The sequence below is a fragment of the Tursiops truncatus genome, chromosome 1 (genome assembly GCF_011762595.2).
Source record: "Tursiops truncatus isolate mTurTru1 chromosome 1, mTurTru1.mat.Y, whole genome shotgun sequence".
NCBI classification, from domain to species: Eukaryota; Metazoa; Chordata; class Mammalia; order Artiodactyla; family Delphinidae; genus Tursiops; species Tursiops truncatus.
The window spans coordinates 160,987,495-161,554,796 of NC_047034.1; the positions used below are offsets into that span (position 1 = coordinate 160,987,495).

The window sequence follows — 567,302 nt, forward strand, 5'->3', positions numbered from 1 at the left end:
ATCCACAAGGAGCACTTGGCAACTCGCCCTGTGCCATCTAAGTGCCGAATGGAGCTTCTTTTTTTTTTGATACCATATATATGTGTTAGCACACGGTATTTGTTTTTCCCTTTCTGACTTACTTCACTCTGTATGACAGACTCTAGGTCCATCCACCTCACTACAAATAACTCAGTTTCGTTTCTCTTTATGGCTGAGTAGTATTCCATTGTATGTATGTGCCACATCTTCTTTATCCATTCATCTGTCGATGGGCACTTAGGTTGTTCATTGCAGCACTATTTACAATAGCCAGGACATGGAGCTTTGCTTTTTCACATCACCACGTCCAAGGTTCTCGTCCTTCACCAGCAGGACGTCGCTCGGCCTGAACCTGTTGAAACCATAGGTTCCTCCAATTCCATCAACACCACCCAGCCTCCCACTGCCCTGGGAGCACCACAGCCTCTGGTTCTTTCTTCTCCCATTTCTTGGATGAGGCCCCCGAGGCTCACTGAAGGTCAGGACCCGTCTCAGTGCCCCTGAGAGTAGGAGGCCCGCGGACCAAGAGCCTTGGATGCCATCGTCCCTGCTCATGTCACCACATCACAAGGTAGGTTCTGCCCACATGAAGACACCGTTATTTCTGCACTGGCCTCAGCCCTGGGGGTGTCTATTAAGCCCCTGTCCAGCAGAGGCCGCTGGGAGAGGCCAGCGGGAGCCCAGTGACAGGGAGCAGCCAGGCCCCGCTCTCAATTAGGGCTTTGCAAATGGCCTTAGCGTCTGTCAAAGTCACGGCTCCATCTCCTGGGTGCCCGGGATATATAACATGTCCCAATCAGGGCCAATAGGCAGCCGGGCCCTCCGTATTTGTGGAAATCCTATTTACTGGAGTGGGGCGGGCGGGGGCTTCTACCCCACATCTGCTCTGCCCGTGGCCCTGGGCAGAGTCAGGCTGGACCATTCATCTTCTTGTGCTCCAGGCAGCCTTGTCTGAGAGGCCACTGCCTCTGACACATTTCACAGCACTTGAAAATCAGCACCCAGGCCACAGATCACCCATTTGGTGTTGTATCAAGGGATCGTCTGGCTTTCAACGCCACCCGACAGGCACAGAGCAGAGCAGTTAAAGGCCCGGGCTTTGGAGTCAGCCCAGCGTGCGTTCAAGTTCAAGTCCGGGCTCTGCCGTGCAATGGCTGTGACTTTAGGTGAGGAAATGCCTCCCTCAGCCTCCGTCTCCTCACCTCTAAAATGAAGGGGTAGTGGCCCCTACTTTGAAAAGCTGTTGTGTGGATTAAGTAAGAGACAAAGCCTGCAGGTGCTCAGCGACAGGCAATGGTGATCACATTTACTATCCAGAGACTTCAGTATTATGGTAAGAGATGGCATTTACTAAGGGCCAGTAATGTCACCAGGGACTCTGCTAGTTTTTTAAACAATTTTATCTCCAGACTTCACAACCAATCCTGCAAGTAGGTAACGCTATGTCCATTCTCCAGATTAAGAAACTGAACCTGGGGTGGTTCGGGAACTTGAGCAAGGTCACCAGCTGGGGGGATGTGGGAGCTTAGCTTGTTGATTCTGGAGCTGGTTCTTCTCCTAATACACAACCCACCCTCCCAGCTCCTCTGAAAGGTCAAGTAAGGCCAGACAAACAGGCAGAACCACACCACCCTCCCTCCCTCCCTCACACCAACATTTCCTGAGCATCAGCTCCAAGTCCAGTACTTTGTTGAGAAGTGGATACACTCAGATGGACACAGAAACACTTCCTGCCCTTAAGGAACTCAGCACCTGATGAAGGGAGAAGCAGGGCCGCTGACCCACTGCACAGAACACATATGTATCAGTTAGCTTTTGCTGCATAACAAACAATCCACAAACTTACTGGCTTAAAAGAAAGAACAATTATCTCTTCCAGTTCTGGGAGTTGGTTGGGCAGTTTCTGCTACATTTAATCATATAAGTACACTCACCTGACAGGTCAGCCAGGCTGGAGGGCCCAAGATGGCCTCATTCACCACATGCTGGTTCTTCTCCACATGCCCTCAAATCTCCCAGTAGGCAAGACAGGTTTCATTACATGGCAGAGTGCCAAGAGGGCAAAATCAAAAGCTGCAATGCCCCTTGAGGTCTAGAAGCCAGAGCTCACTTGATGTCAATTCTGCCACATTCTGTTGGTCAAAGCAAGTTATACTCTATTGCTTGGCCAGTATCTATGACATACATTTGCGGCCCATCAGGTAAGGCTTAGTGGTCAGTTCAGAATGAGTGTGAGCGTGTTAGTTTGTGCCTTAGCTAACTGGGATCATAACTGTCTAAAAATTGTTTAATTCAGATTAAAGGATGTTGAATTACAAGGTCATTAGAATGGGTCATATCCTTTAACCAATGCAGAAACTGAGGCAGAGTCAGCCAGTGTGTGAACAGAATCAGTACATCACAGAGCCAGTCTTCATATGAAGAAACTGAGACCCAGAAACAGGAATTGTCTTCACCACGTCCTACAGCAAGTCTGTGACAGAGCCAGGAGTGACTCAGGGCCCTGCCAGCCAGGGCACTCCTCCTCCCACTGCACCCCCTGAGGAAGCCAGAGACTGGGAATGGGCTGGACTCAGGCAGCTGGACAATCATCCCCACGAGATATGTGTCTGCTCTGTCCTATCTCTGTTGTGTTTTAAATGGAGTTCTTTCTGCACACCTGGCACCACACAGGCACTTAACCACTACCTCATCTCATCATGATAGAATTGTCCCCATTTTACAGATGAGAAACCAAGGCCAGGAAAGGCAGCTGATTTGCCCAGGGTCTCACAGATGGTGGGGACCATCTGCCTGACACTGAAGCCTGAGCTTCCCATGCTGGATGCGAAGGAGCTCAACCTAGATCCAGGCCCCCAGGGGCTCTGTGGCCCTCGGAGGTCTCAGGATAAAGCCCCCTGTCTGAGTAAGTGCTCCAGAGGCTTGAGTGGAGACAGCAACAGCCAAGGTCCCTTGGAACCAGCTCTGCAAGTGGAAGGCCCCTGAACGATGCTCTGGTCCATGCCCCTCCCCCTATTTTATGGATGGACAATTCGAGGCCAGACCAGGGCCCTCCCGCCGCACTGGGAGGCTGGGGGCAGGTGAGCAGGCCCCAGTCAGGCTGGCCAGACACACATAAGGCTGCTCTGTGGCATTCAGAGAGCACGTTTATTTACAAAGCGCTTTACAAACATCAGCTTATGCCTCCCCACAGCCCCCTGCGAGGTAGGTCAGTAGTCATATCTACAGTTTACAGATGGGGAAATTGAGGCACGGAATGGGGGTGTGGCTTGCCCCATATTAAAGAGAACTTCCCACCCCCCCATCAAAAAATAAAATAAACAACAAAAGCATAGATCCTCCACCCCAAAATATACCTTCTTTCTCCAAACTCTAGAGGTGCTGAGCACCCCTGATTTAATAGCATCCCAGTGGCCAGCCTGACCAGAAGCCACAGGGACCTCAACCCCAGGGGCTGTCATTCAGCCTTGCAGATTGTCACTGACCCACGACCCGGCCAGTGAGGCCTGAAAGTTATAGGCAGTGGGGGCTGAGGTGACTTCATTCTGCAGACATTGGGTCAAGCAGGCAAGGGACCCCACACGGGACAGGGTAGGGATGGGCAGATCCCGGTTCGGGGAAGCTCAGAGCACATTCAGGGAAGCAGAAATGGAGGGTGGGTAGGGGTCATGAGCAAAATATCCCCGGGGCTGCAGGGAGGCAGCGGGTGGAGGAGGGAGCTGACGTTCCCCCTGGGAGGACAAGTCTGAAGTGCCCACTGGCAAATCAGGGCAGAGTCCAGTCTCCCCAGGACCCTCAGGGGCTGGGCCAGATGGGATGCTAGAGGCCAAGCCCCAGTGCACTCTCTACGCATGTCCAGCCAAGCTGGGTGGAAACCCTGGCCCAGCACTTGCTCTACAGGGCTTCACTCATCTCTGCCTAGGGCTGGGATGCAATCCAGGGGCCTGAGCCTGGGTCTCCCAGAGCCGGCAGTTCTGAGCCCGTCACTCTGCCGGGCAGCGCCAGGCCTCTCAGAAGGCCTGCAGGACCCCGCGGAGGTGGGCTGGGCTGCAGTCTTGCTAAGCTCCTCCTTGGCCCGCAGCGTACCCACGGAGGTGCTGAAAGACCCTGCCCACAGTGGAAGGGGGCACCAGGATGGCCCAGCGCCCACTCCAGTAATTTCCCTGTGAGGGCTACAGCTGAGCAGAGTTGGGGGTGCAGGTCTTCCATGTCAGTCCGGGATGGTGGGCCTGGCCCTGAGTGCGCAGTGGGTGCCCCAGGCCAGGGGACCCTGCTATCTTGACTCCAGTCCCTCCAGGTACTCCAGGGCCACATCATAGCAGAAGTGGTACTGATCCTGGGAGAGGGAGAGAAGGAATCACCAGCCTGGTCCCTCCCTAGTACCCTAGTACAGGGGCAAAGGGGCAAGCATGAGCCCTGCCCCATCGATGGGGAGAAGGGGAGAAATGGGGGTAACATTTTGGCACCAGAGGACTAGAACCCAAGGCCCAACTGTGGGGGCCAGATAAGGGAGAGGGGCGCTGCGGGGCCTGGCCGGGAGTGGACCGGGAAGTTGGAAGTGGCTGGACAAGGGGTACATGGCGCCTCACCAGGGTCTCCACCATATTGGGTTTGTAGTTTCTAAGCATTTTGGCAGCAAAGAAAACGTCTACCAGGTTGTGGCAGCGGATCATCTCCAGGACCGTGGCGCAGGCGCAGAAGGTGCCGCTGCGGCCGCCCCCATTTCTAAAGGAGAGACACGAAAGATTTGGGGCTGGGCTTGGTGGGTAGGGCAAACTCAAGGGTGAAGGGCAGGGCAGGGCCAGGGAATCCACAAGGGAGGGGCGGGGCAGGGAACCCAGATGGGAGGAGTCAGGGAGCCCAGAGGCAGCAGCAGGAAGAGAAGGTTAAGGGGATAACAGACTAGCATCCCAAGTGGAAGGTATCTAGGAAGGCAGAGCTTCCAAGAGAAACAGAGCAGATTCGAGAGAAAGGAGGCCAGACACACTCCAAGAGAAAGACACTGAGACAAAGCCAGCGACAGAAGAGGACTGCAAGGCAGCAAGCAAAAAACCAGAGAGCTGGAGAGAAAACAAACACTGGGCACACCAACCACCCCTAGTAACACAGATACACTCCCAGTCAGACCCATGGCCTCTCACACGGAGACCCTCCCATTCCCCCAGTCCCCAGCCCTCTCCCTCCACTGTTCCCTGTGACCTGGGGTGTGGGGTTCCTCTTGGGAGATGGGGGACGGACTAGGCCCTCTGTCCCTTTCTCAAGGGGTCTCTCCCACTAGAACCAAAAGCCCTCGAGGGTCACGCCCTGCCTGACTCAGCTCCCTGCCCCTGCCGCCCATGTGCCCAGCCTGACACAGGGAAGGGTAAGTGCTGAAAGCATGAAAACGTGGGAGGCAAAGAAGTGACTGCACCCAGATGTGAGTGAATAAACGAATCTGTGAATGAGGCATGTGAATGAATGAATGAAAAAAGCTACAGACAGACAGACATGAACAAAGACCAGAATTCCGTTGATTTGGAAAGTATGTTACCGTATCATGGGCTAAACTAACTATTCTGACAAGACTCTCTCTAATTAAATTGGCAAAGTCAAACGTCACACAGAGGGTACTGGGCGGGCGTTCAGGATTGAGTCCACACCCTGGAAAGTGACTGGGCTCCTCCATGGAAGGCAGGGCCAGCCTTGCCTGGCTGGGCAGAGTCCAGGCCGCGCTGTCTGGGAGCTCAGGGTTTGGGTGCCACAGCCCCGAGGCCCTCTCTCACACTGGCCTCTGCCCCGGTCCCGTGGGGCCCTGACCCCTCCTCCCAGCCGAGGGAGGGCCGGCACTCACAGGCAGTGTACGATGGTGCGCCCGTCCCCGCTCTCTGCCTGCCACTTGTCCAGCTCGGCCAACAGGCGCAGGAAGGCCTTCTTGGAGTCCGGCGTGTCCCGGTACGCAGACCAGCGCAGGAACTGGAAGTGTCGCACCAGCAGGTGCCCCTCCTGCAGCTGGGGGTGCGGGCAATCAGCCAGGGGACATGAGTGCCAAGGGTTGCACGGCCCCCTGGCGACCTCAAGAGGGTCATTCAAAGCCACTCAGCCCCCACCCAGGTTCTCATCCTGGAGCTCCCAGATCACTCACCCGAGAGATGTTCTGCACCCGGAAAACGCGGGTCACCAAGTCCTCGTCCGCTGCGCCTGACACGAACTCCACCTCCATGAGGCCATACTGCTGCCGGCCAGGCTCAGGCCAGTACTGCAGGCATGGCTGGGAGCGTGGGCAGAGGGGGCGGAGCAGAGCTGAGCTGAGCCGGCTGGGCAGCTGCCGCCCACGCCCACCCCCAGACTTGCACGCTTGCCCGGGGCCCACCATTCACTCCAGACTCACCTTCAGTTCCCCCCACATCCCACCGCTCACCCGTCAGACCGCAGTGCATGCCCGCCCCAGTGCGTTTGTACTGACACACTCAGGTTAGCCGAGGCAAACCCTTTATAGTGGTACACGGACACTCACTGCCGCGCCACGAGACAGCTACACCCAACACACTCGCCAGCACACACATCTACACGAAGTTGCCTTCTTCCAGGGACAGGCCTCAGATCACCCCCACCCACACCAGCAGCCCTGCCCCACGGCCCTCCAGCATCAGCTCACAGCCGTGAGGTGTCCCTGTGCTGCAACACAGCTCAGCACCCCGACTCCTGCCCCAAGATCGCTCTGTGCAGTCAGGGTCCTAAATGTACCCCCTCCAGGCCACAGACTCAAGACAGTGGAGGGACACAGGAGAAGCAGCCCACACACACGTACATACACGGGTCCTCTGGGCAGCTGGTCCAAGGCCCCAGCTTCTAGCAGCCTTCTAGCAAGGCTCTTCCTTTCTCTGGGCCCCAGTTTCTCCATCTGTGAAATGGTCCCTAGGCTCCTCCCAGACAACACCATGTTCCATCTGCCTCCCTCTCTGACCACGAAGAGAGGACACTACCTTCCTCCTTTGCCTGGGGCCTGGCAACTCCTTGCATTCAGGCCTTTACACGTGCTGCTCCCTCTCCATGGATCACTCATCTCCCACCTCTTCACCTAGTTAACTCTACCCTTCCTACACATCTCAGCTCAGATATTATCTCCTCCAGGAAGCCCTCCCTGATCAATCATCCCCCCAGGCTCTTGTGTGTCCCTGTGCCAGGTCCATGATAGCCCTCTCCTTCTGCTGTCATGATCAGTTTTTGTACCTGCTTACCCCTGGACCGTGAGATCTGGGAGGGGCCGTGTGTTCTTCTGTCTCCCCACCGGGCTGACAGGGAGTGGCCCGTGAGGAAAGGTGGTTGAATGAATGAGCAAATGGGTGACCAGTGAATGACATCTGTGTGAGACTCCCTATGGGCCCCTCGCCTCCATCTGAGCAAGGGCAGGTCCTTGCCACATGGGATTCCCTGTCCAGGTGCTGGAGCCCATTACCCTGCAGTTCTAGGTCATTTATACCAAGCGCCTGACTTGCAAAGAACCCAGTTAACCATCTTCCCCAGGCAGCCATTAAGAGGCTGTCATGCTCATTTTACAGCAAATCTTCCTGGGCCTCCTGGGATGGGGACCTGGGGAGAGCGGGGGCCCAGAGATCTAGAGAAGATGGTCATGCAGGGTGGAAGGCTGGGCGTCTGTACCTCCCAGGAGTTCCAGCTTTGGGAGCCCTGAAAGGAAATGAGGGTAGCTGCCCCTAGGCTGAATTCACTGACCAGTGTCTGGACCAACCTCAGAAGCGACTGTCACCCTCATCATCTCCATCCCTGCCATGTACCGAGCACCTGCTATGTGCCGGGCATGACACAGTGCTAAGCATACATCTCACATGGTCCTGACAATAACCCCTGAGAGAACAGGTGCTGTGATAGCCCCCATTTCACAGAGAAGGAAGCTGAGGCTCAGAGAGGTAGATCAACTTACCCTAGATCAAACAGTCGGAAGGTAAGGAGGCTGGAATTTTACTCTGCCTCAAAGGCCCCCATCATGAGCAGTTTCGCTGAGTGACTGAAAAAGCAGAGGCTCTGGGAGGAGGCAGCCCAGGGTAGGGGGCACAGCTCTGCCACTGCCCAGCTATGTGACCTTGGAGAAGTCACTTCACCTCTCTGGGTCTTAATTTTCTCACCTGAAGCCCATAAGCAGAGTCCCTGGCATACATCAGATGCTCCGTAAAGAACAGCTATTTTTCTCTAGTCTGAGCCTCGTTTTACAGACAAGGAAACTGAGGCTCTGGGAGGAAGTAGGACACATCTAAGGTCCCTACTCAGCAAGTAGGTGGCAGAGCTGGGTTCCAACCACTGACTTTTGAGATGTGCCCTTGAATACACTGAGGTCCTAGGCTGCAGGTAGCCAGCCTGCCCGGCCAGCAGGGCCCTCACCCAGGCGGAGTTGGACTGGTGCAGCTGGTTGAGCATGACGATGGAGGTGCACCCGTAGTCGTAGACCAGCCGCCAGAAGTCAGGCGTGGTGCTCTGCAGCGGGTGCAGGGTCACGATGAAGGCTGCGCTCCGCGTGTAGCTCTGCAGGGAAACCAGAACTCAGTGCCCCGACATTGCCAAGCCTCTGCAACAGACTGTCCTCCTGCCCTGCCCACCACAGCTCTGCCCCCAAAGGACCAGGCTGCCTCCAAGGGCCCAATTTGGAGGCTGGCCAGCAACTGAGGCCTCAGTTGATGGGGTGAGCCCCCAGACCTCTAATGCCCAAGCCCATGGCCCCCAGGAGCTAAAGGGCAAAAGGTTCCCAATGGGTGGCAATGAGAGCTTGGGCATGGTAGGCAGAGGCTGGCCAAGCTTGCTCCCTGCCTCAGTGCCTTTGCACCTGCTATTCCTGTTGCCAGGAACAAATTTCCCAAGCGTATACATGGCTCTCTCCCTCACTTCTTTCTGGTCTTTGCTTAACTTCACCTCTTCAAAGTGGCCCTCCTTACGAACTCATTAAAAATTGCCACACACATACCCCAAGACCCACATTAAATACTTCTTCTGCCTGGTTGTTTTTTGTAGAAATTACCAGCGACTGACATTCCATTGCATATTTGTTTGTTGACTGTCTCAACCCATTCCCCAAATACAAGGTTCAGGAGGGCAGAGATTCCAGGGTGTGGTCTGTGCCCAGAACTTTGTAAGGGTTCAATAAATATTTTTGAATAAATAAATAGCTAGGTCCCTTCCAACTCCACGGATCAAAGGTCTGACACCCCAACCCAGGACCCCAGACCAGTGACCGGTACTGACTCTGTTCCCTGCTCCCAACCTGGCCCCTCCAGGTGGGCTGGCACCAGCCTTCCCCCCTTTCAGTGCCCCAGCCCCAAGTCTCCTCCTGGTGCCCTGCCTTGACCCACCTGTGCCATGTCCCCCTTCCTCTCCTGATGCTCTTCTCTTCCGACCCCCTCCCCAGGGCTCACTGAAGGCTCCCTGACTGCCAGCTCCTGAAGGCCAGGCCCAGCCAGGCTCCAAACCTCAGGCCTGGGCACCCAGTGGAGCTCCCTGCAGAGTTAACCACCCGCAACAGACCCCAGCTGGCCCCAAGATTAGCTCACTCAACCCAAGCATCAGGGCCTCCTGGCTCCTGGGACTCATGGTTCACGAGGCAAAAGGCTTTGCGTGGCTGGGATCAAGTGCGTGAGATATCATGGCCCCAGGGAAGCTTCGTCACCTTACTCGCCCATTCCCATCCAAGGCCAGGGAGCCAGTGTGACCCTCTCCAGCTCAGAGACTCTCAGGACCTCAGAGAGCCTCCTTTCCATCCCCCCATGTGCAGATGGGCACGCTGAGGCCAAAGAGCAAGCTGAGAGGGAGGCCACAGATTCCTACGTCCCCATCCAAAGCTCGCCAGCACCCTCTGCCTCCTCTCCAGGGCCCCGGCCCCCTCTCCCTTCACTCCCTGCAGTGGCTGGGGCCACTCCCCCACTTGCCTTCAGCTCGCTCCAGGAAGCCCCTGGGAAGCAAGTGTGGGAGCTTTCCCTCCTTAGAGAAACCCCACTGTCCCCTGCACCTGCGTGCCAAGGGGCCCTGGCCAGGAACTGGGCCAAGAAAGGCCCATCTCCCTCGTCCCTGCTGTAGGGGACCTCCCTCCCCTCAGCTCTCATTTCCACGTGGAGGTACGTCCAGTGGTGACACACCTGGCCTCGGCCCACCTTCATGCACTCCTCCCATGGGCAAGTTTGGGATGAGGACGGAGCGCGCTGAGCTTGGCCCCTTCCCTGCTTTTTCCAGGCCAGCCCGTCCTGTCCTCAGAAGGTGTGCATTCAACTGCTGCTGCACCCTCCCACAGGAAAGGCCTATCCCTGATGTAGGGGGCATGAGTGGGGCTGTGGCTGGACAGCTGTGGCCAGGAGGACCGGTCTGCCTGCCTGAGGGGTGAAGGAGCAGCCAGTCCACTTAGCCATATCGCTGAAGTCACATTCTCCAGTGTCACTGGCTTTCTTAAAACGGTAACATTTTACCTCCACCTGTCTGGCCCCTACACCTCTCTCTCAACTGGGTCCAGTTGGGGAAGGAGTGAGGGGATACTCCCAGACTCATCCCCCTCAGGTAGCAGCACCTGGGAGTTATTCACTGGACCCTAAAGCCCCTGGTCTGCTTGCAATGCCCAGTAAAGGCGGTGGAGCCCCCTGAGCTGGGAGCAAGGGAAGGGGCTCCTAAACAGCTCCTGAGCCCTCAGACCAATACCAGGCTGGGCCAGGGAACAAGTCACTACTCCAGGCCAGGTCCTGGGCAGGCTCTAGCTCGACCACCCCAAGACAAGCTCCCCTGGCTCCAGATATCAAATCTCAAGTCCCAACCCCAAACCCTCCCAGCCTCCCCAGTCAAAGCCCTCGAATCACTCATCCTACCCCAGGCTCTGCTGGGCCTGACCCTGGAGACAGCCCTGTCTGAACTCCACCACCCAGACTTCTATTCAGGCCAGGGGTAATACCTGAAGGGGGCACTGGCTTAAGTGCCCTGAATGGAAGATCCTTGGGGGAAGGAGGACCACACAATGGGCCTGGTCCCAAGAAAGGCAGAGGGTCCCCCTAATCAGAGCCCTCAGCTCTGTCCCCCTGGCTCCTGGACCTTCCCAGATGCTGCTGGGTGGGAGAGTCCCAGAGCCCACCCCACCCCCGTGGGCACCCCCGTGCCCTCACATCTGTCAGGGCTGCATTGATGTAGTTGTTGGGGTCACCATCGGTGGAGATGAGGAAGGGCAGGCAGCGGTCAGGCGGCAGGACGTCCATGCTGCGGTTCTTGTCCCGGTTCCGGGGCAGCAGGGCGATGCTGCACTCCTCCACATCCAGCGGCGGCGTGACCGAGTTCAGCGTCTACAAGGAGTGGGGAGAGGAAAGGGAGGTGACTCCTGTGTTTGTGGGGCCTCCTCCCAGCCCCATGAAGGAGATGGGGCTGGCTTATTAGGCCCATTTAATGGATGGAGAAACTGAGGTCCAGAGGGAAGGGAGAGAGGGAAGGACACAGGCTCCCTGTGTCCAGGATGCCAGGGCCTGGACAGAGCTCTGGGGACTGGAGTCTGCCTGCTCAGCACCTGTGTAACTTTAGACAAGCTACTGTATCTCTCAGCCTCATTTTCCCTCAACTGTAAAATGGGATAATAATATGCCAACCTCACGGGGCTGCTGGGAGGATAAGTGAGATAATATCAAGCCTGGCACAGGCACAGCTTTCAATACACAGATGGCGCCATGAGGGTCATTACCAGGTGCTTGCAAGGAGCTAAGCCCGGAAACCCCATATCTTCCACAAAGCAGACTCCAGGGACTGACACAGGTGGTCACCTTCCTCCATCATGGCCCTGTCAAGGGACACCTGGCACAATAGCAAGCCAGGGACTCTGGGTCACCTCCCCTACCCTCCCGCCTTCATGCCTCATGCATCCTGATTCGCCGGGTCTCCATTTCTTCTCTTATTCTTGGGGCTCCCTACCAGGGAACCCAGTCTCTCATGGTCCTCAGGGCTCAACATCCTTCTCCAGGAATCACAGAGAACATTTCCTGTGACATCACTCTATGCCCGTCCTAGAGCGCCAGGCCCCCGGCATGTACCACCAAACCCTCACGGGAACCTTGGAGTAGAAAGGACATCTGGGGTCTCTCTGTACCCAGTGACCATGCTCAAACTTCTCTGGCGAACCAGCCTTCTCCCACCTCAGTCATGTGACATGGTGAGACTGGCCCTGCCCCGAGAACCAGGCCTAGGCCGATCTGTGTGCTCCATCTCTCTGGTCCCAGTGATCAGCTCAGAAATGGGCACATGAGAGTCTGGTTGGGACTTTTATTGGGGCCGTTGGGAGCATGAACTGCCCTCTTCCAGAGTCTTCTGACGGCAAAGATAACATAAGCCTGACACCGTGAGGGGCCAGAGTGTGGGTCTGAGAATGAAGCCAAAAACAGAAGAAAGCAGAACCAAAAATGGACACAGACTAAATCCTGGCATCATCACTTGAACCCCTGGATCCAGCCATAACTAAAGCTGCACCACCCTCAGACTTTTCAGTTACAAGAGCCACTGAGCTGGACTTTTATCACCTGCAACCAGAAGAATCCTAATGACTACAAGGACTGCAAGGACAATATTAACTATCTTTCTTTTCTGGGTAAGAGAACTGTGGTTTAGAGAGGTCAAGTGATTCGTTCAAGGTTATTCACAGCTCTTAACTAGGTAAGGCAGGATTTGAACCCAGGTTTATCTGACTCCAAAGCCTGGGCTCTTAATTTCTTAGATGCACCACCTCCTCCACTGTCTCTAAGTCCTTCCTAGTAACCCAGCTCTGTGCATCCTGCTTGGCCCTCGGTGACTCCTACAGCACTGAGGACCTCCCAATACTACACACACACACACTCACATACTCATAAACCACACCTATACACATACACTCGTGCCCCACCTGGAACTCCTCCCGCAGCTGGGAGGAATTACTCTGAGGGTCAATGCGGATCATCTCCTTATAGGTGGCCTTGAATTCGCTGACAGGGATGGTGGTCTCCCCACACAGGCAGGCCTCCAGGATTGCATCATGGATAAAGATGTACTGCTCCTGGAGCAGGAGACAAGAATATGAGGAACCAGGAGAGGAGCAGAAGGTAGAGATTTTAAGGTTGAGGGGGGAGGCAAGCTCATGTTTGAGGCTGGGTTGCTCTGAGGTGGAGTCCAACCACCTGTTACTACAGGTTGGACCCACTGTACCTGAAACAACCTTCAGGGATGTTTGCTCACTTATCTCATATTTCATCCCCATAATAACCCGATGAGAAGCTCTGAAGGTGAGGGGACAGCCCAGGGTCACACGTCTAGTGAGGAGACAAACCCAGTAAGCATTATGCCTTGACTGTAGAACCTATGACCTTGGCGCAGTGCCGTCTGACCTCACCCAACTGAACACAGTGGAGCTGAGTTTGGGAAGACCCTAAGAGGCTGGCCGACCAAGTTCAGGGATGGGAAAGAACAAGGGGACATCCTAGGACACCCTTCTGACACACTCCACCGGCTTCAAGCTCCTGAACGAGGGACACTCCTGCTGGAGGGGAAGCGGGGAGAGGGCTGCAACCCCACCTCAGTCTGGATCATGTTGACGCGCCGGGAGCAGAGGGTCTTCACGCAGTTGTAAATGTCCACGACCCCCTCACACTCCGCCATGTCCAGCATCACATCCAGAACGATGTAGCAACCTGTGCGGCCAGTGCCCGCGCTGGGGAGAGAGCGGCCCAGGCCAGGTCAGGACCTTGGGGAGGAAGCCCGGGACCAAGCAGAAGAAGAGAAGAGGGTGCCTGGGGCCCCTGGCCATATCTACACCACACAGGGGGTGGGGGATACAGGAGGAGCCAGACACAAGGCTGCTTGGAAGAGTTCCGGTGAAATGTGATAGAGGACAGAGTGGGGGCTGGGCCTTGGGGAAGGAGAGGAAAGAAAGGGTAGGGAGAATGCAGATGTGAAACCAGCCCAACTTAGCAGCTGTGACTGGGGGAGAGGAACAAAGGCGCTGCTCAGAGAACATTAATCCAAGAATGTTCTGGTCTCCTGGATGCCCCAAAATCTCCTGCACATCCTTCAAAGCCCTACGCACTCAAACCCTCTCACATACTCAGTGGATCCTCCAGCAGATGTCATGCTTTTGAGCTCCCAGAGCAATCTGGGTGGACTTTTATCAAAACCTTCCTTCCTGCTCCGTGGTCACTGTTTAGGTGGCTGTCTCCCTCACCAACTGGGAGCTCCTTGAGAGCTGGGCTGGGTCGGGCCCAATTCTGGGGTCCTCACATTCAGCACCAGGTTGAGCAGAGTTGAGAGGAGGGGGGAGGACAAAGATGACACCAAGATCTCACGCTTGAAAATGGCAGCAGCAACGTGTCAGCCACAGAGACACACGGCCACCGGGTCTCCCGTACGCCGCTGCGGGGGGCTTGAATTAGTGCAACGACTCTGGAAAACTGTCTGTAGTACCTAGTAAGGCTGAACATTCGCACAGAGCAATTCCACTCCTACGAACATACCTCCCTGGAAGGTGTGTGTGTGTCGGCCAAAAGGCATGTAACAGAATGTCCTTAGTAGCACTATTCATGACAGCTCAAAGCCGGAAATGCCTGTCCATGGCATTTCCATGGCAGAGTGGATAAACACATTGTGGTTTATTCACCCAGTGGAACAGGATACAACATGGATGAACCTTATAAACATACGGTTAAGGGAAAGTCAGATTCCGAAGTGCACCTGATGCATGGTTCCATTTACACAAAGTTCAAGAGCATGCAAAATGAATCTGTGGTTTAGAAGTCAGGACAGTGATTGCCCTGGAAGGGAGGATGGGGATACAGAGCAGAAGGGGGCTCCAGGGGCACACTTGCTCAAAGGAAGCAAATGGATCTCAGTCCTGCCTGGCGCCTCGCCAGCCCCTCACCCCCTCCATGTCTCCAGCGCCCCCTCGGCATCTGAGAGAAGGGCCTCCCCAGGTCTTGGGGAGCACACGAGGGTGCCAACCCCAGAGCCAAAGCTCAAAGGGCAAAGGGCCCCTGGGGGTCATTCTCCCCTGTCCTCTGTCTCTGAGCAGGAAGGACCCAAGTCCAGTCTCGTTTAGGGACCTCCAACAGCCCCATTCCCCGCCCCTCTTCTCCCTGGGCTTCCCGGCACCCCACCTGCAGTGGATGACAATGGGCCCAGCATCAGGGGGCGTGGAGGCCTTCACGCGCCGGATGAAAGCCAGCAGCCCCGTGGCGTGGTAGGGGACGCCGTGCTCCGGCCACGCCGTGAAGTGGAACTGGCGGACCTCGTGGCGAGCAGAGTAGCCTCTCTGGGGAGACAAGAGTAGTAACAGTCAGAGTCCCTGCTGGCGTCTATCAGACACTTGCTGTGTGCCGGGCACTGGGGTGAGCATCTCACCGCAAGAACTCAGTTCACCCCAATGACACTCAAGAGGTGGGTATTAATGATTCATTGTACAGGTGAGAAAACTAAGGCTCTGAAGAGGAGAAACCACTTGCCCGAAGTTAGACGAGACAGATATTATGCAGGAGTTGGGCTGGGATCTTCCTGATGCCACACCTGCGTTAGTAGTCACCCACCTCTACCGCCTGGATTACACAACAGCCCTAGGAGATCATTTTGACTCTCCGGGTCTTAGTTCAAAGGGAGAAAACTATCTTTCTTCTGAGGATTTTACAGACGATCAAGTGGGACCATGATTAGGACAATCTGGTCATGCCTGACCCTGTGGCTTTTCATGAGTGATGTAACCACTCTGAGCCTCACTTTCCTTGACTATAAAATGGGTCTAAGGGCAAAGGCCTAATCCCACAGAGTTTTCCAGAGCTGAAACCATATGTGCAACGGGCTTAGCACAGAGCCTAGCACAGAACAGGACCGGCACCTGGGCTGCGACCCGCATCATCCTCATCGCCTCGACTTCCTCTCGGAGTCGCCAGCAAAGACGGCCACCTTTCCACCCGTCCGTGGTGCTCTCAGCAGTTACCGAGTAGCTGCCTTGCTGGGCAGGCAGCGGGGCCCTTCCCACCCTCCACTCCTGGGCTGGGGGAAGTGGGCTCTGCCCCACCTCGCAGGCAGCCTGGGAAGGGCCCCGTGACGGACAGGAGACTCACCCGCTCCAGGGCAAAGCTGCGCACAACATACTCCGCTAGGATCTCCGTCTTCACCAGCGTGATCTTGATGTCCCCGTACATATCCGAGTCCTCTGGCCAGTACCGCGAGCACTTCACCTGGAGTCCCCACGGGGCAGGTTCAGCGGGCTCTTCACTGCCCCCTGGCCCACCACACCCGTCCCCCACGGCCCCACTTACCCTGCCCACCTCCACCAGCTTGGTGATCATGACGATGCTGGAACAGTGCTCCTGCCACACCATGCGCCAGAAGTCGTAGACCATCTCGGGCTTCGGCCCTGGGGGCACAGAGGATGCTTGTCCCTGAGGCCAGGTCTCCACCCAGGCCCAGCACACGGCCGCCCCGCACCACCACCCCAGGCCAGGAGACTCCTGAGCCCCAAATGGGGGCTTCGTGCTCACCCCACACACACCCCACCAACTGCCAACTCATGCCTGTTGGGCCCTGGCGGTGGGCATTATCAGGGAGGGCCTGCCTGGAGACACCCCTCATCCCGAGCGCAACCCAAGAAGCAGAGCTAGAGGGCCACGGCACAAGTCTCCAGGCGGGATGGACAGATGGATAGCTGGGCGGGAAGACGCGGCCAGAGGGACCCAGGCGGCCTCCAGACCGAGAGGCACAACCCACACCTGTGAGGACCGAGTCTGGCTGGCCCTTTTGCATGCAGACAGACAGCTGGACCAGGAGGTACAAACGGATGGTGCCCATCAGGGAAACAAAAACACAAAGAGGGGGCGGAGACAGATGGCCAGATTCCAGACACCCAGTCAGAGAGTGGGGCTCAGACAGAGAGACAGATGGGAGGCAGGCAGATAAGCAGGGAAGGCAGGAAGGCAGGCACACTGAGGGGCACATGGTGGGGGGGGGTGGTCCCAGGTACCTTGAGTGGCTATGAAGTGGTTTGACCTGTGGTAACCCTGGAACAGGAGAAGAGGGTGTGGTAAGACCCCAGGGAGCAGCCCCTCACTTGCTCAGGCCCCCTCTGCCCTCCTCTCCCAGAAGCTGCACACACCCCACAGGGAACTGCCCCACCCTCCTGACCAGGGTGACCCTGTCCTCCCAGTCCCCAAGTAAGGAAGGAAGTACAGCTCAGACACCAGTGTCTTAGGTTTAAACCCATCTTTGCTATGTGACCCTAGGGAGGACACAACTCCTTTATGGGCCTAGAGGGTCTCCCCATTCATAAATTGGGGATAATTATCCGCAGTCTGCTTACAACCCGGCTGCTGTTTGAAGACAAATAAATTGCGGGGTGACCCTGCCCTGTTCCTAAAGCCCCAGAGACCCTAAGCAACCCCAGATCCTAGGCTGGGTCTCGTCAGCTATCCCAGGCCCCCTCAGGGCAACCAGAATGGGCAATGCCCCTCCCGACTACCCCAGTCACCCAGAGCTTGGGCGGCCAGATGAAGGCTTCAGGTTAGGAGCAAATGAGCACAGGAGCTGCTCATGGACTTCAGATAAAATGTGTTTTAAAATCTTTGAAATCAATAATAAAAACAATAACAAATAATTAAAATAATTCTTTATTAAAATAATAATACATTTCTGAGGTCCTATTATGGTCACATACTGTGCTAAGCACTTTACCTACATTATCTCCCACAAAAGGGAGGCCAAGAGCTACTTCGTCCTCCATCCCCAGAGCCCTCAGGCAGAGAAGTGGAACCAGCCAGACTCCATCCCCACCCTGGGGCCTTAGCCACCCATGAGGTCCTGCCCACAGGAGACACCCAGGGAATCAATGTAGGCAACACGGGATAGGTAAGAAGTACTGCAAGGCCGGTGCAAGAGAAACCACCAAGCTCGGCCACTTGCCTCAAGTCCACACCCTCAATACAGCTCCCAGCAAATCCTCTGGCCCTGTGGGCTTCCCAGGCCCAAGGGGCCCTGGAGTCAGACTGCCAGAGTTCAAATCCCTGCTCTGCATAGCTCTTGCTAAGTATGTGCCCTTGGGCAAATCCCTTTACTTCTCTATGCCTGTATTTTCACATCTATAAAATGGGAATATTGGGCTTCCCTGGTGGCGCAGCGGTTGGGAGTCCGCCTGCCGATGCAGGGGACACGGATTCGTGCCCTGGTCTGGGAAGATCCCACATGCCGCGGAGCGGCTAGGCCCGTGAGCCATGGCCGCTGAGCCTGCGCGTCCGGAGCCTGTGCTCCGCAACGGGAGAGGCCACAACAGTGAGAGGCCCGCATACCGCAAAAAATAAATAAATAAAATGGGAATATTTATAGCATTTACTTCCTTGGACTCTTGTGAGGAGTAAATAAAGTTACATATGCCAAGGGCTTGGCACCACGGCAAGCACTAAGCCAGTACTTAATCAATAACAGCCATTACTATTACTACTGCTTTAAAGGCCAACGAGTACCCCTGAAGATCTAAATGGTGTGAATGTCAAGAATTCCTGGAGATCTAAATGGTGTCAAGAATTCTTGGGCAGACAGTGGTTTACAACAGGGGTTAAGAATCTGAGTCTTGGGTCAGGTTGACCTGGGTCTCTGTTGCAACTCTACCAAGGAGCAGCTGTGTGATTCCAGGCACTAAGTGGGCTCTTCTCAGCCTTTACTGTGCACATGAATCTCCTGGAGATCTTGTTAAAAGGCAGATTCAGATTCAGAAGGTCTGGGGCAGGGCCCAGGATTGTGCATTTCCAAGCAGATCCCAGGTGGTGCCAAGGCTGGGCTTCAAAGCACACTGTGAGTAGCCAGGCTCTCTAAGCCTCTGTTCTCCTCCGGAATATGAGGATAATAGTAAGACATGCACGTGTTGTATACCTACACGTTCCCATGAAAATGACCAAAACATAGTCAACGTTACCAAATAACGAAAAGCCTCCCAGAGTCATTCAGCCCTCACTACTGGAACCTCTCTGGGTCTAGCCTAATTCCCTCCTGCCATCTCCCCAGCCACTGCCTGTGCTTCAAGTCCTCAGGGGAGCTGCTGGGCATCTGGGGTCAGAGGGGTGCTGCCTCTGTGCTGCCCTCCACCCCCAGCCTTAGTCAAGCTGGGAACAAGCTACTCCACCTAAAACCGGTCTGCCTGAGAATCTCACGTGAGAGAGCCAGGGTCTCTTCTGATTCATCCATCTCTGGCCCTCCAGTGCCCAGCACACTGCCAGCGCCCAATTGCTGGTCAGTATACAGCAAACAACTGAACAAGGTTTTAGACAGATGGCCTTCAATACCTGCATATTAACTTTTGAATTGCATACATGTATTACACAATTATAACACACAGAGGACAGTGAAATGGAAAGTTTTAAATGATCAGATGTTAAAGGAAGTTAAGGAGACACCTTGAGCACACCCACTTTAGAGACCAGGATTCGCGAGCAGAGGTCTTCACACTCCGGGCCATCAGCATGTCCTAGGGGCCTGCTCCCACCCCTCCCTGGCGCCTCTGAGTGGCAGACACCCACCCTTCCCTGGCGTCTCTGAGTGGGTGGAGCTGGGAGACTGACGACTTGCACGGTGGGCAAGACCCCAGGGCACCCCGATGCCCCCGAAGGGAGAGATCCAGGGTCTCGTGTGAGGGTGGAGGGCTCAGGATGGGTTTGAGCTGATCGAGAGCCGTGGGGCCATGAGTCAGCCACTCAACAATTCTAAGCCTCCATTTTCTCGTCTGCCAAATACAGGTCCCAACCTTGCAGAGTGTGGTAAGGATGGCATGATGTGCCTGGCACAGAGCAGGTGCTCAGCCAATGACACTCTTGTTAATGGACATTTGAAGATTAATTAAGCCAAGTCTCCTCGGCGCATTTCATAACAGTCTGACAATAACTAAATGAGTAGTGTGTTTTGTGGAGATCGAGACGTAAAGTATTGATACAACGACCTATATTCATCACCTCCTAAGGGGGGCGCTAGGGCTGAGTACGTCCACTGCCTTCTGTGGGCCTAATATTCCACTTAAGTTTAGGAACTTTACAAATGAACTGTTTAAACAAACTCAAAACAAGGCAGAGGGTGTCTAGAAGCACATCTGGGACAACTGTCATCTCCAGCAGGTGCGACAGCCGGGACCTTACACTTTATATATTAGGTATCTCCGTGCTGTCTGAAAGTCTAATGATGAATTGTATTTTTGCAATCATAAAAAAAGCAAGAAATATATTTGTAAAAGAAAAAAGGAGATAAAACAGACGAAGTACCCAAAAAAGAAAACAATCCCGTCGGGCATCAACTATTACGAAAATAATATGTATTAAAAGACAAATCAGAGGATTGCTAGATTAATTGGGGTCTTTTTAATTCTTAAAAGGCCCAAACACAGCACAATTTTTGAAAATAAAATACCCATACTGCTCCCCCAAGATAAAACATTCAAATTAGGGCTACATTGAGGGCAAAGTAGCGAGGGTTGAGTTTCAAGCAAACTGATCACAAAGGGATTTGAACACCAGGGAAACTAGTATTAAGGGGACTGCCCAGGGCCATCCTTGCTTCCTGGAAGGCCCTGACCCCCAAGCATCGGAAACGCGGTACCCAGGGCAGCTCCTCCCATCGCACCCCTCCCAGGCCTGCAAAAGGTGCGGCTAGTGAGGATTCATCAGCCATGGGGAGCCCGGGACAAGGGTGACAGAGGTGAGAGCCGGTGAAGAACAGAGCCTGGGGAGGCACCCGGAGGCACCCCAACACTGCTGGCCCATCTCAGGGCAGAGGAGATGAAGGGAATGGTTTAAACAGGGATCGTGTCGAATCTTCAGCCCTGGGCGGTCCCTGAAGTGGACGGTTGGTGTTGGGTGCACGGGTGGAGGGGAAGGAGGACAGAGACAGAGAGAGAGACAGCCAGAGACTGTGAGAGAGTCTGAGACATAGCCAGTCGGACAGACAGGAGGAGGAGGAGATGGGGAGAGAGATACTTACTTCACGGTTTATCCGAATCTTAATGATTCCAGTGAGGGAACAGTACAAAGCAAAAGAGACAGATATTAGGCCAGAGGCAGATGGAGGTGGACGGAGCACAGGAGTGGCCAGAATGGGTGATGCCAGCAGGGGCGGCAGAGCAGAGATGCGAGGGCTGGGCAAGAGAGGGGGAGGGGCAGGTCCCTGCCGGGGCCCAAGGTGAAGCCGAGGAGGACCTTGAGGAGACCGAGGCAAGGCCCCTGTCACCAAAACTGCCCAAGTCTGAGAGGCGAGGCCAGGCCCGGCCCCATAGCCCAGCCAGGGGAGAGGATGGGAGGTGGGGGAGAAGGCAAGGACTTCTAGGAAATACGGGGTAGCGCATCTGGCCACCAGGAGGGAATGAAGACAAAGGAAAGGAAAGGTCACCTCCAGAGTCCCTGACTCCCCCGCTCCCAGATACCTGCCTCCTCCACCTCCAGCCGGTCATGCCGCTCCTACCCGGGCCACCCTTCCCTTCCCTCTCCAGCCACCCAGGGCCAGCACAAGCCCTCTGCTTCCATGCAGCCGGCCACAGCTAACCCTGGCACTACCACCACCTTGCTGTGTGACGCTGAGGAAGTCATTCCTCTTTTCTGGCCTGTGCTTTTCCATCCAGTCTGAATTTATTTTACTTGCACGCTTATGTGCCTCCCCAACTCGAATCTATATGTTCACGGAAAGCAGAGACTGTGTCTGCTTGCTCACTGCTGTATCCCTGGTGCCCAGCACAATGCCTGGCACACAGTAGGTGCTCAAAACATAGCTAACAAATGAATAAATGACTCTCTGCCAAACCTGGCTCGCTGCAGGTCAGGGAGTCCGATCAGGGTCCGACTCCTGGGCCTGTCCTGTCTCACCCTCATCCACACTTGGGGAGCAGACTCATCACCTCTCCTTCACACTCAAGCTCAGGCCCCCTGGCTGCCTGCCCTGTCTCTGGCCCTTCCCTCTGGTCCAGCCCGAGCAGTTGCTGCTATGGCTGGCAGGACAGTCTCATGGTTAGCAGCAAAGGCTTTGGAGACCCTGACAGGCTGAGATATGAATCCCTTCTTTACCACTCCCTAGCTGTGTGACCTGGGAAAAGTAGCTTCACCTCTCTGAGCCCCAGTTTCCTCACCTGTTAAGTGAGGCCACACAATGCTAACTACTGCATAGGGTGGTTGTAGGGATTATATAAAGTTAATTATTTGGTATAAAGTGCTTAGCACAGTGCTTGGCACACAGTACATGGTCAATAAACCTGAGTTATTATTCTTACAGTACGGCTCTGATCATGGGTAAACACTTCTAATGACTCCCTGGTGCCCCTAGGGAAAAGGCCAAATTCCTCACCTTGCCATTCGTGGCCTTCAGCGCAGCCCCTGTCCGCCTTCAGCCTCGCTGTGTATCACCAGAATCCCACCCCCAGGCTCTTGGCCCCTCACCAAGAGGGGATCCTTCCTCATATCTAGGCCTAGCTGTCTGCCCTCTTCCCTCCATGCTGCCTCACTGACACTCCCCTCCACCATCCCCATCCCCCGTCTCTCAGGCCCACTCTGGCCTGCAGGAAGCCCTCCCGACAGCTGCCGCCCACCCTCTCCTCCCCTCGGCTGAGCTCCGTGGCACTGACTGCAGGAGGTGGGGGCACTCAGAACCCAGCCACACGAACCCCCATTTGTTCCCCGACAGGTCCTGCCCTGCCTGGACCGTGAGCCTGGGGTGGGCAGGGCCGGTCAGCAGAGGTGACGGGGCGAGGCACTCACGTCTATGTAGTTGGCATTAATGTAGTCGGCATCAGGGTCTCCCAGCATCGGGTGCAGTTTCACTCGGTGCCGATCATCTGGAAACACAGAGCAGGTGGCCATGGGGTGGGCAGGGGCTGAAGTGGGGAGCCCAGAGCTGAGGCAGTGGGGGAAGCTTCCTGGAGGCCAGAGGTGGGGCACAGGCAGGTCAGCCAGGGAACCTAGAGGCTCAGGACCAACGAGCAGGCCCTTGGTACTGCTGGAGGCAGGGCAGGCCAGTGGTTAGTGTCTGCACTGCAGCATCAAGAAGGCCTGAGGTCCTGTGCTGCTCACACAAGTATATGAGCTGTGTGGCCTTGGGCAGCGGGCTTAACCTCCCAAGCCTCGGTTTCCTTATCTGTAAAGTGGGGGTTCTACCACATCCACTTCACAGGGTTACTGAAAGGACAAAGTGAGGTAACAAGTGTGACGCTCAGCACACAGCTTGGCATGAGACAGGCCCTCACTAAACGGCTCACGCTTCTGTTCTGCTGCTTCCTGTTCCATCCCACCCACGGCCCCAGACCCCACGCCCTCCCCCAGGACTCACAGGCAGGCATGGGCTCCTGCCGGCCACCCTTGACCTTGTCTTTCTTCTTTGTAGCATCCCAGCCTTCAAAAAAGCTCTGCCAGAAGGGAAAGTGGTAGTTAGTGAGGGAGGGAAGCCCCTCTCTCATAAGAGCCCTATCCCCTCAAGAGGATGGGAGTGGGACCACGACAAGGGCCAGGTTCAGGGTTAAACTTGGGGCCTGAAATAAAGTCACTGTAAATTCCTTTGTAAGTGAGGGACTAAGTTCAATACCAAGCTGTGTAGGGGGAAGAGAGAAAAGAGGGGAAAAGAGGGTTAGAGTTCAGAGACATTTTAGAATGAGGGTCAGGTGTAGGGCAAATCCAAGTTTGAGCTGGGAAGAAGGTAAAGGTGAGGGTCAAATGAAGTCCAGATGGAGGTAGGATGGGATTCAAGTCAGAGTCCAAATGGAGCTTAGGATGAGAGTCAGGGTCAAAGTCAGACTGGGATTTAGGTTGGAGGTCAGGGTCAGTGTTGGTGGTCAGGTTCATATCAGGAATACAATAAGGATCCCGGCAGGGTCCAGATGGAGACTGAGATAAGATTCAAGATCAGTTTTCAAGTCAGGGTTAGGATGAGAGTTAGAAACCAGGTCAGTCTGAGGTTAGGATCAAGGTCAAGGTCAAAACATTAGGTTGAATTTGGGGACTGTCAGAGCATGGGTCCATCCAGGGCTGGGCTGAGGGCTGCCAGGGTCCACAGGGAGGAGCAACCAGGCAAGGCCCTGGCAAGGGGTCCTGGCTGGACTGGGGCCGTGCACCTCATACTCCTGCTTGAAGCCATAGCCCTCGGCCGTCTTCATCTGGTTGATGTGCTGCAAGAGGTCGGCCACACGCACCGCGGGATGCAGCTGCCCCGTGTGGTACGGGGAGCCCTTCCGGCCACACGGACGCCGCGGTGAGCCCCCCAGGAGGCTGCTGGCCTCAGTGACCCCACCACTGCGCTGGTCTCCTGTAGTCAGAGAAAGGGAAAGGGGTTTCTGATACACACGGGCCCCAGCCTGGGGAACCCCAGATGGACTCAGGGGGCCGAGGGAGGGAAGGGAGCACGGCCAGCGTGGAGGACGCCTGGGCTGTTTGCTGGAGCCAAGCAGCTGGCTGGGCCCACCCTGTGTGACCCTGGGTGGCCCCTTCCCTGCTGCATCTCAGTTTTGCCATCTGTAAACTGAGGGGATTGGTTCATATGAACTCGCAGGGCCCTTCTGGTTCGGCCCTGCCTGCTGTGATCCCGTGGTCCCCTCACCCTCCTGGGCTCCCCTGCAGGGCCCACCCCTCTGTGACTTCACGTGCTGCCTGCAGGGGGAAGTGCTCAGCAGAGCCCATGACATCCCTCCTTCCTTCCCCTCTTCCAGGGAACAATCTGGAACATTGACAACTCCCAGCAATTACCCCCATTCAAAGACAAGAAAGTCCCGAAACTAGCTGCTGCTGCCACCCCTTCTGCAGATTAACGGGAAGCACCTGAATAGAGGCGTTTCTCCTGCGTAAGCATTTCCATTGTCAGCCTGTGCGTAGGCTCAGCCCGTGGGGAAGAGGCGGAGAGGTTCACAGTGCTCCACGTGCCCCAGGAAACTATCCTCTCCCTCCAGACCACCCACTTCCTGGCTCTCCTGGTCAGCATCCCCAAGGACATCCCACCCTGGTCCTTAGATCAGGTCCTGGGATTGAGAAAACAGTCCTGCCCAGCCACACCCACCTTCCAACACTCACTCCCACACACTCATTCCCTTCTCCTGGCCTGGGAGAGGTGCAGGGGCTCATTCTCCGCGTGTCTCACCGCTGATCTCTGCCCAGCGGGGCCTAGATGCCAGCCCTGTCCCTGCCCTGTGCCTTCACACACGCTTTTCCTCTGCTTCAAACACTCCCCCCTTTACGCCTGGTGAACTCATACTCATCATTCAGGTCTCAGCTAAAATGACCCTCCTTGGGGAGCCTTCTCTGGCTGGTGCCTGGCCTCTAATTCCTAGTCATGACTAACAGACAGAATGAATGCAGCACCAGGACGGACACCACCACCACCCTCCTCTGTGCAGCTCCACTTCCCCGAAGTCCAATCTCTGCCTCTTCAAATCAGGGAGACTGCAGGCCCAGCTTGGGTTCCCCTTCCCGTGCTGAGGTTTGAAAACTACCTCCAAGTAGAAAGATGATGCCAGGCAAGGCTCACCTCGTGTGTTTCTCTTCTCTCGGGAATCACAGTCATGAGGTGCCTGGTACCCGATGTCTGAAAACAACTGTTTCACGTATTTTATCCAGATTTCTAGCTGCTTACAGCTGGAGGGCAAGTCATGTGCCAGTTACACATTTGTGGTCCAATGCGCCAAACCCTTAGTTTTTCAGATAGGGAAACTGAGACCCAAAGAGGAGAGATTTGCCTAATGTAGTGGTTGTCCAGGTGTGTTCCAGAAAATACTGGTTGTGCCAGATGGCTCAACGGTATTCCATTAAAAAGAAGAGAAGGAGGATGAGGAGGGGTTCTACGTTTTAAAGGAGTCTGTGAAATTGTTTTAAACAAAAATAAGTAGGTGTTTTTTTCCCTGTTAAACCTCTCAGGGCTTCCAACAAGTTAGTGTGTATTTTAAATCTCCAAGAGATGGAGGAAAACAGCAATGTTTCACCTCCCTCTTTCACCACGGAAAGCTTGTTTCATGAAACATCCTCAGGGGAACACAGTGTAATATGGTGATTAAGAGACACACTCTGAAGTCAGACAGGCCTCAGATCAAATCCCAACTCTGCATGTGACCTTGGGGATATTAATTACTCTCCAGAAATTTCCCTTTTCATATGACAAATGAAGATTAAAACTGTTACTCTCCAAGATGATGATGTAAATATTCAATAAGATAATGTGTATGAAACACCCAGCCCAGTGCCTGGCACATGGGCACCTGCAGATGGTGCTGTTGACATGATCAGGAGCTTCCAGGAAAGGCAGGAACCTCTGGAGTCCCAGAAAGCCAGGGCAGCTGTTTGACAAGAGGTGGTCTTTCTGTCTTGGTCCTTCTCCACCCTAGGATCTTGGTCCAGGACCTGACAATCCTAAAGACCATCTACCACAAACACACAAGACAAGCACAAAGGTTTCAAGAAAAGAAGATTTCTGCTGGCTCAAAGAACTCAGAGACGAAGGGGTCCTAAGTGTTCTTCGTGGAAACCATGCCAACGGCTCCATAGAGAGCTCTCTGGCTGCAGAATCCAACAGCTCATCCCAGAGATCTTGAAGGCTTGGAAGCCCTGATACAGCCTCACAAGTAGGCATGGAACCATCTTGCAATGGGTGAAGACAAGCAAAAAATCCCACTTGCTTGGGGTCCAGACAGGAAGCCAGAAGCAAAGCTGGGCAGCTTCCAGCTGAGCCCGAGAGCAACACAAGATGTTCTACAAATAAGAGCACCCGAAGACAAAGGACGATGAACAATGATGCTGCCAAGAAGACCCTCCATTTCCTGGGGCCCAGAGAAGACAGGTCCTTGCTCTTCTCACCCATGAATTACCATGGGATTTCACTCACACTCACACACACACACACACACACAAACACACACACACACCGCTCCCCCCACCCCACCTCTCCCATACACACACATACCCTGAGAACCAGCTTGCCCACAGCTGGAAGCTCCTGAAAGGGAGGAAGAGAGGAAGGAAGGTAAGAGCCAGTTATCAGCTTCAAGGTCACCACTCAGGGGCTCTCCCAGGCTCTCTCCAGCTCCATTATGATTGTCGGACAATTTGGGGGAGTAACCACTGGACAGTTGATGTTTTGTGGCGAGGGCTGAGGCCCAGAGGAAAGAACACTGGGTGTGCAGTCGGAGAAACCTGAATTTGAATTCTGACTCAAGCCGCTTGACCTCTCTGGACCTCAGTTTCCTCATTTGAAAATGGAGATCCTCAGACTTTGCTCAAAGATGGGCACTTTCCCCGATTCCCACCCACCCTCAGATGAAGACAGGCCACCGGTTAGACAATCTAGCAGCATATTATATTTTTCCTTCACTATCTGCAATTAGCAAATAACTTTAAAGAAACACAGTCTGTGGGCTTCCCTGGTGGCGCAGTGGTTGAGAGTCTGCCTGCCGATGCAGGGGACACGGGTTCGTTCCCTGGTTGGGAGGATCCCACATGCCGCGGGGCGGCTGGGCCCGTGAGCCATGGCCGCTGACCCTGCGCGTCCGGAGCCTGTGCTCCTCAACGGGAGAAGTCTCAGCAGTGAGAGACCCATGTACCACAAAAGAAACACAGTCTGTAATAATAGCTAACAATATCTAACATACCGAGTGCTTTCATATGCCTAGCATGATTCTTAAGTCATTCAATCCTTAGAATATCCCTATGAAGTAGGTGCTATTGTTATCCCCCCTATTAAACAAGGAAACTGAGGCCCAGAAGGGTTAAGTTACCTGCTCCTTAAGTGGAAGCATCAGGATTCAAACCCAGGCCCAACTGACTCTGGGATCCTGTTGTCTTTCTCTGTTTTCCTCTCCCTGATAAAGGGGCATTTGTGGTGTCAAATAAGGGGCACTTATTTGACGAACCATTTGGCCGGAACCCACTGGTTCCCACACAGGTCAAGAGCTCCGGATGGACAGGGCCCAGAGGGTTTGAGGGTTTTCATAGGCAAGATCAGAGTCGAAGGGGGCATGTTCCAACATCTTGGGAACATCCCAGCTCAACATTTACTCAGCATGGGAAGTCCCTATTTAAAACTTCCATATTGAGGATACATCAAAATCAATATGGCTTTCTGTTCTAAACCACAAAACTCTGGCCTCCACTGTTTGGAAAGAAAAGAAGGAAGTGGCGGCTAGACCAGCATGGGGCATAAAGAAAGAGAGAGAAGCCTTGAGACTGAGCTCCAGTCTCCTGAATACACCTTGAGCTTCCCAGCCGTCACACCTTCCCCGTGTCCTGCATCCTGCCTTCAGCGGCCCCGCCCTCCTCACCATCAGTCAAATCTCACCCATCTCAGCCGAAACCCTGACCTCCCCTGCCCAAAGGTGTACCTTCTCAAGACTATGGCAGGACTCACTGTCCCCACTACCCCCTGGCAATTAGCCTAGTGTGGACTTCCCTGGGTCAATCTCATCTCCCCAACTAGTCAGTGAGTTCCTTGGGAGCAGAACCCGTGTTTCCTGGCTCACTGCATCTCTCCGTAAGACTCAGCAGCAAGGCATGTGCCCACACCACCTTCACCTCCCACTCCCCCCAGCACCCACTTGAGTTTTCAGCCCAAGCACACCTCTCCATGTCGTCCTCTGTGCCCGCCTCCATGCATTCACACATGCTGTTCTTCATGCACAGTTGCCTTTTCCTTCCCATCTCTGCCGGTCCAAATCCCACCTGGTCCTCTAGTCCCAGCATGATACAGCAGAAACAGCAATTTGCAATTCAGAAAGACCTGAATTTAAATCCTGACTCTGCCACCTTCTGCTTGATCTGGACAAGTGATTCTCCTCTCTGGGTCTCTGTTTCCTCATTTGTAAGATGAAGGGTTGATAACAGCTACTACTGTGTGTGTAAATTTAATGAGGGAGGTCACAAAGAGAACGTGATGCATAAATGCATGTCAATGAATTTGAAAACATAAATGAAATGGACACATTCCTAGACAACTATAACTTACTAAAAGTGTCTTGAAAAAAACAGAAAGCTTGAATAGTCCTTTACCCCTTTAAATAGATTGAATTAAAAGTTTAAAATGTTTCCATAAAGAAAACAACAAAAAAAAAGATTATTTCACAGGTGAATTCCACCAAACTTTCAAGGAGTCAATTACTCCAATCTCCCATGATAAGGAAAAAAGAGAAGAGCCCTCAATGCTTTTTTTTTTTTCTTTCCGGTACGCGGGCCTCCCACCGCTGTGGCCTCTCCCGCTGTGGAGCACAGTCTCCGGATGCGCAGGCCCCAGACGCGCAGGCCCAGCAGCCACGACCCACGGGCCCAGCCACCCCGCGGCATGTGGGATCCTCCCAGACCGGGGCACGAACCCACGTCCCCTGCATCGGCAGGCAGACTCCCAACCACTGCACCACCAGGGAAGCCCTCAATGCATTTTATAAGACAAACAGAATCTTAATACCAGAAACCAGACAAAGACAGTATAAAAAAAGAAAAATTATAGGCCAATCCCATTCAGGAATACAACTTTAGAATCTTGAACAGTATTATAATTATACTGAATCCAATAATTCATTTAAAAAAATTATGCATGATGACCAAGTTGAATTTACCCCAGGAATTGAAGGTTATTTTAACATTAGAAAATCTAAAAATGTCACTCACCTCACTAACAAACTAAAGGAAAAAAATATGGCATCATAGTAAATCCAGAAAAAAAAGCATTTGCTAAGTTTAATGCCCATTTAAAATAAAATCTCTTAGCGAACTAAAAACTGAAAGGAATTTTGTTAATCTGATAAGGCATTTCCTCCAAAAACCTATGGCAAACTTCATTCTCGCTGTTTTAATGTTAGAAGCATTTCTTTTAAAACCAGGAAAACAAGACAATGATTTCTGCTATAACCACTTCCGTTTAAGGTTCCAGCCAGTGCCATGCAGAAAGATAAGGAAAAAAAGGATAAGAAATGAGAAATAAGAAACAGAACTGTCAACATTCACAGATCCTTTGTACTCAGGAAATCTGAATGATTCTACAAATTAGAATTAATCAGAAAGTTTAGACCCTGAATGGCCAAAGCAATTTGAGAAAGAAGAACAAAGCTGGAGGTATCAAGCACCCTGACTTCAAACTATACTACAAAGCTACAGTAATCAAAACAGTATGGTACTGGCACAAAAGCAGACATATAGCTCAATGGAACAGAATAGAGAGTCCGGAAATAAACCTACATACATATGGTTTATTAATCTATGACAAAGAGGCAAGAATATACAATGGGGAAAAGACAGTCTCTTCAACAAGTGGTACTGGGAAAACTGGACAACTACAAGTAAAATAATGAAACTAGACCATTTTCTCATACCATATTTAAAAATAAACTCAAAATGCCTTAAAGACTTAGGCATTTTTCCAAAGAAGACATGCAGATGGCCAACAGGCACATGAAAAGATGTTCAACATTACTAATCATCAGGGAAATGCAAATCAAAACCACAGTGAGATATCATCTCACACCCGTCAGGATGGCCATCCTCAAAAAGGCAAGAAATAACAAATGTTGGTGAGGATGTGGAGAAAAGGGAAGCCTCCTGCACTGTTGGTAGGAATGTAAATTGGTGTAGTCACTATAGAAAACAGTGCAGAGGTTCTGCAAAAACTTTAAAATAGAACTACCGTATGACCCAACAATTCCACTTCTGAATATTTACCCAAAGAAAATGAAAACACTAGTTCAAAAAGAGATATGCACCTCAATGTTCTTTGCAGCACTATTTATAATAGTCAAGATATGGAAGCAACTTAAGTGTCCAATGACAGATGAATAGGTAAAGAAGATATTGTGTGTGTATATATATATATACACACACACACACACACACACACAATGGAATATTACTCAGCCATAAAAAAGAATGAAATCTTGCCATTTGTGACAACATGGATGGACCTGGAGGGTATTATGCTTAGTGAAATAAATCAGACAGAGAAAGACAAATATTGTATGTTTTCACTTATGTGTAGAATCTAAAAAGCCAAACAAATAGACAAATGTAACAAAACAGAAACAGACTCACAGATATGGAGAACAAATTAGTGGCTGCCCGAGGGGAGACGGGTGGGAGGATGGGCAAAACAGATGAAGAGGATTAAGAGGTACAAGCTACCAGTGATAAAATAAAGTAGTCACAGGGATATAATATACAGCACAGGGAATATAGTCAATAATATTGTAATAACTTTGTATGATGTATAATCTATAAAAATATCAAATCACTATATTATATACCTGGAACTAAACCAACTATACTTCAATAAAAAAAAGAGTTTATCAAGGTGTATGGTTATAAGATCAACATCTATACATATAAAAATCAACTGCATTTCTCTATATGACCAATACTTAGAAATATGATATTCTAAAAATGTATCAATACCATTTATGCTGGGAAAACTGGACATCCATATGCAAAAGAATGAAGTTGGACCCTTATCTAACACCATACACAAAACTTAACTCAAAAAAGACTAAAGACCTAAATGTAAGACCCAAAACTATAAAACTCTTAGAAGAAAACGTAGGGCAAACGTTTCATGACATCAGATTTGGCAAGGATTTCTGGGCTATGACACCAAAGGCATAAGCAACAAAAGAGGAAAAAAGACAAAATGGACTACAAAAAAACGTAAACATTTGTTCATCAAAAGACACTATCTGCAGAGTAAAAAGGCAACCCACACTATGAGATAAAGTATTTGTAAATTGTTCATCTGATAAGGATTAATATCCAGAATATATACAGAACTCCTAAAACTCAACAACAAAAGGACAAACAACCCAATTCAAAAATTCTCCAGATAAAATACACAAATGGCCAATAAACACATGAAAAGATGCGCAACATCACATCATTCAGCATTAGGGAAATGCAAATCAGAACTATGAGATACCATCTCACATCCATTACGATGGCTGCTATAAAAAAAACTGTCTTGAACAGAAAACAAGTGCTGGCAAGGATGTGGGGAAACCTGGAACCCTTGTACACTATTGGTGGGAATGTAAAATGGTGCATCCACTGTGGAAAGCAGTATGGCAGTTCCTCGAAAAATTAAAAATAGAACCACTATATGATCCAGCAATTCCATTTCTGGGTATATACCCAAAAGTATTGAAAGCAGGGCCCCAAAGAGATATTTGTATACACCCATGTTCATAGTAGCATTATTCACAAGAGCTAAAACATGGAAGCAACCCAAGTGTCCATCGACAGACAAACGGATAAGAAAAGTATGTGTATACATACAATGAAATATTATTCAGCCTTAAAAAGAAAGGCAACTCTGGGAATTCCCCGGCGGTCCAGTGGTTAGGACTCTGTGCTTCCACTGCAGGGGGTACGGATTCGATCCCTGGTTGGGGGACTAAAGATCCCACATGCTGTGCGGCGTGGCCCCAAAATTTTTTTTAATAAATAAATAAAATATTTTGTAAAAAGCAATTTTAAAAAACACTTAAGAAAACAAAGTCAATTCTGAAAGATGCTACAACATGGATGAACCTTGAGTACATTATGCTAATGGAAATAAGCCAGTCCCTAAAGACAAGTACCGTATGATTCCACTTAATATGAGATAGAGTAATCAAAGTCATAGAGACAGAAAGTAGAATGGCGGTTGCCAGGGGCTGAGAAGGTAGGGAAAGGGGCGTTTAATGGATACAGAGTTTCAGTTTTACAAAATGAAAACTGATCCAAAGAGTCAAAGCAAATTCATCCAACAAGGTTTTCCAAGGAACTTGCAAAGATGATTCTAAAATCTGTAAGAAAGAGAATGAGCGCAAATAGAGCCAAGACACCCTTGATGAAGAACTAAGTTGGAAGGGCTTGACGTGTCAAAAATCAAGACCTAGATAGCTAGTTTGCTATTGGTACAGGAATCACCAAACGGGCCGATGAAAGAGAATAGGGAGCCAAAACACAACCTACATATGTATGGGAATGTGATATATGATAAGGGTGGCACTGCAAATCAGTGGTGAAAATATGAACCATAATACCTCATTCTGGGACAGTTGGTTTTCCCTATAGAAAAAATAAAATCCTTAATTCATATCACATACAAAAATCAACTACAGATGGATAAAGATTTAAATGTGAAATGCAAAATATTAAAAGTTTTAGAAAAAAGTAAAAAATATCTTACGACCTTACATAAGGAAGAATTCTTTAAGCAAGCACAAAAAATAGAAATCAAAAAGGAAAAGATTGATGAACTTGACTGAATTGAAATAAAAATCTGTTCATCCAAAGATACTATAAATAACCTGCAAAGATGAGCCACAAATTGGGAGAAGATATTTGCAATTCATAAGGGACAAATGAGTCTCATCCCAAATATATAAAGAACTCCTAAAAACCACTAAGATAGCAACAGAAAACCGAACAGAAAATTAGGTAAAAGACATGAACAGGCATTTTATGGAAGAAGAAACCTGAATGGCCAATGATGATTTGCAAATATATTCAACCTCGCTAGTAATCAGAGAAATGTAAATTAAGACTATAGAGAATTACCATCTTATACAAACTAGTTTGACAAAAGTGAAGAAGCCTGGCAAATTTTGATCTTGATGTGGAGCAATGGAAACTTACACCCTGCTGCTAGGAGTGAACACAGGCAAAGACACTTTGGAAAACAATTTGACGCTGTTTTATAAAGCAGCACAAGCACATACTTTATAATCCAGCAGTTCTACTTCCAGAATCTGCTGTGCAGGTGCATCTGGAGATCCATTGAAGAATGTTCACAGCAGCCTCGTTTGTAATAACAAGAAAACTAGGAACAAATCAAATGCCTATGGATGCCAGAATGAAGAAATAAATTGTGATATATTCATACAGTGGAAAGCTATACATCAGAGAAAATAAATGAACTACAGCAAAACTTCCACCTGGGTAAATACTGGAAACATGGTGTTGTGTTGAAAAATAGAGAGCAATTTCATTTCTATCAAGCTCGAAAACGAGCAAAATTATATAATGCACTGTTTGGGGACACATGCACATATGGTAAAATTACTCCCAAAAAGGCAAGAAAGTTATAAACATAAATTTCAGGGGAATATTTACACGTAAGAGGGAGGTAGGGGATATGGAAGGGGCACCCAGATGACGTTCAAATTCACCAGCGGGGTTCACCGGTGTTTGGTGTATTATTATGACTTTATGATTTTCATAAATGTTATTTTTTGTTCAAATCAGCACTAAGTAGAATAAAAAGACATGTGATGAAGCAATTTATGACGAGTTCCTAGCATATACAGCTGACTCACTATACTCTCCCTGCAGGCCAGGTACAGCACTAAATGATGTGCACACATTCTCTTATTTAGTCTTCCAGCAGCCCTACCAGCAGAGATTATCTTTACCCTCATTTTATACATGAGGAAGCAGACATCCAGAGAGATTAAGCCACTTGCCCCAGGTCATGCACCTAAGGAGATCTGAGATGCAAAGTGAGGTCTGACTCCCAAGCACTTCCTCTCACACAGCAGGAAAGAGACTGTTCTGATCCCACAGCAGCGCTCCCTCCTCTGAGTCCCCAGAACTCTTCCCACAATTAACTTATGAACTCGCACTCCTCTTGGATGAATCTGTGTCTAAGTCCTCAATTTTCTTAAAGCTCCTCCAGTACAAAGATAATACCTGTGCCTTCTCTGTGTTCCCAGGGCTGGTGCTGGTACCCAGCAGGATGCTTAGTACTGTTGGTTCGGGGTGTTACAGAATCATCTGATGTGGGGCTCTGGGCTGTTGGCTCAGAAGTCTGGGGGAGGAGTGCCTGGGGGCCACGAGGAAGGGCCGGGCACTCACCCCGGGGGCTGTAGCCATGGCCGTCCATGAAGGAGAGGCCCAGCCGCTCATCCTCCTGCAAGGTGCTCTGGTCCGTGAAGCTCCGGTCCACGGCACTCATCATGTGGGTCTTCTCCTGGCGGTAGTTGACCGTGGCCTTGGTCATGTTCACTGGCTTCCTGCAGAGGAAGGTTGATGGGAGACATGGGTGCTCAGCTGGGCAGGACAGCAGCCAGAGGTGGATGGGGAAGTCTGGCAGTCAGGGGGCCTTGAGGCCAGGAGCCAGTCTAGAAGCATCTCTGGATGCTGAGGGGGCTCTGCCTCCATCCTTTGCCCACCAGACCCAGTGAGCTGCTGCCTCCCCCAAGAGGGACTGGGCAGGGTCCCTGTCCTGGGGACCTCTGCTGACAGCAAGGGATGGAACACCAGCGGCCTCAGGCTGGGATCTGCCTCCTAACTCTCACTGGCCCCGAGGGCTCGGGAAAGGGGAGGAAAGTCACTCCGGTGACTATTCTGGTGGCACGGCAGACAGTCACTGCACCCCAAACAAGGGAGACGCCTGCCCCAGCTCCAGCCCCAGCAAGGCCCGTAGGTAACCTTCCTTCCTCCGTCCTCACCACACAGCTGCCCTGGGAACTCTTCCTCCTGCAGTGGGGTTGGACTACACTCCTTCATGGCAGTGTCTGGCTAGTACTCGGTCAGTCTCATAAGTTTTCACTGGGCGCAGAATGACTCCAACCATGACTTCTTCTTAACCCCCAGAACCCCCAGGATGGTTGCACCACAGGCCACACCAGACTTGTAAAGAAATCCACGCAGGGTCCCTATTCCCGTCACTGCCCACCAGTCCATCCAGCCACCAGCAGCAGCAGAGAGAGAAGGCGAGAGGCCCCGGCCCCTCCCGAGAGGGCAGAGCTTCTGGAGAGCCCCTGGGCAGGGGCCACACACAGCCCAGGCCTGCAGCCCAGCTTTACAGATGAGGATGGCCGTTTGTGACCCCAGGGAACTCGGAGGAAAGTGGGAGGGAGGACGGGGTGGGGAGGCAAGGGCCACAGCTCCAAGACCGAGGGGCTGCGCAGCAGGCAAAGGGAAAGGACTTGGGACCTGCGCTGAGACTGGAGAAGAGCCAGGGCCCAATCACAGGGAAGGCTCGGGACGAGAGAGCCGTTCACCTCTAGGCCCTACAGCGTGCAGGGTGTGGGGCAGACCTGAGAGAGGACTTCCGGGTCACACGGGCTCAGGGACACTGGTCATCCATGGAGATGAAGAGGCCAGTTCAGGGATTCCCCAGACAAACAGGCAAACTCCACTCAGCCCCTCCTGGCTCAAGAGCCGCCTGGGGCCCAAGGGGGACAGGATGACCTCTGGGTGGCCCTCCTGCCAGGACCTCGACGTCCTTCCTGTGCTAAGATGGCTCTGTGTCCACGCTGGGGACCAGTGCTGCCGTGCACTGCGGTGGGTGCGGCCTTCCCAGTCTGGACAAGAGATGGCTCAGCAGGCCCAGGCCTCCAGCTCCCAGCCCCACCCGCGGGCTCTGGGCATCACCCTCACTGTGGCCCAGGGCAGAGCCAAAGACCCCTTTGGGGGCAGGTGAGAAGAAGCCTCTGTGGCTGTGACCTTGACCATCAACATAAGAGAGAAGGTGGAGGAGGAAGGGAGGTGAGGAGGGAGAAGAGGCAAGAGGACTGACAGAGGAGGAGGAGAGTAAAGGGACAATGACAAGGGGAGAGAGAGAGGGAAGGAGACGGAGGGAGGGACAGGTCAGACACCAGCAACCACAGGGAAGACAGAGGACAGCCCGTCAAGCTGGCTGAACAATGGTGCCCAAGGAGGGCCTGTCACCATGGATACCAGCCTAGAAGGTCTGCAGGGGTGTACCCCAGGGCTCTGGTCCCACCCAGGCCTCCTGGTCCACTTGGAAGAAGAACCTGAAACACCAACCAACCAGCTCCACAGACACAGCCAGGAGGGACACCTCGCACTGAGGCCTCCAGCCCATCTCAGGGTGAGATCAAGCAGATGCCACGTAACATGGACACTTGGAAAAGTTCTGCATTAGGTTCAAAATTAGCTGCAAAGTAGAGAGGGAGGGCGAGCTGCCTTGTCAGCAGCTCCTGGAAAAGCCGAGCTGGAGGCTCCACGTGAGTTGATGGGGGTGTGGTTGCTGGAAAAGCCAGTGTGATGGTGGGTGACTTCGATGCAAGAAGAGGGTCCAGGGAGGAGGTGAGAGACCACCATCCTCTGGGCTGGCCCTGGGCCACCTGAGCCTGCTGTGCAAGGCAGGGACAAGCACAGGTAAGGGGAATGTTCTGGAAGGCTTGCAGGGTCAGCGATCACAGAGGCAGGAAACAGAGCAGCATGGACAGACCGTGGAGTCCGACGGGGCCTGGGTTGTAACCCCAGCTCTGCCTGTCCTGTGGCCTCTGAGGAGTCCCTTAACCTCCCTGAGCCTCAGTTTCCTCATCAGTAAAATGGGGTGATCACAGTGCCTCTTCTCAGGGTTGTTGTGCGAATTCTGTGTGAAGAACTGAGCCCAGGGGAGGTGCCCAGGAAATGGTGGGTCTGAGGAGCTGGGGTCACCAGCTGGAGAAGGGCTGGTGGCACCCTGGGAGCGGCGTGCACCGTGTGGAGAGCTGCCATCTGTCTGCCCCACACACATGCACAGAGCTGTGGATCCAGAGTGGGACCCAGGTGAGGACCTTCCTGGACGCGGACTGCGGTCTGACGTCAGGAGGTCCCACCCAGCAGGAGTGGCTCAAGACACAAGGGGCTGCCTCGGGGGCGAGAGGACACAGAGGCTCAGGGAGGTCGAGTGACTTGCCTGGGGTGGCTCAGCAGAGCCAGGTCTGAACCTGAGACCCTGACCACAAAGCCAGCTCTCCTGACCTCCACGCAGGAGGACAACAGGGAGAGGAGAGACAGAGCAGAGGAGGGAAGCTCAGAGACAGGGTGGCCGTGGAGGAGGGGCTGATGCCAGGCCAGGCCGGGGTGGGGGCAGGGGCTCCCCAGGAGGGGCGGGGCTCTGAGGCAGGTGCGCTACTTACGGGTAGTAGGAGTAGGCATAGTGGTCTCTCCTGGCAGCATGCAAAGAGAACAGCACAGGTGGGCCACGGTCCTTCCCCAGGCCGGGCCCAGGGCAGCACCCCCAGCAGGGAGGGGCCTGGTGCTTTCCGTGCCGGGGACGGGGTTGGCCGGGAACCGACAGGTCAGAAGGGCCTTCCTTGACCCAAGGGCTGGCCGGGCTCAGTCTCTGAGGACCAGGACCCAAGGTCCCTTCTAGAACCTTCCCCAAGCCCACTGCTGGAGTGAGAAGGAGGTGGGGAAAGGGCCTGGAGGGAAGCAGAGCTTTCACACACAGTCATACACACATGCGTTCACAAAGAGAAACGCACTGCACGCTCACATATGCAGACACACTCATCTGGACACACACGCTCATACACAGAAACACAATGACACACTCATGCACTTACGAACACAGATATCTACACACATGCAGACACTCGTACACATGTATTCAAACACACACACTGACACACACAGGTACATACACAAATACATGCTCACACACAGACGCCTGCGCTCACACACACGGACACCCCCACTCACACACTCAAGGTAACTGCCGCACTCTCCCCTGCAGACAGTCCCCACTGCGGTCCCCGTGCCGCCCACCCCTGCAGGTCCCTCTGCCCCTGACGGGACAGCCCTCTGCACGCACCTGTGCCTGGGAGGGAACAAGTGGCCAGGGCAGGGGACACTGCGGCCTCGTCACCCACCCAGACTGCCCCTGGGTGTGGGGTCCATGAAAGGAGCCGGGTCACCCCCTCACGGGCACCCAGAGCACAGGGGGCTCAAGAGCCCTGACCTGACCGCCAGGTACCAGCAGCGAGGAGTGGGGGCAGGTCTGATTCCCAGCTCCCAGGTGGGGAAGCCGGTCCCGGAGAGTCACGGTCTGCCTGGGGCTCTTGGGGGTCAGCGAGAGTCCAGAGCAGGCCCAGGACCCTGCCCCCAGAGCCAGCTCCCCCTGCGGCCCTGTCCAGGCCCCCTCCAGGGTCCTCCACTCACCCGCCCCACGTCACCCATCATGGGGGAGGGAAGGGAAGGAGAGCGGAGGGGAAGACTGAGGCCCAGCCAGGGCAGGAGATTGGCTCGAGGTCACACAGCATGTCACCCACCCCAGGGACAGAGGAGGGGTCCAGGGCCCTGAGCTGGTCACAGAGGCCCTGAGGGGAGGGGGGAGGGGCTGAAGGAGTGGTGTTCTTCTGGTATCAGCTGAAATATCATGACTTTAAAAGAGCCTTCCCTAAGGAGTCCCCCACAGTCACCAACTACATTACGTCCCCCTTTACCCTCTCTCTGCCCCCCACCCCGACACCCTGGTCTTTTCACAATTTGTAATTACGCATTTGTGCTTTTTCTAGTTTAATGCCAGGCCCCCCCGCTTATAACCACAAAGCACAGGAGGACAGCATCTTGGTCGCGTTTGCCACCACTGGATCCCCAGGGCCCAGGACAGTGCCCAGCACATTATATTCCCGAGATATTTTATTGAATTGAGTAATCAGTAAATGAGGAAAAATAAATAAAAGAACTCCATCTTTATGAGCTTCCATTTCCTCCTCTAAACAAGTGAGGTTAATAATAATCTCCCCACAGCAGCACGCGCTCAGCCCTTCCCTGCCCCCTCCTCCTGCTGGGTTGGCGGGGGGCGGTTCAGGAGGACCCAAGTCCCCTGGGCCAGACCCTGGGGACACACAGCAACAAGACAGAACTTCCTCCACCCCCATGCAAGCTCTCAGTCCAGCAGGGAAGAGAAATACTGAGCAAAGCGCTGCAAGCCGTGAATGAAGTGCCGGGGGTTGGGGGGGGCGGGGCGGGGAGGGCTGCAAAGGGATGTGGGGAGGGTCTCTGGAAGCGGAACCAAGGGATCCAACCGGCCAGGGGCACCCCCGAGTTCCCCAGGGCAGGTGCATCCAGCCTTACTGTCCGCAGGGCGGACCAGGGTACACGGGGGCTAATTGGGAGCTGCCCTCCCTCCACAACCTCCTAATCTGTCCATTACATCTGAACACCCCCATCCCTGCCAGAGCTGCTCTGTCCCATGGCGCCCCACAATGCAGACTAGGGGAGCCCTCAGGAGCACAGTGGACCCTGAAGGTCGGGCAGGAGTCGGGGGATGCAGCGAGGTGCTACAGAATGGGACCGAATGGCTTTTAGAGGACCTAAGGAGGGGCAGGGGGCGGGGGGTGGGGTGGATCCTAGAGGCTTCCAGTAGCAGCTGCATAAAGTGGAGGGTTTCCTAGTGAGGCTCTGGCAGCATCTCTGACCCATCCTCTCCTGAGCCTGGCGCTCTCTCTGCAGGGGTGGGTAACATCCCCTACATTGCCAATCTTCCCTTGAGGGTAAATTTCTAGAGCCTCAAATACCACCTGCAACCCCCAAGATCTGACCCCTCCCTTACAGCCCTCTCTATCTGCACCACTACCCAGCCCCCAGGGCCTTGCCACTTACAGGAACCTACTGTGTGCCAGTTGTGGTGAGGCCCTTCACGTGCCCAGCCGTGAGGAGGATGGGCTTTGCAGTCAGGCCTGGGTTCAGTCAGGACCTGCCACTTAGCCAAGTGACATGGCCAAGTCGCTGAATGATAGTTTCCTGACCTGTCTAAGGGACTTAGACCTGCTTCGTGGGCCAGGATCCAACAAGGAAAAATTCTCTGATGTATTCTGAGTCCCAGAGGTGCTCGATAACTCCTGTTCTAATGGCTGATGTGTATAGAACTCCTGGCACAGAGTAATATTCATTAAATGATAGTTTAAAATATTTTGTCTCAGGAATCTGTACAGGGACTACGGGAAGGGAAAAATCAGAGCCCAGCATTCTGGACTGGACATCCCCACGCCACCCCATCGGTGGCATGCCCCAACCCCAGACTCTCTAGGAGAGTTTTTCTCCTATCATTGCCTGGCCTCAGGCAAGGGGGCCCTAGCCAGTTCTCCCTCATCTCCCTGGATCCCGCTTATCTGCTCCTGGCATCCCAGAGACCCAGAGCCAACACACCCATGTGTGCCCAGCCTGGCAGCAGCAAGGGCTACAGAAGGCAGAGCCCAGGCGGGGAGAAGGTGGAGCAGGCTCTGCCTCTGGCTCCCTGGGTGACCTTGGGCAGGTCCATGTCCCGTCTGGGCCTCAGCATCTCCATCCCTCAATTAGGGGCTTGAACCACAGTGTCCTGGGGCTGCCTGGCGGGGAATGCGGTGGGGTGGGGAGGGAGGGCAAAGGGGTCTCAGAAGCTCCCACCTGCTCCAACCCGAGGCTCAGCCTTCAGCTGCTCCATATACTGAGCTCCCAGGAGAGGTTTATTTGGTGTTTTGAAGATGGGTTCTGCTGCTTTTGAAAGACTGGAAAACCACTAGACTAGACATCCTTGAGCTACATGGCAGCCCTCAGTTTCTGGGCTCTGAGCCTCTGTAATTCTAAATTCTGAGATTCTCAGAATCTCAAATCCTGGATTTCTAAAACTCCAAAATTGTAAATTCTGGATTCTAAGATATGATGGGATTCACTCTGCCCACTGCAAAATGCACTGGGAAAATGCATCCCTCACAAACACAAGGACTGGACCTTTGAGGCCCAGGAGATGGCACAGGCAGGAAGGAGGTCTCCTCTGAGTCATGGGCCCAGGAGGACTCCTCAAGGATCAACAGTAACAGAGTCCAGGGCAAGCAGAGCCCAAGAGAAGGTGGGGCCTGGGAAGCGCAGAGGGTCCTTGCTTTGAAGTGGAGTGAGCCCTGCCCCCACCTCAGGATCGACACCACAACCCCGTGCTTAGGGCAGACAAGAGAGCCGAAGACCTTCGAGGGGCTGAGGATTCCAAGTCAGGTTACCTCCACACCATCCCCATCAGAACAGCCCAGCAGGCACAGGAGGGCAGTGCCCACGCCCAGCACGGCTCCTTGGCAGCCGGCAGTGAGTGCCCTTGCCTGGACAGTGGCACCCGGCACCAGCTAGAACTGGGCTCCAGCCAAGCCACTCTAGGGCAGCTCCATTTGCAGAGTCTCGGACTTCCCCCAACCCGGCTTGGGTCCATCCACAGGCCTGATGCCCAGGCTGGCAGCCCTCCACACACCCGCCAGGCGACTGCCTGACCAGCCCCCAGCCTCCTCTCTGCTCACCAGGCCTCTGACGGAGAGAAGCCTAGGGTGGGCCAGGGCACCGGCCTCACTCACCCCTTTCGGATGATAATAATAATGGCCCCCAGGAGGAGGATGAGGACGGCAAGTCCCCCTGCACAGATGCCCAGGATGAGCCCCATCTCCTCCGACCTCTGGGACACCTCCAGGGGCTGTTTGCTTTCCTTGCAGGCAGCTGGGAAGAACAAAGCAGAACAAAGGATCAGAGGGGAGATCAGGACCACCTTAAGCCCCAAGGAATAAACCCGGACCACCTTAAGCCCCAAGGAATAAACATCTGCCCCTCATCCTCAGCACATGTCCCACCTTTCAATCAAACCCATCTCCTCATCATCCCTCACACCTTCCGCATTCCCGTGGCAGAGGCTTTACGTGCCCTGTGCCCCTATCAGGGATATTAGCTCCCTTCACCTCTCTGCCTCCTCAAATCCTCCCCGTCCTTCAGTGGACGGGAGATGGAGGATGTGTGGGGCCTTCAGACCCCACCTTTTTGCCCTCCTGGGAGGCAATGGGGGGAGAGAACTATGTACCCAGGGCATGGTTAGGGCATCTCAGGATGGGGAACCAACCACATTCCCCATCTGGGAGCAGGGACAATCCCTACACCACAGGGTCCACGCTGTCCCCACTTCTCCCCACCATAGGAAAGGGGGAAGATACAGACCTCAGTGTCCAGTACCCACCACCCCCGTGGCCCGACCATAATGGCTCACCCTCCTCCAGGCCCCTGCCAAGGCCCCTTCTGTGACCATGGCAGGATGAGGGTTTGTCCCTACTGCCCAGTCTGGAAGAAGGAGACCTTGAGGTGGGGCACATAGGGAGCAAGAAAGGGAGATGTTTCCTGACCCCCAAGCCTGCCGGACCACCCTCCTCTGCTCCCACAGGCCTGGGAACCCAGGGTCCACCTCCCCAGAGCCCAGCAAGTAAGAAACCCGCTACTGAAGGACTGAACCCAGGGGGACTTACCTTTCCTGGCAATGCGGATGCAATTCAGCCGGGTCTCCTGGAGGCACAGATGGGGGTCTCAGCACCGCTGAAGTCAAGACCTGACCCTCCCCAGAGGGAATCTTAGACAGCGTGTCTTGGGCCTGGTCAGGGCTTTTCTGGCGTGGACCGTTACTAAAGACACCCGACCTGGCAAGAGGGTCTGGGGGGAATCAGGGAGGGAGGGGCCAAGAGGGAAGGAGCCTGCAATAGGGTAATGCCTTAGGAAAGGGGGATGAGACGGGTGGAAACAGAAAGAAACAGCATGGGAAGAGGGCTGGTTGGGGGAGGCGCTCAGAAATGAGGGTGGGGCCTAGATCCAGGGGTCTCCTTAGGAGGGGGGCGGCCTGGGAAAGAGCGACCCGAGGAGGGAGGAGCCTGGAGAAGGGCGGGGCTTCAGGGAGGAGGCGGGTCCCAGGCCTCCTCAAGCTCTGGTGAAAGTGGGAACCTGAGATGGACCCCCTCTGGAGAGAGAGGAGCCTGAGATAGAAGACCAGGAGCAGGAACCAGGCTGGGAGCTTGGATAGAAAAGAGTCTGGGGAAAAACGGTTCAAGAAGGGGGTACTGCTGGAGAGAAGCTGGCTGGGGTTAGGAGGGAGGGGCTCAGGTGAGTGGGCGGGGCTGGGAGTGGGAGGAGCTATCGGAGGGCAAGGCTCACCAGCGGGGGCGGGATCAGGACGGGGGTAGGGCCTGGTGGGGGTGGGTCTCTGGCCTCTGTAGCAGCCTGCTCCGAGGTGTCACCAATCCTGCCCCCCAGCCGGCCCCGCCACCACCCCGGCCGGCCCCTCACCCCCTTCAGGTGGCTTGTTGCCTGGAAGTAGATGAGGTAGGCCTTCCTGGGTTCAAGCGGTGGGTTCCAGAAGCCACGATAGGTATGGTTGTCACCCACGGTGAAGGGCATGGCCTCAGGCAGACTGCTGGCCGCCAGTTCGGCCCCGAAGTAGTGCACCAGGCCTCGGGCCAGCGCCGCATCGAAGGTCAGCGGCACTGGGAAGCAGTCCTGGCCGCCTGGCTCCCGCCGGAGTCTCCGCGGCCGCTCCTCCTCCACAATAACCTGGTACACACTGGCCATGGTGGGGGGGGGGGAAGCGCAGTGGTCACGGTTGCCAGAGAACAGGGAGAGCCATCTGGTGGCTAAGGGCGTGGGCTTTGGGGTCAGGCCCAGGAGAGGGCTCATCTCAGCTCTGCCTCTTACTAGCTGGGCAAGTCACTTAAGCTCCCTGGGCCTCAGTTTCCTCCTCTGTAAAATGGGAGTGATTACAGGTCTGTTACATAAGGTAGAGGTGAGGAAGGAGGCAAGTTTAGCAAGCAGCCAGTGCCTGTCAGCTGTTATTACTGTAACTAAGGCTGAAAGAATGTGAGCCCTGCTTAAGGGAACCACGCCCTAAAGCCCCACCCTGACTCCTCAATGAGTCCTCCAGGTCCTGGGAACCCCAAGCCTCAGGCTCCAACCAGGTTCCCGACAGGTCCCTCTAGGCCACAATAAATTCGAGTAAGACATGATGCATTCACTCATCCAGAAAGTGTTTACTAAGCTCAGACATGGGGCCCTGTGCCGGGCACTTGGGGGATGTAGGCTTCCTGGAACTGCCCTCCAGTGGGGGAGCTGGTCACTTAGCAGGCAAACGAGGTCACACTAACCCTACATCTCGAGTACCCTCCCAACCCGGAGGCAGCCTTGAGACTGCAACTCTGAGCCTGCCATCTCCCGGTCCTGATGGCTGATTTGTGTTCCCTGGTCTGTATTCCCTCTGATTTGTGTCTCCTGATCCCGACTTGTGTGTTTCTATTTATTTTCATCACTTTACTGAATGGCCTTGCTGTGAACTCCTCCAAATCCTCTGTGGAACAGAGCCAAGAGTAAATAAATGAATGCTGACAAATTTAAATATTTCCAGTCCCGGCCTCGGTCACGTCTTGGCACGGGATACCCCATACTGACAGCCTGCACTCTGGCAAAGCAGAAATGCCTTTTCCTTGCTCTCCAGCTATTTCTTTTGAGCTTCCAAGTTGGGAGGGAATCACCCCAGCACCCTGGGATTTGGGCCAGACAGGTTCATTCCATCACTAACCAGCCCAGGCCCTTCTCAACCCTCCATTTCCCAGGCCGATGTGAGGCCTCTCCTGGCCCGAAGTCCCACCAGGAGATGATAATCATTAGCCATGAACGAAGCACATCTTGATCCGGGATGACCCCCAAGATGCACCTAGGGGAGGCTCAGAGGGGTGAAGGGACGTGCCCGAGGTTGCACAGCCATCAGGCCTCTCCCCCTCACATGGTCCACCCCTCGCCCAGACCCAGCCCTGCCATCATCATCCCTGAGAGACGCCGACCAGGCCTGCTCACAGGATCCCCCAAGGGAAAAGGAAAGGAGAAGGTGATGCTGGTTTCCCAACTCCTCCCAGATTCAGAGGCAACAGGGCCCTGAGCCTCCTGCAAAATGCCAAATGCCCCTAAGATGCCCAGACTTTTTCCTGGGGTCTGGGAATCAGCCCAGGGCAGGCTTTGCAGTGGCAAATACAGGGGAGCCAAAGCAGGAGAAAAGAGTGGAAGGGGGGAGGAGTGAGGAAATGAGGGGGTGTCAAGGGCACCTGGGAAACCCACTGCCTTCTTGGGGGGCTTAAGAGGACACTCCCATGCCCAAATGCAGGCTGTCACCCTCTCCCAGTGCATGAAACTTTATGGTAGGAGGAGGTGGACCAGAGGGGCAGGGAGGCTCTGTGACTTCAAGGAAAGGTACAGGCTTTGCAGACAAACCTGGCTTCCAAATCCCAGCGCTATCGTTTACCAGCTCTGTGGCCATGGGGGCTCATTATTCAGGCTCTCTGAGCCTGTTTCCTGATATGTAAAATAAGGGTACTAATACCCACTCCACAGGCTGCCACGAGGATAACATGACTCATGCAGGTAAAGTCCCTAACACGATGTCTGGCTGACAGGAAGTATGTGCACACATTCCACAAACACGCTCACTCTCTTTCACATACACACTCACACATCACACACACGTCACGTGTCTTCACTACACGTGCACACACGCGCACACACACACACACACACACACACACACACACACATCTTGTCTCCAGCACCTTCTCCCCAACAGAAACAGCCACTATGGCATCAGCTTTCTCTGCAAAGAAGTGAGGAGGCCAAGCTCTTGGCCACTCCAGAGAGATGGCCCCATCTGGCTGGCTGCACTAGCCTTCCAGAAAGCCCATCTCTGTGTCTCCCTGGATGGGATCCTCCAGGGAAAATGCTGGGAAAAATAAGGCCCCCAGAGTTCACTTCTCCAAGGTGTCAGAAGGAGGCCCTCTGGAGAGGCCTGAGCAGTCCCCTCTCCAGGCTGGATGTTGTCCACAGATCTCATGACAGTCACCACCAGGCACCCTGCGGCCTCAGAGGGGAGTGGCTGCAGGCGTCCTGCCTGCGCGGGATCACAGAATGTCCTCCTCCTGACACTCTGAACCCTTAGTGTGAGACTGAGGAAGGACAAGGGTTAGCTGGCCTGGGTGGGGACTCTGGGTCAGAGGAGGGGCCTCTTCCCTATGGCCCTGACCCCCCGCCCCTCCGTGCAGGCGTCCCCACCTGATGGGCGCCCCGCGGCCCTGCGCCGGCCTCAGCAGCACGGTGATGGTGTTCTCAGACTCCCCGAGCGGCGACGGCATGTCGGCATAATCAAAGCTGGGAGCTGGGGAAGGGGACAGGACATAAGCACAGAGCCCGGCCACTGGACCAGGAAGGTCAGGCCTCCAGCCTCCTTGACCCTTGTCCTCAGATCTCTTCCCCTTCAGCCTTTGCCTCCTTATTCCCTCTGACCTGAGCTTCCCTGACCCCTGACCTCAGCCCTTGGATTCCACCGATCATAGTCTCTAGACTCCTCTGATTTAATCCTCCCTGACCCCTGACCTCAACCTCTAAATGGTACATTTATCTCAGCAGGAGCCCTCCATCACCACCCACAGGAAGCCTCACCCCCTACCCATGGAACCCTGAGACTCTGCCTCCTCCAAAGGGGCCAGGGCGGGTCAGGCGGGGCTCACCTGAGATATTGGTGGTGATCTCGGTGAGCGCCGCCTGGCCGAAGCCTTTGCCCGTGCGGGCCCGCACGGAGAACAGGTAGGTGGTGCCCGGGTGCAGGTTGGAGAAGACGTGGTAGGTCTCATTGCGGAGCTTGGAGATGGTACGCCGTGGGCCTGGCACATTCACCGCCGGGTCTGACGACTCGATGCTCTGGTAGCTGATCTGGGGGCAGGATGGGCAGGTAGGCGGGCACAGGGATGGGGAAGGGTATCCCTAGTCCCATAGCCTCCCACCCATCATGGTTCAGGTGAGCTAGGGATAAGGTTGGACAAAGGGGAGAAGCTTGGTGGGGGGACCGTGGATGCCCCTTAGTCCAGGCCTCTGGGCACCTTCGCCTCTCTCTTCTGCCTTCAGGGCCTCTGTCCCCATAACACATGGGGCACAGACCGCAGCCACAGTGGAAGGAATCCCGATCATCACCTGTGTTCCTCCGCCCCATACACTTCCCTCTCCAACCTGTGGGCCCACCTTCCACCAGGGGCCCCAGCTGTAATAGGGTCCAAACCCACCTCATACTGAGTGATGAGGCCATTGGGCTCCTGGGGCTCCTCCCACTTGAGGAAGATCATGTCCTCCAGCGGAGTGAAGGTCAGGGACTCAGCCGCAATCCCGCCAGGCACTGCAAGGGAAAGGCGACATGGGACAGGGAAAAGCAAGCTTTGGAACCAGATCCCTGAGTTCAGATTCCAGCTTTGCTATTTCCTAGCTGGAATGCTTGGACCACTCAGCCTCTCTAAGCCTCAACTTCCTCATCTGTGAAATGGGGATGATAATAACACCTCCCTCACCAGAATTAAATGATGTGATGTACATAAGCCCCAAGGCAAATAAATATCAGCATCTCATATGGTTCCGCCTACGCCCGAGCACTCGAAAAGGGCAGCTGGCACTTTGGCCACTGTGCAGGATGCATCTGGCAGAGAAGAATGAATGCTCCTACTTTGTTCCAGTTGAGTGGTTTTCAGAAAATATAGACATTTGCCAGAAAAATGAAAACAGCCGCATTAGAGTGGCAGGATTATGGGTGGAGCTGTTTTCTTGTCTAAAAATTACTAACTACACAAACAATATGTTCAATGTAGAAAATCAAAATAGGCATAAAGAAAATTAATGACACCTACAGTTCCATCACCCAGAGATAAATACTGTCAACATTTCAGCAGAAGCCCTTTCAGGTATGGTTTTGTTTTTGTTTTGTTTTGTTTTAAGGTATCATCTTAACAGCAGGCTCAAGGAATTTCTTCTAGGAAGAGAACGGCCTTTGTTTGGGAAAACACCTTGATAAAATGTTGTGGGGAAGCTGAACTCCTAAGATAGCGGAAAGCAGAAACCCAGATAACAATCAGGGACAGCTCAAGTGCCTTGTGTTAAAATGAACAGTTAACAAGGCGACACCACTATCCACCCATCAAAACGATAAACGGAAAAAGACAATTCCAAGTGTTGGTGAGGATGCAGAGCAACCGAAATGTTCACACACTGCTAGTGGGAGTATAAATGGATACAACCACCTGGGAAAACTGGATCTATCTACTTATTATGAACACATATCCTATAACCTAGCCATTCTAGTCCTAGGCATAAACCCATCAGAAATGTGTATATCTACCAAAAAAGAAAAAATCTACAAGAATTTTATTTGCAGCACAATTTAAAATAGTTGAAAACAACCCAAATGCCCAACAATAGTAAATAAGAAAAATAAATGTGGCATAGTCACATAATGGACCGTTCAGCATTGAGAACGAATTCTCTAGAACTGTACACACAACGTGGCTGAATCGCTCAAGCATAAAGCTGAGAGGAAGAAGCCAGTCATAAAGAGTACACACTGTATGATCCCGCTGATGTAATGTTCAAACCCAAGCAGAAATTAATCCGTGGCATTACAGGTCAGGATAATGCTTACCTTTGGAAGGTTGTGAGGGGGAGGGTGCATAAAGGGGGGCTTCTGGGCTGCTGGTAATGATTTTTCTTGGTCTGGGTGTGGTTATCCTGATGTGTACCATCTTTGAGAATGCTTTGAGCTGACCACTTAAGATAAGCACGCTTCCCGTAAGTATGATACTAATACTTCAGTGAAAAGTAAAAAATATTAAATAATGAGCAGTTATCAGAGGGAGGGGGGAGAAGAGGGACAGAGAAAGAAGACAGAAAACTAAGTAAACCAAGTGAGGCCTGGCCAGGGTTGGGGGAGGGGGTGTGAAGCAGCCACAACAACGTACCTAGCAGGGGGGAGGGGAAAGGTCAACAGATTTTAAGAATGGAGCAGTCTGATATTGGGTTTGAGGTTACTTAAGAAGCGTATCAGTATATGCTACCCAAAATATGCCACTTGGTATAAGGATGATTTTGAGCTGAATTGAGAAGGCAATGTAGGAGCATACATGAGAAAAAAATTCTCTGCCCTCCCCCTATTTGCCTAAAAGTAGGACATAAATTTGTAAAGGTGCCCCCTTCCCCTCTCTACCAGAAAGGACAGAAGTTAATCACTGAGAAAACTAGACCCGTATCAGCCTGGAGGAATCTACCTAAAAAACTTTAAAGACTACCATTAGTTTCCCCATATATTTGACTTCCCCTAATTTGCTGCCCCTAGAAGCTCAAAGCCCTTTTCCTTTGTCTTGTCACTTCTCTAAAAACTCATTGTTCTTTTGTTAGGACACTATATAAGTCCCAGTTCTCACCACCCCTTTGAGTTACTCATCACTGAGTACTCCCCTGTTATGGGTGATGCATGTGTTCATAAACTACTATTTCCTAGAATGGAAAATAATCCGAAAAAATATGTATATGTATATATATATCTTATATCTGAATCACTTTGCTGTACACCTGAAACTAACACAATACTGTAAATCAATTATACCTCAATTTAAAACTTTTTAATAAGATAAATAAATAAAAATAAACTCCTGTTTGTTTTTCTCTTGTTAATCTGTCTTTTCTCCATCCAATTTACAAGGCCCCAACCAATGAACCTAACATGAGTAGAAGAAAAAAGTTGTTCTTCCTTTCCTACATTTGCAGTGATTCAGGGTAAACTCCTCTAGTCCTCACTCCCATCCCCAGCAAATCCTCAGCACATCAGTGCAGGGCATAGAGGATACACGTTGCCTTAAGTGAGTGGGGTTTTCTGGAAATCAAGGAAGGAGTTGAGTTTTATATCTGGGATGCTGCTGTGAAGAACAGAAAACTGCATATGTGAGGAAGCAAAAAACAAAACAAAACAAAAAACTATTAACCAAGGAGCTTGGGGTTACCTGGGATTTTACAGCAATCTGGAGAACGCTTTTGCTGGCATTAGAGTGTAGCTGTTAAGAAAAACAACTCTCAAACAGATGGCCAGGTTTGAAACCCAGCTCTGCTACCCATCTACTAGCTATGTGCCCTCATCTGTAAAATAGGAATAGTAATAGAAAATAACCAAATAGGGTTGTCATGAGGATCATATGCATTAATACGTGAAAAGCATTCAGAATAGTGCTTGACATATAGTAAATGCTTAACAAATATTAGCTTGACATAAGTAGAACATTGCACCCAACAAGGACAGAACACCTACTTTTTTCAAGTAGATATGGAACACTTATCAAAATTTAACCATATGTCAGGCCATAAAGCAAGGATCAAATTTCAAAAGACCAAAACTAGAGTATATACTCTGACCATAGTGGAAGTAAGCTAAAAATCAATAACAAAAAGATAATTAGAAAAATCCCAATTGCTTAGAAATCAAGCAATGTATTCTAAATAACTCTTGGGTCAAAGAAGAAATCATAACAGAAATTAGAAAATATTTTAAACTGAATGATACTGAAGGTAGGATATATCAGAACCTGTGGGATGCAGCTAAAGCAGGGCCTAGAGGGAATTTTATAGCTTTACATGTATATATTAGAAATAAAGAAATGCTCAAAATCAATGATCTAATAAGTTTCTATCTCAAAAAGCTAAAAGAGGGCTTCCCTGGTGGCACAGTGGTTGAGAGTCTGCCTGCCGATGCAGGGGACACGGGTTTGTGCCCCGGTCTGGGAAGATCCCACATGCTGCGGAGCGGCTAGGCCCGTGAGCCATGGCCGCTGAGCCTGCGCGTCCGGAGCCTGTGCTCCGCAATGGGAGAGGCCACAACAGTGAGAGGCCCGCGTAACCAAAAAAAAAAAAAAAAAAAAAGGGTAAAAGAAAAGCCGATCAAATCCAAAGAAAGTATTTTTTTAAAAAAAAAAGAAATAAAAAAAAAAAGAAATAAAGAATAGAAAATATTCAATAAAGAAAATAAACTAGGGGCTTCTCTGGTGGCGCAGTGGTTAAGAATCCGCCTGCCAATGCAGGGGTCACGGGTTTGAGCCCTGGTCCGGGAATATCCCACATGCCGTGGAAGCAACTGAGCCCGTGTGCCACAACTGCTGAGCCTGCGCTCTAGAGACGGCGAGCCTAGAGCCTGTGCTCCACAAGAGAGGCCACCGCAATGAGAGGCCCATGAACCACAACGAAGAGTAGCCCCTGCTCGCTCCAACTAGAGAAAGCCCGCGCACAGCAATGAAGACCCAACGCAGTCAAAAACACATAAATAAAATAAACAAATTTAAAAAAAAAAGAAAGAAAGAAAAGAAACTAGGCCAAAAGTTGGCTCTTCGGGAAGATTAATAAAATTTATACACCCTTACCATGAGAAACATGAGAATAAGAGAGAAGACACAAATTACCAATATCAGGAATGAAAAAGGGAATAGCACTATAGATCCTACCGATGTTCAATAAATATAATAAGATAGTATTATAGGGCTTCCCTGGTGGCGCAGTGGTTGAGAGTCCGCCTGCCAATGCAGGGGACGCGGGTTCGTGCCCGGGTCCGGGAGGATCCCACATGCCGCAGAGCGGCTGGGCCCGTGAGCCATGGCCGCTGAGCCTGCGCGTCCAGAGCCTGTGCTCCGCAACGGGAGAGGCCACAACAGTGAGAGGCCCGCGTACCGCAAAAAAAAAAAAAAAAAAATAGTATTATAACCAACTTTGTGGCAAGAAATTTGACAGTTTAGGTGAAATGATCAAACTCCTTAAAAACGCAGTATACCAAAACTGATACAAGAGTAGAAAACCTGAATATTCCAATATCTGTTTTGAAAATTAAAACTACTATTAAAAAACCCTGCCACAAAGAAAACTCCAGGCCCAAATGACTTCACTGCTAAATGTTCCCAAACAATTAAGGAAGAAATATACCATCTTAACCCAAAGTCTTCAGGGGAACAGATATCAGTATCATTACTTTACTGTTATACAGTCGGTTTAATCCTAAGCAAATAATTTCCTATAGCAATTTCAGTCTCAGACATGCAGCGTCTGTGGGAGGCACTGAGGACACTGGGAATAAGGAGGCCTCTTACCATCTTCATCCGTCTGGAACGTGACCTCCTTGCCCTCCTTGCGCCCCTCGGGGTTAGTGAGGATGAGCCGCACGTGGACATTCCGGTAGGGCAGTAGGTTCTTGATGGTGTAGTGGCTGACACCCCGCTCTATCTTCACACATTCCCGGATGGTCTGGTTGTGGCTGCTGCCCAGGGTGTAGTGATAGCACAGGGACACAGTGTAGGTGTGGCAACGTGTCACGTTGTAGCCCAGTGGTTCCCACTGCAGGGTCAGCTGGCGGGCCTGGATCTCAGCAGAAGCCAGGCCTTTGGGGGCCCTCATGGGCTCTGGGCAACCCAGGAAGCAGAGAGAAAAGGTAGGAGAAATGGGAAAGGAAGAGTAGATGAGAGAGAAAACATCATTCAGCTGACTGATATCAACCTTCCTTTGCCCCCAAGAGTCCAAGAGACCCCCTAGAAGAGCAAACAGTGAGTAAAAGTGTGTTTGGAGTCAGGCGGGGCCACATCTGAATCCTGGCTCTGCCACTTGCAGCTGGCAGCCACTGGCTAAGCTGCTTCACCTCTCTGAGCTTTGCTTTTCTCAACTGCAACATGGAATAATAGGCCCTACCTCATAGGATGGCTGTGAGGTTTAAGGTAATACATGCAAAGCATGTGCAATAATGGCTAAGACACAACAGGCCCTCGAAAATTTTAGCTATAATTTTTTTTAATAGTACAGTTCACCTCCTATTTCAAGATCGTGCTGGAGGACGTCAAGACAGTCTGAATCAACCAACTGCTGTATTTTCCTTAATTTATTAATTCCAAACTTGTTCTAAAACAGCTTATAGTAATATATACGATACAATAGTATAGAGAAGTCAGGATGATGGGGGAAATGAGAGGCAAATAGTTAAAGAATGCCAGAGAATGTTAGGAAAATAGAAATGCATGTCATTAGGTTCTATGTGGAGCTAAAGATAAGATTCAAATTAGGTAGTGAGTTTCCTGGCTGCCAAAGCAAAAAGGGAAATACAATCTGTTAGATGATGATAATGATGATGATGATGATAATGGCTGTTAACATGTATTAGAGGCTTTGTATGTGCTAGGCATTGTTCAGAGGCTTTAAAATGCTTTATCTCATTCAATCCTCTCTGTAATCCAATAGACAGGTGCAATTATTAGCCCTGTTACACACATGTAGAAATGGAGGCACACAGGAGAGATAAGTAACTTGCCCACAGTCGCACAGACAGTAAGTGGTAAAGCTGGGATCCAAACCTGGACAGGCTGGCTTCAGAATCCACACTCTTAACCACCACTACCCTGCCTCCCCATGAGGAATTCACTGTCCAAAAAATAAAAATAAATCACACAATGCCTCTGGAGAGGCAGCTACCCCAACACAAGAGAGGTGTATATTACTCTGCTTTACAGCCTCTTGATGATTCCATAAAACCAGAAAGTTATCCTCATTTTATAAGTAAAGAAATCAAGGCTTCTGAAGCAAAGCCAGGATGGAGCCCCGGGGGCTCAGACCCATCCTGCATCTGCATTGACCAGCTGCGTGATCCTAAGCAAATCTCTGGGCCTCAGTTTCCTCATCTATAAAATGATGGAAGAAGCCAAGATTACTAATGATCCTCTTCTCTCTTGCCCCCTGACTGTGCAGGTTCTGTGACACCTGCAAAGTTTCCCCAGTTAGAGGACCTCAGGACACACCTTAATGAACAGGAAAGAAAGCACTACTGCTTGCCCTCTTAAGATCATTAAGTATGACCCTGTTATCATTTTTACATGATTAATTTGCTCAGGATGCTCTTTACAAAGATGATGCAAAGAGAAACATCAGGCTGCTCTTTACCTGGGAACGCCTGGGCAGGTGGCACAGCTTTAGACACTGGTCCCAAGGACAGCACAATGCAAGTTTGTTTCCGCCCAGGAGCTTTCCTTTCTTCCCTGGACCACAGGCAAGTGGCAGTCTCCAGTCATACATCAGACCACCAAAGAGAGATTTCAGCACATGCTAAGAGCAAGGCCCACCTCTTGACTTCTTACAGAGAGCCTGGCTCTCTTCTCCCCACAAACGAGGCAGACCCGATCCCCACCCGACAAAAACGTTAAAGGGCTGGCTCCCTGCTCACTGCAACCTGAGGGTTGCTGGCTGCAAGCCCACTTACCACACTTGTGTTTTCTCTCCCGTTCCTGGCGCACAGAGATTTTCCTAATGGTTTTCTATATAGTTTTGTTTTAACCCATCGTTCTTATGTGTTTGGACAGGAGTGGGAGGATTTGGTGCGTGCTCACTCTGCCATCTTGTTCAGAGATCCTTGCTTTATTCCTTGACTTTCTGGCTCTGGTCCTGGCTGCCCGATGTGTCCTGTCCCAAAGTGTGTATGTCTATGTCAGTGTCTATGTCTATGTCTATGTCAGTGTCTATGTCTATGTCTGTGTCTATGTCTATGTCTATGTCAGTGTCTATGTCTATGTCTATGTCTATGTCAGTGTCTATGTCTATGTCTATGTCAGTGTCTATGTCTATGTCAGTGTCTATGTCTATGTCTATGTCTATGTCTATGTCTATGTCTATGTCAGTGTCTATGTCTATGTCTATGTCTATGTCTATGTCTATGTCTATGTCAGTGTCTATGTCTATGTCAGTGTCTACTAAAGCCAAGGACCATGGCTTTCTTTGCACTAGTGAGAGTGGATCTCGTTTCCCTGCAGCTCTGCTCACACCATCCCCACCCCCGGGAACACCTGCTCCACATTCTTTGCCATCCTTCCAGGTTTGGCCAAAGTGTACTGCTTCCTTCACCATCTGGCAGCATTTAGAGAAGGACATGAAACGTTAAATATAAACCGGTAACACAGGCTGGGTTGGGACCAGGACCAACAAGACTGTAAGTGTCCCATCCAAAAGGGGCAGCTGCCACTCAGTTCCAGGAGATATCGCCATGCAGGACTACAGGCTCAGGGTTGCCAGATCCTCCCATTTCTTAAGAGAAGCCAGAAATTCCGATTTGTGTGTGTGAAATCTCCGGATTTTTAAATACTGGCAACCTACTCAGGTTTCTTAAAACCACTTGGCAGGGCACAAAATGGTAACCTCTAACTTGGAGGATGAAACTTTCACCCTCGTGCTTGGGTATCTCATTCTCCAACAGCTGTGTTAGCCCCCATCCGCCTCGCTAGAAGAAGGGGTCTTTGAAAAGAAAGCTCACATTTCTTTCTCTCCCCACCCTGAACAAATCTGGGCAGATCCAGGGGCTCAAATAGTTTGTTGACTAAAGGCTGATATGTTGATTGAGGGGTGTGAATTCATGAGTCTCTCTGTGTTTCCAAAAACCATCTGGCACCCAGACACGCTCTCTTCAGCTGCCAGCACACACTGGCAAAACAGAACTTGGGGACCTCAAAGCCCCGTCTCTCTAAATTCCATATGGCTGTAGGCTACTCAGAGATCAAAGGTCAAAATGCACGTTAAAACAAGAAGGCTAACAGTTAACATCTGTTAAATTAGGCCAAAATGTGTTGATTTTAATGATGTTAAGGAGGATTCAATAACCCTGCAACAGTCTGTTTCTTGAGGAAGGGGCTTTGGAGTGGGGTCGGGTGCTCCAGAGTTCAAATCCTATCATCTCCACCTCTCATTAGTTCTGTGACTTCAGGCCAAGTGATTTAACCCCCTTTTGAACGTCAAGTTCCTTGACTAAAAAATGGAGATACAGTAACACCTACTTTGAAAGGCAAGTGTGAGAGTTACATGAGATGGTCTAACTTATAGTAGTTGATTAATTAATATGTGCACTCTAAGGGTGAAATACACCCTTATATACAGCAGCACCCTTTATAGTAACAGTATAAATTAGTGCGACCATTTTTAAAGCAATATATGTCAAAGTCCTTTCTTAAACCACCCCTGACTACTTATCTCAAAGAAATAACTCAAGGAGGAAAGAAAGCACGATAAGCACTAAATTTTTCAATATGGTATTATTCACAATAACAGGAATCTAGAGACAAATAGCCCAGCCATATGGAGACACTCAGTGGGCTCCTACAGCCAATAAACATAATTATAAACAACATAACACATGTAACACCACCAAGAAAAGGAAGCAGAATACAGAATGCTTTCTACATCCCAATGACAAGGGTGTGAATTGTGTACTGTAGGCATGTGGGCAGAGATTTGAAGAAGGCAGGAAAACTAAAACAGCTGTTGGGCTAGGATGGTGAGACTTAGAGTGATTTCTTTTGAATGCCTTCTACTGACGCTATATTATTGTTTTTACATTAAATAATATTGTGGGAGCAGAGTTTCATGGGGACCAGGGAGATGACAACACAGCTGGCCAACAGCAAAACAACTATGGGCCAAGGCATCTAAGCAAGGAGGGGTGGTGATGCCAACGAAGAGAAGGCAGGGTGAGCTGTCCGGATCCTGTCTGCTTGGTCCCTGCCCCAGGTCCCGTCCCGGCCAGCCTGTGTTGGCCAGCCCCATGTCCCGTCCCGGCCAGCCTAAAGTGTTTAGCAGTGCTGGCACAAAGTGGGCACTCAGCCCACAATGGCATCTGCTGTTGCTGTTCCTGATGGTGTGGTCGTGACAGTGGTGGTAGTTTCAAACACTAGACTGGAAGGCAGGACATTCCAACTTTGGTTCTGACTCTGCTACAGACTCACTGCGTAGATTTGGGCAAGTGACTACATCTCAGTTTTCTCATCTGTGAAATGGGAACGAACAACAGCTGTCACCATGAAACATGGGTTCTTAACCCACTGTATGATCACAGGCAAGTGCCTTCCTCTCTCTGGGTTTCATCTGTACATTAAGGAGCGTAGAAGAGAGATTCTCTGTGGATCCCCAGCTCTGATTTCTTTTATTCTAAGTACCTGACCAGAACTGGCTTTGAAGAGTTAAAAACACCATAGCAACAATAGTTGTCATTTACTGAGTGCTTACTGTGTGTTAGGCACTATACTTCACAGGCATTTAATGCATTTGCATGCCATCACCTGCATTTAACCCAAAACACTGGAGGGTCCCACGGTTCAGGCTTCACTGCTTTTCTCTTTTCCACCTACACTTATTCCCTAAAATCTAAGGACTAAATCAGGGGTTCTCAACCTCAGCATTATTGACGTTTCGGACTAGATAATTCTTTGTTGAAGAGGCTGTTTATACACTGTAGGATGTTTATCAGCTTCTCTGGCTTCCTCTACCCCTTAGACGCCATTAGCACCCCACCCCCCGTTGTTACAACCAGTATGTCTCCAGACCCTGCAGATGTCTCCTGGGAGACAAAATCATCCCCCAATTGAGAACCACCATGATAAGAGATCTCATCCTGTGTCATGGATGTAAATACCATCTATACCATATCTATACTGATGACTTTCAAATTTATATCTGCAGCCCGAACCTCTTCCCTGAACTCCATACTCGTAAATCCATCCATCTGATAGATATCTCCACCTGAACGTCTAATAGGCATCTCAAAGTCAACATTTCCAGCACAGAACTCCTTATCTATGGCACCCCGTCTACTACACCTGCTCCTCCCGCAGTCTGCTCCCTCGCAGTAAATGATAACTCCATCCTTCTTGCTGCTCAAGCAAAACACCTTGGAGCCATCCTCGACTTCTATTTCCTTCTCTCACTGCACATCCAATCCATGAACAAATGCAGTTAGCTCTACCTTCAAAACAAACCCAGAAAATAAACCACTTTTCACCACCACCACCACTACTTCCTCCCAGCTCCCAGCCTCCACCATGTCCCAGCTGAATTGTGGCAGTAGCCTCCTCACTGGTCTCTCCTCTGGTCCCCTTGCCCTCCTGGAATCTATTCTCCACAAAAGGACCAAAGTGATCCTTTTAAACATAGTAAGTGATGTCATTCCTGCTCTCCAAACCCGCAATGGCTCCCCAGCCCACCCAGCGTAAAATGGCTCTGAGTCCCACATCCCCAGCATGACTCTGACCTTCTCTCCTGCCAGCTCCCCCTCAGTCACTAGACCACAGTTCTACTGGTCTCCTTGCTGCTCCTCACACATGCCAAGCACGCTATACAGACTTCCTTGCTATTACGTCTGCCTGGAATGCCCCTTCCCCCAGCAATTCCTCCAGTTTCCTGCGTGGCACTGTCCCTCACCTGCTTCAGGTCTCTGCTCAAATGTCACCTTCTCAGCAAAACGATCCCTGAGCCTTTTTGAAATGACAATTCTCCTGCCCCCACACCCCATCCCCCTTCCTGCTTTAACCTTCACAGCCCTGGTCATCATCTGACCATCCGTATATTTCACTTGTTTACTGTCTCCTCCGCCAGAATGTGAGTTCCATGCAGAGCTCTGGCACGAGGAACTCACTCATTAGTGGCTTTTGTCTGTCTTGGTCGCAGTCTTATATCCCTAGCAACTAAACAGTATGTGACACATAATAGGCACTCAATAAACATGTGTTGAATGAATCTTCACACTAACCCTGTACGGTAAGGATTATCATCATTCCCATGTTATAAAACAAGGGGACTAAAGCTTGGGGAGGTTAAGTAACCTGACTCAGATCCCTCAGCTAGAAAGTAACTTCCACTGGAATACTCTTACCCAACACCCAAGGGTCTCTCTAAATATGGCATTAAACTATTTCAGATGGTTCCCGGATCAGCTTTTTAAAACACTTAAGAATACTGACTGGCAAAAAATAAATAAACCTCGACCTAAGCATGTAGTTTATCCAAAAATTAACTCAAAATGGATCACGGACTTGCATGTAAAACTATAACACTTTTCTTTTCTTTTTTTTTTTTTAAAGGAGAAAATTTGGGGGATCTAGGGCTAGGCAAGGAGTTCTTAAATTTGACATCAAAAGCACAATTCATAAAAGAAAATTTTGATAAATTGGCCCTCATCAAAATTAAAAATGGTTGCTCTGTGAAAGCTCAGGTGAAGAGGATAAAAAGACAAGCTAAAAGCCAGGGGAAAACATTTACAAACTACATACCCAAAAAAGGACTAGTATCTAGAATGTGTAAAGAGCTCTCAAAGCTCAACAATATAAAGTGAATAATCCAATTAGAAAATGGGCAAGGACAGGGACTTCCCTGGTGGCACAGTGGTTAAGAATCTGCCTGCCGTATATACAAGGGAATGTTACTTAGCCATAAAAAGAAACGAAATTGAGTTATTTGTAGTGAGGTGGAGGGACCTAGAGTCTGTCATACAGAGTGAACTAAGTCAGAAAGAGAAAACAAATACCATATGCTAACACATATATATGGAATCTAAAAATTAAAAAATGGTACTGATGAACCTAGTTGCAGGGCAGGAATAAAGATGTAGACATAGACAATGGACTTGAGGACACGGGGTGGGAGGGGGAAGCTGGGATGAAGTGAGAGTAGCATCGACATATATACACTACTGAATGTAAAATAGTTAGCTAGTGGGAAGCAGCTGCGTAGCACAGGAAGCTCAGCTTGGTGCTTTACGATGACCTACAGGGGTGGGATAGGGAGGATGGGAGGGAGGCTCAAGAGGGAGGGGATATAGGGATATATGTATACATATGGCTGATTCACTCTGGTGTACAACAGAAACTAACACAGTATTGTGAAGCAATTATACTCCAATAAGGATCAATTAAAAAAAGAGAAAAAAAGAAATCCGCTTGCCAAGGCAGGGGACATGGGTTGAAGCCCTGATCCGGGAAGATCCCACATGCCACGGAGTAACTAAGCCTGTGCGTCACAACTACTGAGTCTGTGCTCTAGAGCCCACGAGCCACAACTACTGAGCCCGAGTGCCACAACTACTGAAGCCCGCACGCCCAGAGCCCGTGCCCCACAACAAGAGAAGCCACTGCAATGAGAAGCCTGTGCACCGCAACAAAGAGTAGCCCCTGCTCGCCACAACTAGAGAAAAGCCCACGTGCAGCAACGAAGACCCAATGCCAAAAATTAATTAATTATTTATTTATTTTTAAATGGGCAAGGACATGAATAATTCACCAAAGAGGATATACAGATGGCAAACAGCACATGAAAAGATGTTTAACATCACAAGGCATTAAAGAAATGCAGATTAAGACCAGGATAGGATATTACTACACACCTCTCAGAATGGCTAAAATTTTTTTTAAAAATAATAATAATGACAGCACCAAATGCTGGCAAGGATGTAGAAAACTGAATCACTCATATATTGCTGGTGAGAATGTAAAACAATACAGCCTCTCTGACAGTTCCCAATAAAACCAAATATTCAATTACCATATGATCCATTAATTGTACCCTCAGGCATCTATCCCAGAAAAATATGAAAAATTATGTTCATGAAAAACTTGCAAATGAATGTTCATAGCGGCTCTACTTGTAATAACCAAAAACTGGGACCAGTTCAAGTGTCCTTCAACAGATAAATGGTTAAACAAACTCTGGTATATCCACACCATGAAATACTACTCAGCATTAAAAAGGAATGAACTATTGATTTACACAACTGGATGAATCTCCAGGAAATTACAATAAGCAAAAAAGCAAACCTCAGTGCCAAGACAATTCAATGGGAAAAGAATAGTCTTTTCAATAAATGGTGCTGGAACAAGTGGACATCTGCAAGCAAAAGAATGAGATTGGACTCCTACCTCACACCATATACAAAAATTCACTCAAAATGGATCAAGGACCTAAATGTAAGAGCCAAAACTATAAAACTCTTACAAAAAAATAAGGGTAAATCTTCGTGACTTTGGATTAGGCAATGTTTTTTTAGATATGACATTGAAAGCGCAAACAAAAGAAAAAACAGATAAATTGTACTTCATCAAAATGAAAAACCTTTGTGCTTCAAAGGACACCATCAAGAAAACTAAAAGACAACCCACAGAATGGAAGAAAACACTTGCAAATATATCTGATAAGGGTTTAGTATCCAGAACATATAAAGAACTTTTACAACTCAATAATAAAAAACTGAACTTAAAAATGAGTAAAGGATCTGAATAGACATTTCTACAGAGAAGACATATAAATGGCCAATAAGCACATGAAAAAAGTTCAATATCATTAACCATCAGGGAAATGCAACACCACAATGAGACACCACTTCATACCCACTAGGATGGTTATAATCAGAAGACAGATAATAACAAGTGTTAGTGAGAATGTAGAGAAACTGGAACCCCCATACACTGCTGATGAGAATGTAAAGTGGAGTGGTTGCTTTGGAAAACAGTCCAGCAGTTCCCTAAATGGTTAAACACAGTTACCATACTATATATATATATATATACACCCAGGAGAAATGAAAACATATGTCCATACCAAACCCTGTACTTTAATATTCATAAGAATACTGTTCATAATAACCAACAAGTATAAAAAACGCAAATGCCTACCAACCGATGAATGGATAAGTAAATTATGGTATGTCTACAAAACAAAATATTATTCAACAATAAAAAGTACTGGGACTTCCCTGGTGCCGGGATTTCCCTGGAGGCACAGTGGTTAAGAATACGCCTGCCAATGCAGGGGACGCAGGTTCGAGCCCTGGTCCAGGAAGATCCCACATGCCGCGGAGCAACTAAGCCTGTGCGTCACAACTATTGAGCCTGCGCTCTAGAGCCCACGAGCCACAACTACTGAAGCCCGCGTGGCCTAGAGCCCATGCTCCGCAACAAAAGAAGCCACCACAATGAGAAGCCTGTGCACCACAAGAAGAGTAGCCCTCGTTTGCCGCAACTAGAGAAAGCCCGTGTGCAGCAACAAAGACCCAACGCTGCCAAAAATAAAATAAATAAATTTATTTTTAAAAAATACTAATGCATGCCACAACATGGATAAACCTTGAAAAATTTTGCTAAGTGAAAGAAGCCAATCACTAAAGACTACATATTGTATGATTCCATTTATATGAAATGTCCACAAAGAGGCAAATCTATAGAGACAAAAAGTAAATTAGTGGCTGCCTTGAGCCGAAGGAATTAGGGGGAAATGAGGGGAGGGGTGGACTGCAAAATACAAGGTTTCCTTTGGGGGAGATGAAAAACGTTCTAAAATTGATCGTGGTGATGGTTGCACAACTTTGTGAATATACTAAAAACCACTGAATTGTACACTCTAATGAATGAAATGTATGCGGTGTGAATTATATCTCATAAAACTGCTACCAAATTAAAAAGCCAATTCAAAAGGTTATACACTGTATGATTTCTTTATCTACATAACATTTCTAAAGTGACAAAATTTTAGAAATGAAGGACAAATTAGTGGTAACCAGGGGTTGGGGGTGGAGGAAGGGACAGAAATGATATAAAAGAGCAACGAAGGATCCTTAAGCTGATTGAACTGTTCACTATCTTGACTGTGGTGGTAAATACACAAAGCAACCAACACATGTGATAAACTGTATAGAACTAAATATACGCAGATACACACAAATCAGGACAAATGAAACTGGGGAAGTCTGAATAAGATCTGTGGATTTTAACAATGTCAGTATCTTGAGTGTGATTTATACTACAGTTTTGCAAAATGCAGGAAACAGGGTAAAGTGTATAAGGAAATTTCTCTTATATTTTTTCTTACAACCGCATATGAATCTTTTATATCTCAATAAAAATTCAACAACAACAAAAACGCTGCAATCACAGAGTAAGAAAATTGTTCTGTTGTCAATTTCTCTTCTGATTAAACAATAAAGTCTCCCCTGGTGCAGGTGTGCCACTGCTCGTAACAGCTGCATTACCCTTTGAAACAAGCAAAAGCAGACTTCAGGCTCAATTGCCCAGACAAGAGAATCCAGCTAGAATTTAGTAACACTTTTATTTTATGGTGTTTAGTTGTTTATTTTATCTAGATGATATAATGTAGAATTAAGAACACAGATTCTGAAGACAGCCGGTCAAGGGTTCCAATCCCTTACTGCTCTGCTGCTTACTAGCTGTGTGACTTTGAGCCAGTCACTTAACATCTCTGTTAATAATAATCTGTACAGAGGTTACAGATTTTACACCTCATCTGCACAATGGGTAAGACAAGAGTACCTAGATCATGGTGTTGTTCTGAGTTTTAAATCAATAAATGATACACACACAATATATGTATAAATGTCCATCACAAAGTGAAATGTTAGCTATCATTATTTTCTTTACCATAACTAGGATTGAGGGAAGGTCACGATGTTTTAGAAGGTTTTAGAAGCACAGATCGAGGCCATACTACCGCTCGGAATGTACCCTTCGCCCCTCGGTTGCCCTGAGTCCATACCCAGGTATCTGGAGGAGGGAGTGGAGCCAGGAGGCACCCACCTGCGCACTTGGTGCGGCTGACGAGGGGCGGCCCGGGGCGGCCTGTACCGCCGTCACCGGGGCGCGTGAGCAGGACGCTGATCTCGTACTCCGTGTCGGGGTCGAGGTGCCACAGCTTGTAGGTCTGCAGGCTGACCGCGTGAACCTCCGCCCACGGGCCGCGCGCCATGCGGTACTCAATCTCCTTACGCACGATCGGCCCGTCGCCAATGATGGAGTTGGTGTTGAGCTGGATGATGAGGTAGGTGGGACCAGCGCGCAGTAGCTGCGGGGGCGCAATGGGGGTAGGGGGCTCTGCAAGGAGATGGGAGAGAGACGGAGCCCGCGGATGCCGCTATGAATCCCCGGCCCTCAGCTCCTCACCCCACCACACCCAAAAACCCAAGAACCCACCTGTCCCCCCAGGCTCCTCACGCAGCCCCCAAGCCCTAGACTAGACTGCCTCCCCCCACTAAATCCCCAGGGCCTAGGAAGCTCCCCACTCCAAAAGCTGACCCCGTCCTCACCCCTCAGCCTACACGCTCTCCCTCACTCCCTTCTGAATCCCCAAGTCCTCGCGTCCAAGGACTGATCGCTTGCCCGCTCCGGTCAACCCTAGGGCCCAATAGCCAGATCCCGCCTCGCCGGGCTCACACCTTGACCCAGCCCCCACGCGGGCCCACCTCTCAGTCACATCCCCTCACCTCCAGTCCGACCTGATCGCAGGTGAGATTGTGCCCCTCCGCAAGCCCCGCCCCGCGGTCAGACCACGCCCCTGGCCAAACCCTTCCTTCCCTACCCGTCCATGGGCCACGCCCCCTGACAAGACTCCGCCCCCTGGTAGAATCTGCGCCCCCACCCTCCGCTCGCCCCGCCCCTCGGAGGCCCGCCCTCCGCAAGCGTCCCCGAGCTCACCTTTGACGATTAGCTCTGCGAAGTTGGAGACGCCCACGCCACGCTGGGCCTGGGACACGCAGCGGTACAGGTCCTGCTCCGCGCGGCGCACGGCGGCCAGCGGGAAGGTGGCCAGGAAGCGCCGGTGGCTGATGTGCCTCACGCCGGCCGCGGGCACCAGTGCCCCGCTCTGTCGCTGAGCGGGGAGAGGGGCCAATGGGTCATGGGCGCCGGGGAAGAAAGGTCCAGATCTCGCTGTGACCCGGGCAAGGGAGTAAATGTCCCGGCCCCATTTAGCCATCCCTACTACACAGGGGCATTTGGGGTTCCTGGAACCAGCTCTGCCACAGGAAGGTGTGGGTCTGATTAAGGGAATGTGGTCGCTCTGCCTTTGATGGAAGGTGTGGTTGGAGGATCCTGGAGCCGCTCTCTGTCCTCGGGGGATGGGGCACCCAAGAGGGCAGAGCAGAGCCTAGGGAGAGCCAGGACGCATGTGTATGGGTGCTGGAGAATAACGGAAGGACTCAGCATTCCGCAGAGGAGCCAGAACTTTTCAGAAGAAGTTGGCCAAGGTCCCCCCACACTCCCACCCCACCCGCCTCACCTGCAGAAGGAAGCGCTCGGCCTCCGCTGCTCTGCCAGCAGCCATGCACTGGAACGAGGCGTTCTGGCCCGCATTGACCTCCACGTCGCCCAGGCGGGAGAAGTGTGGGGCCTTTGCTGCCGGAACAGAGCCTTGGTGTGAGCTGGGCTCGTGCCCCCTGTCAGCAGGAGCCGCAGCCACCCGTACCCCTCACCCTGCACCCCAGTGGGCTGGGACTCACCGCAGGGGTAGCTGAGAAGCAGGATGTCATCTAGGCCCATGTAGCCCCTGCGGTCTGAGGAGATGAGGGCCTCAAACAGCACCTGGGGGAGGTGGGAGGGTCCCTGTCATGCTGACATCCCTCCAGCCCTGCCTGGGGAGATGCCCACAAGAGCCCCCTTTCAGCTGTGCTCCAGCCCCATCCTCCTCAACAAGCAGCCCAGCTCACAGTTACCCTCCATACCAAGCCAGCTTGTTGTGGAAAGGGGTGTCAGCACCCAGAGCTAACAAGGTCAAGGCCAGAGGTTCCATCCCAATCCTGGACTGTTACCTTCAAGCCACAAAACTTCCCAGCCAGACAGGGTTTCCAAGTCAGCACTATTCCAACTCACCTCGACCCCAGCCATAAACTACTCCTAATAACAATCTCTGACACTGAACCAGACTGAACCATCACTGAAGAACCCAATGCTGACCACAGACTGACTCCTGATGCTGACACAAACTAATTCCAACCTAGGCCACTTGCTTACTCTGATCTCATGCTGACACCCCTCTACCCACACCCCCAAGCACAGACTGACCGCAGACTGAACCCAGCCCACCTGATATTCATTGGGCCAGAAGGTGCTGACAGCCAGCTCAGCCTGGTGCCACTGGCGGCCGTGGGATCCAGTCATATTCCAGACGGCACTGCCCAGGGGACCCCCATTGACACGCACATAGATGCCCAAAGTGCCCGGGCTGTGCCCATCCCGACTGTACAGGAAGTAGCTGAACTGCACACAGTGGGTGTCATTCTCACTCAGACTCTGGAAGATGACATGGGCCCTCTGGCCTGGAGCATGCTGGGAAGCATTGACCATCAAGTAGGAGCCTGGAAAGAGAGGAGGAAGAGGCAGGAGCTGAGAACTCAGGGGAGGACCAGGGTCAGGTGGGCACAGAGGAGGAGGCAGAAACAAAGGACTCCAGGCATTTGGACCCATCAGGAGTCAGCGGCCTGAGTTCTGGTCCCAGCTCTGACTCACTGGGTAAGTCCCTTCATTTCCCTGCATCTGTTTCCCAAAGTAAAGACTTGGAGCAGCAAAAAAACACACAAATCTGGCTGTGCCAAAACCCCTTTCTGGCTCCTCACCTCGCCCTTTATGACCCCAGTCCAAGCTTGTGCTAATCCACAGCTTTCCCCACATTCCGAGCTGTCCTGGGAGGCAAGGACTAGGACACTCATCTCAGGAGTCAAGAGTCCAGCACATGACAGGCCCTCAAAGCCCACCTCTTCTGAAGCCCTCCCTCTCCATCCCTCTATGGGTGTCTCTCCTGGCCCCTGGATCATTAATAAAGTATGTATCGCTCTCCCCACCAGCCTGTGATGCCTCAGGGCTCCACTGCGTCCCCAGCACAGGTCTGCAAGCTGAATGAACTTACAGAACAGAGATGGAATGAAAGGGCTCTAACTTCCCTTCCAGCCCTCAGCCCCTCAATCTAAACTCCTGGGATACAACTCTCTTGATTTCAAACCTGGAGAAAGGCAGCCCTGCCCCTGCCCCAGAGATCCAAGCTGTATGCTGGGAGTGGGGGAGAGGGGTGGCAGGGGAAAGGGGGCTGGACTCCTCAGGACCTGGCTGGGGGATTATGGCTTCCCTTCTGTGGGGAGAAGGTCCCAGCAGCTGCTAATGGGGTGCCTGCAGCCACCCAGGGCCACCTCCTCCCAGGCCTCGCTGCCAGCCCACACAAGCCCATTCAGATCCCAAACCACAAGGTTCCCTGCTCCAGGCGGGCTCTCCAGGGGCTCCACTGGAGGGAACGGCATTCATCTCTGGGAGCCAGAAGCCTGTGAAGAAGGCGGCTCCTGCATCAGTCCTGGTGGGGTAGTAAACAAAACTCCAGGTCCCCATTCCCACCCAGGAAGGGGGGCATCCCAGCCCCCGCACAGTCTCTCTCGGCCCACTCCTCCATCCTCTCTCCTCTCCCTGTGAGCAGCTGTGGGCGTGTCTCTCTCTCCCTTTTAAACTGACACTTTGTTCTTGCCTCTTCCTCTTCCCTAGTCTTTTCTCACTCTGCATCCCTCCTCTTCTCTTCCATTTACTCCCTTCATCCCTGTCACCCCTCCTTCTCCTCTCTCCTGCTCTCTGAGTGTGAATCTCCCTCCTTCCTCCTCTCTCCACCTCCAAGTCTCTTCCCCAGAATGTGAGCACCAACACAGCAGAGAGACTGTCCATCTGGCTCACCACTGCATCCCCAGGATCCAGCCCAAGGCCCGCACTACATACAACATTTCTCTCCCCCTTTTGTCACTGGGTATGTCTCTGCTTGTGTGGAGGAGAGAGAGAAGCAGAGCCCACACAGGGTGGTCAGGACTGTAAGAGGTGAATTCAAATCAGCAAGCTGTACCCGAATGCTAACCTGTACCAGGCCAAGGCTGGGCCCTGGGGATATGGCATCCCTGCCACGGTGGGCACCTTGACAGATCACTGTCACACAGGTCAGACTTTGATACCTGCCAGGACAGTGGTCAAACAAGGAGCTGAGAGCCCTGTGAAGGCAGAGAGGAATGCCCCAGGGAGGGCACAGTGTGAGCAAATGCACAGAAGAGGGGAGGCAGGGAGGCCTCCGGGAGTCGAGGCGAGGGGCAGGAGCCCAGGCTGCGGAGGCTGCCTGTGCCAGGTCGTGGAGGGCCTCTCTCCTGCTGGCTTCAAGTCCTGCTCCCACACTGAGAACCTTTGCTGCCCCTCCCACGAACTCTTGACAGCAGATGCGATCTTGGCCATGCTGTGAGCTGAGCAGCAAAGGCCCTGGCCCACTACTATGACAGGGCAAAGGGGAGGGGCCACAGGCTGTCCCATTCTGGGTTCCCTCAGCAAGCCCTTTTGGTCCTCGCACTACGCTGTGTCCTCCGACTCAGCCCTCATCAGTAATAAAGGTGATAACTTGGCCTCCACCTGTCTTATCCTTTTCTTAATCCCCAGTTGTTTCTGTACCCAGTGAAGAGGGGTGCTAGTAGTTGGACCCCCTCAAATATCTCCAACAATAGCATCTAAGCATTCATTGAACCCTTACATGCCACCCCCATGTTGCGTACTTTATAGGCATTATCTAATAATCCTATGAAATGGATTATTGTGCTCCCATTTTATAGTTAAGGAAGTGGAAGCTCAGAGAAGTTAGGTGACTTGCCCAAAGTCACACAGATGGTAAAGTGATGAAGCAAAGATCTGAAGCCCAGCCTTCATGACTCTGGAACCAGTGCACTAAAGGCCATCATCAGGGTAGAAGGCCAGGACTAGAATCTACATAATTAGTCTCCTCTCAGCCCAGTGTTCACGCCGCCAAATATTCCCCATCCTGAAACAGGGGCAGGGCAGGGCAGAAGTCGGGAAAGATCCAGGAAGAAAGGGGCAGAGGCAGAAAGGTTTTACACACATGCAGCCCCCAAGGTTACTGCTCTGTCAGCATCTTCAAGCCTGGGAGACCAGGACTCAGAGGCTCACAGGGAGAAGAGAGCCTCCCTGAAGGTGGAGGATTTAGGAAGACCTGGCAGGAGTAAGGTGGATCCTGAACTAAGCTGCCATAGGAGTAATGGGAGGTGGGCTTTATCTTACAGTTTGTAAGGGTCTTTGATTACTTGAACCTGCACCCATTTTACAGGTAAAACTACCTGAGGTACACAATTGGTCAGGGTCCAGAGAGCTCCATATTCACAGTGTCATCTGTGTCATTACAGATGCCAAAGCAGATGGAGGCCCAGAAAGATTAGGCAGTGCACCCAAGGTAACACAGCAGGTGGGTAGCATGCCCCTGGAAGGAGATGAAGGGGGAATGGTGACTGAGAGTAGGCTCACCATGAGGCAGGTCCGCAGGAGCCCGGGTGCCAGGGTGGATCCTCACTTGCTCCCACTGGAAGTCGTCATACTGGGCCTGGCTGTACTCACAGGGCACTGCTGGGTCACTCGCCTCCTCGAAGGTGCAGCCGGCTGTGAGGGAAGGGCCTGCTTAGCCCAGGCTAGAGCCGGGCTGCTGGCCAGAAGGGCTCCTGGGGCTACCCTCTAGGTGCCCCGCACTGTCCCTTCCCACCCAGGCCCACCCTCATCCCCTCCGTCTCCTCAAGCCCTCCCCCCACTGCTCCCTCCCTCTAACCAAACACTCCCTCCCCCACCCTCTCCTTCTTTTCATTGTCTCCTCCCAATGCCAAGACCTCCCCACATTGCCCACCCCCCCAGTACTCCCCAGGACCTCCCACTGCTCAACCACCAATCAAAGACCCTCCTCAACAAAAGCCAGTTATCATTACTACCCATTAAAGCCTCTCAACAACTCATGAAATCAAAGCTAGAATTATCCCCACTTTACAGATGAGGAAACTGAGGCCCAAAGAGGCTGTGACCTCCTTAAGGTCACACAGCAGGTTAATGACAGAGGTGGGGTTTGGGCCAAGATCTGCTGACTGCTGGTCAGTGTTCCATCACCTGCCCCTCCATCTTTGCAGAGAGGACAGACAGTGGGCCCCAGGACTGGCAGGGTCATGAATTTCCTAAGTCAGCCCTGATGGTATCTCCTTAAAAATAAGAACAATGTCCACTGATGACATCAGGCTTCCGACAAGCCCTGCACAGTGCTAAATGCTTTAAGCGTGGATTCCCATTTAGGCCTCGCCTTCTAAGGAGGTACCACTACTGTATTTATTCCTACTTGACAGATAGGCTTAAGCGATGCACATTACCCAAAGTCACCTAACTGAGGTCTCTGCCTGCAGGAATGTGGCAGGCAAAACAGTCATGTGTGGACTGAGGACACATATGCCTAGAGGAAGCAAATTCCCATGATTTGGGACCAATATACATAGTTTAAATATGGCAGGGATTGAAATGGATGTGAGCCCTTTGGTTGGTAATGAGGTTCATATATCTTAGCCGGCTCATCAACGCCCTGAGTTGGACATAATACACCTGAGAACACCACTGGTTCAGAAAGTAACTGCAAACAGGTCCCTGCACTCACTCCTGAACCTTAGTGTTTGGAGCCCCATCAGGGGTAAATGAAGGCATCTGAGACCCGGGAAAATGCATGGACAAGTGGCGAGGAAGCAGGCACAAATCGTGCCAGGCCCTGTCCTGGGTGCCTATCAGCCACTGGTACTTCTCCCCACTTGACAGATGAGGTGACTGAGGCTCTGAGGGGTGAAGGAGTTCACCCACAGTATGCGGTGGTAGATAAGCAAGTGGGCTTTGGCATCAGACAGACTCGGGATTGAACCTTGACTCTGCAATTTGCCAGCCCTGTGGTGGTGATCCTTTCTCATCTTCAGCTTCCCCACCCACAAGTGGAGTTGTTGAGGTTTCAGTGTGGGGGTCCACTTAGCACAATGCCTAGCACATGCAAGCACTCAGGAGAGAGCAGCTCTGCACCTGTTCCACCTGAGCCACCTGAGTAACAGAAGCAGGATTTGAATCCATGGCGGTCAGAGGCCAAAGTCCACATTTCTCACCAGAAAAGCCTTCACTATGAGAAGGAGCAAGTTTTAGCTGCTTCCCAGCCTCAAGAAGAGGAGGGGCAAGAAACAGAGAGTAACTGGGGAGTGAGTGCCACGTGCCAGGCACAACGGTGGGCATCTGCACGCACTGCTGGTGGCCTCACTTTCAGGAGGCTCTGCTGTTTCATCTGCAGCAGGGACTTCTCCAGGTTTTCGCAGATCATGTGAAGCAGCATCTCGAAATGCACAGCCAGGCACAAGGGGCTTGCCACTGTTGGGAGCAGGGGAGTCTCCCTTTCCTCTTTATGGACCCCATCAGAGTGTAAAACAGTAAAAGGTGGGCAAAAGGCTGGCACCAGGTGGATGGGATGAAATAACAGCAGCTCTCTCCAGAGCTGGGGCAGGACGTTGGCTGAGCTTTTTGCCTCATTGTGTGAAGACCCCTGGTCAGCATGTGCCCTATGACCTGTGGAGGTGGGTTTTAACCCCATCTGTGCTGGGGAGGCCTCGGCTCTCCCCTTAGAAAATGATCCATAGCACAGCACGAAGAGAGAACATAGCTAGTAGGGATGATCAGGGAGGGCTTCCTGGAGGAGGGGACAGCTGACTTCATTCAGCCTGAGCTGAGTCTATGCCTGAGGGTCTTAGCCAAGGCCTCCCTGAGCCTCCAAATTACCAGAAAGGGAACCCCAGGATCTAGAGTCTCGCTGGGGCTCAGGTCCTTCCTGTTCCTTCTCAAGTAACAAGGCAGCTGCCCCAGATGTCTCACCCATGGCCCTGCAGCGAGCCTGGGAATGCCAGCTCCTTGGCTTCCTCCCGTCCATTCTGAGCCAGGCCAAGTGAGCTTCCAGGACTCCCAGCCTGACTGACCTGGTCAGAGGGACCCCCAGACCGTCTGACCTTGGCCAGAGTAACCCTGAGACTGCCTGATGCAGGTCAGTTGACCCCCAGACAGATAGACCTGAGCCAGAGTGGCCCCATCATCATTCAGATGACCACCAGACCATCTGACTTTGACCAGAATGACCACCAGACTGACTGACTGAGCCCAGACCAGCTGACCATGTCCAGAGTGACCCCTGACTTCCGTCAAAACGGAAGTCCTGCACCTGTCCCTAGCCAGGGTCATCTCCCCGGCTGACCATTCCCATCCAGAGTACCCCCTTCTGGAGGTAGAATGATTCCCTCTCCCTGATCCATGCCCATCCCCAGCCCTGTGTTTCTGGGCCAGGCCCATTCCAGCCACAGCCTTCAGGGGGTAACATCTCTGGGGCCAGGTTCTCCAAGGTGAGCCCCACCCTCACCTGCTCCCCAGCTCACCCTGGGATGGGAACAATCAGCCCTCCTGGATCCTGGGAAAAGCCCCATCACCTCCAGGCTGGATGGCTCAGGAGCTAGGAGTCCCACCGCCAAGTCCCCACTTCTACTAGAGACTCAACTCCTGCTAGGGGCCGCCAGCCCAGGGGAGAAAAAAATAGACCAGACTTTGTGTTGAGAGCAAGAACGGTCAGAGAATACCTCTCGACTCCATCAACACAGACGTGGGCACAGACATGCACACACACATCAACGCCATCACAAGAGGGCTGCCACTTACCACCATGACCCCCTGTGCCACTGATTCCTCATAATAACTCACAAGCTCAGTACTATTATTATTCCCATTTTACAGATGGACACCGAGGCACAGAGAGATGAGGTGGCTTGCTCAAGGCCACATCTTAAGTCCCAGAAGCTGGGATTTATACCACCTATCTTTTTTTTTTTCATCTTTATTGGAGTATAATTGCTGTACAATGGTGTGTTAGTTTCTGCTTTATAACAAAGTGAATCAGTTATACATATACATATGTTCCCATATCTCTTCCCTTGCGTCTCCCTCCCTCCCACCCTCCCTATCCCACCCCTCTAGGTGGTCACAAAGCACCGAGCTGATCTACCTGTGCTATGCGGCTGCTTCCCACTAGCTATCTATTTTACGTTTAGTAGTGTATATATGTCCATGCCACTCTCTCACTTTGTCACAGTTTACCCTTCCCCCTCCCCATATCCTCAAGTCTATTCTCTAGTAGGTCTGTGTCTTTATTCCCGTCTTACCCCTAGGTTCTTCATGACATTTTTTTTTCTTAGATTCCATATATATGTGTTCGCATACGGTATTTGTCTTTCTCTTTCTGACTTACTTCACTCTGTATGACAGACTCTAGGTCCATTCACCTCACTACAAATAACTCAGTTTCGTTTCTTTTTATGGCTGAGTAATATTGAATTGTATATATGTGCCACATCTTCTTTATCCATTCATCCGATGATGGGCACTTAGGTTGCTTCCATCTCCTGGCTATTGTAAATAGAGCTGCGATGAATATTTTGGTACATGTCTCTTTTTGAATTATGGTTTTCTCAGGGTATATGCCCAGTAGTGGGATTGCTGGGTCATATGGTAGTTCTATTTGTAGTTTTTTAACGAACCTCCATACTGTTCTCCATAGTGGCTGTACCAATTCACATTCCCACCAGTAGTGCAATAGTGTTCCCTTTTCTCCACACCCTCTCCAGCATTTATTGTTTCTAGATTTTTTGATGATGGCCATTCTGACTGGTGTGAGATGATATCTCATTGTAGTTTTGATTTGCATTTCTCTAATGATTAATGATGTTGAGCATTCTTTAATGTGTTTGTTGGCAATCTGTATATCTTCTTTGGAGAACTGTCTATTTAGGTCTTCTGCCCATTTTTCGAGTGGGTTGTTTGTTTTTTTGTTATTGAGCTGCATGAGCTGCTTGTAAATTTTGGAGATTAATCCTTTGTCAGTTGCTTCATTTGCAAATATTTTCTCCCATTCTGAGGGTTGTCTTTTCGTCTTGTTTATGGTTTCCTTCTCTGTGCAAAAGCTTTTAAGTTTCATTAGTTCCCATTTGTTTATTTTTGTTTTTATTTCCATTTCTCTAGGAGGTGGGTCAAAAAGGATCTTGCTGTCATTTATGTCATAGAGTGTTCTGCCTATGTTTTCCTTTAACAGTTTGATAGTTTCTGGCCTTACATTTAGGTCTTTAATCCATTTTGAGCTTATTTCTGTGTATGGTGTTAGGGAGTGTTCTAATCACGTACTTTTACATGTACCTGTCCAGTTTTCCCAGCACCACTTATTGAATAGGCTGTCCTTTCTCCACTGTACATTCCTGCCTCCTTTATCAAAGATAAGGTGACCATATGTGCGTGGGTTCATCTCTGGGCTTTCTATCCTGTTCCATTGATCTACATTTCTGCTTTTGTGCCAGTACCATACTGTCTTGATTACTGTAGCTTTGTAGTATAGTCTGAAGTCAGGGAGCCTGATTCCTCCAGCTCCGTTTTTTGTTCTCAAGATTGCTTTGGCTATTCGGGGTCTTTTGTGTTTCCATACAAATTGTGAAATTTTTTGTTCTAGTTCTGTGAAAAATGCCAGTGGTAGTTTGATAGGGATTGCATTGAATCTGTAGATTGCTTTGGGTAGTAGAGTCATTTTCACAATGTTGATTCTTCCAATCCAAGAACATGGTATATCTCTCCACCTATTTGTATCATCTTTAATTTCTTTCATCAGTGTCTTATAATTTTCTGTATACAGGTCTTTTGTCTCCTTGGGTAGGTTTATTCCTAGATATTTTATTCTTTTTGTTGCAATGGTAAATGGGAGTGTTTTCTTAATTTCACTTTCAGATTTTTCATCATTAGTGTATAGGCATGCCAGAGATTTCTGTGCATTAATTTTGTATCCTGCTACTTTACCAAATTCATTGATTAGCTCTAGTAGTTTTCTGGTAGCGTCTTTAGGATTCTCTATGTATAGTATCATGTCATCTGCAAACAGTGACAGCTTTACTTCTTCTTTTCCGATTTGGATTCCTTGTATTTCCTTTTCTTCTCTGATTGTTGTGGCTAAAACTTCCAAAACTATGTTGAATAAGAGTGGTAAGAGTGGGCAACCTTGTCTTGTTCCTGATCTTAGTGGAAATTACACCACCTATCTTTATTCAAGGAGACTAGGCACAAACAAAGCAAGGCCCTGGTATTCTGTTGGCCACATGTACAAATTCGGTTCCACTCATTGGACATTCATTCACTGACAGTACAAAGCAGGCCCCAGGTTGGCACTAGTAGAGGCACAAGAATGGTTAAGACTCTGCTCTGCCCTCAAGGACCTCCTAGTCTGAGTGGAGGTAAGGGAATGAGACAAAGCAGAGAAGGGTCAAGGCCACAAGGGGAGTCCGGGGAGGAGGGTGGGTACAGGGGGAAGGCTTCCTGGAGGTGGGTGCATCTGAGCAGAGGGATGGAAGGATAGGTACCATTCTGGCCAGTAAAGATGGAGAGAGGGGCATCTGAGGTAAAGGGCCCAGCAGGAGTGAAGGAAGGTAGTGAGTAACACAGTTGGTCCAGGGCCCAGAGAGGAGCCCAGACTGGCCAAACAATGGTAGATAAGATGGGAGGGAAGGAGGCTGAGGCCAGATAACGGACAGCCAAGTGCCAGGGTGAGAAGTCCAGCCTCATTTTAAGGGGGGAAACCATCCTAGGTATTTGAGCAGAGAAGCACCTGGATTCAGATGAGACAAGTGACACATCCTATAAGCCATGAGGAGGGCAGGTGGCTTCTCCAGACAGCACTGTAGGATCAGAAGTGGGACAAGTCATCAAGGGGTCTGGAGTCAGATGTCAGGAACTGGTGAGGAAGGGGCCTCAAGTCCCCATCCTGGATGCAAATGGCACGTGCTCCAATCACACCGACAGAGATGCACAACACACACAGACACACACAGAGTGTTCACATACACACACTCTCTCCCCCCAGCCTCGTCTAAGCCTTGGGGACACAGTCAGCTAGGCTGGGGACAGGGAGAAAACCAGACCCCTCCGTGGGTACACCATCTCTCCCAGGGCCTCCCTGAGAGGGTGGGCTGAATCAACCCAGGACCCCCAGCAGCTCCCCCAGACTCGGCTCAAACTGGCCCAGCTACATTCCTCAGCTAATCTTCACAATCTGGCAGGCGGTTGCCTGAGCAACCGTCAGCCACAATTTGGGAAGGCAGGATGATGGTTTATCCACATCCGGCTGGGCTCCGGATGGGGTGATGTAAGGGGCAAAGCAACCTCTGCAGGAGGAGCCAGAGTGCGGGAGGGGGTCTCCCTGGAGTGAGGGTCTCCACCCCTCCATATGCTTGTACTTCCATATGCAGACCTGTGTGCGCGTGTGTGTGTGTGTGTGTGTGTGCGCGTGCACGCGCGCGCGCGTGTGTACACATGTACATGGCTGTGAGACTGATAGCCTGGTACTGACTTATGAGTACTCCACTGGGAGGCAGAAGGCCTGGATCTAATTCCTGCTGAGCCTCTAACTTCCTGTGTGACCCTGGGCAGGTGGCTTGTCCTCTCCGAAGCCCTGCTTCCTCACCTATGAAATGAGAATGGGGACCTTGGTGACCTCTAAGGCTGTTCCACCTCTAGAATTCTGATTCCATTCGTGTGAGCATGTATGTGGGCAAGAATAACTTGAAGGCAGAGAGAGATACTATAGGGGAGAGGTGAGGGTGAGTGTGGCTCTCACAGTGTAGGTCCCTCAGGCACTGTGCTGTGAAGTTGTGGGTGTGTGGCTGTACGTTTATCTGCAGAGATATATGGGCACATTCAGCAGGAAGCATGTGCCTAAGGGGGAGGTGAGTGTACACGGCAGGTAGAGGGGAGTCGTGCGTGAGTGTGTGCGTGAGCGTGCACGCGTGTGCACGTGGGCACCACAAGCATGGAAGCACCAGACTTCCTCGCCACCAGACAGGGAATGGTGCTCTGTGCCAAGTGTGGCTGCCAGCCACCATCAGTGTTTTCCGAAGACCCTAGGTAAACAGAGGCTGTTTGCAATGAGATTTTTGTTCCCTTTGGTTTGTCAACAGAACATTCAGTTCCCAAGGGACGGCCCCAGGAGAAACAAAACTCCTCCCACAGATTACAAATTTAGGGGCTGGCATCATACCCAACCCCTGGCATAGCCCCAACCCTTGCCTGGGGAACCCAAATACAACCCCAAGGATAACACTGGTCTATTTCATCATCTGAAGCCACACTCCCTTTCTAGGTAGCCCAACCCAACCCTAGAACCAACACAGGCTCACCCTTGGACATTCCTGCCCAACCCAGCCCCATCCCATGTCCTCCACCACAATAACAGCTCCATCTCAGGCCTGTCTAACCCCTACCTCCTCCCTTCTTGAGATCAGAGACTGTCTCTTAACGCCTTTGAGCCCCATCCCCAAGCCCTGTGTATAGTAGAACGCCAACAGTGGCTGGACTGATCAACCCCATGATCCCAGCTAGTCTGATCCAGGCTCAAGGACCATGACTCCAGCCCAGAGACCTGGCCCAGCCCACTTCACTGCTCTCCTGGCCCAGATCAACACAACCAGACCTTGGCTAGGGCTCCCCCGAGCTGCCCTCCAGAGCCCTGAATAATTGATGCGCAATTAACAAGGGCAGGGCTGGCAGCAGTATGCCCACCTTTTAATCACTCCGCATTCAGCAGAGCTGCAACCACGAACACCCAGGGCCAGGCCACAGGGAGAGAAAGCTGAGCTGATATCCCCTACAGGAGCCAATACAGAACCCAGCGATGCCAACATCCCTCCATCTCTACTGAGAACAGAAGGAAGCCGACTACAGCAGGGGAAACTTCGGCCAGGCTCACTCCCCGTCTCCCGGATCAATATGCCCAGCAAATCCCAAAGTTAGCAGCTGGGCTGCCATGTTGTTAGTGTAAGGGGAAGGCACAGGGCGGGGCCGGACTCCATACACAGGCAAAAGGCTGAACGGAGGGTTGTTCTTTGCAGAGGTACAGCGGGCAAAGGGTACACAGACCTCTGTAGTGCAGACACCGTGTGTCATATAAAAACGCAGTGCAGCGTAGAGAGGCAGAGGGCTGTGAACGAACACATACAGTGCAAAGATCTGGACTTCCTAACGGTCCCGTGGCAAGAGAGGGCTACGTGGCTGCGGTGTGGTGTGTTGCAGGTGCAATGCAGCAGCTCCACTGTACAGAGGCGGAACACAGTTATACAATGCAGGGGAGCAGAGAAGTGTACACAGACCCCCACACAACACCGGCACAGCATGGCAGGACTGGTCGGTGCCATGATGCACTGGAGAGGTGCCCCATCCATCGTGGCCACGACCCAGAGCTGCACAGAGGCACAGTGCAGCAGTGAGCACTTAGTGGTACATTGGGCTGGCGCTCAGCACCAAGGGATAGGTGTAGGCAGGAACACCGAGGGGGTATGTCCAAGCCTCACTAGGCTTGGCACATGGTTGGCGCTCCATGAACTCTCACTGAAAGGATGTCTAGTGGAGGCATGCAGAACATGCAGAGATATAGGGAAGAGAAAGGCGTGGTGCAGTGCAGAAGGAATTGCTGGGTGCTCGATACAGTCCCAAGGAGTACAGTAAGCGTAGACTGGAGAGCAGGGGTAGAAAGTGGCACCAAAATGAAATGTAGTAAAGACACCATGTGGAACAGGGAATTCAGTGCAAGAGCTCTGCATCTTGAAATCCAGTAGAACGCACACAACCCAACAGTGAACAGGTATAGTGCAGGGTAGAGGCCCAGGACAGTGACCGTGTGCAGTGCACAGACGCAACGCCGGCTACTTGCAAAGGTAATGCCTGCAAAAACCCATGCCAGTCCCGAGCCCAACAGAATGGCCTCAAGCTGCAGTGTAGCTACCGACTCCTCGGGCAGTGAGCAGTGGGGGCCAGAGGAACACTGCAGTGAGGCCACTTGAAGCAAAGATGCTGCTCAACTGGGGCTGCCAACAGAAACCTGGGGAAGGACACCAGCTGACACCTCAGTGGCCGTACAGGGTGAGATAACCTAGAGGGCGGCGTTACAGCGGCAGTGGTACAGTATGACGGGCTGGGCCAGGAGATGCGCATCTCCAGTGCAGTGCAGTGAAGCAGTGGGACAGAAGTGCTGTGCCGGGCAAAGGGGCACTGTGTTTGTACAGCGCGACGGTGGACTGCAGACAGGCTGTGCCCGGCCATGCCCGATGCAGTGCAGATGGCCACTACAACAATGCAGTGCAGTACAGAGAGGCCGTGTGACGCAGATGCAGTGTCGTGGTAGCACGGCATCTGTTGGCGCAGTGCAGTGGTGCGTTGCCAGGGACTATGCACAGTCCCAGGAGGGTCCACAAGCCCAACACAACCTCATCATCCAGTAGAGCCACACAGCACAGAAGAGCCGCAAACACACAAATGGCAGCACAACTGCAGAACAGAGGCACAGCACAACGGGACAATGCGGGTGGAGCACACAGACACGCCGGAGAGTCCACACAGCCAACGTAATGCGGAATCTCACACAGCGCAGCCACGCAGCATAGGGCTGAGATGCAGTGCAGTGGCCCAGTCCTGAGGTGATGGGTCCAGGACTCCCCAGAGAGCTCACACCCAGAGCAGGCCGGGGCTTTGATGCAGAGCAGTTCTTAGTGTGAGGTGAAGACGTGGCACACTTCTCCCTATGATGCACTGGAGAGCAGGGGAGCCGGGACCCCCAGAAACCCTTGTGCCTACAGCTCTGCCTGGCTGGGCTGGCTACCCCATGCGTTGGGGGTGAGGCCTCATCTGCCCTGGGGGCTTCCCCCCACCTGACCTCCCACTCCCAGCATCTTCCACCCCAGGGACTCTCCAAGGGCACAGGATGAAGCCACTGCCACCCGTGGGGCAGACAGCCAGAACTGAGCACATTGTCCAGGTATTTCTATCTGAGCAGGGCCCCAGCACGCAGGCAGGGGAACAAAGAATTCAGATTCTGCTGAAAAGCTTTTGGACAATTAAAGCACATCCCCTGGCCCCCAGCCCAGGGACAGGCAGTGTGGGGCAGGACGAGAGAGAGACGCAGAGGGAGACCTATTGGATTAGGCCCTGGCACAGGGTGGGCGGGAAGTGGACTGAACGGAGGGGAGGGGGTGAGAGGCGAGCCAAACCCAATGACCTGGACGGTCACTCCAGCACTCCCAGCCACCGTCACCCCTCCCAGGCCTCGGGTTCATCAGAGCCAAGAGCAAACTTTTCTGAGCACACAGGGTGCTGCACACACACACACCCTCAATAATGGTTTAGCACATACAGTGCTTACTACAGGCCAGAACCTGCACTAAACGATACACGTATGTATATAAAATATATCCTCATAGCAACCCCGTGCAGTGGGTTCGTTCCATGATTATCCCCATCTCACAGATGCGAACACTAAAGGCCCAGAGAGGTCAAGTCACTTGCCCAAGGGTTACATGGCTAGCAGTGGTAGAGTGAGGATTCGAACCCAGATGGTGTGGCTCCCAAGCCCATGCTCTTCACCACCACACTCTAGGTACGAACACACAGGCACACACGCACAACCACACGGGTGTACACGTGCACACATGCAGACACACACATAGACACATCCTGAGCAATGTATTTCCCAATCTCTCAGCTGAGACCCACCTGTCCTGTCCAGATAGGTTTCTGATACCTCCCAGTTGTCACCTCTTATCCCCTGTCAGCTGTCCCATATCCCCCTTCTATCCATCCCTCACCTGTCCCCCAACCCTCAGTTGTTCCCCCAACACCACCTGTCCCCTCATTCCCAGCTGTTCCCACCCCCCAGATATATCTTTATTGCAAGTAATCTCCCATCCCCCCCGTTGTCCCCCACCCCCAAGTTGTCACTCCACCTCAGCTGTGATCCTGCTCATCAAATATCTCCAACACCCCTTCTCAACTTCCTTATCCCAATCCTTCATCCTCTCCACCTATACTCAGCTCCCAAACCTCAGGGACCCCTCTAAGCCCCCCTTTTATTCATCCCTTCAGATTCACCACCAGGTCCTGGGGTCTGCACCCTGGGAATCCGCTCAAGACCTCCTGAGTCATCCAGTAACAGCTGCCTTCTGGGTTGTCAACCCCAGGGGTCCTCCCCAGCCATTCTTCAGGCAAGGGCAGCCCCACCCAGGGCCAGCCAAGGGGGGACACCGGCCCCCAACCATGACTGCCCTCTGGAGCCCCAGCTCCACTCCCACTCCGAGCCTTCCCTGTGTACCCAGGGGTCCACATCAATGCAAACACTGAGTAGGCACATGCCATGTACAAGGCCCTGGGGACGGGAGATGACAATGACCCAGCCCAGCCCTTCCTCCCAGCCTAGTGGGGAAGGAGACGGAAAACACTGCAGCCCACTGACACACGTGCGTGGTGGGAGAAACCTGGCCAGCCGTGTCGGCTGGCGTCTGGGAAGGCTTTCCTGGGGAAGTGACATCAGAGCTGGACTTCTGAAGGCTGAGCGAGTAGCCAGGCCTCCAGGAAGCAAGACGGGTGGGAGTGGCGTTCTCGGCAGAAGGCACAGCACGTGCAAAGGCAGAGAGGCGTGAAAGGGCCCGGCAGGTTCTGGGACCAACATTGGCCTGGTGAGCCTGGATCATAAGGTGGACGTGGGGAGTGGGGTCGGGGAGGAGAGGCATAAACATGAAGCTGTCATGGAAAGCAGAGGCTGGGTCATACGGGGCCTCATCTGCCATGTTAGGCTTTGGTCCCAGCGTGCTGGAGAGTCTGCAGCTTAGCACAAGGGAGTGGCAGGATCCTATGCCTGCCTGTGAGGTCATTCAGATCCCAGGGTGGGAGAAGCACTAATGGCAGAATGGAGACCAAGGAGGGGGCTGCTGCAATCGTCCAGGCAAGAAATGATGCGGCTGGAGAGAAGGGGACATGGATTCAGCAAAACCTTCTTCAGTGGCCACTGAGCGACAGGCCATCCACTCCTTGAGGTGTCCGGGCCTCACTAAAGATGCTGTGGGCCTTGCACCTCCAGACCAGCACTGTCTATAGAATTTTTTGCTGTGATGGAAATGCTCTCTACCTTCACAGACTGACCAATTCCACAGCTACTAGCAACAGGCGACTCTCGAGGACTTGAAATCTGGCTGGTGAGACTGAGGGACCGAATGTTTATTTTAATGAACTGTAGCTAAGTGGCCACATGTAAGTGGCCACCATACTGAAGAGAGCAGGTAGAGAACATTTCCATCATTTTAGAAAGTTCTATTGGATAACACAGCTCCAGAATGACGAACCACAGAGAAGCAGAACCACTGGGGTCTCCTCCAGTGGCAGCACCCTCTGGCAGCTGCAGGGAGGTGAGAAGGCAAGCCCCAGCGAAGACAGTGTCACAGGCTGAGCTGGTACAGCCCCAGTCCCTGGTCCATAGCTGCGCACGGTCACCGGGACACTCCCCACCCAAACATGCATATCCCTTTCCAGGAGACGCAGACACCTAAATATACAAATAGACACACAGACCACAGGGCACCCCACAGCCAAACTCACAAACACCTGGGTACTCCAATGCATGCGCACCCCACTGCTGGATACATAGATACCCCACACCCGGACACTTGGGTACCCACACCCAGACACCCAGGCAGCCTGGGCAGCCCCACAGCTGGACACAACACGGCTACACTCCCACATACCCATTAACCTGAGGACTCCCAGACACCTGGATACACCCACCTCCAGATCCAGAGACACTGGGCTATCCTTATGTTGACACGCCCAGTTCCTCCCACATCCTGGCACTGGGACACCCACACCCAGAACCTGAGACACCACCCACCCAAATAGCTCCACCCCCAAACTCCTGGAATCTGACACTTGGATACCCAGACACCCCAGCATCAGGCTCCCCAGGCTCAGACCAGCTTGTCGCCTCCTTACTCCAAGTTCAGATCCTGCCACACAGGGTAACCAGATGGCTAGACTCCCTGAGAAGCCACACATGTGTCCTGTGCCCCAGGCTGCAATCATACCATCAGAACCACACACACACACACACACACACACACACACACACACACACTCTGACTGCCCAGATGTCACAATCACACCTGCACACACCTCAGCCTCCTCCCTGAACCCCACCTGCAGGGGTCAACACAGGGGGCAGCTCTCCTCCCTTCCCAGGCTCACAGGCAGCCAGGACAGAGGCTGAGACAGAGGACAGAGTCTGCCCTCCTGCTGCAGGGCCCTCCCCTCCTCCCCAGACGCTCAGACTGACAGTTGGGACTCGATGCCTCTCACCAACTGCCGAACCTCCAGCACAAAGAGCTGAGACCAGGGGCCGGACAGGTCCTGCCAGCTGCTGGGGGGCAAGGGCAGTGGGGGTGGGGCTCGGAGGACGGTGGCTAGGGGGAGGGGCTGGCAGGCAGAGAGTTGACCTCTCCAACTCACAGCTCCCAGACAACACTCTTTGCATGGCCTTTTCACACACACCATCCCCCAGCAGAATTTTCCAGATTCCTGGAGGGAAACCTATTATCTGTAATCTCTACTTTCAGTGGAGTCAGTGCGCCCCCATCTGGCATCTCCGGCTCAGAACCTGACCCACGGGACATCACTCATTCTTTCATGCTGGGTGTATTTACTCAGCAGGAGTGGGCCAGGCCTTGTACCTGGCACTAAAGATTCAGAAGGAAACTAAATACCCAGTCCCTGTCCCCACAGAGCTCATGTAAGGGAGAAAGGACAAATAAACTGTAATTACAATAATTACGGTGTTATGGAAAACCCTAATCAACCCCCACCCTCCCTTTTTAGGCTAGAAGGGGGAGTAACCAAGGAAGGCTTCCGAGAGGAGGTGATGTCTAACCTAAAATCCTAAGGAGGAGCAGGAGATCACCCAGTGAAGAGGTGGAGTTAGAGAGTTCTGGGGAGAAAATATAGCTTGTGCAAAGGCCCAGAGAGGAGGTGGCAGGAGTGGACATTTAGTGGGTATTAGTAAGTGGGTTAGACTGGCCACAGCATAGGATGCAAGGCAAGTAGTGCAAAGCTGATGGGACTGGACAGGCAGGCAAGGGTTAGAGCAGGCAAGAGGACATAGCGGGAGGGACTTAACCCAGGAGGTAATGGGGAGCCTTCAAAGGGTTTCAAACCAAGGTTTCAAACATGTGTTTTAGGAAGATCCCTTATACTATGGAGGGAGGGGTGGAGGAAGAGGCTGGAGCCTTCCTGCCTGTGAAAGATGGATGAGGATGGAGAGAAGGGGACAGATGAGAGAGATCCTGAGATGGCATAAAGATAGGATGCATCAGGATGTAGGGAGAGCAGCTTGGAGGAGGGAGGGGGTTAAAAGACGAAGGAGGGCACAAGGTACCCCAGCAACTCTAACTAACCCAGCCCTGCATGAAAAGCCACCACCCACCCCATTCTAGCTTAGCTGATGAAGGCATGGAAGGATGGCAGCATGCCTGGAGCAAGCAGGGTGTCCCCCTGGATCTTCCCTGACACCAGAGCTAGGACGGAGGCCATCCAGGAGCTCAGCACCCACCCCCCACTCTGGCCACTCACACATCTTCCTGCTGTGTCCCTCCCCCACCCCCAGGGAGAAGGGCCAGCTGCCCAGACAAGCCTTTATTGCCCAACCTGAAACCACTGGGCAGCCTCTCCCTCATTCCTGCTGTCCACAACTCCAGCAACCAAAAGGACAAAATGAGCTAGAACGCAGCAGAATAAATTACTGCCAGATTTGCATGGCTCAGAGACATCACCACCCACCCTTTGGGGGGAGGGAGACTCAGGAGGCCTTCAGGGAGCTGGGCTGACTCTAATCAACGTGGGGACAAGGGGAGATCACACCCCTTCTACTAAGGGCTTCTGAATTAAGCTCAACAGTAATAGCTACAGGTGCCAGGAACTGTAGAAGTGAAGTGACTTGCCCAAGGTCACAGGGACAGCATGTGGCAGAGACAGACTTGCACCCAGGTCCCTCTGGCTTCAAATCACAGTCTCTGGCTCTGTAGCAGTCCTCAAAACCATCTTTTGTTCCCTGGCACTCACAAACAGAGCTTTAGTTTACAATCTACCAAGTACCATACACCTTCATTATGAAGCCCATGGGGCAGATGAGGAAACGGTGGCCCCAAGAATGGAAGTAACCCACTCAAGATCTCACTCCCAAACCTCAGTCCTTGACAGTCTCCCCTACTGGCAGGAGCTAGGGCACCTGAGGGTTCTTGGAATCAAGATGATGGTGGCAGGGATGGGGGAGCATGTACCCTTGGTTTGATCTCAGGGTGGGGGAGGGGGACAAAGTTGCTGCAGGACAGGGGGAGGGATTGGGGGAGGATAAGGAGGGAGGCCGCCTTAGGCGTCCTCTCGGGCACCAAGCGGTCAAAGCTAAAGCTGTGCGCGATGGCCTGGGACCGCTGGGCCCGGCAGAGCTCAGAGCCAGTGGCCGGGGCGGCTGCAGGTGCCCCGGGAGCTCCGCCCGAGGGGCCGGAGGGAGCAGCGGGGCAGCGAACGCGATCGGGAGGGGCCAGTTCTCGGAGACCGGCGGCCTGAAGGAGTCTCTGGGGCCGACGTGCTTCTGCCCGTGTCTTGGCTCGGGTACCCGTCTGGGGCGTCTCCCCGTTACTCAGCGCCCCAGGTGCCAGGCTGAAGCCGCCCAACTGGAGGGGCTAGGGGTGCCGAGGCCACCACCGGTAAGGGACCGGCCACCCCCGCCCCAGGGGAGGCATCGGGCGCAACTCAGCAGAAGAGGGCCGCAGTCTGGGATCCCAGGCCTCAGGGTAGGATGGGGGGTTGGGAAGGGGGTGGACAGACACACCAACACACACACAGACTACACACGGTCCACAGCACACACGGGTACACAGACACAGCTTTAGATACACACATTCAGAAACGCTATCACACGTACAATTACACACACACACACACACAACACAGCCCAAAAGACTCCAGACTCCAAAACACACCCAGAGACAGCGCGGTCATACAGCACACAGAAGCCCGGAGACACACGCTCACACACGTACACTCACTCACGGCCGTCCCGGCCGGCGGGGAGGCCGCACAAAGTTGCGGAGTCGACTGAGGGGGTGTCCCGGGAGACCCCTGCGTTCGCGGCGCCCCCAGCGCGCTACGGGAGGGGGCGCCGTCCGGCCGCCCAGAGCCAGGCCCGGCCTGCCCGGACTCACCCCCGCCCAGCTGCCCTGGAGCAGCCACGGCCCGGCCCCCGCAGGAGCGCCCGGGCGCCCGGCCTTACCCTCCCGCCGGCCTCGGCGCGCCCCGCGGCCCCCCGCGTCCGCCACCCCCCCCCCCGCGCCGGGCCCTCCCCAGTCCCGGGCCGGGCGCCCCGCAGCCCCGGCGCCGCCTCGGATCTGCCGCCAGCCAGCGCCGCGCCGAACTTGCGAAACAACAAACAGCCCGAAATGTCGGAGTCGGCGGCCGCCGGGCCCCCATCCCTCCCTGGCGAGCCTCAGGCCCGGCCCGACCCGGGAGGGGAGGGGAGGAGAAGGGAGGGGGCGCCGCCACGACAACTTGTTCCGGGCCCGCGCGCCCCACACGCACACCCGAGGGACACACACACACACACACACACACCCCCTGTCACCGCCCCCTCGGGCGGCCCCGGGCCCCGTGCACACACTCAGCCACGGCCCAGGCGCGCACCACACTCGCAACATTCCCGGACACGCAGCCAGCACGCACGAACACACTCACATCCGTTCCAGACACGCTCCTACACACGCATTCCCGGCACATTTGGCATTCACTCGGACCCGCGCAGCCCCCCGGCGGCGCACACCACCAACCCCAGACACTCCCACACGTACACATTGCGCACACGGCGCACGGACACACACGTTCCGGACCCGTTCCCACGCCTTCACACACGTACACGGATCTCACAAGCACACACACCGCACACGCGTTCCCTGCTCCACACGCGGGCAGAATCCACAGAGCACTCTTCGCCACACGCAGAACACAAACACACGAGCCATTCTCGGACACACAGCAAGCAACACTCCGGGCTAGGGCACACAAAATGCCCACAAATGCAGCACATTAACAGACACAACTCCTGCCACACAACCAAACTCAAATGTACAAACAACAGGCACACAGTCCTACTTGGCCCCACACACACTACACAGTGGCAGAGACACAAGACACTCAGCGCACACCCCATGCCTCCTCGATGCACACAACATTCACCTCAACATACTCGTGGACACACAACACACACAGCACCTCTTCTTGCACATAACTCAGGACACACACCATTCGCAGGCACACAACACCCTGAGCACACGATCGCACATCCCACACTCAGACACACAGGGAGCAGGCTCGCAACGTCCGGTCACCCAACACTCCCACTTTCTTTCGAGCTACGCCACGGGCGCCGGGGGCTCCGCGGGGCAAGCTGGGTCCGACCGACTCGCGCTTACCTGCCGGAGTCTCGGTCTCGGGCGCGCAAAGCTGGAAGGTGAGCGCCAGGACGAGAGCCTGGGCGCGGGCCATGGTGCGCCGCAGCCTGCTCCGGGGGCCCGGCGCGGGGGGCGCAGCCGCCGGAGCCCGAGCCGGGCCCGAGGAGAGCCAGAGCCGGAGCGAAGCGGCGCGGCGCGGAGCGGGACTGGCGCCGAGTCCAGAGCGGGAGCCCAAGCAAGCGGGGCGCTGACGTCAGGCTCGGCCGCGCGTTCCTCGGTCTCGAGGCGTCCCCTGCTGGCAGCCGCGCGCGCCGCTGCCCGGTTCGGTGGCCCGCGGCCCTGGTGCGCCCCTCCCCCACTCCCGGACCCCCTGGAGATCCCGGGCTGGGCCCGGACGCCCACCAGCCTCTGCACCCACCGGGCACCGACATTCTTAGGTGAGCAGGTCCACGCCTCTGCTCACTGCCCGCGCCTAGCTCCCACACAGCTCTCCAGGACAGAGACCAGGGACACCCGGCCTCTCAGTCCCATCCAACGCTTGAATCCCCTCTACCTAGATCCCGTCAAATGCGCATCCATACATACCTCCAAGGACAGGGAGCTCATCACCTACCAAAAGCGGTGGTGGGGTCTTTGGGAAAGCTAGCTTTTAACGTCGTTCATAGTATTGCTTTACCATCCTTTTAAAGTTCATGAGATCCGTAGTGATGTCCCCCTTTCATTTCTGATATTAGTAATTTGTGTCCTCTCTCTTTTCTTCGTCTGGCTAGAGGCTTATCGATGTATTGATCTTTTCAAAGAACCAGCTTCTGGTTTGGCTGATTTTTCTCTATTGATTTTCCATTTCACTGATTTCAGCTCTAATTTTTGTTGTTTTCCTGCTTCCTTGGCATTCAATTTGCTCTTCCTTTTCTAGTTTCCTAAGGCAGAAGCTAGTTTAGACGATCAATTGCAGATCTTTCTTCTTTTCTCATATATGCATTCAGTGCTATAAATTTCCCTCTGTGCACTGCTTTCCCCACATCCCACAAATTTTGATAAGTCGTGTTTTCATTTTCATTCAGTTTTCATTTAGTTTGAAATTTTAAAATTCCTCTTGAGATTTCTCCTTTGACCCATGTGTTATTTAGAAGTGTGTTAATCTCCAAGTATTTGGGGATTTTTCAACTTTCTTTCTGTTATTGAATTCTAGTTAATTCCACTATGGTCTGAGGGCAATCACTGTATGATTCTTTTCTTTTAAATTTGTTGGCCCAGTAGGTGGTCTATCTTGGTGAAAACTCCATGTGATCTTGGGAACAATGTGTATTCTGCTGTTGTTGGATGAAGTAGTCTTTAGATGACCTCTATATTTAGTTGATTGATGGTGTTGTGGAGTTCAACTATGTCCTTTCTGATTTTCTGCCTGCTGGATATGTTCATTTCTTTTTATTTAGTTATTTACTTATTTATTTCTGGCTGCGTTGGGCTTCGTTGCTGTTCATGGGCTTCTCTAGTTGTGGCGAGTGGGGGCTACTCTTCGTTGCGGTGCACGGGCTTCGCCTTGCGGTGGCTTCTCTTGTTGCGGAGCATGGGATCTAGGCATGCAGGCTTCAGTAGCTGTGGCATGTGGGCTTCAGTAGTTGTGGCATGAGAGCTTCAGTAGTTGTGGCTCATGGGCTGTAGAGCGCAGGCTCAGTAGTTGTGGCGCATGGGCTTAGTTGCTCCACAGCACGTGGGATCCTCCCAGACCAGGGCTCAAACCCATGTCCCCTGCATCAGCAGGTGGATTCTCAACCACTGCGCCACCAGGGAAATCCTATGTTCATTTCTGACAGAGAGATGTTGAAGTCTCCATCTGTAATAGTGGATTCAGCTATTTCTCCTTGCAATGCTGGCTTTTAAAAAGTTCTTCCTCTTTATGCCGTGAAATCTGCCCCCCTCACTGACTCTCATTGATTCTAGTCTATCCCCTGGATACACAGCTTAAGTCCATTTGGGCATCTGCCCAGTATAAGCTCTTGTACAATGACCACAAACTAGTTGTCCATTAGTACATAAGACCAGGCACCTTCTATGTGCTTCACCCACATAGACTCATTTAATCCCCACCACTATTATTCTCATTACACAGTTGAGAAAATTCAGGTACAGAGAAAGAAAGTGACTTTTCCAAGGTTATGCATAGTATGCAGCAGCACCAAGATTTGAATCAAGGCCATCTGGCTTGAATTGAATAGAAGCTGAGACCTGTCTTCCATATGGAACAAATCAACGAACACTGGATACTGATTCATCTGTTCAACACTTACTCTACGCCCAAGTGGAGACATAAAACAGACAAAAATCCCTACCCTCACGGAGCTTATATTCCAATGGAAAGACAAGAACAATAAACAACCAAAAAAAGCAAATTCTCTGGTATGTGAGACAGTAATATACTAGAGAAATGGGGGAGAGAAACAGTAAGGGGGAAGGGAATTCTTGTAGTTTTAAACAGAGCACCTACTGTATGACATATTCATTATGTGTCTGCACCTCTACAACATGAGCCCCCTAAGGGCAAGGACTCTCTCTTATATCCCACTGCTTGGTATCTGGCATGTAGTCAGCACTCAATAAATATTGAATGGATGATTAGATAAATGAATGAATGTAGACATGGTTCTTGCCTTCATGAAGCCTACATTTTAGGGGGAGAGACCAATAGCAAACATGCAGAGAAGAGACAGAAAGGATCATCCAGAAAAGGAAACTCAAGGAGAAACATCTGATGAAAAAAAGAAACAACCAAGGATGCTGCTGTTTCCAGAGGATTCTTGCAGGAGCCTCATGGCAGGAGTTTACCATTGGTCCTATTTGGGGGGATGTGGAAACTGAGGCTCAGAAAGCATAAGGCACTTCCCCAAGGTCACACAGCTAGTAAATGGTGGGCTCAGAGCTCAGACCTAGATCAGACTGATTCCACAGCCCTCTGCTCTTTGTGCAGGGGAAGACTATGGGCAGAGACTGTGATGGAGGGAGAAAAGGAACACAAGTAACAGATGGACAGATGAAAAGAGAACATTCTGCTCCACTTGAAAAAGACCACAAGCTTCTGTAATCCTTGAGAGAAGAAGGAAGGGAAACAGAAAGTCTTGGCCTGGAGCCACTGGCCCAAATCTAGGGAAGAGGAGATGGCACCATAGACAGGGCCAGGCCATGAGGAAATTCAATCACTTTCAACTCATGGAATATTCATGACGCCTACCCTGTGCCAGGCCCCATATTGGGTGCTGGTGTCATGGAGATGTGCTAAACATGGCCCCACTCTTGCCTGGAGGGGGAAATGGCACATAAATAACTAAGAGACTATGTCCTAAAGGTCATAACACCAGTCCAAAGAAAACACAAAGGCAGCAGGGGTTAACTCAGGCTGAGGGAGTGGAAAACAACATCAAAGAAGGGATATCTGAACCTGGAGTTCCCTAGACAGGCAAGGCAGGGAAGAGCATTTCAGGCAGAAGGAGCAGACTGAATAAAGGCACAAGACATGGAAGTACTGGGAAAGGTGGGTGTCAGGTATGGTTGCATCATAGTCTCTACATGGCCCAATAGCAGGAGATAAAGACAGTATGGAAGTTGGGGTACAAAGGGTCTTAAATGCAAGGCCAGGACAATTGGGCCTGGACCTTTCACTCAGTGGTTCTCAAACTGTGCCCCTGCAGAAACCCTGGTGTTCCTCAAGCCCAGCTGAGGCATCCTACTGTTGAATTAAAACCACAGCCATATTTTTCTAATTTGCAAGAAGGTAGATTAATTACAACGAGTAGAAAAGTTTTTGTTGTCATTTTAAGGTGTTTTTCCTCCATATATTTTTCTGAAGAATTTAGAGTGTGTTAGTAGTGTGAGAGAATGTTAGAATTAGCATAGAATCATAGTTTTATTTACAAGTTTAATATATCAACAGTTCACAGTGTTCTACAAAGAACTGTAGTTTATGGTTCTCCCTGAGTATTGAGGAATCATGGAAGGACTTTAAGCAAGGGAAAGACAAAATCTGGTCTTTCTGTTAGAAAAAAAAAAAAGTCATTCTGGAAGCCTGAGAAAGAAGGAAGTGGGGAGGGAAAAATAAGGGAGAGAATCTCAGGAAGAAGGTTGTTGACACAGTTCGACCTGAGAGCTCATGTCCTGGGCCTATCAGGATGGACAGGGGACTAAGTCCAGCCCCCAAAGAGGAAGACCTGCTGGGTAATTCTCCACGCTTCCTGGCTAAGATGCCCAGGAAATTCAGAGGAAACGATTTAGTATAGAAGATAATGTTAACAGCTCAATGTCACCTAGGGAGTCTTCCAACAGAAGTAGAACTGTGGGTCACTGTGAAAACAGAAGATAGGCAAGACTGGGTATTTGTGTGTGTGTGTGTGTGTGTGTGTGTGTGTGTGTGTGTGTGTGTATTGTGGGACCAAGTCTTTCTCCCACCATGGAACACCAACTTTCTCTAATAATAAAAATAAGTACAAACACTTTTTAAGCATGTACTATGAGCCAGTCTAGATGTTTTACATATGATGTTTCTCATTTAATCTTTACAATAACCCCCAGGAACATTTATCAAATGCTTTCATGTGCCAAACATTGAGCTAAATGCTTCAAGTGAATAATATCTCACAACAGCCTTGAATCAGATACTATTATTTCCTTCCTTTTACAGGTAAGGAAGTGGAAACACAGAGAGGCCAGGTGACTTGTCCAAGATCAAATGGACTTGTCCAAGTCCAGTGGCAGAGCCAGGACTCAAAGCCAAGTTGGCTAGAATGCAGCACGTGCACTCTTCATCATGACATTTTCTTTTCTTCCTCAGAGGAAAGGCTCTAAGTTGGCAAGTTTGGGGTCAATAAAATCCAATGAAAGGAATTCTTCCTTGTCCTTTGAAGTCCTGATTCAGTGTTCCTCAAGTTTGTTCCCCAGGCCACCTCCATCAGAATATTCTCGAGAGCTTCTAAGAAATGTAGATTCCTGGACCCTTCCCCAAGATTCTAACTCAGTAGATCTGAGATGAGGCCTCAGGTGAGTTTCATGCCTATTGAAGATTTTGAGTCACGGGACCGGCTCCAACAGCACTCCCTCCAAGGGTGCCCACCCCCACCCCAATCCCAAAACACCTCTCTCCTTCAGACTCCAGCAGTGCCCTCTGTCATGTCCTAATATTCAACTGGGGTGCTAGTTACACTCATGTCTTCCTTCCACTAATAATATGATGTAGCATCTTTCTCGGGCTACACTTTTACCCATTGTCCCATTCAATCCTACTGCACCCTGAGCATTCTGAGAGGGGGCTCTCCTTCTTATGATTCCTCCCTTGTAATCTGAGCACACTTGGCATTCTACAATGTGCTATCCGGTCCACGACAACATTATTCTGTTGTTCTATCCAATCCTTACAACAATCTTGAAAGAAGTGTATTAGCCCCAATGAGAAAACTGACTCAGTTTCAGTCACTTGCTCGAGATGGCCAAGGTAAGAAGTGGAGGGTCTAGGATGTGAACCTAAGTCTTCTAACTCCAAATCCAGTACTCTTGCCTCTATATCAGCTTACATCCATCTCCTCTACTTGGTGTAGGGAAGTAAGCTTTGCCACCCTATGCTAGCAGAAGACAGCGGGGATTAAATGAGATAATGCCTTAAAGGGCCTGGCAGAGTGAACGCTCAGATGGTGGGGAGGAGGAGAAACTGAGACCAGAGAAGGTGGAATGTCTTCCCCCCCCAAGTCAAACACCAATCGCAGACCACAGACACAGCCTTAGGCCAGTATCAGACGCTCCTTGTTAGGAGTTCAACTCTGGCAGGCTCAGAATCTCCGAGACTCCCTTAAGTCCCTTCACCGACCAGGCCTCGCTCCCCAGTCAGTCTCACCAAGCGCCACCGCGCGGACCGCAGAGGAAGGAGACGGCCTTCTAAAAGGAGCAAAGGGCGTGGTCACGCGACGGGGCGGGGCGCAGGCGCGAGGTCGCTGGAAGATGACGTATCTCACAGCGTCCGGCTCTGAGTTAACCGGAGGGAGCATGTGGGTCTGCGGGGCGCGAACCCCGGCTCAGCTGCGGCGGCGGCTGTTCCCCGCGTTCCGCCGCCGGCGACCTGCTGCCGCCGCCTTCTCCGCATCTGCCGAGCCCTCCCGGGTCCGGGCGCTGGTCTATGGGCACCACGGGGACCCAGCCAAGGTCGTCGAGTAAGACACCGCGCCGAAATGGGGCAAGGGAGCTCGGGTTCCTGGAGGGTTTTAAGATGGGCTGTGGAAAATGGGGACTGGAAAGGGAGGGACAAGTCCCGAGGAGGAAGGCAGCGAATAGGACCGAAACTGTAGCCCAGGGCGTGTGTGGTAGCTCAGAAAGTCGTTGCTTGGAAGTTGAAAACCCGAGAGGCACAGTTATAATTGTAGTAATGGCTGACGTTCACTGATCCTGTACTGTGTGTCGGGCAATCCCTGTGTAAATGGATGCTCTCATTTAATCGTCACAACAACCTTTTGGAGGAGGTACTTGATTTAGCCCCGTTTTGCAGATGAGAAAATGGAAGCATGGGAAGTAAAATCACTTGTCCAAGGTCACACAAGCCAGTAAGTGGCAGAGTCGGAATTTTGAACCCAGGTCTGTTTGACTGGCCTACGTGAGTTCCTACGCTCTATTATATTATGGAAGGAATTTTCAGAATACTTTTTCGTCCATTTGGATCTTCACATCTCAGAAAGTAGGTCAGAGATCATTGTTTCCATTTTACAGAAGGCAGGGGACTTGTCCAAAGTGATATAGCTAATAAAGATTGGAACAGAGACAGGGATCCATGGCTTCTGAGTCCTGTCTCGTGTGATTTCCTCTCCGCTGCGCATGTGCCTTTAGTTGAAAAGGGATCCTGTTTTGGAGCCATACAGACCTAAGGTCAAATACAGGCTCAGCCTCTTAGTAGCTGTTTGATCTTGGACAAGTCACTCAGCCCTTGTTACTTTTATGATTATGTCCTAAAATTCTGTTGGATCTTAACCCATGATTTTCACATGTGACTCATAAAAACAGTATGTGAATTTTCAACGATTATAAATCTGCACATAAGCGATTATAGTCATTCAAAAGAGCTAGTAGGGGGCTTCCCTGGTGGCGCAGTGGTTGAGAGTCCGCCTGCCGATGCAGGGGGCACGGGTTCGTGCCCCAGTCCGGGAAGATCCCACATGCCGCGGAGCGGCTGGGCCCGTGAGCCATGGCCGCTGAGCCTGCGCGTCCGGAGCCTGTGCTCCGCAACGGGAGAGGCCACAACAGTGAGAGGCCTGCGTTCCGCAAAAAAAAAAAAACCCAAAAAACAAAAGAGCTAGTAGGGTCACTAGTGGCGCTAGGGCAAAAGCATGGGTCTGGAGTCAGAAGACCTGGGGTCAAATCCTTGCCTCCCTGTCCTGGCTGTGTGTGTTTGGCAAGTTACTGAGATTCTCTAAGCCTCGGTTTCATCACATTTAAAAATGGAGACAATGTAGTCATAGCTCATAGTGCTAATCAGCTGCAATAAAAGGAATGCTCTTCACCAGAAAACACCTGCATACTCTCTTGCAGTCCCTTATTTCCAACTCTTCGATTCCCAGCAAATGGTTTGATTGTTTTCCAAAGGTCAGGCCAACAAGGAGTTATTTTCATGATTAAAATACAGGCTAGAGGGCTTCCCTGGTGGCGCAGTGGTTAAGAATCCGCCTGCCAATGCAGGGGACACGGGTCTGAGCCCTGGTCCGGGAAGATCCCATGTGCCAAGGAGCAACCAAGCCCATGCGCCACAACTACTGAGCCTGCGCTCTAGAGCCTGTGCACCACAACTACTGAGCCCACGTGCCACAACTACTGAAGTCCGTGCTTTACAACAAGAGAAGCCACCACAATGAGGAGCCCGCACACAGCAAAGAAGACCCAACACAGCCATAAATAAATAAATTTATTTAAAAAAAAAATACAGGCTAGAGTGCTGGCTTCAGCAGCACATATACTAAAATTGGAACGATACAGAGATTAGCATGGTCCCTGTGCAAGGATGACATGCAAATTTGTGAAGTGTTTCATATTTTTACTTAAAAAAAAAAAGATACAAGCTAGGTGTTTTGACAGCCAAAGGGGTTAAGCCTCAGATAATTTCACAGTCATGCACTCAGCCTAGCCACATCCACCATTAGAGCAATTGAAAAGAATGTTGAGAAGACACGTCAGTCAATAAACCCCAATTTGTATGTTGATCATAGGTAATAAATCACCATGTTGGGAAGACACCTCCCTGAGGATTGCTGTAATGAGTTGGTAAAGTTCTGATGAACACTTTTTCCAAGAGTGCACCCCAAACAGGAACGATGTAGTGCCTCTCTCACAGGCTTGTCATTTATGCGTCTGGTGCAGGACCTGCCACAAAATAGGAGCTGCAAAAACGTTTGTTGAATCTGAATCTAATTTCCGTAATAAGTGCACCTTTTATTGAGTTCTGTGGTGATGAGGAAGGCGTCTCCAATGTGCAGGGACCCTGAGAAAAGGCCTGGGAAGGTTAGGCAGCTGAGTGCAGCTGCCTCCTGATGGATTCCCTCCCCTTGGAGAGTCAGGGAAGCTAGAACAGACCGGTCTGGTTGCAGATGCCACTTAGGGAAGAAAGACAGCTTGTCTCCTTGTGTGGGACCCTGATAATTTCCGGGAAGTTCAAGACATGATACTTCCACGAAGCATTGTATTCAAGCTTGGCCTCACATCTCAGTCACCTGTGGCACTTATGGAAACTATGTATTCCCAGGTGCCACTCCCGAGGTACGTAGCAGGTCTAGAACAGCCCTAAACATCTGAGTTTTTAAAGCTCTCCAAGTGACTCTGATGCCTAGGCCAGGGTTGAAAACCATTGCCCTGTGGATACGGATTGTCAGGCGCGCAGTAATTCTCTCCGCCCCTGAAGGGCAGCTTTCCCTCCTGACCCAGATTCAGGTGACCTGACTTGATCGTGTGTGGACTGAGGCCAGAGGCTGGGATTCTCTTCTTTGTAGTCATGTCTTAGGTGGTTTAGGGTAACCACGCTGTCACAGAAAGAATCAGGTGTCCTTTAAACATCCTGGTGACTGGATGTGTCAGGTTACACCAGGTGGGGTCATGGTGTCTGAGCGAGTCCGAGCAGAGTATTCCCCGACCTGCTGTGGTTTGCGATACTTGCACTGTGGGCGGAGCTCTGGGAACAGCAGGGAGGGAAGGAGAAAGAGTCTGCTCAGATCTGAGAGGTTGCAGAACTCCTCAGAATGCGGCCTCCAGGGACCTCCTGTTCTTGTGTCAACATTCTGAATGTCCCTCTCTTCATTCCTCTTGGCCCCAAACATTCCAGCTGTTCTCTACTAAGGCCTTTTCCCTTGGTCTCTTAGAGTTTCTTTCTTTTATGCCCAAAATGAATCCCTTAAATAAGCACTTGGGCCTTTTTCATGTAAAGAATTGAACTGCTGACCTAAATGAAGCAAGACTGCAGGAGAAAATTACAAAGATGGGAGAATTACAAACATTCCAGAACTTTCAGAGGTCCCCATGACCATCAGCCCTCATGCAGAGTTCTGGATTCTCTATGATGTAATTCCAAGAAACTCCAATGTCCTCTTTCCTTTTGTTCCTGGAAGTCCCATTTTAGAACTTGATTGTCTCTGGATCTTATAGTAAAAACAGCTCTCATTTATTGTGTACATACCATGAGGCAGGCATTGGGCTAAGTTCTCCATGTATATTATGGATTTTAAGAATCACAGTAGGGGCTTCCTGGTAGCGCAGTGGTTAAGAATCTGCCTGCCAATGCAGAGGACATGGGTTCAAGCCCTGATCCGGGAAGATCCCACATGTCACAGAGCAACTAAGCCCGTGTGCCACAACTACTGAGCCTGTGAGCCACAACTACTGAAGCCCATGCACCTAGAGCCTGTGCTCCGCAACAAGAGAAGCCCGCGCACCACAACGAAGAGTAGCCCCCACTCACCGCAACTAGAGAAAGCCCACTCGCAGCAACGAAGACCCAACGCAGCCAAAAATAAATAAATAGAATAAATAAATTTATTTTTTAAAATTAAATGTTAAAAATAAATAAATAAAAATCACAGTAACCCAGTTTGCTCATTGCTATCACCATTTTACAGATAAGAGAACCGAGGCTCAAGACACTTGAAAGTCACTCGCCCAGGATCATACAACTAGGATGTCCCTTCTTTACTAAAGGTCCATGATATAGACATAGGCCAGAAGAAACAATGACAGTCATTGCGAATGTTTTTTGAGCATGAGATGGAGTATAATACTGGGAAGAAGATAGGTCAGAAGAGAAGGCGAAATTCTAGGTCATTCAGGTGACCCCAAGTCTCTGCTCTTTATAGGACGCACAGCCCCCTCCCCACCCCCAGGGAAGATGGTAGGAATGCTATCCTCTGTCTCGTCCCCTTTTCAGGATCCTGACACTTTCATAAAACAGCATCCTAGTCATCATGGCTTTCTCACCTGCCTGCTGCTAGCACAGAATGAAATGAAGCTGTGAAACCTCTGGACAAATACCCTTTCTGTCTTAGCCAGATGGAATTTGGGGGAGCATGTGGTGGGGACCCAGGTTGTATAGGTGGTGAGTTCTCACTGTAGGGCACTGTTTACTCTCAGGGGATTTCTTCTTTTTTACAGTTGATGTCAGTGTTTAAAACCAAAACTCTGTGCAAATGACTTGGTTTTTAAACCAGAATTACAGTACTTTGAAAAAAAATTTAGCATTCTGGTTTGGCACCCTAAGAACTGGGATTTGTTTGCTTGTTTGTCTCCTGGAGCTATTTTCTGTGGTCATGAATGGAGAAGAGGACAGAACTCATTGTGCACCTACCATGTGAACCAGCATTTATTCTTCGAGGGCCTACTGAGCGCTAGGTGCTGAAGGCGCAGAGATTGATAATCTGTGGGCTTTTCCCTCAAGGAGCTCACATTCTAGTCCAGGAGATGATCCAGGGGGTAAGTGCTAGGATATCTATGTTCAGAGTCTGTGGACACCCAGAAGATGAGCACCCGACCCTACCCCCTCGGGGTGGTCAGAATGCTTTCTCTGAAGACATGAAATCTAAGTTGAGTCCCCCCCAGAAGATCAGGTGAGCCATATACAAGGAGGGAAAGTAGAAGAACCTGCATGGGCAGAAGCCCAGAGGGAAGAGAAAATGTGGTGTGTCTGACTAAGGAATATTTGTTGGGCGCCCTCATATGTGATCTTTGAGGGAGGAATCTGTGGAAACAGGCTCAGAAGGGACGAGCCTGAAGTCGCAGGAGTCAGACTCAAGCTGGATTTCACATCCTGTGACACCGTTACATTACCTTCCCTCTTGACTTAACATGACGCGGCCGGGTTTGGGGCCCAGCCCTTCTACCCTCTTTTCCTCATTCTTTCCTCTGAGGGTGAAACTTGGCAGCACACCTCTGAGGGATTGCACCGTAGACCAGGGCTTTCCAACGTGCAGAGTGTCTGGGAGGAAGTTCTTATCATCCGGCCCTCTCCTAGCAGCTCCTGCAAGCACGCTGGTGTGATTCCAGGTCTTTCCCACCCTGGATGGTGTGGGAAGGGTCTTCATTTTAGAGAAGGAAAAGCAAAGATAACATGAGGCTAATCTGTGGCTCAAGGGGTGTCATTGGGGACCACCTGCAAGAGCACTGGCCTGGCTTGTAGTCCCACTCATTGTTAGATTGAGGACATCACTCCAGTCTCCATTCTTTTCAGTTTTTTGTTGTTGTTGTTGTTGTTTTGTTTTGTTTGGGGGGGTTATTGAAGTATAGTTGATTTACAATGTTGTGTTAGTTTCTGGTATACAGCAAAGTGATTCGGTTATATATATATATTCTTTTTCATATTCTTTTTCATTATAGATTATTACAGGATACTGAATATCGTTCCCTGTGCTATTCCATTCTTTTCATTTGTTTTTTGATAAAAGAAAGGGGTTGACCAAGGTCAGCAGCGGGAAACATGGGAATGCGTGCCATCCCCCCGCCCTGTCTTCTGTGCCAGTGACAAATCTTCACAGCTCCCTTTTCTATGTACCTCAGAACCTACACACCTCTTTGCCTCATTCTCCCCAAACAACACTCTTTCCTGCCAAGACAAGATGAGGCCTCAGCACCCTTCTCAACGTTATCCTGCAGCCGTGGAAATGGTTCTGAGGCTTGAGTCCTCTGATCCAACAATCGTCCAGCTCCGGCAAGTCTGTGAAGCTGAAGCAGGTGTTGGACTGCCTGCTCGCCAGTGTTTGCTCCAGGGAGCAACGATGTGACTTGAAATAAGTGGTCCTGGGCACAAGATTTCACCAAGGGCCCCCTTTGCCATTGGTTAGTTACACAATCAGAGGCCCAGCAGGCAGGGGCTGCATGGTCATCGTCCTACCCATCAAAGAGAAAAGCAGCTGCAGGCGGGGCCTCTGCCCCCTGCTGTGGCCCAGTCATGCTCTCTGAGGCAGCAAGGAGAGTTAGGCCTCAGCAGACTAAGCAGCAGACTCTCTGCAGCTCCCTTCACGCAAGTTTCCTGATGTTAGCAGTTGTAGAATATCATGGTGCTCGCAACCTTCCTGGTAATCTTAGCTGAGGGAAGTAGGAGATTGAGAGGGTAGGGAGAGGGTTTCTTTGCCAACCCTGGGTAGAAACTTGCAGAAGTTGCCATCTGTCTCTGATTCCCTTGCATTCAAAGCGATTGTGCTACAGAACAAAAAGTCCTGAATGGTGGGAAGGCAAGATGACTTGGAGACAGAGAACCCGGAAGAGGCGCAGGGAGGAAATCGGGAGTGTCCGCACACCACGAAGAAACACAGAACCCGTGAGCTTTGCCCGGGAGAGGCAGAGAGCCCAGGACTCCATGAGAAGCCCCCCAGCTGTGGCCACCAGCATCCCCTGCTTCCTCCACAGTTGCCCGGTTGTGCCCTACTTATTAACGATTAATCAAATGCCCAGCACTTCACTAAATCACAGAAGGAGGCTTGTTTGTGACCACGGGGACTGCAGACAGACCCGGGAGAGCCACGTAGGACATCAGCTACCTTCCCCCAGTGCTCTGTGATGGAACGCACATTCTTGGCTCTCTGTAATGAGCAGAGGAGAAAGTCTCCGTGGCCCATGACAACTCTTCCTGCGCAAAATGACGAGGGACCACTTTGAGGTGATTGAGTGGAAGATGCAAGATAAGTACAAATGGTTGCTAATTAAATGCGGAAGGCAGGAAAGATATCTTAGCAGAGCTGGCTGATGCCCGCCTTACACGGCCAGCATAACTGAGCCAGGCCCCAGAGTACTGGCCTCTTTTTCCCCCCTCTCAAAAGGCTCTTTCTTCTGCCTGCTTTTGTCTCCCTTGTAGTTCATATGGCATCACAGGTGTACAGCCTTTGCCTCAAAGGAGCCATTGTGACCTTATCCAGTGTGGGATCTGTCGAATGAAGGCAGAGGCATCCCTCCGAGTCGCGTGGCGCCACTACTCACAGGGGAAGGGACTGAACAGTCTTGGGAAAGTGTCTTGAGATCCAGCCAGGCTGTGTTTGGGTGCCTCCTTTGCACTCCATAACACAGCCACCAGTTCCTTTGGTGAGTTTAAAGCAAAAAAAAACAAGGAAGAAATTGCTATCATTACACCCGAGGTCCAACTCTGGAATTCAGACTCGGCCCGGTTTTCCTTCCTGTCTCGGCAGAATGGTATCCTTGACGACGCTGTTAGAACTGTCTGCAGGAACAGCAGTGTCTAGTATTGATGGCATTCCGTGGGGCAGGCTGGGGCTGGTCTTCCTGGTGAGACGCAGCTGGACCAACACACCTCCCCCTGCGCAAGCAGCCTGTGTCAGGCCTGTCCCCGCCCTCACCCACCTCTGTCTGCAGCTTCAACTTTCCGTCTCCTGCCCCACTCCCCTTGCCTCCCACTTCTGTGAATTTCAACTGGTGCAGAGCAGCTAGGCTCCCAGAAGACCAAGAAGAGAACTGGGAGCAGGCTGCAGCCCAGTGCAGCACTTTTCAAACTGCTGTCTGGGGTACTCAGTGTGCTGTGAGGGTAGTGTTCTCAGCTGAGTTAACTCTGGAAACTCTGGGTTACACAAAGCCACGTGGGTTTCTTTACTGGAGGACTTCTCAGAGCCTTTATGACTCTAATGTGCAGTTTGAATCTTATAAAGGGAGTTTAGTAGGCAGCGTTTCCCAAAAGTATTGGACCCCAGGGAATACCTATTAATATCTCCCAGGACAGAGATTCCACACACACAGTGTAGGGGATGCCGGCTTAGTGTTCGACAGTCTGAGCTTTGGAGTCAAGCTTAAGATCAAGTCTTGCCACTTACTAACAGCTTAACCTTGGGCAAGTTACTTAACTTCTCTGAGCTTCAGTTCCCATCTGAAAATTGGGGTGACAACACCCTCCAGACAACTTGAGGACTCAACAGCATCTTGTATATGAACACTAAGCACAGTGTCTGGAGCTTTAATTGTCCAGCCAGATCACCCAGAATAAGTTTATCTACTATCCTAGACTGTACCTACACGCAGCTGACTCACCTCTGTGTGTCCAGTGCAGAGCACCCTCTGCTCCATTCCGTACTGCCGGCCACCTGCTTCAGGCTCCAGATGTAACACCTTCCTCCCCACTCCAAGCCACTCTTCTTTCCTCCTATCTCAACATCCAGTTGCCCAAGCCTGGGAGCCATCAAAGACTCCCCAGCCACCCCCATGGAGTCAGTCGCCAAGTGAAATCAATGCCACTTTTTATTTAAGAGATTCCAGGTTATCAGATCCTTCTCTCCATTCCCACAACTCCAACCTAGACTGCACCTGTGCCTGGCCTACCATCAGGTCAGATTCTTTACCATTCCCTCTGGCAGGAAATCCTTCGTTTCTCTCAGTCCACCCCATAAGCTCCTGTTTATCCTTCAAGCTTCAGCTAAGATATCACACCTTCCGAAGTCCCTTTGGTAACCCTTTGCTATCCCTCCGGCTGGTCACACACTCAGTTGGCTTTAGCACTACAAGCGCCCTCCCAGCGTTTCCACATGTGAGTCCCCACGCCATCAATCTCCTGGGCAGGAGATACTATTTTTTTCAATCTTTAAAGCCCTTGGCACAGTCCCTGGCGCTTAGTAGGACTGTTGATAAATATTTGTTTAATTAAATTTACTTGAATTTTCCAAAAAGTTGCCGTCTTCCTTTGAGTGATTCATTGATTTTTTTCAGAGGTATAGCCAGCTGTTTCAAAGGTTTCCTTGGATAGTCCCACCTCTGACAACAGCTAACATTTCTTCAGCATCTACTGTGTATCAGGTACTCTAGCAAGTGCTTTATGTCCATTAACTCACCTAATCCATGAGCTGACTTCTAGTGTTCTCCCATTCCACAGATGAGTACTGTGAGGTTCAGCTAGCTGGTCAATGACTGAGGTAGGATTCACACCCAGGACTACCTGTTTCACTCCAAATCCATGTTCTACCCTTCTTCTATGAACTGAGAGCTACCTGTATTCTTATCCTGACCACAGTCATCTAGATTTTTAAGAATTACAAACGTACTGCAAATTTGATCTGCACTCTCCTGTGAGGAAAAGAGGCATGGGTTTTTGCTTAGATTGAACTCCCTTAAGGATAATCTCCGTTTTTATTTGTACCCATCTTTCAGCGGTATTTTCCTAAACAGCCCAGGACCAGGGAGAGCAAGTACCAGCCTCAGTAGCTAAGTCCTTGGGGTGTAAGCCCCTCCCGTGACTCCCTGACTGTCGCTTTTGCACCACATTTTCTCACTAAAGAGGAAAACGGGACAATTTCTTTAAGAAGCATTCTCCAGCACTGTTGTGGTCCCAGATGCTGTGCTGAACACTGAGTTAAGACTAAAAGTTCTCTGCCCTCCGTGAGCTTACAGCCTAGTAGGGAGACAACACACATTCTGACTTTAAAACTCAGTGATAAGTAAAAAGTGCCCTGAACTGAGTCTGAAAGACCTGGATTCAAATCTGAAGTCATATCTGCACTCCAAAATCCAGAAAGCTCTGAAAACTAGCAGTTTTGTTTTTTCATAACTCATTTGGAGGCAAAACCTAATCTGGAGTGAAGTTTTTATATGGTCACTGTTCAACCCACTTAGTGTGAATATTCCTACTTTTTGCTTCAGGAACAATGTGTCTGATGGGAGTGCTGCCTATCCCCCAGGGAGAGGTGCAGCTAACACACGGGCCTGAACTCTGGAGGACATCCGGCCCCAGGAGTTGGAAAAGGAATGTGAATTTATGCTTTGTGATCAGTTGAAGAAAATGTATGAAAAGACTTCATAAACTAGATGGTCTTAAATGGCATAGTCACCCCCATCTGTGTAATGGGAGCACTGAGGGTGGAGCAAGTGATTTTTCTCAGGGCCAAGAAGAGGGTCAAAAGATGCTTTAGGGGACAAAAAAACAAACAACCCAATCCAAAAATGGGCAGAAGACCTAAACAGACATTTCTCCAAAGAAGATATACAGACTGCCAACAAACACATGAAAGAATGCTCAACATCATTAATCATTAGAGAAATGCAAATCAAAACTACAATGAGATATCATCTCACACCAGTCAGAATGGCCATCATCAAAAAATCTAGAAACAATAAATGCTGGAGAGGGTGTGGAGAAAAGGGAACACTCTTGCACTGCTGGTGGGAATGTGAATTGGTTCAGCCACTATGGAGAACAGTATGGAGGTTCCTTAAAAAACTACAAATAGAACTACCATATGACCCAGCAATCCCACTACTGGGCATATACCCTGAGAAAACCAAAATTCAAAAAGAGTCATGTACCAAAATGTTCATTGCAGCTCTATTTACAATAGCCCAGAGATGGAAACAACCTAAGTGCCCATCATCGGATGAATGGATAAAGAAGATGTGGCACATATATACAATGGAATATTACTCGGCCATAAAAAGAAACGAAATTGAGCTATTTGTAATGAGGTGGATAGACCTAGAGTCTGTCATGCAGAGTGAAGTAAGTCAGAAAGAAAAAGACAAATACCGTATGCTAACACATATATGGAATTTAAGAAGAAAAAAAAATGTCATGAAGAACCTAGGGGTAAGACAGGAATAAAGACGCAGACCTACTGGAGAACGGACTTGAGGATATGGGGAGGGGGAAGGGTGAGCTGTGACAGGGCGAGAGAGAGTCATGGACATGTACACACTAACAAACGTAAGGTAGATAGCTAGTGGGAAGCAGCCGCATGGCACAGGGATATCGGCTCGGTGCTTTGTGACCGCCTGGAGGGATGGGATAGGGAGGGTGGGAGGGAGGGAGACGCAAGAGGGAAGAGATATGGGAACATATGTATATGTATAACTGATCCACTTTGTTATAAAGCAGAAACTAACACACCATTGTAAAGCAATTATACCCCAATGAAGATGTTAAAAAAAATAAAAAAATAATATGACAAAAAAAAAAAAAGATGCTTTAGGGGAAGTAAAATTTCAGCCAGGTCCTAAAGGGTGAGTTCAATTTCTCACTTTGCAGAGAAGCTGTGGAAAAGGAATTCTGGGCTGAGGGAAGAGCGTGTAGAAAATGTGCAGGAAAAAAATGTCTTTAAGTAGCTTGAGCACGTGGAGTCTGTCAGCTTACAGAAAAACTCTGTCAAACTGCAAGAGAGAAGCAGTACAGATGATATAAAGGGGCAGCTAGTCCACAATCCATTTGCTCTGGGCAGGATTTTTCTCTGGAGGGCAGACTTACATATGTGTTCACAGAGAAACAGTGGCGTCTGGGCTGACGCCTCCCTCCTTATCCTGGTGGAGAGGCTGCGGAGCCCTCCCCCTGGCCCCCAGCTCCCCAAGCAGGCCCAGCAATGGTCAAGGCTGCCCACTACTCCAGGCTTCTCTTGCAGCCCTCTGCGTGGTGTGGGGTCAGCCCTTCACCAGCCGGCTTCTCTAGCGTCAGACTGCCAGGTTCAAACCATAACAGCCACTCACGACTTTTGGTGGCCTGAAACAAGTTCTTTATTGCGCCTTTGTTCCTCCGCTGTAAAATCAGAATAATATGAAAGCTCACACGGAAAGCACTCAGCTGCGTGCCTGTCTGGTACATACTCAAACAGTAGTTATTATTATTACGAGGGCTCTCCCTCCTCCAGCTGTGTATAAATACATACATTCCGGGCTTCCCTGGTGGCGCAGTGGTTGAGAGTCCACCTGCCGGTGCAGGGGACACGGGTTCGTGCTCCCGCCCAGGAGGATCCCACATGCCGCGGAGCGGCTGGTCCCGTGGGCCATGGCCGCTGAGCCTGCGCGTCCGGAGCCTGTGCTCCGCAACGGAAGAGACCACAACAGTGAGAGGCCCGCGTACCGCAAAAAACAAAAACAAAAACATACATTCCTTAATACTTAACCTAAAAGGGAAAAAAAAGCCCTTTCTGTATTCTCTCTGCCCTGGTCATCAACTCCTTCCTAGTTAACTATTTTCTGTAGAGAGGGTTTTTATTTTGATTTTTTGCAGCTGTTTCTCAATCATGGTAAAGCATGGCCTCCCTTATTTTGGTCATAATCCAGTACAGGGATTCCCAGGTTGGGTCCCCAGGGGTCCTCGTAGGCAGTCAGAGGGATTCCAATGCTCATTTCAGGTACTGGTTTAGAGCAAGGTAAGTAAGAGAGCCAACTCTTAAAGTGGATAAGCCCCACCCTGACCAATTCTCTTACACTGCGTAAGTTCATCATCTCCAGGAGCCTTCATTTCCTGCTTGATAGAATGGGAATAGTCATACTTTCGTCACAGGGGTCTTACATCTTAGATTATGTGTTTAAAGCCCTTAGCACAGGTGTGTTATACCTGGTGTATAATAAACACCTCACAAATGCCTGCCACAATTACTACTACTTAGTACAAGCGATTTCTTAGAAATCACACTTTTACCCCAAGTGGAGCCTCAGGTATAATTAAAAGATCAGATTTCAGCAGGAAGTGGGTGGAATTACATCAGCTTAGTGCAGTGACACTGTTGCCTAATGCTAAGAACCTCTGGTTGGCTTTTATATCTGCCTTTGGTGAGTAAAAATAAGGAGAATTATTAACAAGTCCATTTGGGCAGAGAAAAGCACTGCAAACATGAAGTCTCAGAGGTATGGAGAGAGACAGAAAAGGAATCTGATAATTAAAAGTCATGAGGATCCATTGGTCTAATACACTGATCAGTCCTTTCTGGTTGGAAGGTCTCCTTTTATTAAAAAAAAAAAAAGCAGCACATGGGCATTGCCACTGGGCAGGTTTTACCCATTAACCAACATTCCAGTGGATAAAGACGTTAGTCCCCTGATGTCTACAGCACACCCACTGTGAGTACTCTGAGTTACCACACAGGCTTGAAATGGGAAGAGCTCTTGGAAGTGATCAAATGCAAGTGGGGGTGAGGGTGGCATCACCCCCATTTTACAAATGGAGAAACGAAGGCCTAGAGCAGGGAAGAAACCTGCCTGCGGTGACGCAGCCATCCTGTGATGCAGTTCACACCTGAGGCCCGCAGCTCTCCACCCAGCATCCTTTCTGACAGACCAGATCCTCATCCAGAAGGGACATCCTTCCAGGGGATGAACCACAGTCACCCAGGGAGTTCTTTCCCAACTCCATGGGCCATCTCTATTTCCCTCACCACTTGGGGTGCCCCTTATCTAGAGATTCTGATTCAGTAGGTCAGCCCTGGGGCCTGAGAAGCCATAATATTAGTATACCAGGTGATTCTTAGCATCGCTAACCACTACTAAACAATGCCCAAAGGAGTTTTAGCTATTTTCTGCGCTAGAGTGGGCGGTGGAGTGGAAAGGTTACTAGGGACTTTCCATTTGCAGTTAATGAGCATTACTCTGTGTCCTGTACTAATTCCTTATAGCTCCTCTCTTTCTTAACAACCCTAATTCCTGGGCACACAATGGCAGCTCAAAAATGTTGCTGCCTGACCTACTTTGGGGAGATGATTTGAGCAAAAGACTCCCTGGCTAGCCTGGCTGACATGAACATCTCTCTCTGGCTTTGTGCTTAGACTGAAGAACCTGGAGCTGGCTGCTGTGGGCGGATCAGACGTCCATGTGAAGATGCTGGCAGCCCCTGTCAATCCATCTGACATTAATATGATCCAAGGTAACCTTGGTTTCTGTGGCTTATGTTAATTGGCTTTTTTGCTTAGCCGCCACCTGGGTTTCATTCCTCCCCAGGTGTGGGTGTGAAATTCCTGTGATTAGCAGCAGCTGTTCTCCAGATGAGCCGTCTACAGGCCGTGTGAGCCCTCTCTGGCCTCCCCTCCCTGGAATGTGAGGCTTTTTGAGTTAGGAAGATTGCAGCGGGGAGCAAACCAACCCTTGTGAAGTGTGCGATATGCTGGGCTCATTTCCTATATTATCTTATCTAATCTTCATAATAGCCATGAAGCTGAGGAGTATTATTCCCCTTTACAGATGAAGAAGCTCGGGCTCAGAGAGGTTGGTTAGTTACACAGCTGGTCAGAGGCAGAGGCCAGAACAGGCTGAGGTCTGTCTGACTCTGAAGTCCATGCTCTTTCACTGCCCAAGCTTCACTGGATGATGCTGTGCTCTTCTCCCTTAGGAAATTATGGCCTCCTTCCCAGGCTGCCTGCTGTTGGAGGGAATGAAGGTGTTGGACAGGTCGTAGCAGTGGGCAGCAGTGTGACCAGGGTGAAGCCAGGAGACTGGGTGATTCCAGCGAATGCTGGTTTGGGTGAGTTTCTCCAGGTGTCTGCAGCTTTTTGTTGTTTCAGATCCTATTTCATCCGCAAGATACACGTCCGTTCGTTGTCTCTGTAAGTAAGCAGCACAGGGTTTATTATTAAGTCCATATACCCACCTCCAGTGGGGATGGAAGCTGGACCAGGAGAGCGGCAGTTCTGTTTCTTTTGCTCAGGAGGTGATACACCTCCTCTCATCACTGTGGGCGCATGTTGATCGGAGCTATGAGTCTCTGAATCCCTACATCCCTAGGGAATGTAGGGCTCAATGGGGAATCAAATAAGACAGCCCCTTCCCTCCAGGAGGTTAAAACCTAATTGAAGACATCTCCAAACCAGCAACCTCCGTAAAGGGAGTGCTGCAAGTTCACAGGAAGCCGAGGACACTTCTGGCGACTCTGTGTGAGAGAGACACGGTCTTAAGGAAGGATCAGGGCTTCGTGGAGGAGGCTTCATTGGAAGGGACCTTTGATGGATGAATTTTGGTAGGTAGAGATGCGCTCCAAATTGTGGCATTTAGAGGAAACGAAATGAGCAAAGACACAAGGGTGAGTTTGGGAAATGGAGGAGAACCCAGTGTAGCCACAGCAGAGGATGAGCATGTGAGAGAGGACTGCAAAAGTGAAGGGGAGGTTACAGAGCAGGTGGGGCCGCCTGGGGAAGGCCCTGCGAAAGCCATGCTGAGAGTTAGAGTTTTCTGTGACATGTGGTCAAGAGTCTTTGGTGAGATTTGTGTTTTCGTACTTGGTCGTTTTTGAGGCACAAACATTATACAGATGGATCCTTACAGGAGCCACAAGAGGGAAGCAGAGCTGACATCCACCCCATTGGACATACGAGGACCTGAAACCTAAGAAGAAGCCCTTGTCCAAATGCAAACAGCTAACTAAAAGGAGAGCCCCTTGGACTCTTGTCTCCTCCGTTTTTCCCGCTACACTCCAATGGGAGGACCCTTTGGGTTATAACTTGCAGAGAGTCAACTCAAACTTGTTTTATCAGAAAAGAAGTTAATTGGTTTGTGGAACTGGGAAGTGCAAGAGATGGAAGGCTTCAGGCACAGCTGGATCCAGAAACACCAATGCTATGAGACCTCTTTCTCTTATTCTCATTAGCTCTCCAATGGGATCTCCCCACACAGTGATATAGGAATAGCAACAAATATTGACCACTCCCTTTGTACCAGGCACTGTTGTAAGCACTTTACCTGTATTTACTCAGTCATTCCCACAACATGATGTGGATACTGTTATCATTCCCATTATGCAGATGAGACTACAGTAAATGTAAAGGATTAAGCAATTTGTCCAAGGTCACCCAGCCAATAAGGGTGGAGGTAAGATTCAGACCCACTCTGATATATACCTTTCATAGATGGCCACCAGCAGCCTGAGGTTTACATCATCCTGAGAGCAAACGAAGAAGCATGTCCTCTACAATGTGTCCAATACAACCATATCCATCCCCCAGAAGGGCTCTGACCAGCCCTGTCTGGATCCTTGCCCATCCATGAACCTATCACTAGCGGGTGGGCTTAGGCCACTCCAATTGCCCTGGTTGAGTCTCTTGCCAACCTCTGTGGTACAGAGAGTGAGGCCTTGTGGTCGACAGCCCCAGAGGTTAGGAAGGAGCAGTTCTAGAAAGAAAAATGTACCAGGCGAGAGAAGACAGCACCAGGAGTCTACTAGAAGTTCTTTCCTTCTCTGAGATGAGGGAAGTGCCAAGAACGGCCCCACCCTCTCCGAAAGTCCCCTGGCAGTGAACGAGCACAGCCAGGTGAGCAAATTGAGATGTGTAAGGATTCACTGGATACTGACTGGTGCTTCGGGCCAGCCCCCGTGCAGAGTGACGGGCACACAACGTGGGTCAGACACAGTCTCTGCCCTCAAAGTGCTCTTGGCTGGGAGTGGGAAAAGAGCACTTAATACAGTGCAGTGTAATGAGTGGTGTAATCACAGGATGAACACAAAGGCAAGAGTTCCCTATCTTGGGAAGCATTAGGAAAGGCTTCTCAGAGAAGTGATGCTTGAACTGGGTCTGGAAGACCGTAGAAGTACAGCAAGGGGAGGAAGGGCTTCCCAGGCAGGGAATGCGGCATGGGCAAAGGTGTGGTGACGGAGAAGGCAGGGCATCATCACACTGCAGGTAGCTCAGTATGGCTGGGTCATGGGTGGATAGGGAGAAGAGGCCGGAGGGGTCGGCTGGGACCTGGTCGTGCAGGGCTCGCATCCACAGTCACTGGGGGCCTGATGAAGAGTGAACGTGAGGAATGATTTGATCAGATCTGTGCAGTGCAGAGAATGCTCTGGAAGGGCAGAGGGTGGAGGCAGGAAGCCAGTGAGAAGGTGGCTGAGCAATCCACGCTTCAGACGATGAGGGCCTGAGCAAGTGGTGCTGTAGGACTGGAGAGACGGGGTGGGCCTAGAAGCTTGGCGAGGTTGGAGAGAATAAAGGACATGTGCCAGGCGTGTGCGTAATTGCACGTGTGTGGGGGGGTGATAGCCAGAGCAGGGATTTCTCCCCGGAGGAAAGGTGATTCTTTTAAAGCAGTCGGAGAGGATGGGGGCGAGGATTTTATCATTGTCAGGATGCTAATTAACTCAGTTTATTCAGTAAACATGTTGTGAGCACCTGAGGGCGCCAGGCTCTCACACACAGCAGTGAGCAGGCATGGTCTTTCTTCCAGTGAAGACTGCCGTGTAGTAGAGCAGCAGTCATTAAAGAGATACGTCCTCAGCTGGCCAGATCTTGGGCATTTTTCATGCACTGAGCTACTCAGCTGTTGCTGCGCCTGTAGCCAGCTTTTTCCCACATGCAACCAATCCCAAGGGAGACAGAGCCAGCTAATGTGTGAACTGGCTTTCTCATTGGAAACACTCAAAGCCCCCTGAGGCAGCTTGGGGCATAGCAAGCACTGGCCTGGGAATGAGATACAGGCCCTCCTTCCACCACCACCACCCCACCACCCCATGACCTTGTTTAAATCACAACTACTTTGAGCCTCAGTTTCCTCATCTCTAAAATGGAGCTAATAGGCGTTGCCTTGTCTGTGTCAACTGAGGGAATACATACAATGATCTTTGCAGACACTAAATTTGCGGCAAACTTTTTTCTTAAAGGGCGAATTAGTAAATATGTTAGGCTTTGCAGGCCGTTCCACTTCTACTCAACCTTGCCAATGTAAATAGCCATGAATGATACATAAAAAGCGGGCTGTGCTCCAATGAAGCTTTATTTACTAAAGCAGGTGGTGAGCCAAGTTTGGCCCATGGGCCATAGGTTAGGGACCCCTGCGTTAGATGACAGAGATGCTTAAGGGTCAGGTGCACGTGAGTGTGGAATGGGAGTCCTCAGAACTCGGGCCTGGGAATTCAGATCAGAAAAGGAGACCAAGGCATGTTCCACACCTACTGTGTACCCGGCACAATGACAGGCTGTACAATGTCATCACTTAATCTTCACACTACAGTGGGAGTGTTATTCTCTGTATTTCATAGATTAGAAAAACTGCAACTCAAAAAGGGTGAAGTGATCATTCAAAGTCAACACGACTAGTGAGTGGCAGAGCCAGGGCTTTTAAGCAGGTCTCTCCAACTCCAAAGTCTAAGCATTTCTACTTTAAAGCCCTGGAGGCTGACGTGGGTGCTGCCCCCATCCCATCCCACCCAGGTCCTCTTAAGAAGAGGATTAGGGACTGCCAAGCCCCAGAAATCCGTGTCAAGGGTTGGATTTCCATTGTCCTGCCACTAAGGGGAAGTAGAAAACACCTTTGATTTCACGCACAGAAAGCCATTCACTAAGCGTCTGGCACAGAGCAGAGTACAGTAAACGTTGACTAAGATGAATGAGGGTGATAGTTATGAAGATGACGCTGAAGATCTGGAAACCAGGCTGCACCAAGCCCAGAGACAGACAAGGCGCCTCCTGGACTCCAAAGCAGTCCTTCAGTTTTTCAACCTCTTATTTTCTCAGCCAGAAATCTACTCTGGGATTGACACAGCCTTTAATGAAGAGTGTTCCTGCCTCCTATCGCCAGTTCCCGGCCCCTAAAGCCCACCTCGGCTCTCCCCTCCTGCAGCACAGCTAGCGGTCTAGGCTGGCCCCTGCTCCCCACACTGGACCACGTAGAGCCAGGGCACCGTCAGAACCCCAGCCGCTGGGTCATGAGTCACAGTCGAGCGCTTTGGAAGGGTAGGCGAGGGCCCCTGAGACGTCGCAGCCACCAGACGCCAAGCTAGCAGGGCTCCGAGTCGTCTCCCTGAGGTGCTTCGCAAGTGCGCGGCAAGCCAGGGCTTGAACCCGCATCTGCCTGACTCTCTGCTTTGTACAGGACCCCGCCTGCACGGGTGAGGACCTGTCACCCAGTGCTCATCAAATCCTGTTGGTGCTATCTTCAAAACATAACTCGAGTCCATCTGCTTTTCCTCATCCCCACTGCCAAAGTCGAGGCAACCATCACCTCACATCTGGGCCCCTCCAGAAGCCCCCTGATCGGCCTCCCTGTTCCTACTCTGCCCACCCCTCCGCTCCCCCGCCACCGTCTTTTTCACGCAGCAACAAAGTGATCTTAAAGCATAAATCCAATCACCTCAGACTTCTCTAAAATTAGAAGCTTCCTGGAAGCTTCCTGGGACTTCCCTGCCAGTCCAGTGGTTAAGACTCTGCGTTTCCACCGCAGGGAGCACAGGTTCGATCCCTGGTCAGGGAATTAAGATCCCGCATGCCGTGCAGTGTGGCCAAAAAATATATAAATAAATAAATAAGAAAATTAAAGCTTCCTATCACTAAAATAAAATCCGTTCTTTATGCCATGACCCTGAGCCCTTATGTTTTTCAGACTGCAGGCTGTGACCCATTAGCGAAATCAATCCAGTGGGTTGCAAACAGAATTTTTCTTTTGTTAAAGTTGGTCAGAATAGAACAGAAAATAACAGTACATCACACAGAGTAGGGTAAGTATTGTTCCGTGAAACTTTGGCTTCTGTTATGAATCTGTGTATGTGTACGTGTATTTACGCATGTACGTGTACAGAGTTAGACTGTAACACACGGTTACTGTGAGTCAAGACCATGAAAGCCTGTGATCAAGATCATGACGTCCATCCAGCCTGTGCCACGGCCGCCATGTCTCCAGCCACTCTTCCCACCATTCTCTCCCCTCCGGTGTGCATTCTTCCTGCTCCATTCCTATGTCTGTCCTGCCTCAGGGTCTCTGCACACGCTTCTTCCTCCACTGGAATGTTCTTTGTGGATTCTGAGAGGCTGCATCTCTATCCTTCAACTCTTAGCCTGTCGCCTTCTCAGAGAAGCTGTCCCTGACTCCCATCTAAAGTAATTCTCTCCTCTCTCTCCCTCCCTCCCTCCCTCCCTCCCTCTCTCCCTCTCTCCCTCTCTCCCTCTCTCCCTCTCTCTCTCTCTCTCTCTGTATAACTTAGAATTCTTGTATTTGCTTGTTCGTGTCTCACCTATTCTGCTCCACTGGAGTGAGCACACTGCGAACGTAAGGACTGTGTCGTTGTTGGAGGGGCCTGGCTCACAGCCGGTGCCCGATGAGTATCTGCAGACGGAAGGGGGCAGCCCGGGGAGCTGGGCGACAGGGCAAATCACGGCCTCAGTTCCTGCCCTGTTGAGTGAGGACTTTTTTTTTTTTTTTTTTTGCGGTACGCGGGCCTCTCACTGTTGTGGCGCCTCCCGGAGCACAGGCTCCGGACTCTCAGGCTCAGTGGCCATGGCTCACGGGCCCAGCCGCTCCGCGGCATGTGGGATCTTCCCGGACCGGGGCGCGAACCCGTGTCCCCTGCATCGGCAGGCAGACTCTCAACCACTGCGGCACCAGGGAAGCCCGAGTGAGGACTTTAAATTGGACATTTTATTATTCTTTTGTCTAGAACTGGAATGTGGTCTGGGGGTTAATGAGCATTTTTTTCCAGTTTACAGGATTGTTTCACTTCCCATATCTCATTTGATCTGTGCAACAGTTCTTGGGGGAGGCCAGTCAAGGCTCTTCTTGCCAGTGTCATCTACATATTAGAATAACCAAATCTCAGTGACTTAGTGCTGTGCTCAGACTAGCAGAGCAGCAAAGCCAGGTCCCACACCCCGGCCTTTGCCTTTGGCGTTCATGCTTTTTCCCATAATACCACCCGAGTCACCCTGCCTTAGGTGAGAATGAGGGCCGAGTGGGAAATGGGGCTTTCTCAACTTCTCTTGCCCTGGTAATGATGTTGCTGTCTCACCCTCCGAGTCCAGTAGTTTGAGCTCCTCAGCCACCTGCTGTGTGACACTAGCTAACTCTGCTGGTAACTGGCGTGGGAATAACACAGTGTCCCTAACGTAATTATCACGAGGACTCAGACGTTCAAAAAGGCTTCGGGATTTTCCTTTTTCTCCAAGTATTACTGAAGTCCGCTGTCCTCGATGCCCGTCCACTGAGGAGGGGGAGTGGGGTTGGGCATGGAGGGGGTCCTTCCTTACTCCCCTGGCCTCCCCCCACGTAGGAACCTGGCGAACCGAGGCTGTGTTCAGCGAGGAAGCGCTCATCTCGGTTCCGAGTGACATCCCTCTTCAGAGCGCCGCCACCCTGGGCGTCAATCCCTGTACGGCCTACCGGATGCTGATGGACTTCGAGCAGCTGCGGCCAGGTAGGAACCGCAGTGGGTGGGCAGGCCGGGCACTCCTGACTGGGGTGTGACCCGTGTCCCGACCCCGAGGCCTGGGAACTTACCTGCGAGGAAAATGGCCCCAACCTGGGTGGTGGTGTTGCTTTACATGGAAAGGTGTTAGCTTGGATCCTGGAAAACATGCTGAAACCTCATGAGGAGTACACCCTAGAAAACCGCTGAAGGGTCACATTCCCTAGAGCTTGGGATGGAATTCTGTCATTCAGCAAAATCGTATGGAGCTGTGCTGAGCTCTGGGGCTACAAAGCCAGACAACATAGACACAGTCCCTGTGTTTTCAATAAAATGCTGAACTTAGTGTTAATCTTTCCACTCAGCACTGCCAGAGCACTTTGCAGTCCACATACGTGCCTTTCCATGCATTGCCCCGTCAAACGCACTGGACGTCAGAGCGGTGCAATGAGGTCCACAGCACGGGTCTGAACCCCAGCTTCGCCTCACTAACTGGGAACTGACCTCTCAAATCATCAGACTTTTCATCCATAAAATGGAGAGTAAGGGGTTCTGAGGGCTCACTGAAACATGCCGTGTGACACTTAGCACAGGGCCTGGCATACAGCCCAGTAAAGGTGCACTGCTGTTATCATTCTCCCTTTTTATAAATGAGGAAACTGAGGTCCAGAGAGGTAAGTTATTTGTATGAGATCACTCAGCAAGGAAATGACAAAGCCAGGTGTTTTATTCCAGGTTCCCCTGAAAGCAGAGCCTAAGAAAAGAACTGGGGGCCGACCGTTCGCTGGGGAGGTGACCCCAGGAAGCAAGAGTGAGGGCCTGGGGACAGGGACAGGGAAGGAGGAAGAGCCAGCGAAAGCTGATTCCTGCCGTGGGCAGCCGGGGCCCAGTCCTGCTGGGGACCCTCCACAGACCCTCACAGAACCCTCCTCAGAACTAACCTCCAAGTGACAGGAGGCTGGGCCACTTACCCACCAGCTCCCGTCCCCCGTGGTTGGAGGGTTACCCCACATACCACGCATATCCGGGAGCTGGCAGGGGCCCTAGAGATCACCCAGTCCAGCTCTGTCATGCCGACGAGGAAACTGAGATGGAGAGATACCGGAGTGTGATCACCTTCGGTGGCAGCTCTGCGTAAGTCTGGCTGAAAACCAGTCCCAGCTTCCTGCAGAGACAAATGCCGGTTCTCCCAGCTGTGGCAGAGCAGCCCTAGGTCTCTTGAAGTGCAGAAAGCCAGCAGGTGTGATCAGGGACCTTTGCTGAAGTCCCAGTGCAGCAGATGTTTTGGTCGCCTGCATCCTCTCCCCTCAGACCCCCTCTGATGTGGGCTGCAGCTGTGGTCGTCACATCAGGCTATTGTGACACCACCCACCTTTTGTGGCCTATTGTGCCCATGGTGTATCTCTCCACCTTCCTGCCCCAGGGCTGGTGTGAAACGTGTGATTTTGACCCAGAGTAAGAATTAACTTTAAATTGTCATCCAGTGTATAGACATATGTGAATACATATGTACTGAAAACCAAAGTTTCGTGGAATAATATTTACCCTCACTATGTGTGATGCACTCCACTATTTTTTTATTCTATTTTCCTTGATTTTAACTTTAAAAAAAAAAAGCTTGCAACCCACTAGGTTGGTTTCATAACCCACTGATGGTGACAATCTGTAGGCTGACCCTAAGGAGGATGGGCCTTCTTCCAGAAACTCCTCTGTCTCTAGCACAAGATCCCTGCTGCCTCTCAAAACCCAGATAGCATTTCAGGGGAACAGAGCCCCTTCCCGGACACAACAGCACTGGGCTCTAATGAGGAGCACCCCGGTGGGTGCTTCTAGGACTCCTGTTTCATGGGGGAGAAACTGAAGTTCAAAGAGGTCAGGACTCATCCCGCCCCGTTCACTTTCCGTTACAGTCAGTGGAGAAGCTGGGACTCACACCCCAGTATGTCTCGTTCCAGAGCCCATGCTTTTCCCAGCATGGCCCGTGGCCTCCCCCGTTGGCTAAGTCCAAAGTTAGGCCTCGGCTTTGACCACAGACTATCTGGAGGTCCCTGTTTCAGGGGCTGCCAGTTTCTCCAGTGCAGCTCTAATCCCATTTTGAGGCAGTGCATCTACCCCTCAAGAAGCCGCAGGCTGTTGATAGAAATGGACTGAGATAACAACCAAGTATAAGTCAGGGCTGACCGTGACCATTAACAGAGACGGCCGCAGAGTGCTGTGGGAGTGCACGGGGGAAGAATCTGGGAAGGCTTCATGTAGGAAGCCACACTCGATCAGTCCTTCGAAGGATATATAGGATTTGAAAATGAAGGGAGATGGAAAGAGGAAAACATTGCAAGCCAAAGAAATAACCTAAGCAGAGACTTGTGGACATAAAAATTGGGAGGATGATGAAGGATGCAAAATCATTTACACAGCAGGGTCTAAGTTGCATCCAGTGTGAACTCTTGAGTTGCTGAACCCTGGCAGGCTTCATGGGTGTTGTAGAGGTTTGGGGGGCACGGGAGAAGAGTGAGCAACAGTCCAAGGACTGAGAAGGCTCAGCAGCAGGTCCTGGGTACTTTCAGAGTCTGAGGACTCCACCTCCGGCCCTATAATAGGATTCTAGGCTGGAAGCCCTTGACCTGTTACAGGTCTCAACTTGAGTCTCTTCCTGGCTCCACAGGGGATTCTGTCATCCAGAATGCATCCAACAGTGGAGTGGGGCAAGCAGTCATCCAGATCGCCGCGGCCCTGGGCCTGAGGACCATCAACGTGGTCCGAGACAGGTGCGTGGGAAGGCCTGATCCCAGCACACCACTTGGGCCTTTCCACCTGGCACCCGCGGGTGCCCACGTTTCCACCAGGTGGCGCCCTTGCGTAAGCGGTCTTCCTTTCCAGCGGGCAGGAGCTGGCTTATAGCTGAGTCAGCCACCAGCACTGAAGTCCAGTGGCTTTTGGCTATAGGATGAATGAATCTGAAATGTAAAGGGAGGGCAGGAAGGAGAAGGCCCTTAGTGAACAGCTAAGAGTTTCTGAGACTCTTGACTTGTGATAAACCTCATGTTTTTAAAACCACAGTTCACATTTGGGAATGTTTTAAGCTGTGTTATTCTTTCTGTGAACCAACTAACCCAGAGCCCTTGTTTCCCTTGCATTTGTGTGATACTTTGAAGTGCACTAAATACAGATGTAAAGGAGATGGGGCAGGTTTGTCATCAGAAAGAGGAAGCCACTTGCTCAGGAAGACACAGCAAACCAATGACAAACTTAGTTTCCCAATTTGTTCTCTCTCCATCATATCCTCCAACTTCCTTAAGCCTCACCATCCACGCACGTGGTTGTGTCTCTTCAGGGAAGCCCAGCCTTGGCAGGAGAACTGATACTCGCTTCAGTTCCCCATCCCCTCCATTGTGCTGACAAAAAACTTGTTCTGTTTGCCTTGGTAAAGAGGCTCAGAGCCACTCCTGGACCGGAGTGTGTTTGCACAACACTCTGAAAAGCCCCTTGAAAAGAGGGGGAAAGGAAGCAGAGTTTGTCGTTTCAGTAGAAGAAATCAGGAAGTGAAATGACTCCTCCCCGAGCCCAGATGGTTTCTAGCGTCCTTGAGCTGACAGGAGCAGTAGAAACCACCCAGTGCTCTCTCACGCCAGTGAGGAAACTGAGGCCAAGAGATGCTGGCATGTGATGAGACTGGTGGCCAGGCCCGGCTTAGCTTCCCACAAAGAGAAACTCAGGTTCTCACAGCTGTGGCAGAGGGGTCCTGGGAGCCTTCCGTGGAGAAAGTGAGCAGATATGACGAGGACCTTGGATTGTGTTTGGTTTCCAGACCTGACATCCAGAAGCTGACCGACAGACTGAAGAATCTGGGGGCCCATCATGTTGTCACAGAAGAGGAACTGAGAAAGCATGAGATGAAAAACTTCTTTAAGGTACCCGTGATGAGGGACATTGCACCTCCATTCCAGGCCCAACTCCCTGAAGAAAGAAATTCACTTGAATTAGAAAAGCTGGCACTGGCCCCATGTCTCCAAAATCCTCCCTTTGTCTCTTTTCGTGGAAGGATAAAGCCCATTCCCTCAGCCAGGGGAAAGCATGCATTAAGTGCCCGGGGCTGTGAGGGGGCAGGAGAGACAGACAAGGTTTAGGAAACCCTGTGTGATTGGTAGTTTTGAATGTTAGTGGTGAACTACGTCAGCCCACACAGCTGAAGTAAATCTCGGAGCTGGGAGAGAGCTGAGGAAACTGAGGTACAGGAGGGAAGAGAAAGAAAAGGAGTCACATTTCCAGAGCATCTGCCTTATATTTTATCTGATAATCCCCACAAAAGCTCTACAAAGTAGGTGCTATGTATTTTATAGGTGAGAAAACGAAGACTTGGAAAAAAAGAAAGGACTTTACTGAGACCACACAATCATAAGTGGTGGAGTCGGGCTGGTTCCAGGCCTCTCTGAAATCAAAGCCCCTTAACCCTGCCCAGCACACCTAGTAAGTGACCGAACCACATCTCAGCCTCTTATCACTGAACCCTGGAGGGACCGGACACACATTTACTTGAGAACACACGCCTCTTGAGAACATTTCTGAAGCAGTAGGTCAGCACATCTAATATAAACTGAGTTGTAAGTGCTGAGAAGAGGGGGAAATGAAGTCCGTCAAAACAGAACATAGGTGCCCTTTGTCTGTTCTTTCCCAGAGGAGGTGAGTTTTGAACAAAATCCTAAAACAGATAACAGGATTAAGCTGGTAAAGAAAAGGCCCTTCCCAGACGGAGTTGGAAGGCATGACTGTCCCACTTTCTTCGCTCCTTCCTGACACAGCCCTTGGGCCAGGGAAGTGCTGTTTGTTTAGCAAGCTTCAAACCCCACCACAGAGGGGTAGCTCGCTCACTGCAGGTCCCTTCTTTTCCAGGACGTGCCCCAGCCTCAGCTTGCTCTCAACTGTGTCGGCGGGAAAAGCTCCACGGAGCTGCTGCGGCACTTGGCGTAAGTCCCTCGGCCCCGTGGGTCCAGTGCACGAAGTCTCCCTCCCGGGATTTAGCCAGGAGGACCACCGAGTGACCAAGTCCCAGTGGCCAGTGCAGGCCAAGGCCAGGTCAGCACGACCCTGAGTAGGAAGATGGGACCCACGTCACGTCCTAGTTACTCGGGCCCTCCCTCTCTCAGCCTCCTCCTTTACAGATGACCATCCAGCTCTGTTCTCCTAGGGACCCCAGAAGTAGACTCCTGGGCGCTCTGTGATAGGGGAACGGGTAAGGATTCATAACCTAGGGGCATCTGAAAAAGTCGCTTAGTCCTAGCTTATTAGCTTTTAAGTTTTTTATTAGCTTTTAAAAATAGATTCTGATTTTAAAGGTAACATCATGCTGTTACAAAACATCTTGAAAGCATGTAAAAGTACAAAGGAAAAGTTAAGCACAGAGCTCACCTATCATCCCACCACAGGGGGATGACGTTGACAGTGTTGACAGCGCATGTCCTTTCCTTCTTTCTTTCCATTAATATAATCTTGTCGAATTGAAGGGCACCTGAAAGGACACTTCCCAACTAGAGCACCAGCATTTGTTAACACATATTTGCTAGCACTCAGTAGCTACAGGGTACCTAGATGGCTGAGACACTGAGGGAACCCTCTAGAACTCAGGCTGGATGGGAATTTGGGTCATGTGACCAGAGAGCTGTAGTCACAATCACAGAGTGTTTACCACACACCAGGCTGTGCAGAGTGCGTGATGTACCCCCTCCGCAATCGCCTAGGTGAGGGGCACTGCTCCCATCCCCGCCCAGACGAGGCCCAGAGAGGGTAGGCAGCTTGCCCGAGTCGCCGTGGCTCCAAGCATACCTCTTCAGCCCTCCTCTGGGCAGCCTCTGAGGCCCGCTGCCATCCCCCCGTGGCTCACGCTTACTAGCTGTGGACCTATGAAAAGTTAGGCAATATGTGAAAAACGATCCAGGTCTCAGTCTCTTCATCAGTGAAATGGGGGGACATAAACCCTTTCTACCTCAGAAGGTGAGTCCAAGGGGCTCTGAGGTCTGTACACAGCGCTCTACAAATGAGAGGTGGGCCCCAGTTTTCTCGTCTGTGAAATAGGAGTCATAAAAGTCCTGCCTTGGGGTTACCGTGAGGATTCACTGGCCAGCACATGTGAAGGGCTCAGACCTGTGCCTGGCACATAGTAAACACCCAGTATACGGTAGCCATTCTGATTAGATCAAGTGTAATACGGGTCCACGGAGGGAGGGCTCGCCCCCCCACCATGCAGGAGCTGCTTTCCAGAGGAGGTGGCAGTTGGAGGGAACTTAAGACCCGACTGGCCCCCGGCCTCAGGCACAGAGAGTTACCTGCCTCTCTCAGCAGCTTCTTCCACCCTGGAGTTCACAGAGCCTCCCTCGTGTTGTCCCAGAATGTATCTCGGGTCTTCCTTGATCAACCAGCTCCTAAAAGAGCCAGGGGAGTGGCGAGGGGAGCACAGGTTAAGTCAGGCATGTGAAGTCCTAGCTTACGTTTTAAAAATTATATGAGCCCCTCTCCTGTTTGACCGCTGGGGCGGGTGTGGGTGTCAGACAGCAGGTCCTGACAATTGCCATTGTCTTCTGCACTGTCCGCACCATTCCTTAGCTGCGTTGTGTCACTGGAGCGTGTACAGGAGAGGCAGTGTGGCCCGCTGTGGACATGTTGCCCAGCGTCATACACCGACAGTGGAGTAGAGCCCGGCCCGATCTGCTTCCGGCTCCACTCCCGACTCGGGTGGTGAGCTTTGCTCAGGGGAGTATTCTTCTCTGCAGCTCTTCCTCAAAGCCTGACTGGGAGCTTAACTCTGGGCTCCCAACCCTGGCTAGACATCGAGGTCATCTGCAAGGGGTGTTTGCTTGCTTGTTTGTTTTCTGTCGTTTTTAATGTAGAGCTTTGCTTCCCAATTCATTAGGTCTGGGTCGGGCCTAGGGACCTGTATTTTTGAACCCTTCCCAGGGATTCTGAGAACGAGGTTTAGGAATCAGGGTTGGAATAGATGCATTGTAACTGGTTCAAGAAGGGCTCTGTCTCTCCCTGCGACCACTCTCTTCTCTCTGGACCCTTCAGGCCTGGAGGAACCATGGTGACCTATGGGGGGATGGCCAAGCAGCCTGTCATCGCCTCTGTGGTAAGCTGGTGGGGTGGGGCGGGGGAGTGCCTGGAGACAGGGGCCTGGACACCACCGTTGTCTAAACTCAGGCAGTGCCCCCCGCCCCTGGGGGAAGCCATACCTTAGGCAGTGCCTGAAGTTCTTGCCCTCAGCCCCAGCATGTCCCTCCTGTGTCCACAGAGCCTGCTCATTTTTAAGGATCTCAAACTTCGGGGCTTTTGGTTATCCCAGTGGAAGAAGGACCACAGTCCAGGTAAGTGGATGATGGCCCCATTACCAAGGGTCACATGAGGGCAGTGCCTGCTGCAGAAGTGACCAGCCACTCTGAGCCCTGGAGAGGTGATTGGACCCCCAGGCCCACAACGGGATAAAGGAAAACAGTCTCTAAATACAGCTACAGTCAGCAAATAGTTATTGGACTAAAGTGGGCTAATCCTTGGGGCACCATATTGAACAAGGCACCCCCTGCCGCCCTCCTGAGGAGCTGACAGTGGGGAAGACTGCCATGGAAGACAGCCAAGGAAAGAGAACCGACTCTGGAACCGGCCTGCCCAGGCCCAAATCCTGCCTCCACCATTACTGGCTGTGGGTTCTGCTGAGCGAGCTGTGGGACATTGGGCAAGTTACTTAACCTCTGCCTCAGTTTAAATGTCATAATTGTTTAAACTACTGTCAGCTCTGTTTGACACAGGAGGAAACAGAGGCTCAGAGTAGTGAAGTAGCTTGCCCCAAGTCATCCCCACCTAAGGGGTGTGCAGCCAGGATGTGAACAGCCAGTCTCTCTGACTCCAGAACCTGAGCCAGCACACTATTCTTCCTCTCCTGGAGGACTGGCTCCCCAGACTGGGACCACCACCGGCCCCAGGCTGAGCTGAGGAATGGCGTGCAGTTATCCCAGTGATGGGGAGGGAAGTGGTCGTCTGAGGGGCTGTTCCAAGCAGAGGAAATAGCATGTGTTAAAGCCCAGTAGAGAGTGGGAAGCCGGACAGATGGGTTGTGGCCAGATTATGAAAGGCCTTATAATCCTCTTCAAGGAGCTCAGGCTCGATCTTAAAGGGAAATGGGAAGCACTGAAGTGTTTTAAGCAGGGGATACGATTCAATTTGAATGTTGAATGAATTGATGTCTGTGAAAAAGTACTTCTCAGCCAAGGCCTTCCCTTCTCATCTTCCTCTACCTTATGGGGTCCTTAGTGGGAGGCAAGCCCGGGAGGGGACGTTGGTGGCTTCTGCTGGTGCGGTTCTGAGGGAGCCTGGGCTCTCAGGGAAGGCTCTTTTCCCTGAGCAGAGCTCCTCTGTTCCACATCTGTTGGTGTGCCAGGCACCACCCACCCCCTCCCCATGCCTCTTCTGGCTTCTGCCCCTCTGAGTGATTCCGCCCTCCCACCATTCAGGACTCCCCGCTACACCCAGTCAGGTCCTGTGGGTCTGAGCCATCACAGCACCACTCTGCCTGCCCGTCAGCTCGTCAGCTCCTGGGGCTGCTCCCCGTGCTTCTGTCCCCACCCTGGCCCTCACTGTCCTGGGCACAGGCGGGCCCCAGGCCGCCTCCACAGCGGCCGCCGTGTCCCTGGCTGAGCCCCGGGCTCTCGAGGCTTCCCTGGAGCCCAGCACCAGCTCCTACCAGCAGGGGAAGCCCGCGTGTCCCCTCACCGAGCCCTGCGGTTGCTCCCCCGTCTGACACCCTCCAACCTCCCACAGACCAGTTCAAGGAGCTGATCCTCACGCTGTGTGATCTCATCCACCGAGGCCAGCTCACGGCCCCTGCCTGCTCCGAGGTCCCACTGCAGGACTACCAGCGTGCCTTAGAAGCGTCCATGCAGCCTTTTGTGTCTTCCAAGCAGATCCTCACCATGTGATGTGATAATCCCAGAGGAGCCGGAGCCAAGTGGGAGGGGAGACGGACCAGCAGGACTGGTTTCGGGCCCCCCACTTGGGGCCCCTCCGCCTTACGCAGGCTGCTCCTCTCCCCACTGTCACTTCTGAGGCGGAGAATTGGGAGGCCAGCCAAGGCTTTCCCTGGGGCCAGCCTCCGGGTATCTAATAAAGTCCGAACTTCTTAAAAAAACAAAGAAAAAACAATAGAAGTCACCCCTAATAAGAAGGACCATCCCTTGCCAGCTCCCAGCACTAGAAGCCCCTCTTGCCCACCCTCCACCTGTCCTCCAGCCATCACTTCCTGACCGCCCTGAAAGCAAAGCCTTGACGGGGCTGGCAGGTACAAAAGCCAGTAAAACAGATCTCTGCCCTCAAGCCCTCCAAGCCCACAGAGGAGAATCTTCTAAAAAGGAAGGTTTGACTCATTCTCAGGTGGCCTTCGGCTCAAGCTGGGACGGGGAGGATCAGCTCCACAGAGGAGTGAATGCCAGGCTGAGAAACCAAGGAAGCGGGGTCTCAGGTGCCTGGACCATCCTCACGGAACTTCCATTCTAACTGGGGAGACAGATGTTACACCAGTGGTTCTCAGCCTGAGCTCATTTTGCTCCCAGGGGACGCTGCGGTTATCATAATCGAGGGGGTGCTACTAGCGCCTAGTGAGCAGAGGTCAGTGACGCTGCTACAGCATCTCACCGTGCACAGCAAGGGCTTATCCAGCCCACATGTCCACAGTGCCGCTGTTGAGAAACCCCACATCAAACCACTGGTCCCACGACAGTTACCGTAGTGATGAGTGTGCAAAAGAAGACATGCGTGAAGTGCTGTGAGCGCCTAACCAAGGTCCTGTCCTAGGCCTCCCTGAGGTGAAGCTTGAAAGTGGGCTCTGAAAAATGAGTAGGTTTATTCAGACAAAGAGAAGAGTTTGACACTATGTGAGTTTTTGGTGTTTGCTTCATGATCCACTCACTCAAAGCAAAGAACCAGAGGCTTTGGGGTGTCTCCCTCATCACCTGGCCCTCTGTCCCTGAGCTCTAGAGCCTCACTGCGGGGGGACATACTGAGAGCCTAGCATGTGCCTGAGGCCAGGGCTGCCCGTGAGTGACGTGGGGCTGGCCCGCAAGTAGCTAAGCCTAGTTAGTGCACAGCATACTCACGAGGCCGCTGATACGGAGGTGTTCGGAGGGCCGTGGGGACACAGCAGCTCTGCCTGAGGGTTTAAGGAAGGCCTCCCAGAGGAAGTATGGTCACAGCCAATCTTAAGGCCCAGCAGGAGAAGGTGTACCAAGCAAAGCCAACAGCACTCGTGAGAGTCTGGCAGACCTGGAGAGCCTAGCAGTCGGGGAACTGCCCACAGGCAAGCAGAGCTGCTGCCTAGGACGTGGGGGGAGTATGAAAGACTGAGATGGGAGCAGTGGGCAGCAGTCAGAGCAGGAAGGCTCAGGACTTGCCCCCAAGACATGGGGGAGGCACTGAGGGATTTTAGGCAGTGGAGTGATGTGGAAAACTGGCTCTGAAGGCTAGTTACATGCCAGCACATACCTGGGCCCCGGCGTCATCCTCTTGTCTTCGGCAGCATCTTGTGTGTCCTCTGGAGAAAAGGACTCAGCTTCATCCTGGGGCTGGGGAAGGTCTACAGGTACCCTCTGGGTAAGAATTGCCACCTTGTACACCTGGGCTCAGAATCAGCCGCAGCTCACCCAAGTCCCTCCCGTTCTGTATCCTCAAGGTTAGTGGGATGGATGATTTGTGCAGTTGGTCAATGGGGGAAAGTGCACAAAGTCTGAGAGGGAGTGGGAGGCTGCCCAAAGCCTACAGGAGTGCAAGTTAGGATTAGGTTCTGCAGGGGGACTCCACAAGGTTGGGCTTAGGGGATGTGATGAGCCTGCAGCCATGGAGAAGGATCGGGCCCCTGGTAGAGACTCAGAGTGGGCAGACAGGTGGGAGGAAGGTTCATAGCACCACATCACGGTTAGAGACCTCGGGGGTGTGCAGAGTGTCCCGGGAATAGTACCTCTGGGGGTCTGGAGCTGATTTTTTTTTTTCTTTTGTCTGCTCCGTTTGGCATGAGGGATCTTAGTTCCCTGACCAGGGATCGAAATCATGGCGCCTGCATTGGGAGCACGGAGTCTTAACCGCTGGACCGCCAGGGAAGTCCCTGGAGCTGGAGCTGGAGCTGACGTTGGGCTTTAAAGGATGATAATATTTTCTCAGGCAGGGGAGGGAGACAAGCATTACAGACTAAGGGACCAGGCTAAGTTATAGAGGCAGAACATTTATGTCAGAAGCTTCTCGTTTTCCCCAAATACCATTCTATTGCTAAGAATTAAAACTGATGGGGCTTCCCTGGTGGCACAGTGGTTGAGAGTCCATCTGCCGATGCAGGGGACACGGGTTCGTGCCCCGGTCCGGGAAGATCCCACATGCCGCGGAGCGGCTGGGCCCGTGAGCCATGGCCGCTGAGCCTGCGCGTCCGGAGCCTGTGCTCTGCAACGGGAGAGGCCACAACAGTGAGAGGCCCGCGTACGGCAAAAAAAAAAAAGAAAACTGATGACTCTTAGGCGGGCACATGGTGGGCTGGAATAAAGTGTTTCCCTGCCTCCCTTGCAGCTGACAAGATCTGGCCCATGTGATGTAAGCAGAGGTGCTAGGTGTCCATTTCTTAGGAACCTCTTTAAAATATAGTTGGCATCCATCCTGTACCATTTCCTTCCCCTTTCACCTTCCTCCTGGCTGGGATACAAACATGGAATTTGCACAGCCATCTTTGACCATGTTGAGAATGGGACAGCAACAAGATCAAAGGAGCCTGGGTCCCTGAGACCCAGAAACGGTGACTGCCCACCTGAGGACTTGAGAAATAAGCTTCTGTGTTATTTAAGCCCCTAGTGTTTGGCCTTTCTCTGAACCTAATCATAAACGATACATATTCTATGATTTAATTTATATTGAAATCCTATCAATCCATCTGAAGCTGAAAATTTCACAAAATCACAGTCTGAATTGTGGCAGTGTGTGATTCCCAGCTAAGGAATTTGGACTTCACCCTACTGGCGGTAGGGAACAAAAGATTTCTGAGCCAGAAGATCAGAACTGTGGTTCAGAAAAATCCCTCTGGCAGCAATCTGGGGGGACAATTTGGAGAAGGGAGGCGCTAAAGAAAGAGAGAATCAGAAATTCCCAGATAAGTAAAGTCTCCCTAAATTTTGAAGACCACATAGGGATTATCAACATTTAATGAGGCCAGCAGAGGAAAGGAGCCTGAGGCAAAACAATGTCAAAAGGGAATCTGACTTAAGATGGATCATCGCTTCCCTACTTAACAAGTACAGGAGATTGTTTTCAATTTTCAGGCTGAATAATCTCTCTGTGGAGTTGGGACAGCTCTTCGGGCCCACTAAGTAAACAATATACTTTTTAAGTGGCTGAAGGAGGAACCCTGGCTCCAGGAGACCAAAGGAGGACAAACAGGCATGACCTCCTAAACCAAAGCTTGGGTGCACCTGAAGCCCTGAGGCTTCATGACTGGCTCTCCCTGGTGTCTTCTGGAATCATCCACCCTTCAACTGCCTACAGCCACTGTCATAATATTGATGACTGTCTGGTGTCTTGGGACACCAATTAACCCTGCTTTCCTCAGGGAAAAAACCGATGCCCAGAAGAAAGAGGTTCTTACATTAACCTGTGTGTGCCAGGCACCTCTGCCCTGGTACCTGGAAGCTGTCAGCAGCTCCCGCCAGCCCCATGCTTATTGGCAGGTACCATGCCCTGGGTAGGATGCTGGGCCCAGCTTGGGCAGCTGGAGGAAATGGTTGAAGAAGAGAAACTCAGTCCTGGCACAGCATCTGCCTGCATCTGAAGGCAGGAAGATCCTGGGATGACAGAGGGCCCACCCGCAGGTGAGTTAGCACCCTATGAGAGGGAAGAAAGCTTGCCCTATGTCCCTGACCCTTTACAGTGTACGGGCACTTCCACACCTACCTGCATTTGATTTTTACAACTTCCCTGTGTCATTGAGGTTTTAATATGACCACTTTTCAGAAGAGGAAGATGCTGAGAGAGGAAGTGAGCTGCTCAAGGTCACATACCAGGAAGCAAGCTGGCACCAGAAGCCAGGTCCCCTGACCCTGTCTGGTCAGCATGCCAGTCAACCCCAGTTCCTCTGGCCCCACAGCTGGCCTTTGAGCTCCCTCTTTTCTCAGGACTCCTTGATTTTGTTCAGTAATAATTGACATGTCACTCAGAATTTCCCTGAGTCTGTGTCTCACGGGGAAGCATGAAAAAAAGAAGCAGGAGGCCACTGAAGTAATCCAGGTGAGAACTCATTCACTTATTAATTTGGTAAATAGTTTGAACACCCCATATGTGAAAAGCCTGTCAGAAGTGCCAGGGATACAGCAGAAGCCAAAAATCGTGGCCCATGATACCAGGAAGCTTACATTCTAGTGGAGGAGAAAGACAGTGAACAAGTGAATAAATGAAGTAATTACAGAGTGTAGCAAGTGCTGTGAAAGAAAAAATAAAGTGATATCATAGTGATGGGGGTACTTGAGAGAAGGTGGGCAAGGAAGGTCTGAGTCCTGAATAAGAAGTCAGCCATGTTCCAGGCAGGGGGAGCAGCATGTTAAAGCCCTGTTGTGTGAACAATATGACAAGGCCTGAACTGGCTTAGTTAAGTGGGAGTGAAGTGAATGGATTCGTGAATCTTTAAGAGGAAGAATCAACAAGACAGAGTGAATGAGGTGTGTGAAGGTGGAACTTTGGCACCTTCGTGGAGGGAGGTGCCACTCCCTGAGTTAGCAAGCTCCGGAAGAGGAGCAGGTTTTGGAGACGGGTATTTCGATGGGTAGGGTTCTTTCCCATCTGTACAATGGGTTGAGCAGGTTATTTAACAGCCAAGTTTAGCACTGGTTCTTCATAATACAGGGACTATGATCCTCACACTTTAAAAAATACCAAACGGATCAGCACTGCAGCATAAAAATCAGTTCTTAAAGCAACAGAATAAACCATGGGAGGTTTTGTTTGTTTGGCTACGCCCGGTTTTATTTGCAGCACGAGGGATCATTTTTTAGTTGCAGCATGCGGGATCTTCCTTGCATCGTGGATTTATTTATCTATCTATCTGCACCACATCTTAGCTGCGGCATGCGGAATCTTTAGTTGTGGCATGCAAACTCTTAGTTGTGGCACACATGTGGGATCTAGTTCCCTGACCAGGGATCGAACCTGGGCCCCCTGCATTGGGAGCGCAGAGTCTTAGCCACTGGACCACCGGGAAGTGTCCAGGGGAGGGTTTTTAAAAACAAAAAATTTTTTTAACCTCAGAGTGAGGAAGGCCTTTCAAACTACAACACATAATCCAGAATCAAAGAAAAATAAAGGATAAATTTGATCCCATAAACATACAATGTTTTTGCATGACACACTGGGAAAAAATATTTGCAACTCATTTGACAAAGAGCTAATTTTCCTAATACATAGATAGCTCCTATGAATAAGAAAAATGGGCAAAAAATATAAACAAAGGAAAATATGTGTCTTAAACATACGAGGCTCACTCCACTCAACATAACTGCAAGTTAAATTATCCCAAGATACCATTTTTCAGCTATCAGATTGACAACGATCATAAAGTTTCATAACGTGTTGATGAGGAGATGGAGAAACAGGTGCTTGTGGAAAATTGAGCAATATCTATCAGAACTATGTTTGCCCACACCCTTTGACCCAGCTATTCTACTTCTAGGAATAGATCCTACATATATGTATATATACAAAGTTACTCAGTGAAGCTGTTAAAACAAAAGGTTTCAATCTATCTCAACGTCCTTTCCTAGGGCAATGATTAAAGAAATTACTGTGTATAAAATGGCATATTATGAGCCATAAAATAGTCCTGAGGAAGCTCCTTTTGTACTCTAATGGAATGATTTTCAAATTATACTTAGTGCAGAACTGTATGTATAGTACACCACCACCATTTGCTTTTCATGTGTAAAACCTCTGAAAGGACATTTAAGAAACATTATATTGTGCCTCTAGGCCACCAGAGGACAGAGATGGGAAGACGTTTCACTGTATATCATTTAAACCAGTTAATAAATTATCCGTTCAACATATAATTTTCGAAGTAAAAACAGCAAAGAAACAAAACTCCTTTGTGGTTCCAGGTAAACTGGGTTAGTGAGAAGGGAACCAATATTTATTGAGCTCCTACCATGTTCCAGATACTGTTTCAAACCCTTCCACATATACTTTTAGTTACCCTGTAGTCCATTGAGATGGGATAAATTATTCTAATTTTACAAGTTAGAAAAGAGATTTAAAAGAAAATAGGTTAAGTTGGTCCAGTTAATTTAGCCAGTGCCAAGCCTAATCTAGCTCCAAAGTTCCAGCCTTCTCCACTTTCCACACCGCTTCCACTGAAGCAAGTCATCCTATTTTTAAAGTAATATTGGCGTTACTTTATTGGGCACTTAAGATGTGCTGAGGACAGTACGCCTATAATTCTCAAAACAACGCTGGAAGGCTGGAATTACTATCCCCCTTTTACAGAGAAGATAAACGAGGCTCAAAAGGGAGGCGCATAACGACACCAAGGTCAGATACTTAGACGGTTAGAAGCCAGGTTCAATTCCAAATCTACTCTAAAGCCGAAACCGCTCCCGGATCAAAGGACAAAAGCAGAAATATTCGAAGAGCTATGGGAGAGCTGCGGACACTTCCGGGGGGAAGGAGGAAAGCCAACGGGCTACGGAAGGCGGCGCAGGCGCTGCGCGCCAAGCTCGCGAGAGAACGTGCCCGGAGACTGAAGGCCCCCGCACCGCCCGCGCCGCCTGTCGATCACCTGGCCCCGCCCCGCGCCGGCGCGCTCCCCGGCAAGCCCCGGCCGGGCGGGAAGCGAACGCGCGCTCCCTTCCGTTACCCTCCTCTTGCGGGAAGGGCGGGGGAGGCTGGAGGCGCGTGCTCGCGAGCTGCGTGCTCGCGTACGTCGCCGGGTTCGGCTGCGTCCGTCCCGCCGCCCGCCCGTTGCCGCCGCCGCCGTCGCCGCGCTTTCGCTTCGCCGGCCGCCGCCTAGGGGGGCTGGGGCCAGGCCAAGCCGCCGCCGCCGAAGCTGTTGCCGGGATGCCACGGGTGTACATCGGCCGCCTGAGCTACCAGGCCCGGGAGCGCGATGTGGAGCGCTTCTTTAAGGGCTACGGGAAGATCCTGGAGGTGGATCTGAAGAACGGGTGAGGAGGACGGAAGAGGGGCCTGCCGGGTGGGGACGGGGCCCCGGCGGTGGCGGGGAGGCCGCGGGGACGGGAGTGGGACGCCTACCCCGCGCGGAGCTGCCGGCCTGCTCCGGCTCCGCCATAGTCGCGGCGCCTCGGGGGCGCGGGTAGGCCCCAGTTCCCACTGCGCCTGCGCGGGTGGGGGTGTTGGAGGGATAATGGGAGCGATGGTGAGGCTCTGAGTGGGACGGGAAGAAGGAAAACCTGAGTGGGATTGGGGCGCTGGGAGGGAGGGCACAGCTCCAGGGCTCCGGGGAGGCCTGGGTTTTTCCTTCCCAGGCGCTGGAGCCGGAGCCTGGTTCATCTTCAGTAGAGACCGACCTTTCCCGCTCTGAGGGCTGCTGGAAACAAACAGATTTCCTTCTCCCTTTTCACGAACTCTTCCCCAGTCTAATGGATCAGATGGTCACAACGCATCTCTCCCGGGGACTGGAGCTCTGAAGGGACGCCCTTTTTAGACTTGCCATGTGCTACACTTTTTTGGGCGGGAGACTCTAGTTTGAGTAGTCTAGGGACGGTTTCGAAAGTATCGGCTTGCGGTGCTGAAAGCCTTCACCGTTCCCTCTACAAGGGTAAATTAAAGTCTTAGCCTGCTATCTTCAAGACTGCGTACAGAGTTTCCATGCTGGGGTTTCCGTTCTCCAACTTGCCAAAAAATTGTTTTGTCGTTGTAGAATTTGTTAGAGAATAGTGGCCCCCGTGACTAGTCAACTAGTTGATGTAGACGGAGACCTACAGTTTAGGAAATTGCTAACTTACTACCCACCCGGGTATGGTCTGTTACTTGTATTCCTAATCTACTTTGGTAGAGCAGGGCCCGCAGGGGCTACAAGTTTCAGGGGAAGCATGAGGAGTCAGCCCTGGAGAAGATATTCTACGGGGAAAACTGTGAGAACCGGGAAATGTTAGGTAGGACTTCAAAGACATGGATATAAAAAAATAAAAGGAGTGGGGGGAAGCATTTTAGGGTACTAAACCTTGGCTGTTAGAAGAACTCTTGGCTTTCTTTTTTTTTTTTTAAGATCTACTTTGCAACAGGTCTGATACAGCTAGAGTTTACTCCCCAATGTAATACTAGCAACTAACACTTGAGAAGTTATAAAAGATACCTGAGTTGAGCATTTGAGAAAAATTGGAAGCTACAATGTACTCAAACTCTTGGCTGAGTTTAAAATTTTAACAAGTCATTTCAAATTGATTGTTAGGAAGATCACCTTCTTACTAAGGAAAATGTCCTCCATCAAGTGTTTATTATGAATGCTGATTTCTTTTAGAGTAGAAGGTTTAGGAAGTTACTCATTTTGTTCAATAGAGCTTTCAGTTCTTAAACATACTAGATAAAGTGGGCAGGGGGTTGTTCTTGTGATACATATCATATGTCTGAACAGTCAAGTTCAAACTCCCAGTTTTCTTCAGAGCCCAATTAAGTTGACAGTAAATTTTGTGGGGAAAGCATGGGTTTTGAAAGCAAACAGGCCTGGGTCAAATCGTAGCTTCACCACTTACTACCTATGGGCAAGTTACTTCTCTGATTCTGAGTTTCCTCATCCACCAGGAAAAGGAAGATTAGAGATAATAGTTGTAAAGCATTTGGCTCATAGCTGTAAATGGTAGCTATAATCAAAGGGATTTGACCTTGATCATAAGGAGACATCTTAGCTTAAGTGTTTAGTAACACGAAGCGTATTTGGTGAGGTCTGTTCTCTAAGGTTACTCAAGTGATAGTGAGCAGAAAATGATGTTGATGTTAATAGGAAAGCTAATTAATGGAACAAATATGTTGATAACCGACAAGATGCCTCTACTGTGCTAAATGAAGGGAGGAGGCAGAAAACCAGTTCTGCCCTTGAGTGAATTAAGTGCTTGTGGTTATAACATACACTTTGAGTTAAGCAGTGCTTGCTCTCAATTTAAACTCACGAAGTGAAACTTGGAATGGTTTGTCTGAAATAGGCTTTGAAGTGTGGATTGACTGGGGCTTGAAGTGTCTGGGAATAGTGTATGTCATAACTGGTGATGGTAGAATAAGGAAGAATTTTGAGATATAATAAACAGTCTAGCTTGGATTGAGTCTCATGAATGATCTAGAAGTTTAACAACATAAATCAGAAACAACTGTAAGATTTTACACTAGACATTCAAAATCGTGGATAGTAGTTCAAATGCTCTGGAGGGAATAATTGAGCAGCCTGAGAAATGGTGATCTAAGAGGAAGACTCGATCGATCCTTCCAGGACCCTAAATACGTGGGTCTCTTGGGGAACTATTCATTTTTACAGTTGTGCTGCTAAACCATGGTATGCATGAAATCTGTGATTGAAAGTCAAGGGAATGAAGAATGGGGAGTCATTTTAGGGATTTGAAGGCAGGTGTGACAGTCACCAAACAGGTGCACCTCCTGGTAGCATTCAGGAATCATTGCAGAGGAAAATGACTTCTGAACAAAGGGCCAATGGTATATAGATGTATTTCAAGCAATTGACTGGATTAGATGGCATTAGCACAGAGGAGTTTGAAAGGAGGGCATAATTTAGCAACATGTGTAAGCTTATAGTCCTGGAAACATAGGAAGGATAGTAGAGCCCCTTGAGAAGCCTTTTTAACATATCTGGATTGTGATTATTAGTAACTGAAACTCAAAAGATTTTGGATGGTTAGGGCTTTGAAGAATTGCTGAAGAGTTCAAATTTGTAGAAGTGAGATTTATCAGTAGACAGTAGCTATATTGAGCTGAAGGGTTGTAGGTAAGTTCTGAATTAATTAAGTAGGCATAAAGCAGTGGTATAATAGAAAGTTGACCAAATGAGGCAGCAGATGAGCTCTCCAAAGGAGATTTAGTATCCAGGAGAACATTTTATGGACCCTCTTGGGATTAGGAGAAGGGAGATGTATGCAGTAGTGTATTGCCTGCTTTTATTGTACCAGGTAACCCTAATCTAGATTGCTTTAGTTTTAGAGAACTCCTGGAAGGATGGTTTAGTTTGGGACCACGAACATGACATAAATCTCCCACCACAACATAGGCCACTCCAGATCCCCTCTGGTCTCCTCCATTTGTATGTGCCACACTAACGCCAGCAAGAGCCACGGTGGGCCAGGGGTCAAGGAAGCAACGTTATTAGCAGCTGTTTACAGCCTTCCAACTCTGGTAACTTTTGCTGTCTTTGATTATTTGTGAATTCTGTGAGCTTTCTTTTTTATTAGTAAATCACTTTTTTCATGTAAAATGTAGATTTTTTTTTAAGTACAGTAATTTTGCCACAAAATATTGTGGTTTTGGTCTCAGATCTTTATATTTTAATTTTGCCATATTTTAGTCAATGAATGAAACATATCACATCCTAAGATTATTTTTGCCTAGTAGCTGGACAGGTAAACCCCCAAACCATTGAGGGTTTGGGGGGGTTTTGGTTTTTTGTTTTAGTTGGTTAAATGTGTGAATTAAAGCTCTCCAGGGAAACTTGGCTATAAATTTCAGAACCTTTGTTTCATATTACAGACAGTGAAATTGTGAACAGCCAGAATTTTCATGGATGTCCTGGTTTGTGTAGTTGGATTTTCATGATATCTAAGTATTACCAAGAAGTTTTTTGTTTTCACCCTCTGTTTTAAATTCCTTCAAGTAGAAGCTACCCCTTAGTTAATATTTTAAATATGTTATGGCTTTCAGTGAGTCAAGTCGTTGTTCTTTTTGTCCCTGAGCACTGTAGGGCACTGTTAGGCCTGAGATACTGGGATGAATCTCTGCCAACCCCAGAACTTATAAAGAGATTTTCTCTTTTGACTGAATCCTTGATGAGAGCTTGTTTTTCTTGTCTTTTAAAGAGGCAATAAGGAAAATATAATTGATGTTCCAGGTTATTGGTTTCTGGTTAATTGAACTGGTAGTTTAGTATTAAAAACCCATTCTTGGGAACTCCCTGACAGTCCAGTGATTAGGACTCTGTGCTTTCACCGCTGAGGACCTGGGTTCAATCCCGGGTCAGGGAACTAAGATCCTGCAAGCTGCATGGTGTGGCCAAAAAAAAAAGGAAAAAAGCCCATACTTAATCTGTGTAACATTTCAAAATAGTATGTATTTATTTCTGATTATAAACATTTTACATATTTATTGTACATTTTTTTAAATATAGAGGACAAAAAATGAAAGATGACAGTATCGGCACTTTGAGACTTTGTCTTTTTCCGCACACAGGTGTATGCACTTCTTAAGCCTCCCCGCCTCCCTTTTTCACATTGGATTCGTACTGTACGTTCTGTTTTGTAACCAGCTAACAGCCTGATCCTTTTGTCGTTAAGTGTTCTCCCACAACCTAATTCTTAAGGGCTACATAGTATTCCCACATATAAATACTATTTAATGTACATAAGCAAAACCATGTTGCAAGACATTGCGGTTGTCTTTGGTTTTCCACTATTTTACACGTATATAACGCTGTGGCAAATATCCTTTATGTAAATCTTAGGGCAGATTCCCGAAAATGGACTTTGGAGTCAGAGTGTATATAGCTGTCCCTCAGTATAATCACAGGATTGGTTCCAGGACCCACTGCAGATACCCAAGTCTACGGATGCCCAACTCCCATAGTCGTCCCTCCACACCCACGGGTTCAGCCAACCCAGGATATGGAGAGCTGAGTGTACACATTTTTAACTTTTGCTACCTTTTGGTTTCCATGGTATTTGTTTATATTTTCACCTGCCGTATTTCAGAGTTCCTATTTTTCTGAATTCTCAACTACTCTTGATCATAATTTTTTAATATTACGACTTTTTAATTAGAATGTCTAAAAATATATATTAGGAAGTTGTCTTGCAGCCTTTAAGCCTTATCTGTTTAGCCTACCAAGCATAACAGGTTCAAGAACTTTTTTTAGAAAATAAGTTTTTGACTGATTAGAAAATAAATACAGGTGCATTGTAGATAATTTAGACAATACCAACAGCAGAAAGTAGAAAAGAGGTATCATTAAGAATCCTTTTAACATAGACAAGGTCTTATGTGCAATTTGATGTCCCACTTTTTCTGCTTAATTTTTCTCATATATTTTTTCTGTTACATTAAAATCTTTCTCATAAACATCATTTAGGGCTGCATAAAATCCATTGTATGGCTGTATCATGATTTACCCAACCATTCCTCCTAGGCTGTCTCTCAATTCTTGCTGTTCTGTATAACCTTGTGATGGATATCACGTGCAAAAAACTTTGCATTTTAGTCATTCCTTAGGACGGATTCTATGAAGTAAAATTCATGTGTCACAGTAGGAGTGAACACTTTGAAAGCTCTTGATGCGTACAGCCAAATGTCCTGCCAAGCTGTGCCAGTTACACTTATACCAGCAGTGCGTGAGCTCGCCCGTCATGGCAGCCTCGCCACCACTGCGCCGGCCGTACTGTTTAGAGTCTTCGCTAATTTAACAGGTGAAATGGTTTCAGGTGTTTTAACCAAGAGCTTTTTCTTAAACAAACAAGAAATCATGAGAAACAGGGCTGTGGATTAAGTAGCATTCTGTCATTGTTTTATTCATAGTATCGAATGTAACTTACAAATGTGACCAAGTTGTTTTTGTACTGAAGTCTCTTGCTGAGGTCAACATACCTCGCCCCCAAAATATATTAGGTATGTTACTTTTTTTCTTAAGCCATGGGTAATTTTTAAATTTCTGTCATTTTGAAAAGTCATTGCCAAGAAACCATACTGTGCTGCGGTTTGACCAAATGTTACCACCTTAAACTGCCCTGGCTTGAGACTTCCACTCCTTGTTCCTGGTTTCCCAGTCAGTTTGTGATAAGAATAAACATCGTCTGTAATTACTTGGCCATGTCATTTAAAATCCCTATTCCTCAGTTTAATAGCTTGCTCCTCCCTTCCTTATTGATGTATCATGAATAAAAAGGCCATGTGAAGTATTTTTCCCTTCTTAAAAGGTAGGCACAGGATGTAGACTAGATAAAATGTGGTTTGGGTTTACGGTATTTTTGGATACATCGAAGTAACCTAAACAGCAAATTGGTTTTTTGTTGTTGTTTTTTTTGTTGTTGTTGTTTTTGCGGTACACAGGCCTCTCACTGCTGTGGCCTCTCCCGTTGCGGAGCACAGGCTCCGGACGCGCAGGCTCAGCAGCCATGGCTCACGGACCCAGCCGCTCCGTGGCATGTGGGATCTTCCCGGACCGGGGCGCGAACCCGTGTCCCCTGCATTGGCAGGTGGACTCTCAACCACTGCGCCACCAGAGAAGCCCGCAAATTGTATTTTGAGATCCTCGGAAGAAAGGTGCTCCAAGCATCTGAGAGAATACTATTGGGGGTGGTATTTATAAGTTTGTAAGCTAACACTGAAATTTTAAAATAAGTGTTGTCTCTAGTTTGTACTGACGGGGAAACTGAGGCACGGGGGATTAAATGACAGGGCCAAGGTTACAAAATGAGTTATTGACAACTCCGGAAACTGAAGATCTTTCTTATTCACATACCAGATAGAGCATGGGTGGTGTCAGCCAAAGTTGCTCTCGTGCTGTTTCCTTCCAGACGATCCATTCCTGTCCTTTGGGGCTTGCCTCCAAGGGTGAGTAGGTAGTTCAGGTTCCACAGCCTGAAGTCCTTAGTCTCTCTGCAGAGGCTTCCAACAAGCTGCCAAGTTACTGCCAAAAGTGAGGCAGGTGCTATTTTTTTTATGACGTTGGCCCCAGACAGAGACTGCTACTGATTCTCCTCAGGCTACTCTTTGCAGAGCTGAAGGGTGGTATCAGCTTTGTGATAGCTGACCAGGGTAAGATCTGTGCAAGTAAATGCAGTGAACAGTCTCTGTCCTGTTGTCATAGCTAGGGCTGTCTGGTCTTGGAGTATCCTGAAGGTGAGGGATCGATTGTGCCCTGGATTTGCACACCTGTATTTTGAGGAAATGCCCTACATGACCTTTCCTGTGTGTTGAGATGAAAGTCTAGAGGTCCTGGAACTGCACATGATGCCTGAAGAGCCACTTAAAGGGCCCTCCGCCAGGGCCCCAACCATGTCTTGTTCCTGGGTGCCAGATGGGGGCCTCCATGAACACAGACCTCCAAGGCCTAGAGAGGGGGAAACTGGAGGAGGGAGGTTTGAATTCAGCCGTCAGGAGTGAAAGAGGTGAGCGGGAGGCTTGGGTGAGGGGTCAGGAACCACAGACCAGATGAACTGACTTTGAGAAAAGTTATTTCATGTGGATGAAATGAAACTATTGATCCATTAATGTTTAAGGAATTTGAAACATCCATTAAAATATAAAGTGAATTAAATGACTGATTTTCAAGGGAAGGGCATCCCCAAGAAATAGCATGGGGAGTGGCATCTTTAACCAAAAAGAAAAAGAAACAGGGACTGTGGGGTGGTTATGAGGGACATGGAAACAGCCAAGATGGTCCCAAGAGGCATAATTTCTAAGAGGCTTTAACATCTGTTACCCTGCCTATAGTGTGGTTTTAGAGGTAAGTACAAACTGGTTTTGTTTGTAGCTTTGGTGTGGAATCAGGTAGTGTTGTCTGCTGAGTGTACACCTTTACTTCATTAACTACAAGTAACAGTGATTCTATCTTACGTTCTAGGAGTTTTATTCTAAATTAGCAATATGACTTTCATCTCTTGAGTTTTTAAATTGTTTTTAATTTGTGATTGAGTCTTCCTGAGCTTTAGTGTGTCATCAGGGAATAGTTGATCTCTTTTCTTGTGAGACCTGTTAATTTCATTTACCCTTAGTGTGGATAAGTGTCAGAAAATTGAAATGTACACGGGTATGATTATGTTTGCTCCCCTTTAAGGAAAGCAGCTCTGTTGACTTTAAAAGGTCACAGTGAAACACTTCATTATGACAGAGGGGTTATGGTTGTGATAGTTTGATCCACAAACTATTTGCAAGTATGTTGCTTCCTGCAGGTAGTCCCATTTTATAGGGTAGAAATATGGTAGCAGCCTAGTAAAAGTGAATTTGCTTAGTTCATTTTTGAAAGGCTTTTGGATAGTTGAGACAAAATGGCAAATATGCCCATAGACCAGTTACAAAGTAAGACTAGATTTGAAATTGGGTACAGATTCCTCTCTTCCTCCTGCTTTCTGAAGGAATTTTGTATTATCACTTAGTTTTTAGAATAATGATTGTTTCTGTTCTCTTTTCCTCACTCCAGTATGTGAATATTCCTTCAGAGATGGGCTGGTATTTTCTTAATGATTTGTTATCTTTCTCTATTTTCCTAGACTGGTGTTAAAATTTTGATAACTGACATACAGGTTTGGTTCCACTATTAGCTTACAGGATGTTCACAACTTATTAATTAGTACACATCAGATGCAGAAATGGTATTTCTTGCCATTTAATATTTCTCATAAGATGCTAATATTCATGTGGGCATTTGTCTTCCACAGCATATAATTTGATGTAACTGATTTTCTGTGCTAAAGCTTGTGTTTCTTAAACTGTTTGCTCTATGGACCACTTCTTTCCACTGGTGTGGAGATAGTAGAACATGGTGATGGAGTGTTGATTTTAGGTTAGGACCGAGGGTTGAAGAATCCCAGGTGTTGGGTAGCCTTTACTTAACTGCTGTAAGCGTTCATTTCTTCATCTATGAGATTATGAGTAAATCTCAGAGTTGTGAACATTATTATAAAGGATTTTGAAAAGGGAAAGAGTCCTGGTGGGCTAGAGTAGTCATGTTAATAGTGGTTTGGAGTTAAATCAGATCATAGGTGGCTGTCATCTGCAAAGTACTTTTCTGGTTGCTGCCGTAATCTTTGTATAATTGGAAGTCTGTAAACTTTATAGCATTCTTTGATTTCTCATCCATTTTTTTCCCACACCATTCATGCTTATATTTTTTGGTCCCGGTCACCATTCCTTACAAAACTAATTAAATGCATTCTTAAATACATAATACTGTCAATATCCATTCACATCTACCACCTCTAGGCCAAACCTTCCATCATCTCTATGCTGGTCTAATTTTTGCTGAGCCTTAAAACCAAAGACAGATTCCAGGGGTTAATATGGGGCCTCCAGAATGGGGATTGCACAGAATAATCTTATTTTTCCTCTATTCTTCTAGTCTGTTATGTTCTGAACCCACACATGTTTTCGGAAGGACCAGATGGCTGACACTGGCTAATGGGAACCAAAAGACGAGTGAAAGTAACCTGGTTGTCACATACTCCAAGCTTAGGGGTTCTTCACCTGCCCCAAGATCAATTTCTTTTTTCCTCTGGAGAATTGACCCAGCTGTATCAAAAAACGTTAATACAGCCTGGCTTATCTAAGGTTAGATTATCAAGTCAAGCAGCAGCATTTGTTGAATTTCAAAGGATTGTGCTCAGGACTGTGGGAGAAAAGAAACAGCTGCCTTTACAAAGGCACTGTGACCTTGTGGTTAAGAGCTTGGGTTTTGGAGTCAGATGGACCTGGGTTCTAATCCAGCTATACCGCTTAGGAGCGCCTTGACTACAAGCCAGTTGCTTAGCCTCTCCCAGTCTCATTTTTCTCATTGTAAAATGGGAGTAATAGTAGTAGTAGTAGTGCATTCTTCGCATATGATATGAGGAATGAATGAAATATTATAGATGAATTATTTACTGTGTGCCAGGCACTGTTCTAAATATTAGCCTTTGTTAATATTAAAGAGCTCATAATCAAATGAGAGGATAAGCACAAACGAAAAAGAACAAGGCTTGAAAGGTCACCAGAACATTATCATGTAAAACATAAAATTGAATAGAAGTGCTAATGCTAAAGACAGTGCTAAAATGCTTAGAGTCTGGCAAGTTTCTGAGACTTCATGAAACAGAATTCTCAAGTCTATGGAAGATGGTTGCTGTGATTCACCTTGCGTAATCAAGGCATTCCAGGTTTAGAGAATGGCATCAACAAAGATCTTTAGGAGTCAGTATAGACCTCTGAGCAAAAGAATGATAAAGCAGCTGACTTTCCCCACTACATTTAAAGAGACAAGTTGACTAAGTAAAAATAGCCATATTCTTGAACGAAGGAAGGTGATCACACAGGAAGAGACCGCCCTGGGGGCCCAGCAGAAAGAGCACACTGTAAAACTAGGCAGTGCACTAAGTGGGCAACCAGAGAAGAACAGCCAAAGGCAATGACAGTGTTTGTAGGAGTGAATCAGGTGGTCAGGGGACCGAGAAGAGAGGAATCATGAGGTAGGTTTTCTTCTTTGAAGGTGGGGAAAGATCAAGTGCAGACTGAGCTGTGGCCAACGTTTGCAGACCAGGAGTCCACACTAGCTCTAAGCAGAGAGCCCTTGGTGTGCGGGAACTGCCAGTTTGCCGACGCGAAAAGAGCCCCAGACTGGGTACTGGTGAGCCCTGAAGCCGCACCCCAGCTCTGCCACTCAGTGAGCACGGGTAAGTCATCCACCTTCCACGGGTGGCCGTGATGGCCCTCCCTCCTGAGGCTAAAGAGAGGGAGGCCGGAATGCCCAGAGCAGCCTCCTTCCTGTCTCAGGATAAAAAGGATCTCAGGAACCCACTTCGTGTGGTAGGAGCTCCTAGTGGTGGGTTATAAACAACCCTCGGTTACTGGGATAGTCAAATTGCAACCATAATCCGTGACTCAGAGCAGTGAATGTGACATTGGTTAATTCTACTTTGAGGGCCTGACCACTGCTTCCCTGGAATTTTGCAGACCTTTGGAATTGGGGGCACTTACATGGTTGTCACTCACAAGCTTTCTCTGAGTTGGCCTCACCTGAGCACTAGAGAGTTGGTTGCAGAAGTGTCTTTCTGCAGTTTACCAAGCACTTTATGCAGAGAGCGAGAACTTCCGTTTTTTATTACTATCCTGTTAGTGTGCCCTAACTTTTTTCACCTCATAACACAAGCTGGCTGAAGCCTAGGATCAACACTGAGTGCTTTGAAAGAGAGCTGTTTGATTCCTGTTCACTGAATGCCGTTTCTTTCAGGGTAGATTTAAGGGCTCTGCCCTTAAAGTACATTGCTGTTGACCCTAGTTTCAGGGTTCAAGCCACCCCATGGGTTAACTTCAACAGATGAAAATTTTTCCTTGGCTACAGCAACATCCCTAATCCTGACCAGCCATGGAGAGGTTCGGTTCTTGCAAGGAAAATGAGTGAATGTGGGAATGGCTCACCACATTGGGAAAACAAAACTCACATCCTGCTGATGGTTGGCTGAGGACTGTCATGTCCACATACAAAGAAAAGCATGTGGCACAGTTTTAGGACAAAGGTGAGCAGAGATCCACCGTGGAAAGGGGCAAATTTTTCTTATAGAGAGAACATCCAAGGCGTGCCCCGGCGGTAAGCAGTACTGGCGGGTGACAGCAGGCACACGCATGGAGGCTTGCTTTCCCTCGCTCCTCGTCCCCACGCCCCGTCAGTCAGCTGGTGGTGCGCACCCCCTTAGTCATGCCCTGTTCAGTGAAGATGTTTGGAAGACGGAGATGGCCCTAAGCCATTTCTGGAAGGGTGAGATAGACTCCCCAGCCTCTTTAGTAGGACATACAGCGTGGTATTTGGGACCATTGGTGTAGGTTATTAGATCAGGGGAAGACTGTTCAGCAACAACACAACCTCAGGTGGTAATTTTTCTTGGGTGAAAAAGTGTGATTAACATTTTGAAAATTGAAGTCTTGGAGTACTTTAGTTTTAAAAACATGTCATTCCAGTTCTAGAATTTCAGAGTTCTGACTGATAGTCTGAGCAGTAGTACATCAGCTGTTGAATGAGGAAGACCAGCACATTGGCAGTGGTTTAAGAATGGACTGAAGTTTAGAACAGCCCACGTAATTCAACGTGGCTTTTGTTTGTGGTATCCAGAATACCTATCTGTAGTTGGTAAGAATCATGGTGCCCACTTTTCTTAGCAAATGGCAGTAATTCCTCGGCCATCATTTTTTGACTAAATTTTTGTTGGGATTAAATGTGATCTAGAGGAAAAGAGTGGGAAAAGGCAATAGCAGAGAAACATTGAAGAAAGGAGTTTTTCTTTTAATTGAAAACATTTACATTTAATAGTTAGGCCATGCTTTTTGTTCTTTCACGTAGGTGCAGAGAGAAAGGTCGAAAGATACAACATCTGGGAGTCAAGCCAGAGGAGGCACATTGGTGGGGTTTTGGTTTGGTTTGGTTTTTATCAGCCCCTACCTTAGAGGGATTTATTAATTTGTCGTAGATTCATTCTCCTGAATTCCTTCATCTTCTTCATTCTCATACTAGAATTACTGAAAGATGGTTGTTTTTAATAGAGAAGAGGAGGGGTGTCTGCAGCTAGAATTGAGAGATTTATCTGCTGGGTTATGTTTGTAAGGCTTATCTACAGGTCACACCAGAGATATGTCTACGTAAATACACACATGCCGACACATAGTGTGTGCACACATGAATGCGTGTATTTTATATCCCTCCTTTGACAAATGATTCAAAAGGAGAGTACTTTTTGGGAGAGGAGATTAAAGCACAAAGGGATGTTAAGATCGATTTAGAAAGATTCTCCCATGTTACCAGGAAGAGCTTTGCTTTCTTAAAGGCACTAGAATTTAATTCAGAGACAGTTAAACTATTTAAATAAAACTAAAATTTCATCCCATTGTTAAGCCAGAGGAAGACTAATTTTCATTTTAACTGTCAGACTTTTGATGTTAGGAGAAACCTCAGAGATACATAGTGTAGCTCCCTCATTTCACGGATAAACTAGGATCCAGAGAAATAAAATGATTTAAATGTGCTTTTCAGAGTTGGTTTATTGCAGAACCAGGACTAGAACCCAGGCCAGTTCCTGCTGCTCCAGTCTTAGGTAGAGTTCTGGAGTCATGCCACAGGCTTTGAATGTCAGCTTTGCTGTTTTATTATGCACATTGTTTAATGCGATGTGCCTCAGTTTCCTCATCTGTAAAACAGATAACAGTACCTGGCTCTTGGGTATTGTGATTATTAAATAAGATAACATTGTTTAGTACATAGAGATTACTTAATAAATATTAAGTACCATTTTATTGTTGCTATCTAGTCTTCCTGCCTTAATTGGGGAGCCCATTCACTCCACTTACTTACCAATTACTCCAGTTACTTACCGAGTGAAGTGATTCTTGCAGTAAAACTGATCTAAATAAACAGTGATGTGGTAGAAACAACCACACACTGATCTGGTCTTTACTTTGCTCTCAGAACAGGAATCCTATCAGGTATGGTTTATGGTGCAGGAGTATATTTGGTTTAGTCTTCCAGGCCCACCCAGCATGTCAGTGACAGAGAGAAGTGACAGTCAGGTTCCTGATTTAATCCTTGGACTGGACTTTGACACTAAAATGTTCCAAATAGATTTTGTGGCTTTTCACAGAGTAGTAGCCAAGATTTTTCTGTGAAATAAATTTGATCTTAAGTCAGCTGTTTTAATAAGTTACTAGGATATCCCCAAAATGTGGCTAAGTAACTTGCTTGTTGAAGAAAACGGGGTGTTCTGTGACTTCTTTATTTAATCCTCGGGAGTCAGCGTTGTCCTTATGACATCACATCAGATGAGTTAGGGGCATTGAATGGTGCCAAGCCAGTGTGAACTCTTAGAGGGGCATGGAGGCCATTTTATCGTGCCCGTGTTGGATGTTTTCTCTCATCCCTCTATACTTGGCATCTGGGCAGGTGGACAAAGCAGACCTGTAACCAATCTTGACAACTAAATTAAGGAAGGTACTCTTGGGGACAGGAGGTATTTTATGATCTATTTAGGAATAAACCAAAGCAGAAAGTAGTTAGATTTGATTTTTTTATTAGCTCTTTTTTATTTATTTTGTCTCTAAAAATGATAGTATAGGCTTCCTGATGACTCACTCTATTTAGGAAAGAAAAAAGTAGCTGCAATATATTTTAATCTATTGAAGATTTTTAATGATCATAAAGCACTTTTTAACATAGGAAGGTATTGATTTGGAGAGGCTTTACTTTGCCAAATATGACAATCATGGTCAGAATCATTCTTATTACGCTGCTCGGCAATTCCAGCTTATGGAAGTGTGAAACCATGTTTTAAAGATTTCATAACCCATAAGTTGAGCCAGGTGTCTTCTGAATTGTGTTATTGCAGAACATTTCCCATTAAACACTGGGTGTTTCTGTGTTACTTTTCTTTAATGGAGTTGAGATTCAGTGCCTCTTAAAGTTTGAATGCCACTCATAGACATTTCAGCATAAAGAACCCTCCAAAGTTTTTAGCTGTACATTGTCACCTTGAGAGACTCTTGTTTGATAGAAACTCTTTAATCTTTAGTAAAGGAGGAATTCCTCAATTCTGAGTTCTCTCACTTAACATGTTGCTGAGTACAGCATTACATGCTAAAGAAACTGGAATAATTTTGGTCAGCCTGGATAAACTTCTGGCAAGTCTTGTAACCTGTTTTTAGTTCCAGTAGGTGTAAACCCAGAGGGAAATGGTAGTCAGTATCTGCCTATATACATAGCTCTGTTAGAGTTTAAAGATGTTGCTTGTAACTTGTATGATTAAGATGGTTTTAGTTTTTAGGTATAGGCAGTGCTCACAAAGCTAGACTTTTCACAGCCACATCAGAGCAAACTAAAAGTTTCTTGATAACAGTTGGTAGGGCATTTGTTTAACCTTGCTTATAAATATCTTGCAAATTTTGCCTTTTAGTTTTATAAGTTGTACTCTTCAGCAGGCATCAATAGGATTGGGGTAGGGGGTTGTTTTCTTTTGGATATATGTTAAACCACCAAACCTGTTTGCTGGGAAATTCCTAGCACTACTGTGTAAAAGAAGTTTGCACAGTTGTTTATAGATTTTAGAGAATTCCAGCCTACTTAAAGCCTCATGGAAATGAATTTGGAATATCATGAGGAAAAGAATAGCTCCAGATTTTTTTCACTGGTAGTTTCTAGAATAGTTAATGCACTTGTGACTTATTTGTTTAGGTAGAGAAATGGGAACTTTAAAAAAAATTTTTTCTTTCACTGAGGAGAGTCAAGGTACTGTGATTTATTTTTTTTTTTTAAACCTGGTTTGTTATTCCAAACATGATTTAACAGTTAAGACACAGTGCCTAAATGTAGGTCTAATTGTTCTCTAAGATACCACTTTGGGGCTAAAGCTAAAAAAAAAAAAATGAGTTTTTATGTAACTTGAAAGAGCAAATATTCAATCTTGTAGAATTATGTATTTTAATACCTTATACCAAGTATCCCTGTGGAGGTCTTTGCAGTTGCCACCAGCTACCTGGGGAACAGAAGAAGTGGTCTCTGTATATTTAGCCAGCCTCCTATTAGAAAGACAGGAGTCAGCCTTCAAAAGTCTCCCTGCCCTCTTGCAGTGCCTGTGGGCACAAAGCTGAGTGGTTTCTGCTTAAGGGAAGAGAAAGCTGGTCCGTAGTTTGCAAAACCCACCTAACCTTTGCTAAGCATGAACCTCATTGCTTTCTCTTTAATGTTAGTGAAGCTGGGTGTCAGAAGGGTGCCAACCAGGATTTTGTTTGCTTTCTTCTAGATATGGGTTTGTGGAGTTTGATGATCTGCGAGATGCAGATGATGCTGTTTATGAACTGAATGGCAAAGACCTTTGTGGTGAGCGAGTAATTGTTGAGCATGCCCGCGGCCCGCGACGAGATGGCAGTTACGGTTCTGGACGCAGTAAGCATTTAAAGGGCATTTGTATCAGTGACATGCCTCCGTTATTAAATGTTAATTTTTAAAGTAATTAATTAATTAATGTTACATTGAAATGTATTGATATTTAAGCCATTTGTTTTATAAATTTATGTATCTTTTTAAATGTAAAATTGCAAATAAACATCTTTAATAATGTTTAATTGTAATTAAATTAATGACATAAATTTCTTGTTTTAATACTTTATAATTATGTTTAATGATGTGTGTTTGTGTTGTTGTTTTTTTTCTCTGTAATGCAATTGTTTAACATAGATTTAACAAAGACCTCAATGTTTTAATTAAAAGAATCCTTTGAGGCTAAGATGACTGCCTGTTCCATTTGCTGACCTTGGGTTACCTTTCCATGCGTGGCTCTTTGAACCATTGTGGCCCTTGGCTGACCAAAAACAGGAAGCCATGTGACGACCGCAACCTTTCCCCATTAGACCTGGGTGGTGAGGATCCCAAGGGTTAGACACAGATGAGATTAAACTGAAATAGGTGCCTGAAAATCTTTTTTTCGTATAAAATGTTCACAAAAACTTTAATCACTGTGAGTAACACCAGTAACTGATTTAGTAATTTGGTTAGTTATTTCTAAATTGTTAAATTGTTGATAGTTTTTAATTTATGCATGTTAATTTTAAATATAAATATTAATGAATATACATACTTACAACTTTGTAAATTAAATTAAATTTTCATGTTAGCTGATTGCTCCTTTTTAAATCTAGATTAGAATTAAGGGTGGGGGTAGAGTTAAAATATATACTCTTTGGGGTGGGGGTAGATGGTATATTTAAGGGGAATATGTGCTGTATCATTTTTTCTTTTTCCTCCACTGAAGTAATCTCATCTATTTGAACCTTCCAAAGGTGGATATGGTTATAGAAGAAGTGGCCGAGATAAATATGGCCCTCCTACCCGCACAGAATACAGACTTATTGTGGAGAATTTGTCAAGTCGGTGCAGCTGGCAAGACCTAAAGGTTTGGGCCCTGTTAACCTTCTGGGTTACAGTTGGGCAGGAGTTAAAGTTGAGTTAAGGAAAGAGGTTATTTTATGCAGGCCCAGGCACACAGAGAAAACTTTCCCAAAGCATTTGGAGATTTTCCAATTAAAGTTTCCATAGGAACACAAAAGACACTGGAATCTCACTGCTACTGTATGTTATGGGGCCAGCATGCTAAGGAAAACCTATGTTATGTGAAATTTTCCTCTGTAGAGAATGTTACAGAGAGGTAACAATGTAGTTTCTCCCTAATAAAAGAAAAAACTGCAGCCAGCAGTTTGCTGCAGTATTAGTGCAAGTTTGTGTCAGCTTCCATTGTAGAGCCGCATTGGTGAAAATGACTATCTGACCCATGTTCTTTTCTAAGATTTGTTTTTCACTGAATATTTGTCCTGAAAGAGTTTTAATGTCAAAAAGTACAGTCCAGTGGTGTACTGGCCATGCAGTGTACTGATCACAGCTCGTTTTTTGAAAATGGTGTTGGTTTTTAATCTCAAAAGAGAAAAAACCTTATTGAGCGTGCCTTAACCTGGATGGTCTTAGGAGGGCAAATGTAAAGGTTGCTCAGAGTTTCCTATCTCACTTCTCATTTTTAGTCCATCATTAAACAAGTCATCTCTAGCAAAATGAGTGAGTATGTTTAGGTTCAGCAAAAAGTAGTAACTTATCAAAGCACTTTTACATCTTTTTTTTCTTTTTTTTTACATCTTTATTGGAGTACAATTGCTTTACAATGGTGTGTTAGTTTCTGCTTTATAACAAAGTAAATCTTTTTTCTTTTTTTCATGTGCTGTCAACAGTCTTTAGCGAACAAAGATAAGATCCAGAAAACGTTAATTCGCACAGTTGGTCTTAGCAGAAGAGCTGAGACTAAAACATATGCTGGTATTTTTTCTAGTACACTGTGTTGGTTGTCAGTATTACAGCAGGCCCTTACTGAGTGTCTGCCAACAGGACTGTCCTCTCTGAAGGAATGACTCCAGTATTCTGAGAGTTAGGATTGAACATTATGGGTAGAAACTAGAAAGGCTTTCAAACTTGGGGTTAAAATGGAGCCCAGCCAACGCCCTCAGTTGGTTTTATACTTCTGTGTGTTTGGCAGTTTCCCTCTCAGCAAAGGAGAGGAGTCGAGCCAATTTCCCAGGAAGTCAAGGGAGCCTTCAGAGCAGGACTTTGGAGCTCACCTGCCTGGATGGAATCCCAGCTCTGCCACTTATCAGTTATTTTACTCCAGCAACTTACTTTCCTCTTGCACTTCATATTCCTCAACTATAAAATGGGAGAAATATTCATTTCTACTCAGAGTTATTGTGAGAAATGAATGCATTTTTATATAAAAAGCCTAGAATGGTTCCAGGCACAAATGCTAGCTATTAATCACGGAAATGCAAAAATAAAACTAATGTAAGGTGGTATATTGTTAGTTTTTAAAAATGTATAAATTCATAATACCCAGTGGTGGCGTTGAGTTGAAATTTATAGAGTAGTGGCATTGAGAATTGGTCGTTTTACCCACGGTGCGGGTGGTGCTAAGAATTTAGGTCCTGAAGTCTGGCTGCTTATGTTCAGACCCCAGCTCCTTCACTTACTACCTGAACGACCTTGAGCAGTTTGCTTAAATCTCTTGTATTTCACTTCCCTGTAAAATAGGGATAATGATTGTATCTACCTCATGTGGCTGTAAATAGGACTAAGTTAATTAAATCCTACCTGTCATCCAGTGAACACTCAATATGTTAGCAGCTATTATTATTAATTTGGAAGTATGGCAACATCTCAACTTGCCCAGGACAGTCCCAGGTGTGGCATAACTTAATAGCATCTTCCTTTACTCTTAGATGTATCCCAGTTTGGATGATAAATTATATGGGCTCCCTGCCTTTTTCCCAGAGCGCCCATTCCTGCAAATAATTCAGCTGAAGTAAAGAAATTTTTGCATGAAGACGGTCATTGCTAGATTATGAATAATGGCCAAGGACTATATATAAAACCCAGAAGTCCCAGCAATTGGGAAACCCTCAGAAAAAGTATTGGACACACTAATTATGAAGAATGTAATGTATGTTAAGACATGTAAACATTTTATGATGCAGTGAGTAGAGGAATAGTATCCAATGGCATATAGTCAGTGTTTGTAACTTTGCAAAGAGGGAGAGGAAAGCAATAACAAAAATGAACTGCTATTGAATATTCATGTATTCATTCCACAACTGTTTATTATTGAGTATATATTATATATAAACAACATGGGGAAATTGGCCACAAGACCCCAGATTTCATTTTCTTTTTAAACACTAATCACATCTTCTCTTATTTATATATCACTTCAGTATTTATCTGTCATGTTAGTTGTATTCTCTCATTGGGTTATATTAAGTCCTCAAAGAGAATGAGGAAAGAGGCTTACAGTAGTGAAGGGACATGGGTGGTCATTCCACTTCAAAGCCAGAGCTGGAAAATATTGTTCTGTTGTCTTTTTGTCTTTCGTAATCCATTTTTGAATTTGTTTACCTTTTACCTTAGATATTTATCCACAGCTATACATGTTTTCAATAAGGATTTATGATGAAATGCAAAAGACCAGAGTTAAATGTAGTAACTTGAGCTTCTAAAGCTTCTGTAAACAAAGAACTTGCCACTATAAAATTTGGGAAATGATAGTTAACTAAAAAATTTTATATTCAAACAAAACTATTTAAAGAAACAGTTAAATTATTTATTTATTATCTCTACTACCCACCTAATGCCTAACACTTCAGAGAACCTCAGTAAATGGTCGGTGTGTAGTTGGAAATACTTAAGAGTCAACTTCATTCTGAGGAAAGCTAGCGTTTCTTCTAAAGGAAAGGGAAAACTTTCATTATGATGATGTTAGATATTTTCACAAAATGTGTCTTAACCTATTGGGGGATTTTGTTTTTCTTCAGGATTATATGCGTCAGGCGGGAGAAGTGACCTATGCAGATGCTCACAAGGGACGCAAAAATGAAGGGGTGATTGAATTTGTGTCTTACTCTGATATGAAAAGAGCTTTGGAAAAGTTAGATGGAACTGAAGTCAATGGCAGAAAAATCAGATTAGTTGAAGACAAGCCTGGTTCTAGACGACGCCGGTCCTACTCCAGGAGCCGGAGTCACTCAAGGTACTACTGATGTGTTGGCGCTTGCTGTAAATTCATTAATGAGCACATAGATAATCCATTTTCATTCTTCTGTTGAAGTCTCAGTACCGTGGTTCCGTCTGGTCCAGTTACTCAGAACTTTGAACTGAACATTTATTTGTAAAACTCTTGAACTCTTTTGTCATGAGTACAAATAGAAGTAAAGTCCTTTCTCTGACGCAGGTATCAGTGACCTTCTCTCACGTTTCTTCTTGGGTCCCCTAAATCATACCATTACTGGGGGTGAACATGACAACTCACCCCTTGTTACTCTCCCAGATACTCCAGCTACTCAGGAGTGGAGACTTTGTCTTATTTGGTGGCTGTTCTGCAGATGGGCGAGGCATTTGTGAACAAGACACACATGCTCTGTGCCCTCATGAAACTCAATCTAGTGGAGAAGATGGGCATTGAGCAAATAATTACCATTGTGATAAGTATGTCCAAGGGAAAGTACGCGGCCCAACTCGTCCAGAGAGCTGGCAGAGGCTTCCCTAAGGACATGTCGTAGAAGCTGAGACCTAAAGGATGAGTTGGACATGGTGGGCAGAGAGGGGGGATAGTGCCTTTTTAGCAGAGAGAGCAGCGTATTTTGAAGGCCCTGTCGTGGGGAAGGAGGAAGCAGAGGAGCGTGGCTTGAGATGAGGCAGAGAAGAGCGAGATCCTGCTGAGCCACAGGCCAGGTTAAGGGTTTAAGAGTAGCGGGAAGTCATTAGTCTAAGCTTTTCAGGTTTTGTTGTTTAACTCTTTATTATGGAAAACAATACATAAAGCATTAGAGAAAATATGAACCTTGAGTCCCCTTACACTTATCACCCATCCAGCTTCAGTATCTTTTACTTTGCCAGTCTTATTTCATCACCCCCTCCTGCTTCATTGTTTGAAGGCAAATCTAGACATCCTGTCATTCTGCCTATAAAGTGGATATCTCTAACCTTTTATTTTATAAATTTATTTATTTATTTATTTTATAAATTGATTGATTGATTTTTGGCTGCATTGGGTCTTCGTTGCTGTGCCTGGGCTTTCTTTAGTTGTATCATACAGGGGTTACTCTTCATTGCGGTGCACGGGCTTCTCATTTCGGTGGCTTCTCCTGTTGTGGAGCACGGGCTCTAGGCGCTTGGCCTTCAGTAGTTGAAGCATGCGGGCTCAGTAGTTGTGGCTCATGGGCTCTAGAGCACGGGCTCAGCAGTTGTGGTACACAGGCTTAGTTGCTCCGCGGCATGTGGGATCTTCCCAGACCAGGGCTCGAACCCGTGTTCCCTGCATTGGCAGGTGGATTCTTAACCACTGCGCCACCAGGGAAGCCCTAACCTTTTAAATAAAATTATGAGGCCATACCACAGCAACACATCTGTATTCAACTTTCCCCAATTGCCTCAAATATGTATGTATTTTTGTAGTTTGTTCATATTAGAATCCCAACTAGGTGTACACATTGCAATCAGATGACATGTGTCTTAATTCTCCTTTTAATCATGGCTGCATCCTCCTTCACCCTCTTTTTATTTTCCATCCATTTAGTTGTGGAAGAAACGGTTTTCTGTTTTGAAGATCTTTCCATAGTTGAGATTTTGCAGATTGTGCTCTTCTCGTGATGTTTAACACATCCCTTTATCCTGTCCCTCGTATTTTCCTATAAAGTCATAGTTAGGTCTTGCGGGCATTTAGAGTAAGGCCAGTATTTTAGCAGGTGCTTTGTACTTCCTGTTGCAGCACTTGTGTGGTGTCTGGATGCCCCACTTTGAATGGTGATAACATGCATCCCTGTGAGCCGTCCATTATCCAGTTCTGCACCAGTTTCCACCTAATAGTGGAATTATTAACATCTGCTGATAATCGTTACCTCGAGCCATTCAGCTGTGGTTGTAACATTCTGACTGTCTAGTTTTCTGTTCTTTGTGCATTTAAAGGCTGTAGTTCTATGAAGGATGATTTCCCTCTTCCACCCTTTTGCTACCACCCTAAAATAAATTTTTATAAGAAATGGAAAATAAAAATTGATACCTTTATTTACCAATTTCCAGTATATTGAATGTGCCCAGCAACACCCAAAGGTGGTGGTGAGGTTGCTTGTTTAGTATTATTTTGAATGAGTTCTTGGATCTTTGCATATTTAATGTTTGGTCCATTGCAGTCAGTTTGTTTTTGCTCAAATTGTTCTGTCTTTGGTCATTGGGAGCCCTTCAGGTTGGCTTCTCTGTCTTTTGGTTTTGTTTGATTTTTCTGTGACTGTGCTGTACTAAATATTTCCCCAAATTTTTTATTGCAGCATTTTCAAACATAAAATGTTGAAAGAATAGTTCATAAACACTCATATGCTCTCCTTATAGCTTCAACAGTTACTAAAATTCTGCCTTTCTCTCTGTATATTTATAGACACGCCCTATACATAAATAAATGTAGCATTTGAAGGGAGATTGTGGAGAGTGACACTTCACCCCCAAATACTTCAGCATGTATCTCCAAGAATGCAGATAAGCACAATTCTGTCTTCCAACCTAAGAACATTAACAGTGATCCCGTGAAGTCATCTAGCGTCCAGGCCGTATTCAGATTTCCCCAGTTGTTCATGGCTGTCCTTAGAGCTGTGTTTTCTCCTGGCCAGGATCCATCCAGTCATGTATTGCAAGGGGTTATTGGGTCTCTTCAGTCTGAAGCAGTCCCCCGCCTCATCCCCCCACCCCACCCCATGACAATTACTTTTCTTAGCTTTTTTTTTTTTTAAATACTGTCCCACATTCTGAATTTATGTTTCCTCTTTGTATTGTTGTACTTTATCCCCTGAGCTTCTATAAACTGGAAGTTAGGTCTAGAGAGGTGTGGTTGAGACACAGATTAAACATTCTGAGCAAGAGTTCTTTCATAGATGATAGTGCCCAGGAATCTTTGAAAGTCTCTTTCCATCATGATGAGAGGTTCCGTCTTTGCCTTTCCTGCCCTGCACCTGGAATTGGTCGTTTTCCCCAAGGGTTGCTTTTGGAAGGAAACGACAGAGTCCACAGTCTCGGCTTATTAGAGACTCTTTAATCTTGGAGGGTACAGCGGACCCTTGAACAAGCGGGGTTGGGGCGCCAGCCCTTCACATCCGCAGTGCCCACACCTGTGGATTCAGCCAGCCACAGATCGTGAGGTACTGTAGTGCGTATCTGTTGAAAAAACCCTGTGTGTAAGTGGCCCCAGGCAGTTCAGACCCATGTTGTTCAAGAGTCAGCTGTATTTTTAAAACAGCTCTCTGGTCTCAGTTGAATAAATAAGTGAAGGGCAAAAGTGTATGCAGGAAGACTGGCTAGGGGGCTGCTGCGGAACCAGGGAGAGTGGTGGTGGCTTGCTGGGGGGCAGCCGAGGTGGATGAACTGGAGAAGGTTGAGAGGAGATTCAGTAGTGCAGAAGAGGGTGAGGCAGAGAGGGGAGTCGAGGGTGGCTGTGGCTCCTCGTGTGAGGAACTGGTGAATAACAGTGGCAGCAGTGGGAATAAGGAAGGAACCCAGCAAACAGAACAGGTCTGGGGGGCAGTGGGTTCAGGAATGGAGGCACTATGAGTTTCAGGCAGGCCATCCAGGCGGAGTGTTTGCGGGTGACTGGATCTCTGGGCCCAGAGCACAGGAGAGAGTTCTCTTTCAGCTTTGTGCCTGGACACAGCCAGGGCCATGCATATTTTTTGATAGAAAGGATGTCTGAATTGACTCTTTTCAGCCAGCGTTTTGTCAGCAGGTATTAAAAACAAAAAAAACTTTCTCCCCTAGATCTCGCTCTCGAAGCAGACATTCTCGTAAGAGCAGAAGCCGAAGCGGCAGCAGCAAAAGCAGTCATTCTAAGAGTAGATCCCGATCCAGGTAGGTCTTCCTGGTATTCACGCAGGGCCCACGTGTACCGTTTCCCACTTTGGTGTTAATGGTGTTCCCAGTCTTCCCTCACCCCAGGATGCCCAGCTCTGGACTGGAGTCTCGGGGGTTCAGAAAGCAGTCCTTGGCCAGCACAAGCCGGGCTTTGTATTGTGGGGCACAGCTCCACACATAGCTTTAGTCTGTTCTTCTCATGAGCAGCCTGAAAGTACGAACTCACATGCGGCTTCGCCGTCCCCGTGTCTCCCCAGATCAGGCTCCCGTTCCCGGAGCAAGAGCCGCAGCCGCAGCCAGAGCCGCAGCCGCAGCAAGAAGGACAAGAGCCGGAGCCCCAGCAAGGACCAGAGCCGGAGCCGCAGCCGCAGCGCCGACAAGCGCCGCAGCAAGAGCAAGGACCAGGCCGAGGAGAAGGTCCAGAACAGCGACAGCACCGGCAAGTCCAAGAGCCGCAGCCCCAGCAGGCAGAAGAGCAAGAGCAAAAGCAGAAGCCGCAGTCAGGAGAGGGGCGCGCAGGAGAAGCGGGGCAGCGTGAGCAGGAGCCGGAGCCAGGAGAAGAGCCTGCGCAAGAGCCGCAGCCGCAGCCGCAGCAAAGGAGGCAGCCGCAGCCGCAGCCGCAGCAAAAGCAAGGACAAGAGGAAGGGGAGGAAGAGAAGCAGGGAGGAGAGCCGCAGCCGCAGCCGCAGCCACAGCCGCAGCAAGAGCGAGAGGAGCAGGAAGCGAGGCGGCAAGCGAGACAGCAAGTCGGGCAGCAGCAAGAAGAAGAAGAAGGAGGACGCCGACCGCTCCCAGTCCAGATCGCGATCCCGCTCGGGCTCGAAGGAGCGGGAACACACCAAGTCTGAGTCTGGCCAGAGGGAAGGCCGAGGGGAGAGTGAGGATGCTGGCGCCAATCAGGAGACCCGGTCCAGGTCGAGGTCCAATTCCAAATCAAAACCAAACCTCCCGTCAGAATCACGCTCCAGATCAAAGTCCGCGTCAAAAACCCGATCCCGGTCCAAGTCTAGATCCAGGTCTGCGTCCAGATCGCGCTCCCGGTCTAGATCCAGGTCGCACTCACGGTCCTAACTGGCTACGACCACAGCTGGAACTACCCGAGAAGTCTTTTGTACATGTTCGGTAGCCGTAGCGCAAGTGATTGAAGTAGAACATATGCCACTGCTGTACATTTTTAACTCCCTAATGGTGTGTCTACAATTGTTAAGTCTAAGCGCTTCCTCTCCGTAAAGCCTCCTGGCGTCAGGCCTTCCTGCTTGACTGAAAGCAGTCTTCTCTTTGAAAACCCCCTTTACTCATGGCCCACAGTAGAATATCCAAAATGCCTTGGCTTTGAGGCCTGGCCTTTCCTACAGGGAGCTCAGTACCTGGATGTCTTTAAGGCTGGAATGATGACATAGGTAGGTATGGTGAGTTCAACCATTTTGCCCTTGAATTGATGCCCTTTGATGTATGCCATTTAGTGAAAGTGCTAAGTCTTAAGTTTCCTACCACTTTGGTTTCATATTTTTGGACTTAACAAAGTTGTGAATAGCACAGTCGAGGAAAATTGATACCTGCAGTAACCCATAGGAAATGAACTGTAGAGTTCCATATTCTGGTATTGTGATTATATTGTTTTATATTAAAAAAGAAAAGAAAAGAATTTTTTTTAATTTTATTTTTCCCCGTCTTGCAAAGTATAGTGACCCCTGTTTCCATTAAATTTGAATAAAGACTATTTTTGCTTGACAAAATTTCATGGTGCTTGAATTGATGTTGCATTTCCTGATCTATCTTGCTATCTTTTTCTTAGCATAAAAAGTTCATGGTATAATGGCTGTTTTGTTCCTTGAGCTCACCCATGGGTAGGTAGCCAACACTTTTCCTGGAGGATTTTTCTCACCCAACAGAAAAAAGTCGAGTTTCTTAGGGGTTTATAAATCCTTCCTATCAAGACTCCTATGGCCAAGCTGATAAGTGAATCAATTTGGCAACTCAGAGCCTCACCAGATGAGCTCTTCACGAACAGAGTTCTTTCTTCTGTGCTGATTGTTGAATGTCTTGCCATGATGAATCTGAAGTGTAGGATACCTCATCACCTTAGAATTTGGATTAATCAAAACCAGGAAGAAAAACCATTCAGGATTACCCTTGTCCCACTCACTCTCCGCGTTACTTGTCTGACCTGTCTCTATAGGAGGTTCCAGAGATGATAGAGTGGTTCTGATCTGGTCTCCACCGTTGAGGGACTGTAGAGAGGCATTGATCAGAGCAGGAGGGAAGCTGGAGGGCCTGTGTGGCAGGCTGTGACAAGCTTGGGAGGAGAGAGAGCCCCTTTCCAGACTGCTGCCTGTGGACATACTGGGGGCTGTTCCTAGATTTAAAATGCTGTCCTGTTGCCTTCTATGGACCATACCCTGTACAACATGCTGGGAAGACACAGTCAGTGTTTCTTGCCCTCCTGGAGTTTGTGATCTGGTTGCAAATGATAAACACCACTGGGGTAAAGCGGGCATTCAGAGAAGGGAGTTGGAACTTCATCTGGATTTAGAGACATCTCGGGGGAGACAACACTTAGGCTGACCCTTTGGAGATGTTGGGGTGGGAGGCCTTCCTGTTGAAAGAAACATCTGCGGAGCAAAGCCACGGAGCTGGGAAAGCACCGGGCATGGGCACTCAAGGAACGTGGACTTTGATAATGGGGAATGAGAAGCAAGTTTGGCCAAGTGGATCACGTTAGAGAACTTTAAATACGAGGAGGAGGAATTTGGCCCTTGAGTTACGGAGAAGATACTTGAATAGAGGATCGGGTTGTAGAGCTGTGGAAGGTGGACTGACGGTAAGTGATGTGAGAGATCGGATGCAGGGAGACCAGCAGTAAGTGCAGGTGCTCTGGGGCCTGAACAGAGGCAGTAACAGGAGGGAACAAGAAAGATCAGCAGGTGACCTGGGGAAAGGAACTGTCAGAGGTGATCAAGATGGTGACACCTTTCTGAGGAATGGGGAAGATGAGGGAGAGGGGGTTCAGTTGGGGAAACTTGGCATTTAAGGAACAGACAGAAGCCAGACCAAGAAACCTCACTTCACCTCCCTGGAGCTTTCCCTGCGTTCTTGTGTCATGGTGACACGGTGATAACTCCAACCAGTAGAATTCCCATGGCCTCAGATCTTAGGTTGGTCTCCAGTAGGTGACAAGAATTCAACGTTCCCTAATTTTATCCCTGTAAGGATGGGAACGTTTCTTGGTTTTGTTTTTGTTTTTTACAAGTTTAAAATTTTTTCAGCCTTTTTTTTTTTAAGCCTTTTTTTTTTTTTTTTTTAATCTTGGCTGTGCCACATGACTTGCAGGGATCTCAGTTCCCCAACCAGGGATTGAATCTGGGCCACGTAAGTGAAAGTGCCGAATCCTAACCACTAGGCCACCGGGAACTCCCTTAAGCCTAGTTTTTAAAAATTCACCTTAATTTCACACAACTTTATTTTCCCAAATTCTCTTCCAAGCATTGTTCCTATTCATTCGTATTTTAGACAATTGTGTTTACATAATTTAATAAACTTTGTCACTATCACAAGCATTGGAAAGTTCTCATTAAATGTTTAAGGCACATTAATTCTAACTGATGAACTTCTTATTAGCACACGTCATCCCTAAGTATAATGGTATAGAAGTTCCATGTGTACATAGAATGCATTTGCAGTCATTTTTTTCCCAGCAATTTTAAAATTCATTTATATTTACTTAAATTCTGAGTGAAAAGAGATAAAAACAAGAGAGATGAAAACTCATCTGTTGAGTTCCAAACATGCACCAGGGATTAGAACTTTCAGAATCATTTTGCATCTTGTTCTCGGCACCATCCTGGGATCAGTATTGTTAGGCTCAGTCACAGATGAAGAGACTCTGGTGTGATGTCCACCCACCCCCAACAGCGCTAGGTTAACATCAGTGCCTTCTGTGGGCCAAGCAATGTTCTAAGGCACTGAGAATAGAATATGAACAAGACAGGGAAGGCCCCCCCTTCTCAAGAAACATACATTGCTTTTTTTTTTTTTTTTGCGGTACGCGGGCCTCTCTCACTGTTGAGACCTCTCCCGCTGCGGAGCACAGACTCCGGACGCGCAGGCTCAGCGGCCATGGCTCACGGGCCTAGCCGCTCCGCAGCATGTGGGATCTTCCCGGACCGGGGCGCAAACCCGTGTCCCCTGCATCGGCAGGCCGACTCTCAACCACTGCGCCACCAGGGAAGCCCCATACATTGCTTTTAAGACTGGGATCATAGGGCTTGGCCCATGATGGTCTCAGTACTGAGTGTCTTCTGTGGGCCAGTGTTCACTCTCTGGCAAATCACTGCAAACAGACTCTCCTGCCACCTCTTAGAAAAAGTTTTCTAAATGCAGCGTGTTCTTGACTGCATTGTTTCCCCACGACAACAAACTGAGCCGAGGGTAGCAGTAACGTTTGAGACTAAAGTTGGGCAATGCCTGTCTCTCCCCCCCACCCACCCGTGGTCCAGTGGAAGAAAGATCTTGGGAAGCTGAAAGAGGAAGACCCTAAGTTTGATTAATTCACCTACCAGCATCTATGAGCTAGGTGTTTTAAAGTGAACTATGTAATAATGCACATAAAAGCTGAAGACAAGTTCAGGGAGGAGAAGGGGTTCGCCCAAAGTGGCACATTAGTGCGAAAATGCATCTCTAGATTTCTCTTTCTCTTTGTAAATTTTTATCATTTGTGATACAGTTACAAGAAGACATTTGCTTGAAGTCGCAACAGCCAGGATTTGAGCTCAGGTTCAAGTCGAGCAGGGTTTCTACAAGAATCTGCTTTCCTTAAAAATTTCTAAGTTGCTGCAGGACAATGCCACTAGCCCACTGCTGTGATTAAATTTTAATTGCTTTGTCATTTCATCAATACTCAAAGGCCTGCCAGGGAGTGCCCACTTGGCCAAGCCCAGGTCATCATCCCAGATTCTAGATGCCAAAGAGCGATGAGAAGGAGGATGGCTCATTTTAGCTTCTACAGTGGGAAGCAGTGCATTAATGCCCGCAAAAATGCACTCAATAAGGAATTTCCCCCAAAATAGGAAGCAGCCAAAGAAATACAAATGCCCACTATAATTCAACAGGATGCTCAAAATTCACAAGTACCCTTCTTTCCATACGTAACCTTCCTCACCTCCCCCCCAAAAAGAGTGAAAGACAAAATAGGAACAGAGAACAAGGTAACAGAAAACAGTAACAAATGTAGATAAACTACATCAGTAATCACTTCAAATGTCAATGTTCTAAATAAAAGACTGGCTGTTGGTGGATTTAAAAACAAGACCCAACTATATGTTGTCTTTATATTTAAAATGGGTTTCTTGGGAATTCCCTGGCAGTCCAGTGGTTAGGACTTGGCACTTTCACTGCAAGGGCCCGGGTTCAATCCCTGATTGGGGAACTAAGATCCCACAAGCTGCGCAGTGTGGCCAAAAAAAAAAAGGCGGTGGGGGTGGGGGGAGGGTTCTTGCAGACATAGTAAAAGTAAAGGTATAGAGGAAGATATCATGGTAACACTAATCAAAAGAAAGCTGGAGTAGCTACATATCAGACAAACAGACCTAAGAGCAAGGAAAATTATCAAGGATAAAGAAAGGCACTACATAACGATAAAGAGGTCAGTTCTCCAAGAAGATATGACTAACGTGTATGCACCTAACAACAAAGTATCGAATATATGAGGCAAAAACAGAACTGTGAGGAGAAAGAGACAAATCCCCTTTACAGTTGAAGACTTCAATATTTCTATCAGCAACCAACAGGTCCAGCAGGCAGAAAAATCAGGAAGGACATCGTTGAACTGAACAGTGCCATCAAGACTGGATCTCATTGACCGTGCTAACATCATGCTAAGTATGCTCTCAGACGACAATGGAGTTAATCTAGAAATATCAGCAGAAAGCTGGAAAATCCCAAAGTACTTGGAGATTAAACAACACACTTCTAAATGACACACGGATCAAAGAAGTCTCAAGAGAAATATTTTTGAGCTAAATGAGACTATGACTTATCAAAATTTGTGGGATGCAGCAAAAGCAGTCCTTAGAGGGAAATTTATAGCATTAAATGCATCTATTAGAAAAGAAGAGCTGAAATCAATAATCGAAACTTCTCCTTCAGGGAACTAGAAAAAGCAAAATTAAGTCTAAAGTAAGCAGAGGAAAGAAAAATTAGAGCAGAAATCAATGAAATTTAAAGCAGGAAATCAACAGGAAACAAAAAGGTAAAGCAGGAAACAAAATCAACAAAACCGGGCTTCCCTGGTGGCACAGTGGTCAGGGGTCCACCTGCCGATGCAGGGGACGCGGGTTCGTGCCCCGGTCTGGGAGGATCCCGCGTGCCGCGGAGCGGCTGGGCCCGTGAGCCATGGCCACTGGGGCTGCGCGTCCGGAGCCTGTGCTCTGCAGCGGGAGAGGCCACAACAGTGAGAGGCCCATGTGCCGCAACAACAACAACAAAAATCAACAAAACCAAAAGCTGAGTCTTTGAGAAAGCTGATAAAACTTCTACCTAGGCTAGCCAATAAAAAAAGAAGACACAATTACGAATATCAGAAACACGGATTTGATCAGCTTGAGATGGGGGACTAGGAGGACATGGAGCTCACCTCTCCCCGCGAACACATCAAATAAATATCTACATGTGGAACAATTCTCACTGAAAACTGACCAGAGAACTCCTATACAAGCGAAGTTGCAAGAAAGATTTCCACGTAACCAGGTAGGACAGACAGAAGGCATAGGTTCAGGACCTCCAGCCCTCGGAGGGATCTGAAAGGAAGAGAAGTCCACAAGGGTGGACCCTCATCCTGGGGAGAAAGCAGGCTGAGTTACAGACTGGATAGCCCAGTCTGGAGTCCTACAGGGAGGAGACAAGCCCCCTTGGCTACTGGGAGGACTGCAAGGACAGAAGGGCTAGAGAAGCCTAGACTCTACTCATGAAGAGTGCATGGGTGCTGGCTTGCCAACAGTCAGAACAGACAGACTCTGCACTGGCAGCTGCCACCTTGCCACATTCCCCAATCCAAGCAGGGCAAACACCCCAGCCCTGCTCACTCCACACCACAGTTTGGTGCACGATCTGAGCCAGCTGGACCCTGGGAAAGGATGCAGAGACAGCTTGGGGGCCTGGGGTGTGGTCTGGGTGGGGTGACATAGGCCACAGTCAGTGCTTATTCCTGTGACAGCACCACAGGAGACACTGCAACCAGCATGCCACATTCAGTCTCCCAACCTAGTGAACCCTGCTCACTCCACACCACAGCTTGGTGCTGGATCTAGGGCAGACAGGTCCTGGGAAAGGACCGCCACAGAGGCAACCGAGCTCTCTGGCAGCAGCACGAACACCTTGATTCCTACAACCACAATGCCCTGACTGCCAGCCTAGCTAACACTCCAGCCCTGCCCACTCCACGCCACAGCCTTGCACTAGATCTGGAACAACGACAGGGGAAGAAAAGGGCAGCAACAGCCATGGAGCAGAGAGGAAGTCCTGCCTCTCACCCTGCGCAGGCTTTAGATCCTCCAACACCAAACACACCCCCTATCAGCCAGCAAACCTGAGGAAAGACGTGGCTGGCATCCATATCAAAACCAGCCCTCGGGGCTTCCCTGGTGGCGCAGTGGTTGAGAGTCCGCCTGCCAATGCAGCGGACATGGGTTTGTGCCCCGGTCTGGGAGGATCCCACATGCCACAGAGCGGCTGGGCCCGTGAGCCATGGCTGCTGAGCCTGCGCGTCCGGAGCCTGTGCTCCGCAACGGGAGAGGTCACAACAGTGAGAGCCCCATGTACCGAAAAAAAAAAAAAAAAAAAAAAAAAAACCAGCCCTTGCACCAAAGATATTGGACACACACAGTCCACACAGGGACATTCCCACACAAAAACACTCCTTCAAGACCACACTAGATATCTTGTTTCTCCTAAATTCACAGAGACAGAGAAAGTTAAGTAAAAGAAAAGGCAGAAGAACTATTCCCAATTAAAAGAACAAAAGAAATACCCTGAAAGAACAAAGAGTGGAATAAAGCTCACCAGTCTACTAGACCCTGAGTTCAAAAAGGTGGTAATAAAAGTGTTAACTGAATGAAGAAAGATTATTGATATCAATGCAGAGCACTGTATCAAGGAACTAGAACTACAAAGATGAACCAATCAAAACATAATCCAATTTCTGAGATAAAAAGCAATCTAGAAGTAATGAATAGCCAACTAAATGACAAAGAAAAATAAATATGTGACCTGGAAGACAGAATAATAGAAATCACCCAATCAAAACAGCAGACAGAAAGAAAAATGGCAAAAACTAAATGAAAGCAACATACAAGATCTATGGAATAATAGAAAACATGCCAACCTATGCATAATAGGGGTTCTAGAAGAAGAGAGAGAAAAGAGGGTCATAAAGGTATTTGAAGAAATTATGGCTGAAAACTTCCCAAACCCAAAGAAGGAAACAGATATCCAGGTACAGGAAGCAGGGAGGGTCCCAAACAAGATGAACCCAAACAGTCCCACACCAAGACATATAATTAAAATGGCAAAAGTTAAAGAGAATTCTAAAGGCAGCAAAAGAAAAAGAGTCATTTACAAAGGAACCCTCATAAGGCTTATCATCTGATTTCTCTGCAGAAATTTTGAAGGCAAGAAGGGAGGGGCATGATATATTTAAGTCCTAAAAGGGAAAAACCTGCAATCTAGGATACTCAGCAAGATTATCATTTAGAATAGAAGGAGAGAAAGAGTTTCTCAGACAAGCAAAATCTAAAAGAACTCAGCAATACTAAACCTACCCTAAAAGAAATATTGAAGGGTCTTCTCTAGATGGAAAAGAAGAATCTGTAGGAAAAATCCCAATAGGGAAGGCAAATATATAGTAAGGATTGAAGGTCACTTAATAAGCCAGTATGTAGATTAAAAAAAAATTATAAAACTTCAATAAACAGTAAAAATATAAGCATGAAGATGTAAAAATAGGACATCAAAGATCACAAAATGTGGAGGAGGGGAATTAAAAATGTATATCTTTTAGAATATGTTTGATCTTGAATGACTATCAGTTTAAAGCAAGTAGACATAGTTATGCATCAACATACATGAACCCCATGGTAATCACAAATCAAAAACAAATAATAGATTCACAAAAACCAAAAAGAAAGGAAGTCAAGCATACTACAAAAGAAAATCATCAACCCACAAAAGGAAAAAAAAAAGGAAGAAATGAACAAAGAAGAACTACAAAAACAACTGAAAAACAAGGAAATAAAATGGCAATAAGTACATACATATCAATAATACTTCAAAGGTCAATGGACTAAATGCTCCTATCAAAAGACATAGAGTGGCTGATTGGATTTAAAAGAAAGAGAAAAAAAAACAACTCAAGAACCTGCAATATGTTGCCTGTGAGACACTCACTTCAGGGCAAAAGACACACAGGACTGAAAGTGAGGAGATGGAAAAAGACATTTTATGCAAATGGAAATGACAAGAAAGTGGAGGTAGCAACACTCATATCAGACAAAATATACTTTTTTTTTGGTGGGGGAGGTACACAGGTCTTTCACTGTTGTGGCCTCTCCCATTGCGGAGCACAGGCTCCAGACGCGCAGGCTCAGCAGCCATGGCTTATGGGCCTAGCCGCTCCACGGCATGTGGGATCTTCCCGGACCGGGGCATGAACCTGTGTCCCCTGCATCAGCAGGCAGACTCTCAACCACTGCGCCACCAGGGAAGCCCCAAAATATACTTTTTAAAAAGGCCATAATGAAAGACAAAGAAGGGCACTATATTATGATAAAGGGATCAATACAAGAAAAGTATATTACACTCATTAACATAAACACTCCAGATATAGCAGCACCTAAATATATAAAGCAAATACTAACAGACATATAGGGAGAAATTGACAATAATACAATAATAGTAGGAGATTTTAATACCCCACTGACATCAATGGACCAGTCATCCAGACAAAAAATCAATAAGGCAACAGATATCTTAAATGACACAACAGACTAGTTGGACTTAACTGACATCTACAGGACACTACATCCAAAAAAGCAGAATACACATTCTTTTCAAGCACGCATGGAACATTCTCTAGAATAGACCACATACTAGGTCACAAAGCAATCCTCAACAAACTTAAGAAGATAGAAATTATATCAAGCATCTTTTCCAACCACAATGGTATGTAATTAGAAATCAACTACAGAAAGAAAAAACTGGGAAAAGAACAATGTGCTACTTTTAAAAACCAGTGGGTCAATGATAAAAATCAAAGAAGAAATCATAAAATGCCTCAAAACAAATGAAAATGAAAACACAACTTTACAAAATCTATGGGATGCAACAAAAGCAGTTCCAAGGGGAGGGGGAAGGGTGAGCTGTGACAGGGCGAGAGAGAGTCATGGGCATATACACACTAACAAACGTAGTAAGGTAGATAGCTAGTGGGAAGCAGCCGCATGGCACAGGGATATTGGCTCGGTGCTTTGTGACAGCCTGGAGGGGTGGGATAGGGAGGGTGGGAGGGAGGGAGACGCAAGAGGGAAGACATATGGGAACATATGTTTATGTATGACTGATTCACTTTGTTATAAAGCAGAAACTAACACACCATTGTAAAGCAATTATACCCCAATAAAGATGTTAAAAAAAAAAAAAAAAAAAGCAGTTCCAAGAGGGAAGCTCATACCAATACAGGCCTTCCTCAAGAAACAAGAAAAATCTCAAATAAACAACCTAACCTACCACCTAAAAGAATCAGAAAAAGAAGAACAAGCAAAGCCCAAAGTCAGCAGAAGAAAGGGAATAATAAAAATCAGAGAGAGGACTTCCCTGGTGTCACAGTGGTTAAGAATCCACCTGCCAATGCAGGGGACACAGGTTCAATCCCTGGTCCAGGAAGATCCCACATGCCATGGACCAACTAAGCCCATGCACCACAACTACTGAGCCTGCACTCTAGAGCCCACAAGCCAAACTACTGAGCTCTCATGCCACAACTACTGAAGCCTGTGCACCTAGAGCCTGTGCTCCGCAACAAGAGAAGGAGCCGCAATGAGAAGCCCGCTCACCACAACGAAGACTAGCCCCCACTCGCTGCAACTAGAGAAAGCCCGCATGCAGCAATGAAGACCCAACACAGCCAAAAATAGATAAATATTTTTAAAAATTAAAAATCAGAGAGAAAATAAGTAAAAGAGAGATTAAAGAATAGAAAATATCAATAAAACCAAGAGCTGGTTTTTTGAAAAACTAAACAAAAAAATAAACAAATCTCTAGCCAGATTCACCAATAAGAAAAGAGAAAGGAGAAATAACAACTGATACCACAGAAATACAAAAAAATCATAAGTGAATACTAGGAACAGTTATATACCAACAAATTTGACAACCTAGAAGAAATGGACAAATTTCTAGAAACATACAGTCTGCCGAGACTGAGTCAAGAAGAAACAGACAATTTGAACTGACCAGTCACTAGAAGTGAAATAGAATCTCAATAAAAATACTCCCTGCAAACAAAAGTCCAGGACTGGACAGCTTCACTGGGGAGTTCTACCAAACATATAATGAAGAAAGTATACCTATCCTTCTCAACTTATTACCAAAAACTGAAGAGAAAGGAACATTTATTCTGCAAGGCCACTATTACCCTGATACCAATACCCAGACAAAGACACTACCAAAAAGAGAAAATTATAAGCCAATATCTTTGGTGAATATAGGTACAAAAATCCTCAATAAACTATTAGCAAACCAAATCCAACATTACAGAAAATGGATCATGCACCATGATCACACTGAATTCATTCCAGGGTCACAGGGATGATTCAACATATGCAAATCAGCATGATACACCATATTAACAAAAAGAAAGGCAAAAACCACACGTTCATCTAAATAGACACAGAAAAAGCACTTCACAAAATTCAACATCCATTCATGATATAAAAGTCTCATCAAAGTGGGTATAGATGGAATATATCTCAACATAATAAAGGACATTTGCGACAAACCCACATTGAGCCAACATAGTACTCAACAGTGAAAAGCTGAAACCCTTCCAGCTAAATTAAGGAACAGGAAAAGGATGCCCACTCTCACCACTTCTATTTAACATAGTATTGGAAGTCTTGTCTGATAGCCATAGCAATCAGACAAGAAAAAATAAAAGTTATCGAAAATGTAAAGGAAGAGGTAAAACTGTCACTTTTTGCAGATGACATGATACTCTAGAGAACCCTAAAATCTCCACATAAAAACTATTAAAACTAATAAATGATTTCAGCAAGGTAGCAGGATACAAGATTAATATACAGAAATATGTTGCATTTCTATACAATAATAATGAAATATCAGAAAGAAAGATTAGATTAGATTTTAATTTTTTTTAATCCCATTTAAAATTGCATCAAAAAATACCTAGGAATAAATTTAACTAAGGAGGGGGAAAGCTATATACTAAAAACTGTAAAACATTGATAAAGGAAACTGAAGATGATTCAAAGAAATGGAAAGCTATCCCATGCTCTTGGATTAGAAGAAATAGTATTGTTAAAGTGGCCACATACTACCCAAAGCAATCTACAGATTTAAGGCAATCCCTATCAAAATACCCATGACATTTTTCACAGCACTAGAAAAAATAATCCTAAAATTTAAATGGAACCATGGAAGACCCAGAATTGCCAAAGCAATCCTGAGAAAAAAGAATAACTCTGGAGATATAACCCTTCCAGACTTTAGTCTATACTACAAAACTACAAAAATCAAAACAGCATGGTATTGACACAGAAACAGACATATAAATCAATGGAACAGAATAGAAAGCCCAGAAATAAACCCACGCACCTATGGGCAATTAACCTACAACAAAGGAGGCAAGAATGTACAATGGAGAAAAGACAGTCTTTTAAACAAGTGGTGCTGGGAAAGCTGGACAGCTACATTTAAAACAATGGAATTAGAACATTCCTTCACACCATATACACAAACTCAAAATGGTTTAAAGACCTAAATGTAAGACATAATACCATAAAACTCCTAGAAGAGAACAAAGGCAAAATATTCACTGACATAAATTGTAGCAATATTTTCTTAGATCAGTCTCCCGAGGCAAAAGAAATAAAAGCAAAAATAAACAAATGGCAAATGGGACCTAATCAAACTTAAGAGCATTTTCACAGCAAAGGAAACCACTGACAAAATGAAAAGACAACCTATGGACTGGGAGAAAATATTTGCAAACAATGAGACTAACAAGGGGTTAAAATCCAAAATATACAAACAGCTCATACAACTCAACATCAAAAAAAGAAACAACACAATCGAAAAATGGACAGAAGACCTAAAAAGACATTTTTCCAAAGAAGACATACAGATGACTAACAAGCACATGAAAAGATGCTCAATTTGCTTGGCCAATTTGAGATGCAAATCAAAACCACAGGAGGTATCACCTCACACCTGTCAGAAAGGTTATCATCAAAAAGTCTACAAATAATAAATGGTGGAGAGGATTCTCACTGTTGGTGGGAATGTAAATTGGTGCAGCCATTATGTAAAACATTATGAAGCTTCCTTAAAAAATAAAAATAGAACTTCCACATGATCCAGCAATTCCACTCCTGGGTACCTATCTGGAAAACTCTAATTCTAAAAGATACATGCACCCCAATGTTCATAGCAGCACTATTTACAATAGCCAAGACATTGAAGACAAGACATTGAACCCAAGTGCCCATCAACAGATGACTGACTTAAGAAGATGTGAAAAAAAAAATATGTATATATAAAATGTGAAAAAAAATATGTATATATAAGATGTGAAAAAATATATATGTATATATAAGATGTGAAAAAATATATATATGTGTATGTATATATATATATGTATATATATATAATGGAATATTACTCAGCCATAAAAAAGAATGAAATATTGCCATCTGCAGCAATGAGAATAGAACTAGAGAATATTATGCTTAGTGAAATAAGTCAGAGAGAGACAAATACTGTATGATATCACTTATATGTGGAATCTAAAAACTAATACAAATGAATCTACATACAAAACAGAAACAGAGACAGAAAACAAACTTAATGGCTACCAAAGGGAAGAAGGAGGTAGGAGAGGGACAAATTAGCAGTATGGGATTAACTGACATAAACTACTATACATAAAATAGATAAACAACAAAGATGTACTATATAGCACAGAAAATTATATCCAATATCTTATAATAACCTATAATGGGATATAATTTGAAAAAAAAAGAATCACTATGCTGTACATCTGAAACTAACACAGTATTGTAAATCAACTATACTTCAATTTTTTTTAACTATACTTCAATTTAAAAAAAAAAGAAAGAAATGAAAGGGGCCATTACTGCTGATCCCATGAGCATTAGAAGGATAATAAAGGAATATTATAAATAAATCTGTCCCCACAAATGTGATAATCTACATGAAATGGAACAATTTCTTGAAAAACACAATCTACCAAAACTAACAGAAATAGATAATCAAACAGGCCTATATCTATTAAAGAAACTGAATGTGGGAATTCCCTTGTGGTCCAGCGGTCAGGACTCGGCACTCTCACTGCTGGTGCCCGGGTTGGATCCCTGGTCGGGGAACTAAGATCCCGCAAGCCTCGTGGTGTGGCCAAAAAATAAAATAAAAATAAAACACTTGCTTAAACAAAACAAAAAATGTAGTGATAGAAAAAAAATTATTAAGAAATTGAATCAATAATAACTTTTCAAAAAAGGGAGCTTCAGGACCAGATGGTTCACTGGTGAATTACACCAAACATTTAAGAAGAAATTATACCACTTCTCAAAAATAGAAGCAGAGGGAATACTTCCTAACTTATTTTATGAAATCAGCACTGCCCCAATACCAAAACCAGACAAAGATATTACAAGGAAGGAAAACTACAGACCAGTATTCATGAACACGGATACAAATATCCTCAAGAAAATATTAGCAAATAGAATCCAATAATGTATTGAGTTGACCAAAAAGTCCACTCAGGTTTTTCCATAACAACTTACGAAAAACCTGAACGAACTTTTTGGCCAACCCAATATAAAAAGAATTATAGGGCTTCCCTGGTGGCGCAGTGGTTGAGAGTCCGCCTGCCGATGCGGCGGACACGGGTTCGTGCCCTGGTCTGGGAAGATCCCACATGCCGCGGAGCGGCTGGGCCCGTGAGCCACGGCCACTGAGCCTGCATGTCCGGAGCCTGTGCTCCACAACGGGAGAGGCCACAACAGTGAGAGGCCCGCGTACCGCAAAAAAAAAAAAAAAAAAAAAAAAAAAGAATTATACACCACGACCAGGTGGAATTTATTCTAGCTATGCAAGACTATTTCAACATTCAAAAAATCAATTAATGTAATTCATCACATGAACAGGCTAAAGAAAAAATGACATGAACACATCAATAGATGCAGAAAAAGCATTTAACAAAATCCAATACTCAAGATAAAAAAACTCTCAGCAAACTAGGAATAGAGAGGAACTTCCTCAACTTGATAAAGAAACCTACAAAAGGCCTACAGCTAACATCATCCTTAACCGTGAGAAACTAAATGCTTTCCCCCTAAGATCAGCAACAAGGCAAGGATATCCCCCCTCAGCATTCCTATTCAACATCATACTAGAAGTCCCAGCTAATGCACTAAGAGAAGAATAAAAGGTACACAGATAGGGAAGGACAAAAATTTTAATGGTCTTTATTTGCAAAAAACATGATCAACTTTGTAGAAAATCTCAAGAATGACATAAAAACTCCTGAAACTAATAAGCAATTATAGCAAGTTTTCAGGATACAAGATCAATATACAAAAGTCAATTGCTTTCCTGCGTACAGCAATGAAAAATTTGAATTTGAAATTAAAAACAATACCATTTACATTAGCACGCCCCCAAAATGAAATACTTAGGTATGAAACTAACAAAATGTGTACTTTCTCAGGTGAAAGAAATCAAAGAACAAAATAAATGGAGAGATATTCCATGCTCCTGGGTAGGAAGGCTCACTACTGTTAAAATGTCTGTTCTTTCCCACTTGAGCCATAGATTCAGCACAATCCCAGAAAGTTATTTTGTGGCTATTGTTACCAAACCAGGTTCGTTTTGCCGAACACACAGCAAGCCGAAACGCTGACAGGCCGAGGTTTACCTGCAAGGCAGCCACGCGAGGCGCTCAGAGGACAAATCTCCAATCCGCCTCCCCGAAGGTACTTATGGGATAAAGAAATAGAAGCAGGGCACGGGGGGCGTGGGGAAAAGTGATTGGGAAAAGGTGCAGTAATTCTCATTCTGCACAGGTGTAACTAGGCTATGGGCCTCAGCAAGTTTGGAGGGTGGAGTTTTCGGCCCTATGATGGCAGAAGGAGCCGCTCGCGCATGCCCAGTTAAAGGGCTGGGGAGTCCTATCCAGTCTTAACCAACTCAGTTGGAACTAGAAGCAGCTGACTCCAAGTTCCTAGACAATAACTCAGGCAAACATCTTACTGTGTAGGCTGTGTGCCACTTGGAGGACAGGCACGTCTTAAAACAACCTTGATTAGTGAAGGGAGGTGAAATGGATTAAACCCAGGAACGGCTTCAGTATCAACAAACTGATTTTAAAGTTTACATAGGAAAGCAGAAAACCCCGAGTAGCCAACGCAGTATTGTAGAAGAACAAAGTCAGAGGACTGATACTACCCACCTTCAAGACTTACCAGATTCAAGACAGAGTTGTAGTGGCGACAGAATAGACAGAATAGATCAATGGAACATAATGGAGAGCCCAGAAATAGACCCACTGATCCCTGGCAAGGGGGCAAAGGCAATTGCACACAGAAAGGCTAGTCTGTTCAAAAAACGGTGCTGGAATACTGGACATCTACATGGAGAAAAAGGAACCTAGACGCAGATCTTACACTTCTCACCAAAAAAATCAACTCAAAATGGATCTAGACCAAAATGTAAAACACAAAACTGCTACGAGATAACAGAGGAGAAAATCTAGGTGACTTTGGGTTTGGCACTGACTTTTTGGATAAAATGCTGATAGCACAATCCACAAAAGAAAAATTGATCAGCTGTACTTTATTAAAATTAAAAGCTTCTCTGTGAAGGGCACTGTTAAGAGTGAAAGGCAAAGGCTTCCCTTTGGGAGAGGGGAGGGGGAGGGGGAGAGGGGAGGGAGAGGAAGGGGAGGAGGGAGAGGAGGAGGAGGGGAGGGGGAGGGGGAAGAGGGGGAGAGGGGAGGAGGAGGGGAGGGGGAGGGGAGGAGGGGGAGGGGAGGGGGAGGGGAGGAGGGGGAGGGGAGGGGAGGAGGGGAAGGGGAGGAGGGGGAGGGGAGGAGGGGGAGGGGAGGGGGGTGGAGGGGGTGGAGGGGGGTGGGGGTGTGGAGGGGGGTGTTGGGTCGGGTGGAGGGGTGTATGGGAACTCTGTAATTTCCACTCAACTTTTCTGTAAACCTATATAGTCTATTAATTTTTCTTTTAAGTAAAAGGGAGTCAACCTAATGTCTCCCGAGTATACAAAATCCCTCAGGTATTTCCCACTCTTCTAGGTCTTTTAGTAATCCCTTCTTGATATTCTGCAATCTATATTCTAAATTAGGGGTCAGCAAATACAGCCTGTGGGTCAAATCTGGCCTACCGCCTATCTATATGGCCCTTGGGCTAAGAATAATTTTTACATTTTTAAATGGCTGAAAAAAATCAAAAGATGTACTTCCTCGGCTGTCCAGTAGTTAAGACTCCATGCTTCCACTGCAGGGTGCATGGGTTCGATCCCTGGTCTGGGATCTAAGATCCCACATGCTGCGAAGCATGGCAAAAAAAATCAAAGGAATATTTCATGAAAGTTACACAAATTCAAATTTCAGGGCCCACTCTTGGCACCCAGACATGATTGCTCATTCGTTTATGAACTGTCTGTGGCAGCAGAGTTGAGTCACTGCAACAAAAATTGAGTCGTTCTCAAATCCTAAAATACTCGCTATGTGGCTCTTTGTTTTGGGGGGGGGGGCGTTGAAGAGTTTTAGTTTTGTGTGGCTCTTTACAGAAAAAGTTTGCCGACTCCTGTACTAAATGACAAATTTAACCACAGCCGATATAAAATAATGAGGGGAAAGGAAAGGAAAGAAAATTATATAAAATATAGAAATGGATGCACGACATATCCCAAAAGTAAACACAGGTAGAGGCTGCGGTCCTATTTTATTATAACCAGTCAAAAGGCCTCGGTTGACTTTATTCTTCCCTCCTATGTATGGCATCTATTTTAATGCCATGCATAAGTAATACCTCAGTGAAGCTCATTTTTATTGTTGTTTTTGTTTTTTTGTTTGTTTGTTTTTGTTTTTTGCGGTAGGCGGGCCTCTTACTGTTGTGGCCTCTCCCATTGCGGAGCACAGGCTCCGGACGCACAGGCTCAGTGGCCATGGCTCACGGGCCCAGCCGCATGTGGGATCTTCCCGGACTGGGGCACGAACCCGTGTCCCCCGCATTGGCAGGCAGACTCTCAACCACTGCGCCACCAGGGAAGCCCGAAGCTGATTTTTAAAAGGAAGTTTCTGCAGGCCACCTGTTATCAAGCTACAAAACAATCATTATGTTCCTAGTGCATGAGGACGCCAGCAGGAGCTGGGGGACCTGCTTGGACGATGGGCGAGCATCCAGGCAATTCAGGACAGCCGGCAGCAGATTCCAACCTGCTGGTGGAGGGGGAATCTAGTTCCCTCAGGTTCGGTGAAAGGAGCATGGCACTGCCTCCCCAAGATGCTCTAAGATGGGGGACTCCCCCAAAGTAGAAGTGGGAGGCTGGGAGGAGGGCAGTCAAACAACCACAAATTTCTGCTACACATGTTCAAAATGCGGTGTCATGACCTGAGGAGGATTCAAAGATGAACCAGAGGTGAACCAGACACGGGACTTGTCTTCAAGAAGCCTCACAACCTAAGTGTCCATAAACAGATGAATGGATAAAGAAGATGTGGCATATATACACACACACACACACACACAATATATATACACACACACACACACAATATATATATATACATATATGTACAATGGAATACTACTCAGCCATAAAAAAGAATGAAATTTTGCCATTTGCAAGAACATGGGTAGACTTGGAGGGCATTATGCTAAGTGAAATAAGTCAGACAGAGAAAGACAAATACTGTATGATATCACTTATATGTGGAATCTAAAAAATACAATAAACTAGTGAATATAACAAAAAAGAAGCAGATTCACAGATAGAGAATAAACTAGTGGCTACCAGTGGGGACAGGGAAGGGGGAGGGGCAAAACGGGAGTAGAGGATTAAGAGGTACAAACTATTATGTATAAAATAAGCTACAAGAATGTATTGAAGAGCACAGAGAATATAGCCAATATTTTATAGTAACTATAAATGAAGTATAACCTTTAAAAATTGTGAATCATTATATTGTACACCTGTAACTTATACATCAACTACAGTTCAATAAAAAAAATTTTTTTAAAAGGCTGCTTCAAGAGTTACAGAAAGCCTCATTTTTAATGCTAAAATCCAAATTTAAATTAATCCAGCTTTGTTGCAGGAGTACCAGCTGTATGAGGCAAAAATCCCAGGACTTGAAATGTAGGACGTTTCATTTCACCACTAACATGCCAGGCAAATCAAAGCAAAGCAAAGCCACACAACAAAAAAAAAGAAAAGAAAAAAGAAGCAAAGCAACTGCACCTCTTGGTGTGGACCTGCCGGGAGTGTGCATGTACAGGACTGCCCTTAGCAGCTTTTAATTGTAAGGGCCAAAAACTATAAACAGCCCAAAAGTCTTTTCAATAGGAAAATCAACAAGCCATGGCGTGTTTCTGTAACAGAGAACCGCGTGAATGAAAATGAACAAACTACAAACGCAGATGAATTTCAAAAACTAGAAAAGCCAGACACACGAGCACGACTTTAACTCCATGTATACAAACCTCTACAACAGGCCCAACTACACTGTAGCTCTTTTAAAAAAAACTAAACTATAGCATTAGGGGTCAGAAGAGTGTGTACTTTGGGGCGGAGGGAAGAGGGGGTGATTGTAAAGGGCCTTCTGGGGGCATCCCTTGTGGGGATCAGATGGGAGTTTGCTTTAGGAACGTTTACAGAGCTGGACCTTCAGGTTTTATGCACATCCCTAGAGATGTGTTATATTCACAATGAAAGAGTTTTACCAAAAGGCAAGTGGAGACAATCGGGTCCTATGGGAATCAAAATTCCTAAGACAGAATACTGATCCTTAATTCACACTTTCCAGGAAACCAGAACCTGGGGATATTCCTAAGAAATGCAAATTAGAACAACCAGCAGGTACTGCATCCCACCTGGTATCTATTATGAAACCCAGGGCGGCTGGGCTGTGATTCTGAGTGGGCGCAGCCAGGATGTGGGGAATCACCGGGAACTGGGAGTGAACCTGGGATCCCCACTCCAGGGCATTCATCCTGAGGTGACAACTCAAAGAAAAGAGCTCCAAGTGCAAAGGTGTTTATACTGGTGTCATTTATAACAGGAAGACCGGTGGGAAGCATTCAAGCCCAACCACAGGGGACTCACCACACCCAGGGTCCTAAGTCCCCTCTGGGGCCATTCTGCAGCCCCCCAATCGATGAGCAATTCCCTCCCCCAGTCCTGAGTTTACTTCTATGAAAAATCTTACACAGGCTTGGATATCAAATATCATTCAGTGAATCACCTTTATTGGTAAGGCTCGAATTACTTGAAAAGAAATGAACAATTCATGACCACACACATCGGTGGCTGCAATGTGATGCTACCTTTGTCATTTAGCCGCCATTAAAGTTGACTGTGGGGTCTTTCAATGACCTTTTAGTCATCTTAATGTTTTTCCTCAAGCATCTTTTGGCAAGAAATCTGAAAAGTCTCTCAGAGGATCATCAGTGGTTCTTCCAAACCAGAAACTTGTGCCAGAGCCAACAATGTCACCGTCGCCTGGCGAGGGCTCCAGGCAGGGGCATCTTAGCCTGATGGCTGGAGGTGCTGGTGCCCCAGTGAAGAAACTCTGCCGGGACCTGTGACTATCTGAGGACATTTTCTTCTCCTCCTCTTGGCTATCTCTTCTTTACTAGAATATGATTTGGGACATAAGGCTCCTGGGAGATATCAGTAGGAGACCAAATGAATGATTTAATGCTGCCTCTGTGCCAGCCACAGGCCAGGCTCAGTGAAGGGGGTTACACATGTCAGGTCACAAGCCCTGTAAGGTCAGTATATTGTCTGAATTTTACAGATAAGAACATGAGAGATTCTAGGAAGGGTGTGACTCTCACTACCTTCTTGCTGTGTGACCTTGGACAAGTGATTTAACCTCTCTGGGCCATAGTGTCCTCATCTGTAAAATGGAGGTAATAATTCATACCCCTATCTCCCAGCTCAGTGTGGAGGACTCTGAAGTCAGACAGATGTGGCCTGGCATTGTGCCATATGTTGTGACTGGGGGGCGGGGGGGGTCATTTCACCCCAGAACCTGGAAACAGGAAATAGTGCAGTACCTGCTACACCTGTAAGGGATGAGGTCAGTGGCCTCACACCGGCCTGGTTTAGTGCTCAGTGACTGAGTGGTTCCCTCCACCTCAAGTGCCTTTCCTTCCCCTTCGAAGCTCACCTTACACCAGCTCCTCCATTGGGGCTGCCTCCTCCGGTCCCCACCTCCCTGCTTGGAGCCTTGAGGCTGGGGAGGGAGGTGCGGGCATTGGGGAAGGGCACTCCAGCTACGTCCTCCTCTCCTCATCTGTAAAATGCGCGGTGAAGCTGCGCTGATGCGGATGCCCCTGGGGCGAGCTGCTCTCTGCACCCCCTGTGCAAGTGAGGTGAAGAGAGGCGGACAGGGCACTTGTAAGGGAGGAAGCGCCCTGGGCCTTCTGTCTCCTCTGCAGTGGGGAAATAGTCACCATAAACGTCAAAGGATGTGCGACCTCTCTGATGAAAAAGCCAACTTCTGCAGGCCTGGGCTGCATGCCCGAGCTAGGGACCCGGCTAGGCAAGCGAGGGGCTGGGCAGGAGCACAGCCGAGCCCCGGGCAAGTAGTCCAGGGCCAGAGTTTGGGCTGAGACCAGGCAGTCCTGGGGTCCTGCCCAGCTCTGTCGGTACCATTTCGTGTCTCCGAGCCGATTGTAGGGCGGGGACGGGCTAGTGATGCCCTCATTGGGCCGTTAGGACATCGCAGAGGCTCCCACGCCGGGTGAGTCTGACTCCACCCTCCGCCCCACGCCCTCACCCGGCTTCGTCCCCAACGGTCCAGCCACGCCCTTTCGTGTCCTCCCCCTCCCCTGACCTCCCCGGGCGGAATCCTTTATGTCGTAGGCAGCCTGCGGTTTGCAGGGAGCTCATCCGTGAGGACCGAAGCCCGGCGACCCCAGGTTCCCGATGAGGGCCCGAGGTGGACACCTGCGCGCCCAGGATCACCGCGTGGGGAGTCAGCGGAGAGGCGGGATTGGGCCCCCACTTCTCTGCTCCACGTGTGGCAGCGCCGGGACCCGCAGGGGTAGCCGGTGGCCTGGGTGCAGTGCCGGGACCTCGCCGCCAGGAGACGCCCACACAGGCCCGCCGCATCCAGGCTTCCCGGAGCAGCCGGTCCAGCGGCTCCCCGGCTCCACTGCGGCGTCTCCTACATGTTTCTCATTTCCCCCCTGCCTCGGGCCTAGGTACCAAGCCTTCCGCATGGCTCGGAGGCAGAGGATCGCCCCCTAGAACTGGAGTCCTGCCTCACTGAGATGGTGGAGGGTGAACTGGGGTGCCTAGACTCATCATTAGGCTGTGTAACCTTGGACATGTCACTCACCCTCTCTGAGCCTGTTACTTTATTTTGACAATTTACAAAGCATTGCATTCAAGATCTCTGGATTCTGGCACTTGACCCCATGTTGCAGACAGAACTGGCACCAGTCCAGGGTTGCAGTGCAGGGGTGGGAGAAACTGGACCATATGATCTGAGAGCCTGAAGAGCCGCTGTCTGCAGGACTGGGGTGACTGATACGTAGATGGACAGACAGAGTCCCCACTGGTCCCTGGCTCTTCTTGGCACAAAGGGTGGGAGGATGGCTGGCTGGGCACGCTGCCATCCCCAAGGCTCCCCTGACCAAGGGGCCTGCCCTGCAGGAGTCTCGCCTTGAATCCCAGGCTCCAGAGGGGCCAGCCTCTGCTCCCTACCCCCACTACCGGTGGTGTGGAGCCACTGCCTCATCTGTAGTGTGATCTGTCACCAAACGGAGGTGCCACGTCCCTGCTGCTCCTGTGGCAAGAACTCCTAGCTGTCTCCCAATATCCACTTCCCAGCCTCCCTTAGAGCTGAGTGTGGCCATGTGCCCTGGGTCTGGGCTCTGCTCTAAATCACTTCCTTCTCTATCTTCCTTCACTCCTGTCTCTGAAAGAGGTGAGAAGGGCCCCAGGGGACTACGCAGGGATAAAGCAAGGGAACTGGGAGGGGTCAGGGTGGCAGGCGGCCAAAGCAGCTGGCTTCGGAGACAGAGACATAGGACCTGGGAGGTAGGGAACTGCTGTTTAGAGATCCTTTTTCCCATGGCTGCCACGGGCCTCATCTCCCTCTGTAGGTGGTAAGTTTCCCAACCCTACACCTGCTCTTGGGTCAGCCTCGAGCTCCACATCATGCCACTGCTCTTCTGTGCTCTCGGAGAAACAATTCTAGGTCCCATACTGACAGTTTGTAAAGTCCTTCCCAGGTATACACAGGTCAAGCCACTCCTCTGCTTTAAAAGCTCCCATGGCTCGCAGTGCCAGGGGGTTGAGCCCTACATCCTGAGTCTTGTGTTTGAGATGCTCTGCAGTCTGGCCCTGACCCCCTTTCATCCCATCCCCCACTCCCCCTCTAGCGCCTGACCCCCTGTCCACTCCTCCAGGTTGTCTGCATGCTGCCTGGAATATCTTCCCGCTCTGCAGCCTGGAAAACCACCCTGACCCTGAGACCCAGCGGGAATACTCCCTTGTCCAATACTCCCTGCTGCCTGCCCCCCACCCCACATGGAATCAGCTGCTGCTTCCTCAGCTTTTGGTGGATGGTCTGTTTACCCCAACCCCTGAAAGCATCTGGATGAGGCCAGGACTGAGTCCTCTCTGGTCCCCAACAGCCAGCCCAGAGGAGGTGCTAAAGAGATACAATCGCTAGCCTCAGCTTCACATTTTATAGGTGCAAGAACCAGCTAAAGGCCAGAAAAACCCTAGCATGGGGCTCCATCCTCATTACAGCCCTTTGGAGCTGTTGCTACCATTGTCCCCATTTTGTAGAGGAGGAAACAAGAGCCATAAAGAGGTGAACTGACTTGGCTGCAGTCACAGGGCTAGTGGGAGGTTGTGTAGCATTGTGGTTAAAACCCGCTTCCATCCCCGGCTCTGCCGTTGACCAGCTGTGTGACCAGAGGCAAGCCTGGACCCCACTGAACCTGTCTCTGTACGTGTGACATGGGGTGATAGTGGCGCCTCACTCTCGCGGCTGCCTTGCACACTTATGAAGGTAACGGGTATAAAGGGCCTGGTAGCCAGGGGGAGCTCGGCGTGATGGTGACATTCCTGCTGTTATCCCTCTGCCTAGGGGCTCAGGTGGGAGGCTGGCTTCGCTCTGTCCCCAGGAGGGTCTCAGCTCCCTGCCCTCCAAGTGTCACCCAGACTCTTCTCTGGGCTGCAGAGGGCAGTGGAGACGGGGAGCTCATTCTCCCTTAGTGGCCCAGAGACACACAGTGAGAAGCCCAGTTGCCCAGCTGAGAGCTTCCATGGGTTGGAGGAGATGGACTTGGGGTTTGTATCCCAGAATCCTCTGAGGGCCTGAGCCCCAGTGGGACCTGTGACTGTGGGGCTCGAAGCCCAGCTCTGCCATTTACCAGCTGGGTCACCCTGGTCGAGGTACCGCCCCTCTCGGGCCATTGGTTTCCATCCGTGTAAAATGGGGCATCAGCACCGGGCTTCTGGATTCTACCTGCCCTTCGGTTCTCACTGAACTGGCACACCAACCCTTCCTGAGAAGGACATGTTACAGTGGCAGGGGCTGTGCAGGAGTGCTGTGATGTGGCCAAGGGCACCCAGCAAAGGACTGAGCAGCATAGTCAAACCTGGGGCCCAGAGCCAGGCTCTCGCCTCTGAGCCCCGGTTCTGAATTCTTACTGAGGTCCTGCTGCAGGGGAGCCACGCTGGCACAGGGCTATGATGGTTTTAGAAACCCCTGGGGCTTGGGCAGGAAATCCAGGGCAGCCCAGCCCCAGCCAGCTTGGCTGTTCCTAAAGTGAAGATGAGAGAAGACGGATTCCCAGGTCCTGCTGATCTATGGCCCCAGGGTGGGGCTGTGACATGCAGAAGGTGACAGCTGCTCCCTCCCTGTAGTGGCTTCTGGAAAGGACATGGAGCCTCAGTTAGGCAGGGACCTCAGGGACCTCACTGTGTCTGGTTCCCTGCCTTCACAGAGAAGCTTCCGGGCAGCATGCTGACCACCCTGGTCCCTAGGGGACAGCTCGTCCAGGCCCCTCCTGGTTCAGAAGTGAAGGGGTCCAGGTCACACAGAGGCCAGAGCACATTCAGGAAGGGATCAGTGTCCCAATATTGAGACACTGGCTGTCTACACACCTGCACATCCACAGGGCCAAACCACCAGAGGACGTCCCTCCGTGGAGGATCAGGGGGCACTAATCAGTCTGGCTGTGTGTCGGTGTTCAGGTCTCTTTACCTCTCTGAGCCTCATCTGTAAACTGGGCATAACATTGACCTCCCAGAGCCCTCAAGAGAATTAAAAGGGGTTATGACTAGGAAGGGGGACCCTTCTCTCCCCGATCACCCCAAATGACCAGGGAAGGTTTCTACAGCCCCCAAGCACTGCCCTGTGGGGCTGATACCCATGGTCAGAGGAGGGAGTGGCTGTTCAGTGGACATCCACTTTGTGCCGGATGCTGACCATGGGTACGCTAAGCTTGAAAACAACACTGGGAGTATCACTCCCTGCTCTTCCACAGATGGGAAAAGTCCTCTTTACCTCCTGCTGCCAGAGCCGGGGCTCCAGGGGTGGGAATTAGGAGGGGCTCCAGGGGTGGGGGAGTCGAGGGCCGGTTGTGGGCCAGTTGTGGGCAGGCACTGAGCTGGGCAAAGGGCTCCAGGGGTGAGCAAGACACGCCGAGTCCTGCCCTTCAGAGTTCATGGCCATAGGGAACACAGGCAGGAAACAGACTCAGATCCCAAACACCGAGTTCAGTTCACCTGTGCGCAGTGCTGCTGCGGGGGGGCTCATGTGCAGGAAGGCTCGTGTGTGGGGGGGGTGTGATGGAAAGCTAGAGGAGGGGCTGGTCTGGGGGCCTAGAGAAAGCCCAGGGCAGGTCTGAAGGGTGAGTAGGAGCCAAGGGGATGAGCAGGGGAGTAGGTGCTCGTTACAGGAGGCAAGGCAGGTGCCAAGGGCAGAGGCCAGAACACAGAGGGTTGGGGGATGGAAAGAAGCTCAGCTACCCAGGAGGCAGGAGTGTGAGAGGGCCAGGGCCAGGGCCAGTTAGTGGAGGTAAGAAGGGATTTAAACTCCACTTGGACAACACTGGGGAGCCACTGAGGGATTGAAGCAGGGAGTGAGTGATGGGTTCAGATTCCGTGTAGAAGGATGCTTGGTGCCTCCCTGTGGAACGGCGAGGAGGGCCTGCAGAGGGACAGGGGCCCTGGGGCGGGAGAAAGCGGCTAATGCGAGATCCCAAGAGCAGGGTCCACCGGACTCGATGGATTAGACAGAACGAGGAGAGAAAGGAGCCTAAGGTGACCCCCGGTGTAGTTGGCCTTAGGGTGGGGGTGGGGCCGTTCACAAAGTGGGGGGAACGGAAGGTGCAGCAATGGGGCTGATCACGGGGCCCAGGGATATGGCTGGCTGCTGGAAGCGCGCCGCTCCTCGTGGCCCAGGATGGAAGAAACCCCAGCACTGGGGAGGGCAGAGCGCTGAGGACGGGGAAAGCCGGGAGGGGCAGGCGGGAGCAGCAAGTGGTAAATGCCAGGGCAGGTGGAGTAGGGGGACAAGGACCGGGAGACCGTCGGGCTTTGGCCTCTAGCGTTGGTGTTTCCCAGGAAGAGCAGTGAGCGGGGAGGGGCAGCGGTGTCGGGTGGGGTGCTGGGGAAATGCTGAGAGGGCGGAGGTGGGGTCAGTGTGTGAGGAGTAGACCAAGTGCAGAGCGAGGAAGTAAGGGGTCTCCAGAAAAGGAAACAGCGGAGGCAAGAAGTGGGAGGAGGCAGAAAGGAAGCCGCTGCCTCAGTGGAGCCCAGGCAACAGCCCGGACGCGAGCTCAGGCCGCAGGAGCCCTGCGTGCCGCGCGGGCGGCAGGAAGGCGACCGCGGCCTCGCTCTCGGACCCACAGGGATGAGGCCCCGGGCGCCGAGGCTCGACCCCACCCACTGTGGCCTCCTCGGGGACCCTGGCATCCTCGCGGTCGGCCCACCGGAGGCCCCGCCCCCAGCGTTGGCCTCGGTCGCTCCGGAGGATGTCCGGTCGCCGGGAGCTGGCAGAGAGGCTCCCGGCGTCGCTGATGCCACCCCTGGTCTCCTCCGCCGAGCCACAGGGCCGGAGCCTGGGTTCGAGGCCCAACTGTGCAGTGTGGCTCCGGGACCTGACTCTGCCACGCGCAGTGGGGCTGGGTGGCCCAGGCCGGCGACTTCCTCGAGTTCCCCCTCCCCGCCCCGGGCGCACAGCAGGGTCTCATTACCGCCCATCCCCCTCCGCTAGCGCCCCGCGTGCCGGGGGGTCTCCGCGGCCGGGGGGAGGGGCGGGTTATAATGAATCCCAGGCCGGAAATTCCTCCCGAGGGGCCCGGCTGGGCTGCGGGAGTGGGGGGGGGCCGGCGCTGAGGCTGGCAATCTGCCCGCACCACCCCTCCTCCTCCTCCTCCGCCCCCCGCATCATGGAAACTGGGCCGCCGGCCGACCCCCCTGGCTCCGCTCCACATTCCTGCCTCTGGGGGCGGGCGGGGCACGAAAGCTGCGCTACCCCCTTCGGGCCGGTCCGCAGGGGGAGCCGCGGACCTCCGAACCTTCCTTATGATTTGGGACGAGCACCGCCTCCCCATTCCAGCTTGGGCAGATCTTCGGGGAGGTTAGGGAGACCGGCAGGACCCGCGACACTCCATTCGATTCAATCAACTCTGAGAACCTGGTTCATCTCTAGTTACCCTCCCCCCCCCACGTGATTACTCTTCATTAAGCGCTCGTGGGCTTACCCCGGGCTGCGCCCGTATTGTGCGCCCAGCCCTCAACGCCGGATTTTCACCTCTCAGCATCTGGCGAGGCAGACACCATTATGCCCATTTTACAGGTGAAGGCAGTGAGGTTCAGACAGAGGAAGGTTCAGATGGTAGGGTCGGGCGGAGCAGGAACTCCGGCCACCTCCTCCCGGAAGCTCCCCGGACGGCGCTGGGCATCTGTAGGCTCTCAGATGCCCCCAGATTCCTCTCCGGGGCGACTGGAAGGAGGGACTCTGCGAGACGGGGGAGGGCGTGCGGGCTTCGAATCCTGTCTGCTCGCTCAGGCTGTGGGGCTGGGTCTCAGTTTCCGCACGTGGGAAGAGGGCGCCCTCCCAGGCCTTCTGAACGACGTTAGCGGGGGACTCGAGCCCCCGGATCCTCCGAGTCACCGGGCGCGCACACAGCGCTTACCTGCGAGCCTCAGACTTGAGTCGCTGCCTCCTTCCAGCCGTGGGGCCTGGCCGGGCTCCGACCAGACTGTCCCTGGGGCTCCAGGAGGGCGGGGCCAGGGCAGCGCTAGGCGGGGCCGGGCCAGGGGGCGGGGCCGGGGGCCGGGATTCCTAGGAGACCGCGGCAGTGCCGCGAGCCGCGGCGCGCGGACTCGGACCCGGACCCAGCCGGGTGCGGAGGCGGCAGGTGAGCAAAACTAGGAGCCTGGGGTTCGTCCCCCACTTTCCCCAACTTTTTGTTTAGCCTCTCCCTGCAGATGGGCGCTGAGTGGGGGGTCGGGAGCCCGGTTCCCCCTTTCCCCGGAGTGTGGACGCGCGGGGAGGCGGGACCCCGGAGTGTCCGGGATCCAGCCCCGAGCAACTTCCCGAGACATGGGACCTTCGGACTGTGTCTCCAAGTTTCTACCTCTCAGGGGTCCCCAGCGTCGACCCACGCCCTCCAGAGTCTCAGGGTCTCCGAGCATGTCCCCATCTCTCTGCAAGCCTCCGCTTCCCTTCCCGCCAGGACCCGCGGTGGCTCAGGGGTGACCTTTCCGGAGCTGGGGCCGGAGCGCCAGCTCTGGCCTGGGGCGGGGTGGTCATATCTCCAGTTTGGGGCTGGGGAAAGGGCTCCACACTCAGAGACCGGGGTGGGGAATGGGGCTCGCCTCCTCCCAGGACGCTCCCGGGTCTGAGCAGAGAAGTGACCAGCGTTGGGTCCTAGTAGAGCCCCCGTCCTGTGTGGCCTATGACCCTGGCAGGCCCCTCCGCCTCTCCGGGCCGCAGTTTCCCTCTGTGAACACCAGGCTTTGGACGCGGAAGACGCCGGGGCTCTATGCTAGGCCCTGGGCCTTCAGCGCTCCTGTCGGAGGCAGGGATGGGGTGTCCTGCTTTGAGCTTCGGGGGTGCGAATGGGGAGTGAGTAGGGTAACAAGGCCTCCTTCCTGGGGCCTCGACTATGGGTTCCAACGTTGCAGCTGTGGAGAAACCAGACTGGGGCAGTGAGGATGCACCACTGGACAGCGAGGTGCTAACCCTCCTCTCCTAAGGCCGGAGCGCCCCGGCCGGGGCACGATTTCCTCCCACATCCTCCCTTCCGTGGGGGCCACACCACACGCAGCCCCGCGACTCCTGCCCGGCCCGGATTCACTCCTCAGGTCGCAGGCCAGGCCGCACCAGCAGCCGGGAGGGGCTTAAGCAGGGCGGCCCAGACCCTGCGGCAGCCAGAGGTGCAAGGGCGGTGCTGCTCCGGCCGGGACGCGGGCCACTGAGGCCTCGGGCGGTGGAGGCCGGAAAGGAGGCCAGGCGGCTGGAAAGGGGGATGTTTCATCCCGAGGAGCCCGAATTGGAAACGCTGCAACCTGGGGGAACAGCGTTGCCCGGGCTGACAGGAGAGACAGGAGGGGAGCTCACTTGGCAAGGCCCGGCGCCCGGCACCCGCAGCCCCCTGCTTCCTGCCCTGGCGTTAGCCCGGCCGCTGGAGGAGGGGGCGGCCTCTTCTTCGCGGAGTTTAAAGAAATCCTGGGCCAAATCTGCCACTTGTTTTGGTCAGAGCGGTCTTCTCGGAGTCTAGCTCAAGTCTCTCTTGCTGCATGCAGCTTCAGTGCTGACTGAGGAGGTCTGGAAGGAGGAGGCGGGCAGGAAGAGGCTGGAGGCCGCGACACCCACTCCTTCCTTCCCTGCGGTACTTGAAGCGCAGCAGAGGGGAGGTGGGGCCCGCGAGCGACCCCAGCGGACCCGGGCGGCTGAGTGCCCCCTCCCTCCTTTACTACGGTGCAGCCACCTGCGGGGGTGAGCTCGAGCTCGGGCGGCACTTACCCTGGAGACTCCGCTGCCGGGGGCCCCACACCTCCCGAGGCCCGGGACCCGCAAGCTGGCCAAGAGGGCGCAGGCGGCCGGAGCCCCGCAGCCAAGGATGCGCCAAGGAGCAGCCCGCGACCCCCTCCCTGGTCTCCGCCCGCGGGCCCGGCCAACTCTGGCTTCTGCCGCGCGTCCCTGGCTCGGAGCTCCGCTGCGGAAAACCCGAGCGGGGGCGGCTCCCCGCCTCGCAGCCCGGGAAAATCCGGGGGTGGCCGCCAGGGATCTCCAAGCGTCCTGGGCCAGGCAGCCCCATCTTCCCTCCCGGATGTGGGCCCCCGACCTGGCGCTCCGACCGTAGGCCCGTCGGTTCAGTCCCTGCCTCCCACCTTCTCTCCGCAGAGCGCCAAGACGACTGAGAGATGACGGCTGGGAGCCCCGGAGACTGCGGGGAGGTGCGGAGGAGCCCCGAGGGCCGCGTCTCCCGCCTGGGCCGCCGCCTGGGCCGCCGCCGGCGCCCGCGCTCCCCGCCCGAGCCCCTGCGGGTGCGGGCGCGGCTGCGGCTGCGATCGCCGTCGGGGGCGTTCGCGGCGCTGGGGGCGCTCGTGGTCCTGGTGGGCATGGGCATCGCAGTGGCCGGCTACTGGCCGCACCGCGCCGGGGTCCCGGGACCCCGGGCTGCAAACGCCAGCGCGCCCCCGCTGAGCGAGCTGCGGCGCGAGGGTCGGGGCGCCGGCCGGGCCCACGGCCCGCACGAGCGGCTGCGACTCCTTGGGCCCGTGGTCATGGGCGTAGGCCTGTTCGTGTTCATCTGCGCCAACACGCTGCTCTACGAGAACCGAGACTTGGAGACTCGACGGCTTCGTCAGGGGGTGCTGCGGGCTCAGGCGCTCCGACCCCCGGACGGCCCGGGCTGGGACTGCGCTCTCCTCCCCAGCCCCGGCCCCAGGACTCCCCGAGCCATAGGCTGCGTGGAGCCAGAAAGCTGGGACCTGTCCCCGTGTCGGGGTACCTCACCAGTCCCATCAGTGCGGAGTCTGCGTTCAGAGCCTGCTAATCCTCGCTTGGGGTTACCTGCCCTGCTCAACAGTTACCCGCTGAAGGGCCCAGGGCTGCACCCACCCTGGGGTCCACGGACCCAGACTGGCCATGTGATTATCACCGTGCAGCCCTCTGGTTCCTGCATTGAACATTCCAAGTCTCTGGATCTGGGCCTTGGGGAGCTCCTGCTTAGGGCCCCAGCAGCTCGGGACTGTGCTCACCGAAGCTGGCCACGGCTGGACCGCCTTAGTCTGGGGGGTTACGCCAAGTTGGGAGGAGGAGGGGACTTGGGGGCCCGGGTCTGAGGAGCAGGGGACAGCCTGCTATGAGGCTGCAGCATGGACCATGGTACCGGACTAGGATGGGAGTCCCAATGTCTAGTAGATGCTTCAGTCACATCCCAGACTGGGGACGGATGCTCTGGCCCCAGCAGCTGCTAAGGCATCCTGACTTGCATGTCAGCAGAGAAATGCCAACTGCACAAGGGTTCAAAAAGCCGGAGAGAATGTGTTTTAACGTGGAATCTGGAGACCAGCATGACTCAGCCTTAGGAATTCCTTCAGCCTCCAAAAGTGGCCTTAGCCCTGGACAGGTACCTGAGGGGGCTGGAGGTCCAGGCCAGGGTGATTGGGAGATGTATCTGGTGTCTTGGCAAACCCAAAGTGGTGGGCAAGGACCCTAAGACTTGGAAGGTAGGTTGTGATGTTACAGGCTGGGACAGGCTCCCTCCAAGGTGGCACTAGTGATAGGGTTTGCCCTCTGGGAAGACGGGCAATGGGGTGGAGCTGAGATGTTCCACCTCCATCTGGGATGGAGACTGAGCCTTTAATTCCTACCACGTCAAGCCCTGCCCCCCTCAGCCATGCAGGGTATATCCCACGAGGGCTACACTGCTGCCAATGCCTTCATACTGAGGGTCTGGCCCCTCCCTTAAAGAGGTCTGAGAAGCCCCCTTTCTCTCCTTTGTCGTGGCCTGTGCCCCAAAATTTCCCTCCAGTTGGCAAAAAGCATATGCCGGTTCCCAGAAATCCTTTTATATGTTGAAACTGCATTTTGGTCAATGTGGACACCTTTAGAAAATGGCTTGGATTTGGGTCTTCCTGTCGCACGTTTAATTTTTCCCGAGTTGCCGGTAAGAGAAGAGAACTTTAAAAGTTGATCAATCTTCACAGAGTCCTTTTTTTTTTTTAAAGTTTATTGAAAAATGCAATACAAGAAGAAGCAAGACCAAACAGTATCTAAACACTACCACCACTTCTCTAACTACAAAAGGCCAAAACGGCAGACCTAATTATTGCCTATTTAATCTAAGGATTTTGCCAATTTGATTCGGCTGGCATAGTTCCTATTTTGTCAAGAAATGTAAACAACTACTTGATATGATTCATAATTTTTCTTTTTTAATTTACAAAGCTCCTTCATTTTTGTCACCAAAATAAAACATTTGAGAGAGATCTGTAAAACCAACCAGCCTGGGGCTAAGATCCTGGACAGGTATTTCCCACGAGCCTTCCTTGGTGTTGGTCAGGCCATAGCCCTGGCTCCATTTCCCGAGGTGGACTGTTGCTCCCTCACCCTCAGCTGCCCCGCAACACACGGTGGGGGGCTGGGGGCGGGCAGAGGCCCTGACAGGTCCCTGCAGCCAGGCTCTGTGGGCCCTCAGCGGATAAATTCAGGTCCTGCTTTGTGGGTGGGTTGGGTAGGTGGGTGGCAGAGACCTCACGTGGCTTGGAAGAAATCTTTGTTGCTGAAGTGAGATAAAAATAAAATTGCAGTGAGAGTTGTTCCTGTGCTGTGTCTGAGTCACTTTAGGAAAACTGCCAAGTTGTTGACACTGGAAATGAACTCTTCTCCCCTCTTCACCATTTCCACTTGGACAGTCTGTTTTTCTTCACACACACGCACACACACAGTGGCAGAAAGAAAAAAAAAGATCCAAACAATTGCCAAACCCCAAGTTCTGTAACCAGAGAGGGAGGAAAAGGAAAGAGGCTTGGAAGGACACCCCTCGTGTTGGCTTGTCCGAATCATGGCTTCTCAGCGCCAGAAGGGCACTGGAGATCTTCTGGTCTGACTTATAGACAAGGAAGCAGGGTGAAATGAGTTGGTGACAGATTGAGGGGAAGTTCAGGCCCCTGATTTGTGGTCCTAGGCAGTGAAAGTGGCCACACTGACCTGGATGGCACAGAATACTCAGTGTGCCAGGTTCCTGACGTGCATGCTGTGCCCTCTTCCTTTCCCCATCTTCATTCCACAGGTTGCAGCTCTGCAAGCTCCGGCAGCTCTTCCAGCAGGACAGCTGGCCATTGGCAAGTGAGCTCACATCGCATGCCTATATGATGTGAGCTGGATTTCCAACCTCACCACCGCTCTGGGCAACAAAGCTCGGGCTTGGGCACGGCCTGGAAAAGCCCCATCGCTCCAGACCGTATGCCCCAGGCTGTCTGTCCCTGAGACAGGGCACTCTCCTTCCCCCCGAAGCCTGTCACATATCCCACCTGAGCTCTTCCTGTCCCTGCCCAGAGAGAGCTACCTGTTGGTTAGTAACAGTCTCAAGTAAGTACTAAGAGAAAAACGCACACTCGTGAAAACAGTTCAAACCAACTGAATTTGTCTAAACAAAGGTCAGCCAGCAGAGACTCCGGAGACGTGCTGCGGGCTGGGAGCAGAGGCTGTAGACTTCTCTCCTGCTCGCCGCCCTGGAGCCCCCAGCCACTGCTGACTGGGACCCACTGTCCACCTCAGGAAGCTCACTTTCTGTCCTAGAATCAGGATTCTAAGAACTTGTAGGTAGATCTGTTTGTGGGAAGCAAGCTGGAAGATCAGAGAGGCCCTACTGAATAAAAATGTCCCCTAATCTTTACCAGGAATAGTGGGATTGGGGACATCAGTCCTCATTTTCAAAATCAAAAACAAAAAATTAAACACAAACCCACCACAAACATCAAGCCACAAAACCTGACAGACCTCAGATGGCAAGTGGGGATGAGTGGAGCTGGTGTTTGTACCCCTTGTCAAGTGGGGTTTTGTGGGGAGCGTGGCCCCTAAAAGCCAATTCCCATGCTCCAGAAGGGTCTCTGCAGGCAGGGGCCGGTCTGGACCACGATCGCCTCCTCTCTCAGTCACATCCTCTCTCACCCCAGGATTAAAGAGAGAGGCTCAGGGATGTTCTCCTGGAAATACTTCTTAGCAGGATCCAACTGAGGTAAACTCCACCACTCCCCTGTGTGAAGTGCACATTCCCAGAACTAGAAAACCTTTAAAAAAATCTCGTCAACTTTCTTTGTCCAAATCACCACTAAAAATGTGCGGTCAGTGCTTTTGGCCCAAAGTGCCTATTTTTCTGTGAGTTTTGGTCTCTCCTGAGATGGGAGGTGGGGGGAGCACTTAGCAGAGCCACTGCTTCTGATGAGGTAAAAGGGGGGGGAGGGCAGGAAGGTGAAGGCCACGGATATGTTCAAACATTCACAGTATCAGATATATCTGAAGCAACTTCTTATGTCTTTGATCTAAAGAAGCTCCAAAAAGAAAGAACAGGAGAGAGGAAGGAAAACAATACTACATTCTTAGCAGATGCCTCTGCCTCCCCATACCACCCTCAGCAAAGGGACAGGGACATCTTCCTGGGGTCTCTGGATCAGGGCAGCCGCCCTGCCTGACATTCTGATAAAGTTACATCACTGGCTCTGAGAAAGGGCTGGTTTATGAAGTTTCTGCTGCCATCTAAAGGGTATAAACTAGGGGAGGAGCAGGGAAGCCCCATTAAGCTGGCTTTGTCCCCCAGCACAGCTGACAGAGTCATTGGAGGATTTCCCGAAGAATGCTGGGGACCCTGCCAGTGTAAATGGGGAGAGGCTGGGCTGAAGGGGTTACAAACCACCCCATAAAAAAACAAAAGGCTCTTTAAAAACAGTCCAAAGAGTGAAAAGTTGAACAATTTCTGGTATCACAATATAGAAAAATGTATTCAAAAGGATCAGTGATATCTAGAAGACTTTCTTGGTATAAACTCCAAATAGAAAATGAAATTGCTTTTCTGGTGGTTTAGAATCAATCATTTTAAAAGTCTGAAGTCTGACTATTGCAGGTTAGCTTCTTTATCATTCTGCTCCTTTTCTCTGGGACGGGAGATGGGCAGGGAGTCGGGGGAGGGGGGAGGGTAGGACAGTTCCTAGAGGAAAGAAAAAAGCAAAGTTTTAAAATCCCGCAAAGGAGACTGCTACCCAGTCCCGGTGCCAAGTTCTTGTGGCCACAAGTGACAGTCAGGGCCCGAGCGGTTTTACAGGGCCCCGTCCTACCTGGTGACTGATGGCTTCTTCAAGTTATTTGTAAACTACTTGTAGGCATGACTTTATCTGGAACCCTGGCTCCCAAAAAGCAGCTATCTTGCTTCCAACTCTCTAGTCTGGCCCCAGAGCTTCAGCCCTTTCTTTCCTATCCCCCAAACCCTCATTTCCAGACAGCTAGCGCTGCTTTTCTTGGTTTTGTTCTTCTCCTCTGGCCCTCCCAGGTCTAGGCTCAGAGAGACTTGTGACAGCAGAGAGTAGAGCAGCAGGGAGAAGTGGGGGGAGATGAGGTGGAGAAGCTGGAGGATGCGTGAAGATTCAAAAGGTGGGTGGGATTTACATCCACGCTTGGTGTATCTCTTCCACCCCGTCACTGCTGGCACCGCTGAGGGCAGGAGGAGACCTAGCTGCTTTAGTTGGAGCCAGACACTTAATGACCTCCCACATCCTCCTCCTCAGCCTTCCTCTGCCTTCGGTTTATCAAGTCCCAGCGTGGACTCCTCTGGGGGGACGACTCCACTCCACACGCACGGCCCATACCTGAGCTCACTCCTCAGAGATCTCGGTTTCCTGATGGACGACCACCTTGGTCACTGACATGTCTGGGTGCTGCTCCTTTGCCTCCTTGATGGCCTGTACGAGGACCTGAGAAAGACAGAAACAACGTCCATCAGGCAGAAAGCAGCCTGGCTGGTGAAAAAGGCAGGGGTCATAGGACACCATTTCTCTGGCAAGTTCAATCTTTCTGTCTACAGAACCAGAGCAGCATGTAGGCTAAGCCAAGCTGACGATGGCCGTACCCACCCTATCCTGCTTAGGGAGGCTCCTGGACTGAAAACACAGACACAGGGAGAGCTTAGAGCTGTCTCCAAGGAATCAGGGAGGGCCTTGAGGGCTGACAGCCTGGTGGCTCTGGGAAGATTCACTCAAGAAAGGGAGTCTGAAGAACAAAGTGAAATCTGTGTTCAGCGTAGGGTAACCGGGAAGCTCAGGACAGGAGAGGAAACTAGCGAAGCAGCTACAAGAAGGAAGAGATGTCTCTGGCTGAAGTAGAGACAAGAAAGGAAGAAAGAGTGGGAGGCCCATGACACGCCACATACTGGCCTAAGTACATTACTTATTATGATTTACTTGATCTTTACAACAACTCAATGAATTAAGGCAGGATCCTTAATTTCATATTTTAGACGTGGAAACCGAGGTTCAGTGGTTAAAGTGCTTAACGTTTCACAGCTAGTAAGTAACACAATGGGGATTTTCACTTGAGTCTATCAGACTTTCCTCTTTGCCACACTGTTTTTTAGTTTCAGAGGGAGGTGGAGGGGATGACGACCCTATTTTAGTATCTGGAGGAGTTTTGATCATTTTAGAAAAGCTGAAGGGAGCAGAGGGAAAGTCAAAGAAGAACAATGACACGACTACTCCCCTTGGGCTGCAAGTCGCTGAGCCTCAAGCTCAGAGCACCCCAAGGTGGAGGAGCCCAACACAGACTTTGGGGGATGGTGGCATGGGATTCTCAGTGCCAGGCCTCCATCGAAAAGGACTCTAGCTAGATTTGACCAGCTGACTGTTAACCCTGGCTGTTAAGACTACTTCTAGGAGGGACGGGAAGAAGGGAGATCCCTCTTTTGGTCTCTTGACTCCATGAAAGCCGTTCTTGGCACCGCTACCTCTACAGGCCCCTGCTCATCCTCTCAGCTTGTTTGCTCAACCAGTCTGCTCATGCTTCAAGGCCCAGCCCAAGCCCCCTCTCTGGTTACTCTGGCCTACACCCCTCTCTCTCTGACAGCCTGAACCTTCTTAAAGTGCCCACTCCCGATCCAGAGTGCACCACATCTTAGCCCTTCCACATGTCCCTCATGTCTCAGAGACTGAGGGACACTGGAGCACCTCTCTGAGCTATCAAGTGTGCTTGTCCTTTTGTCCCAATAACCCTGAAAGAAACCTATGATAATCTTTATTTTACAGAGGGCAAAACCACAGCTCAGAGAAGTAAAATAACTTGCTCAAGGATACACAACCAGTAAGTTGCAGAGTCAGGATTCAACCCAGGTCTGTCTCACTCCAAAGCCAAAACACCTTCCTATGCCATCTAGCACAGATGAAGCACGTGGCAGGGGCTCAGATCACATCAGGCCGCGTAGGTGAGTGCAGGCTGGTAACACAGCAGCATCCCTTGCGCTGGGGCAAACAGACTGCAAGGCCTCCCACTTGGGCTTTTTGCAGCCTTGTTGCTGGGACCCTCAGCCCGGTGTTCTCAGCTGTAAGTCTCAACCCTGCTACCAAGGGAACTGTCAGCACTGCCGCTCAGTCTATTTCTTCTTTTTAAGGCACTCAGCATATCAGCATAAAGGCCACAGAACTATTGCTCCAGCACTCCTGTCAATGATTCCAGAAGCATTTACATGCAGTCTCTTCCACCCCCGCTTCTCTGTAGCTTTACTGTTCTAACCTCACCCAGCAGAGAATTGGGAACATTAATCCTGACCTTATTATTTGCTAATTGCTCAAAGCACACAATTAGCACCTAATTAACATAAAAGCATAGAATTTTAGCACTCAGAGGGCCCAGAAATTAGCTAGATCAACCTACTCTCTTTTAGGAGAGAACAAAAAAAAAATATATGGGAGGTAAAGTGATTTGCCCAGGGTCATACAACAAGTTAGTGATAGATCTAGGACAGAAATTAAGTTCCAGGTCTCCTGAGTTCCAGCCCCATGACACTGTGTCCCTTCTAGCTCACCCCTCTGAGGGTAGAGACTACATGTTGGTTTGATATCATCTACTGTCTCCAGCACAGGTTTGGGTACATGATATCCCCTGAACAGCAACAGCTCTATTTACTTGGAGCCCCCCACATGCCCCACAATGTACATCTGTATCTCACTTGATTCTCACAACTTTGAAGGAAGATGCTATCTTATAGATGAGGAAACAGAGGCCTAGGGAGTTAGGGCTAGAATATGGTAAGAACTAGGATTTGAGTGTAAAGCCCATGTTCTTTGCATTACACTTCCCTGCTTCTCCAATCTACGGCCCCCATCCCACAGGCCTCAGTGATCCGACGCCCTTTGTCCTTCTTCTCGATTAAGAGCTAGCTAAGGAGCCCCCTTGGAGATAAAGCTGTTATCTTTTTTTTTTTTTTTTTTTTTTTTTGGGGGTACGCGGGCCTCTCACTGTTGTGGCCTCTCCCGTTGCGGAGCACAGGCTTCGGACGCGCAGGCTCAGCGGCCATGGCTCACGGGCCCAGCCGCTCCGCGGCATGTGGGATCTTCCCGGACCGGGGCATGAACCCGTGTCCCCTGCATCAGCAGGCGGACACTCAACAACTGCGCCACCAGGGAAGCCCCGTAAGCTGTTATCTTTTGCAAGCCAATTTCGGTGTCCATCAGTGATCCTTCCCCAGAACCTCTCCCATGCCCAGGATCTCAGCATTCCCACCTGATCATGGTCAATATCGGCATCTCCTGTAATCACAATTCGCTTTTCAATCCGGGTCTCTGAAATCCCACCTTTTACAGTCTGAAACAAAAGGGAGGTGACCGTGTGAGAAAGAAAGAAAAACCCAAACAGCAAAACAAAACAACAGCAAGAAGTTAGTCTGAAACCTATACTCCAAATTTTAATCTGCTGCTGGGTACTGAATAGGGTAGCTTTCTCACACACTTGTTCAAAATCTTGGCTGGACCTGCTAAAATGAGCACACGCCTATTCCCTAGTATTGCTAAAACCTTTAATAAGCTAAACAGAAAGTCATAATTCTCTATTATTTTTACCTTTTTCTTCCTCCCAAACACCAAAGAATTTCTGTGAGTAAACAAAACAGGTGTTCCTGTTTGCTCTTTTCCTATATATTTTGATTGTTTTCAAGAGGCAAACAAATCAGAAGACTATGAACAAAAAATGTCATGAAGCTTGAAATTAGGCTCTTTATTTTAAGACATTTTCATATTACTGATGTCAAAAGACCCTCAAATAATCCCCCCAGGGTAGGTAGGTTTCCCTACTTCACAGATGAGGAAACCATGGTCTAGACATATTAAGTAACTGGCTTCCAGCCATCTGTGTGTTGATGATGGAGCTTGGTCAGCAATCTAGATTTCTTATGTACAAGAAAATGCTTTTTCATCTAGTGCTACCGCCAACATGGATTGTCTCTGATTTTCTGGGAGTAGTCCCAATTTTAGATACTTTGTCCCTCTTGCATCCATAAACAATATTCTAATAATTTTAATATTTCAGTATCCAAACTACAGTTCCCATGGCCTTGATCCTGGACATGACATAAAAATGCTTCGTGAGACCCTGAGTTCTGATATTTGGCTTGGAAAATATGGTTGCTTAATAACACCAACAACACCTGCCCTTAAACGGACTTTTTTCTTAATAGATCTTTATTGGAGTATAATTGCTTCACAATACTGTGTTAGTTTCTGTTGTACAACAAAGTGAATTAGCCATATGCATACATATATGCCCATATCCCTCCCCCACTCCCTATCCCACCCCTCTAGGTCATCGCAAAGCACCGAGCTGATCTCCCTGTGCTATGCTGCTGCTTTCCACTAGCTAACTAGTTTACATTCGGTAGTGTATACATGTTGATGTTACTCTCACTTCACCCCAGCTTCCCCTCCCCCACCGCGTCCTCAAGTCCATTCTCTATGTCTATGTCTTTATTCCTGCCCTGCCACTAGGTTCATCAGTACCATTTTTCTTTTTTAGATTCCATATATATGTGTTAGCATACAGTATTTGTTTTTCGCTTTCTGACTTACTTCACTCTGTATGACAGACTCTAGGTCCATCCACCTCACTACAAATAACTCAGTTTCATTTCTTTTTATGGCTAACATTCCATTGTATATATGTGCCATATCTTCTTTATCCATTCATCTGTCGACGGACATTTAGGTTGGTTCCATGCTCTGGCTATTGTAAATAGTGCTTCAGTGAACACTGTGGCACATGTCTGTTTTTGGTTTTTTTGTTTATTTATTTATTTATTTATGGCTGCATTGGGTCTTCGTTGCTGCGCGCAGGCTTTCTCTAGTTGCAGCGAGTGGGGCTACTCTTTGTTGAGGTGCGTGGGCTTCTCATTGTGGTGGCTTCTTTTGTGCTGTGGAGCACGGGCTCTAGGCAAATGGGCTTCAGTAGTTGTGGCACATGGGTTCAGTAATTGTGGCTCAGGGACTCTAGAGCGCAGGCTTGGGCTTAGTTGCTCCGTGACATGTGGGATCTTCCCGGACCAGGGCTCGAACCCATGTCCTCTGCATTGGCAGGCGGATTCTTAACCACTGCGCCACCAGGGAAGTCCCCGTGTCTCTTTTTGAATTATGGTTTTCTCAGGGTATATGCCCAGTAGTGGGATTGCTGGATCATAGGGTAGTTCTTTTTTTTAGTTTATTAAGGAACCTCCATACTGTTCTCCATAGTGGTTGTATCAATTTACATTCTGACTAACAGTGGAGGAGAGTTCCCTTTTCACCACACCCGTTCCAGCATTTATTGTTTCTAGATTTTTTGATAATGGCCATTCTGACCAGTGTGAGGTAATACCTCATTGTAGTTTTGATTTGCATTTCTCTAATAGTAAGTGATGTTGAGCATCTTTTCATGTGCCTCTTGGCCATTTGTATGTCTTCTCTGGTGAAATGTCTATTTAGGTCTTCCACCTATTTTTTTAATTGAATTGTTTGGTTTTTTTTGTATTGAGCTCCATGAGCTGGTTGTATATTTTGGAGATTAATCCTTTGTCCATTGTTTCATTTGCAAATATTTTCTCCTATTCTGAGGGTTGTCTTTTCGCCTTGTTTATGGTTTCCTTTGCTGTGCAAAAGCTTTTAAGTTTACTTAGGTCCCATTTGTTTATTTTTGTTTTTATTTCCATTTCTCTAGGAGGTGGGTCAAAAAAGATCTTGCTGTGGTTTATGTCAAAGAGTGTTTTTCCTATGTTTTCCTCTGAGTTTTATAGTGTCTGGTCTTACATTTAGGTCTTTAATCCATTTGGAGTTTGTTTGTTTGTTTTTTGAGTTTATTTTTGTGTATTGTATTAGGGAGTGTTCTAATTTCACTCTTTTACATGTAGCTATCCAGTTTTCCCAGCACCACTAATTGAAGAGACTGTCTTTTCTCTGTTGTATGTTCTTACCTCCTTTGTCAAAGATCAGGTGACCATATGTGCGTGGGTTTATCTCTGGGCTTTCTATCCTGTACCATTGATCTATATTTCTGTTTTTGTGCCAGTACCATACTGTCTTGATTACTGTAGCTTTGTAGTTTAGTTTGAAGTTGGGGAGCCTGATTCCTCCAGCTCTGTTTTTCTTTCTCAAGATTGCTTTGGCTATTTGGGGTCTTTGTGTCTCCATACGAACTGTAAAGTTTTTTGTTCTAATTTTGTGAAGAATGCCATTGGTAGTTTGATGGGGATTGCATTGAATCTGTAGATTGCTTTGGTAGTATAGTCATTTTCACAATATTGATTCTTCCAATCCAAGAACATGGTATATTTCTCCATCTGTTTATGTCACCTTTGATTTCTTTTATCAGTGTTTTATAGTTTTCTGAGTACAAGTCTTTCGCCTCCTTAGGTAGGTTTATTCCTAGGCATTTTATTCATTTTGTTGCGATGGTAAATGGGATTGTTCCTTATTTTCTCTTTCTGATTTTTCCTTGTTAGTGTATAGGAATGCGAGACATTTCTGATTTTTTTTTACATCTTTATTGGAGTATAATTACTTACAATGGTGTGTTAGTTTCTGCTTTATAACAAAGTGAATCAGTTATACATATACATATGTTCCCATATCTCTTCTCTCTTGCGTCTCCCTCCCTCCCACCCTCCCTATCCCCTGATTTTTTTTTTTTATGTTCCTGATCTTAGTAGAAATGCTTTCAGTTTTTCACCATTGAGTATGATGTTTGCTGTGGGTTTGTCATATATGGCCTTTATTATGTTGAGGTAGTTTCCCCCTATGCCCATTTTCTGGAGAGTTTTTATCATAAATGGATGTTGAATTTTGTCAAAAGCTTTTTCTGCATCTATTGAGATGATCATATGGTTTTTATTCCTTAATTTGTTAATATGGTGTACCACATTGATTGATTTGCGTATACTGAAGAATTCCTGCATCCCTGGGATAAATCCCACTTGATGATGGTGTCTGATCCTTTCGATATGTTGTTGGATTCTGTTTGCTAGTATTTTGTTCAGGATTTTTGCATCTATGTTCATCAGTGATACTGGTCTGTAATTTTTTTTGTGATATCTTTTTCTGGTTTTGGTTTCAGGGTGGTGGTGGCTTCGTAGAATGAATTTGGGAGTGTTCCTCCATCTGCAATATTTTTGGAGAGTTTGAGAAGGATCGGTGTTAGCTCTTCTCTAAATGTTTGATAGAATTTGGCTGTGAAGCCATCTGGTCCTGACTTTCGTTTGTTGGAGGATTTTTAATTACAGTTTCAATTTCATTACTTGCGATATGTCTGTTTATATTTTCTAATTCTTCCTGGTTCAGTCTTGGAAAATTGTACCTTTCTAAGAATTTGTCCATTTCTTTGTGGTTGTCAATTTTATTGGCATATAGTTGTTTGTAGTAGTCTCTTATAATCCTTTGTATTTCTGTGGTGTCAGCTGTGATTTCTCCTTTTTTCATTTCTTATTTTATTGATTTGCATCCTCTCCCTTTTTTTCTTGGTGAGTCTGGCTAAGGGTTTATCTATTTTGTTTGTCTTCTCAAAGAAACAGCTTTCAGTTTTATTGATCCTTGCTACTGTTTTCTTCATTTCTATTTCATTTACTTCTGCTCTGATCTTTATGATTTCTTTCCTTCTACTGACTTTGGGTTTTCTTTGTTCTTCTTTCTCTCGTTGATTTAGGTGTAGGGTTAGGTTGTTTATTTGAGATTTTTCTATTTCTTGAGGTGAGACTGAATTGCTATAAACTTTCCTCTTAGAACTGCTTTTGCTGCATCTCATAGGTTTTGGGTCACTGTGTTTTCATTGTCATTTGTTTCTATGTATTTTTTTATTTCTTCTTTGATTTCTTCAGTGATGTCTTGGTTATTTAGTAACACATTTTTTAGCCTCCAAGTATTTGTGGTTTTTACAGTTTTTTTCCTGCAGCTTATTTCCAATTTCATAGCATTGTGGTCAGAAAAGATACTTGATATGATTTCAATTTTCTTAAATCTTCCAAGGCTTGATTTGTGACCCAATGTGATCTATCCTGGAGAATGTTCCATGTGCACTTGAGAAGAAAGTGTACTCTTCCACTTCTGGGTGGAATGCTCTATAAATATCAATTAAATCTACCTGGTCTATTGTATCATTTAAAGCTTGTGTTTCCTTAGTTATTTTCTGTTTGGATGATATGTCCATTGGTGTAAGTGGGGTGTTAAAGTCCCATACTATTATTGTGTTACTGTCTATTTCCACTTTCCTGGTTGTTAGCATTTGCCTTATGTATTGAGGTGCTCCTATGTTGGGTGCATAAACATTTATAATTGTTATATCATCTTCTTGGATTGAACCCTTGATCATTATGCAGTGTCCTTCCTTATCTCTTGCAACAGTCTTTATTTTAAAGTCTATTTTATCTGATACGAATATTGATACTCCGGCTTTCTTTTGATTTCCATTTGCATGGAATATCTTTTTCCATCCCCTCATTTTCAGTCTGTACGTGTCCCTAGGTCTGAAGTGGGTCTCTTGTAGACAGCATATATATGGGTCTTGTTTCTGTATCCATTCAGCCAGTCTGTGTCTTTTGGATGGGGCATTTAATCCATTTACATTTAAGGTTATTATCGATATGTATGTTCCTATTACCATTTTCTCTTTTTTAAAATTTATTTATTTTATATATTTATTTTTGGCTGTGTTGGGTCTTCATTGCTGCGCACAGGCTTTCTCTAATTGTGTCAACAGGCTTCTCATTGTGGTCGCTTCTCTTGTTGCACAGCAATGGGCCCTAGGTGTGCAGCCTTCAGTAGTTGTGGTGTGTGGGCTCAGTAGCTGTGGCTCGAAGGCCCTAGAACGCAGGCTCAGTAGTTGTGGCGCATGGGCTTAGTTGCTCTGCGGCATGTGGGATCTTCCCGGACCAGGGCTTGAACCCGCGTTCCCTGCATTGGCAGGTGGATTCTTAACCACTGCACCACCAGGGAAGCCCCCTATTAACATTTTTTAAATTGTTTGGGGTTTGTTTTTGTGGGTCTTTTTCTTCTCTTGTGTTTCCCGCCTAGAGAAGTTTCTTTAGCATTTGTTGTAAAGCTGGTTTGGTGGTGCTGAATTCTCTTAGCTTTTGCTTGTCTGAAAAGCTTTTGATTTCTCCCTCGAATCTGAATGAGATACTTGTTGGGTAGAGTAATCTTGGTTGTAGGTTTTTCTCTTTCATCACTTTAAGTATATCCTGTCACTCCCTTCTGGCCTGCAGAGTTTCTGCTGAAAAATCAGCTGATAACCTAATGGGGATTCCTTTGTGGGTTATTTTTGGTTTTTCCCTTGCTGCTTTTAATATTTTTTCTTTGAATTTAATTTTTGTTAGTTTGATTAATATGTGTCTTGGTGTGTTTCTCCTAGGGTTTATCCTGTATGGGACTCTCTGTGCTTCCTGGATTTGGGTGACAATTTCCTTTCCTATGTTAGGGAAGTTTTCCACTATAATCTCTTGAAATATTTTTTCAGACCCTTTCTATTTCTCTTCTTCTTCTGGGACTCCTATAATTCGAATGTTGGTGCATTTGGTGTTATCCCAGAGGTCTCTGAGACTGTCTTCAATTCTTTTCATTCTTTTTTCTTTATTCTGCTCCTCGGCAGTTATTTCCACCATTCTGTCTTCCAGCTCACTTATTGATTCTTCTGCCTCAGTTATTCTGTTATTGATACCCTCTAGTGTATTGTTCATTGCAGTTATTGTGTTGTTCATCTCTGTTTGTTTTTTCTTTAGTTCTTCTAGATCTTTGCTTAACATTTCTTGTATTTTCTCAATCCGTGCCTCCATTCTATTTCCGACATTCTGGATCATCTTTACTATCATTACTCTGATTTCTTTTTCAGGTAGATTGCCTCTTTTCTCTTCATTTATTTGGTCTTGTAGGTTTTTACCTTGCTCCTTCATCTGTGACATATTTTTTTGCTGTCCCTTTTTTTAGTGGTGTGCGGGCCTCTCACTGTTGTGGCCTCTCCCGTTGCGGAGCACAAGCTCCAGACGCGCAGGCTCAGTGGCCACGGCCCACGGGCCCAGCCACTCCACAGCATGTGGGATCCTCCCGGACTGGGGCATGAACCCACGTCTCCTGCATTGGCAGGTGGACTCTCAACCACTGCGCCACCAGGGAAGCCCTGCTGTCTTATTTTTTATTTTCTTTTTTTTATGAGTGGGATTGTGTTCCTGTCTTACTGGTTGTTTGGACTGAGGCTTCCAACACTGGAGTTTGTAGGCTGTTGGGTAGAGCTGGGTCTTGGTGCTGAGATGAGGACCTCAGGGAGACCTCATTCTGATGAATGTTCCCTGGGGTCTGAGGCTCTGTTAGTCCAGTAGTTTGGACTCAGAGCTCCCACCGCAGGCACTTCAGCCCGACCCCTGGCTCATGAACCAAGATCCCGCAAGCCCATGCCAGGCGGCAAAAAAAAAAAAAAAGGAGAACAATAACAAAGTAAAAAATAAAATTAGACGAGGTAACTAACAGATATGTTAGAAAAAATATAAAAATAAAATATAGATGAAACAACAACTGGAAGGTAAAACAGAACCACAATAGTAAAAAAGAGGAGAAAAAAAAGTGGAAAAAGGCCTTGGCTGTGGAGGGCGGGCCTAAGCAGGGGCGAGGTTTGGGTGGTGGGCGGGACCTATGCTTAGGACCCACAGGGCTGGAAAAGGCCCTGGGAAGGAAGGAGGCGTGGTGGGGCCTAGGCTCAACAGAACAGAAGGGGCCCAGTGCCCCCTGCCTCCTGCCTCTGGTCTCAGAGGGCAGTGAACCCCCTTGGCTTCTTGGGCTCGAGTGGGCGGGGCAAACACCCTTTGCTCCTTTCCTGCTCCTCCGGTCCTGGAGGGTCCCTCCCACCTGCCTCTCCTATTCTCTCCTGGCCTCCCTCCTACGACCCCAGGACCAACCCAGCCCAGAGGGGACCTCTGAGGGCGTAGGACCCGCCCAATAGCCAGGCAGACTTCCCCGGCCCATTGGGCAGGGGAAACGCTGGGCATGCTCCCCCCTGACCCGAGACCCCGAGGGTCCCTCCAGGCATCGGAACCCCTCCCCCTTCTCAGCCACCCCTCAGGGGCGCTGGTCCTGTCCAGCCTCCACTTCTCCTCCCCCCTCAGTCTCCCCACATCCTACCGGTTCGCTTGGGGGTTCTTCCCATCTCCTTGGGCATCAGGGTCCCACACCAGCATTCGGCAGGCACCCTAGTTGTGGGGAGACGCGAACTCTGCGTCTGACTTTTTAAACTGAATTTTTAGGCTGACCTCCACAGCCAGACAGGGGACTCACTGACCAGGGAGACAGACGAATGTGTAAAGAGAACAACCACATGTGACTTTAATGAGACCATGAAGTAGACAGGGATGCTCAGGGTCTCCCTGGGTTTATTGCTGGGGAAAGCAACAGGGCCTTTTCACCAGGGACACTGGGAAAAATTTGGCTCAGTAGGAAAGAAGCTGAAAACCCTTGCTTATGGACCAGGGTTCTTGCAGAGAGGCAGCAAGCTTGGCATGCCACTGGATTTCAGAAGGAATTTCTAGCTGTCTGTTACCTTGGTAATTTGAGTTGTGGTGGTGCTGCTGGTGGTCTCAGATGTGATGGTCTGAGCTGTCAGCAAGACTCCTGGGTCCAAGTCCCCGTTGCTGTCGTCAGTCTGCAGAAGGAGACACAACTCGTCACCATGCCTCTTAGGAAACCTCATGGGCAAATGTTGTAGATGCAGCTTTGCTCTGCAGCTGCACGTTCTAAAGCAAAAACCCAATTCCCTTACAGTGATCTCTTAATTAATAAAATTAATCCCCTGGGAACAAAGCTCCTTCTAAAATAGTTGGACAAGTCCAGTTTCCCCAGCATTGGGTCAGTGACAGGAGTGGATGAGAAAAAGGAGGCAGGAGTGTAACCACAGGTTCAACAAGAGTGACAGTAACTATGCACATGTATACAGCATTTTACAGCTCATAAATGGCTTTCAAAACTTTCTTTTTTGATGCTTACACAAGCCCTGTGAATATAAATAGAAAAGGCAGAAACTTATTAGCACTCCCAGGTAAGACTCAGGCTCAGAGAAAGCGAGTGATTTGCCCAAGGACTCAAAACTACTGGTATTGTACACTGACTCAGAGGGGCATTTAGAGAATTGCGATTATTTTCATAAAGAATTCTGCAGCAAGCAATGTGCTAGGTTACCATCTTCTCCACCTCTTTATATAAGTCATTTGCATTATAAGCAGAGGCCTCCAACTTTTTTATGAGCAGGGCCACATTTCATTGAGGCAAAACTTTGAGATACTGTGGGGAGGGCAGAAGGAGGAGAAGAGAATTAGAAAAGAGAAGAGTCCCTGGCTGGATTCACTTCCAGGTAGGAATATGGACAAAACAAAGAGAGGGAACATGATTGTGTCACCTCAGTCTTTCATACACGTCACCCTCATACCAGGCATATTATTGGCTAGTTTACTAACACTTTCTTCAGCCCAGACATATTTATCTACCTTAGATTCAGACTCAGCTAACATTTATTGCACTTGTACTATATGCCAAGCACATAATGCAACTATTACCTCAATCACACCTCTCAGTATCTGAAGTAGGTACTCACTGTATATTATTATACTCACTGTATAGTTCAGAAAAGTGAGGTCCAGAGAGGTTAAATAATTTTCCAAAGGGATTTCCCTGGTGGCCCAGTGGTAAAGAATCCACCTTCTAATTCAGGGGATGCGGGTTCGATCCCTGGTCAGGGAACTAAGATCCCACATGCCACAGGGCAACTAAGCCCGTGCGCCACAACTACTGAGCTCATGCACCTCAACCAGAGAGCCCACGTGCAACAAACTACAGAGCCCATGTGCCCTGGAGCCTGCACACCACAACTAGAGAGAAGCCCATGTGCTGCAACAAAAGATCCAGTGTGCCACAACTAAGACCCAATGCAGCCAAAAACACAAAAGCACATAAATTAATTAAATAAAAAGAAACCTTAAAAAAATAATAATTTGCCAAGGTTCTATGCTAATAAGTGCTTGAACTAGGACTGAGGGCAAAGACTTCCTGTCTGAAGATTGGGGTTCAGGTCCCAGCTCAGACAGTGGCTGGCTGTGGAACCTTGGGCAAGTCATTCTGACTTTTCTGAGCTTTAGTTTTCTCATTTTTATAACAGGCTACCCTGTAAGATGTGTTCTGCCTCCACTGTAGCACTGCTGTGAAGATCAAAAGAGATGTTAGAAATAAAAGTATATTATAAGTTGTTATTAAGAATCTGTGTACCAATATATACACAAGGGACTATTACTCAACCATTAAAAAGAATGAAATAATGCCATTTGTAGCAACATGGATGGACGTAGAGATTATCAAGTGAAGCAAGTCAGACAAAGACAAATATGATATCACTTATGGTTACCAAAGGGGAAAGGGTTGGGGGGAGGGATAAATTAGGAGTTTGGGATTAAAATATACACACTATTATATATAAAATAACCAACAAGGACTTACTGTATAGCATAGGGAACTATACTCAATACCTTGTAATAACCTATCTAAAGAACAGATATATACATGTATGTATAACTGAATCACTTTGCTGTACACCGAAACACAACATTGTAAATCGACTATACGTCAATAACAATTTTTTTAATCCAAAAAAAAAAGAATTTGCGTGCCAAGAGGGCTAAACCTTTTTGAAAAGCTCCTCCTCTACTAACCCTAAGAATCTATTTTTTTCTACCTCCCTCCCACCCCCTTCCTCCTCCTTTTCTGTCTCTGAAGAAGGTGGAAGAGGGAGGAGACATTGTTATGATTTCCAACTTAACACTCTTTCCACATGGGGCCTCTTTTCTTACCAGTGTTTTCTCAAAATGGTACTGTAGCTTTCAGTTGCTTATAAAGTTAACCATCCCTTTATCCCATGACACAGCAGTTCCACTCTTAGGTGTTTACCCAAGATAAGTGAAAACATATGTCCACAGAAAAACTCACACATGAATGTTTAAAGCAGCTTTATCCATATTTGCCCCCAACTGGAATCAACTCAACCGTCCATCAACAAGTGAAAGGATAAACAAATTGCGGTATATTCATACAATGGAATACTACTCAACAATAAAAAACAGTGAACTATGGATTCATATAACATGGATGAATCTGAAAAACATGTTCAGACACAAAAGGGTATGACTGTATACTTCCATTTATTATGAAGTCCAAGAACAGGTAAAACTAAGCTATGATAAGAGAAATCAGAGCAGTGGCTGCCTAGAGGGATAGGGATGGACTGGCAAAGGCTATGAAGAAAGTTTCAGGAGTGATGAAAATGTTCTGAACCCAAATGTGTCTTGGTTACACAGGTAGATACATTCGTCAAAACCAATAAAGAATTGAACTCTTGGGCTTCCCTGGTGGCGCAGTGGTTGAGAGTCCGCCTGCCGATGCAGGGGACATGGGTTCGTGCCCCGGTCCGGGAGGATCCCACATGCCGCGGAGCAGCTGGGCCTGTGAGCCATGGCCGCTGAGCCTGCGCGTCCGGAGCCTGTGCTCCACAACGGGAGAGGCCACAACAGTGAGAGGCCCGCGTACCACAAAAAAACAAACAAACAAAAAACTGAACTCTTAACGTCTGTGCATATCACTGTATGTAAATGTTACCTCAGGTACACATACATGCACATATATGCAAACAGTAAAACCCTATTCTGGCTCCCCACCTCCTCTCGCCATGTCCCAAAATGTAGGAATTATGGATGGATTAAAAAAAGGTTCTCAGTCCGCCTGCCGATGCAGGGGACACGGGTTCATTCCCCGGTCCGGGAAGATCCCACATGCCGCGGAGTGGCTGGGCCTGTGAGCCATGGCCGCTGAGCCTGCGCTCCGCTACGGGAGAGGCCATAACAGTGAGAGGCCTGCGTACCGCAAAAAAAAAAAAAAAAAAAAAGGTTCTCAGGTTTACTTGTCTGGAAAGATAATAAAAACACAAGCAGAAATAATTATAGTAAATAAACAATAACAATAGCAAATAATTATCTGGTGCTTATTATGTGCCAGGCACTTTTTCTACAAATTATTTACAGCATACTGCACTGAGCTTTTTCATTTACCAGTTTATCACGTAGCTATTCCCAGCAGAAGCTTTTAAAAATAACTGTAAAGCATTACCTTAATGGGATGTACTATAATTTATTTAACCTGCTCCCTATTGAAGGACATTTAGATTGTTTCCATGGTAGTGACAACTTAATTTGAAATGCACATTGTGAAACTCACATTTTATGTACATTAACTCATTTATTCCTCTCAACAACCCTATGAGGTACAACTATTATTAGCCTCATTTTACAAATGAGGAAACTGAGGCACACAGTGATTCAGTAACTTGACTGCACACTAGTAAGTGATGGAGCAGGTTCAAACCCAGAAAATCTAATTCCAAAGTCAATACTTTTCCTCACTATACTCCACTGTCTAGTCAATAAGAAGTAATTTGTATCTTGGCTGACTGTCTTAGATGTATAACAATATAATATCTACCATTTTGGAATAGCCACTATGTGCCAGGCAAATATTATCTTTATCTCAGTGACCTTAAAAAGGTATTTTTCAGAAGAGAAGGCTAAGGCTCAGAGGTTAAGTGACTTGCTGAAGGTCATGAAACTAGCAAGTGTTGGAATGAAGATCCAGGTCTCTCTAACTCCAAAGCCCACATGCTTTATCTTGTACTTCATAATGCCTCTGTATTTCTCTTACATGCTAGGATATTTTAAAATGACTGCTTCCTTTCCCTTTTTTGTAGGGGCTATACTCAAACCAAACATGGGCTTCTGTGGTCAGGATGGCCCTAACAACTTTTTTAATAATTTACTTTGAACGATTAAAAACATTTTTTTTTGATATGCACATGCTACAAAATTTTAAATCTTTAAAATGGAGATCAATGAATTGTTGGTCTCCCTCCCACTCCTAACCACAGCCTGCATCCCAGGCCTCTTCATCCCAGGCCACCACTGGTGGTTTTTTGTTTTTGTTTTTCTAAGTACCCATTCAGAGTTAGTATATTCACATATAAGCCTATTCATACATAGCTGTACATACAACCCTTTTCCCTCCCATAAACAGTAGCATATTATTTATACCATATTGCACTGCATTTTTTCATTTACCGATTTATCACGTAGATTATTCCCATCAGAAGCTTTTTTTAATGGCTGCACAGAATTGCCTTAATTGGATGTACCATAATTTACAAACATGTTCCCTACTGATAGACAGTTAGGTTGTTTCCATGGTAGTGACAACTTAAAGGGTTCCCTCCCATCTGCAAGTACTTCTTTTCTAAACATCCTTGGCTCATTGTGTGCACAATCTTAAAGGAATGTCCCCAGACTTCCTTTGTAGTCCGCTTCACAGCCAAGTCCTTTTCATCCATCAGTGTCTCTCCTGACGCAGCTCTTTCTTCTTGTTTCCTCAGGCTACACCTCAGTTCTTCACAAGTAACCCCCCAGACTTCCCGTAGCCGTATTCCTGTCTCTAGGCAGCCTCTCCTTTAATAGGTGCAGCATACAGCTTTAGGAACCATCTTCCAAAACCACTGCTTTAATTAGGCCACTTTATCACCACTGCCAGAAAACTTGAAGCAATTTCTCATTATTTACCAAACTCAAATTCTACACTCTGGACCACAAGAGAGAGACACGGGAAGTATACTAATGTTAACTGAACGTCTATGAATGCACCAAGCGCTTTACTGACATCATTTCACTCCATCCTCCCTCAAATCTTGCAGTGGTATGTCGTATTATCCCCATTTTACACACAGGAAACAGAGGCTTACAGAGATGAGCGATTTGTTTAAAGTTATCCAGCTAGTACATGGTCGAGCTAGGATACAAATTCTACTTGTCTAATTGCAAAGCAAGTGCTTTTAATTGGCAAGTTACACGGCTTCCTAAAGGTGGATATCATCATCCAGTTTATGGTGATGTGAGGATTAACTGAAAGGATTCATGTGAAAACACCCAGCCAGAGCTCCATGTAGCTGTCTCCTTCCCATTATGCAGGCTTCAGCTAAAATGTCACTTTCTCAGAGGGGATTTTCATGACTATTCTAGCCCCAAAATAGCAACTTTTCATTTTATTCCACATTGTCTAACTCTTGATCCTATTTAATTTCTTTATAGCACTTATCACTGTCTGAAATTCATACATTTATGTGTTTTATTGCCTGTCTCTCCTGACTAGAATGTCAGTTCCAGAGCATAGGGCCTGTGTCCACCCTGTACACTGCTTTGGCCTAACATATAAATGCTCAACAAATACTGGTTGCAGTAATGAATTAACAGCTCAGTTTATAGAAGGAAAATTTTCTCTCAATTTTGGCATCTGTGAATAAGAAAGACAAGAAAAACAACTCAGAGGGCAGGCAGCAGAAGCAAGAAGAACAACAATCCTGCAGCCTGTGGGACAAAAGCCACATTCACAGAAAGACAGACAAGATGAAAAGGCAGAGGACTTTGTACCAGATGAAGGAACAAGATAAAACCCCAGAGAAACAACTAAATGAAGTGGAGATAGGCAATCTTGCAGAAAAAGAATTCAGAATAATGATAGTGAAGATGATCCAGGACCTTGGAAAAAGAATGGAGGCAAAGATCGAGAAGATGCAAGAAATGTTTAACAAAGATCTAGAAGAACTAAAGAACAAACAAACAGAGATGAACAATACAATAATTGAAATGAACACTACACTAGAAGGAATCAATAGCAGAATAACTAAGGCAGAAGAATGGATAAGTGACCTGGAAGACAGAATGGTGGAATTCACTGCTGCGGAACAGAATAAAGAAAAAAGAATGAAAAGAAATGAAGACAGCCTAAGAGACCTCTGGGACAACATTAAATGCAACAATATTCGCATTATAGGGGTCCCAGAAGGAGAAGAGAGAGAGAAAGGACCCGAGAAAATGTTTCAAGAGATTATAGTTGAAAACTTCCCTAACATGGGAAAGGAAATAGCTACCCAAGTCCAGGAAGTGCAGAGAGTCCCACACAGGATAAACCCAAGGAGAAACACGCCGAGACACACAGTAATCAAATTGGCAAAAATTAAAGACAAAGAAAAATTATTGAAAGCAGCAAGGGAAAAACGATAAATAACATACAAGTGAACTCCCATAATGTTAACAGCTGATTTCTCAGCAGAAACTCTACAAGCCAGAAGGGAGTGGCATGATATACTTAAAGTGATGAAAGGGAAGAACCTACAACCAAGATTACTTAGCAAGGATCTCATTCAGATTCTATGGAGAAATCAAAACCTTTACACACAAGCAAAAGCTAAGAGAATTCAGCACCACCAAACCAGCTCTACAACAAATGCTAAAGGAACTTCTCTAAGTGGGAAACAAAAGAGAAGAAAAGGATCTACAGAAAAAGCCTCCAAACAATTAAGAAAATGGTAATAGTAACATACATATCGATAATTACCTTAAACATGAATGGATTAAATGCTCCAACCAAAAGACATAGGCTTGCTGAATGGATACAAAAACAAGACCCATATATATACTGTCTACAAGAGACACACTTCAGACCTAGGGACACATACAGACTGTAAGGGGATGGAAAAAGATATTCCATGCAAACGGAAATCAAAAGAAAGCTGGAGTAGCAATACTCATATCAGATAAAATAGACTTTAAAATAAAGAATGTTACAAGAGACAAGGAAGGACACTACATAATGATCAAGGGATCAATCCAAGAAGAAGATATAACAATTATAAATATATATGCACCCAACATAGGAGCACCTCAATACATAAGGCAACCACACACAGCTATAAAAGAGGAAATCGACAGTAACACAATAATACTGGGGGACTTACCTCACTTACACCAATGGACAGATCATCCAAAATGAAAATTAATAAGGAAACACAAGCTTTATATGAAACAATAGACAAGATAGATTTACTTGATATTTATAGGACATTCCATCCAAAAACAGCAGATTACACTTTCTTCTCAAGTGCACACAGAACATTCTCCAGGACAGATCATATCCTGGGTCACAAACCAAGCCTCAGTAAATTTAAGAAAACTGAAATCATATCAAGCATCTTTTCCAACCACAATGCTATGAGATTAGAAATCAATTACAGGGAAAAAAACATAAAATCACAAACACATGGAGGCTAAAAAATACGTTACTACATAACCAAGAGATCACTGAAGAAATCCAAGAGGAAATCCAAAAATATCTAGAGACAAATGACAATGAAAACACGATGATCCAAAACCTATGGCATGCAGCAAATGCAGTTCTAAGAAGGAAGTTTATAGCTATACAAGCCTACCTCAAGAAACAAGAAAAATCTCAAATAAACAATCTAATGTTACACCTAAAGGAACTAGAGAAAGAAGAACAAACAAAACCCAAAGTTAGCAGAAGGAAAGAAATCATAAAGAACAGAGCAGAAATAAATGAAATAGAAACAACAGCAAAGATCAATAAAACTAAAAGCTGCTTCTTTGAGAAGATAAACAAAATTGATAAACCATTAGCCATATTCATCAAGAAAAAGAGGGAGAAGACTCAAAACAATAAAATTAGAAATGAAAAAGGAGAAGTTACAACAGACACCGCAGAAATACAAAGCGTCCTAAGAGACTACTACAAGCAACTCTATGCCAATAGAATGGACAACCTGGAAGAAATGGACAAATTCTTAGAAAGGTATAACTTTCCAAGACTGAACCAGGAAGAAACAGAAAATACGAACAGACCAATCACAAGTAATGAAATTGAAACTGTGATTAAAAATCTTCCAACAAACAAAAGTCCAGGACCAGATGGCTTCACAGGTGAATTCTATCAAACATTTAGAGAAGAGCTAACACCCATCCTTCTCAAACTCTTCCAAAACATTGCAGAGGAAGGAAAACTCACAAAAACTCATTCTATGAGGCCACCATCACCCTGATACCAAAACCAGACAAAGATACTACAAAAAAAGAAAATTACAGACCAATATCACTCATGAATATAGATGCAAAAATCCTCAACAAAATACTAGCAAACAGAATCCAACAACACATTAAAAGGATCATACACGATGATCAAGTGGGATTTATTCCAGGGATGCAAGGATTCTTCAATATACACAAATCAATCAATGTAATACACCATAGTAACAAACTGAAGAATAAAAACCATAAGATCATATCAATAGATGCAGTAAAACCTTTTGACAAAATTCAACACCCATTTAAACTCTCCAGAAAGTGGACATAGGGGGAACCTACTTCAACATAATAAAGGTCATATATGACAAACCCACAGCAAACAGCATTCTCAATGGTGAAAAACTGAAAGCATTTCCTTTAAGATCAGGAACAAGACAAGGATGTCCACTCTCACCACTATTATTCAACATAGTTTTGGAAGTCCTAGCCACGGCAATCAGAGAAGAAAAAGAAATAAAAGGAATACAAATTGGAAAAGAAGAAGTAAAACTGTCATTGTTTGCAGATAAAGAATCCTAAAGATGCCATCAGAAAACTACTAGAGCTAATCAACGAATTTGGTAACGTTGCAGGATACAAAATTAATGCACAGAAATCTAATTAATGCACAGAAATCTCTTGCACTCCTATACAGTAATGATGAAAAATCTGAAAGAGAAATTAAGGAAACACTCCCATTTACCACTGCAACAAAATGAATAAAATACCTAGGAATAAACCTACCTAGGGAGACAAAAGACCTGTATGCAGAAAACTATAAGACACTGATGAAAGTAATTAAAGATGATATCAACAGATGGAGAGATATACCATGTTCTTGGATTGGAAGAATTAATATTATAAAAATGACTATACTACCCAAAGCAACCTACAGAGTCAATGCAATCCCTATCAAATTACCAATGGCATTTTTTACAGAACTAGAACAAAAAATCTTAAAATTTGTATGGAGACACAAAAGACCCTGAATAATAGCCCAAGCAGTCTTGAGGGAAAAAAATGGAGCTAGAGGAATCAGACTCCCTGACTTCAGACTATACTACAAAGCTACAGTAATCAAGACAGTACGGTACTGGCACAAAAACAGAAATATAGATCAATGGAACAGGATAGAAAGCCCAGAGATAAACCCACGCATCTATGGACAACTAATCTATGACAAAGGAGGCAAGGATATACAGTGGAGAAAAGACAGGCTTTTCAATAAGTGGTGCTGGGAAAACTGGACAGCTACGTGTAAAAGAATGAAATTAGAATGCTCCCTAACACCATACACAAAAGTAAACTCAAAATGGATTCGAGACCTAAATGTAAGACCGGGCACTATAAAACTCTTAGAGGAAAACATAGTAAGAACACTCTTTGACATAAATCACAGCAAGATCTTTTTTGATTCACCTCCTAAAGTAATGGAAATAAAAACAAAAATAAATGGGAACTAATGAAACTTAAAAACTTTTGCACAGCAAAGGAAACCATAAACAAGATGAAAAGACAACCCTCAGAATGGGAGAAAATATTTGCAAATGAATCATTGGACAAAGGATTAATCTGTTAATATATAAACAGCTCATACAGCTCAAAATTAAAAAAAAAAACAACCCATCCAAAAATGGGCAGAAGACCTCAACAGACATTTCTCCAAAGACATACAGATATCCAAGAAGCACATGAAAAGCTGCTCAACATCACTAATTATTAGAGAAATGCAAATCAAAACTACAATGAGGTATCACCTCACACCAGTTAGAATGGGCATCATCAGAAAATCTACAAACAACAAATGCTGGAGAGGGTGTGGAGAGAAGGGAACCCTCTTGCACTGTTGGTGGGAATGTAAATTAATACAGCCACTATGGAGAACGGTATGGAGGTTCCTTAAAGAACTAAAAATAGAATTACCATATGACCCAGCAATCCCACTACTGGGCATATACCCAGAGAAGACCATAATTCAAAAAGGCACATGCACCCCAATGTTCATTGCAGCACTATTTACAATAGGCAGGTCATGGAAGCAACCTAAATGCCCACTGACAGACGAATGGATAAAGAAGATGTGGTACATATATACAATGGAATATTACTCAGCAATAAAAAGGAATGAAATTGGGTCATTTGTTGAGACGTGGATGCATCTAGAGACTGTCATACAGAGTGAAATAAGTCAGAAAGAGAAAAACAAATATCGTATATTAATGCATATATGTGGAACCTAGAAAATGGTACAGATGAACTGGTTTGCAGAGCAGAAACTGAGACACAGAAGTAGAGAAAAAAACGTATGGACACCAAGGGGGGAAAGCGGCACGGGGTGGGAGTGGTGGTGTGATGAACTGGGAGATTGGGATTGACATGTATAGACCGATGTGTATAAAATGGATGACTAACAAGAAAAAAAAAATATATATATATATATATATTAAAAAAAAAAGAAAACTCAACACAAGCAACCCGAGCTCATTCAAATTACTAACAATGAAGGAGAAATATTACTAAAAGTAGGAAGTAAACAAAAATTTTAAGTACTAAATTCTTACGTGATTTTAAATTTAATTGTAATAAATTGATTATAATTATTATAGCTGTTTCTTATTTACACTTTCAGGCGTGGTGCTCAAGTTGATTCCATACAGTACTGTATTTTATATAAGCTTTACAACAGAATCATTAAGTAGATACTAACATCATGTGGGTGGAGGTGGGGTGGGGGGGGCATCGGGGCTCACAGACATTCAACCACTTGTTTAAGTTAGCAAATGAAGAAGCTGGGACCTGGGGCTTCCCTGGTGGCACAGTGGTTAAGAATCCACCTGCCAATGCAGGGGACACGGGTTCGAGCCCTGCTCCGGGAAGATCCCACATGCCGCCCTGGTCCGGGAATATCCCACGTGTCGAGGAGCAACTAAGCCTGTGCGGCCACAACTACTGAGCCTGCACTCTAGAGCCCGCGAGTCACAACTACTGAGCCCACGTGCTACAACTACTGAAGCCCACACGCCTAGAGCCCGTGCTCCGCAATGAGAGAGGCCACCGCAATGAGAGGCCCGCGCACCACGGCAAGGAGGGGCCCCTGTTCACCACAACTATAGAGGGCCCGCGCACAGCAATGAAGACCCAACACAGCCAAAAATAAATTAATTAATTAAATACATTTTTAAAAAAGCTGGGACCTGAACTCAGGTTTGTTTGACCCAAAGCCCATGTTATCAACCATTACACTAGTCTGCCTTCCCTAACTGAATTGGGTGGATATAAGCAATCAGATCCAAGATAATGTTGCTTTTGAAAAAGTATTTTGGGACATCTTGAGATCAGTAATCTCTTCTGAAAAGAACTGCCCCAGAAAAGCCTAGCATTATTTGCAGGAAGTGATTAGCAACCCTGTGAAGAAAGGTTATTTATCATGTTTACTGTAGTCTTTGGTTCTGAAACATCAAAGTGTGTCCTACCTGGGCAGCCTCGTAAGTGATGGTCTTGGTCTCAGTGTGGACTATAGGGACGTCTTTGGTTGGAATTTCACTTTTCACAGCATTGGCAGTGTCTGAGATGGTGACGGTCTGAGTCTTCACCAGGGGAGGCTGTGAAGCAGTAAAGAAACAGAGTTACCGGAGTCTTCCGAAGGCTGTGGAGAACTAACCTTCTGACATTGAGCTGATCAAAGTGATTGCTCTAATCAAGCAAAGGGCTAGCTCAATCTCTGCCCAAGACTTGGACACTAATCCAAAGTAGCCCTGACAAGGTGTCAAATCATGAAAGATATTAAAGAACAGCATTACGATAATCACTTTCATATGCTTAATGGAAAGCTATGATATCAGACAGTTACGATTGGTGATACAAAACACTTCAGACTGACCTTCAGAATTTGAATATAAAACTACTTGCCAAATAGCACTCACTTTTGTTTGTCCTTGTGACTGTACCATCAAAATTAAGAAAATCAGCCACATTTCCTCCTCTATGTACAAATGGTACAGGAAATAGCAGTGGCTCGGAACACATTACCCTGGAATTCATTAACTTCTTTCAAATCAATGTCAGACATTCACTTTGGAGTTATTGAAAAGAAACAGTATTTGGAAAACTGGAGAGAAAATAATCAGTTCTACCACCACCTGGTGATTAATCTCAGAATTTCAGAAGAATGAACATGAGCGAAATACCAAAGGTTTCTTGTCCATCAGCTCACCTTCCCCAAGACTATAAATCACCCTAAAACTACCATTTGATTGTGGTAAAGTTAATTACGGCCATCCACCTTAGCATAGGAGATTAGTACCTACAATCATGGAAGCTCCCGTGAGCGGGGTCAGTGGGAGTGGTGGGCTGCGCTATGTGGCTGCAATATACAAAAAATTATTTGGGGCCTGACTCCTTATTTAAAAAGTCAGTTACCCCTTGTAATTAAGAGTATTTGAATTTTTTGGGCTGGGTCTCAGAACACTGAGGGCTCCTCATCACAGAAGTCTCAGAAATTCACCTCTTTACACAGCCCATACTTGAGCAAGGAAAAGAGGAACATACTTACACCAGCTTCATAAAGATAAACAGCTGGAGTTTACCCCCAAGAGTTTTGTTAAGTCAACAGGGGAAAGAGCATTTCTAGCCTTGGTGTTAGTGACTCTGAATAAATTTCTTTGTAGTAATCAAGGACTTCAATTATATTCTGTGATTTTGAAAAAAAGCCAAGAGGCTACTACCCTCACCACTGCCACCACCACCACCTCCTCCACAGAATAGATTCTGGCCCTCTCCCAAAGTGAGTCATTAGATCTGCACGACTGAATCAGTTACTACCTGGAAACTTCGAATGAGGGTGGGGAACTGGTTACCCACACGAGAGTCAAGAAATGATCCATTTTGCTCTCCAACAGGCTCTCCTGGTATAACATGTTCTTCACTACTCTCTGCTTTTTTTTCAGCAAGTTGCAGCTGAGAGGAAGCTGGTGATATTGAGGACTTTAAGGCACTGGCCTGTTCCTCCACTCCTACACATTCCCCACTTGGACCTCTCGACATTTCCTTAATATCAAGATAGCCAGTTGCCCCCTGCTCCTTCTCTTCCGTCTCCTTGCTGCTTATGGAGAGGGAGCCAAAGTCAAAGTTTTGTGGAGACTCCAACGGGGTAGTCATTTGGCTCTTACTAGGAATTATTGAATGCTTGGGGCCCTCCCATTCAGAGTCAGGGTTGGTAGATGGCCCCTTGGTCATGGCAGCCACCTCCTCTGTGCGAATGCCATTTATATTCTACAAATGAATGAACACATACAAAAGCAAGATTAGGAATTCGTGGGGAATACAGTGAACTCTGAGAATCAACAATGATTTCTAAGAGGCCTCAAAAATATTAATACTGGGCTTCCCTGGCGGTACAGTGGTTGAGAGTCCGCCTGCCGATGCAGGGGACGCGGTTTAATGCCCCGGTCCGGGAAGATCCCGCATGCCGCCGAGCGGCTGGGCCCGTGAGCCATGGCCGCTGAGCCTGCGCATCCGGAGCCTGTGCTCTGCAACGGGAGAGGCCACAACAGTGAGAGGCCCGCGTACGGCAAAAAAAAAAAAAAAAAAAAATTAATACTAATATAAACCAAGAATCTTAACTCCTGAGGTGGTCAAAAGGAAGAATTACTGTTCACTAAACATGTCAGCAGCTTAAGTGATTCCAACCTCATTTTGGTCATATTTCTACAACATGGTTAATCTGAGAAACGATTTCGATGTGCCTCACAAGCACTTCATATTACAAGCACTTCGTATTACTATGGTGTTCTCTGTATAACACATATTCCTAAATACCTAACTCATTACTATGCACAGGACACAATGCAATTTATGAGTCAATAAAACATATTCTTGAGGAGTCTGATCAGATTGAAAAATATTCCACATATTTCCAAGCCATATGTATCATCATGCTGGCCCATAATGGAGAAGCTAAAATCTAGACTTTGGTTGGCAGAGATATGGAAATTGAGTACATCCAGCACAGACTTAATCCAATCATCGTCAAAGAATTAACTATAATATCAAAAATAGTGAAACATTTCTTTGTAAACAGAATAAATGCAACTGAGCAGCTGAGAAGTATTTCTCCACAGATGAATGACATATCTCCAACCCCTAAGAGAAATAAATTCTGGAAACACAGAGTTCCCTCCTGGGCTAAATGCCTCACATCACAGGGAAAATAGATCTAAAATAAGAACTTTCAAGAGAATGTGGAGAGAAGATAACATCACAGTAGACCTACTCCTAAAGTTTAAAGAAAGGTGCTGTGGGTGGAAGAAAAGTAGGAATTCACACTATTAGGAAAAGAATAGGAACCATTTGAGAAATGAACAATCTAATAGAAGCCAAATGTCAGGAAAATCTGCATGTGCTCACCAGAGGGCTGTACATAAGCCACTTAGGTCTGAAATTTTGGTAAGATCAATTTACCATATTACATGCTTGCCATAAAGGAACTTAGCAGAAAAGGACTCTTTTCAAAAGGTGTTCCTGGAGCAGATGACGTACGCTTGGAGCAGCCTGCACATTTCAGTGCTCACATCACACTACACATATTATACTTCTTAAAAAATCGCTGCTGCTCCTTAAGTTGTAAAACAGCCTACATTTTGATGAATATAAACCAGTGGCCAAGAAAGGTAAGAAAAGATGCACTGCACTCAAGAACTCCAGGCCAACCTTACTTCTAGAAACAGTCAACTCAAGAGCATCTCAAAGTGGTACAAGTTGAACTCACATTAGGCAGGTCTTTCACTGACTGATCATGAATATTACTTAGCACATGAAAAGGTGGAATTGAGAGATGACAAGAGAAACTGTCTCTGTCTGCAGATGTATCAGAGATACATAAACTACTCTTGCTAAGGGTATATGAATTTCCTTGTGTTTAAAATGAGAGTGATACTTGGTTTGGCTCACAGGGTTCTGAAGATCAAATACAATAATATATATGAAAGCATGTAAATTCTGTAACTGTCAATTACCATTAGATTCACTTAATTCAATCAACATTACCTGAGCACCTATAATAGGCTAGGGCCTGGAGGGCACTAGAATGAGTTTGTTGTTATGTTATTAACACACTGTACTACTTTCTAGGGCACTTATCTCACCATTTCTTTTGAGTCAGACAAGCTGCTATGGAGCTGCCCAAAAATAGACCAGCTGGTAATAAACAAACAGGCTTTCTCAAATTGCTATATGCTAGCTCTAGCGCTGTGAATAGCATATCCCCACCCACTCACATGGAGAGGCACTTCATGGCTTCTCCAAATAATTCTGTCACAAATGAGAAGGCTGATTAATAACCAGGGGAATACCTAAGATAACCAAGTAAGAGCCAATTTTATACCAGTCTGCTCAAGTGATAAGTAGTGGTCTGTCATCAAGAAGCCATTTGTGAATTAAACGTTGCTTAGGCCAGCACCACCAGGCCCAAAGTTGCCTACTGCTGAGTAAAATTAGATAGATCAATCATGTTTTTCAAAGCAGGAACAGACAAGACCAAGGGTAAAAGCTGTAGCCACAGTAATATCAATTCAGCAAATATTTACTGATCACCTAATATGTATTAGTCACTGGAAATGAAAGGAAAACTGATAACAGTTGGGTTGGATTACCACTTAGAACACTCCCACATATGGTCAAATCAGCCGCTCCAGTTGGCTCTGTTGTCCAGGTCTCTTGGACAACACAGCCAACTACTTACTGGACACTCTCCCAGGCATATGGAACACAATATGCCCCAAACTAAACTCATCTATTCCACTTTAATATCTCCCTTATCTGTCTACTCTTCTCTATTCCCACACTTACTATCTTCATTCAGGCTCTAACAGTGCCTCACCCCACTTACTACTAATGCCCTAAACAATTTTTCTTCTTTTCTTTCTTCCTTCCTTCTTTCTCACCTCAAACCTTCCCTGAACACATCTTATATTCTGTCGTGAAAATATTTATTTCTAAAATGAAACATTGAAAATTCCATTTTTCAGGTTAAAATCCTTCAGTGGTTCTTCATTGCCTTCTGGATAAAGTTCAGGTCCTTTATTAAGACATAGAAAATACTTTAAAATATGACTCCTACCTCTCTCTCCAGCTTCACCTTGCTATAACTTCACATACATCCTTCTCTCCATTAATTCAAGACAATTTGCAGTTCCTAGAACAGAGCATGCTTTCTTTTGTCCCCGTGCCTTTCTCAATATCGTATTGCTCCTTCTGCCTGCAAGTCCATACTCAGCTCAGGTCAGTTCTTCTAGAAGTTTCCCCCAACTGCCTAAAGTATATTTAGATACCATGCCTCTTTTGTTCCCGTTGTACCCTGTCATTATTGGTTTACTCATCTGTCTTTTCCATTAGACTGATAAGAACTTGCTATGTTTCTTAGCTCTGTTAATCTCTCTTGCACAGTTTTTGGCACGTAATAGATGTTCAGTAAAAACTTGTTGAAATTATACCAAATAAATCCAGGAACCCTAAGAACTGCTTTGACTTGTGCTATTCAAAAATTAAAAAGGCTTGGGACTTCCCTGGTGGTGCAGTGGTTAAGAATCCGCCTGCCAATATAGGGGACAGGGGGGTTTGAGCCCTGGTACGGGAAGATCCCACATGCTGCAGAGCAACTAAGCCCGTGCACCACAACAACTGAGCCTGCGCTCTAGAGTCTGTGAGCCACAACTACTGAGCCCGTGTGCCACAACTACTGAAGCCTGCATGCCTAGAGCCCATGCTCCGCAACAAGAGAAGACATCGCAATGAGAAGCTCACACACTGCAATGAAGAGTTAGCTCCCGCTCGCTGCAACTAGAGAAAGCCCACATGCGTCAACGAAGACCCAAGGCAGCCAAAAATAAAAAATTAATTAAGTAATTTAATTAATTAAAAAAAAAAACCCAGAGATGCTCTTTCAAAAAAAAAAAATTGAAAAGGCTTGTTTACAAAGAACATAAGAAGCGGCCCACTTGACCAGACCAGCATTCTATCTCCTACATCAGTAAAATAAGAGGAAAACTAACATTATTGCATGTTCACTGTGTGACAGTCACTCTAACATGTTTTCTTATTTAATTTTTCACAACCTCACTATGAGGTAGTCACTATCTCTATTTTATAGATGAAGAAACGGAGAGGGTAAGCAAGTCAGACCTAGGAAGTGATGAAACTAGGGTTTAAACTAAGGTCAGTGTTTGATTCAAAAGCCCATTTCTTCCCATGGCAAAAGAAAGTATCTCAAGTAGGCCCAAAGGACATGTCCTATTATGTTCAAAAGAATATACACTAAACCTGACTATTCTTTTGGGAAGCACAAAGTTGTCCAAAGTCCTTAGCAGAGTCTGGTTTTAGTGGCCGACACCATACTTTGAAATATAAGGAGAAGGCTGTAAAGCCAGAAGAAAAGATTGGGTCAAAAAGAAGATCTAAAATCCCCATGACGTAAGACACCCACAATTTGGCATCTAACGTGAGTGAGGAATTTTAACTGACAGTGCTGTGCCTTTGGCTATGACCATCAGCATGGACCACTGGATTATATAAGATTCTGCACAGCTGCATATATCAAACTGGCCTGGAAAATTTAAAGGGATCTTCTCAAGGATATGAATAAATATATGACTGCGTCTGCACCACCCACAGTGACAGATAAAATTGAGATCTGATGTGCTGCTTGTCTGGCCTGATGCAGGATCTATAAGAAGGATGCTACAATACAAAGACCAGTTGCCTGTATAAAGTACCACAAGGCTGTCTAGTTGGTTTCAAGAATATGAGAAGGGGGACTTCCCTGGCGGCGTAGTGGTTAAGAATCTGCCTGCCAATTCAGCGGACACGGGTTCGATCCTTGGTCTGGGAAGATCCCACATACCGTGGAGCAACTAAGCCAGTGCATCACAACTACTGAGCCTGTGCTCTAGAGCCCATGAGCTACAACTACTGAGCCCGTGCGCCACATTCTCATTGTAATGAGAAGCCCGTGCACCGCAACAAAAGAGTAGCCCCCGCTCGCCAAAACTAGAGAAAGCCTGTGCTCAGCAACGAAGACCCAAGGCAGCCAAAAATTAATTAATTAGTTAATTATTTAATAAAAGAATATGAGAAGGAAGAATGTTAGACCAATATTTAAGTGAGCAGGAACATTATTTGATTGAAAATTCTCAATTTTACTTAAAACGTCAATGGTTCCTGCTAAGTATGATAATTCAGAAATCAAGAGATTTTTTTTTTCCCCTAAAGGCTTTCTCTTGAAAATGACTTATTCAAATGGATTATGTCACAGGATCACCAAATCCTGAGTATGTATGTGACTTTGTGAGTTATAAATAACCTCTCCCTTGACTTAGGGATTACAGATATTAAGAGCAGGATATGGGTGTTTTATAGGTATTTTGCTGCTACTCCATTAAATGCAATCCAGAGTCTTTCGTTTTAGGTTATTTTTGAAGGAAGGGATTTATATATTTGAAGAGACTATTGAGAGAAGTACAGTTATGCTGACAAGACTCTCTTATCCTATAAGCAACACAATGAAAATAAATCCTGAAAATCTTTCTAAAATTTTGCCACATAAGCAAGAGCCATATAAGTTTTTTTCTGGAGGGCCTATGTGGTAATTTTCCCCACACACATTTTGTCCTTGTTCCTTGCTTAATGAAGTCCAATTTTACCTTTAGATGGCAATAGGAAAACAATTCCTTTCTCTGTTAAAAAAAAAAAAGAAAAGGAACCTGCTATTGTCTCATTTTAGCTTCCTATACATTAAAATCCTGGGGAGGCAGTTAAGGACCAAATGAAGAACAGCAGCTTTTTCCCTGCCAACCTTGTCATATGATTTCAGGGTCATACTTTCATTTCAGGACCATGATTAGATTGTTGGAATAAGGGAAGAAGGCAAAAATGCTAACTTCAAAGACTAAATCCCCCTCTTAATAATATATGCTATGTTTTATTTCTTACCAATTTAAAAATTATATTTTCCAATGTGTGTAATTATATACATGAAAAAGATGTCAAGGTATACTAAAATATCAGTAGGGGTAGGACTGCAAATAATTTGATTTCTTTCTTCGTGTTTTTCTGTATTTCCCAACCTTTTTAAAATGAATATGCATTACCTTTGTAATAAAAATGCTATTAAATAATTTTTCTTATGCAGGCTTTTACACGGGTTTCCTAATGAAGTGGTCTGTAAAACCCAAAGAGTCTGGTAAACAATTTATGAAGGAAGTGCTGATAAATCCTTAATATACTCCAAGCCTTTGAAAACAGTTAAAAATAAACCTTAATGGTTTCCTAAATGAAAAAGTAGTTAATGGAAAGAATGATAAGAAATGTCAGTAACTGGTAAGTAGTATAAAAATTCTCTTTTATATGGAGAATGTAATATAAAACTGTAGTAATTTAGTGAGTGGATTTTGAAAGTCAAAGTCAAGGGTGATGGACAATCTATCTGAGTGGAGAAGAAATAGCTCAAATTTAAGGTGTAGCTTCATTACATTTTGTTTAATGCTTTCTGATTTAGAAATGGCAGGGATATTCTCAGGAATATGACTAAAAATATGGTTGTATCTGTGAGTTGTCACAGAGTTTCTGTGAATTTCTTATTAGACATCTGCTTCTGAAACAGTAAAGACACTTAAGGAAAATTATCACTCTCTTGCCAAAGTCATGATAGCAACTGGGAATATAAAATATTAAAGTGTCCAAGACCCGATTTGAACATTAACTCTAGATTAGTGATATAGACTATAGATAAACACTATCATACTTCACATCAGAATGCTTTATATTCCTTGTGTGTGTGTGGTTTTTTGTTTGTTTGTTTTGGCTGAGTGCCCTACACCTCAGGCTGAGACCTTCTTTTACTGAAATTAAGTATAAGACAGCAGAATGAAATGACCAAATTCAATAAAGAGTTGTTTAATTGCCACCTCAGAAGAGAATCCTCTTTTAGGTGCTTTTGAGATAAATAAAAGAAGGCAGTGATCCATTTTCCAGGGTACTTAGATTTAGCTGAATGAAGGTATTAACAATGATATGTACAGATAGCAGTTACATATATCTGCATAATAAACTTAGGGCTGTGTGGTGGTTGGGCAATGGTGGAACCCTGGGGAGAAAGCAAACTTTTATCAGAGCTGGTCAGTAAGCTTAATTACAGTGTCTTGTTATTTTTTGTGCCTTCTCAGGTATTATAACATTACACTAAACACTGGAATAAGCCAGTCAACAATGTTACTGAGTCCACCATTAGCAGAATTAGACAGCTGACAGGACAATTTTAAAAGAAGGAAGAAAATACAGTGATATCAGTTACAAAGCTAACTTCTAATGAGAGTCTTGGAATCAATATATGTTTAATATTAAGTTTTCAGGAAAACCCTTTTCCTTCATATTCTACTCAGTATTTTCAAAGATCTATTTTTAGAATATCTGTGAAAATTTTATCATCATATATATATGCATGTTTAAACAGACATTATAGACAAATTAATAAATATGGGTTTTCTTACTTGCTGAAATTATACAAGACAAATTTTAAGAGAAGGGCAATTAACATGCTAAGGTGACATTTTATTTTATCAAAATGACTAAATTGAGAAGCAGGAAACACAAATGATGACTGCAAAAGAATTTTCTTAGTTTGGCCAGACCAAAATACAAATTCTCTCACTAAATTACAGAAATATCCTGTCTTAACCCACTTTACCAGTGCCATCTTAAATAGTCTCAAACATTCCCTTCCAAATCAGCAAGAGTTTCACTTTTACATAAATATACTTAGAGGCTCGAGCACAGAAAACCAAAAATACTTTCTTTGATGAAGAACAAATAATTATTAGAATTATAAAATGTCATTTGGTTTGATGACAAGGTGTTTTTGGTTTGTTTGCTTTTGGACACCAATCTAATTTTCCTCAGACCTGGCACTTGAGGTTTGATTTAATTAATGGGAATTTGAACTATTGATCTATTTAAATATCCCCAATAAATACATAAAGGAAACAACTATTTTCTTCTAAAAAATTCAATTCTTTTTATTGAATGATTTTTAAACCAGGAACCAGATTATCCCCAAGGCCAAACAAAAGCCCTGAGACTCTCTGTCTCAACAATAGGAAAGACCTCATTTCTTACTCTCATCTTCTGGTTCCTACTGACTGAAAGATCCTATTTCAGGTTCTGGGACATTCTGTGAAACAACCTGAGGGATTTAAGGCAAGTTAAGGGCAGTCCAGTATTAATAAACCAACTCATTAGTGGTTTGGGGATCTTAGAGCACCATTGTTAATACCTAGTTTTATAAGTCATTAGAGCCTCACAAATTCCAACCCTCTCCTTAATTCACTTTCTGTAACTTTCATCACATTTTCACTTGGGGACTAAGTGACTTAGGATATAGCTGTGTCATAACAGAATATCACTGGACTGAAACATGAAAGACCTGGATTTAGCTCCAGTTCTCTCACTTAAAAACTGCTTGTTCTTAAGTAGGTCCCTGAGCCACTCTGAGACTCAATTTTATCACATAAAGCAAGAACACCACTACCGGGGCTTCCCTGGTGGCGCAGTGGTTGAGAGTCTGCCTGCCGATGCAGAGGACGCGGGTTCGTGCCCCGGTCTGGGAGGAACCCACATGCCGCGGAGCGGCTGGGCCCGTGGGCCATGGCCGCTGAGCCTGCGCGTCCGGAGCCTGTGCTCCGCAACGGGAGAGGCCACAGCAGGGAGAGGCCCGCGTACCACAAAAAAAAAAAAAAAAGGAACACCACTACCTACCTGATATGGTTACTGTGAGGGTTAACTGTGCAGAGTGTTCAAACTGAGGTGCTAAGCAAATACTAGATATTACTTGTCATTATACTATATTTCTTAAAATATTACTTTTTGCAAAGAAACATGAACCAGAACCAGTCTTTATGGAAGTGTTTCTTGAGTATCCAAATTAGCCAACCCTATGGATTTAACTAAGGCTGGTCTTTCAGCTAAGCACGTTCTGAGCCAGGTTCTCACTATATTTTAGAGGACATCACCAGGTAGAACTTAGGAAAAAACTGTGATAGAAGATAAGAACTAAAATTGATACACTATGAGGATATTTAATTATTTCTGAGCCAAGATTCTCATGAATAACACTGGATAGGCCATTTTTAATAGTTTTGAGAACATTTCTGATTAGTCACAAAATTTACAATCATTTTAAAGCTTAATAGATTTATTGCTGTTTCTAAGCCCAAAGCATATCTTTTTATGCTACGACCCACAGATTCTGCTTCCAGAAATTCCTAAGTTTTCTGTAAAAAGAGACTCTGAGATTTAGCATACTATCTCTATAGTCACTTTACCCAATGGAACCCTAAATCCACCACATCTATTAAACTACCATTGGTTTTCACATTCTCTTCATTCTATTTTGCCATTCAATCAAGTAAACTGAGAGTTAGGACTAACCTTGGAAATACTGCTTAACGGTATGATCAACTCTGTAATGTCACCATCATCTTTGCAATGACTCTGTGGCCTATTGAAATGCAAATACTTCAGGGAAGGTTAATACATTAAACTTTTATCAGCGTTCCTGTATGTCAGGAAAAATGGGGGTTTGGGGATTCGTTAAGCTTATATAATTAAAAAAATAAGTTTTGATAAGAAAAAAGGAGTGAGCAGAAGGTGGCAGTGGGATTAAGGGGGAGGGGTGTGCACAGACACACATACACCCACAGAGCACATTACCCTTGCTTTGCAAACCCCGTAAGAAATGCTTTGTACTGCAAATGCCCACAGAACCAGCAGGAATCGAGGTTATCTTGCTAAGCACAGAAGGAAGATACCCAGCAGAAGAGTCCAGCTCCTGGTTCTTAACTAAAGTAAACGATAAATATTACAGTCACTTAAATTATCAAGATGTATTTAAATAATACCCCCAAATGGTCTGCAACATGCAAACTAAAAAATGTAGTAGACTCCAATCCTGATAAGATCAGTTAATTGCGAGTGCTTTGTTTCCACATACTTCTCTCTAACAAAACATGGCAAGTTTATGTCTCAGCAAAGAATGGCTTTAAGTGCCTTGGGGAAAAGCTCTAAAAAGCGAAACACATGTCTTTATACATTTACTATATTATCGATATTTGTAATCTTATTCCTATTTTGAAAAATTAGTAATATCGGTGTTTCCCTTGGTTATAAAATAACGCTAGCCTGGTGATTTCTTTGTTTGTTTTTTAATTTGTTAAGTTGAAACAAATGCTTTTAAAGGGGCACTTGCAATAAGAGATAAATCAGATGTGGTAATGGCTTCTTTTGTAAAAGCCATGTGTAAACAGCACATAAAGATGACAGGTCAAGCAGCAGCAGCCCATTCTTCAGCCGAAAAAGGAAACAAACGAAGAAAGGAGAACAAAAATTACCAAAAAGAAAAACATCCCCTGGCCCCTCCACCCCCAAAACCTTCATAAATAATAGTTTTGATACACTTTCGGTGGAAAACTCACGTCAACTGGCAGTTTAGAAAAGGACGTTAGAATCACAAATGCTCAAGATGGGGATAAACTAACAACAGAGTAACCACGTGGCTAGCAAAAGACGATTTTAAAATTCTATCTTTCCTCTCTAGTGTGTCATTCTTAATCATGCAATACATTTCTCTTCAGCCTAAATTTTCTCTCTTGGCTATATCTTCTCCTACATTTTTTTTTTTTTTAATAAAGTTGCTAGGCTACTGGTCCCTCCCTGGCTAGAAGTACATCCTTATAGTGCTCACTAGCTTCTCCACAAAACTTGAGTCATTTTCATTGTCCATTGCTATTCTCTGGCATATAAAAATTACATCTGGATAAAGGAGCTTACTTAGGAAGACACTGGCCTTTATTAAATTACGGTTGGTAAAATTGCCTATTGTACGAAAATCAAAATCATTCTATAATGCAGCCTTTTACAAATGCCAGCAAATGGAATTTGGCAATGACAATTATCCTTCAAACATAGTTTTCATCATTTCCTAAATAGTGCTGTTATTAGATTATCCCCAGAATAGGTGAATGTAAAAGCAAACAGCTGTAAAATCGGTGCCTGATGCAAAATTTTAACTATTAAATAATAGAAAATTTTGCCTTAACACTGCACTCACCAGCAAGGACTCCACAGATCAAATGAGTGTTCTCAAACCTGAATAGAGCTATAGAAATCAAAGTGATTGAGCATATATGAAAGGTTATACTAAACATGTCTAGGAGACCAGACGTGACCAGTCAAGTTTATTTCATTATACTAAGAAGGGTTGAGTTGAAGAGTTGAAGAGATGGAGATGGAAAGGAAGGGGCTATAACCAGCACAAAAACTCTGATCATTTAGTATGGAACACAATTTAATACACTTGGCAAGATTTCTCAGAAGTCCCAATTCCAAAAATGATTAAAGCCACAAGCACTTAAGGAAAATATTATATCCCAATTTGATATCTAGAAAATAGCACCTTGATTCCACAGAACTATATACAACAGAAAACGATGACTAGATATTAATTAGCTGTGTCTTCTCTTCCCCAAAAATCCTATAATAATGAAATGGTTTTCCATGTTAACATTTTCAATAAATTCCTAAAAGGAATGTGGCTTTGGAGAAACACTACAAAATTTTGTATTACTCAGACATGGCAACAAGGTACATACTTTGTGCTAGTAAACAGACCACTTCAAAATGTGGAGTGTTGGTTTTAAGTAATCACCTGGATGATACAACAGAATCTAGAACTGTGAGAGTAAGATAAGAGACAAGGTTCACCAAGGTGAAGTAAGAGATTAAGCAGTGGACCTTCTGTAAATTCCACATTATAGGAGCAGCTCTCCTCATGCCCACACATCCACACCCACTCCATCCTCACTCTTCAATATGATCAGAGAGGCATTAATAACTACTAATTTGTAGAGTGCTTCCTTTTAAAACAAAACAAAACAAAAAAAGACAAATTCAGCATATTAAAAATGCTTCTAACAGATGTGACAATTACATGTGTTGTAGTGACTGGTTAAATGGGTTAGAAAAAAATTATTTTTAAAACTTCGTATAAATAAGTCAAATAGTTCCAAAGCTGGTTTAAAACATTAATATTCTCAGAAGTGAACGCATGTGAATAAGTCATCTCTGTTTTAGGACTGAGCATAATACTGGGCCACACAAAAGAGTGAAAATATGGGAAAAACAAGAGAATTTTTCTAGAAAGACTGGCTGACAATATCTCTTGCTGATCTGCTGAAGCAGAGGTTCCTTCCCCCCCTTTTTTGGTAGTGGGTCTGTCTACGTGCAGCATTACTGACTCATTTCCTTAATGATTAGTAGCAACCAGAATCAGATTTGCAATAAGATTTATTCGTAATAATTTTACATATTAACAAAGCAAATAACATGAGAAAAATATCAAAGAAAGTGTTCCAAAAAGAGAAGTTCTTAGCAGATTTCTTTAGGCTTAAATATCTTGCTCAACTGCTAATGGATAAACAATTTATTCAACCGTGAATCATAGCTAAAGGATCCTAGACCAGGGGGAAAGGAACATAGATTGAGGAATGTGTTAGAAAGCACCTCCCAAAGCTAATTACAGACCAAGGAACCCTCCAGAACACAACCAGTCAACTAGGGAGCAAAGACACCTCTGAAAGCATAGAATTTTATTTTATTCTGACTTCTTGGTAAATACTGCCCAAATCAGCCCTGAAGTAGGGAACTCCTCTCAGAGAAATCTTTATTTTGAAAGAGGAACCCTTCTAAAATGTTTCCCTTAGATGCCGAACCTTAAATTTATACACTATGGTGTACCAAAAATTTAGAGTGAAAATCTTCTTTACCATGTTCATTAGATATCTCTAAAACCCGGCTAAAGAGAAGGTGAATTTGGGATTTGTTTCTTTATTCCTTAGGGGGAGATAGAGGCAGACCCTTAAAAACCAAAAAGAACAAAGGGGTTAGCTGGATTTGTCGCTGAACATGTTAAGAGCACAGTTAACACAGAACAATTTGGAAGCTGACAGAGGCAGGCATGTTGTGGTGGTAAAGATATTTTAGATTATTGTTCAGGTGTACCCTGGCTGCCAGATAAATAGGAATGAGTGCCTTGTCTTTTGTTTTCCATTTCTAATCATAAACAAGACCAAAAACACTTCAACACTGAATGAAGATGTTAAGATTTTGACTACAACTTTTCGAAACAGTACAAAGGCAGAAAATCTAACTGATCAGTTCTGTCTCTCTAGACCTATGTCGGGAGTCAGCAGCCTACAGCCAGCAGCCAAATCCAGCCCTTTCTTTGCTTCTGTACAGCTATGAGCTAAGAATGGTTTTACATTTTTAAATGGTTGGGAAAGAAATAGAAAAATATTTAGTGACACATACAAATTATATGAAACTCAGATTTCAGTGTCCACAAATAAAGTTTGACTGGAACATATTCATGTTTCTTTATTTATCGTCAATGCTGCTTTCACTCTACAATGGCAACGTTGAGTACTTTTGACAGAGACTATATGCACTGCAAAGCCTAAAATATTTATTATCTGGTCCTTTACAGAAAAAGTTTGTCAACCCCTGGTCTGACATACAAAACTCTTGATACCACAAGAGTTTGATATATTTGGTGTTTTTATATCATATAAAACACAAGACAAATGTATCAAACTGCTCTCTGAAATGTATTTTAGATAAACGCAAAATGTCAAATAACAGGTTCTCTTCATGGTATCACACTCCCAAGATGTATTTACACATATAAACAAGTACCCTGGTCTCGATAATACATTCTATAGTGAAAATAGTTGATTATTACTGTGGTAAATGGATAAGAGCTTTTAACTGAATCAAATTACAAGACATTAACAAGAGAGACTGACACCTATCATAGAAGTATACGTAGATTCTTTGAATAAACCAAGGACCATACTACAGGATTAATAGGCGAGACAGTGGCTTCCGGGCCATATATGGGTTTTTTGGGCTACCTGCATGTACTGATTGGGCACGGGGTGATTACTTTGGCACAAACTTGTGTCCTAATACAAGAGATTCTAAGTGAAAAGTTAGACTTTATCTGTTACCATGTTACTAATTATTTAATTCAATTTAACAAATATTAATTATTCATTATATATCTGAGATACAAAGGTGTCTCTGGCAAACAAAGATAGATAAAACAAGGCTTCACACCTCAGAATCTCACAGTTTTGAGGAGACAGGCAGAACTAAAAGAGATGGATTAACATTTCAAATTTTTAATATCACTTTTTCTAGTGGGGCTCTAAGTCAAAACAGAATGTTAAACAGAAAGTAAGGTTCCATAACTGTATCATATCAAAGTGGTATAAATCAAATCATGTGAGGGCTATTATAGAGGATGTAAAGGTTAGCCAGGCTGTCAGAGAAGGCAAGCAAACTTAGAATGCAGGCTCTGGTGGTATGCTGCTTCAGGATATAATGGCAATACAATCTTGTCAACAGATTCTGGGCTACAAGAAGTTTCCAAAGCTACAAAACTACCCCACCCCCTCCCCACCAACTCCTTTATCTGAAAAACAAACAAAAAACCCCAAGTGCCTGTGTGATCTATGAAGAAGCTAGGATTTCCAGGAATTCCAAAATGTTCTTTTAGAGAGGGCAAGTCACTGGGAAGGGACATAAAACTGAATAAACCATAGGGAAGCAACCAATGGGCAACGGAGCCAGAAAAAAAAAGAGCTGATAAAACAAGAAAAGCTAGAAAAAGAAAGGAAGAAAGCAGAAGGATAACATGCTAGGAGGAAGACTGGGACAGAACTGGATATCAGATGGTAAGTTATCTGAGGGCAAGAACTGTGACTAATTGCAACGTGAGAGTTACTTTTAACTATGGTGAAGACCTTATAATGTGGAAGATAGAAAATTCTTCAGAATGCCTCCATTTAGAACCAAGAAGTGAAAGCTACAGGGAAACAGACTTTGACTTAATACATGAATGATTAATATCTAAAAATTTGGGATGTCGAAAGACATAATGTGCTATATCTTGGGAGATGTTTAATCACAGGCTGGGAGACCACTTGGTCTCTGAATCTCTAAATGAAAAGGTACAGAAGAATCAAGCATTGGAGGGGAGAGGAGTTGGATTGAGGGCCTATCCAATCCTAAAATTCTGATAATGCTGCCTCTTTGAAACCCATCCCTGCAATACGTTGATTGCCCTAGAGGGCAATGAATAAAGAATGGATAGAGTAACCATGTTTTTCCTTTAATTCTTATTCTCTGTGTTTTGTTGAGATAGGATTCTATACATATGGAGACTCTTCTTTAAAGAGACAGAATTAAACTGCGTCCTTTATTGATTTGGGGGACCTGAAAAGATAGTTGGGACTCTGTGCCTTCCCACCTCCTTTAATCTTTAAGATTAGATTTATTCTGTTATTTACCCCAAACAGGATTTTGACTATGATAAAGGGAAGGGCTACCCTCTAGGATATCAATCACAAAAGATTAGAAAAGCATTCCTAACGTAGATGTTTCCTCAACAATCTGTCATCTGTACATTTGGTTAGGCTATTATTAAAGTTATTTAGCTTTCAGCCTTTATTTCTGATCTGTGGGAGTAATAAACTACTCTACTTTCTCTTCTCTTTATTTTTCAAGTTCTAGTATGAAAGGAATTTCGTTTACAACATGAAATACTCCATGAATTTGTAATCGCTGATCACAGCTACCCCACCCCTCTTCCTGTTCCAGCCTAACTTTATATGGCTTTCTTACTTTAACAACAACTTCTTAACCGTTTCAGGTGTCCATTCCTAAGGTCCACACCAACATGTCTCTTTTTGCATCACGTTCTGATGCAGTAAAAAGGAGATCCAAGGGCATGAGGGATAACAGCAGCAGAAGTGAGCCAAGCTTACTGATACTATTCCCAACAGTGTAGAGGAGGCAGATGGAGTTATCCCACAGATAAGAATAAGGAGTTGTCTCCATTTCTACTACCAAAATTACAAGCAACAGGGCTCATTTGAGTGCAGTGGAAAAAAGCAAAACTTCTATGTATAATAGAAACAATATAATAGTCTTCCGCAATGTGATAGAGAATGCTGTAAAAAAGTTTGGGATTTTATAATTTCTATGAAGATGAACAGAAGAGAAGGAAACTTGGTAGAAAAGTTCTATATATCTTTACTATGCTCAATACTCTTGGCAAGAAAAAAGCAACATTGAGAAAGTGTCTCATATTATCTTTGAATTTTCTGTCTTCCTTTTGTAAATACATGATCACTAGGTAAAGCCTAAATATAAATTTTGATTGGTAATGCCTTCAAAAAATAACCAAACCTCTAATGTGTAGGATGTCTTATATGCTTTTCTATAGGAAATATTACAGTAGTGACTTTGGAATGTAGGAAGAAATGAATTGGCTTATATCCACAGAAATTTCAGAGTAAAACTTACAATAATATCTAATAGAAAGAAACGTACTAGGATCTAGGGTGGCAACGAAATCTAGTCCACACATAATCACTAGTCTCATGTTAGTCAACAGAGTCAATATCTTCTCCCTTCAAAACTTTTACCAAAGATATAAACAAGTAGTAGAATTGACCCATGCAAACTGAATCTCCTTCATAATCCATGCATTAGCATAAGAATATGGCTAAAAGACAGGTCCAGAATATAGAGGCTGGATTTATCTTCAAGTATGGTCCACTCTAAAATACCATATGGGTAAGATGAATTGCTTAAGAGTACAAGGAATTTTTAACTTTAGTAGTTTTAAGTGTTTGGCCAAATATCAATACAGAGTAGATGGAAATCAACACAGCTATTTAATTGCTTACTTTTATTTTTAAAGATCCAGGAAGTTAATGTGTTTGTTTTTTTAATTTCCAGTCCCCAAAAGACCAAGAATTTAATGACAACCAGAGCTTCTGGTTACTGGAACATGTTACAGATTCATTCTCATGAGGAAGGTTTGTCTCTACGTTACTAGGTGGAAATCTGGGCACCAAGTAGTTAAGTGAACTTCCCAGAGTCACCCTAGAAATGACTAATAGCAAAACCAAGGCAAAACCCCCAGACTTTTTACTGGTCTGTATTAATACCTTTAGTCCAAATTGTTTTTCACTCATCAACCTGCTGTTAAGAAGCTGAACCAGGGTAAAACCAACACACAGTTATTTGGATCTGTCTCTGGTACCAAGAATGAAATGAGATGTGAGAGGGAAACCAAGACTATTTACAGCTTTATGTTATACATATTGGCAGCAGTGAAAAATATTTTTCCTCTGATAACTGTGACGGGCATATCTTTTGAGCCTGCATTGGCCAGCTTATTAGTCCAATACGAAGTATCAGCCCTTCCCCTCTCAACCATTCTCACCCTATTAACAGAAGAAAGGGCCTCTCCTTTGATCATCAGTAAGGACCTCTGAGGGCTCCTGCTGCACTTCAGAAAACCGAAAAGTATTCTTGGCTTACGGTAGACTTTTAATGGACTTGAAATAACTCCAATACAAAGAGAAACAAAACTCAAGGGGACGTTTACAATAATAATTAATAAAATGCTACGTACATGGATGAAAACTGGAACTATAATCTGAAACAGTTATAAAAGTATCAACAAAATCCTAAGATTATTTCCTTTTTAGTTTCTTGAAAAAAATTCAGAAGAATCTAACCAATGCCATAGTTCTGTTATTTCATAAGGAAAGCTCTCATATCTCTATTTCACAGATAAAGGGGAGTACTGAGGTTGATCACTTTCTGTGTTAAAGAATGGTTCTGCAGGGCTTCCCTGGTGGCGCAGTGGTTGGGAGTCCGCCTACCGATGCAGGGGACGTGGGTTCAGTGCCCCGGTCCAGGAGGATCCCACGTGCCGCGGAGCGGCTGCGCCCGTGGCCCATGGCCGCTGAGCCTGTGCGCCCGGAGCCTGGGCTCCGCGACGGGAGAGGCCACAGCAGTGAGAGGCCCGCGTACCGCAAAAAACAAAACAAAAACAAAAACAAACAAACAAAAAGAATGGTTCTGCAATATTTCAGGTTAATTTGAGGTCTCTTTTTTCTTATTATGAGTGCATCAATAAATATGCTTAATTACAAAATATTTCTTATAAACAGACATAGCCTGTGACATGAAAGATATACTCATACAAGATTTTAAATTTTAACCTGCTTCTCACTTCTTTCCCATCTTTTTGGATAGCCTATAATAACAGAGTAGCAGTTTTCAGGAAATACCAGAGAATTATTTCTACATGTCTCCAGAGAAGATAGAATAATAATAATGGGTGTTGAAGGACAAAAGATTCTTGGCTTTAGGGTTCTCTTTTTTTGCTCTAAGACACCGTCATCTTAAAAACAAAAAGTCTTGTTTAGAAGTTACATCAGCTGGAAGTGTTGAGAAGTAAAGTGCAATAATCTCAATTTGATAACTCTATGAACTCAGCTTTCAAAACAAATATTTGAGACAACATTAACCAAATCATCCATATTGGTACATTCAAGTGCCATAGAAAGCAAGCCACATGCAAGATTTCATTAATAGTGAGGGGAAAAAAAAAACAGGTTAGGTATCCGAGTTGTGTTGTGAAGAGAGAGCACACGCATATTTACTTCAGGTAAGCCTTAAAAATCAACATGCAAACAGAAGACACATACTTGTCACGACAGAACCTTAGCTCACAAGGCCATCAATGAAAAACAATTGATTTCAACACACATGTAAGAATAAACAAGTCCAAAGTCTATCAGAAAAACAAAATATATCGATATCTATTTTAAGCTTATCATAATGGCTAAATATTGCTTCTAGCAATATAATTACTAACTCATAAAGAAGTAACACAGTATTTTAATTCAGAGAAGGGTATGTTTATGTACAGACCTTGAAGAAATTTGTTATTCCAGGACTTTTAAAGATGGGCAGAGTAGTCTGGAAAATTCAGCCCTGGCTGGAGGCTAAAGGGCACCAGCACCATTTTCCTTAAACCATCAACATTATACTTGTGAAAAATGCATTTAACCTTTGCAGATCTCTTCTATACACCAGGCAGGATAAAGTTGTTTGTCCCTGTACGTCTCAGAAATACACATAAGAAGGCCACAGAAGTCAAAAGCCCTTTTCCACAAAAGGCCTTTGTATATATTGGTTTGATATATCAAGAAAAGGAGTGGTTATAGATTCACAGATTAAAATGTATCATTTTAAGGCTTTTGAAAGGTTAGCAACTTGAACTTTTTTCTTAAACTACAGAGCCCATGCCCCACAAATAGCTATCGAAGATTAGGAAAATATTCCATCAAATGTTTCTACAGGATATCCTGCTTTCTGTGAAACACTGGAGAGGAGTACATAGCAACAGTGAACAATAAGAACATGCAGGATAAAAGAGTTAAAGCTTTTGGGGAAAGTACCAACCTGCCATATGCTTAAATCAGATTTGCCTAAACTTGTTAAACTTTGGTGAGGAAAACTGGCTTGAGCAATGCATTGCTACTCCTTTGTACCCCATGATATATATTCTACGAAGAGTAACATTTTATAGACAGAAAAATGATCACAGGCTCTCCCCTAGGACAGTGAACTACCAAGATCAGAGGGCATCACACAGGAGATAACACAGTAGAAGCGAACAACAAAGTTCAATGGTTTTAGTCTTGACATTTCAGATGAGCACCCTGTTTTCCGATCACAGAAAGACCAACCACCAGACAGCCAATGCAAGAACCACGAGAAAAGACATCACAAAAGGAATACGAGGAGATGAAAAAGTACTAGAGTAGAGGTGGCACTTTTTGAGAAACTTGTGATCCTCAGGGATTGGAATAGAAACCTTGGGAAGAATTTCTTCATTTTCTTGCTGGGGCAAGGCGCTTTCAGTAGATCTCTCTTGCCTCTTAATTTTCTCTTCATCCTGCACTAACAGAGCACGTTCCTGTGTCTGCTTTCACGGTAGAAGATCAAGAAAGACAGAGAAAGATGAACAAAATGACAGATGGAAAATGCTCAAAAATGATACTTGGGGATGTGCAAAGGATTTGGGAAGATCTTTTGGACACTGTATTTTACTTTACTTTGGCAATTATACTGGCAAAGTTTCTATAACACAGTAGGGTACTCAATAGGTAATTGAATGAATGAATGAAGAGTAGAAGTCCTCAAAGTTCAAGGAATCACTGGACTTCCTTAGTTATAGTATTTATTCCTCCTTTAAGGATATTCACACAAATTTTCGGTCATTTTTCATTGCTTTGGTGCTGCCAATTTTCCTTAGATCAATTGGGCAAAGCCAATAATGAAGCATTCTTCTTGCCATCAGAAAAGTTACTTTTATTACAAATAGAATGGCAGAATATAAAATGTTATCCTCATATCTCTTCATATGGACTTAGAAAACTGCAAGAGTTCATTCAGTATGGCAATTAGCTTTTGCTCAAGGGAATAAAAATCCTAATCCTATACATTTCTAAGACTGCAAAAGAAAAACGAAAGTATAAAAGTTTATATGAGCCTCCAAGGTCTATCAGAAAAAAAAACCCAAAAACCATAAACCAAACTCCCACAAATCTCAACAATTACAAACTCCCTCCCCCTTTCAGAATCATGATTTAAAATAATAATAATGACCATCATGAAGGTTTATACAACACATTAAGCAAATGGTTTTGATACTTTTAAGGAAAATTATTTTTTTCCAATTGTCCAATTGAGAAATTTTTCTCCCCTGGCAATTTCTGTACTCTGCCATCCAGTCAAGACAGATGTTTTCTATGAAAGGAAAAACTTGGCTCTAAGTTCTCTTAGTTGAGCCAGCCTTCTCTGATCTGTTTGGAAGTTCAACACTGGTTCTTTGCACACCCCTAAGTGATACGTATCAGGGAGAAAGTAGCTGGGGGACTGGTCAGCAAAAAAAAGGAAAAAAGGAAAAGAAAGGATGCAAAATTATAATGATTTTTAAAAGAAAATAAGGGGGAGAAGAAAGACAACATAAAAAGAATAGGGTACAATTAAATTCGTTTTTCTCTCCGAATACATATTTATATCTTCATGCAGCTTTTCAACCAGCCATGCGCCGAAATAAGCAAATTGAAAGCTGCAAAATGCAGCAGCGAAAATGTTATGTGTTAGGTCAAAAGGCGGTGAGTGTGAATTTACCAGTATAGCCAAAAGAAAAAAAAAATCACTGAGCAGCTGCTGTTCAGTTCTGGGGGAATTATCTGCTTAGTGCCATGACAAGAGCAAATTCTGATTGAGAAGCACAAGTCATAACAGCAGCATTACCTCTGGCCCACCAACCTTTCTTTCCGAGGGAAGGACAGAGGTTTTCTTCACCTGGTCATACACAAATTATATAAAATTCAGTTGCCTTGCAATGTAACAACAATGCTGTCAAAGGTGGAAGAGGTATCCCCAGAGAACAAAAATATTGTCCTAATTATTAAAGAAAAAGTAAGATATGCCAGGAAGTAGAATTATCCTATATAAAAGGTTATCACAATATAGTTCTTACTTATTGCATTATTCATTTAGAGGGGTAGTATCATAACCCTAGAGCTAAAGTACTCCCTATTGATCTAATTTAATTTATAAAAGTCATTTCTTTAAAGTCCACAGAATGAAACAGCCATTCCCAAAACTAGCCCTAAGATCGTTTCTGAAGGGTTTCTATTAAGACACAAAATATTTTCTGGAAATGGAGACTGGTTCAAATTTACCAAACCTCATCCAAGAGGGTACTAAGTTACTTCTCCAAAGTAGCTGAGTATCTTTTATTACTTGCACAGAATCAAAAAGAAAACTTCTAGAAAATATGCAGTTATGGTTTGTAGATAGGGTTAGCCAGGCGTGGCAGCAACAAGTGCTTTATCAGGGAGCCATAGACTTATAGAAAGCAGTCACTGACTCAGTTCAGGGTATATGCTCCAGATTTGGGATACAGAACTAATGTCCACTTAGACCAGAGAGTGGAGGCTGAGAGGACAGTGAATAAGAACAACTGCATCCTATCAACCCTGGTAACTCTCTCTCCCTGCCCATCATTCAGGAATTCTCCAGCCTTCTTGGTGAAGCTGGTTCAACTCTATTTGGAGAACTGTTAGCCAATTTTAATCACATTTTGAAAAATATAAAATGTATCCTTTGTGAACCAACTTTTATTATCTTCTCCAGTTCCAGAAACTAACAGTAAGTTGGATAGTTTACCATGAACTCTGAATATAAAAACAAATTTTAAAAAAACTATTAAGACATCACTTTACCTTTCTTAACTAGAATTGCTATTGTTTTGGGAGGAAACAAGCATATAATTTTAAAATCATTACACTCACTCACTGAGTCACTGTGACTAGTTAGATACATACTTAACCTGTATAGGGTAAAGGTTAAGTAAAGAATTTTTGAATATGTGCTCAAGGTAACTTTTAAGATATTCTCATTACACAGATTCAGGTGTAGGATCTCTAAAATGGGTAATGACAACAATTATAGAAAACGAACAGCCTCTAAAAGGTATCTCTTCCTCTAATTGTGACTATCTTATAAAACAGTGTATTAAAAGCTCGATGTTACTCATAAAGATAAAATAAATCATCAATAGTTCTTCTAAGACTGAAATACAATCATTAATACTTGGTATTCTGCATTCTCTGGCTGAGGTCTCCTTGGTTTATTATATAATTGTGGTCAACCATTCCAGACATTTCTAAGTTGTGCAAACGTTCAAAGTTTTTGAAAAATGCCTATCCCGTTCCAAATTTTGACCTTACTAAATTTAGTAAACTCTCTGGTCCCTGAAGTCACAGTTTGAACATAAAGTTCCACTGGCTTCTGGTCAATTTGTAAACATACACTAGGCAGAAGCATGCAGCTGCAGAGACAGTTCTCAGGGCCCAGTCATCGACTGGTAGCTCCAAATGGCCCCCATAATTGGACTGAGTAGTCTACATGACTTAAAACAAGTGTTTGATGATGAATGCTTTAAAGCTGGAATGAATTGGTAAGACACCAAAGCTAAATTTCAGCTCTAAACTTTCAGATACAGATTATCAATATACAAAAGCATTTATCTCACTCATTCTCACAACTGGTCACATGGACAAAGTACTCACTCCTTCTCCTGTAGGGATCTGCCCATTGATGTTAAGTGTTCGAAAGGGAGAGTGAGTGGATAAGCGTTTATCCCATTCACTAGGCTGTGGTTCTGGTACAGATTCCATGAAGTTCTTTTTCAGCTCACTGATGCTGGCATGATGTTTTTTGATCTCTTCTTGACTTTTGTCTAAATCCTATAGTTGAAAGGACAAGATGCAAAACAATAAATATTCAGGGAAAAAAACAACACCAAGGGGAGCCCATCATAGACTATGGGCACTGGTAGAAAATACACCACATCCAGGATAGATGTTGTTAATCCATAAATTACATTCAAATTGTAAATATACAATATGGTATATTTGCTTCTTTTTTTTTTAACACAGTGCTTTTCTTGGAAGCAGTGAAGCATCGTAACCCTATAGCTCTTAGCAGTTATATAACCCATAAAGAGCTCACTCCTTCATTTTACAACTCTTCTTCCCATTACGACACAGCACTAGATCTCCAACTCCTCATCCCAAGCAGGTAATCCCACAACTCAATTAGCCTCAGCTTGATAGGAACTGATTTAGGCTCAGCTCAGGCAGGATGGAGATAGCAATAGAGAAGGAGAAACTGTTAAACGAAGGACATGGTGAAAGATTCAACTCCCATCATGGGTTGCCTTGCCTTGGTGAGTTGCAACTGTACAGTATCCCTCTATTTCTACCTGGAGATAGTTTTGCTTTCTTACCACTAGGTGACTGTTGCTGGGTTTTGGTAAACAGGAATAGCCCTTTCTCGATACAAAAATTTATTACTGAAATTCCTGGCTCAAGCCTCCAGAGCAAGTGGTTACTATCTCTGAATAATTACTCAGGGGTATACAATATAATGGATTTTTTTTTCTTTGTCAATACTATCCACACACACTAAAAGCCTTATGTTTTGCAGCTTCTGACAGCTTCACTTCATCCCTCAGTACCATTCAAACTAGGGACCATCTTCCAGTAACCGTCAATGGATGGGGAGTGATTTAATAAGAACTTGTCAAATACCTTATATGTCTCCCTGATGACTTAAAATAACTAAACTGTTCCAGCAGATGTGACTACTGGACAACTAGGGGGAAACTCTCACAGGCGATATTCCAGGGAGAAATGATCAAAACGAGGCTAATAAAGCTGTAAATAATATGAGAAATAACATTCAAGTTTATGTAACAGGAGGCATAAACCAACTTTCAAGAGACTTGGCCAGAAATAATCTGGGAAATACAACGTGAAGACAAAAACTCAAATATTCTTGGTCCAACATATTTCTTCAAAAAAACCCTCAAAAGATCTATGCTTGAAATCAAAACATGTGGGAGCCTGTCACTTGATGACTGCTAAAAATTCTGTGTTTATTATATATCAAGGCAGCTCTGTATCCAAGAAAAGCATAATACTAAATATATCTCCTAATATGCTGTGTGAATTTGGGGATTAGACTTTTTTTTTTTGGCTCCGTGGGAAACAGCCTCATTTGGCGTTGAGGGTTGGGGGGAGGAATTCATTTAAATAAAAAATTGTTTTCAAAGTTTTTCCTGGGGCAATATAGGCTGCAATTAAGTAAATTTTTTTCAAAAGCAATGTCAAAGAGAAAACAGTAGAGGAAAAAGAATCAGTGAGGCATATGACACAATTTTGATTCTGGAGATATTCATTCAGAAAATTCATTTAATAGTCTATTCTTTTTATTTTTGCGAGACTGAATGATGTTTATGTGCTTTTAGATCAGTCAGAGAGAAAACTAACCCAAAAAGGGCAATCCTGCAGCTCCCCCATAAGAGTACCTCTTGCCTGCTGGGATGAAATGTGAGTACAGCTCAAGAATATGGGCTTCACCATGGGGAAACAACAGTTTGCACTTTTGTTCTAGCTGAAAGCAAGAAAAGCATGTTTACTAGCTAAAGAAAAGCAGGAACAAGGTCAGTCAAAGACTCAGTAGTAGGCTGAACAACTGAGACCCATCAGGCATGGAAGGCTCTGTGACCTAGCTCCTGACAAAATCAAATCTGCTTGGGCCAAGAACTAAACGTATTTGAGAGGGTTAAAGGTGAGAATGGAGCAAAAAAAAAAAAAAAAAAAAAAAAATTATTGGGCTTCCCTGGTGGCGCAGTGGTTGGGAGTCCGCCTGCCGATGCAGGGGACACGGGTTCGTGCCCCAGTCCGGGAAGATCCCACATGCCGCGGAGCGGCTGGGCCTGTGAGCCATGGCCGCTGAGCCTGCGCGTCCGGAGCCTGTGCTCCGCAACGGGAGAGGCCACAACAGTGAGAGGCCCGCGTACCACAAAAACAAAAGAAAAAAAAATGATCAAGAGAGGCTATGATAAAACCATAACTCTCTGGGTTATTAGCCTCTTACTATAAAAGAGTGGTGATTTGTTACTTGTCCTGCCTAGCATTTGATTGGCTTGGAACCTGAGAAAATAAATGTTCCAATAAAATCAGCAGCTTCTGAGGGAGGTTTCTCCATCCTTCTTAGCTGGCTCTGTTGGAAACCTGTGGGGGCACAGAGTTAAATTAAGATCTCAAAGGGACCTGCTCCAAATAGAATTTGTCACAGAAACTTGCAACAGGTTCTCACTGGGAGATGGAGGAGGAAACAGTAGATCTAAAAATGAACTCGACCTTATTTGTGCCAGAACAAAGCATTAGTGGGGGTGGGGTAGGAGTAGGGGGAGGAGGGAATGCTTGAAAAAAAATCTGCTAGAGTGACAGATAACTTGAGAGAACTTCCCTAAGCGGGGGAAAAAAACTTTTACAATACTAGAGAATGATGGTTAGCCAAACTACTTGGGCTGTTTTCAGATTAGACACTTTCTGATGCCTATCATCCTATAATTTTAGCAGCAATCAAACCAAACATTTAATTAAGTAGAAAATATTCTCAAAAGATAGTTAGTAGTTTTAATTTTCAAACACACACTTATTTAGAAATCCCCTCTCATGGCTGTCAATGAAATACTGGGAAAAACGTATCACACACAAGGACTTTGTGAGTCTCAGAAGCCATAACACACCTCATTGAACAAAGGACAAATATATGATTGGTACTGCAGGTTCCAGTTAAGAGGCAGAATTACAGATGGACAAGTCAAGAAATAGGCATGTTTGGAATTGGGAGATGTTACATTGCTGAGTATAAGGAGATCAACTGATATCTGTTATTCTCCCTAATCTCAGAAGCGGAACCATTCAGGTCTAGTTTCAGCTATGCGCTAAAGCAAAGAGATCTAGTTACCAAGTTTGAAATATCCTAGGGTCCAGCCTAAGAAAACTTCATGTTACATGAGGTAAACATATATAAAACACTTGGTATTGTGCCTACCACACAGTACATGGTTAATGAAAACTAGCCATAATTTTTATTTTTATCAAAGTATCTTATACCTAGCAGGCGCTTAAAATATATGTATTGACAAAGAATAGATGACATTAAGTAATTACTGGATGCTGTTAGAGTTCTATCTAAAAAAGTTGCTTCAAACATCCACTTCAATAATATTTACCATTACATATGTTCATCTTTCAGGTCTCAGCTTAAGTGTTACCTCTTCATAGACAACTTCCCTGTCCATCTTATTTAGAGCAGGTCCTTTTTATTAGCACAGCATACTATTTCCCCTTCATAGCTTTTATAATAACTTGTAATCATTTTATCAGTATTTGTTTACTTATTTATTGTTTCTCTCTTCCATTTGTCCCTACATTGGATGCTTCCTGAAGGCAAGAATGATTTATCATCTTCCTATATAGTTACATTTCCTTTATACTTGAGTTAAATCTCTGATGTCAGAATTTATACCCATTTCTTTTGGTTCTGTCTTGAGTGGAGTTGTAAGATAATTAGATCATTAGCTTCCAGGTAAGAGTTTCTGAAGTGTAAACATGGCCTGTTTCTGTATAGAATAACTCCAATTTCCTTAATTTTTCCTCATAGAGTTCCTCTAATCTTCTAGTTAGTTTTTTCCTTATCCCGTGTGGAGCCTGACACTAGATAAAGTATACTAATATAGGCTTGGTGAAAATCTGACCGATATTAAATACAATGGGAGAATGACCTTACAATTCCTACAGCACATAGTATGTTGCTATTTCCGAATGGGAAAAAAAAAAGTGTAGTTTAATAGAGTTAGATGGACCCTAACACAAATCCTAGCTTTACTGATTTACCAGCTCTATAACCACAAGGAAATTACTTAATTTCTCTTAGCCTCAATTTTCTCTTTAAAATAAAAATCCCATACCCATAGGCTTGTTTTATAATTAAACTATCTAATATCATACTAACTACTCATTAAATGCTAGCCTCCCTTCTTTCCTTCCTGTATCTTACTTTTTTTTCCCCCTGATTATTCTTCTGTCATTTTTTTGGTATCCTCAAAAAGTTAAGTCCATTTTGAATTGTGATCATTTCTCCTCTTTTTCCACATTCTCCTGATTCAGAAGATGAAAAAATTGTATAAATTTGATGCTTGAAACATACAGAAGTTTATACTCTTGGGCAATTCAAGGAACTTTTAAACAGTTCTTTCTAAAAGTGGGTAAAACAATGGAACCATGGGATGCTGAGGTAGTCCCAATCATATATTTTTTAGATAAGTATGAGAGATGGAAACTAAAGAGTCAGAAGTAGAGATGGTTGCATATCTTCATGTTTACCAACATGCAAAAGCATTTTAAACCTAAAATTCTCTCATGCAATGGCATGCAAAACCAAACGCAGCATAGAAAGAAGAAAGGGAATCAGCAAAGAATGCAGAAGGTTACAGGCAACCAACTGAAATAAGCTTCAAGTTCATACAAACCTCCAACATTAAATTGCTATGTCTGATATAAATGTTTTCACCATCTAGTCTCTCTCTCTTTTTCTGTGAAAATGAAAGAGGGAAAAACAGAAAAGCATAAAAAATTAAAATGTTGTTCTTGCGCGAAAAAACTGCAAATTGGCAAACCAAAAAAATATTAAAAATTAAATGTCCATAGCGCAGCATATGCCAACATGAAATGGTCACAGAACCACAAGGACACACAGAGGACACGATTACCACTAGAAAATGGATGACATTGTTCATGAATGATGGAAGAATGCGACGATGTTATTTAAATAGACAGTGCTCCTGGCTTCATTGGCTTCTTACATAACAAGCTGCTTTATGTTCCTCTGTGAGCTGTCTGAGGGTTACCTTAAAATGCGTGACTTTAAGAAGCCTTGACTCTCCGTGTTCCATGGAGTAGGGAAATGCTTTAAGACATTATTTAGCGTTTTGGACATTATTTCAAACTTAGTAATACTGCAGGTACGTACGGCTCTAATATCTTCCTTAAGAAAGATCTAAGGGCATTTTATACATGGTCAATCAATATTCTATTCAGTAAGAATTGATTCATCCTACTCTATGGTTGGGAAGAATGAGACACAGAACAGCCAAACCCATAATTATTAGCAATACTGGGAGTTGCTGCTATCATGGTTTCCATAATAAATATGCATAAAATACTGTCAACGATTCCAAGCATATGGTACCACTGTGAAATATTTCTTATAAAGTTTAAATATAAAGGATAGATTTGGCCTTCACTAATTATTTCATTCTGTTTAAAAATATATTTTCCTACTGGAAAGTTTATTTTAATGAAATTTTTCAATATATAGTATAGGATTATAATTTCTTTGGTATACATATGTATGTATATGCATATATATACATAACATGTGTATATGTATACCTGCTATTAGAAAGTAATTTCGGATTAAGAGAAATCAATGAAAAGAATGGATCACTGTCTTTTTAATGCACTTTGAAAGTCAGCATGGGTGATGGTAAAGTGATTTTGTGAAAGTGAAAAATGGCTAACCTTCCTCATTCTTATCAGATCTTCATTTTTTTCTGCAAGCTTCTGTTTTGCCATTATTAAAAAAAGAAAGAAAAATGATAAAATATTGGCTCATTGAAGTTTTTTTGAACCTTCAACTTATAATTTTTTTTTAAGGAGCAGGGAGTGGGAGGGAAGAAAAAATTGGGGAGGGAGGGAAAAGGAATAAGTGGCCTATTGGCACAAACCTGTATTTGGTCACCATTTGAGGTGGGTACTGTGACCTCGATGTGGGTTTTTTCCACCTACATTTAAGAAATAAAGTGGTAAAAACATTTCAGGTTAGTAGGTTTCTATGAATAGCGTCATTTCCAAATCAGCTGCATCTTTAGGCTGCTTGTGAAATAAGCTGATACGTAATCATCATGATGCAGTCTTACGGGGGTATTACAGGCAAGGACACTGCTCTCAAGAACAATCTGTTAGTTCACCATCACATTCTCAAAGCTGAAGAGGTAATATGGACAACCAAAGGATCAAAAAAGAAAATTAAGGTAATTATTCTATTCATGAAGAGAATATATTTATACTTATTGATTAAAAAGTACTTATTAAAAATAATAATTTAGACTTTAAAAAGTCTTTTGTTTTGCTTTTTAAAAATGATGTAGAAGTATCTTAAATAACATAAAAACAAATTTACAAATGAAGATACCAATGTATGACATACATGACAGAAACAAAAAGAACATCTTTACAGTTTAGAGCACACATAAAATAAACCACATATGACACCAAGCAGGTAAATACAAAAAATTTTGTTAGTTGATCAATATATTTAAGGAGGCAAGTTTAACCCTTGAGTTTATTAGACAACAACACATCAAAATAAACTCAATCCAAATTGTTACTGATGCATGCAATTACTTCCAAGGCTGATTTATAAATAAGCACACACAGGGCTCAGCTGCAACATTCAACACACTGTAATCTCCTCTCCAGGGAGTTGGAGCCCATGTGTTCGGTGGATGGAAAAGATTCATCCTTAAGAACAGGAAGAGAATAACTAAGGCCTCCTGCCTGGCTTTGAAATACCTTTAGCAGCAGTCATTTTATATACCCAAAATGGAGTAAGCATAAATTTAAAAACCAAGAGTGATCAATGCCTAAAGCACTGGATATATCAAAATGAGAAAAATGTTTTTATTAAGTGTCAAATCAATCACCCTGTATCATTACGTTCTTTACAGAACCTCATTAATCTGTGGTTTTGATGTACTCTTTCTTTCTTTTTTTCTTTTTCTGGCCGCTGTGCAGCTTGCGGGATCCTAGGTCCCCAACCAGGGATCAAACCTGGGCCCTCAGCAGTGAAAGCACATAGTCATAACCACTGGACCTCCAGGGAATTCCCTTGACACATTCTTTTTAATCACACTTGGGAGCATTACCTCAGAATATAATGTCATTGTGCTGTTTTCTCTAGGACTGAATGTAAAGAACATAAGATGATACCAACCTTTGTGACACTGTCAAATCATAAGCACATCTGGCTACAGTCCTTTTAACTACTGGGGTAATTAAGAATTTGGGTTATTTCTACTCTGAATTTCAGTAGAAATAACTGGGATTATTCTGGGATTATTGCTGTGTTGCCATTAACAAGTTATTTCACCTGAGTTTTAAGTCTTTTATTGATAAAATGGAGATAGTATCTTCATAGAGTTGTGAATGCTTAGCAAATGGAAGTTTTCAATTATTTTGTAAAGCTTAAATTACTTGTTTCAATGAATGATGACTTCTTGCTTTGGGTCCTTAGCAATCCAACAGCAAGAAATTGAGAGCCTCTACTTCAATCTAAGAATGGAGACCAAGTAGCAACAGTAGTTCTATTTATGCTCCTACAGAGAATATCAATGGAGATAAAGATGTACATGAGGAAAGGTACTATCTCCACACCTGCAAAGTAGGTCTTGTCAAATGACTCAAGATGCCAAAAAGCTATCTCTATCGGGCACCAACTTAGTGTTAGGCAATGAGATTTCCACAATTACAAGGCTACTTTATTACTACTGCTGCTTTATATAGTAAATACAGCTTCAGGCAAATTCCATAATTATTTTCTAACTGCTACAAATAAAATCAACTCAGAGTCACCCTTAACTCCGTCACTACTATTACAGTAACAGAAGGTTATCAGAGGTGGCTTTCAGTCTGCTCTCAATACAAGTATCTCAAAATTTATTTATATAGAATTAACTGGCAAGAAGACCCCCCAACTGGCACTTAAATGGTGAGCATATAACAGGAAGTGATCTCTCCACTCTGCTGAGGTCCCAAGAGCAAAGGGAACCTATTCTTGAAGATATTATGTCTGTCAGACAGGCAAAAGAACAAATAAGTTAGCAGAAATCCAGAAGAATCTTAGCCACCAAAAAGATTCCCTTGCCAATTCCAGTAATCTAACACTTTTCAGTTAGTATCACAAATGGAAGGACAGTCAAAAGTGCCAGGTGAGCTACCCTAACATTAAAAACGGAAGTAGTCTAACATTAAAAAGGCATTGTTGATACTGAACCTGGTGGTCAATGTCATGCACATTTGGCTAGATACAAAAATGCAAACACCTACCATTCACTCTGGATTCAAGTTGGTCTCAAAGGACCATAAAAACTATATGTCATATTGAATAGTTTTGGTTTTTTTTTTAATATAGTCAAAACAGAGCCAGATTGGCCACTGCTCTATAGGTAAACTAGATATTGAACTGGCTCCAAAAGAACAGGATTAATCCATCTGCCAAGGGGAGAGCACTTCCCAAGGTCTTATATGGTTTTAAATTCCTTAACAGACATATAAAAATGTAATTTTTCTTATAAAGACTGCTTCTATTAATTCCTGTTGTCAACAGTGAGACTCGTATTTACTTCAGTAAATCTGAACTGACAGCTCAACTCCATCACTGTTTAAATGTATTTAAAAAAGCTTATCAACATATAAAAGATCAGTCCAGATACTGTTACTCCTGGGATATCTACTAATTAAATTGGTGATGTTTCAACAAAGTTCCGTGACTGTGGGTACAATCAACTCAGAACTGTAAACAACCCAGTAGCATAACCTCCCCTACATAATGGATCTTCCCCTTTGTGTAAAGTTTCTTAAGATTTGAACAACCATATAGATGTGCTTTATATAATATCTGGATATTCTTTGGGTATGTTACACATATATCCATTTTAGGAAATCAAATTATATTTTACTCATACTAGCAGAGCTTACTCTTAAAAAGGAATGTGGAAATTCCTTCTGGATGAGTAAAAATTATTTTTAAAAACAGATGATCACAGTTCTGGTGTGTTTTACAGACTCATTTTTTAAGATTTAAGTTGTGTAAAGCTGTGGGTCACCAGAAAACTGGGATAGCTTACAAGTACTTCATGACATAATTCTATGAAAATATTTTACAGGTTAATGGGAGATATCTTCTTTCCGAAAGAGTAAGGAAGAAATAACTTTGTTAGGATCCGACAAAAAACAGTGCTTTGAGAATCTTCCTGGTCAAGGAGTCAACACCTCTGAACCAAAAAGTGAATTAGCTAGACATCTGGGCTTATGACATACCTTCCACACTTCTGTGAGCTCTGGCTCAGGTTGCTCAGGTGGGACTTCTTCCTTTTTCACTTCAACCTGCACTGTTTCCTTCGGTGTTTTAGAAACCACTCCTTTTTTAACAGGTGCACCTGGGACGCTGCCTTCTGCGGCCTGACTCTGAGCAATGGCCGGTGCAGAGGTGGGCCGAGGACTTCGGTCTGCTGAATCAATGGCTGCTGCTACGTGAAAAAGGCACAAGTGAAGGATAAGTGAAGGCAAGAGTCACTGTACTACTTCACAGCCACCAGGTGAAATAACTGTGACTCCAGGACACATACGAGTGGTACAGTGTCCAGTGGGCTACCATACAGAAGGTAAAAAATAAATTATTAGTGCTCTGGCAGGTAACTGATGGCAATAATGGCAATAAGAAAGCTAAAATTACCCTAACAGAAAAGCTAAAATGTCCTGACGATAATGTTCCATAAAGGGTGGGACAGGAGGCGGGAGGGGGGTGGACGTGGACACAGAAATATATGAAAAAAAAAATGGAAAACTCATTTTATTAAAAAGTTGGCAAGATTGTTTAACCTTGTAATCTATTAGTTTCAAGAACCTGCAAGGTAGTCTATGAAGGAAAAAATGGGTTAATTAAGTCTGATTTCTTCTATGAAGGCCTTTTGAAATAAAGATCCATTTATTTATAGGTGGTTTCAGGAACCTAAAAATATATTCTAGGAAAAAGGATTAAGTCTGATTTCTTCTGCTAAGCCTCCTCAGAATGATTACAAAATAGCTTGATAAAGGAATCTTCTTATAAGACATGTACATATTTTGATGCTTCTTTAAGCTTAAGGGCAAATATTTGAATCAGACACTTTCCTTTTTAATTGTTTGATTAAAAAATAAAATTCAATCCATTCAGCCATTCTATGTCCTTTGGTTGGGGCATTTAATCCATTTGCAGAACACTCTCTGACATAAATTGCAACAAGATCTTTTTTGATCCACCTCCTAATGAAAATAAAAACAAAAATAAACAAATGGGACGTAATGAAACTTAAAAGCTTTTGCACAGCAAAGGAAACTATAAACAAAATGAAAAGACAACCCACAGAATGCGAGAAAATATTTGCAAACAAAGTGACTGACGAGGGATTAATTTCTAAAATATATAAAAGTTCATGCAGCTCAATATCAAAAAAACCCCCCAAAAAAAACCCCAAAAAACGCCACCCGGGCTTCCCTGGTGGCGCAGTGGTTGAGAGTCTGCCTTCCGATGCAGGGGACGCGGGTTCATGCCCCGGTCCGGGAAGATCCCACATGCCGCGGAGCGGCTGGGCCCGTGAGCCATGGCCGCTGAGCCTGCGCGTCCGGAGCCTGTGCTCCGCAACGGGAGAGGCCACAACAGTGAGAGGCCCGTGTACCACAAAACAAACAAACAAAAAAAAAAAAACTACAATGAGGTATTACCTCACACTGGTCAGAACGGCCATCGTCAAAAAAATCTACAGGGCTTTCCTGGTGGCGCAGTGGTTGAGAGTCCGCCTGCCGATGCAGGAGACGCGGGTTCGTGCCCCGGTGGGGGAAGATCCCACATACCGTGGAGCAGCTGGGCCCGTGAGCCATGGCCGCTGAGCCCGCGCATCTGGAGCCTGTGCTCCGCAAGGGGAGAAGTCACAACAGTGAGAGGCCCGCGTACCGCAAAAAAAAAAAACCAACACTACAAACAATAAATGTTGGAAAGGGTGTAGAGAAAAGGGAACCCTCCTACACTGTTGGTGGCAATGTAAATTGGTACAGCCACTAACATATAGAACAGTATGGAGGTTCCTTAAAAAACTAAAAATAGAGCTACCATATGATCCAACAATCCCACTCCTGGGCATATATCTGGAGAAAACCATAATTTGAAAATACACATGCACCCCAATGTTCACTGCAGCACTATTTACAATAGCCAGGACATGGAGGCAACCTAAGTGTCCATTGACGGATGAACAGATAAAGAAGATGTGGTACATATATACAGTGGAATATTACTCGGCCATAAAAAAGAACAAAATAATGCCATTTGCAGCAACATCAATGGACCTAGTGATTGTTGTACTGAGTGAAGTCAAACAGAGAAAGACAAATATCATAGGATATAACTTATATGTGGAATCTAAAAAAATGGTACAAATGAACTTATTTACAAAACAGAAATCGAGTCACAAATGTAGAAAACAAATTTATGGTTACCAAGGAGGAAAGGGACGGGGAGGGATAAATTGGGAGATTAGGATTGGCATATACACACTACTACATATAAAACAGATAACTAATAAGAACCTACTGGATAGCACAGGGAACTTTACTCAATACTCTATAATGACCTATATGGGAAAAGAATCTAAAAAAGAGTAGATATATGATTATGTATAATTGATTCACTTTGCTACACAGCAGAAACTAACACAACATTGTAATCAACTATACTCCAAAAATATTAATTAAAAAAATGAAATAAAATTCAAAACCTTTGGCCTTTAGTCCTTAAAAAAACCAAAACAACCCTTTGAGTTCTACCCTATCCTCTTCCAGAGTCTTATCAATTTGCATTATTGTTCCTATTCTCTAATATATTTAGGGCAGCAGTTCTAAACCAGGGGTGATTTTGACACCGCAGAGAACATCTGGCAATGTCTGGAGACATTTTTGGTTGTCACAACTGAGGAGTGAAGTAGGAGGGGGTACTGGCTCTAGTGTGTACAGGACAAGGTTGCTAGGTTAAGAAACCCTGATTTAGGGCAAAGACTGTATATAGACTATACAGACTGTTTTAGAGGGAATATACAATATAAGCTTATGACAAAAGCTTTATCTTTTCACAGAGTTAAGAGTTGTTTTGGTTTGGATTACTGGGCATCTAAGTTTCAGATCACTCACTTAAAAACAATCACTCATACCCTTTTTATGATTTTTATCTTCATTCTTTCAGGAACTAAAAGAAAACATCCACATACTTCGTAGTAAGACCTCACTTACCTGGCAAAGTCTAGGTATGTAGTGTGTTTCCACATGATTTAATATTTCTGATAACAGATCATTATCCTTCATGTGCTGAGACTTTTAAATTTTAATTATCTTACATGGAAATCTTTATGATTTTTATTACACACTTTCCTGCCTTTTTTTTTTAACATCTTTATTGGAGTATAATTGCTTTACAATGGTGTATTAGTTTCTGCTTTATAACAAAGTGAGTCAGTTATACATATACATATATCCCCATATCTCTTCCCTCTTGCATCTCCCTCCCTTCCACCCTCCCTATCCCACCCCTCTAGGTGGTCACAAAGCACCGAGCTGATCTACCTGTGCTATGCGGCTGCTTCCCACCAGCTATCTATTTTACGTTTGGTAGTGTATCTATGTCCATGCCACTCTCTCACTTTGTCCCAGCTTACCCTTCCCCCTCCCTCCCCGTATCAAGTCCATTCTCTAGTAGGTCTGCGTCTTTATTCCTGTCTTGCCCCTAGGTTCTTCATGACCATTTTTTTTTTTTTTTTAGATTCCATATATATGTGTTAGCTTACGGTATTTGTTTTTCTCTTTCTGACTGACTTCACTCTGTATGACAGACTCTAGGTCCATCCACCTCACTACAAATAACTCAACTTCATTTCTTTTTATGGCCGAGTAATATTCTATTGTATATATGTGCCACATCTTCTTTATCCATTCATCTGTCGATGGACACTTAGGTTGCTTCCATGTCCTGGCTATTGTAAATAGAGCTGCAATGAACACTGTAGTACATGACTCTTTTTGAATTATGGTTTTCTCAGGGTATATGCCCAGTAGTGGGATTGCTGGGTCGTTTGGTAGTTCTATTTTTAGTTTTTTAAAGAACCTCCATACTGTTCTCCATAGTGGCTTATCAATTTACATTCCCACCAACAGTGCAAGGGGGTTCCCTTTTCTCCACACCCTCTCCAGAATTTATTGTTTCTAGATTTTTTGATGATGCCCATTCTGACTGGTGTGAGATGATATCTCATTGTAGTTTTGATTTGCATTTCTCTAATGATTAATGATGTTGAGCATTCTTTCCTGTGTTTGTTGGCAATCTGTATATCTTCTTTGGAGAAATGTCTATTTAGGTCTTCTGCACATTTTTGGATTGGGTTGTTTGTTTTTTTGATACTGAGCTGCATGAGCTGCTTGTAAATTTTGGAGATTAATCCTTTGTCAGTTGCTTCATTTGTAAATATTTTCTCCCATTCTGAGGGTTGTCTTTTTGTCTTGTTTATGGTTTCCTTTGCTGTGCAAAAGCTTTTAAGTTTCATTATGTCCCATTTGTTTATTTTTGTTTTTATTTCCATTTCTCTAGCAGGTGGGTCAAAAAGGATCTTGCTGTGATTTATGTCATAGAGGGTTCTGCCTATGTTTTCCTCTAAGAGTTTTATAGTGTCTGCCCTTACATTTAGGTCTTTAATCCATTTTGAGTTTATTTCTGTGTATGGTGTTAGGGAGCATTCTAATTTCATTCTTTTACATGTAGCTGTCCGGTTTTTCCAGCACCACTTATTGAAGAGGCTGTCTTTTCTCCACTGTATATTCTTGCCTCCTTTATCAAAGAAAAGGTGACCATATGTGCGTGGCTTTATCTCTGGGCTTTCTATCCTGTTCCATTGATCTATATTTCTGTTTCTGTGCCAGTACCATACTGTCTTGATTACTGTAGCTTTGTACTATAGTCTGAAGTCAGGGAGCCTGATTCCTCCAGCTCCATTTTTCGTTCTCAAGATTGCTTTGGCTATTCTGGGTCTTTTGTCTTTCCATACAAATTGTGAAATTTTTTGTTCTAGTTCTGTGAAAAATGCCAGTGGTAGTTTGGTAAGGATTGCACTGAATCTGTAGATTGCTTTGGATAGTATAGTCATTTTCACAATGTTGATTCTTTTCCTGCCTTCTTAAACTGAGTATTCTGAACTTAACTTTTCCTGATAAATTTATATGTATAAGCAGTAAAAATTAGGTCATACAAAGGAATTCCATGAATCAGAACAGATTAAAAATTGAAATTCACAACTACTTCATATACACAACACCAAGAAAAAAATGCTTGACATTCTGTAATGATGTCCAATGAAAGAAATAACTCCTCAGAGGATACACAGGAAAAGCAACAGAAACACAAGGATCTACTTTATCTTTCCTTTTTTTTTCTTTTTTAAAATATTTTATTGAAGTATAGTTTATTTACAATGTTGTGTTAATTTCTGCTGTATAGCAAAGTGATTCAGCCATATATATATTCTTTTTCATATTATTTTCTATTATGGTTTATCACAGGATATTGAATATAGTTCCCTATGCTATACAGTAGGACTTTGTTGTTTATCCATCCTATATATACTAGACTGTATCTGCTAATCCCAAACTCCCAATCCTTCTGCCCCCCATCCCCCTCGAGGATCTACCTTATCTTTCAATGAACACTCTGTAGCCTCTTGCAAGTCCCTGCTACTCATGAGTGCTCTAAGCCAGTCAGTGCAAGAATGGCAGATGGCAGACCAAATCTAACAACACAGGGGAATGTGACAAAATATTTTGCTCACAGTTGTGTTAAAGTATCATTATACATGTGTATTCACACCTCCTCTCAAAGAATTAATTCGTTTCTGCCTGGCATCATAGAAACATAGCCCATGCTTTCACCATGTGTTATTTTGCCACTTGCATTTGGTTTTAATCCAGTACTAATATTGCAGAGCCAAATAATTTAAGTCTTCAGCATTTCTAGCCCTGGAAATCTGTACTATATGTGGGAAAGTAGGTATAGGTGTAGAAACCGGCAGTTAGAAACAGAGGCAGAAAGTTGCATCATTTGTAAAATGTGGAAGATATGAACTCTACAGGATGGTTGGTATACTCAGTGGATATAAAATCACTTTATAAATCCTACATATAATAACTTTTAATGTCATACCTAAGCCTTTGTATTTTTTTTATGGGTTAATATTATTTCAAGAGCATGTTGGGCAAAAACTAATAATGCACACATTGAAATGCAGTTCAAGTGAAACACATCACCTAGCAGCTATGGAGAGAGGCAAATTTCTTTCCTTTTCTCCATAAGAAGGCTATAAAAGCTATGGATCACCCCAGAGAATCATGGTAGTTGACTGGTTCTTGTCTTTTTAAACAGCTCTATTGAGCCATAAAACACACCCATTTAGACTATATAATTCAATGCTTTTTAGTATATTCAGTGTTGGAGGTAATGGTTACTTTTTAAGATGTTTTGGTTTTTCAGTTTTATGAATTCATTTGTTAACTATTAAAAGATTTTGATACATAGATAGAGAACACTTAACTTTAAAAATTCAATTATTTCCCATTATTGAAGGTCTAGGCAAGGAAGAATGCTGGTTGTGATCATCTTGTGGACCAATTAACTCCAGTATTATGTTGCTCTTATCTGACAACAACAGAAACTTAGTTATTTGTTAGAGCAGAGAAGTGTAAAACTCAAAACCATCACCTTGTGTAAAAGGAGTCTTAAATTCTAGTTCCAGCTCTGTTACTTACTAGCACAATTTCTGCTAGTACGGTATAGGTACAGTGGGTATGCAGTGGATCAGTGATCCCATCATCAGAGGGCCCACATGAATCATCTACGGATCTTGAAAAACAAACAAAAAACCCAGCTGATGCTCAGTTCCACCACAGACAGATGTGGTATCTAAGAGTGAGGCCTAGGTATTTGTTTTGTTTTAAAGCTCCAAAGATGATACGGATGTATTCCCCTGGCAAGAATCACTGCAACCACTACTCACTGGACGGATGAACAGCTTGGTTGTGTGATCCTAGGAAGTTATATAACTTTTCTTGTGCCCCGGTTTCCTCATGAGTAAAACAAGAATTCCTAAATGTTTCTTGTCTGCTAGGTTGTTGGTACCAAAGAGGAATATATGGAAATGGTTTGAAAAGCAAAAAGTGCAACAAAAATATAAACTGAAAAATCCCTGCCGTCATTATTAGCTTATCCTTGTGACTTCCCCCTCTTATCGTATGAACTAGGATTGGAACCAGTTTTAGTTCTTCAGCTGGTGAAGCAGATGCTTTGAGCACCAGATAGAAAAGAGAAAGGGAATGGTCATTAAAATGAGGCCCCTTATAAAGCATTTCTTATTAAAGTTTCCCTAATACACCATCTCTAGCTTAGAGGACTATATTCATTAAAAAAAAAATAAAAGAGGGAGAACTAATAGGGGAAAGTCTCTCTTTTAAGAAGAATGGAAAAGGATCTAGGAAAAGGAGGGAAAAACAGCTTCCATAGAAATGTTTCCAGTTCTTATAGTGAGAAGACAGCACACAGAGAAAAAAAAAAGACACTTAAAAACAGAACTACAAAAGATTTGTCCTACTCAGTTTATATGCAACTCAGATGATTAAAAGATAATATATGTAAAATGTTTAGAACAGTGTCTGGAACATACTAAGTGCTCAATGAATACTGACTAGTGACATCTTTCATTCTCCTTCTTCTACAAAAAAAGCAGTCATCATGGTGAAGAATAAAAAAACGCAGCACTGGGAGAACAGTTCTAGATTCTACTTCTAGCTCTGTCACTGACTAACTATGTGACCTTAGGCAAATCACTTGAATTCTAAGGTCAGGTTGTTAAGAAATAAGAAACATCAATGGGGGTCTTCCCCGGTGGTGCAGTGGTTGAGAGTCTGCCTGCCAACGCAGGGGCACGGGTTCGTGCCCCGGTCCGGGAAGATCCCACATGCCGCGGAGCGGCTGGGCCCGTGAGTCATGGCCGCTGAGCCTGCGCGTCCGGAGCCTGTGCTCCACAACGGGAGAGGCCACAACAGTGAGAGGCCCGCGTACCACAAAAAAAAAAAAAAAAAAAAAAAAAGAAACATCAATGGGTATCCTTTTAAGAAATTAGAAAAAGAACAGTTCAATAAAAGGAAAAGGAAAATAATAAAGATACTAGCTGGCATAAATTAAATTAAAAATATATAAGAAGAGGGCTTCCCTGGTGGCGCAGTGGTTGAGAGTCCGCCTGCTGATGCAGGGGACACGGGTTTGTGCCCCGGTCCGGGAGGATCCCACGTGCCGCGGAGCGGCTGGGCCCCTGAGCCATGGCCGCTGAGCCTGCGCGTCCGGAGCCTGTGCTCTGCAATGGGAGAGGCCGCGACAGTGAGAGGTCCGCGTACCGCAAAATAAAAAAAAAAATTATATATATATATATATATATATATGAAGAAAACAAAACCAAAAGTTGGTTCTTTGGAAAGAGTAATAAAATTAATAGATCTGTAGCAAGACTCTTAAAAAGAAAAGGGGGGGCAGTAGGTTCACAAATTACCAATATCAGGAACATAAAAGTACTAGAGATCTTATAGATATTAAAAAGATACACAATTTTATGGCAATAAATTTGAAATTTTAGATGGAATGGACATTTCCTAGAAAAACACAATTACCAAGAACTAGAACATCTTAATAGTCCTTTCTAATAAAGGCGTTGACTCTGTAAGTAAAGAACCCTCTCACAAAGGGATCTTTAGAATCAACTGGCTTTATAGGTGAATTCTTCCAAACATTAAGGAAGAAATAATACCAATCTTACATAAAACTCTTCCAGAGAACAGAAAAAGAGGGAATCCTTCTCAAATTTATTTAATGAGGCCAGCATAAACTTGATATTAAAACCTGACAACATTACAAGAAAGGAAAATTACAGGCCTTTCTCTCTCATGAAAATCATTGCAAAAAGCCTAAAATGACATAAGAAAAGTATATTATGATCAAATTGAGTCTACTTCATGAATGCCAAGAAGGCTTAACAATGGAAAGTCAATCAATGTAATCCACCACGTAACATAAGAAAGGAGAAAAATAGGACTTCCCTGGTGGCACAGTGGTTAAGAATCCGCCTGCCAATGCAGGGGCCACAGGTTCGAGCCGTGGTCCGGGAAGATCCCACATGCCACGGAGCAACTAAGCCCATGCGCCACAACTATTGAGCCTGCACTCTAGAGCCCGCAAGCCACAACGTGAGCCCACGTGTCAAAACTACTGAAGCCCGCGTGCCTAGAGCCCATGCTCTGCAACAAGAGAAGCCACCACAATGAGAAGCCCACGCACCGCAACAAAGAGTAGCTCCTGCTTGCGGCAACTAGAGAAAGCCTGCGCGAAGCAACAAAGACCCAACACGGCCAAAAATAAATAGTTAAATTTTTTTTCAAAAAAGGAGAAAATCATATTATATCCACCAATGAAGTGAAAACACTTGGTAAAAGTCACCATTCATTCATGATAAAAACTCTTAGATATTTCCTTATCTGATAAGAGGTAGCTACATAAAACCCAAAGCAAACATCACATTTAATGATGAAATACTGATGCTTTCTCCCTAAGACTGGGAGTGAGACAAGAATATATAAAGAACCCCTACACATTAATAAGACAGACAACTCAATAAAAATATGAGCAAAAGATCCGAATAGGCACTTCAGAAATAATTATATGCAAATAGCCTATAAACTATGGAAAGGTACTCAGCTTCATTAGTCATCAGGATTTGAGTGAAGTTTTTTTTTTTAAGTACTTTTCTTCCGAGCAGAGAAATTAAACAGAGGGACAAGAGTTGTAACAGGAAATTCTAATGCACTTAAAATATCACATAGGAAGTGTGGAACATAAAAATTGTGCTCACATTCAACTAAATAAGAAAAATAATCATCTTATTTTCAAAATTTATTTGTTAAGCACTTACAATGCAGCAAGTACTGTGGTAATTATCAAGACCAACACCACTTAAGATCATGCATCTTTAAAAAGTTTTCAAACTGTAGAGATAGGAAGAAGGCATCATGGAATAAATCAAGGAAAAAGGGATTGATCTGGATATCAGAAAATGTGAATTCTGTCTTAAATTTGCAGTACAAAACCAGGTTAACTTTGGACAAATTACTTTTTTAAGCTTCACACTCTACTTCTATAAAATAAGATGGCTGGAATAAATTATTTCAAAATTCTTTTTCTGAGAGGGCAGACAGCAGAAGCAAGAAGAACTACAATCCTGCAGCCTGTGGAACATAAACCACATTCACAGAAAGATAGACAAGATGAAAAGGCAGAGGGCTATGTTCCAGATGAAGGAACAAGATAAAACCCCAGAGAAACAACTAAATGAAGTGGAGATAGGCAACATTCCAGAAAAAGAATTCAGAAGAATGATAGTGAACATGATCCAGGACCTTGGAAAAAGAATGGAGGCAAAGATCGAGAAGATGCAAGAAATGTTTAACAAAGACCTAGAAGAATTAAAGAACAAACAAACAGAGATGAACAATACAATAACTGAAAAGAACACTACACTAGAAGGAATCAATAGCAGAATAACTGAGGCAGAAGAACACATAAATGACCTGGAAGAAAGAATGGTGGAATTCACTGCTGCGGAACAGAATAAAGAAAAAAGAATGAAAAGAAATGAAGACAGCCTAAGAGACCTCTGGGGCAACATTAAATGCAACAATATTCACATTATAGGGGTCCCAGAAGGAGAAGAGAGAGAAAGTACCAGAAAATATTTCAAGAGATTATAGTTGAAAACGTCCCTAACTTGGGAAAGGAAATAGCCACCCAAGTCCAGGAAGTGCAGAGAGTCCCATACAGGATAAACCCAAGGAGAAACACGCCGAGACACACAGTAATCAAATTGGCAAATATTAAAGACAAAGAAAAATTATTAAAAGTAGCAGGGGAAAAATGACAAATAGCATACACAGGAACTCCCATACGATTAACAGCTGATTTCTCAACAGAAACTCTACAAGCCAGAAGGGAGTGGCATGATATACTTAAAGTGATGAAAGGGAAGAACCTACAACCAAGATTACTCTACCCAGCAAGGATCTCATTCAGATTCGATGGAGAAATCAAATGCTTTACAGACAAGCAAAAGCTAAGAGAATTCAGCACCACCAAACCAGCTCTACAACAAATGCTAAAGGAACTTCTCTAAGTGGGAAACACGAGAGAAGAAAAGGACCTACAAAAACAAACCCAAAACAATTAAGAAAATGGTCATAGGAACATACATATCGATAATTACCTTAAACATGAATGGATTAAATGCTCCAACCAAAAGACACAGGCTTGCTGAATGGATACAAACACAAGACCCATATATATGCTGTCTATAAGAGACCCACTTCAGACCTAGGGACACATTCAGACTGAAAGTGAGGGGATGGATAAAGATATTCCATGCAAATGGAAATCAAAAGAAAGCTGGAGTAGCAATACTCATATCAGATAAAATAGACTTTAAAATAAAGAATGTTACAAGAGACAAGGAAGGACACTACATAATGATCAGGGGATCAATCCAAGAAGAAGATATAACAATTATAAATATATATGCACCCAACATAGGAGCACCTCAATACAAAAGGCAACTGCTAACAGCTATAAAAGAGGAAATCGACAGTAACACAATAATAGTGGGGGACTTAAACACCTCACTTACACCAATAGACAGATCATCCAAAATGAAAATCAATAGGGAAACAGAAGCTTTAAATGATACAATAGACTAGATAGATTTAATTGATATTTATAGGACATTCCATCCAAAAACAGATTACACTTTCTTCTCAGGTGTGCACGGAACATTCTCCAGGATAGACCACATCTTGGGTCACAAATCAAGCCTCAGTAAATTTAAGAAAATTGAAATCATATCAAGCATCTTTTCTGACCACAATGCTGTGAGATTAGAAATGAATTACTGGGAAAAAAACGTAAATAACACAAACACATTGAGGCTAAACAATACTTTGCTAAATAACCAAGAGATCACTGAAGAAATCAAAGAGGAAATCAAAAAATTCCTAGAGACAAAAGACAATGAAAACACGACGATCCAAAACCTATGGGATGCAGCAAAAGCAGTTCTAAGAAGGAAGTTTATAGCTATACAAGCCTACCTCAAGAAACAAGAAAAATCTCAAATAAATAATCTAACCTTACACCTGAAGGAACAAATGAAATAGAAACAAAGAAAACAATAGCAAAGATCAATAAAACTAAAAGCTGCTTCTTTCAGAAGATAAACAAAATTGATAAACCATTAGCCAGACTCATCAAGAAAAAGAGGGAGAGGACTCAAATCAATAAAATCAGAAGTGAAAAAGGAGAAGTTACAACAGACACCGCAGAAATACAAAGCATCCTAAGAGACTACTACAAGCAACTCTATGCCAATAAAATGGACAACCTGGAAGAAATGGACAAATTCTTAGAAAGGCATAACCTTCCCAGACTGAACCAGGAAGAAATAGAAAATATGAACAGACCAATCACAAGTAATGAAATTGAAACTGTGATTAAAAATCTTCCAACAAACAAAAGTCCAGGACCAGATAGCTTCACAGGTGAATTCTATCAAACATTTAGAGAAGAGCTAACACCCATCCTTCTCAGACTCTTCCAAAAAATTGTGGAGGAACACTCCCAAACTCATTCTATGAGGCCACCATCACCCTAATACCAAAACCAAAGATACTACAAAAAAAGAAAATTACAGACCAATATCACTGATGAATATAAATGCAAAAATCCTCAACAAAATACTAGCAAACAGAATCCAACAACACATTAAAAGGATCACACACCATGATCAAGTGGGATTTATCTCAGGGATGCAAGGATTCTATATGCAAATCAATCAATGTGATACACCATAGTAACAAATTGAAAAATAAAAACCATATGGTCATCTCAATAGATGCAGAAAAAGCTTTGGACAAAATTCCACACCCATTTACAATAAAAAACTCTCCAGAAAGTGGGCATAAAGGGAACCTACCTCAACATAAAAAAGGCCATATACAACAAACCCACAGCAAATATCATTCTCAATGGTGAAAAACTGAAAGCATTTCCTTTAAGATCAGGAACAAGACAAGGATGTCCACTCTCACCACTATTATTCAACATAGTTTTGGAGGTCCTAGCCACGGCAATCAGAGAAGAAAGAGAAATAAAAGGAATACAAGTTGGAAGAGAAGAAGTAAAACTGTCACTGTTTGCAGATGATATGATACTATACATAGAGAATCCTAAAGATGCCAGCAGAAAACTACTAGAGCTAATCAATGAATTTGGTAAAGTTGCAGGATACAAAATTAATGCACAGAAATCTCTTGCATTTCTATACACTAATGTTGAAAAATCTGAAAGAGAAATTAAGGAAACACTCCCATTTACCATTGCAACGAAATGAATAAAATACCTAGGAATAAACCTACCTAGGGAGACAAAAAGACCTGTATGCAGAAAACTATAAGACACTGATGAAAGAAATTAAAGATGATACCAACAGATGGAGAGATATACCACGTTCTTGGATTGGAAGAATCAATATTGTGAAAATGACTATACTACCCAAAGCACCCTACAGATTCAATGCAATCCCTATCAAATTACCAATAGCATTTTTTATGGAACTAGAACAAAAAATCTTAAAATTTGTATGGAGACACAAAAGACCCCAAATAGCCCAAGCAGTCTTGAGGGGAAAAAACGAAGCTGGAGGAATCAGACTCCCTCACTTCAGACTATACTATAAAGCTACAGTAATCAAGACAATACGGTACTGGCATAAAAACAGAAACACAGATCAATGGAATAGGATAGAAAGCCCAGAGATAAACCCATGCACCTATGGTCAACTAATCTATGACAAAGGAGGCAAGGCTATACAGTGGAGAAAAGACAGTCTCTTCAATAAGTGGTGCTGGGAAAACTGGACAGCTACATGTAAAAGAATGAAATTAGAACACTCCCTAACACCATACACAAAGAGAAACTCAAAATGGATTAATTAGAGACCTAAATGTAAGACCGGGCACTATAAAATTCTTAGAGGAAAACATAGGAAGAACACTCTCTGACATAAATCACAGCAAGGTCGTTTTTGATCCACCTCCTAGAGTAATGGAAATAAAAACAAAAATAAACAAATGGGACATAATGAAACTTAAAAGCTTTTGCACAGCAAAGGAAACCATAAACAAGATGAAAAGACAGCCCTCAGAACAGGAGAAAATATTTGCAAACGAATCAACGGACAAAGGATTAATCTCAAAAATATATAAACAGCTCATGCAGCTCAATATTAAAAAAACAAACAACCCAATCCAAAAATGTGCAGAAGACCTAAATAGACATTTCTCCAAAGAAGACATACAGATGGCCAAGAAGCACATGAAAAGCTGCTCAACATCTCTAATTATTAGAGAAATACAAATCAAAACTACAATGAGGTATCACCTCACACCAGTTACAATGGGCATCATCAGAAAATCTACAAACAACAAATGCTGGAGAGAGTGTGGAGAAAAGGGAACCCTCTTGCACTGTTGGTGGGAATGTAAATTGATACAGCCACTATGGAGGTTCCTTAAAGAACTAAAAATAGAATTACCATATGATCCAGAAATCCCACTACTGGGCATATACCCAGAGAAAACCATAATTCAAAAAGACACATGCACCCCACTGTTCATTGCAGCACTATTTACAATCGCCAGGCCATGGAAGCAACCTAAATTCCCATTGACAGACGAATGGATAAAGAAGATGTGGTAGGGGCTTCCCTGGTGGCGCAGTGGTTGAGAGTCCGCCTGCCGATGCAAGGGACATGGGTTTGTGCTCCAGTCTGGGAGGATCCCACATGCCGCGGAGCGGCTGGGCCTGTGAGCCATGGCCGCTGGGCCTGCGCTCCACAACGGGAGAGGCCACAACAGTGAGAGGACCGCGTACCGCAAAAAAAAAAAAAAAAAAAAGATGTGGTACATATATACAATGGAATATTACTCAGCCACAAAAAGGAATGAAATTGGGTCATTTGTAGAGACATGGATGGATCTAGAGACTGTCATACAGAGTGAAGTAAGTCAGAAGGAGAAAAACAAATATCGTATATTAATGCATATATGTAGAACCTAGAAAAATGGTACAGATGAACCGGTTTGCAGGGCAGAAATAGAGACACAGATGTAGAGAACAAACGTATGGACACCAAGGGGGGAAAGGTGCGGGGGGGTGGGGGTCGTGGTGGGATGAATTCAGCAATTGGGATTGACATGTGTACACCGATGTGTATAAAATTGATGACTAATAAGGACCTACTGTATAAAAAAATTAAATTAAATTTAAAAAAAAATGTGACACAGACACTAAGTAAGCAAATGCTGTTGGGAAAATGGCGCCAATAGACTAGCTCCACGAAGGGTTGCCACAAACCTTAAAAAAAGAAAAAAACAAAAACTTTTTCTAAGCTCCCAAAACTCTGTGATACTAACGGTAAAGCCACCAAAGCTCTGACTGTCTTCCTTTAGAATTGTTTTACATGCTTTAGTTTTGGAAACTCAAACATTGCTACAACATTTGAAGACAAATTTTTGGAGATTTCCCGCCAGGAACACAGTGTATAATTTAATATAACTGGCCAATATTAGTCAATTAGACAGAGACATCAAGGTTTTTTAAAATCTTGAATTGAGGGCTTCCCTGGTGGTGCAGTGGTTGAGAGTCCACCTGCCGATGCAGGGGACACGGGTTCGTGCCCCGGTCCGGGAAGATCCCACATGCCGCGGAGCGGCTGGGCCCGTGAGCCATGGCCGCTGAGCCTGCGCGTCCGGAGCCTGTGCTCCACAGCGGGAGAGGCCACAACAGTGAGAGGCCTGCATACCGCAAAAAAAAAAAAAAAAAAAAAAAAAAAAAAATCTTGAATTGAACTGTGAGGTTTCCACAGCTAGAAAAATAGAGACAGTCAACATGTTATTTCTACAAGTAACAGAAGCATCTTTATAAGTAAAGCTTTCCTCAGCCATAAAAAGAAACGAAATTGAGTTATTTGTAGTGAGGTGGATGGACCTAGAGTCTGTCATACAGAGTGAAGTAAGTCAGAAAGAGAAAAACAAATACCGTATGCTAACACATATATATGGTATCTAAAAAAGAAAAAACAGTTCTGAAGAACATAGGGGTAGGACAGGAATAAAGACAGAGACGTAAAGAATGGACTTGAGGACACGGGGAGGGGGAAGGGTAAGCTGGGATGAAGTGAGAGAGTAGCAGGGACACATATACACTACCAAACGTAAAATAGATAGCTAGTGGGAAGCAGCCGCATAGCACAGGTAGATCAGCTCGGTGCTGTGTGACCACCTAGAGGTGTGCATTAGGGAGGGTGGGGGGGAGACGCAAGAGGGAGGAGATATGGGGATATATGTATATGTACAGCTGATTCACTTTGTTATACAGCAGAAACTAACACACCATTGTGAAGCAGTTATACTCCAATAAAGATGTTAGAAAATAAATAAATAATTTCTAATTTGTTCAAAGTACCAAAGCTCACTAACCCTTGAATTGTTGGTTATTTTTGCTATTAGAAAGAAAAGCTACATCAGGCATAGTATCTATATAACAATGAAATTTCATTTAGTGGAAGAAGCCATATGGTATCAGACAGACGTGAGTTTTTGTTCAAGCTTTGGAACTTACTAGCTGTGAGATCTTGAACAGATTGCTTAAACTTTCCAGCCTTAGTTTTCTCACTGAAAAATGGGGATAAAATAATAAGAATAATAACTCCCCAAAACAAAGATAAACTGGAGGTAGGGTGATTTACCGGACAAGAAAGCGGTGCCTGAGGTTGTTATATGAATATGGCAGATATGAGGACTGAGTGATCATACCTCAAACTTAACATGTCCAAAAGAGAAGTCTTGAGTTCCTACATCCCCAAACTCTGCTCCTCTCTCAGACTTTCCCATTGTAGTAAATGATCAAGCCTAGGAATAAACCTTGATTTTCTTTTCCTTACCATCTCCAACACTTAATTTACCAGTAATTCTGTCAGCGCTACTTCTGTATTGTATCCCTGACCAGTTTTCACTGTCTTTAACGCCAATACTCAAGTCCAAGCTGTTGTCATCTCTCACTCAGATCCTGCAACAGACTTCACCAAGCTTCTCCTTTACTACCCCTGTAGTGGAGTAGATCTTTGTACTAGCCATGTGTGACTATTTAGGTTTAGTTAAAATTGAGTTCCTCAGTTTCACAGTCACATTTCAAGTTCATATGGCCACATATGGCTACTGGCTACCAAACTGGACATCACAAAATAGAAAATTTTCATCAGCATGGAAAGTTCTATGGGACAGCACTGATCTAGACACATGCCAAACTCACATCTACCTACAGGTCTTTGTACTTGATACTCCCTTTTCAAGAATGTTTATCCCCCCAAATTCGGGGATGGCTGGCTCCTTCTCATAATTCAGGTTTCAGTTCAAATGAAGCTCCTCAGAGGAACCTTCTAAATTTAGAGTGGACCACTCAATTTGAAACAGCTCCCCAATCTCCCCATCCACAGACACTCTCCATCCCATTACTGTTTTATTTTCTTTATAGCACTTACCACTATCTGAACTTGTTTCATTTTGTTTCTGTTTCTACCCATAGAATGTAAGCCCCATGAGGGCAGAACCATGTCTGTATGTTCACAGCTGTGACCCCAATAACTAGAACAATACCTGACACACAGAAGTTTAAATTAGTTGAACAAATCAGTAAATAAGTATGGATCTGGCAGAACATGGATTTTGGAGTTAAACCAACCTATACTCCAATCCACCAGCTATCATATCTTAAGAAAAGTTATTTAATCTCTGAGCTTAATTCCTAGTGTTGTGATGAAGAGTAAATAAACAAAGCCTACAATCTGCCTTGTAGAGAAACATCAGAAAGAAAGAAGCATGACTCGTGGTACGGAAGCACAAAAGTTCTACTGCTTAGGTGATTTCTTTTCCAAGTGTGGCTGACCCATTCCTGATCCCTTTAAAGTGAGCTAGGTATTTCTGATATATGCTCCCATAATGCAACAAACCAGAATACGGCAGCATAGTTCTGGATGATACAAAACAAAATAATAATGCTGCGGCCAGAATATTAACAATATTTTAATGACAGCTAATATTTTGGGGTCACATTAAGTGCCAGCCATTGTGCCAAGCATATCATCTCATTTATTTTCTCATGAAAATTCTTTGAGGTAATATTATATTATCATCATACCCATTTTATGAATGAGAAAACTGAGACACTGAGTAAGTAACTCACTCAAGAAGATAGATCATAAATGCAGTGGTTGAGATTGGAACCAGGTCCGACTCCAGAATCGAAGCCTGTAACTACTGTAACATGCACCTTGCTTTTACAATAGATAGTATAGAGCTGCAATCAGCAATACTCTATTTTGGTTACTGCCTTCTGAACTTTTATTTATTTGCCACCTCTTTCTAGCTGCATAAAGAACTGAATATGGCTTGGGAATCCCCTGGTGATCCAGTGGTTAGGACTCGGTGCTTTCACTGCTGGCGCCTGGGTTCAATCCCCGGTAGGGGAACTAAGATCCTGCAAGCCACGTGGCAGGGCCAAAAAAAAAAAACTGATTGTGGCTTTTTACTTCATTTCAGTAATGCTAATGCTCTCAAATCCTTGAGACTAAACTTAGAAAAACTGAAACAGATCTTCTGTCAGTATATACAATTATGAAACTTATTTATTTCCTCCCTCTTTTATTTAAACAAAATTTAGACACTCCAGTAATAGGATTGTTTTTTTGGTCTATAATTGACACATGACAAATGATCTAAACTTTTTCAGTGATTGCTCTAGTGAGGCAGACCCCTTCTCTCTTTTCTACTTGAAAAATAACTATTTAAAAATGTTCAAGAGGGGTTTAGTTCAGTATACTACATTAGGTGTCACCCTGTGGTAGAGATTCTGAATTCTAATTCCAATTCTAGTGGTGTTCAATCCACCACTTCCCAGCAGTGGGACCTTGATCTAGTTACTACTCTCTCTGAACCTCTGTTCTCCTTTTCTTAAGATGATTCCACTAAATTCGACAATTAGTGAGATCCATTTCGTTTTATCACTGAGACTCTTTAATTTGATTCTCTTATAGATAACTGCACTTAGTTTGAATGTACACGACCACATCTGATAACCATTCTTCCTTTATCTCTCTCTAAAGAGTTAGGATAACAAGAAATCATTAATATTCAATACAAACCTCCATCAAGGCTTCGGGATGCCCGTTTGCTTGCTGTACGCTCAAAGTGTGGGGCAGGCCTGTCAATCAGAGCACTAGCTTGCCTGGTCTGAGCCTGAGTTCGGCCACTGTATCGAAATTTGGATCCCAGGGCAAGAAATTTGCTTTTAGGAATGGTGTCTGTAGATGTCAGTCTGGGGGGAGAAACATGATAATCATATATTATATACATCATCTCACTCTAATGAGGTTGTGAGATTAAAGACAAAATCAAGTATTAAAAAGTTTCACAATTCTCACAGCTTCCTTATAGTTACTAAGACAAAGTTCCAATCAAGCAATCATTATTTTAATTCTGTCATTTCTCAAAACAATATGTATAATTTATTTGTGGCTTATATTAATGATATAATCTTATATCTCTATAGGTAGGGTCTTATGGTTTTCAAAATGCTTTTATAGCACTGTACTATTTTCACTATACCCCTGTAATATTGTCATCATTTTATAGATAAAAGAAACTGAACCTCAAAGAAGGTTACTTGCTTAAGGTCATAGCTGTTAAGAAGTTGGGCAGTCATAGAATTCAAGCCCAGAGCTCTTTTCCCCTCTCCTAGAATAATAATTTTGTCAAATGCACTCCAAACTCAATGCCTGGTATTCAATGCCTATTAAATCCTATTTAATAGGATATTTGGTGTATTTTCAACTCAGTTAGGAACCCCATCCTTTCTAAGCAGTACCCTGTGCTCTCTTTTGTCATGGCATTTACTACACTGAATTGAAACAATCTGTTTATGTGCTGGTCTCCACTATGAGACTGTGAGCTCTCTTTGGGTAAAGAATAAAGACTATGACTTATTCATTTTGTGTTTTCACTTCGGGCATAGTGCCTGGCATGAATCTGGCATTCAATAAATATTTGCTGAATAAATGCATAAATTGCTACATCAAATACTACCAAAAAGAGAGTATTTTTTTCTCTTTGGGGTAGTTTAATTCAGCAAATGCTTTCTTTTATGTAATGAAGAATTACATGTTAATATATCCTCTTATTTTGATGCAATGGATTTAAATATGCTATCCTACAAGTAAATGCATTGGCTGCAGCTGAAACCTATACATAGATATTAAACATTCAAAATAACTCTTTTTTTGGGGGGAGGGAAAAATTAGGAGTTTGAGATTAACATATACATACTGCTGTATATAAAACAGATAACAACAAAGACCTATTATATAGTACAGGGAACTATACTCAATATTTTGTAATCACTTATAAGGGAAAAGAATCTGAAAATATATATATGTATAACTGAATCACTTTGGTGTACACCTGAAACAAACACAACATTGTAAATCAACTATACTTCAATTAAAAGAAAAGGGAAAAAACCCTCTTTTTACTCTTCCTCACCCTCTTTTAAAACTCTATTTTCTTGGTTTTAAAGAAGATGATGAAAACATAAAGAAATATCTTAATGCCAATAATTAAGATTCTTTAATCAAATATAAGGTGTAGCCTCATGTTTTATTTGAAATGAGAACTGAAATGTTATTTTCCCTGACTTGTCTTTCTGTCCAGTGTTCTTTAGTGCTAAGTATGATATGAAATTACAAATAGAAGAAAAAGTTATCGTGGTTCTCTCTCTTGAGAGCCATTCATAAAGAGTCAAGTTTATTTATGAACAACATGGCATGAAGTCTAGGATTTGCTTCAAAATAATCTGAGAAGTAGTAGGAAGGAGTGAGTGGGGATATAGATAAAGCAAGATTGACCTTGGGGTGATAATTGTTGAAGGTGGAGTTTGGGACCAGAGGAGTTCATTATACTATTCTCTTCATTGTGCTATACATGCAATTTTCTATAATAAAGATATTTTCTTAAAAAGGCAAACTGACAACTAGCTGGCTCTCCTTTCAACAGAAGTAATTATTTGTCTGCTAGATTTTATGTTCCATCAGGACAGGGGCTAGAACTATCTAGTGATATATTCCCAATGCCTAGTACAGTGCCTATACAAAGGGTAAGCACACAGAAAATGCTTGGTAAATGAACACAAGGGGTTAATTATATGTCCTCTTGAAAAGCAAAGGAGATGAAACTTTCTTCTGTCTTCTATCTGATACAACTGTGCTGCAAAGATAGTTCTCTGTGCTCCCTTTCTGGGGTTGATTAGAACCAAAATAACCATCAGCTTCACGTCTTTAACCTTCTAGTATAAGAGCCCCACAGAAGGTAGTTAAGCACTCCTTAGAGAAATTCCATGTGGAGCTAAGTCAGGGTACCTCTTCCTGACAGGACTGGTTTTAGTTAGGGCAATCACAGAGCCTCTAGTAAACACAGGTTCCTATTTCTCATTTCCCTCATCCTTCTACCATACACAGAAAGGTGCTCTGGGAATGTTAAGACAGTGTTTTTCAACCCAAAGAAGGAGAACTAGACTCATTTTATCTTGCTTAAGATGATCTCACCTGAGCTAAATAAAAGACGGCCAGCCATGCAAAGAAGGAAATTTCAATAGCAGGTTTAAAATAGAAGCATGCATAAATAATTTATCCTTGAAAAATACTTAAGTGAGGACAATACCTGAAAAACGTGTGATGCTCTACACAGACTTTCCATAATTTCTTAGCTGCTCGGTAACTGGGAAGTTTGAATCCGATGGTACTTTCATACTGTTCTTGCTATAAATACACAAGCAAACACGGAACATAAAGTATTATTCAACTACAGTGATACAGGACCAGAGAAATATGGTGCTGCAGAAGAGATCATTGTGAATAAAAAGAAAGTTACTAGTCTAAGGACATAAAATATCATTTGAAATTTTTTCCTACTTACCAAAAGAAATTTACTCACTGAGAGTGGTTTTTTCCACAGCAAGGAAGCCAGGGATGCATCTTATATCATTTACACATGTTATTTTGTTCAGAAACACACACACACACACACACACACATATACACTGTATATTATTCTGAGACACAATTAAGTCACATTTTGATTGTCCAGACACTGCTCTTCCTTAGTTACTGTCTGCATTTAGGATACTAGACTACTCAATAATCAGGGAATAGGATAGCAGATGAGTCCTCCAATCAACTAACATTATTATGCAATCGTTTTTAGTAATAGGAACTAAAGATTGTGGCTCAAACCAGATTATTGAATTATTAAATGCCTTTTTTTTTCTTTGATTGATCATTAGTTTATCTAGATACTTCTTTGACTGAAGTAAACCACATCCTGCCAGGGCTACTGGAAACACTGTCCTGCTAGTCTCTTGCCTCTTTTTTTCTGCCTTAAGCATACTTTATAAGATGGAAAGGACACTGACATTTACTTCTAGTGCCTATTATTGCCAATAACACTATGATCAGACAGTATCATCTGTATTTTTATACATGAAGAAACTGAGGTCAGAGAAGTCACCTGCTTAGTCTCACAGCTATTAAGTGGCAGAACCAGAATTTCATGGTTGCCACTACACCACGCTACTTCTGAATCATCTGTTGTAGTCACAATACTATACTCACTTCTCAAAATCCTATATACACTTCTATACTATATACACTTCTCAAAATCCTACTGTTGTACTTTATTGCTTTCTTAAGTAAGAATTTTGCATTTTTAGTATATATTATATATAATATATATAACTATATATATTATATAGTTAACATTTAAAGAAACCAAAGACTTCCCATTATCATACATATATATATATTTTTTCTTCTTTTCTGCCTTCCCACATTAAATTGTAAGACTGTTGAGGAATGGACTTGAGGACACAGGGAAGGGGAAGGGGAAGCTGGGACGAGGTGAGAGAATGGCATGGACTTATATATACTACCAAATGTAAAATAGCTAGTGAGAAGCAGCTGCATAGCACAGGGAGATAGGCTCGGTGCTTTGTGACCATGTAGAGGGGTGGGATAGGGAGGGTGGGAGGGAGGGAGGGAGACACAAGAGGGAGGAGATATGGGGATATATGTATATGTGTATAGCTGATTCACTTTGTTATAAAGCAGAAACTAACACACCATTGTAAAGCAATTATACTCCAATAAAGATGTTAAAAAAAAAAAGATTGTTGAGGGATGGACTCTTCTATTGATATTTACTGTTCCTAGCCCCTAGAATACTGTCTCACACAAAGAAAGCCATCAATAAATATTTATTGACTGAATGACTCTTGGATTTGAAATTCTTTGACTTTTGCTAGGCACAGGTAAATAACTATGGTATAAATAAATGCTTCAATGATAATCCTTATCCTAAATTTTAAGGCTGCACATTCAGTATTTCCATGTTCAAATAATGAGCCATTTTTCACCAGCAGATGGTGATATATACACAAAAAAGCCTCTTTACATTAGTGCGATGCTTTCCTGTTCAGAGCTTTTACCTCTGTCATCTCATTTGATCTTCAAATCAACCTTGACAGAGCAGGTATTATCCCCCTTGAATGGTAAGGAACACTTTAGATTTATCCAGGGTCTTTTACTTAGTAGGTGGCAGAGTAGGCACTAGAACTTTTTTTTTAAATTCAGTTCCTACTTGAACAATTTTCTGCTATACCATGATGGCTCTTTAATATAAAAGTTAAATTTGGCCAGCATTAGTATATTCTGAAAATTGATCACCAACTAGTAACTGAGTTATCTGGTACAAAGTTGAACATCCAACTCTACTAAAAATCTAGAACTTGACCCTAGGACACATTCCCAGTAACTACTAGAACCTACATATACAAATAATTATATAAGGTAAGGGACTGGTGGTATAAAACATAAGTAATTTAACCCCACAGTTTAAAAGTCTCATGCTACTTAATTTAAAAATATTTTCCATCAAGCTTTTACCTGGAGTAAACAAGGAACAAGTTTATTATCCAAATTTCACTTTTGGCCATGGTACATTTACCTACATGAAGAGAACTGTCCAGAAAACAAATAGGAAGGAAGAGAAGAAGCATCACGGGACTGATTAGGAAACAAAATATCAACACCTAAATAGTTAGCTAGAGAGAGACCTCATAGATGACATAACAAGGAAAATAGGAATGAAGAGATGTTTTAGATATGGTCTGTGTTTGATTCAGGAGGAAAGGGAAACATGAATTCTGTACCTCTCCAGGGCGAATCTTAATGAAAAAGCTGCTACGTTTGTAAGAAATCTTCAGCACTTTGGGCCAAGGAAAGCGGTTAATTCTCAGCTTATCTTTGTAAACCAGAAGGCCACTAGAGCAGACACCTAGGATGATATCCACTCCCTCCAAGTCCTGAGGAAAAAAAGCGTTAGCGTTTCAGTCTTGAGCAAAGTGCTCAACATAGTCGACTATTATTAGACAATCTGAAGATATTAACAACCAAATACAGTTACAAAGAATACAATGAAAAATAAAGTTTAACCTAACAACCATAACCCATGGGACTATTTGGTCTATGTAAAAATGTTGTTACTATACTACATTTAAAAATCAGTGTTATTACCTACCACAAATATCTTTAAAATGTCCAAATCAGACTCAGTAATTCTATTTCTATAATCTGTTCTAAGGAAATAATTCAAATCACAGAAAAAGCTTTACACATGATAATGTTCAGAATGTTGTAAGAGTGAAAAACTGGATATAACCTGAGTATCCAAGCATTAGGGTTAAATTATTGTTCATTCATACAGTGAAGTACAATGTGGCCATTAAAACAGTTAAATAGAATTTGGGAGATAAATGGGAAAATAATTATGTTGTAACATTAAGCAAAATAAAGCAGGATAAAATTACATACATAATTTGATTCCAACAATATAAAAAATATACATAGAAGAAAGATGAATACACCAAAATGTTAATAATGGCATTCTTTAGGTGGTACAATTATGAACAATTTTTCATTTCAGTTTTCTATACTTTCCAATTACAATAAACATGTATTATCTTTTAAAAAGTATTCAAATATGAAAAAACTAACACATGTATGTAAGAAATTCAAACAATACAGAAATGTGTAAAATTTAAAAAAAATCTACCCTCCTCCTCCCACACTCTTTAACAGTAACCAGTACTGATTTGATAATTTCCAGGATTATCCTATTTTCTAGGCACATACAATTATGTATGGATTATATATATATATATATACACATATATTATTAATATATCACCTTTATAATGAGGAAAACAACTAGAAAAAATTAAAATTCAGTGCTTGAGGGTGGAAACAGTATCTAAATCATTGCTATTATCACTCCAAATTCTGTTATTGACAACATGCTCAGTAAGTGTTTACACTGAGTTTGTTACCTGCCCACATTATTAATCATAACTTATTACGGCAAATATTAGTAAATTCTTTGCTTCAGATTTATAAAAATCTTGATTCATGTAGGTTGATAAATTAGGAAATTTCAGGGTATTTTAGTAACAACATACACTAAGCTTAAACCTTCAACCATTACTATCAATTATTTCGTTCATTATTAGTGACTGAGGGAACATCTGCTTTTCTTTTTTCCAAGAAACATGGACATACACACATCTTACCCACTGAAGGAATAGACTGCTATGAGGAGTAATACAGCCACCATCACCACCCCTCAAAGCCACTGTGAAATGTCACTCGGCTTGCACCTCATCTACCTTCACAACACTCCTCTCATAAAACTGAGCCTCTGCAGCCTCCAGAAAGGCTTCCCTCGACTTCCCTGGTGGCGCAGTGGTTAAGAATCTGCCTGCCAATGCAGGGGACACGGGTTCGAGCCCTGGTCAGGGAAGATCCCACATGCCGCGGAGCAGCTAAGCCCGTGCGCCACAACTACTGAGCCTGCGCTCTAGAGCCCGCGAGCCACAACTACTGAGCCTGGGTGCCACAACTACTGAAGCCCGCATGCCTAGAGCCCGTGCTCCACAGCAAGAGAAGCCACTGCAATGAGAAGCCCACGCACCACAACGAAGAATAGCCCCTGCTCGCCGCAACTAGAGAAAGCCTACGTGCAGCAACGAAGACCCAACACAGGCAATAAATAAGTAAATGAATAAAAAAAATTTTTAAAAAGGCTTCCCTTAATAATTCAAAAAGAGACACTAATTTATTTTCACCATGCCTGTCTGTATATGAAAATCCTAGGGCAGGCATTTTGGTCTCCCAGTTCTGAAGTACTCAAACCCATCATTATCATAGTCAGCAAATAATTACTACGGTAGCTATGGTAGCTGCATGTCGTATACATGTATGTTTAAGTCAGCAGACCACCAGGACTTCCTGGAGGCCAGGGCATAGGGCTATGTATACTACCAAATATACATGCACAACTATAATTCTTGTTTTTCTATGATAAAGTGGTCATCCCTCCAAAAACCATGATAAGTATAGGAGTTGACTCTATTCCTTATAAACTCAGTATGAGAGAACTCAGATTTTTATAATTACTGATGTTAAGTATAGTAAGTTTTTTTTTAAGTATAGTAAGTTATAACTATTATCCTCAGGTCAAAAAGGAACAGTAAGTTACCAATAAAGCCATATTTGCATGCCTCTTTATTAAAGAAAAAATTTTAATTAAATATATAATATTAATCATCTATGTCTGTAATTCAAGGAAAATAAATTTCACCTGAGTTAATCTCTACAGATAACCATTTATTTAGATAAGTAATAAAAGACCTGAGTTATATGCTTCTAGACTGCTCCTTTTCCCAAAATGAGTATAAAGAAACATATCAGTGCCTACGTGTGTACAAGCACAATAGAGAGAAGAAATTATATTCAGCTTCAATTCGATGACTACATAACAAAATTTCCCAGAAGATGTCCCCCTAAGTTTTTAAAGGCTGTGGATACCACTACATCTCTCTTTTAACTATATGTTTTGGAGAAACAATTTGCTTTACAACATTTGCTGTAGAAATATGCTGCCTGACTCCTCATGTAATCCTGATAATTACTGAATTGACACCAGCCTCCAGCAGAAATTGAGAAGCAAAACCTAACAATTTCAGTTCTGGACCTGATCTGATCTTCCTACCAGCTACTTTTGAGATTCACAGAAGTTACAGTACCCAGCCCCAAACAATCCAGAGCAACATCCTAAGAAAACTCACTAACATGCAATGAAATTTTATTAGTTACTAGAATGTAAATAAGGAAGAAACCTCAGATACAGATATTCAGGTTGGGAGAAACCTGAAAGGTCATTTTAGTCCAATCACCCACCAAATGTTTGAATGTCCTTTTCTAAATTCCTACCAAGTGATTATTCTGCCTAACCTGGAATATCTCTAGTGATAGACGACTCAGTCCCTACTGAGGCAGCCCATCCCATCTTTGAAATAGCTCTGTGAGACAATTTGTCCAACTGGACTGAAAAGTATTTCCCTGCAGTTTTCATTTTACCGGTTCTAGTGTTATATCTTGGAGCCATAGTAAAATCTTTACGTCACAAGTAAATCCTTGAAATCCATGAAGACTGACATTATATCTTTCCTAAACTTTCCCTTCTGTGGGTTAAGTATCCCTATTCCTTTGCCTGTTTCTCACTGGACATGGTTTTGATTCCCCATCACGCATCCTAGTTAAATTTCTCTAAATGAACCTCAGGTCATCCCTTGAGCCCTTTCTTTCTCTCACAAACTCCTCAACCTCCCCAGACATTTCAGTAGCTGAAGATGAGAGAAGTCAAGCGACATCCCTTAAGTATTCATTGTGTTAGGCTGTATTAGGTAGAACTAGGATGAAAGCTCAAGTTTCCAAATCCCTAACCCAGTGGTTCTCAAATGAGCCACTGTGGTTCCTCCCCTGTGCATTAGAATCAACTGGAGAGCTTGTTAAAACGGACTGCTGGGCTCCACCCACATAGTTTCTGATTCAGTGAGACTGGGATGGGACCTGACATGAGCATTTCTAACAAGTTCCTAGACGATGCTAAACGCTGGTTCAGAGACCACACTTTGAGAACCACTACCTTACGCCAATGATTCTCAGATTCAAACATGAAGGAGGATCATTTGGGATATTCATTAAATTTGGAGACTTAGCCTCTCCTCCAAAGTAATTCAGTAAATCTGGGAGAAGCTCAGGAATCTGCATATTTAATAAACACCCCGGGTGATTCTGATGTAGGTGATGTTGTCTGTGAAACATGCCTCACTGTCACTCTATATTTTCAAGTGTATCTGCATTTTAGGAAATTATCATTTCTTTTGCTCTCGGTGCTATATCTTTTGATCCTTATGGTTGCTTAGGTGTGAAACTTCGCTCTGATGGTGGAATCGTAAAAGGGCAATTCAACTGATACACTTAATACACTTGACTGGTTCAACTGATAGACTTAAAAGTCCAACAAGAATTACTATCCCCTCTGAACGTTTTGTAATGCCCCAGATAAAGGTTGGTAAGAAATAGTATATGACACAGGTCTGATACATGCATATTAATAAAGGCCAAAGTTACCATTACCTTTGCTTTATGAAGGTCAACACCATACATAGACAACTTTTTGGCATTCTCAAGAAATTCCAGGTCAGCCTGAGCTGGAGTCATGGACCTTTGATAGAAGAAAAACAAAAAGACGTTCAGTGTCACAGTGTCAACATTTACAATAATAACATTTGTATATTACTTGTACTTTATATAAACATATACATACCAATATGTATGTAGATATATTTCATAGTCCTAAAAGTAGACTATTGTGTATGGAAAAGGACTCTTATCACTCCCTGTGTCTAAATAATTGAAATATGCCTTGGAAAAAGAGACCTTGGAGAAACCAAAAGTCACCAAAAGCTATCAGAAAAAAAAAGTTAAAAAATAAAACCTTCTAAATTTCTTTAAAGCTACCTCATCCACCATCAGTTCTGCCCCTCCCTCTCCTTAGGCCTTTTCTCCAACACATGTAAACTCCTCCCACTAATTTATCTTGCCAAGGAGGTGACCAAATTAAATCCTCTGAGGGCATGGTACAACTTACAATATCCTCTTAGCTGCCTTTTTCTCTCCCTATCCCTGAATTGAGTTACTATGGAAATTAAACAGGAGGGCAGCTGAAGTTGCTTAACTGGGGATTCTTAATGGGGGCAGGCTTGATGAAAAGAAAATTTCTGGTAACAGATGGTGTCCTGCCCACTGACCTAAACAAAATAAATTGGTTAATAGAGGCATGTAGATAATGGGGCTGTTTTCTCTGTTATTAAGATGTCTTCATTACTAGGCATATAATGAATTAAATTTGTTTGAAAACAATCAGCCTCACTGTCTAAACACTCACTGTGACAGTCTTTCCTTCTCCTTTATAACTTTCTTCTCTTTTGAAAAGTGCTCATGAGCTGTTATGCTGAGCTTTGAAGAAAAAAATATTACTCCTAGTGCTGTGCAATTCAAACCAATCAAACAGAAATTCATAGTAACAATAAAGCAGCCATACCCCCAAAGAAAAACCATGTAAATGCCTATTTCCTATAAGACTGCCAGCCTCCAGCTATAAAAAGCAGCAGTGACCTATTCATTTAACAAGAGAAAGTCTCTTCCAAACCCATCTGTCTTTATCCTCATCAAAAAGAACAAAGGGTTCCCTGGAATAACACCCCCCCCATAAAAAAAAAATCTCAGGAAAGAAACTGCAGATTTGTTAATGACTCAGCATCTCAGAATACAAACTTCCTTCCACAAGCGCTAAACCATCATACCTGAATGCTCTTTATTAACGACTCTGAAATTGAACACAAAAAAGGAGAATGGGAAAATAAACACATACGCAAGTCTGTATATTCAAGTCATTAAAAACATCTCAGGAAATTTTTGTAGTTTTTTTTTCCTCATATAAATTATATACTTTTCTAGTTAAGGTTACTCCCATTTTATGGGTTTTTGGTTTTTTTGTCTTTGTTGTTGTTGGTGTTAGTATTATTGATGGCTTGAATTTTAGGATTCGAAGCTGGAATGGATCTTGAAGATTATAGAGTCCAACACTTTCACTTTGCTGACGAAGAAACAAGCATGGAGGGATTACATGGTCATAGGCAAGTTATGACTCAGTTTAAGGTAGCAGGCTTTAGCCGGGACCCAAGTCACATCACTGCAGCTGGAATCCTAGCTCCTGCACTTAAGAGTGGTGACCTCAATCTCCTAACCAGAAAGTAAGAAGCATAATAATACCTACTTCTTGAGACTAGTATAGGCAATGATTTTTTTAATCTTTGATGAATGAATGAATGTGACTAGTAGGATAAAATGAGATAATGCTTGTGAAACTGCTTTGTAAAGTATAAATGTTTATTATTATTGCACCCTTAAGTTTCTAGTACAGTGGTACATCATAAGCAACTCATAAAAGAGAAATAATTTTTTTTTTTTTTTTTGCGGTACGTGGGCCTCTCACTGTTATGGCCTCTCCCGTTGTGGAGCACAGGCTCCGGACACGCAGGCTCAGCGGCCATGGCTCACGGGCCTAGCCGCTCCACGGCATGTGGGATCTTCCCGGACCGGGGCACGAACCCGTGTCCCCTGCATCGGCAGGCAGACTCTCAACCACTGCGCCACCAGGGAAGCCCGAGAAATAATTTTAATCACTTTAATTTGAAGACAAGTTTTAAGACATTAAATGAAGCAATCATGATGAAATCTTCCCCATACTTCTCCAACTCTAAGGGACATTAACGGGGTCAATCAATTTTAATACAGATTTAAATTTCAAACTATGTAGTAAATGATTTTCTAATAAGTAAGCATGCTTTAAAATTGTATTAAGGGCAGGTGGTAAGAAGAGATCTTTAAAACTATGACTTTCCTTGTTAGTTGAAAATAATATTTATATTTGAGGTTTGGCTGATGCTTTGCATTTAACATTTTTTTATATAACTAAAAAAATTTTGAAACACGCTTGAAAGTTACCTACAATACAAACAATTTTTCCTGAACCATTTGAGAGCAAATTGTCAACCTGATGACCAATCACTCCCAAGTACTCTGGTGTGTAATTCCTACAAACAAGGATATTCTCCTACATAACCTCCACAGGGCTCTGAAAACAAGGAAATAAACAGTAATACATTACTGCCATCTAATCCTCAGACCCCATTCAAGTTTACCCAGTTATTTCCAAAATGTTCTGTATGGCAGAAGAATCCAGTTTAGCCTCATGGAGTTTCATTTAGTTCATCTCTCTTGCGTCCTCTTCAGTCTGGAAAAGTTTCTTAGTCTTTCTTTGACTTTCCTAATCTTGAACTTCTAAAGATTATAGGCCAGTTATTCTATAGAATGCCCCTCAATTTGGGCCTGTCTGATGTTTCTCCACAAATTGACCTCATAAGTTATACATCTTTCACAGGAATATCACAGAAGTGACCCTGTGTTCTCACTGCATCCTATCAGGGGGAACATGATTTCAATTTGTCTCTTCCAGATGTTCGTTTTGATCAGTGATGTCTGCCGGGCTTCTCTTCCATGAAATTCCTCTTTACCTCTTTGTAATTAATAAATATTCTGTGGGAATGTATTTGGAAATAGTCTATTCCTTGTCAAACTTTTAATCTATTCACTCATTTATATCAGTATGGACTCAGGGATTCTCAGCTTATTCAATGTAATATAATCAATTATCTTCCTTATTTATTTTAGTGCTTAAATCGTCCCAGATTTGGTTAGCAGGAGCCTTTCTAAGCTGGATTCTGTGTCCCTCTGACCATTTCCCATCATTTTTTTTTTCTTTTTTTTTTTTTTTTGCGGTATGCGGGCCTCTCACTGTTGCGGCCTCTCCCGTTGCGGAGCACAGGCTCCGGACGCGCAGGCTCAGCGGCCATGGCCCACAGGCCCAGCCGCTCCGCGGCATGTGGCATCTTCCCGGACCGGGGCATGAACCCGTGTCCCCTGCATAGGCAGGCGGACTCTCAACCATTGAGCCACCAGGGAAGCCCTTCCCATCATTTTTTGAGCACCTCCTTCTGGCACAACGTAGAGTCAGAGTATGTGAGTATGCGTGTGTGTGTGTGTGTGTGTGTGTGTGTGTGTGTGTGTGTGTGTATACCTATTTACATCTCTATCTATCTAACATCTATCTATCCATCCATCTATCTATCGGAAACAATGAGTTTACACTGAAACCTCCAGTTTTAATGCAACACCACAGGGTTCATTTTAATTTCTCTCTCACTCTAATTTGTATCTCCCTTTACTGACAGTCAGAAACCTGGCTCCCATTATCCTTAATACAATACATTGACTCATTTGATCAACCCCCTGTACATAACCAATCTCTCTTTGCTGCCACTGACCCCTCCTCCACGTGGGTGCCCTCTTCACTGGCTTAGACTCTGAATTCCCCATGCTAGGCTGCTCCCCGCACATGTCCTCCTTACCTCACTCAGGTTCTGACTCCTGGTGTTAGGCTACCCCTTCCATAGACATCTTCTGACCCGGCTTGGGCTTCAACACCTGTATCAGGTACCATCCCATAGGGATGCCCTCCGCAGGCCTTCACGACTCCCTTTTCATCCTATTTGAGCTCTGACTTCTCCTGCCAGGATGGCCCCCCACAATGAACATTCTCCTCACCCTGCTTAAGCCCCAATATCCCCAGCCAGACTGCCTCTCAGCATGGATGACTATCTTGCTCTATCCCACCTAACGGCTTTAGGACACAATTGTTTCAGGAAGCTTTTTCTGATTATAAAAATCATTAATTCATTGTATAAAATTTGGAAAATATCTTTAAGAGCATAGAAAAAAAAAAGAAGAAAATCTCCCATAATCCCACCAACCACAGATACCTGTGCATAAATACAAACATATATTTTACAAATTTAAATCACAAATTAAACTTAAATTATTTTCAGCTTAACATTTTAAAGACTATGGTTTTTCCTAAATGTTTGAAAACTCTTGAAAGTAGTAACAAACTATCTGGGAAGAGATTAGACAGTTCTAAACCATTAGGAGTACTGTCCTGAATTTATTCAGTACCATCTAATAATTTACTACTTGAAATTACTGCAACTTACAGAAGTACATAACCAGGGAGCTTTGGCACTGGTTAACTTTTGCTCATTAAAAAGAGAAGTTATAACAAAATTTCCCTGTATTTATTTTGAGCAAGTGGAGTCAGGATATAGAGCCATTCAGTGAGTTCCAATGTTATGTGACAGCCTTTTTTTTGATAGGAAAAGTTGCTTTATTCATGAGGCCAGCAACCTGGGAAGATGGTGGATTAATGTCCTAAAACGAACTCCAAGTTGCTGGTTAGGAGACAAAGGTTTTAAAGGCAGTGTGAGGGAGGGGGCTACAGGGTGCATGATCAGCTCATGGACAATTCTCTGATTGGTTGGCAACAAGGTGAAGTTTCAAGCATCACCCATCTTCTGGTTTCAGCCAATTTGGGGTCTGCATGCTTGTGGTCAGCAGTTTTCATCTGGCGGGGTTGTGACAGCCTTTTAATAATGTTGTTGCATCTTCTAATTAAGGACTGTGGTTTCAAATAATTAAGTGGGGGACAACTGACAACTTTACATACCATCTTAGTCCCCATAAATGGAGGACAATTCGTTTTAAAGTTTGATTTGCTATTGTCAATTTAGTGTTAATTATAGCTTCACGGTCTCTGTCTAGGCAAAGGGCCACTACTAAGAATTCCACGTACGTAGGCTATCTTCTATTTATCTGAGGAGCGGAGTAGTATTTACTTGTATTTTCCAATGCACAGTAAATGCTTCTGCCTAAGCAGAAGTCTCTTTGGACTGGTTAAAATGTCACGTTGTTGGACATAATTAAAATTTCCATTTTGCTTTCTGTTTGTGAGGATTGCCAATCTTTCCAAAAAGGAGCAAGTAAATTCCAAGACGACAGACCTCTAAATTTTCTAATCATGGAGACCGATTATTGCTCAATTTCTATCTGTATACCTCACAGAACATCAAGTAGACCATATCCACCTGTCCTCTGAGATCGTTTCACCTATTTGGGTTTAAACTCAGTCTCTAAACCCAGACTCACATTCATTATTTGTAAAATGGAATAAGAACCATTGTGCAAAGCACTTTACATGAATTTCTAATTTAACAATCACAAAATTCACATCATCAGCCTTATTTTTCCGATGAAAAAACTGAAACTTAGAGAGTTTAAATAACTTACTGAGTCATAAAGCTAATAAGGAATGGAGCCTGAATTCAAAGCAAGACAGGCGGACTCCACAGCCCAGGTTTTAGTCTTACTGCCTAACTCAGGGGTTCTCAAACTTTTTGACCTCAGGATCCCTTCACTCTCAATAATTACTGAGTTTTTTTAAAGAGTTTTTTTTAATGTGAGTTATTTCTATCAATATTTACTATATTAGAAATTAAAACTAATAAAATTGAAAACTATTGATTAAATCTTTAAAGAACAGTAAGTCCCCTACTTATGAACCTTCAAGTTGCAAACTTTCAAAGATGTGAATGTGCGTTTGCATGTCCAATCACGTAAGTTAGTTCACGTGTCTGGCACACATTGTCACGTGCTTGCATTCTCTACAAGTGGTTGTGCTTTTGTGTACTTTGTACAGGACTGTAGAGTATAGCAGTAGTGTCTTTATTTCAAGCCCAGGATGTCCAGAAGCAAGCGTAAAAGCAACAGTATATAGCCGATTGTGTTAGTTGGGTACCTAGGCTAACTTTGTTGGACTTACCAACAAATTGGACTTACGAATACTCTCTCCGGAAGGAACTCGTTTGTATGTAGGGGACTTAATGAATAACAATAAATGACTCATGTTTTAACATGAAAAATTTTTTGTGTGAAAAATAACAGTATTTTCCCCAAATGTAGGTAAGGAGTGACACCGCTTTACATATTTACAATTTTTTTTTTTTTTTTTTTTTTTTTTTTGCGGTACGCAGACCTCTCCCTGCTGTGGCCTCTCCCGCCACGGAGCACAGGCTCCGGACGCGCAGGCCCAGTGGCCATGGCCCACGGGCCCAGCCGCTCCGCGGCATGCGAGCTCCTCCCGGACCGGGGCACGAACCTGCGTCCCCTGCATCAGCAGGCGGACTCTCAACCACTGCGCCACCAGGGAAGCCCTACAAATTTTATTTAATGTGTGGCTTAGAAGATAGCTAGATTTTCCTACCTGCTTCTGTATTCAATCTGAAAACATATCAGTGAACTTTTTGTACCATATTACATTAAAATCCATTGGTCTATCTTGCATTTTGAATGGGTCTTTTATACAGATGCATGATTTTGTAACATCATGCATTTCATATCTGAAAAATACTGGTTGGCTGAGTAATGCAAGTTTTCCAAATGTTGACACATTTCATTGTATGATATTAAAAGAAAAGAATCACATTCATTAAAATAATCACCAACTTCATCAGAAAAGTCGTTTAAGTATTTGGAACCTGTCAAGATCATGATGGCAAATACAAATTTTCCAAAATTCTAATTTTCATCTGAAAGCTTGAATTTTGTCATTAGCAACAAATACTATCAGTCATTTACCAATCCTTAAAGGACTGGCTCATTTCACTTTTGAGGAAATGTATGCCAAATAACCAAGTCTGAATAATCAGTCACTTTTTCAAGTAAAAAAGGAGTTGCATTAAAAAACTGGCTAATGCAGCTGAGAACTCAAAACAATTACACACGTGCTTTTCTTCAAGACGAGTACCTCAGTATGCAGCAGAAGTGCTTTCTGTGTACTTCCCATTAAATCACACAGAATATTAAACAGGATGTATTTCAGATTTAATAAAATCAATACTCTTTACTGCTTCATCATGAAAATTTTTAAGTGAATTGGTAGGTTTAAAAATATTTTATTTTACTTTTTAATTTTTAACTGCAAGTTAAAAAGTAAAAGTGTGGGACTTCCCTGGTGGCACAGTGGTTAAGAATCCGCAGCAATGAAGACCCAATGCAGCCAAAAATAAGAAAAATAAATAAATAAATAAATAAAGCCAATTTTTAAAAAGGGCTACAATGGAAATTTTAAATAAATAAATAAATAAAAATAAAAGTGAATGTTGGTGAAGCATATAATGACTAGTAGTACAGTCTGGTGCCATTGCTTTGATTTGTGCTCCACCATTTCAACACAGTGAAATGGCCAAATAATATCTTAGTATTATTATGAAAATAATTTTGACCTCATGGACCCCTTAACAGAATCTTGGAGACTGGGCTTCCCTGGTGGCGCAGTGGTTAAGAATCCGCCTGTCAATTCAGGGGACACGGGTTCGAGCCCTGGTCCGGGCAGATCCCACATGCCGCAGAGCAACTAAGTCCGTGTGCCACAACTACTGAGCCTGCACTCTAGAGCCCGCGAGCCACAAATACTGAGCCGACGCGCCACAACTACTGAAGCTCGCATGCCTAGAGCCCGTGCTCCACAACAAGAGAAGCCAACACAATAAAAAGCCCGCGCACCTCAACGAAGAGCAGCTCCCACTCGCCACAACTAGAGAAAGCCCATGCACAGCAACGAAGACCCAATGCAGCCAAAAATAAATAAATACACGGAAAAAAAAAAAGAATCTTGGAGACTGCCGGCAGTCTGTAAAACAACACCATATGAAAAGAGCTGGCCTGGGACTTCCCTGGTGGTACAGTGGTTAAGAATCTGCCTGACAATGCAGGGGACATGGGTTCGCAGCCTGGTCCAGGAAGATCCCACATGCCACGGAGCAACTAAGCCCGTGCGCCACAACCACCGAGCCTGCGCTCTAGAGCCCGGGAGCCACAACTACTGAAGCCCATGCGCCTAGAGCCCAAGCTCCACAAAAAGAGAAGCCACTGCAATGAGAAGCCCATGCAGCAACAAAGAGTAGCCCCCGCTCGCAGCAACTAGAGAAAGCCGGTGTACAGCATCGAAGACCCAACACAGCCAAAAATAAATAAATTTATAAAAAAAAAGAAAAGAGCTGGCCTAATTCAAAGGGTGATTATAAAGGTTAAATATAAAGTGCCTAGCATAGTATCTGGCACATAATAACAGACACACAATAATTAGCTGCTTATAATGTTATGATGATTATGTAACAATGCTAAAAAGGAGAATCAAGCATTGCATGAGATTTAGACTATAAAGTCCTCCCAAACCTGAAATTCTATTATGATCAAATAACCATTAAAAGAATCATCAGATATTAAAGAATTAGTGTTAATTTTATTAGGTGTGATAGTTGTATTGTGTTCTTAAAGTCTGTATCCTGGTAGATACTTAAGTTTTTATGGGTGAAATGATATGACTTGCTTTAAACTACTGTCGGGGAAAAATATGGAGGGGAATAAATGACTGAAGAAAGCTACAAGGGGTAATAACTGTTGAAGCTGAGTGATAGATAAACTGGGGCTCCTTAAAAAAAAAAAAAAGGGTTTCCCTGGTGGCGCAGTGGTTGAGAGTCTGCCTGCCGATGCAGGAGACACGGGTTCGTGCCCTGGTCCGGGAAGATCCCACATGCTGCGGAGTGGCTGGGCCCGTGAGCCATGACCGCTGAGCCTGTGCTCCGCAAGAGGAGAGGCCACAATAGTGAGAGGCCCGCGTACCGCAAAAAAAAAAAAAGAAAAAGTCAGAGACAGAAGTTAGGTATCAATCATAATCTGATACCACTATTTTCTGCTGTTTTGCTCCACAGCAGCAGAATATTTTCTTTCACCATTTTATTGATTGCTCAAAGATTACACTACCAATAAAAATTATTTTTGAATTATTAGAAAAAAAACATTTCCCTACAATCCTGACATTTTAACAAATCAAATTATTTTAATTGATTGCTTCTTTCCACTACTTGCTTTTGTATATATATGTATGTAATTATATATTTTATGTATATATATATATATATAAATTTCTAGAATCGTAATCAGAATATAAATAAGTATATTAAAAACATATTTAAGGACAATACAACATGCTTAAGTTACAATCATCAACTAGTTGAAAGTGATATATTAGTGGTCTTAGATATCAGAGCATTGTAATGTATATGCTCATACTTGAAAAGCAAACCTCAGCAGTTCTCTGTAGAAACAGTGTGACCTCAGGAGAGTAAGGTGATAGTTATAAGATTATTGCTATGTAGGTTGTAGACTTTAAAGTCCTCATTATGGTTCTTATGACTGTGGGACCGGAACCTACAGGGGGAATAAGGCAACCAGAATTGGGGCACCTTGAGTTCAAACTCTCTCATTTAAGGCATCTCAATCCATGCAATCCTATTGGAACCACTCTAAGGAAAATAAGATGGCTCAACGGCCAAACAGAACACTTGTTCCTACCATGAAAAGCCTACTAAGACCACCCTGGACTTCTCAGCAGTATGACCCTTTGGGGCATCCTAGCCTAACTCATGCTAACATAATTCAGGGTAGCAACTCAAGGCCAGGATCAGTCTCCTTAATATGCTAAGGCAGCTTGCAAAATTTAGCTGTAACAAGTCACTCAAATAACAATGGGATGTTTGGTAGCAAGAAACACAAATTTTTCTGGGACTTTAATATTAGCTAACATTTATTGAATTTTTACTATGTAAGACATTGTATTAACTTTTTACACATATTACCTTTTTTAATCCTATGGCTCACCCTATTTCCTCTGAGGTAATGATCTCTATCAGACATATAAGGAAACTGAGGCTCAGAGAGATTAAGTGAATTACCCAAGGTCACAGGCCAGGACCAAGCAGAGCCAAGAATTCAACCCAGCTCAGTCTGAACTTGTTCCTGATCACTGTGTTATACCTCCCAACATTAACAAATTATTTCCATGAAAAAAAAAATTAGTGAATTCAATAAGGACTTTTAAAAATACCTTCAGGGGTTTCATGGGCCCTCTGAAGTCTATCCATGTACATAGACCCCAAGTTAAGAACCTCTGCTCTAAAGATCTCAAGGCATCTAATACAGCATAATACATTTAAAATCTGGAAAAAAAAAAAGGTAAGGCAATAATAATAATAGCTACCATTTATTGAGCACCTACTATGTGCCAGGTACTGTGCTTAGTGCTTTACATATATTACCTCATGTAGTTTTCATCCAACAATGCAACACCTATTACTCTGATGAGAAAACTGAGGTTCAGAGGGTTTAAATGATTTGCCCAAAGAATTGGGAGGGAACTGAGCTCAAGCTGACTCTTTCCATGGCACCAGTTCCCACTAAGGCAAACACTGAATCAATCCCAGGTCAAGGGTTTAAACTTACTGTCAAAGTAAACACAGAACAAATCCTGGAGACATATTTACCTGTATGACTTATGCAGTTCCATGACCTTCTCTTCAAGTTCCTTGGTCTGATTTGGGGCCAGTTTAAAATCACTAACATAATCTGCACCATGGAGTTCTGGGTCATAGTCTCCCAGCTCAGACTGGATGGTATAAGAACCTAATAATGCTAACGTTGCAAATGAACAGGGCAGACGTCCTGCAACTATGTCCTGCCGAAGTTGAAGACATAAATAATACCTACAGCCAAAGAGAAAAGATGTTACCATGTCAGCAACAAAAACAATAACAAAATACAGAGAGAGAAAAAGGAAGAAAACGGGAGAGAGAAGTAGGGAGGGAGAAAGAAAAAGAATGATTAAGTAAATATGAGATAATATTAATAATTGTTCAGTTAGGTAAAGGGTATATGGTTGTTCATTGTACTATTTCAATGTCAGATAGTAATAAAGGCTGCTTGGCCCCCAAATTGGGTCCTTTCTTTTCTATCACGTTGCTTTGCCAAATGCATAGATACTGCCCTTCATATACAAAGATGACATTACTGATACATTTTCACTAGGATATGAACGTTCTTTGGTATGTTTTTCCTCCAAGATGGGCTTAAATTGCATGCAGCCTTCCACACACTATCATCTTGTAAGACTGATTCCACCTGTATGCTAAACTATAGGGAATTCAGATGAGGGTTGAAACAGTTAAGTCCAACAAACTGAGTGACCCTACATATGTCAGACACACCATATGGTATTCACACCCATGGCCATGACCTCCTTAGCCCTTGTTCTGACTGGGTTAACCAGTTCAGACTCTTTTACCAAACAGGAAAGCTGGGAGGTATGATTAAATTGAAAACTCCTATATTGATTAGAATCATATCTTTGACTTGACCATAATTAGATGCTGAACAACATATTCACCAGCAATCATTTTTGCTATGATTAGTCACTACATACATCTTTTTTAAAAAGTCAGAGCAATGCCAATCAAATCATAAGAATCTTAAACTCTTCTAAAATGTAGGTAATTAGTACAGATTTTTAGGGATTTGTTTTGTTGTATATATAATAAACCTTAATGAAGAAAGATGAATAATTAGCAACTCTAAGAGACAAATATTACCTGTGAAAAAGCAATAACCAAGACAATTTTTTCAGGCAGAGATATTGCATCTCAACTTCAAGAATGTACTAAGGATAACTGGACAAAGAATAATTTTTTCAAATGGCACAGACATTTCACAGTACTTAACAAGCAGACCTTTTAATAGTCTTATGCTATTCTTATTTGAGAGAGATGAAAACTGAAGCCTAGAGAGTGTATATTTGTCTGAAATCAGATAGTTGACAGCAAAATCAGAATTAGAAAGCAGTTTCTCAACAACCAACATTCAATTGAACAAACATTTGCCAAATACATACTACGTATAAGGCTCTATGCAAGATGCTATGGATATACATATGTAGAGTAGTATTCTTTACTATATACTGTTTTTCCTTTTTGCTTTTTTGCTAATATTCAGTATTTATATAGAATCCAATAAAGGCCACTTTCTTAAAAAGGAATCAGTAAGCTATTTTTAAACAGTACAAGATTTATTTCATAAATTAAGTGGGCTCAAAAATTACTGAGGGGGCTTCCCTGGTGGCGCAGTGGTGGAGAGTCCGCCTGCCAGTGCAGGGGACACGGGTTCGTGCCCCGGTCCGGGAGGATCCCGCATGCCGCGGAGCGGCTGGGCCCGTGAGCCGTGGCCGCTGAGCCTGCGCGTCTGGAGCCTGTGCTCCGCAACGGGAGAGGCCACAACAGTGAGAGGCCCGCGTACCGCAAAAAAAAAAAAAAAAAAAAAATTACTGAGGAATGTTCAGTTCACGTACCTAATTATACAATTTAAGAGGGGACTAGGAAGAAAAAAATAGTAACACTGAGACTTTAGTTTTTTTGATCCCTTAAGGAACAGCATGGTGTGAGAGGAGTATTTAAAACAAACAAAAAAAACGGCAGAGCTGTTTTGCCACTATATTTGTCTCTTGTCCTTTGGAGGACAGTATGGTTTATAGGTTCCCTGTCCACAGCACGGCACAATACCCATGATAAGCAAGGTTAATTCCCTACCAATTTTCTCCAGGCGAGTCACAGATATTTGAGGCTTTTAGGATCACTTATTTGCAAGCCTGCCTTGAAGTGACCAGAAACTTTTTATCTTAGGTTTAATAGCTCATCATTTTTCTTCAATTCTGAATGGAGAAATTCCCAGAGCTTATGATAATGAGATTACTTATTACATATTTAACTATTAATAAATTATTTACCTTGTTATATCTTCTGTTAACTGTGCTGGGTCAGGTGGATAAAACTTTACATTAAATGTGAAATTCCAAGGGACACCTGTAAAAATAAACACAAAAGAATTGTATGCTTATGCCTAAGTTTCTGGTTGTTAGAAATACCTGAAAATATTCAAAAAAATCTTTTTTTTCTTGAAGTGTCCTAATACTTTCATGCTTTGTGGGTGAAATAGTATTTTTATTTAAAAAAGAAAAAGAAGAAAGTTGTTTAGACACCATCTAAGAGTATCTCATTTTTTTTACCCGACTTAATAGTTTTGTTTATAAAACATTATAAGCAAAATAACATAAAGGAAACCATCCTATAGGTGAACATGTTTGTAGCAATGGTTTTCAAAATGTGATCTATATACCACTCTGGGTCCTCAGAGGTCATTCAAAGTGATCCATGGATGTTTTCTTTTGGTGTTGGCATTATTTATTTGTGACATCTCTCAACATTATCTCAAATAAACAAAAGCATTCTTCCCATTAATATGGGTGAGAATATGGGTGAGATTAGGAGATTATTTTAGAAATAAGAAGGAAGAGGCAATATAGGTGGCTCTTAGAAACTATAGCTCTAATGAAAATATTTTAGGTATGAAAACTACAAGAATTTAATCCTAAGACTCATACAAGTGTTTCATATTTTTTATCTACAATGAAAATCAGAGATTGTGAGTAAAAGTTAAGTGGAGAATGCACTTCAATTCTTCCAGCTAAGTGCTACCCCTTCAAGGTTTTTCTAACATGACTGTTAGTTTCCCAAAGAGTAGGGCCTGGTCTCAGTTATAAATAAGTTATGATTGGGCTTCCCTGGTGGCGCAGTGGTTGAGAGTCCGCCTGCTGATACAGGGGACACAGGTTCGTGCCCCGGTCCGGGAAGATCCCACATGCCGCGGAGCAGCTAGGCCTGTGAGCCGTGACCACTGAGCCTGCGCGTCCGGAGCCTGTGCTCCGCAACGGGAGAGGCCGCAACAGTGAGAGGCCCACATACCGCAAAAAAAAAAAAAAAAAAAAAAAGAAATAAGTATGATTGGTTATGATGCTAAGAGATACATTTTGTTCAGTACTTATTGCATGCCAGGTACTAAGCTAGCCCTCTTACATACAGGTAGGTGCTACTATTAGTTCATTTTATTTATGAAGAAACAGAGGCTTAAGAAAATACATAGCTAGTGAATCCAGGGTTCTCTTACCCCAAATCCCATGCTTTTAACCATTGGACTCTACTATCCTATAACAAACATCTGTGTTTCAAACATTGTTCTGTTTTGCATTCACAGCATTTCATCTCCAAATATCATTTTTATTGCTATTGGCTGCCAATGACCATATGCAAATTAAAATTTGAAATAGTTTAAATGTCTTAATGAATATGCAGTTTTAAGCATGCTAAAATATTTAATACAGGAGTCCCTTGGAAATGGTTGATATTTTCCTTCAAAATTTGAACTAAAAGGCAAATTCCAGACAATAAAACAAACTTGTCTCAAATCTACTCAATCCTAATGTTTACCATTAACTCACTTCTAATGTTTCACATCCCAGAAACTTTAAATGGAACTTAGGAAACCAACCCCATAATTGTTTCTCATAAAAGGGTAAGGGAATGGGGAGGCAATATTTACAGTTCAAATACTGTAAAATACCATCTGTTGTTATGATTATGATATGTTAATAATCTAATCATTGTTAACTTATAATTCCCATATAGACATTAAAAAAAGATGACTTCTATGCTACCTATAAAAAATGTATTGGCTAAAGGGCTTCCCTGGTGGCACAGTGGTTAAGAATCCACCTGCCAGTGCAGGGGACACAGGTTCAAGCCCTGGTCCAGGACGATCCCACATGCCACAGAGCAATGAAGCCCGTGTGCACCACAACTACTGAGCCTGTGCTCTAGAGCCCATGAGCCACAACTACTGAAGCCCACACGCCTAGAGCCCATGCTCCACAACAAGAGAAGCCACCGCAATGAGAAGGCTGCACACCACAACGAAGAGTAGCCCCTGCTCGCTGCAACTAGAGAAAGCCCACGCGCAGCATGAAGACCCAACATAGCTATAAATAAATAAATTTATTTTTAAAAATGTACTGGCTAGAGCAAATCAATATGGGAAACAAGACAGCTAAAAGAATGTTCAATAAATGTGAATTCAGCATTTAAGAACTTTAAACACAAATTCAGTTATTTCATAACATATATAAATGGCAATTTTTTAATAGTATAGGAAGACTAGCATTAAAGAAAGAAAATCAACAACAGTTTACAAAGTGTGATTTTTTTTTTCTCTTTGAGCTAACTGATATAAAAAGCTTGATAACACCCACGATTGGTGGGGAAAATAAGCACTTTCTTCTGTTGCTGATGTGACTGTAAACTGGTACAACACTATGGAGAACAATTGAGAATATCTATCAAAACATAAAATGTATATACTCTTTCACCTAGCAATTCCACTTTCATAAATGTATCTAAACATACACTTAAACGTGGTCAAATGATACAGGTATAAGATATTGTTTGTAATAGCAAATGTCTGGAAACAACCTAAATGTATTTATTTAGCAAGAAAAGATACACTGCCACTATATACTGTTACGTGGGAAAAAAAATCAAGGCAAAGAACAGCGCATATAGAAAGCAACTGTGAAAGTTGGGGGTAGAAAAAAGTGGCTATTGTGAATGGCGCTGCTACGATGCAACTTACTATTAAATGGTTCAGAAAAAAGGTTGTGTGTGTGTGTGTGTGTGTGTGTGTGTGTGTGTGTGTGTGTGTGTGTGTAGATAAAGAGAAAAGATAAAATAGTAAAATATTAACATCTGAGGAATCTGGGTGAAGGGTACCCAGGAATTCTTTGTACCATTCTTTCAACTTTTAAGTCTGAAATTGTGTCCAAACATTTTTAAAATTAATAATTGAAAAAAAATTCCTGCCTTCTGGGTACACAGGAAAACAGGAACTATCTCATACACTATTGGGGATGTATGAGATACTATGGGGATGTAAACTATTACAATCAATTTAAAGGAGAGCAATTTGGCTATATCTGGTAAAACTAAAAATAAACATACTCTATAATCTAGCAATTCCACTTTAAGCCTAAATCAGTGGGGGTTTTTTTAATTAATTTATTTTTAGCTGCGTTGGGTCTTCGTTGCTGTGCGCGGGCTTTCTCTAGTTGCGGCAAGCGGGGGCTTCTCTTGTTGCAGAGCACAGGCTCTAGGCGCCCGGGCTTCGGTAGTTGTGGCATTCAGACTCAGTAGTTGTGGCTCACAGGCTCTAGAGCTGTGGCACACAGGCTTAGTTGCTCCAAGGCATGTGGAATATTCCTGGACCAGGGCTCGAACCTGTGTCCCCTGCATTGGCAGGCAGATTCTTAACCACTGCACCATCAGGGAAGTCCTGGTGGGGTTTTTTAAACTGTGGATCATGATCCATTGTGAAATCAGTTTAATGGGTCAAAATCAGCATTTTAAAAAATGAAACAGAATACAAGAGAAAAAGGTCAGAGGAGGAATTCCCTGGCAGTCCAGTGGTTAGGACTTGGCGCTTGCACTGCCAGGGCCCGGCTTCAGTCCCTGGTGGGGAAACTAGGATCCTACAAGCCACACGGTGCAGCCAAAAATAAAAGAAAAAGAAAAGAAAAAACTCAGAGGATATCACTGTGAAATTTTCTTTTCAACTGAGATGAATTCCAAAATCATGTTTATAAGAAAAGCTAGTCACGAATGATTAACTGTTATATAATTCAATCTATATGATGTCCAAAAAGGTAAAACAATATTTTTAGGTATACATTCATACATTAGGTAATTTTTTAAAAACATTAAAAAATACAATGGAATCATTAACACAAAATTCAGGGCAGTGGTGACTTCTGCAGGGGAAGGAGAGGAGGATACATTTAGAAGGGGCATATCCTGGGCTATAGAATTTCTTAAACACAGTTTGTGTTATTTTATGTATCAGTATTTTTCAGAAGGTATAAGGATTTCTTGCTTTTGCTCTGTACTATTCCAGAAGGAGGTGGAAGTTGCTAGCCTGACTTAGCAGGGGAGATCTCTCTTATTCAGAACCAAGGAAGTTAAACAAAGCTAAATATTAAGCTGGGAGAAGGGAGAGAGACTGATAAACCTTAGAAGAAGCTTCAAATGGATTGTTAGGTCTGAGGGAAATTTCAAAAATACAGGCGAAGCAATACTATCTATTGTACATGGGTATGGATATATGAAGGAAAAATATAAAAACATGGATTGACTCACCTCAAATTCATGAAAATAGATTTCTACGGATAGGGAGAGAAAGGGATGGGACTAGGAGGAAAACAAAAGAGATAAACCTTACCTGTACTATTCTATTTTAAATGTAAAAGTTAACACATGTTAATTCTGGGTGATGGGTACATGGGTATTTGTTATATTAGCCTCCATTCTTTTCTATATTTTTTGAAATATGGAAAAAATCTTGCTGGTGAATATCTATTACAAATTTAAACATTCATACTTTTTTATTCTACTTCTAGCAATTTACTACAGATACATCTAAGTGCACATATACATATATATTCAATACATGTTTACTGCAACCCAAAATATCCATCAGTAAGATTGGCTCTCCCTCTCTCTCTCTCTCTCTCTCTCTCTCTCTCTCTATATATATATATATATATATTATATATATATATATATATATATATATACAGTGATACAACTTTATAATCATTAAAAAAAAATTTTTAACAAATGAAATAAATTGATACATGTTAATATAAAGAGTATACAAATTATGTTAAAGATTGCATATGTATATTAAATACATACAGAACATACATATTTATATTAAAATATATTTATAAAGTATATTATATATAAAATATAACGTATGCATTAAATACATATTTATATTAAAATGTATGTCTATATACACTCAGAACACCTCTGGACAGAACACAAGAAATTAGTTAAAGGACAGGGGAAGAAGGAAGATTGACCTTGTATTATATTCATCTGTATCTTTTAATTTTATACCTCATATTTATATCACCTATTTTAAAAATTTTAAAACTACATATGACATAATATACAGAAGATACAATATATAACAATGTATAACATAATTGTATTTTTGAAAAACAAAATTTATATATGCCTAGAAAAAATCTTACAGATCATACCAATTTAACAGTGATTATATCTGGAGGATAGGATTTACAGGCTTTTTATTTGCTTCATGATATATTTTCATAATGCTTAAATTTTTCACAATGGGTATATATTACTTGTATGATGAAAACTATTTCTTTTTAAACTCAAGGGCTTTTTTAAAAATAAATTTATTTATTTTATTTATTTTTAATTTTGGCTCTGTTGGGTCTTTGTTGCTGTGCACAGGCTTTCTCTAGTTGCGGCGCACAGGCTTCTCATTGCAGAGGCTTCTCATTGCGGAGCACGGGCTCTAGGTGCGCAGGCTTTAGTAGTTGCGGCACACGGGCTCAGCAGTTGTGGCTCGTGGACTCTAGAGTGCAGGCTCAGTAGTTGTGGCACACGGGGTTAGTTGCTCCACAGCATGTGGGATCTTCCCGGACCAGGGCTCGAACCCGTGTCCCCTGCATTGGCAGGCGGCTTCTTAACCACTGCACCACCAGGGAAGCCCGTGAAAACTATTTTTAAAAAACCAAAATCTTTGCAATAGATAAATGTCAACCTTCTCTTTGGCTCAATGAAATATTTACATTTTGATGTTAAAGTTTGTGTTACAGACACGGTTTTTCTTTCCCATGTTGAAGGAAGAGGTTTTATTATTTTGTAAATTTTTTTTAAATGACAAACACCTAAGTTATTTTTCTTAGCGAGAGTTTTTTTTTCTCAGTAGCCTGAAAGATAATCTACTAGATAGTCTTCTCCACTCATCATAAACTCTGTTTTAACTTCTCTTCCTAAAGAGTCTTCTTGTACAATCATTTATTCCTGAGTAATATTGAATATTAAAAGTATCTTCATTGAAAGGGGCTTGGAATCATGTTTTTTGTTGTCATGTCTCAAATATTCTGAATACTTTTTACTCTGATTTGCATTTTAAAACAAGATTTTATAGGCAGAGAGCAAATATGGAGAGTTGTCAGGCCAAAGTAGTATTTTGTTTCTCTATCTTAAGAAATATAAATAAATAGGGTCTAAAAGAAAACATTTCACCATAACAAAAGTGTTTTCTTTTAAGAAACAAATGAAAAACAAAACTTCTTTTCAGGTGATACAGTTAAAACTTACTAATCATGATGAATAACATCTACTGCAGTTCCTACAAGTTTCCTCAAAAATAAACTAAACTAAAAGGACATCTAGTCATAACTGGGGGGGTGGGGGTGGGGTGGGTAAAGTCTCTACCCTTTAGCCCATTGGGCCTGAGGCTACAAAATACTAATCTAGACTTTTATCAACCTAGAAAAATCTATCCCAGGACACCAGTCTGAGCAGGGTGTTCAGCAGTAATATATGCCAGAGGGCTTGGAGCTAAGAGAAAGCCACAATGACAGAAGGGTCACTGGCAAGGAATTTCTTCTATTCTTTTTTTTCCTTACACAGTTCCTTACATACTTCAATTTGGAAGAAGACGGTTGAAAAGGGACAAAAAAGAACTATAGAGAAGAAAACATGGAGAAGGTTAGAACTCAATAGTCCAGAACAATTTAAATGGAACAGGATCAGGCAGCAAACTCCCAATCGTAAGCTACTACAGTTTCAATCACTACCATTGTGAGAACTGACTCCCATATCCTTTTCTCTTCTATTCTTTGTTTGTTTCCACCTTCTGTTTCTCTCAATCATTCCTATCTTCCCCCACTTTGCCTAGTTGTAAAAAAAAATCATCAAGATCTGACCTACATCTCAATAGTGTCTACCTCTGCTGTATCTTTCTATTATGGAATCTCTACCTTCCAAAGGAAGGCTTTATCTTAATTTCAAAGCCATCTACCATAGTCAGAATTCTAAAGTGACTCACAGCCAGAAAAAGGTTGGAAATCCTCTGACCTACTAAAAAAAAGAAAGAGCTAGAAAAAGGGTTATATTCACTTACCACGAACCTGCTTTTTTATTTCTTTGGCAGAATCCAGCCATGTCTGTAAAAAGAAGAAAAGGCATTCACACAGAGCTCCAAAATACATAAACCACAGAGTATCAGAAGCAGGATTACTGACCATCTCCAATAGTGTCTCCAGGTCAACCTACATTTCCAATATTTTTTGCATTAGTTTCACATAGCACAGTAATTTTGAACAGAGAAACAGGGAACCAGACAGTTGGGCTTGAATCCTAGCTCTACTACTTCCTAGGTGAGTGACTTTAAGCATCTTTGTACTTCAGTTTCCTCATCTATTAGAGGAAATAAAATGAGATATTAGCAGTAGGGCCTATCTCAGGGTTACTGTGAAGATTAAAAGGTAATATATGTAAAGCTTCAGCAAACAAGAAATGCTAAATAAGCACTTGCCATTTTTATTATTCTGTAAAGACAAATAGAGATCTATAACCAGGATTATTGATCTATAACCTAGATCTTATTTTTCCCTCCAACTCTGACCTCCAGTCTCATTCAAGTTTTCTGTGTCAGCACAGCACCTGGTAGATGGTTCATGCTCAGTTAATGTTTACTGAATGAATAACTATTTTGTTTTTCCTGACTACTCTTGCCCACACTAATTTCTACCTTCACCATTCTCCAACCCCACTTAAAATTTGCACACCACAAGGGCAAGGTTCCTCAACCCATAGCGGACCATGCAAAACTAATGGCACTTAAAAAGAGCCTCACCATTAACATCTTTCATAGGCTCCTAGAGAAATGTTTAAAGACAGAAATTTCTAAATTGAATTGTCTAAAAGATTTTTATTGACATAAGACATATACAGAAAAGTACATAAAACATATGTATAGATCAATAAATTATCAAAGTGAACATATAAGTATAACATTACCAGCACCCCAGGAGCCCCTTTCATGCCTGCTCCCAATCCCCCCACCCCATTCCCCCTTCCAAAATGTTGAAAATTGAATTTTAGTCGTATTTAGAAAAGAAGAGTAAGGGGGGATTACTCCTCACCCTGTACCAACAAGGGCAAAGTTCAAGATGACCATCCCATTTGCCCTACCCAAGGAGTGGGCCTGAACACCACAATCTTACATTTGATTATATATTACACTAACCATTATATAAAGATAGTCACCACAACAGATAATAAGCAAAGAGTGAGGACAAGTTTCCTTTTCTCTTCCCTGCCCCTGCAATTAACACAGATGATTAAGAAATGTATGTTTTTAAAAATATCACTTAATACAAAATTATTCTAAAGTATAAAAACTAAGTACATACTTGCTTAAGTCCTGTCAGAAAGGGCAGGGGGTAACCTGGGTGTTTCTCCTTCCTCGCTCATTAAGACTAAAGAACTTTAAGTTGTTATAGGTCCAAAGGCAAAAGAGGACTTTAAAAGCGCCAACTGATAAGTTTTGTGGAACCTCTGAGAACCTTGCAATCCAGAACTCTTAACAAAGACTACTTTCTATCACTGTGGAATGAACACTTCCCCTACAGAGTGAGGTGACTCCATATTTTCCCTATTTTTAAGAGAAATCTCCCAAAGTAGCCTGAAGCTGACAAGTTTCTTACAGGGATTGCATGAGCCATTCTATGACTCTAAGGCTAGAATTCCCACCAATCTGACATAGAGGGGGCAAATCCAGATTTGTGCCAATCACATGGGACTCCAAGGTATAAGGTACCTTAGAGAACAAAGTATTATTTCTTCAGTATCTAGACCTCCAAATCAAAGTCAAAATCAAAAAGTGTGTACAAGACAATAAAAAATCAGTGTGCATAACAATAGGTACTTTATGCTCAATTTAAATTATTCAATTCAGAGCATTTTATTTAGCCAACAAGTATTTAGGAATGCCTCCACGTGCTAGGCACCAAAGTTACAAAAAAGGATTTAAAAATAGTGCTCGTAGGGGCTTCCCTGGTGGCGCAGTGGTTGAGAGTCCGCCTGCCGATGCAGGGGACACGGGTTCGTGCCCCGGTCCGGGACGATCCCACATGCTGCGGAGCGGCTGGGCCCGTGAGCCATGGTTGCTGAGCCTGCGCGTCCGGAGCCTGTGCTCCGCAACGGGAGAGGCCACAACAGTGAGAGGTCCGCGTACCGCACAAAAAAAATAAAAATAAAAATAAAAATAGTGCTTGTCCTCAAGGAGCTGTCAGTCTAAAGGAAGAGCTGAGTAGTGAACAATTTGTCTTTTCTTAGAGGCAGTTAGGAAATGTTTCTCAAAAGAATGTTTTTGGGGAAAAAAAAGGTAAAAAAAAAAAGAATGTTTGGGAGATCTAATTTAGGGTTGAAGAACAAATAAGAGTTAGCCAGGCAAAAAAAGAAGTGGAAGTAATTAGAAAGGCACAGGGTATATAAAGAGAACATGATACATCTGAGTTGCTGAATGTAGTTCAGCAAAGCTGGAGCACAGAAGTGAAGAGGAGAGATGTAAAATGAAAAAGAACAGTAAGGGCCAGATCATAGAGGCCATAGTATTCCATGCTAAGAAACTTGGACTTCATCAAGTTACAGGCAAGGGAGAATCACTGAAGGATTTAAAATAAGAGTGACACAAATTTGAGGTAGACAGGGAGACCAAATAAGAAGCTGTTGTTGAGAATGATAATAGTCAGGATTTGTGACTGAGTAAATAGGGTGGGCTGATGATGAGAGGTGTAAAGTATAGTAGTAAACAAAAGTTCCTAAGTTGCTGGCTTGGGCAACTGGGTAGATGTGGTACTATTCACTGAAACAGAAAATGTAGGAAAAGGAATAAATTTTCATGAAGAAGAAAACAATAGCAAAAAACTGAAAACAACCCAAATGTCCATCAACAATAGAATAAATAAATTATGGTATATTTATATAGATACACATTCAAGGTGTCTTTGGAAATCCAAGTAGAATATTTCAGTAGATAGCTGGATAAGCAGGTCTGGCACTCAGAAGAGTGATTTTAACCAGAGATATAAATTTGGGCACTTGCCCCATATAGGTGGCAAATGAAGCCATGAAAGTAGATAAAAATAATCCAGGGAGCATATAATAGAGTTAAAAGAAAGAAACTAAAGATAAACCTTGGGGAACATTTACAGTTAAGGGATGAAGAGAGGATAAAGAGCTGAGAAGTAAACTGAGAAGAAGTGACCAAGTGGTAGGAGGAAAACAGGAGAGACTGGTATCACAGAATCCAAAGGAATAGAACATTTCAAGGATGGATAGGCAAGCTCGTCAATGCTGCAAAATGGACAAGGAACATGAAGATGAAAAACTGTCAGATTTATCTTGGCAAGGGCAGTTCAGCAGAGTGGTAAGAGCAGAAATCAAAATGCAGTGAGTTATACCAAGTGCTGGTGAGACTGTGGCACAGCTGCAACCCTTAGTGCTGGTGGGAGTGTGAACTGGTAGCACCACTTTGGAAAACTGATAGTATCTACTAAAGCTGATCATATATGTGTCATCCACAACCCAGCAATTTCACTTCTGGGAATCCAACGGAAATGAATATGACAAGATATGCACTAAAAGACATGTATGAGAATGTTCCCAGGAGCAGCATTCATAAAAGCCACAAACTGTAAACAAGCCAAATGTCCATCAACAGTAGAATGCATAAAGTGTGGTGTAGTCAAACAATGAACTATTATACAGCAGCAAGAATGGATGAACTACTGCTACTCGCCACAACATGGATGATACTCAAAAACATGATATTAAACAAAACAAAAGAAGCCAGACCTAAGAGCACATACTGTATGGTTTCGCTTACGTAAAGTTTAAAAACAGGCAAAACTAATTGATGGTGATAGATGTCAGGAAGACATCTGTTACTTTTGACAGGGCCTGAGGTAGGAGTACTGATTGTTGGGGGCTGGCGGTAGTGACTGGAAGGGGAAACAAAGTGGGATTCTGGAATCCTCCAGAAAAAAATCCTTGATTCATTCATAAATAACTTATTCCAAGCAGGAATAAAATCTAGGAAGCAACTATTGGGTTAGCCAAAAGGTTCATTTTGTTTTTTCCGTTAAGATGGCTCTGGTAGGGCTTCCCTGGTGGCGCAGTGGTTGAGAGTCCGCCTGCCGATGCAGGGGACACGGGTTCGTGCCCCGGTCCGGGAAGATCCCACATGCCGCCGAGCGGCTGGGCCCGTGAGCCATGGCCGCTGAGCCTGCGCATCCGGAGCCTGTGCTCCGCAACGGGAGAGGCCACAGCAGTGAGAGGCCCGCGTACCGCAAAAAAAAAAAAAAAAAAAAAAAAAAAAAGATGGCTCTGGTAGCACTTAGTTGTCTTCAACTTCATTTGAAACAATTTTGTTAGATTATATGTGACAGCTGTCGTATCAACATGCATTTAAAAAAAGACTTATCAAAATTGGTGAATTTTTGTATGACATTTTAATATTGAAAATGGAAGGAAAAAAAGCAACATTTTCGGCATATTATGCTTTATTATTTCAAGAGAGGTAAAAATGCAACTGAAACGCAAAAAAAGATTTGTGCAGTGTATGGAGAAGGTTCTGTGACTGACCGAATGTGTCAAAAGTAGTTTCATGCTAGAGGTTTCTTGCTGGACGATGCTCCATGGGCTGGTAGACCAGTTGAAGTTGATAGCGAACAAATCGAGACATTAACTGAGAACAATCAACGCTATACCACGAGGGAGACAGCTGACATACTCAAAATATTCAAATCAAGCACTGAAAATCATTTGCACCAACTTGGTTATGTTAATCACTTTGATGTTTGGGTTCCACATAAGTTAAGCAAAAAAAAAAACCCTCTTGACCGTATTTCCACATGCAATTCTCTACTTAAACGTAATGAAAACGTTCTGTTTTTAAAACAAATTGTGATGGACGATGAAAAGTGGACACTGTACAATAATATGGAAAGGAAGAGATCGTGGAGCAAGTGAAATGAACCACCAACAACCACACCAAAGGCTGGTCTTCACCCAAAGAAGGGGATGTTGTGTATATGGCGGGATTGGAAGGGAGTTCTCTATTGGGAGCTCCTTCCGGAAAACGAAACAATTAATTCCAACAAGTACTGCTCCCAATTAGACCAACTGAAAGCAGCACTCAACAAAAAGCATCCAGAATTAGTCAACAGAAAATGCATAATCTTCCATCAGGATAATGCAAGACCGCATGTTTCTTTGATGACCAGGCAAAAACTGTTACAGCTTGGCTGGGAAGTTCTGATTCATCCACCATATTCATCAGACATTGCACCTTTGGATTTCCATTTATTTAGGTCTTTACAAAATTCTCTTAGTGGAAAAAATTTCAATTCCCTGGAAGACTATAAAAGGCACCTGGAACAGTTCTTTGTTCAAAAAGATAAAAAGTTTTGGGGGACTTCCCTGGGGACTTCCCTGGTGGCGCAGTGGTTGAGAATCCGCCTGCCAATACAGGGGACAGGGGTTCGAGCCCTGGTCCAGGAAGATTCCATATGCTGTGGAGCAGCTAAGCCTGTGAGCCACAACTACTGAGCCTGTGCTCTAGAGCCTGCGAGCTGCAACTACTGAGCCCACGTGCTGCAACTACTAAAGCCCGCACGCCTAGAGCCTGTGCTCTGCAACAAGAGAAGCCACCACAATGAGAGAGGCCTGTGCACCACAACAAAGAGTAGCCCCCCCTCTCAGCAACTAGAGAAAACCTGTGTGCAGCAGCGAAGACCCAATGCAGCCAAAAAATTAAATAAATGAATAAATAAATAATTTTTTTTAAAAAGATGCATCACTGTGAATCTCAGAACACTAAAGAAAGAGAGAAAAAGAAAAGGAGGGAGGGAGGGAGGGAGGGAGGAAGGGAAGGAAGGAGGGTAAAAGATTCTACTAGCCTAATTCCACACAGGGCAAGAGAGAGGGGAGATCATACAAAGCATCACAAATCAGAATGGCTTTGACCTTCTCAATAGCCAACATTAAAAGCTAGAAGACAATGGAGCAATGCCTTCAAAATTATGAAGGCAAATCATTTCAAGCCTAAAATTCTATACCCAACCAAACTAACAGCCAAATACTACAGTACAATAAACACATTTTCAAACATGTAATGTCTCAAAAAGATTACATCCCATATGTAATTTCTCAGAAGGAGTGCTCTATCAAATACCAGAAAATGCTAAGATAAAGGGGAAACAAGAGAAACATCACAGGAGAGATGTACAACAAATCCCCAGGATAATGGTGATGGGAAATACCTGGGTCAACTATATACAAGACAGAGAGAGCAACTCATCCAGACTGGAAAAGTATGACTCAGAGAGATAGCATTGAAGAAGGACTGTCACCATCACAACGGCTTTTGCTACTGTATTGTCCCTTTAACCTGACAATGCTAAGGAAGTCTTCTCCAAACTCATTTTTGTACAGGATTTACTTGGGCCATGTGCAAATGAAGTTCCTGCTTTCCCTTCTATGTTCTACTTGTTCTACCTGAATCAGCTAAAGACCTTCATTTTAACCCAAAGGAAAACTCTGCTTTGACCTATTTCCGAGAGCTGAAAGTTAGCCATGATGAATTTAGAAGCAGAAAATATAGAACAGCCCATTACCCCAACCATATCCTGTAAGAACCTGGCCCATCAGACCTTCCAGATGCCCCAAATATGATAAGCCCTATGTTTCCCAGGATTCACTCGTCCACTGACTTCCCCAGAAGGGGTTCTTATAAACAATCAGAGAAGTTGAAACTAGATTATGATTCAGAGGCATCAACTTTTTTTCCCAGAAATATCTTATCTAAGGGGGACAATAAAGCCCTTTTTAACACAGCCAGATTTGTTGTTTGCTGTACAATCAAATTCAGCTTTTATATTGGGCACTTTTAACATCACTTTATACAGAAATATATCAATGAATATAAATAAAGCAATTTAATATTTTCTCATTAAAAAATAAATAGGATAGTGAAAACTACTATAAGGAAATAAAATTTGCTGATACGATAGAGTATGGATGGCACCAACAATAGCAAAAAGTTTTCAAAGCAACTGGAAGGTTTTTACCAATGTGAGCACTGGAAGCTCAACTGCAAGATGAAATAATTTCCTCCGCTGAATGCCTTTAGATGAGCCAGCTCCCAGCAATTTAAGTATACTTGGTTCATAGAAAAATTATAACAGTTACATTAAACAAGTAGGTACGGGTACTCAGTGACTTCATTTATATGCCAAATTCAAGTATTCTCAAATATTCTAACATAAACCTGAGTGGGGTACACACACACAATATAAAAACATTCGATTTTATCTCACTGAGCTTGTATAACATAAAATACTTTTCAGAGTATTTTCCTCGATTCATGGGAGGACTTTCTAACTCACAGCTGCAGAAAGTTTTTCACTGTAGTATTAGAGGTGTTGTTTTGTTTTTTAATTACCTTCAATCTTTCCTTACTACGTACACTGTATCTCGGAGAGGCAGGAATAAATACATTCTTAACAGCAGTAAAAGAATTAAAACAATTTTGGGGGGTCAGTTTCTTATATTACAAGCAGTCTTCTCACCTTAGAGGTTGCATTATCCCAAATGGCTAGACTAAAGTAGTCTTCTTCCAAAAGATTGAGGTGTTCACATACTCGTTTAAGTAAATCTTGTCCCTTAGCATGTTTCTGCAAAGATACACATACTTTAGTTGAGGTTTCCTCTTATTCCTGCATTTATCACGAAATAACATAAAATGTCACTTTCCAATTTTCTCTTTTATCCTTGGTTACTAACACTTTCAGGTGGCTGCACAGTGCAAGTAGAACGAAGTGAGTAACAAAAATCCTGTTTCTTAATTTGTCAGTTTAAATATGCAACACATTTATAGTTGCTTGGAAATGCTGCTACAAGTCAAAGCAAAATTCCATCAAGCATCCCCCACCTCCATCCTAAACATTACATTCTTTATTTTTGGTGTATTTCCTGAAGCCTGCTATGGGTCGCTGTCAGTCAGCATGAGCACCTGACTTAACTGAATCAGCCGTCAACACTGACAATTAACAGTGGCTATGGAAATCATTGGACTCTCTATCATTCCCAGACCAAATGTCCCAAGACAATGAGCTAGGTCTCAAATCCCTGCAATCTCTTTCAGAAAAATGCATAAAGTATAAGATCTTAGACACCCTCCAGACATTACCTGTTGCAGTGGTTCTTACAGTTGTGCTACAAATCATTTCTTAATGTTTCTCTACCCAGAAAATCAAACCATTACCAATTTGGGGGACTTGTATTCCTGTTTATAGGGAGGAAATGCCATAACTTAGGGACCGAGATTTAGAGTGAAAAAGTCCCTGCTTTTTCATTTACTAGCTAAACAACCTGAGTCAATTTCTGAACATTAGCTTTCTCATCTGTAAAGTGATAAGAAAATGTATACCTGTCCTACCTAACTACTGGAATTGTTGAAAAAAATTAAACATGCTGGACTTCGCTGGTGGCACAGTGGTTAAGAATCCACCTGCCAATGCAGGGCACACGGGTTCGAGACCCAGTCCGGGAAGATCCCACATGCTGTGGAGCAACTAAGCCCGTGAGCCACAACTACTAAGCCTGCACCCCACAACTACTGAAGCCCGCGCGCCTAGAGCCCGTGCTCCGCAACAAGAGAAGGTGCAGCAATGAGAAGCCTGCGCACTGCAACGAATACAGCCCCCGCTCGCTGCAGCTAGAGAAAGCCCGCGCGGAGCAATGAAGACCCAATGCAGCCAAAAATAAATAAATAAATTTATTTTTTTAAAAATAATAATAAAAACATTTTTAAATAATAAAAAAAATTAAACTTGCTAATGTCTTCTGAGAAATACATTTTTTAAAACTTCCAAGGGCTTCCCTGGTGGCGCAGTGGTTGAGAGTTCGCCTGCCGATGCAGGGGACACGGGTTCGTGTCCCGGTCCGGGAAGATCCCACATGCTGCGGAGCGGCTGGGCCCGTGAGCCGTGGCCGCTGAGCCTGCGCGTCCGGAGCCTGTGCTCCGCAGCAGGAGAGGCCACAACAGTGAGAGGCCCGCGTACCGCCAAAAAAAAAAAAAAAAAACTTCCAAAAAATTAGAAATCATTTTTTGGCACATATACATGACATGTCCTTCGAGAGACATGTCTGAGCTGAGCTATTTTTAATGACTATTAGTAATTCACATAGATGTTAACTCATTTATAGACTTATCCCATCTACATTATATCATTTTCTTCATTTTCTCCCTTCTATGTTTTCACTCTACATGACAGAGATGATTAGGGAATTCTTCACATACAGGTCCCTACTCCCTTATTTATAATTCCAAAATTCAGAAGTTCTAAAAAGTAAAAGGTTGGGCTTGTTTATTTTGTTTTTGTTCAAAGCTCATCTGAAGGCAAATTCTGACCTGAACTGTTATGGGCTATATTTTATCTTTATTTATCCAACTTAGAGTGAATCTTCATATATTTTACCATAGAAATAATGTGTTTGATAATGTACCTACTGCTACACACTCTGCTGGGAATATTATGAAATTTGCAGAATACGTACTTGTTGCTTTTCTAAAACCCAAAATATTCTGAATTCTAAAACCCAAAATATTCTGAATTCTGAAACACATCTGCCCCCAAATGTTTCAGATATAAGGGACCCATATCTAGATTTTGGTCTGAATGGGAAGAATGAGTGTGGAATAGCTTTCCCCATCTCTAGACTAGCTAGTGGTGAGAAGCAGCAAGAGCAGACCCTAGGTCTTCTCCAGTTACCAGGTGTAGTAACTATTTTAAAAGTGCAACAGTGTATTTTTCTTGATTTCTATTTCAAAACTTGGAGAGAGAATTCCTATTAATAAACACAGCATAATATTTTAGACTACTTATTTGTGTTTTGATATATTTGCATATAAATAATTCAATTTCAAAATAATTTTTTACACACCTAAGATACAAGCATATGTGAATTATATGTTTTATCAAAAGGCTATTATTAGTAATCATCACAATTGCTTTTTATCAAGCATATCGTAATTGGCAATTACTGCTCTAGTTAAAAAAATAGCTGATAGGGCTTCTCTGGTGGTGCAGCGGTTGAGAGTCCGCCTGCCGATGCAGGGGACGCAGGTTCGTGCCCTGGTCTGGGAGGATCCCACATGCCGCGGAGCGGCTGGGCCCGTGGGCCATGGCCGCTGAGCCTCCGCAACGGGAGAGGCCACAGCAGTGAGAGGCCCGCGTACCGCAAAAAAAAAAAAAAAAAAAAAAAGCTGATAGATTTTTAAGGACTTTTAACTTGTCTTGAAGAAGCAAAAGAATAACTGGAACAACTCTGACATTTTTATTCAATCTTGATTCAATTATTTATTCTTTCTGGAAATAATAGAGAATTTTAATAAATGGGATTACTTAATTTAAGTTTTTTATATACTATCTCATGGAGCTAAAGAAATACATTAAATAAAGCTCATTAAGGTTTAGATCTGGGAGAGCAGAAATGAACAGATAGTAAATTTTTTTTTTGATAAATACAATTATGGGTACTGCTAGACCTAGAAATTGAGGCTATCCTGGGAAATCTAGTCATGGAAGATCACTCTATAAATAACAAACCAATTTTTTTCTTAAACAAAATTATTTTGGATTATAAAAGTAACACATGCTCAATTCACAAGATTTGGCAGATATAGAAAAAGCTGGAGAAGAAAATAAGACTCACTCATAATCCTTCCACACCTTCACCTCCAGAAAATCACTATTAATATTTCAGTCCATAGAAATATTCATTATACTGGGTCTTAGGCCACGGCACCACTTACCCAACCCTACATGAAACAATTTGTAAGAGTTCTAACCACTTGAGATTGAAATGCGCTCACCTCCACAACACATTCATAAACTGTGTCATCCAACAAAGAAACCTTGCAATGCATGTTTCTGTGTCTTCTGATCGATTTCTGGGAAGCTTTTAATTCTCTTTCTGCTACTGACTCAGGACTTTCTTCTTTTACTTCTGTTTTAGAGCAGTCTTCCAGTCCTCCTCCTTCCTCAGTCTGAAAATCGGGATCTTCTCTGTGTTCTTCCTGAGCAGGCTACATACCCATGACATCACCAAGTCAGTAACAAAGACATTTCACAAAACATGCAGTATACACTTTTGCCTATAATATTGCTACCAATAAAAGCACTAACTGAAGAAGAAAAACTGTTAAAACAAATACAAGTGATATTAAGATTATTTTTCTGTAAAAGATATTATGATCTCCCAAAAGATCCACAGACTCTGCTATTCTCAAAACTTTATGATAGAAGGTAAAATCCCATCTTTCAAATCTATAAATGAAGGTTTCAGGTAAACCAGAGGACAGCAATCTGTTGCTCTCAGCACTATATTTTCTCCCTGACTATACCATTGCCTATTATTAAAACCTATTAAAACTTAAACATCTTTGCCCCATGCTCCTCAATTTTAGCGAGGTAGCCTTATGAATTGCAAAACGAGTTGTGATTTTTCATGCAATCTAAATTTTATGAATGGGGAATTCCCTGGTGGCCCGGTGGTTAAGACTCCACGCTCTCACTGCCAAGGGCCCAGGTTCAGTCCCTGGTCGGGGAACTAAGATCCCACAGGCCTCGAGGCGTGGCCCAAAAACAAAATAAACCCATAAATTTTTTTGAATGGCTAAGAGGGGTTCTTGGGATCTTTTCAGAGCATAAGGCAACAAATGTATAGTAGGTTAACAACTGTAAATACCAATTAACTCATTTTTACCAGGTATCAACCATGATAAATGCAAAGAAGATTCAAAGAAGCAAGAGACAGATTGAAATCTGGATGTCCTAGGGCAATCATTAAGTCATCCCAAAGCAATACAGGTAAGTGAGACATTTTGCATACACTTACTTTCATCACAATAAAATTGCTGAAAGGTTCTTAACTAAACCTCACTAATTCTTTTCTTTCAAAAAAATACGTAGTTGGGGCTTCCCTGGTGGCGCAGTGGTTGAGAGTCCGCCTGCCGATGCGGCGGACACGGGTTCGTGCCCCGGTCCGGGAAGATCCCACATGCCGCGGAGCAGCTGGGCCTGTGAGCCATGGCCGCTGGGCCTGCGCGTCTGGAGCCTGTGCTCCGCAACGGGAGAGGCCACAACAGTGAGCGGCCTGCACACCGCAAAAAAAAAAAAAAAACCAAAAAAACAGAGTAAAATAAGCTTTTGCTTTCATAGTATGAATGACAAAAGTAAACACGTAGTACAGATTTCAAAAACACTTTAGAGTTTTTTATTTTCAAAGGTTAAAGAAAAGAAAAACTTCATTATGATGCTGGTAAAAAGAAAGTACTACTTTACAAGCATTGATTAAATATCAACTATTCAAAAGAAATATAGGGGGCTTCCCTGGTGGCACAGTGGTTGAGAGGCCGCCTGCCGATGCAGGGGACACGGGTTCGTGCCCCGGTCCGGGAAGATCCCACATGCCGCGGAGCGGCTGGGCCCGTGAGCCATGGCCGCTGCGCCTGCGCGTCCGGAGCCTGTGCTCCGCAACGGGACAGGCCGCGACAGTGAGAGGCCAGGCCTGCGAACCGCAAAAAAAAAACCGTAGTTGACATTTAGGAAAAAGGATTTAATTATTTGGCTCCTGCTCCTCCTGCATTAGATATTGGAGGTGTCTACAAGTCTCCTTACCCTCCTTCATGACCCTCTTAAATGTTACCTCTTCATTAAGGCCTTCACTGGCTATCCTACCTGGCCTATCCCCACTCTACTAGTATTCTTCATGTTAGTACCCTGTTTATTGCCTTCATAACATTTATTACAATACATAATTAATTTGTATTTACAACTTTTTTTGTCTCTTCCATTAGACTATAAAGTTATCAAGAGTAGGGATGTTTGTTCAATAATAATAATATTTAATAATAATAATGAAAATAATAACAAACATTTATATAGAAATTACAATGGGTCATTTACTGTTCTAAAAGCATTACTTACATGAACTCATTTAACCCTATGGGGAGGGTACTATTATTATCCCCCCTTGACAAATAAGAAACTGAGGCCAGAGAAGTTAATTTGCCTAGGATCATACAGTCAGTAAGTCACATACCACTTTGACTCCAGAATTCATGATCTTAAACCTCTTTGCCATATTATAATTTTTATTTACCAATGTATGTCCAGCTTAGGACCTGGCACACACAGCAGGTTTTCAGTAAATTTGTTGAGTAAATAAATAAGTATTAAAAAATGACACATGGCTTCCAAAAAATCCAAGGTACCCTAGATGAAGGTTGGTGCAGTCCTACAATGCAAACTCACTTTTAAAAAATCTGGTATAGAAAAGGACCACTCAAATGAAATTCTACTATGAAATCAATGAATGGGATTTTAGTTAAATCTAAAATTAACTTTGTCATCTGTTTCAACTTCAGTACAAATGTTATGATCTTTAGACAAAACAGACTAGCCCTGATTCAAATGCTAATTAAAACAAGATATGGATTTTTCCATACATAAAGCAAAGGAGAAAAAAAGCAATTAAGAACCTCTTGAAAGTACCAGACTTCCTGAAAGATAATGTAATTTAACTCTTTTGGTACTCCTAAAATTAAATTAAATTAATGACATTAAGGTATGTAGCTTCTCTGCCTTTACTGTTCATGTTTATTGACTACGTAATAATAACTAGCATTTATTGAGTGCTTGTAATATGTCAGGCAATGTCTTAAGAGCTTTACACGTTTATCTCTTTTAATCCTCATAATGGCCAAATAAGGTGAACATTATTATCCTCATTGTACAGAGGAGAAAACTGATAAAGCAAAAGTGTCACTTCTCTACACCTGAACCCTCTAGTCTGATTCCATAGCCTCCATTCTTAACTATTATACTATAAATAAAATTTTGTTTCCAACCTTGTTTCACTATAGCAAGTACACAATAACAACTTTATCCTAAACTCTACTCTTAGCACTTTTGATGTATAAGTAATCATTCTAGAAATACATATTTTTTTAAGTCTAATGAAACTGTATAGCCTAAACCTGAGACCTATAATAGAAACATATAGGACTTACATTTTATACAATGCAGATAATGCCCACATGCTTCAGAAAAAAAAAGATTTTGAAAATAACTCTTAATTTGTAGTTCAGTAGGCCTGAAAATAAATGGGATTCCTAGAAAATAGTTTGAGTTACAGTACTAATATTTTCTCATGATTTTTGGACAGATGACCACATTCACAACTCATATTTAGTTTACACTGTGACACAATTAAGGCTCCACCCAACTCCTGTGTATTACAAAGGTGATATAAAGAGTTAACTTTCCTCATCTATATCCTACACTCTGTGGGAATATGACCTAGTTGGAGAAAATGACAAAGATAAGGCAGACACGGTTCAAACTTATCACACACCTCTGGGTGGTCTGAATCTATCTCATGACTTTTATAAAGACTTCCATAAAAGGACCATGTTTGCTGATAAATTACCCCATTTCTAATAATTCCACCAAAATAAACTCTAAACCACTTCACTTTCTTCGCGCCCCCCCCCCCCCCCGCCTCATTAAAAATCCTGGACTTTTTGCATTATAATAGCAAAATGTAAACTCATTTGATACATTTCTTTTCTTTCATTTTCTTTTCTTTGATTTATGCCGTGTAAGTATCTTTCTAAAAATCAAGTTACCACTGACTACATGAATTTCTTTAGAGCAGAAACTCTGAAGCATCATGTTACTTATCACTAACAACTGGCTAGTAAGAAATAAATCCAAATGTTCTTAAATGAAAAGTAAAGTGTATAACCTCCCTTCACCTCCCACACATTCGCACACCCTTACCTGTGTTTCTGCACTGCTTAATGAATGAAGATCCAAGGATGGGTCTGTTTTGAGCTCAGGCTCAGGAGCTGCAATCGGGGCCTTTAAAATGATCTCTTCGTCAAGACTGGCTCCAAATTCTATCTCTTTATGACCTTCACCTTTCTCTTTCGCTGACTCTACTTCTTTGCCTTCCTCCTCAGAGACCTGAGATTTAGGCCTTTTGAGAAAGGAGGAGAACAGCCGTGACAGGCCCCTGTTTTCTGATGTCCGCTCCTTGTTCTTGGTCAAATCTTCATGTGTTGGAGTGTCTCCATTGGATGTTTTCAGCTTCTGCTCACACTGATTATCTCCCTCGGCTGCTGCTTGAGGAGCCTCTTCCAGCTGAGTTTCCTGTTGACCCGAGTTTGTGGCTCCCTCACCCTCTTCCTTCTGTTGTTGCTGCTGTGGATTTTCAGCCTCAGCCACTAAACTCTTCTCTGTTGTCATGACGTTGCTATTAAAAAGAAGATGGAAAAGGGGAGCTCTTAGAAGCAAAACACATTACTGAAGGCAAAACCCTCACTTGGGTTAAGTGTGCAAGAATTAGTATTTTTAGGTATTTAATCAGCAACAGACAGTACTCCAGTCCATTAAACATAAGACTTTCCATTAAAGCACAAAAATATCTTACCTATACATCCTGGATAAATTATTAATGCCTTGACTTGCTAACGTTATGACATAGAGAAACTAGCTTAAAATAGTACCCTCTGAAGCCACCTTAGTGAAATGTATCATATTTTAAATTCAAAGCTCAGAACTGGACATAGCAAATACATTTTTATCCTTCCTAAAAAAAAAGATGTTATTTATACACTGTCCTTTGAGGGTATCAGTCTTCAGGTGCTAGATTTGCAGGAATTATATGCAAAATTCTCTACACCCCAAGAGATAATGGGATTAAAAGGTTCCCCAACTCTTTATTATTCTATTTCTTTATATTAAGAACAGAAATGTAGAATTCTGTTCATTTGTTATCAGACTTGACAACAGCAATGACAAGTATACAGTTAAAATAATCACAAAAGAATTCCTTAGGTTTTCGTGTTACAACAGTAAATTACAGCCTCTTGCAGAAGAATACAACTTTAAGTTCTTTAAGACCTTTCTTCCTTCTGACAAGTATGATTTTGAATGCTCATCATTTTTAAGAGTAGCAGTGAACTATTACAACAGAGGAAACCAGAGAAATAATAGAGAAAAAGAAACAAAATAGAGAAGAAAAATTTAGAAAGCAAATGTTGATTCAAGTATAAGAGAGGAGAAGGCAGGCTGTAGACCTCACATGTTTCAAACTTGTTGGTTTCTAGCCTCCTGATCTCAAAAATCCCAGTATTATTAGTTAAGCCACATAATAATGGCAAAGAGCAATGTCACACCTAGTTTACTAAAGGATAACCAACACACAAGGGAACTTTTGAGCAATTTGACTACTGATGGCCTTACACTTTGATTCACTGCTATACCTAAAAGTACTCCGCTCAAAAAGCAGCATTTACATTGTCTCTGCTTCTGCTCCATACTATTTAGATGAAGTAATTTCATTTGGATGTTAACAATCCGAATTAATGAACCATATTTAGCTCATTCCTTCCTCAGGCCCTTTACACTTGCTGTTTTCTCAGCCTATGATGTTCTTCTCCTAGATATTTGAAAGATGGCCCTCTCCTCATTACTACCTCTGCTCAGATGTCACCTCTTTAGAAAGCCCTCCCATACACACCCTATCTAAAATAATGGCCCTTACTCCTCCAGATGGCCTCACAGCACCTACTGTACTTATTATTATTTACGAATATGTTAACTTTTTTGTATACTGGTTTATTGTCTTCCATTCCCCCAGCTAAAATGTAAGTTCCATGAGGACAGAATGGTCCCTGGCACATTATACGTATTAATAAAAGTCTGTTGAATAAATTAATTTCAATTGAATATACCTGACAAATAAAAACTGCAAAGGTGTTCTCTAAATTATTCGAGTAAATTTACTTCAAATGCATAGGTCCTATGCTAGGTGCCTGGGATACAACAGTAAACAAAACAAAACAAATAAGGTCTCTGTCATCATGGAGTTTATATTCTTGATTCAGCTTTAACCAGTATAATGAAAGAAAATTTAAGAGAACTGTTATTTACAATATGAGTGAAATCTAAATAATTATGTGTAAATGGAACAAAACAGTGAAAACAACGGAAGGAAGTTAATGGTACTGAGAGCTATTTCCGTGTCAGGCCCCGGGTAAGGGATATTATCTACATTATTTAAATTAAGCCTTTCAACAACCCTGAAAGGGAAAGAGGAATTGCTTAACCTCATAGTTGAGGAAACTGAAACTCAGAAAGTAATTGGCCCAAGGTCACACTGCTAGTAGGTGACAAACCACTATAAGTGGTATTGAAATAAATAAAGGTATATTAATAAAAGGAAAAGCCTTTATGTGAGCTCTTACTGCTGATCTACTTAAATTATTTTATTTTGAGCATTAAAAATATTTTAAGCAATAAAAATATTTACAAAAGCATATTTTCTAGTCTCATCTATTAAGCCATCAAAATTATTCTGCGCTAATAAAATATACAATTCAGTCTTTATAACATCACTTAAACATTTACCAACCAATACACATTCTGAATTTGATACCCTTGAGTGAGGTACACTTGTACTTAAAAGAAATAAGCTTGTTTTCAATTCCTCCTTATATTAGGGGTAGGCAATTGATTTTTCCAAAATTCTTTTTCTTTAATCTCTAAGTAATCAAACTTGACCCAGAAAGAAAACTTGGATATCAAACCACCAGCTATTCTAAAAGAGTAATGATTTGATTTGAGAGCACCAATTTACTTCATACTTCCTTTGCAAAAATAAACAGAAGACAGGCTGAGAACTGAGCACTATTTTCCATGGATTTCGGATATGACTTTATTATTCACCTTCCTGAAAAGACACAGAAACCATTTCTATATTAAAATTTTCCTATACAAGAGACTTTACAACAAGGTCTCATAAAGATCCATAAAAAAATTACAAATCATTTGGGAACATTTTAGCAGATATGAAAATCACTCCAACCTTACTTCTAACAATCTTGTACTTGTACCTTTCAGTAAATAAAGAGTATTTTTCTTGTGTTTTCAATATTTTCTTATCATTGAAAAAAGAAAAAAGATCTTCTAAGGATATTCCTATAATTGCTTTCACATGAAAGGGTGTCATCTCTAAGAAAGTAGCTGAATGAGTACTCAGTTGTTTAAAAAATACACACACACAGATGGTAACAATCTGTATGCTTGCTAAATTTTAATGTGCATCGAATCACCCAGTAATCTTTTTTTTTTTTTTTAAATATTTATTTATTTATGGCTGTGTTGGGTCTTCGTTTCTGTGCGAGGGCTTTCTCTAGTTGTGGCAAGTGGGGGGCCACTCCTCATCGCGGTGCGCGGGCCTCTCACTATTGCAGCCTCTCTTGCTGCAGAGCACAGGCTCCAGACGCCGCGCAGGCTCAGTAATTGTGGCTCATGGGGCTACCTGCTCCGCAGCATGTGGGATCTTCCCAGACCAGGGCTTGAACCCATGTCCCCTGCATTGGCAGGCGGATTCTCAACCACTGTGCCACCAGGGAAGCCCCACCCAGTAATCTTGTTAAAATATAGATTCTTATTCTGCACGTCTGGAATGGGGCCTGAGACTCTGCATTTCTAACAAGCTCCCGGATGTTGCCACTGCTGCCGGCCCACTGACCACACTTTGAGTAGCAAGGCAGAGAAAATCATTATTTCTTTGGAAACATACTCAAAATGCCTGAGAAACAAAGATGGCAAAAAGCTACTTTCAGAAAGTGGAATATGAACAGTGAGAAATACTTGACACACAAATGCTCAACAAATGCTTGCTGAATTAATGAATGAAGCATGGGCTTCCCTGGTGGCTCAGTGGTTAAGAATCCGTCTGTCAATTCAGGGGACACGGGTTTGAGCCCTGGTCTGGGAAGATCCCACATGCTGTGGAGCAACTAAGCCCATGGGTCACAACTACTGAGCCTGCGCTCTAGAGCCCAAGAGCCACAACTACTGAGCCTGCGTGCCACACCTACTGAGGCCTGTGCACCTAGATCCCATGCTCCGCAACAAGAGAAGCCACTGCAGTCAGAAGCCCACGCACTGCAACAAAGGGTAGCCCCCGCTCACCACAACTAGAGAAAGCCCGCACACAGCAACAAAGACCCAACACAGCCAAAAGTTTTAATAACAATAATAAATAAAATAAATTTTTAAAAAATGAATGAAGCAAAGAATGCAACATATTATTAAATGTGGAAGCTGACGATTAACGTTTTTTTAGAACTCGTTTGCTGCTTAATCAAAAGTTAATTGAAATTTTTAACCACAGATCTGTGGCAATTTCAAGTTGTCTATGCCTAGTCAGTTTCTGTGTATCTCTATTGATATGCTCTCTTTGCCACATTTAGGAAGGAATGATCCAGTCATATGAATTAAGAATTAAAGAATAACATCTATCAGTGCAAAACCAATACATTTTGCCACATACCTGGACATATGTAAAAAACAAGCTGAATACAAGTGAAAAAGAGATGAGAACACAATATAAGGAACAAGCAGAAGGGCAAACAAATTCTCCCAGAACATATAGAAACCAACCTCAGGTAATATAAATGCAAGAAAACAACCAGGAAATAAGACAATGCAGATTCAGCAGAGATGCTACAATTCAGTCTATGCAAGGAAAAACAGATAAAAATGAATTATTAAGGGCAGTTTTCACGTATGTTCTTTCCAGCCATGCACACATGGGTAGCAACGCATTTAGTAAGAGTCACAAGAGCAAAAGGAGGTGGGGTGGATGGGGGATATAAAAAATGAAACTGATAAATCAGGCAAGTATCCCCAGTTAACTCTGAGACTGATCAGAAATAAACAAAAAATAAATAGCAAAAAGAAAAAAATCCTATGGGCCATTTACTAAAAGCTCAAATAAACTCATCCTGACAAATCTGTTACACATACAGCCAAGTTCTCCACCTTACAAAAGATAGGATGGGTAACCAGAAAAAAAGGCACAAAGAAGTCAAGCAGCAAAGACAGGATAAATGCTCTACAAACAGGCCCTTCCTTTGTAAATGAGACTATTTTTCATTCTGGATCCAAAATCCAAAAGGAGGTATCTATTTACTTAATGTCAGAAAGAGGTCTTCTGATTTAAAAAAAAAAAATCAGCACAGCCATGAAGACAAAGTGATGAGTTCCCATTCCATCTCAATCCTAATCCTCCAAACCCTAGGAATTATACCCCATCTGGTATCAAAGATACATTTGTTTTAACAGTGTACATCTGTTGACTTCAGGCAAATCAGAGCTTTAAAAACCTGATACTGAGCAGATTGCAAGGGTCAGATGATATCTTTCAACTTTTTTGTATCTCTTTCTAACATTACTATGGTCAGTTATCCACTAATGTTTAAGTGGAAAACTTGGTTAAAAAACAAAACAAAACACTACGGGCTTCCCTGTTGGTGCTGTGGTTGAGAATCCTCCTGCCGATGCAGGGGACACGGGTTCGTGCCCCGGTCAGGGAAGATCCCACATGCCGCGGAGCGGCTGGGCCCGTGAGCCATGGCCGCTGAGCCTGCGCGTCCGGAGCCTGTGCTCCGCAACGGGAGAGGCCACGACAGTGAGAGGCCCGCATACCCCAAAAAAAAAAAAAAAAAAAAAAACCCACTACAGTTTGGCACCACTAAGAAAATTTCCCTTACAATCACCATTTAGGGATAAAATTTAATAATTTAATTATTGGTAATACTCCTCAAATTAGCTCACTGAACATCTATCAGTGTTTACTGGGTGCTAATCATGTATAAGGTTTTGGCTCTGCTATTTGAGAGGGACCCAAAAAGGATAATATACAGTTCTTAAGGAGATAAGACATATATACAAATTACTAAAACACAAGGTAGTACCTGGTGCTTAATCAGACAGGGCCTCATGAGTGGAACCAGTTAAGCACTAGAGAAGTACAAAGTAAGTACTTTCAACTAGAGTGATCACAAAAGGCCATGTGGAAAGGTCGCTTTTTAAGTTATGCTTTGAAGGATGAGTATAAGATGTCAATACAAAACAACCTAAAGTGTAAAGGACAAATGAAATTCCAGATAAGGGACTGAACTGGCATTAGTATAATACTGTAGCTATTCAAGAATTAGCAAGTAGTCCAGACTGGGTGATATAGGGCTACAAAAGGGAAGTAGAAGGAAATAAGGTTAGATTAGTTGCCATTTAAAATTAATTCTAACTGAAATAATAATAATAGTAGCTACTTTTACTAAGTACCTACTAAACACCATACATTATTCTACACACTTTACCATGTTATCTTAGAACCATTCTATAAGGCAGGTGTTTTCATTTCCCAGATAAATATCAATAAACACGTTCTGGGAGGTTAAAATTTTTGCCTCAGATCATAGAAGTAAGCCCATGTTTTAATGAAACTATTAATATACTACAAGCTGGTGATTCTATTGTAAATTCCCAGTATAGTGTCTGTCTTTCCAAATCTTGGTATTTCTACCCCACTGTTCTCTGCTAAAGAAAACCCTATCTGGAACCCTCCTACACTGTTGGTGGGAATGTAAATTGGTGCAGCCACTATGGAAAACAGTATAGATGTTCCTTCAAAAACTAAAAATAGAGCTACCATATGATCCAGCAATTCCACTCCTGGGCATCTATCCAGAAAAGACAGAAACTCTAATTTGAAAAGATACATGTACCCTAATGTTCATAGCAGCATTATTTACAATAGCCAAGACATGGAAACAACACAAATGCCCATCAAGAGACAATTGGTTTAAGAAGATGTGGTATAAATATACAATGGACTATTACTCAGCCATTAAAAGAATGAAATATTGCAGCAACATGGATGGCCCTAGAGAATATCATACTAAGGGAAGTAAGTCAGACAGAGAAAGACAAATATTATATCACTTATATGTGGAATCTAAAAAATAATACAAATAAGCCTATATACAAAACAGAAACAGACCCACGGACAAAGAAAACAAACTTATGTTTACCAAAGGGGTAAAAGGGAAGTGAGAGAGGGATAAATTAGGAGTACTGGATTAACAGATACAAATTACTATACAAAAAAATAGATAAGCAAGAAGGATTTACTGTATAACACAGGGAACTATGTTCAATATCTTTTAATAACCTATAATGGAAAATAAGCTGAAGAAAAAAAAATATATATATATAACTGAATCACTTTGCTGTACACCTGAAACTAACACAATATTGTAAATTAACTACACTTCAAAAAGGAGGAGGGGGAGGGGGAGAGGAAACTCCTATCTGTTAAGAATTTATGGACAGGCTTTCAATCTGGCCAAGACCACCTCTATTCCCACCAATTTCAAGTCCCCAATTCATGTACATATTTCTCTTCCCATGGAGTGTGTGTGAAGATGGAATGGGGAGACAGGGAAAGACAGGCAAAGAAAACAGATTATGAAAGGACTTGACTATCATGCTAAATAATCAGACTTTATCCTGAAGGCAGTGGAGAACCACTGAAGGTTTTTAAACAGGGAAGTGGGTAAACAAAGTGAAGGCAGGACAGACTAGAAGCAGAGAGAAACTCAACAAACGACTGGGTAAATTCAGGTTATCAGTGAATAAATTCACAATGGGAATCCCTAGGGAAGCTGAAACCAATACTGGGCAGAGAAACTTGAAAAGCCTTGCAACCAAGGTTTAAGAGCTACTGTTGCCCTTAGTTTCTCTAGCTTATTCTCATTAGCATGTTTCTCAATAACACAGTCAATTTCATGTCTGAGCCCAAAGGTATTTTTATAACATACTTCCTTGATCCACTCTGATAAATGGCTTAGTAAAAGAGGTCCAGCAATAGAACCAAAGTAGAAAAGAGAAGGGAAGAGAGACGGATACCTAACAGGCATCTCAATACATGTCCAAAATTAAACTCTTGATTCTCTTTTTCCTATCCCATTAACTGGCTTAATCATACCATCTAGTAGCTCTAACCAGAAACCTGTCATCCTTGGCTCAGCCTTCTCCATTTCGCTTCCCAATCAAATCCATCTGTTAATCCTATAACCTCCAAAATAGAATTAGAATCAGTCTACTTTTCACCTTCTATACCACTACCATGTTTGTGCAAGCCTCTTTCACTTCTCCTTGTATGCTCTCAACACCCTCACCTTGTTCCACTTTCCTCCTAGCCTCTATCCTATAGTCATACTAGCCAAGTGCTCTCCTGGCTTAAGTCATTTGTGCATGCCATTTCCTTGGACTGGAATACACCCCACCCCCTGCAATAAGGCTGGTTTCTTCTTATACCTCAAGATTCAGCTTGAATAATTCCTCCTCAAAACAACCTTCCTTGACTGCCCTAATATCTACATAAGTCTCCCCATAAGTCCCTTCCCCAGTTCTCTACCCAGTACCTATTTATTTCCTTCACAGTACTTCTCTCAATGTATATGAACATACTTGTTGTTTACCTGTCAGTGTCTGTCTTCCCCAATCCACCACCTCCAACCTCACTGCAATATCCATGACAGAAGGACTGTTTTCCCTTCCATGGTATACCTAGTACTTAGAACTGAACTTGTGCTGCTACCTAGCACAGAACCTAGTATCTAGCACAGAACACTGTAGATATTCAATAAATATTTGTTCAGTAAATGGATAAATATAAGGAAAAAGAATAACTTAGGTTTAACCATATCAATTATACATATACAGGATGGATGTTATTCAATTTGACAACAGTTCATAAGAAAAGAATGTTAAGGTCTTGAGTGAACACACTCCAACAGAGATAAAATTCTAAAACAGCTAACAATCTTTAGCAGCATTTCTAGACTTATAGTGACCAAAGCACTCATTTGACTCTTCAACATGTATTTTCTGAGAATGTTACAGTGTTCTAGGCAATATGGTAAGCAGTAGGGCTACAACAGTGAGAAAGACAAACATAGTCCCTGACCTCCTGGGCTACACTCTCCATCCAGAAGATCATGGAAAGTAACAATCGCTCAGTTCTCATTAGTTATATTACATTTTAAATCTTATATTCAGCTCTGGGCAGTTTATTTTAAAGCAGCGGTCCCCAACCTTTTTGGCACCAGGGGCCGGTTTCGTGGACAATTTTTCCACAGACGAGGCGGGGGTGGGGTGGTGGTGGGGTGGAGGGTGGGAGGATATGGTTCAGGCAGTAATGCGAGTGATGGGGAGCGATGGGGAGCGGCAGATGAAGCTTCCCTCTCTTGCCCACCACTCACCTCCTGCTGTGCAGCCCGGTTCCTAACAGGACGGGGACTGCAATCGGTCCACAGCCTGGCGGTTTGGGGACCCCTGTTTTAAAGAAACCAGAATCTGTCCAAAGAAGAGATATAACATAATGATGGAATTTGAAACCATGTCATAAGGTAAATAATTGAAAGGTATTAGGATGCTTAACCTAGAAAAAGAGAACAGAGAACAGGGAAGTGATTGTTGCCCTCACAAATTTCAAGAGCTGCCACATTCTATGTGATTCCTAAGAGCAAAACTCAGATTAGTCAGTGGAAATTACAAAGACACAGTTTTCATTTCAAAATAAAAGGAAGAAATTCCTAATAATTCGAGATATCTAATAATTTAATGATCTTCTTGGGAACGGCGAGTTTATTATCACTGGAAATATTCAGTCAGAAGCTGAATGACCATTTGTCATGGATGCCAGAGAAAGGGTTCTTCCATTAAGTGGGTCCTTGCATTAAGTGACCTCTGAGGTTCCATGCAATGCTAAGATTTTACAGATAGGAAGGAAGGTAAGGAAGAAAATAAAAGGGACATTAGAATAGTGATGCAATTGGGTTATTTTTTAAAAGGCTGTAGTATAAAGTCAGTTACCATTTGGGTTAGGAGAATAAGGGGGAAAAAAAGGATAAAAGGCCATTTTACTTCTCTAATCAGAAAACAGAATCCAGTAACATTCCTTCAGACAGAAAGAAACAAGTGTTCAAGTATTGAAGTCTCAGAAAATTAACTAGAAAATAGTTTGTTTCCCAGTAAAATCAATCTCCTCAAAATGCAGGAAAGTGTCTTTCCATCGTAACTCAATTTAAGTATGCTAATTAGCACTTCTAGAAAAACAGGATAACCATCTATGTAAAATATACAAATGGTAGTTTAAAATACACAAAAGAGCTTCTTTGTGATTCTCCCTTCATCCTCCCAAAATGTTTTGGACCTTAAACTACTCCTTATGTGGACTATTAAAGAATACTTGCCATACTGAGTGAATCAGGAATGTCACTCAGCATGAACATGCTGTTTTCAATAACTTGATTTTTAATTTAAGTCATTTCCATGGTGACTAACACGATTGAATCAACTCATTCAAAGGTATTTTTAAATAAACAAACTCTTACTCATCTCCTTCTAAGAAGACCAAAACACTGTATGCTCTCTACTTCTCTACAGAATTCAAGCTTGGACTTAGACGATGTCTAGACATACTCTGAAAGTATACCGCCTGGGCCCTCCCAGAAGAATGCACTATCCCCGTGATTAATAGGCATCACTGAGGAAGATGTGAGACCAAAACATTCATTTCCCACAGAACTGAGTTTTACTCTCTTTAATTGTCAAAATGTGTTAGTTTAGCCATTCTGAATATGGCTAAACTTGATTCATTTAAAAAACCTATAGAACATATTAAACCTTTATTGACTTAGTCATCATTATGAATCTCAATTACTATGCAGCGCTAATGTCCTCAAGGGCTATTTTAAAGTCTATAAGGATGGTGAGCTCTGCCACATGGATTCCTGAGTACTGCGGGGGTTGTGTGTGTGTGTGTGTGTGTGTATCTGCCTTTAATAGTTTTCCTGTTTGTTCATCTGCAGAATTAGCTTATATTTCTTGCTGATGTCAAGATGGTCTGCCAATGAGTAGCTTCCAACATCTCCTTTTCTAATCTGCTGTTTGTTAATCTACCATTGACTAGGAAGACAAATTGCCAAGTGTGTTAAAATTGTGTCTAAAATAAAAGAAGTGCAAAGAAAGAGAAAGACTAATGCTTCACATTATTCACTGGAATAATTTAATACGTGGATTTTGTGAAATCTATTTTAGCTCTTCAAATATAAGCCACTTCCAGGTTCCCATTACATTGTAACTAGCTGAGACTGTTAGATAAGTGACCTTCAGATAAATCACACCATAATGACCATTCTCTTTCTTTACAAGTAGAGATCAAAAGCTTTAATGCTGTTATTCACATAAAGTATTGTATTCATATAAACTCTTTTGGAAAACCAAAAACAAAGGAACAGTTTAGTCTGAATATGTAACAGAAAAGGAGGAGAACTATTTAACAGCATCAAAAATCTCAAGGTAAATACAAATAAAACCTGAAAATTTCTAGCTACCCAGGGAGTTTAGCTAAGCCTATGGAACTTTTCTTACACTCTTGTTTCTATTTTATTATCTTAGAGCCAATTTTATTTTATTATCTTAGAGCCAATTCAATCTAACAATACTTACTAATTTTAAACTCAAGAAATTCCCTAAGATTTATTATACTAGTAAATTTCACTTTAACCAGAAAACTATGGTATAATAATTAACATCCGATTAGAGTATAAATATGAATAGAAATTAACATTGGATCATGGGTTGCATTAGCAGACATTGTGAAGACTGGAAAATAGGCTGTGGTTGTCTCCCACTATTGTTAAATGTGAAAAATATACTACAGTCTACCAGAAGATAAAATGCTTTCTCACACTGTTTGGCACAGAAACAAGATTCAGTTAATGATGGACTATTTCAAATAACCTACTATTTGCTAAAAGCATTCAATAAAATTGTTGACTATGCTTGATGACATTTTTGTCTCTCAAAAAGGATGTGTCCTATTATTGTGTACTTAATTCTAAGCAATAAAGAATAATTTATTGGTGACATGACTGTATCAGGAAACTTGGCAGAAAATAATGATTTCACAAAGTTGGTGGGGGTTTTTTTGTGGGTTGTTTCTTGGCCGCCCAATGCAGGCGGCTTGTGGGATCCTACTTCCCCAACCAGGGATGGAACCTCGGTCCCTTGCAGTGAAACTGCAGAGTCCTAACCACTGGACTGCCAGGGAATTCCCCACAAAGTTTTTATACTGAGAAAAGAGGTAGGTCATAGTCAAATATGTAAGCTTATAATAAACAAATTTTTTAAACACTTAAACAAAAGTAAGGCATGATTGCATGGTCAAGGATTCTACAAGCATATAGAACTTGTAAGGATAAGGCAATTCTAGAAAGTGAAGTTCATTCGTTACATTTCACATATATATATCAAGTGCCAGATTCTCTTCTAGGCTCTGGGGATATGGCAGTGAAATTTTCTCTACACAATCATAAATTTTTAGAAAACATGAGGAAAGTATTAAAGACACAGTCATGAACAGCAGGGAGATTATAGGAATATATGATGAAATTTTAAAAATAGCATTCCTGGGCTTCTCTGGTGGCGCAGTGGTTGAGAGTCCGCCTGCCGATGCAGGGGACACGGGTTCGTGCCCTGGTCCGGGAGGATCCCACATGCTGCGGAGCGGCTGGGCCCGTGAGCCATGGCCGCTGAGCCTGCGCCTCCGGAGCCTGTGCTCCGCAACGGGAGAGGCCACAACAGTGAGAGGCCCGCGTACCGCAAAAAAAAAAGAGTATATTACTAATATTAAAAAAAAAACATATTCTAAAATTACAGTGTTTTCCAGAAATCTCTGGGAATATGCAAGCCACTTGGGGACAAATACCAAGAGGAATAGTAAGTACCTCTGGCTCTTTGCTCTGACCCTTGGAAAGAAAGTGTAGGTGCATGACTCTTTTTAAATTATGGTTTTCTCAGGGTATATGCCCGGAGTGGGATTGCTGGGTCATATGGTAGTTCTATTTTTAGTTTTTTAAGGAACCTCCATACTGTTCTCCATAGTGGCTGTACCAATTTACATTCGCACCAACAGTGCAAGAGGGTTCCCTTTTCTCTACACCCTCTCCAGCATTTATTGTTTCTAGATTTTTTGATGATGGCCATTCTGTAGAAATCATAACTTTAGATAATCCACCAAAAGAAGTGAGGATTTTTTTTTTCAGGAGGATAATGAGACTGAAGGGAGAAACTATATAGTTATCTAAATATAAAGGCAAGAGTAAGATGAAGGGATAAAATGTGGTGTATATATGCAATGGAGTATTATTCAGCCTTAAAAAAGAATGAAATTCTGATATATACTAGTATGACATGGATGAACCTTGAAAACATTATTCTAAGTAAAATAAGGCAGACACAAAAGGATGACTATTATATGATTCCACTTATATTAGGTACCTATAGTAGTCAAATTCATGGAGAGAACAAGTAGAATAGTGGTTACCGGGGGCTGGGGGAAGGCAGGAATAGAAAAGTTATAGTTTAATGGGTAGAGTTTCCATTTGGGATAAAGAAGCTCAGGAAATGGACAGTGGTAATGGCTGCGCAACATCAATATACTTAATGACACTGAACTGTACACTTAAAAATGGTTAAGATGGTAAATTTTATGTTATGTATATTTTACCACAATTTTAAAAAAGGAGAAGAGTACGTTTTCTCTGACTTTTCAAGTCCTTGCTAAGTATCCCTCTTGTGGACCCTTGTGGTTTAATATTTTCATATATATTACACTGTGCTATATTATAATTGCTTGCTTAAAATGTTTTACAAAGGCAGCAACTATATCTGTCTTGCTAACCTTTACATCCTTTGCGTTTATCACGATTGATACTCAAGTAATTTTTGAATAAATAAAAGCACTTTCTAGATACTTCAGGGGATACAAAAACGAATAAGACATAGTTCATTCATGCCTTCAAGGAGTTTACGATCCAACAGAGGAATATATTTTTTGTTTTCTGACTGATAACCCAGTGTTACAATGGCTATCCCTTCATTTCAGTTAGTTTGGTATCACTATTAAAATCATGTAAATCTACAACTGAAAAATACCTTACTTATCAACTATCTTTCATTGAAATATGAGGTCACTAAGGTTCAAAAAAGATAAGCAAAGTCATTTACCTAAGGTCACTCAGCTAATAGTGACTTTAATAACAAACAACTTAATAACTATTAACTCGGCTAATAACTAAGCCTGGGAGGTAGGAACATAGGCATTAAAACCTTCAGGCCGATGCTACTTCCGTCATAAGGCCTAATCCCTATGAACTAAATCAGAGTTCCTCTGGAGCTGGGGATAACAATGCACATGATCTTAGCTACAATGACCTCAAGCTAACACCGAATATCCTGAAAGATGCTTTTAATTCAAACACCATGGTCTACCCAAATGGAATGGGAAATCCCAGCCACTGTCCCCAAAACCCTCCAGTGACATTTCATATCATTCAGGAAAAAAAGCCAGAATCTTTCCCAACACCTCCCCTGCTCCAGCCACACAGTCTTCCCACTGTTCCTTAAACATGCTGGCACACTCTGCCTGCGGCCTTTGTTTTTGCTGTTCCCTCTGCCTGGAAAGCTGCTTCCCAGGTAGCCACCAGGCTTGCTTCCTTTGGGTCTTTACTCAAATACCACTTTCTCAGTGAGGCTCTACTCGACCACCCTACCTAAAACTGGAGCCCCCACTGCACTTGGCTTTTCCTTTTTCTACTTTAGTTTTCTCTGTAGTAATTACTATTCCTTAAGGACATACTATATAGTTTTTACTAATTTGCTTTTTGGCCATCTACCCCACTACAATATAAACTCCACTGGAGCAAAGAAACTGGCCTGTTTCGTTCATTGCTGCATCCCTGGCACCTAGAATGCTGCGCCAATAAATATCAGTTGAAGAAATAAATGAGCAAATGGAAGAAACTTGATATTGATATGCTTAAAGGCCAGAAACTACTTTCCTCATGATAAAAGATGTACGCACATCATTTGGTGAAGGATAAAGAAATTAACAGACTCCAGACACACTCAAGAAGAATACAAAAGGCTTATTTACATATACTTATTTATTTTTGTCTGCACTGGGTCTTCATTGCTGCGCGCAGGCTTTCTCTAGTTGCGGCGAGCGGGGGCTACTCTTTGTTGCGGTGCGCAGGCTTCTCATTGCGGTGGCTTCTCTTGTTGCAGAGCACGGGTTCTAGGCCGTGGGCTTCAGTAGTTGCAGCATGCAGGCTCTAGAGCACAGGCTCAGCATGTGGGATCTTCCCAGACCAGGGATTGAACCCGTGTCCCCTGCATTGGCAGGCAGACTCTTTTCTTTTTTTTTAAGCTTTCTTTTTTTTTTTTTTTTAATCTTTATTGGAGTATAATTGCTTTACAATGTTGTGTTAGTTTCTGGTGTACAACAAAGTGAATCAGCTATAAGTATACATATATCCCCATATCCCCTGCCTCTTGAGCCTCCCTCCCACCCTCCCTATCCCACCCCTCTAGGTGGTCACAAAGCACCGAGCTGATCTCCCTGTGCTATGTGGCTGCTTCCCACTAGCCATCCATTTTACATTTGGTATTGTATATATGTCAGTGCTACTTTCTCACTTCGTCCCAGGTCCCCGCCCCGCCATGTCCTCAAGTGCGTTCTCTATGTCTGCGTCTTTGCTCCTGTGACAGGCGGATTCTTAACCACTGTGCCACCAGGGAAGGCCCTGTATTACTCTTCTAAAGTTTCTTTTACTTACAAATACTATTTTAAAGAAAAACATTTGCTCATAGGAAAATGTTTTTGTAATTTAATTACAAAACAATCAGCCAAATTACTGTGTTGCTGGGACTTCCCTGGTGGCGCAGTGGTTAAAAATCCACCTGCCAATTCAGGGGACAGGGGTTCGAACCCTGGTCCAGGAAGATCCCACATGCTGCAGAGCAACTAAGCCCGTGCGCCACAACTACTGAGCCTGTGCTCTAGAGTCCACGAGCCACAACGACTGAAGCCCGTGCGCCTAGAGCCCGTGCTCCTCAACAAGAGAAGCCGCTGCAATGAGAAGCCCACGCACCGCAACGAAGAGCAGCCCCCGCTCGAAACTAGAGAAAGCCCCCACAGCAACGAAGACCAAATGTAGCCAATAAATAAATAAATAAATTTATTTATTTTTTAAAAAGAATAACAACTAACTTTAAAAAAAAATTACTGTGTTGCCTAGCAGCAGAAGGAAATTAATATGCCAAAACCTTGAAAATGCTCGTTTATTCCAAATATTTTCTTGTGTAGTCCAGATAGTCTCTAACAAAGGTAACACTCTAAGGACATCAGAGTGATGGGGATCAATGGTAAATGGCAATGACCTCAGATTCCCTAAGGGTATGTAGTTCTGGGTCAGCTCCCAGGAGTCTGAGTCCAGAGACAGGCAGACCTAGCCATTCCTACCTAACCTCTAGGTCATTCTTCATTCATATGTGTTCTAAAAAAACTGAGGTTGTGTGTCAGCGCTGCCAAGAGGATCATGAACCAAATTAGATATCCAGAAACACTGTTAACTCACTCTATACCTACATCTGATTCATTCATCTTCTTCCCTTTGATACAGTCTCTGGACTAAGACCTATTCTTTTAAGTAATATTACCCTATAAAAAACCCTATCAGGAAATCACTTTCCAAAAAATTCTTTAAAAAGTAAAAATAATTATAAAGTGCTTCTCTGTATTATTTATATGAGAAATTTTAAACAGTATTATAAAATTCTCATTGGAGGCCAATGAGATTTACAATATCGAAAACAGGGTTTTTTCCCAGAAGTAAGTAACTAATATTCTAGGAACCATACTGAAAACCTAGATGTGCCTCCTATCCTTAAAGAGTCCACAATCTATTTTAAAAAGACAGGCAAGAATAAGCACTAATGTATTTAGTAACATATGCAGAAAGTAAGCAGAGCAGATAAAAGTCCTTTAAACCAGCTATCAGGAAAGTCCTTTTGGAGACACCCTGTGCCAAGTCTTAAAGGATGAGTAGTAGCAGGTAAAGAAAGGAGGAAAAAGCACGATCACCTGGATGAGCACCGAGAGAGCATGAACACCTGAATGGACAACGATAAGCAGTTTCCTACGAGTATAAAATATAGGATGACAGAAGATAATACAATAGTCCCCCCTTATCCTCAGGGATACATTCCAAGAGCCCAGATGGATGCCTGAAACTGTAGATAGTACCAAAACCTATATATATATATATATATATATATATATATATATATATATATATACACACACTATGTTTTTTCCTGTACATACCTACCTATGATAAAGACTAATATATAAATTAGGCACTGTAAGAGATAAACAACAATAACTAATAATAAAATAGACAATTATAAAATAAAAGTTATGTGAGGGCTTCCCTGGTGGCGCAGTGGTTGAGAGTCCGCCTGCCGATGCAGCGGACATGGGTTCGTGCCCCGGTCAGGGAAGATCCCACATGCCGTGGAGTGGCTAGGCCCGTGAGCCGTGGCCGCTGAGCCTGAACGTCTGGAGCCGGTGCTCCGCAACGGGAGAGGCCACAACAGTGAGAGGCCCGCGTGCCGCAAAAAAAGAAAAAAAAAAAAAGTTATGTGAATGTGATCTCTCTCTCTCTCAAAATATCTTATTGCAGGTATTTCCCCACTGCAGTTGACCGCAAGTAACTGAAACCGCAGAAAGCAAATGGTGGATAAGGGGAGACTACCATAGAGGATGAGACAGGCTTGCAACTAGGTAGGGATAGATTAGGGAAGACCTTCCTTTACAACTTCAAAAATTTATACCTTACTCTCCGTAACACAGAGAGCCATTAAAAAATTTTAAACATGGAAGTACCACAGTAAAAACTGCTTTAAGAGAATTTTCTTTGGTGAGTGAGTACAGAAGATAGGAGGAAACAGAAACAAAGAGACTAGTAGGAAACTCTCATAACAGCCTTGATGAAAGATCATTATAGCCTGAGACAAGATTGTTGAGACAGAAAAGGTAAATGGATTCTAAAACTACTGGGAAAGACAGTTTGACAGAGTGGGTTACAACCAGCTTAGGGTCAGAAAAACTACTCACTGGCAATATGACCTTTGGCAAATTAACTTATCTAAGCCTCAGTTTCTCTATATGTAAAATCTTCCCTACTTCGTAGTGTTTTGCAAGGATTAAATGAGAAAATGTAAATCACTTAGTACAGTAATTGCTCTTGGTAAATACTAACTTTATGGTAGCAATTATTTTTCATAAAGTAATGTGACCAGGCCTTGGTGACTGAATGTAAGCCATGAGAGAAAGGAAATCAGGGTTGACGCACAGGTTTTTACCAAAGCAATAGATGGAAAAAGTACAAATTTAAAAGAAGAAATACGTTTAAAGTGAAAGATGGTTATTCTGTGTTTAGACGTGTTAAGGAGTCTACAGGACAACCAAAATAGTCTAAAGCCGCTAAAGTCATTCTGAGTTTTCAAAAACAATCTTGAGTGTAAACACAACAAATGTACGTACTTAACCTTGGATATGTAAACTGATCTAACCAGGATTAAAATGAAGCATCAGAGAATGTTAAACCTCAATCAGAACTCATAAATCATCTAGTTGAGTGATTCTTAATCTTTTTGTTGTTATGAGAATCTGATGAAAGCTATAGACCTCTTCCTCAGAAATCTTCAAAAACAAAACTTCCGGGCTTCCCTGGTGGCGCAGTGGTTGAGAGTCCGCCTGCCAATGCAGGGGACACGGGTTCGTGCCCCGGTCTGAGAAGATCCCACATGCCGCGGAGCGGCTGGGCCCGTGAGCCATGGCCGCTGAGCCTGTGCGTCCGGAGCCTGTGCTCCACAATGGGAGAGGCCACAACAGTGAGAGGCCCGCATACCACACACACACAAAAAAATATATATATATACTGCTTCAGAATTCAGTATATTTTAATACAGTCTACATGAACAGATTAAGCAGATATCAAAATAACATAAAAACATTTAATACTGAATAAAAAGAGATAGGGTTTCAAAAGATTATCAATTCTAGTTACTGACAAACATAGCATAATATTTGTATTTGGAGTTCAACAATGACAGGCCAGTGGAACAGTATGGGCCTAACTCTCTCAGGACCAGTCAATATACTTTATTATGTATCAGTAACATGTCATTCTTTCCTGTTCATGAGAATACAAAATAGAAACATGACTTGCCTTTAGCTGATGATTTATGTCAAATAAAAACCTGGATTTTTAAATATCTTGGTATTATTAACAGAGAGAAAAGCTGAACAGAAGTTAATGGCGTGCAAAAGTAAATAGCCATTTCTCTTATAACACATTTCTGGTAGTATCTTAGAATTTTTTAAATATGTGATTCCTATATGTTTAAGGATAGAATAACTGCCCCAAGAATAATATCAGGATATCCACATGCAAAAGAATGGATCTGGACCCCTATCTCACACCATACACAAAAATTAACTCAAAATGCATCAAATCATAATATAGAAACCAAAACTATAAAACTCTTAGAAGAAAACTTGGTGTAAATATTCACGACCTTGGATTGGGCAAGGGTTTCTTAGATATGACACCTAAAGCACAAGTAACCAAGGAGAAAATAAATTAGACTTCCTCAAAAGTTTTACTTTTGTGCTTCCAAGGACAACATCAAGAAAGTGAAAAGACAACCCACACAATGGGAGAAAATATTTACAAATATATATCTAATAAGGGTCTAGTCTCCAGAATATATAAAGAACTCTTACAACTCAACAATGAAAAGAAAAATAAACCAATTTTAACATGGGCAAAGGATTTGAATAGACAAGTCTCCAAAGAAGATATACAAATGGCCAACAAGTACATGAAAAGATGCTCAACGTCACCAGTCATTAAGGAAATGCAACTCAAAACCACAATGAAATACCACTTCATACCTACTAGGATGGCTATTATAAAAATAATAAAATAAATAAGTAAACAGAAAACAACAAGTGTTGTTGAGGATGCAGAGAAACTGGTGCCCTCATACTTTGCTGGTAGGAATGTAAAATGGTGCAGCCACTGTGGAAAACAGTGTGGAAGTTCCTCAAAAAGTTAAGCACAGTTACCATGACTCAGCACTTCTAGGTATATACCCAAGAGAACTGAAAACACGTTCACACAAAAACTTGTACATGAATGTTCACAGCAGCATTACTCATAATAGCCAAAAAGTAGAAGCAATCCAAATGTCCATCAACTGAGGAATGGATAAACAAAACGTTGTATGTATATATCTATACAGTGGAATATTATTCAACAGTACAAAGAAATGCAGTACTGATACATGCTACCACATGGGTGAACCTTGAAAACATTATGCTAAGTGAAAGAAGCCAGACACAAAGGCAACACATTATATGATTTATACAGAGGTGGAACCAGTCTGCTCTCCTCACAAAAGAAGAGCAAATTGATGAGAGTTTCCTCTAAAGATTTAAAAGCACTCTCAAGATATACTGAACTCCTGGATCTGGATCTGGATCTGGATCTGGAAAGGGAGACTCGAACTTGAGTATTTAGTAGTTTACACTAGTATAAAGTTGAATTTTTTATTTTTCCTTCATGAAAATATGTCATGATGTAAATATTAATATACATATTCTTGAGAAGTGTATTACACATTAACACACACATGGAAGGACACAACTTCAGCAGTCAACAGTGTTACGTCACTTCATCCTATGAAGCAGATAGAACACATATTATCCCCATTTTATCTAAAAAGATAACCTCAGAGGAGTAACATGACCTATTCAAGATCCTAGGATGGTAGAGCTGGGACTATAAACCAGGTGCTCTGAGTCCTAGCCTGGTTTAAATTCATTAAATCAGTGTTCTCTAGCTTTAGTGTGCTGTTATCTCCTTCATTCAACAAGTCTGTCACTCAACCAATTTAACACGTTGTTTACGGGAAAAGAAAACTAATCTCCAAATTATGGTTTTATTAATTATTTATTAAGGTATAACCTATTTATAAACCAGGATACTCTGTAAATATAGAAAATACTTCAAGCACATTTAACACCTTATTCACCTAAGGTCTTCATCTTAAAACCTCAGACACCATAGGAGTTAAAACAAATAGCACTAAACCCACACACATATGGCCACCTTATCTTCGATAAAGGAAGCAAGAGTATACAATGGAGGAAAGACTGCCTCTTCAATAAGTGGTGCTGGGAAAACTGGACAGCTACACGTAAAAGAATGAAATTAGAACACTCCCTAACACCATACACAAAAATAAATTCAAAATGGATTAAAGACCTAAATGTAAGGCCAGACACTATAAAACTCTTAGAGGAAAACATAGACAGAACACTCTATGACATAAATCACAGCAAGAGCCTTTTTGACCCACCTCCTAGAGAAATGGAAATAAAAACAAAAATAAACAAATAGGACCTAATGAAACTTAAAAGCTTTTGCACAGCAAAGGAAACCATAAACAAGACAAAAAGACAACCCTCAGAATGGGAGAAAATATTTGCAAATGAAGCAACTGACAAAGGATTAATCTCCAAAATATACAAGCAGCTCAGGCAGCTCAGTATCAGAAAAACAAACAACCCAATCCAAAAATGGGCAGAAGACCTAAATAGACATTTCTCAAAGAAGATATACAGATTGCCAACAAACACATGAAAAGATGCTCAACGTCACTAATCATTAGAGAAATGCAAATCAAAACTACAATGAGGTATCACCTCACACCAGTCAGAACGGCCATCATCAAAACATCTACAAACAGTAAATGCTGGAGAGGGTGTGGAGAAAAGGGAACCCTCTTGCACTGTTGGTGGGAATGTAAATTGATACAGACACTACGGAGAACAATATGGAGGTTCCTTAACAAATAAAAATAGAACTACCATATGACCCAGCAATCCCACTACTGGGCATATACACTGAGAAAACCATAATTCAAAAACAGTCATGTACCACAATGTTCATTGCAGCTCTATTTACAATAGCCAGGACATGGAAGCAACCTAAGTGTCCATCTACAGATGAATGGATAAAGAAGATGTGGCACATATATACCATGAAATATTACTCAACCATAAAAAGAAATGAAATTGAGTTATTTGTAGTGAGGTGGATGGACCTAGAGTCGGCCATACAGAGCAAAGTCAGTCAGAAAGAGAAAAACAAATACCGTGTGCTAACACATATATATAGAATCTAAAAAAAAAAAAAAAAGGTTCTGATGAACCTAGCGGCAGGACAGGAATAAAGACACAGATGTAGAGAATGGACTTGAGGACATGAGGAGGGGGAAGGGTAGGCTGGGATGAAGTGAGAGAGTAACATTGACATATATACACTACCAAATGTAATAGCTAGCTAGTGGGAAGCAGTTGCATAGCACAGGGAGGTCAGCTTGGTGCTATTCGACCATCTAGAGGAGTGGGAGGGAGACGCAAAAGGGAGAGGATATGGGGATAGACGTACGCATATAGCTGATTCACTTTGTTATACAGCAGAAACTAACGCAACATTGTAAAGCAATTATACTCCAATAAAGATGTTAAAGGAGGGCTTCCCTAGTGGCGCAGTGGTTAAGACTCCGCCTGCCAATGAAGGAGACTCGGGTTCGAGCCCTGCTCCGGGAAGATCCCACATGCCACGGAGCAGCTACGCCCGTGGGCCACAACTACTGAGCCTGTGCTCTAGAGGCCGTGAACCACAACTACTGAACCCACGTGCCACAACTACTGAAGCCCACGCGCCTAGAGCCCATGCTCTGCAACAAGAGAAGCCACCGCAGTAAGAAGCCCGTGCGCCACAACAAAGAGTAGCCCCCACTTGCCACAACTTGAGAAATCCCGCTCACAGCAACAAAACACCCAACTCAGCCAAAAATAAATAAATAAATAGATAAATAAATAAAGTTTAAAGAAAATTTTTAAAAAGATGTTAAAGGGGGCTTCCCTGGTGGCACAGTGGTTGAGAATCTACCTGCCAATGCAGGGGACACGGGTTCGAGCCCTGGTCTGGGAAGATCCCACATGCCGCGGAGCAACTGGACCCGTGAGCCACAACTACTGAGCCTGCGCGTCTGGAGCCTGTGCTCCGCAACGAGAGGCCGCGACAGTGAGAGGCCCGCGCACTGCTATGAAGAGTGGCCTCCGCTCGCCGCAACTAGAGAAAGCCGTCGCACAGAAACGAAGACCCAACACAGCCAGCCAGCCATCCACCCATAAATAAATAAATAAATAAATAAATAAAATAAACAAAATTTAAAAAAAAAAAAGATGTTAAAGGAAAAAAGAAAATAAATAAATAAAAAATAAATAGTACTCTATCATATAGGAAAGCCTCTCTTGGCCCTTATTCAGAGTCCATTACCTTCCTTTTCAGCCTAATTCTAATAAGCTTATTTGTCTAATTAAAGGTAGAAGTTATGATTCTACTAGATGTACATACTGAAAGTAAATAACAGTGTATAACGAGGAAGGAGACACACAGAAAATTCAAAGGTATAGCAATCCTGACCATTTGTAGGGGTAATAAATCCTACACAGCTCAAGGTCTTTATTATTGCTCATAATAATCCACAGTCACCAATAAAAGGATGACTCAGTTCCATATACAGCTGTCCCTCAGTATCTGCGGGGGATGGGTATCCCATGGATACCAAAATCCACAGGTGCTCAAGTCCCTTATATGAAAGAACAGTCAATCCTCCCTATCTGCAGGTTCCATATTTGAGAATATGGAGGGCCATCTGTACTTTCTTCAAGAAGGCAGGGAAGAATGTAGCTCTGTTTTCTCAAACTCAAAACCTTGGATTCTTCTATTCCCCTTTTTGTTCTCAATTAGTTAAATCCAATCAGTTGACAAATCCTATTGATTCTATCTCCACAACTATTTGTTTCCATTTTTACTGTCCTGGCTCTAATTCACTCAAGAATATTACAAATAGCCCGCCACTATTTCCAGCCCCTCCTGCTACAAAAGTTCATCTTCCTAAAAGAAAGATTTAATCATGCCATTCTTTTATTCATTTATTTCATTAAGTTGAAAGATCAAACTTTTAAAGGCTCCATGGTTGCTACACTATAAAACCCAAACTCCTTTCCCACAGCACCTCAGCCTGCCTGTGATTTGCCCTCACCCTACTAGAGTGACTAGAATACTAGTCTCTTTTCCCACAGGTCCCACCTGCAACTACTTGTTATTTCCTAAAAGAACCTGCCCTTCCCTGCTTCTGTCTCTGTAATACCCTATACCTGCATCTCCACCTACTGAAATTCTAATCCTCCTTCAAGGTCCAGCCCAAATGCCATGTTTTCCATCAATATTTCTCTAATCTGTCCAGTCATAATCAATCCCTTCACCTAAATGCCTTTATTTACTTAAGATACATTGGACATTTTTTTCATAAATATCCAGCTCATTAATTTTAATAGCTTCACAGTATTCCACTGTATACATGTCACAGGTTTTACTCAAAGGTGACATATATTTTTTTTTAAGCATTAGTTTTTTTAATATGAAGAAAATAAAAATAATCCTGTAATCCCACTGACTGGATAATACCTGTTGACTTTAAAAATAAATAAATAAAAGCAATACATGCTCATGGTTAGAAAACAGCACAGAAAGGTATTTGCTAGAATTATAATGGTAACTTCCACTATGTAAAAGGTTAAGGTAATCAAACTAGAGGAGTATGAAGAGGGTATGAAGAATTGAAGGAACAGCACAGGTTCATTAACTGTAAGTGTTCACTGAAACTGATTCTTTTTTCCCCATAGTGAAACGGGCTATTTTTAAAGACTCATTCTTAAAACCAATGGCCTGTTATAAAAATGTTCCTGTTATGTTTCTGTCAGGCAGATTGAACATTCCTTTCTCCTTTTCTTTTTTTAATTTTGACAGTCTCTCCATATAGGAGAGGGAAAATGGATTATCCAGAAGCAATCAGTCATTAGCAAAATCAATGTGCATACCCAGAAGATGTCTAGAAACTATTTCAAATGTTCTCTAACTTCCCCTGCATAGCATCCCTCGTGAAAAAGGCTTTTACCACATAGTGTGGTTCTATCCTGCCAAAACCTGATCTGACAGACCTAAGCGGTAACTGCAGGATACACTGCCCACACCAACTCAAGCTTTAATGCAAAAGTCTCCTAATAGGGCTGATTTATTCCAGATTCAACCACACTCCTATCCATTCTTCACATTACAAACAATCTAATCTTTCTTTTTTTTTTTTTTTTTTTTTGGTGGTACGCGGGCCTCTCACTGCTGTAGCCCCTCCCGTCGCGGAGCACAGGCTCCGGACACGCAGGCTCAGCGGCCATGGCCCACGGGCCTAGCCGCTCCGCGGCATGCGGGATCCTCCCGGACCGGGGCACGACCCCACGTCCCCTGCATCGGCAGGCGGACTCCCAACCACTGCGCCACCAGGGAAGCCCAATCTAATTCTTCTTAAGCAATGTTTTCTTCATGTCTTGCCTATAGAATTCTCACTGCTATTTCAAGGCCAAACTCAAGTTGCAGCTCTTCCAGGAAATCTTCCCTAAACTCTAGCCCTCAGTAATCTCTCTTCCTCTTTTTGGAATTTAGAGAGCTCATTTATATCACATTATCCAGCATTTCATTAAATTCTGCTTTGTCCTCTATTATTTCATGTATATAACTAGACTGCAAACTCCATGATGGCAGAGTTTATATCCTAAATGTCTGTATATCCCAGAGTACCTAATCAGAGGAACTGCACAGTAGGTGCTCAATATTTTTTGATGATTCTTACTGTGAATTACCTTATAGTAATATAAATATTAAACCTTTACACATAATTCTCTAATTGTGGAATTCCTAAAGTTTATTTGTGGTTATGTGTTGTATAAAGGCAATATTAGTAATTCTGATTGCAACCCAACACAAAGATTAATCTGTCAAGCAACTTTTCAAGAGACAAATAGATCAATCTGTGACAGTTCTATAGTTTCCAGAAAAAGTCCTTGTTCTTAGATCTGCTGAATGAGCCAGCAGTTATTTACTTTCAATTCCTCAAAACTAATTTTTCCATACAGCTGTGTTTACTCACACCATGGCTCATTTATGCAAGAGGTGTAAAACAGCAAAGCCCAGATCTCTCCCTCTTTTCTCTTTATATTTTCCCTCGCCTTTGTTATTTGCCTTTCTGCAGCTTGCTAGCCAAAGCTGTAATTAGTACCCCACAGGGATCTATATTTTTCTAATAAAGAACAGCCTACAGCACAATGACATGTATACACACACAGCCGTGTGTGTTCCTAACAAATGAGAAATATTTTGCACGTGCAAGTCTTCAATAGCTAAATTGGAGCACTTTACACAGCAGCTGCAACTGACTCACAACACTTAAGGCAGATTGATTCATCCCTTTCTCTTACTCCATACACATCTAATTTCAAGGAGTGAGACAATCTATTTGAGACTAAGTAAAATTATGAATATAGGTCCTAAAGCAATCCTTAGTAAACTACATTTGTCAAGGAAATTTCTTCTCAAGTTACTACAAAAGTTGTAGTGTTTGTTACATAACAGTTTACAGTGATTTTTCTATAAAGTCATCGTTTTCAGTCAAACTGATTAACTGGTGTTTCTTATGACAGTTAAGCAGACAACATATATATGCAGGATCTCTGGATCCTGTTCTACATTCCCATTCCTATCCAGTCTCCTCTGACTCCCACCCAGTATCACTTTTTACTCAATCTCCACAGCTTGTCACTAACCTTGTCAAGTTCCCACCCATACCCATGCAGAAAATGGAGGAGAACCAAGTACAAGAATAAATCATCAGACTGTAAAGAAAGAACAACTCACTCCTTAAACACTTAATTTACAAGTATAAGTAGGAAGAAAAGATTTGCCCCTTCTTCACTATGGCAATAGGAAGGAGAATTCCTTCATTCTTGTACAAATACCCATTGTAACTGTGCCTGCATTAGCAAGTGTTATTACTAGTAACAATAATAACCAACTTACTTCATTGAAAGTAAAGGCCCCAAGGGCCCTCGGAGGTTTTAGAGTTTATAAGAGGAGTTCAAAAAGCCATATGCACCACTATTGACTGTAGACTAAATAATGGCTCCAATATATACTACTGTTTTTCAAATGTATATAGATACTGCTATGATTAATAAACTCAAACTATACTTAAAAGATTTACTAATTTGTAAAGTTTTGTCATGTATTTTTGTTAATCAAGAATTACTAAAATTATGGCTAGTATCACACGAAGATCCTCTAAAATGTTTCACCTAAAAGGAGTCTACGTAAATAATGGTTATTAATTGAGGTTGAAAATTAAGGTTGAAAATAAGGGTTAAAAATCTTAAGATTGAAAATCACTTCATGAGGCTCTTCCCTGGTGGCACAGTGGTTAAGAATCCGCCTGCCAATGCAGGGGACAGGGGTTCGAGCCCTGGCCCGGGAGGATCCCACATGCCACGAGGCAACTAAGCCCACGCACCACAACTACTGAGCCTGCACTCTAGAGCCCACGAGCCACAACTACTGAGCCCGCGTGCTGCAACTACTGAAGCCCGTGCGCCTAGAGCCCGTGCTCCACAACAAGAGAAGTCACCGCAATGAGAAGCCCATGCACCGCAGGTAAGAGTAGCCCCCACTCGCCACAACTAGAGAAAGCCCGAGTGCAGCAACGAAGACCCAACACAGCCAAAAAATAAATTAAAAAAAAGAAAAAAATCACTTCATGAGGCTGGGCTCCTTGAATTGGAGGTAATAACTCATTTTTGTTGCCGGTGACACATAGGAGTTATTTAATAAATGCGCTTTCGAACTAAATTGAACATGGCCTTAAACATAGGGACTCTGAATCACACTTCTGCATGTTTTTTCAAGTTGGTGAAAGATTTTTAAGCTCTAAAAGCAGGAGATCTGTGAAGTGTAAAATAGAAATATTAGTATATTGTATGATATTAGAGCCTTTCCTTAGAAAATGTTACTCAAGAACTAAAAATATCTTAACACACTAACCAGCATGTCTAATCTGTAAGAGTCTACTGCAAATGTGATTGAAATGACATCACTCACCACTGGCGCGCGCACACACACACACACACACACACACACACACACACACACACTGGTTAATGGAAAGTTCAGAATCTAATGCTTTTTAAAGTGTACTTATCTTTAAAGAAATACCAAACTATTACAGATAAAATTACATGTCTTGGATTTACTTCATAATTAACACAGGGGGAAGAACAGCAGGTGGATGATAGAGATGAAACAAAATTGGCCATGAGTTGGTAACTGTCAAAGCTGGGTGATGAGTACCTGGGGTTCATTATACTACACTGTTAATTATTCTATTATATATGTATACTGTTAACTATTCTATTATATATGTTTAAAATTACCCAAAAATTTTATAAGTTTTTAACTAAATGAAGTTAAAAGAGACTGGCAAAGCTGTGACAGTAACATTTGTTCCAAGTATTGATATTACCTGAAATACTGAAATCAGGAAAAGACTCAAAATAAGTATATTTAGGACTTTTAGAGCTTAAAAACACAAATCTAAATACTGTACTTTGCAATTTAAGGAAAGAAATGGCTAAAGTACATAGCTCAGCCTTCCTAAGTCTTTGTAATTCTCTAAGAAAACAATGATATGACCAGTATTTTCCCATGCCAGTGTCTAGGTCCATACAGATAATTATGTAGATGACCTCAGCTGCCCACGGCGTTATTAAGTGGCTATAGTGTGTATACATATGCTCCTTCTTCCCTTGAGCCACTCTAACAACTTCTTCCTAAATGGGGTGATAGAGAAACCACAGCTGAGATCCTGCATGAAATCTGTCACATTGTTTCCAGGAAAAGACAAGTTATATCTTTATCTTCATCCTAATTTATACAAGAAATATATTAAAAAGAAAAAATGGGCAAAAGAAGAAAAAAACTTCTAGAGAGCAGCCATTATCTGTAAATACTTCCTTCTGAAATGTACATAACACACATAATTGATAACCTAACACCAACATTATGGATATAGTAGGTTTAAATATACTATTGAAGAAATGGTGGTTCTCTTTCTGTGAAGGGATGTTTTCCTTTCCCCTTTCTTGTATTTTCCAGATTTATCATGATGAGCATGTATCACTTTGATAACCGGAAAAAAAAAAGTGTCCCTATAGCCAGGAACAGAAGAAAATTTCTATTACCACATTATGTAGTGGATTATAAGTCCCATTACACAATTCAATTTGGCCCAGTTTAATACAGGCTACAATTTTGTTTTTCTTCTAGTCCTACCCTTGCTCATATCCCCGATATGAACTGGACATCTTTTTCTTTGTTCTCCTCATGAGTAAGGAGACAAAGTCATCTCTGTGTCTCCATAGGTTGACTTCAAAGGGTAGGTAACATTAATCTTCATATCACTTCCGAGTTTGAAATCTCCCGATTTCAAGAAATATTCAGAAACTAGTGTCTTTTTTTCTAGACCACTTCTGTCTGCCTGGGCCATACAGCTATCCTCTCATTTCAAGTCTTTTCTAACTGATTTTTTTCTGCTCTATTATTGTACTCCTTTCAGTCTCTTGCCTCAATTCCTCCAAATAACTCAAATCACTTCATTTTTTGGTATCTTTTTTGCTTAATACGTGCTCTACTTCTAAGCACTAATACACTGGGATAATGTAAAAATAAATTAAAATTTCATGAGTCAACCTAATGTTCAACCTGATGTCAGGTTCAACCTGATTACTAATTAGATGTATAGAAGTAGGTTTTTATAAACACATTTTCTCAATAATTAAAAGCAACATCTATAATACCATCCTTAGTAAATGGAAGAGGGCTGTATTTCTTCACTTGGCCTTGATATACACGTGCAAAAACCGCTAGGTGCCTACCCTAGATGTCTCTCTCTTTTTCTTATTAACAAAATCCCCATATAATTAAAGGCAGAATGTGCCCAACTAAAAGGCTACATTTCCCAGCTCTCCTTACAGATAGAGGCAGCCAGTAGGATATAAATGGAAGTCATTGCCCTTTGGCCTTCTACCCTTCTCCCCATTGCCTTCTTGCCTAGAACACAGATGGCTGGCTAGGGTATAAGTAATCATCTTATGACCTTCAGAATAGAAGCCATATGTTAAGGCTGGTAGAGCATAAATTTAGAAGACTAGGTCCCTCACTTCATGGGTCCAAGAAAGTTTTTTTTTTTTTTAATATACACATAGGTTTTACTCTCTAAAATAGATCCATGACTTAAACATTCACACTAAAAAAGCATCCCGTTATATCATATCTAAAACCTGATTATGGACACTTACCATAGAAAGGCAAAACAATTTTTCATTTAAGAGTCTGGCTCTAAATCAGACAAACGTGAGTCTGAACCTGTTCAGCCAACTTGCTACCTATGTGGCTTCTTGGACACATAATATCTCTAAGTCACTGTTTCTTTATTAAACTGTTGATAGTCATGCATTATTCTGACTATTAAATACTAGTTCTTAGTACCATACCTGGCATTATCTTGTAAGGCTGAACATGTATGCTCTATGACCCAGCAATTCTAAGCATCTACCCTAGAGAAACTTTGAGGTGCTCATACACGCCACATATCCAACACACACACGAATACAAGCGGATATGTAGAAGAATGTTCACTGCAGCACTGCAATGTCTACCATCAGGAAAATGAACACATTGATTGTGCAGTAGTTACACAACGGAATATTATACCGTGGTAAAAGTGAATCAACTACAACCACATGCAGTGACATAAGTGAATTTCTTAGAAACAATGTAGAGTGAAAAAAGCAAAGAGCAGAAGAATTCAAAATACACCATTTACATAAAGCTCAAAACAAGCAAAACTAATGTTATATTTTTAAGGATATATATAGTAAAATTATTTTTTTTAATTAATGTAAAATACAAAATGCATAGCAGCAGTTATCTCTGAGGAGAAGGCAGGGGAATCCATGGGGAGAGAAATAGTACTGGTAATGTTCTAGCTCTTAAGTTGGATATTAGGTTCACAGGCATTCCTTTTATTATTATACTTCCTAAATTACATTTTATGTTCCATATATTCTTTTAATGTATCAAATGGCACATGATAAGCACATAAAAATAGTGTGAAAGGATACTAAGTGCTGATTTAAATCATTAAAAAAAGACATCCCATTCTTGCTCCACTCAAATAGCTGCTGTTTCAGAGTTTCAATAACTAATTTTCACCACTTAGCACAAGTAAATATAGTACTGTCCTTCCCAGCTTTCCAAGAACTGTTTATTTGCTTTGCTTTCTCTCAAAAGTATGTGTCAAATTTCTCTCGAAGAAACAAAATTTCCACATTATCTGAGACATACAAAATACAATTTCTACAGTATGAATAGTATAAAAGCTAAGATGTGACAATCTCCACAAGTATGTTTTGTAAGGAATCAGGAATGTTTAAAGAGAACATGAAAAAAACACATTTGTAATTATTAAATGACTTCAACTTGTAGCAAACCAAAATGCCTTCTAGTCAGTATACTAAAACAATTTAAACAATTTAGTTAACCAGAATAAATACGAAATATCCTAAAATTAAAAATTAAGATCTCCAACCTATTCTGTGGAATATAAAATTAACTGTATTTTTAATGGCATCTAAACACTGGAAGAGTCCCTAGTTGCATCTTACAAAAAGAAAGCCATTCATCCTCCAGGGATTAAGAGGCCTATTTAAGACTCATAATTAAGCAAAGAATTTAAAGTTACACTCATCCATTAATTTGGCCTCCCCTTTTGCACATATCCGCAGCTGCTCTGTGCCCACTCCTGAATAATCATGCATCCTCCCTTGTCTCACTTTTTGTTGTTCCATCTCTCTCTGCATATTCTCTCCATACCCAGGATCTTTCCTTTCAGCCATGATGTAGGCTTCTCCACCTCTCACCTTTCGTGTGGGTTTACTTTACTGCACATTAAAAACATAAAACAGGGCTTCCCTGGTGGTGCAGTGGTTAAGAATCTGCCTGCCAATGCAGGGGACACAGGTTCGAGTCCTGGTCCGGGAAGATCCCACATGCCACAGAGCAACTAAGCCCGCGCGCCACAACTACTGAGCCTGCGCTCTGGAGTCCGCGAGCCACAACTACTGAACCACGTGCCACAGCTGCTGAAGCCCACGCACCTGGAGCCTGTACTCCGCAACAAGAGAAGCCACCACAATGAGAAGCCTGTGCACCACAATGAAGAGTGGCCCCACTTGCCACAACTAGAGAAAGCCCGCATGCAGAAATGAAGACCCAACGCAGCCATAAATAAATTTATTTAAAAAAAACATAAAACATCTGAAGTATTCACTAACACTCAGTTTGCCCTTATAAATGTCTTTAATATGTCAAGAGCACAAATGAGGCCAGTGAACCCTTGGAGAGCCCTTTGAGATTTGAACCAGCTAGCCATCTTCTTCATTACTTGATTTTTATTGATCAAAGTTATATGCTGGATACCGGGGAGAGGCAGGAGTACAGGCAGGAAACAAAACACAGTTGCTACCATAATGAAATGAAAAGTGCAGTCACTACTGCAAGTGGAAGTCTAATCAGGTATTATTCAAGCTGCAATTACTCATAGATTACACAAATCCCAAAATTTCAACCAGTGGAAATCAACAGACCAAAATAAAAAGTGGGTTCTAAAATATCAAATATCCAAAATTTTCACAACATGCCCAGTTACACGAAATTGCTTATTGTCCACATTTTTACAAGTTCCAATCCAACTGTCTATGGATAGGTAAGATAGAAGAGAGATTCCTATTCTGAATAAGAAGTTGAAATAGATAAACTTCAAGGTCTAAATTTCAATCATAAAAATATTATTTCTATTAGTAAAAAAGCAGCAAACATTTAGTAAAAATGTTTACTAAACATTATCAAAAACCCAAATCACTGTCAGCACCATTTTTTTTTTTTTTTTGCTGTATTGGGTCTTCTTTTCTGTGCGAGGGCTTTCTCTAGTTGTGGCAAGCGGGGGCCACTCTTCATTGTGGTGCGCGGGCCTCTCACTATCACGGCCTCTCTTGTTGCGGAGCACAGGCTCTAGACGCGCAGGCTCAGTAGTTGTGGCTCACAGGCCTAGTTGCTCTGCGGCATATGGGATCCTCCCAGACCAGGGCTCGAACCCGTGTCCCCTGCATTAGCAGGCAGATTCTTAACCACTGTGCCACCAGGGAAGCCCATTAGCACCATTTTTATTCTTACATTCATTCACAATATCTATTTGAGAAACAGAAACTCAACTTCTTTAAAGACAGATTGTCCATACATCATACCATGTCCATTCCTCTGTCACAGTTGGGTCGTTCTGACTGAGTCACAGGTATCAATATAATGGCAGCCTGAGGCCATCTTGCAAAACAAGATTATATTTATCAGCTCTACCACAACATCTCTGGCAAATCTTGACTAATTTTAGATGCCAATCTAATTCAGCCAACCCAACAAGATGTGTATCATTGAAAGCAAATTTATTTTCCAATTTTGCTACCAAATCTATTAAGGAACCCTACTAAAACAGACAATAATTAATATGGGTAACATTCAGCTGTTAACAGATAGTATTCTTTTTTTTTTTTTTTTTTTTTTTTTTTTTTTTGCGGTACGCGGGCCTCTCACTGTTGTGGCCTCTCCCGTTGCGGAGCACAGGCTCCGGACGTGCAGGCTCAGCGGCCATGGCTCACGGGCCCAGCCGCTCCGCGGCATGTGGGATCTTCCCGGACCGGGGCACGAAACCGCGTCGGCAGGCGGACTCTAAACCACTGCGCCGCCAGGGAAGCCCCAGACAGTATTCTTTTTTAAAAAAAAAAAAAAAAAAAGAAGGTTTTGGGGGTTTTTTTTTTGGCTGCACACAGGCTTTCTCTAGTTGCAGCGAGCAGGAGCTACTCTTCGTTGCGGTCTGCGTTCTTCTCATTGTGGTGGCTTCTCTTGTTGCAGAGCACAGGCTCTAGGCACTTCAGTAGTTGTGGCACACGGGCTCAGTAGTTGTGGCTCACGGGCTCTAGAGCACAGGCTTAGTAGTTGTGGTGCATGGACTTAAATGCTCCACAGCATGTGGGATCTTCCCAGACCAGGGCTCAAAGCCCTGTCCCCTGCAATGTCAGGCGGATTCTTAACCACTGCGCCACCAGGGAAGCCCAACAGATAGTAGTATTCTAATGATAACCTCATAATGCACATCAATACAATAACTATAGCTCTTTATTTATTTATTTATTTTTTTTTTTTTGCGGTACGCGGGCCTCTCACTGTTGTGACCTCTCCCGTTGCGGAGCACAGGCTCCGGACGTGCAGGCTCAGCAGCCATGGCTCACAGGCCCAGCCACTCCGTGGCACGTGGGATCTTCCCGGATCGGGGCACGAACCCGTGTCCCCTGCATTGGCAGGCAGACTCTCAACTGCTGCACCACCAGGGAAGCCCTATAGCTCATTTTTTAACTTAAAGAAAATAAAAGAAAAACAGAACATTAAATACCTATACCTGATACATTCTACTGGTCCACAACACCTTTCTTCCGTTAGAGTTATGAAACTCCCCTTTTTCCTTTAGAGTGCTGCTACGTTACAATGTAAAAGATACCTTCTTCCATCTACTCTCACAATATTTTGGGTTGGAGAAATAGCTCCTTTAAAAACCATCAGTTTAAAAACTGCCTACAAGTAGTCATTATCATAAACAAACATTAACTAAACTCATATTATGTAACAGGTACACCCTTAAAGATGTATACACCATCTTTATCAATATGAAGAAAAAGAAGGAGGAGAGGGGGAGGGGAAAAAGGAGGGGGAGGGAGAAGGAGAAAAAGAGAAGAAGGAGAAGACGACTTATGTCCCAGATGCAGTTCTCCTCAGGAACACATATTAGACAAAGAATTGTCTCCATGCGATTATCACCTGATAACTAACCAAGTAACAATAGGGACTGCATGGACATAAAGCCATTTACAGCATAATCAGAGACAATTTAGTTCATATCATCACTACTAAGAACTATTTTTATTGCCCCAAAATTTATAGATTTATAAATAGAATTATATTCTGGTTCTACAAATTCATTTTGAAATCTTGATTTTCTACCTTAGAATCAAGTGAATTGTTATCTTCAAAAGCTTTTACCAAGCTAACATCAGACTTTGTTCCATTGACCAGGGTTGAAAGCTATACTCTTAGCATGTAAGTAGGGAAGGAATTTCTCTTTTCTCTTTTCTTCCAATAAACTGAGTCTCCTATTATTATTCTTATTATAATTTAAAGAACAAAGTAAGACTTCCCAATGAAATCAGTATGAGAGGGGTTGGGGGGATGAAATCCAAAAAGCTCCATATTACCTCAACAAGTGAAAATATAAAAGGCCAGAGAGAAATACCATCAATATGTTTATAGTGTTACCAATGTTTGATAAGATTATGGGTAATTTTTAGTTTTGTATACTGCCCAAATTTTCTAAAACTCCACAGTTATTACTTTTAAAATTTAGAAAGATAATGCATTTTAAGTCATTTATTTCTATGGATCTTTGCAGAAAACTATCTCTGCTGATAAATTAATACCACGGCTTAAAAATAAATGAATAAGCAAGCTATTGATACTTCAGGTCCCAGAAGATAAGTAATTAGCTGAAATGTAAAGGTAATTAGATAAAATGTACGGTTATTTACCAAGGAGTGACAGTGCTGTTAACTTTATTTTTGCATAAACATATTGATTTCCCTGATACAAACTATAGTAACAATAAACAGAAGTATATAACTTTAAAAAAACATTACCATGGCTTAGGTAACTTTTGACAAGTATCTCTTATAACTCAGTACAGACTCATTAAAAAACAGGTTTTCCTCCAAAGAACACTCATCTAATAAAACCTGCCTATAACCACCTTCAACTCATTCTTCCTCATCATTTGTCTCCACAATAAAAGTTATTATAATCTGGTATTCTATCAAATACTATGAAATATTTCTAAAAGCCAAAATCACCATCTAGTGATTTTCTTATGTGCTTTTCATATCCCATACCCCTGGGTAATGGGTAATTCATTAAGACCTTCAGATATGAAAAGTCTCCAGTAAGAAAAGTAAATGTCATGCTTTCATTTTCTTATCAAGCAACACATTGAATATCCAAATACATATTTCTTGGCATATCACATGTCAGACAGTTGTAAACATTTTCTTTTAGTTACACAACATACAACCAATCTCTGGATATTTTGGTTTCCCTACTTAGGACTAGAATAACTCATCTCATAATTAAACATAATTGGAACCAGACTAGAACAGTTTCCCCGACAAACTTGACTCCCAAAAAGAACGCTAATCTTCTTTTATTTTTTTTTTTTTAAGAACGCTAATCTTTGAACCAACCAAACATAACGTCAAAACTGGTTATTTCAATTATTTCACAAGAAATATTTTGCTCTCTGATTTCAGGTGATATATTTTAATGTTAGTTACCTAAGTTTCATCAGGGCATTTCCAAGAATTATTCTGAAAGTAATGTCCAAAACAGGAAAGAACAGTTTAAATTCAAGATTTAAGCTCTCCACCCAATTTAACAGTTCTTTAAGAACTATGGTAGTTTGGCTACAAAGATAGCCACAAACTCTTCCTATCAAGTATTAGAGTCACAATATAAGGCCCAGTCTTCCCAGCTAGCCTCCAGATGATGAACCACCCCAGTTGAGGCATCAGACATGAACCTAAGGCCATCTTGTATCCTCTAGCTCCAGCCCAGCCACTGGTAGTTACACCACATGAAGTAGAGACAAGCTGCCCTACCCATAGCACATGGAACAGAAATGAACCATTTTCACAAAGTCCTGCCCAAAACCCTTGTCCAGAGAATCATGAACAATAAAAGTTATTATTTGAACTCACTGAAATTTGAGGTGATTAACATGTAGCAATAGATAACCTGATACTAGGCCTTCTGAATTAAAAATATAAGAAAAAATCAAGGATTAAAAGCACTTACAGGGCTTCCCTGGTGGTGCAGTGGTTAAGAATCCGCCTGCCAAGGCAGGGGACATGGGTTCGAGCCCTGGTCCAGGAAGATCCCACATGCCGCGGAGCAACTAAGTCCGTGTGCTACGACTGCTGAGCCTGTGCTCTAGAATCCGCGAGCCACAACTACTGAGCCCACGTGCTGCAACTACTGAAGCCTGTGCGCCTAGAGCCTGTGCTCTGCAACAAGAGAAGCCACCACAGTGAGAAGCCCGCACACCACAATGAAGAGTAGCCCCCACTCGCTGCAACTAGAGAAAGCCCATGCACAGCAACGAAGACCCAATGCAGCCAAAAAATTTTTTTTTAATTTTTTTATTTGAAAAGATAAGCAAAATTGATAAGCCTTTGGCTAGGCTGACAAAGTAAAAAAGAGAGAAAACTCAAATTACAGAAATCAGGAGTGAAAGAGGGGACATTGCCACCAACTTTACAGGGGGGGAAGGGTTATATGGGAACGCTATAAACAAGTGAACAATTCTATGCCAACAAATCAGATAATCTAGATAAAATGGAATATTCCTGAAAACAAACTACCAAGAAATAGAAAATCTGAATAGATCTATAATAAGAGATTAAGTTAATATTCAAAAACCTTCCCACCAAAGAAGTTCACATGCCTTCACTTGTGAGTTCTACCAAATGTTTAAAAAATAATTGACACCAATCCTTCACAAACTCTTCCCAAAAAAATCTAAGAGAAGGATCATTTCCTAACTTATTCTATGAGTCCAGTATTACTGATACCAAAACCAGACAGACTTCACAAGAAAAGAAAAAACTACAGGATCATATCCCTTATAAATATAGACACAAAAATCCTCAACAAAATACTAGCAAACCAAATCTGGTAACATATAAAAAGGATTATACACCATTACAAAGTGAAATTTATCCCAGGAATGTAAGGTTCGATCAGCCTTGCAAGTCAATCAATGTAATACACCATATCAATAAAATAAAAGACAAATTCTTCACGATCATCTCAATAGATGCAGAAAAAGCATCTGACAAAACCCAACACCCTTCCATGACAAGAAAAAAACAAAACAAAACACTCAACAGACAAGAAATAGATAGAAACGTCCTCAATCTGATGAAGAGTATGAAAAACCTCCAGCTAACATCAATACATCCCATACATAGGGGGAAAGCTTTCTCCCTAATAGCCCTGAGGATGTCTGCTCTTACCACTTCTATTCAACACTTACTGAAGGTTCTAGCCAGGGTAATTAAGCAAGAAAAAGAAATAAAAAACATATAAAAAATAGTAAAAAAAAAATCAATTATATTTCTATACATTAGCAATAAACTATCCAAAAATGAAATTAGGAAGACAATTCCATTTATAATAGCATCAAAATGAATAAAATACTTAGGAATGAATTTAACCAAAAATAATAATAATAATGACTTGTACAAAAAACTACAACATATCAATGAAAAAATTAAAGACCTATTGGGTTGGCCAAAAAGTTCATTCAGGTTTTTCCATAACATCTTATGGAATAACAGAATAGCATCCCATGTTCATGGATTGGAAGAATTAATAGTGTTAAGATGGTGATATTCTCCAAATTGATCTACAAATTCAATGCAGTCACTATCAAAATGCCAACTGCCTTTTTCTGTAGAAATGATCCTAAAGTTCATATGGAAATGCAAGGAATAACCAGAACAGCCAGAACAATCTTGAAAAATAAGACCATAGTTGGAGGACTCACACTTATTGATTTCAAAGCTTACTACAAAGCTATAGTAATCAAAACACTGTGGTACTGGCATAAGGATAGACATGTAGATCAATGGAACAGAATTGAGAGTCCAAAAACAAAACCATATATTTACGCCCAGCTGGTTTTCAACAGGGTGCCAAGACAATTCAATGCAGGCAACAAATGCATTTCCGGGACAACTGGATAGACACATGCAAAAGACGAATTTGGACCCTTGCCTCAGACCCTATAAAAAATTAACTCAAGATGGATCAAATATATGAATGTAAGAGCTAAAACTATAAAACTCTTAGAAGAAAATGTAAGTGTAAATATTTATAGTCTTGGATTAGGCAATGATTTCTTAGATAGGACATCAAAAGCATGAGCAACCAAAAAATTTTGAGAAACTGGACTTCATCAAAATTTAAAATGTTTGTGCTTCCAAGGACATCATCAAGAAAGAGAAACGATAACCCCAGAAGGGGAGAAAATACTTGCAAATCATATATTTGATGAGAGTTTAGTCTTAAGAATATATAAAGAACTCTTACAGCTCAACAATAAAAAGACAAATAACTCAATTTAAAAATAGTCAAAGGAGGGGCTTCCCTGCTGGCGCAGTGGTTAAGAATCCACCTGTCAGTGCAGGGGACATGGGTTCGAGCCCTGGTCTGGGCAGATCCCACATGCCGTGGAGCAACTAAGCCCATGCACCACAATTACTGAGCCTGTGCTCTAGAGCCCGCGAGCCACAACTGCTGAGCCCACGTGCCACAACTACTGAAGCCCACGTACCTAGAGCCCATGCTCCACAACAAGAGAAGCCACCGCAATGAGAAGCCCGCGCACCGCAAGGAAGAGCAGCCCCCATTCACCACAACTACAGAAAGCCCACGCACAGCAACAAAGACCCAGTGCAACCAAAAATAAATAATAAATTAATTAATTAACATTTTAAAAAAATAGTCAAAGGACTTGAGTAGACATTTCACCAGAGAGGATATGCAGATATTCAATAAGCACATAGAATATTCAACATCATTAGTCATGAGGGAACTGCAACTCAAAACCACAATAAGATACCATTTCACACTCGCTAGAATAGCTTTAATGTTTTTTTTAACAAAAGGAAAAATAACAAGTGTTGGTGAAGATGCTGAGAAGTCAGTAACCTCATACAATGCTGGTAGAAATATAAAATGGTACAGCCACTATGGAAAACAGTGTGGCAATTCCTCAAAAAGTTAAACACAGAATTATCATATGACCCAGCAATTCCATTCCTAGGTATATACACAAGAGAACTGAAAACAGATATTCAAACAAAAACTTGTACATCAACGTTCATAGCAGCATTATTCATAATAGTCCAAAAGTACAAACAATGCAGTATCCATCAACTAATGAATGGATAAACAAAATGTGGTACACCCATATGGTGGAATATTATTCATCAATAAAAAGAGTAAAAATAAAAAAGATGCTACCACATGGGTGAACTTTGAAAACATTATGCTAAGTAAAAGAAGCCTAACACAAATGGCCACATATTATAGGATTCCATTTACATGAAATGTCCATAATATGTAAATCTACAGAAGTATAGTGGTTGCCAAAGTCCACGGGGAGGGAGAAACAGGGAGTGACTGCTAGTGCGTAAGAGGTTTCTTATTAGGGTAATGAAAATGTTCTGGAATTAAATAATAATGATGGTAAATATATGAAAACCCACATATTTAAATGGTAAATTTTATGGTATATAAATTATATCTCAAAATTTTTAAAAGGGATATTGGGGGAGTATTTGCATATGAGGAAAAGAATACTGTACAAAGTGAGATAAAGCCAAGGACCAAATTCTGTCTCTGCCATGAATTGGTCAAGTCACTCACTCCAGATTTAGGGGCCAGATCTCCTTATCTCTAAATGAGAAGATGGGCCAAATGATTTCTGGAGTCTCTTCTGTATTTGATTTCTAATTTTGACTATTAATTACCAAGTACAATAAACATGCAAGTCTAATAATTCAAAAACCCAAAACACACAAAGATAAGAATAAGGAAAGTGTGAATTACACTTGGAATGTTAGAGAAGAAAGGGCCAAGGTCAGAACAGCACAAGAAGGAAATGAGAGATAAACCCTTAAACAAATGAGAAAAGTAAATTAGGTGAGGCCAAGAAAGCTAAGCTAAAGATAGTGTTTGATCAGATCAGCAGTAGAGAGCTATAATAACTCTTAAGGAGATAAATCACCTACTCAATGGAAGTTCTATTTAAGGAAGATAAATATGGCAGGATGAACTGGAAAGGAAAAAGACCAAGTGCAAGAAGATCAACTAGGTAGTTAATGCACAGGTCTTGGTTTCTAATACCATTCTCCAATAAAAGGAACAGGGTTCCCTAGAGAAATAACTGATTCCAGGACTGGGACAGTAATTATACAAAATAAGCATGGAACATCCTGTAGTGCCAGAAAGTAAGAAAGTGTTCAAACACACACACACACACACACACACACACACACACACACACACACATGTACACTGATGAGGGTATGTCTAAGGAACCTAGAGGCCAATTAAAAGAGCTCCCAATGGCCAAAGCTGGAACAATTTGAACAACAAAATAAAGTAGCATTGAATTATAATCTAAAATATATACAAATACCCATAAATAAATGGTTGAATAAATAAATGGAGAAGAGATAAATCCCTGGTGCAGAATTCCAAATAATTGAGGTAGATACTTTGCCCCCAAGGAAATGGAGCATAACGCTCCACTCCTTAAGTGAGTGCTGTGCATAGTGACTTCCTTTCAAAGAGTACAGTATGGAAAGGACGGGGGAAAAAGAGAAATTTTACGGTGGAGAAAGATGACAAAGTACCTCAAGTCAAGAGCAAGGTCAATATCAACAGTGATAAATCATATTGATAGTATGTACCCTTGTTAGGATATAATGAGAATAGCACTTTACCTTTGTGGTTTCCTCCCAAAACCCTGTTATCCAAATCATGGGAAAAACATCTAACAAATCCCATTTGAGGTACATTCTCTAAAATAGCTGACCAGTAATCCTCAGAACAGTCAAGACCATCAAAAATAAGGAAAGTTGGAGAAACAGCCACAACCAAGAAAAGCCTAAGGAGACACTGCTCCTAAACGTAATGTGTATCTTGGATGAGATCCTAGAACAGAAAGAAGGACATTAGAAAAAACTGAGGAAATCTGAACGTATAAAGTATGGACTTGGGAATTCCCTGGCGGTCCAGTGGTTAGGACTCTGCGTTCTTGCTGCCAAGGGCCCGGGTTCAATCCCTGTTCGGGGAACTAAGATCCCACAAGCTTCGCAGCACAGCCAAAAATAAAAAATAAATAAAAATTTGCTTTAAAAAAAAGTATGGACTTTAATAATAATGTATCAATATGGTTAAATAATTTTAACATATGTACCATACTAACATAAGATATTAATACTAGGGGAAACTGGGTGTGGGGTATACAGGAACACTCTGTACAATCTTCGCAGTAATCTTATAAATCTAAAACTGTTCCAAAATAAGAACTTCCCTGGTGGCGCTGTGGTTAAGAATCCGCCTGCCAATGCAGGGGACACAGGTTTGATCCCTGGTCCAGGAAGATCCCACATGCTTCGGAGCTACTAAGTCTGTGCACCACAACTACTGAGCCTGTGCTCTAGAGCCTGTGAGCCACAACTACTGAAGCCCACGCGCCTAGAGCCCATGGTCCGCAACAAGAGAAGCCACCACAATGAGAAGCCTGTGCACCACAACGAAGAGTAGCCCCCGCTTGCGGCAACTAGAGAAAGCCTATGCGCCGCAATGAAGACCCAACACAGCCAAAAAATAAATAAATAAAATTTAAAATAAAATAAAACTGTCCCAAGATAAAAGTTTACATATAAAAAAAAAGGTTAACACAATTTAGCCTTGGTCTGAGTTAGTGCTTTGTCAGCAAGAATGCAAATGAAAGGACAAATCCAAGACATATTAAAATGAAAGACATAAGAAAACTTGATGACAAAGAGAATATGATGGGTGAAGGATATAAAGAAGGAAAATATTAAACCACGGTTTCAAGTCTGGGAAAGGGAAAATTACTGTTGCTAGTATAATAAAACAACAACAAAAAAACAATGAAAACAGCCTACATTTAACCTGTACTGGTCAATGGCAGCACCATTTACTTCCTCATTCATCCATTCACACAGTATGGCAGGCAGTAAACTGGACACTAAGTATTTGAAAATCAGTAACACAGATATGGTTCTTGCCTTCAGAGTCTTATAGTCTAGCAGGGAAGGTAGAAATTAAACAAGAAATTACAATGGTACTGAGTATTACAGAGAAGTGCAGAACACTAAGGTTATGTAACAAGCAAACCTAATCATAAGCCCTGTCCTACAAACAAAAAACCTGAGTGTCAGCCTTGCTTCACACAGTCAATGCATCTTCAAATGAAATTTAACCTAACTCCTAAATATCTCTTAACTTATCTTATCCCTTCCACTGTCACTGTCTAGGTTCAGGCCCCAGTAATCTTTGTTCTGGTTTAACATAGCAGCCTTTTATTTCTTCTTCCTGCCTCCAGTTTCAGTCCTCTCGCATTCATCCTCCACAGAGCCACCAGAATAATCTTTCAATAATATAATCAGCTCATGGCTCACCATATGCTTCAGAACAAAGTTTAAATCCCTTAATAATGGCATCCATGATTCTTCATGATCTGATTTCTCACTACATCTCTCTCCACATGATGTACTCTAAGACAGAAAATTACTCAAAGTTCTCCTAACTTGTTTCTCCTTTTTGTGCCTTTGCATTTACAGTCCCCTCTATCTGAAAAACTCTTCACACACACTCCTTTCCAATTGGACTGGCTAATTCTCATGTGTCCTTCAAGAATTTACTCAGAGTCACTTCTTGGAAGCCTTTTCCTCGGCTACTCCCTTGTCCCTAGTAGAATTTTCTTCTCTTCCTTGGTTTTCCTTCTCTGTAATCCCATAATATCCTGTGCATATCTCCTTACAGAGCTATTCCACTTTTACTGGTAGTTTCTTTGAGGGTAGGAATTGTGCCTTGTTCATCTCTGAAATCCTGATTTCTAGTACAGTGACTAGCAAAGAATAAAATACTGGATAGATGAATGGTGAAGAGAGGTGATGACATAAAATACCCAAAAGGAGTTATCCATAGACAGTGAAAAGACAGAAATGGAATATGGGTGTCAAGATTGGAAAATGTAGATCTTAGAGTCAACTGCTTCAGGTAGTAATAGAATTTCTAAGAATAGATAAAATCTTAGAAAAATAGAAGATGAAATACAGAGAAAAAGGCAAAGAGTTTCTCAATGTGTAAAGGGTTACTTTTCATACACCAAAGTAAAACCAGTCTATCTTGGTCACAATTTTCACATAGAAAATTGTCTCTGATGAGAATCAACGACCTACCCTTTGTTATACCTGCTTTTCTAGATAATTTAAAATAAAGTAGAAGAGATATTTAAATGAGAAATCATTTGGTTATTTTAAAGTTTAGCAGGACTTCCCTGGTGGCACAGTGGTTAAGAATCCGCCTGCCAACACAGGGGACATGGGTTGGAGCCCTGGTCCGGGAAGACCCCACAAGCCGCGGAGCAACTAAGTCCGTGCACCACAACTACTAAGCCTGTGCTCTAGACCCCACGAGCCACAACTACTGAGCCCGCATGCCACAACTAACAAAGCCCTCGCACCTAGAGCCCATGCTCAGCAACAAGAGAAGTCACCGCAGTGAGAAGCCCGCACACCGCGATGAAGAGTAACCCCCACTCGCTGCCACTAGAGAAAGCCCGTGCACAACAATAAAGACCCAACGTGGCCAAAAATAAAGTAAATAAAATTTAAAGAAAAAAGATCTCCTATCACAGATCTTGTGTACTATCATAACCAGGTACAGTAAACCAAGTATGGATCAAATTTCAGTAGAATTTTATTTAGAACTTTTATTTGTAAAACTATATTCAGCCAGAGAGAAAGATAACAGGTAAAAAAAGGTGATGAAACAGAAAAGAACATTTCATGGATATGTGGTATAATCTATATAAAAACAGATTCATTTGCAATGACATTATTTAAGCAAGATGGGCTACAGCTAAACAGTAAGAACATAATCAAAAATAATTCATGGGGGCTTCCCTGGTGGCGAAGTGGTTAAGAATCCACCTACCAATGCAGGGGACACGGGTTCAAGCCCTGGTCTGGGAAGATCCCAAATGCCGCGGAGCAACTAAGCCCGTGCACCACAACTACTGAGTCTGTGCTCTAGAGCCCGTGAGCCACAACTACTGAGCCCACATGCCACAACTACTGAAGCCCGCGTGCCTAGAGCCCGTGCTCCACAACAAGAGAAGCCACCGCAATGAGAAGCCCGCGCACCGCAAGGAAGAGTAGCCCCCGCCTGCCACAACTAGAGAAAGCCCGTGCACAGCAACGAAGACCCAACACAGCCAAAAATAAATAAATAATTTTTAAAAATAATAATAATTCATGGACTTCCCTAGCGGGGCAGTGGTTAAGAATCTGCCTGCCAATGCAGGGGACATGGGTTCGAGCCCCGGTCTGGGAAGATCCCACATGCCGCGGAGCAACTGGGCCCGTGCACAACAACTACTGAGCCTGCGCTCCGAAGCCCACGAGCCACAACTACTGAGCCTGCGTGCCGCAACTACGGAAGCCCGTGTGCCTAGAGCCAGTGCTCTGCAACAAGAGAGGCCACCGCAATGAGAAGTCCGAGCACCACACGAAGAGTAGCCCCCACTTGCCACAATTATAGAAAAGTCCACGCACAGCAACAAAGACCCAACGCAGCCAAATAAATAAATAATTCAGTAAGCTGTTGGTAACTAACAGTGAAGATGGCTGACAGAAAACAGAAGACCATGCAATCAAAGAGGAAAAACATGATTAAAACCAGCCAATGACAGTTCCTCAAAATGTTAACACAGAGTTACCATATGACCTAGCAATTCCACTCCTATGTACATACTCAGGAAAAATGAAAACATATGTTCACACAAAAACTTGTGCATGAATGTTCACAGCAGCATTATTCATAATAGTCAAAAAGTGGGCTTCCCTGGTGGCGCGGTGGTTGAGAGTCCGCCTGCCGATGCAGGGGACACGGGTTCGTGCCCCGGTCCGGGAAGATCCCACGTGCCGCGGAGCGGCTAGGCCCGTGAGCCATGGCCACTGAGCCTGCGCGTCCAGAGCCTGCGCTCCGCAACGGGAGAGGCCACAACAGTGAGAGGCCCGCGTACCGCAAAAAACAAAAACAAAAACATAATAGTCAGAAAGTGAAAGCAACCCAAATGTCCATCAGCTGATGAATGGATAAATAAAATGTAGTACAGCCATATAATGGAATCTTACTCAGCAATAAAAAGGTATGAGCTATTGATACACCACCACACGGACAAACCCTGAAAATGCGAATTGAAAGATGCCAATCACAAAAGGCCACATATTGAATGATTCCATTTATATGAAATATCCAGAACAGGCAAATCTATAGAGACACGAAGTATTGATAGTTAGTGGTTGCCTAGTGCTGGGATTGCAGGGTGGGGAATGGGGATTGACTGCTAATGGGTACGGGGGTTCTTTTTGGGGGGACAAAAATATTCTAAAATTAGATTGAGATGATGCCTGCACATACTAGAAAACACTGAATTGTATACTTTAAATGAGAAAATTGTTAATTAATTATATCTCAATAAAGCTGTCAAAAAAAAAAAAGCCAAGGTCAGAATATGTATAAATCAGAGAAGATGGATTTTAAAGAAATGTCATTTAAAATAATAATAATTATTATTTCCTATTCATTAATTGTCCACTGTGTGCTGGCACTACATTAAACATATTACATATTATTTCTAGTCTTTTCAGCAGTTCTAAAAGGTAGTAATGTCATGTCAAACGTTACACAAATTTAACAAAGAAACTGAGACACAAGGAGGATAAGTAACTTGCCCAAATACATACAGCTAAACAGTATCAGAGCCAGGATTCTAAACCAGGTCTGTGGCTCCAAAGGTCTTTGACTCTATTATACTTTTTCTATCTTAAAACAAGCCAGGAACCTTGTAGCAATAGCCAAGTTCTATATCCCCTTCTGGAATTAATAGTCTGTGATACAAAGGACACTTCTTTTAGCATTTAAACTTAGACTGCTCAGAGCACCAGGTGTTCCATCTTGATCACACCGAGTGATGTTTATCACCACTGTCCTCAGCCCAGCTTTGGACCTGATTAAGGACTAGGATCTCTTCAAGCAAAACTCTGAGATAAAATTCAACAAGTTTAAAGGACAGCTCCTTAGGTATCAAATGGGGTTAAGAATCCAAAAATGGGGAGGGAATATTTATTGAGAGCTATTTTGTGCCAAATCACTGAGTTATAATCAGAGATTATATAATCTGGGGTAAATGGTTAAAAGGAAGCCTCCCCCTCCCACCTTTAGCCCCAAACCCCTCTGTTTGTTTTTTTCTGTGAATGCTAATCAGATAGTCTATGAGTAACGGTGGTTTCCCTTAAAGGTTGTATAGACCTGGTGTTGATCACAAGCAAGAAGTGGCTCCTCTCTCAAATATAACCAAAGGCTGGCAAAACAGAGAACCTCTTTTTTTTCTTGGCCTTCTCCTCTGGGTTTAGGGCAATCTGTATATGCTGTAGGCACTGCCGGGTAGAAGCGTTAATGGAAATGGCTTCTGCCACTGGAAGGCAGACATGTGTGTTGCAATTAAGAGGGGAGCCATCCCAAAAGAAGACCACCAATTAAAGAGGAGTTTTATCTTGTGAGCCAGATTATATAGAAGCATCCTAGTAACTCTCAGCTTATTTCCCTTTTGTATCTCCTAGCCTTTAGTAAAGTACTAAATGTTCCAGCCTGGTCTCAGCTGTGTACTAAAGGAGTATTAAGAGAAGACTCACCTCTGGGACAGAAAATTAAAGGAAGGCAACACTCCCTGAGGTCAACAAGGGATTCCCCCAGGGAAAGGTGAATCTTTGGGAACAAAAGTCCTTGCTGGGAGTTCCAATTATCCTACTCCATGTGCAGAATCTCCTCCTAAAGCCAACTCTGGAGGATCCTGGCTTTTACTTATTAAGATAGAAAGCAGTTTCTTCCTGCCAAAAACAACCTTACTGTAAACCCAGGTCTATCTGATTCCAAAATCCATACCGTTACTCACTGCTACATCACACTGCCTCCAAATACTATTAATAGAAAACTGTTCAGCAAAAGTATGGGAGAGAATCATTTAAGAGAAGGAGTAGGAAGGAAGAAAGGGAGGGAGGGACAGAAAGGGAAGGAGGAGAAGGGAAAGAGGGAGGGATTTCTCCAAATCAATAAAAACAACTCATGGATTGAATGTCAAAGATGGAAATATTTAAATTTAATATATGCACTTAGTTAGCATATACGAAGAGCAGTACCTGCTATATAGCTAACATTTCATATGTGTTCATCCCTTTCCTCAGAAACAAAGACAAGAGCCAAGTAGAAAAATGCTGTCTTAAGTTTTGGCTTCTGAAGTTCAAGTGTAATGATACAGATACCCAAAAATAACAAAAAGCTCTACATTTCCTTATTGAGAAAGTATTCCCCAGGTAAAAAGAACCCAGAATGGGGGTGACTATGAAGTCACACATCAGTTCTCTGTTTCAAACAAAAAAAGGAACACACTATCTCACTTCTCCAACATGTTTCAACACAAAATTATACGCAAATTCACAAATTCATTCAACTGCAAAATCATTTGCTTTTTTACTTATTCTATGACAATAAGGTATAGTATCTTTTTGTATCTGCTAAAATGTCAGGAAGAGTCAAGGCACTTCAGATTTCAGGTGGCTTATGTACAAATTCCCCTGCAAAAATACCCTCCCAACGAACAGCAGCCAAACCCCTTCCTGTTTTTCAACCTTGTATGTTTACTTTCACATCTGCCGAAAAAGATAAAAGCAACAATTGGGACATCAACCACATGATCGTGTCCTACCAACCCGGAAATGAAGCTCTGAAGCCAGAGCTGCTGTGAAACAGGTCTTTAGAATACTGACACACAGGCTTAAAAATGTTACAGTGTAAGTCTGAATCAAATCCAAAGGCAGACAAAACGATATACATTTCTATACAGCTGTATTTATTTATACATAATAATAATATAGAAACATAGATGCCCAATTTAAGTAGAAAAAAAGGTATGGGTCAAGATATAAAAATTCTTCTCCTTAACCAAAGATTATTTGTCCCCATTTTCACGAGGTCATATTTTATCATAGGTAAAAGGGAACTAACATTTGCTGATTATCTGTAGATGGTGGGCACACTGCAAGGTTTGTTTTTGCTTGTTATTACTATGTATTCTGTGTAATGTGGGTATCATCCTGATTTTATAGAAAACTGAGGCATAGAAAAGTACTTTCACAAGATCACAATCATTAAGAAATCATTATCTCTGGCAGAAGGCCTGCATCTCTCCTTCTTAACATGTTCATGGTTGTACTAAGTAAAGGTGTAGCAGTAAAGAATTCGGCTTTGAGGCCAATTTTCACTTGCTAGTTGTACAACTTTGGACAAGTTACTTAATTTTTAACCTGCTATTTAAAATGTAAAATGGGATGACTCACACCTACTTCATAGGGTTGTGGTGAGGCTTAAATGTAAAAATAATGGCTAACATTTATCTGGTGTCAGACACTGTTCTAAATACCTTGCATATATTAACTCATTTTTCATTATAACAACCTTAAAAGCTAAGTATTTTTTATCATCCACATGTTACACAATGAGTAAATTGAGGTACAGAAGTAATTTGCCCAAGGTCACCACCAACTAAAGAGTGACATAACGAGAATTTAAAACCAGGCATTCTAGCCCTGGAGCTCACACTCTTCAACACCTATGTCATCCCTACAAAGCACACAGCCCAGACTGTGGCTCATAATAAGTCATCAATAAACAGTAGCATTACTATTTTACCAGGTATATAATACCACCCAGTAAATTGTGGCTGAAATGTGTTAAACCAAGTAGAAGAGCCAGAATTTTAACCCAGGTCATACTCTGTGCTCTTCCTATAACTATATGCCCTTCCAACACAGCGCCTCTATTCCTAAGTTTTTGGGTGCATGCCCAGTGATTTCTAATACTAGATCACTAAACTTCCTTAGGACAGGGGTCATGTCTTCTACATTTTTGTGACCACATATACGCACAAGGTCCTGCTCATTGTGGATAATCAATTAGTATGTATTAATTAAATGATCATGCCATACCTCTGCTAAAATCCTCTCAAGAATTCCCATCTCAGAAAAAAAAAGCAAAGTCTGTAGCATAGCCAACAAGGCACCACGTGAACTGCTCCTCCCGCCTATAACCTCTCTGAACTCAACTCCTAACATTTCCCCGTAGATCATCTTGACCCTGCAATGCTGGCTTACTCAATGTTTCTCAAACACACCAAACACGCTTAACCTTTGCACATGTTGTTCCGCCTGGAATGCTCTTCTCCAGATACCATTCAGGACTCTGCTCAAAAGTCACCTTACCAGAGAGGTTGTTTCTGACCACCCTACAGAAAATATCCACCCCACTTCCCTCACTCTTTGTCCCCTTATCCTGCTTTCCCTGATCCTCACTAAAATCTTATATATTTTATCCCTGATTTGTATACTTTATTATTTGTCCTCTCCCACTAAAATGTAAACTCCACAAGAACAGACATTTCTAATCTACTTTTTTCACTGTTATGTCCCAAAGCACTTAGGACAGGACCTGGTGAATAGTAGATGATCAATAAATATTTATTAAATTAATAAATGGTAGGTGTATTAGTTGTCTATTGTCATACAACAAATTACCTCCAAAACTTGGTGGCTTAAAACAACAAACATTTATGATCTCAGTTTCTGTGGGTCAAGAATTCAAGCATGGCTTAGCTCGGTGCCTTTAGCTCAAGGTCTCTCATGAAGTTGCAGTCAAGCTGTCAACCAAGTTTACACTCCTCTCAAAGCTCAACTCTGCCTGAAGAATCTGCTTCCAAGCTCACTTTCATAGTAGTTACTAACAGACTTGGTTTCTCACCACGTGGGCCTCTCCATAGACTGCCTGAATGTTCCTAGGTAATAGCAGCTGGTTATCCAAGTGACAGGAAGACGGCCAGAGAGTACCCAAGATGAGAGTGCCCAAGACAGAAACCACAGCCTTTTGTAACCCAATCTTGGAAGTGATATCCCACCACTTGTGCTGTATTCTATTCACTAGAAGTTAAGTCACTGGTGGACCTCCCTGGTGGCACAGTGGTTAAGAATCCGCCTGCCAATGCAGGGGACACGGGTTCAAATCCCTGGTCCGGGAAGATCCCACATGCCGCGGAGCAACTAGGCCCATGCACCACAACTACTGAGCCTGCGCTCTAGAGCCCGCGAGCCACAACTACTGAGCCCACGTGCCACAACTACTGAAGCCCGCGAGCCTAGAGCCCGTGCTCCGCAACAAGAGAAGTCACCGCAGTGAGAAGCCTGCGCACCACAACGAAGGGTAACCCCCACTCGCCGCAACTAGAGAAAGCCTGCGCGTGGCAACGAAGACCCAAGGCAGCCAAAAATAAATAAATTTATTAAAAAAAAAAAAGAAGTCACTGGGTCCAGGGCACACTCAAAGGGAAGGGATTACACAAAGGCATGAAAACCATGAGGCAGGAATCACTGGAGCCATCTTAAAGGCTGCCTACCACAGTACACATAATAAAAATCTAAAAACAAAACAAAAACACGATGCCCTTTGGAAACCTGATATATTCTTTAAGATATTTATTTAAATATGATGCTCTGATCATTATGCAATCATTCACCCCAATGCTAGTCTTTTCAATCTTATGAAACACCAAAGGGAGTACATTAACTATTAAACATTTCCTGCGAACCAGTGTTCACTAACAGTCATATTAGAGATAATACAACTAGCAAAGAGAAGTCAACAAAAATAGCATCTGAAGAAAAGAAATTATTGGATGAATCTTTCTGAGTAGATGACATCGATCTTTTTAAAATATAGACTGGATATTCGTTGTTATTATGTAAATATTGTTAATTTTCTTATGTATGATAATGGTATTGTGACTAACGTAGAATAATCTCTTTATTCTTAGGAGATACTGAAGTATTTTAGGAGTAGATTGTCATGATATCTGCAACTTACTTTCCAAGAAAATATGATACACACACACAGAGGCAATCAGAAGCAGTCAGAATTATAACCAGGTTTTAATCTTAATTATCCTGGAATTCACATTCTCACTACAATTCTACATGTCTATGTTACATATCTAGCTACTGTACTAAGCAATATCTGTGTTTGGGAGGATGGGGAGGATAATGAAAGACACGATATTGACCCTCTGCCCTCCAGAAGCTGACAACCTTATTGGGAAACACCAGTTTCATGTGCAATATAAAGCAACACGTGACAAATTTGGTATGAAACAAATAAATGCTGCAAGAGTTCACATGAGGATTCCAATAAACCTTCAGAGAATAAAATATCTCTGAAACATCTTTCTTCCAACAGTTCTCTTATTCTTGGCATCCTTTCCCTTAACTATTTCTCCTTTACTTTATCTACTTGGCAACAACTGACTGATTATTTCCTACTAACAAAATTATCTAGAAACAATCTAAACATAAAGCACATGTTTTGCCTATTTGGAACACAGGATATGATTTTTTAAATAAAATACTATTCACATTTTCACTGGAAAAAAAAACCCACTAAATATATACTATGTGGGTTTTCTTGCCTTCAAAATCAATTGTGTTATTTCAAGTGTTGAGGATGCCAGAAAGCTTGAAGATTTAAAAATAACCTCACAAAGAGCTCATTTCCAACACCAGATGGAAAGAAATTACTCTAAAGACACATGTGTGGGAGGACATATATACAACATCATATGACACCACGCAAACGGCTTATATAATTATATAATACCATCAAGATTCGCAGAACATTGCAGGTAGTAAGTTAGCAACAGTGTCGATTTTCTGAATCATTAAAAATGATAAAAGGGGAAGAAAGTGCAAGTGGGTGGCAGCAGTAAAAAAAAGAGCCTTCACTTTAAACTGTCTTCCATGTGTCCCTACTGATGAAATGGCTGGCAGGTAAAATTTGAAGGCTTAAATCCTTGAAGCTCTTGACAGGTCTGCCTGTGTCCATATGGTCAAAACCAGTAGTGTAAATGAATTTCAAAAATCTGTACCAAGTGTATTATCAAGGTGAAACACTTTTCACTTGAATATATGTAGAATTTCAAACTGGTTAATTGAAATACATGCCTGGGCTTCCCTGGTGGCACAGTGGTTGGGAGTCCGCCTGCCAATGTAGGGGACACGGGTTTGATCCCTGGTCCGGGAAGATCCCACATGCCACGGAGTAAATAAGCCCGTGTGCCACAACAGCTGAGCCTGCACTCTGGAGCCCACGAGCCACAACTGCTGAGCCCGCACGCCACAGCTGCTGGGGCCCGCGTGCCTAGAGCCTGTGGTCCGCAATAAGAGAGGCCGCGGCGGTGAGAGGTCCACGCATCGCAACAAAGAGTAGCTCCCACTCGCCACAACTAGGGAGGGCCCGCGTGCAGCGACGAAAGCCCGGCGCAGCCAAAAATAAATAAATAAAATAAATAAATTTGGAAAAAAAAAAAAATTTTTTTAAAGAAGTCTCAAAAAAAAAAACATTCTTGGGCTTCCCTGGTGGCGCAGTGGTTGAGAGTCCACCTGCCGATGCAGGGGACATGGGTTCGTGCCCCGGTCCGGTAAGATCCCACATGCCGCAGAGCGGCTGGGCCCGTGAGCCATGGCCGCTGAGCCTGCGCATCCGGAGCCTGTGCTCCGCAACGGGAGAGGCCACAGCAGTGAGAGGCCCATGTACCGGGAAAAAAAAAAAAACATTCTTGACATATAAATTAAAATAGCATTTCTTTATAAGATGATGTACTCAAAGACATACTGTTAAGATCCCATTGTGTTAAAATGATTCTAATAGGGTTACTGAATTTATGCAAGCATTAACTAACAGTTAAATAGCAATCACAACTGAACCTTGGCATACTACTACATATTCATAAATTACCAAAAGTATACATTTCTGTTACACTTGTTGTGGGTCACAGGCTGAAACTTAACCCATTCAAAATAATCCCATGCTTTAATGTTGTTAAATCACAGAGTTGCTCACTCAGTAACGTTATGATGGTTTAATGCTATCAAAATATAATGTTAAAGTGTCTGAGTGAATATTAACATAGAAAGTAACTAAACCTCAGTCTATGTTGGGTCCAGTGTTACAATTCAGCCATATAAAGGGCCTACCAAAAAGTTTATCTGGATTGTTATAGAGGATGGTAGACACAAGGAGCAGGCAGATCACATTTATAAATCACAATTAACTACAGGAGTATATATTATACCCTATTTTATTTTATCTTATTATTTCCACCTATTTCCAAAAAGAAACTGATGTATTCCTGTCCCTATTAATAGATAATATTATTAGATAATACAGTTGACCCCCCAAAAATAAATAAATATTAGGAAAAAAAATAAAATCTTCATGGAGGGAAAGGATGATTAGGAGAAAATGTCTCAAAAAGTCTTCTGGGGACTTCCCTGGCAGTCCATTGGTGAGGACTCCAGGCTTCCACCGCACAGTTGACCCTTGAATAACAGGGGTTTGAACTGCGCAGGTTCACCTATACACAGATTTTTTTCAATAGTAAACACTACCGTACTACACCATCCAAGGTTGGTTGAATCCTCAGAGGCAGAACCGCATACATGGAAGAACCACATATATGAAGGGCCAACTACAAGTTACACAAGTTCAACTGCACGGAAGGTCAGCACCCCTAACCCCTGCATTAAGGGTTAACTATAATCTAGAATTAGCCCATGCACCTAGAGCCCGTGCTCTGCAATAAAAGAAGCCACCGCAATGAGAAGCCCGTGCACCACAACGAAGAGTAGCCCCTGCTCGCTGCAACTAGAGAAGGCCCGCGTGCGGCAACGAAGACCCAATGCAGCCAAAAGATAAATTACTTAAATAAATTTATTTTAAAAATAAATAAATAAATACTAATCTAAGCCAGTGTGTACACCAGAGTATTTGTTACACCACATTTTACTGAGCACACCATGAACCCACTCATAAAAAGGACACAAAGTAAGCTACCAGTGGCATACCAACAAACTTAAATAAACAACAAAAACTGACATATATATTTGGAATCTGGCTCTTTTCTAAGTAAAAGCTATTACAAATGCAATGAATCAACTACCTTCCAATAATTCTAGATACTCTGCATAAATAAGACCTGTAACTGATCAATTCAGAGGCCTCTCTTAATAGTTTTTACAAGTTTAATCTTTGGGGCCTTTATTCACAGAAAAAAAGCAAAGTGGTTCATAAGAAAAAAGATGTTAGAATTATTATTGTTTAGCTCACAAATAAAATAAGGTGATTCTATGCTCAAGCAGTTGGGGAAAAAATAAGTCCTTTAGAGGTAGCAATGAATCTGCATTTGAATATACATGTGACCAATCACGAATTTGATGAGACTCTTGGAAAAGTACACTGGCAGCACCTGCACTGACCTGCTTCTTAGATAACAAGGAAACAGACTGATCTAAATATACACTCCTATTGATTTCAGAACCACATTTAGCCCCTGATAGCCACTGATATTCTAAAGTTATAAAATCAGATCACCAATATTAAATTAGATTTGGACATTCAGAAAACAATATAAGCAAGCCCTATAACTCACATCACAAATCACACACTGCACATTTTAAATCACAATCTACTGATAAGCATACCAAAGTACCTGCAGAGAATTCAAGAATCCTGTGACTTTTAGGCAACATTTCTGACAAGCTTAACTCTGAAGCCTTCTTAGGAGCAGGAGGAAGGAAACCAAATAGCACCGTAAGCACACTATCTCCCATAAAATGAATCTGTTTAAAATTAAGACCATAAACTCAGGCATAAAATGGAAGGCTGGCTTTGTAGTTTCCAAAAATTTTAAACTCAAGCTGCATACAAGAAAACATCACACTGGTGAATTTTAAATGTGAGGCACAAACCTGACAAAAGAGAATAACAGGGCTTCCCTGGTGGCGCAGTGGTTGAGAGTCCGCCTGCCGATGCAGGGGACACGGGTTCGTGCCCCGGTCCAGGAAGATCCCACATGCCGCGGAGCGGCTAGGCCCGTGAGCCATGGCCGCTGGGCCTGCGTGTCCGGAGCCTGTGCTCCGCAACGGGAGAGGCCGCAACAGTGAGAGGCCCGCGTACCGCAAAAAAAAAAAAAGAGAGAGAGAGAATAACAGGAAAAATACATAGGTCATATCTCAACAAAATGACACACCATTTTTTTTCAGAGGAGACAGAAATACTTTAAAATCATTTGTTAATTTAGATATTAGCTTAGAAATGTTTCTTAAGAGAAAAAGAAAGGATACAAGTACTTTTAAAATGAAAAGAGAAAGATTTGTGTACTATTCTCTTACTATTATATAAAGTATCACATCACGTTATTTTATATATTATACTGAGGATGAGCCTACTTTAAAACATAGGCTTGGGGGTTCCCTGGTGGTCCAGTAGTTAAGCCACTGAGCTTCCAATGCAGGGGTCACTGGTTCAATCCCTGGTCAGGGAACTAAGATCCCACATGCCTTGAGGCGCGGCCAAAAAATAAAATTAAATAAAACATAGGCTTGTTTACCATATCTAATACTTGGATACAATAAATATGATTTGAGTGTTTAACCAACATTAAGGACACGCTGACCCTTAGACCACCAAGAAAGAGATGTAGAAAGCAAGCAGAAATCCACCTAAAATGTAAAACTTTCTTCTATTAGTTTAGTCTATTTGTTGACAGCCAGAGTTTCCAAGTGTTAAACCTGTCAACTGGTAGAGTTCTTAGCTCTGAGTAGAATGGAAGCCTAAGCGGTTTTCTTAATCTACCATCAGCCATCATCTACCACTAAGGGCTACACACATTGATGGGGCACTTAGGACCTAAATCCTTTTAACAAACACCAGTTAAAGTTCAACTGGCTGGGGCTTCCCTGGTGGCGCAGTGGTTGAGAGTCCACCTGCCGATGCAGGGGACACGGGTTCGTGCCCCGGTCCGGGAAGATCCCACATGCCGCGGAGCGGCTGGGCCCGTGAGCCGTGGCCGCTGAGCCTGCGCGTCCAGAGCCTGTGCTCCGCAACGGGAGAGGCCACAACAGTGAGGGGCCCGCGTACCGCAAAATAAAAAAAATTCAACTGGCTGGCCATATTAATGAAGCTCAAAGAAAACTCAGAACAAAACAAAAAATTCCATCAAGTTCCTTTCACATAGGGAAATTTTCCCCACACTTCAAATTACTAATATGGGACATTTTTAAGAGAACTCAAAACTATCAGAAGGAATATATATGACAAGTGTAGATGGAACCTCATGGCCAAAGGTACAGAGATAGGAAAGCATGGGTTATTACTGAGCAGTTCTTTTTGGTTGGAAAATACAAGTAATAAAGAGAATAAAGGTAGAAAGGTAGATTGGGACCACATTGTGCAAGGACTTACCTAAAAGATATTTGGTTATAAAACACTGGTATAAATGTTGGAAGAATTTCAGTGAGGCCTAAAGATCAAAATCATTTATTTGTAAGCCTGAATTCAATTATACAAGGAAAAAAGTGTAGTTTTGTTACTAGAAGAAAGAGGAATCAGAAGGTTAGCATGCTGCTGCAGGTAAGTTCACTTTTAATAGTGGCAAAGATATACCGCACTTCGGTTTCCCCAGGGATATGAATAACACCTATCTTTACCTTAATTATAACCTTCCTGTAGAAGGCAGTCTGAATTAGCACCTTGATACCAAGGCGATCTGATGTTCAGGCATTATATCAACTTTTTTTAATCTGTCATTTATTGAGTGCTTACTGTGTGTCATATATTCTGCTATGTACTCCATATGGATTATATTAATAACACCCCAAGAAACTACTTTATAAAACCAAAATTGGTCGGCTGGCAAAGAACTTATTGTTTCCAACTTACAGAAAAGGAAAATGAAGAGTACATCAAGTTTCCACAAAAAGTAAGAGTTAATGCTACACAAAATTGAGATGATAAGAATTATATAAAGATATTTATAATATATATAGCATGTATATAAATATATTTGATTTAAACGGTAAAAAATACTGCCGAGACTGAGATATAGAAAACAATAATGAGCAACAGCACTGGGTACAGTATATATCCTCAAGAGAGTATAAATTCACTATAATAATATCCAAGACAGAGACATAACCATTTCTTGCAACCTTCCCTAAAAACAGAAAGAACAGAATAGCAGCTGTGAAATCACCCAGACTACTAAAAAAAGCTCGGCATCTCTTTAAAAAAAAAACTAACTCCTAATCAGCAATACATGCCAAAAAACGACAAGTCTCCACAGACTAGGCATTTATGGTTGGGTACAGTTTGAGAAACAACAGGATGACAGTCGCTATCATGTGGCCAGAAACCTATCCGTCAGCAATTTGTTTCACGTGAGATCACTTTCTCTCTCAAGAGAATGCCCGTTTCTGGGAAGAAAAAACCTCTTTTGGCAAACCCCCACCAGGACTAACAGCCTGGGGATGCATCTCGGAGGGCGAGTCTAGATCCAGCCTCTCCACAGGTAAAGGCAGCCCAGCAAGCAGGAGGAAATACGTCCAAGCCGACAGATGCGCGAACTGAAAAAGGAGGTCACGACGCTGAGAGAATCGATTTAACCCTTTGGTCCCTGGGACCCGGGAAGACTCAGCGGGAGAGCATAGAGCCCTCGGGTTTGGGGAATTTTTCTTAATGATGTGGGTGTCTATGGCGGGAAGGCCTTAAAGTCCTTGCAGGGCTCCCTCCACCCCTCACATTGTGCCTGACTTCTCCAGACCGCCCAGCTACCTCTTCACCGAGAAACCTCTCTGCGGCTGCACCCCACACCTTCGCCGCCCGAAACCTGCAACTCGCCCCCATCTGGTTTCCTTCCAGGGCTCCTGCCCACTGTACAATGACTGACAGACCAGACGGTACCGATTTCCCCTCGTCAAAAATGCACCCTGAGCCTAACTTTTAAACGCTCCCCCAGCGCCACCCCCGCCTCTTTCCCCTCAGGCCGGCCGCGTCCCCGGCTCCAGCCCCTCGGCCACCGGCGTGCCGAGGGCGTGCGGAGGCCGTGGAGCGCGCGCCCCCGGCCCGGGCCTGCGGGGGGCTGGAGACAAAGAGGCTTCGGCGCCGCCGCGGCCTCCAGGACCGTCCCCTCGGGGACAGCTCCGAGCCCCCCACCCCAGCTCCGCTCGCGCGCCGCCGCCACCTAGCCTCACCGCTGGCTCCGGGGCCCGGGCTCCCGTGCCCGCCTCTGCAGCCGCCAGACGAACAATGGCAGAAGGAGGCGCCGGCGTCCGAGGCTCGGCCCTCTGCGGCTCGCTGGCCCGCGGGCTGCTGGCGGGCGGACTGACTGACTGACTAACCCACCGGCGGAGGGAGGGAGCGAGCGAGTGAGGGAGCGAGCAGGCGGCCCCGGCGCGCGCCCTCCCGCCTTCACTCAGCAAAGCGAGGCCCGCCCGGCCCTTAGCCAGCCCGCCCCGCGCGCCCTCCCCCTCTATTCGCCACAACATTGTAGTAAATTTCTATTGGGTGGCGCCGCAGGGAAGTAGTGGGCCGGGCCCGCGGCCCGCCAGCCCATTGGCTGAGGCCAAGTTCTGGCTCCTCTCATTTCCCCCCTCCCCTAGGCCGGTAAGTAGCAGGGAGGGGAAGGAAAAAGAGGGGAAAAGGCTAGGGGGCTGGCCGCGTGTGCGCAGGCGCAGGTCGAACCCGCTCTAGAGTCCGTGCTTTCCCGACCCCTGAGGTACCCACGTGGGGAACGTAGCCAGTACCCTGGACGAAGGTGACGCCCTTTCCCACCCCACCCACCCCAAGGAGGGCCAGGTAAGGGTCTGAGATTTGGAAGTTGCTCCCAAGCTACCCACGCTGACTGTCCCCCAAATGGACCTAGTGACCTTGGGTAAGTCATTCAGCTTTTCTGGGCCTCAGTTTCCCCATCTACTAACTTGACGTCTCTAGGCGCCATTCCAACACTGACATTCGATGAGACTTCACCTCTCCGGGCAGCTGTGTAAGGCCTGAAATGGATGCTGAGTGTTGTGGCCACGCCAAGATTTCAGCTGTCTTCTGCATTTACGGGTCTCCTAATTCTGCCCTGGCTGCCTCAAAATCATGAAAACTTAGCTTCGGAAGTCTGGTCTCCAGCTGAACTTAGGGTTGCTCTGACAATTGCCTGATGTGCTGTTATTTCCTTTCATTAGTTTCAGAGGCCCCTTGGACCTTCACACTCCCTGCCAGGCTGGTGTCTGAACAGGCGAGCAGAAAGAAGGCTCTGTTTTAAGCATGGTCCCTATAAGGTAAGATAATTCTGGTATTCCCATTTTCCAGATGAAGAAACCCAAGCAGAGAGGCTTAGACCTGCCACGATAAGAAGCCAGGCAATCTGACATCGGAGCCTGTATATGACAGCTAGACCATCTCCTCGTATCTAATCACAGCCCCCTCACAACTCAGCTCAGCCTCTAGAAACAGACTACCTGAGTTCAATTCTGTCTCCCTAATTGTTTGCCCTACTCTGTGCTTGTTTCCGACCCATAAAAGGGGATAATAACAATTCCTACCTCATAAGAGTTATTGTAAAAATTAAATGAGTTAAAATAGGTAAAGGGCTGGGACTTCCCTAGTGGCGCAGTGGTTAAGAATCTGCCTGGGGCTTCCCTGGTGGCACAGTGGTTGAGAGTCCGCCTGCTGATGCAGGGGACACGGGTTCGTGCCCCGGTCCGGGAAGATCCCACATGCCACGGAGCGGCTGGGCCCGTGAGCCATGGCCGCTGAACCTGCGCGTCCAGAGCCTGTGCTCCGCAACGGGAGAGGCCACAACAGTGAGAGGCCCGCATACCGCAAAAAAAAGAATCTGCCTGGCAATGCAGGGGACACGGGTTCGAGCCCTGGTCCAGGAAGATTCCCACATGCCGTGGAGCAACTAAGCCCGTGTGCCACAACTACTGAGCCTGCTCTCTAGAGCCCATGAGCCACAACTACTGAGCCCATGAGCCACAACTACTGAAGCCTGCATACCTAGAGCCCGTGCTCCGCAACAAGAGAAGCCACCGCAATGAGAAACCCGCACACCACAATGAAGAGCAGCCCCTGCGCGCCACAACTAGAGAAAAGCCCACGGCAGCAACGAAGACCCAATGCAGCCAAAAATTAATTAATTAATTAAAACTATATATATATGTAAAGGGCTTAGAACAGTGCCTAGCTCACAGTAAGATCTACCTAAGTGTTAATTACTACTGCTATCTGGAGACTAAAATATGGACTGAGAGGTGTGGGGCTCGCTGACATCATAATATATTTGGTAAGCACTCAATTGCCTGCACCGAGCTGAGCACATTACATGGTTATCTGTTTGAAACATCATAAGAGACCCTTGAGGACCGCCTGACTACCCTATCTAAGACAGCCTCCACTTACACACCCTTGCCCTGCTTTAATTTTGTTTCATGGCACTTCTACCTGACTTTCTACTACATATTTACTTATTTGTCCCTCTCAATAAATTGCTGCAGTTTAGACTCACTAGACTGCAAGCTCCAGGAGGGCAGGGACTTTGTCCTCTTGCTCATCTCCCAAAACAGTGCACACTCAATAAGTATTTGCTGAACGAGTGAATGAGTTATCCCCATGTTATATATAAGGAAGCTGAGGCTTAGTTAGGTCAGGTGACTTGGCCCAGGTCATTCTGTGTACTAGGGGTGAAGCATCTGTTCTTGAATATTCTGGTCCCCTGCCTCAGGTCCTCAGGTTCGGGAGCTCTAGCTCTACCACCTCTGTGCCTCAGAGGCTTCCTTCACCTATCAGACCTGGAAATCTGGTGCCATGAAGGATAAATCCTGAAGATCAATCACAAGACAGCTCCCCACTACCATCTCTGTGTTATCCAGCAAATACAGGTTCATGAAAACCAAGATTCTCTATGCCATGAAGTGCTAGGCAGTGACACACTGTACTTAAAGAGGCTTCATTGGAGTGTGTAGTATTTAATAATCATCACCCTGAAAAAAAAAGTGGGGATCTTAGGCTAGCAGAAAACAGCCAGACATAAGGCAGATGTAAACCACTCAAATGCAGAGTGCCGTGCAACACCGCACCAGAACTGTTGACACAGGCTTTAGAATCTTAAAGGTTTCAAATCCAGTCCTGGCTTTTCATTCTTAGCCTGGAGATGAAAGGGCTTTGTAAACTGTAAAGTACTCTCCACACATGAGGGACTTTTGTTATTAGTTAGGTACACACCATCACCTGTTAGGCTAAGTGCCAGATGCTTGAGTGTAGCAGGGCCCAACACATAGTAGGGGGTGAGAGGAAAAGTAATGCCCAACCCAAAGGCAGAGAAACTACCCTTACTCCTGTGCCCATCTGCCCTCTCAGAAGAGGCCTCTACAGACCAGACATCCGGTCCCAGCTCACCCTGCAGAGACTGCCATTGAGTACAGGGTAAAGGTCCCAAGCACCTTCTCTGAAGCTAATTTCCTAGGAAGAAACTCAGCTCCCTCCCTGCCTGCTGCTCCATGCTCACATCAGGGTGAGGGCTGTGCCATGCATGCTCCAAGCCCCAGGATGGGGTCTCTAGGGGCCATCTCTATCCCGCCTGCCAGCTGAGCCCACCTCTGCCTCCCCCACCACCCCTCCTTTTCCTTCCTAGGGAATACAGGCCCTGCAAGCTGCCTCTCAGACCCTGGAGCGGTCAAGGGCACTAAGGGAAAAAAAGAAAAAAGACAACATGAAAGGGTCCTAATCCTTCCCCATTGCAAACTGAGCTCCAGCAAAAAGCAAACACCAGCTGCACAGAAGAGGGTGAAATTAGATGGTGAAATTAGGTGGTGACCAGGGGGGAAGGCCAGGGAGAGTAGATGGGGCCTCCAATGACCTGGAAAAGATGAGATTGGAAGAAAGCGGGGGTGGGGTGGGGGAACAGTTGGAGTCTGAACCATTCCCAAATCTGGGACGTGGGCAGATTAGGGACACAGCTGGCCTGAAGCCCCAGTGGTAGGACTCATGGAAAACATTTGTCGGTTGTGGGGAGTGGCAAGAGATGAAGAGGGCTTTGAAAACCTGGGCCCAACAGCAGTGTTCTGAACAGTCACTACTGAATAAAAACCAATCCTGGTACCAAAAGTACATGAAGAGTAGAGCTTTCCGGGCTTCCCTGGTGGTGCAGTGGTTGAGAGTCCGCCTGCCGATGCAGGGGACACGGGTTCGTGCCCTGGTCCGGGAGGATCCCACATGCTGCAGAGCAGCTAGGTTCGTGAGCCATGGCCGCTGGGCCTGCGCGTCCAGAGCCTGTGCTCCGCAACGGGAGAGGCCACAACAGTGAGAGGCCCGCGTACGGCAAAAAAAAAGGGGTAGAGCTTTCTATCCGGCCCATGGTAATAAAATTGCAGTCATTTTAGACCTTTTAAACACAAATGATAAATCAAACAAGCTATAACAAGGTGGAAAAATTGCTGTTATACAGTGGTATACCTTTCTAGGGGATTATTTTCAGTAGTAGTGCTTGCATTATTCACAGAAAATATAGTTAAGAAAAAAAATTTTAATCAGCATAAAGCCATCAATCAGAAATAACTACCATCAACATTTTGGTGGGAGATTTCCCTTCTAGTACCTCTCCTAACAGATATACTTTTTTTTTTTCTTTTTTTTTTTTGCGGTATGCGGGCCTCTCGCTGTTGTGGCCTATCCCATTGTGGAGCACAGGCTCCAGACGCGCAGGCTCAGCGGCCATGGCTCACGGGCCCAGCCGCTCAACGGCATGTGGGATCTTCCCGGACCAGGGCACAAACCCATGTCCCCTGCATCGGCAGGCGGACTCTCAACCACTGCGCCACCAGGGAAGCCCCCAGATGTACATTTTTGTTTATATATATTAAGTCATATGAAATTGCTGATTTTATAGGTTAAAATGGTCAAGTATCAGCAATTGCATATGGTTCAGCCTAATGCTTTTTTAAATTTTAGATCATATTGTTTCAGAACCAACTTTTTTCTCCTAACAATATATTATGACACCCACAGTGCCCTCAAGTGGATGTACCATAATTTAATTAAACCTAAATGTTATTAGACATTTAGGTTATTTCCCATTTTTCTCTCTTTTTATTTCTTTTTTCTTTTTCTTTCCCTTTTTTCCCCCCATTTTTCTCTCTTATATACTTGACAAATATCTTTTTATCTAAATCATACCCATGATTATTTTTTAGAACACACTGACTGCAGCATATATTTTTTAATTATAACCTACACAGCTGCCTGTGCTGGTCATTTTTTGAGATAAAAGCAAAAGAAATCAGCAAATGCAATGAAAGACAATACCATGAATGAATACTCTTTCACATTTGAAAACACAAGAGCATGTTTTGATGTCTTTGATAGAATGCACTTTGCTTACAAAAATTGCATTAAGCTCTGTTTTAAAGAGTTCCCTGTGCACAGTAAAAGCAAAAACAGCTAAGTATGATTAAAATCCATATATTGGCGTTGGCAAGTTACATCCTTTCTGCTGTGAAGACACTCCAAGAAACAAGGGACAGAAGGGAAGGAAGTCAAAATTGTAAAATAGGACCCAGTGGACCGTTTAGTAAGGTATTCCTTTAGGCCTCTAGATTCACAAAATGTTAGAACTGGATAGGCCCTTAGAGATCATCAAGCCCAAGCTGATTTTAAACATATTGGGAAATGGGCCCAGAAACTGGAAGAGACTTGCCTGAGGTCACATAGCACAGGGGCGGCAGAGCCCAAACTTGAACCCAAGTTTTCTGACCCCTACTCCAGATTCTGCTCACTGCCTTCTTCTAAGTGCAGCTACATTTCTCGTCCAAAGCTGGAGGCCAAGCTAAATTGTACAGCCACATAACCTAGGACTGTCTGAGCCGGAAGGGACCTTAGAGATAATTTATTATTAAAAATAATGACCAGGCTTCCCTGGTGGCGCAGTGGTTGAGAGTCCGCCTGCCGATGCAGTGGACGCGGGTTCGTGTCCCGGTCCGCGTGGATCCCGCATGCCGTGGAGCGGCTGGGCCCATGAGCCATGGCCGCTGGGCCTACGCATCCAGAGCCTGTGCTCCACAACGGGAGAGGCCACAACGGTGAGAGGCCCGCGTACCACAAAAAAATTAAAAATTTTAAAAAAATAATGACCACTACATTTATTAGATATTTACTATGTGCCAGTCACATACTTTATATGCATTAATGCACTTAGCTGCATAGCAACCCTGCAAAGTGTTATTAGCCTCAATTGCAGTTGAAGAAACTACAGTCTAGAGACATTAGGTGATTTGCCCAATGTCACACAGTTTAAATGAAGTCCATCTGCTACCACTGTCCTCTGCTCCACACTGCTTTCATATCACTCTCAGGAAAGCACTTTGGAAATGAGATGAAGGAGCAACATCAACATCTGTCCCAAGACCCCAGGGAAAGGCTGTTGTGGCTGCTTCTGATTGGAGCCCTGGGCCATTCAAGGAGGGACCCAAGAATCTGACCTCCCATGACCCTCCCCAACCCCCTTCTCTCACCAGCTGGGGTATGCCTAATGTCCCTGATCCAGCCAAGCCTCCAGCTCACTCAAGCTTAACCCACTAATTCTCTATCCCCCAGGCAGGCAACCCTCTAGGCCCAGAGGGTTTCCCAAGAAACATGGGAACAGGCTCAGTGCCACCAGCTAGCTGAGCCCCTTCTAAACCTGCTAAAGTCAGCCTGGCCCAACCCTCCCCTGGGAGAGGGCAGAGAAGGAGCTATGGGGAAGCAGGAGGAGACTGGGTACCCAGAAATGGCCAGGTTTGGCTTGCCCTAAGATCCTCCAAATCTGCTGTGGCAGGACAGTTCCTGAGCTGTCTGTCTAGCATTTAGCTAGTCTCCATTTCTAAGCCTTCCAGTGACTGGGAGTTTTTCCACGGGGAAGAAAGAGAGAAATGACTACAAATAAGTCCAGCCTCAGCTCTGCAATAAGTTCACTGTGTGACTGTGGGCAAGTCACTTACCCTCTCTCTTAGCTCGGTCTGCCTTAACAAAATGCCATAGACTGGGTGGCTTAAGCAACAGAAACTTATATTCTCCCAGTTCTGGAGGCTGGAAGTCCAAGATCAGGGTGACACCCTGGTCAGATTCTGGTAAGAGCTCTCTTCCTGGCTTGCAGACAGCCACCTTTTCTCATGTCCTCACATGGCAAAGAGAGGGGGAGCTCGCTGGTATCCCTTCTCATAAGGACACTAATCCCATCATGAGGGCCCCTCCCTCGTGACCTCATCTAATCCTGATCACCTCCCAAAGGCCCCATCTCCAAATACCATCACATTGGGATTAAGGCTTCAATGTGAATTTTGGGCAGGACGCAAATTTTCATCCATTACACCCTCCCTGGGCTCCCATTTCCACACCAATCAAATAGAGGTACCCACCCAGGATATCACCCAGGGTAGCAAGAAGGATCAATTACGTGGGAGGTGCAAAGGGTTCTTCAGATTACAAGCGCACACCTGTGCTAAGTATGATTTTTATTGTTTATTTTTATTCTGCTATCAACCAAGCAGAAAAAAATCCTCAATCCCAAGGCAAAAGACTCCCTGGAACTGAGGACATGCTGGTCCCCCCTTTCTTCATCCAGCAGACATTACTGAGCACCTCCTGTGCGTAGGCACTGGGGATCACGGGATGAATGAGATGAGACGAGTAGCACCAAGAACAAACACCCTCATCATCGTCCCATATTTGGGTGATGGCAAGAAGAGATAAAAGGATTGCGGGCTTTTAAGGTAAGCAGACCGAGGTTCAAATCAAAGCTCCACCGCTGAGATGCTATGTGAGTTCAGGCGAGTCACTACTCCTCTATTCCTTATCTATAAAATGGGGATGACATCTGCAAGCCATTGTACCAAGTACTCTTTATGCAACACGTCACTGAACCTTTACAACAGCCCCTTGAACACGGTATGACTCTAATTCCCATTGTACAGATGAGGAAACAGAATCTCAGAGAAGTGAAAAAGTTACCCAAGATCACCCAGCTAGTAAGAGTCAGAGTTAGGATTCAAACCCACATCTGCCTGGCTTTATTGCTAGTACCACCTTACAGTTTACAGATGGCCTGCATTCCTGTAATGGTCATTATAATAATACCAGCGTGAAGAGCACTCTCTATGTGCCTAGATCCTTTACCTGTGTTCCCTTATTTAGTTGTCACAACAACCCTATAGAGTGGGTACTATTTTAACCCCCTTCTTTAGCTTTGGGAACTGAAGTCAGAGAGGTGAAGCAATTTGCCCAATGTCACACAGCTAAGAAGGGGTATAGTGGGGAAACCAAGTGTGTCTGACTCCAGAGCCCTATCCTTGCCCACTACACTAACCTGCCTCTCTTCCCTGGTGAAGCCAAGCAGGTGTCTATCTCTTTATCTCTGTTTGACAAATGAGAAAGCTGAGGCCCAGCAAAAGGTACTGATGTGCCTACGGGGACCCAACAACTCAGCAGCTAAGCAGGGACTTGAACCCAGGCTCCTGAGTCTTAAACATAGGGTTATTTCCTCCACGCATAATACCTGAATCCTGGGCACCAGAAAATGGCCCTGTGAGCTGGACCTTTGGGAACTATACCTCCCCCAGAGGCATGGGGACCCCCCTCTAAACCAGGCTAGGCATGGAGAGCCAAGCATGTGCAGGAGAAGAAAGTCTGCAGAATACTGCCTGGGGAAGACAGCGATTGAGCTGGTATGCAGGTGCCCCTAGCTTTGGGCACCTCTGTCTTGGTCTTCCTAAGCCATGGACCCATAGCTGGGAAGGGGTTAGTTATAGAGGAAGCCACTCCAGGCCTGGGCCCCTGCTGGCTAGCACAGCTCTTTGCTGTGATTTCTGCTGAAAAACAAAAAGCTCAATCCTCTGGGCCTAAGTGCTAATTACCAATAATGACATAATAACTATGTGGGCCCAACAGCCAAAGAGTCCCAACTAGAAATTCTGCATAGCTCAGACTCAGGAACAAAAGATTTGGGCACTCCAGCTGAAATGATGCCCTGGCAGAAAATGTCAGAAGCTAAAGGGCTTCAGGGTTGACCCAACCAAGGTATTATCTGGCAGATGGAGATGATGACCACTCATACAATTATTTATTGAGAATCTATTGTGTGTGTGTGTGTGTGTGTGTGTGTGTGTGCTCAGAATAGTGCTACACCCAGAGAGGAGAGGCTTCATTTATTCACTAATTCACTCCACAAATATTTACTGAGCACCTACTATGAACCACACACTCTTCTAGGTACAAGGGATACAACATTGAACAAGACAGACAAATATTACCATCGTCACTGAGCTTATATTCCAGTGGGGGGAGTCAAACAATGAGCAAATATTCTATAAAATATTGTATGTCAAAAAGTGATAAGTGCTGTGGAGAAAAATAAGCCAGGAGGGAGGATAGGGAGTGTTGGTGTTGTAGTGCCACACTGTTAAATAGAGTAGTCAGGAAAGGCCTTACTGAGCAGGTGACATGTAAACAAAAAAAATTAAGGAGATGAGAGAACAAGTCGTGGAAGGATCTGGGGGTAGAGTGTTCCAGGTTGAAGGACCAGCAAGTGCAAAGGCCCTGGGGTGGAAGTGTGGTTGGTGGATTCAAGGACTTGCTGCCTGAGATCATACCTCTAGTCATTAACAGAGCTGGGAGAGACAAGGCATCAGACAGACTGATCACCCACTGCGTACCTGAACTCTCTTGCATCTTAGGACAATTCTGGAGGTTAGGATTATACTCACTTTTCTCACCACTTTACAGTTGAAGGAATGAGACCCACAGAAGAGAAGTAATGATCCCACATCACACATCTAGAATAGGCAGGTCTGCTTGCCTCCAGCTTTCTCCAGCCTCCCTGCTCCTCTTCTCTATGCCCTGTCTGTGCAAATCCTAAATACGTATGTGTTGAGTGAATGAATGAACAGATGAATCCTGCACATTCTCAAGCCCTGCCTTCTCCGTGAACTGCTTCCCAACTGGCCTTGGCTGATTTCTTCTTGCCTCTGCTAATCTAAGAATAACAACAAAAATTCCAGTGTGCCAGCTACGGATGGAGTACTCTACCTGAATTATCTAATTTAGCCCTTAAGTACCTATGAGAAGGTGCTAATATTTTTCCCGTTTTGTAACTGAGAAAACTAAAGTTCACTGAGGTAAAACAACTTGCTAGAGGTCCCACGGCTGGTCAGTGATGAAACTGCGACTCAAACTGAGCTCTGTTGGCCCTTCTTTTAGTCCTGTAATGTTAGGAGAAACCTCTGACATCAATCCATCCCCTTCCTTTTAGAAAACAGAAAACAGGCTCAGAGAGGTCAGGAAGAGCTGGGTGAGGGCCGCAGCCCTCCAGCCCCCAGTCTGGTGGTCCTTCTACTCTTCCACATTTGGGGCTGTGGACCAGGTTTGCCCTTCTAGGCCTATTTCACGGCCTCTGCAAAAGTCTTAGTGTCGTCTTAGCTGCCTGAGGGCAGTTCCAGGGAACTCAGAGTCCACCTCTGTCCCCTCAGCCCTCAACTGTCTCCACAGTAAAATCAGCTGAGGCCTGGGTAACCAAGACCCTTCTGACTCTGCTTTTCAAAGTACTGGCAGTGGCATTTGATCAGAGGAGGCTGCGGAAGGGAAACTCTGGCCTCATGTGGCTCCTGGAAGAGAGACCATGCAGGCTTGGTGCCAGGAGGGCAGAGATGGGCAAGGGGCAGAGGCCAAAATCAGGCCAAGGGTGAGGATAGAGTGTTCTAGCCAACTAGGAAGGGGGAGGTGGGGGAGAGGGGGCAAAAGATGCTGAGCCTCTGGCTTTAAAACCAGTTTATTGGGTGTCATCAGTTCAATAAGAAACTGTATCAAATACTCCAGGTTCCTAGACTGGGAAGAGGTAGGGCAGAAGAAGGTTCTCAGAGGCAGCAGTTGTAACAGCAGTCACAGTTGCTACCTACCACTGAGGCCTCAGAGTGCTGAACCCTGGCCTAAGTGCTTTATCTGCATTATGGCCAATCCTCACAGGAAAATCAGCCCCATTCTACAGCAGAGGAAACTGAGGCTCAGGGAGGTGAAATGATAGCCAGCGTCAAAACCATTCACAGGATAGTGCAAAAAGGGTCCGGAGACCTAGGTTCCTGCTGCATGACCTTCTGCCATCAGCCACCTGCTCTGATCTGAGGTTCCTGCATCTGTGCCAAAAGGGACTTGGTCACCAGCCTTTGCTATAAAATCCAAGAGGCTCAGGGATCCAGTTCTGCCCAGACTGTGGGGCCTCCCACAGATACGGGACATCACTCTGCTGCTGGCTTTGGCCTCTAGCCCAGGAGGGGCCTCTAGGGTGGGGAGCTGGGGAGAGCCCTGCCCTCAAGGCTGAGCGTCCTTGGGCCTGAGGCCAAGGGGGGGCCAGGGGTAGGAGGGAGCAAGCTCGGCAGTGGGCCAGGACCCCTCTGGAGATTGGGCTTGTTTCTTAATCCTTTCCTTCCTTTGTTGGCCAGCGCTCACTGTCAGGAGAGGCAGGGGAAGCAGTGGGTGGGACCAGAGAGACCGAGGAGTCCAAAGCATGATGATTTAGGTAGAGCTGCTTTTGATGGGTGCACGTTACATTCAGACGCTGTACAAGGCCATTCATGGGGATTACCTCATTGAAGCCTCCACCCTTCCCTGTGAGGAAGGCTGCTGTCCCCATTTTACTGAGGTGGAAACTGAGGTTCAGAGAGGGCAAATGACCGAAGGCCACACAACGTATAAGTGGCAGAGCCAGCAGGGAACCCAGGTTGTTAACTCCTGAGAGAGGCAGCCACTGGGTGTGACTAGAGTGGGGGTAAGAAGGGACAAGGAGGGAAGGAGGGGGGATGGGAGAGGAGGAGGGTGGAAAGGGCCCTGGCAGTCTCTATGAGGGGATCAGGCAGTTATGAAGATGCAGGAAGGAGAGAGTAGCAAGCGATCATCTCCACAGTGACCATCTCCAAAGCCCTGCGTGATCTAGGTCTGCTTCCCTGTCCATCCTCACCTCCCATCACCACCTACCTCTCCCTTTTTGCTCCAGCCATACCAAACTACGTACTTAGGACCCAAGCACATCGTGTAGGTTCAAGCCTTCACACACGCTCTTGCCTGTGCCTAGAAATCTGTTCCCTCCACTGCCCACCTAGAGAGCTGTTATCCATCCTTCAAGTCCCAGCTTAGCTATCTCTTCCCCTGAGGCCTAGAGTTAGGCACCTGCTGGGCTGGGCTCGCTCTGAAGTGCTTCATGCTTCCTGAAGAGTAAGAACCCCCTCTGAGTCATCTTTGTGCCCCCAGAACCTAGTACACAGTCCATGCTCAATAGATGTATGGCGTCTATACTTGTATTTTATCACTGAACCTTTGAGGAAGGCAAAACAGGTTTTCTTGTCCTCTCTCTCAAGGCGCGGACAACAGGGCAAGAGAGGGAGTGACGTCCAGGGGCCACACAGACATTCAGTGACACTGGCAGGGCTAGAACCCAAGGCTTGTCTGCACCTCACAGCCCCTGTCCAGCCTCCACCCCAAAGAGCTCTCTTCCCTGCTAGACCTACCAGGTTCACCACAAGGGACCCCCAAGGCAGAAGTAGGGGGCATGGGCCCTAGGGAAACTGAGGCAGAAGGTGGCAAGGAGCAGACAAGTGGCTTTTACCCCCTGACCCGGCTGTGTCCCTCAGCCAGAGACCCCAGCAGGCCCCATCACCCCCAGACCTAAGACCTCACTCTCACCCCTTCCCCCTCCTGCCTGCCCACTGCAGTTTAGCTCGCCCTGCTGGCTCTGCCTCCTGGACAGAGCTCACAACCCCCCGCTGCTCCCCATTCTGCGGCTCAGTCCCAGGCCCCATGCCTCAGCATCACTCACCTGGAGGGTTGCCCCTGCCCCTTCCCTCCTGTCTGTGCTCCGCACAGGTGATCCTTCCGAAATACAAGCCTGGCCACGCCATTCCCCTGCTTCACACCCAATGGTCCCCCATGGCCTCTGGGCCAAGTCCCCTAACTCCCCTGAGCCTGTCTCTCCAGCCGCATCCCCCCAAGTGCAGGTCACGGCTCAGTACCTTGGCAAAGCAGTTTTTCCACTAGGAATGCCCTTTCTCCTGGCCTTTGCCTGAGGAGATGTTCACAGTTCACACCTTAGTGCTTCAATCAAAGGTGGAGTTGATAGTTTCTGTGTCCTCCTCCCCAACCAGACTCTGAGCTCCCAGGCAAGGAGGCAGTTGGGGGCAGAGGTGACACAGATTCACCTCTGTGCCCCATGCCCAACACAGGGCCTGGCACAGAGTGGGTATGAATGAAAGCAGATGGCTAGGAAAGGGAGGTACATTCCTACTTCCAAGAGGCCTCCTCCCTCCCTATATGCAGGTGACTTTCAGAACCTGTTAGATTGGTTACTACCTGCCTGCCCCCAGCGGGTTCCTCCCAGGCCTGGTCTCCACTGTCTCAAGAGGGATATCTTTGTAATCCCAAAATAATACTCATAATTATAACTATAATAACAATAATTACTATCATTGAGTACTCACCATGTGCCTTATGTGCATTATCTAATCCTCATAAGAACTCTTAAGAGGTAGGTAGTTTCTTTTTCTATCCCCATTTTACAGATACGCAAACTAAGTCTCTACGAGGTTAAATGTCTTGCCCAAGGTCACACAACTAGTAAGAGATAGATGCAGGATTCAAAGCCAGGTCTGTCTGACTCTCAACAACTACGCTGGCAGGCCTTCTCCTGCTTTCTGTTCTCTCCTTTCTTGAAAACTCTTGGAGCACCAGGCTGGGTGGGGGTACTGTGCATGTGTGTGTGTGTGTGTGTGTGTGTGTGTGTGCGCGCGCATGTGCGTGTGCGTGTGTGCGCCATGTGTGTGTGTGCGCGCACGTGCACATATGTGAGTGTGTGTGTGTGTGTGTGTGTGTATCTATATATTCAGCAAACAGCCCAGCAGCCCCCACCAGTACTGTGCTGGGCAATGGAGATGGACAGAGAAGACCCAGACCCAGCCTCTGCCTCCTTTGGGGAAGTAAGAGGGTTTCACACTAATAATTGCGGCCTTAGGGTGAGCAGATTTGGGTCTGAGCCCCAGCTCCACCCCTAAATAACTATGTGACTCTGGGTAACTCACTTGATTTACTCTGCACCAATTCCCTCATCCCTAAAGTTGAGGCCATAATGCCTACCTCATAGGGTCACTGGGAGGACTAGATGAGATAATGTGTCTAAAATAACGTATACCAACCAGCCCAGCATATGAAAAATATCCAATAAGTGGCAATAGTACATATGATGACTAGAGAGGCTCAGGATCCCTCGGCCAAGGTGGGATGCAATTCTCCAGGGCCCTCCCTGGAGCCTCCTCAGCCAGGGCCAAATAGTAATAGTGATGATGATTCCTACTCCACCCATTCGCTCACTGAATAATCCTTCAAGGGAAGTATGCTTTATTAACCCTATTTTACAGGTGAGGTAACTGAGGACCAGAGAAGGTGGTTTACTGAACCAAGTCACACAGCAAAAAATGGCAGAGCTGGGACCTCCACTCAGCTACTTCCACACTGGGCAGAAGCCAGCCCTTATCCCTGGGCCCTGGCCAGCCTGCTGGGGAGTCTGGGGTTCCTGACTCCTAGAGTCTAGTTCCACCCAGGTGGGAAGTTAAAAGTAGGAGAAAGGAGCCAAAAAGAGGAACACTTTACTTAGTCCTCTCCCAGAATGAGCCCAGGCCTGGGAGAAAACCAACAGCTACCAAGCAGGGCCCTGTGCCCCGCACTTCTCACTGGCTCCTTCCCACGCCCGAGTGGGGCAAGTGCTATGATATGCATGTCGCAGATGAGGTCTCCAAGACTCAGAGAGGTTAGTGACTTATCCAAGATCACACAGCTAGGAAAGTGGCAGTCCTAGGAGGCAGAGTCCCTCCCCATCCCTCCCTCCTTCAGCCCCAGACCTCCCCAGCCGACCCACCCTTCTGATGAAATCCAGAGGCTCTGCCACTCCTTCCCCAGGCCTAAGCGGAGGCCCTGAGTCTTGCTGCCTAGGCCCCTCTCTCTGCTGACTGATGCCTCCTTGGTACTTGATCCCACACTCAGTTCAGAGGACCCAGAGCTCACTTAACAGAGACCTGGCCCCCAAGGAATGCACAATCTTGGGAGCAAAGAGGGGACTCATGCTCACTGAGCCCCTATAAGGCTGGGCACTTCATATGCATTAGCCATTTAATCCAATACACAGCACAATGACGGGTGCACAGTGATGCTGAATTAATATTTTCTTTCGTTCAGAAATATTCATTGCGTACCTACTGTGAGCCACTCTAATCTTGGTGCTGGGATACAGCAGTGCACAGGTGAACAAACATCCCGGCCCTCGTGGGGCTTACGAGAATAAAAGAATAAACATACTTGTGTCAGGTAGGTGTTAATATTCCCACTTTACAGATGCAAAACGGAGATGCAAAGAGCCACCCATCAGTGGCTAAAACCAGATGCAAAAATCACTGCATCAGTGTGTCAGGAGTCTGGAAAGAAGTCAGCTGGTTGTGATAGGATCCTAACTTCAGAGTTAGGATCTTCCCTCAGCTCTTCCTCCCCCACCCCAGGCCTCCCTTTACACCTCCCAGTGGCCTCAGAGCCACAGGACGCGCGTTAGAATACAGCCCATTGGCAGTTACTTAGCCAAACCAGTACTCACCCAGAAGCAGCCATGGGATCACGCAGCCATTGGGGGAGAAGCCGTGGAGTCATCGCCGCAGTGGCACATGGAAGCAAAGGACAGCAGTGAGATACAAGCACAGCCAACAAACAAGCCTTTGGGGCCCCTCTTTGGCCTGAGCCTGGGCCCGGGGGAAACCCTGCCCTTCCCTCTGCCTCCGGGGCTCTTTGGGGCAGATACCGTCTTAGTCAGCAGTCTGATAATCTGATAATCTACCCTGAGCTCATCGGGTCTCCATGGGCCCAGCCCACTGGAGGCAGCAGGATCCCTGCGGACAAACATTAGCTGAGTACCTACTGTGTACCAGGTGTTGGTCCCTGCCCTCATGGAACCTACAGTCAGTGAGGAAGCAATCTTATAAATAATAACTGAATTACAACTGTGATGAGTGCTTCAAGGAGGAGACTTGAGAACTTGGGGTCATACCCTGGCTCTACCATGTACTAGCTTGGTGACCTTGGGCCTATTTCTTGACTTCTCTGTGTCTCAGATTTTCATCTGTAAAATGCAGAAAGTATTAGTACCCACCTCCAGGGTTGTTGTGAAGATTAAGTAAGTTAATATATGTAAAACATTTTGAACAATGCTTGGCACACAGTAACACAGCAAACTTCATAAATGTTAGCTACTGTTATCACAGGGAGCTGTAAGCATGGGTTTCAGAGAGATCTGGTGTGGGTCAGGCCACCATCTACCTGAGAAGGCAGAGACTAAAGGAGACAATGAGAGGTGAAGCTCTGAGCCCAGTGCCTGGTGTATGGTAACAAATTACTCAATAAATAGTGGTGACATTCTTAGGGTTGCTCTCCAGTGCATCACCCCAGGGTGAAGCATCTCAGCAGCGTTGCTGTCAGAAATGCTCCCTCCCCACAAACACACACCCAGAAGTGCAGCTTTGGACTGAAAAATAACCAGCACCCACATTCTCACCTGATTCCACAAATGCCGCATCTCCTTTGACCTTCACAATGACCCCGGAAGTGGACAAAGGCAAAATTATTACTATTCCCATTTTACAGATGAGGACAGTGAGGTGAAGAGACTCCTCTCTGTGTGTTCTTGGCCGCTCACTTCACGTCTCCAAGACTAGTTAAGTGGTCAAGCCAGGATTCCAACTGGCATCTGCCTGGATGTTGTTCTCCAGGTCTTCCCATCCATTTTGCCCTTCAGTCTCTGCCATACTAGCTGTCCAGCCCCAGACAAGCCTTTGAACCTCTCCAACCTCAGTCCCTTCATCTAAAATAGTTGCTGTCAAACAGCCAGCCCAGGATCCAAGCTGTTCCTGACCCAGATTCTCCCTCCGCAGGCTCAGCCACTTCTACCCAACCCCTCCTCTAACCCTTGACCCCATCACCAAACTCAGCCACTCACCCACAGGCCAAGGAATGTCTGTACTCAACTACTCTAAACCCATGCTTTACAGACGGAGAAACTGAGGTCCAAATTGGCCACATACCCAGGGTTGCCTTTCAGTGCCCAGCTCTTGCACTGAGCATAGGCAGGTGGGGCTGGCCCTCTGGAGAAACTCCCTGTGAGGCCCTGACCCCCAAGTTGCTCCTTCTGCTTCTTTCCCCCCTTACTGGAACCAGTGGGCACCCACAGAGCCTGTCCCCCACCTCCCCAGCCTGAACATCCCAGAGCTCTGAGCTCACCCAGCAGGGGTCAGGCAGGTTCTGCAGGTAAGGGCTAAGCAATGTGGGCACCTCAGTACCTACGGGTGGAGTCTCCCCCTTTTAGCCGAGTCTGGGCTTTGGAGGCAGACAGACCTGGCTTAGAATCCTAGCCCAGCCACTTCCTAGCTGTGTGACTTTGGTCAAGTCAATTCACTCCCTGAACTCCTGTGAAATAGGGATAATACCTATTCCCTCACGAGGATGTAAGAATTATGAGGAATACGTAATGTTGCATATTAAAGGCTTGGCACAGAGCGCCATGCACTCTGTAAGTGCTCGAGCCGCTGCAGTTCCAACTGTGATTCGAGAACACAGGCCAAGAACAGGACTTGGGGGCCCATCACACTCAAACTTGCCCTTGCCCCATTCTCTCCCCCTCCCCTCACGTGGGGTGAGGGTAGTCCCAAACCAGGTCCCGGAGGCTGTAGTAACAGGCGCCGGAAGATCCTTAGAGACTCTAGGCTCATCTGGCCTTCTCATTTCCCAGAAAGAGAAACTGAGACCCAGGGAGAAAAGTGACTGCCCACAGACTATCAGGGAGTGGAATCCTGCCCCATTAATATAAATCTTAGGCCCCGGGGAAATTCTGAATGCCCCATCCCCCGGGGACTATCATAAAGGTCCACTCTGCAAATCCCCAACAAATCTCAGGCCACCATGACCTCTATGGTGAGTCTTTCATGGGTATCCTATTCAGCTCTTTGGCCAGCTGACCCATATATGTCACACAGTAGGTGCTCAGGAAAGGCTTAGGGAATAACCACATGAAATTACTCTTTGGTTCCACAGCTCTGCTCAGGCTCCCCCTCCAGAGGTCTCTTCTTGCATCTCCCTTCCTCACTTCCACCACAGCCCGCTTCTGTCTCAGGTCCTATCAGCTGTACCCAACTCCAGCCAGCAGAGCTCTGCGCCTCCAGAGGCCTGTACTGTATCAGCATCTTCCCAGCCAGGCTGGGAGGTTCCTGCCCAGCAGAGTCAGCCAGGCTCCCTGCCAGGGTCCACTCTGCAAAGGGGGTGCTGGCCTTGCCCTGCTAGGGGCCCCACCCCCACTGGCCTAGGGAGTGGGGCAGCCTGGGAGCTTCTATTGGCCCCTGGGGCCTTCAGGAGGGAGGCCAGCCTGGTCTAGGCAGTTCAGGGATGGGCTGAGCAGGAAACACATGCGTGTCACCCACACACCCAGGCACTCCTCCTGCATCCCACATTGCTAGGAACTGGCAGGCTCTGCCTGTCTCTCCTATATACCCAGAGGAAACCTCAGGGCTTCCTCACTCTATTCCCTTCTTAAAACACCCCTGTTGGCCTGTTCCCAGAACAGTTACCATTCTGGTCACCGCACATGCTTTGCCTCATTTGATTCTGCTAATGCCTGTAAGATCTGGATTATTGACTAAGGAGGAACCTGGGGCTCAGAGAGGTGAAGTGATTCATGCAAGGTCACATAGCAAGGAAGTGGCAGGACCAGGATTCAAACCCAGTTCTGCTGCATGTAAAGCCTACAGGGTACCAGAAGTCCCCTCCTGTCCCTCCTCTCTGCTCCCTACAGCTTCTGGATGCCCTTCTTCCCAAAACTTCCACCCCCTCTGCAAAGTCTCTCCTCCCCCATTCCTAGTCAGAATTAACAATTACCACCTCATAGCTGCTATTAACACCTTGTTTACATGCACCCGACAGCAGCAGGTACACCTTGTTTACATGCACCGGACAGCAGCCAGTATGGGAGTTATTTCTGAGGTGTCTGTCTCTCTGACACTCAGGAGGGACCTGAAAGCAGGGAGTGATCCCAGTAAGTGCTCCTTAGACCTGAGAGTCTGTCACTTCTATCTCCACCCTCCCCCGCCCCCCATGCAAAAGTCCTCTGGCCTCCTCCTGTTGATCGCCTGCCCACGCCAGTCCCCAGGCCTGTAACTGGGGTGAAGTTGGGAGCATGCAGTAACATCAGGGGCTCTGTGCCAGTGCTCTGGCCCCTCCCCGGCCCCACTCTCTTCCCTTCAGTAGCTGAGCAGCTAGCCTGACCTGACACCAGGCAGTTCTCACACGGACTCCCAGCTTCCCTAAGCCCAAGCCCAGGTCAGGCTCTCCCCAAGCCTCCTCCTGGAGAAAATGACTCCAGAAGCAGAGAGGGGTCTGCCTTCAGCCCTAATCCGGGAACTTAAGGGTGTCACATTCAGCCACTCCCTCCCAGAAGAAGCTGTGGGCCTCGGAGTAACCTCCCCCAGTCCCATGGGGTAGTCCTCCCCTCCCGCCTTCTGGGGCAAGCTAGGGCTGAGGTCGATCTGGACAAGTCCCGGCCCTCAATTTGTTGGAGGGGAGAAGTCCTATCCTACCCCCAAAGAGGTGGGGTCTCTCTTTCGGGGTAGGATAGGAAAGTGTAGGCGAGGGCAGAAAACTCTCAGAGAAAGACAGAGGACAGGGACAGGGAGAGACTGGGCCACACAGAGGAGATAAGAGACACAGGGAACCGCGGGCAAGCAGGAACCAGAGCACGACAGAGAGACTCGGCCGACTGGAGACAGAGAGAAGTCTCCTAGACCAAGCCTGGAAGGGAGCGTGTGCGTACAGGGCGGCGACCGGAGAGCCACCCTGGCGGGCAGAGCCTGCGCCCCAGCTCACGGGTCCCTCAGTCCGGAAACTCAAAGTCAGTTACGTAAGGGCCGGAGGGGCCCTGGGCCCGGGTGCCCCCTCCCGCTGCACGCCGCCAGCCCGCCCGCTCCGCCGGCGCTGCAGCTGGCCCGGCAGGAGCACTCGGGGCCCGACAGGGCGGGGTTGGGGGGAGGGCTGGGCTGCAGCACTCCTTAGAGACACGCCCGCCGGCACCTAACCCGGGACCCCCGACCCAGACAAGCCCGGGACCGGCTGGGACCGCCAGCGCCAAGAGTCCATCTCCGGACGCGAGCTCTCGGACCCGCTTCCCGTCGCCCCTGCCCCTCCCCGCACTCCGAACTTCGAGACGCCCAGGCCCCTCTGGACCCCCAGTTCGGAACTTGGAACCCGGGACCCCTAGAGCCCCCGATCCCGACCCCTAGGACCAGATCTCTCCCCACCCGCGGGACGGCCCGGGCCCTAGGGAGTGGGTCCATCCGTCTCTCACCCCGTCCCTCCCGGGGTCGGCCCCAGGCGGTCCGGGCTCACCTGGGCCGGATGGGGCGGAAACCTGGCTGGGCCGGGCCGGGCCGCGTTCTCGCCCTCCGCCACTCTTGCCCTTTAAGAGGTTCCTGCCACTTTGCCCCGCCGGGGGCCTCCACCTGCACTGACAGGGCAACTCCGGCTTGAGGCCCCGCCCCCGACCCGGGGCGCCTTCTGATTGGTGCAGGCAACTGCCAGTCAGCGGGGCGGCGTGGGGGAAAGAGCCAGGCACTGTGAGCGTCGCAACCGGGAAGGGGCGGGGGCTGCAGGTGCGGCCTGACCGGACGCCTAGCTCTGGGCGGCAGGGTGCTGACCCTTTGGGTCTGGGGAGGGTCGGGCAGAGAGCTGCTGGATTGGCTGGTGTGGTGTCTGACGTCATATGGCGAAAGTATGGTGCAATTTGCCACGTGGTGCTACCCTTAAGGCTGGAAGGGAGATAGGGAGTTTGTCATAAGGGACTTAGGAAAGTGACCCTGGCGAGGACCCCTTGGTGGCCTGTCCCACCTGTGTGACCTCGAGCGAGTCACTTCTCTGAATCTGAATTTCCTCAACTATAAATCTTACAATGTTTTCCTGAGAATTAGCGATATATGTTAAGTGTCAAGGGCAGGTCTGTCACACAGTTGGTGGCGTTCAGTAAATGTGGGTTCTCCCTTCATCCCCATCTTGCCACTCTTCTCAGAGACTTTCCCCCTCCTGATTGTCCATCCCATCAGCGCTGGAAGGGGCTTACATAGTCACTGGTCCAAGTCCCCTCCCCTCTTTACCTCATTTCAGACCTGTTCTCACATACTTCCAATGACAGGAAGCTCACCACCTACCAGTCAGGCCGCCTTCATTTTAAAAACGTCCTGAGACTTCAAAAGCTCTGCCTAAAATGAAGGCCAGCTCTGCCCTTGAGGAGTCCTGCCCACAGAGAACAAACCTAATCCCTCTTCCCTGCTGAGGAATCAAAGAATCATAAAATCATAGGATATTTCAGGTTGGAGAGCCATGGAGAGCTAATCACTTCTGGGGGCAAATGGAGCATACTGAAGCTCACTGAGGACTAGTGACTTCCTATGACTTCAGTGGTCTTCCTATTAGATGGACTCTGGAATCAGACTGCCTTAGTCTCAGAACCCAACACTGCTACTTACAAGCTGTGCTGTTAAATGAAATAATCCATGTAAAGTACAAAGAACAGTGCCAGTCTCAGGGTAAGCATCCAAAAAGTGTCAGCCTTTATTATGATTATTGATGTTAACGTTATATCAAAGTTATAAATTCATGGTTTGCTCCCCCAAATTCACTGAAGCCTCCTCTGAGCCAAGTCTTGTTTTAGTTTTCAGGGCCCTGGTCCCCGCCTTCAAGAGGCTCACAGTCTAGCAGAGAAGGGTCTGAGCCCCTAGATCTAGGGGATGCTTTCTGATAAAGGTGCACAGGCTCCAATGCACCACAGAATCTCTAGTTCCTTTAACCAGAAATCTGGACACTTGAGACCCTTTCAGTCCTTCGCCCAGGGGACCCCACAGGGAAAGCTGACACACACACAGGTTCCCAAGCCTACTGAGGCACCTTTCACTCGTCCACATTCTCACCTGCCCACCAGGTGATATTGCCCAGTGTTACGAGTTTGGGATTTGGAGGCAATCGAGTCTAGGCTCTTCATCTTACCAGCTTCGTACCTCTGGGCAAATCACTTTCCCTCCGGATTAATAAGAGCCCCAACTTCATATAGAACTGTTTCGAAAATTAAATGAGAGTATGTGAAAATACATAAGCAAATACCCGGTAATGGATCCAATGTTAGTTTTTAATTGCTCCCACATGTGTTCATTCACCTGGGAGAAAGCAGGCTGTGAATGCCTAGATTTAGCCTCGGCAAAAGGGGTTTCCTCCCCCTACACCCCCCTCTTCTCCGCTCCTCAATCGAAGGAGCCGGGCGAGGAGAATCCCGCAGCGGCCCGGACTAGGCTATTCTAAGTAGCTGCCGCAGGCCCCGCCCCCTCCCGGATTGGGGCTGGCACTTGGCTCCTCCTCTGCTAGGCAGGAGCTGCTTGGGGGTGACTCAGCAACGCCAGCGCCTGCCCTGGCCTGATAACTGTGTGGGCCTGGGAATGCGTGTGTGGTGGGGGAGGCCTCTGTGTTTCCGAGTTCGTGCGCGGGACGTCTACGTGGGAGTGTGCTTGTGATCTTGACCTTGTGTGTGTCTCTCATCTCTGTGTATTGGGGGCGGGGTGCATTTATGGGTGTGCCAGTGTGCCCTTGTTGGTGAGTTTGCACGGAGGGTGTGACTCTGTGTTTGTCTCTCTCTGTGTACTATAAACTGGGCCCCCACCCCCACCCCGGCCCCACCTCCCACCAGGCCCTGGGGCCCTAGAGAAGTCTGCCCTGCCCAGGGCCCTCTCTGCCTAGACAGCCTGGGTTTCTTGCTGAGGTGACCTGTGCACTTGTGTGGGGGGTGGGATGGCTGGGTGCTGTCACCGCCTGGACTCCTGGCCCCCTGCCCCACCGCCCCTGCCTGTGAAGTCTCCACCTCCCTCCCCTGACTCAGGGAGTAATTTGTTCCCTGAGATGATCCCTGTGGGGGAGGCCTCCAGAGGAGGCGATCACTATTATTTTATGTGCATTCTCTCATTTGATCCCATTGAATCCTTACAGCCAAAAGTGTTCTAAAGAGGGTCTGAGAGCAGAAGCGACAGCCAAGGTCACACAGCTCGTATCCCCAGACTGAGCACCGAGTTTGCCTGGGGCCTGTGGGGGACTGATAAGCTTGGGGGAAGGAACCTGTTTGTGTCTCCCCCTCCTCCTGCGTTGCCTGGGCCTCCAGCCAACTCCCTATCCTGCCAGAGCCTGGGCTCTGCCACCAGCCCTGATTGGGTTTTGAGTTGGATGATAATGAGGCCAGGGTATGGGGCAGGGCCAATATGGGAGCGTCTGTTCCTTCAACAAAACTTAACTGAACACATTATTCAGAACTGACCAGTACCCAGTCTAACTGGGGAAGGGTGTCACAAGACCAGGCCACAAGGAATGATGGAGACAGAGTGGAAAGCTCAGGCCTGAGGCAGGGGATGTGGCTGGAATCTGCTGCAGGTTTGAATCCTGACTCCACCATTCACAGGGTGGGTGTGTGACCTGGCCAGTCATATTTCTCTCCTAGCCTGTCTCCTCAACAGTCAAATGAGGTAACGCACTCATCCTGCCATTACCTCACTTTCCTGACTCCAGGACATCATGACTCTAGGGTATTAGACGGGGTTGCCATTTGTAAACTGAAAGTTGCTCTCCATACATAGTGGATGTTCCTGTTGTGATTCACGGCCTCCTGTGATGAAGGCCCTAAAGCAACTGTATACCCAGAGCCCAGAAAAGAAAAAGGATCCCATCTGAGGGATTAGGGAAGATTGCCTGGAAAAGGTGACCTTCCAGCTAGACTTTTAAGGATGAATTTTCTATATGGAAATGGAAGAGGACATTCCAGGGGGAGGGACAGCCTGCACAAAGGCCTGGAAGTCAAATAGTGAAGGTGTACTTTGGGAACAGAAAATGGTCTGGTATATTTGGAGCACAGAGTGAATTGTGCGACCACATAGTGGAAGGCCTTGAATGCCAGGTTAAGACCAGGGCAGGTGGGACTTTCTTGGTGGTCCAGTGGCTAAGACTTTGTGCTCCCAATGCAGGGGGCCTGGGTTCGATCCCTGGTCGGTGAACTAAGATCCTGCATGCCACAACTAAGACCCGGCGCAGCCAAATAAATAAATAAATATTTGTTTTAATAAAAGAGCAGGGCAGGTGGTGGGGGAGAGGGCAGATACTGACATTTGGGGATCAGCCAGGGAGGCTTTGAGGTAGAGACAGCCATGTGCTGGCTGGGGTGTGGCAGTCACTTGGGGGACATCTGAGGTGAAGAGAGAGAGAACTGGTGAGAAGTGGTTCAAGGAACCCTCCCCAGGAGGATCCATTTGAAGCCTGGGGAAGATCCCCAGGATGACATCAAGGTGGGCAAGACGCTGCAGAGCCCCCTCCAAGGGAGAGATGGGGATTGGTAGGGATGGAGAAAAAGCCGAGTCAGATGCCCCAGTCCAGGGAGGGATGCATGTGTGGGCACAGAGGGTGCCCACCAATAAACACCGAAGGTCTCTGAAGGCCCTGCTGCCCAGCTTTGCTAGTGTGGGGAGGGGGCCAATCCCGCCAGGAGAACCCCTTGCCAGGGAAGGTGTCATCCCCAGAAGCCCCTATTCAAACAGCAGTGGTTGCCAATGATTGGCTTTTTATGTATCTGCCAGGTACTTCACTAACCTGTTCCCATGAGATCCCCCTATTTTATCTGGGTGAGGTGAAGTGACTACTTGCGATTACAGAGCCAGTGGCAAGGCCAGGACTTGAAGGCAGCACTTCCCGTTTCCTGACAGGGCAGGAAAGAGCTGCTGGAGGTGTTTGGTGGGAAGGCTAAGATTCTGGCTGTTTGGGGCCAGGAATCTGGAAGGCACAGGCTTCATGGAGAAGGAAAGATGGTGTCTGCCGCCACCTTGCGGTCATAGAGCCGCTGGGGTGGCGTAGAGCTCAGCCGCCCAGGCTGCCAAAGGGGACCAGCGCCAGGGGCTGAACCTGTCGTAGGGGGGCTGCTTTGGGCGCATGGGGGTCAGCTCTGAGGCAGGGGGTTGTGGTGTTCCTCTCAGTGCCTTTGAGAGGATTAAAAGAGATCATCTTTACTCCTGTAAAGACCCTTCACAGCCTTTGCTCTATCTTTACAGTTGGGTAAACTCAGGACTCAGTGGGCAGGTCTAGGATTCTGGGGCCTAAAGATTATTTGGAGCCCTCTCTAAAAAAAAATGTAAAGTTAAGAATAAAAAATGGAGAACTATATTCAATATCTTATGATAAACCAAAATAGAAAAGAATATTTTAAAAAAGAATATATTAATATATATCAAGATATGTATAACTGAATCACTTTGCTGTATAGCAGAAATTAACACAACATTGTAAATCAACTATACTTCAATTAAAAAATTGATTACAAAAAATATATATCATGCAAAACAACACCAAAAAAACAAAAAAGAATAAAAAATACCTGTAGCCACTCAAGGTCAGAGGACACAAGTGGGAAGGAGGGAAAGTCAGAGTGGAAAGATGCAGTGGTCTCAACCAACTGAAGTTCATGTAATTCTTTTTTTTGAATTTTATTTTATTTATTTTTTTTATAAAGCAGGTTCTTATTAGTTATCCATTTTATACATATTAGTGTATACATGTCAATCCCAATCTCCCAATTCATCACACCGCCACCAGCACCACCACCCGCGGCTTTCCCCCCTTGGTGTCTATACGTTTGCTCTCCACATCTGTGTCTCAATTTCTGCCCTGCAACCCGGTTCATCTGTACCATTTTTCTAGGTTCCACATATATGCGTTACTATACAAGATTTGTTTTTCTCTTTCTGACTTACTTCACTCTGTATGACAGTCTCTAGACTAATCCACGGCTCTACAAATAACCCAATTTCGTTCCTTTTGATGGCTGAGTAATATTCCATTGTATATATGTACAACATCTTCTTTACCCATTCGTCTGTCGATGGGCATTTAGGTTGCTTCCATGACCTGGCGATTGTAAATAGTGCTGCAATGAACAGTGGGGTGCATGTGTCTTTTTGAATTATGGTCTTCTCAGGGTATATGCCCAGTAGTGGGATTGCTGGGTCATATGGTAATTCTATTTTTAGTTCTTTAAGGAACCTCCATACTGTTCTCCATAGTGGCTGTATCAATTTACATTCCCACCAACAGTGCAAGAGGGTTCCCTTTTCTCCACACCCTCTCCAGCATTTATTGTTTGTAGCTCTTCTGATGATGCCCATTCTAACTGGTGTGAGGTGATACCTCATTGTAGTTTTGATTTGCATTTCTCTAATAATTAGTGATGTTGAGCAGCTTTTCATGTGCTTCTTGGCCATCTGTATGTCTTTGGAGAAATGTTTATTTAGGTCTTCTTCTGTTTTGGGATTGGGTTGTTTGTTTTTTTAATATTGAGCTGCATGAGCTGTTTATATATTTTGGAGATTAATCCTTTGTCCGTTGATTCATTTGCAAATATTTTCTCCCATTCTGAGGGTTGTCTTTTCGTCTTGTTTGTAGTTTCCTTTGCTGTGCAAAAGATTTTAAGTTTCAATAGGTCCTATTTGGTTATTTTTGTTTTTATTTCCATTACTCTAGGAGGTGGATCAAAGAAGATCTTGCTGTGATTTATGTCATAGAATGTTCTTCCTATGTTTTCCTCTAAGAGTTTTATAGTGTCTGGTCTTACATTTAGGTCTCTAATCCATTTTGAGTTTATTTTTGTGTATTGTGTTAGGGAGTGTTCTAATTTCATTCTTTTACATGTAGCTGTCCAGTTTTCCCAGCACCACTTATTGAAGAGACTGTCCTTTCTCCATTGTATATCCTTGCCTCCTTTGTCATAGATTAGTTAACCATAAGTGCATGGGTTTATCTCTGGGCTTTCTATCCTGTTCCACTGATCTATATTTCTGTTCTTGTGCCAGTACCATATTGTCTTGATTATTGTAGCTTTGTAGTATAGTCTGAAGTCAGGGAGTCTTATTCCTCCAGCTCCAATTTTTTCCCTCAATATTGCTTTGGCTCTTCGGGGTCTTTTTTGTCTCCATACAAATTTTACAATTTTCTGTTCTAGTTCTGTAAAAAAAATGCCACTGGTAATTTGATGGGGATTGCATTGAATCTGTAGATTGCTTTGGGTAGTATAGTCATTTTCACAATATTGATTCTTCCAATCCAAGAACATGGTATATCTCTCCATCTGTTTTGTATCATCTTTAATTACTTTCATCAGTGTCTCATAGTTTTCTGCATAAGGTCTTTTGTCTCCTTAGGTAGGTTTATTCCTAGGTATTTTATTCTTTTGTTACAATGGTAAGTGGGAGTGTTTCCTTAATTTCTCTTTCAGATTTTTCATCATTAGTGTATAGGATTGCAAGAGATTTCTTTGCATTAATTTTGCATCCTGCAACTTTACCAAATTCATTGATTAGCTCTAGTAGTTTTCTGCTGGCATCTTTAGGATTCTCTATGTATAGTATCATGTCATCTGCAAACAGTGACAGTTTGACTTCTTCTTTTCCAATTTGTATTCCTTTTATTTCTTTTTCTTCTCTGATTGCCGTGGGTAGGACTTTCAAAACTATGTTGAATAATAGTGGTGAGAGTGGACATCCTTGTCTTGTTCCTGATCTTAGAGTAAATACTTTCAGTTTTTCACCATTGAGAATGATGTTTGCTGTGGGTTTGTCGTATATGGCCTTTATCATGTTGAGGTAGTTTCCCTCTATGCCCATTTTCTGGAGAGTTTTTATCATAAATGGGTGTGGAATTTTGTCAAAAGCTTTTTCTGCATCTATTGAGATGATCATATGGTTTTTATTCTTCAACTTGTTAATATGGTGTATCACATTGATTGATTTGCATATATCGAAGAATCCTTGCATCCCTGGGATAAATCCCACTTGATCATGGGGGTGTTGATCACTTAACATCCTTTTAATGTGTTGTTGGATTCTGTTTGCTAGTATTTGGTTGAGGACTTTTGCATCTATACTCATCAGTGATATTGGTCTGTAATTTTCTTTTTTTGTAGTATCTTTGTCTGGTTTTGGTATCAGGGTGATGGTGGCCTCATAGAATAAGTTTGGGAGTGTTCCTTCCTCTGCAATTTTTTGGAAGAGTTTGAGAAGAATGGGTGTTAGCGCTTCTCTAAATGTTTGATAGAATTCACCTGTGAAGCCATCTGGTCCTGGACTTTTGTTTGTTGGAAGATTTTTAATCACAGTTTCAATTTCATTACTTGTGATTGGTCTGTTCATATTTTCTATTTCTTCCTGGTTCAGTCTGGGAAGGCTATACCTTTCTAAGAATTTGTCCATTTCTTCCAGGTTGTCCATTTTATTGGCATAGAATTGCTTGTAGTAGTCTCTTAGGATGCTTTGTATTTCTGCAGTGTCTGTTGTAACTTCTCCTTTTTCATTTCTAATTTTATTGATTTGAGTCCTCTCCCTCTTTTTCTTGATGAGTCTGGCTAATGGCTTATCAATTTTGTTTACCTTCTCAAAGAACCAGCTTTTAGTTTTATTGATCTTTGCTATTGTTTTCTTTGTTTCTATTTCATTTCTTTCTGCTCTGATCTTTATGATTTCTTTCCTTCTACTAACTTTGGGTTTTGTTTGTTCTTCTTTCTCTAGTTCCTTTAGGTGTAAGGTTAGATTGTTCATTTGAGATTTTTCTTGTTTCTTGAGGTAGGCTTGTATTGCTATAAACTTCCCTCTTAGAACTGCTTTTGCTGCATCCCATAGGTTTTGGATTGTTGTGTTTTCATTTTCATTTGTCTCTAGGTATTTTCTTATTTCCTCCTTGAGTTCTTCATTGATCTCTTGGTTATTTAGTAATGTATTGTTTAGCCTCCATGTGCTTGTGTTTTTTATGTTTTTTTCCCTGTAATTGATTTCTAATCTCATAGAAATCAATTACAGGGAAATTTTTGTGGTCAGAAAAGATGCTTGACATGATTCCAATTTTCTTAAATTTACTGAGGCTTGATTTGTGACCCAAGATGTGATCTATCCTGGAGAATGTTCCATGCGCACTTGAGAAGAAAGTGTAATCTGCTGTTTTTGGATGGAATGTCCTATAAATATCAATTAAATCTATCTGGTCTATTGTGTCATTTAAAGCTTCTGTTTCCTTATTAATTTTCTGTTTGGATGGTCTGTCCATTGGTGTAAGTGAGGTGTTGAAGTCCCCCACTATTATTGTGTTACTGTCGATTTCCTCTTTTATAGCTGTTAGCAGTTGCCGTTTGTATTGAGGTGCTCCTATGTTGGGTGCATATATATTTATAATTGTTATATCTTCTTCTTGGATTGACCCCTTGATCATTATGTCATGTCCTTCCTTGTCTCTTGTAACATTCTTTATTTTAAAGTCTATTTTATGTGATATGAGTATTGCTACTCCAGCTTTCTTTTCTTCTTTTTTTTAATTAATTCATTTATTTATTTATATTTTTGGCTGTGTTGGGTCTTCGTTTCTGTGCAAGGGCTTTCTCTAGTTGTGGCGAGCGGGCACCACTCTTCATCACCGTGCACAGGCCTCTCACTGTCGTGGCCTCTCTTGTTGCGGAGCACAGGCTCCAGACACACAGGCTCAGTAGTTGTGGCTCACGGGCCCAGTCGCTCCATGGCATGTGGGATCTTCCCAGACCAGGGCTCAAACCCGTGTCCCCTGCATTGGCAGGCAGATTCTCAACCACTGCGCCACCAGGGAAGCCCTCCAGCTTTCTTTTGATTTCCATTTGCATGGAATATCTTTTTCCCTCCCCTCACTTCCAGTCTGAATGTGTCCCTAGATTGGAAGTGGGTCTCTTGTAGTCAGTATATATATGGGTCTTGTTTTTCTATCCATTCAGCAAGCCTGTGTCTTTTGCTTGGAGCATTTAATCCATTCACATTTAAGGTAATCATTGATATGTATGTTCCTATTACCATTTTCTTAATAGTTTGGGGTTTGTTTTTGTAGGTCCTTTTCTTCTCTTGTGTTCCCACTTAGAGAAGTTCCTTTAGCATTTGTTGTAGAGCTGGTTTGGTGGTGCTGAATTATCTTAGCTTTTGCTTGTGTGTAAAGCTTTTGATTTCTTGATAGAATCTGAATGAGATCCTTGCTGGGTAATATTGGTTGTAGGTTCTTCCCTTTCATCACTTTAAGTATATCATGCCACTCCCTTCTGGCTTGTAGAGTTTCTGCTGAGAAATCAGCTGTTAACCTTATGGGAGTTCACTTGTATGTTATTTGTCATTTTCCCTTGCTGCTTTCAATAATTTTTCTTGGCCTTTAATTTTTGCCAGTTTGATTATTATGTGTCTCAGCGTGTTTCTCCTTGGGTTTATCCTGTATGGGACTCTGCGTTTCCTGGACTTGGGTGGCTATTTCCTGTCCCATGTTAGGGAAGTTTTCATCTATGATCTCTTCAAATATTTTCTCGGGTCCTTTCTCTCTCTCTTCTCCTTCTGGGACCCCTATAATGCCAATGTTGTTGAGTTTAATGTTGTCCCAGAGGTCTCTTAGGCTGTCTTCATTTCTTTTCATTCTTTTTTCTTTATTCTGTTCCGCAGCAGTGAATTCCACCATTCTGTCTTCCAGGTCACTTATCTGTTCTTCTGCCTCCATTATTCTGCTATTGATTCCTTCTAGAATAGTTTTCATTTCAATTACTGTATTGTTCCTCTCTGTTTGTTTGTTCTTTAATTCTTCTAGGTCTTTGTTAAACATTTCTTGCATCTTCTCAATCTTTGCCTCCATTCTTTTTCCGAGGTCCTGGATCATCTTCACTATCATTATTCTGAATTCTTTTTCTGAAAGGTTGCCTATCTTCACTTCATTGAGTTGTTTTTCTGGGGTTTTATCTTGTTCCTTCATCTGGTACATAGCCCTCTGCCTTTTCATCTTGTCTATCTTTCTGTGAATGTGGTTTTTGTTCCACAGCCTGCAGGACTGTAGTTCTTCTTGCTTCTGCTGTCTGCCCTCTTGTGGATGAGGCTATCGGAAGTTCATGGATTTTACTTTTGCCAATTTTACGGACACATATGACCTTGTGAACACAAGGCCATGGTCCTTCCTAGGGCCTATGCAAGTGTGAGGCCTTGACTGACAAATAAACCCCATGGTGAGTCCACCCCTAGGCCTGGTAAGGTCAAGTATGAAGTGCCCATGGGAGATTTGGGAATTCTGGAGCCAGAGCAGTATCTGGGTTCATGTCTCCCAGCCAATCCCCTCCACTCCCAACCCCACTCCCGTGCCTCACAGGCAGGCTTTCACCCAGATCTTCCAGAGCTTCCTACCTGTAACTAAGCCCATACTCAATGTACTTTCTGTGTGGCCACCTACTAACAGTTAGGTTGCTCCAGCCAGGACTGCTCAGGGATCCTCTGTTCCATCAGTTGAATCCTCCTTTGCTTTCCAGGCTTGGAGGTCCAAGCCCATAAGCCCCAGGAAGCCTTCTCTGCCTGCCCTTGCCTCCCCAGACAGTGCCAGCACTGTGCTTGGCACCAAGGCCTTTGGTCAGTACAGAGTTGTTGTCTGAGTCCCTGCAGTGCTGTCAGTCGGATATCACCCACGTGTGGTCAGTCTAGATGGACACATCCTAAGCCCCTCCTCTTACAGCCAGGCTGGGGCATGGAGGGTGGGAGATAGAGAGAGAGAGGACTCAGACCCAGAGACAACACCTCTAACATATGGGTCACTACCGAAACAGGGGGCTTACATTGTTTTGCAGGAATTTGGAATCAGCTCCTGTCCAGTGCAAGCTGGCTAAGACTGGTTGGGGCCGCTGACCCTAAAACTGGGCCTGCACAGGTGTCTGATGAATGACCTTCTGACATCAGAGGGCCAAAAACTCCACCTCAGATCATGCTAAGCACCTCCGTTGTTGAACATGCATCCTATAAAGAAGCCACGTCACTCAGATACACCTGTGCAGAACCCTGATTACCTCACCCTTTCCCTACCGCCGACCACCTTTCCACACACGTAAGACCCTGCTTCTTTATCCCCCACCCCTTGCCTTTGGGGAGGCAGATCTGAGATTTGTTCTCTTGTCTCCTCACTTGGCTGCCTCGTGAATAAACCCTTTCTCTGCTGCAAACTTCGGCATCTCAGTGTCTGGCTTGCCATGTGTCAGGCAGACGAACCTGGATCGGTAACACTAGGTCTGCCTGACTCAAGGTGTCAGGCTGTCTTTGCTCAACCTCAGTACTGGACCGTCCAGGCGGAACCACCCCTTCCCACCCCTGACCCACATCTCCTTCCGCTCTCATTCTGGATTCTCCATCCACTCAGTACAACCAGGATGGTGAAGAGAAGCTCAGAGGGGTCCCAGGGGCCCATGGGAGTGGAATAGCAAGGAAGGGGTCCTTTTGGAGCCCCACACTGTACAAGGGGAAAGGCTGGACTTTCATCTGTTTATTCACTGCTTATCCTCAGTCTGAGCACAGATCCTGCCACACTGTGCACAATAAATATTAGTTGAATGAATGAATTTGAGGCAGCAGCTCAGGGTAGGGGAACCTTCTTGGGTGGGGAAATCATCCCTCCAGGTTGACCTCATCCACCTCTGGGTGCTTCTCCTGGTCCTCTGGGGGTGGGGATCTGGGCTGGGTTTCCTACAGTTCTTTTTTTTCATATAAATTTATTTATATATTTATTTTTGGCTGCATTTGGTCTTTGTTGCTGCGCACAGGCCTTCTCTAGTTGCGGCGAGCAGGGGCTACTCTTCCTTGTGGTGCGCAGCTTCTCACTGCGGTGGCTTCTCGTTGTGGAGCACAGGCTTTAGACGCGCGGGCTTCAGTAGTTGTGGCTCGTGGGCACTAGAGTGCAGGCTCAGTAGTTGTGGCGCACAGGCTTAGTTGCTCCGCTGCATTGGCAGGCGGATTCTTAACCACTGCGCCACCAGGGAAGCCCCGTACAGTTCTTAGTAAATATTTTCAACTTTGCTGTGTCTTCCTTCTCTTTCTCTCTGGAGCAACATCCTGACTATCAGAGGAAGCTGCTGTGTGAGTTTGGCAAGTCACTTCCCCTCTCTGAGCCTCCAGCTCCTCATTTGTTAAAAATACTCACTTTCAGACTTCCCTGGTGGCGCGGTGGTTAAGAATCTGCCTGCCAATGCAGGGGACACAGGTTCGAGCCCTGGTCCGGGAAGATCCCACATGCAGCAGAGCAACTAAGCCCATGTGCCACAACTACTGAGCCTGTGCTCTAGAGCCCGTGAGCCACAACTGCTGAGCCCACGTGTCACAACTACTGAAGCTCGTGCGTCTAGAGCCCGTGCTCTGTAACAAGAGAAGCCACCGCAATGAGAAGCCCACATACTGCAACGAAGAGTAGCCCCCACTCACTGCAACTAGAGAAAGCCTGTGTGCAGCAACGATGACCCAATGCAGCCAAAAATAATAAATAAATTAATTAAAAAAAATTTTTTTAACTCACTTTCAAGGTTTTAAATTATTCAATTGAAATATTTATTATGACTTTTCATGTGCCAGGCATTGCATAAGGCCCATAGATTTAAAGACTAAAGGCGGTAATAGCTTTAAAGGACAGCAGTGCCTGACATATAAAGAGTGGTGTCAGTTATAGTTCTCCATGCTCACCCAGTATCTCCCAACAGAATGCCTCCCTCATTTAGGACCCTCTTTCAGAAACCAGTTCCAGTCCACAATTTCCAGGGATGAGGAGAAGTCTGGGCCAGTGGATGAGCTTCCTTTCTCCTGAAGCAGAACAGGAGAAAGGAAGAGGAACCAAATAAGGGTGCTAATGTCAGGCATGGCCAGTAGATGGCAGCAGCGTCCGTAAAATGAGCTTGTCCTCCTGCAGCCTCTCCTAAATTTCTCCCAGACCAGGCTGCATTCATACAGTGAACACATTAGTGTGAACAAGTGTGTGTCCTGGTGGGAGGTGTGTGTACAAAGAAGTGCGTGTGCATGTGTATGTCAACAATACGTGTACAGGTGCCAGGAGTGAGGCTGGGTGAGAGAACAGAACGTACCCAGCAGTGTGGAGGAGTGTGGTGGGAGGAGGTTCGTGCACCCAGTCAGGTATGTGTACGTGTTGCCTCCGGGTCAGTGTAGGTCTATTTGCATGTGGCTGTGTGGTGTGTATGGACTCCCCACGAACCCCCAGAGCAGCCTCTTAACCTTTTGTGTCCTGGAGCCCTGGGCACCCAATGAATCCCGTGGCAAAGCACATACTTGACACAGTGCATACCCCATTTCAGAGGGTTCTGGAATCACTGTGAACCCCCTGGGGGTTCCCCTGGGTAAGGGATTACACCCAAATGTTAATGTTAACATTAACAATGTTTTGCCCCTTCTTTTCAAGCTTATTCTCAGTTTCTATAATGAGCATTTTATAGTGACCATAAACATCACTGAAGAAAAAAACCCCTGTGTTCCCTTCCACCAGTCTTTCCTTCCCTCTCCTCCCAACCCCTTAGGAAGCAGCTGGGTTCCCCTATGTCTGGACGAGCTGTAGGGCCCAGCAGCTTGCTGAGAGGGCAGGTCTTGCTCAGCATGGGGGTGCTCTGATAGCAGCTGCGGGATACGCAGGCAGGGCCAAGGGTCAGCACAGTGCAGTCAGAGAAGGCTTCCTGGAGGCAGTGGAAGCGGCACTGACTTGGAAGTGTGAAGAAGCTGGCACCTGACAGAAGTCTGCCCATCCCGCCCCATTTCTCTGAGAACCGCCTGCCCTTGGGCTGGGCCTCAGCAGTCCCCTTCCGGTAGAGGGTCCCCCTCTCTCTCCAAGGGATTTTGAGGTGGCCGGCAGGAAAGATTGAACTTAGACTCCTAGCATCCTCTATTGGGAAGGAGCACGAGAGGTCATCTGGATTTTTCAGGCAACTGGAAGCTACTGAAGGTTAAAAGCAGAGTGTGTTTCCCCATTAATAATAAGGTGCCCTCGTTACATGCACAGCTGTTGTCTTGCTGGGTCCTCAAGAGAATCCTGGCAAGTTAGTTACAGTAATTGTTATCCTATTTTACAAAAGAGGAAAGTGATGCCCAGAGTGGTCCTGCAGATGCGCTTTTCCTCAGGGCAACTCCAGAGGTGAATTAAAAAATCTCGACGGTGCACATACTCACATAAACGCCTAATGCTCTGGCACGTGCTTCCCTCTCCCCACTCCCCTCCTCTCCCTCCCCTCCCCGCCTCACCTTCAGAGCTGTTCTTCCCAGTCTCAGTGGGAGTTGGCTCTGGGCAGAGCTGCGGAGCCTCTGGGAGGTCTGGACTTGAGCCGCTCCCTGAGTAGACTGAGGCCAAGCAGTCAAGGCCCTCCCTACCCCCCTGCAGCCCGGTAGCCCTGCCTCCACCGCTGCCCACACAGTCTGCAGCTGGGGGTGGGGTGAGATCCCAGTCTGGGTCAGGGCACCCACCTGAGTTGGAGCTTTTCACCTTGACACAGCAGGGCCCAGGTGGGCAGCCCAGGGCTGGGGCTCGAAAGGGAGGTTGCCCCAGAGGGGAAGAGGGGCTCTGTGCCCTGGTGCTCTCTTAAGGACCCAGTCACACATGGTGGGGAGGCACATCCTGGGCAGGAAGTTCCCGTTACAGAGTTATTGAGTAACCAACCATCAGGGCGAGGAGACTTGGGGCTTCTATGACCAAAGGCAGGGTCACGGTAGGGCAGGTGGGAGGAGGGTGGAAGCGGGGAGGAAGGTTAGTGGGAGCCTCAAGAGGCTTGTGGGCAGGGCTCTGAAGGACAAGGGCCTTAGATTATGGGGTGGGCCACAGCGAAGAAGGAGGAGCCAGTCTGGAGGGGTGGGGGTGGGAGACGCTCTAGGAAGTGGCTACAGCTGCCTGGTGTGTCTATCTCTCCCGTCAGGTGGGGTTCTTAAGGACAGTGTAGCATCTCCCTCTGAGACAGGTCCTGAGGGTAGGGCTACCCTCTCCACTCAGTGTAAGCAGGCAGGTCTATGTCACCCCCCAGACTGGGGCCCCCTCATGAGCGGACCACAGAGGGTGAGCAAAAGAAGCAGCCAGAGGGCTGCTCTGGTGGCGCAGTGGTTGAGAGTCCGCCTGCCGATGCAGGGGACACGGGTTCGTGCCCCGGTCTGGGAGGATCCCGCATGCCACGCAGCGGCTGGGCCCGTGAGCCATGGCCGCTAAGCCTGCGCGTCCGGAGCCTGTGCTCCACAACGGGAGAGGCCACAACAGTGAGAGGCCCGCGTACCACAAAAAAAAAAAAAGAAAGAAACAGCCAGAGATGTGGACACTGAGAATAGGCCTCACTTTATTGGGAAAACAGAAGGTTGGGTCCTTGGTCCCAAAATGGGACCTGGGAGAGGCAAAAGCCAGGTGTTTAAGTCAAGTTCATTTTGACATGCCTGCCTCCGTCACCCCCAAAGGGGGGCAGCTCCAATTACAAACACCAGGCCCCCAGGGGATCTCTGGTTTTTCCCAGTCTCTGGGCAAATGCCCAGGGGTTTTACCAATAGATGTCTGCTTCTGGGATAAAGGAACATGAGGCAAATGTCTCTTTCTCTCCCAGGATGGCAGCAAACTCAGAACCCATCAATTCCTGCCTCTGCCCCTCCATTGTGCAGAGGCCCAGAGAGGGACAGAGCCCTGCCCAGGGGCACACAGTCAGCAAGTGGAGGATGGAGAGTCAAACCCACATGCCCTGTCTCCTGGCTTGGGACTCATTCCAAGAGGAGATTCTAGAAGATGAGCCCCACTAGATGGATGTCACCTGCACCAACACCCGCCAAGGGACCATCCCCATGACTCAAACATGCAAGCCAAAAGGCCCAGGCCAGTGCCACCCGGGGACCTTTCTTCCCTCCCAGGTTGTGCCCCAATCTCAGGTCCCTGGGCGGGCAGCCCCGGTGAGGACAAAAGGGGACAGCTATGTAGAAGGTACTTGGAGAGAAAACATCCTCTTGAAATGTGCTTCTCCGATGCACGCTGTCCCCGCTTCTGAAACTCAAGGAGATGGTTAAAAAGTAAAGTTCTTTGCTCCTGACCCACCTACAGCACTTAAGAGACGGGGGTCGGGGCAGGTATAAGGTGTCACGTTAGATGACATTAAAAAGCTCCATTTGTTGAGCACTTACTATGCACCAGGCATAGTGTTACCAAACCAGGTTCCTCTGCCTGACACTCCTTCACCCACTCCGTAGAATAATTGCCCTGTGCCAGTTGCAGTGTCAGTTGCCGAGAACACTTGTGTGACCCAAACAGGCAGGTCCTTCGCTCATAGCCTCTTTGTAAATCTTCACAACTTCTTACCAGATAAGCGTTGTCTGTCATCCACGATGGAGGAAATGGGCTCAAAGAGTGAAGCGACTTTCCCAAAGTCACACAGCAAAGACATGGCAGGCAGTCAAAAAAAATCACAGAACAAGCAGGTCTTCCAAGGCAGGGAGAAACTGGAAGGGAGAGCGACCTGCCAAAGTCACAGCAGTTTCTTGGATGGCTGGCCTGTGCCCCTGCTGCCAAGGTGATGAGGCACGGAGCCTGGCAGGAGGATGCTCAGTTCACACCTGTCAGCCGGACACAAGGGTCTCCCTAGTACCACCAGTGTAATCACAGAGTGTCCTCTTGGGAGCCAGGAGGAGGAAAGCCGAGGAAGTGCACTCGACAGACCCAAAACAGCATCCTAGCTGGCCCAGCCATGGACAAGCCGTGTAGCCTTGGGCAAGTCATTCCCTTCTCTGAGCCTCAGTTTCCTCATCTGTAAAATAGGGGTAATAATGCCTACTTCACAGTCATGCTGTGAAGATGAAATGTGACCCCATGTAAAGTGCCTAGAACAATGAAGGGCCCTGCATGCTGTATTACCTGTTATGCTTACACTGGCCTCGCACTGAGATCTGTGCCTGGGAAGAGCAGCGCACAGGTGGGGCTCATGAAGGTGGTGCTCATGGAGCCAGAACCGGAGCGACCCCCAAGCCTAGCGCTCCACTCCGTCAGGAAGGCACCTCACCAGCCCCTCTCTGGTCCCCATTTTGAATTTCCAAGCTGCCCACCACCAGAGCCACACAGCCTGCTATTCTAGCCCCTGCTAGAGAGTCCTGACCCTCTCCTGTCACTCCCCCCAACACCCAGCACTGTGTGCTCAGTGCCCAGAAATGACATAAAGGAAGACATGATGATGAGAATATAAACGATAAGAGAAAGGAGTGTGTGTGTGTGTGCGAGTGAGTGTGAATGCTGGTGCCAGGATCCGGGGGGATCACTTCCTAGGTGTTTTGGAGCCTCCAAGCTGGCTCCCAGCCTGGATCTGCAGTAGCTGCCAGGCGGGAAGGCACGCCGAGGCCAGGCTAAGGATCTGCTGCTGATGACAGAGGGGCTGGTCTTTGGGTGGAGGCCCAGCAGGGGCCCAGCCTGGACTGTTGTTCCTTGAAGTCCTCTCAGGACATAGTGACCCCTCTCCATCTTGGGGAACGTTTCAAGTTCCAAGCCAAACAAACCTCCTTAGACAGAAGCTTCTGGCACCCCCATTATTATTACAGGATAACCCTGTATTGGGGGCCTACTATGTGCCAGGCAACATGTCTATCCTTCAGAGAGAGTGCTTGGAAGTGAAGGGACTTGCCTAAGATCACACTGCTAGCAAGTGGCCAATAATCCGGCAAAATCAGGACACTTACTAGAAACTGAGCATCATATTAGAGACTGACTCATTCCCTCGTCTTAAATCTAGGAGGAAACAGAAGCTCAGAGAGGGCAAATCCCTTGCTGAGGTCACACAGCCAGCCGGTTAGCATCACAGCCGAGATTTGAATCCATTGTTGGGGCTTCCCAGGCCATGCAGAAGACTGAACTTGAGGGCTCTGGTTTACTGCCATCACCCTCCTGCCCTCCCCACCCAACCTCTCTTACATTACACTTGACATTATCCATCACTCTCTCCCCCTGGGAACGCCCTCCTCTGGTTTCCATGGCAGCACATTCTCCCCCATCCTCCTCCTGCTTCTCTGGCAGCTTCTCACTCTCCATGGTGGCTCCTGAGCCTAAGATGCAGGGGGATCCCAAGTCTGGGTCCCCCATCTCTTCTCTTCATCACTACCTCTGAAAGCTCATCCCCTTTTCCATCTAGGTCTCTAGCTCTGACCTTACACTGCAGCTCCACTTTTAAGTAATGACGGCTACTTACCACGTGCTAAGCACTTATGTGCTGGGCCCTATACATACATTAATTCATTAAATCCTCACAACAATCCCATGAAGGAAGTCCATTCTACGGATGAGGAAACTGAGGCACAGAGAGGGAAAGCCAAGGTCTGACTCCAGCCTTAATTAACCACTACTTCTATTACAAGGAGAGATATGAAATTGTAGGACATTTTGAAACCAGAGGCAAAAACTTTCCTCCCACCTCTTGAAAAGAGAGGAGCGGAAATTTTGGAGGAAACCAGACCTACGCCACCGCTTTGAGAGTTCTGTGATGATCCGGAACTACACTGTCAACTTGGAGCTTTAACATGCAGCATGCACGATACACTTCGAAACATGAAGATTCGGAGGGCTTCAGGAGGAACAAAAGTGCATGGAAAATCGCCCCTTTCCCTCAGATTTTTCCATTTAAGTCTTAAGTCTTCAAAAACCTCATCCCAGGATGCCAGCTACTAAGGCTCTTGGACCCCGGAGTTCCACTGACTTGAGTTCTGCCACCACCAACGAACGGGCTCCGTGACTTAGGGGTAAGTAGCAGCACCAACGAACGGGCTCTGTGACTTAGGGGTAAGTGGCTTGACCTCTCTGAGCCTGACTTCTTGTCTAAAATAAGGGCAATGCTGGGGCTTCCCTGGTGGCACAGTGGTTAAGAATCCGCCTGCCAATGCAGGGGACATGGGTTCAAGCCCTGGTCCGGGAAGATCCCACATGCCGCGGAGCAACTAAGCCCGTGTGCCACAACTACCAAGCCTGCGCTGTAGAGCCCACGAGCCACAACTACTGAGCCCACGCACCACCTCTACTGAAGCCCGCACGCTCCAGAGCCCGTGCTCCACAACAAGAGAAACCACCACAATGAGAAGCCCGCACACCGAAACGAAGAGTAGCCCCCGCTCGCCGCAACTAGAGAAAGCCTGCGCGCAACAACGAAGACCCAACGCAGCCAAAAATAATAAATAAAAATGAAATAAAATAAAAGAAGGGCAATACACTTGCCCCACTGGGCTGTCATGAAGATCAGAGGGATAATGTGCATCAAGTACGTGGCATGGGGCCTGGCACACAGAAGCGTTCGGCTAAGCCCCACACGCTGGCTACACACAGCTTCTTGGGTTTGCCAAGCACTTGAACATTTCCAGCTTTTGCACACGCTGTTCTCTCTTCTCGGTGGTCAACTCCTAGTCATCCTTGAAGGCCCTCTGACCCTTTCCACCTCTTCCAGAATTCCTACAAATATAGGTTTCAGTAAAAAGCTGGGAAAGGCACTTCCCTGTGACCCCCCGCCCTCCCTGTCACGGAACGCATCACACTGAGATGCAAAGATCTGTTTATGGAACGCATCACACTGAGATGCAAAGATCTGTTTATGCTCGTCTGAGCATGGGCTTGAACTTTCTGAGGGCAGGGCCGTATCTGACTCATTTCCGGGTCCCAGTGCCCAGTGTGCACAGGAAGCAGTCAGCCCCTGATGACTCCAAGACAAATTTGTATATAAGAAGTGGTAAAAAACAAACAACAACAACAAAAACCAGGCAGATCTGTCACAGCCACAGGAAATGGCAGTGAGTGGATCCAGAGCAGCCTCGAGACAGGCCTGTCCTAGGAGGGGTTGAAGGGGACAGTCTTTACACGGAGAAGAAACAGCCCTGGCTCCAATATCACCTCCTTCAGGAGTCTTCCCCTGTTCCTAAATTGTCCCCTTTCTATGACATCTCCACAAGGCACTAGCAGGAGGGGTCCCAAGTGATAACAAGTGTCCAGGAGTGTGTCCCCTGCCTTGCTGACACCCCGCCATTCAGACACAGAGATCTCTATAGTCCAAGGATCCATTTGGATGGTGAAGGTGGTCTAGGTGGGCTGGGACCCCAGGCCTTGGTAGCTTATCAGCCTGGATCTGAGCGCTGGGCATGGTCCCACATCTTCCAGGGTCCTAGTAGAGCCATTTCCTGAGGGAAGAAAATTCCCAGGTCTGGGGCTTCCCGAGAAGGGGACTATGCTTTGCCCACTAAGGGCAGCCTTACCCCTAATGTGTCCAAAGCCCACCTTGGTGCCTAAGTGCCAAAGCCCCTGAATGCTAGCTCAGCCCCTGCTAGAGTGACAGCCTCCCAGACAGCAGAAAGGCTTTTGTTCCAAGGAAATGACTGTCAAAGGGAGAAGAGGTATATCGTTTCTTTTTTTTTTTTTCTGTTTGAGACAAAGACGTCAATTTCTTTCCATCTGTCCCGAAAAGGGAAGAAAATTAAATTTGTTTTTACAAAGATGTCAGCACACTGCTTCAGTGGGGATTCAGCGGTGTGTGATAGAGACAGTGCTGGGGAGAGAGGGGGGAGAGGTGGGGAGGTGGGGAGATGAAGCAGGGGGGAGGCACAGGGAACAGGCCAGACCCTGATGCTGGGGGGAAGCAAAGACCTGGCAGTGGCTGAATAAAATGCCAAACAAACAAAGAGAAAAACTTCTATGCCTAGCTCTGGTGGACCTCGCCCTTCGCAGCTTGAAGGGGGCAGCTCGAGCAGGTGGGGGGCCTGGGGACGCACACTGATGCTGGCACTGCAGTTATAAAAATCTTCTTCCCCCCAGTTCCTTCAAAGTCAGGTCCCGGGGAGGGGATGTGGTTCCAGTTCACTGGACATGTCGGGTGCAGCCAGATGTTGGGAGGAGGGAGAGAGGATTTCCCGGAGGTTCTTATCAAGGCGCCAGAGACTGAGAGAAGGAAAATTCCACCCTGGTGCTTCAGATGCCCCCACCCAGTCCCAGGTGCCACCTACATGCACGGAGCTCTAACTAGTGTGGAGCTCTGTCCTCCAGCACCTGGGCCACAGAAGCCAGGGCCGTGGGGATCCCCAAAGCATCTGCCCTCCAGCTTGAGGACCTAACCTCAAAGCAGAAGCCCCCTCTCTCTGCCACCACCACCAGCCCTTGGCACAGAGGCCGACTGGCAACTCTGGTTTCGGATCCGCAGGCCCTCCCTACTCCTTCCTGTTGGGACCCTACCCCATCTGAGGCTACCCTATCCTGCAGCCTCTGTCCCTGCTCCACTGTCTCAGCCCAAGCCCCACAGGGACACAGTGCTGGAGACACTACTTCGATGCGGGGCATCTCTGCCCACTCCAGGGAAACGACTGTCAAGGAGAGAAAAGGTAGAGTGTTTCTCTCTATTTTATTTTCTCTTTGTTTATAAAGATGCCAATTTGGACCTGGAGCTCGGCAAGCCCCGCCTCTTTCTGGAACTCGGGGTTGGTACTCTACCGCAAATTGAGGCCCCATGCCCTGCACACAGGCCCTATCTCGTGGCCCGATCTGGAGCTGTAGACGCAGCCTCGCTGTCCTGTCCTTCGACTCACCCCCAGAAGGGGCCCCTCCCCACCAGAGAGGCCCAATCTTGAAGCTCAATTCCACCGTCCTCACCACTTCCCCTCCTTGGTCCTGGGCCCGGTCTCAGGCCAGACCCCAATTCCTGCAAGCCCAGCTGCAATTAGAACCCGTGGCTGTCTCGAGGTTGAGGCCCCGCCCCCCGCGCGGGGGCCCCGTTTAGCCGCCCAATCCTAGAGCAACAGGTCCCACTCCCCTAGGCTCGCTAGCTTCCCCAGCCCAGCCCAAAGCCTTTGACCTTGAGCTCAGCCTAGAGGCACCGCCCCACCATCCTTCCCCCCCCCCGCCCCCACCCCGCCTTCCCCAGACCAGAGGTCCACCCCACTGCAGGGGCCCCATCTCCAGACCAGCGGCCCCCTTCCGCCCCACTCCGCGTCGTGGCCCCCGCCCCATTAGAACTCGGCATGACCGCCGGGGTCACTCCGGAGGGGTGCGCGGCGGGCCGGCCCGGCGGGGTCAGGCGGCGGCACCACCGCCGGGACCGTCGGACAGGGTGCAGGCGGTGACCCGATCGCGGGCCGTAGCTTCGCGGGCGCGGCCGAAGCTGCCGGGTTCCGGGCGGCCGCAGGGCGTGCGGCAGAGCTGGCGGAAGCAGCGCTTGAAGTTCTCGTCAAGGAAGGCGTAGAGCACGGGGTTGAGGCTGCTGTTGGCGTAACCGAGCGCGATGCACAGGTGCAGCGCGGCCACCACGAGCGGGTCGCGGCGGTCGATGTCCACCAGCGTCCAGACGATGACAAAGATGTGGATGGGGGCCCAGCACACCACGAAGGCGCCCACCACCACCAGCACCATGCGTGTGATGCGCCGCAGACTGCGGTCCTTCTCCTTGGAGCCAGAGAGCAGGCGCACGCTGCGCAGGCGCAGCAGCATGAGGCCGTAGCAGACGGTGATGACGAGGATGGGCACAACGAAGGCGAAGAGGAACACGCAGATCTTGGTCACCGTGTCCCAGTACCAGCTGGGGCTGGGGAACTGGAGCATGCACACCACTGCCCCATCTGGGCCGGGGAAACAAGGAAAGACAGTGGGTGAGGGGCTCGTGGGCCTAAGGACCTTGTCTCCCTGCTCACCCACCCTTCTCAGCTTAGTCAAGCCCCACTGCCTCCTCCTGGCCTTTTCTCAAGGTGATTCTTCTACCCGGAATGTCCTCCATCACTTCTGCACTTGGTGAACTCCTACTCATCCTTCAAGACCTCAGCAGGATTGGCCCTAACCTAGGAGGTCTGCTTTCTATATTCTCTCCCAGTCCCTTTATCAGCCTCTATGTACATGGGCAGCAGTGATATAATGATAATGATATAATTTAGCCCAAGCCCACTAAATGACGGTCATTATGATAACTGAAAATACCCCACACATTTCCAAAGTAGCTCCAATGGGGAAAATATTGCTAGGATTGACTTAGAGAGCATGAGTTAAGAGCCGGACTCAGGGCGCCCTGGTGGCGCAGTGGTTGGGAGTCCGCCTGCCGATGCAGGGGACACGGGTTCGTGCCCCGGTCCGGAAGGATCCTGCATGCCGCAGAGCGGCTGGGCCCGCGCGTCCGGAACCTGTGCTCCGCGACGGGAGAGGCCGCAGCAGTGAGAGGCCCGCGTACCACAAAAAAAAAAAAAAAAGAGCAGGACTCAAGCCCTGCTGTGTGATGTGGCCTTGGGCAAATTATTGAACCTCTATCAGAGCTCCCATAAAGTGGGACTAACAACGGTACCTAAACTCATAGGGTTGTTGTGAGGATTAAATGGGCCATGGCATGGAAAGCATTTAGCGCAGCGGGGTTCAAGCACTTGGTGCACTCACAGGGCCGAGGAGCAGAAATGTATGAGAGTCCGGGGGTCAGAACTAGGGCCAAGGAGGCAGATGTCAGCTTAATGTCAAGAACTTTCTGACTGCCACCACTTGTCCCAAGATAAGAGGGGCACCTAGGATGGAAGGAGCTCCCTGTTCCAGGAGTGTGGCCTTGGGCTGGATGAGCACCTCAGGGGATGTTATGGGGTTCAGATACAGGGCTGAGGCTGGCCCAGGGGACTTCCAGGACCTCTTGGGATTCTGGAATCTGAGGACCCACCCAGTGGACTTGGAGCCTGAGAGATGTAAGAAAAGGGCTGGGATCCACAGACAGAGCGGGTCCACAGGACATCAGGCTGGCAGGACCCCCACCAATGACTGAACCCAAGGGCTTCATTGTACAGATGGCAGAAGCAGGCCCAGAGAAGAACAGCACTTGTCCAAGGTCACACAGCAAGTGGCTTACAGAACTGAGTGCCAGTGACACACACCGGGGGAGTGTATGTGTGTGTGTAAAAGAGTGTGTGTGTGGGGGGGGTTGGGGATGAGGGGGCCCATCTGGCCTGGCCCCAGAAGGGCTGCAGTTAATGGCCTGTAAACTGAAGGCTGACAGTGAGGAATGGGGCCCAGCTGGTGAGTCAAGTCTAATCACACAGAGACTATATAAGGCACCAGGAGCTCTACCCTTGTGAGAGTGGAAGGTGGCCAAGAAACCTCCCACCAAACCTGTTCCCTCTCCTACCACAACACAAACCTTCACCCCAGCAGCCAAAAGGAGCAACAGATATGGGGGCAGGAGCCTTGGGTTCTAGGCCGATTCTACCAAATGTCTGGCTATGTGACCCTAAGTAAACCACCTGACCTCTCTGATTGTTTTCTTTCGGTCCTATGGAAGTAGGAGTCCCTGCCTTGTCTATCTCACAGGCTTAATCATCCTGATAGCTGCTACTTATTGGGCCTTGACAATGAGCCAGGCCTTGTCCTAAGTCTTTTACACGTATAACCTCATTTAATCTTTTCAACACTCCACGATAGAGTGTGGCTCAGCTAGGTTAGTGACCAGTGTCTTTGGCCCCCTGCTAAACTACTTTTCCCACTTACATCAAGTAGGGGTCATGTGACCAGCCATCACTAGGAAGTGATGCGCCCTGACATTTAAAAGTGGTTGTGCTTTCTCACCACTCCCATATTCATCTGCTGGCCAGATGCCAGCACACTGCATCCAAAACCATCACTTGGAGCCTGGATCCCTGAATGACTGTGTGGAATAGAGCCCCTCCTCCGCTTACTCACATTGGATTGTGATGTGAGTGAGAAACTTCTACTGTGTTAAGCCTTGGAGCTTTGGAGATTGTTACAGCAGCCATCCTGACTGATACAGGTGGTTACTGTACTAATTACCATTTTACTCTGAGAAAATGCACCTGTCATTCTGTGCAGGCCATTCTCTAGGCCTTGCTTTGGTTATCTGGGTCAACGGGGTGGAAGGGAATTTGGGATGGGATTGCAGATCTTGTGGCCTGCACTGCTCACTGGTCAGTGACACCCTCACCCCACCGGCTATCCATCCATCTCCCTAAAGGTCAGTCATCCACACATCTAGCCATCTGTAATCCCATTTATAAACTTCCTTTGGCCAGCTACCCGTATGACCACCTCACAACAGTCCACCATTCACGTCCCCATTGGTTGCCTATTCACAGTCCCACTGGCCAGCCATCCACACTTTCATTGATCAGCAATCCATATTTCCATTGGTGAGCCACTTACACCCACCCTGGTAAGTGGCCTGCAAACCCACGGAGGCCCGTGAGCTGCCTCCTGTGGTCAGTGACCTGTACCAAGGCTCCCTCCCTCACTCACCCCGGGGGCGGGTCACGGCCATGACCATGATGGGTACACCAACAACCGAGGCCAGGACCCAGATGCAGATGTTGATCAGCTTGGCCTTGGCAGGTGTACGTAAGTCCAGGGCCTTGACAGGGTGGCAGACGGCAATATAGCGGTCGACACTCATCATGGTGAGCGTGAAGATGCTGGTGAACATGTTGTAGTAGTCAATGGAGAGCACAGCCTTGCAGAGCAGTTCCCCAAAGGGCCACGTCTCCATCAGGTACTTGGCACTCTGGAAGGGCAGTGTGCTGGTGGCCAGTGCGTCTGCCAAGGCCAGGTTGAAGATGTAGATGTTGGTGGCCGTCTTCATCTTAGTGTACCTTAAAAGGAAGTGCATTTGTAATTTTTCCATTTCACAGATTTCAGTTTCACATGAAACTCAGGGAGGGGAAATGACTTGCCAAAGATCACACAAAAGGTCAGGGGCAGAAGTGGGACTAGAACCCTGAACTATCTGATTCAGCATCGCTCCTTTCCACTATAACAGATGCAAAAGGAGTTCTCTGGCAGGGGGTAACTTTGGCAGGAGGTATTGGAGGAAAAACCCTTATCTTCCCAGGGGTTCTAAGCAATATGGTTAAAGATAAAGCTGGGCTCCAGAGGAAAACACGTCTAGGTCCTAATTCTGCCTCTACTGTTTATTAGCTGAGTGACTCTAGACTAGTAACTTGAATTCTCTAAGCCTCAGTGTCCATAACTGTCAAAAAGGGGTGATACTTTTACCAACCTCATAGGGTTGTTATAAAATTTAATGAGATGATACAGCATTTAGCACTGAGCTCAAAGCATGGTAAGTGCTCGGTATGTGATAGCTGTTATTATTCTTCATATATAAGAGTGAAGCTGGGGGCTAGACCAGAGTGACCTGACCCTCTGGCCTCTGCCACTGATCTGGCCTTTTGGGAATATGACTAGCCAGCTCCAAGGAAGCCGGGGCAAACTGGCTGGGGCCTTACACTGCCTGGATATTCTCCATGGTAGACCAGGGCTCCCAGTCTATGGTCCCATCCAGACCATCTTATCCCCAGGTAGCTGGACTCACCCAGCTGTGGGGAAGGGGAGCAGGTGACAGAGTCACACATCTGACCCAGGGTGTGAGCCCAAGGGTCCAAGCCCGATGTCTGCAACAAGCTGGGCACCCAGAGTTCTGCAACGTCCCTCCATGCTCTACGCTGCTGCCCAGCTGCCTGCACTACAGCTGACCCCTTGTCGGGCCAACATTTATAGTCAAAACGCCTCTGTACCAGGGCCTGGGCTGGGCACCGGATAGCCTGCAGGAGGCTAAATACACTGCAATAGACCATTCCCATGCAGTGTGATCATCACGGAAACACATGCACACTGAGGCAGGGGTAAGGATGCCTTTCATGCCCCTGGAATGATCTGAGAAACCCAGGGAAGGGTTGCATGAGGAACTCCTCAAATTTCAGAGCAGGAAGAGCCCTGAGAGATTGATGGGAAGTGATTTTGCTACCATGTGGTCCAAGGACTCCCAAAGGAATTACCGGAAGAGCCTGTGAGAAGTGCAAATTCTTGGACCCCACCCCAGACCTTCTCAATATTTTTTTTTGGAGGGGGGGCCATGCGCGGCATGTGGGATCTTTGCTCCCCGACCAGGGATCGAACCCATGCCCCCTGCATTGGAAGCGCAGAGTGTTAACCACTGGACCACCAGGGAAGTCCCCTTCTCAATCTTAATCTCGGGAATTCAGGCCTGGGAATCTTCATCTTTAACAAGACACCACACACACACACACACACACACACACATATACACACACGATTCTCACGGAGTTTAATTTGAGAAACAATATGTAGCCTAAAGCCCACACGGGGGAGAGATGGGAAACTGACCCAAGGTCACAGAGCGACAGCGGCGGAACCAAGGTGAGAACTTGGACCTCCCGGCTCCCAGACCCTCCACCAAGGGTGGAAGCACGCTGTGTGCCTCTGCTCCTCCGGGCCGGAATCCCCCTGACACCATGCCGAGCCCGGGGCACCCAGGATGAGCGCACCCAGTGTGTTCTGCATGACTGAACAAACTCATATCAGCTAAGGCTGTTCCTTCATGAAGTAACTGATTTTTTTGGTTAAAAAAAAAAAACTGACTCCTTCATGGTCCTTCAGGGCCAGCATCTGTCCCACTCCCTCCCAAAATAACTATCTGCCCTGGGCTGGAGAAGCAAAAAGTTTTGCTCGGAGACAGCAGAACTGCAAGTCTCGGGAAGTCCGCCTTCAGCGGGTGCAGGAACAGCTGTGTGGGAGGCCGCCTCAATCCGCAGCTGACTTGTCTAATTTCACTTCTTTTGCGCAGAACAATCAGAGGCTGTTCTTTGCCTGCTATTTTGATTTGGAAAGGATCCTTCAATTTCCAGAGGGGGCTGGGACGCTGGGAAGTGGGTGATGAAGCTGCTGTCGCTGGTCCGGGCAGGGCTGAGGCACAGCTGACTCTGGCAGGCGGGGCCCCAGCAGAGGGAGAGGGAGGCCTCTCGTCACCGGCCCCCCACCACTCCCACGGCTCACCAGCTGTCAAGCCCCGTCCTCTCCACCTCCTCAGACAAATCCTGCCACTCTCTGGCTCTCAGCCCCATAGGGACCCCCCAAAGTTCCTCCACATTCCACAAACTGGCCCTGACCACCTCTTAGGTCTCAGCTCCCAGAACCTTCCCCCTGATGGACGTGCCCCCCACCCCCATCCCGGCCTCTCTGCTGTTCCCATCCCACCTCAGGGCCTCCAGACTGCTGCTCGCTCAGCCTGGAACCCTCATCCTCCAAATTTTGCCTGGCTTGTTCCTTCACGTAATTCAGGATCTATTCAAATATCTCCTCCTCAGAGAAGCTGCCCTGCCCTCTCTATCTTAAGCCCTCTCTTCCCTCTCTTTACGCTGCTTCATTCTTCACAGCACGAACCACCACCCTGAAGGCAGGGCGCTTTGCCCATCTCGTTCGCTGCTGTATCGTCAGGCCTACTAATGGTACCTGGCCAATAGCAGGCTCTCAGTAGACATTTGTGGTACAGATGTCTTAGTCCAAGCCTCCTCAGTTCTCACGGGAACCATCACAGCAGGCTCCCTGCCCCACACTTCATCCTCCACATGAAAAGGTAGATTTTCGCAGGCAGATTCGACTCTACCGCTTACAATCCTTCCATGGCTCCCCACCGCCATCTGGATAAAAACCAAGCTCCTCACACTGGCATTCCATCTGGGTAGCCTCCTTTCCCACTGTGGCTGCCCACCACATCCAGCCGCATCTGTGGTTCCCTGAGATGCTCGTTCACTCTAGCAAGCCCTCCCTCCTAAGAGACAGCCACTGTGATGGTTTGGCAGGAATCCTTCCAAACCGCATAGGTGTGGTTTCTGCCAATGTAATACAATTACCTAGTGTTACAGTACTATAATGGAAACACTTGCCCCTCTGCCCTACCCCATCCTCACTTCTCTGTCCTGCTCACCAGAGGCAACCGCTTTTAATGTTTTAAATTATTTTTCTAGTGATTATCTCCAGAATTCTAAATAATATGCTTAAATGTCTATTTCTTGATGTATCTATTTCAGACAGTATCTGTTGAAGTTTGTATTCGGTTAAGCCAGGCTATGCAGCAGTAACAGACAATCCCAAAATCTCAGTGGCTTAACACACAAAAAAGCTTCAGTTCTTACCCTTGCAGCATCCATTCAGTGTCTCCAGCACAACCATATTCCATGAGGCATTTCCAGCCTGCTTCAACCTTGTGGCTCTGCTATCTTACCCCAAGGCCTCCTTGGTCACCACAGAGGGAGAAGTGACAGCCACAGGGTCATCTAAGCTTCATTCTAGCTGCAAGACAGTACTTTCACCTGAAGCTGACTGACCAGAACTAGTCATATGGCCCCACCCAATTGCAAGGGGCTGAGAAGTAAGTTGTCTTTCATGTGCCCAGAAGGAGGGAGAACGAAATATTAGTGAACACTACTAAGATCCTCCACAACTCTCTAAATCTGGTAGATGAGGATTAACTCTCTTACACTACACAACTTCCTCTCTCCATCCTCCCAATATAGTTCTACCACCATTTTTAAATTTTTAGCTAAATTGATTTTCAAGGTTTACTTCTTTTCAGGGTTTATATTCTTTTTTTTTCTTTTAAGCTTTTTTTTTTTAATTTTTATTTTAGGCTGTGTTGGGTCTTCGTTGCTGTGTGCAGGCTTTCTCTAGTTGCGGCGGAGGGGGGCTGCTCTTCATTGCAGTGCACAGGCTTCTCATTGTGGTGGCTTCTCTTGTTGCGGAGCACGGGCTCTAGGCGCGTGGGCTTCAGTAGTTGTGGCTCACGGGCTCAGTAGTTGTGGTTCGCGGGCTCTAGAGTGCAGGCTCAGTAGTTGTGGCGCACAGGCTTAGTTGCTCTGCAGCATGTGGGATCTTCCCCGACCAGGGCTTGAACCCATGTCCCCTGCATTGACAGGCGGATTCTTAACCACTGAGCTGCCAGGGAAGCCCCACAGGGTTTACATTCTTATGACTTTGTAGATACTGTCCACTGAGCCAGATGGTATACTATAGTTACACTTATTTTCTAGTACTGATTTTTGTTTTTCCTGGAGTTAATAATTGCTTCTTTTTTTCATTTGCTTAGTTCTGGGTACATACTGATAAATCTCTTCAAACACTCCAGCAGATCCATAAAATGCCTTTTCCATGCAGTCACATAATCGATCAGTTCCTTTTGTTTTTCTAGTGAATCCACTTCCTGGAGCTTCCCTCCTCCCCTTTCAATCTGGGACTGGTTGCTTTCTAGACAAGCTGCACACCTGTTTCCTGGGTTACAAGTCTTCTTATCTGGGTTTATGCCCTTATTTTAGTGGAGCATATCCTCTAGTCACTTCCTAAGAAAGGGCACGTAGGAAGTAAAAATTTTACACCCTTGCATGTCTGAAAATGTCTTTCTTCTATCCTCACTTCTGATTTCATTCATTCTACATAAAAGAGTAGATTGGAAATCATTTTCCCTCAGAAAATTGAAGGCATGGCTCCCTCATCTTCTAGTTTATAGTGTTGTCACTGAAGTATCTGAAATGATTCTGATTCCTGATGTTTTGTATGCAATCTGTCCTCCCCACCCCTGAAATTTTTAGGACCTTCTTTCTATTCCCAGTATTCTGACATTTGTGATGATGTGCCTTAGGATGGCTCTTTTTCATTTTTATTAGGTCTTCTCAGTCTCAGGTTTATGCCCTTCAGTATACAATGTCCTCTCATCATATCTTTGATCACTTCCTCCCCTCTGCTTTCTCTGGAATCCCTGGACAATCTGGTAGTCAGATATCAGGTCCCCTGGATTGATCATCTAATTTTCTTATCTTTTTTATTTTCCATCTTTTTGGTACATCTTCTGGGAAATTTCCTTTTCATTACCTCTCAACCTTTCTACTGACTTTTTAAAACTTTGTTTTGTCTCTCATGTTTTATTTTCCCAGTGCACTTTCTTCTCTTATTGTTCCTTTTTATATAGCATCTTATTTCTAATATCTTCTCTACTCTCTCTGAGGATACTAATAATTTTTGTTTTGGATTTTCTTCTGCTCTCTGCATTGTCTATCTGCTTCGAACATTTTTCTTTATTTGTCTGCTTTGGCTTCCCTCTTTTATCCTGGACACTTCCTTCAAATATCCGGTGATATGTGACTAAAGGTTGGTCTTTGAGTGAAGCACTCATTAACTAATTGATAGCTCTTGGGGTGGGGGGCTGTCAACTGGTGTGCTCCATTCTACGGGGATTGAATGAAGATCTGGCTTTTACACTAGGAGTATTTAAATATCAGTGTCTGTAGGTCTCTTCTTTGGGGTCTTCAGAAGAGAATCCTCCCATTTCCTGCCTGGGGACCACACTTCTGGCTGTCAGGATTCTGGTAGCAGAGCTGGAGAAGGGGTCTGAGAAACCTCCATTTTTTCCTTTGGTATCTCACTCTGACCCTTTCTGTGTCTACTGGTCCCAAGTTCAGTTCCTCCAGGTTAACTTCTCCAAGGAAAAAACCCTGGCCTCCTGCAGAGTGTAGGGGTGGCCACCTGGCTATGCAGGGTACAAGGGATGGGGGACTAAGGGTCTCACTGCTCTCTCTATAGGTAATCAATTCCCTGCCCCTGTTTTCAGCCCCACCTCTCACCCCTTCTTAGCCTGTTCCTCCTCTTTGAATTGCTTTTCATCATCCAAATATGTGTTGCCATACCTTAAAGAACATAAACTGAGACACAAGAGATGAAGTGATTTTGCCCGAGGTCACATGGCCATTAAGTGGCAGAGCTGGTATTTAACTCAGGAAGTCTAGTGCCAACACCTGGTAATGACTTTGCTGTTCTGCCCCTCCATGATTTTTACCTTCCTTCCTCCTCTACTTCCTTTGTCCTCCATATTTCAAAAAGTCAAGGAATGTGAGCTTATTATAAGCTGAGGTTTGTTCACTCATCCAACAGGTATTAATCGAGCAGCTGGTATGTGCCAGGCACTGAGTAACGGATATAGGAGTAAAGATGGCAGTCTGACGTCTTGAAATTTATGGTCTCAGGGAGGGGGCAGACACTGAACAAATTGCTGCACTGTTTAGGCAGGGGAGTGATGTGATTTGATTTATGTGTGTTTCTCAAAAGATCATTCTGACTCTACTGTGTGGAGGCTAGTTGTAGGGCAGAGCAAGAATGGGTGAGAGAATGAATTTCCTAGGAAGATAAATTATTTATTTCCCCACATCTCAAAATCCTACTGTTGGTCTCTAATTCCTTTTTTCTTTTTCCTATTTCAAAAAGTTGTAGATATGACATTGGACCCTTATATTATACCATACTTAAAAATTAACTCAAAATGGATATAAGACCTAAATGTAAGAGCTAAAACAATAAAACTCTTAGAAGAAAACATAGAGGGAAAGTTTCGTGACACTGGATTTGGCAGTGACTTCTGGGATATGATACCAAAAGCACAGGCAACAAAAGAAAAAATAGATAAACTGGACTACATCAAAAGTCAAAGCTCTTGGGGCTTCCCTGGTGGTGCAGTGGTTAAGAATCCACCTGCCAAGGCAGGGGACATGGGTTCGAGCCCTGGTCCAGGAAGATCCCACATGCCACAGAGCAACTAAGCCCGTGCACCACAACTACTGAGCCTGCGCTCTACAGCCCGCGAGCCACAACTACTGAGCCCGCATGCCACAACTACTGAAGTCCATGCACCTAGAGCCCATGCTCCGCAACAAGAAAAGCCACCGCAATGAGAAGCCTGCGCACCTCAACGAAGAGTAGCCCCCACTCGCTGCAACCAGAGAAAAGCCATGCACAGCAACAAAGACCCAACGCAGCCAAAAAATAAAATAAAATAAAATAATAAAATAAATAAATTTATTAAAATAAAAAAGTCAAAGCTCTTACGCATCAAAGGACACTATCAACAGAGTGAAAAGGCCATCCACAGAATGGGAGAAAATATTTGCAAATCACATATCTGATAAGGAGTTAATATCCAGAATATATAAAGAACTCCTACAACTCAACAATAAAAAAGCAAACAACTAGATTTGAAATATGGGTAAAGGACTTGAACAGACATTTCTCTAAAGATATTCAAATGACCAATAAGCACATGAAAAGATACTCAACATCGGGCTTCCCTGGTGGCGCAGTGGTTAAGAATCCACCTGCCAATGCAAGGGACACGGGTTCAAGCCCTGGTCTGGGAAGTTCTCACGTGCCGCGGAGCAACGAAGCCCGTGCTGCACAACTACTGAGCCTGCACTCTAGAGCCCGCGAGCCACAACTACGGAAGCCCGCGTGCCTAGAGGCCATGCTCCGCAACAAGAGAAGCCACCACAATGAGAAGCCTGCGCCCTGCAACGAAGAGTAGCCCCCACTCGCCACAACTAGAGAAAGCCTGCGAGCAGCAACGAAGACCCACCACAGCCAAAAATAAATAAATAAATAAAATTAATTTTTAAAAATCATATTAAAAAGCTATAAAAAAAGATACTCAACATCATTAATCATTAGAGAAATGCAAATCAAAACCACAATGAGATACCACTTAGGATGGCTACTATTAAAAAAAAAAACAGAAAATAACAATTGTTGATGAGGATGTGAAGAAATTAGAACCTTGTGCACTGTTGGGGGAATGTAAAATGGTGCAGCCACTGTGAAAAATAGCATAGCAATTCCTCAAAAAATTGAAAATAGAATTGCTATATGGTCCAGAAATTCCACTTCCAGGTATATATCCAAAAGAATTAAAAGTAGGGTCTTGAAGAGATATCTGTACACCCAGGTTCAAAGTAGCATCATTCACAATAACCAAAAGGTACCCATTGACGAATGAATGGATAAACAAAATGTGGTCTATACATGCAATGGAACATTATTCAGCCTTAAAAAGGAAGGAAATTCTGACACACGCTACAACATAGATGAGCCTTAAGGACATTGGGCCAAGTGAAATAAGCCACCCACAAAAAGACAAAAACCTCTATGATTCCACTCATGTGAGGTACTTAGTCAGTCATAGCAGCAGAAAGTAGAATGGTGGTTGCCAGGGGCTGGGGGAAAAGAGAAATGGGGCGTCATTATTTGATGGGTACAGAGCCTCAGTTTGAGAAGATGGAAAAAAAGTTCTGGAGATGGATGGTGGGGATGGCTGCACAGCAAGGTGAATGCACTTAACGTCAGTGAACCGTACACTTCAGAACGGTTAAAATGGTAAAGTTTATGTTATGTGTATTGTACCGCTATCAAAAAAGAAGCTGTGGCTATAATCAAGTGCTCGCACTGTGTCTGCGGTCTAGGCTAGAGAGTTTGGTGAGGGAGTCCTCTAGAGCCATTTGGATCTTAGCTCAACATACTTAGCTGTGTGATCTTGAATATATTACTGCACCTCTCTGAAGCTGTTTCCCTCCTTGGTAATTTCAGTGTACTCATGCTTTTTAAGAGCCAACACATGTGAAAGTGTCTAGCTTACTAGCCAGCACACAAACAAGAATTAGCAGCCCTTTTGCGTTTATTTCCCCTGACAATTTTTGCTTTTTTTCCTCATAGAATTCAATCCTCCATGGATTGGACCTAACCCTGGGGGTGAACTCTACTGCCTCTGCAATGCCTTGGGAAGCTCTTTGGTTTTCTTCTAGATCAAAATCCCCTTTAAGCTCATCTTGAATTCCATAGCTGCTGGGGAATTTGCTCCCAACCATTCTTCTCAGACCCCACGCAGGCTACCCTTATATGAAGCACCATGTTGGTTTCAGAGCCCTAGATCCAGTCCGTCATCTGTCCAACAGGCCCCCCTGTCAGGGAAGAACACAGCCACCTCCATCCATTTTCCTTCAATTTGATGGCGACTGGGCATGTTCTCTGACTGACGTACAACCCGGGCCACATTAAATCCACACACGCTCCTGGGTCTCTGGAGAGCTGGGCTTCTCAACCGACAAGGAAGCTCCTAGTAAGAACTTCCTCCCCCAGGCAAAGCCAGGGCAGCGTGCTGACATCTTAATGCCCGGTGCCCAGAAGAAGGCTGAAACAGTGTCTCCTTTCTAACAGTCCCTGTTAGACCAGGGACTGGTCTAACAGCTTTGGGCGGGTCGTTTGTTTTCTTTAAGCAATATTCTCTGTCTTTTCTTTCATGTACCAGGCACTATGCCAAAAGCAGTGAATGCAAGATTTCATTTCATCGTCACTGCAACCCTGAGTGTTAAGACCATGCATGGAACGTCCCCATTCTACAGAGGAGCTAAGTTAGACGGCTCATACAAAGACACGCGGCTAGGATGGCAGCATTCAAACTCAGACTTGGTTTCCAGAGCCCACACTTATAACCACTCAAGTCTGTACGTCACTGTTCACTGTCCCCCCGCCACCCTGCGCTAGCTTATCACATGTTGGCCATGGGGAGGGGGCCAGTCTGGAGGCCGGGACCAAAGGGAGGGAACTGGTCCAGAGGTGGGCTGCCTCCAGAGCCTTTGCCTGTTTTCACACATTCCTCAACTCCGCGAGGGTTTGGAGAAAATCTGCTCACAGCCCAGGCAGGGTCGGGGAGAGACAGACTTATAAACAACAGAACAATGTCACAGGCACCGTGACAGGGCTCAGTGGGGCAAGGAGGAGAGGTCAATTCAGAACAAAACGTACACCTCTGGTCACAAGGGGGTGGCAACCAGTATTGTGGTACAACAACTACGTGCCAGGTCTTTCTCAGGCATGATTTTATGTACTTCTTACACCTGTGTTTTGTTTTTTTAATGGATAATAAACAGTTGTTGGACATTGACTCTTTGCCAGGCACTGGGAAAGCATTTTACATCATTTAATCTTCCTAGCACCCCTACAGGGTAGACAGTATTTATCATTCCCGATTTATAGAGAGCAGTAAAGGAACTTGTCCACGGTTGCAGTCAGAGGCTGAGCAGAGATTCAAACCCTGTGCTCTTCCCCGAGACCCCGGTGCCTTCCTCTGGACTTCAGTTTCAGCTTCTCCCCTGAGGACCCAAACTGTGCGCCCCTCACGTATTTGCTTTTTGTTTTTGTTTTTGTTTTGTTTTGTTTTGTTTTGCAGTACGCAGGCCTCTCACTGTTGTGGCCTCTCCCGTTGCGGAGCACAGGCTCCGGACGTGCAGGCTCAGCGGCCATGGCTCACGGACCCAGCCACTCCGCGGCATGTGGGAACCGGGGCACGAACCCGTGTCCCCTGCCTTGGCAGGTGGACTCTCAACCACTGCGCCACCAGGGAAGCCCACGTATTCTCTTTGACAAGGAAAACATAAGGTACCGAAGGCGTGGCATTGTCTTGGTCACCACTATGTGCCTGGGACTTCCAGCAGCACCCAGCTCAGAGCAGGCGCTCAAAATACATCTGTTAGGGAGTTCCCTGGTGGTCCAGTGGTTAGGACTCGGCACTTTCACTGCTGGGGCCCAGGTTCAATCCCTGGTTGGGGAACTAAGATCCTACAGGCGCAGCCAAAAAACCAAAAAAATGGAAAACAAAAAAAACACATCTGTTGAGTGAATGAACATCGACGTGTCTGTCCTCCACACTAGACTGGGAAGTCCTGCAGGCAGGAACCGTGTCCCTTTCATGCTGTGCAAAGGAGACATAGTGGTTACTGGAGGACTCCCTGTGGGACAGAGAGTCAGGAGCCCTGATTCTTGGAAGTAACCAGCCACAGACCCAAAAGCTTTGGGACAAATTAGGACAGCGCTTCCTCCTGCCTCCCCCCTCTCTCCCTTCCTCCCCTCCTCCCTTCTATCCTTAACCTGGACCAACCCAGGTCCCCTGAAGGACACCTGGGCCTGACCCTGTCTGCCCTGAATCTGCAGTGACTCAGCTCTGCCACTGCAAAGGGAAATGTTGTCAGATCATTTCCCCAAAGCAGCTAATTTGTTTTTAACTAAACTGAGGGGTATTTTTTTTTCCCTTAGGCACAAGAGCTCATGGGAGTCAAAGCCAGGGCAAGAGACCTAAAAACAATAACAGCAACAGCAACAAGCTAAGAGCACCAACCCTCTGTCTGACCGACCTTACGGCACCTTAGGAACCAAATCAAACAAAATGCTTGAGCCTAGATCAAAACTCACTTGGTCCCAAACAGCGTGGACTGCTGGAGCATTTAGAGTTAATTTTATTCCCCAATGCTTTGTGAGATCTCAGAAATAACATCTGCTCCCTATAAAAGGTCCAAACAATACAGAATCACTTCATAAAGAAAATTTAAAAACCAACATCAATAGTACAGACGATCATTAACAGACAACAGGCAAACACACAGGCCCTGTTTTATATAAATGGGATCTGGTTCTAACGTTATTAAATAACCTGTTTCTTTCTTCTCAAAAATATGCTGTGACCATCTTTCTATATCCACAGATACAAATTAATATAATTTTTGGTGACCGATTGTTATTCTAGTCTAGAGGTCAACAGGCTTTTTCTGTAAAGAGCCAGAGAGTAAATATTTTAGGCTTGGGAGGCCGAAATACTTGGTAGGCCTGGATGCATATTCTTCTGTTTCTTGCTTTTGTTCTTTTTTTTTTTTTTTACAAGCCTTTAAAAGTGTAAAAACCATCTTTAGCCCAAGGACCACACAGAAACAGACTACAGGCTAGAGCTGGTCTCACTTATAGACACTAAAGTTCCTGAATACAGTTACTTAATAAATCCTCCTTTAAAAGACATGTAGGTTGTCTCTGCCTTTTCGTTATTATAAATAATAGTGTGATAAACATCTTTGTGCACACGGATATCTGATGGTTTCCTTGGGGAAAATTCCTAGAATCTCAGAGATAGAAGGAAACTTCACAGTGAGGGCATTCCCTCTGTAGCACTCCAGACAAATGGCTACGCAGCTTCTGCTTGAGTATATCCAGAGATGGGGAACTCACCACCTGTAGGCACAGTCCATCCTATTGTTGGGACCACTCACAGGATAACAAGTTCTTTGTTTTATTTGACCTGAAAACTGCCTCCTTCTCACCTGGCACCATTTTTCCTGGTTCTGCTCACAGAATCACAGAATCTAAACCTAACCCTTCTCCCTTCCACGTCTTGGAAAATAAAGATATTAACAGTACACAGGGGCTTCCCTGGTGGCACAGTGGTTGAGAATCCGCCTGCCATTGCAGGGGACACGGGTTCGATCCCTGGTTCGGGAAGATCCCACATGCCACGGAGCAGCTAAGCCCGTGTGCCACAACTACCTAGCCTGCGCTCTAGAGCCTGTGAGCCACAACTACTGAGCCCACATGCCGCAACTACTGAAGCCCACGCTCCTAGAGCCCGTGCTCCACAACGAGAGAAGCCACCGCAATGAGAAGGCTGTGCACTGCAACGAAGACCCAATGCAGCCAAAAATAAATAAATAAAATAAATAAATTTATGAAAAAAAAAAAAAACTATACACACTTCAACCAGCTATGATGAGACCTGAGTTAGTACAAGTGCTCAGTATGCGTTAGGGGTTCTGCCGAGTTGGTGAGCTGCCTTCTCACGCCGTGTAGCCATTCCTTGGAGCCCTCATCTCGGTTGGGCCTCATGCATTCAAGAGTGTGATTATCTGAGTAAAGATGATACCACGGGACTTCCCTGGTGGCGAAGTGGTTAAGAATCCGCCTGCCAATGCAGGGGACACGGGTTCGAGCCCTGGTCCGGGAAGATCCCACATGCTGTGGAGCAACTAAGCCCGGGCACCACAACTACTGAGTCCACGTGCCACAACTACTGAAGCCCGTGCGCCACAACTGCCGAAGCCCACGCGCCTAGAGCCTGTGCTCCGCAACAAGAGAAGCCACTGCAGTGAGAAGCCGTGCACCTTAACGAAGAGCAGCCCCCACTCGCCACAACTAGAGAAAGCCTGTGCACAACAACAAAAACCCAACACAGCCAAAAATTAAATAAATAAATTTATTAAAAAAAAAAAAAAACAGATGATACCACCATCTAGGTTAAGGGAGAGCCCAAGATGATGCAAGTAAATCACATCACAGGCACTCAGGCCAGGCCTTGTCCCATCTCTCCAGGCAAGTAAGGAAGGCCAAATCCATTTTCTGTGGGATCTATAACCTCAAAGTCATTAATGTAGACACATGTCACAATAGGAAGGGTGGCCTCTGTGGACAAGTTTTCAGGTTTCCGCCCGATGGCTGGCTGTATTCACCATACGCAGATGTGGCATGGGGTGGGGGGTGGGGGGCGGGGAGGGTTCTTTTTTTTTCTTTTTTTACTTGTTTTTCTTTTCTTTTTCTTTTTTTCCGATGTGGTTTGTGTGTAGTTATTACCTCACTGACATCACTGCTGGTGGAACACCAGCTTAAGCCACACCCCCTGTCACTCATGGTCCCCAGACTGGCCTCCTTGGCTCACAACTTTGTTCCTCTCCTACATTTTTTTTTATTTGCACCAAGCGGCAAGCAGGATCTTAGTTCTCTGACCAGGGATCAAACTGGCACCCCCTGCAGTGGACGCACAGAGTCTTAACCACTGGACCACCAGGGAAGTATCCCTCTCTTTTCTACTTCTAAGCCGTTCCAGAAATTCCCCGCTCCCTGCACCTCCAGCAGATACTGTCACCACCAAGGCTTTAATAACTGTAGTGGGTTGAATGGTGGCCCCTAAAAGACAAGTCCACGTCCCAACCCCCAGAACCTGTGAACTTCGTCTTATTTGGAAAAAGGATCTTTACATATGTAATTAAGTTAAGGATCTTGAGACCACCCTGGATTATATGGGTGGGCCCTAACTCTAATGACAAGTGTCTTTGTAAGAGACACACAGCACACAGGGAGAAGAGAAGGCCATGTGAAGATGGAAGCAGAGATTAGAAATAAGAGCGATGCAGTCACAAGCCAAGGACTGCTGGCACCACCAGAAGCTGAAGAGGAAAGGAAGGATTTGCCCCAAGGGCCTTCAGAGGGAATGCAGCCCTGAATACACTATTTGGACTTCTGGTCTCCAGAACTGTAAGAGGGTAAACTTCTGTTGTCTTAAGCCATTAAGTCCCGCTAATGTGTTACAGCAGCTCTAGGAAACTGATACAGTAAAAGCGCAGCCAAGGAGAAGCGTGGACTTTGGCACAAGACACACCTAGATTTAAGCCCCAGCTCTACCTCTCACTGTATGACCTTGGGTGAGTTCTAACTTCTCTGAGCCTCAGTATGCTCCTCTGTGAAGTGGGTATAAGCATCCTACTGCTTGAGGGTGTGGTGAGTGTGGAATGAGTTCATGCCTATGATGTCCCTAGCACACTGCCTGGTACACTCATATCACAGTGGCTTCTCTTCTTGTTCAGATGAGGAAAGTGGGCCCAGAATGACACCTGATGAGCTGCCCTGCGGTCCCAGGCTCCTGACTCCTTTCCTGGCCCTTGATAACCTACTACCATTGGGGTGGGACACAGAGTCCTGTGCTGGAACTTCAATACTAGAAGAGGCTCTGATCTAACACTGAGTTCCAACCTCCTCTCCCACTTTACAGATAGGGAAACTGAGGCCTGGAGAGGGAAAGACAATTGTGCAATGTTACACAGGGTATCAGTTTCCCTGACTTCTGAGAGCCCAAGGTCTTTCTACTTCTCCAAGCTGCCCTCCCAGGAGCTAAGTCTCAGATGAGGATTCAAGGTGGCTGAGGCCAAAAAGAAACAGGGGCTCCTATCCAAGGCTTCAGAGCTCCTGACAAGGCCCTGGCCTACGTTCTATGTCCCTGTGTCCAGTGATTAACCAATGTAGGGTGGGTCCATGGATGGAACTGTTCCCATTACTGTCATCATCTTTGCCACCATCTCCATCACAGCAGCTACACTGACTCAGTGCTTACACAGGCCTGATGTATTCTATTGTCTCCTACCATGACATTTACATAGATTATCTCATTCAATCACTCCAACAACCTTATGAAATTGCTACTATTATCATCTCCATACAGAGGAGGAAAGTGAGCCTTGGAGAGCGTACTGGGTTGAACAGTTGCCCTCAAAATTCATGTCTACTTAGAACCTCAGAATGTGACCTTATTTGGAATTAGGGTCTTTGCGGATATAATTCATTAAGATGTGGTCATACTAGATTAGGGTGGGCCCTAAATCCAATACGATGCAGAGACACACACAGAGGGACATGGCCATGTGAAAACAGAGGCAAAAATTGGAATGATACAGCTGCAAGTTCAAGGGATACCAAGGATTGCCGGCAACCACCAGAAGCTGGGCGAGGAAGGATTCTTCCCCAGAGCCTTCAGAGGGAGATGGCCCTGTTGATTTCTGACTTCTTCAGCCTCCTGAACTATAAAGAAAACATTTCTGTTGTTTTAAACCACCTAGTTTATGGTAATTTGTTATGACAGCCCTAGGAAACTGATACAGAGGGGTTAATCATCTTGCCAGCAATGTCTGTTAAAATTGCTCCACTCCACAGCTCTCCCAACATAACAACTCTTTTCATCAGGAATACAGATTGTTGGCACTGAAAGGAAAGATGGCTGATTTACTGAGCACTTACTATGCGCCAGCTGCCCTGCTAAGGGCCACATGGGTGTTCACTATCCCACTGAATCTACACAACCATCACAGGAGGTAAGCATTATTCTCCCCATTTTACAGGTGAGCAATGTTGAGGCTCAGAGGGATGAAGTAACTTACCCAGAGTCCCGCAGCTGGGAGTGGCAGGGCCTAGGTGAGGCCTGGGTTGACTCCAGAACCCAGAGTCCTGACTTCTACCCCATCTTCTCCCTGTCTGTCAAGTTCAACCCCTTTGTTTTACAAATGAGGAAACCAAGGCAGAGCTACAGCAGGGATCCCAAAGGCTCTGCCCACGCGAGGGGATAAGCAGTTTAAATAAAACTGGGTCCAGCTGGGGCTCCCTCTATTTGTAGACAAAGGGTGGCTGCTCTTCTGGCTGGCAAAACAAGCAGGGCTGGGCAGCAAGCACTGGGAGCTACAACCCTGCCCACCATTCCACGGGAGTGGCGAGAGGCCAGAAACGAATTAGCCATCTCAGTTTTGGCAAACCTTGAGGAAGGAAAGTGCTTAATTATAACGAGGCCCAGCGAGTGTGTCACCAACAGAAGATTAAGGACTGGAACATGGCTATACAGAGCTCCTGAGCCGCACCTGAGCGGGGAGGCCGACCAGGGCGCGCTCAGCAATAAACAGGGCAGACGCCTTGTTCGGTTCAGTTCAAGAACCACAACATGCTCATGGGATGCAGGGAAGAGAAGTTCTTCTCCATCACCCTGGCTCTGCTTCCGGCATAAGGATGGCTGGACCAGGGCGTGGGGCAGCCAGACACAACAGAAGCCCTGGAAAAGCAGATTTCCTTAAGTGTGGCATGTCGGCCCATGGGTCTCTGGAAATAGGACATGTCCCTCCTACAAACATGCACTGACATGCTGCATGAGTATCAGACCCTAGGCTGGGGTTCCAGCTACAAACAAAGGATGCTCGCTCCACCCCACACCCCCTCATTCGGGGAGAGAGAGAGAGAAATGAGCGATCAGCGGTTTGAAAAGTGTATGGTCTCTGATGGGGGACACATAGGACACTGTGGGAACACAGAGGAGGCATCAAAGAAGGCTCCCTGGAGGAAAGACTTACTAAGCCGAAAAGTAAGGGGTTTCTCTAGAGGAAACAGAGGCCTGAGGTTCCTACATGTCTGCTTTCCCTCTTGTAGTTGGGGGATTTTTATTATAGATCCCAAGAACCCCACAGAGGGAATTTCATTAACAAAGTGCCAACTAGATATTTAAGAAACACTCAGTGATGCCTCCTTAGAGTCAGGGATTGGGCTAGGAAACAGGAAAGAAGATGAAGGGGATACAGTTCCTGCCCTCCAGGAGCCACCAGTCTAAAATGGAAGTCAAACACAGGAACAAGCAATTACACTACAACTAGAAAACACCCATTTCAAGACCATCAATGTTTGTGTGCATCTCCCCTCTTCCTATATGACAGGCACTGGATGAAAGTACTTGATTTACATCATTGCACTTAATCCTCACAACAAATGAGGGTAGTAAGCACTATCACTGCATTTGGCAGACAAGGGGACTCTGAGGCTCAGAGAGGCAGATAAACTTGCCCAAGGTCACACAGCCTATAGGTTGTAGGACCAGGACACAAGCCCAGGTCTGTCTGACCCTGGGATGGTAATTCATTTTATGTGTCAAAGTGGCTGGGCTATAGTACCCAGTTATTTAATCAAACACTAATCGAGGTGTTGCTGTGAAGGGATGTTGTAGATGTCATTAACATCTGCAATCAGTTGACTTGAAGGAGATTATCCATGATAATGAGGGTCTGCCTTAAGAGCAAAACTGAGGTTTCCCAGAAGAAGAAGAAATTCCTCCTGCCTGAGAGTTGCCAGCCTGCCAGCCCACCCTACAAATTTCAGACTTGCCCAGCCAGACCCCACAATCGCATCAGCCAGTTCCTCAAAATCTATCTTACTGGTCTTTTTTCTCTTCTGGTAGGACCTTGACGGATACAGACCCGAAAGCCATGCTCTAGGCTAAGGATGGCGCCAGGAAGCCGCACCATCTCCTCACCCGGAAAAGGACAATGACAACTGCCACCACGCTGGGTTGTTTCAGGGGTCCAGTGTGATGAGAGGCAGCGTGATCCAATGAAGAGGGCAGGCCCTGCAATCACTTGCTAACCTTGGGGTCCTTGGGCAAAAGTCTTATATCCCTGAGCCTCAGCTTCTTCATCTGAGGTAGGCAGATGGTTCCTACCTCACAGAAGTGTCGTGAAGATTAAGTGAGATTTTGCATGGACGGTCTCCTGTATGGAGCATGGTAATAGGGCCAAAACGGATGCTTGGGACTTCCCTGGTGGCGCAGTGGTTAAGAATCCGCCTGCCAGTGCAGGGGACACAGGTTCGAGCCCTGGTTCGGGAAGATCCCACATGCCACGGAGCAACTAAGCCCGTGCACCACAACTACTGAGCCTGCGCTCCAGAGCCTGCGAGCCACAGCTACTGAGCCCACGTGCCACAACTACTGAAGCCCAACATATTGTATGATTTCATTTATAGTAAATGTCCAGATTTGGCAAATCTACAGAGACAGAAAGTAGATTGGTGGTTACCCAGGTCTGGGGCAGGGCGTGGTAAGGGAGTGACTATTTGTGGTTATGGGGTTTCTTTTTGAGGTGATGAAAATGTACTAAAATTGGTTGTGATGATGGTTACACAACTCTGTTGCTATACTTTAAATGGGTGAATTGTATGGTATGTGAATTATATCTCAATAAAACTTTTATATTTAAAAAAGGTAAAAAAAATAATAAAACCTACCGAAGCCCATGTGCCTAGAGCCCGTGCTCCGCAATAAGAGAAGCCACCGCGATGAGAAGCCCTCACACTGCAACGAAGAGTAGCCCCTGCTCTCCTCAACTAGAGAAAGCCCGTACAGCAACGAAGACCCAATGCAGCCAAAAATAAATACATAAATAAATAAATGTATTAAAAAAAAGAAAAAAACACACGCTCATTTTTGCCACAGTTGTAATGGGTGAATTCTTAATTACTTTGAGTACTTACCATTGTCAAGTAAATGTTCCAATCCCATAATTCCATGTAAAAAATTGCCCTCAAGTTTTGCATTCTTAGTGGCCTCATATGGATGCTACGGTTTGCCTAATCTGTACCCTCCCACCCCGCCCCACGCCTCACCCACCAGGGCCACTCCTTGAGGACAATGGGCAAGGCAGGCCCCATGCAGACCGCTTCACACACATTCTCTCCTTTGACTCACACCCACCGGGAAAAGTGGGTATCAATACATTCCCATTTCATTCACAGAAGAAACCTATAGCCCAAAGAGAAGAGGTGCTTGTCCAGAAGCGCAGGGTGGACAGAACCACGGTCTAAAGTCATGTGTTCTGAAAAGCCCAGGCTTCCCACCTCTAGGCCTTTGGCCATGCTGGGCATCACTTATACTTCCTTCTGCCTGACACACAATAGAGTCTCACTTTTGTTTTATTAACTAATAATTCAGTATTTTATTTTATTTATTTTTTTATTTTTTGCAGTACGCGGGCCTCTCACTGTTGTGGCCTCTCCCGCTGCAGAGCACAGGCTCAGCGGCCATGGCTCACGGGCCCAGCTGCTCCGCGGCATGTGGGATCTTCCCGGACTGGGGCACAAACCCGTGTCCTCTGCCTCGGCAGGCGGACTCTCAACCACTGCGCCACCAGGGAAGCCCAATAATTCAGTATTTTAATAATGATAAATCAGTCCTGCTCCATGGCCTCTCCCAATCCCTGCGTGTGTGACAAAGTCATTTTTCCACATTTGGGATCAGAGGGTATCATGAGTTTGACCTCCTTCACGGACGTTCCTTCTTGGACACTGCATGAGTGGGCTCCGGGAATCAAGGCGCCTCAGTTCAAGGCTGATTCTGCCATTTACCCAAGGCTGATTCTGCCCTCAGCAAGTGGATTATCACCTCTGAGCCTCAGTGGCCTCATCTGTCAAATGGAGAGAAACATGGTACCAAGCTCAAAGAATTGGGAGAATTAAATGAGATCATTTATGTGAGGCGCTCGGCACAGAGCTGCCCACCTTGTCAGCCCTCAAGAAAGGTCAGCAGTGCTATTTTTGGTGTTAAGTCCGACAAGTCAATATGCCATTCTTTGCTGTTGACCTCTCTCGTACCTGGGATGACCAGGCCTGAGCCTGTGGAGGAAGCGTCTTGTGGCCACCTGCCCCTCCCAGCAGGACAGCCCTCTGACCACGTGTGGGCTCTGCTCCCTCTTCACTGGGAGGAATGGAAAATCACTAGATGTGGGGCATTTCCTAGCACTTCAGGAAGATGAGTTTTTGTAACCAAGGGAAACAAATTACCTCCATCTGTCCTGCAGGGGCATCTGGCCTGGCCGGCAGAAGCAGTTTCTTTCCCTTGGCTTAATCCTTGCCCCTGTTCCCAAGTCCTAGGCAACCAGCCAAAAGGCATCATTATCACCAACAATTTCCTGTTATGGGCCAGGCCCTGTGCTTAGGCCATACATCATCTCCCTTAACTTTTGCCCTCACTGTTCCCCCTGCTAAAACACTTCCTCCTAGCAACTGACCTCTGCTCAATTGTCTCCTCCTCCCCAACCTCCCCATCTACATCTGCAGCCCCGCCACTCTGTCACCATGCCTGTTTCAGTTGACTTCATTGCCTATAGGCCTTACATCTATTTCTTTATTGTCTATCTTTTCCCCACTAGAATGTCAGCTCCATGAGGACAGGGACTGTGTCTTGATCATTGTTGCATACCTAGCACCTAGAACTCTGCCTGATACTTAGGAAGAGTTGCTGAATGTATGTTTACCTGCAATGTAGGTGTTTTTCTATCATCCCTATTTCACAGATAAGAAAACGGGCTCTGTGAGGTGAGCCTAAGGATGGAAAGCCAGCAAGAAGCAGACCTGGATTGGAATCCAATCTCTGAAGGATATGGCTGCTTCACTAGATGCTGGCCTTGCCCCAGGGAACTCGGGTTCGTTGGGCCTCTTAGGTGTTGTCAGTGGCCCCCAAGCTGGACTGCCTTGTGTAGGAACTAACGTCTCATGCTCCCAGCTACTCCTATTCCCAGCCACCCTTTGGCTCTCCCTTAGCCCAGGTAATCCCAAGCATGGAAACAGATGCAAGAGAAGGCAAGGGGTTAGGAAAGGCAAGTTCCAGTCCTGCCTTGGCCACTGACTCAAAAGACACAGAATTTCTCCAGGCCTCAGTTTACTCATTTGTAAATCAGAGGGGCTAAACTTGATATACAAGATGGCAGAGGTCAGGGCAATGGTTAAAAGTGCGAGCTCTACTATTTACAATAGCCAGCCAAGACATAGAAACAACCTAAACGTCCATCGACAGATGAATGGATAAAGAAGACATGGTACAAAAATACAATGGAATACTACTCAGCCATAAAAAAGAATGAAATAATGCCACTTGCAGAAACATGGGTGCAACTAGAGATTATCATACTAAGTGAAGTAAATCAGAGAGAGAAAGATAAATACTATATGATATCACTTATATGTAGAATCTAAAATATGACACAGGGCTTCCCTGGTGGCGCAGTGGTTGAGAGTCCGCCTGCCGATGCAGGGGACATGGGTTCGTGCCCCGGTCCGGGAAGATCCCACATGCCGCGGAGTGGCTGGGCCCATGAGCCATGGCCACTGAGCCTGCATGTCCGGAGCCTGTGCTCCGCAACGGGAGAGGTCACAACAGTGAGAGGCCCACGTACCGCAAACAAAAAACAAAAATAAAATATGACACAAATGAACCCATCTATGAAACAGACTCACATGATACTATACATAGAAAATCCTGAAGATGCCACCAGAAAACTACTAGAGCTAATCAATGAATTTGGTAAAGTTGCAGGATATAAAATTAATGCACAGAAATCTCTTGCATTCCTATACACTAACAATGAAAGATCAGAAAGAGAAATTAAAGAAACAATCCCATTCACCACTGCAACAAAAAGAATAAAATATCTAGGAATAAACCTACCTAAGGAGGTAGAAGACCTGTACTCAGAAAACTATAAGACACTGATAAGGGCTTCCCTGGTGGTGCAGTGGTTGAGAGTCCGCCTGCCGATGCAGGGGACACGGGTTCGTGCCCCGGTCCGGTAAGATCCCACATGCCGCAGAGCGGCTGGGCCCGTGAGCCATGGCCACTGAGCCTGCGCGTCCGGAGCCTGTGCTCCACAATGGGAGAGGCCACAACAGTGAGAGGACCACGTACCGCAAAAAAAAAAAAAAAAAAAAAAAAAAGACACTGATAAAAGAAATCAAAGATGACACAAACAGATGGAGAGATATACCATGTTCATGGATTGGAAGAATCAATATTGTGAAAATGACTATACTACCCAAAGCAATCTACAGATTTAATACGCTCCCTATCAAATTACCATGGTGTTTTTTACAAAACTAGAACAAAAAATCTTAAAATTTGTATGGAGACACAAAAGACCCCAAATAGCCAAAGCAATCTTGAGAAAAAAAACGGAGCTGGAGGAATCAGACTCCCTAACTTCAGACTATACTACAAAGCTACAGTAATCAAGACAGTATGGTACTGGCACAAAAACAGAAATATAGATCAATGGAACAGGATAGAAAGCCCAGAAACAACCTAAACGTCCTTCGACAGATGAATGGATCATGCACCTATGGTCAACCAATCTATGACAAAGGAGGCAAGGTTATACAATGGAGAAAAGAGTCTCTTCAATAAGTGGCGCTGAGAAAACTGGACAGCTACATGTAAAAGAATGAAATTAGAACAGTCCCTAACACAATACACAAAAATAAACTCAAAATGGATTAAAGACCTAAATGTAAGACCGAACACTATAAAACACTTAGAGGAAAACATAGGAAGAGGACTCTTTGACATAAACCACAGCAAGATCTTTTTTGATCCACCTCCTAGAGTAATGGAAATAAAAACAAAAATAAACAAATGGGACCTAAGGAAACTTAAAAGCTTTTGCACAGCAAAGGAAACCATAAACAAGATGAAAAGACAACCCTCAGAATGGGAGAAAATATCTGCAAATGAATCAAAGGACAAAGGATTAATCTCCAAAATATATAAACAGCTCATGCAGCTCAATATTAAAAAAAACAAAACAACCTAATCAAAAAATGGGCAGAAGACCTAAATAGACATTTCTCCAAAGAAGACATACAGATGGCCAAGAAGCAGATGAAAAGCTGCTCAACATCACTAATTATTAGAGAAATGCAAATCAAAACTACAATGAGGTATCACCTCACATCAGTTAGAATGGGCATCATCAGAAGATCTACAAACAATAAATGCTGGAGAGGGTGTGGAGAAAAGGGAACCCTCTTGCACTGTTGGTGGGAATGTAAATTGATATAGCCACTATGGAGAACAGTATGGAGGTTCCTTAAAAAACTAAAAATAGAATTACCATATGACCCAGCAATCCCACTACTGGGCATTTACCCAGAGAAAACCATAATTCAAAAAGACACATGCACCCCAAAGTTCACTGCAGCACTATTTACAATCGCCAGGTCATGGAAGCAACCTAAATGCCCATCGACAGACGAATGGATAAAGAAGATGTTGTACATATATACAATGGAATATTACTCAGCCACAGAAAGGAACAAAATTGGGTCATTTGTTGAGACGTGGATGCATCTAGAAACTCTCATACAGAGTGAAATAAGTCAGAAAGAGAAAAACAAATATCGTATATTAATGCATACATGTGGAATCTAGAAAAATGGTACAGACGAACCAGTTTACAAGGCAGAAATAGAGACACAGATATAAAGAACAAACATATGGATACCAAGGGAGGAAAGTAGGGGTGGGGGTGGGGGGGTGGGATGAATTGGGAGATTGGGATTGACATGTATACACTGATGTGTATAAAATAGAGAACTAATAAGAACATGCTGTATAGCACAGGGAACTCCACTTTGCTGTACAGTAGAAACTAACACAACATTGTAAAACAACTATACCACCCCCCCGCCAAAAAAAAAGAACAGACTCACAGACATAAAGAACAGACTTGTGGTTGCCAAGGAGGAGGAGGGTGGGGGAGGGATGGATTGGGAGTTTGGGATTAGCAGATGTAAACTATTATATATAGAATGGATAAACAACAAGGTCCTACTGTATAGTACCGGGAACTACATTCAATATCCTGAGATAAACCATAATGGAAAAGAATATTAAAAAGAATGTATATATATGTATAACTGAATCACTTTGCTGGACAGCAGAAATTAACACATTTAAAATCGACTATACTTCAATTAAAAAAAAAAAAAGGTGCAGGCTCTGCGATCAGAATAACCTGACTTCAATCCGACTCCAGGACTTTGAGCATGTTATATCAAACATTCTCTGAGCCTCGAGTTTCCTCATCTAGAAAATGGGGGCAACTGCACTCACCTAATAGAGGTCTGTGAGGATTAAATAGGATAATATACATACATCTCTAAGCAGAGTGCCTGGCACAAAATAAATGTGCAATAAAGAGAATAATCATCCGTGATTCAAAATTCTACACCCTAGTGAAAAGGCTACTTCGGCAGGGGAGGGGAGTGAGGCCATTTCTACCTCTCCCTGTGTCATGTTTATTGAATGGGACTCTTTGACCTCACAGGACTCTGAAGTTTGAGTTCCTTCCACTTATCAAGAAAGACTTGGGAAGCTACAGAAGAAAAAATTCTTGCTGCACACACCCACCCCGGCCAGAGACAAAGCTGCTGATTTCTGCAGCTGAACTGGGAGCTCTAAATCAATAGAACACAACGCAGACACCCCACCCCACCCGATGCCGCCCAGATGGTACTGGGGCCTCTGCAGCCTGCAAGATGATAAATCGCTAATTTAAGCCGGGCTTTCTGCTCTACGCCACGATTATCCCTCTTCCTGTGCATGTTATGATGTCTGGGTAGCCAATTAGATTTCGAGGTCCCAGGACTCCGAGGTTAATGAAATCATGCCTTGCCCTTGCACAGCCCCCGTCCTCTAAAGTTCAGGCGTCATCGCCAGGAAGGGGAGAAGGGAAGTCTGAGATCACAGAATCTGAGAAGCATTCTTCCTCCAGTCTCAGCTGTGGGAAAAGGAGCCTGAAATTACGTATGTCTACCTTTTCTCCACCCAAACCTCCACACAGTGGTTTGCCAGTGCCCTCTTGCATAGCTTCAGGGACAGGAAACTCCCTATATTACACAGCAGCCCGTACCTTCCTGAAGAGCTCTGACTGTTAGAAACTTTCTTCTAGAAATAATATGAGATGTGCACAAACATATGGGTTCAAGAACGTTCACAGACACATTATTTAGACTGGCATGATATGAGAAACAATGTAAGTCCCCCCATATAGAAGACATTCATACAACGCAGCCGTCAAAAATCATGTCTTCAAAGAATGTTTGATAACATGAGAATACACTCATAATGGTACGTGAAAAGGCAGCTTACAAAATATTATATATGATGTGATCATTATTTCAATGTAGTATGATATAGATGTCATTAAAACACACACACACACACACACACACACACACACACACACACAAACAAACACAGAGCGAGAGACACAGAAAGAGATGGGAAGGAAATACACCAAAACGACAAAGCTTTTCTCTTTATGGTAGGATTATGGGTAATGTTTGTCGCTGCCTAATCGTCTCAGTATTTTCTGAAATAACTACAGTGTTACTTGTGGTGATTTATGATACTGTGTTTATTGTAAAAAAAAATGTCTAGTATTGAGCTGACAAAGTTTCCCTGTAGCATCCACCCAATAATTCTAGTTCCTCTGGGGCTCGATAAATGTCGATCAAATGAGTGAGAAGCAAGTCTCACTCCTCTTCTAAACAGACATAATAATAGAAAATGTTTATAGAATATTTACCAAGTTCCTGGCTCTGTGCTGAAGTCCTTCACATGAACTTCATGAACTTCTCATGAACTTCTCATAACCACCCTATGAGGGTCTATCGCTACTCCCATTTCACAGATGAGAAAACTGAGGCTCAGAGAGGTTATGCATGTATCTCCCAAGCTCACTCTCTTGGTAAATGTGATCCCAGGTCAGTCTGGCTATGACGTCCAGACTCCCAAGTGCTGTCACCCCACACAGAGGCCTCAGAGGTTTGCAGACAGCAATCTGCCCTCCTCCCCAGCCCTGGTCCTCCCTCCTCTAACTAGACAGCCCCAGCTCTCGCCTCCATTCCCCATGTGTCCCATGGACGGCAGTGGCAGAGTGGACGTGGAGGGGTTTGGGAGTCAGAAAGACCTGGGTGTGCCTCCTTCTGGCTGTGAGAGGCTCCCTCGGAGCCTTCCCGCCCTCACCTCTCATACCCTCGCAGGCCTGTCATGCAGCTTGGAGGAGCCTCTGGCATGTGGCAGGAACGCGGGACTGACTCCTCTGGATTCTCCCCGGTGTGTCTGTGAGTCACACATGTTCCGCAGGGAATGAACCCAAGACCTGGGAAGCTAGGCCCTGGGGCAGGGCCAGGAGGCTCGGGGACACCATCCAGGGCTGCTGCCCTTCCCACTCGCCTCGCCAGAGCTCATCTGGCCCAGCCTCCTGCCTTCTGCAGGTCCCACAGCGCTCCGGCTTAGAAAGGAACAACCAAGGCCAGGGTTTCTGGGGCCTGTCCCAGGTCACCCAGCTCTCTTCCATCACCCTGAGCTGACCCCTTCCAATCCACCCCAAGCCCACCCACAGCAAATTAATCTTCTTGAACTCCATTCTGCACAGACTGCTCCAAAGTCCTCTTCCCCATGGCCTGTGACCAAAAGCTCCTTCATTTCCCAGCACGGCTGCCTTACCATGGGCCCCAAGAACCTGTCTAGCACAACTCGAGCCACAGCACGGCCTCTGGCCCCTAACACAGCCACGCTGGGCCAGAGTCCAGGCCCCTCCTCCACCCTCCCTCCCCACCCCCCCTCACCAGAATGACTCCCTCCAATCCCCTGGGGCTGGTCCATGGAGTTCCTCTAATATTTGCACCCTCCCCCAGGAATTCTGGAAGGTCGGTGGGTGCATCACTGGCCCCAGGGCCTGGCCGCAGCTCAACACACAGCAGGCACTGCTGACAACCACGGTGAGGAGGACACCTGTCTGCAAGGCCTTCCCTGCTTTGGTCCTTATGGCCTCTGCAGCCTCACAGCCAGCCCAGCCCCTGGCTCTCTCCATTCTGCCACGGTGAACCTTCCTGGCCTCTGCAGCTCTGCCACGCGATCATCTGCTGAAGCTTTCTTTGCTCGTGCTGTTCCCTCTGCCTGGAATGTTCTACCCCCCTCTCCGTGGAGCCAACTACTGCTCCTCCTTCACGACTCAGCACAGACACCTGCTCTGGCTGGGTCAGGTGCCCCCCTGGCCTCCCTCAGCTCCAGGAAGCTGCAATTGTCCCTGGAGCTGTAACTAACTAGGGGGTCCTGGGGGTACATCACAGGCCAGAGGCCATGCTGAAGCTTAAGCTGAGAGTCTGGTCAGTGGGAGCTGAGGTTGGACGGGCCTGCCACGGGTCAGCATCAGCAAAGGCTTGTTGAATGAGTAAACATGCAGACGATGCAGGAAACAGGAAAGGACCCAAGGTGGAAAGTGTAGACAGTCAGGTCTCATAGCCACCAGCTCTGCCTGCCTGCAGCAGCTGCAGGGGTGCCTGTTAATCTCGGCATTTGACACATACTGAAGGCCTACTATGTGCCAGGTGCTGTGCTATGACCTTCACATGCATGATCTCACTTAATGCTCCCAATAATGTATCCTGATCACCCCAAATTTGCAAATGCAGAAATGGGGCTCAGGGGAGTTAAGCTGTTTGCCCAAAGCCACAACACTGGGACATGGTCGAGCGGGGATGGAGACCAGCATGACCTGACCCCCAGCCATGAACCTTCACCACTGCACTGTGTCACCTCACTGGGATCTCTCCTGGCCCAGGAGCCCTGCATCCGCAGACCCCAATCAGGACAAGAGAGGGGAGGGAGACAAGAAGGCAAGGGCTTCACGCTGCGTCCCCAAGAGCAGGACGGGGACTCAGAGCTCTCACCCTGAGCACTTGTCCCAGCAACCCCTGGCACCTCGGTAGTAGACAGAGGGGACACCCAGAAGCCTTACTCACCTGTCACGGCCCTGCCCCACACTAGGCTGCCAGGCCCAACCTCCCCTCCCTGCTCTGTGCCGCAGTCACCTGGGACGGGAGGGAATGCACGACGCTCTACCAACGTTACCTTGTCATCTTTAAGATGAAGGTGCCTCTGAGGCAGGTGCTACGATCCACATTTTATAAATAGAGAAACTGCGGTGCAGAGTGGCCATCCACCCTGCTAAGGATCTTAGCAGGTGGCAGAGCTGACATTTGATACAAGAGTCAGAAGAGACGCCGGCCCAGGAAGAGCTCAAGGGGCAGAGAAACGCATAGTCTGAAACAGTCATGAAGAGGCAGGCCGGGCTGGTAAGAGGCAGGGAGGCCCGGCGGGGCTGATGGGGGTGGTGAGAGACACAGCAAGGTGCAAACCTGCCGAAATCAGGGTCAGGGAGAGGTGGAGGCCGGGGGCAGGGCAGGCGGACAAGAGACCAGGTGGAGAAGCATTGACTCCAATCTCCTACTGGATTCAGGACAAGCAAACTGGGAAGGCCTGAGCCACGTAGAGGGAAGATGGGGTCACCCATCAGAGATGCGGGGGTCCTTAAGCCCTTCACGCTCCACCCTGCCTAGAGGGCCGCCAATGGGGACTCTGAGATGCCAGCGCTGCTCAGGGTACGACTGCACCCAGGAGGAGGGGTTGTTGGGTGTCTGCTCTAAAGACCCAACAAGTCAGCACCCCGGCTGAACTCAGCCTGCAGGGGTAGGGAGTGTCTGCCTGGGGACACACATCCCCAGAACTCCTGCTCACACTTCACGGAACGCTCAGGAACCACAGGCTGTTCGCTCAGAGTGCAATTTCCAGAGGCCCCTCTCATGTATCCAGAAGGATGAGTGGGCTTCTCAGGCGGGTCCGTGGACCAAGGAGAGGGTCAGAGTTGCGGGGTGGAGGAGGGAACGGAGGGTGCTTTGTGCTCTGGGATTCTGAGATACCCGTGCTCTGTTTGTTCAGCCCCTCATCCATGTCAGGCTTCCCATCACAGGCTCTTCCCTCACCTTTTTACTTAGTTACCCCCTCCTCATCCTTCAGCTCCTCAGAGGCCTTTCCTGAACTTCCAGACCAGGTGAGACCCTCCCCGCTTCGGGGGCTCCCACAGCTCCTTCATACTCTTCCACGGCCCTCACCACGGCTACAGACTTAAATCCATTGGCTGGCTGGCTGATGAATGTCTATTTCTCCCAGACCTGAGCTCCATGAGGGCAGGGACGGGGGATTTTCTTCCTCACCATCATCTCAGCATCTAGCAGAGCGCATCCGTAGGATATATCTTGAATGAGTTAATTCTTTTCATTCCTTCACATAGAGACCCTCCCTGTTCTCAAAGGGCTTAAAAGGCTCAGACACAACGTGTTATTTAATCCTCGCCACAAGCCCAGATGCATTGCTGTTACTTCCACTTTACGGGTGAAGAAATGAACTTCCGAAAGGTGAAGTCACTCGTCCAAATACACAGCAAGTAAGTGGCTTTGAGTCAGGATTTGCCCGTTGATGCATCTGACTTCAGAGCACCAGCTCTGCCACTACATCTCCTGCTTTCCTGCCTCAATGGTCCTCTGGATCTTCCTTTGCAAACCTTCCCCTGCTCCCCAGATAGGTTCAGCTCAGGACTGACAGGCAGAATTCATTCATTCAATCACTCATTCATTCAACCAGTCAACTGAGTAACTTATTGGTGGGGCTGAGCTCTGCATGGGGTGTCAGGGAACCACAGATACACCAGAGGCTTTTCTCCATCCTGGCTCCCCTCCCTGCACTGCTCTTGGGACTTTGCCAGCAGAAGCCAAGCCCCAGGCAGCTGCCCCGTCCCTAGCCTCCCTTTCAGTGGGGAAGGACTAAGTGCAGGGGCCCGTCATTCCCCTCCCCAAGGACAGCAGCCTAAAATACGTGTGCTGAATAATGTGTAGGTTCATCGTCCTTTTGTCTCCATCATTCTCTGAGAATCCTAGGACAAGAGGAGGAACAGGATCCTGCCCCCGCCTTCCATGCAATTCTTTGTCCCCTATCCCAGGCAGCTCTGGAAAAAGTTCTGGACAAGACCAGGGTTCTACTCTGGGTCTGGAGCCAGCTGTGGGACCTCAGGGGGACAGGCCACCTTGCCTCCCTCTGAACTGCAGATTCCTCACCCGTAGAATGGAGGTGACAATGAAGGGGATGCCAATGCCTATCCCACAGGGTTGTAGGTGAGGATTAAATCAGTCGGGCCCAGAGATACAGTGATCACATAGATGGTTGGCCCAGGAAATGTCTTAGCAACACAGGGACCTGAGGGGCCAGCTCTGCTGCTTCCAAGATGCATTTGACAATGTGATTTTGGGAAGCTTGGTTGGAGTACCCTAGCAGGCAGAGCCCAGGGCCTGCCCTGAGTGGACCCTCAGAAGTGAGAGGCCCTCCCCTGGCTCAGTGGTAGTGCGGGAGCCATGCTCATCAGCCCACCAGCCAGAGGCCCCAGGAAAGAGACCGGAGATGGAACCGAACACACTGACACTCAGCTTTCCCCAGATCAGAGCACTTAGAGCCCCCCTAGAGAGCGCAAGTGCCAGGAACCTGGGACTCCCTGAATCAGAGCTACTCCCAGGCCCACCTTAGGACAAGCGCCCCCTCACTCTCCTCTGTCGTAGGCACTGGATTCTGAAGAATCCGGAAAGTTACTCATCCGCATCGTACACACAGCTTCCACTTATTGGGTCCAGGCACCACGCCAGCTGCATTATATATGCTCGCTCAGTGACACCTCACAAAAACCCTGTCGAGGAAGCTTCTATTATTCCCCCATTCTATAGATGAAGAAACTGAGGCTCAAAGAGACTAAGTGTTTTACCCAAGTCACAGAGCCAGTTCGTGGCTGGGATTAACACTCAGGTTGACCCAAGTCTACATGCCACGCTACTTCCGAAGGTAAAGGGGGGAGCATCCCCGACAAAAATGCAAAGCAAAGCTCAATCCTGCCTGTGCTTGGGGGAATTTTCCCACTGTGGCTCGTGATGCGTCACTGAAAGCACAGGACGTTCTTGTGCCCTCCACTCTTCCTGGGGGAGCAAAGTTTCCCCTGGAGTCATCGACGCCAAAGCTCCCTCAACACCCACACACCAACGCAACTCTCCTGTATGCTGCACCCTGCCCGGCAGAGACCCCATACTCTGGAATTCATACTCCCAACTGAGGAGGTTGGGTCTCTATCCCTCAGACAGGGGCAGATGGGGCAGATGGTGGGGCAGGGGGAATGGGCCCCCAATGTGATAGGCATCAGCGACTGCACCAAGACCACAGTTCACATCTCCCACCTCAGAATCCACAATCTGCCCTGTGCCTTCTGCCCGGCTTGGTGACACCAGAGCCCAGAGATGTTCAGGGTTGTACTCTTGGTCAACCACCGTGGATGACCCATTTCCAACTAACAGTAAATACCCGGGCATCTTTGTTGTTATAAGGATAGGCGTTTCCTTTCAATTCTTTTTGCCAGTGTCTGCACTGAAAGAGCTGGGTCAGGAAGGCTCCTTTTGGACAAGCCAATGATGTTTTAGACTCTCTGAGAAGGTCCCCGCACTGAACATAGATACCAAGAAGCGAACTTCACTTCCTCAGATGAAAGTACAAACTCCACTCCAGCCCAAACAAATCACTTTTGTCTTTTCCATAAAACAAAAGACTGTTAGAGGAGAGGAGGAGAAGGTGAGAGGGAGCATTTGTGAGGAGGATCTGAGGTCTCTCTGAATCACGTCCAGAGCCATGGACTAGAGGGCCACTGGGGAAGGAAGCAGAGAGCGACTAGCTGGCCCACTGTACCCAGGAACCATGGCTACCCCTTAACAAACGCACACACAGGTGCACAAACACAAGTGTCCAAAGCCACTCTGGATGCTCTCCTCCTCCGAGGGTTTCAGGGGTCTGACAAGAAACAAGTCACACTGTCACGTGCTCCTACAGAGAGAATCACAAACTGACAGTGTGAGACAAGCACACACACCAACACTGGGACCCCAGCAGAAGATCCCCGAGTGTGACTTGGTAAGTGCCACCTCCGCATGATGCGGTCACACAAGCGCTCCTGTGCCCTCACCTGTGCAGTCAGCCCACACACTGCCATCTCCCCAGAGGCCCACGGCACTTCCGGCATCTCTGCCCACCCCTACCAGGTTTTTGGAGGTCCAAACACACATCTGTACTGTCACAAACAAAATCACGCACTGACAAACTGTGACAGACACACAACTGTCGCCAAACTGTCCCACATAGATTGATAGAGAAATAGGGGATGCCAACAGATGATCAAATGTTATTAGTTAAACGCGGGAGCGCACACACACACACGCACGCGCACGCGCGCGCGCGCCAGCGTCCCCCTCGAGATGGAAGTGGTCTTTCCGCTGAGCCCCGGGCGCCTCCTTCAGGAAGGGCAGAGGCCCCGGGAGTGCGGGGTCTGAGGTCAGGGTCCCAGGTCCATAGTCCCCACCCCACCCCGGGGCATAGCCCGACGCACCAGCCCGCAGCGCACTCACCGGACGATGCCGAACATGACGAGCACGTTGCCCAGCAGCCCCACGGCGCACACTGCCGAGTAGAGCGCGGTGATGGCGATAGCCAGGGCGAGGGACGAGGCGCTCCGTGCTGCCGGCGGCCCCGACGCATTGGCGCCCGCGCTGGGGAAGGCGTCCGACGCGTTGGCGAGGAGCAAGGACCGCAGCTCGGCGTCGGGGGAGGGGGCCGGTTCCATGGCGGCCAGGCGGCCGGCGCCGCGTCCCTGCCCGCCGTGCGCCCTGGGCGCAGAGACCTGGTGCGAGCGGCGCGCCAAGGGACGAGGCCGCGGCCCCGACGCCGCCGGCTGCTGCGCCCCGACAGCCCGGCTATCTCCGCGCCCCCTCCGCCCGCCTCGCCGCCCCGCACCGGCCCGGCCCCCAGCTCCCGCCCGCTCTCCGAGCCCAGACCGCTCTGAGACAGGAGCCGCTGCGGGCTCCTCGGACGCGCCCGCCGCGCGCACCACGTGGCCCGTAGGCGGCAGCCAGTCTGCGCCCGCTACCGGGGGCCGGGCATTGCACCACCAACTTGGAGTGGAGCCAGGGAAGCTACCCACTCTCTCCCTAGGGATGTTCTGCCGGCTCGGTTGCGCCCCCACTCCAGTCGGGACTCACTTCTGCATCCTCTGCCGCTTGCGGATTGGAAGGACCTCTATATGAATCCCACCTCCCACTCCTGCACTAACAGAGTGACCTTGAGCAAGTCACTTAACCTCTCTCACCTTCATTTTTCTCTTCTGAAAAATGAGGATAATCGCACCACCTCCTTCAGAGGATTGTTGGGGAGATTAGTAAGATGATGCGGGTAAAGAACTTAGCTCAGTGCCGGGTACACAGTAAATGCTTCGTAAACAACCATTACTATCCTTTGCTTTCTTTTACTCCATTCATTTGCTCAACAGATCTTTTTTGGGTGCCGAATATAAGAACCAGGTACTACTGGGCAGCCACTAGTGCATAAAACCAGATGCGGCCCCTGCCTCCTTACAGCCCAGTGGAGGAGACAGACATCAATCCCAGGACCAGACTGATGAAGATACAGTTACACACGGAGGAAAAGTGAAAGAAAGCAAGGCATTCCTGTGGCAGGACCTACAAAACCCAGGGGTCAGGACAGCTTCCCTGAGGAAATGACACCTAAGGTAAGATGTGAAGTGTGAGGAGGGACTGACTTAGGGAAAAACTAGGGAAGAGTATGTCAGACAAAGAAGCCACATGTGCAAAGACCCTGTGGTCAGAGGGATTTAAAGGCCAGGAAGAGGAGAAGGCAGAAAGGGAGTGTGGGGAGAAGGGGATGAGGTGGTGGGCAGGGTCTCAAAGACCACCTTACAGATCACTCTGGCTGCTGTAGGTGCAGACGGAAGGGGACTATTTCTGACACCTTCTCCCTAACCTGACCAGCCCAGACCCAGAGCCATCCTCCTTCTTGGGACTCCTGTCCTTCCCAGAACATTCTCCCTACTCTTCCAGCACTGTACTGAGCCCTTTATCCATGCAGCAACACTTTGGCGTAGATTCTATTATTAGTGTACCCAGTTTACAGACGAGAAGACTAGACTAAATTATCCCATATGGTAATTATTTCTATCCAAGTTTGTTTTCTCCTTCGGAAGACCAGACCTGATTGATCCCTGGACCCAGTGGAAGGCTGGGGTCATAGTGGGTGCTCAGGAAATACTTGTTGGTTGAATAAAAGTCCCAAGGGGAATGGAATGGGACAATATTGGGGCTCCTGGGATTTAGGGTGACACTCTTGGCCCTGTGAGTGGCTGGGCAAGGACCCCTCATTCACATCATTCTCTGGCTTGAGTCATCTGTCTATGTGCAAGGCGCTTACCCTTTCCCAGAGAGAACAAAGACAGAATTCCCAAGTTCACCCTCTGTCCATTCTCTTTGCCCCTCCCAGCTGCTGTCCAAGCCCCTCTACAAGCTACAGCAGACTCCCCACCCCAAGGCTGTCCCACCCAATCATCTAAGGACTCGTCAGACTGGGGATTTTTGCTCTGTGGTCACATATGCTGCCAGAACTCTCTCCCTTGTCCCAAAGGGGCTGCTATCCACAGAGACTCTTCTGGTGCCAGGGGAGAGACATTGAGACAGGAAGAAGGAGGGCTATTTTACTAGAGTCCTGGCCCCCTCCCAACCCCTCCAACAAGCCAAAGTTTTTCCAACTTCAGGACATTTGCGTATTCTATTTCTTCCACTTGGAAGGCTCGGCCATTTCCTCAGGCTAAGTGCTATTCATCCTTCAAGTTTCAGCTTAAATATCACTTCCTCCATGAAAGCTTCACTGACTGCCCCCCCACCCCCCCACACACACATGCAGTTAGACCAGGTGTCCTTGTTATTCTCATAGCGTCCCGTACCTCTTCCTTACAGAATTTCCCACATATTTATCTGGGCAATCATTGGATTTCTGTGCAGCACGTCTACAATAGGTCTTGTGCACTTCCGTACCTCCACCTTAGTGCTTGATGCGTGGTTGACTAGAAAGCTCAGTTCCAACTTTGGTGAGCTGCCATTCTGATGAGGGAGACACAGCATTTATAGCTTCATATAGGACCTAGGAATTCTTTTAAGCAACTAAAACCCTTTGCATCAACTCTGCAATCACATCTTATTTGGAACTGAAGTGCAGATCTTCCTCAATTACAATGAGGTTACGTTCCAATAAACCTAACGTCAGTTGAAAATATCATGGTAAGTCAAAAATGCATTTAATACACCCAACCTAACGAACATCATAGCTTAGCCTACCTTAAACATGCTCAGGACACTTCCATTAGCCCACAGTCAGGCAAAACCATCTAACATCAAGCCTGTTTTATAAGCAAGTGTTGACTGTCTCATATAATTTATTGGATACTGTACTGAAAACCAGCATGGTTGTGTGGGTGCAGGATGTTGTAACTGGTTATTTGCTGTTGGGATTGCCTGTCTGACTGGGAGCTGCGGCTCGCTGCCGCTGCCCAGCGTCACAGGAGAGAACCATACCGCATATCACAAGCCTGGAAAGGATCAAAATTCAAAGTATGGTTTCTACTGAATGTGTATCAGCTTTGCACTATTGTAAAGTCAAAAGATCATAAATCGAACCACCGTAAATCGGGGACCATCTATACTAGTTCCCTGCTCCACCACCCCCCACCCTTGGCTTCTGGCTGTCACCAAGCAAGTCTGCCCTCACCCCTTTGGCGTTGCATTTGGGGCCCTCCCCAGTCTGGTCCTAACCAGGGTTTATTGCCGCCCTCTTCTGACTCCACCCCTAACCCCATCCTAGTCGCATACCCCAGCCATACTGGGCTGAAGAGAATTTTTTTTCATTGTATTCCACGATGTTTTTGAGTCCCTCCTGGGTAAGGAAATGCTATGGTGGAAAGCCATAGCTATGGTGGAGGCAAATGACAGAAAAAGAGTTTCCCTTAACTTCTCTGAGCCTTAGTTTTATCATCCATAAAGTAGAGAAGGGCAGGATTTGGGTGAGGATCTGGTGAAACGACAGATGCTCTTCCCACTGAGAAAGGGCTGCATGAGCACGAGTTACGAAACCAGGAGCATGAGTAAGACCATTGCTCTCTTAAAGGAGCTCGCAGTCAAGAAGCTGTGACAGATATGTAAATGACCAAGTAAAGAGCGACGTAATTGCTAAGAAAGCACACGTGCTGTCATGGGCTGTGCCTTTTCAGAGTTTGCTTGCCGAAAGGCAGCAGTCTGCAGCCTGGAAGAGGTTTCTCACCAGAACCCAACCCTGCTGGCACCCTGAGACGTCCAGCCTCCAGAACTGTGAGAAATAAATGTCTGTTGTTGATGAGCCACTCAGTTAGGGTACTTTGTTACAGCAGCCCCAAAGGACTAAGGAGCTGAATTCCTCCCCCCACCCAGGACATTGGAAGGACACGTGGGAACTTGAAAGGCATCTAAAGGGGTTTCCCCAATGGCCTCCCAAAATGAATACTTTGAAGAGATCAACCCTTACCCAAATGTGAGTGTTCTAGTCTATTTATCTGTTGTTTTTGTTTTTTTTTTTTTTGCAGTACGCGGGCCTCTCACTGTTGTGGCCTCTCCCGTTGCGGAGCACAGGCTCCGGACGCGCAGGCTCCGGACGCGCAGGCTCAGCGGCCATGGCTCACGGGCCCAGCCGCTCCGTGGCATGTGGGATCCTTCTGGACCGGGGCACGAACCCACGTCCCCTGCATCGGCAGGCGGACTCTCAACCACTGCGCCACCAGGGAAGCCCCTAGTCTATTTATCTTTAAAAGACAGTCTCATTTCTGTGGTCACAACACATAAATAATCCTGTTGGCTACCATTTAGAGAGAACTTGCTGTGTGCCACGCACGGGGCCAAGTGTTCTGTGGCTTATCTCATTTAATTCTCGGCAGCTCTACAGGTGTGAGGTCTTTCTACTGTTATTCCGTTTTGCAGAGGTTAGGTTACGTGCCTACGCCAAGCCAGGTCTGTGTGACCCGCCCAAAAGCCACTCCAGACAACCACACTACTACCTCTCAGAGCAGAGCCTAGAAAGTCATCACCCCAAAACACACCAGAACCCATGGCTGCTGTCTCTGTTCAGCAGTTTCCCCGTTGTGAAGGGCGATGAGTCACGTGAACTCAGGAGATTCTTGAGTCCGTCCCTGCTCTTGGTGGAGCAGAGAAGATGCAGCCCTCCATGCCTGGGCTGCCAAACGCTTCCATTTTCCTCGACCCCATCCTTGACTTCAGATTAGAGCGAAAACAAAAATGGATGGGGAATCCTGGGCCAACCCAGGGCATCAGAAGGCGTCAGTGGTAGAGAAACAGAAATTTTCTGAAGGAGTCGGAGCAGAAAGGAACTCCCCGGGGAAGCTATTAACAATTTAGTACGTGGGACTGTGGCTCCCACCTGCCAAAGAGACACCGCCTGATGGAAATAGTGTGGCTGCCTCTATGTGAGTGAGTGAGCGAGCAGCTCCCCTGGGTTGCCTTTAGTCTGGCTCCATCTGCAAGCCCCAGGAGGAGGAAGGACCTTAGCAAGAACCATAAAATAATAACCACTTGCATTTGCAAAGTACTTTTGACTTTCCGGAGCACTTCGAAATTCATGACTTCATATTATCTTGACACCATCCGGATAATGGGAAGGTCAGGTTTCATTATCTTCATTTTATAGCTAGGATGACAGATAGCTAGAGAGCCTGGATGAGATGATTTCATAGCAAGCCAGCGAAGGAAATAGCGTTGGGACCTTCCGTCTAGTTGCCCAAATCAGAAGCCTGAGGGTCACTCTTGACCCCTCTCTCTTCCCTCCTCCAAACCCCCACCTCTAGGTAATCACCAAGTCCTGTGCATTCTTCCTAATAACCCGTGAATCCTGCCATTGTTCTTTGTTTTTACTACTGTCTGCCTAGTCTATGCATCATCATTTCTTGCTGAAATTATGGAAATAGACTCTGAAATTGAGCCCCTGCTTCCAGGCTCGCTGCCTGCAAGCAGAAACGTGGCTGCAGGATTCTCCACACGTGCGCCTCTCTCTGCCTTGCTAGCCTCTTGTACCACCTTCCCCTTCACACGCTATGTTCCAGCCAAAATAAACTCCTTATGGTTCTCCAGATAACCTGCTTCTCTCACATCTGAGTTCATCTAAGTAGTTAAGAGTGGGGCTTTGGCATCAGACTGGTTGGATTGAAAATCCCAGCTCAGCAACTCACTAGTTGCACGTCCTTGGGCAAGTTCCTTAACTTCTTCTGAAAGTTTCATGCAGTGGGAACAGCAAAAGCACCTGCTTCGTGGAACCTGGCATGTAGGCAGTGCTCAATATGTTAGCTATCACTGTGATGATGGCGTCTCTGCCTGGAATACTCTACCTCAGGCTCCCAAGCCCCTTTGTCACCGAACCTACTCCTACACCCCCGCCCCGTCTCAACTGAGATGTTGCTTTCTTCCCTCCTCCCTCAGATTAATTTCTATCACATATCGTCCGCTCTCTTGGGGCTCATCTTCCTCCCAGAAGCATAGTCAGGTCCTGAGTTCCTAGAAAACTATTCCACCCGGATGTTGCCGGGAGGCCTGGGTCTGTCAGGAAGAGGAGGGAATGGAGCTGGAGAGAGAGGGTGACCAAGGCAGGAGACAGTTTGATTCTCTGAGAAGGGAAGGACAGAGGAGGTCGTAGGTTCCTTGAGCGAAGATTTTAATGGTTAGTGAGAGCCTGGGAGTTTTCTTTTTCTTTTTCTTTTTGGCCGCGCTGCGGCTTCCTGGGGATCTTAGTTCCCCAGCCAGGGATTGAACTCAGGCCCCTGGCAGTGAAGTGCAGAGTCCTAACCACTGGACCACCAGGGAATTCCCATGGGCCTGGAAATTTTGCAATAAGTTCAGGGTCAAGAGAGCAGAGATAGAGTCTCTTGCTTCCGAAGGGACCCCTGGGACTTGGACAGCACCTCAGAAGGAACCTGAATGGACCAAATGCCAAAGGCTTTGCCCCGTGTTTCCTAGATCAGGCAAACCTCAGGCAGAAGGACTAGATGACCCCCTGGCCTGCCCTCCAGTGACTGACACTGGATTTTCCCACAACCCTAGTGGATGGGGGCAGAGGTAGAGTTCATTTTTTTTAGTTGTTTTTTTTGCATCTGAGTGTCATGGAAGAAATGCATATGCCTGTTAGAGGAACCATCATGAGGCCCAGACCAGGCATCAACAAAAGACAGATGAAAATTACTCTCTTCAGAAGAAGAAAGGTGACCTGGAGAAATTGAAGCTGCAAACTCTCCCTCCTCCTCCTTGTGCCTGGGATTAACCCCCTGTCCAGACACTGTCAAGTCTGCCCACGAGCCACGTCCTCCCTTTATTTCCTGCAACCGTAACCTCATCAGGAGGTAGGGGTACTCCCTTGATCTGGGGTAAGGGAGCCCTTTCCCTGCCTCAGGGGATGAACTGGCCGAAATGAATCATGGTAATCTGTGGTAGATTGCAAAGCGGTCACAATGCTTCATTACTCTCTGCATCTGTGCAGCTCTCCCCCTCAAGCAATGGAATCTATTTCACCACCCGTGTACCCGGCCCAGCTTGTGACTTGCTTTGCCCATAAGAATACGATGGAAATGACAGTGTACCGGTCCAGAGTCCGGGCCACAGGAGGCCTTGCCCTCTTCCACCCAATCTCGTGGAACCCTATCACTGCCATGGAAACAAGCTTGGGCTAACCTGCTGGATGAGACGCCTAGTCACGCCATCGCCCCAGTTGGCAACCAGCCAACAGCAGACATGTGAGGAAGTCAGGCCGTCCTAGACCAGGCAACTCCCAGCCGACCCAACAGCTGACCACAGGCACAGGAGGAAGCCCAGCCAAGATCAGCCAGGCCTGGCTCAGATCAGCAGAACGATTCAGTGATCCACAGACTCATGGCAATAATGAATGCTTATTTCCGGTCCCGAGGTTTTGGTGTGATCTGTTAAGCAGGAGTCATCACGATACATAACTTCCTACATCAGTGATTGGTCCGGGGACAGATAGGTAACCAGTGAGATGTATAGAGAAGTCTGCTTGACATCATTTTTTCCAGAATAAAAAGTAAAGCGCATCAGAAGAAAACTGTTTGCCCAAACCCCCTGGGATGCTGGTATGATGCCTGGAGCTATAGCAGCCATCCTGCAATTACAAATCAATAAGCATAAGAATGAAAAACCAGTAGGTGAGGTTGTCAGTAGAAAGGCAGAATAAGCCTGGGTATTTGGTGATGTTGTTGAACTCTAAGTGTCCCGGCTCTGGACTTCAAGACCTTTTGTTTAAGCCACTCCTAGTCATGGTTTTTTGGTTACTTGTAGCTTAAAGCATTCCTAAAGGAGGTACCAGTGTGTGGGTAACATCCAAGAAGAATGACACAAGAATAAGTAGACATGGTTTATTGGCGTGACTACAACTTTGGAGACTGGGAGGTGGAACTCTCTAAGAGTATAGGTTTGAAAACTGGGTTGGCCACATGCTAGTTATGTGATTCTGGATAAGTTTCTCGACTTCACAAAGCCTCACTTTCCTCATCTATTAAGAGGAAATGATAATAATACATATTTTATAGGATTATGAAGGAGATAAATGAGGTAATACAAACACAGAGCTTTTGCAGTGCCTGACACATTCAACAAGCTCTTTTTTAAAATTTATTTTATTTTATTTTATTTATTTATTTTTGGCTGCATTGGGTCTTAGTTGCTGTGCATGGGCTTTCTCTAGTTTCAGTGAGCGGGGTCTACTCTTCATTGCAGTGCACGGGTTTCTCACTGCAGTGGCTTCTCTTGTTGTGGAGCACGGGCTCTAGTACTGAAGCCTGGAGTGCAGGCTTCAGTAGTTGTGGCACGCAGGTTTCAGTAGTTGTGGCTCATGGACCCTAGAGCACAGGCTCAGTAGTTGTGGCATGTGGGCTTAGTTGCTCTGCGGCATGTGGGATCTTCCCAGACCAGGGTTTGAACCCGTGTGCCCTGCGATGGCAGGCGGATTCTTAACCACTGTGCCACCAGGGATGTCCTCAATAAGCTCTTGTCTTAGCTAGTACTATTCTTACAATAATCATGCCTAATATTAATAACAAGAACCCATGTTTGTATCAAACTTCCTTTCTCAATCTTGTGAGGCAAAGTGGTCCCAGATTTAGATGGATTCATCCCTGGCATTTAGCCAGTGTTGGGTAAGTGTGCTGGGGCCTGCCTGGAGTTCATTCCCAAGTGTCAAATTGCAGGATGTGTTTGTTTAGAGTGGGGGGTGATGAGGGGAGGGATTAGAAGGGACTTGAGGGACTTCCCTGGTGGTCCAGTGGTTAAGACTCCACGCTCCCAGTGCAAGGGGTACCACCCCTGGTCGGGGAGCTGAGATCCTGCGTGCCTCTCGGCCAAAACACCAAAACATAAACCGAAGCAATATTGTAACAAATTCAATAAAGACTTTAAAAATGGTCCACGTCAAAAAACAATCTTTAAAAGAAAAGGGGGGTGGGGCTTGAAAGATGAGTGAGCGGCAGCAGGGAAAGAAGAGTGTCTGGGAGGAGAGTACGGGACAGGCTCAGAGCTCCCCAGCTCAGTGCCAACTACCTCTGCATGAATAGAGGCCTCGGTGCTACAGGCAGAAGGCGAGGGGCCTCGGAGGCCCGGGGCCCCAGCAGCCCAGCAAGCATTGCACAGTGGGGAGAAGGGCCTTCCACGGACTTACCCTCAAGGACAGTGCACACTACCTCCCCGCCTGCCTCCACAGGATGGTGGAAGTGAACGTGCTCCATCTGTCTCCTGTTTTTTTCTATCAGGCTGTCATTTTCCTTCTACAAAAAGTAGTTCTTCCCTTTCCTGTCTCTACTTTTTCTTCTCCGCTCATTCCCTTCAGTTCCCCTTCCCACCACTCACCTCCTCCTGCCCCGAATTTGGATTCCCATTCTCTCCACTGGATCCCTAATGCCACCCACTCCCATCTCTCCTCCTTGTCTAAGCTCAGTAATTACTCTCCAGTAGCACTGACGTTGCACTTCTCTCATCTCCACACTCCACACTTGACGGTATTAGAAATTGCTTTCGGTTGACCTCATCAGATGGGTATTCCCCACTGGCAAGTCCCTGGCCTCCTTCTTCCCCTTTCCACCCATCCCTGTCCTCCCCACAAAGCCTGGGCAGGACTCTGAACCAAAGGAGGACACTGGGGGACTAGACTGAGTGCCGACAGTCTCAGCCCTTGTGGAGAGATCCTGCCTTCAGGGGCATCTCTCCCCCTCCTGCAAAGGGCCCTGGGGCTCAGGGTGCTGGCCTCCCAGGGCCATTTTGGTGGTGAGGCAGGGTGGTGTGGTGAACAAACACAACGTTAGGAGCCCTGGGACTAGCATTCTGTCACCAGATGTACAGAACTGTAGGACTGGGGGAAAAAAACTTAGGCATCGTCTCATCCAACCCTCCCTTCGTTTACAGAAAAAGATGCTGAGGTCCAGGGGCTTCCCTGGTGGCACAGTGGTTGAGAGTCTGCCTGCCGATGCAGGGGACACGGGTTCAAGCCCTGGTCTGGGAAGATCCCACATGCTGTGGAGCGACTGCGCCCGTGAGCCACAACTACTGAGCCTGCACGTCTGGAGCCTGTGCTCCGCAACAAGGCTGCGATAGTGAGAGGCCCGCGTACCGCGATGAAGAGTGGCCCCCATTCGCCGCAACTAGAGAAAGTCCTCGCACAGAAACGAAGACCCAACACAGAAATTAATTAATTAATTAATTAAAAAAAAAAAAAGATGCTGAGGTCCAGAGTGGTGAAGGGACTTACACGCAGCAAATTAGTAGCAAATTCAAGACCAGAACCTATGTCTCCTGAATCATGTAACAATGTGCTTTCTCCCACACCCGGCAGGGTGACCTTGGGCAACTGCATCTCTTCACATACCAGGCACTTTGGAAGCACTGTTATGTATATGACGTGGTTTAACCCTTCACCTAACTCTTTCAGGGAAGAAGTGTCATGATCCTCAGTTTACAGACGAGGCATCCAAGGCTCAGAGCAGTTCAGGAACTCGCCCGATGTCATGCAGGGGCTGGATTGCAACCCAGGTCTCTCTGACTCCAGAGACCCTCCTGGCCACGGCACAAAACCTCTTTGTGAAACACTAAGCACTCCGGGCCTCAGTTTCCTCACCTGTTAAATGGACGAGTTGAACTTCATGGCCCTAAGACCCACCTGCGAGGCATCAAAAAGAACTCCAAGGAGAGGCAGGCTGTTTGCTAGTTGCCCACATTCGTGGGAGAATTTGCTTCAAAACAGCTAGCCCCCGGGTTTACACTGAGAGGAGCCCAGGGATGGTACCATGGCAACCACAGCGGCTCCAGGGAGCCGAATTCGCCTGACTTGGCCAGACTGGCAAACCGAGTGACCTGAGGCCTGCCCTACTGGAGAGGGTCAAGGCAGAGGCACAGCTAGCCCAAAGGACTTGAATCAGACCACAGGTTGTCTAGGGGAGGGGTCAGCAGCCTGCACTCTGCCCCAGAGATCCTGCCAGCGCAGAGCGCGCATGGATTTGTAGCCTGAAAATGAGGTTCTATGGCCAGATCCGTGACATATAAATTTGGGGATCTTGGGCAAATCACTTATTCTCTCTAAGCCGCAAGTATTTTCTTCCCACCTAGCACATAGAGTATGCACAAAATAAATAGCAGCTACTATTATTAATACTAATATTCAAATTTTGAAGAGTTGGATGCCCATCAGCTAATGAACTTGAATATGCTTTATAGAGAATTTCCTAGTGGTCCAGTGATAAGACTCTGTGCCCTCACTGCAGAGGGCCCAGGTTCACATAACTAAGATCCCGCATGACACACGGGTCGGCCAAAAAAAAAAAAAGCTTTATATAGGGCAGCACTGCACAAGTGCAAGATATTATTATTACCCAATAAGAATATTCACACACCCCTGGCTGTGTAGGACCCTTTACTGCGTATAATAACTGAACCAAGCACTTTCCATATAAAAGCCACATTAGACACTATGTTTGGGGAGAAGTACAAAGACTTCTCAAAGTACCTGAATCTTTACAGGCTAGAAGGTGACATTATAAGGGAGGAGTAAGTGTTATGAGCAAGGGTCAGATGGAGGTGTTGGGAGTTGAGAGACAGAGACCATAGCTTGAGTTGGGAAAGGCTTTCCTGGGGATGTAGCCGAGTAGGGAGGCCACATCCTCACTGTACCCCGGACTGCAGACGCCTCTGTTAAGCATACACCTCCTGAGTTACAGTTGTTCACAGCCATTGTCTCTCTGGTTGCAAGTAACAGAAACCCACTGCAGCTAACTTAAGCCGACAAAGGAGATTTATTGTACGGGAACGGGGTGTCAGAGAATACAGAGTCAGGGATGTAGACTGGCTCTGGAAAGACCTGGGACCAAGAACAGAATCCCAGGAACTCAATCTCTGTTTCTCACCTCGCCCCATTCTTCTCTATCTCCAGACCAGCTTCTTCTGCGGCTCCAGCCAAAGTGATGGGTCTGACCACCCGCAGCTCCTAAATTCTCAGGTTTAACACTCAGCCTGAAACCCAGCAAATAGGGCAATCAACCATCCCGGGACTCTCTTAGTTTTTCCATGGCAACCTCTCAGTCCTGGGAAAATCGGGAGGGTTAGTCACCCTGACGATAGCTGCTCAAGACATACTGAGTTCATAAAGGTTCTAGTGCCAGCTACAAGCAAGGGTAGGGTCTGAACCCCTATTCAGTGGTCCTGAGGGAAGGAAACCTGATTGGTCCTGCTTAAGTCAGGTGACCTCCCCCCCAACCAATCAGCCATAACCGCAGAGTACAAATATGGCTGCCAGGGGTGAGGTCATTGGTTGCTGGTCCGGATAGATCTCTCGGAGGGTGTCAGCTGTCATTTCTGTCTTCCCTCCAAATAAGGAATTCTTTAGGGAAAGGACCATGCCCTATTTATCTTTGTATTCCCAGAGCCTAGCACATGTCTGACAGAAACTACATAATAGGTACAAGATTTTTCTTTACACTTAACTGTTCCTTCTATCTACAATGTTCTTCCCCCACTCCCCACGTGGCTGGGGTCTCACCTCAAACAGCAGCCCTGAGCTCCAATCTAAATTACATTCCTCCCCCATATCACTATCTTTCACGTCAGCCTCTTGCAAACAGTTATTACTTCCTGGTTTTCTTCCCAGTGCTTATCACCACCTGAAATTATCTTCTTCAATTTGCTGGCTGGAGTTGTGTCTGTTTTCCCAATACTAGCATGTGCACTCCAGAAGGGCAGACACCTTATCTCTCCGTTCATCACTGTGTCCCCGGTGCTAAGTCCCACTACATGCACTGTTGTAGGTGCTTAAGAAATTTTTGTTGAATAAATAGATGGATAAAATGTAGAGGAGGGGGAGGTACATTCCAGGTGTGATAACAGCACCAGGTGAAACACAACAGAGAGAATTAACTGCAGGGTCTGTACCCTGAACAGGAAGTAGCTTAGTCTAGCTGGAGAGTAGGGAGCACAAAGGGAAGCATGCAAGGATTTGATGAGCAGGTTAGTGGGTTAGGGTCAGATCTTCACAGCAGAGTGTTCAGCTCTTAGCTTATTCGTGCCTGCAGGAGAAGATTTTAGGTGAGGCTCTCCTTTTTGTAAAAGAATAAGTTCTTGGTTGCTTCAGGTCACATAGGTAGTGGCAATTTCTATCAAAAGAGACATTTTGTAATAATGTCAGACAGGAGCATTTTGTAATGATGCCAGACATGAGCAAAGACCTTTGTGGAATGTAAAATGCTTGCAGGAGAATGTCTTCTGTGCTCTGACAACAGCCCTAGGAACCACACAAGGCTGGCTCTGGTCACCATTCCAAGATGCCTTGTGGTAGGGTGGAAAGAACAGCTGCCTGCATTGAGTTCTGAAGACCTGGGCCTTCTTTTTGCCAGCTGTGTGACCCTGGCAAGACTCTCACCCTCCTGAAGTTCATTCGTTCATTCATTCATTCACTCTGCCCCTCATTCAACAAATAGTTATCATGTGTATGTCGCGATGGTTAATTTTATGTGTCAACTAGGCGGGGCACAGTTAAAAGATATTTGGTCAAACTTTATTCCAGATGTTTCTCTGAGGGTGTTTTTGGATGAGATTAACATGTAAGTTGGCAGACTTTGGGTAAAGTAGATTGCCCTCCATAATGTGAGTGGGTCTCATCCAATCAGCTGAAGGACTGAACTGAACAGAAGACTAACCTCCCCTAAGCAAAAAAGGAATTCTCTAACTTGACAGACTTCAGACTCGAACTGCTCTTCCCTGGGTCTCCAGCCTGCCAGCCCAACCCAAGGGTTTCGACTTGCCAGCCCTCATAATCACCTGAGCTAATTCCTTAAAATAACTATTTCTCTCTACATATACACATCCTGTTGAGTCCATCTCTCTGAAGAAACAGCCTATTCTGTGCTTAGTTCTGAAGACAGAGCAGTGAGCAAACTGCACAGCCTGTGACCGCACTGAGTTTACACTCTGAAGGGAAGATGAAACTCATGAGAAACAAAAGCAACTTCCCTGGTGGCACAGTGGTTAAGACTCCACACTCCCAATGCAGGGGGCCTGGGTTCAATCCCTGGTCAGGAAACTAGATCCTACATGCCTGCCACAACTAAGAGTTCACATGCCACAATTAAGGAGCCCACAGGCCGCAACTAAGGAGCCCCGCCTGCCGCAACTAGGACCCGGTGCAACCAACTATAAATAAATAAATATTTTTAAAAAGAAACACAATATTAAGCACATTAATTAGAGATGTTTACAAGTGTGTACAACCCCAGGGCATAGCTCTCCCTGCCCTGAAGTCCAGCCCAGGTGAAGAGCTGGGTAGAGCAGCTTTTAGGCAACAGGCAAGACTCATTTCAGTTTCCTCTTTTGTAAAATGGAGGAAAAACTATCAGTTTCGTTGTCATAGAGGATGTATAGAATGAGCTCATTTTTGTTTAAAAAAAAAAAGAGATGTGTCTAGCAGGATGGAAAGAATTGTCATCTTAACAGATGGCAGCAGGTTCCTTGGGGAAAGAATTGTCTCTCTTTAAGATCACACTTTGATAAACCACTTGAGGAGGAAAGTGTGCACCCAAGGGCATTAACTCTCAGACCAGCCTGTGAGAGAGATGCATTAAGAACAACATGAGGGAGGGACTTCCCTGGTGGCGCAGTGGTTAAGAATCCACCTGCCAGTGCAGGGGACACGGGTTCAAGCCCTGGTCCAGGAATATCCCACATGTCGCGGAGCAACTAAGCCCATGCGCCACAACTCCTGAGCCTGTGCTCTAGGGCCCGCATGCTGCAACTACTGAGCCTGCGCACCTGGAGCCCGTGCTCCGCAACAAGAGAAGCCACCACAATGAGAAGCCCGTGCACTGCAACGAAGAGTAGCCCCCACTCGCCACAACTAGAGAAAGCCCACGTGCAGCAACGAAGACCCAACGCAGCCAGAAATTAAATTAATAAATAAACAAATTTATTTAAAAAGAACAACATGAACTGTGGAAGGAACAGGAAAGGAAGGAGGGTGGGATGGGCGCCCTGAGAGAGGATCCAAGGACTTTTCTTAACAGCTTGTCAACATTCAATTTTATTTGTATTTTTTTAAATATTTATTTATTTATTTATTTGGCTGCGCCGGGTCTTAGCTACAGCATGCAGAATCTTCATTACCACGTGTGGGATCTTCATTGCGGCATGTGGGATCTATGCGGAATCTTTGGTTGCAGCATGCAGGATCTTAAGTTGCAACATGTGAACTCTTAGTTGCGGTATGCATGTGGGATCTAGTTCCCTGACCAGGGATTGAACCCAGGACCCCTGCATTGGGAGCACAGGGTCCTAGCCACTGGACACCAGGGAAGTTCCCAACATTCAATTTTAAATGGTTGTATTCCCCATGATTGTCCTTCCTACCTTAGTAATGTTTGCAATATGTATATACCTGGCTTCTTATGAAGGGAGTGTTTCTGGAAATGGAGGAAAGGAGCTAAATTCCAGGTCTCAGTCACCATCTGGTCCTGTTGCCCCAGGAGTTACACACGAGAACAGCCAAAAGGATACAGAGCAAAGACTAAGAATTCCGGTGGAGGGTTTCCCTGGTGGCGCAGTGGTTAAGGATCCACCTGCCAATGCAGGCGACACGGGTTCAAGCCCTGGTCCAGGAAGATCCCACATGCAGGGGAGCAACTAAACCCGCAAGCCACAGCTACTGAGCCGGTGCGCCTAGAGCCCGTGCTCCGCAACAAGAGAAGCCACCGCAATGAGAAGCCCACGCACCGCAACGAAGAATAGCCCCCGCTCGCCGCAACTAGAGAAAGCCCGGGCGCAGCAACGAAGACCCAACGCAGCCAAAAATAAATAAATACATTAAAAATAATAATAATAAAAGAATTTCGGTGGAGTTGGCAAGGTAGGAGCCAGATGTGACTGGGCTCATGTAGGCTCCCTGGGGTAACTCAGTTCTGAGGAGGGAATTGGAATTTCCAATGGGCATGGGAGGAAGGGTTCAAGCCCACCTTATCTTCATCTTAAGACCCCAGCTGACTTCTGGGTCACCTGGATATGAAAGCATAAGAAAACAAAGTGTGAAAATCTTGCCACCAAAATGCTAACGGGGGCTATATCTGGATGATGGAATGATGCCATGATCTTGTTTACTTTATAGATAAATGATGATAGATAGATAGATGATAGATAGATAGATAGATAATCTTTATGCAGCTGTCTAAATCTTTTATAATAAGCAGAAAAAATCCAACAAAGCTATTTTCCTTTTCTTAGAAATCAATACAACTCCAGCTGCCAGTCCTGCTGAAGTGGCCGAGACACCAGTAGGGGACATGGAGAGGGGCTGGGAGGATGTAGGCTGGGTGCCCTTCCTCCACTGCACTTGGAAACAAGACTCATCTTGCTCTTCAGTTGTCTGCGAAAATGAACACAGAGCTCCCAAGGAGCCTCGCAAGTTGCCCATCTCTCCCTTCTCTCTTTCCACAGTGAGAGTGAGAGGGACCCGACCGTGCTGCTCTCTCCAGAGGGCTGGCTCCTGGTCCTTTGCCTGCATCCCGGAAAAGGCCTCCTCTCTCTGCAGCCTCCAGTGCCCTCCTGAAGCCCCCAGCCCTTTACGCCCACCAGCCCTGCTGTCAGGGAGAGCTGCGGCCAGAGGAAGCCAGGCCTCTCCCACCTGTTTCCTGGAGACCCCACCCGGACCCCGCCCTGGTTCCTCTCTGCAGCCCAGACGCTTCCTCACCTGCTTCCACTAGCCCCATCGTCAGATTATCGTCCAGGTAGAATCTGCAGAGGGGCTGGGGATTTGAAAGGGAAACACAGGTTAGAAGAACCTAAAGGCCAAGGTACATTTAGTGAATGGTCCAAGCGAGAGAAATTGTTATCAAGATGGTAACAGTTGTCACCTGAGAGTCCCATTTTCTGATATGCCTGGCTCCCCTTCACTTTTTTTTTTTTTTTTTTTCTTTTTTTTTTTTATTATTATTTATTTTTTTTAAACATCTTTATTGGAGTATAATTGCTTTACAATGGTATGTTAGTTTCAGCTTCACAACAAAATGAATCAGTTATATATACACATATGTTCTCATATCTCTTCCCGCTTGCGTCTCCCTCCCTCCCACCCTCCCTATCCCACCCCTCCAGGCGGTCACAAAGCACCGAGCTAATCTCCCTGTGCTATGCGGCTGCTTCCCACTAGCTATCTACCTTACGTTTAGTAGTGTATATATGTCCATGCCTCTTTATCGCTTTGTCACCGTTTACTCTTCCCCCTCCCCATAGCCTCAAGTCCATTCTCTAGTAAGTCTGTGTCTTTATTCCTGTTTCACCCCTAGGTTTTTCATGACATTTTTTTTTCTTAAATTCCATATATATGTGTTAGCATACGGTATTTGTCTCTCTCTTTCTGACTTACTTCACTCTGTATGACAGACTCTAGGTCTATCCACCTCATTACAAATAGCTCAATTTCATCTCTTTTTATGGCTGAGTAATATTCCATTGTATATATGTGCCACATCTTCTTTATCCATTCATCCGATGATGGACACTTAGGTTGTTTCCATCTCTGGGCTATTGTAAATAGAGCTGCAATGAATACCACTTTTTTTTTTTTAATATATTTTATTTATTTATTTCTGGCTGCGTTGGGTCTTGGTTGCTGCGCGCGGGCTTTCTCTAGTTGCAGTGAGCAGGAGCTACTCTTCATTGCGGTGCGCAGGTTTCTCATTGTGGTGGCTTCTCTTGCTGCGGAGCGGGGGCTGTAGGCGCGTGGGCTCAGTAGTTGTGGCTCACGGGCTCTAGAGTGCAGGCTCAGTAGTTGTGGTGCACGGGCTTAGCTGCTCCGTGGCATGTGGGATCTTCCAGGATCAGGGCTCGAACCCGTGTCCCCTGCATTGGCAGGTGGACTCTTAACCACTGTGCCAGCAGGGAAGCCCTCCCCTTCCCTTTAATATCACATCCAAATTGTTCCGTCTCTCCTGAACAACTGCAAGAACTCCAGTCTTCTTGCCAATATTTCTGTAGAGGAAGTACTTAATAATAATAACAATACCAACAACAATAAAAATAATGTCCTGTGTTTGTTGGGTCCTTATTATGTCAAACCATATGAATTTACCTCTCAACCATATTTGAACACAAAACAGCAATTTCATATGGTTGAATTGAAGTCTACATGACACGCGTTATACATACGGCACAGCAGTCCCCACTTGTCCTTGGGAGGTACGTTCCAATACCCCCAGTGGATGCTTGAAACTGAGGATAGTACCAAACCAGATATATACTATGTTTTTTCCTATATATACATACTTATGATAAAGTTTAATTTATGAATTAGGCATAGTGGGACTTCCCTGGTGGTCCAGTGGTTAAGAGTCTGCCTTCCAGTGCAGGGGACGCAGATTCAATCCCAGGTCAGGGAACTTAGATCCCACATGCCGCAGGGCAACTGAACCTGCCTGACGCAACTACAGAGAAACCCTCGGGCCATAACTAGAGAAGCCCGCCCACCGCAATTAGAGAGAAGCCCGCAAAAAAGAGCCCTTGCAGCCAAAACAAACAAACAAAAAAGTAAACAAATTAGGCATAGTAAGAAATTAACAACAACAGGGACTTCCCTGGTGGTCCAGTGGTAAAGAATCTACCTTCCAATGCAAGGGACGCAGGTTCAATCCCTGGTCAGGGAACTAAGATCCCACACTCTGCAGGGCAACTAAGCCCACACGCCACAACTACTGAGCTCGCACACCTCAACTAGAGCCCGCGTGCCGCAAACTACAGAGCCCACACGCCCTGGTGCCTGCGCGCCACAACTAGAGAGAGAAAACCCGCACACCACAACTAGAGAGAAGCCCAAGCACTGCAACTAGAGGGAAGCAGCACGCCGCAAAGAGACTGCGTGCCATAAGGAAAAAAAGATCCCGCATGCCTCAACAAAGATCCTGTGTGCCGCAACTAAGACCCGACGCAGCCAAAAAATATAAGGAAAATAAATTAAATAAATAAATATATTTTTTAAAAAATTAACAACATTAACGCATGTATGTGGAACCTAGAAAAATGATACAGATGAACCGGTTTGCAGGGCAGAAATTGAGACACAGATGTAGAGAACAAACGTATGGACACCAAGCGGGGAAAGCCGCGGGGCAGGGGGGGCGGGGGGAGGGGATGGTGGTGTGATGAATTGGGAGACTGGGATTGACAGGTATACACTGATGTGTATAAAATTGATGACTAAGAAGAACCTGCTGTATAAAATAACAAAATAAAATTCAAAAACACAAACCAACAAAAAAAAATTAACAATAGAACAATTATAATGACATTTTGCAATAAAAGTTAGGTGAATGTGGTCTATCTCTCTCAAAATATCTTATTGTACAAACTTAATGCTTTTTTTCATCTTAACTAAACACTTATCATGCATTGTGACCACAACTTTTGCGGTTTGAGGTGCAACAGCAAAGGTAGCACAAATTTGGGGACTTTCCTGGTGGTCCAGTGGTTAAGACTCCACGCTCCCAATGCAGGAGGGCCAGATATGATCCCTGGTCAGGGAACTAGAGCCCGCAAGCGTGCCGCAACTAAAAGAGCCCGCATGCCACATGCAGCAACGAAGATCCCACGTGCTGCAGCTAACACCCGACTCAGCCAAATAAATAAATAAATATTTTTAAAAAGGTAGCAGCACATGGGCTTCCCTGGTGGCACAGTGGTTGAGAGTCCTCCTTCTGATGCAGGGGACATGGGTTCGTGCCCCGGTCCGGGAGGATCCCACATGCCGCGGAGCGGCTGGGCCCGTGAGCCATGGCCGCTGAGCCTGCGCATCTGGAGCCTGTGCTCCGCAACGGGAGAGGCCACAACAGTGAGAGGCCCGCGTACCGCAAAAAAATAAAATAAATAAATAAATAAATAAGGTAGCACAAATTCCTTTTTCCTTCTTCACAATTTCATGGACAGAAGATTCATTCTTACTGTAGGTCTTAGCAAACTCAATATACGATTTTTTTTTCTTTCCTTAAGTTTAGAACTTTCAACTTTCACTTAAAAGAAGCACTTTATGGCTTCTCTTCAGCATATCTGAAGTGCCAGCGCCACAACTCTTGAGCTTTGGGGCCATTATAGGTAAAATAAGGGTTACTTAACACAAGCACCAGGACACCTCGACAGTCAATCTGATAACCGAGGCAGCTACCGAGTGAGTAACGGGCAGGATGCGCTGGACAAAGGGATGATTCACGGGCAGGACGGAGCTGGACCGCACGAGATTTCATCATGCAACTCAGAACAGTGCACAATTTACGACTTATGAATTGTTTATTTCTGGAATTTTCCATTTAATATTTTCAGACCATGATTGACCATGGGTAACTGAAACCTCAGAAAATGAAACCACGGTTGAGGGGGGACTGCTGTATCTCATTTAATCCCCATGACAGTCCTGTGAGGTAGGGACTGTTTTTCTCATTTAACAAAGAGTAAAATGGAGGCTCAAGGAGGTGAGTTAAATTGCTCAAGGTCACACAGCTTGTAAGGTACACCCAGGAATCAAAACCCGGCTCTCTGAAACCAAACCATAGTCACATGTCTTGTTTCCGTGTAATCAGCACAGCAGCTCTGGTTGCTTCCTGATCATTCCAGGCTGCCTTGTAATCACTTTTTCAGGCTGCTGCCATCCTCCCAATCGCCTCCACCCAGAGAGAGCCTCTGTTCGTCCCTTCATCCCGCAAGGCAACACCAGCCCCAGGCTAGTTGTGGTGCTAACGAGGCTTGCTGACAGCTTGTGTAAGTCATGAGGAAATAGCGATTCAGTCAATGCAAACTGGAGACTGATGTCCTTCCAGCAAACTCAAATGAGGGGCATCTTCAGGCTTCTCAGCCATGCCCCTCTGGTCCCTCAGCCTCCCCTCCAGCCCCTGCCACGTTAGTGGGGCCTTCCCTGCTCAGATGAAGCCCTTCCGTCCCTGCCCTTTCTTTTCTGTGTCCAAACTGTGCCCCACACCCATTTCTTGGGTCCTCCAGAGAAAGAACCAGAACAGCATCTATAACCAAACAAAAGCAAACAACAGCAACAACAAAACAACCAGCCAGAAGACTCGCCCTTTATCTCCTGGTGCAAAGTATTTAGCCCTTTTGGTCTCAGCTTCTCTCTCCCCATTCATCCTGAGACTCGCTTGGCACCATGGGAGGCCAAGTAGGAATATTGTCCCAGAAAAGGTAGTCTTCAGCAGACCATGCTTTCTTTTCCAGTGATCTTTGAGAACAAAGGAAAAGATCTTCAGATGCAATGGTTTTGTGTAGCATCTTGTCTGTCATGTTTTGTAAATACTGGAGCTTTGACCAATTTGACTTAGAGATGGAATGTAACTTTGCTTACGAAAATTGCTGTTAAACTGTTTAAGGTACCCTAATTTTCTGTGAGCACACTAAAAGCGAAAAGTAAATGTGACTGAAACGTTAAATAACTGAATAAATATATAAGGTAGTCTTCCACCAAGAAGAAATGAAATCTGGCAGCTTTTTTTTTTTTCTCGTTGAATATACATAACATAAAATTTACCATTTCAGGCAGCTTTTTAAAAATAGCAATTTTCCCCATCCCTGCTATGTTATGAATAAAGTGGGCAAAGTCTGAGGAGAATGTGAGTGACAGAGGGTGGGAAGGGGGCATCGTTTTGCCAGGCAAGTGGCCCCAAGTGCCCAGCCACAAGTGGCAGGCACTTTTCCCTGGTGCCCCCTGAGTTACTGCTCTGCCTGCCTGGTGGCCTCTCTGCTGGGAGTAACAGGAGATGAGACTGTGAAGGTGGGTTGAGGCCCTGCTATTGAGGCCTGAAATGCTACTTAGTTAATGACGTGTTACATTTCTAATCCATGGGGAGCCACTGAAGGTTCTTGGGCATGATCAGAACCACGCTTTACTAAGATTCATTCAGGGTGAAGTTGAAGAATAGCAGAGGAAGATTCCCAGGGTAGGGGGACTTCCCTGGTGATCCAGTGGTTAAGACTGCACGTTCCCAATGCAGGGGGCCCAGGTTTGATCCCTGGTCAGGGAACTAGATCCTGCATGCTGCAACTAAAGGAGCATGCATGCCGCAATGAAGATCCTGTGTGCCACAACTAAGACCTGGCGCAGCCAAATAAATATTAGGAAAAAAAAAAAGATTCCCAGGGTGGGGAGATGAGTTAAGAGATGGCAAGGGGTAGCTGGGTCCAGGTTCTAATGATACAGGATGAGGAGGACCCTCCAAGGACTACACCCTCGGTGGAAGAGATGAGGAAAAATCTCTCCTCTGGCACAGAAAAACAAGGAAATGTGTTATGTCTCGGCCTGCGTTAGAGTAGGAAGGTGGGTATTTCCCTGAGAATTTATAATCCAAGCGCAGGTTTGTTTGTTTGGTTTTCGGTTTTTTTGGACGCACCACGTGACTTGTGGGATCTTAGTTCTCCAACGAGGGATTGAACCTGGGCCCTCGGCAGTGAAGGCACGGAGTCCTAATCACTAGACCTCCAGGGAATTCCCCAAACCCACGTTTATAGTTTGACTTTACACTACTCACATGATCCTGGAATCACAAGCTGAAGAATTAACATAAAATGTGTCCTGGGCCCCTAAGGGTACTCGGGAGGGACACTCCTTCATCCCAGGCCTGTACAGCCTGGGGGCAGTGCTAGGCTTCCCCTGGAGGGTGAAGGGGTCCCTAGAGGGACTTCCAAGGAGCAGAAGGATGGCTCAAGCCTTCCGTCAGGGCCTCCTGCTAATTTCATGGTCTCACGCTGGGCACTGTCTTTGGGGATCAGGCTGGAGGCTGCAGGGTCTGTGCTCAGCAATCTCCCCAGCTTGAGAGGCAGAGAAGGCCTCAACCCCAGGGCCCAGGAGCCCCTCATGAAGAGTCCTGGACTTGTTCTAGAGGAGATGCCAAGGACGAGGAACTAGGCCTCCGTAGGGTCTCACTGGAAGACACACGAAAGGAGTTTTAAATCACCCATGGAATATGCAATGCAAACTGAATACATGCCACCTCGAGGCTATGAGATAACCGAATGACAGGGCTCAGTCAGGGACGGCATCTCAGTAGAGACGTGTCTAGTCAGGGCCCTGAACAGGGCAGAGGAGATGGAGTTTCACTACTGGCTCTGCCTATTCCTGGCCATGTCTTGTCTAGTCCCTTCCCTTCCCCAAGCCTCTGCTTGTCCATCTAAGGTCTCTTCAGATGCTAAGATTCTCTGTCAAGCTGGGGGAACAGAAGGGAAGAGCAAAATCCAGAAGGACTCAGCTCTGAGGCAGGGGAAGTTAGGAGGAGTGGGACGCCCAGCGGAGCCAAGGGCAGTGGTGGGCTGGGGCAAGTGGTAGAGAGCTTGGACTTGGGGCCTGTGTTCTCATCCGCCTGAAACCCCACATCCTCACGCTCACTCAGTCCCCAACACTGGCCTGACCACACTCCTGAAACTGCCTTCTCTGTGGTTCCCAATGACCCAGGTACCAAAGCCCTCTCTCGGTCCTCATCCTCTGTCTCTTGGGAGGAGGTGACAGTGTTACTTACTATGTCAGCTGGCCTAGGTCCAGACTTCCTGCTTCACACAGTCCTCTTGTGGGTACTGGGTTATTCTTCCTAAAGTGGAAAGAGAACCCCTTGTTCCCTTGCTCAGAAACCTCCAAGCATCCTTACTGTCTGCTGGTTCAAGTACCAGCTCATCTCCCAGACATGCAAGGCTCTCCACAGCACACCTTCCACCTCCCTTCCCAGCTTTAACTCACTGCTCCCTTGCAACAAACTGTGTCCCCCAATCACACCTTCACCGTTCTTTCCTACTACCCTGCATTTGCTCATCCAGTGGTTCCCTCCTGGAAACTCCCTTCTCTCCTGGTCAAATTACTTACCATGTCCACACTACCGCTTCCTTGAAAATCTGTCTCAGTCATTCCCAAATGTAACTGTGATAGTTAAACTGCTGAAACAAAGACACCCTCAAATACACAGGCTTGAATGAGCCTCCCTTGATTCCCGCCTGTTTTCTGACCCTAGTTCTCCAGTTCTCCTTTGATTCTGTGAGCTATTTGATAACCTTCCAATACGCTGGTCCTCTGCTTAAGCTGCCCAGAATTGGTTTCTGTTGCTTGCCATCGATAATCGTGACTGATACCCTCCCTCCCTCCTAGATTGCTGTCATCAAGTGAGACGCTGTGCACACAGGTGCTTTGTGAACAGGGAAGCCCAGCAGAGATGTGATTTACCATTCCCCTCTGTGTTCCCCTATCTGTTCCCTCCCGTCATCCAGCCACCGCTGATAGAAGAGAACCAGCAAAACAGCTCTCAATCACATTAGCCAAAGGGAATGAAGGGCCAGAAGAGCTAGCAATGAGGCCAAAAATAGATCAAACACTCATGTTACACTTGATAATTACCTCCCTGACTATGACTTTTGCAATATATAATCCCAAACTTTTTTTTTCAGAGTAAACAGGGAGTATATAATCTCCACAACCACTTACTGACGATTCCTGACTCCATTTAAGTGTTTTGTTTAGATGCTCTGTCACTGAGCCACCGAGAGAGAAAGTGGCCGTTTTCCCCCTTGCAGTTCCTTCTCCAGGCCATGCAGCCTGCCTTGTCCACTTAGCTGGAAGAAATCGCTCCCTTCTCTAAACTCCTCTGGTGCAATTTTTTAAAATATAATTTACATACAGTTTACTGTATGTGAGATTTCCACAAATCTTGGGACTTCCCTGGTGGTCCAGTGGTTAAGACTCCACGCTCTCAGTGCAGCAGGCCCGGGTTCGATCTCTGGTCAGGGAACTAGATCCCGCATGCCGCAACTGAAGATCCCGCACACGGCAACGAGGAGCCCACGTGCCTCAGCTAAGACCTGGGGCAGCCAAATAAATAAATAAAATAAATAATTTTTTTAAAAAAAAGAGATTTCCACAAATCTTAAGTGTACTGTTGGATGAATTTTTACATATTTTGCATACGCCCAGGCATCCACTACCCAGATCAAGACAGAACATTTCCAGAAACTCCCTCATGCCTTTCCCAGCCAGTACCCCAGTGGGAATCATGCTTCTGCTCTCCATCACCAGTTGTAGAACTTCACAAAAATAGAATCATGTGGTATGGACTCTTTTGCTCCTAGCTTCTTTCATTCAACAACTTTTTGAGTCTCGATTTTTTTTAATAACTTTTATCACTTTGCACATGAAAGCTTTCCTTTTTTTTTAAGATTTTTTTGACGTTGACCATTTTTAAAGTCTCTATTGAATTTGTTATGATAATGCTTCTGTTTTATGTTTTGGTTTTTTGGCCATGAGGCACGTGAGATCTTAGCTCCCCAACCAGGGATCGAAACCACACCCTCTGCATTGGAAGGCGAAGTCTTTTTTTTTTTTTTAGTATGTATGTATGTATTTATTTTATTTTTGGCTGCGTTGGGTCTTCGTTGCTGCGTGCGGGCTTTCTCTAGTTGTGGAGAGCAGAGGCTACACTTCGTTGCAGTGCACAGGCTTCTCATTGCAGTGGCTTCTCTTGTCGGGGAGCACGGACTCCAGAGTGCAGGCTCAGTAGTTGTGGCGCACGGGCTCTGCATGTGGGATCTTCCCGGACCAGGGATCGAACCCGTGTCCCCTGCATTGGCAGGTGGATTTTTAACCGCTGCACCACCAGGGAAGTCCCTGGAAGGCAAAGTCTTAACCACTGGACCACCAGGGAAGTCCCATGAAAGCTTTCTTATTTATGTTTTCTGTCTTATTCTAGACTTGGGGTGGGAGGTCCATTTCAAATGGTTCCCCACATAGGACGCTCCACAAATTAGATGCTCGATAAATAGTTCCCAAATGACCTCACCAATGAGGATCAGACCCACTTTCTCTGTCCCCTTGACCGTCTCCGTCATGATGCTGTGCACATCTATTGAGCACCTACAACGTACCAGGCTAAGCCCTTTATACACATGAGCTTCACATAAGCGCTTACAACAACTCTGGATGCGGGTACGACTTGTCCCCATTTTCCGCGTAAGCACACTGAGACTCAGTGATGTCACGTGACTTCCCCAAGTTCAGCTTACTAAGAAGTGACAAAGCCAGGACTCAGACCCTGGTCTATCTGACCCAGAACCCGGACTGCTAACCAATAACTTGCACTGCCTCACGGTTAGGAAGGAAGCTGACATTAATGGCATGGAGGTCCTCTGTGACAGCTCATGAACTCCTCTCATCAGCCCAGAAGTGCACATATGATTATGCCCATCTTTCCCGCAGGTGGGAAAGCTGAGGGGCAGAAACGTTGAATGACGTGTTCACACAACTAGCAAGTGGCCAAGACTGGAAGCTAGAATCCCAATGGAAAGCCCTTGTTCTTTGTCTGACACCCCTGACCACCTTTCTGTAGGACAAGTTGACTGCATGAAACGCTATAGCAGCAAATCTCTGTGCAGCCTGGGTATTTGCTTTCTTGAACCAGGGTGATGTCGGGGTCAATGGCCTCTTTTATTTATTATTTATTTATTTATTTATTTATTTATTTATTTTTGCGGTACGCGGGCCTCTCACTGTTGTGGCCTCTCCCGTTGCGGAGCACAGGCTCCGGACACGCAAGCTCAGCGGCCATGGCTCACAGGCCCAGCCGCTCCGCGGCATGTGGTATCTTCCCGGACCGGGGCACGAACCCGCGTCCCCTGCATTGGCAGGCGGACTCTCAACCACTGCGCCACCAGGGAAGCCCTCGATGGCCTCTTTTAAAAAATAACATTGGAGCCTGGTAGACTGGAATGTGCAAGCCTGTAACTAGGGTGGCCCGGTCTGTGAGCATTTAAGATGTCATCCTCAAATACTCTAAAAGAGCAGATCCAGGGCATTCCCTGGTGGTCCAGTGGCAAGGCTTCACACTCTCACTGCCAAGGGCTCAGGTGTGATCCCTGGTCGGGGAACTAAGATTCCACAAGCTGTGCAGCCAATAAATAAGTAAGTAAATAAATAATAAAAGAGCAGATCCAAATGAAATGGCCGTGGCCTTTTCTTCATATGTGTTGAGATCATGACGTGAGCCAGGCATAGTGCCAGGCACTGGTGAACACAACAGACCTGGTTTTTATTCTCATGGAGCCTCTGGTCTAGCAGGGGAAACAGGCATGCATAAAGAAGGCAAGGTCAGAACCCTGGGGTCTGTTAACAGGGGTCCTAACTGAGCCTGGAAGCCCCAGGAGAGCTTCAGAGAGGAAATGAGGTTTAATTTTGACCTGAATGATGAACCAGGGTTAGTAGTTGAGGGGAGCAGAGCATGTGAGTGTGAGGGGAGAGTTGTGGCAGAGGGAGCAGCCTGAAGCAGGAAGAGGAAGCTCAGGAGGGGTCTTGAGGGCAGAGACATTCACCTTGTTCACACCCAGTCTCCTAGTACCATTCCTAGCACCAGTGAGGCACTCTAGAAATACCTGGTTGCCTGAATGAATGATTGAATGAATGCTTAAATGAAATTCCTACTGGCTTCTGTGAGGCTTCTGTCTCCCTGGCCCAGCTATCTCTTCTTACAACCTTCAGTGCCTAGTAGAGCTGCTTAGTAAATTTGTCAAAAATCAGCTACCCCCTCCCCTGGTCAAAATAGGACTCTGCTCCCCAGAATGTGGGCTTGGGCAGAACTGACACCTCAGAAAATGCTCCTTTGGTGCCACCTCCTGGCTAGATGGGGTATGACAGAGCCTGATTTCGGTCTTTCAACTCAAATTCTGTCTTTCAGTTCATTCTTTTGTCACTTCTATGCCAGGCTCTAAGTATACTGGTGAGCAAGACAGACGCAGTTCCTGGCCTCAAAAAATTCACAATCTGGAGAAGAAGACAATCTTAGAACTAGAGTGTGGTAGGAGCTGTGATCCTGAACGTTTTGAGGCCTCAGGAAAGGGGGCTTCTTTGCCTGTCCCTCAGGCTGACATCCGCAGAGGCCATGATTGGGTCATGGTCTAAGCAGGACATTGTCCTCTTCTGGCACTTGGGCTCTTGCTTGGGAAGCACGTCTGTGGCAGGCAGGTCCTCCATATTTCACCCGCCACACACTCCCCCTCACTTTTTTTTTTTTAAGCTTATTGATAACAACAAAGAAAAACAGTGTACCACACTGCAAAACAATTCTCTTTTGGTGCCTCTAAATGGCCAGTCCTAGAATCTCTTTTTTTTTAATTTTATTTATTTTTAAAACATCTCTATTGGAGTATAATTGCTTTACAATGGTGTGTTAGTTTCTGCTTTATAACAAAGTGAATCAGCTATACATATACCTATATCCCCATATCATGTCTTATATTCTTGAAGCCCTAAGATTAGAATCACAGTGTGAGAGCAGGAAGAGGCCTTCATTCATTCATCCCATAATTACTTATTGAGCACTATTAGGTGCCAGGCATTGTGTTAAGTGCTGAGGACATAACAGGGAACAAGAAAGGACATGGTATACACTCTCATGATGTTTATGTTCTCTTTGAGGAGATAGGAAACAAAGCAAGTACACAACTTTTAATATTTACTTATTTATTTTTAATAGGTGGTACACTATATGATTCAAAATACAAAAAGGTGCACAGTGAAAAGCCCCCCACTCCTGCCCCTAGCCACCTAGTCCCCTCCATAGAGGCCAGCAATGTTATCGGTTTCTTCTGTACCCATCCAGAGATAACATACGAATATACAAGCAGATATATTCTCCCCGCCCACCCCCCAGCCTTATTATACAGATGGTGGTATTCTATACACTCTGCACTGCACCTTGGGATCTTTTTCACTTAACAATATATCTTAAGAAATCGTTCTATATCAATACATAGATTTCTATCTTTTTTACAGTTGTATGGTATTCCATTGTGTGAATATTGCATGGTTTAAAATAATGTTACACTGTGATAAATGTTATGATGAAAACAGAAAATAAGTAGGGAGCTTAATTTTAAAATAACAAGGGAGAACTGGCTTTAGATAAGGTGATCAGGAAAGGAAGCTCATACTCAGGAAATGACACTGAAGCTGAGTCCTAAAAATATGAGAGGAAATCCACCAGGAGAACACAGGAGGAAGAATGTGCAAGCAAAACAAAGGACTGCCAAGGCAGGAATGAGCTTGGCATACTTGAGGGGTTGGAAACCACTGTGGATGAAACCAGATGAGGTGGAGGGAGCACAGAGCCAGATGGCGAGGGGCCCTGTAGGCCAGGGTAAGGAGCACAGGGGTGATTCTAAGTGCAGCAGGAAGCTGCTGGAGGGCTCAAGAGAGAAATGGGCATGCCCTGATTCATACTTGTACATTCACTTAGGCAGCTATGTGGAAGGTGGATTAAAGGACAAGAGTGAAAGGAGGAGATGAGAAAGGAGGCTGATGCAGTAGCCCATGCAGGAAATAAAAACAGCATGGAGAGGAGGTAGTGGCAGTGGGGATGAGAAACACTGACAGTGTTGGGATGTATTTTGGAAGTAGGGTTGACAGGACTGGAGGGTCAACCTTATAGATCATTTAGTCCCAGTTCCCTCACTTCCTGGGCTGAGCAAGCCTAATGACTTGCCTGCCACAGGTCACAGAGCTCCTTAGTGACAGAGCCAGGCCTAGGATTGATGCAAGACTTCTGACTCCCAGGTCAGTGTTTTGTCACTCTAGGGAAGCAGGAGTTGGAACTGGAGAATAGAAACTATATCTTTAAAATTCTGTTAACCACGAATTGCCGATTCATTCAATTTTTTAAAAATTGTGTGACAGCTTTTTATTAGCTTTCTTGACTGCCCACTTCAGAGTAGAGAGAGACAGATGTGCGGTGAATGGAATCTCAGGTCCACCGCTGCCTACTCCCAGAGCAAGGGAGGCAGGCAGCGCAGGAGATGGGAGAATGAATGGGAATAGGCTGCCCTGCAGACATATGAGGGAAGGGTATTCCAGGTGGAAGAGCCAGCTAGGGTGCAGACCCTCTGACAGGAACCTGGCTCATTTGAAGGGTAGCGGGGAGGACAAGGTGAGTGGAGCAGATAAGAACAGTGAGATGAAAGTGGAAATGGGAGGGTCAGATGGCATAATGATTGGTGAGGCGTCGAAGGCTCTGGCCTTTACTCTGAGTGAGACGGGAGCCAGGAGAAAGTCTGAGCTCAGAAATATGATCTGATGTACATTTTCACAGGATCCCTTTATTGCTGTGTGGAGGATTGACTGTAAGAAGCAAAAGTGCAAGTAGAGACCAGCTAAGAGATTGGTGCAGTCATATAGGTGAGAAAGGATGGTAACTTCACCATAGATACGGAGGGAAGTGGTCAACCAGTAAGATTTGCTGCCAAAAATGATGTGAGATAGGGAATCAAACATTACTCTCAGGATTTGGCCTGAGAAATGGGAGAGATGAATTTATTACAAGAGATGGGGCAGATGAGGAAGGAAGGAGTTTAGGTTTGTAAGTGTTGGGTTTGAGATGTTGGTGAGCCATTAGTGGAGAGGCTGAGCTGGCAACTGAATATACCAGAGTTCAGGAGACAGACCTGGACTGACTCTACATTTGGGAGTTGTTGACACATGGTTGGTGTTTAAAGCCGCAGGACTGGATGAAATTTAGAGTGTAGAGGGTCGAGGACTAAGCCCTGGATCACTCTGGCATCGAGGACAAAAAGCAGAGGAGGAACCAACCAAGGAGACTAAGCAGGAACAACCAGTAAAACAGGAGGAAAATCAGGAGGAATGCTGTGCTCGAATCCAAGTGAAGGAAGTATATCAAGGAGATCACATGCCATTTATAGGTTAAATAAAGGCTGAGAATTAACCATGTGAGGTCACCAGTGACCTTGACATGATCAGTTCCACCGGAAAGCAGAGGATGAAAGCCTGACTGGAGTGGTTTAGAGAGAATGAAGAAGAAATGGAGCCAGTGAGTAACAGCTTCCTCTTTGGGGTCTTGCTGCAAAGAGGAATAGAGAAACGGGTGGTAACTGAAGGAAGAAATGGGAGAAACAGCGGCACATTTTTACGCTGATGGGAATGATCCAATAGAGGTGAAATTGGGATGTGGAAGAGGGAGATTTCATGGAGCCATGTTCCTTAGTTGCTGAGAGACGAAGGTCTGGTGCACAAATGAAGGGCCTCTTTCTAGACAGAAACATGCATAGTCCCAAGGGCATTGGTTCGCAAACTAAGCTTCATCAGAATCACCTGGAGCACTTATAAAAGCACAGATTGCTGGGCCCCACCCTCAGAATTTGATTCAGTAGGTCTTAAGTGGGACCCAAGAATTTGCATTTCTGACAAGTTCTCCGGTGGTGCTGATACAGCTGGCCCAGAGACCAGGCTTTAAGAAACATCGATCTACAATTATGTGAGGTGAGGTAAGTACACGTAGTGGAAGGAGTAGGTTATGTCTCGTTCTGATTGCTTTATTTTTTCTCAGTCAAGTCATTGAGAGTAAAGGTGGAATACAAGGTGTTGGAGGTTTGAGGAAAGGAAGAAGGTATGAAATGGTTGTCTTGTAAGGAGGAAACTGAACAAATGGGGCAAATGTTGATGATCCCCCCTCCTGAGGTTGCTGATCATGAATTTAAGACACTGGTTGAATGTTTTCTCCAACCACTCTAAACTGCAGAGGTGCGGGTAGATGCAGTTATATGTAACCAGGATTGTGGTTTGTCAGTTAAAATAGATGAAGCAAGAGTAAGGGGCAAGGGGATGATGGTGAAGACGAGGTGAGAGGGGGATTATGATGGACCATGGATTTAATCTGGGAAAGAAGACAGGTGCGGTAAGGTGAGGTAAAATGAAAAGGTGATGATACACTTTTCTCAAAAGTGAGTGCTTCCCTCTCAAAGCCTTACCCAGCTTGTCTTCATCACTCACCTCTCTGAATTTGTTAGCATGACTCTTCCAGCCTCATTTATCTTGTGTTACTTTTCTCTATAGTACTCATCACACATGACAAATGTGTCTGTCTCTCCACCAGAATTGAAGTCCCATTGAAGGCAGGAGCTCTTAGCTTTCTGCTATCGCCGCGGTGCCTAGAATTCTGCCTGGCATTTAGCAGCACTCCCCTATCCACTCCTGGCCAGCTTACTCTTCCCGCACGCCCAGGACATGTCCTATACTTCTGCAGCAAAATGCCTTGATTTGGAATGACATGCCTCTAAAAACAGAGTGCCTAGAAACTCTTCACACTGAAGAGAAACAGAAACTCTTTACATTGAAAGGCTTTGGGGAAACAGAAGTCTGGAAAAGTTTGGGTCCCAGTGCTTAAGAAGAACAAGATGAAAAGGTCAGGGTTCTGCCAGGTAGCTGTTGATGACAGAGACCTAGGCCCTTGGGGCACTGCTCACTCCAGGATCCTAGAAGGCCAGCCATATTAAGTTGTTACAGAAGACCTGGGTCCTTCTCAAGCAGACCAAAATAGAAATTCATGGAATTGTGATGGGGGGAGGAGGGGACACTGTAGATGGTCTTGTATTATTCCATTTTTGTAAAATAACTTAAAATTATATGGGTTACTTTCAAGAATACACACATGCTATATACTATATACTGAATTTACATGTATCATAAAGCATTTTTAAAAGGTTTAGAAGGATAGATAACAAAGTGTTATACCAAGATATATATATTGTTTTATTCTATATGTAACCGTCTGGACTGGTGGTTTTAATTAGAAAAGCACTAGTAGTTAAAATGAATTTAAATCCCTGCAAAAATCATACATCAAGTGGCATCAGAGGTCATTTCCTCTTTCCAATGAGGAAGTATGTGCACAGAGTAATTCCCTGACTTGCCCAATCAGACATCTCAATGATGGAGCAGAGTACCTAGGAGAGCGGAAACTGCGAAGGAAGATAAAGAGGCAAGGAGCTCGTGGTTTCCACTGATTAAGAAAAAGCTAGGAAGGAAGATCCAATATTGAAATAGCAATCTGCTGGGTAGATGCCCCTCTTCTCTTCCTACCCTGTATTTCCCCAACTCTAAACCGTATTACAGTGTAATCCTTAAACTAAATTCTGAGGACAAGAATATTATTCATTTCCCTTTCCCCCAGTGCCCAATAGCACCAACAGGGGCTCACAAAATACAGAATGAATGAATAGATGGGAAAAGCAGATGAATACACTAACACGAAAAACTGGACAAAGCAGCAAAATTGGGAGTTTCTTCAGAGAGCTTCCCCTTAAAAGGCAACTCCAAAGTAACTTTCTTTTTTGAGCACGTGAACGTTACCTATGGCCAGCAGGTGGGGCCACAGTAACAGTTTTACAAACTTTAGCCAGCCACGCGGTCGATCATTATTTTAAAAGGTAGGAGAGCAACAAGCCACGCATGGCACTAATGTCATCTTTGCCCTGCGAGCAGGATAGCGTGAAATTCCAGCTCCCCGTCCCATAGGAGACCTAAGCTCACCTATGAAGGTAAAGGGTTTGGCACTGGGAGAGGCTTTTGCGCAGGTGCAAAGGCAATGGCGACACCGTCTTAAACCCACATTTTTCGCGGTAAAATAGGGCAAGGGAAAAGCACACAAAATGAACGGGTATGCTGAGCGGCCCCCCAGGCTGCAGCGGGCTAGAGTTGACGGGGTCGCGGGAGTATGGAGAGAATCACGTTAGCAGGACAGAGGTTTGCCTCCCTGCGGGTCACGATGCAGTGGCCACCATGCATGGCCGCCGACGTGCTCGCGCCGTCCAGTCACCGAGCCCAGCTGCTGGACGGGGCAGGGCAGGCGGGGCCACCCTAAACTCTCCAGTAGGCGGGGCTACAGAGCCAGATCAGGAAACCTGTAAGCAGGTTTGTGGGACCTTCTCCAACCCACTTAGTCTCGCTATGGATGTCTTACCCCACAGCCATGTCAGCTTTCTACGTGCAAAAAACCCTGCAGCTGAAATTATTAGTTTCAAAGAATGGCTTCTCAGGGGTAAGGAGTTCCACCAGCTGCCCAGAAACCACTAGCAGTGAGTGATACAGTCTTAAGTAGCAATACTACCCAAGGCAAAAAACAAAAATGATTGTAAACTGGCTTTATCATATCTGAATCCTAGGGACACTTTTACTCTCACTTTCATTTTCAGAGGGAAGGGCCCTACATTCATGACACAAGATTACTTCTCCAGAAAAATTGTTTTTCAAATAAAAGCGGCAATATTCAAGTGCTATCTGCTCCCTAATGAAAAACAGAAAACTTCAGTATATGACCATTTATTTTTTCACAGGTAGAAAAAGCTCTGAACCCCTAGAACAGTTTAGATGCGTTGGAAACGAGGCCAACATTTTGGGTCTCTATTTACAAGGCTAAAGATAGAAATTATGGAAGGGTGCAAACCAACCTACATTCATTGGACCTCACTCTAGGTGAAGTATTATGCCAGGTGAAAAGCCCTCTCCACAACTCCAGAAGACTGGTATAAAAGCTCTACAAAAGTGGAGGAAGAGATGAAGTGGTTAGGTGTTTTGATTAGGCTAAATAATTCTTCACCTACAGGAGTAATAAAAACTCCACTTTAATAATCTGTTGCTATTTAAAATGTTGCTTTAAAAAAGAAATCAACGATTGGTTTCTAAATATTCTCCAATAAAAGGAACCTTTGTTCCTTTTGAAAAATGGGGCTGGGGCACTGAAAATACAAGACTAGCCAAGAACATCTTACAGAAGGGCTCCAAAAAACATCAGGGGCATGTCAAAAAGACACAGGAGCCAACTTGAAGGAGGTCCCAATGGCCAAAGGTGGGACAATCTGAGCAAGAAATTAAATGATAGCATTGACCTATGGAATAAAATACAAAGTCCATACTGATATCACTGAATAAATAAAATGGGGAGAAGGGACAGCTCCTCCTTATAGCAGAATTCTAATTAGTATGAATGTAGAAGAAACAATAGACATAATGAATTAACATTAGGCAAACGCCACAGCAGTATTTGTTCCGGGGAATAACAATTCAAAGACGTCAAAATTAGTGAACCAAAGATTGATAGTTTAAAATTATATTCCTCCACAAGTTACTTAATTCATTACAAAGGGAAACAATAACTTTACAGTGGAGAAATACAGCAAATACTACCTTAATGTGATCAAAGTTAACATCACCAGTAATAATACATATGGACATCATGTACCCTGATATAATGCACTAAGAAGGCCATATATGATTTTTGCAGTATTCTTACAAAAAAATAATTTCAATATAATAGTGAGAAAGTATTAGACAAATTCAACTCGAGGGGCACTCCATAAACAACTGGTCAGTACTCTCCAAAAGTGTCAAAATCATAAAAGATGAAGACTGAAGAACTTGCAGTCTACAGACTAGAGACAACTAACCATACTGTGGGATCCTGGACTGGATGCTGAGCTAGAAAAGAGACATTCCTTGAACAACCGGCACAATCCAAATATGGTCTATAGATTAGTTAATAGTACTGTATCAATATTTACTGTTTTTGAAAATCATTCCATGGTATGTAAAATGTTAACATTTGAGGGAAGCTGAGTGAAGGGTGTATGAGAACTCTTCACACCATTTCTGCAAAATAAGTTTTTTTTTAAATGGAACATGTTGGGGGAAGGTAGCCAATCAAGTGTAACTAAGATTAAATCTAGTGAATATAAGACTTATACACTTTTTGATATTAAAGGTTTAAAAAATGCTTTGAATTTAACACTGATGGCACGTTGTGAGATTGTTCAGTTTCCCCTCATATTCAATAAAGGAGAACAGTAAACAAGCATGGCTATCCAAAGTCTTACATTCACAAATGACAGAACAAAGCATTAAGGGCAAATAGTCAAAAGTCAACACTTTCCACTGGCAAAGTTGTTGTTAGCAAATAAGAGAACTAGTTGAGCTGCATTTTGGGATCTTCACCAAACCAACTTCTGGACCAACTCTTTAAGAGTGAATATTATCTAATTTTTTTATACATTACAAGGCCAGTATGGTTTTTAAAAAAATACACAAATTCAACACCCTGCCTCCCTCAACACTCACTCAGGGACAGCTGGGTGAGCAGCCTTTTTAAGGGCTCCAAATTCCTTTCAGCTTGTCCTCAAAGCCACACCAGTAGTTTCTATGTGATGTAAAAATAAAGACTGGGAAGGACTGGCTTAAATACTGAGGCACTAGCATTTCAAACTGTAAAAAAGCATATTGAATAATCTCATATCCAACTTGAATACAAGGTAGGAAAATCTAGGTAAAACTGATTTTGAATTTGCTTTTCTCCGGATATTTTTTTCTCTTTCAAAGGTGAAATACTAAACCTCCATCAAGCCCATGGGAGTCCTGTAGAAGTCACAGAAGTTTCAGCTAAAATTGAAAGCAATAAATGCTACATTTCCAATTCAAAATTGGGCATCTTCAAACCGATGAAAGCACAAAGGACTCCCCAATCTGGGGGGAATATACTTCAAAAAGCTTAGCAAATAGGAATATCTAGGTATATTGTGCGGTGCTTCAGATAGGCAGAGAAAAGTTCTCAACTCAAAGTGTCAACAATAACGCTAATTACAAAATCAACATTTATTAATTTTATCGCACCCTTGATTTAGTAGCCTGGGCTGTGTAGAATAGGATGAATAAGTAATCTGTGGGCAAAACAGGGTCCAACAGTATTATAATCCATTTTCAGAACCCTTTCTTACTACAGAAGTTTTTACACATTTAACTAAATCTCCAAAATTGGGACATCTTAAGGGCTAAAAATCTTTAAGGCAGAGAAGCTCCAACCCTTAGGAAATAAACAAGGATGAATCAATTAACATTACGGTTATATGGTTCACAAAGATTCAAGCCCATTGGAATTTCTTATTCTTGGACCACATGGAATCCTGCCTAAATAAGTCATATTTCAGATTAAACACTTAAAACCTCGACACTGGGCTCTACCTACTCTGCACGTAAGATATGTGGCCAGGTTTCCTCAAGGTTATTAGCACAATGCCTGGCACCTAATAAGCACTCACGATCAAATATTTGTTGAACAATTTAGCATAGCAGTGGCTCTACCTTCTCAGGGAAATATCCAGAAATAAAGCATTATGAATATTGGCCCATCTTGCTTTGCAGAGGTCATGGTTATCCAACCCTGGGTACCAAAGCAAGCCTGAACTATTCCATCTCAGTGAACTTTCTAAAAATGGTTGCTGTCTCACCTCTTAAAACTCCTTATACTCCAAAGCTTTCATAAAATATAGCAGATTCAAATAATACTAATAAATGGTACTAGAAGTGATGCTCAACAGGATCTCACGTTTATTGAGAAGTGATTAATGGTAAAAAGAAAGGCAATGCCCTTTCCTCATTGGCTGAACAAGAAACTGAAGAAACATTCACTACACGTTTTACAATATTTTTCTCTTCCAAAATGCATTTCTGTAAACAAGTTTTTACCACTGTTCTTAGCTTTGAAATCAAATTAATCCTGACTTAATCAGTATAATGTACAAGAACAGAACATTTCTTAGGACTCCTAGTATTTTACTTTGAATAACAAAGGGTCAGAGAAAATGAACCACCCTTAAAGACACAACCTTGGGTAACACTGTTAAATTCTCCAAGACAAAAATTCTTCATAAAAATGTTCTTCCAGTTCAGAAGGGAAAAAACAAATTCCCACTTTCTGGGGTGGATGCCCAAAACCTTCAAAACTCAAGTGTTCTCCAAGTGCAAATGTCAAAATGGGGGGAGGAAAGGGTTTAAAAATTAGAGAAAACTGTATGCACTTACGGACTTTAAAATCCGAAAAACATAGTAAAAAGACAAAAAAACAAAGCATTATGCTCTGAAATCACAACCAAAGCCAAAATAAAAGGGACATTTTTCACCTAAACTACCTAGAGGGATTTTTTGTTTAGTTTTTTCTTTTTCTTTTTTTTTTCATTTTCCAGTTAAGTCCTATGTCTTTTGTGAAATTCCAATACTTAAACTGCAAGTCTGCAATCGTCTCTGAAGTCAATGAAATTAAGAAAAAAGTCCTAATTCTCTTGAAGGTCAATTTTTTTCCTCTTAGGATATGCAGACGCAACCGTTGCTGCAGTCTGTGCAGAACTGCCTCTTATTTCCCACGACCTTGACGTTCCTATAAGTTAAAAAAAAATTGAAATGGTTAGTTAAAACTTATCTGAACATGTTTAAGAATTACAACTTCATAGAATAACTCAACAGAAATTTAATTATTTGTGCTAAATAGAATATTCCCCACAAATAAAAACTTTTACTTCTTATATTTTAAACCAAAGTACTTGCACTCAAGCACCCCAATTAATACAAAATTATTTTTCTTTGACTTTAAAATTCTTAACTGACTAAACACATTTGTTTTCCTATTATAGTTGGTTTACGCTAATATGTGTCAGTCTCCCCAAAATATGGGCCTAAGTAACTCAAACATATATCTATCAATGGCCTGCAGCAGCGAAGCAGCATAAGCCCTAACAGTTCTAGAGTCATCCCATATTAGTCCCAAGGCCTTAACCATATTCATAGGCCTTAATTTCCTTTTTTTAAAATAAAGTGAGGATATGTATCTGGGTGGTGGGAGAATTAATGAGTCGACATATAGAAAGCTCTTAGTCCATAGCAGGCAAGAAAATCATCCTTTTCCCCCAGGGAGAGTTTAAAATCCACTCAGAAGTGGATTTTGAAAACTGAATGCAATTCTTACATTTTCCCTGAAATAGATCTAAATGCTCCTTCCTTATTAAGAATCATTCTTTACGAGCCTTTCCTAAATGTACCCCAAACAGCATTCCATTTCACACACTACCTCACTTATTGGGATTTTTAAAAATATGACTCAATCCACATGCCTTTTAAAAGCAAAACCAAAAGCAAAAAAAGCAAAAGCATTAAGTGGTTAGGAGCAAGCACACAGACCTGAACTTAGACTTGATTCATCAAGCCACATGAATAGAGTCATTTGCTCCCATTCACCTTATGGTAACTATGGTTCTGAAGTTAAACATGATTCCTATTAAGAAAGAACAGCAAATACTACTTATGGGCTTCCATGTTCCAGGCACTGTACATAATGATCTTAATAACCACCTTACAAGGACTATACTATTCCTGCTTCAGAGATAAGAAAACTAAAGCTCAAAAAAGTTAACTGACCAAGGTTACCTAAGAACCAAGATTCAAATCCATGGCTATATGGCTCTTTACCTACACCATGTCATTACAAATATTTATGTAAAAGTCAACAAAGTTAAGTGAGGCTCTGTGATGAACTGACTACCACCACTAAACTACTCCAAGGACATAAAAACAGTAAATTTCAGAAGGAACAGTTATCTTTTTGTGATGTCCCACTTCACATATCAGGAATTCAGAGATAAACTCACCAACATACAAGGATCTGGGATATTTTCAAAATAAGTCATTTTGAAACTTCAACCTTTATAAAATTAATTTAATAAAACAATTCACCCACACACTGTTTCTGGAAATCAAACTCAATTCAAGAATAAGAAAAAGAAATTCAATCCAACATAAAAGGGACCTCAAAAGTTTTGATGTTCCTGGGCTGCAGTACTGACCCTCCCCTTTCTATAACTCTCCCAAAGTTTTGATAATTAATATATTGTTTATAATAGGAAAATCACAACTAAAAAAAAACCCAAAACCCTCTGGCATTGACCAAAATGAAACTTATAAAAGCACCTAGATTCTCATATCAATCTTTTTTTAAAAAATTGTAGTTGATTTACAATGTTGTGTTAGTTTCAGGTATACAGCAAAGTGATTCAGTTATACATACATATACATATTCTTTTTCAGATTCCTTTCTGTTACAGGTTATTACAAGATACTGAATATACAGTTCCCCCTGTGCTGTGATAGGAGTAGGTTCTCCTATCAATCATAAACTCATCTACCTCGTTCAGTCTTTCTTAATTTGGATGGATACTATTTATCTAACCTCTCTTCTACTGCTAATCAAAATCTACCTTTAGTTTCAGGAAATATGGACTCTTTTCTTTGTGTTTCTTGATTAAATCTCATTCCCATGCTTTTAAAAGCCAAGAATGCCTGGCCTTCTGGCCCTGGGGTACACTTCAAAACCCCTTCCTTCTCTGAGACTTCCTCAACCACTGCAGTTTTCAAGGTGCTTCTAAATCTGCATCCACAATTGAAAATCAAATTGTATTGACTTATTTCATATAAAATTAGTCCCAACTCAACCAAAAGCTCCTAGAAAGCAAAGAACAGTTCTTTAGCTAAGCTCACTCACAAACTTATTTATGAGTTTAGCAGTGGATAACAGGCTACAGTTGACTTTTATGTAAAATTCTGGTTCTCATCACAAGAAAAAAAATGGTGATGGATGTTAACTAAACTTATTGTGGTAAGCATTTCACAATAAACACATGTATCAAATCATTATGTTGTAGTACACCTTTAACAATGTTGTATGTCAATTATATCTCAATAAAAATGGGAGAAATCCCTAGAGGCAACTTCTGTTACCAGTTTCTTGTGTCCTTCCTGAGTTATTTTAAGCATATAAAAACTTATTACATCTTTTGTTTTTTCTTTTCACAAGCAGCATACAAAACACACTTCATTTTGCTTTTTTTCCCGTCACTTAATATGTCTTACAGATTATTAAATTTTAGCACATATAGATCTGTTTTTTTTATGGGTCTGGGAGCACCCTCCTTGCTCTGAATTCAAGAATTGAAGATCTAGGGCTTCCCTGGTGGCGCAGTGGTTAATAATCCGCCTGTCAATGCAGGGGACACAGGTTCAAGCCCTGGTCTGGGAAGATCCCACATGCCGCGGAGCAACTAAGCCCGTGCACCACAACTACTGAAGCTCACGAGCCTAGATAGAGCCCGTGCTCCGCAACAAGAGAAGCCACCAAAATGAGAAGCTCACGCACCGCAATGAAGAGTAGCCCCCGCTTGCCAGACTAGAGAAAGCCCATGTGCAGCAACAAAGACGGACGGACGGACAGACGGACGGACGGAAGGAAGGAATTGCAGATCTAAAAGAGAAGCAGTTCTCAAAGACATTATGATGAATGAAAGAAGCCTCAGACAAAAGAATACACACTGTATGATTCCAATTATGTGAAGTTTTATAACGGAAAATGAATCTACGGTGGGGACAAAATTAGAACAGTAGTTGTCTGGGGTGGGGTGGGGGTGGAAATTTCTAGGATGGTAATGTTCTATATCTTCATTGGGGTTTGGGTTACACAGATGGGTACATTTGTCAGCACTCAGCAAATATACACTTAAAATTTGTGCATTTTATTTAACTCAAAAAATACGTAAAACAAATACTGAGCTCTAGTTAATGATACGCATGCTGAAACGTTTAGGGGTGAAGTATACTGATAATGACAATTTCTTTGAAATACATCAAAAAACAAAACGGACTAGCAGAAAAACAAAAAAAACTGGAGAAAAAATTCTGCCTATTATTTTAATGTAATGTAACCCCAGGAATACAAATAAACTTACATGCTCCAAATTGTACCATTAAATTAGAAAACCCAGACTTTGCCAAATCCATTTTTCCCTAAGAAACACACTTATGTGAATTCCCTGGTGGTCCGGTGGTTAGGACTCCACGCTTCCACTGCAGGGGGGGGCACTGGTTCTATTCCTGATCAGGGGACCTTAGTTCCCCACACGCCAGGCAGCTCGTCAAAACAAACAAATAGTAATACACACTTGTAAGTTCATCACAATGCTTAGTAACAGCATTTAAAATATTTAGTCAAAAGAAATGCAAAATAGCACTGTGAAATCGCACTTATTAAGTCATCTCATTTTTAAACACAAAGTTTGTTCCTCTATAATGTGATACTAAATCCACCTGTGTTCAATTTTGCCTCAAACGTAACATAAAACTACTCCTGGGGCTTCCCTGGTGGTGCAGTGGTTAAGAATCCGCCTGCCAATGCAGGGGACACAGGTTCGAGCCCTGGTCTGGGAAGATCCCACGTGCCGCGGAGCAATTAAGCTGGTGCACCACGGCTACTGAGCCTGCACTCTAGAGCCCCCGAACCACAACTACCGAAGCCCATGCGCCTAGAGCCCGTGCTCCACAACGAGAAGCCACCGCAATGAGAAGCCCGCGCACCACAACGAAGAGCAGCCCCCGCTAGCCGCAACTAGAGAAAGCCCGCGCGCAGCAGCAAAGACCCAATGCAGCCAAAAATTAAATAAATTCATAAAAAAAGAAAAAACTAGGGCTTGCCTGGTGGCGCAGTGATTGAGAGTCTGCCTGCCGATGCAGGGGACATGGGTTCGTGCCCCGGTCCGGGAAGATCCCACATGCCGCAGAGCAGCTGGGCCCATGAGCCATGGCCACTGAGCCTGCGCGTCCGGAGCCTGTGCTCCGCAACGGGAGAAGTCACAACAGTGAGAGGCCCGTGTACCGCAAAAAAAAAAAAAAAAAAAAAACTATTCCTGAATCTTAGCTACACAATTATACCAAGAGGGCAAGTACCACCTGTGCCCTAATGTAAACATGTGTGACAGAAGCTTAAATTATGGAAATTACATGCAAACAACAAATGGCATTAGCTGCCTTAATCTCCTGATCAACATCAAGAAAATATTACATTGATACAATTCAGCAAGCTGATTAAACTGCTCTTCTATTTCCAGATACAATTTTGATGTGTACACAAAAAAATAAGCTTATATATTTACAAATGATAAAGATAATATCCATCTTCTCAGAGATTATAAAGATACTTAAGCATTCACATCATACCATCTTGAAAAGTAAAATGAATTTGGCACCAATAATAAAACTGTAAACAATTCACAAGATTTTAAATACTAGCTATTTTAAACATTTTTATTAAAAAAGAAAAAAAAAAAGGGACTTCCCTGGTGATGCAGTGGATAGAAGACTCCACGCTCCCAAAGCAGGGGGCCCAGGTTCGATCCCTGGTCAAGAACTAAATCCCACATGCATGCCACAACTAAGGAACCCACAAGCCTCAACTAAGGAGCCAGTAAGCTGCAACTAAGGAACCCACGTGCCAAAACTAAGACCCGGCAAAACCAAATAAACAAATATTAAAAAAAATAAAAACCAAACAAAAAGAACACTTGGGAGAATTCCCCAGAGGTCCAGTGGTTAGGACTCTGAGCTTCCACTGCAGGGGGCACAAGTTCAACCCCTGGTCAGGGAACTAAGATCCCAAAAGCCACGCAGCACAGCCAAAAAAAAAAAAAAAAAAATTGGTTGAAAACGGGAATGAATCAGAGGATCCTGCTTGAAGGGCCTGCCATCACCCAATTTGAGCATTACACAACCTTAATGATAAGTAAACAACTATCACAGTAATATCTTTATTGGGCAAGAACTGGCAATGGATGCTAAATCTAAAGGGTGAAAATTTGATGAGAATAACTGATTCACTTTATTATAAAGCAGAAACTAACACACCACTGTAAAGCAATTATACTGCAATAAAGATGTTTAAAAAATGTGATGACGAAAAAGGTATTTATATAGAGTCTCAAACTATTTTCCCACTTATTAAAAGGAAAATAGTACCTTTAAGTGGAGAACCAGGATACCTTAAATAAGTGATCAAAGTAAACATTACTAATAACGGCATAAACAGACCATCTTATACTTCCTACTGTGATGCACTGAGGACACAAAGTCACTTATGTAGTATTCCTGCCAGAAAAGCATAATCTGAATATACACAATGAGGAAAGGAAACCTCAGACAAGCAGCGACATCTACAAAAATAAATAGCATATACTCTTCAGAAATGTCATATCATAAACAAACAAAAGGGATGAATGGGTGGGATGTTGGTGTGTGAGTATGTGTGTATAACTGCAGATTAAGAGACTAAAAAGACATAAAACTGAAAGATCCTGGACTGGACCCTGGACACCCCCCCCCCGCCACCAAAAAATTGCTACCAAGGACATTAAGACAACTGGTAAAAATATGAATAAGATCTGTAGATCAGATAATCGTATTGTGAAGGTTAAATTTCCCGATTTTGAAAACTGCATCGTGCTCATAAATGCATGTTCTTGTTCTTAGGAACTACAAACTACACAGCAAAATATTTAGGAGAAAAGGTCATGATGTCTTGGAACTTACTCTCAAATGGTTCAGAAAAAAATTTCACACGTATCTCCAAAGAGAAGATGCAGCAAATGTAGCAAAATATTACATTGGTAAATCTGGGTGAAGAGTATGTGGGAGTCCTTTGCACTATTCTTTAAATTTCTCCAAGTCTGAAATTATTTCAAAGTAAAATGTTAATAAATTGGGGGATAATTCATTTAATTCTTCTGCAAAAATTGGCTGCATTAAAAAGTTATATTTGGGACTTCCCTGGTGGTGCAATGGTTAAGAATCCACCTGCCAATGCAGGAGACACAGGTTCGATCCCTGGTTCAGGAAGATCCCACATGCCATGGAGCAACTAAGCCCATGTGCCACAACTACTGAGCCTGCGCTCTAGAACTCACAAGCCAGAACTACTGAGCCCGCACACCACAACTACTGAAGCCCGAGCGCTCTAGGGCCCGTGTGCTGCAACTACTAAGCCCGCATGCTGCAACCACCGAAGCCCGCATGCCTAGAGCCCATGCTCCGCTAGAAGAGAAGCCACCGCAATGAGAAGCCCACACACCGCAACAAAGAGTAGCCCCTGCTTGCCGCAACTAGAGAAAGCCCGCTTGCAGCAACGAAGACCCTACACATCCAAAAATAAAAATAAAAAGTTGTGTTTAACAACTCATGAAACTTTGAAATGTGTTTATTTCCTCATACCTACACTAAAATCACCAAACATGAGGGTATTTTAGCAAAAGAAAAAAATCTGCCTATCAGCTTTTTACAAGTCTTCTAAAATGAGAAAAAAAATGACACAGAGAAGATTCTAACACAAGCACCGTTATTTTAACCACTTTGGGACATTAAAACCTTTTAGGTTTCCATAAAAGACTTCTCTTACAGCAGGTCTTTTCTTTCACTTTTGTGACTATTTCCTATTACCACTGGGAATTCCACTAAATTGCTTTGACAATTTATGGTCGAAAGACTTCACTTGTCAGATGTATTTATTAACATTTCTAATTAACCAGTCCTACCTTGGTAATATTTAATAAAGAAAAAGCTGGGGTTGGGAGGGTGGGGGACAGAAGAATGATGACAAGATACACAATAAAAGGAAAGAGCAGAACACATAAAAAAAAGCTGGGACCTCCAATGGGTCCAAGTCCCAGCTGGAACTGCCATAAACACAACATGCATTTGTGTCTTGTTGGACACTCCGGCTTTTATACATGAAGATGCTACTAACCCACCGTAGCAGGGGAAGTGGTGCAGCAAACTGGCTTTCCCCGTGGTGGTGGTGTCATGTTGCAGCCTACCTACTACCTTTTTTAACCTAGTGCCATGTTCAAGGAAGCTACAGTGAGATTTGTGGTAGGAACAGGCTGGACTGGCTAGTCTAGGTTAAGCTCCTGCATAAGATCCTCAAGCACAAACACACAATTAATCATAAAGTCCCAGTTAACCAAAAAACAGACCAAATGCTAAAAGGAAGGGAAGAAGCATTCCTAAAGCTTGAGGATACTGTGATGGTAATAAAGAAAAAAGGAAAACAGCAGAGCAAGATTTTACTGAATTCACACCTCATCACAAAATTCTCACTAGGACATTCATCCTAATCTTTAAATCAGTCCACAATCTCATTGTTCATTGTAGAGACTAAAAAAATTTTTTACAAAATAAAAATAAATTTAAAGATATTAACTAAGAATGTATAAACCAGGGCAAGAAGTTTCTAGGCCTCAATATCTGGTCTGTCACTTAAACAACTAGAGGTTAATACTCACACCATTCACCCATCACATCTTAGTCCCTCCTCACCTTATATCTATAACTATAAAATGCAAAAGTTCATCTCTAGAGGAAATATCCTAAAAGCCACAAGGTGGCAATGTTACTTAAAGTCTGCACATTTGAAATCTCTTCCTATGATATAAATCTGCTTAATTTTTCCTCTATTTAGCTTAATATCCTTTCTCATTTCTACTACCATCCCTCTCCCCACTTTGAAGTGGGCCATAAAACACAACAGGCACACATATATTTATTTGTCGGATAGAATTTTATTAACTTTAAAATCTGATGTCTACCCCTCAGATAAAATTCACTTAATAGCCCTCAAGTAAGTTTTCTTATATCCGCATGGTCCCTGATAGAAAAGAACACAAATTTCAGGGTCCCTGGCTGAAAATAAGACAATGCTTACATAGTTTAACATGAAAAAATAGGATTATACTAATATGACTTTCAATGCTTTATATGGCTTATGAAATCAATCTTTTTTGGGGGGGCACTGTGCTGTGAGGCCTGTGACATCTTAGTTCCCTGACCAGGGATTGAACCCGGAGCCACGTCAGTCAAAGCGCGGAGTCCTAACCACTGAACTGCCAGTGAACTCCTTGATCAATCATAACAGTCTCTGATGCTATGAATATGAGTTATACACACACACACAAACACACATATATTCCCTCCCTTTTAAGATTTTCTAGGTGCAGAAATGGACACTTACTTGAAATAAATTTCTGGGAACTGGCATAGGAGCACTAGGATGAAGTAAATGCATTTAACTAATAACCTTTCCTACCATCAAATTCTTTTCCAAGATTGTTAGTTAGTAGCTGAACTCCTATATACATTTCACTAACAAGGTCAGAAGTAAAAGCCTGGATAATCTACTGTTTTCAGGCCCTGAATCATAAGTCTTAACTAGTAACAGAACAAACGGTAAGACAGATACATTAAAATTTTTTCAGTTATTCTTTGAATCACTCCTTGGCTCTCCAGTAAGAACTACATTTGAACAAAAACTAATTTCACAATAAAATCAATTTCTGAAAACACTTCCGAATACAATTAAACAAATAAGGTTTTTTAATAGCTTGTCAGTCAAATCCCCCCCCACTCCCAGCATTTGACAGTAGGTTCAGAAAGAATGAAGCAATCACTGAATATGCTTTCCAGATATCTGATAAATGATATAACCTCCAGTTCCACCTTCAAAAATTTCCAGTCGAACCATCCTCAACACCTCCATTAATACCTCTCTAGTCCAAGCTACTGTACCCTCTCAATACGACTTTGCCACAGACTCCTTTTAACTGATCGCCCTTTCGTCTTGTGCCCTCCTCAGTCTATTCCAAGGGTGGGACCCCAAAATGGAAACTCAGTAGCATTAGGTATCATGCCAAAAGTTGCTGAAGAATGTGATGACTGATGTAAAATAAATGAAGGTGTATTTATGTGTATATATACATTTATATGCCTGAGATTATGGATCACAACAATCACTCATAAAAGACCTGTATGCAAGTACTTCACTTGTATATATACATTTAATCCTAATAACCCAGTAAGTTTTTTCCCCCGTTTTCATAAAATACTGAGGCTCAAAAGTTTACTTACTCAAATCACTGATAGTGGCAGATATGACACCATCTTCTGAGCTCCTAGCCTTTTCAATACTATGCTAACAAGGAAACAGAATCTAGGATTCATGCTTATTAATAATATCTACCTAATGTATATATACACCTAAACTTTTTAAAAGGCCCATCATACGTAATATACTTAATAGAATAACAGAATCCCTTCCCACATCCCAAAAAACGAATTACCTTTAAAAATCAGTTAACGGGCTTCCCTGGTGGCACAGTGGTTAAAAATCTGCCTGCCATGGGCTTCCCTGGTGGCACAGTGGTTGAGATTCCACCTACCGATGCAGGGAACACAGGTTCGAGCCCTGGTCCGGGAAGATCCCACATGCTGTGGAGCAACTAAGCCCACGTGCCACAACTACTGAGCCTGCACTCTAGAGCCCGCGAGCCACAACTACTGAGCCCACATGTCACAACTACTGAAGCCCACACGCCTAGAGCCCGTGCTCCGCAACAAAGGAAGCCACTGCAATGAGAGGCCCGTGCACCGCAATGAAGAGTAGCCCCCACTCGCCACAACTAGAGAAAACCCGCACACAGCAACAGAGACCCAACGCAGCCAAAAATAAATAAAATAAAATATATAAATTTAAAAAAAACAACTCGGTTAACATCTTCAGGCAACTTCAGGATGGTTAGTAGCCACTAAATCTTATTGCTTAAAATTATCTAACAACTCTAAACAATTAATGTGCTCACAAAAGGATACAATAAAATAATGTAAAACTTAAAACATTAAAGCCTCTTAGAAGTAGCCATAATGCCTCTGAGGAGTAGCTTATAACAAGTAACACGGAGGATATTCAGCCAAAGACATCTGCACCTTTTAATGAACAAACAATACAAGCAATTCACTAGAGGCTCATAATATTGATAGCTGATGAAAAACACTACTCAAAAGACCCTTTCAGCCTTAAGGCAGGCCACAGTATAAAAAGGTACAGCCAGACTTATCAGACACATTGTGAATTCTAACACTGCTTCTAAAGATGAAGTCTTTTCTGACCCAGAAATATGGCAGTTTCATATGGTTCTGATTAATATTTAATAAAAATGAACTCAACATCTCAAAAAAAAAGATGAAGTCTTGAGACTAGCAGGCAGAGACTGGAAGGAAGACTACAGAGCAAAGGAAGAAACTTACAGGAAAAATAAGCATGAGGAATTTGAGGTGGGGGACATACAAAACACTACCTAATGACATTTATAATTTAAATACAAGAGAATCACCTACAGGGCTGATAAAATGCAGATTCCAAAGCCTCAACTCCAAAGGTGCCCACTCAGTAGGTGAGGAAACACAAGAATCTGCATGTAAGTAACTCTCAGATGGTAACCTGTACAAACTGGGAAACTTCTCTTCAACTGCTTCTAATCCTTTTAAGAACTACCTAGGGAGCTTACTAAATAAAATTTCAGTTTAGTAAATCTAGGGGTAAACCTAGTTATCAGTATTTTTGTAAATACTTTCCAGGTGACTCAAAGTTTGCTTTAACTTGTTGTTACCATTTTTTTTGGAATTTATACTCTGAAGCTCTCACACCATGTCCACCCTGCTCCCCTCCCCGGGGACCCCTTTGCAGGTTTACAGACTGCAAGTACGGTAACATTTGTCATAAATGATTTTGAATTACCCAAGAACTTGTCTAGGGCTCTAGTTCTGCCACTAAAATGAGGTCTTGCAGTCTGTGTACAAAAAGAGTTAGGTAGCCTAAAACCTTCCCATTCGATTTTATAACCTTAACCTTCCAGAGTAATTATTCAGAACCATTTGTGTTCTCCCTTACTCTTGCTGCCTGTCATTAGCAGCAACTCTCTCACAAGGTTAGGTAGAGTAGATCCAATCTGCTCCCTTTTGATGCTTGTGATGAGGGAGTTTTAAACCTAAGTGCTTAAATGAAGGTTTAAGTTTCAACCAATTATGCTCTCCTCATATAGCCAACGAAGAGTTGACTGACTACAAGCATTAGTAGATAATAGAACACTGCAGTTAGTTATTTTAAATGATAAATGTGAAGATGCAGCAAGGCCTAAGAACAGAAAAGCTTTGGGGCAAAACGAATTCCAGCTCTTCTACAACCTAGCTAGTGATCTTAACAAAATTACTCCTTTCTGAATCTCAGTTCCCTAACTGTAAAATGAAGATAATCTTGGGGACTCCCTGGCGGTCCCGTCGTTAGGACTTGGAAGCTTCCACTGCAGGGGGCCCCGAGTTTGTCAGGGAACTAAGATCCCGCAAGCCAAGCAGCGGGGCCAAAAAAAAGAAGAAAAAAGAAAATAATCTTATTCTACAGGATTGTTACAAGGGATCAGAGATAAGATATGGAAAGTGCCTTATGTATAAATGCAAAAAATGGCTAAATATGGGTAAATACCTGAAGTATTAAGGGGGAAAAGCAGGATAAAATACTACACAGAATATGATTATAATTGTATAAACCACTAACTTGTGTCGGAAAATAAGCCAAAATGATGACTGGTTTTGTCAGGGTAGAGGAACTATGAGTTTTCTTTTACTGTCTACACATTTTATGATTTGGTTATTACAATGAAAACCAAATGCACACGGAAAATTTGCAAAATGCTAATATAAAATTTGCACATTGCAAATTTTTTTAACATGCAAACAGTTTAAAAGCTCTATATGCTATCTATACCCTGATTGCGCAAAAGGTCCACATGAAGTCAAAAGCTTACATGTAAGTCTACCTTTTCTAAATGGCTTCACATATTACACAAGTGATCTGTCCAAATTTTTAGCTTTGACACATGTAGCAGAGTATTAAATACCTCATAAGAACCACCAGGTATTACAACAGCAGTAAATGCAAATGAGTTGGAAAGAGCAACTGCCTGCCTCTTCCCGCTCCCCACATACCCAACAGCTTAAACTTGAAGCCATTTTCTTCCTTCATCTTTCTTTCCACAATCTTTTCCTATATACATCCTTCTAGACCCAACTCAAAGCCAGTCTTCCATAAAAATGACTCAACTCTGGTCTTACTATTCTTTTCTTCTGTACTTGGTCTCATCCTGTAAAATGAGCACTTTTTTTTTTTGTGGTACGCTGGCCTCTCACTGTTGCGGCCTCTCCCGTTGCAGAGCACAGGCTCTGGACGTGCAGGCTCAGCGGCCATGGCTCACGGGCCCAGCCGCTCCGCGGCATGTGGGATCTTCCCAGACCGGGGCACGAACCCGTGTCCCCTGCATCGGCAGGTGGACTCTCAACCACTGCGCCACCAGGGAAGCCCAAAATGAGCATTTTAATATCCACTATACTATACTGTTTCACTTATATTTCCTCCCTATGGCTAACTGGAGTTAAATCAGTTCAATTAGGAATTGCTTATTCAGCAAGGGATGAAAAGCATTAGGGCACACTATTGAGCTAGTTGTTAGTCTATACTGTCTAGTTGTTATAACTAGAAAAATTTGCTTTGGAGGTGGTGGCAGCAGGATGCAAATTTAAATTGAATTACCTGTTTCTGTGGAGAAAGGCAGAAAGGATGATCTGAGCCTACCACACTCTTCTTCCTCAATTGCAGACTTGCAGATTTCAATGGTGAAGAAAGAGATCTTTTGTTTTCCCTAATTCAGGGAACAGAGCTTTTCCTCCTCTACATGGAACTCCTATATAGTGCAGGTGTCAGTCCTTTATCATACAGTTCCTTAAACTAAGGCAGTCAAAGCCAATGCTGTAGCATCGCCAGCTGCTGTGAGATGTTTTTCTAATCCTTCCCTTCCTCCAAGACTAAATAACCAATACACCTAAATGAGATGCTGAAGCTGCAGATTCCTTGCATTTCTTCAATTTCAAAATAGATTCCCCCACCCCCAACTCCACCTCCATGCACCATTATTCCATTTTTTGAAAAATTCCTGTCATCCAGTGGATTCCAAATTATGCTTCATAGAGGAGATGCTTCGAAGATCACCCAGGGAAAAAAAGAGAGCTGAGCGTGTGAAATTAGCCATTCACGGGGCTCTGAGTAAGGTTTTGTTTGGAGGAGAAAAAACAATTCCACTTTTTAAAAGTTTGAAAACTGTCATAGGACTAATCTTTACTTCTGGCAGGTAAGCAGAACGGTTCACATCTGAGTAATTCTTGATTTAAACTATTCAGAGTAAATACTAAATGATTCTAGAATCGCTAACTACCCCTTGTCCCAAAATGTTTAAGTCTGGAAAAACAGCAGTCCCCTCTGGATCAATCTTTAGCCATAGCAAAAACAGAATACTGACATTTTTAATACCCAACTGCATTTCAGACATTGTTATATGGTCTAATTCAACAAAACAGCCCGTACTAACTAAACAGAAGCTGGTCTTACTTCATTAAATCCCTGAAAGACTTGGAACAGACAGCTTAGAAAACTTCACAGGTTGTGAAGGGCTGGAGCACTACAGAAACAACAAATGCAGTCTGTTGAATGATGTATGGAGACCAAAACCTTCAAACCCCTAACAAAGCACTCTCATGTTACTTTTATTCAGATAGTTGTTGGCATTTGCAGTCATCTGCTACCTCTCTACAGTCTCTGAATAAGTTGATTATACCCCACTGCTTGAAATTCTACTCAAGATATAGCCCTTTCCTTGTTCTCTTTCTAAAGCTCCAAGTACGCCCTCTCAAACCCTTTCACTTGGTCCCTCTTTAATCCATCCCTTAAATTGTGTTATTGCAGGGGGTTCTTTCTTTGGCCCTCTTCTCTCAATGCATGTTGGCTCTGGAACCGCACTGAAGTAGAACATCAGCTCTGCTTTCTTAGTTTGGGCAACTGTGCAAAAAGAATATACTCTTTTCTGTGCTTCAGTGCCTTCATCTGTAAAACTGAAATAGCTGTACATACCTCACAATGATAGAATTAAATGAAAACGTACATAAAAAAATGTATTCAGGGACTTCCCTGGTAGCGCAGTGGTTAAGAATCCACCTGCCAATGCAGGGAACATGAGTTCGATCCCTGTCCCGGGAAGATCCCACATGCCGCAGAGCAACTAAAGCCTGTGTGCCACAACTACTGAGCCCACGTGCCACAACTACTGAAGCCCGTGCGCCTAGAGCCCATGCTCCGCAACAAGAAAAGCCACCACAATGAGAAGCCCGCGCAGCACAACAAGGAGTAGCCCCCGCTCACCACAACTAGAGAAAGCCCACACGCAGCAATGCAGACCCAATGCAGCCAAAAGCAAATATTTATTTTTTAAAAAATGTATTCAGGACAGGTGCATATTAGACACTACAGAATGAGCAATAATTTCAGCCATTATTTTTATTACCAATATTCTTGAAGAATCTTAAACTCATCCATGCCTTTACCTATACTGAGAGCTGGAAACTCCCAAATTTCTATCAACAGATCTCTCCTGAGCTCCAGATCCTACTATCACCTTTCTGTCCTACAAGCACCCCAAATACTATTTCCAAAAGCCAACACATCTCCAAACCCTAACCTGCTGCTCGTCCCACATTCTCTGTTTTTTTTTAAGTAACTAATCAGCAAATATTTCTACCACATTTTTCAACGGTAACTTCCCCATTCCCACTATCTTGATACAGGCTCTGTCTTTCTCCCAACTATTGTAAAAGACTCTCATTTGGTATTTGAGTCACCTACACCTCTCTCTCCTCATTTAATAGATGACTTCAGGTAAGTTGCTAACCTGAGTTTCCATTTTCCTACCTATAAATATGGGATACTGCCTCCGGGAGTTGGTGTGGGGATTAAAGTAAAACTATGAAAGTACCTAACGAAGTCAGTGCTCAGTAAGTATTTCATCCTTCCCATCCTCTAAACTGTCACTCTACACTGACTATCCTCCCTTACAATCTAAAAACATAAGTACAGGATAAAAATCCAAAGCCCTTCTTATACCAGGCCCAACCAACCTCTCCAGCTTTATCACTTATTCTTTCCATATTAAACTTCTCATTTCACAAGACCCAGTTTTCTATCTGGCAAACTCCACATATCACACAGTGGTCCATGGGCTTTGGGACTAGAGAGAGACTGGCTTTGGGTGGAGTTCCAACGTATTTTCATTTATTGATACTAATGACTTAAAGACAAAAGTGAAATAACAAAAACATATGTCAGAACTTCACTGGCTTGTCAATTTGAGCAACTTCCTTGCTAAACTGGATAATAATTTTCAAATTCTGGAAGACTAATTCTTCAAATTTTGTTTCATTCAAAATATGTCAGGGATAGAGACATGACACACTTAAGTTTAATCTGCATTAAGGGAATTCCCTGAGTGGTTAGAACTCCGCTCTTCCACTGGAGGGGGCACGGGCTCAATCCCTGGTCGGGGAACTAAGATCCCACATGCCTTGTGGTAAATCTATATTAATATTTTCTCCATCCCTTTAAGTCTAGACAATCAAGAAAAATCAAGTCCTGATTTGTATATAGCATTTGCCAATTTCCGTGGTGTCAATAACATGGCTGACCTCAAACTACCAGTGGAATACAGGAATACAGTGGGGCTGAGAAGACATGTGCAAAAGCACAACATTATATACTGATACAAACATAATAACTTTAAGAGTGATGAATTTAAATATTACAGTTTAATTGTAATCATAATGGTATTCTAAGTTTATGTAGTTTAACTGTAACATATTACTAACTGTAGTATACAACGTAATTCAATGTAAATAGAAAGGCATTTAAAACACCTTTTAATACAATGTATTTAATTTTTTTTTTTGCGGTACGGGGGCCTCTCACTGTTGTGGCTTCTCCCGTTGCGGAGCACAGGCTCCAGACGCACAGGCTCAGCGGCCATGGCTCACGGGCCCAGCCGCTCCGCGGCATGTGGGATCTTCCCGGACCGGGGCACGAACCCGTGCCCCCTGCATCGGCAGGCGGACTCTCAACCACTGCGCCACCAGGGAAGCCCGTATTTAATTTTTAAGTTTATGCAATTTGACTGTGCTTAACAACTAGCTTGCTAAAATTCTTGAAAGCTAAACAACTGGCTCACAATTAGCTAGCTCTAGCACATTATTGGACTTGGACATTGAATTACCAACTCCACCACTTGTTAGCTATGAGACCTTGTATAAATAACCTCTTTGAGCCTGCTTCCTCATCTAAAATATGAGAATGATACATTACATGAGATAGCTAAACTTTTATGTATACCATGTGCCAAGCACTGTGCTATCATTTAAGTGCTGATTACCCAATTACTCATTCTATTTGATATAGATCAAATGTTCTTTCCCCCATGAAGACTTTCTTAATTTCCGCAAATTTATCACTTCTCCAGAAAGCCAAAATATTTCTTCATCCCCCTATTACAGCTCTTATCTCATATTTTATCCATTTTGTTGTCCACCTAGCAACACTATCTGGTCCTAAGCCAAAGATGGTGCCTTGTTTATCTGTTCTATCCTAGCAATTAACACAAACATCTGGGGGCTTCCCTGGTGGTCCGCCTGCCAATGCAGGAGACATGGGTTCAAGCCCTGGTCCGGGAAGATCCCACATGCCATGGAGCAACTAAGGCCCATGGGCCACAACTACTAAGCCTGTGCTCTAGAGCCTGCGAGCCACAACTACTGAGCCCGTAGGCCACAACTACTGAAGCCCACATGCCTAGAGCACGGGCTCCCAGCAAGAGAAGCCACCACAATGAGAAGCCTTCGCACCACAATGAAGAGTGGTAGCCCCCGCTCGCCACAACCAGAGAAAAGTCCACGTGCAGCAAAGAAGACCCAATGCAGCCAAAAATAAAATTAAATTTAAAAAAACCACAAAACATTTGTTGAAAGATGGATACAAACAAAGGACATGCTTCAAAGAGATCCAAATTCAGTATCACCTATTCTCTTTTGGTCCTCCTTTAACAAGGCTACAGAAAGGCATTTTATCCACAAAGCAAGGAAGGTGGTGAGTAATACAAATAGAATTCCCTCAATCCTACTGGCAGAAAAACAAGTAAATTTATCTGCAAGACAGAAGACAACATAGACGGCCTTAGAATTTTACAAAACGTTCAGGTTTGCCATCCTGATTAAAACAGGATGCCCACTCACTAGCTCTGAAGAAGCAATTTAAAACAGTGGTGGAGTGGAGTAATGTTAAATGGAAAGAACAATACTGCATGGTCATTTATTTCCTAAAGATTTAATAGTAAGAAAACAATATATTTGGCTAAAGTGATGTTTCTTTCTTCTGATTTTTGTATCACTAAAACTTGGATATTTTAAATTTTTTTCTGAAGTTGAAAATGGAGCCAAGATGATTACCTCAAACATTTATAAACAAGGGACTAAATGCCCAAATTAAAGGGTTAGGAGGAAAAAGATGGCTGTAAGGAAAAAAAAAAACTTCCTTATATAAGAGAAATATTACTTATGCCAACACTATAGGAAAACTAGATTTTTTTTTTTAAAGGAAACATTTCTCAAGTAATCACTTCTATGTTCCTTTGCTAAGTCTTTATTACATTTTAGGTAATAATTTTTTTCATTAATACACAGTAAATATATTAATAACTACCCAAATACCTAATCTATACTACGATTCACTGAGAATCCACAAATCCTATCTGTCATCTATCTCCTTCTGTTCTCAAGTCCTTTCTTATGTTTTATATGTAATTAGTATTTAGGTCAGAAATTATAGAACACAAACAAAAATAAGGTCTTACTAAAAAGACCTGTTTTGTACCATCAATTCCTCTCCATGAACCTCAAATGTTATCTTGGGCCACCTAATCCTCTTTTACTCCTCGGTTTCTCTGATCTAAACTACCCCATGTGTGAATCTTCTCTACAATTTACCTAATAAAAGTTCTTTTAGTCTCTTCTTGAAAGCCTCCTGTGACTAAGACTCCATTTTTAGAAAGTTCCCCCTTTACAAAAATCTCCCTCCCTATAACCTTTACCTATTGGTTCCAGTGCTGTCACTAGCATGAAAAATCATTTGATAACAGCTATCATATTCCCCCTTATAAATCATCTCTACTAAGCTAAACACTACGATGAGAAATAAGATAACATGTATAAAGCACAGTGCAGGAAGAAGTGAGCTCTATATATATATACAGTAATGATACCTATTATTACGAAGTACTGGTTCACCTTTACAAGTTTCCCATTGCCTTTCACTGAAGCTTACATCAAAGACCTCCGCCATCCTAACTCAAATTAGATCTTACTCCTCATTCTCTTAAACTCTAGTACTTTATTTTAAGCCAACTTTGTATCTCTCTCAGTAGATTCCTTCTATATCCAACTAACTGCATAAACATTTCATTTAACTCCCTTTTCCTAATCTAATCTCCAAACTTCCCTTCCTGGAAACCCATTCCACAAACTCCCATTAGACTTGTTCTTGAACTGTACAGGAATTCCTATTCCAACTTATTATTTCTACAGTGTTATTATCTATACAGATTTGGGCTGTTCTGAACCATGTTCACTCTTCTCAAAACACCTCTGGCTATCTTCTATACATCTTCCAAGGCTCAGCTCAGAGATCACTTCTTGCAGGATTCTTCTATGATCAATCAACCCACACCCCAAGCTGGGTTAGGCAATCTTCAAGCTTCCAAACTGGCACCTTGTGCATACCTTGAGAAAACACTTTTCATTTTGTATTGTTACTTGTCACTAATATAAGGCTCCCTGACAATACATTTGTGGTTTCTCTGTAGTGTCTAGCACACAGTAAAGTTGTTCCAAGAAAAGATAAATAGCTTCATCTCAATTCTTAAACACCGTAATAAATTTTCAGTATGTCCAAACACACTCCAAGTCACCATTTTTAGGTCTTCTGCCTGAAAATCAGAATAATCCTAAAGGTAAAGAAATGCTGAGTTCTTTTTCCCATCTTGCAAGATGGCGGGTGAAAAGGCTGAGAAGCCAGATACTAAGGAGGAAAAACCTGAAGCCAAGAAGGCTGATGCTGGTGGCAAGGTTAAAAAGGTGAAGCAGGTTAAGAAGGGGAAGCCCCAATGCAGCCAAAACCCTGTCCTGGTCAAAGGAATTGGCAGATATTCCCGATCGGCTATGTATTCCAGAAAGGCCTTGTACTAGAGGAAGTATTCAGCAGCTAAATCCAAGGTTGAAAAGAAAAAGAAGGTGAAGGTTCTTGCTATTGTCACAAAACCAGCTGGTGGTGACAAGAATAGTGGTACCTGGGTGGTTATACTTCACAAAATGCCTAGGTATTATCCTACTGAAGATGTGCCTCGAAAGCTGTTGAGTCACGGCAAAAAACCCTTCAGTAAGCATGTGAGAAAACTGCACGCTAGCATCACTCCTGGGACCATTCTGATTATCCTCATTGGGCGCCACAGAGCCAAGAGGGTCATTTTCCTGAAGCAGCTGAGCAGTGGCTTGCTACTTGTGACTGGGCCTCTGTCCCTCAATCAAGTTCCTCTGCGGAGAACACACCAGAAATTTGTCATTGCCACTTCCACCAAAACTGATATCAGTGGTGTGAAAATCCCAGAACATCTCACTGATGCTTACTTCAAGAAGAAACTGCGTAAGCCCAGGCACCAGGAAGGTGAGATCTTCGACACAGAGAGAAATACGAGATTACAGAGCAGCGGAAGGTTGATCAGAAAGCTGTGGACTGACAAATTCTGCGAAGAATCAAAGCTGTTCCTCAAAACAAAAACAAACAAACAAACAAAAAGCTGTTCCTCAACTCTAGGGTTACCTCCCCTCTGTGTTCGCTCTTACAAACAGAATTTATCCTCACAAAGTAGTGTTCTAAACTTCTTACAAAGAACCTAATTAAATAATTCAGTCCAAAAAAAAAATCCTGCTATTCTCACTTAATAGCAATGAAATTTTTAAAAATATACACCTTAAGCTGTTGTCACTATAGTAATATTTACTCTAGATCTGTCTCTCCTCAATCTCCCCTTAGCTTTCCAGTTATTCAGAAAAATCTTTACCCAAGTGCCTGATTGAGTCTAATGTTGGGCTAGACATTAAGAGAATTACACAGCCCTTAGTCTCCCCTACTAGACTATCTTATTTTTACCTAGAGTTAAAAAGCTAGAAAGATAAGACAAAACTAAACCAACTAGGGACTTCCCTGGTGGCACAGTGGATAGGACTCCGCACTCCTAATGCAGGGGGCCCGGGTTCAGGGAACTAGACCCACATGCATGCTGCAACTAAGAGTTCGCATGCCACAAATGAGGAGCCCACGTGTGGCAAACTAAGGAGCCCTGGAGCCACAACTAAGGAGCCTGCCTGCTGCAACTAAGACCGGGAACAACCAAATAAATAAATATTGTGTGTGGGGGGGGGAACTAAACCAACATTTTATGAGGTTTCTTTAAAAAAAAAAAAAAATCACTATTGCAGGGAGTACCTCTCCCTTTATGCCCCACTATTCCAAAGTTGAGACAGAGAAAAAGATTAACTGACTGCCATCATCTTCTGAATAGCTGACAGTAATAACAACAAAAAAAAAATTTTAAGAAAAAAGCTCATATGGCAATATATAGCACAGGCAAGACCTTCAAAAAGCATATATCCTGGGCTTCCCTGGTGGCGCAGTGGTTGAGAGTCCGCCTGCCAATGCAGGGGACACGGGTTCGTGCCCCGGTCCGGGAAGATCCCACATGCTGCACAGCGGCTGGGCCTGTGAGAAATGGCCGCTGAGCCTGCACGTCCGGAGCCTGTGCTCTGCAACTGGAGAGGCTACAACAGTGAGAGGCCCGAGTACCGAAAAAAAAAAAAAAAAAAAAAGCATATATCCTTTGACACAGCACTTAAGGATAGGTATGAATCAATATTTATACCTTAGGATATTTACAACTGTTATTTTAGCTGGAAAAAAAATTATAAAGAAGCTATTCAGTAACAGGGACTGGTAAATTACAATAAATTTTTGATAGAATACTATGAAGCCATCAAAAGTGATGTCACAGCTATATACACTAATATGCATAAGATAGATAACTAATAAGAACCTGCTGTATAAAAGAATAAATTAAATAAAATTTTTTTTAAAAAGTGATGTCACAGGGCTTCCCTGGTGGCTCAGCGGTTAAGAATCCACCTGCCAATGCAGGGGACACAGGTTTGAGCCCTGGTCTGGGAAGATCCCACATGCCGCGGAGCAACTAAGTCCGTGCACCACAACTACTGAGGCTGCGCTCTAGAGCCCGTGAGCCACAACTACTGAAGCCCACACACCTAGAGCCCATGCTCCTCAACAAGAGAAGCCACTGCAACGAGAAGCCTGCACACGGCAAGGAAGAGTAGCCCCCGCTCGCCACAACCAGAGAAAAGCCCGCGCGCAGCAACGCAGACCCAATGCAAACAAAAATAAAATAAATTTTTAAAAAGTGATGTCACAGAATAACAATTAGAGGAAAGTTCTAAATAAATGCAGAAAGCAGTTTACAAAATAGTATCTAAAGTATACAACGAAGTAAATGAAGTCACTAAAATTTGCTGGAAGTGTCAAGCCAGACAGATCCAAAATATCCAAGCCAGACAGATCTTGAAGGTTCTATGGTATTGAATTAGATCATGTGACAGAACAAGGCAAAAATGGCTGTAGTTCTGCTTCAGTGTGTTCTGCCAAGAAACATGCCCAATCACGGAACTTTAGAACAGCTGTGACATCATTTTCAGGATGAAGTTTTAAGTATTTCCCTACTGACTGAGTTTCCATTTGGCTGGAAGATTTTTTTCAATCTTGTAAATAATACCAAGGCACATATACAAACACCCCACTTAAGAGAGTCAATGCTTCAATGAGCTATCAGTCCCATTATCATGAAACTTGTTTTGTCTTGGAAGCCTAATTAAAAACTGGAAGAACAGTTTACAGTCAGTTATGTAAGGATGTTAAAGGGTAACAGTGGGCAACACAGGAGTAAGGCAATACTGACTGAAAGGGTAGCTGGGTTTGGAAGCAATCATAGGGACCTTCCTGAAACCCCAGCAAGCTCTTCTTAAAGAAAGTAAACTAAAAAGTAATCTGACACAAGTATAATTGAAGCTTTTAAGTTTTTACCTTTGGTGGTTTGTTCACCAGCCTCAGAACAATTAGGATACTCATTCATCAAAAGTCTTTACAGAATGGTTTTAAGAGCCATTAGTTAGCTTAACAAAGACCCTAAACCTTGATTATTATTACACTCACTGAAAACACAAGGCTAGTCAATGAATCTTACACCTACTTATGAAGTTTTATCATTCACTGAACCACTCAAGTGAATACAGATATATACTTGATTAAAAGTGCACACAAATTAACAATCCTCAGACTTGCTACTTCACTTTTAAACACAAGCTTTCCCACTAGTTCTAACAAATACAAATTTATCTTAGCGGCTATGCTGCACATTCCAAAAAATACTCCTATCTTTGCCTTCCTGCTTTTAAATCACAAGATGTAGGACAGAACTTTGCAGATGAAAGTAAGCAGATTCTTAGTATGCAACAAATACTATGCATATTTCAAGTAGTTAAACCAAGCACCTGGATGCCCCCACACACGTTCATAATCTGCTATGCCACTACATGATGCCTAAAAGGCCACAGCCTCCTTCCTTGTTCCTCTAGAAACAGAAGCCTGTTAAGACATCTTTAGAGCCTTTCAGATGTTTGGCAAAAATAATCAAGTATCTTTTTTCTATAGATTCTGGAGGATTTTAAGTTAAACTGTTAAACTCTGGGAAAGGAAAGAGTTTAAAGAACTAAAAAGTACCAAGTTTTTTCTGACAGCCAACTTTCCAGTAACCTGGCTCTATCTCCCCAATACTTTCAGCATCACTGACAAGCATACCTCTATTTCTTATCTGTCTGTACACACTGGAAGATAAAGAGTCAACCATCCTGGGCTTCCCTGGTGGCTCAGGGTAAGAATCCACCTGCCAATGGAAGGGACATGGGTTCGAGCCCTTGTCCGGGAAGATTCCACATGCTGCGGAGCAACTAAGCCCGTGCGCCACAACTACTGAGCCTGTGCCCTAGAGCCCGCACGCCTAGAGCCCATGCTCCACAACAAGAGAAGCCACTGCAATGAGAAGGCCGCTCACCGCAACTAGAGGAAGCCCGCAAGCAGCAACGAAGACACAATGCAGCCAAAAATAAAAGTCAATCATCCAGCTTTAGTTAGACAACTATGGACCTCTGATTCTGTGTTATGGAGGTCAAGAATCTACCAGAGCAAACTTACTTCTCTGAGCAGTCTTCCTCCCACTGCTCAAAGGAATAAGTCTTTATAAAGGCATAACAAGTGCCTCAGGTCCTAGATCAATTACGTAAGATCCCTATGAATTTATGACAAATTCAAGGAAAATGTATTTACATTAAGTCTGTTACGTTTTGTTTATTTTACATCTGAAGCTAACCACTCAGGATTCTATCATTAATATATACATATGTTTTAAAAACATTTTCTCCTTGCCATTATCTTTTCACCTCCTTCCTATACTTCAACATGTCTAACTTCTGGATAATATGATCTGCCCCAACCACTATTTTATCATTTTCTTATGGTCCTAGAGTTTACACTCAATACATGGGATCAAGCATTACCAACCCTTTCAAATAAATTCAACTCTTTACTTTGGAACTATTCCCTATCACTCTGTCCAAGATTTCCACTTGTTACAGAGGAAAAGAGAAAGTGAATCTTTAGGAATACAACCAAATGTTAAGAACAAGAAGTCAGCTCTTTTGGATGATCTGCTTTCCAAGTTTTATATAATTACCTTTTCTAATGGGAAAAAGATTTTGGAAAAAAAAAGTGATTAACCAGAACACTACAAAAGACAGAAGGAAGAAAGGTCTGAAAAACATCCTCTTAACACTACCAGTTGTCAGCAGGCAGGCAGAAATGTCAGAGCTTCGTGACACACCAACTCTTGAAAATAACTACAGTACCCCAGCAAGGCCAAAAGTTAATTCCGACAGAATTATCTTTTTCTCTGCCACATTACAGCCTCAATCTTCTCCTACTTTCACTTCTACGTTTCTATCACTTCAATTATTCCCTTTGTGTTTTTTTCAGACTCATTCTTCACCTCTTTCTGCATCATGTAAAGCCAGTTTCTCTAAGTTTGTTTCTGCTTTAACTTAAGTCCACATTTCTGTCCTCCACTAATGTTCCCATATTCTTTCACACTAAGGTTCAAATAATAAGACCAATTATCCTCCATTAAGGCTTGAACTGTTAAGTGATACTTGTGTTATTTACAAAGCTTTTATTAATGGCTCAGTGTAATACTTCTCCTGTTCTCTCTAGTTCCTTCTCCTTCCTTTAAAGTCTTAAGAAGGGTAAGCTGGTTACCTTTTTAACACTTTCTTCTTCCTCTTGGCGTTTCTCATAGTGTGAGAAGTCATCAAAAATGGAAGTGGTGTGCTTGTAGCTGGCTATGATTTTCAACACCTGCTTAGCCTTTTCCAGAGGCACTTCCTGAGTGTCCCTGGAGTTGGTCACTGGTTTATTCTCGTTGTTCTCTAGGCGAATGTGTCGCAACTGGCTATTGGGAACGTCCTTCACAAAAATCCACCTGACATCAAAACGACCCTTCCATTTGTCCTGGGACCACACACCTGCACATGTGTTGTAGTCCACAGCAGATTTCATTTCTGCAACGCCACAGAAGTGTCCACTGCCGTTGACACTGAAAAGTAAGTAAACGGGGCCCTTCCCGTTCATGGAGCGATAAGCAGCATCCAGTCTCTTGTTACCATGCTCTGTGCTGCACCAGATATTATACTTAATGGAACGGTGGATATCGTCCTCAGAGTAGCTCTTAATGATGAAAACCCGGCCATGTTTCAGATTCCAGTCAAAATCCTTGGGGTTATAGTTATTAATGGACCGCAGCTTCTCCAACACTGGGTGAGGTTCTGAAGGAGTAGATCCAGATCCAGCCTGAGACTGTCCTACTCCATTACCATCCACCCCATTATGACCGAACCCACTGCCACGGTTCCGAGGTGCTACCCAGCGGGTTGGCTGAGCTGCCTGTTGCTGCACTGAGAGCTGGGCAGGCTGTGGTGGTGGTGGGGGCAATGGCTGTGTCTGTTGCCCTACTGATGCCTGAGCCGCTGGTGGGCTACTGTTAGCCTGCTGACCTACAGGCTGGGGAGACCCCTGTGTTGGCTGCTGACCTATGTTCTGAACCAAAGCCTGTGAGGGAGTTTTTGCCACAGGACCCTTGTTATCCCAAGTTCCAATATCCATGTTATGTTTTATTGGAGGTGGTGGAAGACTTGACCCTGCAATGCCATTCTTGGTCTTCAACTTGGGTTGCTGTTTTGCAGGCTTGCTAGCAATATCAGCCCAAGACGCTGGTTTTGGAGGAGCAATGGTAGCTGGAGGCAAACTATTGGAAGCCACGATGTTACTAGTAATGGACCCGCTACCAACAGCAGAGCCTACAACTTTTGGAACATTGCTTGCAACTTCTGTGCTACCCAACTTCAGGGCTGCCATCCCCTGGTCTATAGTATTCATGCCAGGAGCCTTATTGAGGGTCTCACTGGCAAAAGCTGACTGTCCATCGATCATGGCTCCACCTAAGGAGCTAGGTGCATAAGCATAATTGCTACTATATCCAGAGCTCTGAGTAGACTGTCCCTGAGAACTGTTATTTCCCCAAGCTGAGAAGTCAATCCCACTGGGAAAGAAATTAAAACCATGCTGACCAAGAAATGGAGTGCTACCCAGGGCTCCTGGTTGTCCGAACATTGCATCTGGTAGGAAGTGAGGCTCTCCGTTGCTCAGCTGTCCATAAGAAGTTAGATAGGGCATGGCTGTGTCACCCCCAGTAGACCAAGCAGCTTCACCCAAAGAATAGGAGAAGCCAATGGAGGGACTGTAGTAACTGGGTAAGTAGGAATCTGACATGGCAGTATATGCATTATTCTGTGGAAGAAGAAAAAAGGGTTAATTAAAACTAAACACAAAAATATATAAAACGACCAGAACATTTCCTCTCCCAATTATTCACACAATTCAAATATTTCAGTCATTACCATAAAAAAGGAGAGTGACCTTTTCAGATGGTCTCTTCCCATAAACTTGCTATTTTTATAGACTTAGATAATATTTTGGTTTAATAATTGAACTGCTTAAACATTTAAAATTAAACTGACATACAGTGAATACCAGCCTTACCTTTTAGTGCTACAATTCAGAAAAGGGAAAACCCGTCATCTCACTAAGTTTAAGTCTTCCTCTATAGATGTACTGAGATGATGCCTTCATTAAAACCACTATCTCTGGACTGAAGGAGTGGGAATATTGGCAGAAAGAAAAAGTATTCACAAGAGTTTCCTATTAAAACTTACTATATAATAGATAAAACAAAAATAACTGGAAATTTCAAGTTCTACCCCAAAAATCTGTGCAGCCATTCCTCAACCATAAACCAAAAATCAAGGTTCAGTACACCTACTCTATAGTAAAGCCTCCTGGCAAACCATCTGGGAACATCAAGAGATGCCACTATTTAATTATAACCTGGAAAGAAAATGCACAGTGGCTTCCAGTGGATTCAAAACCAAAAAAAATGTTGCTACCTGTTTTGCTTCACCTATAAAAGTAAAGGCCGTAAGCTAAAATGCACACCTAACTTTTTCATTAAAAACAGGAATATAATTCTAAAGACAGTACAGTCCACATCTTTATAAAAGGAATCATCCTTCAGAACGACAACCAGAAATAAAGTTATACTCAACTAGTCTTCACATTAGAAGATAGATTACATTGCAGAAACATTCTTACTTTCATTTATGCTGACAGTTCTTTTTCATAAATCCTAGTAACTCACAAAGTACTCCCTTAAATAAGAAGCCAGAGATATATAGAATTGGTTTCTATAGATATAGACTCAGCTCAACTCAAAAATAGACTACTTTAACTTCAAAACAGCTCTGGTATCTAAGAATCCACTAACTAGTCAATAGGGAGTTTTGTTCGTAGGAGACTTGGATGACCATAACTATGTCAGGCCCTAAGTTTGTATTACCAAAGCCAACAGTACTTCTTCCTAGCCACTAAAACACATCTCCTGAAAATTAAATATTTCAACTAATATAGTTTGATAAAATGGTGGTGCTTCTCTCTGCCAATTCTAAATTTTCTTTTAAAAACCTAACTCTTTCACATGTACTCTCAAGTTTAAGAGAAGTCTATTTCTTGAAGACAGTGTTATAATTTTAACAGCCCCAAATCCATTATGAATAAGAAATTCAGACCACCCTTAATAGATTAAGCCTGAAGAATTATTCCAATATAAGGTGATGAAAAACTGGTTAAACTAATAAGAATCTGCTGAATAAAAAAGTAAATAAAATTCAAAAATTAAAATAAAAAACTGGTTAAAAAGTAGATGAAACAGCCTTGACAGACTACAGAGAGTCTCAGATTATGTCTATTCAACCAAAATTTATATTTCCCCCCAAATTTTTCAAAAATATTTAAGCTTTAACTTACTTAAATAAAAAACAAACTCCCCCACAAATTTTTCAAAAATATTCAAGCTTTAGCTTACTTAACAAATAAAAAACAAACACATTTAATATCACAGGTTATGCCACTATAGAGCTAAATGCCTACACCTGAACTGGCAGGTTCCCACATGCCCCTGAGCTCAAAAATCTGAATTACACAATGTTTCACAAGAACTACCTAGAATTATGTTTCCAAATGCTCCCACTCTCCTTGTTATAATGATTATGTAAGCAAACTACCTCAAGAGCAAGAACCCATTAATAGTTCATTCCTCCACTTCCTTCCCTACTTTTCCTGATTAACTGGTTGTCTTCTGCAAAAACTTTTTTCCAATCACTTGCTTAAGCGGTTTCTACACTTTCAATTCAGAAAATTCTACACAAGGGATCAAAAAGTTTTATGTAAGCATTAGGCCCAAACATGCGCACGCACTGTCAAGTTATTCAAGACTGTTATGAATATCATACACCATCTGTTCAGAATTTATATAAATGTTCCACAAACTTTTTCATCTTTTAGGATATTCTGGATGAGTTGTCAATTTTCCTTTTGGTTTATTAGTCTGGTGAGTTATACTTATTAGTTACAACTTTGTGACTGTCTTTGGGATGCAAGAGAGTAACACAAAAGAACTGCTGAATCAAAGAAGTCTCTGTGCACAGTTCATGGTCATATATGGACCTACATGCAACTAATCTTCACATTAGAAGACAGATTACATTGCAAAAACTGGAATTCCATCATTCTTGATCTCTGTTCTCAACAGTGTTTTATTTTCCTTCAACTCCATTTTGTAAATACAGCTCCCCTAAGAAGCCAGATATATACAAAATTGCTCTTTACAGATGAAGATGGAGCTCAACTTTAAAGAGTACCCAGCTCCAAAATAGTTCTGATAACCTAAGAACCCACTAACTAGTGACTAGACAAAACGAAGATACTCAGTTCTGCAGCACTGAATAAAGTTCAGGTGATTTTATGTTAGTTTTTCCCATCACGTATGAATCCAATTTTCCTAAAAGAAAAATGTTTGGGAGGTGAAAACATTTAACACCAGAAAGTATTCTTAAGTTTTACATTGTTACATTCTTGCTAAGGAGGAAGAACTACTCAAGCAAGTGTTGCTATTAGTACACTGTAAAATGTTATCAGTACTAGCCTCAGAGAATGGTATGTTTGCTCACAACAGAGATAAGATCCTTAAGGGCCTATGACATTTGTAGCAACTGGTTTTATAACATATTGACTGATATTAAGAAAGTCATCCCCTGAAAATGAAACTTATTGATAGAGCAGAGAAAGAATAATGGTATACTGCATCCTATGATCAAGCACGAAAATGGTTAACTACTCACGGGCCTTGCCTGTGGACTCAAGTAAGGTTCAAAATCATCATCATTTAATCCATCCTTTTGATGTACAGATCCATTTTGTACTAAAGGAGAAAAAATTCAAATTAGGAGTGTCTCAATCGTACAATCCACCTCCCAAACTAATCAAATACCTCCTAACCAGAGAAAAATCATACTACACAGAGCAAATAAGTTTGGGTTTCGAAAGGATAAAGATGAGAATGAATACTGAGCAACATTCGTCAGTAAAAATGTCTCCCTCCACCCAGAGCAAGTTGATCTAAAAAGGTCATTTTATTGGCTCCTCTAGATTTCTATTCCCTCCCGCTTCCCCTCCCCCATCACATGTGAGCACTTCCAGAGTGTGATCCACGAGGATGAAAAACAAAGGCCTTCTAAGACCTACAGGAAACTAAGGACCTGGGACATTTCAAAACCGAATCCACCCCCACCCCTAATGAATTACTCCTTGTTCACTACAAAGCTGTTCGCCAGCTACAGGAACACACCGAAAGGGTCAAATACTTAACTGTGAGGCACCTGCAAACTAAGCGGCTTCCGAAAGGTCCTCTCCCCGGGGCGCTTCCCGGAGACCCCGCCCCCCCCACACGGGGTCCCCCGCCCGCCAGGGGCACCGGCGGAGCTGGGCTCACCTTTGTTTCCTTGACCTTTTGGTCTCTGCGGGGGAAGGAAACGTCGCCGAGCAGCACATCGTCCGAAGAAAAAACGGAAAAGGAGAGACAAATTAAAGCCGGGACCGATACGGGAATAAAGGCGCAGGCCTAAGGAGAGGCGTCAGGAATGGGGTGAGGGGGAGGCTGAAGATGGGAGGCGGGGGAAGCGCGACGCTGGCGGGGCCAAGGGGGAGGAGGGGGGCCGCGCCACAAACAACGCGAGGGGACCAGGGCTTCAAAGAAGGGGAAGGAAACAAGAGAAAAACGAGGCCCGCTGAGAGGACGGGACGCGGCGCGGCCGGCGGTCTCCGAGGCCCAGTGAGGAGCGGGGAGAGCGGGCCGAGGGCGAGGCGCTGGGCGCGGCCGGCCTGAGAGCCTCAAAATGAGGCCCGCTAAAGGCGCCGCCTCAGCTCGGCCCGACCGGGGGCGGCGGGCCCGGGCCTAGTCGGGCTCCCTCTCGCCTCACACAATGGCCGAGGCATGCGGGCCGGGCCTGTACCTGCTCCAAGAGGCTGCTGGCCGACATGGCTCTCGGATCCTCACGGGTGGCGACGGCGGCGGACTCTCCTCAGGGTGGCGGCGGCAGCGGATGAGCCCCGGCGACGGGAGCAGGCGGCGCAGCGGCGGCTTTTGTCCCTGACACTCGGGGGCCTCGGCGGACGCAGCGGAGACACAGCGCGCGGCTCAGGCTCCGGCTCCGACTCGGCGACGCTCTAGCCCGACAGCTCAACGCCCGTCTCTATGCCTTTACGCGCGCGCCCGCGCCTCGCAGCCGAAATAAGGGCGCTGAGCAGCGGAGGCGGACGGCGCGCACGGCGCGACGCTGACTCTCACTTTCGCTCACCCACGCTGAAGGGGCCCGGCGCGAAGCACTCCGGGAAGGCAGAGGTGGGGCCGCAGCGCCCTCTGGTGGGCTGGAGGAGCGGAAGCGGCGCGCGCGGCCTCCCCGCCCCCACCGCCTTGGGATTGGGGCCTAGGAGGGTGGGGGCGGCCAGGGTCGCACCACGAGGTTTTGACTAACAGCTGGAGGGAAGGGAGTAGCTCTAGCTTGTGGGAACCCACAAAAGCTGGGTTTTCAGTGAAGAAGCGAACCCCGAAGGCTGAGAGGCCTTAAAATAAACCTGCTTCCCACTTGCAGATGGCACCCCACCCCCATATGGGGGGGAACACGAACAGGAGTCACAGAGCCCTCAGGGAAAGTTCAAGGGGGCCCTGCCCTGAGAAAGACACCCCCTCACCTGGTTCCTCCTCTGTTAGCAGGCTACAGAAAGAGGGCCCAGAGAACAAAAATATCCAGAAAACATCCGGTCCCCTGAGAAAGAGATTCACCCTTCGGCGTTGCCGGGAGGAGAATCCACAATTCTTTTTTAGGGATGTCGCTGGCCCCCCCCCCATGATAATCTGTTAAACTGTGGACTTTATTTCCAAGAAAAACACACTTCACACATCCACACAAAATTTTACATGTTCCTTCAAAGAGTCCTTACTGGGGAAGAAAGGAAATAAATGCTATTTGAATACCTGCTGTAGACGAGGCTTTGTTGTTAGGTGCTTTCAAACATATTAAAGGCTTTCAGCATCTTCAATGTAGCTGTCAGCCAATCCGTTTTATAACTGAGGAAACAGAGAGGTTAAGTCATGTGCCCAAGGTCACAAAGCTATTAAATAGTGAGGTTTGCCTGACACTGAGAGGAACATAATAGTGTCCCTCCACCCCCAAGAGAAATCCTGTATTCAGGAACCAGAATCCTGAGGCGATCTAAAAGATGGATGGGCAGAAGCATTTTTAATCAGAGGCAAACCTGACTCCTGCAGGGATATTTGATCCCAGGACAGTCCATCTCCTAATAGCTTTTGTTATTGCAAATAGTAGTAAACAGATAAATAATGCACTCAAGTGTCAACTTGATACCATCCCCTCCCTGGATACAGGAGGCTTGGGTGGACTCAGTAGTAAAATAAATAACACAGCATCTTGGATTTTGCATCATAATTTTGCTTAAAGTGCTCAACGCATTTTTTCTGCCCATAATCACATTTATGGTTGGAATGAATAAGGTCAGGCACCAAATGTGATAGACTTCTGGCAGAGTCCAGATTCAGAGCGTAGATCCCACCAAGGGAAGAGAAGAAACATAGTAATCCTTTTTTTTTTTTTAATATAAGTTAACCAGTTAACCCCATGGCCCAGATTTATGTGTAAACTGTAAGCAGTTGCCTACACTTACCCTTGAAGGCGGCAGTGGTATGGTGAAAAAAGGATTAGACCAGGAGTCATAATCGGGGAGGGGGAGTGACTAAACACTGGCCTCTCCAACAGATTGGCGACATTAGGTAAATTACTAAACCTTTCAGAGATTCCCTCATTTGATAAAGGGGATAATAAAATCTACCTAACAGGTTTGCTACAAAGATAAAGTTCAAAAAAATTTTAAAAAAACATTAAAGTAAATCTGGTACATTGTAAACTTCTTTCCTATAATCCCATTAAGGGATGATAGTGAAAATTCCCTCCTTCCAATATTTTTATAGTGCCTGAAATTTTGATTAGTTCATTTGAGATTACTTTCTGTCCTATAGGATTTCCCAGTTAAAACGCAGACATCCTTGGGGGAAGGGTAGTCTCTAAACCTGGATTAGTTCACCAGATTGGCTTTAATAGGCCCCTGAACAGAACACACAAGACTGATACATTTAATCACTGGGAAGAGGGAGAGGAAGTCTGGAGTGTGGGATATCATCTTAGGGGGCAGACCGCTCATGGTTTGAGAAAAGAATACCATATCAGAAATGAGTTTGGGTTCTAGTTCACCTCTGCCACTAGGTGCATAAAGCACTCAATCCCTCTTCTAACAAGCATTTATTGAAGGCCAGGCAATATGCTAGAGAGAAAGTCTTAAGAGTTCACTTCTGGGCTTCCCTGCTGGTAAAGTGGTTAAGAATCTGCCTGCCAATGCAGGGGACACAGGTTTAAGCCCTGGTCCAGGAAGATCCCACATGCCATGGAGCAACTAAGCCCGTGTGCCACAACTACTGAGCCCACGTGCCACAACTACTAAAGCCTGTGCACCTAGAGCCCGTGCTCCACAACAAGAGAATCCACTGCAATAAGTCCACACACCGCAATGAAGAGTAGCCCCCGCTTGCCGCAACTAGAGAAAGCTGGCACACAGCAATGAAGATCCAACACAGCCAAAAATTAATTTATCTATTAAAAAAAATAGTTATTCACTCACAGTTATTACAGTGCAATGAGAAAGCACAGACGGACCTCACTTAGTCAGAGGACCAAGAAGTTTTCCCTGAAGTCCTGAGCTTCAGCTAGAACCTGAAAGATGACCAGAAATTGACCAGACAAGGAGGGAAGGGATGTGAGAGACAATATGTGCAAAGGCCCCAGGCGGGGAAGGATCTTGGTACTGGTGAATAACTGAAAAAATGGCCAACGTGACTGGTGCATAATGAGAGAGAGGGTGGCACCAGATGAGACTCAAGAATTGGGCAGAAAAGAGAAAAATAGGGCCTTTAGTTGTTAGCTACAAACGATGATCAGTTAGTAAAGGGTTAATAGAAGCACAGCATTCTCAGATTTATGTTTTAGGTTCACTCTGATTGCAGTGTGGGAAGTAGATTCAGGGAGAAAAGAGTAGACTAGGAGTTAGAAGAATATTGCAGCAAGTCCAGGCAAAAGATAATGGTCTATTATAGTGATGATGAAGACAGAGTGAAGTGGACAAAATGGACATTTTAGGAGGCAAAATGAGAGGTCTTAGTGATTGACTGGATTGTGGGGAGGGCATTAAAGGAGGAGATATCAACATAATATCTAGTAGTTTGATTTGAGCGATTCAGTGGGTAAGGTGCCATTTTCTAATGTGGAGAATCCTAGAGGAGATTTTGTGATCATCAATTTATCTTTGGACATGTTGGGTTTCAGAAGAACATAAAACATCAGATAGGAATGTTCTGTAGACAATTAAAAGGTTTGGGCTTAGAGAGTAACATCAAGCTGGAAATACAAACCTTAGAGTCTCTGGTATGGGGATGTTAGTTGAAGCCAAAGGAGTCCCTGGGATTTCCTCAGAAGAGAAGGAGGGTGGGACTTCCCTGGCGGTCCAGTGGTTAAGACTCCACGCTTCCATTCCACTGTGATCCCTGGTTAGTGATGCAGCCAAGCAAAACAAAACAAAACAAAAAGAAGAGAAGGAGGAGAGGAACAGGCCCAGCACCAAACCAGAGATGGAAGGGGAGACACGGAGAGTAAATCCCTTCCTAATCACAGTCTATTTCCAAGACTGTAAAATAGGGAAGTTGGACCAAAATAACTTCTGAGGTTCCTTCTAGTTCAACCATTTTAGAATTCTGGAAGGTAGAAACCAAGCGGATCCTTCTGGATATATGAAGGGGGCAGTGGGGATAAAGTGAAAAGAAGCAGGAAAGGAGGACAGATTTTACGTACTCTTCAGAATTTTGCTATGGCCTGGGCTGGGCCCTAGAGCTCTGGTTCTCAAACTTTTCCAGCCTTCAGCAACAGCAGACCTCGCTGCCCAAGTCACTCCCTTAGTAAGGCAGGAATAGAAGGGACCTCCTTTGAGAAATGTTTATATACTTTACACAACTGACAGTGTAAAAACCTATTTTTAAAGATTTCTGCTGGTTCTCTGTAGTCCACACAGTTTTCAAAGCTTGTCACTCCCTAGCCCTGTATATTTCTCACCATGCACTCCATGCTCCAGCCACATTGCATTTTTCTCAAATACACATTTTGTTCTGGAACCCATGACTTTGCACATGCAGTTCTTTCTGCCTCAAATGTCCTTGCCATCCCCCCTCCCCAATTCCTATCTGTCCTTCGAGACCCTGATCAATGAAACCATATTTTTTTCCCTCAAGCAGAAAGAAAGTGGTCTATTCTTTGTTCACCCATAATATCGGTCACATTTCCTTATGGTAACTTAGTGTATTAAAACTATCTGTTTGGGGCTTCCCTGGTGGCGCAGTGGTTGAGAGTCCGCCTGCCGATGCAGGGGACACGGGTTCGTGCCCCAGTTGGGGAAGATCCCACATGCCACGGAACGGCTGGGCCTGTGAGCCATGGCCGCTGAGCCTGCGCATCCGGAGCCTGTGCTCCACAACGGGAGAGGCCACAACAGTGAGAGGCCCGCGCAAAAAAAAAAAAAAAAAAAAAAACCACAACTATCTGTTTGGGCTTCCCAGGTGGCCCAGTGGTTAAGAATCCACCTGCCAATGCAGGGGACACGGGTTCGAGCCTGGTCCAGGAAGATCCCACATGCCACGGAGCAACTAAACTAGACCCATGCACCACAACTACTGAAAGCCGCGTTCCTAGAGACTGTGCTCCGCAACAAAAGAAGCCACCAGAGAAGCCTGCGCACCACAACAAAGAGTAGCCCCTGCTTGCTGCAACTAGAGAAAGCCCTCATGCAGCAACGAAGACCCAACACAGCCAAAAGTAAATTTATAAAAAAAAAAGTTTACATCAATATTTTCCCTTTAGAAGTCTTGGACTCAGTTGAAAATCTAATGAGAATAATGAAACTTCTCAGAAAAAGGAACATACACCCAAATTTTTGCCTACAATCTCATTAAGCACTCCCTTCCCCAAGCCCATCCATCCCACGGACTCCAGATTAAGAGAACCAACTCTCAATTTATATATTGCCTCTTTAATAAATCTATGACTGCTTAGACGACAAAGAACTTTTTTATTATTAATCTTTATACTCCAACTCTAAGTAAATGTTTGTTGAATTAATTTATCTCATTCATTTTCAAAATTCTCCCTAGTAATGTCAATCCGCATTTTATTAATGAAAACCTGGTGGGGTTAAAAAGTCAAATGTGCAGATTTAACTAGCTTAATTGAATGTTAAAGGAAAGGCACTGTGGAGAGCCCAAGATAAACTGATGGTTGGCTTTTAACTTGCAGGTGTGTTTTATGACTTGCTAGATGGAGTTTTGAAAAGAGCAACGTGAGAACAAAGCTAAAGGAAGAAAAGACCTACAGCTGGACCAGGTGGCCGAAGGACACTAGGAATCCGCAGCTGTGTATATACAAGGGACCCTGTTGGAGATGTCCTCAAGGGCAGAAAAGAACAAGAACCAAGAAAGAGCCAGCAGGAAAGGAGCCTTGAAGTTTCAACTTAGAGTCTAGAGGTGAAAGCTGAAATTTTCACCAGTCCCCCAAGAAATAAGAAAGGTAATGATAATGTAATGAGCTTTTCATAAAACTAAATTTTCTCAATGCAGAAGACTGTTCTTTATTCTGAGATTATTTCCCTCCTAACTTTTTTGATGTGAAAATGCCCTTTCTTCCCAAATGATGCCAGTAAAAATTAGCCATTTTTTAAAATATCCTTATTTGGTAAAATGTAATGCAGAGAACCCCATGTTGGTTCCTAAGACCTTTTTTTTTTTAATCTCTTTTATTGATCCATGGGATCTAAAAGTCTGAGCAGCACTGTGCTAGGAAACAGCTTACAGTCTCAATCTAAGACAATAGGCCAGAGAGAAAAATGGAGTGTAAACAAGATTTCTGGAGATAGTGCCAAGGGGAAATGAAACCAGGGAGCCCCAGAAAGCGCTGGTTCAATTTTAAGTCTGTGCCAAGAAAAAATAGTTAAACCAGTGAATGTGCATCTAAACTATTTGTGACAATGTTTTATAGATAAATCCTTCCCTTTCGGTCCTTGGGTGGCAGCTACAGAATGTGAGAGGCAAGAATATGAGAAGCCCTGTCCAGTTTGCTCAGAAAGGCTTACCAGAACGTCTCAGTCATGGAAATGTTAACTTAGCATTTCTGAGGCATAGTGGTTCCATTTTTGTTCCTAGAGCAGGGGAATATCTTTTTGCTCAGTGGGCAAAGGTTTTACAATATTATCAATGTTCTATGGAATAGGTTCCCTGTGTAACAAAGCACATGGGGTTGGGCTCTACACAGTAGGAGCTTAGCGAACAAATGAAGGAGTTCTAACCACAATGTCATCTCAAACAAGACAAGACCACTTTTAACAAAGTGATAAATCAGTACTTCCTGTGACTGATGGACAGGACAGATGATCTGGGTTCTAAAATCCTTTCTCAGGTAACTGGAAGTTCCCTCCCTCCACCACTCCCTCTGCAGTACTGTGGAGAGATGGTGAACTGGACTGTAAACAAAACAACCTAAGTAGCGACTAAACATGTTATCAGCAAATCATCATCCTAATAAAATGGTTTGTTGAAAGTTTCCTTTTAGGTATTAAGCTTCTCTAGTACATTTAAAGACTCTGTTTAATAAATTTGATCCGTATACAACGTTTCAAATGTAGCTATTGTTTAGAGTAGAATATAAGTGTTAGTTTCCTATTGTAAAATGAAGTAAATAATGCTCTTCACCACATAGGATTGTCCTGAGGATCAAATGGATTAACATATGTAAAGTGCTTAGAAAAATGCTTGGTACATAGTTACCCTTCAATAAGTATTGGTTATTATTGTTCTTCTTATTATTCATGCATCAAATATCTATCCAGTTTCCGCTACATGCCAGGCACTGTTCCAGGGACTGTAGAAACAGCAGTGACTAAGAGACGAGAATGGTCCCTGCTCTCATGGAGCTTCGATTCTACTTGGGGGAGAAAAAAATACATGTATGTCAGGTGATAAGTAAAAGAAAGAAAAATAAAGCAGGGTAAAGGAAAATAGGAAGCATAGTGCAGGAGGAAGTTGCCACTTTTCATAGGGTGGGTGGTCAGGGAGGTCCTCTCTGATAAGGTAACATGTGGATAGAGACCTGAAGGAAATGAGGTAATAAGCTTTGCAGTTATCTGGGGGGAAGAGTGTGCTTGAGATTATTGAATGAAAAAAATAAGCTACCAAAAATAAGTAGATCTGGGTTTGTAATAGGGAGTGACAGTACGTGAAGAAGCCACGGCCCACCTAAGACAGGCCTCAGTTCCAGTCAGGTGTTGCTGTGAGGAAATGTGGACCCAGTGTTGTCAGATCTTCTGGGCTTTGTGGGGTTTTTTGTTGTTGTTGTTGTTGTTTTAAGAAAAACTTTATCTTGAATTTTTCATGTGAACTGTCATAGGCATAATGCATATATATGTTCGTCAAAAGACACGTACAAGAATGTTCAGAGGTGGGCATTCCCTGGCGGTCCAGTGGTTAGGGTTTGTTGTTTTCACTGCCAAGGGCCCAGGTTCAACCCCTGGTCGGGGAACTAAGATCCTGCAAGCTGCACGGTGTGGCCCAAAAAAAAAAAAAAAAAAAAAAAAAAAAAATGTTCAGAGGCATTATTTATAATAGCCCCAAACTGTAAGCTACCCAAGTGCCCATTATTAGAATGGATCAGCTGTGGCATAGTAAATAATAACAGTCTCTACACAGCAATGGGATGCAATCAACTACACTTCACACAACATTATGGGTGAATCTTACAACATAATGTTGAGAGGAAAAAAGCCAGTCCCTAAAGAGTTCAAAATAGGTAAAACTAAGATATGATGTTAGAGAGCTAGATAGAGGTTACCCTGTCTGGGTGAGGTGCTGGTGACTTTTTTTTTTTTCCCTTGATCTGAAAGCTGATTTCATGGGTATGTTCAGTTTATCAAATTTTACAGTGATTTGTGCACTTTCCTGTATGCATTTATACTTCAATAAAAAGTTAAAATAAAACTAAAATGTGGGCCAAAGTAAATCTTAAGGCTGAATCAGAGCTGTGGGCTTCCAATTTGCTCTACAATACGTAGATTTCTTTAGAGAAAACAGCAGAGAAGTTTTTTTTTTTAAAAACTTATACTTTGAGGGGACTTCCCTGGTGGTCCAGTGGTTAAGACTACGTGCTCCCAATGCAGGGGGCCCGGGTTCGACCCCTGGTCGGGGAACTAAGATCCCACGTACCACAACTAGAGAAGCCCATGTGCCGCATCAAAGACCCAGCACAGCCTAAATTAATTAATTAATTAAAAAAAAAACTTATACTTTGAAATGCAGGTAACATCCCCCACACCCCCTCTTACAGAAGCTCCTACAAAGCCCAATGAGGAACCCATCTTTCCTTCTGGGTCATTACCCAGCCTCACATTTTCCTTTATATGTGATCCAATACTAATGTCCGCTCTTGTTCTCAAACTAGAGAAATCAACCCATATATACCATATTATAAGCCCAATACTAGTAAAGGTACAGAATTGGAAACTATAGATACAGGAGGAGAACCCAGAGGCAATTTCAAAGTAGGATGTGGCCTACTTTAGGTTGAGAGAGCACCAGGAGTCTTCAGGTTGGGAGGCTCATAAGACATAACAGAAGAGGTAGTAGGAATCATACTGGGCTGAAATAATTTATCCAGGAAACAGGCATGTCTTAGCCTGGGCCATGGACCATAGGTAGAGAATCAATCAGGTGTAAAAGATAGGTTTTACAATCTGTGTGTTCTGGGGAACTTACAAGCACATCTCAAAGGTGCTTCAATTCAGGTGATGGATGAAGAAGGCTGTTCTAGGCAGTGAAGACTGCAGTCTATGGATGTATGCTGAGGTTTGGGTCTTGGGGGTTTCTTGGGAAGAAGTGATTGTCTCAAGAGTTGAGTTACTGACATAGCAGAAAGGGAGTTACTAACATGGCAGAATTTGGGAACTAAGTCACATTTGGTTCCCCAAAGCAAGGGCTAGAGAGGCAGGAGTACGATAAGGATGTTCAAGGAAAGTAGAACCTTCTAGGGGAAGTGAAATTGCATAGCTTAGGACTAAGAAAGGTGTTCCAGGATTGGGAAGGAAACCTAGAAATGACTGAATAAAGGCTAAGAAGAGAAATTCCAGGGGCAGAGAGTTCCAATCTAGCAGAACTGATCCCTTGTTTAGGGCAACCACCTTGCTTGTCATTGTAGTACATTACAGACTACACAAGAATATCCCAGGGAGGAGGCATCCAAGGTGTGAGGGATCTGTGATCAATTGTACTAGGTTAAGTTGACTGAAAATGCAGGGGCTAGCCTAGAATCTGAATTTTTGTCTCAGAGAGGACTATTTCCTCAGGAGTATTACCCAAAGTGAATCACAAACTCGTGCGTATTTTGAGAATTCAACCTTTTCTTTGTCCTTGCTACCGCCTTGATAGTGGTGGACCAATTATAACTCAATGAACTAGTAGTTCCATATTTCATGCTTGATTTTACTATCTTTATCATCAAGTGTTACCAGTACTTCCCACCATACAGACTTACCTTTAATGCTTTCATGAAATGGATTAAAATGCCACCACTAAAGGGTGTCTCAGACCACCTAAACTGAATATTAATTTCCAAGGTATTTGGATTAACTCTGGTCCTCCTTCCCAAATATGGACAGAAGCATGAAAGAAACTTCATATGAAGTAGCTTTAAATCTTAAATATTCAAATCTATTGTCCCTTTTTTACTTCAGAACGCCAGGGAGTTTTTGTTTTGTTTTAATTTGGGGAGGGGGGCAGGGATGGAACCTGGAAATTGAAAAGGGGAAGAGAACAGGAAAGCGGGGGTCAGACAAGGACATGGCCAAGGCAAGAGTTGACTCTGAGGCCTTTGTGGAAACCAGATGACAGGAAGGTTTGGGGCATTTACCTGCCCTGGATTCATCTGATGGAAGCTCAGAGAAACTGACACATGACTGGGCTTTCACCAGTGCGTTGCTCTCAGAAGAGACTGCCTGAGCTGCTGACTCTGCCTAGCTCTGGAGACAGAAGCAACAAGAGACTTAGGATTTTTTTCCCCTCTTGTATAAATAAGTGCAACTACTTGAAAATGGAATGCAAAACAAGTAGCCAAAAATGGTCTCTCCTAAATCAGGTTAGGTATACATCTTCTCCAGGAAGTACTCCAATATTTGCTGACCCCTGCCTCCAAGCTGGGTTAGATGCTTGACCCCTTGTTCTCTCTTCTCCCAGCCAATAGCTCTACCACTGCACTTACCCCAATATGATGATTTCAGTATCTCACTAGAGAAAGGCTTAACCATTTTGTAACTTTGGTAGCCTTCTGAAACCTACGGACCAACTCTCGGAACAATGTTCATCAACGCATGAAATAAAATACATAGCATTACAAAGGAAACCAATTATTATATTGAAATATAGTTCTTAACTCCAGACAACCTCTGGAGAATGAATCCCTTGAGTGCATGGACTGAGCCTTCATCTCTGTACTGCCAGTGCCTAGCACAAAGCCTGGCACATAGATGGTACTTACAAATGTTTATTTAATGAATGAACAGAAAGATTAGATGGCTACTGCCAACTCAGCCTGAGGAATGATTCATTGTAACTGCTTGTGTATATACCAGTGTCTTGCATGTGCCTCACCCTGTCTGAGATGTAGACCAGGGTTGTGAGGAAACCCACACTCAAGAATGGGTGCATAGCATCTAGCAATAATGACAGGCTACTGGAAGACCAGGAAAACAACAAAGCTCATGTATTTCCACCAGCTGGAATATTCAGGTAGTGAAAGTAAACAGGCTCTGTCTTTAGGAGGTGATCTCTTGACTTTGGAAGCATGACGCTCACACTACTTTAAAACACTACCAAACAGCTCTGATGGAGGAAAGAAAGGAACCTGAGCTAGTGGGTAGGTGTTCTCCAGGGCTCCTCCTCTGTCCTGATTTGAGCCTCTTGTCTCTGGGAAAGATAAAAGTGTCCCTAAAAACCGCAATAGAGATGACTTGTGCCTTTCTAGGTTCAAGTAGTAGTTTTAGGCTTAGGCAGAAATTTTGTTTTTGTTTATGTACCAACAGACAACCTAAAGAAGCAAGAAATAAAAGCCACTTCCTTCACTAAAGATATATAAAGGGCCAAAGGTTTGTTCTAAACTGATTGCTATGTCTATTAGATATTTTGAAAAGAAAAATAAAACCCCAATTTTAAAGCTGAAAACCACAACAGTATGGGGTTCAGAAATCTCACCCATAAGGCTTTTAAGATTGACCCTTTCAAGTTAGAGGGCTTCTCCAGCTATACACAGCTATCTGAGGGATGGCAGGATGCAGTTTTCACTTGCTTAACAACAGGGTTTCCAACATCTGTTGGAAGAAACATAGCTTCAGGTGGGTGCCTTCAAAAAAAAAGGAAACTACAGGTTAAAGTTTTGTATTTAATTAAAAAAAAAAAACTCTCCCACTCCTAAAGTGTATGCTTTCTTTTTTGACCTATTTTTCTTTTAAATTGTCTGCAGTTTCCCTATATTTTTCCTAGTGCAGTAAACAATGCAATCAAAGAAACAAAAAACAGACTCCACTCTTGCCCCAGACACTGAAGATGGTCAAAGAGAAGGAATCACAGCATGGAAAATGGGCCCATCTCTAAATATACAAAAACATTAAAAAAAAAGAAGAAAACAAAATAACCCCCCAAAAGATATTATTATTACATTCCTGGTACATTTCCTATAATATAATGTTGCAGACAATGCTTCTTTCCCAGGGAGTCCAGCTCGCTCAGGAGGAGACATCTAGTCGGTGCCTCGGGATAGGGTGGGGTGTTGCCAAACCTAAGGTTTTTTTATGAGCTCAATATCTCACAGAAACATCTGTGGTATAAATGGTATATATGAATCTAAAAGGGGATGAAGGCAGGCAGGCACCTGTCACTGTTCTCTGAATCAGCCAAAAATCTGAAGAGCGTGGGATCCAGGAGACAGATGCCATTAACCACTGAGGAACAGAGGGTAGAACAGAGGAAGCACCAAATGAATGGCTGCTTTTGGTTCCAAAGCCAAAAAAGGGCCCCACAAAAAAAGGGCAGCTGGTCTGGAAGAGGAACTCTCCTGCTCCTGGAGTCATGCAATAAAAATGATGGCCTTGGAGCCCCACCCCGAGAACAGCCACAGTCCAAGAACCAGAGCAATTTACACCACATCACACAGTTTGCAAATGAATGGACTAGGAGGGTAAGTGTTTTGACAAAGTGGGGGGCAAGGTGAACCTGAACCCCAAAGCACAGCTGTGACATCTCTGGATTTCTATTTCTGCCAAGCCACAGGCCTCTGACGCCACTTGCTCGGTGGAAATGTACCCTTCTTCTTAACACTGGCCTTGCCTCAAAATGGCAGCCATGGTAGTAACCCTCAGAGATATTAAGAGGCATCAGTTGCACTTCTGGAAGTAAGATAATTTCCTTGCCCCATCCTGGCCAAAGCACTTCCCTTTTTAAGCCGCTGCTGGTATGCCACCTTCCCCTCCAAGCAGAGTGCAACTTACTTTTGTTTCAGACTTTTGCATTGGCCTCTGAGGGCCCCTTCCAGGATACAGAGTAAAGTATCCTTCTGCATCCACGTGTGAGTGGATTGCCTTCCAGGGTCAGATTTGTGTTCCCTGGTTTGGTCAATGCACCTTTATGAGAATAAAACCACATGCATACACAGACAGACTAGCCTGGAAAGGGCTTTCTGGATAGGGTTTCTGGTTATCTTGATGCCTCCCCCAAAAGAAATCACTTTCTTGGTGTAAGAGGATTAGGACATTGAGTGACCTACTCTCAACTTTCGGAAGGGCAGCTTGTTTTGTCCATTTTTCAATGAGGGGGTGGAAGGGACCCAACCTGTTCAGTTACAACAACAAGGTTTTGTTTTTAAAAAAAAGGATCCTATGTGGAAATGAGTGGGACAATGATAAAAATAAACAAATAATTAAAATTCCAAACCAAAACATATCTCCTGGCCCCGAGACCCCCAGTTAATCCTCTAAGACCACAATCTCCACATTGTGAACTTGATGCTGGTGTTCTTCCATCTCAGCCACGACTTTCTCCTCAGTCCTCAGTTCTGTCTCCAAAATGACTGCTTTGCCCTCAGTATCCTCAGCCTCTGGGTCTGGGGCTGGGTCAATCTCAATGATGGTCTGCCCATCCTCTGAGGTGCTTTCAACAGCCTGGATGGCTGAGGTCAGGCCAGACTCCATGGCCACCAACTCCACAGGGCTCACCATGGTGGTCATGTTGCCAAGGGTACTCCCATCCTGCATGGCGGTGGAGCTTAGCAGCGCCAGGCTAGATGAAGGGTGGATGGTCACTGTGTCTGGTGAGCTGCTCTTGGCAGATGAGACCACTGTGGCATAACGGAAGAGCTGAGGGCCAGAAGGAAGTGCGTGGACAGTCACAGGACTGGAGCCCTGGCTGAGGGTGGCCACTGGAATATTGCCCATGGAAAATGACTGACCCACGGGGGTGATGGTGATGGGTGAGATGACTGTGAACTGAGGCTGCTGGACAGGAGGAGAAGGGCTCAGGACGGTGGTAGAGGCTGGCCGCTGGAGCCGGGGTCTTTTGGGAGGCTTAGGAGTGCTCACAGGCATCAATACCACATTTTGAACCGTCTGGGATTTCAGCCTGTGATCCTGAGCTTGCTTCTTCTGCTCTTCCAACTGGCGTTCCAAGTCTATGGAAAAAAGACAGACTTTGTGTGGAGAGAAGTATAATCTTGGGAACAGTAAACTGGGAGTGAGGAGACCTGGGGTCTTGCCCTGGTTTTGCTACTATGTAGCCTCAGGCAAGTCATTTCATTGTTTTCAAGAAGAAACTAGACTGGATGGTCTTTAAAATCCCTCCAGTTACTACATGTCATTGTGTGATTATAGACAGGTCAATAATTCAGAATCTTTTCGTGCTGTGATCCTACTATAGCTCAACTCTAGAAGCTCCTGTGGCATTTTGTTACCTGTCACCAAAATGCAAACCAAAGAAGTCTCCAGTTGGTCTACCAGCTTATATATGCCCTGCCTGGCTCTACAGATGAAAATAATATCTGCATAATCCCTTTGCAACTGCCATGGACCCACAAAGGAGCTACAATGGCCACTCTGAAAAGCAGTGATTCCCAAACTGTCCTTCAAGGCAGGATCACTTGCTGGTGACCCAGATGGCTTTAGTCTACCATTAGCCCCCAGAGAAGTCTACAGAAAGTTATAGAGGAAGTCCCTAAGAATTACAGAACTGAAGGAGGTCTTAAGAGTTCTAACACATTCATTTTGACATAGATCCAGAGAGATAAAGCGACTTCCTTACGGTTACAGAGCATGTTACAGAGAGTCAACTTGGTGGCTTTTCCACCCCAATACATCTATCACTATCCCTCTCCCAAGGGTCCAATCCAACCTTGATGACCACTGGTGAGTCTGGTTCTACACCAGAACTTCTCTATTGCTTAGCACCTGATAAGCATCCAATAAATAACCAGTCACACCTGTAGAGCACCTTGCTCACTGTGGAACACCCAGAGCAAGCCAACTCCTTGTTTGGAATAAAAGGAGTAGGGAGTGATAAAGAACACATTCAAAAACTTTAAAACATTGCCGTTTACGGTTATAAGATAATGCATTTTTTCCAACTTTAGTAGTAATCAAAGAAATGTGAACCTAAACAAGATACCAAATCTATAATTTTTAAAAAGTTAAATCAGGGTGTATTGTAAAAAACAATGCCCATTGTTGGTGAGCTCAAACTTGTGATGTAAATTGGTATAATCTTCTTGAAAATTTGACAGTAGGTCACAAGACTCCATAAACAAATTATCAATACCATTTAACCTCAAGCTTAAATGGTATTCATATTGTGAAGTAGTTTAAGAGAACATAAGAAGAAAAGTTATATTCATACAAGTTCACTGCAACAAAATAAGCTACTGAAGAAAATTTAAATTCATCCTTAAAAGAACGTCTAGGTAAAATACTGTGTAGCAACTTGGAAAAATATTAGTATGTCACAGTGAAAAAAGCAGAAAACACAACTTTATGTACACTGTGGTTATAACTAAAATGATATGGACAAGGGACCAGAAGCCTACATTTCTAACAAAAACCATTTTTCAGATGGTGTAAAGTTTCAAGGTGGAAGACAGCATTGGACTATAAATAAGAAGACAGAGTTCTACTCTGGGCTTCACTGTCAAGGAGTGATGTGGTCCCAGGCAAATCATTTATCCTCTCTGTGCCTCTACTGGGTTATCTGTAAAATAAGGAAACAGCCTATAATATTCCTAGAAAGATCAAATGAAAAAGGGCATCTCTGAGAATACCTGGTAAACCGAATTTAAAATATAAACTGGGCATAAAAATAAGTTTAAAACAACCTAAATTGTTCTTCTCTTACCAAATGATCTTTCTTGCCTCTCGTCTTCATGACCGACTATTATAATATATTCTATGTCATTTAAGACTGATAATCCATACCTCCAACTTGTTTTGCATCTTTCACTGCCTTACCTCCTCCAAAAGCTTCTCCTGATTCTTTTCTGGGTAAAAATGATAACTCCCTTTGTTCCACCACTATACCTGCTATATGCCTCTGTTACAAAACTGACTACTTTTTGCACTTATTTCTAAGTCTGCTTTCCCTTCAGTTCCTTGAAAGCCCTCAAGAGACTGAGGCTACCTTATTCAACATTTTATTTCTAAAACCTAGCTTGGAGACCAGCACAAAGTACTTATTAAAAAGAGTTAAATTATCCATGTGCTCATAATTTCTGATTACCAGAAATAATGAAAGTGCTAAATGTATATCAAAAGACTCAGTATTAATAATGTAAAAAAGACAAAGGCCAATTTTTTTCTTCTGCCACTTATATTACTGGACTAATGGAGCGATCTAGCAGACATCTTAATCCTCCAAAGATATAGAAGGAGGATCATGTTGCTGGCTTTCTTTTCTTTTCCTTTGTGCTTCCTCTGCTTCCCACCACTCCACCTCACCTAGGACTATGTACAAAGAAAAAGCCAAATCTGATACTATGTGAGGTGAAAGAAAGAAAGAGAGAGAGAGAGACAGAAAGAGAGACAGAGAGAGAAGGAAGAAAGGACAGAGGAAGGGAGGAAGGAAGGAAAGAAAGAAGAAGCAAGCCAATCCAGTCCCAACAGAAGTCAACAAAGGAATGGCAAGACTCAAGGATATTAGTATAATATCACCTAAGAAAAGAGAGAAGTTACACATACCTGTCAGAGTATAGAGAAACTGCTCTTCTCCCTGCTCTACTTGGTTCCTTCTGTTGTCTAAAACCTTCTTGACTGTGTCCATTAGGCCAAATGTATGTGCTACATTGTTGAGAACAGCAGCATCTATTTAAAACAAAAGACATGTCTGTCCAGTTAAAACAGAAATGTTCCACCAACTCCCTATTGTGCTGCTTATAAATATAAAACAATCCCGGGCTTCCCTGGTGGCGCAGTGGTTGTGAGTCCGCCTGCCGATGCAGGGGACACGGGTTCGTGCCCCGGTCCGGGAAGATCCCACATGCTGCGGAGCGGCTGGGCCCGTAAGCCATGGCCGCTGAGCCTGTGCGTCCGGAGCCTGTGCTCCACAACGGGAGAGGCCACAACAGTGAAAGGCCCATGTACAGCAAAAAAAAAAAAAAAAAAAAAAAATAGGGAAAAAAAAAAAACCAATCCAGAAATTAGAATACTAATAGCATTTTCAAAATATTTTAACAAAGATTTATCACATGTGTAACTAATTATTATTTAATTGTTATATCTTTATACATGTTTCCATATAAATAAATACAAAAATAAGGAAAAAAATCTTGCATCTGGTTATAGGTTCTGACTTGTCTTAGAAAATATGGTCATTCTACTAGACAGAGCTAAGTTTGAACCTTGGTTTTGATGTTGCCTATCTGTGTGACCTTGGGTAAGTCATTTCCGTCCTTAGTTTTCTCATCTGAAACAAATGCGACTAATAATACTTACTCTGCAAGATAGATATGAAGATTAGAAACATCATATTTTAAGTGCCAAACATGGGAAATGACATGCAATATTATTAATAGTATTATCTCTGTTCCCCTTTATTATTATTATTTTTTTTGTGGGGGGGCTGCACCACGCGGCATGTAAGATCTTAGTTCTCTGACCAGGGATTGAACCCGTGCCCCCTGCAGTGGAAGCACGGAGCCCTAACCACTGGACCTCCAGGGGAAGTCCCTCTGTTCCCCTTTAAACAAAACTTCTTGAAAGAGCTGTCAGTAACTGGTCATTACTTCCTTAACTCAGACCACTTTTCCACCTACAACTCTCTTCTACAGTTGTCTCATCCAGTTCCATGGTTTTGAATATCATGGACATGCTAAGAATTTCCACATGTAGATCTCCAGCCCAGACCTCTTTCCTGCATTACAGATTAATACTTCTGTTGAGCCAAATGACTTCTCCATTTGAAGCCCTCATAAGCATCTCAACTAAACAAGTCAAAAACCAATTCTGATTTCTTCTCCCAGTGGTCTTCATCTCAGGAAATTTTACCACTGCTCACAGCTCAGACCAAAAATATATGAGTCATCCTGGATTTCTTTCTTTTTCACCCTACATCCAATCCATCAGCAAGACTTGTCAGTTCCACATTCAAAATATAAGCCCAATATGATCCCTTCTTCCCAGGTCTACCACTACCCACTCTAATCCACGCTACCATCATCTCTTGCCTGGACTAATTCCTTCAAGAGTTTCCCAACTGGTCTTCTTGTTTCTACTCTTGCCCCATATAATCTATTCTCCCCACAGCAACCACAGTGATCTTTTAAAAATATAAATAAATCTGAGGGACTTCCCTGGTGGTGCAGTGGTTAAGAATCCGTCTGCCAATGCAGGGGACAGGTTCGATTCCTGGTCTGGGAAGATCCCACATGCTGCGGAGCAACTAAGCCCGTGTGCCTAGAGCCTGTGCTCCGCAACAAGGGAAGCCACCACAATGAGAAGCCCACACACTGCAACGAAGAGTAGCCCCTGCTTGCCGCAAACTAGAGAAACCCCACGTGCAGCAACGAAGACCCAACACAGCCAAAAATAAATAAATAAATAAAATAAAAATTTTTTAAATTAGTTAAGACTGTCATGGGGTCATTAGAAATTGTCAAACGTGATAACTCAATTACAAACAAGTGAAGAAATAATCTTGAAAATATTAATGAGTTTGCTTCCATTAAAGATATAAAAATTAGGGCTTCCCTGGTGGCGCAGTGGTTGAGAGTCCGCCTGCTGATGCAGGGGACACGGGTTCGTGCCCCAGTCCCGAAGAGCCCACATGCCGCGGAGCGGCTGGGCCCATGAGCCATGGCCGCTGAGCCTGCACGTCCGGAGCCTGTGCTCCGCAACGGGAGAGGCCACAACAGTGAGAGGCCCACGTACCAAAAAAAAAAAAAAAAAAAAAAAAAAAAAAAAACATATAGGGCTTCCCTGGTGGCGCAGTGGTTGAGCGTCTGCCTGCCAATGCAGGGGACACGGGTTCGTGCCCCGGTCCGGGAAGATCCCACATGCCACGGAGCGGCTGGGCCCGTGAGCCATGGCCGCTGAGCCTGTGCGTCTGGAGCCTGTGCGTCTGGAGCCTGTGCTCCGCAACAGGAGAGGCCACAACAGTGAGAGACCAGCATACCGCAAAAAAAAAAAAAAAAAAAAAAAAAAAAAAAAAAAGATATAAAAATTTAAAAACTATATTAAAAATATATAAATATATCTGATCACTTTACTCCCCTGCTCAAAATCACTATGATGGCTTACCATCACCTTAAAATAAAACCCAAAGTTCTGACCAAAGCTTATTTAAACTGTCCCCTCTGCTCCTGTGCAACCTCATCACCTACCACTCTCTCCATTACTTAGTCCACTGGAGCCACGTCAGTGCTTCTCTAATTCTTTGAACCCACCAGGTTCATTGTAACTTCAAGATCTTTGTTCCCTCTGCCTGGAATGCAGACAATCGTTCTGGAGGCTTTAAACTAACAGAATATGAGAACTGTCTAAAACCAGGTGGATTTCTCCAATTTTCAGACTCTATATATCTACTTTGTATCTATATCGAGAGAGAGAGAGAGAGAGATTGCTTTCTGGCACCATTTACAAGGCAAAAATTACCTGTGGAAAAAGCAATGCCAGACCTGAGTTCAAAACCTAGTTATGCTAAAAATAGAGCTACCATATATGATCCAGTAATCCCACTCCTGGGCATATATCCAGAAAAGATGAAAACTCTAACTTGAAAAGATACACGCACTCCAGTGTTCATAGCAGCAATTTACAATTTACAGTAACCAAGACATGGAAGCAACCTAAGTGTCCATCAATCAGATGAATGGACAGAGAAGATGTGGTATACATATCCAAAGGAATATTACTTAGCTATAAAAACAGAATGAAATATTGCCATTTGCAGCAAGGTGGATGGACCTAGAGAATAACATACTAAGTAAGAGAAAGACAAATTACACTTACATGTGGAAGCAAAAAATAATACAAATGAATTTATTTACAAAACAGAAACAGACTCACAGACATAGAAAAAAAACTTATGGTTACCAAAGGGGAAGTGAGGAAGGGATAAATTAGGAGTATGGGATTAACAGATACACACTACTATGTATAAAATACATAAGCAACAAGGATCTACTGTATAGCACAGGGAACTATATTCAATATCTTCTAATAACCTATAATGGAAAATAATTTGAAAAAATACACATAGGAGCTTCCCTGGTGGCACAGTAGTTAAGAATCCGCCTGAAATTGCAGGGGACACGGGTTCAAGCCCTGGTCCGGGAAGATCCCACATGCCGTGGAGCAACTAAGCCCGTGTGCCACGACTACTGAGCCTGCGCTCTAGAGCCCATGAGCCAAAACTACTGAAGCCCACGTGCCACAACTACTGAAGCCCACACGCCTAGAGCCTATGCTCCGCAACAAGAGAAGCCACCACAATGAGAAGTCCGCGCACCACAACAAAGAGTAGCCCCACTCGCCGCAACTAGAGAATGCCCGCGTGCAGCAACGAAGACCCAACACAGCCAAAAATAAAATAAATTAAATAAAAATAAATTTAAAAACACACACACACACACACACACACACACACACACACATATATATAACTGAATCACTTCGCTGTACACCTGAAACTAACACAATATTGTAAATCAACTATACCTCAATAAAAAAAAAAATTTTACAATTCAAAATAAAAAGCCCTAGTTACGAACTTTGGATAGTAACTTTTTATGAGCCTTAGTTTCCTATTCTGTAAAATGAGGATAATAATACCTATACCTCAGTGTTTCATGAGGCTAACATGATCTGCCTACAATGACCGCTATTGTTGGGATTAGTGTGTTTACCTGTGACCTGGAAGGGAGCCTGGATAAGCCGCTGCTGAACTCCCCTGAGTAGCTCCTCTATTTCCTTCTGTATATTGCAGACAACCTCTTCCATCAGTCCTACATCAGCTATTCCTTTCCAGAACATCAAAGTGTCCTCTGGCAAAAGAGGGATAAGACAGAGGGTAAACAAGGGACACTACATATACTTAAGCATATCTCTTCAATGTTAAATTCAAAATTATTTTGATTCAAAATGATTTTTTTTTTCCGTGCTGCGCAGCTTGTAGGATCTCAGTTCCCTGACCAGAGATTGAAAACGGGCCACAACAGTGAAAGCCCAGAATCCTAACCACTAGGCAACCAAGGAACCCCCCTCAAAATGATTTCTTATTGGGCTATTTCTGGGAAAAGAAAAAAAGCCTTTGGAACACTAGCTGCCTCCCTGAGTTGGTATCTAATTATTTGAACTCTGCAGCAAAATAGGGACTTGTGATAATTGCCTCAATTTGTCATGCCTCTGGCTACAGGGAACAGGTATCTTCCACCAATAAAAATATTAAATTAAATATTTAATAAATACTAAAGCATTTATTTAAATAATTTAATTTAAAATTAAATAATACATAATATTTTAAATGTTAAGTAATAAAGAAATTAAATTAAGTTAAAGATATACTCCCTCTAATCCTATACTTAAAAAACCAAAATAAAGGGACTTCCCTGGTGGTCCAGTGGGTAAGACTCCATGCTCCCAATGCAGGGGGGTTTGGGTTTAATCCTGGTCGGGGAACTAGATCCCGCATGCATGCCGCAACTAAGAGTTCACATGCTGCAACTAAGAAGTCCACATGCTGCAACGAAGATCCCACGTGCCGCAACTAAGACCCGGCGCAGCCAAAATAAATAAATATTTAAAAAAAAAAACCAAAAAACAATAAAACAGTTGAATAGGTGGGGTTATAAGCTCCCTGGGGGCAGAAGCTATGTCTTTTCATCTATCTAGATCTAGCAACAGTACCAGCTAAAAACAGGCAGCAATAAATATTTGTTAAATAAATTAATGAATGAAGGATGATGTGAAGCTTCTCCTGTCCCCTCTAAGTGAATCATCATTAATCACCATCCTCTACACCACCTGCTACCTAATTTTTTCTTCTAACGTCTTGCAGCTTGGTTTCTCTAACAAATGGGCCAAAGTTGGAGTCAGTGTGACAGGATAAAAAGCATGGACTTCAGAGTTAAACAGATGAATTCAGTTAAACAGCTGAATTATTAGTTGTGTGACTGGTCTTAGGCAGGGTGCTGACCCTTTCTGAGTCTCAATTGCTTCATAAAATCTGACTTTACAGGGCTATTGCTTGGATTAAAATAAGGTGTTTGCAGCTGTAATTAGTATTAATATGCACAAGAAAAACCAGCACAAGTAATGAAGAGGCCTTCTGTGTCCATAATCGTAATGGTGATAAGAGTCACAAAACCTTACAAGAAATCTGAGCCCCATAGAAAGTACCTGAAATTTCCTCTGAGTCTTTCTTCATGCCCTCCTCTGTGGCCATGCTGACAGCAGCAGTGAGAGCCGAGTTCCATTCCAGCCCTGCCTCTTCCATGCTCTCTTCTGAGATGGCAATCTGTGTGATGCTACCTAAAAGCAGTCCATTAGAGGGAAGGCCCGTGAATTTTATGAAAAAGTCACAACTATCCTCTATCTCAGACAGCCAAAGAGATCCTGTTATTTAACTTTCTAACCTTTTGCCTGCATGTCCCTATATTTAAAAACTAGAATCCTAGGTAATCCAGGATGAATATTGGATTTCCTAAATAAAACCTGCCTTGCAAAAGAAAATGCTTTCTTCTTACTCTGAATAGAAAGTGAAAGATAGGGGCCTCCCTGGTGGCGCAGTGGTTGAGAGTCCGCCTGCTGATGCAGGGGACGCGGGTTCGTGCCCCAGTCCGGGAAGATCCCACATGCCGCGGAGCGGCTGGGCCCGTGAGCCATGGCCGCTGAGCCTGCGCGTCCGGAGCCTGTGCTCCGCAACGGGAGAGGCCACAACAGTGAGAGGCCTGCATACCGCAAAAATAAATAAATAAAAATAAATAAATAAATAAATAAAAAAAGAAAGTGAAAGATAACTTACAAAATCACAAAAGAGCAATCTGCTTTCTGAGCAGTTATGTTTTCGAAAGAGACAGAAGGTGGGCACGATTGCCAGGCTGCAGGCCCCAGACTTGGTGAGGATGAGGAGGACTTGAAATAATTTAAAAGAAAATTATAGTCAAGAGCCCTACTACAAGCATGTTTGATACTAACCATCTAGAATTCATGAAGTTGCTGTAATTTATTTATCAGGCTATGTAAAAGAAAGCAAGAGAAATGAGACCAAAATAAATCAGATAAGAGATCCATGAATAGCAGATTCACAGAGGAAAAAACTACTGCTATCAATTTTATAATAAGGTTTTAAACAAAGAGAATTGAGAAAAATCAAACTGATCCAGACAGAAATATAGACAAGTGTGGACTCTCCGCATTGAAGGATATCAATAATCAAGCAAACAAGTAATATCAATATGGATGATCAAGTAAAGAAGTTTCGGCAAAATGAAAAGGAAGTAGATAGTTTCACAGCATTTTTCACTTTTCAAGTGAAAGTGTCACACCACCAAATATTCAAACTGCTAGATATTGTACACTTTCCTGAAAGGAACTTAGGTTCCAAGAAATTTGGCTTCTACTCACCCAGTGGTTACTCACAGAACATTAGGACTGACCAAAAGAAACCTTGATAAGTCATTTTTAAAGCACAATACTTCCCTTACATCCTTTAGCGTTCTTGTGTCTCTGTCAGGCGTATTTATAAGCCTCCTGGAAGTAGTTTAGACATATTCTATCTAGGAATTTTAGCTGTGCTAAGTCTCCAGCTGAACTAAATCCTTAATAATAACCTCATACGGCTATATCTTTCCTAGAGAGCCCTTGTCCCAAGCTCAACAATACTGAAGTTAAGTGTGTGCCCATCCTATCTCATTTGTGAAGAAGCCTCAGCTTGCTTATCTGAATTCCTTACAGACAGAGCTCTTTGATCCTTACAGCAGTCTCCAGAGTCCAGCCCAGCCAATGACACACTGTCTTTGATACATCTCAGTTCAACAGCTGAAAACCCGTTCTCCGTTCTAATCCACCCGCTTGCCTTGCCACTAGAAGAGCAAAGGATTTTTAAAACAATCTGATTTCAAAGATATGTCAAGTGGCACCAAAGTGAGACTGTTAAATAAGCATTATTTGGATCACCTTTCTAACGTTTACCATGCACTGTAATAAAGAAACAAGGAAGGAGGTCTGGCCAATAGGAATCATTTGGGAGAAAACAAAGAGAGTTCTTTCTAAAGCATGGACTCCCACCCAAGATTACCATACCTTACATTAACGCTCTCGAGAATTGAAAAAAGAAACACAAAGAAGAAATGAGGGGAAAAGTGCTACTGAAAAACACAGTGGGTTTTCAGGTGGTTTCCTACCCCCTACCATCGGCCGAAGTGGGTGTCTGCACCACACTTGTCTGCTGTCCTGGCACTGGAGCTCTTGCACTGCTGATCAGAAGATCAAATTTGGTGCTTCTGCAGGTATTGGAGCAAACCTTGTCATGTTGGTAAAAATCAATCTGTCCAGAGTCCATCATTTTCCTGTGCAAAGAGAGACAAGAAGTACCAATTCAGCCTGCACTTCATCTTGAAGGGACAAATAGAGACAAAGTTGCTGAGTCCCTTCTATATGTTAATGAAACCTAATAGTATTAAAAGTCATTAGGTTGCAGAAATTCTAATTGGGGCTATAAAATGTTCATTGGTCCTGCCCACATTTACAAGTACTCCTCTTCCCTCCTTCCTCTACTCATTATGAGTACTCTCTTGTATTTCCCGTTATCACTAAGTTTTAGACATATACTCCTGACAATAGCTAAATTTCCCCATAGAATCTCACTGAAACAAAGCCCAAAAGAGGAAAAGACTAACTCATATCCCAGCACAAATGAGAAATGCCACAGGGGGATTAGAATTTTGTGATTAGATTCTGATGTATTAGTACTTGTAGACCAGCAAGATCTGTTGCCACTTCTGGAGACATAAAACTTCAGCACATTTCTTTCCTTTAAAAAAAAAAAAAGAGATAACTCTCCTATAAATACAGAGCAAAGTTGATTATACTAAACCCCCACTATAAAATGTCCTTATAACTAGATTCACAAGACGCTATTATAGGCCATGAGCAAAGCCATGAGGTATTTTAATTACAGTAAACTCTATGTTATAATGTTACTTGGCTTTCACTAAAGATTTTTTAGACACTCTGAGTCTTTTACATTTGGGGAAAGTTGGCATACACTTGTTTTTCTGGGCAAGTAAAACAAGCCAAGAACAAAAAAAAAAAAAAGAAAGTTAAAGGTATTCACCCCCAATTTCATTCAACTACTGATTAATGCACACAAATCATCTGGAATGAAATTTTTTTAATTATGCCTCTGACTATAAAAATCATACGTAAAGAAAAAAACATTTTCTGTGGAAAATACAGAAAACTATAAAGAAAACAACTGCTCTTTAAAAAAATATCCAACACAGAGATCATATCAACATTTCAGCATATTTTTTCTACTAAATTTACTTACATATGTGTGTTTTTTAAAACAACTATATTAATTGATATTACATTTTGTTTTCTTCCTTACATTACATCATAAGCATTTTCCATGTAAAAACTCTTTAGAAATATTTTAATGACCTCATAATGCCCCATAGTATAAACTCATATACATTTAGATGAGCCATAATTTACTTTAGATATACCCTGATTGTATATTAAAGCAGACTGTAATTTTCACCATCATAAATTATGTTGCAATGAACACTTTTATACTTGAATCTCTACAAGCACTATAGATTTCTCTTAAGACAGATTCCTTAAAAAAATTAAAGACAAAAGGTAAGAGGTTTTTAAGGCTCATGATACATGTTCTGTGGGGAAATTTTAATTCTTAACCACATTTTTAAATTTTCTATCAATAGTTGAGTGCTCAAGAAACACCAACTAATGTTAATTTCACCGAGGAGTGGGGTGGATTACAATGATAAACTTGCTGCATAAAGAGATGGGAGTGGGGATACTATACATTCTAAAGTTTATTTCTGGGACTTCCCTGGTGGTGCAGTGGGTAAGACTCCACGCTGCCAATGCAGGGGGCCCGGGTTCGATCCCTGGTTGGGGAACTAGATCCCATATGCATGCCGCAACTAAGAGTCTGCACGCCGCAACTAAGACCAGGCGCAGCCTAAGTAAATAAATAAATATTTTTTAAAAACAAATAAAGTTTATTTCAATGGTACAGTGACGGCAAGGATTGCATTCGCTGTGCATAATTGTTACTTACAAACAGCACCCTTCTACTCTACCAGATTATCCCAGGATTTGTCCATCAGCCCACATCTCCGTTGTTGTCAAGCTTTCTTAGCACCAGGCTTAGCTCTGCCTATGCTGAGTGATCTCAAGCTGGACTGTCATCTACTCCTGAGCTTCTCTGCCCAGAGAAGATCCTGCCCAACATTCTGACATCAGAAGAATTTGTCCTAGATGCTGGGAAGAGTCAATTTGATTCAATTTTTCTTCTCTCACAGGGATTTTAAGAACAAGTTGATGAAGGTCAAATAATACATGGATTGTTTAAGCCAATCCTTCAGACAGAATAAAAATTCAAATTAAGAAGACTGGATTCTCTGGATTCCACCATGATTAAGTGCCCCACAGTCAGCTGAAAGGTATGAACTTGCTATCAGAGCTCACCTGAGCATGATTCCACCCAGACGAATAGCTCTCTTCCAGTCCTTCAGGGTGGACTTGCCAGCCAGATGAACAAAATGCTTGGGGCTGATCAACTGATCATTAAACTAATGTAAAAAGTAAAGTCCAAAATAATCCAATGTTAATTTAGGCAGGCCAAGAGGGAAAGAAAGACATAACTCTACTTGTTATGAACAAAAAATACCCAAATGACAGACATCTTTAGTCATAGCCTTGTATTCTCCATCCTCCCACCCTATTGTGCTAGAGAAGATGATCCTTCTCTGGACACAGTGCCCTGTCCTGGTACGAAGCTACAGAAGACACAAGGAGGGTCAGAGATTAATATACTGATTAGGATCTAAAATCCATTTATGCCCTGAATCAAGCAGACAGGTCCAATGTTGCAAAGGCTATTTAAACTGAAGTAATCTATCCAGCCCTAATGACAAAATTCAGGATCTGGTAGAAAGAATAAGGATGGTAGAAACCAACAGCACTGCAAAGCCTCAAAGCTCTGTAATTCTTAATGATTCTAGGATGATGCCACTGATGGTGACTACTATCTACATAGGTCAGCTGTGGCTACCAGTGGAGACAGAATAAGCAATTATTTCCATATTGTGCTCTCATGAAGATTACTTATTTTTATCAGTAATAATTTTTAATAAACTCTACCAAATTACACACCAGTGTAAGGCATTTTACATATATGATCTCACTTCCTCTTCTAGCAACCTTACTGTGTGTGTATATAATTATTTGTATTTTAACATATGAGGCTCTGAAATATTAAATAACTTGATCAAGGTCACCTAGCTAGTCAGTGATAGAGATGGGACTCCATTCATTCAACAAATATTTACTGATAAATATGCCAAGCCCTATTCTATGTGTTGGGGATACAATGGTGAACAAGATAGACAAATTCTCAGCTCTCAAAGGACTTATATTCTGGTGGGACTTGAATCCAGGTCAAATTCACTCTAAAGTCCCTATTTTTTTTTTTTTTTTTTTACTGTGACACAAAGGGACACCACAAAATTAAAAACATTGACATGGTGGAAGAGAGAGAAGAGGCACTAAAACCATACCCTTTGAAAACAAGGAGACCCAAAATAGGCCCCAGCAAGGAGAAAAGACAATTACCTTGACACACTTTACATTTATTCCTGGGCATACAAACTTCTTCCAAAGGAGAATGGCTTTGCTCTCCCCACAAGTTATGGGGTAAGCAATTTCCATATCCTCATTTGCTTCTATAGTGCTTGCATCTTGAAAATGGAAAAAATATCATTTATTTATCAAACACTCTTCCCCAAAGCTTAATTCAGAATCTCTAGTCTCCTGGTTCCTCTGAGGGGCTAATAGTTCACACTGGTTGGTACTGTTTAGGAATCTTCTGGAAGAAGTTTGGCATAACAGCTCTCTTACCAAGCTCCCACTATGTGCCAGACGCTGTGCTGTGTGCTTTTATAGACTTAATCTTTTTTAGTTCTTAAAACAATCCTGTGAGGCAGTGATTGTTTCCTATTGTCCCTGTGTAGGACTCAGAAAGGTGAAGGGACTTTCCCAAGGACACACAGCTAAGCAGTGAGAACGTGGGATTTAAACTCAGGTTTGTCTAACTTCAGTTTCTTTCCACTCACTGCCTTACAATCAACACCTCATCAGCAACTTCCCTAATGACAGAGTTCAACCTTGAGGCTCCAATTTCTTTGAGGGATTTCTATTGATGAAAAATCTTTTCAGCAACCCTAGCAAATTCACGTTAAACATCAACGGACAGCCCTAGCATCTTAGGCAGCGGTGTCTCTAGATGTGCCATCATCAGATTGATGGCTACAGCACTGGGTAAGGGGGGAAAATAAGGCACAAGAGGCAAGAAATCTCAACCAAGGAAGCTAAGGTCAAAAGTACTACAACAGGGTTTCCCTGGTGGTCCAGTGGTTAAGACTCCCCGCTTCCACCGCAGGGGGCACGGGTTCTGCATACCTCGAGGTACGGCCAAAAAAAAAAGTACTAGAACAACAAAAAGACTTACCAATCCCTTCTTCAATTTTGTGTATCGTGTGAGTTTCTACTGCCACAACTGCCGTGTTGTTCTCGGATCCGGCTTCATAAATCCTGTTGTAAAAGTGTCCATCGATAAACAAACTACATAAATCATGAAAAAATTAATATTCACAGCATGGGGTTAAAAAATTTGTTTTAATCTATCTCAAAAGGAATAAAATAATATACTTTACAACTCGATGTTAGTGCTTTGACTAGTGCCCCAATGTATTTAAATTCTAAGCTGCCCGGGACTGCTTAGCAGCTACTACCATGGAAATGAATCAACAACTTTCCTCACCCCAAAGGAAAGTTCCTCTTGCTACTGTATTTACACCGCCACTTGCTACTCTTCTACACCAGACTTTTCCCTTCCTAACTTTAAAAGCTCATGACATAAAGTGCTGCTTCAAGTATAAGATTAAGTCACATTGTAGATTTATCCAAATAAGACTAAAAAGTAATACTGTTAGTTCAAACCAGGAAGAACCTGCTGACCACAGAATTGATGTCCCTTGTCGGAATCTAGGAACTTTAGTCATTTTTACACTTTAGCATTTTTTAAGTCACCATAATCAAACTACAGACATGAGCAGAACCTCGTTAAAAAAAAAAAAAGTAAGAGAGCCATTATGCCCAAAGTAACTAGCAGTAACTAGAGGTACCACTTAAGGAAAATCTCTCTCCAAAACGTTTCAACCTTCTAAGAAATGGGCTCAGAATACCTAACATGATACATTGACATCCTTTGTTCAATTTCCATAATAAACCTAACATGTTAATTATTGCACTTGCTACCCTAAAGCACTGCCTGAATAATCTCCTTTGCATCAGTGATTAGCCACCTGCATGGTGACACCTCTAGCACAGACCTCCCTTCTGAATTCCACACCAGGACACAATTAACTGCTAAATAAATAAATACATTTGGATATCCCATAGGACTTTATTGAATTCATTATGTCTAAAATAACCAAGTTCTCTTTCCTCTCCCACCTCCCAAACTACTCTTCTTCCTATATTCCCCGTCCTTGTAATGGCACCACACAGCACACAGCAGCCTAAAACAGAAGCCTGGGAATTACACTGAATTTCTCCCTTTTCCTCCTCCTCAACTCCCACATAGTCACCAAGTCCTGCCAGATGCATCTCCTTAACACCAGCCATCCTCCCTGTCTATTTCCACTACTACCGCCTTAATTCAGGCTGCATCATCTCTAGTCTGAACTGGTCTCCTTGCATCTACCTGATCTTCTATATTCCTTCCACAGTGATCATGTAACACCCTCCTCCAAACCCTTCAAGAATCCTCTCCATGCTGCTAAAATAAAGACCCAAATCCTTAATATCATATTTAAGTCCCTCCAAGATCTGGCCCCTGGTTTCATCTCTCACCAAATCCCACCAGACAATCCAAGCCCCAATCATAACAAACTATTTGTAGTTCCCAAAATTGCCACCTTCTTTTACACCGTCTATTTTTGCTCTTCTCCCTCTTCCCAGAACATCCTTCCCCATCTTTTGTTTTTTAATGAGTAGCCTGTATGATGCTTTTCCTTCCATCTCAATCCTCCAGTATAATCACCCACTTCCTCCTTTGTGATGCAACTGTACTTTAGTCACAACAACTATAACACTTCATACTATATACTTGTTTACCTGTCTCTCTCTCTCCTTGGGCATAGTCTAAAAAGGTCCCTGAGAGGGAGTTCCCTGGTGGCCTAGTCGTTAGGAGTCCAGGCTTTCACTACCATGGCCCGGGTTCAAGCTGAGATCCCGCAAGCCACGTGCAAAAAAAAAAAAAAAAATGTCCCTGAGAGCAGAGATTACATTTTATTCATTTTGTATACCTGGCATGTCGTGTGCTAACTGGAACATGGCACAGCACATAATAAATGACCGGTAAATGAATGAGGAATGTGATACACATGAGAAACTGCTGCTTCTGGAATTCCGTGGTAGTCCAGTGGTTAGGACACGGCGCTCTCACTGCCAGGGGCCCAGGTTCGATCCCTGGTCAGGGAACTAAGATCTGGCAAGCTGCAACGTGGCCAAAAAAAAAAAAAAACCACTGCTTCAAGTAAATTTGATAAGCTCATTCTAACTTGACCAGTATGTGCAAAATTCTTTAAAAGAATAAATTCTTGTCTATACATAATTTCAACAACCGGAAAATTGCACTTGGGGTGGGAAGTCAGGGAATAGTCTATATTTTTACGGTCAAACAAGATTTTATCAGGGAAAATCTTTCTAAAGTAACTCAGGATAGTGATGGATTTAGCCTAATTCTCTATACCTACTATGATTATGGTAAAAAATCATAAAATATGTTTAAAATGTTAAGGCGTTATGAGATACCGACATACCTTATGAATCATCGAAGTGAGGTAAAATTATGTTTACTAGAGTTTTAAAGTTAAGTCTACATCATTGTATTCTAATTCACTGAAAACTGAAAATCCACAGAGTTAAGTTCTTTTTATCTTGAATGACAAGGAAAGATATTCTGATTAATTGAATGGAATGTGGGATTATTACATAAACTAATGGGTACCCTACAGATCTGAAAGAGTTTATACAGCTTCCTAAGGCCTTAAACTTACTACTAGGGGGCTTCCCTGGTGGCGCAGTGGTTGAGAGTCCGCCTGCCGACGCAGGGGACACGGGTTCATGCCCCGGTCTGGGAAGATCCCACATGCCGCGGAGCGGCTAGGCCCGTGGGCCATGGCCGCTGAGCCTGCGCGTCCGGAGCGGGAGAGGCCACAACAGTGAGAGGCCCACGTAGCGCGGGAAAAAAAAAAAAAAAAAACTTACTACTAGGGAGGGATATGAGCATGATAAGGAAAGTAAGGTCACTACTCCTCAAATTGAACTATTCCACTCAGCACACTGAGTAAATTTATGTAATACTAAAATCACCAGTCCCTGATCTCATTGTTAAAAACTCTGTTATGAATCCAAAATGAATTAGAAAGCCAAGAATGGTGATGGAATCTTAGTACCTTCATTCCTCCTGAGGACTTTTTAAGTATGTTTTAAAGGTTTTATTTGAAAAAGTTAATAACCATCTTTTTTTGTTTTTAAAGAGAAAGCATAGGCTGAACAAGCCTTCTTTGTTGAAAAACCCCCAGAATTAAAAGTCTTCTTAGTATCTTAGTACCTGAGTACCTCAGTATCTATGTTTTTTTTAAAAAGTTGAATGTGGACATATTTCAAAACCAATCTAGGGACTTCCCTGGTGGCACAGTGGTTAAGAATCCGCCTGCCAATACAGGGGACACGGGTTCCATCCCTGGTCCGGGAAGATTCTATATGCCGCGAAGCAACTAAGCCCATGCAACTACTGAGCCTGCATGCCGCAACTACTGAGCCTGCATGCCGCAACTACTGAAGCCCACGCACCTAGAGCCCATGCTCCACAACAAAAGAAGCCACTGCAATGAGAAGCCTACGCACCAAAACAAAGAGTAGCCCCCGCTCGCCGCAACTAGAGAAAGCCCGCGTGCAGTATTGAAGACCCAACACAGCCAAAAATAAATAAATTTATAAAAAGAAAAAAACCAATCTAGTATTATTATGAAATACTTGAACTGTAGCCAAGCAGGTTAAGTGTGATGAGGCTGAAGACTGACACCTGATGATTTCCATCTTTGTCTCAAGTGTATTAAAATCATGAGACCAGTATTTCTTATCACTAGAATCACTGCTTTTGTACCCTGCTCATTTTTATAAAATGAGGCTAAAATGCAATAAAATATTCAAATAATAAAATAATACAACTAGAAAAATCAACTGACAGGCATCTCAAAATGCAATACCTCAAAAAAAAAGAATGCAATACCTCAAAATGTTTATTCACTAGCTCATGCACTAAAATTCAGTGTAAACAGTGGAGTGGGGAGTCAATATATGTTGTACAAAGATCCTCTACCTAAGCAAGCAATGAGAGGTTTCCAGAAAAGGCAATATCATTTGGAAAATAAAAAAGACAAACAGAAAAATAAGTGGAACCAAATCTTCAAAAGAATTAAGTCTCTAAGTAGCAGAGAAGTTTCTTCTGTCTCTACTGGGGATAGGACAAATGACAACTGGAGTACTTTAGGAAAGACAGAAGAAATGATGACTCCATAAGAAAATAAGTTCTAAAAAAAAAAAAAATGAAAAAGAAAAAGAAAATAAAGCTGCAGAGAACTAAAGAACCTGCCCTTTAATTCTTCCTGATGTTACCCTACTTCAAAAGGTAACAACTACAAGTATGTGTATGTGTATCAAACAAAATTCCCAAACAAATGAGTTTGAATAAGCATGCATAATCTGTTGGTGCCAATAAAAATTTAAACCACTCTATAGGTTATATGTTAGGCATTATTTATATCAACTTTCCCTTATAGACCTTAGAATATTTCCTTTATGCTCAACAATATTCAGAAATGTCAGCAAACTATGTTTATATTTTAAAAACTAAAAAGTCCTTATCTTTTACAGATACATACTAATGTCTGGGATTTGCTTCAAAAAAATTCAGGAGTGGGTGGATGTAGAGATGAAATAAGACTGGCCATGTGAAAAAAAAAAGAAAGGACTGGCCATGCGTTGATAACTGTTGAAGCTGGGTGATGGATGCTTACACGGGGGTTCATTATATTTTCTTTATTTTGGGGTATATTTAAAATTTCCTATACTAAAAAGCTTTTTAAATTATCAAGATAGGTTAACTGTTTTTCTCCAGAAATTTTTAAGGCAAGGTGCATTACTTAGTAGACTGGAACTGGATTACAGCCATCCCTTGGTGTCAGTGGGGGATTGCTTCTAGGACCTCCCTGCAAATACCAAAATCCACAGATGTTCAAGTCCCTTATAAAATGGCATAGTACTGAATATTTGTATATAACGTACACACATCCTCCCATATACTTTATTTTTTAAATTTTTTATTAAAATTTTTTATTTTATTTTTGGCTGTGTTAGGTCTTCATTGCTGTGCATGGGCTTTCTCTAGTTGTGGCGAGCAGGGGCTACTCTTCATTGAGGTGCACAGGCTTCTCATTGCAGTTGCTTCTCTTGTTGCGGAGCACAGGCTCTAGGCACGTGGCTTCAGTATTTGCAACACACAGGCTAGGTAGCTGTGCCACGCGGGCCCTAGAGCAAGCGGGCTTCAGTAGTTGTGGCCTGCGGCGAGCCGCCTCCGACCAGCAGAATGACGAGTCGCCACACGCAAGATTCTTCTCGTATCACACTTTATTGGAGCACAGCTTGGTTAAAGAAAAGATGGAAGGAAGACGCCGCAATCCTATAGCAGTCTGCTTATATAGGGATTAAGAACATGTGTCGCTCTGTGATTGGCCTTCGCCGATGGTGCGACTTGTGAGCCAGCATCGGATAGGTCGCTACTTTAAAACCTCATTAGTATACTTAGCGCAAGCGCAGTGGCCACAGGAAGGATGACTCAGCTTACTTCAGCTTCCTGCTGCGTGGCAGTTAGCTGACCGCGCCCTACAGTGGCCCATGGGCTTAGTAGTTGTGGCTCGTGAGCTCTAGAGCACAGGCTAAGTAGTTGCAGCACGTGGGCTCTAGGGCACACGGGCTTCAGTAGTTGTGGTGCACGGGCTCAGTAGTTGTGGCTCGCAGCCTCTAGAGTGCAGGCTCAGTAGTTGTGGCGTACAGGCTTAGTTGCTCCACAGCATGTGGGATCTTCCCAGACCAGGGAGCGAAGCTGTGTCCCCTGCATTGGCAGGTAGATTCTTAACCACTGAGTCACCAGGGAAGTCCCTCCCATATACTTTAAATCATCTCTAGATTACTTATAAAATCTAATACAATGTAAATGTTATGTAAATAGTTGCTTTCATGTGGCAAATTCAATTTTGCTTTTTCAAACTTTCTGGATTTTTTTCTTTTTTTAATATTTTTTATCCAAGGTTGGTTGAATCTGTGGATGCGGAACCTACAGATACAGAGGGCCAACTGTATATGTTTGCCCAAGAACACTTCTGATCCTTGAAGAATCTTTTATACATTCCCCAAAATAAAATAACTACCCCCCTGGGACTTCCCTGGCAGTCCAGTGGTTAAGACTCCATGCTTCTAATGCAGGGGGCACGGGTTCCACCCCTAGTCAGGGAACTAAGATCCCACGTGCCACGCGGCAAAGCCAAAAAAAACCAAAAACCAAAAAAAACTATATTTGACCAAAAAAAAAACTTTAAAAATAAAAAAAAATTATTTTAAATAACTACCCCCCGCTTCCCTCTGCAGATCTAGTTCCCATTTAACTTTCAAGACCACCAAAAAATCTTATATCTTCTTTCAAATTCACAGTGATCCTCTGAATTCAAAAGCACATCCTAACCATGCCACTCTGCACTTCTTAGGTTTTGCCATGTAAGTGATCTCTTTATTTATAAACATGTATTTTTGCCTTGCACAACTAGACTACAAGCTCCATGATGGTTGGAACCATGTGCTATATTTCTTTCAACACCTTTGAAATACGTTGTATAATCGTAGGTGGTTGATAAATATTTTTTTGATAGACTAAGCTTAGTAATTTGCCCATCCACGAGGGTCCAGAGAACTTCTGGTAGGAATAATTTTACAGTTGCCTAGTCTCCTCTGACTCTAAATACACTGTCTTTTGGTAAACATGTACCAAGGCCTTGTGCTAAACAGTGTGGATAAGTAAGATGAGGGAACCATGTAACTTACCCCCAAGGAACTCACAGTAGAGAAGACGGAGAGAGATAAGGAAACAGCAAACTGTTGTAGTAAGTACTGAATGACAAATATAGCACACAATACATTATAGAGATGAAAACTTAGCTCTGAGAGTTTGATGTTGAATGTTCCATTATGCTAAATCACCTTAAAGTTATAATTTCCTCACTCTTTGAACCTCCCAAATTTTTCAAAATATTCAAATCTCTAGTCACTTACCCTTGTTGCACAGGCTGTAACTGCAAGATCACTTGGGTTTTGGTATCTTCAGCATTCTCCCCTTCATTTCCTTCAGTGGGTACCACAACCACATCCCCCACTGGGACACTCACTTCCGCATTAGCCATCTTTCACATGAAGTCAGATAGCTGGAGCTGCTGTCAGAAACAAGAAGCACCAGTAACTTTGTCTGGTTTGAAAAGATGGCAACCATAGGAAAGGAACACCAAGATAATAACTATTAATTCCCAGGGCATCCTGCAGATCATGGTCCTCTGAAAAAGATGGGAACTGTGAGAAGGGGCTGACATAGGCTCTGATCTTTCCAGAAATGCCTTAGTACTCACTTGTTATTGTAGTTTTTCTTAGTATGTGTGATTCACCCCGTGGTGTGCTGGAGCCAGCTCTACCAGCTCCTGAGAACCAACTGTGCACATCTCTTCCCAACTCCAAGTTTAGTGACATCAAGTTGGTAGCTTGAAATCAGTTGCTGGGAGAATATACACCACAGAAATTGACAAACATTACAAATCAGGGTATTTTTTCTTCTAGAGAGCTGGTTTACAGCACACCACTAGTTCCATCCCAAACTAAGCTCCTAGGAAGTAAGAATCATCTGTTTTCTTTGCAACCAGCCTTTATACCTCATCAAGTGCTCTGTCCTTTGTGAGTAGATACTAATAAGCAGATACTAATAAGTATCTGCTAACTAAACTAAGTTGTATGGGAAAAAGAAAGATGGTTCGCATCGTGTGGTTTTTAATAGATGCTGAATCCAACTGTATGACCTCCAGGAACGTCTTAATACCTCTTTGCCTCATATTGAATGGAGATAGGGCCTTGCCTGACATCTCCCCTGCGGAGCTGTTAGGGAAACCACTGTCCAGTACCACAAACTCCTTGACTCTAAAGTAACTCAAAGCATTATCTCAAGCTTAATGAAAATTCAGAGGGCCCCAAGTTATTCTGCAGCTGTTAGTCTTCACAGCTGAAAAGAGTCACTTAAGAGAATATGGATAAGAACACTCCATTTACTTAGATATGTGAGTACTTGAAGATGATTAGGACTGTGCTGAACTGTGCTTAGACAGACAATGGATGCAAGTGTGAATATGTAACTAGTACTCAGATGACCGAATCCACATTTCAGCTCTGCCACAGCAATTGTTTGCCTATAATACACACATTTAACATGGCACTCAAAATCTCCCTCATTTGGCCCCCAAATTTTCCCAGTTTCATCTGCAACTACAGTATCCCAAGAATCTTAAGATCCAGCCACACCAACCTCCCACAGATTTCTGAACATGTAATATGTACTTTCAGGTTTCTCTACCTTTGTTATTCCATAAGCCCAAAACTCCTTTCTCCCGCATCTCCTTCTCCCTTCAAGGTCCAGCTCAAAGCTCACTCCTCCACAAAGCCACTGCCAAACCACTTTCTTTTCTGAGGTCCCCCAATACTTGCTTGCAGCTCTCCTCTAGTGTTTATCACACTGTGCCTTGCACTGCAGTTAACTGAATAGACATCTACCTCCATGACTACACTATACTCTCTGTGAGGACAGGTGCTGCTTATCTAAAAATCTTGCCTCTTTCATGCAGTGGCACAGCCAAAAATTTTTTTTAATTAAAAATAAAAATCTTGTCTCCCACAGCCTTGCTCATCATAGGCAGTGACATACATTGGTTCAATCAATTTTTGTTTGTGTTTGACCTAGTTAAAATTCCTCATATATGACTTAGACTTCTGTCCTTTATGATTCTCACATTCAAACTTTTTTCCTGGATTCAACACCTCCTATATCTAAAAGCCTCTTAAAATATCTTGTAGGCACCTTAAACTGAAAGCCTGTTCCCTCTCAAACCTGCTCCTATGTTTCCTGCCTCAATAAATGGTGCTACCCTCCACCCATTTTCTCAAGCCAGAAACTAAGGAGCTATTTTTGACTCCTCTTTCTTCTCTTTCTAAATCCAACCAACCACCAAATCCTATCCATTCTATCACCTATATATCTCTTTTAACCAACCCCCACTCTCCATCTGTGCTGCCATCATCATATTCTGAGCCACCACACTGTTACCTGGATTTTTCCAGCTGCTTCCCATCAGTACCCTAATCTCTGGTCTTGATCTCCAATTCATTATCTACAGAGCAAAGTCATCTTACTGAAGGCCATTTTCCCCCACTTAAAAATCCTTCAGTGCATTCCCTTTGCTGCTATTAAGGTGCAAAGACCCTAATATGGCTTTCAAAACCCACCAAATCTGTCCCCTGCCCACCCTGCTAGCCTCATTTCTCACAGTTCTTCCTCTCACATTGTGGGCTCCTGCCATTGCATTTTTTCCAATTTCTCAACTACGCCATATTTCCTCACCTGAGCCTTCACACTTGTTTGCTCTACCGGGAATTCTCTTCTCTTTCCTCTTTGGCAAGTCACTGCTAAACTTTTATGACTTATTTAAAACATCGCTTCCTCAGAGAGGCCATCTGTGACATCCCTGACTAGATCTGAGAGGGTCTTCTTGCTTCCTCAGCGCCTGCAGCATCCCCGTCACAACCATCAACCCCCTTTGTCAGCCTCTCCCCCTCAGACTACATCCTGGCAGAGAAAGGATAGCTTTTCTTTTTCAACAGGCTCCCCTGTGCTAGCTCAGTGCCCAGGACTCTCGAGTGTAATAAATAGTTTTCAAATATCAGACTTCTATTTACAAAACTGCCCACCTAAAACTTCCTAAGAAAATCTGGCACATAGCATGTATGTAATAAATTTTTGTGCAATGAGTAACTCACTTTACCCTAAAAGACTTCTAGAATTTTCTCATCTTTAACTGAGGGGATATAAATTTGCTTAGACAGCTCAGGCTAAGCTGCCTTGCTTACTGCCCATCATTATGGCCAATATGTACTGAGTCCCTACTCCACATCGGACACAGACTTAGGCTCCCTGGATATGAAAAGGGATGTTATCTGCTCTTAAGGAGCTACAGAAGGGAAAGAGATGTGTGACACTGTCACATAGTGCAGAAAAAAAGTAATTGCAAGATACTACAATATACAATCTAAACTTATGTTGGGCTTCCCTGGTGGTGCAGTGGTTGAGAGTCCGCCTGCCGATGCAGGGGACACGGGTTCGTGCCCCGGTCCGGGAAGATCCCACATGCCGCAGAGCAGCTGGGCCCGTGAGCCATGGCCGCTGAGCCTGCGCGTCCGGAGCCTGTGCTCCGCAACGGGAGAGGCCACAACAGTGAGAGGCCCGCGTACCGCAAAAATAAATAAATAAATAAATAAATAAACTTATGTAAATTGAAGGTTTAAAACTGGCGGGGGTGGGGATTAGAGAATCAGTGGACTGGTGTGGCTGGCTGCCAGCAATAGAACCTAAATGATTAGGACCCTTGAGTTTAGAAAAAGCCAAAACGGATATGATGAAGTATAAAATGCCATCAAATCCTAGAATAATTGAACCAATAGATATCGTCAAAGTTTGAGCCATAAAAATGTAGGGTGAAAAAAGAAATGTAGGGTGAATTAAAATAATCACAGCTAACAACTGTCGGACACTTGTTTGTTGTCAAGCACTATTCTGTTACGTATTTAATGAATTTAAAAGATGTAATACTTTAGCATGTAACAATCGTAGGGAATTTATTTCAAAAAAAATGGTTTAAATGTTAAAAAATTAATAGCATAGGTAAATTAATGGGTTAGAGAAGCAGAATTAGGATGCTTCTAGTTCAACCTTCTACCCTAAGGTTGAGTCCTCTCTACAATACTCTGAATAAGTGGTAGACTAACTTCTTGATTAATACTTTCCTCAATAAGAACTCATATACTCCTTACCCCCCACACACCTCAGAACTCAAGAGGAAGGTTCTGGCTGCTTCTCTAACCTTCTGAGAATTTATCAGCGAAGATAATTATAATCATCCACGATATATCTCTCAGTATCAGTCAGAGACACAGGTCTGGTCCAACATGGCAATTCTTACATTCTTTAGAGAAGCAAGTTTGGGTTGAATATCTCTTATTATCCTAAATACCATATTCCTAGCAAGTAACCCGAATCAGCTCTACAGACTACACTGGCTAATTGCAAGGTCATCTCTTCGAGCTGAGTGTAAACTGAAAAGTAGCTCCTGTTTATAGCAACCAAAACTCCTAAGGCAAGATGAGTGAGTTGCTCCTTTGGGTATTTCATGGAAGGGGACTTAGAGTATTCATTGTGGAATCACACAACACTCTGTAATTCTAGGAGCACACATGAAGGAAATATGTCAAACTTAAGTGCAAAGGAAGAATTATTTGTAGCTATTTTCAAAGACAAATAAGACACCTTGAAAGTAAGCACGACTACTCACATAAACTATCAAAAAACTAAACATATGATAATCTGACTTACTCTGGATTAAATTCACTTTGTGTCCTGAAAATCGTTTAAAACATGGCAAGATGTAAGCATAAGTGTCACATGATCATAGGAACATCAGAGTTGGTAGGTGAAATGGACTAACAGAAATACTAGATATCCTGAAATTTTCTAACTCCAAAATGTATTTATTCCATACTTCACTGTAATTTTTGTAGACTGTGTGGTCTATTCTTAAGAAATTTCCAAGTTAAAACTTTATTATTACATGAGGCCAAAACTCCTGGATTTTTTTTTCCGTTTATTCCTCCTCATGTATTTAGTAGGTGATCCAGGGTGCTACCAGATGTAATGAAGCCAGTAAGATCACTACATAGGACCACTGTGAGGAAAAGTGCCAGGGCAAATGAAGTTTGGGATAAGTCACATATTGGTGACCACTACGTAGGTGTTTAGGGAAGCAATAGCATAAAAGGGTTTTTTGTGGGTGTGTGAATGTTTTGTTTTTTCATGTCTATCTTCCCTTTCATGATTTTTCTCTTCAAGTGTGTCAAATCTATTGTTTATTCTGCAGTACGCGGGCCTCTCACTGCTGTGGCCTCTCCTGTTGCGGAGCACAGGCTCCGGACACGCAGGCCCAGCGGCAGTGGCTCACGGGCCTAGCCGCTCCACGGCATGTGGGATCTTCCCGGACTGGGGCACAAACCCATGTCCCCTGCATCGGCAGGCGGACTCTCAACCACTGCGCCACAAGGGAAGCCCTATTCTTTTTTTAAATTAAGTTTTAAATTTCAATCTTTTCAGTTTTCATTACTAGGAATTTTATTGTATTCTTTTCCAAATCTGCTTGACAGTAAAAGGGTTTTTTGAAGGGTCACCGTACTATAGTTGAGGAGACTTCTGCTTAGGACAAGACCAAAATACAGCCCAAACTATCCCAATGAAGTTGAGTACAAGTTGGCTATTCAATATGTTTGTTGAAGTAAATATGAATAAGTGGTTGACTAACAACTAATGACAAAAGTCATCAAGTCAGTAGACTAATTTAAATACACATAATTGATAAAAGGCTGACAAATTAGGGGAGTCAGTCCATTTAATGAAGAAGTCTCCCCAAGAGAGAAAAGAATCCTCTGTGAGACTCGAAATATCTGATCCTCCCTTTTCCTAATCCTCCAGGTTAAGGAGGAAAATGCCACTTCCAGGTTCTCCTAAACAGACACCAGTTAAGGCCCCTGCTGTGTCTGTTAGGAAGGGTTTTTGAATTTCTCACATCTTGAGAAGAGAATGCAGGCCTCCTCCAGCTTCTTAGACGGCCAAGCCTTCCCTTGATCCCTAAGCCAAGACTTGTGCCTTAGTCTGGGTGGATCACACTCCAGGACCTCCAAGCAAGAGTCTGCCCTCACCTCTCCTGCCCCTCAATTAGAAGACAGCAGGCCAATTCCCCTGTCATTTTAGAAAGCAAGGGTACTTTAGCCTTCTTCCCACCAATTATCTTCTCTCCCGTCCTCAAAAACACGGGTCTCCCCACCCGCGACAGACCAGATCACCCTGCTCTCCACCTATAATATCAGGAGGTACTCCCAGCTGTTATTCTCTCACAGATCTGGACCCTTCTCATTCCTTCCTCTGGAGGCTCTGAGGTGTCTTCTTACCGCCCCCTCATCTAGGGGACGGTAAGGGCCTGCTCACTTCCCCTTAGAGCTCTTCTTCCTTGTCCCCTGCTCCCACTACCGGACCTGTCACCACGCCTTCGGGGAAGCACCTGCTTCTTTCCCCCTGGACTGAATGGCCGAGGCCTCTAACGCGCCCCCGGGTGAAACGTGGACCCTCCTTTCTTCAGCAACCCACTCTCTGCTCTTGCTCCCCACCCCAAGGCACCCAGGGATACTCTCGGGCGGGCAGCGGGCTTCCTTCACCCTTCGCCCCACTTTCACCACTATTCCCTAGCCTGAGCGCGACCCAGGCCTCTCCCCAGCTCGACCCAGGCCTCTCCCCAGCTCCTCATCGAAGGGCCTGGTGCTCCCTGGATCCCGCCTCTGGGGATACCCCTGGATCCCCGGACCCCTCCCCAGGGTCCTGGGCGTTCGGGCCTCCCAGCCCGGAGTCGCTCCGGCCCCTCCAGGTCCCTCGGCCGAGGACTTCCGGGCCCCTCGGTCCGGGGCTCCGGGGCCCCCCAACGCCAGGCTCGCCGGCCCCCGGCCGCTCTCGGCCGGGGTCCGGACCCGGGCGCCGCGGCCGGCCGCGCTGGGGGCGGCCCGGCTGCTCGGGCGGACCCAGCGGCAGCGTCCCCCCACCCCCCCGCGGCGCCGCGACGTCCGCTCGCTCCCCGGCGGCGGCGGCGGCACGCACAGGGCGTGGGGAGGCGCCCGCGGAGGCAGGAGCCCCCCGCCCCCTGCGCGCCCGCCCGCCCTCGCCGGCCGCCGCGCGGCCCCCGCGCCCGCCCCCCCGCCCCCACCCCACCCCGCGCCCGCGCCCGCGCGCCCACCCCTCCCCCTCCTCACCGTCTCCGTCGGGCGGGCGGGCGGCGAGCGGCCAGGGCGGGCGGGCGACGGAGCATGCGCAGACGCCGCCACGGCCGCTACCGCCACCGCCGCCGCCAGGCCCAGCTTCAACACTTCCGGCCGCCGCCGCCGGCGAGTTGGCTCCTTAAAGGGGACGCGTCCCTATTGCCGGCCCCGCGGAGGATGAACTTCAGCCGGAGGGTTTGGGGCCTTTATCAGAGCAAGAATCTCCTGCCCTGGAAAATTAGTGTTGGGAGGGACTCCAGGGATCCTGATAACTTTTCTAACCCCACTTTACGGGTGAGGAAAACGAGGGCTAAATTAAAGTCTCACCTCATTCGCAATCGGGGGCAAAGGCATGTCTCTCAAAGGCAGGACTCCCCTTGGAGGACTCTGCCCCTCTTACTTCCTCAAATCCGGTTATGAAGCTTACGTTCATCAGACTTTCAGAAGTGATGATACAACTATCATTTTGGAATCAAAGATCTGGTTCAGGATAGAGTCAGTAAGCAAACTCTGCGTTCTCACCCATGCATGTTTGTCAAGCCTTTTCTGGTTGTGAGGTTTGTTCTGGGTTCAAGTCATAAATTCTTTGGGGGTTACTGGACAGCTCTAAGCCCCTATTTTGCCTAGGAATTAGGTTGTTGTTAAGTGTTAAGAGAAATGATCCTTGAAAATGCTTAGGAAAGTTCCTGGGGCCAGTAATAGTAATTAGCAAGTGTTAAGACCTTTCTATGGCCAGGCCTTAGGGAAGATACCTTTGTCTCATATAATCTTCTTGGCTTCTCTACTAAGTAGCTTCTTTTCACTCCCGTTTTACAGATAAAATACAGGAGGCCAAGAGAAGTTAACTAATCCCTCAAGGTCACAAAACTTATAAATGGTATAGCCGGGATGTAAACTCAGGCCCTTCTTTCTGCAGAGTACATGGTCATAACCACTCATATGGTTGCTACCGTTATTAAGAACGAATGAGGTAGTGGCATGCAGGCACTGTTTTGGAAGGGGAGAGAGAATTGCTTCCCCATCTTGCCCCTTCCTATGAGTCACATCTCTGATCTCTGTCCCCTCTGTCATGACGAGGTGACAGGAAGTTTTACAGGTTCTTGATTCAAGAACAGGTAGTCAACCCAGGAGTCGAACAATAGAATAGGATTTGGGGGTCAGACAACCTGGATTCTAGGCTTGGTTATCGCAGCCCAGGGATCTTGGCCAAGTCACAAGTCCCTTAAGCCTTGATTTCCTCATCTGTAAAATAGAGATGATTTTCCCACTGTGCCCACCTCTGAGGGCTGTTTCCAGGATCAAATAAGGAGACTTACACATTAGTAGGTGATTTTGAATATAATAGGGGCTGGTCATGAGTGGACTCCTGACCTTTGTGAACTATTTCATAGCAAGATCATCTATATCTTTTGATTATGCATCATGCACTCATTGAACATTGACCAAAACCCTGTCCCTGCCTTCCAGAAGTTCTCGGTCTACTTCTTCAGAGACAGAATTGTAAACATACAAGACAGTACAGTGTGATAGGTGTTATCATAGAGATATAAACAAAGCACAGAAAAATTGCAAAAGACTCTCCCTGGAGGACTCCTGAAAGGCTTCACAGAGGAGGAGGCATTTATGCCTGGTCTCAAACAATGAGTAGGAGTTCATCAAAGGGAAAAGTGGGGAAGAGCATTCCAAAAACAACATGTACAAAGAAATACAGGGAAATGTGGCTGAAGAGGGGGGCTGGAACCAGATGGTTCTCATAAGGGGTAAGGAGATATCCTACAAGGAGTGGGGACCCAAGGGAGGTTTAAGTCCTCTTCAGCTGTAGTGCTAACACCCAGCCCCAGCCCACAGGACTTATCTGGACCACTGAAGTCATTTTCTAGTACTCAGCAACCCTATCCACCCACTTGCAAATGTTAACCGCCCTAGGCACCTAAAGGGAGTAACCCTTTAAAGAAATAACGTCAAATTATGTGACTTCCCTGTTAAAAACCCTTCAGTAGCTTCCTATTGCACTTAGAATAAAATCCATACCTCTCACTAGGGCCACCCTGTGTGATCTCCTTCCTGCCCTCCTCTGCCCCTCACTCACTGTGCTCTGGATACTCTCTTTGTGCCTGGAACTCTTCTCAGGGCCTTGTCACTGGCTCTTCCTCCTAGCTGGGAAGCTCCTCCCTCAGGTCTTCAGAGCTCACTCTCATCTATCCTTCCTCACAGACCTTCACTGGCTCCCAACCTTAAAGTGGGGTCCCCAGTCACCTTCTTCCCTATCATTGTTGCTCCCAGTTCTACCAGGGCACTTGTCAGGTTCATTTGGGGGACTATTCAGGGCACCATGTCTGAGAGAACTCCCATCCATGTCCTAGTCATTTTCTCTCAACCCCCCAGCTTACCTTCATAGCAATCCCCACAATGTGAAAGCCCCTGGATTATTTATTTATCTATTTTGTGTCAACCTGTAGAGTTTGGTGCACAGCAAATGTTTGTTGATCGAATGAATGAATGATCCGAAAAATTATGATACGGACTGGAGAGGATAAAGACCAGGAAAAGGAAACTATGTGAGGGAAACTAGGATCATCTTGCTAGGATCACCCCCACAAGAGAGAGAGGGGCTCATGCAGGGCAGAGTTCATGGCTGTGCTCCAGACACAGTTCCAAACTGGAACCAACAGGTCTTAGTGACCAAGCAAATGCGGGGAGTGAGAGAAAGGGACAAGGATGACCCCAAGTGAAGGAACAAAGCAGGAAGAGTTTGTTGGGGATTGAGGGAAAGTAGAAATAATGAGTCCATTTGGACTTGTTGAGTCTGCGGTGTTTGAGGGACATCTAGATGAAGGCATCCAGAGGAAGTTGGATTGACTGATCTGAGGCAAGAGTCCAGGACTGGATTTTGGGACCTGTCAATGTAGATGGGCCACAGAGGCCAAGAGTGGATGGGTCATCCAGGAAGAGTGTGCAGGCAATGTGGGGCCCAAACCTGGGGAACATTAAGCCTTGAGGAACCTGAAGGAACCAACCAGAAGTGGTAAGAATGCTTAGCTCCCTGGACAGAGAAGAGAAAAGAAGCCCAGAGAGCAGGCAGGGCGCTTCCAGAAGGGGATGGATGGCAGGACTTCTCTGGTGGTCCAGTGAGTAAGACTCCGGGTTCCTAGTGCAGGGGGCCAACATTTGATCCCTGGTGGGAGAACAAGATCCCGCATGTGTGCCGCAACTAAGAAGTCCTTATGACACAACTAAGAGTCTGCATGCTGCAACTAAGTCCCATGCTGCAACTAAAAGAGCCCACACTCCGCAACTAAAGATCCCGCATGCCACAACTAAGACCTGGAGCAGCCTAAATAAATAAATATTTTTTTAAAAAAAGAAGAAGAAGATGGCACCAACAATGCCAGATACTGCAGAGAGATCAGGCAAGGAAAAAGGAGAAGTCATTGGACTTAGCAGCTAAGAGGATATTCCTGATCCTTCCAGGGTGGGTCACCTCTGAGGTTAGGGAGGAGGCCAGATTGGAGTGAATCAAATGGTAAGTGGGAGAAGTAGCAGAAACAGTGAGTGGAGAAAATTCTTTAAAATTTTTTGACAAAAAGAAGGAACTAAGGCATAAGGCAAAAAGATGATTATTTTAAGAGGCAAAAAGGTCATGTGAAGGCTTTCCTTTTTTATTTTTTCACTTAATTGTTTTTCCTGTAATTACCTGTTCACTGCAGAAAATTGTAAAATGCATAAAAGGATGAAGAAGGAAAAAAACCCCACGTATTTAACATGTGGTATATTTCCTTCCAATCTTTTTTCTATGCATTTTTTTCCTTTAGCTTGAAGAATTGTCTTGAATGTGCAATCTGTGTTATTCTTCTTTTCCCCTTAAACACTGTTTCCTAAACATTGAAGAGAATAATTTTTCTTCTCCTCTTCCCACACCCCACCTCACCCTCACCCCACCGCATCCCCCTCCCTCTCCCTCTTTTTTGGCTGGGCTGAGCAGCTTGCAGAGTCTTAGTTCCCTGACAGGGATTGAACCCACACCCTCCCTTGGCAGTGAGAGCATGAGAGTACAGAGTCCTAACCACTGGACCGCCAGGGAATTCCCTTTTCCTTCTTCTTTTCAATATGAGACATACTTGAATGGCCAGTCTGGTTCTATCCTCCCCTCTAGCATTCTTGGGGTCTCTCTGATTTCTGAGCAGACAATTTTGTTTGGGAGATAATTCTGTTCATTTTGGGTGACTAAAAAAGATGAACAGTGGAAGGGCCAAAAATAACTTTGGGGGTAGCTGGCAGGGTTAGGAGAGGCCTCCGTGTGGGACGTTCAAGGCTTCCAGGCCCCCTTGGGGACACTGTGGGTATGAACTGGACAAGGCCCACAGTGGCTGCAATCAGTTTGAAAACAGCAGGGAAACTGAGGGACAGTGGTACCCAGATCTGCTGAGAGCTTGCTCTAAGCACATTAGATCTATATAACCTCCCAGGTCCTGTTATTAACCCAGTGTAACGTGAGAGATTAAGAACATTCCCACATTCAGAGAATTCCCTGGCAGTCCAGTGGTTAGGAATCTGTGCTTTCACTGCTGAGGGCCCAGGTTCAATCCCTGGTCAGGAAACTAAGATCCTGTGCAAGCTACGCAGCCAAAAAAGAAAAAAAAAAAAACTTTCCCACATTCATATATCTATTTGTTGGCTGTGTTGTATTTGAACTTAGGCAGTTGTACTGCAGAGCCCATGCTCCTAGTTACCCCACCATTGTGGCCCTCCTATCCCTGGTTGCACATAGAATCACTTGGGGAGATCTTATAAAATACTCATACCAGAGTCCCACCCCAGATAAATTCAAGTGGAATCTGTGAAGCTAGAGCCTGGCCATGCAAATTTTCTAAAATGTCCCTCAATGACTCTAATGGACAGCCAGGTGGAAGAACTACAGCTCTGCTGGCTCTTGACTATGTTTATTTCAAGCCAAGTAACAACAACAGCAGCATGAATAATAACAGCTAAAGCTTACTAAGTGCCAGGCCATTTAACTTATTTATTTATTTTAATTTATTTAACTTATTTTACTTTTGCCTGTGTTGGGTCTTCGTTGCTGTGCGCAGGCTTTCTCTAGTTGCAGCAAGCAGGGGCTACTCTTCTTTGCACTGCGCGGGCTTCTCACTGTGGTGGCTTCTCATTGCAGAGCACGGGCTCTAGGCGTATGGGCTTCGGTAGTTGTGGCATGCAGGTTCAGTTGTTGTGGCGCAGGGGCTTAGTTGCTCCACAGCATGTAGGATATTCCTGGAGCAGGGCTCGAACCTGTGTCCCCTGCATTGGCAGGCAGATTCTTAATTTTTTTTTTTGAGATTTGATTGCAAAGCAATGTTCATTATTATTATTTTTTAATATCTTTATTGGAGTATAATTGCTTTACAATGGTGTGTTAGTTTCTGCTGTATAACAAAGTGAGTCAGCTATACGTATACATATATCCCCATATCCCCTCCCTCTTTCGTCTTCCTCCCACCCTCCCACCCTCCCCATCCCACCCCTCTAGGTGGTCACAAATCACCAAGCTGATCTCACTGTGCTATGCGGCTGCTTCCCACTAGCTATCTATTTTACGTTTGGTAGTGTGTATATGTCCATGCCACTGTCTTACTTCGTCCCAGGCTTACCCTTCCCCCTCCCCGTGTCTTCAAGTCCATTCTCTACGTCTGGCAGGTGGATTCTTAACCACCACGCCACCAGGGAAGACCCCCAGGCCATTTTAAACACTTGTTATTAACTTATGGAATCCCCACAAGGTAGGTACTAGTAGTGTCCCCATTTTACAGATAGGAAAACTGAGGTCGCATAGTTGGTATGTGGTAGAACCAGAATCTGAGCTCTTGACCTCAGTCTATGCTATGGCCTAACCATTACGATTTCCTGAGACTAACTGCTCATAGGATTGAAGGGAAAAGAAACTAACATTGCTTAAGCCCTTTCTCTGTGTCTGCAGTGTGCTAGGAGCCTTTCCATAGATAAAATTCCAGGCAGGAAATTTCCTTTCCAGGTAGGGAGTGTTATCCCTATTTCTCAGAAGAGGCAAAACAGGCTCAGTGAAATTAAGTGGCACAGCCTCGGGTTGCAAGTCTAAGAAGTTGCAGAGCTGCCACTCCCAATGGATCCGTCTTAATTCCAGGCTCTGTCCACTTATTTGAAGTAACTAAAATAGTCAAATTCATAGAGACAGAAAGTAAAATAGTGGTTACCAGGGGCCGAGGGAAGGGGGGTTTGGGAAGTTAGTGTTTAGTGGGAGTTTCAACTGAGGATGATGAAAATGTTCTAGAAATGGATGATGGTGATGATCGCACAACAATGTGAATGTACTTACTGCCGCTGAACTGTACACTTCAAAATGGTTAAAATGATAAATTTTATGTTAAGTATATTTTAACCACAATTTTAAAAATTAAAAATTAATAAAATAAAATAAGATAATTTAAAGAAAATAAGAGACGGTGAAGAGTGAGGTTTTGGGCATGCCTATGATGTCCCTGGCACTGGGCAGGAAGCTGGTCATGAGCTGAGGGAGCTTACACTCTAGTGGGCATAACAGTGCATATGCCAAGCGCCTGGTAGAGAGAATGTACTCATAAGTGTAGCTACTAATAGTCCCTGCCACAGATGGGGAGACTGAGGCCCAGAGAGGGCCTTAACTAAGGTCCTGTAGCCAATGGAGGCAGCTGACTGGGCTCTATTCTAAAAGGCAGGTGGGTGGTGCCAGTTGGAGTATTAATAATAATACCAGCTGGCATTTCTTGAGTGCTTATTACATTCCAGATATGATACCCAGTCCTGTGAGTGTGGATTACCACATTTACTCTTCCCAACCTCCCTGTGAATGAGGTACCATTATCGTGTTCCTTTTACAGATGAGGAAACTGAGGCCAAGGCAGAGACTGATTCAAGGTCACAGAGCAAGCAGGACTTGAATTTTATCCTCTCTGGCTCCAAAACCAGCAAGTTAGCCTTTTGCTTTGGTGATGGTGGAGGACAGTAGGGGTGGGTGGGGCTGGTG

At 44.8% G+C, this 567,302-nt stretch overlaps 8 protein-coding genes, 2 long non-coding RNA genes, 2 other non-coding genes and 1 pseudogene across 59 annotated transcripts; 7 read left to right on the forward strand and 6 right to left on the reverse strand.

Annotated features, from left to right (window-relative positions):
• Positions 1–3,149: 3,149 nt before the first annotated feature.
• Positions 3,150–87,354, reverse strand: PTPRU (protein tyrosine phosphatase receptor type U). Of its 4 annotated transcripts, XM_033839240.2 has the most exons (30): positions 87,148–87,353; positions 69,230–69,361; positions 65,996–66,267; positions 65,413–65,494; positions 65,193–65,308; positions 64,610–64,784; positions 63,716–64,009; positions 52,436–52,744; positions 47,561–47,670; positions 47,012–47,213; positions 46,557–46,659; positions 43,758–44,031; positions 42,950–42,986; positions 42,020–42,158; positions 34,815–34,972; positions 24,086–24,276; positions 23,308–23,383; positions 22,740–22,816; positions 16,991–17,027; positions 16,290–16,387; positions 16,092–16,208; positions 15,132–15,286; positions 13,558–13,693; positions 12,893–13,042; positions 11,142–11,315; positions 8,395–8,535; positions 6,143–6,268; positions 5,852–6,009; positions 4,611–4,746; positions 3,150–4,357 (listed from the first exon to the last, which is right to left on the reverse strand). In XM_033839240.2, exons 1-30 carry the CDS (start codon positions 87,218–87,220, stop codon positions 4,295–4,297), a joined length of 4,311 nt encoding a protein of 1,436 aa, XP_033695131.1. In that variant the 5' UTR covers positions 87,221–87,353; the 3' UTR covers positions 3,150–4,294. The 4 variants fall into 4 exon arrangements, with proteins under 4 accessions (XP_033695131.1, XP_033695138.1, XP_073649237.1 ...); XM_033839247.2 differs by lacking the exon at positions 12,893–13,042 and having other exon boundaries at positions 87,148–87,354; XM_073793136.1 differs by having other exon boundaries at positions 16,092–16,387; positions 87,148–87,354.
• LOC141276568 (uncharacterized) lies at positions 85,138–91,995 on the forward strand. The gene is made up of 3 exons (XR_012326414.1): positions 85,138–85,389; positions 89,240–89,526; positions 91,799–91,995. It is a non-coding gene; the product is annotated as an uncharacterized lncRNA (long non-coding RNA).
• A 1,131-nt stretch (positions 91,996–93,126) lies between these two features.
• MECR (mitochondrial trans-2-enoyl-CoA reductase) lies at positions 93,127–130,201 on the forward strand. The gene is made up of 10 exons (XM_033839258.2): positions 93,127–93,314; positions 107,133–107,230; positions 107,693–107,824; positions 114,326–114,469; positions 117,123–117,225; positions 118,266–118,368; positions 119,348–119,421; positions 121,517–121,577; positions 121,740–121,812; positions 123,260–130,201. The coding sequence occupies exons 1-10, from the start codon at positions 93,151–93,153 to the stop codon at positions 123,415–123,417; spliced, it is 1,110 nt and encodes a 369-aa protein (XP_033695149.1). The 5' UTR covers positions 93,127–93,150; the 3' UTR covers positions 123,418–130,201.
• LOC117309695 (U6 spliceosomal RNA) lies at positions 95,078–95,181 on the forward strand. Its single transcript, XR_004524009.1, has one exon. It is a non-coding gene; the product is annotated as a U6 spliceosomal RNA (small nuclear RNA).
• A 213-nt stretch (positions 130,202–130,414) lies between the features above and the next one.
• SRSF4 (serine and arginine rich splicing factor 4) lies at positions 130,415–156,103 on the forward strand. Of its 2 annotated transcripts, XM_033839270.2 has the most exons (6): positions 130,415–130,668; positions 146,194–146,336; positions 147,230–147,342; positions 150,293–150,507; positions 154,275–154,364; positions 154,625–156,103. In XM_033839270.2, exons 1-6 carry the CDS (start codon positions 130,562–130,564, stop codon positions 155,436–155,438), a joined length of 1,482 nt encoding a protein of 493 aa, XP_033695161.1. In that variant the 5' UTR covers positions 130,415–130,561; the 3' UTR covers positions 155,439–156,103. The 2 variants fall into 2 exon arrangements, with proteins under 2 accessions (XP_033695161.1, XP_033695171.1); XM_033839280.2 differs by lacking the exons at positions 130,415–130,668; positions 146,194–146,336; positions 147,230–147,342 and adding an exon at positions 148,265–149,424.
• Positions 156,104–175,136: 19,033 nt separating this feature from the next.
• LOC141276582 (uncharacterized) lies at positions 175,137–185,127 on the reverse strand. The gene is made up of 2 exons (XR_012326468.1): positions 184,921–185,127; positions 175,137–184,722 (listed from the first exon to the last, which is right to left on the reverse strand). It is a non-coding gene; the product is annotated as an uncharacterized lncRNA (long non-coding RNA).
• Positions 182,497–187,402, forward strand: TMEM200B (transmembrane protein 200B). 3 transcript variants are annotated; one of them, XM_073793272.1, is made up of 2 exons: positions 182,497–182,745; positions 185,302–187,402. In XM_073793272.1, the coding sequence occupies exon 2, from the start codon at positions 185,322–185,324 to the stop codon at positions 186,243–186,245; it is 924 nt and encodes a 307-aa protein (XP_073649373.1). In that variant the 5' UTR covers positions 182,497–182,745; positions 185,302–185,321; the 3' UTR covers positions 186,246–187,402. The 3 variants fall into 3 exon arrangements, with proteins under 3 accessions (XP_073649373.1, XP_019793849.1, XP_073649371.1); XM_019938290.2 differs by having other exon boundaries at positions 182,498–183,310; XM_073793270.1 differs by lacking the exon at positions 182,497–182,745 and adding an exon at positions 184,717–184,893.
• EPB41 (erythrocyte membrane protein band 4.1) lies at positions 187,319–391,491 on the reverse strand. Of its 34 annotated transcripts, none has more exons than XM_073793168.1 (23): positions 391,104–391,259; positions 311,530–311,987; positions 307,557–307,769; positions 304,249–304,353; positions 296,733–296,775; positions 289,630–289,705; positions 287,342–287,560; positions 276,582–276,669; positions 272,255–272,407; positions 269,710–269,807; positions 267,141–267,313; positions 247,996–248,201; positions 244,623–244,679; positions 244,417–244,458; positions 243,366–243,428; positions 238,546–238,722; positions 236,720–236,770; positions 235,272–235,379; positions 213,895–214,023; positions 201,976–202,077; positions 193,669–193,749; positions 190,767–190,871; positions 187,319–190,111 (listed from the first exon to the last, which is right to left on the reverse strand). In XM_073793168.1, the coding sequence occupies exons 3-22, from the start codon at positions 307,608–307,610 to the stop codon at positions 190,773–190,775; spliced, it is 2,124 nt and encodes a 707-aa protein (XP_073649269.1). In that variant the 5' UTR covers positions 307,611–307,769; positions 311,530–311,987; positions 391,104–391,259; the 3' UTR covers positions 187,319–190,111; positions 190,767–190,772. The 34 variants fall into 34 exon arrangements, 33 of the variants coding, with proteins under 33 accessions (XP_073649269.1, XP_073649266.1, XP_073649323.1 ...); XM_073793165.1 differs by having other exon boundaries at positions 247,996–248,204; XM_073793222.1 differs by lacking the exon at positions 287,342–287,560 and having other exon boundaries at positions 247,996–248,204.
• Positions 391,492–413,495: 22,004 nt separating this feature from the next.
• Positions 413,496–449,913, reverse strand: OPRD1 (opioid receptor delta 1). Its single transcript, XM_033855246.2, has 3 exons — positions 449,520–449,913; positions 416,835–417,184; positions 413,496–414,184 (listed from the first exon to the last, which is right to left on the reverse strand). Exons 1-3 carry the CDS (start codon positions 449,732–449,734, stop codon positions 413,643–413,645), a joined length of 1,107 nt encoding a protein of 368 aa, XP_033711137.1. The 5' UTR covers positions 449,735–449,913; the 3' UTR covers positions 413,496–413,642.
• On the forward strand, positions 427,735–427,806 carry TRNAE-UUC (transfer RNA glutamic acid (anticodon UUC)). The gene has a single exon. It is a non-coding gene; the product is annotated as a tRNA-Glu (tRNA).
• A 36,799-nt stretch (positions 449,914–486,712) lies between the features above and the next one.
• Positions 486,713–518,113, reverse strand: YTHDF2 (YTH N6-methyladenosine RNA binding protein F2). Its single transcript, XM_073793286.1, has 6 exons — positions 517,975–518,113; positions 517,455–517,479; positions 516,805–516,884; positions 512,273–513,859; positions 491,695–491,828; positions 486,713–487,561 (listed from the first exon to the last, which is right to left on the reverse strand). Exons 1-6 carry the CDS (start codon positions 517,999–518,001, stop codon positions 487,489–487,491), a joined length of 1,926 nt encoding a protein of 641 aa, XP_073649387.1. The 5' UTR covers positions 518,002–518,113; the 3' UTR covers positions 486,713–487,488.
• Positions 506,822–507,581, forward strand: LOC117308052 (large ribosomal subunit protein eL6 pseudogene; annotated as a pseudogene).
• A 10,442-nt stretch (positions 518,114–528,555) lies between the features above and the next one.
• On the reverse strand, positions 528,556–560,379 carry GMEB1 (glucocorticoid modulatory element binding protein 1). Of its 9 annotated transcripts, none has more exons than XM_033839428.2 (11): positions 560,267–560,367; positions 553,741–553,883; positions 553,394–553,551; positions 546,450–546,562; positions 545,555–545,679; positions 544,409–544,512; positions 542,099–542,256; positions 540,086–540,217; positions 538,594–538,731; positions 534,431–534,553; positions 528,556–531,882 (listed from the first exon to the last, which is right to left on the reverse strand). In XM_033839428.2, exons 3-11 carry the CDS (start codon positions 553,519–553,521, stop codon positions 531,182–531,184), a joined length of 1,722 nt encoding a protein of 573 aa, XP_033695319.1. In that variant the 5' UTR covers positions 553,522–553,551; positions 553,741–553,883; positions 560,267–560,367; the 3' UTR covers positions 528,556–531,181. The 9 variants fall into 9 exon arrangements, with proteins under 9 accessions (XP_033695319.1, XP_019793851.1, XP_019793853.1 ...); XM_019938292.3 differs by lacking the exon at positions 560,267–560,367 and adding an exon at positions 555,771–556,447; XM_019938294.3 differs by lacking the exon at positions 553,741–553,883 and having other exon boundaries at positions 560,267–560,379.
• Positions 560,380–567,302: the final 6,923 nt, after the last annotated feature.

What these genes read in the sequence shown, in the direction of transcription:
- SRSF4 (XM_033839270.2), top strand. Translation starts at nt 130,562, where the DNA reads ATGCCACGGGTGTACATCGGCCGCCTGAGCTACCAGGCCCGGGAGCGC. An exon ending in GCAGCTGGCAAGACCTAAAG is followed by an intron (nt 147,343 to 150,292) that starts GTTTGGGCCCTG and finishes GTTTTTCTTCAG; the next exon opens with GATTATATGCGTCAGGCGGG. An exon ending in AGGAGCCGGAGTCACTCAAG is followed by an intron (nt 150,508 to 154,274) that starts GTACTACTGATG and finishes TTTCTCCCCTAG; the next exon opens with ATCTCGCTCTCGAAGCAGAC.
- TMEM200B (XM_073793272.1), top strand. Translation starts at nt 185,322, where the DNA reads ATGACGGCTGGGAGCCCCGGAGACTGCGGGGAGGTGCGGAGGAGCCCC.
- MECR (XM_033839258.2), top strand. Translation starts at nt 93,151, where the DNA reads ATGTGGGTCTGCGGGGCGCGAACCCCGGCTCAGCTGCGGCGGCGGCTG. An exon ending in TGACATTAATATGATCCAAG is followed by an intron (nt 107,231 to 107,692) that starts GTAACCTTGGTT and finishes CTTCTCCCTTAG; the next exon opens with GAAATTATGGCCTCCTTCCC. An exon ending in TCCAGCGAATGCTGGTTTGG is followed by an intron (nt 107,825 to 114,325) that starts GTGAGTTTCTCC and finishes CCCCCCACGTAG; the next exon opens with GAACCTGGCGAACCGAGGCT.
- YTHDF2 (XM_073793286.1), bottom strand. Translation starts at nt 518,001, where the DNA reads ATGTCGGCCAGCAGCCTCTTGGAGCAG. An exon ending in CCAGCAGCCTCTTGGAGCAG is followed by an intron (nt 517,480 to 517,974) that starts GTACAGGCCCGG and finishes CTTCCCCCGCAG; the next exon opens with AGACCAAAAGGTCAAGGAAA. An exon ending in AAGAAGAAAGTGTTAAAAAG is followed by an intron (nt 491,829 to 512,272) that starts GTAACCAGCTTA and finishes TGCGGAGCACAG; the next exon opens with GCTCCGGACGCGCAGGCTCA.
- OPRD1 (XM_033855246.2), bottom strand. Translation starts at nt 449,734, where the DNA reads ATGGAACCGGCCCCCTCCCCCGACGCCGAGCTGCGGTCCTTGCTCCTC. An exon ending in GTCATGTTCGGCATCGTCCG is followed by an intron (nt 417,185 to 449,519) that starts GTGAGTGCGCTG and finishes CTTCCTTTTAAG; the next exon opens with GTACACTAAGATGAAGACGG. An exon ending in GGCCGTGACCCGCCCCCGGG is followed by an intron (nt 414,185 to 416,834) that starts GTGAGTGAGGGA and finishes TCCCCGGCCCAG; the next exon opens with ATGGGGCAGTGGTGTGCATG.
- EPB41 (XM_073793215.1), bottom strand. Translation starts at nt 311,997, where the DNA reads ATGACAACAGAGAAGAGTTTAGTGGCTGAGGCTGAAAATCCACAGCAG. An exon ending in AATAAAAAAGCAGGTTCGTG is followed by an intron (nt 289,706 to 296,732) that starts GTAAGTGAATAT and finishes TTATTTTTACAG; the next exon opens with GTGTCCCTTGGAATTTCACA. An exon ending in TTGACCTTCATAAAGCAAAG is followed by an intron (nt 272,408 to 276,581) that starts GTAATGGTAACT and finishes TTTTTTCCTCAG; the next exon opens with GACTTGGAGGGAGTGGATAT.
- GMEB1 (XM_019938294.3), bottom strand. Translation starts at nt 553,521, where the DNA reads ATGGCTAATGCGGAAGTGAGTGTCCCAGTGGGGGATGTGGTTGTGGTA. An exon ending in CTGGGTGGAATCATGCTCAG is followed by an intron (nt 542,257 to 544,408) that starts GTGAGCTCTGAT and finishes CTCTTTGCACAG; the next exon opens with GAAAATGATGGACTCTGGAC. An exon ending in GTTTCTCTATACTCTGACAG is followed by an intron (nt 531,883 to 534,430) that starts GTATGTGTAACT and finishes TTTTTTCCATAG; the next exon opens with ACTTGGAACGCCAGTTGGAA.
- PTPRU (XM_073793136.1), bottom strand. Translation starts at nt 87,220, where the DNA reads ATGGCCCGCGCCCAGGCTCTCGTCCTGGCGCTCACCTTCCAGCTTTGC. An exon ending in GGCCGCGGGGCGCCCATCAG is followed by an intron (nt 44,032 to 46,556) that starts GTGGGGACGCCT and finishes CACCATGGCCAG; the next exon opens with TGTGTACCAGGTTATTGTGG. An exon ending in CAACAAGCCACCTGAAGGGG is followed by an intron (nt 42,987 to 43,757) that starts GTGAGGGGCCGG and finishes CTGTGCCTCCAG; the next exon opens with GAGACCCGGCTGAATTGCAT.